This window comes from Pleurodeles waltl, chromosome 4_2, assembly GCF_031143425.1.
Source record: "Pleurodeles waltl isolate 20211129_DDA chromosome 4_2, aPleWal1.hap1.20221129, whole genome shotgun sequence".
Classification (NCBI taxonomy): Eukaryota; Metazoa; Chordata; class Amphibia; order Caudata; family Salamandridae; genus Pleurodeles; species Pleurodeles waltl.
In genome coordinates this window covers 288,826,963-289,403,678 of record NC_090443.1, presented here as the reverse complement: position 1 = coordinate 289,403,678, position 576,716 = coordinate 288,826,963, and the positions used below count along the sequence as shown (strand labels likewise).

The following is a 576,716-nucleotide window of genomic DNA, read 5'->3' as shown; positions in this document are numbered from 1 at the left end:
CTGGACCCCCATGGGCCGTTAGGCCATTCGCTAGTAAATGTGCTGTAAGAGGTTGTAACCGCTATTTGTACCTGTTGGGGATTCGCCATGATAGTAACACTATGAGTTCAGAGAAGGCAAACCAAAATGGGGTTTTCCTTTTAAAGTCCAAGCTTGAACAACCTCCAGCTGTAGTGGTATCACCTACACAGCTGTGGTGGAAATCCTCAGCACCACAGACGTCTCCGCATTGAGGTGTCATTATATATAATGAGACAGAGATGCTCCGGAGAACCGACAATTAGAGCCTGACCAAACGTTGGCGGCACCATGTCGCGTAGGCTCTCATTATTCTAATGAGACTACTGGATGTTGAGCAGCAAGATCATCCACGTGTGGGAGACTGAGTCTGACCTTCTGGGTGACACCTGTCGCTCTAAATCAGGGTTTTGCTCCGGCTAACTAGCAGTGCCTCATCTTTACCAAAGGATAGGGATGATTGGGCAGCCGAGTGCATGACATATTAGGCTTCTCAGGGAAGTCGTGGGCACTCAGGTCGCATCCAGTTCTCTCATTCACAATTCAGTCTCATATATAAATGACAAACAGAAGCAGTATATGTTTCAATGATTGGTTTAATAAAATGACTGCATCTTAGATAGCAAAGCGTGAGCTGCAATAACCAGGATGACACAACATGACAGTATTAAAATGGTGACAAGAAGAGTGAAGCATAAGAATAATGCTATCATATTGTCACTATGATCGATGGACTATTTCCTATCTAAGTCATAATCTGAGCACAGCGTGTTAAGCTCTAATTCTGCCTTTCAGGTTTCCCCGGGAAGACATCAACCCTCGTACTTGAGCAAAGGCCTGTGGTCTGCATTAGCATCTGTAGCGAAGCATTCAGCAATCAGCATACAGTCGTGGTTCCCTGGCTGGAATCTCCCTCTTAACGTGTAATGGGACTAGGAAGTGTTTTTATAATAACACAGCTGATGTTCAGAGAAAATGTCCCTACGTAAGGATGTGTATTTTCTACGAATGTTGAAGACTAAACTTCTACCACGTTCACCAGCAATGTACCAAACTGTAGCCTTGAATGAAGCACAGAGTGATCAAGAATGTCTTGTTTGAGAATACAGTGCTGGGCTAAGCAAAAACAGTTAGATAGATGAAAATAAAACAAGACCTTAAAACTGGTTATTGTAAAAATAACAATGCGAAGCCAAATAAAATATATCTAGGTTAAAGTGCACAGCAGCCTAGTGTGTTAAACTAACGTGCATGGAGCTATAACTAAAATAGCTACACAACATCTTCGTGCGATTCTTTCGCGGTCGGGGGAGGAGGTCCTCTGGGTTTAGGCTGCCGTCGTCGTCGTTTTGGACAGGAGGGGGGTCAACCAGGGTGGACACTAGGTCAGAATCACCTGGAGACCACCAGGACATGGGCAGTGGGCATCAGGCGCAGAGGGTGCAGGACTCGTGGATCCGGGCCGTTTTGGAGTGCTTTGTTGGTGTTTCTTTTTGTCCACAGGAGATCTTGGTCCTCTGGGGTGGAGGCAGTCCTCTTTAGGCTTTTAAGAGGTTGTTGGACCTGCAGAATGTGTCGCCTTCTTGTAGCAGAGCTTCAGAAGCCAGAGACAGGCCTGTAGGGCTGGGGCCAAGTCAGTTGGTGTCTTCAGTCTACTCTGGTGGGGGTCAGCTTAGCAGTCCTTTCTTCTTGAGGTCGCCAGGAATCTGAGGAGGTAGGTTCAGGAGAGCCCTTAAATCCTGGATTAGAGCTTTACAGGGGGCAGTTGCCAGTGGCTACTGTCCCTGAGGGTGACTACACCCTTCCGGTGTCTACTCCATTTGAGGAGGGGGACAAACATAACCATATTGGTCCCTGTCCTCCAAACCAAGATGGAGGATTTTGCAAGGAAGTGGGGTCACTTCAGCTGTGGACGCCTTACAGGTGGTCCCAGCTGAAGTGGTCGTCCTCCTTGTTTTCCCTAATTTTCCAGCCTGACTTACTGCCAAAAGTGGGGCTTTGTCCGTGGGCTGGCACCTGCAATAGCTGAGTGCCCTGAGGCACTGTAACAAGATGCCTGAGCCTTTGAGGCTCATCACCAGGTGTTACAGTTCCTGCAGGGGGTAGGTGTAAAGCACTTGCACCCAGTGCACGCATTGTTTCCTGCCACAGAGAGCACAAAGGCTCTCACCCTAAATGGTCAGAAACTCGTCTGGTAGTGGCAGGCTGGCACAGACTGGTCAGTCCTCCACTAGAAGTCTGTCTAAAATACAGGGTGTATTTCAATAAATCCGACACTGGCATCAGTGTGGGTTTATTGTGCTGTGAAGTTTGATACCAAACTTCCCAGACTTCAGTGAAGCCATAATGGAGCTGTGGAGTTTGTAATGAGAAACTCCCGGCCCATATACTCAGTATGGCTATACTGCACTTATAATGTCTAAGAATGGATTTAAACACTGTAGGGGCATATTGCTTATGGATCTATGCCATCACCTGTGGTGATCCTGCCAGGTGAAAGTAAAGACAGCTATGTCATCCAAGTAAGCTGCAATAAAACCTTCCAGTCTTGCAAGGACTTGGTTTACCAACCTCTGGAAGGTGGCGGGTGTATTCTTCAGTCCAAAGGGCATAACAGTGAACTGATAATGCCCACTAGGAGTAGTAAATGTCAACCTCTCTTTGGCTCCTAGGGTCAGATCAATCTGCCAGTCCCCTGATGTTAAATCAAACGTACTCAGATGCTTGGCTGCCCCTAATCTGTCAATGAGCTCATCAGCTCCTGGGATTGTGTGTGCATCAGTTTTGGTTACTGAGTTGAGGCCCCTATAGTCCACACAACACCTCATTTCTTTCTTGTAGGAAGCTGTCCTGATGTGGGGTGGGTACCTTTGTCTTCTTTGGTGCTATACTGACTTTAAACATATTTAGAGACACAACCCAGAAGGGGAAAACTTCCACAGAAAACAATCCTCACCCACCAGGGTTACTCCTTGGTGGCATGCTTCATCATTGGGTTTCTTCCTGTTCTGCTGCAGAACGAGGCGTACTGCGACCAACGGATTATGTGGGAGCACTGTTGGTATCAGCGATGTGGATGCTAGAAAAGGATAGGAGTGGTGGGGTATTGGTAAGTTAAAAATACCCCCCTCTGGATGATATTACTAGTTTAATATGTCTCACAGGGGTGGTATGATTAAAAAGGGGTGCCAGGAGGGTGAGGATATTATGTACCTGTCCTCCTTAGTGGTCTACATGTTTCAGAGTTTACCCCTAAACTCCTCTTCAGGGCCAAAGTCATCTCCCTACTATCACTCTTCGTGCGCCTACCACTAGTGGAAGTACTCTTATTATTTACTGTGGTAAGGTGATATATACCAATTAAATTAAATTAAATACTACCCATCAGTGTCAATGCTCTGCTGGGCAAATTTTCAATGTTTATGCTAATTGCATCATAGGTCCTCGGGGGGGGGTGCTTATAGTCTCAAGTTCCTCAAAGCACACTCCCACCAAAAGCCTACTCCTCATCTCACCGTGGCCCAAATAACCTGGAGGACCTATGATGCAATTAGCATAAACACTGGAAATTTGCCCAGCAGAGCATTTACACTGATGGGTAGTATTTAATTAGGATAGGATCCAGACCATTTGTCCTGGAAGGCCCAACAGACTCCAACACCCAAACTTTCTGCCCTGGTTGGAACTCCACCATAGCAGATTTGTGGTCATACCAAAGCTTTTGAAGCTCTTGGCTGGCCTGAAGATGTTCGCTAGCTTTCTCCATGTACCCAGCCATCTTAGAACGTAGGCCAAACACATAGTCCACAATATCCTGTTTGGGCTCTTTGAGAGGACTCAGTGGTCCCTTAACAGGGTGCCCAAACAGAAGTTGAAATGGAGAGAAACTGAATCCCTTTTGTGGCACTTCCCTGTAGGCAAACAGCAGGCAAGGAAGTAGGACATCCCATCTCCTTCTGAGTTTTTCAGGGAGTTCTCCAATCATGCCTTTTAGGGCCTGGTTGAACCTTTCCACCTGCCCATTGGTTGGTGGATGGTATGGGGTAGTGAATTATTAAGTCACTCCACATTCCTGCCACAGGTGTTTTAAGTATGCAGACATGAAGTTTGCCCCCCTGTCTGATACTACCTCCTTAAGGAACCCAACACAGGTAATGATAACAAGGAGGGCCTTTGCAACTGCAGGTGCAGTGATTGTCCTAAGGGTAATAGCCTCGGGATACCTATTAGCATGATCCACTACCACTAGGATATACCTATGTTGTGATGCTGTTGGAATGTCAAGTGGGGCAAGAATGTCAACCCCTACCATAGGTAGTAGTATTAAGGGGACCTTTAAATGCCCATCTGCCTTGCCACTGGCTTGGCAGGAGGGACAGGACTGACAAACGTCCTAAAGTTTTTGAGACATACCTGGCCAGTAGAAGTGGTTAACCAACCTACGCCCAAGTTTTATTCTGGCCCAGATGCCCTGCTAGGGGAATGTCATGGGCTAAAGTGAGAAGGAAGTCCATGATCTTCTGTGGCACTACCACCGTCCTAGTTGCACCAGGCTTGAGGTCTCTGGCCTCAGTGTAAAGGAGCCCCTCCTCCCATTAGAGTCTGTGGGTACCATTGGCCTTTCCTAGCTCCTCCTGAGCAGCCTGATGTCTGAGGCATTCAAGAGTGGGACACTTTTTGTCCCTGGCACAGATCTTCCCTAGAGAGTTGGGCCCAAGAGGTCTTGGTGGTAAGGCCCAAGCTCTTCAGGCTCAGTTCCCTCTAAGGTGGGTGACTCTTCTCCCTGAGGAGAGGTGTCCTGTCCTGTGATCTGTTTGGAAGCTGGTCCCCCAGTTTTCCTGCCTTTTCTCTTGGGAGGCCGGTCCACTTTTTCAGGATCCTGCTCTCCTTTCCCCTCTGAAGTTTGCTCTGTGCCCTAGTCTTGATGCATGCCCACTCACGGATTCCTAGTATAGCTGCATGGGTCTTTAGCTCTATCTCAGCTCAGAGGGAATGCTTCAGGTCATTTCCAAGCAGACAATTGTAGGATGCTAGCCTGGTTTGTAGTGGGTATATAAGGTACTTACACCTTATACCAGGTCCAGTTATCCTTTATTAGTGAAATGTAGTCAGTGTCTAGAAGCCAGGGTCTCTAAGGGTAGTGTGAATGAACAGCGAAGGCCTAACTAGGAGACACGCAAAGCTCATGCAATACCACTGTAGCCACACAGTACTCACACACATGAAAGAAAATACACAGTGTTACAAAAATAAAGGTACTTTATTTTGGTGACACAAATGCCAAAAATACCATAGAGACTACTCCCTTAGGAGGTAAGTAATACACAAATTATATACACTAGTATTCAGAAATAGCTGTAAAAACATTTAGAAAACCGAACAGTGCAAATAATGAAAATCACAATAGTTAGAAATGGACCTGGGGGAAACACAAACCATATATAAAGAAAGTGGAATGCAAAAGTCGGTTTCCCACCTAGGCAAGTGTAGTGTGTAGAGGGGTACTGGGAGTATTATAAAACACCAAAGGTAAGTGATAGGACCCACCCCAGAGCCCAGGAAAGCAGGAGTAAATCACAATAACTTAACTAGGACATACAAGAACACAAGGAAGAAGATTATTCAAGCCCCAGAGGAGACTGCAAGACACCAACAATGGATTCCTGGACCTGAAGACCTGTGGAAAAAGGGGACCAAGTCCAAGAAGCACTAAAGAGTCCAGGGAGAACAGAAGCCCCTGCTAACCCGGATGAAGGTGCAAAAGAAGAACCACTGGTGAAGAACAACAGTCAGTACTGCATCCAATAAGAAAGATGAGGGTTCCTGGTTGGTGCAGAAGATATCCACGCTGGATGCATGATTGCAGTCTGGTTTGCGTCAATCGATTCCGCCAACAAGCCTTGACACATGCAAAGCTCGTGGTTAGTGGAAATGGCACTGCCCGGGACCAGGAGGGACCTGGGGGACTGTAGTGATATGTGTTTTTTTACCACTGACTTCGTGTTGCACCACTTTGCACCTGGCTTAGCTGTCCACCGTCACATTAGTGGTCACCAGTTACAGACTCCATTTTGCATTCAGCTTAGCCTTAGCTTCACTGCCACGTTAAAAGCTGCAAGTGATTTTCCACGTTGTACAATGTGCATTCTGTCTTGTTTTCGTACTTTTTCCCACCAATGGCTTTGGTTGATAAGAATGTTTTCAGACAGCAGGGAATGGCCTTGTTTTGGATTATCACCTTGGGATTGTGGCCACATCCCGACGTGTTATTTTCAAAGCTAGCCGAAAGTAATCAGCATTTTTTGAATAACTAAACTTCTGCAGGGATAGGGAAGTCTGGAATTTTTCTCTCTTGTTTGTTCAAAGTATAAGAGGCCGAGACCAGATGGACCAGGGACAGAGCAGATCTCAGGTGCATCCAGGACGCTGGAGTGTGTCATCCTTCCTGTGAGGATAATTGATCTCTCTCTCCTCGATCGATTCTGGCGATTTGGTGCGGATTAGGAGAGAGATGAAGGAGGGTTGCCTTTGCCTTATGGTGATGCATACTTTTTAATTCATTATTTGCTTTACATTATAATGTAGATACATATATTTGCTGTGTATATTGCAGTGGGAAATGATTTGTACATTATTGCTGTGGCCATTTTTAAATGTGTGCTTTCAACATGCTAATCTCCTTTTAGGAACCTTGCGTAGTGAAATAATAAATGTTTTCTTTGGACTAAGAAGCGGATTCCAGAGATTTCTGTCAGTGCATGAGTGTTTCAGCTCGGTCATTAATGAAAAGCAAAACATTTTGGCGTAGATCGGACAGTCTCAAAGCTAGGTTGGAGGTTGAAAGTGTACGGTTTAAAAGTGAAAATATTTTTTTATTCAGAGAGTAAAAGGAAGCACTGCAAACCATGTTTGAAAATGCATGTGAAATTAAAATGCCTTATGATGTTTTAGCAAATGTGTTTTCTTGTTTATCAGGACTTTCTAAATTTTGGGATGAGTGCTTGGATAATACAAAATTAATTACTGCACTTACATGTTTAAAAAAGGTGCTTTTTAAACAGAATGATGACCCTTTGTTCTTGACAGGAGGGTTTGGATATTTTTGTCTTCTTACAGAAAATGCATGAGAGATGTAAACAGTTAGATCATGAAAATAAGGAATTGAGGGAACACCTTAAGACAGAAAATAATGTTATTATAGGCCGTCACAGGGAAATCTGATTTTTCACATTCCAGTAATGAGAAGGTTAAAAAAGGTTGGGGCCAGTGTGAGCTACATGAGCAGAGCGCAGTTCATGCACAGACAATATTTAGACAAAAAATACAGAGTAGCCCACAGAAATCGGCAGGAGTTGAAATGCATTCCTTAAAAGATTACACCCAGCAAGAAGTTAAGGATGTTAACAAAATATTCACGGAGCTTTTGCAGAGTAAAATGTGGATAACTAATTCAGACAAGACACAGGGACTATCACAAAATATGCAGTTCCTAGGAATTCAGTGGAATCCGGGACATAGAGAGATGTTGTTACAGGTAAAACAAACAATTTTGGAGTTTGCTACTTCTCGCACTAAGCAAGAGACAGAGCTTCATGAGATTGTTTGATTTTTGGAGACAGCATGACATTCACCTAAGTGAAATCTTAACCCTTTGATACAAAGTGACAAGAAAAAAAACATGAGTTTGAATGGGGTGAAGAGCAGCAGTGTGGTTTTGATTTGGCAAATGAAATAATTCAACAGGCTTTAGACTTGTGGACTGTGCAGGAAGGAGACATTGTGTTGCATGTAAGTATCCTGGGACAATATGTAGATGGGAGCGGGTGGAAAAAGCAGAGGAGAAGAATAGTGTCCCTGGGGTTTTGGACTAAAAAAATATCTGATGGGACATTGGAAAACTGGAGTGAGCATTTAACTGAAGCCCTCCAGATTCTGAATAACAAACCATTACAAAATGTTGAAACTCTCCTGATACAACCACATGTGGCCACTAATACCATTGTGTACTGGGAAATAAAACCTAGAACATCAGCTTCTTATAGAGCCACACCAGAATCTGCAGGTCGTAACCTACATCATTACAAAATTTCCCAACTTGTTATAAGTCCAGTGTATGGAGGATTGGTGAGGAAGGGGACTGCCCCAGCCCTTCTGACAGTGCAAGGAAAAGGAGGTTTTGGTTCAACTGACAAAAACCCTGATGCTATGGTATGGCTGAAATCCCCAAATAGCCCTTCAGAACCTGCACAAATTATAGCCAAGGGCCCTAATAATGTTCTGCTGCTCATAAAACAAGGAAAGGAAAAAGGGGAGCACATTTCAGATGACAAATTTTATATGCAAGAAAAATCATACTAATTTCTTTTACAGATCATACTACGACTTGCCTCTGACCATGAGTGTGCTGTGTGGTCTCCATTCGGGCGTGTGACAGGATGAGACCTCCCTACAAGGAACTGAGTTGAGGGTTCCAGATGCTGAGATACCATGGTGCTACTAGCCCCTGTATCCCTCAAGGCTTCTGTTTTCACCCCAGTGATCACGGGGTGCTGCCTGTACTTTTGCATATTACTTGGCCAGGCAGCACAGGATAAATCTACCCCACCCTCAGTGTCTAATGTTGCCTCTGTTGTGACAATGACATGGTCAGGCCACACCTCTGGCCATCTGTATATTGGCAATTGCATTTACTGCAGGTTAACTAGAGGCATTCTCTTTCATAAATAAAATATACAGCCCATCATAATCTTGTACCTTGTTCCCAGCTAACCAACCACCCAGCATTTTTACTGAATAGTCCACAAACCCTGCCTAGGTCTGGCTCTGAGATTTATGAGCCTCCCTGAATTTTAATCTGTACTCTTAAATTGTAAATCCAAAGCCCTCAATCAGGGTACCCTTCATGAGGTTATATGATTTAGAATCTGTCTCATTCAGTGTCAGGAGCCTATCCCTGCACTTTCCTGAGAATAACTCCCACATAAGTGTGCCCCTTTGTCTCTTCTCAATTTCCCACCCAATGCAGAATCTTTCAAATGCAGAAAACCATTTCACTATATCATTCCCTTCAGTGAAAGGAGGGACAACTCCCTTTGAGAGTTTGATGTTGAAAGCTTTTTCTTTCATCACTTGAATGCTGCCACGAGAGATGGGTGTCAAGCCCAACTCGTTTCTTTGCATCTCTGTCTCCAAAAGTTGTCTTTCTAAAGCCAGTCTTTTGGTCAGCCTAGCAAGGTCTAGGTCTGTGTCTGTGAGTGCTCTAGAGCTTCTGAGAGAAGAGGACCTACCCCCATCCCCATCATCCACAGGATTGTCATCTACCTCAGATGTATCATCATCATTTTCAGCTGAGGGATGATCCCTTTCATACTGGGCCACCAGAAACCTAAGTTTCTCTGTTTTGGGGCTTCTTCCATTTTGAATTTTGTACAGTCTGTAGAGTTTCCTTAATTGGCCACAGCTATATGCCTCATAAGTTTCTAGGTTGATCCCTGGGGTTCTGGACTCTGCTTCTGACATTTTTATCTTACTAAAGTTGGGACCTTTTTACAATTTAGAATTCCCCTTTTTGGATAATCAACTAAAGCAAGGACTTTTAAAACTTTCTCTAGAGTTGTAGGGACATGACCAGGACCCTAACAATTATTTAAAAGAATTTTCAAAAAATGATTAGTCAATTAGAAAGTCAAAAATAATTATGTAAAGACAGTTATTTGGGTGTTCACACAATTGAAAAAGTGGTATCAGCAAATGCAAAGTCTTTATCCCACCGCTGATACACCACATGTAGGAGGCTGGCCATCTATGTAGTGTGAAAGCTAGGCATACTGTGCAGGGGATCCAGGCAACCACACATTGCTTTCCAGAGGTAAAAATCAGATCACCTTATGCTCCAATTTTTTAGGTAGCTGGTCGAGCAGTTAGGCTAATCCAGGAGATATGCTAAACATTTGCTGTACTCACAATATCAATCATGCACCACACACACTCAGGCTCATATTTATACTTTTTTAGCGCTGCATTTGTGTCATTTTTTTATGCAAAAGCGGCGCAAACTTGCAAAATACATTTGTATTTTGAAGCACCGTTTTTGCTTCAAAAAGCGGCGCAAATGCTGTGCTAAAAAAGTATAAATATGGCCATCAATGAATAACTTGAGACCACAATTTATAAAAATACTTTAGACTTGAATAGAATTTTTACGACCAAAATGGTTAAGATACATTAAGTATTTTTTGAGTTATGATTTTTCAAAGTTTTAATAAAGTTAGTCTTTCTGTGAGTAATTACGCAGCATAGGACTCAATGGAAGGCCACCTATAAAAATGCATATAAAATCACACAGGTGAGTTACCTGTCTTCTTTTGCAGGATGGTCGATGAGGTTGGTGGGCACACCATGCCAGCTGGAGAGTCTCAGGCGGCTCCCGGTTCAGGGGGAACAGTGCTGAAAAGTCTCTTGGCACAGGGCCACTTGGAGGTACCACCTGGAAAAGGAGCTTTTTAGCTGGTGTAAAGGTGGTGCCTTTGGGTCCCCTTGGGCTGTCAAGGTTTCAAGGGGTCAGGGACTTGTGGCACACAGCTGGTTCCGCGTTGCAGGGCTCAGGGTGGCCCGATGCAGGGTGAGTTGGAGGTATTGGAGGCTGTGCGCAATGGAACCCTTTGTAACTGGAGGGAAGTCTTCTTACGGGGCCTTGCAGGACGATGAGGGTGCTCTGGTGGGAGGTCTGGTATTTTCCTGAAGTCCCTTGACTAGGGCTTCCTCTTGGTCCAGTTGAAGCTCTGGGTGAGCTGTTTTTGCTGTGGTCCGACTGCACTGACTAGTAACTGGGGTATTGGCACAACTTGGCCACGGGCGGGCGCAGTGCCACCAAAGTTGGCACACTTTTAGGTCTCATCGGGGCTGTTGTTGAGTTCCATTGAGTTTGGCTGCGACTTCTGGTTGCGGAGTTATCATCTGGTCAGTGAAGTGACCCTCACCGGTTTGCTGGTTCTTTGCAGGTTTCTTTGGTGGTGCTTCCACTCAGATGGGAGATCTTGGTCTATTTGTGAAGCCTGGAAGTCCTCTGGATCTTTTGAGGTTGGTCCAGTGGTCAGCTCCCCTGCAGCGGCGATTGTCGGGGCTGTGATGCAGCAAGCAGGGGTCTTGGAGCCTCCTCTGGTGCAGCAGTTCCTCTGTTCTCATGCTGTTGGGTTCTTTGGTGCTGTCTTCTTTTCTTCCTGATGAATCTAGTTTCTTGGTCTAGGGGAGCCCACTAAATACAAAATTTAGTGGGCGTTTTAGGGGGAACCTGTTAGTGTCCAATGGGAAACTTACCCTTGAGTGGCTACACCCACTGCAATGACCACTTCCTGTGGGAAGGGTCACTACCCTAAAGCTCATTGGCTATTTTCCTGCCATCTAACATGGAGAAAAATTAAATGGAGGGTCTGTTTCGCCTGCAAGCCCCTAGGGGTGGTGCATGCTCAGTGAGACCCCCCTCCTCCTACCCTTTGTGTGATTTCCCGCCTTTGCTCCCACCAAACGTGGAGGTTGACAAAGGGGGAAACCATCTGATGCTAGCAGCAGGCCTGGAGGCTTGAGTCTCGAGGGCAGTAGCCCTTTGAAGCTCACCGCTAGGGGAGTGCACATTCTTAAGGGAGGGGTGTTAGCTCCTCCACCCAGGAAGGGTGAACACAAACCATAGAGACAGGGCTCTCCCCCCAAGGTTTGTGTATTGGCTGTCTGGAAGTGGCATGCTGGACGAAACCAGTCAGCAACCATGCCAGCTAGGTTAGCTTTTGCAGGGGGCACCTCTAAGGTGACCCATGTGTACATTTAGGGATAAATCCAATACTGGTACCAGTTTGGATTTATCATACTGAATTGTTTGATACCAAACAACCCAGGGTGCAGAGTGACCATCATGTGGCTGGGGAACTCATGATTGACCAGTGTCATATACATGTACTTAGAATGGCTGCTCTGTTCACTCACTATGTCCAAGGTTTGGCAAGGACACGGTGGGGGCATATTGCCCATGCAGCGATGCCCTCACATACAGTACAGTGCACCCTGCCTTAGGACTGGAAGGCCTGCTGGAGCGGTGACTTACTCATAACATATGCAGTGTAGGGTGGCCAGGCACACAGAGAGTGTGCCATGTCAATTTTGCCTTTTTAGGTTTGCCCCAGTACACTCAGCCTGCAGTGGCAGGGCTGGGTCCATCTGGGTGCAGGGCCCTAGGGGGTAGCACAATCAGTGCTGTTTCCCTCAGGGGCCTACCCTTAATACCCCATGCCCTGGGTAAATGGGTATACATTTACTTAGGGCTTACAGGGAAAGTTAAGAGTGTATCCAATTGTGCCAAGCATCACAACAGATTTAGGGAAAGAGCTCTGGTACAGGGAACCTAGTTAGCAGGGGCCCTGGGCACTACAACATCTAAGACACATCAACATCAGGCAAAAAGTGGGGGCTAACCATGCAAAAATAGGCCTCCTCTCACAGTACCTCTGTCAGAAAACACCTCCTTAGGAAACCCTACCCTGGTAAAAATACCTGTCAGGACCTTGGCTACTGCAGGAGCTGTAGTAGACCTAAGGAGAATTGCTTCAGGATATCTGGTGGTATGATCCACTATTACCAGTATGTACTGATTTCCTGAGGCGGTGAGTGGCTCATGTGGACACACAATGTCCATACCAACCCTTTCAAAGGGAACCCCCACCACAGGAAGTAGAATGGGACGGGCTTTTGGTGGTCACCTGCCTTACCACTAGCTTAGTAGGTGACACAGGAGTTACTAAACTCCTTCACCTTCTGGGACATATTGGGCAAATAGAAATGGCTGACAAGCCTATTCCATGTTTTTGTTTGTCCCAGGTGCCCAAAAAGGGGGATGTCATGGGCCAAAATTAGGATAAACTCCCTAAACTGCTGATGTACTACCAGTCTCCTGGTTGCGGCAGGTTTGGGGTCTCTGGCCTCAGCGTATAGGAGCCCACTGACATCTCCCTTTTCCTGTGCAGCCGCTAGGTGCCTCTGGAACATCAGGAGTGGGATAAAACATTTGTCCCTGGCACAGCTTTTCCCTTGAGGGTACCCCTGGGCCCAAGAGATGTACTTGATAAGGATCCATCTCCACTGACTCATTGTCCCTCAGACGGCAAGACTCCTTCCTGAGAAGAGTGGTCTTGTTTCTTTTGCTGCTCAAAAGCTGGTCCCTCAGTTTTCTTGCCCTTTCTCTTGGAAGGTTGGGCCATTATTCTAGGCTCCAACACTTCTTTTTCTCCCTGCACTCTGCTTTGTGCTCTTGGTTTTATACACACCATCTCAGGGATTCCAAGCATGGCTGCATGGGTTTTAAATTCTACCTCAGCCCAAGCTGAGGACTCAAGATCATTCCCTAGCAAGCACTCCACTGGGATTGCAGAAGACAACACTACCTGTTTCAGGCCAGTAACCCCTCCCCATTCTAAGGTCACCATAGCCATGGGTCGGACCTTAGTTACATTGTCAGCATTGGTAACAGGATAAGTTTGTCCAGCCAAACACTGCCCTGGAGAAACCAATTTTTCTGTCACCATGGTGACACTGGCACCTGTATCCCTCAGGGTCTACCTTTATCCCATTAATCAAGACGTGCTGTCTCTATTTTTGCATGTTAGGTGGGCAGACAGCAATGTGGTAACATTTACCCCATCCTCCATGACTAAAGTAGCTTCAGTATGAACCCTGATTTGCTCTGGGCACACTGTTGATCTCACCTGGAGACTGGCTATACCAGTAGTAACTGGAGCAGTGCAAGGGGGATTCTTTTTGGGACAGGCCAAGTCTCCAGATTGGTTTCCATGCTGTTTACTGTTGACACACCAGACCTTTTGGGGATCAAAGTTTCGACCCTTGCATCCATGTGAGGACTGTGAAGAGGCTCCTGCACAGGTTTTTGGGGCACTTGAAAATTCACTATTTTAATCCTTAGGTGTTTCACAACCCTTCCCCTGGGGAGGCTATGTAACCCCTTTCTTTTGGTCACTCACAGTGGAAGTGTTAATCACCCTTGTCTTGACCCAAGGGTCTGCCTTCTTTTTCAATTCTTGGGGAGAAATCTGACCTATATATACCAGATATTGATGCAACTTGTCATTGAAGCAGATACTTAAAAGATGTTCTTTCATAAACAAATTATAAAGCCCATCATAGTCATGCACTCCACTGCCAGTTATCCAACCATCTAGTGTTTTCACTGAGTAGTCTACAAAATGAACCCAGGACTGTCTCGGGGTTTTGTGAGCCACCTGAACCTAATTCTATACTTCTCAGTGGTGAATCCAAAGCCCTCAATCAGGGCAGCCTTCATGTGGTCATAGGATTCAGAATCTGCACCAGTGAGTGTGAGGAGCCTATCTCTACACTTACCAGTAAACAGTTCCCAAAGGAGAGCTTCCCAATGAGATTTGTTTAGTTTTCTGTTTGCACAAGCTCTCTCAAAAGCAGTGAACCACTTGGTGATGTCATCACCTTCTTCATATTTAGAGACAACCCCTTTGAGGATTTTTAGGCCATCAGAATGCTCTCTGATCCTATTTAGATTGCTGCCACCATTAATGGGTGCTAATCCCATTTCTGCTCTTTCCCTCTATATAGCTAGGAGTTGTTGCTCCAAAGCTAATCTTTTGGCCATCCTTGCTAAAAGGAGGTCCTCTTCATTGAGGCTCCCCTCAATGTTTCCAGAGGAACTGGACTCACCTGTGGAAGATCCAGATCCTGTGAGCACTATCCTTGGAGGTAGGGGCCTTTGGGCCCTTTTCTGCCTAGTTAGGTGAGGTGGGGGGAGTTCATCCTCCTCATCTCTAACATCTTCTTTATCTGAGGGGAGTCTTCCTCCTCAGCCGAGTGGTCCCTTGTATACTCTGCCAAGAGCTCCTGGAGCTTGACCTTGGTAGGGTTGGAACCTGTTTTAATATTTTTCAGTCTGCAGAGGGACCTTAACTCTGCCATCCCTAGATTGAGGTAAGGGGTGAGGTTGAGCTCCACAACCATATCCTCTAAGCTGCTCATTATGTTACTAAAGTTGGGGATTATTGTTAGGAACTAAAACCTACTTATATTACTTACCCGTCACTAGAGTAAATTTTAAATCTTAAAAATAAATGGAAAAGGGGAATTAATCAGGCCCTATCAGGATTGGAAAAATTTGTGAAATTCAAAAATCAGTTACTAAAGGCAATTTTGGAATGTATTCATGTGTCCAGATGGCTGAGTAGTCCAGCAAATGCAAAGTATTAGATCCCACAGCTGATCCACCAATGTAGGAAGCTGGTTCTATATACACTATATCAAAGTGAGATACAGTGTGCACAGAGTCCAGGGGTTCCCCAGAGGCTTAACCGAGGCTAAAGTAGATACTACTAATGCTCTCTTTTGTGGTAGTGTGGTCGAGCAGTTAGGCTTATCAGTGGGTAGCGCTAGCCATTCGTTGTACACACACAGACAATAAATGAAGCACACACTCAATGACTAAATCCAGGCTAATGGTTTACATACCAAAAATACATTTTGTTACTTTATTTCTAAAACCACAAGATTGCAGGTAAGTACATTTGCAAGTAAGTATCCAACATATCAATATCACTTTGTTTCAATTTGGCAAGTTAAATGGCTTTCAAGAAAATAGCAATTAGCTGTTTTAAAAGTTGACAATGCAATTTTCAGAAACAATTCTGGGGGAAGAAACGTTAACACAGTTTTGAGGTAAGTACAAGACTTACAATTCCAGTCTCTGGGGGTTAGGATGTCCGCAGGCTGGGTTTCAAGTTAACCCCAAACACCTACCACCAGCAACACAGGGCCAACTGGGTGCAGAGGTCAAAGCTGATGTGGATTTAACATGGGCTCCGATGCAGACCGGGGGCACTTGGAATCAGGCTTGCTTGCAGGTAAGTACCTGCATCTCCGGAGGGCAGACCTAGGGGGTTTAGATGAGCACTGGGTGGGCCACAGGTCAGCACCAAACACAACCTCAGTGGTGCAGGGGCAGCAGGGTGCAAACACAGCGTCAGGCTCCCAGTGCTTTCCAATAATGGGACTCAGGGGGTCACAAAGATGCTGCAGTCGAAGTCCAGGGGGTTGTTCCGGAAAACCAAAGGCTGGACAAGGAGGAAGGCAGCCTGCCGGACCAATGGTCGGATTCCCCCAAGGCCAGGGAGCAGCGGGTGCACAGGTACCTTTGGGCGTCGGGTATCTTTGTCAGGACCTCTTGCAGTTAGGGGGGGTCCTCCGAGTTTAGGCTGCGGGCATCGGCATGTTGGACAGGAGGGGTCAACCCAGGGTGGACACTTGGTCAGAATCCCCTGAGCACCAGCTATAGTCAGTTAGGCCACCTGGACATGGGCGTCCGGTGCAGGACTCGCGGATCCATGGCGGTTCTGGGGTACTTTGCTAGTATTTCTTTTGGACAGTTGCACTTTCCACAGAAGATCTTGGTCCTCTGGGGTGCAGGCAGTGCTCTTGAGGCTTTATAGAGGTAGCTGGTCCTGCAGGATGTGTCGCTGCCTTGTAGCAGGGCTTCAGAAGCTAGAGAAAGGCCTGTAGGGCGGGGGCCAAGTTAGTTGGTGTCTTCAGTCTTCTCTGCTGGGGGTCAGCTTAGCAGTTCTTCTTTCTTCTTGTCTTCTTCTTGAGGTCACCAGGAATCTGATGAGCTAGGTTCAGGGGAGCCCTTAAATCCTGGATTTAGGGGTGCTACTGGAGTCAGAGGGCAGTAACCAATGGCTACTGTCCCTGAGGGTGACTACACCCTTCCGGTGTCCCTGTCCTCCAAACGAAGATGGAGGACTTTGCAAGGAGTGGGTCAGTTCAGCTCTGGACATCTTAGGGGGACCCAGCTGAGGTGGTAACTCCTCCCTGTTTTCCTTAATTTTCTCACCAGACTTGCTGCCAAAAGTGGGGCTTTGTCCATGGGGCGGCCATCTCCACTAGCTGGAGTGCCCTGGGGCACTGTAACAAGAGGCCTGAGCCTTTGAGCCTCGAAGCCAGGTGTTACAGTTCCTGCAGGGGGGGCGATGTGAAGCACTTCCCCCCAGTGCAGGCTTTGTTTCTGGCCACAGAGAGCATAAAGGCTCTCACCCCATGTGGTCAGAAACTCATCTGGAAGTAGCAGACTGGCACAGACTGCTCAGTCCTGCACTAGATGTTTGACTAAAATACAGGAGGCATCTCTTAGATGCCCTCTGGGTGCATTTTTCAATAAATCCAACACTGGCATCAGTGTGGATTTATTGTGCTGAGACGTTTGATACCAAACTTCCCTGACTTTAGTGAAGCCATTATGGAGCTGTGGAGTTCGTACTGACAAACTCCCAGCCCATATACTCAGTATGGCCACACTGCACTTACAGTGTCTGAGAAAGGACTTAGACACTGTAGGGGCATATTGCTCATGCAACTATGCCCTCACCTGTGGTATAGTGCACCCTGCCTTATGGCTATAAGGCCCTCTAGAGGGGTGACTCACTTATGGCACAGGTAGTGGTTCGTGGGCATGGCACCCTGAGAGGAGTGCCATGTCGACTTTGCCTTTTTCTCCCCACCAGCGCACACAAGCTGCAATGGCAGTGTGTATGTGCTTGGTGAGGGGGCCCCCAGGGTGGCATAATAGATGCTGTATACCTTTGGACCTTCCTGGTTCACAGGGCTCTTGGTACTTTTACAGGGGGCTTAACTGTGTGCCAGGGATGTTTCAATTGTGGGAACAGTGGTGCAGATTCGCAGATTTTGGGAAAAACACTGGTGCTGGGGCCTGGTTAGCAGGATCCCATCACACTCTCAGTCAAGACAGCATCAATATCAGGCAAAAAGTAGGGGAAGGTAACCATGCCAAAAGAGGCACTCCCCTGCAATTGGTCTCTGCTCTGTCCCAAAACACACAATGGGAAGGGGGTGGTGCTCAGAGCTCCTCCAGGTGGCTACTTGGTTCTGCCATCTGGAACTAAGATGTGTAGAGGCCTCTGGAGGCATTTGACTGGGTAGGCCAGGTACCTGACATTAGAAACCCCTCCTGGTAGGTTGTCACTCCAGAGAGTGTCCAAAACCCTTTTTGGGCTACTTAGGGACTCCCTTGAGGGTGGGTTCCCCGATTCATCATGCAAGATTCCATCAGGACTCCTCTGCAAAGACCTCTTCTGCTCCTGCCCTCCGGAACCGCTGCTGGGGAACACAGGAACCATCTGCAACGCCTGAGAGCACTTCTCCTTGCAACATTGTTTCTGCGTCTTCTGTCAGCAATCTGCAACATTTCCACAGCTGTGCAACCTCTGGGGTCGGCAAGACTTCAGCTGTAACAACAACCAAGAAAGAATCTCCCTTGGAGTGAAGGAATCACTTCCCTGCATCCGCGGGCACCTAAGGCAACAACTTCCAGCTGGTGGCATCTTCAGTCCTCCGGATCTGCGAAGATTCTCCATCACAGGTGGTGGTTCTGAGGGATCCCCTGGGTCCTCTCTGCCTTCTTTCCAATGTGGGAGACAGTGAGCCATTGCCTCTTCCTTCAGGATAGAATCCCTCTGCAGCATGACTGCTGCAGCGAACCAGTCTTTTGACTCCTCCTCCAAGGGATCTTCAGGCTCCAAGTAGCCCCAGCCCCCAGCATTCTACCTCTGCAAGGAGAGTCTTCTCTGCTGCTCCAGTGACGTGGGACTCCCCTTGAGGTGTGCTGACTGGACCTCACTGCAACTTACACTGCCTACTGCCACTGGGTTGCTTGTGGGGGCTCCAACAACTTTTCCTGGCTCTCCTGCCTTCTGAGGGTCAGCCATACTCCCCTACAAGGGTTGAGTCACCAGGACCTTGCTGGTCCTCCACAGCTCTGCAAAACTTCCAACGGCTCCTCTTGCATTTGCTCTTGCTTGTTGGTGGCCATCCTGATCACTGACCCGTCTGCAATCAGGAAACTGTCGAGGGACAGCTCGTAGGTGACTTCACAGACTCCTCTGCAGCCCCTAGACCCTGTAGCTGGACTTCATCCATCACCGTCAACCAGGATCTTCAGGTACAGATGGGTGGGCACTGGCTCCTGCCCCACCTGGACACTCCTGCGTGGACTGGAGTCTGTCTTCTTCTTTTGCAGGTCTTCTTCACCCAGAATCCGCCCTTGGGTTCCACTCTTTCTGTCCTGCTTCTGCAAATTCCAACCTCGAAGTCCCTATGTTAGCCTATTGGAAAACCGGGTAACTTACCTCTCTGCACCCAGGTGCTGGGGAGCTTCTAGATACTAACCTTTTTGGGTTCCACTCTCTCCCAGTGATTGTCTAACTACACCATACACTATGGTGGGGGACACCTGTAGGAAGTTGGCTCTGTATGCACTATTTCAAAGTAAGGAATAGTATGCACAGAGTCCAAGGGTTCCCCTTAGAGGTAAGATAGTGGCAAAAAGAGATAATACTAATGCTCTATTTTGTGGTAGTGTGGTCGAGCAGTAGGCTTATCAAAGGAGTAGTGTTAAGCATTTGTTGTACATACACCCAGGCAATAAATGAGGAACACACACTCGGAGACAATTCCAGGCCAATAGGTTTTTGTATGGAAAAATATATTTTCTTAGTTTATTTTAAGAACCACAGGTTCAAATTCTACATGTAATACTTTGCATGAAAGGTATTGCAGGTAAGTACTTTAGGAACGTTGAATAATCACAATAGCATATATACTTTTCAAATAAAACACATATAGCTATTTTAAAACTAGACACAGTGCAATTTTCACAGTTCCTAGGGGAGGTAAGTTATTGTTAGTTCTTGCAGGTAAGTAAACCACCTACGGGGTTCAGATTTGGGTCCAAGGTAGCCCACCGTTGGGGGTTCAGAGCAACCCCAAAGTTACCACACCAGCAGCTCAGGGCCGGTCAGGTGCAGAGTTCAAAGTGGTGCCCAAAACGCATAGGCTTCAAAGGAGAAGGGGGTGCCCCGGTTCCAGTCTGCCAGCAGGTAAATACCCGCGTCTTCGGAGGGCAGACCAGGGGGGTTTTGTAGGGCACCGGGGGGGACACAAGTCCACACAGAAAGTACACCGGGTGCAGTGTGCGAACAAGCGTCGGGTTTGTATTAGGAATCAATGGGAGACCAAGGGGTCTCTTCAGCGGTGCAGGCAGGCAAGGGGGGGGCTCCTCGGGGTAACCACCACCTGGGCAAGGGAGAGGGCCTCCTGGGGGTCACTCCTGCACTGGAGTTCCGATCCTTCAGGTCCTGGGGGCTGCGGGTGCAGGGTCTTTTCCAGGCGTCGGGATCTGAGAGTCAGGCAGTCGCGGTCAGGGGGAGCCTCGGGATTCCCTCTGCAGGCGTCGCTGTGGGGGCTCAGGGTGGACCACTTTAGTTACTCACAGTCTTGGAGTCGCCGGGGAGTCCTCCCTGTAGCGTTGTTTCTCCACTAGTCGAGTCGGGGTCGCCGGGTGCAGGGTTGCAAGTCTCACGCTTCTGGCCGGAAACGCAGTCGTTTTAAAGTTGCTCCTTTGGAAACAAAGTTGCAGCCTTGGGTGAACAGGGCCGCTGTTCTCTGGAGTTTCTTGGTCCTTTTAGAGCAGGGCAGTCCTCTGAGGATTCAGAGGTCGCTGGTCCTGGGGAAAGCGTCGCTGGAGCAGTTTTCTTCCGAAGTGGGGAGACAGGCCGGTAGAGCTGGGGCCAAGGCAGTTGGTGTCTCCGTCTTCTCTGCAGGGTTTTTCAGCTTAGCAGTCCTCTTCTTCTTAGGTTGCAGGAATCTGAGTTCCTAGGTTGTGGGAAGCCCCTAAATACAGAATTTAGGGGTGTGTTTAGGTCAGGGAGGGCAGTAGCCAATGGCTACTAGCCCTGAGGGTGGCTACACCCTCTTTGTGCCTCCTCCCAAGGGGAGGGGGTCACATTCCTATCCCTATTGGGGGGATCCTCCATCTGCAAGATGGAGGATTCCTAAAAGTCAGAGTCACTTCAGCTCAGGTTGCCTTAGGGGCTGTCCTGACTGGTCAGTGACTCCTCCTTGTTTTTCTTATTATCTCCTCCGGCCTTGCCGCCAAAAGTGGGGCCGTGGCCGGAGGGAGCGGGCAACTCCACTAGCTGGAATGCCCTGTGGTGCTGGAACACAGGGGGTGAGCCTTTGAGGCTCACCGCCAGGTGTTACAGCTCCTGCCTGGGGGAGGTGATAGCATCTCCACCCAGTGCAGGCTTTGTTACTAGCCACAGAGTGACAAAGGCACTCTCCCCATGTGGCCAGCAACATGTCTCGAGTGTGGCAGGCTGCTAAAACCAGTCAGCCTACACAGGTAGTTGGTTAAGGTTTCAGGGGGCACCTCTAAGTTGCCCTCTGGGGTGTATTTCACAATAAAATATACACTGGCATCAGTGTGCATTTATTGTGCTGAGAAGTTTGATACCAAACTTCCCAGTTTTCAGTGTAGCCATTATGGTGCTGTGGAGTTCGTGTTTGACAGACTCCCAGACCATATACTCTTATGGCTACCCTGCACTTACAATGTCTAAGGTTTGGCTTAGACACTGTAGGGGCACAGTGCTCATGCACTGGTGCCCTCACCTATGGTATAGTGCACCCTGCCTTAGGGCTGTAAGGCCTGCTAGAGGGGTGACTTATCTATACTGCATAGGCAGTGTGAGGTTGGCATCGCACCCTGAGGGGAGTGCCATGTCGACTTACTCGTTTTGTCCTCACCAGCACACACAAGCTGGCAAGCAGTGTGTCTGTGCTGAGTGAGGGGTCCCCAGGGTGGCATAAGATATGCTGCAGCCCTTAGAGACCTTCCCTGGCATCAGGGCCCTTGGTTCCAGGGGTACCAGTTACAAGGGACTTACCTGGATGCCAGGGTGTGCCAATTGTGTAAACAAAAGTACAGGTTAGGGAAAGAACACTGGTGCTGGGGCCTGGTTAGCAGGCCTCAGCACACTTTCAATTCAAAACATAGCATCAGCAAAGGCAAAACGTCAGGGGGTAACCATGCCAAGGAGGCATTTCCTTACACAACCCCCCCCCCCCCCAAACGAAAGAGGATGAGATTAACCTTTCCCAAGAGAGTCTTCATTTTCTAAGTGGAAGAACCTGGAAAGGCCATCTGCATTGGCATGGGCAGTCCCAGGTCTGTGTTCCACTATAAAGTCCATTCCCTGTAGGGAGATGGACCACCTCAATAGTTTTGGATTTTCACCTTTCATTTGCATCAGCCATCTGAGAGGTCTGTGGTCAGTTTGAACTACAAAGTGAGTACCAAAGAGGTATGGTCTCAACTTCTTCAGGGACCAAACCACAGCAAAGGCCTCCCTCTCAATGGCACTCCAACGCTGCTCCCTGGGGAGTAACCTCCTGCTAATGAAAGCAACAGGCTGGTCAAGGCCATCATCATTTGTTTGGGACAAAACTGCCCCTATCCCATGTTCAGAGGCATTTGTCTGCACAATGAACTGCTTGGAGTAATCTGGAGCTTTTAGAACTGGTGCTGTGCACATTGCTTGTTTCAGGGTGTCAAAGGCCTGTTGGCATTCTTCAGTCCAGTTTACCTTCTTGGGCATTTTCTTGGAGGTGAGTTCTGTGAGGGCTGTCACAATGGATCCACATCCCTTCACAAACCTCCTGTAATACCCAGTCAAGCCAAGGAATGCCCTGACTTGAGTCTGGGTTTTTGGAGCTACCCAGTCCAGAATAGTCTGGATCTTAGGCTGGAGTGGCTGAACTTTGCCTCCACCTACAAGGTGTCCCAAGTAAACCACAGTTCCCTGCCCTATCTGCCATTTGGATGCCTTGATAGAGAGGCCTGCTGATTGCAGAGCCTTCAAAACCTTCTTCAGGTGGACCAGGTGATCCTGCCAGCTAGAGCTAAAGACAGCAATATCATCAAGATAAGCTGCACTAAAGGACTCCAAACCAGCAAGGACTTGATTCACCAACCTTTGGAAGGTGGCAGGGGCATTCTTTAAACCAAAGCGCATAACAGTAAACTGATAATGCCCATCAGGTGTGGAGAATGCTGTCTTTTCTTTTGCTCCAGGTGCCATTTTGATTTGCCAGTACCCTGCTGTTAAGTCAAAGGTACTTAAGAATTTGGCAGCACCTAATTTGTCAATCAGTTCATCCGCCCTTGGAATGGGATGGGCATCTGTCTTGGTGACAGAATTAAGTCCTCTGTAGTCCACACAAAACCTCATCTCTCTCTTTCCATCTTTGGTGTGAGGTTTGGGGACTAAGACCACTGGGCTAGCCCAGGGGCTGTCAGAGTGCTCAATTACTACCAATTCCAGCATCTTGTGGACTTCCACCTTAATGCTTTCCTTAACTTGGTCAGACTGTCTGAAAATTTTGTTCTTGACAGGCATGCTGTCTCCTGTGTCCATATCATGGGTACACAGGTGTGTCTGACCAGGGGTTAGGGAAAAGAGCTCAGCAAACTGCTGCAGGACCTTCCTGCAGTCAGATTGCTGTTGGCCAGAGAGGGTGTCTGAATAGATCACTCCATCTACTGAGCCATCCTTAGGGTTTGATGAGAGGAGATCAGGGAGAGGTTCACTCTCAGCTTCCTGGTCCTCATCTGTTACCATCAACAGATTCACATCAGCCTATCATGGAAGAGTTTTAGGCGGTTCACATGGATCACCCTCTTGGGGCTCCTGCTAGTGCCTAGGTCAACCAGGTAGGTGACCTGACTCTTCTTCTCTAGCACTGAATAAGGGCCACTCCATTTGTCCTGAAGTGCCCTGGGAGCCACAGGCTCCAAAACCCAGACTTTCTGCCCTGGTTGAAATTCAACCATTGCAGCCTTTTGGTCATACCAAAACGTCTGGAGCTGTTGGCTGGCCTCAAGGTTTTTACTTGCCTTTTCCATGTACTCTGCCATCCTTGAACGAAGGCCAAGTACATAGTCCACTATGTCTTGTTTAGGCTCATGAAGAGGTCTCGCCCAGCCTTCTTTCACAAGAGCTAGTGGTCCCCTTACAGGGTGGCAAACAGAAGTTCAAAGGGTGAGAACCCTACTCCCTTCTGAGGCACCTCTCTGTAAGCGAAAAGCAGACATGGCAAGAGGACATCCCATCTCCTTTTGAGTTTTACTGGGAGCCCCATGATCATGCCTTTTAATGTCTTGTTGAATCTCTCAACAAGGCCATTAGTTTGTGGATGATAGGGTGTAGTGAATTTATAAGTCACTCCACACTCATTCCACATGTGTTTCAGGTATGCTGACATGAAGTTGGTACCTCCGTCAGACACCACCTCCTTAGGGAAGCCCACTCTGGTAAAGATACCAATGAGGGCCTTGGCTACTGCAGGGGCAGTAGTCGACCTAAGGGGAATAGCTTCAGGGTATCTAGTAGCATGATCCACTACTACTAGTATGTACATATTCCCTGAAGCTGTGGGAGGTTCAAGTGGACCCACTATGTCCACACCCACTCTTTCAAAGGGGACCCCCACCACTGGAAGTGGAATGAGGGGGGCCTTTAGATTTCCACCTGTCTTACCACTGGCTTGACAGGTGGTACAGGAGACACAAAAATCCTTAACTTTCTGGGACATGTTGGGCCAGTAGAAGTGGTTGACTAGTCTCTCCCACGTCTTGGTTTGTCCCAAATGCCCAGCAAGGGGAATATCATGGGCTAAGGTCAGTATGAACTCTCTGAACTCCTGAGGCATTACCACTCTCCTAGTGGCACCAGGTTTGGGATCTCTTGCCTCAGTGTACAGGAGTCCATCTTCCCAATAGACCCTGTGTGTTCCAGTTTTCTTGCCATTGGACTCTTCAGCAGCTTGCTGCCTAAGGCCTTCAAGAGAGGGACAGGTTTCTTGCCCCTTACACAACTGCTCCCTTGAGGGTCCCCCTGGGCCTAAGAGCTCGACCTGATAAGGTTCCAACTCCATAGGCTCAGTTCCCTCAGAGGGCAGAACTTCTTCCTGAGAAGAGAGGTCCTCTTTTTGTTGTTGTGTTGCAGCTGGTTTCCCAGTTGTCTTTCCTTTTCTCTTGGTAGGCTGGGCCCTTTTTCCAGACTCCAGCTCTTCTTTTTCACCCTGAGCCTTGCACTGTGCCCTTGTCTTGACACACACCAGTTCAGGGATACCCAGCATGGCTGCATGGGTTTTCAGTTCTACCTCAGCCCATGCTGAGGACTCCAGGTCATTTCCAAGCAAACAGTCTACTGGGATATTTGAGGAGACCACCACCTGTTTCAGGCCATTGACCCCTCCCCACTCTAAAGTTACCATAGCCATGGGATGTACTTTAGTTTGATTGTCAGCATTGGTGACTGGATAAGTTTGTCCAGCCAGGTATTGACCAAGGGGAAACCAGTTTCTCTGTCACCATAGTGACACTGGCACCTGTATCCCTCAGGCCTTCTACACTTGTCCCATTAATTAAGAGCTGCTGCCTATATTTTTGCATGTTAGGAGGCCAGGCAGCCAGTGTGGCTAAATCCACCCCACCCTCAGAGACTAATGTAGCTTCAGTGTGCCACCTGATTTGCTCTGGGCACACTGTTGATCCCACTTGGAGACTAGCCATTCCAGTGTTAGCTGGAGTGGAGTTAGAAGTGGTACTTTTCTTGGGACAGGCCTTGTCTCCAGCTTGGTGTCCAGGCTGATTACAGCTACGACACCAGGCCTTTTTGGGATCAAAGTTTTTACCCTTGTACCCAAAATTGTTTTGTGAAGAGGCTCTGGGCCCACCCTCCTGTGCAGGTTTTTGGGGGCCTGTAGAAGACTCTTTACTATTTTTGTTTTTGGATGTCTCAACACCTTTCCCCAGGGGAGGCTTTGTGACCCCTTTCTTTTGGTCACACCCTGTGGAAGTCTTGGTCACCCTAGTCTTGACCCAATGGTCCGCCTTCTTTCCCAATTCTTGGGGAGAAATATGTCCTAGGTCTACCAGATGCTGATGCAGTTTATCATTGAAACAATTACTTAATAGGTGTTCTTTCACAAATAAAGTGTACAGCCCATCATAATTATTTAAACCACTGCCTTGAATCCAACCATCTAGTGTTTTCACTGAGTAGTCCACAAAATCAACCCAGGTCTGGCTTGAGGATTTTTTAGCCCCCCTGAATCTAATCCTATACTCCTCAGTGGGGAATCCAAAGCCCTCAATCAGGGTTCCCTTCACGAGGTCATAAGATTCTGCATCTTTTCCAGAGAGTGTGAGGAGTCTATCCCTACACTTTCCAGTGAACATTTCCCAAAGGAGAGCACCCCAGTGAGATCTGTTTACTTTTCTGGTTACACAAGCCCTCTCAAAAGCTGTGAACCATTTGGTGATGTCATCACCATCTTCATATTTAGTCACAATCCCTTTAGGGATTTTTAACATGTCAGGAGAATCTCTGACCCTAGTTATGTTGCTGCCACCATTGATGGGTCCTAGGCCCATCTCTTGTCTTTCCCTTTCGATGACTAGGATTTGTCTTTCCAAAGCCAATCTTTTGGCCATCCTGGCTATCTGGATGTCCTCTTCACTGGAGTTATCCTCAGTGATTTCAGAGGTGCTGGTCCCTCCTGTGCGGGAAGCAGCATCTCTGACTAGTATACTTGGAGACAGGGCTTGAGGGGCCCTGTTCTCCCTAAGTAGGACTGGAGGAGGGGAATTCTCCTCTAAGTCACTATCATCATCTTCTGTGATATCCCCAGAGGGGTTGGCTTTTTCAAACTCTGCCAAAAGCTCCTGGAGCAGTTGTTTGGAGGGTCTTGAGCCAATTGTGATTTTCTTAATTTTGCAGAGTGACCTTAGCTCCCTCATCTTAAGATGGAGGTAAGGTGTGAGGTCGAGTTCCTCCACATTCATCTCTGCACTAGACATTATGGCGGTCATTCTGACCGCGGCGGGCGGCGGTAGCCGCCCGCCATGCGGTCACCGCCATTTGGCCGCTCCGCGGTCAAAAGACCGCGGAGGCCATTCTGGCTTTCCCGCTGGCCCGGTGGGCGCTCGCCAAAGGAGCGCCCGCTGGCCCAGCGGGAAAGGCCCTGCAACACAGAAGCCGGCTCCGAATGGAGCCGGCGGTGTTGCAGGGGTGCGACGGGTGCAGTTGCACCCATCGCGATTTTCACTGTCTGCTATGCAGACAGTGAAAATCATGCTGGGGCCCTGTTAGGGGGCCCCTGCACTGCCCATGCCAGTGGCATGGGCAGTGCAGGGGCCCCCAGGGGCCCCACCACACCCGTTCCCGCCATCCTGTTCCTGGCGGTAAAAAACGCCAGAAACAGGGTGGCGGGAAGGGGGTCGGAATCTCCATGGCGGCGCTGCTTGCAGCGCCGCCATGGAGATTCAGCCCAGACAGGGGAAATCCGGCGGGAAACCGCTGGATCCCCTTTTCTGACCGCAGCTTTACCGCCGCGGTCAGAATGGGCAGGGAAGCACCGCCAGCCTGCTGTCGGTGCTTCCGTGGTCCTCCACCCTGGCGGTCGATGACCGCCAGGGTTGGAATGACCCCCTATGTTTCTAAAAGTTGGAATACTTTTTAAGAATCTAAAACTAGTTCTAGAATCTAATTCAAACTTTCACAAAACTTTTAAACTCTAAAAGAAATGCTAACAGGGACTAACACAAGGCCCTAGCAGGACTTTTAAGAATTTAGAAAAATAGTTCAAATTGCAAAAATCAATTTCTAATGAAACTTTGGGGAATTTGTCGTGTGATCAGGTATTGGCTGTGTAGTCCAGCAAATGCAAAGTCTTGTACCCCACCGCTGATCCACCAATGTAGGAAGTTGGCTCTGTATGCACTATTTCAAAGTAAGGAATAGTATGCACAGAATCCAAGGGTTCCCCTTAGAGGTAAGATAGTGGCAAAAAGAGATAATACTAATGCTCTATTTTGTGGTAGTGTGGTCGAGCAGTAGGCTTATCAAAGGAGTTGTGTTAAGCATTTGTTGTACATACACCCAGGCAATAAATGAGGAACACACACTCAGAGACAATTCCAGGCCAATAGATTTTTGTATAGAAAAATATATTTTCTTAGTTTAGTTTAAGAACCACAGGTTCAAATTCTACATGTAATACTTTGCATGAAAGGTATTGCAGGTAAGTACTTTAGGAACTTTGAATAATCACAATAGCATATATACTTTTCAAATAAAACACATATAGCTATTTTAAAACTAGACAGTGCAATTTTCACAGTTCCTAGGGGAGGTAAGTTATTGTTAGTTCTTGCAGGTAAGTAAACCACCTACGGGGTTCAGATTTGGTTCCAAGGTAGCCCACCGTTGGGGGTTCAGAGCAACCCAAAAGTTACCACACCAGCAGCTCAGGGCCGGTCAGGTGCAGAGTTCAAAGTGGTGCCCAAAACGCATAGGCTTCAATGGAGAAGGGGGTGCCCCGGTTCCAGTCTGCCAGCAGGTAAGTACCCGCGACTTCGGAGGGCAGACCAGGGGGGTTTTGTAGGGCACCGGGGGGGACACAAGTCCACACAGAAAGTACACCCTCAGCAGCGCGGGGGCGGCCGGGTGCAGTGTGCGAACAAGCGTCGGGTTTGTAATAGGAATCAATGGGAGACCAAGGGGTCTCTTCAGCGGTGCAGGCAGGCAAGGGGGGGGCTCCTCTGGGTAGCCACCACCTGGGCAAGGGAGAGGGCCTCCTGGGGGGTCACTCCTGCACTGGAGTTCCGATCCTTCAGGTCCTGGGGGCTGCGGGTGCAGGGTCTTTTCCAGGCGTCGGGATCTGAGAGTCAGGCAGTCGCGGTCAGAGGGAGCCTCGGGATTCCCTCTGCAGGTGTCGCTGTGGGGGCTCAGGGGGGACAACTTTGGTTACTCACAGTCTCGGAGTCGCCGGGGAGTCCCCCCTGTAGCGTTGTTTCTCCACCAGTCGAGTCGGGGTCGCCGGGTGCAGGGTTGCAAGTCTCACGCTTCTGGCGGGAAACGCAGTCGTTTTAAAGTTGCTCCTTTGGAAACAAAGTTGCAGTCTTGGGTGAACAGGGCCGCTGTTCTCGGGAGTTTCTTGGTCTTTTTAGAGCACGGCAGTCCTCTGAGTATTCAGAAGTCGCTGGTCCTGGGGAAAGCGTCGCTGGAGCAGTTTTCTTCCGAAGTGGGGAGACAGGCCGGTAGAGCTGGGGCCAAGGCAGTTGGTGTCTCTGTCTTCTCTGCAGGGTTTTTCAGCTTAGCAGTCCTCTTCTTCTTAGGTTGCAGGAATCTGAGTTCCTAGGTTCTGGGGAGCCCCTAAATACAGAATTTAGGGGTGTGTTTAGGTCAGGGAGGGCAGTAGCCAATGGCTACTAGCCCTGAGGGTGGCTTCACCCTCTTTGTGCCTCCTCCCAAGGGGAGGGGGTCACATTCCTATCCCTATTGGGGGGATCCTCCATCTGCAAGATGGAGGATTCCTAAAAGTCAGAGTCACTTCAGCTCAGGTTGCCTTAGGGGCTGTCCTGACTGGTCAGTGACTCCTCCTTGTTTTTCTCATTATCTCCTCCGGCCTTGCCGCCAAAAGTGGGGCCGTGGCCGGAGGGGGCGGGCAACTCCACTAGTTGGAATGGCCTGTGGTGCTGGAACAAAGGGGGTGAGCCTTTGAGGCTCACCGCCAGGTGTTACAGCTCCTGCCTGGGGGAGGTGATAGCATCTCCACCCAGTGCAGGCTTTGTTACTAGCCACAGAGTGACAAAGGCACTCTCCCCATTTGGCCAGCAACATGTCTCGAGTGTGGCAGGCTGCTAAAACCAGTCAGCCTACACAGGTAGTTGGTTAAGGTTTCAGGGGGCACCTCTAAGGTGCCCTCTGGGGTGTATTTCACAATAAAATGTACACTGGCATCAGTGTGCATTTATTGTGCTGAGAAGTTTGATACCAAACTTCCCAGTTTTCAGTGTAGCCATTATGGTGCTGTGGAGTTCGTGTTTGACAGACTCCCAGACCATATACTCTTATGGCTACCCTGCACTTACAATGTCTAAGGTTTGGCTTAGACACTGTAGGGGCACAGAGCTCATGCACTGGTGCCCTCACCTATGGTATAGTGCACCCTGCCTTAGGGCTGTAAGGCCTGCTGTAGGGGTGACTTATCTATACTGCATAGGCAGTGTGAGGTTAGCATGGCACCCTGAGGGGAGTGCCATGTCGACTTACTCGTTTTGTCCTCACCAGCACACACAAGCTGGCAAGCAGTGTGTCTGTGCTGAGTGAGGGGTCCCCAGGGTGGCATAAGATATGCTGCAGCCCTTAGAGACCTTCCCTGGCATCAGGGCCCTTGGTACCAGGGGTACCAGTTACAAGGGACTTACCTGGATGCCAGGGTGTGCCAATTGTGTAAACAAAAGTACAAGTTAGGGAAAGAACACTGGTGCTGGGGCCTGGTTAGCAGGCCTCAGCACACTTTCAATTCAAAACATAGCATCAGCAAAGGCAAAAGGTCAGGGAGTAACCATGCCAAGGAGGCATTTCCTTACAACACCCGTTCGCATTATATTTTTTAGTTTATAGTTTGGTCCCCCTATTGGGCACTTGCAAATTTATTCTATTTCTAATTACTTACCTGTGTATATGTGTTGTGCTCAAACCTGCAGAGGGAAGTATACCTGTGGTAGTCTAGTTTGCTGTGCCTATAGTGGAGTACCTTTCTTTTTGTGTGGTTCCTTTTATGTGTGATAAGTGACTGTGTGGCTACTGTGGTATTGCAAGTGCTTCACTTGCCTCCTAGATACGTCTTGGCTGCTCACCACAGCTACCACAGAGAGCCCAGGCTCTCTTGACACTGTAACACTCACTAATAGAGGTTTGCTTGGACCCAGTATAAGGGTTAACACCATAGGTTTCCACCACACACTGGGCCAGCTTCCAACATTGGTGGTGCAGCAGTGAGATAAGACACTTGCAATTGCTTTACCACTTTGTCACCAGTGACTTTCCACAGGAAAGGTCACTACTAGCCTCGAGGACAGATTACACTGTAGTAGTAGGGATTTCTAGACTTTTGGTTTAGGTAAATTGAGGGTCTAGCATAGCCCTTCCTTTAAACTTTTAGGAAGTCTAGAACCTTAAAGCTGATAGGTTCACCCGCACTACTCTAGATAACATGTCCTCAGTAGAGGACACAACCAGGGCCTCATAATCTAAGTATGAGGGCCTCACCTTTCAGGACCTGAGGGAGTTTTGTGCCTCTACGAAGTTGAAGACAGAGAGAAATCCCAACAAACCCTAATCCTGAGATTGCTAATCCAATCTGATGTCCAAAGCTCAGAGAGCCAGGTAGAGCAGGGAGTAGAGACTGACCCTCCAGTGTTAGGCAGGATACATTTAGATCCTAGTGGGGAGGGCCAGGAAGACTCTGGGGAACACCATAGCCCTATTGGGAGCACTCATGGTAGTGAAAAGGGGGGGGGACATACAAGTAGGCCCACTTTTTCTCCTAGGGGGTTGTTGCAAAGGGTCCCCAGGAGGAGGGATAAGTCCGCCTCATTTGTCCACACCCAAGTCTCAGCAGTATCTGATGAGACTGACCACTTTAGTTCAGGGGGAGAGGGGGGAAGTCCCTGAACAGGGAATTCAGTAGACTGATACTAGCAAAGGCCAAACTGAGGCTGCAGCAGCAACAGATAGGGAGGCTTTAGCAAGGGACAGGGAAAGACAGAATTTGGAATGGACACCCCATGGTGGCAGCAGCAACAGCTATAGAGAAACCAGGGTCAGGGATGACTCCTATGACTCCAGGAATCTTATCAAAGTAGTCCCACCTTACAAAGCTTAAGACGACATCCACAAGTGACTCACTGCTTTGGAGAGGGCCTCAGAAGGTCCCTCAAAGGCAGTGGCCATCCATTTTGTGGCTTACTTTTGCTGATAAGGGGAGGAACATACTCCTTTCAGGGAGGTAGATGCAGACAATTATCAGGTACTCAAGGATGTTCTAATTGATGGTTTTGGGTTGACCACAGAGGAATACAGGATCAAGTTTAGGGAGACACAAAAGGAGTCCTCCCAAGACTGGGTAGATTTTGTGTATAGCTCTGTCAAGGCTCTGGAATGCTGGTTGCATGGCAGTAATGTGCATGCCTATCGGGTCTTGTGTAATCTTATGAGGGAGCACATCCTTAGCAATTGCTATTCTGACAAACTATGCCAGTATCTGGTGGACTCAGAGCTCACCTCTCCCCAAGAATTGGAAAAGATGGCAGACAAATGGGTTTACACCAGAGTGGCTAAGAAAAAACACTGGGATGACCATAAGAAGAAAGATTCTTCCTGGAATCAGGAGAAAGGTGGGGATAAATCCAAAGATAAAAAGGAGTCTTCCTCAGGCCCACAAAACTCTTCTGGGGGTGGGACTAACTCTTCATCATCTCACCATAAGAAACCTTAGTGCTACATCTATAGACAAAAGGGCATAGGGCTAGTGACAGCACCTGTCCTAAAAAGAGCACCAAGCCTGCTACTACTGGTACCACTTCTACCCCTAGCAATAGCACTGGTAGTAGCAGTCAGTCCAAGTGTGTAGCTGGGTTCACCTTGGGAAATGCAGTGGGCTCTGGTTTAGTCAGGGAGACCACTGAGGCTGTTTTGGTCTCAGGGGGTGGCATTGACCTTGCCACCCTAGCTGCTTAATATGGGTAAGTACAGGCAGCATCCCCTGATCAATGGTGTTGAGGCTGAGGCCTACAGGGACACAGCTGGCAGTGTCACAATGGTGCTGAAAAATGTGTCCCTTGAACAACACCTACTTAGACATACCTACCAAGTTACTGACACTCACAACACTAAGGGGGTCATTCCAACCCTGGCGGTCATCGACCGCCAGGGTGGATGACCACGGAAGCACCGCCAACAGGCTGGCGGTGCTTCCCTGCCCATTGTGACCGCGGCGGTAAAGCCGCGGTCAGAAAAGGGGATCCGGCGGTTTCCCGCCGGATTTCCCCTGTCTGGGCTGAATCTCCATGGCGGCGCTGCTTGCAGCGCCGCCATGGAGATTCCGACCCCCTTCCTGCCACCCTGTTTCTGGCGGTTTTTACTGCCAGGAACAGGATGGCGGGAACGGTTGTCGTGGGGCCCCTGGGGGCCCCTGCACTGCCCATGCCACTGGCATGGGCAGTGCAGGGGCCCCCTAACAGGGCCCCAGCATGATTTTCACTGTCTGCTTAGCAGACAGTGAAAATCGCGACGGGTGCAACTGCACCCGTCGCACCCCTGCAACACCGCCGGCCCAGCGGGAAAGCCAGAGTGGCCTCTGCAGTCTTTTGACCGCAGAGCGGCCAATTGGCGGTTTCCGCTTGGCGGGCATTGGAATGACCCCCTAAGTGCCACCCCATGGCTGTTACTGACCTTAGGTTGGAGAGGAAGGGGGGAGGGGGCTACTGGCCCAAAGAAAGTTGTAGTATCCTCTGACCTGCCTGTGGAGTATTTACTGGGCAATGATTTGCAAAATTCTGCCTGGGCAGAAGTGGAGTTGGAAGCCCATGCAGCAATGCTGGGCATCCCTGGGCACATATCTGCACTGCCAAGAGCACAGGCCAAGAACCATGACGAGCAAGGGACCCTGGAGTCTGGAAAAATGGCCCAGGAGATTCCTGAAAAAGAGAGACAGGCAGGATAAGAAATTGCTGTCTAACCAGGGTTCAGGAGGATCCCACTCCTTATGGAGAGAAATCTGCCCCTGTGTGGAACCTACATCAGAGGAGCTGGAAGCTGATAAAGATGAGCTCTTAGGTGCAGGAGGACCCACCAGGGTGGAAGTACACCTAGAACAGAAGTCCTGTCCTTCTCTTGAGAGCCTGAGACCGCATGCTGCTGCTCAGGAGGCAGGGGATTTTAGTGGGACCCATAAGGTCTACTGGGTCAATGCCCTCCTTTACTCTGAGGCAAGAGACCCCCAAGCCTGGTGCCACCAGAAGATTAGTCATCCCTCAAAAGTGTAGGGAGTTGTATTGACCCCTAGCACTTGATATTCCCCTTGCAGGGTACTTGTGGGAAAGCAAAACTTGGGACAAACCTGTCCCACAGTTTCACTGGCCTCATGTGTCTGAGGACACAAAAGAGTTTTGTCGCTCCTGTGTCACCTGTCAAGCCAGTGGAAGACAGGTGGCACCCCAATGGCCGATGAAATGATAGATATTTTGGCTGCAGCTAAGGATCTCAGCACAATTGACTTGACTGCAGGATATTACTAGATCTAGTTGTCCAATGCTGCAAAACCCAAAACAGCATTCTCAACACTTAGTGGGCACTATCACTTCACAGTGATGCCCTTTGGTTTGAAGAATGCCCCTGCAACATTTCAAAGGTTGGTGAACAAAGTTCTCCAAGGCCTGGAAAGCTTCAATGCAGCATAACTAGATGATAAAGCGGTCTTTAGCTCCACCTGGGAGAATCACCTGGTCCACCTTGGAAGTGTACTAGGGGCCTTAGAAAAGGCCTCACTGTCAAGACATCCAAGTGCCAGATAAGGCAAAGTGGTTTATTTGGGCCACTTGGTAGGTGGAGGCCAAATTCAGCCACTACAGGGAAAAATCCAAGCCAAAATGGATTGGGTTGCCCCTATGTAACTCCTGAGATGTCCTCGTCTTGCAACATTGTTTCCCCGGCTCCTTCCAGCAACTGCAACATTTACACGGCTGTGCAACATCTTTGCTGATTAGGCCTCACTGCAATTAACTGTGCCTGCTGCCTTTGGGTTGCCTGTGGGGGCTGCGACTGCTTCTGCTGACTCTCCCGACTGCTGAGGATCAGCCCGGACTCCCCTTCAAGGGTCAAGTCCACTGGACCTTGCTGGTCCTCCTCACCCTTGCAACTCTTGTTTTGTCTCCTCCTGCTTTGCCAAGGCTTGCTGGTGATTCACCTAACCACTAACCATCTTTGACCTGGCGACCAATGTGGAACACCATTTGCACAGCTCCAAGGACTTCTCTGCAGCTCCTGGGCTCCACAGCTGACCTTCTCCTTCCCGTCGACCCGGATCTTCATCCACAGAAGGGTGGGTAGTGGTTCCTGTCCCCTTCTTTTGCAAGTCCTCCTCTTCCAGAATCCATCTTTGGGTTCCTCTGGTCTGGTCCTGGTTCTGGCACAATCCATTTTCTAAGTCCTCTTGTTAGTCCTTGGGAAGACAAGGTACTTACTTCTGCTCTCCTGGACACTGGGGGTCACTTAGGTACTCACCTCTCGGGGTTCCAGGTTCTCCCAGCTCCCTTCTAACTACTCCATATCCTTGGGTGGGGTACTTCACTTCGCATTACACTATTTTAGTATATGGTGTGGTCCTCCTCTAGGGCCCTAACTATTATTCTACAGTTCCTGCCAATGCTGGTTTCCTATGCTAATCCCCAATTATTATTGTGTATTTATATAGTGTATGCTTATCTTCAGTTGGGTGACTGCCTATAAGTAATCTAGTGTAGTGTTACTGTAATAAAGTACCTTTATTTTTGTAACATTGTGTGGTTCCTTTCATGTGTGATAAGTTACTGTGTGACTACTGTGGTATTGCATAAGCTTTGCATGTCTCCTAAATAAGTCTTGGCTGCTCATTCACAGCTACCTCTAGAGAACCCTGGCTTCCTAGACATTGTCTTCATTCACTAATAGGGGTTGCCTGGTATAAGGGTGCTAACACCATAGGTGTCCACCACACACCAGACCAGCTTCCTATAAGGAGGACAAGCCCGAAACAGCACTGTGTCTAGAACAGCATAGATGAAAGGGAGCGTCTGAGAGGGAATCAGGTGTGACTTTGGCCCGTTTATATTGAACCCCTGGGAGAAAGTAGCCTCTTTCTAGCATGGTTACCCCCATTTTTTACCTGTTTGTCACTGTGTTTTTACTGTCTCATTGGGATCCTGCTAGTCAGGACCTAGTGCTTATAGTTTGTGGCCTATATGTCAGTATGTTTTACTGTGTTGTCAGTATGCTTGACTGTCACTGGAGTCCTGCTAACCAGATCTCCAGTGCTTATGCTATCTCTGTTTCCAAATTTGTCACTATAGTCTAGTGACTCCATATTCCAATCCAGATTGGCACACTGGATGTTCCTTATAAGTCCCTAGTATATGGTACCTAGGTACCCAGGGCATTGGGGTTCCAGGAGATCCTTATGGGCTGCAGCATTTCTTTTGCCCCCCATAAGGAGTGTATACAAACACTCCTTCAGGACTGCCACTGCAGCCTGAGTGAAATAGTGCTAATACTATTTCACAGCCGTTTTCACTGCACCAGGTCACTTATAAGTCACCAATATGTCTAACCTTCGGTTACTGAGGGCTAGGTGCAAAGTTACTGTGTGTGAGGGCACCCTTGCACTAACAAAGGTGCTCCCACGTTGTCCAGGACCAATTTGTCAGACTTCGTGAGTGTGGGGACACCATTATAAGCGTGCACTACATATATGTCAGTACATAGCTTCACAATGGTAACTCTGAATATGGCCCTGTGAGGTATCTAAGATTGAGAAATTGTACCCCCAGTCCAATTCTGGTATTGGCGGCCAATTCCATGCACCTTTGGGGCTCCACCATGGACCCCCAGTACTGCCAAACCAGCTATCTGAGGTTTCCACTGCTGCCACCTCACAGACAGGTTTCGTCCCTCCTCAGGATTGAGCAGCTCAATCCCAAGAAGGCATAACAATGCACTTCCTTTGGGAGAGGGGTGTTACACCCTCTCCCATTGGACATTTTTGTTACAGACATGGGAAGGGCATCCTCCCAGAGCCTCTGGAAATGCTTTGAAGGGCACAAACGGTGCCCTCCTTGCATAATCAGTCTACACCGGTTCAGAGACCCCCAGTGCCTGCTCTAGTGCGAAACTGGACAAAGGAAAGGGGAGTGACCACTCCCCTGTCCATCACCACCCCAGGGGTGGTGCCCAGAGCTCCTCCAGAGTGTCCCTGGCATTAGTCATCTTGGATTCCAAGGTGTGGGGACCCTCTAGGAGCATCTGAGTGGCCAGTGCCAGCAAGTGACGTCAGAGACCCCTCCTGTTAGGTGCATACCTGGTTAGGTAGCCAAGCTCCCTCTCAGGGCTATTTAGTGTCTCTCCTCTGGATGTTTCCTCAGATTCAGTTTGCAAGACCACCAGTTTCTCCCCTGCATCCTCTGCTTCAGCTTCTAACTGTCGGATCAACCGCAGACTGCTCTAGGAACACTGTAACTGCAACAAAGTATCCAAGAAGGCTACTGTGACCCTGCAACTTCAGCTCCTGCCAGCAACTGCAACAGTTTCCAGGTTGTGCATGCTCTGAGGACTGTCTGTCTTCATTCTGCACCAGAAGGACTGAAGGAATCTCCTGTGGAGTGACGGAGTCATTTCCTTGCTTCAGCAGGCACCTCTCTGAAATGACAACCGGTACTCTGGGACTCCTCTCCTGGTGACGAGCATGATTCCTGGAATACAGGTGGTGGACCGAAGTGACCTTGACTGTCCAAAGGTCCAGCTCTCCAAAATTTGGTGGAGGTATAGGCTTGCCTCCCCATGCCAGACAGTACCCCTGTGCGCCGCGTGTTCTGCAGCTCCTTGGGCTTCTGTGCACTTCTTCCAGAAATCCTTTGTGCACAGCGTAGCTCAGGTCCCCAGCACTCTATTCTGCGACGCTCAGCTCCCTGAGTTGTTCTCCAGCGGCGTGGGATCCCTTTATGTAGTGCTGTGACAACTGCATTTTGCAACTCCTTTGTCCCCGTGTTCTGGAACTCCTGTGGGTGCTGCCTGGTCTTAGGAGGGCTCGCTAAAGTGCTGAGAGCCCCCTCTGTCTCCTCAGTCCAAGTTGAGAAACCCAGGTCCCTCCTGGGCCCAGTTAGCGCCTTTTCCCACCAACCATGACATTTGCGTGAGCCAAGGCTTGTTGGCAGAATCCAACCCCCATCCAAAGACTCAACATGGGACCTCTCTTGCACCAAGCAGGAACCAGCAGCTGTCTTTAGTGCATTTCTGACTTCTTCTTCCAACCGAAAGAATCCATTTTTGCACCTTCACCCAGGTTAGCAGGGGCTTCTGTTCTTCCTAGACTCTTCATCGACTTCTGGACTTGGGTCTCCTCTCTCCACAGGTCTTCAGGTCCAGGAATCCATTGTTGGTTTTTTGCAGTCTTGCTTGGTTTTTGCATAATCCTTTACACGACTTCTGGTGTGTTCTGAGGAAAGTTGCTGTACTTCCCTCCTGCTTTCCTGGGCTCTGGGGTGGGGTAATTTACTTACTTTTGGTGTTTTCCTATACTCCCAACACCCCTCTACACACTACACTTGCCTAGGGGGGAAACCGATATTCGCATTCCACTATTTTAGTATACGGTTTGTGTTGCCCCTAGGCCCATTGCAACCTATTGTGTTTTTCACTGTTTGCAATATTTTATGATGGTTTACTTACCTGATTTTGGTTACTAGTGTAAAGATTGTTTATAATACTTACCTCCAGAAGGAGTATTGCCTCCAAGATATTTTTGGTCTTGTGTCACTAAAATAAAGTACCTTTATTTTTAGGAACACTGAGTATTGTCCTTTATTGTGTATAAGTACTGTGAGACTATAGTGGTATTGTAGCAGCTTTGCATCTCTCCTAGTTCATCCTCTTCTGCCACAGCTACCTCTAGACAGCCTAAGCTGGTAGACACTGCCTATATTTCACTAAGGTGGATCACTGGACCTCATATAAGGTGTAAGTACCTCTGGTACCCACTACAAACCAGGCCAGCTTCTCACAACCGCATAGAATGCAGGAAGTCCTCCGTAGTTTGGAGGAGAGAGACGGCAGCCTGGGGCAAGCCGGTCTTCTTCAGTCAGTCATCAAGATAGGGGTGGACTAAAACCCCTGATCTGCACAGGTGAGCTGCGACCACTGGCATCACTATGGTAAACACCTTGGGGGTGCAGGTATGGCCAAAAGGGAGAACCACAAAATGAAAGTGTTCATGGTCCACCGTGAACTGCAAGTAACATCCATGGGCAGGCTGAAAGGGAATATGGAAATAAGTGTTCTGCAAGTCCAATGCTACCATTCAGACTTCTGGGTCCAGGGAAGATCGAACCTGAGTATTTTGAACTTCTTGAGGAAAAGATTGAAGGACCAAAGGTCTATGATAGGGGAGAGCCCCTGGTCCTTTTTGGGTACCAGAAAGTAGCGGGAATAGCAACCACAACCTACTTCTGGAATGGAAACCCTCTCTAAGGCTCCCTTGGCCAAGAGAGCCATAACTTCTGTCATATGGACTCTCGCATTATAACAAGACTGCTGGATTTGGGGGCGGCAGCAGCTCTGTGCTGTAGGTGACTGAGTCACTCCTACACGAGTCAGCAGCTCCCAGCCCAACTCTTCCGGCTCTTTAGCAGCACCTCTTCAAAACCCAACTGGTAAGGCTGATTTGTGGCAGCCTGGCATGGAACTCTGAAAAACCCTCAGGGAAAATCGGGGTGAAACAAGCCTTACCCTTTTCTCTCCACATACAAGTGTTACACACACATAGGCAAGAAAAGAGATGAAGGACAGTTTTCAGTACAGTTATTGAAAAGACTGTAATCTATGATAAAATACATGAGCTGCAATGATTAGTAAAATGATAAATGACAAAATCAGGATTGTGAAAATTTGAGATGTAAATATGAACCACCTGTAGGAGGCTGGCCTGGTTTGTATTAGGTACCTAAGATACTTGCACCTTATACCAGGTCCAGTTATCCCTTATTAGTGAAATGTAGTCAGTGTGTAGAAGCCAAGCTGTCTAGAGGTAGCTGTAGGCAGAGCAGCGAAGGCTGAACTAGGAGACATGCAAAGTTCTTGCAGTACACCACAGTAGTCAAACAGTACTTATACACATGAGACAATACTCAGTGTTACAAAAATAAAGGTACTTTATTTTAGTCACACAATGCCAAAAATACTTTGTAGACTATACTCCCTTAGGAGGTTAGTAAATTACACAATATATACACTGGTAACCAGAAACAGGTAAGTACACAGTAGGAAAACAGTGCAAATAGTGAAAATCACAATAGTTTGAAATGGGCCTAAGGGGGACACAAACCATTTCCTAAAATAGTGGAACGCAAAAGTTGGTTTCCCACCTAGGCAAGTGTAATGTATAGATGGGTGCTGGGAGTGTAAGAAAACACCAAAGGTAAGTAAGGTACCCCAACCCCGAAACCAGGAAAGCAGGAGTAAAATAGTAAGTTTCCTAAAACCCAATAGAAGTCGTGATAGAAGCTAATGCAAGAACCATAGGAACCAGAAGAGACTGCAAGACACCAACAATGGATTCCTGGACCTGAAGATCTGTGGAAGAAGGGGACCAAGTCCAAGAAGCACTGAAGAGTCCAGGGAGAACAGGAGCCCCTGCTAACCTGGATGAAGGTTCAAAAAGAAGAACCGCCAGAGAGAAGACAAAGTCAGTATTGCACCAGAGAAGACAGATGCAGGTTCCTAGTTGGTGCAGAAGATGTCCTATGCCAGATGGATGAATGCAGTCTGGTTTGCGTTGCTGGATTCCGCCACCAAGGCTTAGCACATGCAAAGCTTGTGATTAGCGGAAAATGGTGCTGCCCGGAACCAGGAGGGACCTGGTGGCCTCTATCCAGGAGGGGTAGACAGAGGGGGCTCTCAGCAACTTAGAGAGCCCTGAGAAGACCAGGCAGCGCCCCACAGGTTCCCACAACACGGGGACAAAGAAGGTGCAAATGGAGGCCGACGCAGCACAAGACAAAGGATTCCTACGCCGCTGGAAAACCACTCAGGAGGCAGTGCATCGCACGATGGGGTGCTGGGGGCCTAAGCTGTGCTGTGCATGAAGAACTTCTTGGAAGATCGCACACAAGCCTTGGCAACTGCAAGTCATGTGGTGCATGGGGTACTGTCTGCATGGGGAGGCAAGCCCTTACCTCTACCAAAGTTGGACAGCTGGACAGTGGTACTGCCGGAGTCACTTTAGTCCACCACCTGTGTTGCTGGATCCACACCTGTTGCCTGGAGAAGGGGTCCAAGCCACGGTCGTCGCTGCAGAGAGGTGCCTGCTGAAGCAGGGAAGTGACTCCGTCACTCCCAGGAGATTCCTTTGATTCTTCTGGTGCAGACTGAAGACAGTCTTTAGAGGATGCATGACCTGGACAATGTTGCAGTTGCTGGCAGGAGCTGAAGATACAATGTTGCAGAAGTCGTCTTTGCTTCTTTGTTGCAGTTTTGTAGAGTTCCTGGAGCAGACAGCGATTGATCCGTTGGTTGAAGATGAAGTAAATGATGCAGAGGATTCCTGCTGGAGTTTTGTGACCTGAATCTGAAGAAACACCCAGAGGAGAGACCCTATACAGCGCTGAGAGGGGAATTGGTCACCTAACAAGGTAAGCACCTATCAGGAGGGGTCTCTGACGTCACCCACTGGCAACTCAGATGCTCCCAGAGTGCCCCACCAACTTGGAATCCAAGATGGCAAAACCCAGGGACACTCTGGAGGAGCTGTGGGCACCACCCACCCCTGGGGTGGTGATGGACAGGGGAGTGGTCACTCCCCTTTCCTTTGTCCAGTTTTGCGCCAGAGCAGGGACTGGGGGTCCATGGACTGGTGTAGACTGGATTATGCAAGGAGGGCACCATCTGTGCCCTTCAAAGCATTTCCAGAGGCTCTTGGAGGATACCCCTCCCATGCCTGTAACAGCTATTTCCAAAGGAAGAGGGTGTAACACCCCTCTCCTAAAGGAAATGCATTGTTCTGCCTTCCTGGGATTGAGCCGCTCAAGCCCAGGAGGGCAGACGCCTGTCTGTGAAGTGGCAGCAGCTGGGGCTGCAGTGAAAATCTCAGAAGACTGGTATGGCAGTACTGGGTGTCCATGGTGGAGCCCCCAAGGTGCATGGGATTGTGCAACCAATACTGGAATCAGTATTGGGATACAATTCCCAGTTGTTAGACACCTTACATGGCCATATTTGGAGGTACCATTGTGAAGCTGCACATAGGTATTGACCTATGTGCAGTGCACACTTAAAATGGCGTCCCCACACTCACAAAGTCTGGGCAAATGGGCCTGGATGATGTGAGGGCACCTCTGCCAGTGCAGGGGTGCCCTCACACACAGGTACTTTGCACCCATCCCTCAGGGTCTGAGGATTTGATATATAGGTGACTTATAAGTGACCTGGTGTAGTGAAAATGGCTGTGAAATAGTGCATGCACTATTTCACACAGGCTGGAATAGTGGTCCTGAAGAAGCCACTGCAAAAGAAATGCTGCAACGCATAAGGATTCCCTGAAACCCCAATGCCCTGGGTACCTAGGTACCATATACTAGGGACTTATAATAGGGGGGGCAGTATGCCAATTTGAAGAGAAATACTGGGTTACCAGTATGTAAGTACAAAGTTGGAATCAGGGAGCATATGCACTGGAGTTCTGGTTAGCAGGACTCCAGTGACACTTAAGCATACTGACAAAAACAGTGAAACAGGCTGACAAGTAGGCGACAAACCATGAGCACTGGGGTCCTGGCTAGCAGGATCACAGTGACAGTTAAAACACACTGACAAACAAGCCACAAACAGGGGTAACCATGCTAGAAAGAGGCTACTTTCTCACACAACCCCAACATATTGTCATGAGTACAATTCCTACCTAAATGCCCAATCTCTAGCCCCTTAGCGGGAGCATGTAAGCCAAACCTGTCTATACTGTGTCAATGGCAAGCACATCCCACCCCTGTTTCCTTGGTGCAAGGTCAGGCCGGCAAGTCTCCAGATCAGGATCTGTCAAGACACAAGTCTGAGGTCAATCAAAAACCGGCATGCAGCATGGATGGTAATTCTGGCTGAAACCCCCTCTAATGCCCTTTGTCCTACAAGAGGTTTTTATAGGGGAATGTTTATTTACATATACAGAAGCCTGACACGGGTATATACCTAAGCGCCGGACTATTTACGCAGTCTTGGGGCAGGCAATTCAAAATATTATTCTGTGTGCCTCATATTCCGTTCTTTTAAATCTGAGGAAAAGAACATGATGCAAAGTATGTCATTATAGCACTCATAATGATGCTTTCGCAGAATAGCATCTGATAATGAAAAAATGAATACAGGGATACAGAGCATAATAACTGGGTAAAAGGGGACAGGCCACATGCCTAAGCTAAGCTATCACTGTGCCCAAGCAACTAACTAAAATGGACCAACACCCTCCCCTATTGCCAGAACAAGGGTGCGAAGTCCAAATCCTACTATTAAAAATGCGCTGCTTTAAAATCAAATTCTAAAAGCACAGCTAAAACCATGCATGAGTGCTATTACTGTGCCCAAGCAACTAACTATAATGGACCAACACCCTCCCCTGTTGCCGAACAAGGGTGCGAAGTCCAAAACCCAACTATTAAAAATTATCTGCTTTAAAATCATAAAATTCTAAAAGCACAACTAAAACCATGCATAAGACCCAAATAACTAAATCGACAAGCCAAGCAGGCCAACAGACAGGCCAAATTAAAAGGCAATTTGGTGTTGCATTTAATGTTTTGTAAAAACTCAATGGTCCAATTTTAACAATAGTCATGTTCTTGCAAAAAAAAATCTCCATTGTAACCAACGGAGATTCAGATCAGGAATGAATCCACTTCAACAGGGGGCGAGTTGATCAAGGTATTGGCAGAAGGATCCACAGAACAGAAGTGTCCAGAAGCCTTCAGCACAGATTAAAAAGCATAGGTAGCACTGTCCATTGTGCCAGTTGTCGTTGAAGCCAGCAATTCCACAAACGGAGGCTCGTAGGATGCCTCGCAAATCAACCACAGTCTCATGTCCGTTAATGAACCCGCATCAAGAACATTAACAGATCCTTGCCCACAAGAAGTACAGGCTGTATGGTAAGGAACACCATAGATGCACTGCCGAAGAGGCACAAGATGCAATGGAAGACTGGCTGGACACACGTCAAGACCGGTCTGAATGTCAAAGGCCACTCTAGCTTCAGCTCCCCAAGCAAGGAAGCTCCGAAATACTGCATTATGCATTCACAACACAGCTGGGCTGGTGGTAGCTCCGTCATTACGCTTTGCTGCGAAAGAGCAACTGCTGTGTATCAAAAATAGCAGCAGTGGAAATCTGCCAATTAATGCCAAAGCTATAGGGAATTCACCAAAGACACTTGAAAAGAGTGAGTGTATGGATGCAGGTATCACTCCAAACATGGTCTGGAAGGTGCCAACAAATCCAGAATTGACAGCCTTAAAAAGGTTTGCAATCCCCACAGTATTTGATGCATTGAATATTCTGCTCACCAATTCTGCTCAGCAAAATGTTTTAGGAAGTTGGTATTTAATAGGGATTGTATCTCAGCTTGCTATCTGGAGGCCGTACATCTCTCTGACCGTTGTCAGGGCCACATGTTTTTAAAACAATAGCGCCTTTAAGCCTGCTTAACTTGTCGAACAAGTTACATACCTTGGGTAACGATTTATCTGACGGAGACATATTCTAGTTGCAGATTCCATATCTTTCGAATTTTGCCCAGAATTCAGATTGGATCCAGAGATTTTGCTTCAAGCAGTACCCTTGCGCACCTTCAGGTGGTGTTAGTCAACTCTGCATCTGCCGTAGGCGTCGTGGTCCCTGTGATGACATTGCTGTCATACTTAAGCGCCACCCCAATATGTTGACGTCGAATTTCTTTTCACGACTTTCCTCGCCAGTAGCGTGGAGACATGAAGAACACTGAGATTGGTGCACCAGAGGTAGGGCCCTGAAAGGGAAATACCCTGTCCCAAGAAATCAGTTTGCAAGTGGGGAGCATGGGTGGGTCGGTAAGGAATCTGCAACTAGAAAATGTCTCTACCAGATAAATTGATACCAAAGGTAAGTATCTTGTACATCTGATAGACTTCTAGTTGCAGATTCCTTACCTTAGAATAGATACCCAATCAATACCTTCCTTGGTTGTGGGCTGCGAACCAAGATCATACTAAAAAGTCCTGCAGGACCGAACGACCAAAGTGTCCAGACCTGACTGTCCAGGCTGTAATGTTTTGTGAACGTGTGCAGAGATGCCCACGTTGCTGCGTGGCAGATATCCAGGACAGGAACTCGGCGTGCTAATTCTGTGGTAACAGCAGTCTCTATGGTTGAGTGAGCACGCAAGCCCTCAGAGGGTTGCTTCTTTTCCAGAGCGTAGCACATTTTGATGCAGAGCAATGCCCATCGTGAGATGGTATGCTTCTGCACCAACCTTCCCTCTCTTCGCACCCACGTTTCCAACAAAGAGTTGATTATCCACCCAGAAATCTTTAGTACAATTGAAGTAGAACATCAATGCTCTTTTTGGATCCAGACGGTAGAGTCTCTCCTCTTCATGAGAGAGATGTGGGGGTGCATAAAAAGTAGGCAAAGTGATGGATTGGCCTACGTGAAAAGGGATAACAACTGTAGAAAGGAAGGAGGCCCTTGTATGAAGCACCACTTTGTCAGGGTGGACTGATAGAAATGGTGGACTGAAAGAAAGTGCTTAAAGCTCACTCACTCTGCAAGCAGCAGTGACGGAAATAAGGAAAACAGTTTTGATGGATAAGGGACAATTGTGCAGCGGCTCAAAAGGTGAACACATAAGGTAAGTGAGGACCAGTTTAAAGTCCCATTGGGGTATCATTAAGGGGGTTGGAGGAAACAAATGGGTAAGTCCCTCAAGGACCCCTCCTACAATGGGTGGTTTGAATAAGGAAGGCTGGTCTGGCAATCTAAGAAAGGCTGAGATGGGCAATAAGTAACTTCTAAGGGTGACCAAAGAAGAGCCCTGCTGGGCCTAAGAAAGAATGAACAAGAGAACCGCAGAGAGAGGTGTAGAAAGGGGATCAACAGATTTGTTGGTACACTATGTCACAAATTGATGCCAACGACAGGCATATACTATTTTGGTTGAGGGATGCCTGGCTGCCAAGATAACATCACAGACTTCAGGGGGAAGGTTGAAAGCTGTCAACTGTTGCCGCTCAATCTCCGTGCATGAAGGCAAAGATTGGACAGGTTCAGGTGGAGAACCATCCCCTGCTGCTGCGACATAAGATCCTCCCAAAGCGGCAGTCTGATTAGAGGATCCGTAGCCATGCTTGATAGCTCTGGATACCAGACTCTTTGTGCCAAGTCCGGAGCCACAAGGATTTCTTGGGCCTGGTCGTTCCTGATCTTCAGAACTCTGGACAGAAGTGGTATTGGTGGGAAGGCATAAAAGAGGCCTGAGTTGCACTTGAGATGAAAAGCGGCACTGAGCGAGTGCCACCTTGGAAACTCCAACACGCAAAACAGCTGACATTGCACGTTCTCTAAAGAGGCAAACAGATCTAACCAAGGCTCTCCCCACTGATAAAAGAGGCCTTGTGCCACCTCCGGATGGAGATGCCATTCTTGGTCGACTATGCATCGACGGCGGAGTTCGTCTGCTCGGGCATTCAGAAAGCGCACCAGATGTTGAACCACCAGACTGGTGCCCTGATGTTCCAGGCACATCCAGAGGCATAAAGCCTCTTGACCTAGGAGTCCATGTCCCCATTCCACCCTAATTGTTGCAGTGCCACATGGCGGTAGTGTTATCTGTGAACACCTGCACCACTTTTCCTTTCAGAGAGGGAAGGAATGTTTTCAACGCAAGCCTGTTCACCCGGAACTCCAAAAGACTAGTATGGAGTCCGGATTCCTCCAGAGATCAGAGGTCTCTGATCTCTGCTTCTCCCATGTGGCTTCCCCATCCCAGGAGCGAAATCTGTCACTACTGTGATATCTGGTTAGGGAAGGGAGAGCGACCTACCACTGACCCAAGCACAATTCAAAAGCCACCACTGCAGGTCTTTCGCAGTTCCCTCTGAGTTCTGGACCATGTCGGAGAGATTCCCCTCACGCTGTTCCCATTGAAATTGAAGGTCCTACTGCAGAGCCTTCATATGCCATCTGGCATGTGTTACCAGCAGGATGCAGGAGGCCATGAGGCCCAGCAGACTCAGAGTCTTTCTCACCGAAATCCAGGATAGAGGTGGAAACATTGGAATCATAGTGTGAATACCTTGGACTCACTTTCCAGGAGGACAGGCCCGAAACTGCACTGTGTTCAGAACAGCTCCAATGAAAGGGAGCATCTGAGAAGGAGTCAGGTGTGACTTCGGCACTTTTATAGTGAACCCCAGCGAATGCAGAAGGTTCACCATAGTCCAAAGGTGGGAGAGGACTTTCCAGGTCATGTTCGTCTTCAACTAGCAATCGTCGAGGTAGGGGAAGACTGAAAACCCTAACCTGCGCAGGTGGGCTGCAACCACGCCATCACTTTAGTAAACACCCAAGGGGCGCTGGTAAGGCCAAAGGGGAGCAACTAAGTTGAAAGTACCCGTGACCTACCATGAATCGCAAGTAGCGCCTGTGGGAAGGCAAGACAGGTATATAGAAGGAAGCGTCCTGCAAGTCCAACGCTACCATCCAGTCTCCTGGGTCCAAGGCAGACAGGACCTGAGCCAGGGTGAGCATTTTGAACTTCTCCTTTTTGAGGAAGAGATTGAGGGCCTGAAGATCTAGGATAGGACATAGGCCCTTGTACTTTTTGGGCACCAGAAAGTAGCGGGAATAATAACCACAACCTACTTCTGGCACAGGGACCCTCTCTATGGCTCCTTTGCCCAAGAGAGCCGAGACTTCCTCACAGAGAAGTGAGAGATGATCCTCCGGTAAGCGGCCGTAGGATTGTGGCATGGCCAGAGGGGCAGTCTTGAAGGGGAGGGAGTAGACCCTTTGGACGATCTACAAAATCCACCTGTCCGCCATGATGGATTCCCAGTGGGGCAGGCGATGGCAAATCCTGCCTCCAACTGGTCTGAGATGGGGGGACAGACTAGGAAGGCTTGGAGGCTGCAGCAGGGGCGGGAGTGGACTGAGCATACCGCTGGTTCCCTGTCCCACGAGCCTGTGGGATTCTGCATCCACAGCCACTCAGTAGCTAAGTAACATGTGCTGATCTATGGCTGGCAGGGTAAGAACGTAAGAGGAAGCCCCTTACATGGCCATGAAAGGGGCAAAAAAGCACACTTAAGTGGGCGAGTGGCAGTCACTAGGCCAAGGGACTGAGCCGTAGCCTGGGACTCCTTGAACTTCTCGAGGGCTGAGGTCGCTTTGTCTCCAAAGAGGTGGATGCCATCGAAGGGCATGTCCATGAAAAACTGTTGGATTTCCCCCGAAAAAGCAGACGTCCTCAACCAGGCGTGGTGCCTCAAGGCTACCGTCGATGCATCCGATCTTCCCAGTTAGTCGGTCGTGTCCAGCCCACAACGTATTGTGAAAGTAGCCACATCCCTCCCATCAGCAACAGCTTGGGAAATGATAGCCCAGACCTCCTCCGGGACCTGCAGCAATACCTGTGCAACTATATCCCATAATGAATGGGTATAACAACCTGAGAAGCATGCGGTGTTCACGAACCGCAATGCCAAACTGGAGGAAGAAAAGATCTTCTTCCCAAATTGATCCAGTCTCTCTGATTCCCTATCTGGAGGAGGGGATGGGAATGCGTCAGATGATGAAGCCTCGATAACAAGGCTCTCAGGCGTGGGGTGTTGGGACAGGAATTTAGGATCATTCGGGGAAAGCCGATGACGGCGGGTGATCGTCCTTTTCACAGGAGCCCCTGTGCTGATTCTGGACCAAGTACCCAGAAGGACGTCTGTGAGGGCTTCATTAAATGGAAGGAGAGGCTCCAAAGTGGAAGCCCCAGGCTGAAGCACCTCTGTCAGGAGGTCAGCCCTGACTTCTACAGAGGGAAGCTCGAGGCCAAGGACCTCCGCCACCCTACTGACAATCATTGAGTAAGAGGCTCTCTCCGCCACAGTAGAAGGAGAAAGCATGCCAGGGTATGGAGAAGTATCCAGACCACGAGTCTCGCCCAATTCCTGTGCCCAATCCATGTCGGGGTTGTCAAGCTGGTATTCTAAGGGGTCAAGCGTCTCCTCCAATCCTTCCTCATATTCATACCTGTAGGAAAATATCACTGTTGGCATGGTTACCCCCCCACACACTTTTTGCCTAGTGTTGATGCCAAGTTTGATTGAAAGTGTGTTGGGACCCTGCTAACCAGGACCCAGCACCAGTGTTCTTTCCCTAAAACTGTACCTTTGTTCCCACAATTGGCACAGCCCTGGCACACATTATGGTGGTCATTACAACTCTGGCGGACGGTGTTAAAGGTGCGGTAAGACCGCAAACAGGCCGGCGGACAAAAAAAGGGAATTATGACCCTGGCGGAAACCGCCAACAAAGACAGCCACTTTAACACACCGCCCGCCAAGGCGGTACAGACAAGCAGCGCAGCGGTTACCGCCAACAGACAGGCGGGAGAGAATGTACCGCCCACACTATTACAACCCGCCAATCCGCCACCTTTTCCGGGGCGGATTCACCGTGGATAAAAACACGGCGGAAACTGTTTCTGCAATGGGAAAAAGCTCACCTTAGCACATCCCACGAGGAAGGAGGACACCATGGAGCCGGAATTACAAATCCTACCTGCCCTTGGTTTTCTGCTCCTTTACGACCAGCAGCTACGTAGGCGCAGAAGATACCAGTGAGTACTGCACCTACGACACGGGGAGGCAAAAGTTAGGGGGACACCCACCAAACACCCCCACCCCCACCCTCGCATTATACAACATACACACCAATGCAGTCACAAAAATCACAGTAACAACCCACAATCCCCCCGGAAGAATGCAAAGACAATGCGAAATTCGGGCAAACATTGTAATGTGCCAATATACATGTCATACAAAAATATACAGATATATATCTCAAAATCACTCTTATTTACACATACAATCCGAGAAGTAGTGCAGATATGTACACAACAATGTCCGTGCACCAACAGTCCAAAAATGCATGGGCGAGGCCCACAATAGATACCTGACCAAAATCGGAGAGAACACTGCCGGGGCATCAGATAGAAACACTACAGGCACCTCAGGGGGAAGGGAAGGGGGGGCACCTCAGCCAGATGAATGCGAAGCCAGATCCACGACGGGGCTCCATGCCCATTGATGTATCCTGGGGAGTGCAAAGCCACAGTCTCTCAAGTCACTACAGTGGGTGGGTTGCCCACTGTGCCATCCTGGGGAGTGCCAAGCCATAGTCTCTCAAGTCTCTACAGTGGGTGGTTTGCCCACTGTTCAATCCTGGGGAGTGCAAAGCCACAGTCTCTCAAGTCTCTACAGTGGGTGGATTGCCCACTGCGCCATCCTGGGGAGTGCAAAGCCACAGTCTCTCAAGTCTCTACAGTGGGTGGATTGCCCACTGCCCATCCTGGGGAGTGCAAAGCCACAGTCTCTCAAGTAGATGCAGGTCTCCACTGGTTCTGGAGGGGGACTGGTGCCCAGACTGGATGAGTCTCCCCGTGAAAGTACCTGTCCTGTCACTGTCCCAGCTGCACACGGGATAAGGATGCCTGATGTGGCGGTCCATTCATTCCTACATGGTGCATGCCCTGTTCAGCGGTGCTTTGCCATGGCGGTCTTTGCCCTGTTCAGCGGTGCTTTGACATGGCGGTTCTGGACTTTTCAGCGGTGCTTTGCCATGGCGGTCTTTGCCCTGTTCAGCTGTGCTTTGCCATGGCGGTCTTTGCCCTGTTCAGTGGTGCTTTGCCATGGTGGTATTTGCCCTGTTCAGCGGTGCTTTGACATGGCGGTTTTGGACTGTTCAGCGGTGCTTTGCCATGGCGGTCTTTGCCCTGTTCAGCGGTGCTTTGCCATGGCGGTCTTTGCCCTGTTCAGCGGTGCTTTGCCATGGCGGTCTTTGACCTGTTCAGCAGTGCTTTGACATGGCGGTTCTGGACTGTTCAGCGGTGCTTTGCCATGGCGGTCTTTGCCCTGTTCAGCGGTGCTTTGACATGGCGGTTCTGGACTGTTCAGCGGTGCTTTGCCATGGCGGTCTTTGCCCTGTTCAGTGGTGCTTTGGCATGGCGGTCTATGGACTGTTCAACAGTGCTTTGCCCTGGCGGTCTTTGCCCTGTTCAGCGGTGCTTTGACATGGCGGTTCTGGACTCTTCAGCGGTGCTTTGCCATGGCGGTCTTTGCCCTGTTCAGCGGTGCTTTGACATGGCGGTCTATGGACTGTTCAGCGGTGCTTTGCCATGGCGGTCTTTGCCCTGTTCAGCGGTGCTTTGACATGGCGTTTCTGGACTGTTCAGCGGTGTTTTGCCATGGCAGTCTTTGCCCTGTTCAGCGGTGCTTTGCCATGGCGGTCTTTGCCCTGTTCAGCGGTGCTTTGACATGGCGGTTCTGGACTGTTCAGCGGTGCTTTGCCATGGCGGTCTTTGCCCTGTTCAGCGGTGCTTTGCCATGGCGGTCTTTGCCCTGTTCAGCGGTGCTTTGACATGGCAGTTCTGGACTGTTGAGCGGTTCTTTGCCATGGCGGTCTTTGCCCTGTTCAGCGGTGCTTTGACATGGCAGTCTATGGACTGTTCAGCACTGCTTTGCCATGGAGGTTCTGAAACGGACATTGGTGTGTGGCATGACGATCTCTACACTGGGCATTGGTGTGTGGCATGACTATCTCTACACTGGGCATTGGTGTGTGGCATGACGATCTCTACAATGGGCATTGGTATGTGGCATGACGTTCCATCATTGCCCAGCGGGGCTGTGGCATCCTGGCCCCTCATGGGCTGTGATTCAGGCGGTGGTTTCTGGACCAGTGACGATACTTGTGCCCTCCTGGGCTGTGACTCCGGCGGTGGTCTCTGGACCAGTGACAATACTTGTGCCCTCCTGGGCTGTGACTCTGGCAGTGGTCTCTGGACCAGTGACGATACTTGTGCCCTCCTGGGCTGTGACTCTGGCGGTGGTCTCTGGACCAGTGACGATACTTGGGCCCTCCTGGGCTGTGACTCCGGTGGTGGTCTCCTGACCAGTAACAATACTTGGGCCCTCCTGGGCTGTGACTCCGGCGGTGGTCTCCTGACCAGTGACGATACTTGGGCCCTCCTGGGCTGTGACTCTGGCGGTGGTCTCTGGACCAGTGACGATACTTGTGCCCTCCTGGGCTGTGACTCCAGCGGTGGTCTCTGGACCAGAAACGATACTTGGGCCCTCCTGGGCTGTGACTCTGGCGGTGGTTTCTGGACCAGTGACGAGGGTGCTGGCGGTTGTGTCTGGACCGCCGGAAATGATGGCGCACTTCTCCGCCGTGACACACACAACAGGCTGGGCAGACTTCCTCTGGACCTTCCCCCCCTTTTTTGGAGTTACAGCTGACTCACCAATCGCCTTCGATCCCATGTCACTTGTTGTCCCACCAGGAGTCTTAAGACGGTCCCGTCGTCCACTCTCCAATTTCAGAGCCTTTACAGGGGGTGGGATGCCAGTGCCTTGGCTCCGGGTCCTACTGCCTGCCCTGGTGGTCGGTGCACTCCAAAAACCTGGAACACGCACCACTGGTACTAGAGGCTTTTTGGCTGAGGCGCTACGACGGGACAGATGAATTGGAGGGGGAGGGTGGGGACAAAAAGGTCAATTTGACATAGGGACCGTTTCTAATGGACACTGGAATGGGTAGCTGGAGGGGGTCTGGGAGTGGAGGAAGAGGTGGTGGTTGTAGGAGGTGTCACTTTAGGTGTTTTGGGTGCAGGTGCAGGTACTGGAGGCGTGAGGTGGATGGATGTTGGGTGATTGATTGCCGGCGTTTGTGTTCTTTGGGAGGGGGCGTCACAGACACATTGGGAGAGGACACAGGGGACGTGTATATGGCAGTGGAGGTGGTGAGTGCAGGTGAGCGGCGTGTGGTGCTGGGTGTCCTGGTGCGAGTCCTAGTGCCTGTAGATGTGATGTGGTGCATGCAGGTGTGTGTGTAGACGAGACTGAGAGGGAGAAGGGAGAAGAGGAGGAGGGGGACACAGTGGAGACAGTGGATGTTGCTGTGTCTGTATGTGGGTGAGGCTTGCGTGAGTGCCTGTGGTGTGTGTGGTGCCTATGTTTACTTGAGCTACTTGTGTGTGCTGACTTGTGTGCATGCTGGTCTGTAGGTGTGCTTGGGATGGGCTGGGGTACAGGAGATTGGGTCTGGGTGGAGGAAGTTGGAGGGGGGAGGCTAGAGACAGGGACAATGGCTGCCATCAGTGCTGAGGCCAGAGATTGCAGGGTTTGCTGAAGGACAGCCTGACCAGAATGAATGCCCTCCAGGAATGCATTACCATGTTGCAACTCCCTTTCTACACCCTGGATGGCATTCACAATGGTAGACTGCCCAACAGTGAGTGACCTGAGGAGGTCAATGGCCTCCTCACTGAGGGCAGCAGAGGTGACTGGGGCAGGGCCTGAGGTGCCTGGGACGAAGGTGATGCCCACCCTCCTGGGTGAACGGGCACGGGGCAAACGCTGAGGGGCTGCTGGGAGGGCGGTGCTGGTAGGGGAGGTGGCGGCTGTACCTGTAGAAGTGGGGCGCACAGATGGTGCTGCCACCACAGGGGAGCTCCCATCGGCGGACGAGTCCGTGTCGCTGGTTGGTGATCCGGTGGCCGACGTGAAGCTCCCCTCGCCCTCCGTCCCACTGGTGCATTCAGAGTCTGTGGTGTGGCCCTCCATGGCCAAGTGAGATGCAGCTCCCTCGTGCTCCGGTGCCACTGTACCTCCGCCTGATGATGCTGATGTACAAAAGGACAGGGAGAGCAGGAAAAGGGGGGGGAGACAGAACAAAGAGAGTTTTAGTACATGGCATGCCGCTACCGTTGGCGGACAAGACAGACGCAGCAGCCCCCTGCATTACGCCGTGCTCCTGACCTCTGCACATGCAATTTCTGGGATATGGCCTACATGGCAATGGTGGAAATCTGCGCACATGGATGCCACAGGGGCAACTATACCTCAACTTGGCACTCTGCTGATGTGGGGTACAGTGCCACATGGCCTACATTACGGAGGGGCCTTGCCTACCTAACTCGCCATGGCCTAGGGACACCCACAGCCCACCTCCCCCACCCAGACACCTCCACTGCACGCAAAGTCCGCAGAATGAGGTTGTACTCACCCCCTTGTGTCTGCTGTGATGTCCTCAAGCGCCCATCCAACTCCGGGTAGGCCACCGCCAGGATCCGGAACATCAGGGGGTCATGGTGAAACGGGCACCCCTCCCATGTTGGGAGGCCATCCCCAGCTGAGCCTCCGCCGTCTTCTTGCTGCAGCGGCGAATGTCCTCCAATCTCTTACGGCAGTGGGTGCCCCGTCTCTGGTGGCCCCCCAGGGTCCAGACCTCCTTGGCGATGGCACGCCAAATGTCCCTCTTCTGGTGGGCGCTGACCTACATGACATGCACAAGGGAAGAGGAACAGTCATTACCAACTGCACTGTCAATGTGAGTGGCCCCCTCCCTCTTCCACCCAGCCCTCTCCACCCAGGCCTAGTCCATACAACGTGCTCCCTGTGTACTAACCTGTTGGTCTGAAGGACCGTAGAGTAGCATGTACTGGGGGAGGACCCCATCCACAAGTTTCTCCAACTCCTGTGCAGTGAAGGCAGGGGCCCTTTCCCCAGACGCAGCAGCCATCGTCGCTTCCAGACCGAGGTCACAGCAGTACTAGCAGTGTAGGTCCTCTCCTGTCGAAGGTCAGGTATCTAGTGATTGAACAGATAGAAAATGGCAGTGACGTCCGCGGCGGTGACGTCCGCGGCGGGCGCATCATCACCGCCGGCGCACCTGTTCATTGGCTCCTGGGACCCATAGGGTCCAATGTTAACCAATGCAGCATTGCGCCACGGTCTACGACCGCCTACCGCAACGGTGTGCAACGCCAGCGCAGTTACCCCACAATCCCATTGTCCCAGTTTAGAGGTCAGGCAGCCGCCATTTCAGGGGCCCACATGGCTTCATTTACTACTGCGTCACACATAGCTAGGCCTATACTCAACACACATACAGGAAGGGTTTTGTGTCTGGTGTAGTCTTACACTGGAGGAATAGTGACTGGTTCTTCGCTGTTGTCCTTCTTAGGCACCGTCAGCTGGGACATATGAGAAGATGGCGGAATCCTTCGGTGTACCGACCGCTGGTGGACCTGTTGACAATGGAAGAAAGACATGTCATCGTCACCTACAGGTTTGACCGTGCCACAATCCAGGAACTATGTACCCAGTTGGAGCCAGACCTGATGTCACCAATCCGCCATCCGACTGGAATCCCCCCTGACGTGCAGGTGCTGTCAGTGCAAGTGGCTCTTTTCAGACAACAGTGGCCATGGCATCAGGGATGTCCCAGCCTATGTTTTCCAACGTCTTGTCCAGAGTGTTGTCTGCCCTGCTGAAACACGTAAGGAGATACATCATATTCCCTCAGGTGGAGGATTTGCCTACAGTGAAAGGTGACTTCTATGCCCTTGGACATATCCCCAACGTCATAGGTGCCATTGATGGGACCCATGTAGCTCTGGTCCCCCCCGCAGGAGTGAACAGGTGTACAGGAACAGGAAGAGTTATCATTCGAGGAATGTCCAGATGGTCTGTTTGGCAGACCAGTACATCTCGCAGGTAAATGCAATGTTCCCTGGATCTGTGCATGACGCCTACATCCCGTGGAATAGCAGCATCCCTGATATGATGGGTCAACTCCAGAGGCACCGTGTATGGCTATTGGGGGACTCTGGTTACCCCAACCTTTCCTGGCTATTGACCCCAGTGAGGAATCCCAGGACCAGGGCAGAGGAACGGTACAAGGATGCCAATGGGCGGACTAGGAGGGTAATCGAACGCACCTTCGGCCTTCTTAAGGCCAGGTTCAGGTGCCTCCATATGACAGGTGGATCCCTATTCTACTCACCGAAGAAGGTGTGTGACATCATCGTCGCCTGCTCCATAATTTGGCATTGCGACGCCAGGTGCCTTTTCTGCAGAAGGACGATCCAGATGACGGTGTTGTTGCAGCTGTGGAGCCTGTGGACAGTGATGAGGATGAAGCTGAGAAAGAAGAAAACGACAACAGGGAGTCAGTCATACAGCAATATTTCCAGTGACACACAGGTGAGAACATTTTCTGGTTTAACATTACATTAACTTTCACACGTCTACCTCTATCCTGTACCTACGTTTCACTCACTATTTGTTAATTGAGTTGTACCCTTCCATTTCAGTTTCACAAGTGTGGTAACCTACGTGTCAACTGCTTGCATCCTTGAAGGGCTTGTGATGTGTGGCATTGGTATGTTAGCCTTACAATGGGTAACCCATTAGGACACTGTAATTGATAATACAAAGTTCCAAATCATAGACTGACTCCAGATTGTTTTGTGTTTCGAGGGTGTTTATTTAAGTGCTCAAAAAATGAAGGGGGGTTGTAAAATGGGGATGGGTGATGGTGGAGGAATGTCCATGGCAGAGTCCAGTCTATTAGTCTCACAGGTGCACTGCCCATCTGGAAGTGAAGCTGGGGCAGTTCCAATCTGGACAGGGTGACAAAGTGGGACAGTGGGGGACAATCAGGGTGGTCTCATTTCCTGGCGGGGGTCTTGCCATCTTGCTCTGTCCTGTTCCTGGATCTCAGGGCCCGCTTGCGTGGTGGTTGTCCGTCTGCAGGGGGTGGGGTGCTGGTGTGCTGGTCCTGTGGCGGGGCGTCCTGTCCACTAGCGCCGGCGGAGGTGGTGGGCAGTTCGTCATCCTGGCTAGTGTCAGGGGCCCCTTGGAGTGCCACGGTGTCCCTCAAGGTCTTTTGAATGTCCGTCAGCACCCCTACGATGGTGCCCAGGGCGGAGCCGATGGTCCTGAGCTCCTCCCTGAACCCCAAATACTGCTCCTCCTGCAGACGCAGGTTGTCCTGCAACTTGTCCAGGACCGTCACCATCGTCTCCTGGGAGTGGTAGTATGCTCCCATGATGGAGGAGAGGGCCTCGTGGAGAGTTGGTTCCCTTGGCCTGTCCTCCCTCTGTCACACAGCAGCCCTCCCAGTTCCCCGGTGTTTGTGTGCCTCCGTCCCCTGGACCGTGTGCCCACTACCACTGCCCCCAGGTCCCTGTTGTTGTTGGGGTGGTGGGTTACCCTGGGTGCCCTGTAGTGGTGGACACACCGCTGATTGACCTGTCCTGGGTAAGGAGGTTTGGGCCCGCTGGGTGGGTGCTGTGCTGGTGTTACCAGAGGGTGGAAGCTCGGTGTTGGGCTGTGGCTGGGCAAGGGGAACCGACTGTCCTGAGGCCCACGTTGGTCCGGGCTCGTCATCAAGATCCAGTGGGGCAGAGCTGCTGTCGTCACTGTGGGCCTCTTCTGGGGGTGGAGTGGTGTTGTCTGGACCGTCTGGTGTGGTGACGTTCCTTCGGGTTCCTGCAGGGGTATAAGAACATGATTATTGCATGTGTGTGTTTCATGGTGTGCAATGGTTGGGTGTGCGTGAACCCCAGTGCAGGCATTCCTGTGTGGGGGCTTGTATGGTGATGTTTGGGGGGGGTTCTGGGTATGTGCAGTGGGCATGCTTTAGTGAGGGGTGTCCATGCTTAGTTGTGTCATGCAGGGCTTGGTGTTGGGATTGGTGGTTGGTGTCATGGGTAGATTAGTGAGGATTTGGAGTGATAGGGGAGGGTGTGAGGGTGGGGGTGTGTGATAGCATGCAGGTAGGGTGGGGGATGTGATAGTTAAGATTTGACTTACCAGTGTCCCATCCTCCACCGACTCCTCCGAGGCCCTCTGGATGCAAGATGGTCAAGACTTGCTCCTCCCATGTTGTTAGTTGTGGGAGAGGAGGTGGGGGTCCGCCGCCAGTCCGCTGCACAGCGATGTTGTGCCTGGAGACCGTAGAACGCACCTTCCCCCGTAGGTCGTTCCACCGCTTCCTGATGTCCTCCCTATTTCTTGGGTGCTGTCCCACGGCGTTCACCCTGTCCACTATTCTGTGCCATAGCTTCATCTTCCTGGCTATTGATGTGTGCTGTACCTGTGAGCCAAATAGCTGTGGCTCCACCCGTAGGATTTCCTCCACCATGACCCTGAGGTTCTCCTGGGAGAAACGGGGGTGTCTTTGGCGTGACATGGGGTGGTGTGTGTGATGTGTGGGGTGGTGTATGTGTTGATGAGTGTGGTGAGTGTAGTGGTATGTGGTGTTTTGTGTGTGGATGTTGTGTTGGTGATGGTGTTGTGTGCCTCTGTGTGATGGGGTTGTCAATAGCTGTGCTCTCTCTCTCGCCTTCTCTCAGAATTTCTTTGTAGGGGTTTGTGGGTGATGTGGGTGTGTATTTTATATTGTGTTTGGTGTGTGGGAGTGGTGTGTGTATGTGTCTCAGGTGTGTGTATTTGTAATTGTCCAATGTGGCGGTGTTTTGGAGCTGTGTGTGTATTTTGAGCGCGGCGGTGTGTACCGCCAATGGAATACCGCGGTTGAAAGACCGCCGCGTGGATTCGTGGGTCGTAATAACATGGGCGTGTTTCTGTTGGCGTGGAGGTGGAGGATTTGTTTCCGCATGTTTATCGCTGACCTTTGGTGTGGCGGTGTTGTGTGGGTGTCTGAATTTCGGCAGATTCCGTAATGTGTGTCATAATAGCTGTGGCGGTCTACCGCGGCCGCGGCGGTGTATTGGCGGTCTTCTGCACGGCGGTAAGCGCCTTATACCGCCAATGTTGTAATGACCCCCATAGACCCTTGTAAAAGATACCCCTGATACCAAGGGCCCTGTGGCCAGGGAAGGTCTCTAAGGGCTGCAGCATGTATTATGCCACTCTAGGGACCCCTCACTCAGCACATGCACACTGCCTGGCAGCCTGTGTGTGCTGGTGGGGAGAAATTACAAAGTTGACATGGCACACCCCTCACTGTGCCCTGTCCCTAAACCAATGGCTGTGGCATAGGTAAGTCACCCCTCTATCAGGCCTTAAAGCCCTAAGGCAGGGTGCACGATACCACAGGTGAGGGCATAGCTGCATGAGCAATATGCCCCTACAGTTTCTAAGTCCATTCTTAGACATTGTAAGCGCAGGGTAGCCATACTGAGTATATGATCTGGGAGTTTATCATTAGGAACTCCACACCACTATAATGGCTACACTGAATACTGGGAAGTATGGTATTAAAGTGCTCCGCACAATAAACCCACACTGATGCGAGTGTGGGAGTTATTGAAAAATGCACACAGAGGGCATCTTAGAGATGCCCACTGTATGTTAACCCAACTGCTAGTGGAAGGCTGACCGGTCTATGACAGCCTGCCACTTCTAGACGAGTTTCTGACCACATGGGGTGAGTGCTTTTGTACACTCTGTGGTCGGAAACAAAGCCTGTCCTAGGTGGAGGTGCTTAACATCCCCCCCTGCAAGAACTGTAACACCTGCTTTGAGCCTCAAAAGCTCAGGCCTAGTGATAGTGCCCCAGGGCACTCCAGCCAGTGGAGATGGCCGCCCCCAGACAAGCCCCCACTTTTGGCAGCAAGTCCAGAGGGATAATGAGATAAACAAGGAAGAGTCACCCCCCTCAGCCAGGACCACCCCTATGGTGTCCAGAGCTGAAGTGACCACCCCTCCTTGAGAAATCCTCCATCTTGCTTTGGAGGAATAGGACCAATAGGGATAGGGGTGTGCCCCCTCCCCAGAGGAAGTGGACACAAGGAGGGTGTAGCCACCCTCAGGGACAGTAGCCATTGGCTACTGCCCCCTAACCCTAACAGACCCCTAAATTTTGCATTTAGGGGTGACCCTGAACCCAGCTCCTCAGATTCCTGACAACCTCAAGAAAGAAGGAGGACTGCTGAGCTGAAAACCCCACAGAGAAGAGGAGACAACAACTGACTCAGCCCCAGCCCTAATAGCCCGTGTCCTGCTTCAAAAAGTTGCAAAAGAAGAAGCAATGCATTCTGCAGGACCAGCGACCCCTGAAAAGCCTCCAGGGGACTGCCTGCATCACCGAGGACCAAGAAACACCCGTGGACAGCGGACCTGCCCAACAAGAAGAAAAATAAACCATTTTTAAAGGGACTCCCACATCACTCCAGAAGCGTGAGTCCAAACTACTCTGCACCTGACACCCCTGGCCCGTGTCCAGAGGAACCAACCAGCCAGAGAGAACCCCAGGCGATTCCGACCAAGTGTCCACCCTGGGCTGATCTCTCCACCCCTCCACGACGACACCTGCAGAGGGAATCCCGACGATCCCCCAGACCGCGACTGCCCGGGATGAAGATATCCTGAAGCCTGGAGAAGCACTGCACCCGCAGCCCCCAGACTCAAGAGAAACAGACTACCGGTGCCAACAGTGAACAGCAGGCGTCCCTCCTTCCTGACCAGTCGTTGGCTTGCCTGAGAAGCCCCCCTGTGCCCGGCCTGCAGCACCTATGTGACCCCCAGGTCCGCCCATTGTGTTCCGTTGGGAATCCGACACCTTGTTTGCCCCCTGCATCCGGCCGCCCCAGTGCTGCTGAGGGTGGGTGTTTGGTGCCTACTTGGGACCACTCCAGTGCTCCTCTAAACCCCCCTGGTCTTCCCTCCGACAACACGGGTACTTACATGCAAGCAGCCCAGAAGCAGAGTACCCCGTCTCCATAGGGGTCACGTTATTGTGGCTCCTGTTTGACCTCTACACCTAACCGGCCCTATGTTGCTGGTTCTGGGTGTTTGGGGTTATCTTGAACCCCCAATGGTGGGCTACCTATGCCCACGGAGACTGAACCCTTAACTTTGGTACTTACCTCAAAAACTGTACTATTATTACCTCCCCCAGGAACTGCTGAAAATTGCACTGTATCCACTTTCAAAATAACCTTTTGCCATTTTAAAGAAGACTGTGTACATTGTTGATTCTATTCAAACTTCTAAGTATTAGTATGCAAAGTACCTTTCATTTAATGTATTTACCTGCCAAATGAATCCTGCAATTCTAGAAATAAATTAACAAAATATATTTTTCTATATACAAACCTATTGGTCTGGAGTGTACAACGAATGATTAATACTACCCTCTGATAAGCCGAACTGCTTGACCACACTACTACAAATAGTGCATTAGTATTATTTATTATTGCCTCTGTCAAGCCTCTTGGGGAACCCCTGGTCTCTGTGCACACTATTTCTCATTTTGATATAGTATATACAGAGCCAGCTTCCTACAATACTCATAATAAAAAGGGTCCAAACCCATCCTGGGGTGAGTAGGCCCCACCAAAGTCAGATGCAGCATTGATCAACGCTGTTCCGGCTTCAGGTCATCAGGGATCAGGATTGGGTCAACGTTGATGATGGGTTCAACCGACATCGGGAACGTTGATGTCTTAGCCGGCGCCGGGGAATGTCACAATAATATGACAGACGTCGGCACAGATATGAGAACGGATCTGGAGGAGCTGTTGGAGGTCAGGCCGGAACCACTGGAACGGAACATAAAGGGCCCCCCTCCTGAGCCCCCAGGCCAGAAAGGCACCGCCGGGGGTTTGGATTGCTCAAAGATGAGGCGCATAGTCTCATAACATTCTTTAACCTCGGAGGGGGTGGCTCAGCCTCCTGAAAACTCGGGGAGGCACAGAGCCAGAAGAAGGCTCCGCGGACAGAGGCCTAGAGCGTCAACTCTTTTCCCAAGTGGCATCAGCCGAGCGACAGGGTGAACTCGAAGAACGTTTAGCCTTCGTCGACTCCTATTGTGACCCTAATGTCCAGATGATATTGAATGGGACGAGGAGGAGTGGTGATGGCTCCGTGAGTGGTCTTGAGACCTTTCTCTTGAGCAACATCGGGAGCGACGAGGAGTTGAGCACTGGGCTGCCATAACTTTTAGGGACCACTCCTTCAATGGCTTCGGGTCCATGGCCCAGCACTCACAGCACAACTTCAGGTCATGGTGGAGCTCGAGACACTACAAACACACCAAGCGCGGGTCTGTCACCTACATCATGCGGTGACAGGCGGCACAATACTTGAAACCGGTCACGCAAGACCAGGGTTGCTCTTCTCTGGACCTGTGCGTGGCGCGGAAAGAAAAGAACTGACGTCAGTGAGCTGGGGTGGCGTTTATGGACGGCCTCAACGTCATTACAACGCCTACGACGGACACGGAGTCGCCCGACATAACCTGACGGCGCTCAAGGGTACTGCTTGGAGAAGAATCTCCAGATCCAGCCTGGGGAAATTCTAAGGTAAGAAATCTGCAACTGGAAGTCTCTATCAGATAAAGTTTACATAAGAAGCATCAAGGTGGGGCCACAAGTCTACAGCTTTAATCTCTTGTGTAGGGGGAAGGGGGAGGGGGGAAATGGCCACAACAAGTTTCCATTTGAGTAACTTAAATCACATAAGCAGTTCCCGGCTTCATTCCACAGCAGCTTTGATCATTCAGAACCACATGCCTTCCATTAGAAAGTATCTGAAATACTGGACGAATCAGAGATGGTAGTACCCTTCAGATAGCATTCCAAAGTTGCGACCTCCATATTACAAAGGCCATGCAAGGACACCTGCTAACAAATCAAAGAATGACAGTAGTCTCTAATTCGGTTCCACTAAGAAAGACCTCTGTTTCGCTGTTCATATATTTGTAATTGAAAGGCAACTCCCACACCTTGTGTATGTGACTATCTCCTAGCCACTCAAACCTGCCTACTGCAAAATGCTTTAAGCATTTCGTGAAACAAAATGTGGAAATGGGCAAATTCATCACTCCATGTAATAACTAGACTGATTTCTGCTACAGTGAAAGGCATCTTTTCAAATTTCTCAACGTTAAGCATGATGTAACAAGCTTCTGTTTTAGCCATTATCTGTTGGTGTCTGCACATATTGAAATTGAAAGCGGCAAACAATTGAGTAACATTAATACGCTTCCTGGGCATGCGGCCACTATTGAGAATCAGCAGTGTCCAACTTAACTGCATTATGGAACGCAGCTGGCTTTGCCCATGTTGTAGAAAGGACATGTCTTTCTGAATTATATCAATTACAAATGTCACAATATTATTTAAGGTGTACATTCTGTTGGACAGAGTGTTCATGACATTAGTGACAAAAGCTATAAAGCCTTTTTGACATTTTCTTTATCCATCTGCCTTAATCGCGCAGCAGCAGCTTCCATCTGGGAAAGTTTCCAAGTCTTGTTGTATATGGTATACAGGAAATGATTTGAGCGTGGCTTCCTGGATCCTAAAAGGAAATCTTGTAGATTGACTTCCTCAGACAAGTAACTAAGGTGTTCTTGGAAAGCTGTTAAAGTAGTTGGCACAGTTTACCCACACTGTATGCAGTGATGATACCTGAATGTTGAGCAGAGACAAAGCAACGGTCTGGCCAGCTTGCTCAGAAACCCCCTGAGGAATTAACAAAACATGCCTGGCACTCATTTGTGTCCATTGGCCACAATTCCTACCAGCCAAGACTCCAAAGAGAAGAATTAAAGGTACCATTCTGAACCCAAGCAATGAGTTGCTTTTCGGTGACATTTTGAAATGTTTGCCAATAGTGGAATTTGGCAGGTGAGGGGATACTGGGCACATTCAAATCTTTTACTGACTCCAAACAGGATGTTTGTTGGACAGTGTCATTTAAAAATATAATTTGTAAAGGAATAACACATGCTCTAAACAAAGCTTCCCTAACCTGCATTTGCAATCTTTTTCACCATACACTTTTGAATTCAACAGTGTGTTTCCAATACTCAGCCTTTCACAGCAAGATGGGAAACAATGGAATTTTAATAAATTAATTATGTCGGTTAGCAATAATTTCCTCTTTCTGGGAGGCAGAAGTTTGAAATAATATGACGCAGCATTGCTGGTTTCATGCCCAGTAATATATGCAAACTTATCTGTATATGTTTTGGGGCTCTCCACTGGTGGCGTTGAACAGGGTCTTCGTGTAGGTGTTTTGAGGGTGAAATATACCATCCCTCATTACTCCTCTTACGACAGCGCAAGCAGCTGAAAATGGATGTTTAGTACCTACAGCTGGTTGTGCAGAACCATCAGTGTAAATGACAGTTCGGTATTGGTCTAATGGTAATGTATTAATAGGTGCAGGGTGGTACTCTTCATATTGGAGGAATTCCTAGGTCTGAAGTTTTAGGTCAAAGATGTAATCAACATCAGTGGTAGACTGGGAGTTTGCACACTGAATCCAACTCAGATGTAATGCTTTTGCATTTGGAACACTGGCTTTGGTGACCGTCTCAATGGCTGGCACCGGGGTGACGACAATAATGCATTTCCCTTGGGCAAGTGGCCTCTCAATGAAGGCCATCTGAACAGCAGTAAGTATTTTTTTCTGTTGGTCCAAAACGTTGTTCTGCATTGGAATACAAATGTGATTTATATGCTGTGGGAAACGGGTCACCTTCATTGAAAGTGACAGGTGAAGCTGATGGCACCAGCAGTTATTCTGATGACCATGTTTGTTTTGTTGCCGCTTGTGTTTTGCTTGTAGCATGTCCTGCTCCATTTCTCTGAGAATGCGTGTGTTCTATGTCCAGTGTTTGCTTGAAAAATCTGGACAAATTAAATGGGAGTGTGTAGGAAAATGGCTCCCTGTTGCAGTTACCCCCCACTTTTTGCCTGATACTGATGCTGACTTAACTGAGAAGTGTGCTGGGACCCTGCTAATCAGGCCCCAGCACCAGTGTTCTTTCACCTAAAATGTACTATTGTTTCCACAACTGGCACACCCCTGGCACACAGATAAGTCCCTTGTAGTAGGTACCAGTGGTACCAAGGGCCCTGTGACCAGGGAAGGTCCCTAAGGGTTGCAGCATATGTTGTGCCACCCTAAGGGACCCCTCACCTAACACATGCACACTGCCATTGTAGATTGTGTGTGTTGGTGGGGAGAAAAAGGCAAAGTCGACATGGCATCCCCCTCAGGATGCCATGCCTACAAAATACTGCCTGTGGCATAGGTAAGTCACCCCTCTAGCAGGCCTTGCAGCCCTAAGGCAGAGTGCACTATGCAACAGGGGAGGGCATAGCTGCATGAGCAACATACCCCTACAGTGTCTAAGTCTATTCTTAGACATTGTAAGTACAGTGTGGCCATATTAAGAATATGGTCTGGGAGTTTGTCAAAAAAACTACACAGCTCCATAATGGCTACACTGAATACTGGGACGTTTGGTATCAACCTTCTCAGAATAATAAACCCACACTGATGCTAGTGTTGGATTTATTACAAAATGCACACAGAGCACATCTTAGAGATGCCCCCTGTATTTTACCCAATCCTTCAGTGCAGGACTGACTGGGCTGTGCCAGCCTGCTGCTGAGAGATGAGTTTCTGACCCCCTGGGGTGAGAGCCTTTGTGCTCTCTGAGGCCAGAAACAAAGCCTGCACTGGGTGGAGATGCTTAACACCTCCCCCCTGCAGAAACTGTAACACCTATCAGTGAGTCTCAAAGGCTCAAGCTTCGTGTTACAATGCCCCAGGGCACTCCAGCTAGTGGAGATGCCCGCTCCCTGGACACAGCCCCCACTTCTGGTGGCAAGTCCAGGGGAGATAATGAGAAAAACAAGGAGGAGTCACCCACCAGTCAGAACAACCCCTAAGGTGCCCTGCGCTGAGGTGATCCCTGCCTTTAGAAATCCTCCATCTTGGTTTTGGAGGATTTCCCCAATAGGATTAGGGATGTGCCACCCTCCCCACAGGGAGGAGGCACAAAGAGGGTGTAGACACCCTCAAGGACAGTAGCCATTGGCTACTGCCCTCCCAGACCTAAACACACCCCTAAATCCAGTATTTAGGGCCCCCCCACATCCCAGGAAATTAGATTCCTGCAACCTGAAGAAAGAAGAAGGATTGCTGACCTAAAAGCCTGCAGAGAAGGAGGAAGACGACAACTGACTTGGCCCCAGCCCTACCGGCCTGTCTCCAACTTTGAAAACCTGCTCCAGCGACGCATCCGACAGGGACCAGCGACCTCTGAAGCCTCAGAGGACTGCCCTGGACTACAGGACCAAGAAATTCCCATGAACAGCGGCCCTGTTCAAAACCAGCTACTTCTTTGCAACAAAAAAGCAACTTCCAAGGACTTCACGTTTCCCGCCAGAAGCGTGAGACTCTACTCTCTGCACCCGACGCCCCCGGCTCGACCTGCAGAAAAACAACACCTCAGGGAGGACTCCCCGGTGACTGCAAGCCCGTGAGTAGCCAGAGTTGACCCACCTGAGCCCCCACAGCGACGCCTGCAGAGAGAATCCAGAGGCTCCCGCTGACCGCGACTGCCTGTAACAAGGGACCCGACGCCTGGAACCAACACTGCACCCGCAGCCCCCAGGACCTGAAGGAACTGAACCGAACAGTGCTCTACAAAACCCCCCTGGTCTGCCCCCGAGGACACAGTTTCTTGCCTGCTGGCAGACTGGAACCGGAGCACCCCCGTTCTCCTTAGGCGCCTATGTGTTTTGGGCACCTCTTTGACCTCTGCACCTGACCGGCCCTGAGCTGCTGGTGTGGTAACTTTGGGGTTGCCTTGAACCCCCAATGGTGGGCTGCCTATGCCCCAGGACTGAGACTTGTAAGTGTTTTACTTACCTCCTAATCTAACCTTTACTTACCTCCCCCAGGAACTGTTGATTTTTGCACAGTGTCCACTTTGAAAATAGCTTATTGCAATTTTTACAAAGACTGTACATGATATTGTTTTCATTCAAAGTTCCTAAAGTATCGAAGTGAAGTATCTTAAATTTAAAGTATTAACTCTAAATCTTGAACCTGTGGTTCTTAAAGTAAACTAAGAAAATATATTTTTCAATATAAAAACCTATTGGCCTGGAGTAAGTCTTTGAGTGTGTGTTCTTCATTTATTGCCTATGTGTGTGTACAACAAATACTTAACACTACCCTCTGATAAGCCTACTGCTCGACCACACTACCACAAAATAGAGCATTAGAATTATCTACTTTTGCCACTATCTTACCTCTAAGGGGAACCCTTGGACTCTGTGCACACTATTTCTTACTTTGAAATAGTATATACAGAGCCAACTTCCTACAAAGTGATTTTATGCGTTGTGCATTGTAGGAAAGTACCTTTTTTCTTGGCATGGTTACCCCCATTTTCTGCCTGTTGTCAGTGTTTTGACTATGTTCACTGGGATCCTGCTAACCAGGACCCCAGTGATTATGCTCTCTTCCTTCTAACTTGGTTTTTACACCCCACATTTGGCACACTGGTGCTCCATGTAAGTCCCTATTATATGGTACATAGATGCCCAGGGCATTGGGGTACCAGGAGATCTCCATGGGCTGCAGCATGTATTATGCCACCCATGGGGAGCCCATACAAACCTTTCTGCAGGCCTGCCATTGCAGCCTGCATGAAAAGGTGCATGCACCCTTTTCACTACAGGTGGCTGCACCAGGTCACTAGAAGTCACCCCTATGGCAGGCCCTTCTAGCCCAGAGTGCAAGTATCTGTCTGTTAGGGCACCCCTGCACTAGCAGAGGTGGCCTCATGAACTCTAGCTCCATTTTCCTGGACTTCTTGAGTGCAGAGATGCCATTTTATGCGTGTACTGGACGTAAGTCACTACTCTATGTCCAGCTACATAATGGTAACTTTAAGCCTAGGCATGTTTGGTATCAAACATGTCCAAATCATACCCCAAATACTGTTGCCAGTATGGGAAGTAAGTTTCCATGCACTCTAGGAGCTCCTTAGAGGACCCCAAGCATTGCTACCACCAGTCTTCCAGGGTTTTCAGAGAGCCCTCCTGCTGCTTGATCTGATAAAGCTCAGGAAGGCAGAAAAAGGATTTTCTTTGGGAGAGGGAGGTATCACCCTCTCCCTTTGGAAATAGGGGTGACTGGCTCGGGAGGGGTAGACTCCCCCAAGCCACTGTTATGCTTTGAAAGGCACATTTGGTGCCCTCCGTGCATAAACCAGTCTGCACCGGTTCAGGAACTCCCAGTACCTGCTCTGGCATGAAACTGGACAATGGAAAGGGGAGTGATCACCCCCTTATCCATCACCACCTCAGGGGTGGAGCTCAGAGTGCCTCCAGAGGGTCCCTGGGTTCTGCCATCTTGAAACCAAGGTTGGCATGGACCTCTGGGAGTATCTGAGTGGCCAGGCCAGGCAGGTGATGTAAGAGCCCCCTCCTGATATCTGCTTACCTGGCTAGGTGATGAATCCCCCTTTCACAGCTATTAATTGTCTGGGTCCTCAGATTCGGCTTCCAAAATTCCAGCAGGACTCCTATGCAACCTCCACTTCAACTTCTAGCCACTGGAACCGTGACTGGACCCTCCAGGAACCGACAATCTGCATCGAAGAAGATTCTTCGTGCAACATTGTTTCCATGGTTCCTTCCAGGTTCTGCAACATTTCCCTGGCTGTGCATCCTCTGAGGGTGGCAAGTCTTCAGCGTGCACAAGAAGGCATCTCCCTTGGAGTAAAGGAGTCCCTCCCCTGCATCCTCCAGCACCTACTAGATCTCCTCTCATCCTGAGCTGTGTGGATCCTGCATCACCAGTGGTGGTCCGGAGTAGTCCTCTGCGTCCTCTCTGCCCTCTCTGCCGGCTGTCCAACTTTGGTGGAGGTAAGTCTTTGCCTTCCCACGCAGGACAGTACACCTGTGTACCGCATCTCTTGCAGCTGCCAAGGCTTGTTTGCATCTCCTCCAAGGGACCTTCGGGCAATGTGCAGCTACGGCCCCCAGTACTCCTTCCTGCAATGCACAGCACTCTGTATGGTTCTCCTGCTGCGTAGTACCTTTTAGTGGTGCTGCATGGGCTCCTTCTGTGACTTGTGTCCCTGTTCTGTGGGACTCCTGTGGGTGCTGCTTCTGCTCATGTGGATGCTCTGTGTTGCTGAGGGTCCCCTCTGACTCCCACTTCTGGGTTGAGTCCTTCTGGACCTTGCTGGTCCCTGGAAACTACACTTTTCCACTAACTGCTTGTTGGTAGAATTTCTGCACCAATACCTGTCTGCAATCTCCATTCCAGCATAGGACATCTTCTGTATCCCTCAGGAACTCTTCTCCGGCTCCAGGGCTGCAATGTGGACCTGATCTTCATCACTGTTGACCAACTCCTGCAAGTACAGCTGGGTGGACAGAAGCTCCTACTCCTCTTGGACTCCACTGTGACTCTTGGGCTTGGTTCTCTCTCTCCACAGGTCGTCCTCCAGGAATCCACCATTGGTTTCTTGCAGTCTTGTCTGGGTGTCTTCTTTTCTTCTTTTTCTTCCTTTTGGGTGGTTTGGGGAAGTTCCAGTGATTTACTCTTGCCTTCCTGGTCGCTGGAAGGTACTGTGTTACTTTTCTCTGTGGTTTTCTAGTACTCCCAGCTCCCCTCTACAAATTCCATTTACCTAGGTAGGGGTCCTGTGTTCGCATTCCATTTTGTTAGTATATGGTTTGGGCTCCTCCTAGGGACAATATTGTCTAACTGCATTTGCGTTGTTTTCTAAGCTTTTCTATACTTATGGCTGCTTACTAGTGTACTTAATTAGTGTATTACTTACCTCCTATTGGAGGGTTGCCTCTAGTATTTTGTGGTATTGTGTGATCAAAAATAAAGTACTTTTATTTATTTATTTTTTTACAACTGAGTGTCAAGTATGTATGTTTTGCCAAAGTTGAAGAAACCCAGCAGTGACTACTGATTAGTTTCTTAATGGTATTTGGTGGATGAAGATGAAGATGAGTGCATTTTTCTAGAAAGTGCAGAGCCAAACTCTTGCCTTCATCTGATAATTTGTATCCCAAAAATAGGATACTTAAGAAAGCAATTTTAGTTTTCTTAAAATTTAATTTATAGCCCTGGGCAGTAAATTCTACCACAATTCGATCCACCCAGGCCAGATGTATGGTGAGGTCATCATCTGTGAGATAATTATTTACATAAGACGCCACAGGATCAACCTCATGTAGTACTGATGTTACTCGGGCTGAAAACAACCCAGGGCTGTGCTTATACGCTTGAGGTAATCGATAAAAGTGCTTCTGCTGGCCTAATGAGCAAAAGTCCCTAAGATTTCAGGCGCTAGATTTTAGCAGATAATACCATTGGATAGATCCAAAGTTGTTTTGTATTTCTTGAGCACTATGTTATTAATTAGAGCTGTGTGCGTTTTGTATTGCATAGGTGCGTGTATGACCGTTTAAGTGTCTGCAGTCTAAGACTATTCTATATGAATGATCTGGTTTGGCAACGGGGAATAACGGGTTATTCTTTGCAGAGACAGGGCTCAATTTGTGAAATAATCTCTCACTGGAGCTTTAGCTTTGTTTGTGTTTAATAGGATAGGCTGTGATGAAGATGTAATTGCTATTACATGGTAGGGGGGTTCTTTATCCTACCCCATGTGGTTGCGGTACAGCACAATCGGTGGCACAGACTTCCTTTACCACGTCTGGAACCAGGAGTGAGAAAGAAGACAAAATTACATCTTCCCCATGTGGGAGCTTGCGGACAAATTCAGGTACCCAATGTTTTCCTGCCAATATATTACTTTAATGGTCTATTTGTATATTTAATTTATAAACCCTTTTGAGTGTCTCTGCTGTCTCGATGAAGAGAAAGTTGTTAGTTTGTCACATCCAGATGATCTAGAAGATTCTGGTGACAAATCATGACCTATGCTGCACGGTCTAGCAGAGTCACTGCCCACGTCCTGTTCTGTTCTCAGCATGGCTGGTATTTTTGATTGAAATTGCAGTCACCTTTTTCTTTCTAAATTGTGGCTTTTGTTGAGGGTATTTATCCTCTTTTTTAACGTAAGCTTATAATGAACGTTGTAAGTCCTTCTTCGGCTTTGTGTAGTCACTTTGTATTTAGACCGACCCACTCTCACTCTGTTTATCCGTTGTGTCCTGAAAGGAATGAGAGGGAAGTGTATCAGTATATTGGTACCTATCAGGAGTTTTTAAAGTTTCTCTATTTTTGGAGATTATGGCCCTCGTTACAACCCTGGCGGTCGGTGTTAAAGCGGCGGTATTACCGCAAACAGGCCGGCGGAAAAATAAATGCGATTACAACCATGGCGGAAACCGCCAACATAGACAGCCACTTTAACACTCCGACCGCCATAGCGGTACAAACAAACAGCGTGGCGGACACCGCCAACAGACAGGCGGAAGACAATGTACCGCCCACAGTATCACAACAGGCCTATCCCCCACCTTTTCCGGGGCGGAACCAATGCGAACAAAAACACGTCGGAAACAGTACACAGAAGGGAAAACACTCACCTCTCCACACCCCACGAGGAACCAGGACGCCATGGAGCCCGAATTGCAGATACTGTTGATGATGGTCTTCCTCCTCTTCTATCAGGAGCACCAACGACGCCGGCGACGACCACGGTGAGTACTGCACCTACAACACAGGGGAGGGGGGAGGGAAAAGAGAGTGACACACACATGCAACATGCAACACGCAATACCCACACCCCCCACCCACAACACCATACACACAAATACATGCAGCAACAGTACACATACAACCCCCCTCCCTCTGGAAGAACGCAAGGACAAAAGGAATTGATTTGAACGAATGTAATCATGTGAAATATCATTATCAAAGTTCAATATCCAGTAAACGCAATTATGTACACCAACTACACAAGTCCGGATAGTGCACCAATCATTGTCCGTGGACCACTGGGCCCAAAATGTATGGGCGAAGCCCACACATGACACCTGCCTGGAAATGGAGAGAACACTGCAGAGACATCAGATCGAAATGAAACAGGCACCTCAGGGGGAGGGGGGCACCTCAGCTAGATGAATGCACGATGCCACTGCTGCACGAGGGGGCTTCATGCCCATTGCTGTATCCTGGGGAGAGCAAAGCCACAGTCGCTCAAGTCTTTCCAGTGGGTGGTTTGCCCACTGCATTATCCTGGAGAGTGCAAAGCCACAGTATCTCAAGTGTCTCCAGTGGGTGGGTTGCCCACTGCTTCATCCTGGGGAGTGCAAAGCCACAGTCTCTCAAGTCTCTCCAGTGGGTGGGTTGCTATAGGAAGTTGGCAGCTATTTTAAAACTAGACACAGTGCAAATTTCAACAGTTCCTGGGGGAGGTAAGTTTTGGTTAGTTTTTCAGGTAAGTAAAACACCTACAGGGTTCAAAGTTGGGTCCAAGGTAGCCCACCGTTGGGGGTTCAAGGCAACCCCAAAGTTACCACACCAGCAGCACAGGGCCGGTCAGGTGCAGAGGTCAAAGTGGTGCCCAAAGCGCATAGGCTTCAATGGAGAAGGGGGTGCCCGGTTCCAGTCTGCCAGCAGGTAAGTACCAGCGACTTCAGAGGGCAAACCAGGGGGGTTTTGTAGGGCACCGGGGGGGGACACAAGTCAGCACAGAAAGTACACCCTCAGCGGCACGGGGGCGGCTGGGTGCAGAGTGCAAACAGGCGTCGGGTTCGCAATAGGTTTCAATGGGAAACCCAGGGGTCTCTTCAGCAAAGCAGGCAGGCAATGGGGGGGCTCCTCAGGGTAGCCACAACCTGGGCAAGGGAGAGGGCCACCTGGGGGTCGCTTATGCAACTGGAGGTCGGATCCTTCAGGTCCTGGGGGCTGCGGGTGCAATGTCTTTACCAGACGTCGGGTTCTTTGAAGCAGGCAGTGGCGGTCAGGGGGTGTCTCTGGATTCCCTCTGCAGGCATTGCTGGAGGGGCTCAGGGGGGTCAACTCTGGCTACTCACAGGGTCGCAGTCGCCGCGGAGTCCTCCCTGTAGTGTTGGTTCTCTGCAGGTCAAGCCGGGGGCGTCGGGTGCAGAGTGGAAAGTCTCACGCTTCGGGCGGGAAACGTGTGGTCTTTAAAAGTTGCAAAGTTGAGGTCTTTGTGGAACAGGGCCGCTGTCCTCTGGAGTTCTTGGTCCTTTTAGATGCAGGGTGTCCTCTGAGGCTTCAGAGGTTGCTGGACCCTGGGGGACGCGTCGCTGTTGCAGTTTTTCTCGAAGTGGGGAGATAGGCCGGTAGGGCTGGGGCCAAAGCAGTTGGTGTCTCCGTCTTCTCTGCAGGGCTTCAGGTCAGCGGTCCTTCTTCGTCTTCGGGTTGCAGGAATCTGTTTTCCTAGGTTCTTGGGGCCCCTAAATACTCAATTTAGGGGTGTGTTTAGGTCTGGGGGGTTAGTAGCCAATGGCTACTAGCCCTGATGGTGGCTACACCCTCCTTGTGCCTCCTCCCTGAGGGGAGGGGGCACATCCCTAATCCTATTGGGGGAATCCTCCATCTGCAAGATGGAGGATTTCTGAAAGTCAGAGTCACCTCAGCTCAGGACACCTTAGGGGTTGTCCTGACTGGCCAGTGACTCCTCCTTGTTTTTCTCATTATCTCCTCTGGCCTTGCCACCAAAAGTGGGGCCGTGGACGGAGGGGATGGGCATCTCCACTAGCTGGAATGACCTGTGGTGCTGTAACAAAGGGGGTGAGCCTTTGAGGCTCACCGCCAGGTGTTACAGTTCCTGCAGGGGGAGGTGAGAAGCACCTCCACCCAGTACAGGCTTTGTTCCTGGCCACAGAGTGACAAAGGCACTCTCCCCATGTGACCAGCAACATGTCTGGTCTGTGGCAGGCTGGCAAAACTAGTCAGCCCACACTGGAAGTCGGGTATGTTTTCAGGGGGCATCTCTAAGATGCCCTCTGGGTGTATTTCACAATAAAATGTACACTGGCATCAGTGTGCATTGATTGTGCTGAGAAGTTTGATACCAAACTTCCCAGTTTTCAGTGTAGCCATTATGGTGCTGTGGAGTTCGTGTTTGACAGACTCCCAGACCATATACTCTTATGGCTACCCTGCACTTACAATGTCTAAGGTTTTGCTTAGACACTGTAGGGGCATAGTGCTCATGCACTGATGCTCTCACCTATGGTATAGTGCATCCTGCCTTAGGGCTGTAAGGCCTGCTAGAGGGGTGACTTATCTATACCATGGGCAGTGTGAGGTTGGCATGGCACCCTGAGGGGAGTGCCATGTCGACTTAGTCTTTTTCTCCCCACCAGCACACACAAGCTGGCAAGCAGTGTGTCTGTGCTGAGTGAGGGGTCCCCAGGGTGGCATAAGACATGCTGCAGCCCTTAGAGACCTTCCCTGGCATCAGGGCCCTTGGTACCAGGGGTACCAGTTACAAGGGACTTACCTGGATGCCAGGGTGTGCCAACTGTGGAGACAAAGGTACAGTTTTAGGGAAAGAACACTGGTGCTGGGGCCTGGTTAGAAGGCCTTAGCACACTTTCAAATCATAACTTGGCATCAGCAAAGGGAAAAAGTCAGGGGTAACCATGCCAAGGAGGCATTTCCTTCCCCACCTCCCCCCCCCCCAAACGAAAGAGGATGAGACTAACCTTTCCCTAGAGAGTCTTCATTTTCTAAGTGGAAGAACCTGGAAAGGCCATCTGCATTGGCATGGGCAGTCCCAGGTCTGTGTTTCACTATAAAGTCCATTCCCTGTAGGGAGATGGACCACCTCAACATTTTTGGATTTTCACCTTTCATTTGCATTAGCCATCTGAGAGGTCTGTGGTCAGTTTGAACTACAAAGTGAATACCAAAGAGGTTCTTCAGGGACCAAACCACAGCAAAGGCCTCCCTCTCAATGGCACTCCAACGCTGCTCCCTGGGGAATAACCTCCTGCTAATGAAAGCAACAGGCTGGTCAAGGCCATCATCATTTGTTTGGGACAAAACTGCCCCATCCCAAGTTCAGAGGCATCAGTCTGCACAATGAACTGCTTGGAGTAATCTGGAGCTTTTAGAACTGGTGCTGTGTGCATAGCTTATTTCAGGGTGTTAAAGGCCTGTTGGCATTCTAAAGTCCAGTTTACCTTCTTGGGCATTTTCTTGGAGGTAAGTTCTGTGAGGGGTGTCACTATTGATCCATATCCCTTCACAAAACTCCTCTAATACCCAGTCAAGCCAAGGAATGCCCTGACTTGAGTCTGGGTTTTTGGAGCTACCCAGTCCAGAATAATCTGGATCTTGGGCTGGAGTGGCTGAACTTGGCCTCCACCTACAAGGTGTTCCAAGTAAACCACAGTTTTCTGCCCTATCTGTCATTTGGATGCCTTGATAGAGAGGCCTGCTGCTTGCAGGGCTTTCAAAACCTTCTTCAGGTGGACCAGGTGATCTTACCAGCTGGAGCTAAAGACAGCAATATCGTCAAGATAAGGTGCACTAAAGGACTCCATGCCAGCAAGGACTTGATTCACCAACCTTTGGAAGGTGGCAGGGGCATTCTTTAAACCAAAGGGCATAACAGTAAACTGGTAATGCCCATCAGGTGTGGAGAATGCTGTCTTTTCTTTTGCTCCTGGTGCCATTTTGATTTGCCAGTACCCTGCTGTCAAGTCAATGGTACTTAAATATCTGGCTGCACCTAGTTTGACAATTAACTCATCTGCCCTTGGAATGGGATGGGCATCTGTCTTGGTGACAGAATTTAGTCCTCTGTAGTCCACACAAAACCTCATCTCTCTCTTTCCATCCTTGGTGTGAGGTTTGGGGACTAAGACCACTGGGCTAGCCCAAGGGCTGTCAGAGTGCTCAATGACTCCCAATTCCAGCATCTTGTGGACTTCCACTTTGATGCTTTCCTTAACTTGGTCAGACTGTCTGAAAATTTTGTTTTTGACAGGCATGCTGTCTCCTGTGTCCACATCATGGGTACACAGGTGTGTCTGACCAGGGGTTAGGGAAAAGAGCTCTGCAAACTGTTGTAAGACTTTCTTACAGTCAGATTGCTGTTGGTCAGAGAGGGTGTCTGAATAGATCAATCCATCCACTGAACCATATTTAGGGTCTGTGGAGAGGAGATCAGGGAGAGGTTCACTCTCAGCTTCCTGGTCCTCATCTGTTACTATCAACAGATTCACATCTGCCCTGTCATGAAAGTGTTTGAGGCGGTTCACATGGATCACCCTTTTTGGGGTCCTGCTAGTGCCTAGGTCTACCAGGTAGGTGACCTGACTCTTTCTTTCTAGCACTGGGTAAGGGCCACTCCATCTGTCCTGAAGTGCCCTGGGAGCCACAGGCTCCAGAACCCAGACTTTCTGCCCTGGCTGAAACTCAACCATAGCAGCCTTTTGGTCATACCACATCTTCTGGAGTTGTTGGCTGGCCTCAAGGTTTTTGCTTGCCTTTACCATGTACTCTGCCATCCTAGAACGTAGGCCTAGTACATAGTCCACTATATCTTGTTTAGGCTCATGAAGAGGTCTCGCCCAGCCTTCTTTTACAAGAGCTAGTGGTCCCCTAACAGGATGGCCAAACAGAAGTTCAAAGGGGGAAAACCCTACTCCCTTCTGAGGCACCTCTCTGTAGGTGAAAAGCAGACATGGCAAGATGACATCCCATCTCCTTTTGAGCTTTTCAGGGAGCCCCATGATCATGCCTTTCAATGTCTTGTTAAATCTTTTTTCAAGACCATTGGTTTGTGGATGGTATGGTGTGGTGAATTTGTAAGTCACCCCACACTCATTTCACATATGCTTCAGGTATGCTGACATGAAGTTAGTACCCCTGTCAGACACCACCTCCTTAGGAAATCCCACTCTGGTAAAAATACCAATGAGTGCTTTAGCTACTGCAGGGGCAGTAGTGGACCTAAGGGGAATTGCTTCAGGGTATCTAGTAGCATGATCCACTACAACTAGTATGTATTGGTTCCCTGAGGCTGTGGGAGGTTCAAGTGGACCCACTATGTCCACACCCACTCTTTCAAAGGGGACCCCCACCACTGGAAGTGGAATGAAAGGGGCCTTTGGGTGTCCACCTGTCTTACCACTGGCTTGACAGGTGGCACAGGAGACACAAAACTCCTTTATTTTCTGGGACATGTTAGGCCAATAGAAATGGTTTACTAACCTTTCCCAAGTCTTGGTTAGTCCCAAATGCCCAGCAAGTGGAATATCATGAGCTAAGGTCAGAATGAACTTCCTAAACTCCTGAGGTACTACCACTCTCCTAGTGACACCAGGTTTGGGATCTCAGTGTAGAGGAGTCCATCTTCCCATCTTCCCAGTGGACTCTATGTGTTCCAGTGATTTTTCCTTTGGTCTCTTCAGCAGCTTGCTGCCTAAGGCCTTCAAGAGAGGGACAGGTTTCTTGCCCCTTACGCAACGGTTCCCTTGTGGGTCCCCCTGGGCCTAGGAGCTCAACCTGATAAGGTTCCATCTCCATGGGGTCAGTTCCCTCAGAGGGCAGAACTTCTTCCTAGGAAGAGAGGTTCTCTTTCTCTTGTTGTGTTGAAGCTGGTTCCACAGTCTTCTTTCCTTTTCTCTTGGAGGGTTGGGACATTTTTCCAGGCTCCAACACCACTTTTTCACCCTGAGCCTTGCACTGTGCCCTTGTCTTGACACACACCAGTTCAGGGATACCCAGCATGGCTGCATGGGTTTTGAGTTCTACCTCAGCCCATGTGGGGGACTCCAGGTCATTTCCAAGCAAACAGGCTACAGGGATATTTGAGGAGACCACCACCTGTTTCAGGCCATTGACCCCTCCCCATTCTAAAGTTACCATAGCCATGGGATGTACTTTAGTCTGATTTTCAGCGTTGGTGACTGCATAAGTTTGTCCAGTCAGGTATTGACCAGGGGAAACCAGTTTCTCTGTCACCATGGTGACCCTGGCACCTGTATCCCTCAGGCCTTCTACATTAATCCCATTAATTAAGAGTTGCTGGCTGTAGTTTTGCATATTAGGGGGCCAGGCAGCCAGTGTGTCTAAGTCCACCCCGCCCTCAGAGACTAATGTAGCTTCAGTGTGAACCCTGATTTGCTCTGGGCACACTGTTGATCCCACATGGAGACTGGCTATTCCAGTGCTAACTTGAGTAGAGTTTGAAGTGGAACCTTTCTTGGGACAGGCCTTGTCTACAGTTTGGTGTCCCTGCTGATTACAGCTACAACACCAGGCCTTTTTGGGATCATAGTTTTTACCCTTGTACCCAAAATTGGGTTGTGAAGAGGCTTTGGACCCTCCCTCCTGAGCAGGTTTTTGGGGCCATGTAGAAGACTCTTTACTTTTACCCTTGGATGTCTCAACACCCTGGGGAGTCTTTGTGACCCCTTTCTTTTGGTCACCCCCTGTGGAAGTATTGGTCACCCTAGTCTTGACCCAATGGTCCGCCTTCTTTTCCAATTCTTGGGGAGAAATTGGTCCTAGGTCTACCAGATGCTGATGCAGTTTATCATTGAACCAATTACTTAACAGGTGTTCTTTCACAAATAAATTGTACAGCCCATCATAATCATTTACACCACTGCCATGAATCCAACCAACCAGTGTTTTGACTGAGAAGTCAACAAAATCAACCCAGGTCTGGCTCGAGGATTGTTGAGCCCCCCTGAACCTAATCCTGTACTCCTCAGTTGAGAATCCAAAGCCCTCAATCAGGGTAGCCTTCATGAGGTCATAGGATTCTGCATCTTTTCCAGAGAGTGTGAGGAGTCTATCCCTACACTTTCCAGTGAACATTTCCCAAAGGAGAGCACCCCAGTGAGACTTTTTTACTTTTCTGGTTGCACAAGCCCTCTCAAAAGCAGTGAACCATTTGGTGATGTCATCACCATCTTCATATTTAGTTACAATCCCTTTTAGGATTTTTAGCATGTCAGGAGAATCTCTGACCCTATTTATGTTGCTGCCACCATTGATGGGACCTAAGCCCATCTCTTGTCTTTCCCTTTCTATGGCTAGGATCTGTCTTTCCAAAGCCAATCTTTTGACCAACCTGGCTAGCAGGCGGTCATCTTCATTGAGGCTGTCCTCAATGCTTCTAGAGTTGCTGGACTCTCCTGTGAGAGAAGCAGCATCTCTGACCTGATTTTGGTCAAGAGCTCGCACCCCCACGTCCGCAGCACCACCCTGCTGTGTCCGTGTCCCTGAACCTCGCCCACGCTGCTGCTAGCGTGTTCGAGGCCCTCCTCCACCGCAGGCATCCCCTGCGCCTCATCCCTGGTGTCTAGTGGACTTCTGGTAAGCGTCGCTAGACTCGTGTGCATTGTGCCGTTTTCATCGCATTTGTGACTGTATTCTGTGCCTTGCTTTTTTGTGCTTTTTTTGCCTCCATTTGTGCCTTTTTAGACTGTTGTAATCCGCTTTTCGCCCCTTGTGCACTCCCCCCTGCCGCTGCCTCCCTGCGGCCCGCCCCCCTCGCGCCCCCATTCGCCGCTCCCTCCCGCCTCCCAGCTGCTCCTCCCTCCCCCCTCCCTTCTTAATGGCTGGCGCAGAGGCAAGCCCGTCTGCGCCTGGACCGCGCCCAGCGCCACCCCCCCTGGTCCGCACACCCCCCGCACCACCAGACGTCGCTACTCGGCCAACCAGCTCAGCGCCCTCAACCCCGGCCGCTCCACAACATGTTTCCAGTCATCTCCAAAGAACACCAAGGGACGATTCTCCTGCCTCGTCTGCAACTTCACCTGCGACAGAACAAGGAAACCTGCCACAACCGCAACAAACCACCTCCACTGCATACTCCTCAACACACGCTCCGCACGCAAGCACGCCATCTAGCTCTGGGACCTGCTCGACACCACCGCCCCAGACGTAGCCTTCCTGACCGAAACCTGGTGGAACGACTCCTCAGCACCTGACATCGCCATAGCCATCCCGGATGGCTACAAGATCACCAGAAGAGATCACCCCAACGGAATCGGAGGAGGAATAGCCATCGCCCACAAATCCACCCTCAAAATCCACACCCACACGGACGACACTCTCAAGACCGCCGAACACCCACACTTCCGGATCCACACTGACCCCAACACCACCCTCAGGGGAACGCTCATCTACCGACCCACAGGACCACGAGCACCCTTCAGCGACTCCATTGCTGACCTCACGAGCACCCACGCGCTCACCTCTACGGACTACATCCTCCTTGGAGACCTCCATTTCCACTTGGAGAACAACAACAACACCACATCTCTGATCGACAACCTCGGCCTCAGACAACTGGTCAACACACCCACCCACATCGTCGGCCACATGCTTGATCCGATCTTCTCCGCAAGCAACCACGTCACCTTTAACCACACCACCGAACTTCACTGGACCGACCACCACTGCATCCACTTCACATTCAAGAAGCACATCGAACACCACCGCACCCAACTACCACCACACCGCCGCTGGAGCAAAGTCACAGAAGACCAGCTGACCATCACCCTCACCCAGAACCCGCCCACAGACTCCACCGATCCAGACACCGCCGCACTCAAACTACGACAGTGGATCAACGACTGCGCCAACACCCTGGCACCACTCAAGAGATCCACCGACAACCAAGGAAAGAAAAAAGCCACCTGGTTCACTGACGAACTCCTCACCTCCAAACGCGTCTGCCAGAAACTAAAGAAGAAATGGCTCCTCGAACACACACCGACAGCCTTGCAGCCCACAAAGAGGCCACCCGCAAGCACCACCAGTTAATCAGACTCGCCAAACGATCCCACTTCACAGAACGCCTGAACAACAACGCATATGACAGCAAATAACTTTTCTGCATTGTGAAAGAGCTCTCCAACCCCAGCCCAAACGTCAACGACATCCCACCATCCCAAGAACTCTGCAACGCCCTGTCCACTTTCTTCTATCAGAAGATCGCCGACATCCACGACAGCCTCAACACCACGCCTCCGTCAGACCCCACCCCGACAACTCCACCTGCACCAACCGCCTGACCGCCTGGACCCACGTAGACAACACTGAAACTTGCAAGATCATGAACTCCATCCACTCAGGATCCCCTTCAGATCCATGCCCCCACCACGTTTACAACAAAGCCGACTCCACCCTCGCCCCCCAACTTCGAAATGTCATCAACCTATCCTTCGACACCGCAACTTTCCCGGAAAGCTGGAAGCACGCCGAAATCCACGCCCTCCTCAAGAAACCCAAGGCAGCCCCCAACGACCTCAAAAACTTCCATCCGATCTCCCTCCTCCCCTTCCCGGCGAAGGTCACTGAGAAGATCGTCAACGCTCAGCTTACCCACAACCTCGAGGACAACTCCATCCTGGACCCCTCCCAGTCCGGTTTCAGACGTAACCACAGCACCAAGACTGCTCTCCTCGCCGCCACAGATGACATCAGACAGCAAATGGACAACGGCGAAACATCAGCCCTCATCCTCCTGGACCTATCCGCAGCCTTCGACACGGTTTGCCACCACACCCTATTAACACGCCTCCACCAAGCCAGAATACAAGAAAAAGCCCTCAACTGGATCTCCTCATTCCTCTCCGGCAGAACCCAGAGAGTCCGACTCCCACCCTTCCGCTCCGAAGCCACCAATATCATCTGCGGCGTACCCCAAGGCTCCTCACTAAGCCCGACGCTATTCAACATCTACATGGCCCCCCTCGCACAACTGGCCTGTCAGCACAACCTCAACATTCTCTATTACGCCGACGACACCCAGCTCATCCTCTCCCTCACCAAAGACCCACACACCGCCAAGGCCAACCTCCACGAGGGAATGAAGTCCATCACCAAGTGGATGAGAAATAGCCACCTGAAGTTGAACTCCGACAAGACGGAGATCCTCATCCTCGGACGCACCCCCTCAGCCTGGGACGACTCCTGGTGGCCCACTGCGCTGGGACCCCCGCCAATGCCAGCCAACCACGCACGCAACCTGGGTTTCGTCCTCGACTCCGGCCTCACCATGTCCAAGCAGTTCAACGCAGTTTCTTCCTCCTGCTACAACACCCTCTGCATGCTCCGTAGAATCTACAAATGGATCCTGACGGAAAACAGAAGAACGTGACCCAGGCCCTCGTCAGCAGTAGACTAGCCTACGGCAACGCACTCTACACAGGCACCCCAGCAAAAGACATCCGACGCCTCCACCCGACTGGTCCTCGACGTCCCCCGCCGCTACCACATCTCCCACCACCTGAAAGACCTCCACTGGCTCCCCGTGGACAAGAGGATCACCTTCAAGCTCCTCACCCACGCCCACAAAGCACTCCACAACGCCGGACCAGCCTACCTGAACAACAGACTCAACTTCTACGTCCCCTCCCTCCGCCAACCTCGCCCTCGCCGTCGTTCCCCGCATCCAGCGCAAAACCTCTGGTGGCAGATCTTTCTCCTACCTGGCCACCAAGACCTTGAACATCCTCCTGACCTCCCTGCGGCAGACCCAGGTCCTTCTCACCTTCAGGAGACTTCTTAAGACCTGGCACTTTGACCAGTAGCAGCATCCCCCCCCCCCCCCTTTCAGCACCTTGAAACCCTAACGGGTACGTAGTGCGCTCTACAAATGTTGTGACTGATTGATTGATTGACTATCACTTCTGGAGTCAGGGTTGGAGGAACCCTGTTCTCCCTATCTAGGGTTGGAGGTGGGAGTTCCTCCAACTCACTAGTGTCCCCTTCTGTGAAGGCATCATCAGAGGGGTTGTTTTTAGCAAACTCTGCCAAGAACTCCTGGAGCTGTACTTTGGTAGGGTTTGAACCAGTCTTTATCTTTTTGATTTTACAGAGAGACCTTAACTCTCACATCCTAGGATGCAGGTAAGGGGTGAGGTTGAGTTCCATCACATTCTCTTCTGTAGTAGACATTTTGTTTCTAAAATTTGGAATACTTTTTAAGAATTTAAAACTATCTCTAGAACTTAATTCAAACTTTTACAAAACTTTTAAACTCTAAAAGAAATGCTAACAGGGACTAACACAAGGCCCTAGCAGGAAATGTAGAAAAGTAGCTCAAATTTCAAAAATCAGTTTCTAATGACAATTTTTGGAATTTAGTTGTGTGATCAGGTATTGGCTGAGTAGTCCAGCAAATGCAAAGTCTTGTACCCCACCGCTGAACCACCAATGTAGGAAGCTGGCTCTGTATGTACTATTTCAAAGCAAGAAATAGTGTGCACAGAGTCCAAAGGTTCCACTTAGAGGTAAGATAGTGGCAAAAAGAGATAATTCTAATACCATATTTTGTGGTAGTGTGGTCAAGCAGTAGGCTTATCAGAGGGTAGTGTTAAGCATTTGTTGTACACACACAGGCAATAAATGAGGAACACACACTCAAAGACAATTCCAGGCCAGGTTTTTATATAGAAAAATATTTTTTCTTAGTTTATTTTAAGAACCACAGGTACAAGATTTACAATCAATACTTTAAATGAAAGGTATTTCACTCAGGTATCACAGGAACTTTGAATCAACAAAATAGCATGTACAGCTTTGGCAAAAATGGCAATAAGCTATTTTAAAACTAGACACTTCAAATTTCAACAGTTCCTGGGGAGGTAAGTTTTGGATAGTTTTGCAGGTAAGTAAAACACCTACAGGGTTCAAAGTTGGGTCCAAGGTAGCCCACCGTTGGGGGTTCAAGGCAACCCCAAAGTTACCACACCAGCAGCACAGGGCCGGTCAGGTGCAGAGGTCAAAGTGGTGCCCAAAGCGCATAGGCTTCAATAGAGAAGGGGGTGCCCCGGTTCCAGTCTGCAGCAGGTAAGTACCAGCGACTTCGGAGGGCAGGCCAGTGGGGTTTTGTAGGGCACCGGGGGGGACACAAGTCAGCACAGAAAGCACACCCTCAGCGGCACCGGGGCGTCCGGGTACAGAGTGCAAACAGGCGTCGGGTTCGTAATAGGTTTCAATGGGAGACCCAGGGGTCTCTTCAGCAAAGCAGGCAGGCAAGGGGGGAATTCCTCTGGGTAGCCACCACCTGGCCAAGGGAGAGGGCCACCTGGGGGTCGCTTCTGCACTGGAGGTCGGATCCTTCAGGTCCTGGGGGCTGCGGGTGCAGTGTCTTTACAAGACGTCGGGTTCTTTGAAGCAGGCAGTCGCGGTCAGGTGGAGTCTCTGGATTCCCTCTGCAGGCGTCACTGGGGGGTTCAGGGGGGTCAACTCTGGCTACTCACAGGGTCACAGTCGCTGGGGAGTCCTCCCTGTAGTGTTGGTTCTCCGCAGGTCGAGCCGGGGGCGTCGGGTGCAGAGTGGAAAGTCTCACGCTTCCGGTGGGAAACGTGTGGTCTTTAAAAGTTGCTTCTTTGTTGCAAAGTTGCAGTCTTTGTGGAACAGGGCCGCTGTCCTCGGGAGTTCTTGGTCCTTTTAGATGCAGGGTAGTCCTCTGAGGCTTCAGAGGTCGCTGAAACCTGGGGGACGTGTCGTTGTTGCAGTTTTTCTCGAAGTGGGGAGACAGGCCGGTAAGGCTGGGGCCAAAGCAGTTGGTCTCTCCGTCTTCTCTGCAGGGCTTCAGGTCAGCAGTCCTTCGTCTTCAGGTTGCAGGAATCTGTTTTCCTAGGTTCTGGGGGCCCCTAAATACTCAATTTAGGGGTGTGTTTAGGTCTGGGGGGTTAGTAGCCAATGGCTACTAGCCCTGAGGGTGGCTACACCCTCTTTGTACCTCCTCCCTGAGGGGAGGGGGCACATCCCTAATCCTATTGGGGGAATCCTCAATCTTCAAGATGGAGGATTTCTAAAAGTCAGAGTCACCTCAGCTCAGGACACCTTAAGGGTTGTCCTGACTGGCCAGTGACTCCTCCTTGTTTTTCTCATTATCTCCTCCGGCCTTGCCGCCAAAAGTGGGGCGGTGGCCGGAGGGGTGGGCATCTCCACTAGCTGGAATGCCCTGTGCTGCTGTAACAAAGGGGGTGAACCTTTGAGGCTCACCGCCAGGTGTTACAGTCCCTTAAGGGGGAGGTGAGAAGCACCTCCACCCAGTACAGACTTTGTTCCTGGCCACAGAGTGACAAAGGCACTCTCCCCATGTGGCCAGCAACATGTCTGGTGTGTGGCAGGCTGGCAAAACTAGTCAGCCCACACTGGAAGTCGGTATGTTTTTGGGGGGCATCTCTAAGATGCCCTCTGGGGTGTATTTCACAATAAAATGTACACTGGCATCAGTGTCCATTTATTGTGCTGAGAAGTTTGATACCAAACTTCACAGTTTTCAGTGTAGCCATTATGGTGCTGTGGAGTTCGTGTATGACAGACTCCCAGACCATATACTCTTATGGCTACCCTGCACTTACAATGTCTAAGGTTTTGCTTAGACACTGTAGGGGCATAGTGCTCATGCACCTATGGTATAGTGCACCCTGCCTTAGGGCTGTAAGGCCTGCTAGAGGAGTGACTTATTTATACCATGGGCAATGTGAGGTTGGCATGGCACCCTGAGGGGAGTGCCATGTCGACTTAGTCCTTTTCTCCCCACCAGCACACACAAGCTGGCAAGCAGTGTGTCTGTGCTGAGAGAGGGGTCCCCAGGGTTTCATACGACAAGCTGCAGCCCTTAGAGATCTTCCCTGGCATCAGGGCCCTTGGTACCAGGGGTACCAGTTACAAGGGACTTACCTGGATGCCAGGGTGTGCCAATTGTGGAGACAAGGGTACAGTTTTAGGGAAAGAACACTGGTGCTGGGGCCTGGTTAGCAGGCCTCAGCACACTTTCAAATCATAACTTGGCATCAGCAAAGGTAAAAAGTCAGGGGGTAACCATGCCAAGGAGGCATTTCCTTACAGTTGCCCACTGCATTATCCTGGGGAGTGCAAAGCCACAGTCTCTCAAGTCTCTCCAGTGGGTGGGTTGCCCACTGCTTTATCCTGGGGAGTGCAAAGCCACAGTCTCTCAAGTCTCTCCAGTGGGTGGGTTGCCCACTGCTATATCCTGGGGAGTGCAAAGCCACAGTCTCTCAAGTCTCTCCAGTGGGTGGGTTGCCCACTGCATTATCCTGGGGAGTGCATAGCCACAGTCTGTCAAGTGGATAACAGTCTCCACTGGTTTTGGAGGGGGCCTGGTGCCCAGAGTGCTTCACCCTGCCAAGGACTGAGGTAGTGGATGCCTTTCTCCACTGGTTCTGGAGGGGGCTTGGTGCCCAGAGTGCTTCATCCTGCCAAGGACTGAGGTAGTGGATGCCTTTCTCCACTGGTTCTGGAGGGGGCTTGGTGCCCAGAGTGCTCCACTTGCAGTGTGGCTGGTACAATTCCCTCACCTGGGTGTGTGTGCCACGAGATTGCTGAGGTACAGGTCGCATGATACACCATGGAGGCTGCGACATACCCCACACTGCTGCGGCTTCGCATTCCACCTGCAGGTGACAACTGTAATGTCAGTAATGCTTCATAGAACCTGCCTAGGGTTCTCGAACTCACCACCAGCCTCGGACGACTCACCACTGAGGATGGTAGGCATATCTGCGGTGGTGCCACTGTCCAAGGATGTCACGGGGCTGCTGGCGGTGCTTGCGGTGGTGTCAGTCGTGGTGGTACTGGCTGCGGTGGTGTCAGTCGTGGTGGTACTGGCTGCAGGGTCTGTGGCGGCGGTGCTGGCTGCGGGGTCTGTGGCGGCGGCGGGGTCTGTGGTGGCGGTGCTGGCGGCGGGGTCTGTGGCAGCGGTACTGGCTGCGGGGTCTAGCTGGCAGCAGAGTCCGTGCCGGCAGGGCATGTGTCAGCACCTGCTGAGGGAGAAAGCTGGATGTCTCCTGCAGCCTCGGACGGCTGCCCACCGGGGAAGAGGCTGGAGACTGTCGCAGCGGCTATAGACGTGCCGGAGGCGGTGCAGGTGGCAGTGCAGCTGGTGGTACAGGTGGCGGTGTTCGCCGCGGTACATGTTGGCATGGACGTGGACAGAAGGTGCGACACTGGTCCCTCAGTCAGTGCCACCATGCCCTCTCCTGACCTGCCCTTCAGTTTTTGGCCCTTCCCCACCTTTGATAGTGGCGCAGTTGTCTTGCCACTATCCCCTTTCGTTTTCGCTGACCCCTTGGTGGCAGGTGTTTTTGGCTTCTCCATCTGGGATGTGGGCAACTTTTTAACCTTGGCAGGGGGAGGAATGTCCTTGCCCCCGCTCTGTGGCACACTGGCAGCCCTGATGGTTGGTGCACTCCATGACCCCGCAGTTGCTGGCACCACTGTGCCTGGGTATGTTGTGGCTGAGGTGCTGTGCTGGGACCTGGAAAGCCTGGCCCCAGGGGAAGGACGGGGAGGGAGGTATAGGGAAGAGGTCAATGTTAGCCAGGAAAGGTTTTTAAGACACACTGGGACGGTGGATGGAGGGGGTTTGGGAGTGGAGGAAGAGGTAGTGGTTGTAGGAGGTGTACGTCTGTTAAATTTGGGTGAAGGTGCTTGGGCTGGAGGCTGTTGTGAGGTGGATGGCTGTTAGGTGGGTGTGTGCCTGCGTTTGTGTACTTTGGGAGGAGGGCTCACAGACACACTGGGAGAGGACACTGGGGATGTGTGAATGGTAGTGAGGGTGGTGAGTGCACGTGAGCGGTGTGTGGTGATGGGCGTGCTGGTGATGGAGGTAGTGGCTGAGGATGTAGTGCATGCAGTTGTGAGTGGAGACGAGACTGGGAGGGAGGAGGGAGACGTGGAGGAGGGGGACACAGTGGAGGAAAAGGATGTTGGTATGTGTGCATGGGTATGATGCTTGTGTGAGTGCTTGTGGGTTGTGTGGTGCTTATGTTTGCCTGAGCCACTCTTGTGTGTTGATGAGTGTGCATGCTGGTCTGATGGGGTGCTTGGGATAGGCTGAGGTACAGGGGATTGGGTCTGGGTGGAGGAGGTTGGAGGGGGGAGGCTGGACACAGGGACAATGGCTGCCATCAGTGCTGAGGCCAGAGCCTGAAATGCTCTCTGTTGGACTGCCTGGCCAGAATGAATGCCCTCCAGGTATGCATTTGTTTGTTGCAAATGCCTCTCAACACCCTGCATGGCATTCAGAATGGTAGACTGCCCAACAGTGAGGGATCTCAGGAGGTCAATAGCCTCCTCACTGTGGGCAGCAGGGCTGACTGGGGCAGGGCCTGAGGTGCCTGGGGCGAAGGAGATGCCCACCCTCCTGGGTGAGCGGGCACAGGACAGATGCTGAGGGGCTGCTGGGAGGGCGGTGCTGGTAGGGGGGGGTGCCGGCTGTACCTGTTGAGGCGGTGGGCACAGAGGGGCCCGCCACCGCAAGGGAGCTCCCATCAGAGGAGGAGTCGCTGTCACTGGTCCCTGCTCCTGTCCCCGCCGTGGAAATCCCCTCGCCCTCCGCCCCACTGGTGGCTTCAGACTCCGTTGCTTCACCCTCCAGGGCCAAGTGGGATGCAGCTGCCTCCTGCTCCGGTACCAATACTCTTCCACCTGATGATGCTATTGCACACAAGAACAGGGAGATCACAAAAAGAGGGGGGGGGGAGACAGAAGAAAGACATGTTCAGTGCATGAAACACCACTACGGTTGGTGGACACAACAGACAGTGAGCAGCCCTCTGCACTACGCCATGCACTTATAGTTCCTAGATTAATCACATTCCCATGGGGTACGAGGCCTAAGCCCAATTGCTGCACACCTGGAAGTCACAGGAGCCTGACTAGGTGTAGATTGCTCTAACCACTAGTGGGGTTGGGGTGCCACATAGCCTGCCTCCCAAGGGACCTTGCCTACCAAGATTGCCCCGGCCTAGGGGAACCCACTGCCCACCTCCCCCGCCCAGACACCTCGTAATGCGCGCAAAGTCAGCTGAATGAGAGTGTACTCACCCCCTTGTGGCTGCTGTGATGCCCTCCCAACTCCGGATACGCCATCGCCAGGATCCGGAACATCAGGGAAGTCATGGTGCGACGGGCACCCCTCCCACATTGGGAGGCCATCCCCAGCTGGGCCTCCGCCGTCTTCTTGCTCCAGCGGCGCAGGTCCTCCCATCTTTTACGGCAGTGGGTGCTCCGCCTGTGGTGGACCCCCAGGGTCCGGACGTCCTTGGCAATGGCACGCCAAATACCCTTCCCTGTGGTGGGCGCTGACCTAGAGGTATGGTACAGGGGGAAAGGACATTACTTACCCGTCCTGACCATCATACTCATTGCCCCCCATTCCCACCCTTGCCCCGACGCACATACACTCCCCATCCACACATGCAGGGCTCAGCCCCCCCATGCATCTTCCATCCACACCACTCAAAGCAGGCATTGCCCATGCAGCATGCTCACAGTGTACTCACCTGTTTGTCTGGAGGACCGTACAGTTGCGTGTACTGGGGGAGGACCCCATCCACTAGTCTCTCCAACTCCTCAGAAGAGAAGGCAGGGGCCCTTTCCCCAGACACATGAGCCATTGTCGCTTCCAGACACAGGTCACAGCAGCACTTGCAGTGTAGGTCCTCTCCTATTGAAGGTCAGGTATCAAGTGAGTGAACAGACAGAAAATGGTGGTCACGTCTGCGGCGCTGCGTACCGTCACCGCCAGCGTACATCGTCATTCGCTCCTCTTACCCATAGGGCCCAATGTTAACCAATGCAGAATAGCGCTGCGGTCTCCGACTGCATTGCAGATTAATAAATTTGTGCAAATTACATTTTTAGATACCTCAGTGTTGGCTTACTCTCTGCTCGCTGTTCTCCTCCATAGGGCACGTCTGCTGGGGCAGGTGATGAGATGGCGGCATCTTCCGGTGTACAGACCCTTGGTGGACCTGTCCACAATGGAAGAGAGACACATAATAATCACATACAGACTTGATCGTGCAACAATCCAGGAACTGTGTGCCCAGTTGGAGCCAGACCTGATGTCAGCTATCTGCCATCCCACAGGGATACCCCCTCTAGTGCAGGTCATGTCAGTGCTCCATTTCCTGGCAAGTGGTTCCTTGCATGCCATTGTATCAGGGATGTCCCAGCCAATGTTCTCTAACATGTTGTCCAGAGTGTTGTCTGCCCTGCTGAAACACATGCGCAGCTACATCGTGTTCCCTCAGGTGGAGGATTTGTCTACAGTGAAAGGTGACTTCTATGCCCTGGGACATATCCCCAATATCATTGGTGCCATTGATGGGACACATGTGGCATTAGTACCCCCCGCAGTAGTGAACAGGTGTACAGAAACCGGAAGAGTTACCATTCAATGAATGTGCAGATGGTGTGTTTGGCAGACCAGTACAACTTCCATGTGAATGCCAAGTTTCCTGGCTTAGTGCATGACGCCTACATTTGGAGGAATAGCAGCATCCCTTATGTGATGGGGCAACTCCAGAGGCACCGGGTGTGGCTAATAGGCGAGGCCAAGGACCCAATACAGTGTGAATAGGTGTCTGGGTATGGGGTTGTCCCTAAGTGTTAGTGTGTGTCTAACAGTTGTCCTTCGATATTTTCAGGTGACTCTGGTTACCCCAACCTGTCATGGCTACTGACCCCAGTGAGGAATCCCAGGACAAGGGCAGAGGAACACTACAATGAGGCACATGGGCAAACTAGGAGGGTGATCGAATGAACCTTCGGCCTCCTGAAGGCCACATTCCGGTGCCTCCATATGACAGGTGGTTCCCTCTACTACACACCGGTTAAGGTGTGCCAGATAATCGTGGCCTGCTGTATGCCGCACAACCTGGCTTTGCGACGGCAGGTGCCTTTTCTGCAGGAGGATGGGCCAGCTGGTGGTCTTGTGGCAGCTGTGGAGCCTGTGGACAGTGAAGAAGAGGAGGCAGCAGAAGAGGATATTGACGACCGAAACAACATAATCATGCAATACTTCCAGTGAGACACAGGTAAGAAGATGTCACTGCCTCCCACATCTCATACAATTTCTGGAGCAGGCATAAGGCTGTCATTTTCACTCAGTGTATGGACCCTGACTTGTCACTTTGCCTTTCCATTGCACAGATGTGGCTCCCAGTTTGTGCCTCTGCTATATTTCCTCCAGGCCTACACCTGTGTTACATCGGTATGTGCACAAGTAAATTGGCATTGCTATATTCCATGGTTATTGCAATTACACGTTTGTGAAAGCACAGACTGACTCCAGATTGTTTTGTGATAGAAGTGTGTTTATTTCTGTGCAAATAAGTGGAGGGGGTTGTAAAATGGGCTGGGGGGATGGTGGAGGAATGTCCATGGCAGAGTCCAGTCTATTTGTTTCACAGGTGCATTGTCCAAAGGGGCATAGGAAGTGGAGCAATGGCAGTTGAAGGGTGGACAGGGTGACAAAGTGGGAAAAAAGGGTGACATTCAGGGGCGTCTTATTTCCTGGTGGGGGTCTTGGCAATATTCACTGTCTTGTTCCTGGATCTCAGGGACTGTTTGCGGGGTGGTTCTCCATTTGCAGGGGGTGGGGTGCTAGTGTTGTGTTCCTGTGGTGGTGCCTCCTGTCCACTAGTGCCGGCAGAGGTGGAGGGCTGTTCATCATCCAGGCTAGTGCCAGGAGCCCCTTGTTGTTCCACTGTGTCCCTCCTGGTGTTGACAAGGTCTTGCAGCACCCCTGCAATGGTGACCAGGATGTTGTTAATGGACTTCAAGTCCTCCCTGATCCCAAGGTAGTGTTCCTCCTGCAGCGGCTGGGTCTCCTGAAACTTGGCCAGTACCGTTGCCATCGTCTCCTGGGAATGATGGTAAGCTCCCATGATATTGGAGAGTGCCTCATGGAGAGTGGGTTCCCTGGACCCGTCCTCCCCCTGTCGCACAGCAGTCCTCCCAGCTTCCCTGTTTTCTATGCCTCTGTCCCCTGAACCGTGTGCCCACTGCCACTGCCCCCAGGTCCCTGATTTTCTTGGGTTTGTGGGGTTGCCTGGGTTCCCTGTAGTGGTGGACACACTGCTGATTGACGGTCCTGGGGACAGAGGGATGGGCCAGCTGGGTTGGTGCTGTGCAGGTTCAGTGGTGGTTTGTGACTGTGTCAGGGGAACCAACTGTCCTGAGGTCCCTGATGCGCCAGGCTGGTCATCTTGATCCAGTTGTGCAGAGTTGCTGTCATCACTTTGGGCCTCTTCTGTGGGGGGGGGACTGCCTATGTCTGGCACCTCCTGTCCGGTGACGTTGGGTAGGGGTCCTGTAGGGGTGCAAAACGCCATGATTATTGCATCTGTGTGTGCCATCGTGTGCAATGGGTGAGTGACCCTGTACTCCAGTGCTTGCTTTCCTGGCTTGTTCCTTGTGTGTTAGTTGGTTTGGGGTCTGTGTGGGTATCTGTAGTGGACATGCTTTGGTAATGGGTGTCCATGCTTTGGTGTTGCATGCAGGGCTTGGTATTGGGATGGCTGGATTGTGATCGTGGGGAATATGTGAGGTGTTGGAGTGATGGGGTTGAGGGTGGGGGTATGTGATGGCATGCAGGTGGGGGATATGGTAATAGAGATATGTCTTACCAGAGTCCGGTCCTCCTGCTACTCCTGCAAGGCCCCCAGGATGCAGTATTGCCAAGACTTGCTCCTCCCATGTTGTTAGTTGTGTGGGAAGAGGTGGGGGTCCACCGCCAGTCCTCTGTACAGCAATCTGGAGACCACGGAACGCACCTTGCCCCGTAGGGCGTTCCACCTCTTCCTGATGTCATCCCTAGTTCTTGGATGCTGTCCCACTGCGTTGACCCTGTCGACAATTCTGCACCATAGCTCCATCTTCCTTGCAATGGAGGTGTGCTGCACCTGTGATCCGAATAGCTGTGGCTCTACCCAGACGATTTCCTCCACCATGACCCTGAGCTCCTCCTCAGAGAACCTTGGGTGTTGTTGAGGTGCCATGATGTGGTGTGGGTGACGTGTGAGGTGGTGTGTGTTGTGATGTGTGAGGGGATGTGTTGTTGTGTGTTGTTTGAGGTGCGTGGATGTTGTATAAGTGACGGTGTTGTGTGTCTGTGGATGCTGGTGTTGTTTTAGGTAGTGTCTCCCTCTGGCCTGCTTTCAAATTTCTGGTAGTAAGGGTTTGTGGGTAATGTGTGTGTGTGTGTTTTATAGTGATGTGAGTGTGTGGGAGTGGTGTGTGTATGTGTATCAGGTGTGTTTATTTCAAATTGTGGTTGTGTTTTGTATTTATGTGTGTATTTTGAGTGCAGCGGTGTCTACCGCCAATGGATTACCGTGGATGAAAGACCGCTGCGTTGATTCGTGAGTCGTGATACTGTGGGCGTATTCCTGTTGGCGTGACGGTGGAGGTTTTGTTATCGCCAGTTTATCACTGACCTTTGGTGTGGCAGACTTGTGTGGGTGTCTGTAGTATGGCGGATTCCAAGCTGTGGGTCGTAATAGCTGTAGCGGAATTCTGCGGCCGCAGCAGTATGTTGGCGGTGTTCTGCACGGCAGTAAGTGGCATTTACTGCCAGGGTTGTATTGAGGGCCTATATCTTCTTTCAGAGGTTCCCGGTTGTGGAGATTCTCCTCTCTGACTAGAACCCTTTTGTGCTTGTTTAGTACCCTCCTTAGGGTTGGTACTTTGTAGGTGTGGCTTACTTGGTCTGGCCCCCAGACTATCCTGTCCTATACTAGTATAGGTGTCAGAAATAATCTTTGACAGCTCGCCCTCTTGTTCCTGCTGGTGAACCTCTTGGAGCTGTTGGGGAATGGCCAATCCGGCTGCGTCCCTTTTATTGTTACTTAAAATAATCAAGGACACTGTCAAAATTGTGCATCAGTTTCACCCCCAAATCCAGGGCTGCGGCAGCCCTCTGTTCATGTTCAATTTGTTTTAACACTTCCAGTAAATTGGCTAGTGTTGAGGTACCATACCCGGTAGGGTAGATTGCAGCAAAGACAGAACCCCAAGTGTTACACTCCTCTGTTGACGGGACCATGGCAAACGGAAGGCACATGTTGAGAATTCTATGTTTGTCTTGGGGTCCCGCGTGGGGAAACAGTGCTTCTAGCTGATTGTTTTGTGTAATCCAGAACAGAATCTTTTCCTGCTCTGTGGGTACTTTTCCCATTATTGGAGTGTATGGTTCTTGGATTTATTCCCAAAACAGCCAGTTGATTAGCAGCTGGAGCAGCCCTTGCTGGGGCGGTGTTCAAAGTCTGTATCACAAATTGTATTACTCGTCTATATATTGTTACTAGCTCATTGTAAAGTGTGCGTATGTCAGCTACTTGCATTGCATGCACATTGGGATGTGGCGTGTATGTGCTAAGTGTTGGCCATGGCGGTACATCATTACTTACAAGACCTAATCTCACGGGTTGTATTGCATGTGGAAGGGTGCCACTGAATAGGTTTTGAAGTTTGTGATAAGAGAAAAGTATCTCTAAGTATTGGTATGCTCTGTACTTTTGTGATACGTATGCTATTCTATATGCATGAAATATATGTGTATTTGCATCTGCTTCAAGAAAGCTGATCTAGGATTAGAATATTCATGTCCTGTATGCGTTGTGGGCTTCCACAATGAATGTGACATCCCTGCCCTCTTCTGTTAAGCCATTGGCTAAAAGAAACTACATGAGCAGATATCTGCAGTTATCCCTGATGTTTATAGCATGTTGTGGGTACACTAGCACATCCAAGAGCTTGATTACAGTAAGCTGTTGCTTGAAACATTCAGACTTATTTGGGTATATTCATTAAATCCTTCCATATCAAGTTTGCAATAACCAATGCTTGTTAAGTAATTTATTAAATTTACGACAAGGACCTCCTCATTTACATTACTACTTTCAACCGATTAATTACTGAGACTAGATGGCCTGAAGAAAAACGTACCTCACTTTTTTACAGCGGCCTGAGGGATGATTTAAAAGATGGTATAGGAAGCTGGCCTGGTGTGAAGGGAGGCCTCTTTATGCATGGTTAGCCCTCCACTTTTTTCCTGATGTAGATGTGTCCTAGAAGTTGTAGTGCCCAGGGCCCCTGCTATCCAGGTTCCCTGGGCCAGAGCTCTTTCCCTCTTGTGATGCTTGGCACAATTGGATACACACTTAAGTATCACTAAGTCTCTAGTAAATGGGTACCCCAGTACCCAGGGCATGGGATATTAGGGGTGGGCCCATGAGGGCAGCAGCACTGATTGTGGCACCCTCTAAGGCCCTGCACCATGATGCACCCAGCACTGCCAATGCAGGCTGAGTACTCTGGGGCAAACCTAAAAAGACCAATTCAACTTGGCACACTCCCTGTGTGCCCTGTCTACCCTACACTGCATATGTTATGGGTGCCTCTAGCAGGCTTACCAGGCCTAAGGCCGGGTGCACCATACTATATCTGAGGGCATAGGTGCATGAGCAATATCCCCCTCTGCCAAACCTAGGACATAGTGAGTGAACAGAGCAGCCATTTTAAGTACATGTACTGAACACTGGTCAAACACAATTTCCCCAGCTACATGATGGCCACTCTGCACCCTGGGTTGTTTGATATCAAACAACTCAGGATGATAAATCCAAACTGGTACCAGTATTGGATTTATCCCTAAATGTAGCCAGGGGTCACCTAAGAAGTGCCCCCTGCAAACGCTAACCTAATTGGCATGGTTGCAGACTGGTTCCATCCAGCTGCCACCTCCAGACAGCCAATATACAAACCTTGGGGGAAAGCCCTGACTCTCCGGTTTGTAAGAAAATGCACTTCATGGGTGGAGGAGCTAACACCCCCTCCCTCAGGAATGTGCATTCTCCTGGCAGTGAGCTTCGAAGGGCTACTGCCCTTGAAACTCATGCCCCCTGGCCTGCTGCTAGCTGCAGATGGTTTCCCCCTTTGTCAACCCCCACTTTTGGCGGGAGCAAAGGCAGAAAATCACACAAAGGGTAGGAGGAAGGGTCTCACTGAGCATGCACCATCCCTAGAGGCTTGCAGGAGAAGTGGACCCTCGATTTCATTTTCCTCCATGTTGGATGGCAGGAAAATAGCCAATGAGGTTTGGGGTAGTGACCCCTCCCACAGGAGATAGTCACTATAGTGGGTGTAGCCACCCAAGGGAAAGTGCCCCATAGGACACTACCAGGTTCCCCTAAAATGCTCACTAAATTCAGTATTTATTGGGCTACCCTAGACCATGTAAGCAGATTCATCAGGAAGAAAAGAAGACAGCACCAAAGAACCCACCAGCACGAGAACAGAGGACCTGCTGCACCAGAAGAGGCTCCAAGACCCCTGCTTGCTGCACCAGAGTCCCGACAAGCACAGCTGCGGCGGAGCTGACCACTGGACCAACCTCAAAAGATGCAAAGGACCTCCAGGCTTCGCCAATAGCCCGCGAGTTCCCTCCTGCAGTGGAGGCACCACTTAAGAAACCAAAGAAACCTTCAAAGAACTAGCACACCAGTGAGGGTCACTTCACCGACCATACAATATCTCCACAACTGGAAGTTGCAGCCGGGCCTGACGAATCACCAACCACAGCCCGGACGCGACCTACAAGTGTGCCAACACTGGTGATACTGTGCCCTCCTGAGGCTGAGTTGTGCCAATATCCCAAGTATTGGTCAGTGCACATCACACAACAACAAAAACAGCTCTTCTAGAGCTGCAACTGGACCAAGAGGAAGCCCTAGTCAAGGGGCTTCAGGAATACCCCGGACCTCCCACCAGAGCACCCTTGTCATCCTGCAAGGCTCCTGGAAGAAGATTTACCTCCAGCTCCAAAGGATTCCATTGCGCACAGCCTCCAAGACCTCCAACTCGCCCTGCATCTGGCCTCCCTGAGCCCTGCATCACAGAACCAGCTGTGTGCCATGGGTCTCTACCCCCTTGCGACCTCAACAGTCCAAGGGGACCCTAAGGCACCACTTTCAAACCTGCAAACCAGCTCCTTTTCCAGGTGGCCCCTCCAAGTGGCCCTGTGCCTGTGACAAGAGACTTTCCTGCTCCGCTCCCGCCGGACCCAGGAGCCGTGCGAGTCTCTCGAGTTGGCAGAAGGTGACCACCAACTGCATCGCCCATCCTGCAAAAGAAGAGATTGGTAACTCAACTGTACGATTTTTAATACATTTTTAAAAGTGACTGCCTGTTGAATCCTATGGTGCATAGTTACAGAAAGACTAACTTTATTAAAACTTCGAAAAATCTTAACTCAAAAATACTTAATGTATCAAGCATTATGGTCTAAAAAATTCTATAAAAGTCTGAAGTATTTTTTATAAATTCTGGTCCCAAGTTATTCATTGAGTGTGCGTAATGCATTATTGATATTGTGAGTACAACAAATGCTTACCATTATCTCCTGGATAAGCCTAAATGATCGACCATCTAAAAAACTGGAGCATTAGGTGATCTAATTCTTACCTCTGGAAACCAACATGTGGTTACCTAGACCCCCTGCACAGTGTGCCTAGTTTTGCACACTACACAGAGGGCCAGCCTCCTGTACCTGGTGTGTGGTGGGTACCTAAGGTACTTACACCTTAGAGCAGGTCCAGGTATCCCCTATTAGTGTAGTGTAGGCAGTGTTTAGAAGCCAGCCTCTCTAGAAGTAGCTGTGGATGAGCAGCAAAGGCTTTTCTAGGACACATGCAAAGCAAATGCAATACCACTGTAGTCACACAGCACTATCACACATGAAAGAAAACACTCAGTGTTACAAAAGTAAAGGTACTTTATTTTAGTGACACAATTACCAAAAAGTACTAGAGAGGCAACCCTCCAATAGGAGGTAAGTAACACACTAGATATGTATACTAGTAATCAGCAATAGGCATAAAAATTGGTGCAAATGCAAATAGACAATAGTGACCCTGGGGTGAGCCCGAACCACATACTAAAAAGAAAATCGAATGAGAATGCAGGATTCACACCTATGTAAGTGGAATGTGTAGAGGGGAGCTGGCGGTACTAGGAAACCCAAAAGGTAAGTACCACAGTGCTCCCCAGCGACCAGGAAGAAAGGAGTAAGTTACTGGATTTTCCCCAAACCACCCAAAATGAAGGAAAAGGAGAAAATGCAACGCCCAGAGAAGACTGCAAGAAACCAGCGGTGGATTCCTGAATAGGAAGACCTGTGGAAGAAGGGAACCAAGTCCAGATGTCAAAGAAGAGTCTAGGGGAGCAGGAGCTACTACCCACCTAGCTGTGGTTGCAGGAGTTGGCCGAAGGTAGGGCAAAGACGGTCAGGAATGCAGCCTTGGGGCAGGTGAAGACTTCCTGCAGGATGTAGTCAACGTCCCACGCCAGATGGATGATTGCAGTGGGTCAGTGGCATGGAAAAGTCACCAACAAGCCCTGGCAAAGGCAGAAGTCGCGATGAAACAGAAAGAGGAGCTGCCAAGGACCAGCAAGTTCCAGGAAGACTCAACCCATGGGGGGGTTGGTTTGTCCTAGGGGGACCCTCAGCAAGGCAGAGAGTCCAAAGAAGAAGAGGCAGCCACCACGGGAGACCCACTGGACGACCAACCAGGAGTCGCAGAGGAGCCCATGCAGCACAACTGGAGAAGCGTCCCATTCCATAGGAGAAGCACGCAGAGGGCTGCACGTCACAGGAAGGATTGGCTGGGACTACACAGAGTCTGAAGATCCCTTGAGGGAGATGCAAGCAAGCCTTGGTAGCTGCAAGAGACGTGGTGCACAAGGGTACTGTCCCCTGTGTGCGAAGGCCAAGGCTAAGTTGGACAGCTGGCAGAGAGGACCAAGAGGACTACTCCGGACCACCACCCGTGATGCAGGATCCACGCAGCTCAGGATGAGAGGAGATCCACTCAGCGGTCGTCATTGCAGTTGGTGCCTGCGGATGCAGGGGAGTGACTCCTTCACTCCAAGGGAAATTCCTTCTTCCTTCTTGTGCAGACTGAAGACTTGCCGCCCTCAGAGGATTTACAGCCGGGGAAATGCTTCAGAAGCTGGAAGAAGCCGTAGAAACAATTTTACAAGCAGAGACTTCGTCGTGGATGCAGATTGACGGTTCCTGGATGGTCCAGTCACAGTTCCAGTGGCTAGAAGTCAAACTAGGGGTTGCAGAGGAGCTCTGCTGGAATCTTGCAAGCCAAATCTGAGGACCCCCGCAAGAGAGAGACCCTAAATAGCTCTGAAAAGGGGAGAGGTGGCTCTGATGTCACCTGCCTGACCTGGCCACTCCGATGCTCCCAGAGGTCTCTGTCAACCTTGGATTCAAGATGGCAGAGCCCAGGAACCCTCTGGAGGTGCTCTGGGCACCACCCCTGGGGTAGTGATGAACAGGGGAGTGTCAATCCTCTTTCCATTGTCCAGTTTTGGGCCAGAGCAGGGACTGGAGGTCCCTGAACCAGTGTAGATTGGTTTATGCATAGAGGTCACCAAATGTGCCCTTCAAAGCATACCAGTGGCTTGGGGAGGCTACCCCTCCCAAGCCATGTAACACCTATTTCCAAAGGTGGGGGGTGTTACATCCCCCCTCTCTCCCAAAGGAAATCCTTTGTTGAGCCTTCCTGGGCTTGAGCTGTTCAAGCAGAAGGAGGACAGAAACCTGTCTGAGGGGTGGTAGAAGCTTGGGCTGCCCGGAAAACCCCAGAAGGCTGGTAGGAGCAATACTAGGGTCCTCTAAGGAGCCCCAAGAGTGTCTGGAATCATACTTCCAATACTGGCAACAGTATTGGGGTATGATTCTTCCATGTTTGATACCAAACAAGCCCAGGTTCTGAGTTACCAATATGTAGCTGGACATAGATGGTGACCTATGTCCAGTTCACGCATAAAATGGCATCCCGCACTCATGAAGTCCAGGAAAATGTAACTGGAGTTTATGGGAGCACCTCTGCTAGTGTAGGGGTGCTCTCACACACAGGTACTTGCACCCTGCCCCCTAGGCTAGGAGGGCTACCAAAGGGGTGACGTGCAGTGACCTGTAGTGAAAAGGTGCATGCACTTTTTCAAGCAGGCTGCAATGGCAGGTCTGCAGTTACATTTTACATGGACTTCCCCATGGGTGGCATAATGCATGCTGCATCCCATGGGGATCCCCTGGTGCGCCTCAGTGCCCTGGGTACCATATACTAGAGACTTACATGTGGGAACCAGTATTCCAAATGTGGGGTGTATGTGGTTCAAGCAATCAGGTTTAAAGGGAGAAAGCATAATAACTGGGGTCCTGGTTAGCAGGATCCCAGTGAACACAGTCAACCAAACTGACAACAGGTGGAAAATGGGGGTAACCATGCCAAGAAAGAGGGTACTTACCAACACAACCCCCACCCAAATGAAGGACAATAAAGCTAACCTTGTCCAGTTGAGTCTTCATTGTCTAAGTGGAAATATCTGCGGAGTCCATCTGCATTAGAGTGGTTACTCCCAGGTCTATGTTCCACTGTATAGTCGATTCCCTGTAGGGATATGGGCCACCATAATAGTTTGGGGTTTTCACCTTTCATCTGTTTGAGCCAAAAAAAAGGGGCTTGTGATCTGTCTGAACAAGGAACAAGAAAGTGAGTACCAAACAAGCATGGCCTTTGCTTTTTCAAGGCCCAGACCACAGCAAAGGCCTCCCTTTCTATGGCTGACCAACACATTCCCTTGCCCTATCTATAACTTAGAGGCCTTGATAGTGAGGCCTACTTTCTGCAGAGCCTCAAACATTCCACAGGTGGACCAGGTGATCCTCCCAGGTGGAGCTAAAGACCGCTATATCATCCAGATAAGCTGCACTATAGGATTCCAATCCTTGGAGGGCTGTGTTCACCAGCCTCTGATATGTGGCAGGTGCATTTTTCAGACCAAAGGGCATCACTGTAAAGTGATAATGCCCTCCAATGGTTGGAATGCTGTCTTAGGTTTCTCATCATTTGATAACCTGATCTGCCAATATCCTGCAGTCAGATTAAATGTGTTCAGACACTTGGCAGATGCCAGTGCACCTATTAGCTCATCTGCCCTGGGGATAGGATGAGTATCTGTCTTTGTGACAGTGTTAAGCCCTTTATAGTCAACACAAAACTTAATTTCCTTTTCCTATTCTGGGAGTGTGGTTTGGGGACCAGGACCAATGGGCTAGCCCAGGGACTGAGTGCTCAATTACCCCTAGGTCCAGCATCTTTTGCACTTCTGCTTTGATGCAGTCTCTAACATGGTCAGGTTGCCTATAAATTTAACTTTTTATGGGCAAACTGCCCCCTGTATAAATGGTGTGCTCACACCATGTGGTCTGTCCAGGTGTTAGACAGAACAGGTCGGAGAATTTTCCTAGGAGATTCCTGTAGTCTTCTTTCTGTGACTCAAAGGCAGTCAGCAAGGACTACTCAACTTAGTCATCAGCTGCAGCATTGGAGAAAAGGTCAGGAAAAGGATCAGCCTCTTCTTCGTGTCCCTCATCAGTGGCCATGAGCAGGGTCATATCAGCCTTGTCATAGTAGGGCTTCAGGTGGTTCACATGAAGCACCCTGAGGAGGCTTCTGGGAGTGCCTCAATCTACCAAGTAGGTGACCTCTCCCTTCTTTTCCACTACTGTGTGGGGAACACTCTACTTGTCCTGGAGTGCCCTGGGTGGGAGTCACAGGCTCCAGGATCCACACCTTCTGCCCTGGCTGGTAAACAGTCAGTAAAGCATTCTGGTCATGCCACTGCTTCTGCAGTTCCTGGCTGGCCTGAAGGTTTTTAGTGGTCTTTTTATGTACTCAGCCATCCTTGACCTGGGGCCAAATACATAGTACACTATGTCCCGTTTAGGGGGCTTGCGAGATTGCTCTGAGCCTTCCCTCACAAGAGTAAGAGGACCCCTAGCAGGGGGCCCAAATAGAAATTCAAATGGGCTGTAGCCCACTCCCCTTCTGAGGGACCTCCCTGTAAGCAAAGAGGAGGCATGGCAGTAGGACATCCCATCTCCTCATGAGTTTTTCAGAGTCCCATGATCATGCCTTTGAGAATTTTGTTAAATCTCTCTACCAAACCATTAGCTGGGGGATGGTTAGGGGTTAGAAGTCACCCCACACTCCTTACACATTGCTTTTAGGTATGCAGACATGACTCTGGCACCTCTGTCTGACACCACCTCTTTAGGAAAGCACACTCAAGAAAATTCCCAGGAGGGCTTTTGCCACAGCAGGCGCTGTAGTGGTCCTTAGAGGAATAGATTCTGGGTACCTAGTGGCATGGTCCACCACTACCAGAATAAATCTATTCCCAGAGACTGTGGTTGGATCTTGGGGGCCAACAATGCCCATCCAAACCCTCTCAAAGGGGACCCCAATCACTGGAATTGGAATTAAGGGGGGCTTTGGAGTGGGTGCCACCTGCTTTGCACTGGCATGACAGGTGAATCAGGAGCAACAAAACTCCTTGGTGTCTTCTGATGTGGGGCCAGTGAAAGTGAGAGACAAGTGTGTCCCAAGTCTTACTTTACCCCAAGTGACCTTCCAGGAGAATATGTGCCAGGGGCAACACAATTCCCTGTGTTGCTGAGGTACTCCCAATCTCTTGGTGGCACCAGGCTTTGGTTCCCTTGGCTCTGACTACAAGAGGTGATCTTCCCAGTACACCTTGTGGGTGCCACTAACATCCCCTGCCTCTTGAAGGACAGCTTGCTGCCACAAGCCCTCCAGTGTGGGACAAGTCTTTTGTGCCATACTGAACTCCTCCCTGGCAGGCCCCCTGCACCTACGAGCGCTGCTGTATCAGCTTTTAGCTTCTCAGGTGAAGATTCTGCCAAGGGAGTGGATTCTTCCTCCTCAGAGGGGGAATCCTCACTGGAGGTTGGGTTAGGGGCACCTTTTTGCCCTTGCTACCCTTAGGTTTTGGAAGCTCTTGTGCCATTGTTACTGGCTCCAATTTTCCTTGATCTTTTTTGCCTCTTGGCCTGTGCTCTAGTCAGGGCAAAGATATGCCCTGGGATACCCAGCATTGATGCATGGGTCTCAAACTCCACTTCATCCCAAGCTGAAGTCTCCAAGTCGTTCCCTAGTAGACACTCTACAGGTAGGTCTGTGGAAACAACAACTTTCTTTGGACCAGTAACCCCCCACCCCCACCTGAAATCAACAACTTCCATGGGGTGGCATACAGTGTCCCTTGGTACTGGTGACCAGGTAGGTGTTACTCAGGGAACACCAGTTTTTCAGTCACTGTAGTGACACTGGCACATGTGTATACCTGTAGACTGCTGCCTGAACACCATTTATCAAGGGCTGCTGCCTGTACCTATCCATGTTAAGGGGAAAGGCAGCAAGGGTGGCAAGATCAATGCTCCCATCACAGACTAATACAGCCTCAGTTGTGTCTAACTAAACCAGCCCCACTATGTTTTCTAAAGAGAGCTCAGCTACACCCTTGGCCTAACTACTGTTAGTAGTCCCACCACCACCACTGCTATTGCTAGGGGCACTAGATGTAGAAATGGGGTTTGTAGTGGGAGTTGGCTTGGTGTCTTTCTTAGGGCAGGAGGTGTCTCCTGGAATATGGCCTTTGTTTTTGCAAACACAGCACCAAGGCATTTTAAAACTGGAGGAAGATGTTGTAGACTAACCCCAGGCCTGATGAAGAGCATTTTCTTTTGACTGTGTCCCCACCCTTGTCATGAGACTTAACTGCTTCATTTTCTTGTTGTCACCCCCTTTATGAGCTTTCCTGCTCACCCTAGTTCTGACCCATTTGTCTGCCTTCTTTCCCAGTTTTTGGGGAGAGGTCAGATCAGTGTCAACCAAGTTTTGGTGCAACAAATCAGACACACAGTTGTTCAAATTATGCTCTTTCAAGATAAGATTTTATAAGCCCTGATAGTCACTGCCATGTAACCAGCCTTCCAAAGCTTGAACAGAACAGTCCACAAACTCTACCTAATCTTGGGAGGACTCTTTCCTGGTCTACTGACCTTGACCCTGTACTGTTCAGTGGTGAGACCAAATCCATCCGGGAGTGTTGATTATGAACCTGTGTAATTGGCAGCATTCTCTTCCCTGTCAGTGAGAAGTCTATCTCTCCCCTTGTCAGAGAAGGAGAGCCACAGGATAGCAGCCCACTGTCTCTTGGGGATCCTTTGTACCTTTCAGGCCCTCTCCAGAGCAGTGAACCACTTGTAAATGTCATCCCCCAACTTGTTGGGGGGGGTACAACCTTGTTTAGATTCATGGAATCAAGAGTCCTCCCTGACTCTAGTTTCCTTAAAACTAAAGTTGCTGCTACCATGGGGTGCTTAACACAACCCCTGCCTCTCTCTCTCCATTATCACAAAATAAAATGATGGACGGAGTGTTGAAACTTTTCAAACACTCACTCCCAATCAATGATCTGGGTTTAATCCATCGTTATTTTGCTTGCCACGTCACCCCAGTTCGGACCCAACTATATACAAATCAGTCTTGACCCTGCTCCCAGTGGGAGCAGTCGAGCCCAAACTGCCAGGCTAGGTCCTCCCTGGACAGGATTCAAGCATCTTGGGACCGGTTTCAGGGTATCACCCTTCATCAGCCAGGTTAGCTTGAATCCATCGGGTAGTGACCTATGTTCAGTACACACATAAAATGGCGTCCCCGCACTCAGGAAGTACAGGTAAATGGAACTGGAGCAGGTGGGGGCACCTCTACTAATCCAGGGATGACCTCACACACAGGTACTTGGCCCTGCCCTCAGCTAGGAGGGCCTACCATAGGGGTGACTTACAGTGACTTGGTGCATGCACTTTTTCATGCAGGCTGCAATGGCAGGCCTGCAGTTACATTTTACATGCCCCCCCCCCTGGGTGGCATAATACATGCTGTAGCCCATGTGGATTACCTGTTACCCTACTGTCAACATCAGGGCAGTGCGCGCTCTACGGGTGACTGGAATGCAAAAACCCAGCCCTTATGAAAAAAGGTAATTCATGCATTATGTTGATATGCTGTTGTTTAACCTTTTGCATTGCAGAGTTTAATCCTGAAGACTTATATTCAAGGTGCTTGTAAATCCTGTTCATTTGCAATGTATTGCTGTAGGCTTTCAGAGTGTGTCAGGGTGTGGTCCCTTTCCAGGGCCTTCTAGAAGCTTTCTCTGCAGCATGACTGGGTGTGGTTTGTGGGCTGGGCCAGACTCTATCTAAGGGAGCCAGCCCAGCTCCACTTGCTCACTATTCAGAGGTCCCGGTGCAGAGCAGCAGCAATTTCCTGAGCTCCTGTTCCGGAGGCCTACCTTGATCTTCCAGGCCTTTGCCCTTCATTGTATTGGTGATCCTTGATCAGGGCGGTAAGACGGAGGTCGGGCTGGGCCCCCCGATCCCGTTTTCGAAAGTGTTTGAGTTTTTGGGCCTAGTTTTCATGTTGGAAGATTTTTCCTTGTGCATGTGAATGTGCTTGTGGTTTTCTGGCATTTACATGTTGATATTTGAATCGGCAAGACGCGCAATTCATTCTTGGCATTTGACTTTTGAGATTCGGGCCGGCAACAGTGTGCATGACCATTTCTAGGCATTTGCATATTGACTTTCGAATCGGCAAGACGCGCAATTCATTCCTTGCATTTAACTCTTGATACACATTGTGCGCTACCATTTCTTGGCATTTGCATGGCGGCATTTGAATCAGCAAGACGCGCAATTCATTCCTTACATTTAAACCTTGATAATGATTGTGCGAGACCATTTCTTGGCATTCGCATGGTGGCATTCAAATCAGCAAGACGCGTGATTCATTGCTTGCATTTAAACCTTGATAATCATTGTGCTTGACCATTTCTTGGCATTCGCATGGTGGCATTTGAATCGGCAAGACGCGCAATTCATTCCTTGCATTTCAACCTTGATAATCATTGTGCACAACCATTTCTTGGCATTTGCATGGTGATATTCGAATTGGCAAGACGCGAGATTCATTCCCTCATTTAAACCTAGGTGTTCAGATCGCTTACGGTGTGCGCGATCATTTCATGGCAATTAAAACTTTGATGTGTAGTGTTTCCTGAAGTGCACACAATTATCCAGGGCCTTTGAACTTTCTGCAAAGATGCTAAATTCAAGATGTTACATTCTTTGTGCATATTAAGTCCTTAGTACAATTCCAATTGTTTTCCAGGGAATGTTTCAGATTACTTTTTGTTCTCGTGGTAAAGATGCAATGTTTGTTCTGAAACATTATTCTAGAAGGTTCTAATATTCCTAGACAGTATGCAACAATGCATGAAAAGTTCATATGAAACATTATATTAACCATTCTTGATTCCTTTTCAGGTACCTAGATTTCTTGAGGCCTAGTTAGAGTCTAGTGCTAGGCCATTCATTTTCTTTCAGTCTGAGAGTTACTTCATGTTCCGAGTACCATTGAACTCTAGATTCAACAGTGTTACTTCATGTTCCGAGTATCATTGAACTCTAGATTCAACAGAGTGTTATTTCATGTTCTGAGTATCATTGAAGCCATGATTCAACAGAGAGTTTTTATGAACCTCAATGTGATTATATCTTGATATTGTGTTGTTTAATCCTTTGCTTCCTAAAGTTCTCCTTCCCAGATGTTCCCTTTCCTAATCCCCTTTTCCCCACTTGGACTCTCTTAGGGTTGGTGATATTTCTGTCAGAGTTTTGGACCTGTCTTGTGGTGGACATGTTGGAAACGTGCGCAGACCCCGAGGATCTGGTCTCCCTGACACCTACTGCCCTGGGTACCTGATATTAGGGACTTACATGGGAGCACCAGTATGCCAAATGTGGGGTGTATGTGGTTCCAGCAACCAGGTTTAAAGAGAGAGAGCATAATCAATGAGGTCCTGGTTAGCAGGATCCCAGTGAACACAGTCCGGCACACTGACAACAGGCAGAAAATGGGGGTAACCAGTTCAAGAAAGATGGTACTTTCCTCACCCGTCCGTAGGGCCCTTACTATGTTCACTAAGTACTGCCAATGCTTGATTCTATGCTAATTTCTGATTGCTATTGTGTATATAACTAGTTTGTTTTTACCTTCAGTTGGGGAGGGAGCTGCATATAAGTAATCTAGTGTTGCGTTACTATAATAAAATACCTTTATCTTTGTAACACTATGTGGTTCCTTCATGTGCGACGGGTTGCTGTGTGACTATAGTGGTATTACATAAGCTTTGCATGTCTTCTAGATAAGTCTTGGCTGCTCATCCACAGCTACCTCTGAAGAGCCCTGGCTTCCTAGACACTGCCACACTTCACATAACCGACAAAGAGTTGATCCTCCACCCAGAAACCTTAAGTACGCTTGAGGTAGAATGACAATGCTCTTTTTGGTTCCAGGCGGTTGAGTCTCTCCTCCTGAGAGGGATGCATAAAAAGTAGGTAAGGTGATTGATTGGCCTACGTGACAAGGTGTCACCACTTTAGGAGGGAAGGAAGGAAGCCCTGGTACAAAGCACCACCTTGATAGGATATACTGCTGCAACAGAAAATCCTCCCGAAGGGGCAGTCTGATCGGAGGATGCATGGCCATGCTCAATAGCTGGGGATACCAGACTCTTCATGCCCAGTCCGGAGCCATCTGGTTTACTTGGGACCGTTCGTGCCTGATCTTCAGAACTCTGAGCAGAAGTGGTATTGGTGGGAGGGCATACATTGGTGATGAAAAGCGTTGCAGAGCAAGTACTGCTTTGGAAACTCCAGCGTGCAAAACAGCTGACATTGTACTGTAGTGTGGTCAGTTTTACGTATCCTTTGCGCATTAGCTTCAGGCTTTAGGCGTTTGTGCATTTTGCCCTGGATATATTTTATTCCTTTGCTCACAGTTTAGAGCCTCTGTGCACTTTGCTCTAGATGCTTTTATTCGGTTTCGTACTGTTATTTTTCAAATAGCCAGTTCTACGGTCTTGTTTTATTTTTTATATCACACTGTTTAGCCTACTTCAGCACTGGAGTTCTCCTTAACACATTCCTGTTCACTCTGTGCTTCAGTCAAGGATACAGTCTGGTACATTGCCGATAGACGTGGTAGGAGTTTAGTCTTTGGCATTCCTGCGTAGGGACATTTTGTGATCACGCTGACATGTTAGTTATAAAAACACTTCCTTGTCCCAATACACACAAGAAGGAGAGTCCGACCAGGGAACCACAACTACAGTAGACGCTCACTGCCTCGTTACAGATGCTGAACAGGTCACAGGCCTTAGCTCAGGTATGAGGGCTGATGTCTCCCCAAGGATTCAGAAAGGCAAGTTAGAAGCTTAACATGCTGTGCTCGAAATAGAACTAGCTGAGAGAGAGTAGAAATTGTTAAACACCATGATAGCATTGTTCTTATGTTTCACTCTCCTCGTGACTATTTCAATCCTACTGTGTTGTATGGTTCTGGTTATTGCGGCTCACGCCTTAATATCTAAAATGCAGTCGTTTTATTAAAACAATATATATAAAACTTATACTGCCTTTGTCATTTGTATATGGGATCATAATGTAAATGAGAGAGTTGGTTTGGATCTGAGTGACCACGACTTCCCTGAGAAGTTCCAAAGATGTCATGCGCTCGGCTGCCCAATCATCTCTTCCCTTTTGGAGAAATGAGGCACTGCTAGTTAGCTGGAGCAAAACCGGGTTTAGGGTGACAGAGGTCCTTCCAAGTGGGTCCGACTCAGTCCCCCACACCGTGAACGACCCTGCTGCCTAGAAATCCAGTAGTCTCATTTAGGATAATGAGAGCCCACGCGACATGGCGCCGCCAACGATTGGTCTTGCTCTAATTTTCATGTCTGGCTGACTCTCGGTCTCATATATATATTGACTCCTCGGTTCCGTAAGCGGAGATGTCCGTGGGGCTGGGGATTTCCGCCGCCACGGGATAGGAGCATCCTGTTACTTAGTGGTCGGTTGTTCAAGCTTGAACTTTGAAAGGAAAACCCCAATATTGGTGTGCCTTCTCTGTCCTAGTGCTATTTGTATAAATGGCGAATCCCCAGGTAGTGAATATAGCGCTTAATATGCGCCAACCGCTCACGGGACATCTGATAGCACATGGTCTGACGATCCAGGGGGGTCCGGTCACTTTTGTGGTGGACGCCCATGCAGCCTATAGAACAGAACTTTTTTATTCTTGGGTCGTATTTCCGGCAGCTGATGGGGGGAACAAATACTTTTCACGATTACACTGTTGCGAATGTCACTGGACAATACAGGGCTTATGCATACTTAGAGATACCTTTATCTTATCAAGAACACCATAATTGGCTTGATGGCGCCCTCCCACACAGGTTAGGTTAGGTCCACTGAGTAATTATGGTCCGACCTGGCCTTTATTGGCTACATACACACCATTTCCTGCGGTTGCTAATTTGGCAGTGGCTGATGTTCGTCGTTTATATGTAGACCTAGCTACCACATACAGAAGACTGGTTCAGTTTGTAATGCAGACTTTAAATACTAATGCAGCGCGTGCTGCTCCGGCACACCCACAGGCAGTGGTTCCGGGTATCAATCCGGCCACTGTACACTCAGTTATGGGTAGGGCTCCGGCTAAACGTGAGGAAACTCCATTTTGGCTGGCACAAAAAATTAATACGCTGGAAGCAGTATTTCCCCATACGGGACCTCAGGATAAACATAGAATATTGACGATGTGTTTGCCGTATGGCATGGTGCCCACTGTGGACCATTGTAATACCTGGGGCACGGTGTTTGCCGCGCTCTACACAACAGCACACGGTACTCCGACATTGGCTAATCTACCGGAAGTGCTTAAACTGATGGGGCTGCCCCGGCCTTAGATTTGGGGATGCAGCTCATGGGCAATTTTGCTGCAGTTTCGTCTATTATTCTGAGTAATCTCAAAGGAGAGGCAGTGGCGCTGGCAGTGCGTATGCGTCTTCGAGTCGTTCCGCAACCTAATCAGGAGCGGGAACTGCCGAGAAAAATAGCAGAAACATATTCAAGTATCGGTCGTGATAGCCTAGGGGCTACACCACAAAAACCCCAATTACAGGGTAAAAATAATAAAGATAATGCTAAACAACAGCAGCCTGAGGGTACTAAGAAGCGCTGGGAAAAAAAACAACAGACACCTAAAAAAGACGAGGGGCAGTCTCCGCAACCGGAGACCCCGCAGAATAGGTATAATCTCAGGAATAGGGATAATTTGAAAACACCTGATAGATATCAATATACTGATACACGCCAATCTCGTTCCTTTCAGGACTCCTCGGACAAGAGAAGTGAGAGAGGTGGGCGGTCAGAGCGGAGAACTGAGTACGTGAAACCAAGACAGGAATCACAACGCTCAACAGAGGTTTCTATTAAACAGGAAGAGAAACCGCTCCAACAAAAGCAACAATTTAAAAAGAAGAAAGTGGCAGCAGTCTCAATTAGACATGCCGCTCAAGAAGAGAGTTCTCTTGAAGAACAAGACATGGGCGTTAGCTCTGTTAGACAGCGCGACAGTTGGAGTACCAGGGAGTAATTGAACCCTGTGTCTCGCCGATGAATAATCCCTTATTTTCAGTTTCTAAACCAGATCATTCATATAGGATAGTGGTGGATTATAGACATTTAAATGGACATACACGCACATATGCAATACAGAATTCACACAGCGCAGCGCTCATGAATAATATAGTGCGTAAGAAATACAAAACAACATTAGACATCTCGAATGGATTCTTCTGCCAAAATATAGCGCCCGAAAGTCGGGACTATACCAGTTTCAGTGCGTTTGGCTCACAAAAAAAGTTTTGTCGTCTGCCTCAGGGGTATAAGAATAGCCCAGGACTATTTTCGGCTCGTGTGACTGAAATTCTGCACGAGTTGGACCCTGAAGCTTTATCATATGTAGATGATATATATCTGATGGATGATGAATTACTGCAACATCTAAGACGGGTAGCACGCATTGTTGTGGGGTTTGCTGAAATTGGCTGCAAGTTTAATTTTAAAAAGTCGAAGATTGCCTTCCTCAGCGTCATTTTCTTGGGATATGAGTTGTCGAATGAGGGCAAGAGCCTAGCGCCATACTTTTTCGAGAAATGTGCTTGGTTGAAACCTCCTAATACGGTTCGGAAGCTCCAGTCATTGTTGGGGTTTCTGAATTTTGGCAGAACTTACATTCCTGATTATGCTACACGTATTAAACCCTTATACGAGTTTATTCGCCCGAATTTTTCGAGTACATTTTGGACGATTGAGCATACACATATTCTTTGAGATTTGCAAACTGATCTCTTAGCAGTAAAACATTTACACACACGGGATAATAAAACGCATCTGATCATCAGGGTTATACCTGGTGCCGTTGGATTTACATATGTCACCTTTAATGAGGATGATACAGTCCCGATAGCATACAAATCTCACTTGTATTCGGCTGCAGAACAACGTTTTGCACAAACAGAGAAAATTCTCACTGCTGTACAGATGGCTGTTATTAAAGAAAGACCTCTTGTCCAGGGCCAACGCATCATTGTCGTTTCCCCGATTCCAGCCTTAGAGGCTGTTACAAAAGCTAATGTTCCTAATTCGAAAGCTTTACACCCGCGATGGATACAATGGGCAACGTCTTTGACGGCCACTGATGTAGATTACGTATTCGACCCTAAACTGCAGACTCAAGAATTTCTTCAATATGAAATGGAATACCCAGTTCCGGCTGGCACGTTGCCTATTGACCAATATCAGGTGGTCATGTATACAGATTGCTCTGCGCAGCCAGCGGTTGGGACTAAACCACAGTATTCTGCTGCATGTGCGGTGGTGAGCGGCACTATGGAGGGGAAAGTGTTCTGCCCCCGACATACTTATACACAGACCTTGGGAGATTGTACGGCACAGTTGGCTGAGCTGAAAGCACTATTGTTAGCCTTGGAGCACACGGATCTGGCGATATTTACCTTGCTGGTCTGTGACTCCTACTATTGTGTTCAGTCTTTCAATTAATATTTGCACTACTGGAGGTTGAATGGGTTCAGAGATTCCAAAGGCAACACCATTAAACACAAATTGCTGTGGGGGAAGGTTGCGAACCTGAAAGAAACGCTTCCTAAGGTCCATGTTGTACATACACTTGGACACCAGCGCGTTGGAATACACGTTGCTGGAAATACTTTGGCTGATGAAGCCGCAAAATCGGCAGTGGCAGTTGCCACTGTGGCCGCAGTGACTCGTTCGAGTTCCAAACCAGACACAGAGATTTTGGCTGCCATAAAAGTTACGGCTGATGGCACGCCATTTCCTAAAGGATTCCCTTCTAAATATAGTTACTGCATGGGTAGTATGCTAAACGCTGTAGTTAAAATTCCAGGCGTTGGTGTACGTGAAATGCCCAATAAAACCGAGAGACCTAGATTAATATCTGCAGCGCATGAAGGGGCAGCATCTGCACATGCTGGTGTGGCTGCCACGATTTCACTCTTACAGGACTGTTACTGGTGGCCTGGTCTCTATAAAGAGACGAAGCAGTATGTCCTTTGTTGTGACATCTGTCAACAAATTAAAGTTTCCACGGCTAGACGCCCGAAGCAGACACCCTTTCTGATATCAAATAAGCCTTTACAGTGTGTGTACTTGGACCATTGTGGTCCGCTGTCACCAGATAGTGCATACAAATATAAATTGGTTGCTGTAGATTCGTGCTCCAGATTTGTGTGGGTCTGGCCACAGCGCTCGGCTGACGGTCGGACTGTTATTAAAGATTTGCGCATCTTTGTCGATACATTTGCAGTTGCGGCTTTTCATTTGGACCAGGGCCCTGCTTTTGCCTCTAAGGCATTCAGGGACACCATGGCTTCGTTGGGGGTCCAACTCCTATTCTCGTCTCCATTTCATCCCGAGGGAAATTCTGTCATGGAGCGGTTAAATCGTGATTTAAAGCAATCCTTAATGGCCAGAGTTATAGGTACGGGTCGTAGTTGGCTAGCCCACCTGTATGGAGTACAGAGAGCACTTAATAACTTGCCTAGAAGGTCCCTGGGGGGGTCGTACTTCATATGAGTGCCTGTTTGGAACACAAATGTATGTTCCTGATCTAGATGGTCCTGGTGTGGAGACGGCAGATATGCCCTTTGACATAAATGATCATGTCACTGTTTTGCAGGATTTACAACAATTCTGTGAAGATAACTCTTCTGCTGCCTCCACAGGAATTAAGGATGAGCCAGTAATGCCTACTGGTTGGATACCCAGGATTGGGGATCTTGTGCGTGAAAAGGTTGCAGTAAAGTAAGAATTTGTTCCTTCTTATCGGGTGCCTGTCCCTGTGTTAGGGATTACCGGCACGAGAACTGTAATTTTACCGCCGCTGCACGGGGTCAAATGAAATCGCTTTGTTTCCATTGATAATGTCAAGTTACAACATGTGGGCGATTCTGCATAGCAGATCAAGAGGGACACCCAGTAGTTCCGGAATCCCTCTCACTACTGGGGAAGAAGTCCCGCTGCAGGTGATTTGCACCGATGCTGTTTCCTCTCCGAGCTTGGGGAGGGTGGAAGCTGATCTTACGATTGTTCCACAGACAACGATTAATTTGGAATCTTTTGATCAAGTTGCTGTACGTTCTAATGATATTTCTGAACATGTGGTTTATAGCGTGCCAAAGCGAGAGCCACCATCTGCTTCTTTGTTCACAGTTGCACCTTTTGCACGAACTGCCTCTGGCTGCTTCAACGACACTGATGATACCGTGTCAGACTCCACGTCCTCTCTATCTTCAGCCCGGGGTCCACGTAAGCTGCTGTGTTGGCTTAAACACACATATTTTTTTTTCCTTGGAACTATTTGTGGCTTTTTATGACTGTACTGACTCTTTTCTTGTGGTTGGGATTTGTGGTTATTTTTTTTTTGGGTAATACATGGTCATTTTCTTCCTGAACGATCTGACATTGAGCACGTGGAGACGGTGTTGAAACCACATTTTTCGTCTCATATGGTTCAAAGAGACTTGTCCTATGTGAACATTTCTGCGATACCGATTCCAGATGGGATTGTGTGGGATAAAGTTATGTTTGATATATATGGTCCCACTGAATTGATTCAAATACCGTATGTTCTCAAGTTCTCAATGAATGATATTGTTATACCAGGCATTGTTTCTGATGATTGGGATGTGAAGACAGTAGATTCTATGCTAACAGAATTACAATATTATACTGTCTATGACGATGAAGATGCTTACCTATTTAGAGATAATCATGGTGACATGTTTTGCTACAATTATTATGGATACCACTTTATTCATAAAGCGAGTAGCCCTAAATCGATATTTGAATATGTGCAATGGGAACATTGCCCGAATCCTCCACAGGGGAGTTCTAAAACGTATTATGATAAATTTGCATATTTTTCTGGGCATGATCAACAGAATGCTAAGTCTTACTATTTTAAAGTTACTCCGTATGCTACTAAGCAAATGTTATTGACCGATCAAATGCGAGGCAGGGACACTTTATTTAGGGCATGTATTATTCCCGTCCAAATGATTTTCCTCAATGACACTGTGCAACAGACTAGCTGTTTGGGCTTAGCAACGATTGGGAATTTGAATTTGCCTGGTATACCTGTCCCTTCCAAATTGAACAATTGGCAGCGATATGTTAATGCTACTTTTAGTGAGTTTACACACTGGGTCCAGAATGGTACGCTTAACACTTCATTGATACATCTGGGCGGGTGGTTATTATGGCCCATAGACACTAATGGGTGTCATCAGCGTTTTGTCACCTCTTCAGGGGGGTTCAGGACTAGTAGGGCAGACCCTCGCTACATATCACCAGAACATGCTGATATCATTACTACATACAGCGTGGGGAAGCTTTGTCAGCAATGGTTGAAGTCATCCACGCTGGATGCAGTTAAGTCACATCTCACGTTACTGTCTAATGATACTGACTTACAAGATTATTTGTCAGGACCCCGAATGCCGCGGAAGAAGCGTTTTCTATATGAAGTATATAATGAGATTTGGAAGCTTTCACAACAAGAGGCAGCGGCCCGGTTGAGACAAATTGATCAGGAAAATTTGATAAAGGCTTTGTCTGTTGTGGATAATGGGATACATACCCTTTCGGACCGTGTTTATACAATTGACAACATCGTTTCCTCTGCTATAGACATTATTAAATCGGATATGTCTTCTTTATATCATGGGCAGAGTCAGACACGGTCCATCATGCAGCTGGGTTGGACTCTACAGACCTTGAAGGCAGGTCGCGTTCCATGGCAGCACATTCGTGCCAGGGAGATATTTATTTCCTTTAATTTGACTCGTCAACAACAGCTGATGGCTAAAAAGGAAGCGACATATGTTATGTTAAACATTGAGAGATTGGAGAAACTACCTTTTACGGTTGCTGAGATTCCGTCAGCTGAGTGGTTGATTCATGGGGTGATTAATCTGCCTATCTCCACTCTGCAATTTACTTAATGTTTAAAGCACATTCCGGTGGGTAGGTATGAACGGTTGGGAGACAGTTACATACACGAGGTGTGGGAGCTTCCCTTTCTATACAGATGTATTAATGGTTTGAGGGAGGTTTTTCTTAGCGGTAGCGAATGCGAAACTTCTGTCGGCCATTCCATGGTTTGTAAACAGCTGTCCTTGCACGGGGCATGCTAACTTAGCTTGTTATCTGAAGGGAGTTCCAGTCCCAGTAATTAAAAACACTTTCCAGGTGCTTTCTGACGGCAGTTACGTTATTCTTAACAGTGAGCCCTGTTGTGGCATGCGTGCCGGAATAGTTTATGTAGTCGTTGTCACCAAGGCCGTTACGTGCTGCGGGAATGTGTTGTTTCCCCCCACTCAAATTAGGGAGGTAGCGGACATCTGGCCTCATATTGCTACTTCCAAGGTAAATTTCGACAAGTTGAGTCGACTAAAGGCTCTATTGTTTCAAAAGCATGTGGCCCTTACATCTGCTAGCGAGACCTACGCACTTTAGGTGGCAAGGTCATCGGCGGAAATACAGTCCCTTTTGAATACTAACTTTCCGAGTCACTTTGGTGAACTCGTGGGACGTATATTTAATGCGTCCAGCACTGCTGGAATTACACATTTTTTCAAAGCCGTTGGTGTTGGTTTTACTCACACCTTCTCTTCTATATTCGGTTTAATACCTTCGGCTATTCACTCTATTTTCGGAAGCATTTTTGGGGGTTTCCCAATTACTTTGGCTTTATTGGCTGGGGTTTTGCTGTTGCTGCTGTTCTTCCGCAATGGCTGTCCCGCCGCAACGAGATCACATATTGGCGCTCCCGTCAGCGCAGCTGTGTCGTGAACGCATGATGCAGCATTTTGGAGCAACACTCCTGGGACAATTGGAGTGTGACTGGTCTCTGACATTCCGGTCAGTTTTGGATTGTGTGCAACCCGTGTTTCGGTGCCTTTGGTGCTCGTTTGAACATGCACTGTCTCTCTGTCTCTCACTGCAGCGCCCCTCAGTGGTCGATACTGATCTGTTGATGTTCCCGATTAGGGCTCATTCCCAGACTTGTGCACTACGGTTGCGTTTGCTTCGTGAGGCAGTTTATGAGATTCCCTTCCTGGAGGAAGATGGTGTTGTCTCATTCATAGGCTCTGCACGGGGTGCTGCCCTGGATGGTTTTGAAGCTTTGGAACACACCTGCTCCATGATACTTTTTGGCGTGGATCTTCCGATATTGACATATATCGAAGTGGAGGAACTCCTGCTTTCTATTGCTTCTGTCTGACAGTTGAATTTTTTTTTTATGACATACAAATTGGCATTATGTTGAATTTGGTTTTATCGTCACATGCTTCCCAAATTTATGACTTTGTTGTCCTCTGATCTTGTCGAAATATATGTATTATTTTCATCTGGGCATACTTTTATATTATTGGAACCACTTGCTACTGACAAGGGGAGGGTGTAGTGTGGTCAGTTTTACGTATCCTTTGCGCATTAGCTTCAGGCTTTAGGCCTTTGTGCATTTGGCCCTGGATGTATTTTATTCCTTTGCTCGCAGTTTAGAGCCTCGGTGCACTTTGGCTTCGTACTGTTATTTTTCAAATAGCCAGTTCTACAGTTTTGTTTTATTTTTTATATCACACTGTTTAGCCTACTTCAGCACTGGAGTTCTCCATAACACATTCCTGTTCACTCTGTGCTTCAGTCAAGGATACAGTCTGGTACATTGCCGATAGACGTGGTAGGAGTTTAGTCTTTGGCATTCCTGCGTAGGGACATTTTGTGATCACGCTGACATGTTAGTTATAAAAACACTTCCTTGTCCCAATACACGCAAGAGGGAGAGTCCGACCAGGGAATCACAACTAGACGCTGACTGCCTTGTTGCAGATGCTGAACAGATCACAGGCCTTTGCTCAGGTATGAGGGCTGATGTCTCCCCAGGGATTCAGAAAGGCAAGTTAGAAGCTTAACATGCTGTGCTAGAAATAGATCTAGCTGAGAGAGAGTAGAAATTATTAAACACCATGATAGCATTGTTCTTATGTTTCACTCTCCTCGTGACTATTTCAATCCTACTGTGTTGTATGGTTCTGGTTATTGCGGCTCACGCCTTAATATCTAAAATGCAGTCGTTTTATTAAAACAATATATATAAAACTTATACTGCCTTTGTCATTTGTATATGGGATCATAATGTAAATGAGAGAGTTGGTTTGGATCTGAGTGACCACGACTTCCCTGAGAAGTTCCAAAGATGTCATGCGCTCGCCTGCCCAACCATCTCTTCCCTTTTGGAGAAATGAGGCACTGCTAGCTAGCTGGAGCAAAACCGGGTTTAGGGTGACAGAGGTCCTTCCAAGTGGGTCCGACTCAGTCCCCCACACCGTGAACGACCCTGCTGCCTAGAAATCCAGTAGTCTCATTTAGGATAATGAGAGCCCACGTGACAGTACTTTCTATGCAGAGGCAGCCAGATCTAACCAAGGCTAGCCCCACTGCTGAATGAGATGTTGCAGCACCGCCGGATGGAGATGCCATTTGTGATTGATTATGCATTGATGGCTGAGTTCGTCTGCTCTGACTTTCAGAGAGCCTGCCAGATGAGCCACCAGTGAAATGCCCTGGCGATCCAGCCATGTCCAGATAAGAAGAGTCTCTTGACAAAGGGTCCACGACCCCACTCCACCCTGCTTGTTGCAGTACCATATTGCAGTGGTGTTGTCAATGAACACCTGCACCACTTTCCCTTGAGGGAGAGAAGGAATTCTTTCAATGCAAGTCAGTTTGCCCAGAGCTTCAAAAGGTTGATGTGGAGCCCAGACTCTGCCGGAGACCAGATGCCTCTGATCTCAGCCTCTCCCATGTGGCATCCCCATCCCAGGAGTGATGCATCTCTCACTACTGTGAGATCTGCCTGGGGAAGGGAGAGGGATCTACTGTTGACCCAATGTTGATTCGACAACCACCACTGCAGGTCTTTTGCAGTTCCTTCCGAGATCTGGATAATGTCAGAGATTCCCCTGATGGTGCGCCCACTGGAACTTCAGGTCCTACTGCAGAGCCCGCATATGACATCTGGCATGTTGGACCAGCAGGAAGCAGGAGGCCATGAGGCCCAGCAGCCTCAGACTCATTCTCACCAAAATCCAGGATAGAGGCTGAAACATCGGCATCATAGCCTGAATATCCTGGACTCGCTTTTCGGGAGGATAAGCCCGAAACTGCATGTGTCTAGAACAGCTCAGATGAAAGGGAGCATCTGAGAGGGAGTGAGGTGTGACTTTAGCACATTAATAGTGAACCCCAGCAAATGCAGGAGGTTCACCGTAGTCTGGAGATGGGAAATTACTTTCTGGGGCGTGTCTGCCTTCAACAGCCAGTCATCAGAGGAGGGGAAGATTGAAACCCCTAACCTGTGCAGGTGAACTGCAACCACTACCATCACTTTTGTAAACACCCGAGGGGTGCTGGTATGGCCAAAGGGGAGCACGGTGAACTGAAAGTGCTGGTGACCTACCACAAATCACAAGTAACGTCTGTGGGCTGGCAGGACGGGAATGTGAAAACAGACATCCTGCAAGTCCAATGCCTAATCCAGTCTTAAGGGAGCAAGGCAGAAAGGACCTGCGCTAGGGTTAGCATTTTGAACTTCTTCTTGAGGAAAAGATTGTGGGACCAGAGATCTAGGATAGGGTGAAGGCCCTTGTCCTTTTTGGGCACCAGAAAGTAGCGGAAACAACAACCATAACCTACTTCTGGCACAGGGACCCTCTCTATGGCTCCCTTGGTCAAGAGAGCCTTGACCCCCTCGCAGAGAAGTGCCAAATGATCCTCCGATAGATGATCGTATGATGGTGGCATGGCAGAGGAGAAATCTCAAAGGGGAGGGAATAGCCCCTTCAGACAATTTGTAACACCCACCTGCCTGTGGTAATGGATTCCTAGTGGAGCAGGTGATGGCAGATCCTATTGCCAACTGGTCCCCGAAGTTCTGATGGACTAGGAAGGCTTGAACAGAGGAGGGGTTGTGGATGGACCACTGACTCCCTGTTCCACGAGCGCGTGGGATCCCGCTTCTGCAGCTGTGTAGAAGCTGTACAGCATATGCAGGTCAGTGGCCAGGTGGAAAAGAATGTGGTTGGGTGACCTTTCTATAGCCACAAAAGGAGCGAACAGCGGTCTGCAGGGGGCGAGGAGGAGCTACGAGCCCAAGGGACCAAGCCATAGCTCAGGAATCCTTAAAGCTCTCGAGCACTCAGCCCGCTTTTTCACCAAGGAGACAGGTGCCAAAGGGCATGTCCGTCAAGGATTGCTGGCAATCCCCTGAAAAGCCAGCCAGCCAGCCTTAACCAGGAATGGTGCCTAAAGGCCATTGTCGATGCAAACGATCTGTCCAGTGAGTCGGTCATATCCAGTCCACAACGAATCATGACCTTTGCTGCGTCTTTCCCATCCATAACAGCTTAGGAGAGAACGGTTTGGGCCTCCTTCGGACCTTGAGGCAGCACATGCGTGACTGTATCCCAGAGAGTATGGAGTATCAGCCCAAAAGGCATGTGGTGTTCATGCACTGCAGCGCTAAACTGGTGGAAGAAAACATTTTCTTTCCCAAGTTATCCAGTCTTTTTGATTCTCTGTCCGGGGGAGCGGTAAGGAATGTGCCAGAGGAGGATGAAGCCTGGATGACAAGGCTCTCAGATGTAGGGTCAGAAATTTGGGTCATTCAGTGCAGGCCAATGGCGACGACCAACCGTTTCATTCACAGGCACCCGTGCTGGGTTTGGAACAGGTACCCAGAAGGACATCCGTAAGGGCTTAATTGAAGGGAAGGAGGGGTTCTGAATTGGAGGCCCCAGACTGAAGCACCTCAGTCATGAAGTTAGTCCTGACCTCCACAAAAGGAAGTTCAAGGTCCAAAACCTCAGTAGCCACTCTCATGACCATAGAGTGTGACATTTCCTCCTCCTCTGTAGCCACGGTAGGGGGAGAAAGCATGCCAACATCAGGGCAGCTGTTTAACCTGCTGGCCTCATCCAAATCCGGAACCCAGTCCATGTCAGGGTCAAGCTGTTATTCTAAAGGGTCCAGCGACCCCTCTGCACTATCCCCATATCCAAACCCGTAGCAATAGGGGCCAGAATCACCCTTGTGCCCAGGAGGACCCATGGAAAACTGAATCGGCGTCGAGCGATGCTGTTCCGGGTCCGGTCTTCGGGAATCAGTATAGGATTGACATTGATTGTAGGCTCAACCGACATCGGGAGCGTTGACGTCTGTCCCGATGCCGGAAAAGGTGGCATTGCCACGACTGGCACGGACCTGGGAATGGATCTGGAGGTGTCTTCTGGAGTAGGGGCCAAAGCCAACGACTTAGAACCCAAGAGGCCCTCACTGACTCCCCTGAGCCCAAAGGTGCCGAGGGTTGGTCGGTCTGCCCAAAGATGAGGTGCATGGCCTCATAAAATTCTTTTAGCTGGGCAGGAGTGGCAACGCATCCGGTAAAGTGGGGGAGGCTTGGAGCCGACCTAGATGGAGGCTCCAAAGACGGAGGCCTAGAGCATCGACGCTCTTCCTGTGTCACGTCGTTTGAGCAACAGGGCAAAGTCAAAGAACGTATGGGTTTCTTCGACGACTTCTTGTGATCGGACTGTCCAGATGACTTGGACGAGAAGTGGTGAGGACTCCGCGCCCGGTCTCTTGACCTTCCTTTCGAACAAGACCAGGAGTGACGCGGAGTCGAGTGTCAAGCCACCATGTGCTTCAGGAAACACTCCTTCAAAGCTTTCGTGTTCATGGTCCGTCACTCAGAGCACATCTTCAGGTCGTAGTCACGCTACAGACACCAGAAGCAGACGAGGTGCGGATCTGTCACCGACATCATTCGGTGACAGGAGTCGCAGGGCTTGAATCCAGTCTTTCGGGACATCCCTCAACGCATCCAAAACTCATAAAAAAGAATCGACAAAAGTGTTGCAGTTAGTCAGTACCTCTTCCCTGGCTCTGTGCGTAGGCTGGCGCAGAAAAAAAAAGAACTGACATCACCATACTGGGGTGCCGCCTATGTACGACTGAGACGTCATCACGGCCACCATAATGCCAACAATGCCCACAGAGTAGACTGACTCCACCTGACAGTGAGCAGGGGTAATGCTCAAAGAAAATTATCCAGATCAAGTTTGACACCTGGGGGATATTCTTAGGTAAGGAATTTTTGTAGGAAGCTGGTCTGATGTGTGGTGGGCACCCAAGGTACTTACACCGTATACCAGGTCCAGGTATCCCCTATTAGTATAGCTTAGGCAGCGTCTGGAAGTCAGGCTCAATAGAGGTAGCTGTGGATGAACAGCCAAGGCTTATCTAGGAGGCATGCAAAGCTCATGCAATACCACTGTAGTCACATAGCACTTACACACATTAAAGAAAAGACTCAATGTTACAAAAATAAAGGGTCTTTATTACAGTTACAGTACCAAAACACTAAATAGGCAACTCTCCAATAGGAGGTAAGTAAACACAGCAAATATGTACACTAATAGTCAGTAATAGGCATACAAAGAGATAGAACACAGTTCAAATGCAAATAGACAATAGTGACCCTAGGGGGAGCCCAAACCATATACTAAAAAAATTGAATGCGAACACAGGACCCCGACCTGGGTAAGTGGAATGTGTAGAGGGGAGCTGGGGCTACTAGGAAACCCCAAATATAAGTAACAGTGTTCGCTAGCGACCAGGAAGAAAGGAGTAAGTAACTGGATTTTCCCCAAACCACCCAAAAGGAAGGAAAAGAAGAAAAAGCAACACCCCGACAAGACTACAAGAAACTAGCAGTTTATTCCTGAAGAGGAAGACCTGTGGAAGAGGGGAACCAAGTCCAGAAGTCACAGAAGAGTCCAGGGAGAGCAGGAGCTACTACCCACCCAGCTGCAGATGTAGGAATTGGTTGGCAGTTGGACGAAGGCGATTAGGAATGCAGCCCTGGAGCAGGTGAAGCGTTCCTGGAGGATGCAGTCGACGTCCATCGCCAAATGGATGATTGAATTCTGTCTGTGGTGTGGAAAAGCCCCCAACAAACTTTGGCAAAGGCAGAAATCGCAGTGAAGCAAAAGTGGAGCTGCCAGGGACCAGCAAGGTCCAGGCGGACTCAGCTCATGGGGGAGTCCTAGGGGGGACCTTCAGCAAGGCAGAGAGTCCAAAGAAGAAGAGGCAGCCCCCACAGGAGACCCACTGGATGAGGAACCAGGAGTCGCAGAGGAGCCCAAGCAGCACAACTGGAGAAGGGTCCAATGCCGCAGGAGAAGCACGCAGCAGGCAGTGAGTTGCAGGAAGTAGTGCTGGGGTGACACGAAGCCTGAAGTTCCCCTGGAGGATATGCAAACAAGCCTTGGTAGCTGCAAGAGATGTGGTGCACAGGGGTACTGTCATGCATGGGAAGGAAAAGGCTTACCTCCACAAAAGTTGCACAGCTGGCAGAGAGGACCAAGAGTACTACTATGGACCACCACCTGTGATGCAGGATCCACGCTGCTCAGGATGAGAGGAGATCCACGCAGTCGTCGTTGTGACAGTTGGTGGCTGCGGATGCAGGGTAGTGACTCCTTCACTCCAAGGGAGATTCCTTATTCCTCCTCATGCAGACTTGCCACCCTTAGAGGATGCACAGCAAGGGGAAATGTTGCAGAAGCTGGAAGGAGCAGTGGAAATAATGTTGCAAGCAGAGTCTTTGTCGTGGATGCAGATTGTCGGTTCCTGGCGCGTTCAGTCGTGGTTCCAATGGATAGAAGTAGAGGTTACAAAGGAGCCCTGCTTGAATCTTGCAAGCCAAATCTGAGGACCCATCCAAGAGACAGACCCTAAATAGCCCTGAAAGGGGGACTGGTCACCTAGCAAGGTGACCACATATAAGGAGGGGGTTCTGACGTCAGCTGCCAGACCTCGCCACTCAGATGCTCCCAGAGGTCCCTGCCAACCTTGGATTCAAGATGGCAGAAGCCAGGGACCCTGTGGAGGAGCTCTGGGCCCCACCCCTGAGGTGGTGATGGACTTGGGAGTGGTCACTTCCCTTTCCATTGTCCATTTTCGTGCCAGAGCAGGGACTGGAGGTCCTTGAACAGGCGTAGACTGGTTAATGCACGAAGGGCACCAAACGTGCCATTCAAAGCATACCAGGGACCCCTTCCAAGCCATGTAACAACTATTTCCAAGGGGAGAGGGTGTTACCCTGCTCTCCAAATTAAATCCTTTATTCTGCCTTACGTGACCTATGTCCAGTACATGAATAAAATGGTGTCCCTGCACTCACGAAGTCCAGGAAAATGGAATTGGAGTCCGTGGGGGCTCCTCTTCTAGTGCAGGGGTTCCCTCACACACAGGTACTGCAGTGAGGTTTTGCCTGGGCTCTCATAGGTAGCATAGTACATGATGCAACCCATGGGAGACCCCTGATGCCCCAAAGCCCTGGGTACCATATACGACGGACTTACATGGGGATACCAGTGTGCCAATTGTGGAATGTACAACCATAAATACAGAATTTGAAGGAGAGAGTGCATAACCACTGGGATCCTGGTCAGCAGGATCCCAGTGGACACTGTCAAACACACTGACATCAGGCAGAAAATGGGGGTAGCCATGCCAATAAAGAGGGTACTTTCCTACACAACCCCCCCTCCAAATGATGGACAAGAAGGCTAACCTTGCCCAGAAGAGTCCTCATTGTCTAAGTGGAAATATCTGGAGGGTCCAACTGCATTGAAGTGGTTACTCCCATGTCTATGTTCCACAGTATAGTCCATTCCCTATAGTGATATGGACCACCTTAGCAGTTTGGGATTTTCTCCTTTGATCTGTTTTAACCATAGATGGGGCTTGTGGTCTGTCTGAACAATGATGTGAGTGCCAAACAGGTATGGCCTCAGCTTCTTCAAGGCCCAGACCACAAAGGCCTCCCTTTCTACGGCTGACCAACATTTTTCTATGGGGGTCAACCTTCTGCTTATAAAAGCTACAGGTTGGTCCTGGCCCGCTGTGTTAAGTTGTGAGAGAACTGCTGCAATTCCTACCTCTGAAACACCTGTTTGTACTATGAACTGATTGGAGTAGTTAGGGTTTTTAAAAACAGGTGCAGAGCACATGGCCTGTTTAAGATCATCAAAAGCTTTTTGACAGCTAGCTGTCCATATAAACTTCTTGGGCATTCTCTTTGAGGTGAGGTCATTAAGAGGGGCTACAATGGTTCCTAATGAAACTCCTGTAATACCCAGTGATGCCTAAAAAGGCTCTCATCTGAGTTTGAATAGTGAGGTGAGTCCAATTCAAAATGGTTTGTATTTTCCCCTGCAGTGGTTAAATCTGGCCTCCACCTACAAGGTGGCCCAGATATACAACTTTCCCCTGCCCTATCTGACAATTAGAGGCATTGATAGTGTTAACGCGTCCATTTATGACTAATTTACTCACTTTGGGACTCGTTTTAGGCCAATGAATCTTTGGACCCTGATTGAAGACACCTTAGGACGAGATAGCTAATCAAAATGTCAATCAATATGTCAATAACGTCATCAATATTTACCAGAATAAGACAATTCACTTTAGTCAAAGACATTAATGAGATTCAGAAACCACCACGAACTTTCAGTCATGAATAACCACACCAGTTTAGTATGAATTTTGTGATATTTATTCCCTATTGATTACAATTCTACTAGCAAGTTTATTAATCTCAAGACCAAGAAACACATTAGCATAGTCACAATATGGCAACTCTGATAAGATTTCATCAAAGCAAGAATCACGAATATTAGAACATAACATGGCGTCAACATAGGTTATCCTTAGCAGAGTAACATTAGCGCATTATTCAACAAAGCATAGATTCAGTCATTTGTCTATTTGCGTCAGTTTAGTGAACCCTCTTAACTAACCTCGAATTGGCATTGGCATGTTGGGCTTCGTGCAAAACAATTTAGCAACACCAATTTGAAAAACATCTAACTATGGTCTCTGTCAAAAGAGAAGCAGTTGGTACCTAGAAAGGAAAAGCAAACAGACAATCACAATTTCATTGTCATATAGTTACCCTCCATATTAGGTCAGCATTCAGGTTCAGTCTTCGTCCTCAGGACATCCGTTGATTCGCCATCAGCCAGGAATTCAGCAAGTCGGGTAAAGGGGCACTTCCCTCATAAGGAGGTAAAGTGTAAAGGGCAATATAAGGCAAGAATGATTTTAAGAACCAAACAGCAAAGTCTCTATGCAGAGTAACAAAGTGTCTGGGTCATAGCAAATCGCATCAGCATCTCCCCCTCTCTTAGTCTCCTATTCTCTAGCCTAATTTACTTCCTGGTGTCAAGGGTTTTTATCCCATTTTCGTTGTACATTCCCCTACAATTTGGTTGGACAAGGGGTTGCACCCCACTATCTTTAACCAATTGTCTTCAAATTAGCTCATCAAATTTGTCAACCCATAACAGTTCTCACGTATTTTATTGGTCCTAATGATTGACGTCTTTAGCGGGTGGAATGTCCGGTATGATTTCATCCTCTCGTGGTCCTTTGCGCATCTTCAGTCAGTGGCTCCATTGTCTGTACCAGTTCAGGCGACCTGGTACCTATGAGTGATCTACAGTGTTGCATTCAGCTAAAATGTTTTTACAAGCAAGTCGAATTTCATGAGAACGGATCTACTACAGTTACATTCAGCTTCTAGCTTTTGGAAAAAACAAGAGTTCATGTCCTTCAACAAGTCAGCACACTGCACGTTAGAAAAACACATTTAATATGAGAGTCAGGCAGCTAGGCCTCGACTCATGCTAACTAAGGCCTAATGATTTATTAGCAAAACTCTAGCATATAATTTTCAATTCTTAGTTTAAAACCACATTTTAATAAAACGTTTCATAATTATTAGTCAGTTTTATTAGCCCCCGTATACATTGGCGGCCACTCCCCATGGGCACATTTTCAAGCATGCGTTTAGCAAAAAGTACATTAATACATTTTCTATGCAGCATTATTATACAGTAGTTCATAATCATTTCATGTTAATATTGATTATATAAGCTACGCTCTCTCAATAGTGAGGCCTGGTTTCTGCAGGGCTTCCAAAACATTCTATAGGTGGACCAGGTGATCCTCCCAGGTGAAACTAAACACATATATATCAACTAGATAGGCTGCTGCACTGTAGGCTTCCAATCCTCGGAGGACTGTATTCACCAGCCTCTGAAATGTGGCAGGTGCATTTTAAAATGTTGTCTTTGGGTTAGCATCATCTGATAACTTGATCTGTCAATATCCTGCAGTCAAATCAAATGTGCTAAGATACTTGGCAGATGCCAGTGTATATACTACATCATCTGCCCTAGAGATAGAATGAGCATCTGTCTTTGTGACAGTGTTGAGCAGTCTAGTCAACACAAAACCTAATTTCTTTTTTTCCCATTGTGAGTGAGGTTTTTGGATTAACACCACTGGGCTAGCCCACGGGCTGTCAGAGTGCTTAATGACTCCTAAATCCAGCATCCTTAGTACTTCTGCTTTGATGTAGTCTCTAACATGGTCAAGTTGCCTGCAGATTTTGTTTTTTATGGGCAAACTGTCCCCGGTATCAATTGTGTGCTCGCACCATTTTGTCTGACCAAGTGTTAGAGAGAACAGTTCTGAGAACTGCCCTAGAAGATTCCTGCTGTCTTCTTTATGAGACTCAGAAAGACAGTCTGCAAGGATTACCCCATCAACTGAGCCATCAACTGCAGTGTTGAAGAAGAGGTCAGGGAGAGGGTCACTCTTCTTCCTGACCCTCATCAGTGGCAGTTAGCAGGGCCATGTCAGCCCTGTCATAGTAGGGCTTCAAGCAGTTCACATGAAGCACCCTGAGGGGACTTCTGGGAGTACGAAGGTCCACCAAATAGGTGACCTTATCCTTTTTCTTCACTATTGTGTGGGGACCACTCCACTTGTCTTGGAGTGCCCTGGGAGTCACAGGCTCCAGGACCCACACCTTCTGCCCAGGCTGGTAAACAGTCACAACAACCTTCTGGCAATGCCACTGCTTCTGCAGTTCCTGGCTGGCCTGAAGGTTTTAGTGGTCTTTTTCATGTACTCAGCCATCCTGGATCTGAGGCCAAGTACATAGTACACTATGGCCCTCATTCTGATTCTGGCGGGCGGTGGAGGCCGCCCGCCAGAATTCCGCCCTCCAAAATACCGCGCCGCGGTCAAAAGACCGCGGCGGGTATTTCAAGTTTTCCCCTGGGCTGGCGGGCGGCCGCCAAAAGGCCGCCCGCCAGCCCAGGGGAAAACGACCTTCCCACGAGGATGCCGGCTCGTAATCGAGCCGGCGGAGTGGGAAGGTGCGACGGGTGCATTTGCACCCGTCGCGTATTTCACTGTCTGCCAAGCAGACAGTGAAATACTTGTAGGGGCCCTCTTACGGGGGCCCCTGCAGTGCCCATGCCATTGGCATGGGCACTGCAGGGGCCCCGCGACTCCCCCTCCCGCCATCGGGTTCCCGGCGGGTGAACCGCCAGGAACTGGATGGCGGGAGGGGGAGTCGGAATCCCCAAGCCGGCGCAGCAAGCTGCGCCGGCTTGGAGAATTCCTGGGGGCAGCGGGAAACCGGCGGGAGACCGCCGGTTTCCCTTTACTGACCGCGGCTAAGCCGCCGCGGTCAGAATGCCCCGCGGGGCACCGCCGGCCTGTCGGCGGTGCCACCGCGTCCCGCGGCCCTGGCGGTTCTATACCGCCAGGGTCGTAATGAGGGCCTATGTCCGGTTTAGGGGACTTGAGAGGTTGCTCCCAGCGTTACCTTACAAGAGCAAGAGGACCCCTGAGAGGGTGCCTAAACAGAAGTTCAAAGGGGCTGTATCCCACACTCCCTTCTGAGGGACCTCCCTGAAGGCAAAAAAGGAAGCATGGCAGTAGGACATCCCATCTCCTCCTGAGTGTTTGTTTTCAGAGTCCCATGATCATGCCTTTGAGAGTCTTGTTAAATCTCTCTACCAAAACATTGGTTTGGGGGTGGTAAGGCATGGTGAACTTGTAAAACAACATTTCTTCCACATTGCCTTTAGGTATTGAGACATGAAGTTGGTACCTCTGTCTGATACAGCCTCTTTAGGAAGCCCACTCTTGAGAAAATTCCCAGGAGGGCTTTTGCCACTGCATGAACTGCAGTGGTCCTTAGAGGAATAGCTTCTGGGTACCTGGTGGCATGGTCCACCACCACCAGAATCAATCTGTTCCCAGAGGCTGTGGGCAGGTCTAGTGGGCCACCAATATCCACCCCAACCCGCTCAAAGAGAACCCCAACCACTGGCAGGGGAATTAAGGGGGCCTTTAGAGTGCCACCTGTCTTGCCACTGGCTTGACAGGTGACATAGGAGCGAAAAAACTCCTTAGTATCTTTGGACATGTGGGGCCAGTGAAAGTGAGGGATAAGTCTGTCCCAAGTTTTACTTTGCCTCAAGTGGCCTGCCAGGGGAAACACAAATTCTCTGTAATGCAGAGGTACTACCAGTCTCCTGGTGGCACCAGGCTTGGGTTCCTTTGGCTCTGAATACAAGAGGTTGTCTTCCCAGTACACTCATGGGTGCCACTGACATCCCCTGCTTCTTAAAGGACAGCTTGCTGCCTCAAGCCCTCCAGTGTGGGACAATTTTTCTGTGCCATTCTGAATTCCTCCCTGGCAGGCCCCCCTGCCCGTAAGCTGTATCAGTTTTCGGCTCCTCAGGTGTAGGTTCTGCTAAGGGAGTGGATTCCTCCTCCTCAAAGGGGGTATCTTTAATGGAGGGTCAGGGCAACTTTGTGAGCTTTCACCCCTGGATTTTGGAAGTTCTTGGGCCATCGTTCCAGGATCCAAGTTTCCTTATTCTTTTTACCTCTTGGCCTGTGCTCTGGTCAGGGCAAAGATATGCCTTGGGATGTCCAGCATTGCTGTGTGGGCCTATAACTCCACTTCAGCCTAAGCTGAAGTCTCTAGGTCATTCCCTGGTAGACACTCTACAGTTAGGTCTTTAGACGCAACAACTTTCTTTGGAACAGTACCCACTCCTCCCCCCTCACAAGCTGAAATCAACCACTGCCATGGGGTGGCAAACAGTGTTATGAGCATCAGTCACTTGGTACTGGTGACTAAGTAGGTGTTGCTTAGGGAATACCAGTTTTTCAGTCACCTGCGTCCCTGCAGGCCTCTGCCTGTACACCATTTTTCAAAGGCTGCTGCCTGCACTTCTCCATATTAAGGGGACATGCAGCAAGGGTAGAAAGATCAATACCCCATCAGAGACTAAAACAGCTTCTGTTGCCTCTTTAACTAAACCAGCCCCCCTACACTTCCTGAAGTGAGCCCAGTTACACCATTGGATTGGTTATTGCTACAAGACCCACCACTACTGCTGTTACTAGGGGCATTAGAACTGGAGGTTGTAGTGGTGGGTGGCTTGGTGCCTTTCTTAGGGCAGGAGCTGTTTCCTGGCTTATGGCCTTTGTTTTTATTCATATAGCACCAAGGCTTTCTAACATGGGAGCAAGAGGTTTTAGACCCACCCCCAGAAGAGTTTTGTGGGCCTGATGAAGACTTTTATTTTTGTCCTCACCCTTGTCTTGAAACGTACCTGCTTCCTTTTTCTTGTCACCCCCTTGATGAGCTTTTCTGCTCACCCTTGTTCTGACCCATTTGTCTGCCTTCTTTCTCAACTCTTGGGGAGAGGTCAGAACCAAGTTTACCAGGTATTGGTGCAACATATCAGACACACAGGTGTTCATAATATGCTATTTTAAGATTAGATTATACAAGCCCTCATGGTCACTGACTTTGCTGAAATGTAACCAGCATTCTAAAGCTTTAACAGAACAGTCCACAAAGTCTACCCAATCTTTGGAGGACTCTTATCTGGTCTTCCTGAATTTGATCCTATATTGTTCAGTGGCGAGACCAAATCCATCTAACAGTACAGCTTTTAAAACAGCATAGTTGTCAGCATCTTCCTTCCTGACAGTGAGAAGTCTATCTATCCCCTTGTCAGAGAAGGAGAGTCGCAGGATAGCATTCCACTGTCTCTGGTGGACCCTTGTTGTAGGGGGCTGGCTCTGCATACACTATATCAAAATGAGATATAGTGTGCACAGAGTCCAGGGGTTCCACAAGAGGCTTGACAGAGGCAATAATAGATAATACTAATGATCTATTTGTGGCAGTGTGGTCGAGCAGTTAGACTTATCAGAGGTTAGTGTCAAGCATTTGTTGTACACACAAACAATAAGTGAAAACACACACTCAATGACTCCAGACCAATAGGTTTTTCTATAGAAAAATATTCTTTTGTTAATTTATTTCTAGAACCACAAGATTCATTTAGCAGGTAAATACATTCAATGAAAGCTACTTTGCATAGTAATTCTTGGAAGTTCGAATAGAATCAATAATGTACACAGTTTTCTTTAAAATGGCAAAAAGCTATTTTGAAAATGGACACTGCAATTTTCAACAGTTCCTGGGGTAGATAAGTAAAGTACAGTTTTTGAGGTGAGTAACAAACTTACTGGTTCAGTCTCCGGGGCATACGTAGCCCACTGTTGGGGATTCAAGGCAACCCCAAGTACCCAGCACCAGCAACACAGGGCCGGTCAGGTGGAGAGGTCAAACAGGAGCCAAAATAACATGGGCGCCTATCGAGACAGGGGGTACTCCGGTTCCAGTCTGCTTGGAGGTAAGTACCTGCGTTGTCAGAAGGCAGACCAGGGGGGCTTGGAGGAGTACTGGAGGGGCCCCAAGCAGGCACAAAAAACACTCCCTCCGCGGCACTTGGGCGGCTGGGTGCAATGTGCCAACAGGGCATCGGGTTCTCTTTAGAGGGACCCGGGGGTCACTTAGGTGCTGCAAGCAGGGCACAGGGGGACCTCTTCGGGAAGCCACCGAATGGGCAAGGGTGAGGGCCGCCTGCTGGTCATTGCTACACCTGTGGTCGGTTACTCACGGGCCTGGGGGCTGCAGGTGCAGTGCTTCGCCAGGAGTCGGATATCTTCGTCCCGGGCAGTCGCAGTCAGGGGGTCCTCGGGATTCCCTCTTGCAGGCATCGTCGTGGAGGTGCAGAGAGGTCAGCCCAGGGTGGACACGTCGTCAGAGTTGCCTGGGGGTCCTCTCAGGATAGTTGGCTTCTCTGGTCACAGGCCGGGGACGTCGGGTGCAGAGTAGTTGTACTCACGCTTCTGGAGTGGGGTGAGAGTCCCTTTAAAATTGGTTTCTTGGTTTTCTTCTTGGTCAGATCCACTGTCCACGGGAGTTTCTTGGTCCTCAGTGATGCAGGCAGTCCCCTGGAGGCTTTTCAGGGGTCGCTGGTACTGCAGGATGTGTTGCTTCTTTTCTTGCAGCTTTTCGAAGTAGGAGAAGGGCCAGTAGGGCTGTGGCCGAGTCAGTTGGTGTCTCCTCTTCTGGGTTTCAGCAGTCCTTCTTTCCTGAGGTCGTCAGGAAATCTGATGATCTGGGTTTGTCGCGTAGGCTCTCATTATCCTAATGAGACTACTGGATTTTGAGCAGCAAGATCGTCCACAATGTGGGAGACTGAGTCTGACCTACGGTGGATGACGCTTGTCACTCCAAATCCGGGTTTTGCTCCAGCTAACTAGCAGTGCCTCATCTCTCCCAAATGGTAGAGACAATTGGGCAGCCGGGTGCATGACATAGCAGTACTTCTCAGGGAAGTCGAGGTCACTCAGGTCACAACCAGTTCTCTCATACACAGTTCGGTCTCATATATAAATGACAATAAAGGCAGTATACGTTTTAAAGATTGATTTAATAAAACAACTGCATTTTGGATAGCAAAGCGTGAGCTGCAATAACCAGGACTACACAACACAGTAATATTAAAATAGTGACGAGGAGAGTGAAACACAAGAATAAGGCTATCATAGTGCTGCTAGATTATCCTCTCTCTAAGTTCTATTTCGAGCACGGCATGTTAAGCTCTAAGCCTGCCTTTCAGGTTCTCCCGGGAGGAAATCAACCCTCATACCTGAGCAAAGGCCTGTAATCTGCGTCAGCATCTGCAACAAGGCATTCAGCATACAGTTGTGGTTCCCTGGCTGGAATCTCCCTCTTGACGTGTACTAGGACTAGAAAGTATTGTTTTAACTAACACAGCAAATGTTCTAAGAAAATGTCCCTACGTAAGGATGTGTATTTTCTACGAATGTTGGAGACTAAACCTCTACCACGTTTACCGGCAATGTACCAGACTGTAGCCTTGACTGAAGCACAGGGCGATCAAGAATGTATTGTTTGAGAACACAGTGCTGAACGAAGCTAAACAGTGTGATAGAAGAAATAAAAACAAAACCGTAAAAACTGGTTATTGTAAAATAACAGTACGAAGCTGAATAAAATATATCTAGGGCAAAGTGCACAGCGGCCTAGTATGTTAAACTAACGTGCATGGAGCTATACTTAAAATGGCTACACAACAGGTTCAGGGTCACGCCTAAATACTAACTTTAGGGGTGTGTTAGGGTCAGGGGCAGTAGCCAATGGCTACTGTCTCTGAGGGTAGCTACACCCTTATTGTGCCCTCTCCCTCTGGGGAGGGGAGGCACAACCCTATTGGTCCTACTCCTCCAAAGCAAGATGGAGGATTTTTTAAGGAGGGGGTCACTTCAGCTCTGGTCACCTCAGGGGTGGACCTGGTAGGAGGGGTGACTCCTTGTTTTTTTCGTTATTCCTCTGGACTTGCTGCCAAAAGTGGGGTCTCGCCCGGGGTGGGGGCGGTGGCATCTCCACTGGCTGGAGTGCCCTGGGGGCACTGTAATACCTTCCTAAGCCTTTGAGGCTCACCGCCAGGTGATACAGTTCCTGCAGGGGGGAGGTGTGAAGCACCTCCACCCAGTTCAGGCTTTGTTTCTGGCCCCAGAGAGCACCAAGGCTCTCAACCCAGGGGGTCAGAAACTCATCTGTCAGTGGCAGGTGCCTCTCACCTCCCCCTGCAGGAACTGTAACACCTGGCGGTGAGCCTCAAAGGCTCATGCCTTTTGTTACAGCATCCCAGGGCATCCCAGCTAGTGGAGATGCCTGCCCCTCTGCCCACTGCCCCCACATTTGGCGGCAAGGCAGGAGAGGATAATGAGAAAAATAAGGAGGAGCCACCCACCAGTCAGGGGAACCCCTAAGGTGTCCTGAGCTGACGTGACTCCTGCCTTCAGAAATCCTCCATCTTGAGTTTGGAGTATTCTCCCTAATAGGATTAGGGATGTTCCTCCCTCCCCTCAGAGAGGAGGCACAAAGAGGGTGTAGCCACCCTCCAGGACAGTAGCCATTGGCTACTGCCCCGCCAGACCTAAACACGCCCCTAAATTTAGTATTTAAGGGTGACCCTGAACCCAGGAAATGAGATTCCTGCAACCAACACAAAGAAGAAGGACTGCTGACCTGAAAGCCCTGCAGAGACGACAGAGACTACAACTGATTTGGCCCCAGCCCCACCGGCCTGTCTCCAGACTCAAAGCACCTGCACAGTGACACATCCGACCGGGACCAGCGACCTCTGAGGACTCAGAGGACTGCCCTGAAACAGAAGGACCAAGAAACTTCTGAGAAAAGCAGCACTGTTCACCAACAGCAACATTTTTGCAACAAAAAAACAACTTCCAAAGAACTCTCTCTTCCCGCCGGAAGCATGAGACTTCTCACTCTACACCCGACGCTCCCGGCTCGAGGTCCAGAGAACTAACACCGCAGAGAGAACTCCCAGGCGACTGCAACTTCATGAGTAATCTGAGCCAACACCCCTGCACCCCCCTAGCAAAGCCTGCAGAGAGGATCCAGAGGCCCCCCTGACCACAACTGTCTGTTAACAAGGAGCCCAACGCCTGGACCAAGCACTGCACCCGCAGCCCCCAGGACCGAGAGGAACCAACCTCCAGTGCAGGAGTGGCCTGCAGATGAACCTCTTCCTAGCCCAGTCGGTGGCTGGCCCGAGAAGTCCCCCTGTGTCCTGCCTGCATTGCCTAAGTGACCCCCGGGTCCCTCCATTGCTTGCGATAGCAAACCCGACGCCAACTTTGCACACTGCACCCATCCGCCCCTGTGCTGCTGAGGGTGTGTTTTGTGTGCCTGTTTGTGTCCCCCCTCGTGCTCTACAAAACCACCCTGGTCTGCTCCCTGACGACCAGATTTGCAATTTCTAGAAGTTGAATATAACCACAAATTACATTGAGCCCGACTTGATGCTCTAAGTAAAAAATTAATGTAACAAGTTGTTTAATAACTTGAAGTACCAACTTTAGTACTCCAGTTCATGAGAACACAGCAGAGTAGTCCGTGTGTAATCCTGTACTGGCCAGTGGGGCTAATAGGCTCACAGTAAAAATGTGTGTCACATGTTCCGACAGTAAAAACTCATGCTCTACTTTTTAATGTGCTGGATCTTGCCTTAAGATTCTATAGGCCAGTTGTAGGGGGTGACTTGCATATATATTAAAATGGGCTTTGCCAAAGTTTTAAAGAGCAACATCGAGTTAGCAGCTTTACAACTCCTCTACCAGTCTCCAGTGGCAGGCTGGGAGACATGTTTTTACCTTGTGCCTCAGGGTGGCACAACAAGTGCTGCAGTCCCTCAGAGGGATAGTGTAACTTACTGGCCCTGGTTATCCCTAGGACCAAATACTAGGGACTTGTAGTACAAGTTACTTAGGTAACAAAATATCTGGTAGAGACATATTCTAGTTGCAGATTCCTTACCTTAGAATTTCCCTCAGGCGTCAGACTGGATCCGGAAGTTTTTCTTCGAGCAATACCCTTGCGCGTCAGTAGGTCGACTCCACAGGCGCTGTTGGCGTCATAGTCGCCATGATGAGGTCAGGAGTAGTACATAGACGCCGCAGCTCAGTGACGTCAGTTTCTTTTAACGACTTTCCACACCAAAGCGCAGAGCCACTAAGAAAACTGATATTGGTGCGCCAGAGCTAAGGACCTGAAGGGGGAATCCCTGTCCGAGGAAATCAGTTCGCAAGCGGGGAGAATGGGTGGGTCGGTAAGGAATCTGCAACTAGAATGTCTCTACCAGATATTTCGTTACCGAAGGTAATTAACTTCTACATCTGATAGACTTCTAATTGCAGATTCCTTACCTTAGAATAGATACCCAAGCAATGCCATCCTCGGTGGTGGGCTGCGAACCAAGACATTAGTCTATTGACTCTAGTGACAATATGATAGCGTTATTTCTATGCTGTACTCTCCTTGTCACAATTGTAATCCTGTCAAGCTTTATCGTCCTGGTTATTGCAGTAGACGGTTTATTATCTAAGATGCAGTTGCTTCATTAAAACCTTATTGAAACTTATACTGCCTCTGCTTGACCTTGTATATGTAAGACTAATGTAACAGAAATTGATGAGATCTGAGTGACCACGATTTCCCCGAGGAGTGAATTGTGTCATGCACTCAGCTGCCCAATCATCCCTGCTCTTGGGTAGAGTTGAGGCACTGCTAGTTAGCCGGAGCGAAAAAACAGATTAGGGTCAGGACTCAGTCTCCCACACTGCAGGCGATTCTGCAGCTCAAATCCAGTAGTCTCATTAGAATGAGAGCCTACGCGACACTCCTCATGGGAAGGATGTAGGGGTGTGTAAAAAGTAGGCAAGGTGATGGACTGGCCTTATAAAAAGGCGTAACCACCTTTGGAAGGAAGCCTTAGTGCGCAACACCACTTTATCAGAGTGCACAGCCAAGTATGGAGGTTTGGAAGAAAGGGCCTGAAGATCACTGTGATGGCAACAAGAAAGACAGTTTTGAAGGTGAAGTGCCGTAAGGGACAATTGTGCATCGTCTCAAAGGGAGTACACATTAAGAAAGGACAAGACTGAGGTCCCACTGAGGCATATTAAATGGAGTGGGAGGAAAAAATGGGTGAGACCTTTTAGGAATCTACTCACAATAGGAGATTTAAAGAGTGAGGGCTGAACACGTAACGTAAGAAAGGCCAAAACGGAAGATAAATACCCTTTAAGGGTGCCCACAGCACAGCCCTGCTGGGCCAAAGAAAGAATGAACAAAAGAACCTCAGATAAAGAGGGGATCAACAGATGTGTTGGTGCACCATGCCACAAATGTATGACAAGGACAGGCATATATCATTTTGATGGAGTCACACCTGGCTGCCAAGATAACATCACAGACTTCGGGTGGAAGATCAAAAGTCATCAACTGGTGCTGCTCAATCTCCACACATGAAGGTGGAGATTGGACAGGTTTGGGTGGAGAAGAGGCAGTCTGAGTGGTATCGAGAGCTATTGAGTATGGCCATTGATCCTCGATACTCTCCGTGCCCAGTCTGGAGCCAGCAAGATGACTTTGTCCCAGTCAATCCTGATCTTCTTGAGAACTCTGGGCAGAAGTGGTATAGAGGTGAAGGAGGCCGCAGTTCCACTCGAGACGAAAAGCATCTCTGAGTGAGTGCAATCTTGGATACTCCAAAGCGCAAAACAGAGGACATTGTGCTTTCTCCGCAGAGGCGAACAGATCCAACCAAGGCTCTCGGCACTGCTGAAAGATACCTTGTGTCACCTCCGGATGGAGACACCATTTGCGATTGGCTGTGCATCAACGGCTGAGTTAGTCCGCTCTGGCGTTGAGAACCTGCAAGACGTTGAACCACCAGGGTAATGTCCTGCTGTTCCAGCCGTGTCCAGAGACGACGTGCCTCCTGACAAAGGGTCCAGGACCCTACTCTGTCCTGTTTGTTGCAGTACCACATGGCAGTAGTATTGTCAGTGAACACCTGCACTACCTTCCCTTTGAGAGAAGGGAAGAAATGCTTTCAACACAAGCCTGATCGCCTGGAGCTCCAGAAGATTGATATGGAGCCCAGACTCCGCCGGAGACCAGAGGCCTCTGATCTCCGCCTCTCCCATGTGGCCGCCCCAACCCAGAAGCAACGCATCTGTCAATATAGATAGATCTGACTGGGAAAGGGAGAGCGATCTGCTGTGGACCCAATGCAGATTCAAAAGCCACCACTGCAGGTCTTTCGCAGTCCCCTCCGATATCTGGACCATGTCCAAGAGATTCCCCTGATGCTGTGCCCACTGGAACTTCAAGTCCCACTGCAGAGCCTGCATATGCCATCTGGCATGTGTCACTAGCAGGAAGCATGAGGCCAAGAGGCCCAGCTGCCTCAGTCTCACCGAAACCCAAGACAGAGGCTGAAAGATCGGAATCATAGCCTGAATATCTTGGACTCGCTTTTCGGGAGGTTAAGCCTGAAACTGCACTCTGTCCAGAACAGCTCAGATGAAAGGGAGTGTCTGAGTGGGAGTCAGGTGTGACTTCGGCACTTTAATAGTGAACCCCAGTGTGTGCAGGAGGCTCACCGTAGTCTGAAGGTGGGAGACTACTTTCTGGGGCAAGTCCACCTTCAACAGCCAGTCGTTGAGGAAGGGGAAGGCTGCGATCCCTAACCTGCGCAGATGAGCTGCAACCACTGTCATCACTTTTGTGGACACCCAAGGGGCGCAGGTAAGGCTGAAGGGGAGCACAGTAAACTAATATTGTTTGTGACCTACCACGAATTGTAGGCAACGTCTGTGGGCAGAGAGGATGGGGATGTGGAAATAAGCGTCCTGCAAGTCCAATGCTACCATCCAGTCTTCTGGGTCTAAGGCAGACAGAACTTGAGCCAGGGTGAGCATTCTGAATTCCTCCTTCTTGATGAGGTAGTTGAGGTCCCGAAGGTCTAGGACAGGATGAAAGCCCTTGTCCTTTTTCGGCACCAGAAAGAAGCAGGAATAACAACCACAACCTACTTCTGGCACATGGACCTTCTCTATAGCTCCCTTGGCCAAGAGAGCCACGACTTCCTGGTGGAGAAGTGCCAAATGATCCTCCGGGAGTTGGCTGAGTGATGGAGGCATGGCTGGTGGGGCAGATTCGAAAGGGACGGAGTAGCCCTTTCAAACGATCTGCAAAACCCACCTGTTCGTAGTGATGGATTCCCCGTGGGGCAGGTGATGGTGAATCCTGCTACCAACTGGATGGGAGTGAGGGTATGGACTAGGAGGATTTGGAGGCTGCAGCAGAGGAAGAGGTTGACTGGGCAGACCTCTGGTTCCCTGTCCCAAGTCCATGTGGGATTCCACATCCCTGGCCACGCAGTGGCTGAACAGCATGGGTGGCGCAGTGGCTGGGGACGCAACAGGGAGCCCCTTCTGTGGCCACGAAAGGGGTGAAAAGCGGACTGCTGGGGGCAAGGGGAGGCAGAATGATCAAGGGACCAAGCCGCAGCCCGGGAATCCTTGAATCTCTCCAAGGCCGAGTCCGCTTTGTCTCCAAAGAGACGGGAGCCATCAAAGGGCATGTCCATGAGAGACTGTTGGACATCCTCAGAAAAAACAGAAGTATGCAACCAGGTGTGGTATCTCAAGGCCATTGTCGTAGCAACCAATCTGCCCAGAGAGTCGGTGATATCCAGCCCACATCGGATCGTGAACTTCGCCACATCTCTCCCATCGTTGATGGCTTGGAAGACGATAGCACAAGCCTCATCTGGTATCTACGGCAGGACTTGCGCAACCATATCCCACAGAGAGTGGGTATAGCGGCCCAAAAGGCATGCAGTATTCACAGACCGCAGCGAGACACTGGAGGAAGAAAACAACATCTTCCCAAATTGTTCCAGCATTTTTGATTCCCTATCACGGCGTGCGGAAGGGAATGCACATGTGGAGGAGGAAGCCTGGATGACAAGACTTTCAGGTGTGGGGTGTTGGGACAGGAATTTAGGGTCATTCGGAGTGGGCCAATGGCGGCGTGCAATAGTCCTATTAACAGGAGCCCGCGTTGGGTTTGGACCAAGTACCCAAAAGGACATTGGTGAGCACTTCATTAAAAGGTAAAAGGGGCTCAGATGTGTAAGCCCCTGGCTGAAGCACCTCTGTCAGGAGGTTGGAGCTGACCTCTACAGTAGGTAGCTCAAGGCCAAGAAACTCAGCCGCCCTACTGACCACCATACCATAAGTTGCTCCCTCCGCCGTAGCCACGGTAGGCAGCGACAGCATGCCAGTGTCTGGAGAAGTGTCCAGTCCACTGGCTTCGCCCAATTCCTGTGCCCAGTCCAAAGATGGGTCATCCTGGTATTCTTAAGGGTCCAAGGACCCCTCCAATCCTTCCCTGAATTGGTACCTCGCGTTGCATCAGCCAAGCAACGGGGCGAAGTCTAAGTGCGATGACTCCTTTGATGACTTCTTACCTGCACCTGAAGATTTTGGGGAAGACGAGTGGTGATGGCTCAGCGAATAGTCTCAAGACCTTCCTCTCAAGCGAGACTGGGACCTACGCAGTCAAGCGTCGGGCCGCCATGAGCTTGAGGGAACACTCCCCTCAATGCCTTCGGGTGCATGGCCTAGCACTCGAAGCATGCCTTCGGGTTGTGGCTGCGCTCAAGACACCACAGACAAACCCAATGCGGCTCACTTACCGACATCATGCGGTGACAGTACTCGCATGGCTTGAACCCAGTCTTCGGGGACATCCTCAACGCACCAAACCTCACTTGAACTCTACAAAACGGTCGAAATCTGTCAAAAAGAGACCAGGGTAGCTGTCCCCGGATCAGCGCGGTGGCGCAGAAAGAAAAGAACTGACGTCACTGCGCTGAGGTGGCATCTATGTACTACGACACCGACCTCCGCTGAGTCGACCAAAACGCAAGGGTATTGCTCGAAGAAAAATCTCCTGATCCAGTCAGATACCAGGGGGAAATTCTAAGGTAAGGAATCTGTCATATTATGACTGTGATAGAGACTTCTAGTTGCAATTAGGTTAGGCCAAAAACAACCCCTCCTCCCCCGCCAAAAAAACTGTAGGAAAATGGCTCCTTCTTGCAGTTACCCCCACCCCCACACTTTTTGCATGATATTGATGCTGACTTGATAGAGCGTGCTGGGATCCTGCTAACCAGTCCCAGCACCAGTGTTCTTTCACTAAAAATGTACCATTGTTTCCACAACTGGCACACAGATAAGTCCCTTGTAAAAGGTACCAGTGGTACCAAGGGTACCTGTGACCAGGGAAGGTCCCTAAGGGCTGCAGCATGTGTTGTGCCAACCTAAGGGACCCCTCACCTAACACATGCACACTGCCATTGCAGATTGTGTGTTGGTGGGGAGAAAAAGGCAAAGTCGACATGGCATCCCCCTCAGGATGCCAGGCACACAAAATACTGCCTGTGGCATAGGTAAGTCACCTCTCTAGCAGGCCTTAAAGCCCTAAGGCAGGGTGCACTATACCACAGGTGAGGGCATAGCTGCACAAGCAATATGCCCCTTCATTGTCTAAGTCCATTCTTAAACATTGTAAGTACAGTGTGGCCATAATAAGTATATGGTCTGGGAGTTTGTCAAAACAAACTTCACAGTTCCATAATGGCTACATCGAACACTGGGAAGTTTGGTATCAAACGTATCAAAATAATAAACACACACTGATGCCAGTGTTTGATTTATTAAAAAATGCACACAAAGGGCATCCTAGAAATGCCCCCTGTATTTTACCCAGTCCTTCAGTGCAGTACTGACTGGTCTGTGCCGGCCTTTGTGCTCTCTGGGGCCAGAAACTGAGCCTGCGCTGGGTGGAGGTGCTTCACACCTCCCCCTGCAGGAACTGTAACACCTAGCGGTGAGCCTCAAAGGCTCAGGCCTGGTGTTACAATGCCCCCAGGGCACTCCAGCCAGTGGAGATGCCCTCCCCCTAAACGAGCCTGTACTTTTGGTGGCAAGTCCAGAAGGATAGTGAGAAAAACAAGGAGTCACCCCCTCAGCCAGGTCCACCCCTAAGGTGACCAGAGCTGAAGTGACCCCCCCCTTGGAAAATCCTCCATCTTGTTTGGGAGGACTTAACCCAATCGGGATAGGGATGTGCTCCCCTTCTCAAAGGGAGTGGGCACAAGGAGGCTGTAGCCACCGTCAAGGACATTAGCCATTGGCTACTGCCCTGTGACCCTAACACCCCTACATTCAGTATTTAGGAGCAACCCTGAACCCAGGACTTCAGATTCCTGATGACCTACAAAGAAGGACTGCCTAGCTGAAAAACCCTGCAGAGAAGGAAGACGACAACTGCTTTGGCCCCAGCTCTACCGGCCTCTCTCTAACTTCAGAGAACCTGCACCAGCCACATCCTGCGGGCCCAGCGTCCTCTGCCGACTGCCTGCAACTACAAAGGATCAAGAACTCCTGTGGACAGCTGACATGTCCAACCAAAGAAAGAAGAAACCATCTTTAAAGGGACACTCGCCTCACTCCAGAAGTGTGTCTCCCCCACCACTCTGCACCAGACACCCCTGGCCTGTGTCCAGAAAAAAAACAACGACCCAGAGGACGCCCCAGGCGACTGTGTCCACCCTGGGCTGACTGCTCTGCATCCCCATGACAACGCCTGCAGAGAGAATCCAGAGGACCTCCCTGACCATGACAAAGATATCCTACGCTTGGAGAAGCACTGCATCCACAGCCACCAGGCTGGTGCGAAACCGACCACTAGTGCGCAGTGACCAGCAGGTAGCCCTCACCTTGCCCAGTTGATGGCTTGCCCCTGAGGATAGGCAGCCCACTGTTGGGGGTTCAAGTCAACCCCAAACACTCAGCAACAGCAACAGCAACAAAGGGCCGGTCAGGTGCAGAGGTCAAAACAGAACCCCAAATAACATAGGCACCAATGGAGAACAGGGGTGCTCCGGCTCCAGTCTGCTAGCAGGTAAGTACATGGCATCCTCGGGAAGCAGACCAGGGGGGTTTTGCAGAGCACTGGGGGAGACGGCCCAAACAGGCACACAAAATACACCCTCAGCGGCAGAGGCGCGGCCGGGTGCAGTGTGTGAACCAGGCATCGGATCTTGTATTGAAATCAGTGGAGAGACCCGGGGGTCACTGTGGCGATGCAGGCAGGGCACAAGGGAACTTCTCGGGCCAGCCCGGACTGGGTTAGGATGAGGGCCGCCTGCTGGTCACTCATGGACCGTTGGTTGGTTCCTCTCGGTCCTGGGGACTGCAGGTGAAGTACTTTGTCCGGGCGTCTGGTTCCTTTGTTACCGGACAGTCGCGGTCAGGGGGAGCCTCTGGATCCTCTCTGCAGGCATCGCTGTGGGGGTGCAGGGAGTTCGACTCAGTGTGTCCATGTCCTTGGAGTCACCTGGGGGTCCTCTAAGGTGTTTGTTTTTTTCTGGACATAACCTGGGGTGTCAGGTGCAGTGTGAAGACTCACGATTCCGGAGTGCGGCTGGAGTCTTCTTTGAAAATGGTTTCTTGGTTGTAGTTTTGGACACAGCCATGGTCCTCATGAGTTTCTTGGTCCTTTAGGTGCAGGTCAGTCCTCTGAGTCCTCAGAGGTCGCTGGTCCCACTGGATGCGTCGCTGTGCAGGTTCTTTGAGCCCGGAGACAGGCCGGTAGGGCTGGGGACTAGTCAGTTGGTGTCTCAGTCGTCCCTACTGTGCTTTCAGGTCAGCATTCCTTTTTTCAGGTTGCAGGAATCTGATTTCCTGGGTTCAGAGTTGCCCCTAAATACTCAATTTAGGGGTGTTTAGGTCTGGGGGCAGTAGCCAATGGCTACTGTCCTTGAGGGTGGCTACACCCTCTTTGTGCCTCTTCCCTGAGGGGAGAGGGGCACATCCCGAATCCTAGTGGGTGACTCCTCCAAAACCAGATGGAGGATTTCCTAAGGCAGGGGTCACCTCAGCACAGGACACCTTAGGGGCTGTCCTGACCGGTGGGTGACTTCTCCTTGTTTTTCTCATCTCACCTGGACTTGCCGCCAAAAGTGGGGGCTGTGTCTGGAGGGTCGGGCATCTCCACTAGCTGGGATGCCCTGGGGTGCTGTAACAAAAGGCATGATCCTTTGAGGCTCACCGCCAGGTGTTACAGTTCCTGCAGGGGTAGGTGAGAAGCACCTTCACCCAGTACAGGCTTTGTTCCTGGCCACAGTGTGACAAAGGCACTCACCCCATGTGGCCAGAAACCCGCCTGGATGTGGCAGGAACTGGTGAGCCTAACACTAGTGTAAGGAAATGCCTCCTTGGCATGGTTAGCCCCTGACTTTTTGCCTTTGCTGATGCCAAGTTATGATTTGAAAGTGTGCTGAGGCCTGCTAACCAGGCCCCAGCACCAGTGTTCTTTCCCTAACTTGTACTTTTGTTTCCACAATTGGCACACCCTGGAATCCAGGTAAGTCCCTTGTAACTGGTACCTCTGGTACCAAGGGCCCTGATGCAAGGGAAGGTCTCTAAGGGCTGCAGCATGTCTTATGCCACCCTGGGGACCCCTCACTCAGCACAGACACACTGCTTGCCAGCTTGTGTGTTCTGGTGGGGATAAAAAGACTAAGTCGACATGGCACTCCCCTCAGGGTGCCATGCCAACCTCACACTGCCCATGGTATAGATAAGTCACCCCTATAGCAGGCCTTACAGCCCTAAGGCAGGATGCACTATACCATAGGTGAGGGCATAAGTGCATGAGCACTATGCCCCTACAGTGTCTAAGCAGAACCTTAGACATTGTAAGTGCAGGGTAGCCATAAGAGTATATGGTCATGCACGAGCTCCACAGCACCATAATGGCTACACTGAAAACTGTGAAGTTTGGTATCAAACTTCTCAGCACAATAAATGCACACTGATGCCAGTGTACATTTTATTGTAACATACACCCCAGAGGGCACCTTAGAGGTGCCCCATAAAACCTTAACCGACTACCAGTGTGGGCTGACTAGTTTTAGCAGCCTGCCACACATCAGACATGTTGTTGGCCACATGGGGAGAGTGCCTTTGTCACTGTGGCTAGTAACAAAGCCTGTACTGGGTGGAGGTGCTTTTCACCTCCCCCTGCAGGAACTGTAACACCTGGCGGTGAGCCTCAAAGGCTCACCCCCTTTGTTACAGCGCCCCAGGGCACTCCAGCTAGTGGAGTTGCCCGCCCCCTCCGGCCACGGCCCCACTTTTGGCGGCAAGGCCGGAGGAGATAATGAGAAAAACAAGGAGGAGTCACTGGCCAGTCAGGACAGCCCCTAAGGTGTCCTGAGCTGAGGTGACTGACTCTTAGAAATTCTCCATCATGCAGATGGAGGATTACCCCAATAGGGATAGGAATGTGCCCCCCTCCCCTCAGGGAGGAGGCACAAAAAGGGTGTAGCCACCCTCAGGGCTAGTAGCCATTGGCTACTAACCCCCCAGACCTAAACACACCCCTAAAATTAGTATTTAGGGGCTCCCAGAACACAGCAAGATAGATTCCTGCAACCTAAGACGAAGGAGGACTGCTGAGCTGAAAAACCTGCAGAGAAGACGGAGACACCAACTGCTTTGGCCCCAGCTCTACCGGCCTGTCTCCCCACTTCTAAAGACATTGCTCCAGCGACGCGTTCCACAGGGTCCAGCGACCTCTGAAGCCTCAGAGGACTAACCTGCATCTAGAAGGACCAAGAACTCCTGAGGACAGCAGCTCTGTTCCACAAAGAAGCAACTTTGAAACAACACACATTTCCCGCCGGAAGCGTGAGACTTTGCACTCTGCACCCGATGCCCCCGGCTCGACTTGTGGAGAACAAACACCACAAAGAGGACTTCCCCGGCGACTACGAGACCGTGAGTAGCCAGAGTTGACCCCCCCTGAGGCCCCACAGCGACGCCTGCAGAGGGAATCCAGAGGCTCCCCCTGAACGCGACTGCCTGCTTCAAAGACCCGACACCTGGTAAAGACTCTGCATCCGCAGCCCCCAGGACCTGAAGGATCTGACCTCCAGTGCAGGAGCGACCCCCAGGTGGCCCTCTCCCTTGCCCAGGTGGTGGCTACCCCGAGGAGCCCACCCCTTGCCTGCATCGCTGAAGAGACCCCTTGGTCTCCCATTGAAACCTATTGCGAACCAGACGCTTGTTTGCACACTGCACCCGGCCACCCCCATGCCGCTGAGGGTGTACTTTTTGTGCTGACTTGTGTCCCCCCCCCCCCGGTGCCTTACAAAACCCCCCCTGGTCTGCCCTCCGAAGACGTGGGCACTAACCTGCTGGCAGACTGGAACCGGGGCACCCTCTTCTCCATTGAAGCCTATGCGTTTTGGGCACCACTTTGACCTCTGCACCTGACCGGCCCTGAGCTGCTGGTGTGGTAACTTTGGGGTTACCCTGAACCCCCAACGGTGGGCTACCTTGGACCCAACTTTGAACCCCGTAGGTGGTTTACTTACCTGCAAAAACTAACAAACACTTACCTCCCACAGGAACTGTTGAAAATTGCACTGTCTAGTTTTAAAATAGCTATATGTCATTTGTGTGAAAACTGTATATACTATTTTGCTAATTCAAAGTTCCTAAAGTTCCTAAGTGAAGTACCTTTCATTTAAAGTATTGATTGTAAATCTTGAGCCTGTGGATCTTAAAATAAACTAAGAAAATATATTTTTCTATACAAAAACCTATTTGCCTGGAATTGTCTGAGTGTTTGTTCCTCATTTATTGCCTGTGTGTGTACAACAAATGCTTAACACTACCCTCTGATAAGCCTACTGCTCGACCACACTACCACAAAATAGAGCATTAGAATTATCTCTTTTTGCCACTATCTTACCTCTAAGGGGAACCCTTGGACTCTGTGCATGCTATTTCTTACTTTGAAATAGTACATACAGAGCCAACTTCCTACAATTAGCATTTGGACTAGTATACAGGGGGGCATCTCTAAGATGCCCTGTGTGTGCATTTTCCAATAAATCCTACACTGGCATCAGTGTGGATTTATTGAGCTGAGATGTTTGATACCACACTTCCCAGATTTCAGTGTAGCCATTATGGAACTGTGGAGTTGTTGTTTGACAAACTCCCAGACCATATACTCTTTATGGCTACCCTGCACTTACAACGTCTAAGATTTGGTTTAGACACTGTAGGGGCATAGTACTCATGCAACTATGCCCTCATCTGTGGTATAGTGCACCCTGCCTTAGGGCTGTAAGGCCTGCTAGAGGGGTGACTTACCTATGGCACAGGCAGTGGGTTGTGGGCATGGCACTTTGAGGGGAGTGCCATGTCGACTTAGTAATTGTCTCCCCACCAGCGCACACAAGCTGTGAGGCAGTGTGCATGTGCTGAGTGAGGGGTCCCCAGGGTGGCATAATACATGCTGCAGCCCTTAGAGACCTTGCCTGGACACAAGGCCCTTGGTACCAGGGGTACCACTTACAAGGGACTTATCTGTGTGCCAGGGCTGTGCCAAATGTGGAGACAAAGGCACAGTTTACGGAAAGAACACTGGTGCTGGGGCCTGGTTAGCAGGTTCCCAGCACACTTTCAATCATAACTAGCATCAACAAAAGGCAAAACGTTAGGGGGTAACCATGCCATGCCCGACAGATTAAGTACCACTATATATATGTTTAAAGTGTCCTACTGCCCTATCTCCTGAGGCAGTTTTGAAGGGATGAATCACTGCGCCTCCTTTGTTCTAGAAATAATATTGACATCTGCTAGAATCTTAAACAAGATACATAACTTTGCTAATGCTCTTTCTGGTGGGGACACTAACCTCAGAATCATACCCTTTAGAATATTCCCCAGACTGGATTGAGACGTTTTCACAGCAGTGCTTCCACACACTGCTCGCTGGCAGCATGCAGGTCCGTATTGGTCTCCTTTAGCCCGAGAAGTGAGAGCAAAGTTGCATATAAGCAAAGTCTGTTTCTTGCTAGACTGTTCCACACCCTCCAAGACTGAAGCACTAAACAACTGGAGGTACCAGTGTGCAGAAATCAAGTCTGAGCATCTCAAGACAGTAAGGAGACCACTTCCAAAGAAAGGGGAAGAGGAAGGGTAGTGAGGCATCTGAGGTAAGAGTAACCACCAGAAAGAGTATCACCGAAGGTAAAAAAAACGGGTTCTTCCGATGGATATGTCAACACCAGGACAGTGTGTGCTCTACGGGCAGCATAATGCAAAATGACAAACCTTATGCAATGTAATAATTCATGCATTATGTGTTGATATTGTATATTAACCTTTGTAATGTATTGTTCAAGATCAATACCTGCAATGCCAAACAGCATTAATGACATTTCATTTTCAAGGCTTTGCTGCAGGAATACAGGGTGTGGTCCCTATTCTGAGCCTTTCTAGACGCCTTTCCTGCAGCCTGGCTGGGAGTGGCATGTGGGCGGGGCTTGGGCCTATTTAAGGGACCCAGCCCAGCTCCATGTGCTCACTATTCAGATGTCCCGGTGCAGAGCAGCAGCATTTCCCTGAATGCCTGTTCCGGAGGCCTACTTAGGCATTTACCTGGCCCTGTTCTCATTTTGCTGATCTATAAGGAGGGCGGTAAGGCGGAGGTCAGGGTAGGCCCCCGACTCAGTTTCTAGAAGCATTTGAGTTTTGGCCTTGTGATTTACAGTGTGCCCGATTCATTCTTGACAATCAACCCTTGTATTTCGGATCGGCAGAATGCGCGCTCTTTGAGGCATTTGAATCTTGATGGTTGAATCGGCAACAATGTGCGCGATTCATTCTTGGCAATTAACCCTTGTAGTTCGGATCAGCAGAGTGCGCAATCATTTTGAGGCATTGAATCTTGATGGTTGAATAGGCAACAATGTGCGCAATTCATTCTTGGCAATTAACCCTTGCAGCTCGGATCGGCAGAGGGCGCGATCATTTCAGGTATTTGAGTCTTGATGCGCAGTCTGGCAATAAGGTGCGCAATAATTTCTGGGCAATTGAATCTTGAAACTCAGACCAAACAGTGTGATCTTTCTAAACCAAACAAGTTTAGTCAGTTTACCTCTTCTATAGTATCATTCATGAATCTTATAGCAGTTGATTCTTTGGGAACGAATGTACTCCTTGATTCTTGTTAGGACGTAATTGCTATCCTAAGGACTAACTTGAGAGTTCAATGTTCAGAGTATATGATTATAAGATGTTATTTTGAAAACGCTCATATGAAAGTCTGCGTAATCCTCCTTTTATTTCCAGGTATCGAGAGTTAAAAAGGTCATGTTATTGAAAAGTACTTGACCTCTCAGAGTATAGATAATTAAAACAAGGTTCATGAATATTAATGTGAATAACCTTGCTATTGTGTTCTTAATTCTTGCTTCCACAGGTCTCCTTCCCCGCTGTTCCAAACCTAAAACCCCATCCCCCACTTGGCCATTCTTTAACTCTGTGCTATGATAGCTAGTAGAGTTTGGAGCTGCCAAGAGGTGGACGTATTGGGAACAGGCGGAAATCCTGAGGATCCAGTCTCGTTGACAGGATACTTTTAACTGCAGATTCCTCACCTTTAAGATAAATACCAAAGCAGTTTTTCCTGAAGATGGAGGGATTGGACTCCGACACGAAGCCCTGCAATTTCGAACAGATGACGTTCCCATCCCTGGCCCAGACAGGCCTGTCAAAGCAGAAGTCCTGCATAAATTTATGCAATGATGTCCACTTTGTAGTTTGGTTGCAGTGGTGACTGTTTTAGATATCTACTAATGGGATTGTGGCAGCCTAGGCCCTGACTAGGTCAACCCCTAGGCGATCAGGGGGTTGTTTCTAGAGAGTACATATCACTTCCTAACAGATGACTATTCAACGAAAAAAGGTCCTCTTTTGCACTGTATTCCTTTCTTTGTCCCAGAGAAACTCACAAATAGCTGATCTATATGAAACTCCTTCGTGCAGTCGATTTAAAAGCTCAGAGTTCCAGTTCAACTAAGTCTATTGAGTCTCTCCTCCCAATTCAACGGGTGAGGTGGCACAAAAACAACAAAAAACAGTAATTGACTGGTAAACGTGGAAATTATTCTCAACCTGTGGTAGGAAAACTGCCCTGGTATTCTAGTACCAATTTGTCATTAAAGATGGTATAGGGTAGTTGCAATGGAAGTGCCAGCAATTCACTCATGTAACATGCTGACAATCGCAAGGAGGAAAATAGTTTGGTGGGAGGCTTGAAACACTTGCCCATTGCAAGCCAGATTTTGTTTTGTTCATTCTTTTGACACTAGACAACAAGTTTGTTCCAGGTGGTGTGTGTAGTGCCTTCATAGGAGACCTCTAGTCCTCTGGCTTTTTGGATGTCCAAATACAAGGCACCATCAGCATAAGTGGGTGACTTCTGCACCGGTTCTTAAAGCAGTGCAGTTGACACTGGTATGGAAATTCCATCTTGACACCCTTGCATTTTCACTCCACACTAAGTGGTGAGATGTGGTACGGTCCAAGAAGCTTGACTTTGTGCCTAGAGTTCATCTCCCAGTTGAAGTCTAATAAGTTGGACTTTTCAGAGGAGAGCAGCCTCAAAACTGGGCCTTCACAGGAGGAAATATGCTGCCTGTCTTAGAATTGTGACCAGATTACAAACAGGTGGGAATATAATTGGCTAGCACAATGTTGAAATTTGGATGTGCATCGGGTGGTGCAGAAAGAGCACCAGACCTCAGCAGGCAGTGGTGGCACATATATGGCTCAACTGTAATTTCTGGGATAGTATGGACCCACATTACACTTAACGGTGTGCAGGAGCACCAATACCAATGTTTCAGATCCATTCTGCCACTATAGGATAATCTAAAGAGGAGGAATCTGCAGTTAGAAGTATGCATTAGAAACCTGATGTACTCGGGATCTTGTTGTGATGTCCTGTACTTTAATTTTTGGGCGATTTTGATGTGCTTTGAAAATTGCCTGTCCTGGAAACAAACTCTCCATTCTTTCCAAAAGCTTAGTCAGTACCCAAGAGAAAGCAGGAATCATCTTGGTCATCAGTTGCAACCCAGAGTTATTTGTCGCTCTTACATGGGGTTATAGGTCACCATGTCTTCTTGAGACTGGAAAATTATTTTACATCTCAGGTTATGGAGAGTCTGCTTTTAGATTTTCCCCAAATCTTTTCCTTATCCTCCATCGTCAGAAAGTGACAGCTGTTTCTCACACCAGAAGAACAACTTACTTACCTCCTGTAATGCCTTAATATATCTAGACTATCTAGCCGCAGATTCCTTACCTTAGAACTATCACCAGGCGTCAGACTAGATCTGTTTTTTTTTTTCATGAGCAGTACTGCTGCGCGTCTGTAGGAAAACAGCATATTTTTTACATAGCTATAGCTCCCCCACCCCCCCTCCCTTTTGGCCTGGTGTCTGTGTTTAGACTGTAGCGAACTGGGATCCTGCTAATGAGGACCTTAATGTCAGTGCTCTCTCCTCTAAATGTGGGTGCTGGTAAACTTGTATACCCCACAATTGGCATACTAGTGCACCCATGTAAGTCCCTAGTATATGGTACTTAGGTACCCAGGGCATTGGTACACAAGGGGTCTCCCATGGACTGCAGCATGCAGTTCTGCCACCCATGGGAGCCCATGCTAAATGTGTCTGCAGGCCTGTCATTTCAGCCTGTGTGAAATGGTGCATGCACCTTTCACTTTAGATACAAGTCTTGCCTTAAATCATGGTCACTGTACTTGGACAGTAAGTCACCCATCTGGTAGGCTCTTTAGCTCAAGGTCAGGGTGTATGTGTCCAAGTGTGAGGGTACCCCTGCATGAGGCCACACCTACAGACCCCAGACTACTCCATGGGCTTTGTAAGTGTGGGGAAGCCATCTTAAAGTATTTAGTGGACACTGGTCAATATGAGCGGTCCACCTACAGAATGGCTTCACTCAAACTAGACATGTTTTGTATCAAACAGGTTGGAATCCTACAACTACACGGATTCCTGTGCTAGTGGCATGATCCCATGTACCCTGGGGGTTCCTTAGAGGATCCCCCAGTTCCACCTGTGCAGACCTACGGGGTCTGGCTGCCAGCCCATGCTGCTGCCGACCCCAGACACTGTTCTGCTGAGGTGGCAAAGTCAAGCAGGGGAAGGCAGAACAAAGGATCTCCTGCAAGGAAGAGGTGTGACCACCTCTCCCTTTGAAATAGCTGTCTTTGGGGTTGGGTGACCTCTGAGCGTAAGACTGCTTTGAAGGGCACATTTGGTGCCCTCCTTGCATAGTCCTGTTTGCACCAGTTCCCACTAAAGCAAGAAACTACACAAAGGACAGGGGAGTGAACATTCCCATGTCCAGCTCTTCCACTAGGGAGTTGCACAGAGCTCCGACAGGTGGCCGATTGATTCTACCATCTTGGAAACAAGGTGGGCAGAGACCACTGGGAGCTTCTGACTGGTTGGGCCAGGTAGATGTCCCTGATCCCCTCTGATAGGTGGGTCTCTACAGAGCGTGACCAACCCCCTTTTAGGGTTACTTAAGGACTTCCCCGAGGACGAGTCCTCAGATTGATCAAGCAAGACTCAACATCCGTAGCTGTGCATCTTCCAGGGTCACAAGGACTCTGCTTACATCCAAAAAGCAAGAAGGAAACTCCCCTGGAGTGAAGGAGTCACTCCTCTGCATCTGCAGACACCTCAAAACAACGACAGGCTGGTGGATCAGGCTGTCCCATGGACAACAAAAAGGTTCTGCTCTCAGGTGGTGGTTCTGTGGTCCTCTCCGGGTCCAACTTGTCTTCGGACCAACTTGGGAAACTGTGGACCCTTGCTGCAGCCACTGGGACGGAACCCCTGTGCACTGTGACTATTAGTCTTGCTATAGCTTGCCGGCTGTTCCAAGAGATCGAGCTTCAAAAAGCCCAGCCTCCAGCACTCTGCAACTCCAAGATCAGTATGAACTCTACAGCACCTGCAACATGGGACTCCTGTTTTGTTGTACCGCTGAGGCCTCCCTGCGCCTGCTGCTGAGACCTCCCTGCGCCTGCTGCCAGAGGGTCACTTGTGGGGGCTCCTCTGGGCATCCTGGTGTAGGTACTCTGGGCTTCTGGGCATCCATGGGTGGGGCACTCCAACTTGTGCCAACTGGTTTCCTTGGGGTCCACTGGGAAAGGTCCAGAATCCATAAAAATCCAACCACAATGATCCTAGTCTATGGGACACCCGGCTTAACTCTGCACCCAGGCACTCGTGGGATTTCTAGTACTTACCTCTTGTGATTTCCTACTCCCCAAGCCCATTAGATCATAACACATACCTTGGCTGTTTACCTCATTTTCATACCACTTTCCTAGTAAACTAGGACCCTGGAAGAGGAAAGTCATGTCTCTAGAGCAGGGCGGATGGTTGGGTTGGTAAGGAACCTTCAAACTAGATAGTCTCTACCAGACAAAGCGTTACACTGAAGGTGAGTAACTTGTTACACTTCTAGCTGCAGATTTCTGACCTTAGAATAGATACCCAAGCAATACCTCCCCAGACGTGGGTCTGCAAAACAACTTCAAACCAATAAGTCCTACAGGACTGAAAAGGCAAAATGCCCATCGCTAATGACCTGAATGGTCCCAGCAGTAGTAATTGGTAAGGTTGTGCAGAGATGCCCATGATGCTGCCTGGCACATGTCCAGGACCAGAGCTCCATATCCTAATGCAGTGGTCGCAGCTTTGACTCTGGTGGAATGAGCACAAAAGCCTTCTGGAAGTTTCTTCTTGGGCAATGTATAGCAGATTTTAATGTATAACGGTGGTTCACTTCTGCACAGCCTTTCCCTTCTTTGCTCTAAAATACCCCATGAAGACTTGGTCGTCCACCCGGAGCACTCTTGTGCACTCAAGGTAGAAAGACAACACTCTTTTTGGGTCCAAAGGGTGGTGTCACTCCTCTTTAAAGGGAAGTGGCATAGAGCAAAAATTAGGCCGGGTGATGGTCAGGCCTACATAAAAGGGAGTTGCAGAACCAGCTTGCCTGGGTAGATGTTCAAGTATGGAGGCTTGGAAGACAAAGCCTGCAACTCACCGACCCTCTGGTCAGATGGTATGCAAACTGAGAGGACAGTGGGCAAAGGCTCGAAGAGGGCACACATTAGGAACATCAGGACTAGATTAAGGTACCACTGAAGCATGATAAGGGAGAAGGAGGAAACCTATGTTGCAAACCTTTCAGTGACATATGTACAATAGGGGATTTAAAGAGGGATGACTGGTCAGGCAACTGCTGAAAAGCAGATTATAGCAGAAAGGTAGTTCTTTAGGACACCCAGAGCAGAGCCCTGCTGAGCACGGGAAAGAACAGCAAAACCTGAGAAAGAGGCACAGAAAGGGTGTCTCCACATCATCGCTCAAATTTGCACCTACAGCAGGCAAATACTGTTTTGGTGGAGGGACACCTGGCTGCCTGAACAGCATCACAGACTTCATGCGGAAGGTCAAAAACTGTCAACTGTTGCTGCTCAATCTCCAAGCATGAAGGTGGATCGTTGACCAGTTCAGGTGGTGACCCACCCTACCCCTACCTGTGCTGCTGCAACAGAAGATCCTCTAATGGGGCAGCATGATCAGAGGACCGATGGCCATGCTCAACAGCTCGTGATACCAACCTCAGAGCCCAGTCCACAAGGATGATCTGCCCCAGTCGTTCGTATTCTCCTTGAGAACTCTGGGCAGGAGTGGTATGTGCATAAAGGAGGCCTGAGCTCCACTCACGAAGTCTTCAAGCAAGAGCTGCCTTGAATACACCAGCATACAGAACTGCTGACATTGTGAATTGTCAGCGCTGGCGAACAGATCAAACCGAGACTTCCCCACTAGTGGAAGACCATGCACCACCTCTGGATGGAGAAGCAATTCGTGATCAGCTAAGCATCGTCTGCCCTAGCATTCAGAGAGCCTGCCAGGTGTTGAACCACAAGGGATATGCTCCGACATTTCAGCCATGTTGAGAGACAGGACCTCTTGACAAATGGTTCATGACCCCACCCTTCCCGGTTTGTTGCAGTACCACATGGCGGTGATGTGGTCTATGAACACCTGCACTAGCCTTCCATTGATGGAGGAGAAAGACAATGCCAGCTGGGTGTCCCTGAGCTCCAGAAAGTGGATATGAAGTCTGAATTCCAACAGAGACCAGAGGCCTCTCCCATAAGGCCACACCATCCCAGGAGTGATGCAGCTGTCACTGTCAGATAAGGGTGGGGAAGGGAGAGGGTCTGCCGCTGATCCATTTGTGGTTTGTAGCCAACAATGCAGGTCTTCTACAGTTTCCTCTGAGATCTGGACCATGTCAGATATTCCCCCGATGCGGTGTCTACTGGAACTTCAGATCGCACTGCCGAGCCTGCACATGCCAGCAGGTATTTTTCACAAGCAGGAGGCCACAAGGCCCAGGAGCCTCAGTCAGTCAGTCTCAACGAAATCCACAATAGAGGCTGAAAAGCCTGAATATCCTGGTCTTGCTGCTCAAGAGGATAAGTTCGAAACTGCACCATTACCAGAACAGCTCTGTTAAAATGGAGCAGAGGGAGAAAAGTGCGACTTCGGCATGCTGATGGTGAACCCCAGCAAGTTCAGGAGGTCTGCTGTAGTCTGGAGGTGGGAGACTGCAACCTGGGGTGAGCCCACCTTCAACATCCAGTCGTCGAGATACGGAAAGACTGGTGCCCCTGATCTCCGCATATGAGCTGCAACCACCTATAAACCTGGTTGAACACCCAGGGGGCACTGGTAAGGCCAAAATGGAGTACGTTGAATAGAAAGTGCTTGTGGCTCACCATGAACTGCAGGTACTGCCAGTGTGCAAGCAGGACGGGAATATGGAAATATGCACCCTGCATGTCTAACGCTACCATTCAGTTTCCCGGGTCTAGGGCAAACAGGACTTGAGCAAGCATGAGCATTTTCAGCTGCTTCTTGAGGAATAATTAAGACACAGGAAGAGGATAGGACGAAGGACTCGGTCCTCCTTTGGCACCAGAAAGTAGCAGGAATAGCAACCACAAACTACTTCTGGCATCAGCACCAACTATGGCTCCCCTGTCCAAGAGAGCTGCCATTCCTTGCAGATCAAGGAGAGAGTCCTCTGTCAGCCTACTGCAAGCAGGTGGAATGGGTGAAGAGGTAAAGGTGAGGGAGTATCCCCTCCGGACAATTTGTAGAACATCTGATGTGATCTCACCTGACCCACTGCTGGTCTGAGTATTCTGCCTTCAACGGGGTGCTCATGATGGTAAGAACTGTTAGGAAGGCACACTAATGGGATGGAGTCTGCAGCTGCTGGGGTGGGGTGGTGGATTGGTCCAGCCTGATGTTTGTCTGCCCATCCCAAGGAGAGTGGGTACCACACCCTCTGCCAAGCAGAGTCTGGAAAGCTGGTGCACCGCCGTGGTTGGAGGGTATAGATTTTGCGGGAGCCCTCTCTGTGCCACAAAAGGTGCTGCAGGCAAATCGGAGATAACAAGGTGCCACAGAAAGGCCCAAGGACCTGGCTGCCGCCCTGCTGTCCTTAACGCACTCCAATCCGGACTCCACCCTTTCTACAGAGATAGGAGGAATCAAAGGTTATGTCCAAAGTGATACTTGGACATCCCCAGTTGTTCTCAGCTGGGTGTGTTGCTGTTAAAACAGATCATGAAACTGCTCTGCCCAGTGAACAGGTGGTATCCAGTCCACATTTGATTGTGGACTTAGCTGCATTTCTTCCATCAGGAACAGCCTGTGAGTGTATGGCCAGGACCTCCTCTGGGACGATGGGTAGCACCTGTGTAAATTAATCACAGTGCATGGGAGTAATGGCCCAGAAGGCATGTGGTGTTCAAGGACCGCAGTGCCAGGCTGGTGGAAGAAAATATCTTCTCACCCAAGGTGCCTAACCTCTTGGATTCCCTATGCAGTAGAGCAGCAGGGAATTCACCAGGTTTTATGTGGGAGGTGTAATCCTGGAACACCAGGATATCTGGGGTAGGGTGTTGTGTAAGGAATTTGGGGTGGTGGGCAGTTAGACAGGAGTACCTGTGCTGGTCTTGGATCCAGTCCCAAGCAGGGCATCTGAAGGGGCTTCTTAAAAGGGGAGAGGCGGTTCTGAGGGAGTCACTCCCAGTTAAAGCACCTCAAGCAAGACATTTGTCTTGATTGCCACAGAGGGCAGGCCAAGGCCTAGGACTTCAGCCACCTCTCACTACCATTACAAATGACGCTTCGCCCATAGCCAGAGTAAGGGGAGACAACATGTCAGTAACTGGAGAGGTGTCCAGTCTACTGGTGTGTGCCAAATCCTCACAAGTCAACTGGCTGGTATTCTTCAGAGTCCAGTGACCCCCCCCCCCCCCCCCCCCCACCTTCACGCATCCTCGCTCATAATAAGTCTCAGGATTCAACTTGGAAGGCATGACTTCAGTCAGCGCCAAAGTCAGGTGATATCCCTCCGGCTCCATATCAGAGTTGGGGATTAGAATGGGGATGTCGCTGGGAGAGTCTGCATCAGGAAAGGAGCCGGGGAAGTTTGAGGTGGCACAAATGGCATCAGACTGGGTCAATCTGTGAATCCAAAGGGCCAGTCTGGTGCTGGAGCAGTCAGTCTGGATCCAGTTGGGGCCCCTACTGAACCCATGGGGCCCAAAGACTCGCTGACGGGAGGATACTCCAATATGCATAGCTGCAGAACTCTCAAAGTTGAGTAGGGGTCACTGGCTTCCGGAAACTGGGAGGTGTGGAGATGGTACATGCGAGGACTCAACCATGGAGCCAGGCCTCAAATGTCTACGTTCCCTTGTCTCATTAGCGGAAGTGAAGTCGAACATCTCTAACTTCTTGAAGTTTTTTTGCAGTGGAACTTACCAGAGTGGCCAGCTGACTTAAAGTGCGACAAGATCTCTGGCTCCACAACCTATCCTGGGACTTTCCTCTCGACTCTGATCAAGACAGTCATGGTGTCCCATGTCTAGTGGCTAGGAGCTTGCAGGACCGCTCCCTCAAAGCCTTCGGATTCACTGTGAGACAGTCAACATAGGCCTTCACAATGTGGTTGTGTTCCAGGAACCAGAGACAAGGTGAGGGTCCTTCACAGACATCAAGTGGTGACCTGTTCTGCAAGACTTAAAGCCAGTCTTGCTTAATTACATCCCTACCACACCAGGAGAAAAAAAAAAATTAAAAAAAAAGAAATGCCTAAGGGTAGCTTACACCAGATCTGCACTGACTGGTGCGGAAAGAAAAGAACTGATATCAGAGTGCTGGGGTGGCATCTATATACTCAGATGCCACATGGATGGATGCTCACAAAAAAATTCTGAATCCAATTCGACACCTGGGGATAATTTTAAGGGAAGGAATCTGAGGCTAGAAGTCTATCAGATCCTGACTGTGTGGTCACTACCTTATATGTCTTCACTTTCATATGAATTCTGTTCATTATGTAGTTTTTTGTTTTTTTACCCATTTAGAAGGTATTTTCGCCCCTTTTTTCATTTGTTTTTACTTCTTTTCCTACCAGTTATTGGAGTAGTTGGAATACTTTCACAGACTTTGTGTAGTTTTCAATGCGATTGTGACAGGCATTCTGCTTTGCAACTTTCAAAGACTTTGTATGTTTTGGTGTTGACATAAGGAGCCAGGTTTGTGTTTCAAAGATATACGCACTGGTCATTTGGCCCCTTCTGAGACAATCTATTTTATTTTCTAGGACCCGTTTTCTGTTTTGTATCCTTATAGCTGAAGGAACAAACCCGGAAATAAAAAAGCAAGTATTTTCTTATTCTCATGCTTTTATCATTTGCGCTTTGTGATTTCTATTAACAATGAGATTTTGGCTGTAAATTCTTGTCCAGGTCCACCACTGCCAATGTTGGTCTTTTTGGACTCAAAAAAGCCCTTTTGGGCCGTTTGCGGAATAAGTTATGAAAATAACTAATCCACAATGAAAGCTGTCATTTTCTTTGTGCCTCCTCTGCTTCGATTTCCTGCTTGTTAGGTTGCTTAGTGTGCCACATCCTACGTTTTGATATGGCATTAGAAGCCAGGTTTTCCTCTGTTTAAGGTTTGTGGTTTTAGTTTTGAACATAATCTTCAGTAATCTGGTGGTATCAAGACAAGCATAATTTGCTATCAGTGTTCATATGAATTTGCCAACTTAAGGTGACACATGACAAATTGCGAAGGTGTTCTCTCCATTACTAAAAACCCCAAAGTGCAATAGAGAAAGCCCAACAATACTTGCATGTATATTGTAAATATCCGACCTGCACCTACAACGGTTCAATCTTGAGTGGGGAAAAAAATTCTGGCCTTCAGGTGTTTTAGTGACTCCAGTCTACAGTGTCTTCGCCACCAACATGGTTGGCTTGAGGAGCCATTCACTAGTTCACCACGCTTCCAAACCCACTAGCAAAAGAATATTTTGAAGATAATTATGTACTGAGCACTTAAGATAACGCATGAGGACACTAAGGGTGACTGGCTCCACCTATGATTGATGCCCAAAAGAATACAGGGAGTGCAGAATTATTAGGCAAATGAGTATTTGGACCACATCATCCTCTTTATGCATGTTGTCTTACTCCAAGCTGTATAGGCTCGAAAGCCTACTACCAATTAAGCATATTAGGTGATGTGCATCTCTGTAATGAGAAGGGGTGTGGTCTAATGACATCAACACCCTATATCAGGTGTGCATAATTATTAGGCAACTTCCTTTCCTTTGGCAAAATGGGTCAAAAGAAGGACTTGACAGGCTCAGAAAAGTCAAAAATAGTGAGATATCTTGCAGAGGGATGCAGCACTCTTAAAATTGCAAAGCTTCTGAAGCGTGATCATCGAACAATCAAGCGTTTCATTCAAAATAGTCAACAGGGTCGCAAGAAGCGTGTGGAAAAACCAAGGCACAAAATAACTGCCCATGAACTGAGAAAAGTCAAGCGTGCAGCTGCCACGATGCCACTTGCCACCAGTTTGGCCATATTTCAGAGCTGCAACATCACTGGAGTGCCCAAAAGCACAAGGTGTGCAATACTCAGAGACATGGCCAAGGTAAGAAAGGCTGAAAGATGACCACCACTGAACAAGACACACAAGCTGAAACGTCAAGACTGGGCCAAGAAATCTCAAGACTGATTTTTCTAAGGTTTTATGGACTGATGAAATGAGAGTGAGTCTTGATGGGCCAGATGGATGGGCCCGTGGCTGGAATGGTAAAGGGCAGAGAGCTCCAGTCCGACTCAGACGCCAGCAAGGTGGAGGTGGAGTACTGGTTTGGGCTGGTATCATCAAAGATGAGCTTGTGGGGCCTTTTCGGGTTGAGGATGGAGTCAAGCTCAACTCCCAGTCCTACTGCCAGTTCCTGGAAGACACCTTCTTCAAGCAGTGGTACAGGAAGAAGTCTGCATCCTTCAAGAAAAACATGATTTTCATGCAGGACAATGCCCCATCACACGCGTCCAAGTACTCCACAGCGTGGCTGGCAAGAAAGGGTATAAAAGAAGGAAATCTAATGACATGGCCTCCTTGTTCACCTGATCTGAACCCCATTGAGAACCTGTGGTCCATCATCAAATGTGAGATTTACAAGGAGGGAAAACAGTACACCTCTCTGAACAGTGTCTGGGAGGCTGTGGTTGCTGCTGCACGCAATGTTGATGGTGAACAGATCAAAACACTGACAGAATCCATGGATGGCAGGCTTTTGAGTGTCCTTGCAAAGAAAGGTGGCTATATTGGTCACTGATTTGTTTTTGTTTTGTTTTTGAATGTGAGAAATGTATATTTGTGAATGTTGAGATGTTATATTGGTTTCACTGGTAATAATAAATAATTGAAATGGGTATATATTTGTTTTTTGTTAAGTTGCCTAATAATTATGCACAGTAAGAGTCACCTGCACACACAGATATCCCCCTAACATAGCTAAAAATAAAAACAAACTAAAAACTACTTCCAAAAATATTCAGCTTTGATATTAATGAGTTGTTTGGGTTCATTTAGAACATGGTTGTTGTTCAATAATAAAATTAATCCTCAAAAATACAACTTGCCTAATAATTCTGCACTCCCTGTATTCTTAAAATTCTAGACGCAACCAACTGACAGAAGACATAGTATGGGATTCTAAAATCTGTTATTGCTACAAATACAAAGCTTGTTTTATCTTGTGCCCCTTGTTATGCACATTTGGTTAGCCAAACAATGTCAAACTGTTATGACCTTGGAATGATTTAGGGTAACTGAATAAACATACACTGGCCCACTGCGCGGTGTGGCAGCACAGCAGAAGGGTTGGAACAGAATTTGTGACACTGACAAATTTGCCAGACATTCAAGCAGACAGAACTGGGCTCAGTTTTGCATTAGACTACTGTTAAAATAGATGAGATTCTAGAACAGGCTTCTCCAACAAGTAGCTCACAAGCTACCTGGCGCTCTCCAGCTACCTCCAAGTAGTTCTCCAGTGTTCAGCCCAGCCAGAAGTCAAAAGCTGAGGTTTGGAGGGGGGAAAATAAAATAAATAAAAAATTTATATTTGCAAAACATAGGTAAAGCTTACTAATAGCATTACCTTGGTGCCAGTGGCATTCAAGCTATTACCTATGTAAAGGCGTTCTTAACTGACAAAGCCTTTTCTTCATTACTGCTGGCTACCCTGCCTGTTAGACTGAGGTGATCAAGGCAAGTAATCTTGAATGGTTGGCTACTAATGTAATCCTGCTTGATGTCACTAATACTATTAGTTGCTCGGGAAGATTTTTATTGATTAGAAGTAGGTTTTATTTAAAAAAAAAAAAAAAAAGCTGGGGACCCCTCTGCTAGAAGCAATAGAGGAAGGTTCATATCGCTTCGAGACATTCACAGCAAGCTCGCCTTTACTTAAACTAGTATTCCGGAGTAACTAACTTAACCCAATCTAAGATACTCTACTTGATACCATAACTTCCACCTATCGATCATCGATTTTCCAACTCCAATCCCTTAGTGTTTCGAAACAGAGTAGACATCCTATGTAGTAGGAGGGTGTCCTGCAATTTAGCCTAAAGAGCTATAGCTCATACTAGGCAGCTACTTCGTGGATGGCAGTCACGTCTCAACCTAGCTCAGTTTACCATCCACACTATTCCAGCCTCCAGTTAGAAACAGATACAAAATGAACACACCAACATTGTGAAACCTTTATTTGCAATGTTGCATTTCTGACAGCCTAGTAGTGGTAATATTTCTGCAGTTTAAGGCACTTCATAGAGGGTAGTACACCAGGCTAAATTTCAGTGGAGCTCAAGACTGGCCTGGGAAGAGGGGGGGAAATGGACAGCGGAGCATTACAGATTTTTCACTATTGTGCTTAAGTCCATGTATGGCATACAGAAAAACATTACAGTTCCAACATACAAATATATATTTACTAGCCAGTGTGCGATGCAGAGAAGCTGCCCTCCGGCAGTTATCCCAGAGAAAGGCAGTGACGTAGAAGCAGTTTTCGCAGTTTACATTATTCGAACAGCCTTATCTAGCTCTGTGAAATATGGCTATGCGTGTACAAGGTGCAGCAAGTGTTCTCTCCAGTTATAGATTTCTTCGCGGGTGTAGATATTCCCAAGACAGAATACATGAAACAGTTGAAATAAATGACATTGATAATGTAAAAAAAAAAAAAAAAAAATCTGGCTAAATTCAACGTGATATATATATTTATAGTTTTTTTATTAAATAGATTTTGGTCCTGATACAAATCTGAAGATTGCTAGATCTGTTTGGTCTTCTCTCCCCCAGTTGCCAACGGTTAACAGATCCACAAGAAAAAAATATCAGAATACTGTGGCTCAAGGATATTGTGTCCTACTCGGCCCTCTCAAATCCAGAAAGGCAGATGGACAGTAACACGTGGCAAAGACCCATCACCCCCTGATCGTAAGTTGTCCGGGCAGGAGCAGTGTCAAATAAGCAACACAAGCTCGCACTTCAAGAAAAGATTACATCTCCATTTAAGGCAGTAATAGAAACAGATTCATGATTGCCAAAAGCTAGTCTTGAGGTATAGCTTTCCTACTCTATCTCACTAGGAAAAAACAGCACCCCATCAAAACAGCACGATTCAGTATCAGCCGGCAGTTCTAGGAAAGTGCATACGTATCTGGCGACATGGACGGGTGGAGGATTATCTCCCATTCAGAGGACGAGGGGCAAGGAAAAGCTGTGCCAAGGAATTTAACCTACTTTGGATAGAGGAACGAAAGCACAAAGTGGCAGCATACAAGCAAACAGGCAAGTATCTCCCATTCGCATTATTTCAGACTCGGACAATGGCACAGGGTAAGGAGAAGGCCTCATGTTTGCTTGAAATCCAGTAGTGGAGTCTGCTATTTGGCAAGAGAGAAATGGCTTTCAATCTGCTTTTGCATCTCCAGCATCTGCTCTGTCCAAGTCGTCGTCTGAGCCTTCCTCCACACCTTTCCGGCCAGCACGTCGCGGGATGAAAGGCACATCACCGCCGCGCCTAGAGTGAAGGGGATAGAAACAAAATGTAAGAAAAGGTGCACCTTGAAGATACAAGAGCAGGCGGCTTAGAAATATAATCTTTACATACAGTGCCAGTATTTTCAGATCCAAAGTAATAACTGCTGCCAAAAGCACCTGTGGGGCGGGGTTGGGTTGAAGCAAGTTTGTGCTAGCGCTTAGGTGTTTTATCTTCTGTGCCACCTATGCTTCTCTATATATTAGTGTCTACACATAGTATTTGCATAAGCTATTTACTATGTCCATGTAACTACCATATATGTGTATTTAATGAATACGTTCTGCAAAAAGGCAAGTGTTGCCCCTTTTTTCTTCTTGCAGTGGGATCTTAGTCTCTTCTCTAGCGCTACCATTGCTTTTTTGGACCTTACTGGATTGTTGGTACTTTCCACTGTACAATGGTCCCCTTCAACATGGGTGAGCCTTGGTTTGCTTAAGCAAAGCAAACCAAGAACTGTTTCCCCTTTCTGATCTGTTTTGTTTCCTGCATGTACTACATGACTGTCTTGAGTACAATTAACATGTGCAAAGCTCTTTCAGGGTGTTTTCAGCTGTTGGAAGAAACCTGCTGTAAGGAAATGCCTCCTTAGCATGGTTATCCTCTGACTTTTTGCCTTTTCTAAGTTATGATTGAAAGTGTGCTGGGACCCTGCTAACCGGGCCCCAGCACCAGTGTTCTTTCCCTAAACTGTACCTTTGTCTCCACAAATGTCACAACCCTGGCACTCCGGTAGGTCCCTTGTAACTGGTACACCTGGTACCAAGGGCCCTGGTGCCAGGGATGGTCTCTAAGGGCTGCAGGTCTTATGCCACTCTAGGGACCCCTCACTCAGCACATGCACACTGCTTCACAGCTTGTGTGTGGTGGTGGGGAGAAAATGACTAAGTCGACATGGCACACCCCTCAGAGTGCCATGCCAACCTCACACTGCCTGTGGCATAGGTAAGTCACCCCTCTAGCAGGCCTTACAGCCCTAAGGCAGGGTGCACTATACCATAGGAGAGGGCATATGTGCATGAGCACTATGCCCCTACAGTGTCTAAGCAAAACCTTATACTCTTATGGCTACCCTGCACTTACAATGTCTATGGTCTGGGAGTTTGTCAAACACGAACTCCACAGTTCCATAATGGCTACACTGAAATCTGGGAAGTTTGGTATCAAACTTCTCAGCACAATAAATGCACACTGATGCCAGTGTGCAATTTATTGCAACATACACCCAGAGGGCATCTTAGAGATGCCCCCTGAATACCAATCGACTTCTAGTGTAGGCTGACCAGTTTCTGTCAGCCTGCCACACACCAGACATGTTGCTGGCAATATGGGGAGAGTGCTTTTGTCACTCTGTGGCCAGGAACACAGCCTGTACTGGGTGGAGGTGCTTCTCACCTCCCCCTGCAGGAACTGTAGCACCTGGCGGTGAGAGCCTCAAAGGCTCACCCCTTTTGTTACAGCACCCCAGGGCATCCCAGGTAGTGGAGGTGCCTGCCCCTCCGGCCATTGCCCCCACTTTTGGCAGCAAGACTGGAGGAGATAATGAGAAAAACAAGGAGGCGTCACCCACCAGTCAGGACAGCCCCTAAGGTGTCCTGAGCTGAGGTGACCCCTGCCTTTAGAAATCCTCCATCTCAGTTTTGGAGGATTCCCCCAATAGAATTAGGGATGTGCCCCCTTCTCCACAGGGAGAAGGCACAAAGTGTAGCCACCCTCAAGGATAGTAGCCATTGGCTACTGCCCTCCCAGACCTAAACACCCCCCTAAATTTAGTATTTAGGGGCACCCCAGGAAATCAGATTCCTGCAACCTGAAGAAACAAGGACTGCTGACCTACAAGCCTGCAGAGAAGACGGACGAAAACAACTGCTTTGGCCCCAGCCCTACCGGCCTGTCTCCAACTTCAAAAGCCTGCAACCAGCGACGTATCCGACAGGGACCAGAGATCCCTGAAGCCTCAGAGGACTGCCCTGGACTAAAGGACCAAGAAAATCCAGTGAGCAGCGGCTCTGCTCAAAACCAGCTACTTCTTTGCAACAAAGAAGTAACTTTTAAAGAACTCACTCTTCCCACCAGAAGCATGAGACTTCACACGCACACACTGCACCCGACGCCCCCGGCTCAAGATCCAGAGAACAAACACCACAGGGAGGACTCCCTGGCAAATGCAAGCCCGCGAGTAGCCAGAGACGACCCCCCTGAGCACCCACAGTGACGCCTGCAAAGAGAATCCAGAGGCTCCCACTAACAGAGTGCCTGCAACAAGGGACCTGACGTCTGGAACCAGCACTGCACCCGCAGCCCCCAGGACCTGAAGGAACTGACCCTCAGCGCAGAATTGACCCCCAGGCAACCGTCTGCCTAGCCCAGGTGGTGGCTACCCCGAGAAGCCCACCCCCGTGCCTGCCTGCACTGTTAGTGTGACCCCTGGGTCCCTCCATTGATTCCTATCTGAAACCAGACACCTGCTTTGCACACTGCACCTGGCCGCCCCTGTACCGCTGAGGGTGTATTGTGTGCCTACTTGTGTGCCCCCACCCAGAGTGCTCTACAAAACCCCCCTGGTCTGCCCCCAGAGAATACGGGTACTTACCTGCTGGCAGACTTGAACCAGAGCACTCCTGTCCTCCATAGGCACCTATGTGTTTTGGGCACCTCTTTGACTGCTGCACCTGACCGGCCCTGAGCTGCTGGTGTGGTAACTTTGGGGTTGCCTTGAACCCCCAATGGTGGGATGCCTATGCCCCCAGGAATGAGACTTAAGTGTTTTACTTACCTCACAAACTAACCTCTCCCAGGAACTGTTGATTTGTGCACTGAGTTCACTTTGAAAATAGCTTATTGCCATTTTAACAAAGACTGTATACGATATTGCTTTTATTCAAAGTTCCGAAGATACCTATGCAAAGTCCTTGCATTTTATGTGTTTACTTCAAATCTTGAACCTGTGGTTCTTAAAATAAACTAAGAAAATATATTTTTCAATATAAAAACCTATTTGCCTGGAGTAAGTCGTTGAGTCTGTGTTCCTCATTTATTGCCTGTGTGTATAACAAATGCTTAACACTACCCTCTGATAAGCCTACTGCTCGACCACACTACCACAAAATACAGCATTAGGATTATCTAATTTTGCCACTATCTTACCTCTAAGGGGTACCTTGGACTCTGTGCACACCATTTCTTACTTTGAAATAGTATATACAGAGCCAACTTCCTACAGTATGTGTCCATGTTGCGTTTCCAGTCGCGAGCATAATTTGGGTAATTTCTTGGTCTCCTTCAGGGGAACCCACAAACTCTGGGTACCTCTTGAATCCCTAGGATGTTGGGGGAAAAATAACGCAAATTTGGCATGGGTAGCTTATGTGGACAAAAAGTTATGAGGGCCTAGGTGCAAACTGCCCCAAATAGCCAAAAAAAGGCCTGGCAGAGAAGGGGTTGAGTAAACATAGCAAGCCCCTGGAACCTTTAGCTTCTTTTGTTTGTATGTCGTATACTGGGTGTGCAGCGCTGGGCTTCCCATCCTCAGACTTACACTGATAGATACGGAGGCCACGACCTATGATCAACCTCCTTTTAGCTACTTTAACTGCTGGCACTTCAGTGCTGTGTGTGTATATCTATATCCATCTCCTCACCTTAACTTGCTTTTGAGTGTGCTAACTTCACGATTCATAGCGTCTGCAGTTTCTGTAGCGTCCTCCAACTCTCGCTGCAATTTCCTCCGCATAGCATTTGCTCGTTGAGCCTCCTCTTCAGCTTCCTCCACCTGACGCTTGAGCTGCTTCATACGGGTGTTGCTCTTATCAGCCTGTAGAATGAAAAATAATTACAAGTTCATGACACTTCATCTGCAGGTTTCCACTTTAAAAACATGGCAGGAAGGATTCCATCCAACTGTTTAAACGGATTGCTTTTGGTACTGTAAAAGGTAATATGGTCTTATGTATCCAAGTTTGTGCAGTCAGCTCTACCTTTGGATATGGGTTTACTTCTGGGACAGTCACTGCTAAATTGTCAGTTACCCTGCTTGCTGTCCTTCACCAACATTGGAATGCCCCGTGAAAGATAGGTTTTTGTGGCCTGCTCAAGGCCTCCTTTGCATGCTTGCAGCTCAAGTGGAGCACAGTAAGAACTCCTTCCCTTCCACAGGGGAAGACTTGTTGGCTTGCTGAGGGGCAAACAGTATGTAGGTAGTATCTGACCAGGAACTGCAAGGCTCGGAAGTGCCCTGGGCATTCCAAAACATCTGAACCATTAAATGCAAAAAGGCGTCGTGTTTAGGAACTACAGGACAGATTACATTCAGAGCCCAGTGATTTGCTCCCTGCTTATAGTTTCATAACAGTTGTCTACATAAATCTTCACTCACTTCGTCCTCCACTTGTGGGAGTGCCTGAAACAGCCAGTTTAAAGAGCAGCTCATCTCCTTGCATCCTCTTACTGTAAGAGCATTGTGGACTGCACCCACCTGGTCTTTGTACTGCTCTGCATTGCGACGCTCGTCCTCCACTTGCAGAAGTATCTCTTTCAGTTTCTTCTCTGCACGGCGTACCTGCTTGCTGGCATTTTGGCGCTCTCTACATGCAGGACGGAAAGGAAATCAATCAGCAAGCTGTTGATATGACACTACAAAAACAATCATACTGTGCAGCATTCCAATCCTATGAGAATGGACATGTTAATGTATCCCTACTGACACTACCTCCTAAGAGACATGGTTAGACAGCCATTACATGGATTGTATACAAAAATTATATCGCTCAGCGTCTTAAGTACAACCACAGCAAGTACATCCCACAATCCAAACAAAGTGAAATTCAAATTTTGAGTATTTCACTTTTCTAGGGCTCTGCTGAGAAACTGATCATTGCGCTTCCCCATCTATATTTTCAACCCAAGGTTCTAGTATACGTTGGCCTGAGTCCCATCACTCTTCATGGGCTGTGGTGATCACTTCACTTTCTAGTCCACCCCCACACTCCCCCCTTAATAAAAAAAATTAAAAAAACAACTTTGAGAGACACTAGGGGGGGGTTCAGCGGGTTTCCCCAAGACTGGCATGGTGCACCATGGCATGAGGTAAAAATGGACACTTACTTGGTCTCAGTGTCTAGCTGTTCTTCGAGTTGTGCTATCTTTGCTTCAAGAGCAGTTATGGAAGCCTTGAACTTGGACTTCACTGCACCTTCCATCTCCTGGAGCTTGGCTTTCAGCTCTTTGTTCTGGCGCTCCATCTGCTGCCGTGCATTCTCATTTTTCTGGGCATTACTGCGCTCACCATTCAAATCCACATTGAGCTGGTCAATCTGAGGGGGGGGGGGAAAGTTTCTTGTAATCCTAGTTCAATTATGAATTTCCACTGACTCAATTCACTAACACCAACTCAACTCCGCTAGTGTGCGTGATCAAGGACTTAACATACAGACTGTTTAAAACACCAATTTGTATTCAGAAACAAAAGAAACTGCCGACTTACCTTTAATAAAAAGTTTCGAAGCATGAAGCTCTTAAGAGTTTCACATACTGTCAATACATCTGCCATCTACTGATCGGGTCTGGAAAAGTTGGATTTACATACCTTTTCCCACTTTCTTTGGGTGACAAAACAGGGTGAGCCTGAATAGGTCATCAACCTTCAGCCCACAATATTCTCTCAAGTAAGTACCACTTTAGATTCTTTTCTTTTTCAACCACTGGGAGAAGATGCGCCAAGAGAGCCCCCCAATGAAGTCACCAAAAGTTTGGACCTCTAACAAACCCTAACAAGGTTGAGAATAAATCAGATCAACAACCTATGCTGGAAAGGTTTTCAAGGATATTCTCCTGGCAGGGCTGATAACCTCACTTAGTCGTAGAATGAAAGTTGATAAAGATGGGCAGTAGGGTCTCAGACTATGCCGTGTTGTATTTTTCTACCCAAACTATCAGCCGGGGTTCAACCCCAACAATGAACATCCAGGGTGTATGTTCTTCCTTCCAAAGGACTGCAAGTATAAAGGCTGCCAAGTCTGTTCACTGTTCAAACCAAAGACTAATCGATAAGGACAAGTTTGTTTGTGCACTGAGCAGTCACGGATATGGCAGGGCTCTTAAAAGACAAGAAATGGTAAGTCAATGGAGGAAATGGGTTTCTGTGAGGACGACAGAGGGGGAAGAAGCTTGGGTGTAACTCAAGGCATTCTCAGACCTCAAGTAAGTTCTGTGAGGACATGGAGGATCTTGTGTCCCACCAGCCAGAGGAGTACTAGTAAAGAGCACTGACTTGGCAGATAAAGCCAACACACAACATACGGTACTGTGAATATCTGTACAGTTAAGCATTTCCGGTTACCAACCAAAGGACTGGGATGAATTAAGCATGTGAATCTATGAAAGATTCAGTTCTGGAGAAAGTAGACATACCTTTCACACCTTTTCAGGTTTTAAGCGGATGAAACACTAGAGTACACAAAGAAAACCACTGCTATAGCCTAGTCCATAGGAGTTCTGCAAATTGTTTTAAATCTTCCCTTGAGAAGAGCCTGGAAGGCCACTGTACACCCTCAAACAGAAAGCCTGTTCATACCAACCTCACAGCAACAACATTCTCAGCAATTTAATGAATTTTGTTTATGACAGGGGATAGTCTAGAGGTAGCAGCTCTAGCGAAACAGCCTAAAAGTCATCCCAGTGACTGAAGGTTTCTCTGACCACACAACACATCTGGGAGGTTTTTTTTTTTTGGGGGGGGGGGGGGGGGGGCGGGGGCGGGGGAGAGGATAAAGGGCTTCCAAAGTTCCTGGGAGTCCATTAAAGACAAATGGGTTTTATATCTATGACAAGATGGATATGGTATTGTATTTCTCAAAATAGCATCGACAAAATCACCAAAACAGTAGTTTTGATGGAACAACTAGATGAACAAGTTATTTACTTTAGTAACACTTACTGATGGATACTGTAACAAAATTGTTACTTGCCACTAGGAGCAGTTTTGCAGCCTGAACGGTTTTCTGGATTCACATGCTGTGTTTTTCTGCCATCTCGTGGTTGGGTCCGAAATGGTCAGCTTTTTCTTTTTTTGTGGGCACAGATCACCATTTGGTAGTATGTTCGTCCTCTGTGGGAAGTTGGACCATGCACAGGAAGATCCAGAGCACTGTATCTTCGGGATTTAATTCTGGTTTGGAAGTTGCTTGTTGATTTCAGCTCATTTTTTTCTTCTCCTACCTGACTGCATTGATTCTCATTTCTGGGGAGGTGGGCAGGTTGCATGTGAATCCAGAAAACTCATCAGGCTGCAAAACTCCTCCTACTGGTAAATTACCATTTTGTTTCAGCATAAATCCTCTTTTGGATTCACATGCTGTGCATTGCATGATGTAGCAGTATCCATGGTAGCATCCCATTTCGGTTGATTAGGATGAAAGGAGGATGAGTTTGCAAACCGGTGATGCAGTACTTTCTTTTCCACTTGTGCTTCTTTGTAGATTTGTATGTCCATACAGTAATGTTTTGCAAAAGTGAGGGGAGGTCCATGTTGCTGATGTGCCGATTGCGTCTATGGGCACGTTTGTTAGGAATGCTAGAGTTGAACCATTATTTTTTAGTTGCATGAGCTTTAGGATATGATGGAAGTTGTGGGAAAGTATCCTCTTTTTGGCATGTTACCCCCACTTTTTGCCTGATATCAGTATTGTAGGAAGTTGGCTCTGTATGCACTATTTCAAAGTAAGGAATAGTATGCACAGAGTCCAAGGGTTCCCCTTAGAGGTAAGATAGTGGCAAAAAGAGATAATACTAATGCTCTATTTTGTGGTAGTGTGGTCGAGCAGTAGGCTTATCAAAGGAGTAGTGTTAAGCATTTGTTGTACATACACACAGGCAATAAATGAGGAACACACACTCCGACAATTCCAGGCCAATGGGTTTTTGTATAGAAAAATCTCTTTTCTTAGTTTATTTTAAGAAGCACAGGTTCAAATTATACATGTAATACTTTGCATGAAAGGTATTGCAGGTAAGTACTTTAGGAACTTTGAATAATCACAATAGCATATATACTTTAAGTAAAACACATATAGCTATTTTAAAACTAGACACTTAGTGCAATTTTCACAGTTCCTAGGGGAGGTAAGTAATTGTTAGTTCTTGCAGGTAAGTAAACCACCTACGGGGTTCAGATTTGGGTCCAAGGTAGCCCACCGTTGGGGGTTCAGAGCAACCCCAAAGTTACCACACCAGCAGCTCAGGGCCGGTCAGGTGCAGAGTTCAAAGTGGTGCCCAAAACACATAGGCTTCAATGGAGAAGGGGGTGCCCCGGTTCCAGTCTGCCAGCAGGTAAGTACCTGCGTCTTCGGAGGGCAGACCAGGGGGGTTTTGTAGGGCACCGGGGGGGGGGGGGGACAAGCTCACACAGAAAGTACACCCTCAGCAGCACGGGGGAGGACGGGTGCAGTGTGCGAACAAGCGTCGGGTTTGTAATAGGAATCAATGGGAGACCAAGGGGTCTCTTCAGCGATGCAGGCAGGCAAGGGGGGGGGGGGGGGGGGGAAGCTCCTTGGGGTAGCCACCACCTGGGCAAGGGAGAGGGCCTCCTGGGGGTCACTCCTGCACTGGAGTTCCGATACTTCAGGTCCTGGGGGATGCGGGTGCAGGGTCTTTTCTAGGCGTCGGGATTTGAGAGTCAGGCAGTCGCGGTCAGGGGGAGCCTCGGGATTCCCTCTGCAGGCGTCGCTGTGGGGGCTCAGGGGGGACAACTTTGGTTACTCACAGTCTTGGAGTCGCCGGGGAGTCCTCCCTGAAGCGTTGTTTCTCCACCAGTCGAGTCGGGGTCGCCGGGTGCAGGGTTGCAAGTCTCACGCTTCTGGCAGGAAACGCAGTCGTTTTAAAGTTGCTCCTTTGGAAACAAAGTTGCAGTCTTGAGTGAACAGGGCCGCTGTTCTCGGGAGTTTCTTGGTCCTTTTAGAGCAGGGCAGTCCTGAGGATTCACAGGTCGCTGGTCCTGGGGAAAGCATCGCTGGAGCAGTTTTCTTCCGAAAGGAGGGGGGGGGGGGGGGTGGGGGGGAGACAGGCCGGTAGAGCTGGGGCCAAGGCAGTTGGTGTCTCCGTCTTCGCTGCAGGATTTTTCAGCTCAGCAGTCTTCTTAGGTTGCAGGAATCTGAGTTCCTAGGTTCAGGGGAGCCCCTAAATACAGAATTTAGGGGTGTGTTTAGGTCAGGGAGGGCAGTAGCCAATGGCTACTAGCCCTGAGGGTGGCTACACCCTCTTTGTGCCTCCTCCCAAGGGGAGGGGGTCACATTCCTATCCCTAATGGGGGGATCCTCCATCTGCAAGATGGAGGATTTCTAAAAGTCAGAGTCACTTCAGCTCAGGTTGCCTTAGGGGCTGTCCTGACTGGCCAGTGACTCCTTGTTTTTCTCATTATCTCCTCCGGCCTTGCCGCCAAAAGTGGGGCCGTGGCCGGAGGGGGTGGGCAACTCCACTAGCTGGAATGCCCTGTGGTGCTGGAACAAAGGGGGTGAGCCTTTGAGGCTCACCGCCAGGTGTTACAGCTCCTGCCTGGGGAAGGTGATAGCATCTCCACCCAGTGCAGGCTTTGTTACTAGCCACAGAGTGATAAAGGCACTCTCCCCATGTGGCCAGCAACAGGTCTCAAGTGTGGCAGGCTGCTAAAACCAGTCAGCCTATACAGGGAGTTGGTTAAGGTTTCAGGGGGGCACCTCTAGGGTGCCCACTGGGGTGTATTTTACAATAAAATGTACACTGGCATCAGTGTGCATTTATTGTGCTGAGAAGTTTGATACCAAACTTCCCAGTTTTCAGTGTAGCCATTATGGTGCTTTGGAGTTCGTGTTTGACAGACTCCCAGACCATATACTCTTATGGCTACCCTGCACTTACAATGTCTAAGGTTTGGCTTAGACACTGTAGGGGCACAGTGCTCATGCACTGGTGCCCTCACCCATGGTATAGTGCACCCTGCCTTAGGGCTGTAAGGCCTGCTAGAGGGGTGACTTATCTATACTGCATAGGCAGTGTGAGGTTGGCATGGCACCCTGAGGGGAGTGCCATGTCGACTTACTCGTTTTGTCTTCACCAGCACACACAAGCTGGCAATCAGTGTGTCTGTGCAGAGTGAGGGGTCCCCAGGGTGGCATAAGATATGCTGCAGCCCTTCGAGACCTTCCCTGGCATCAGGGCCCTTGGTACCAGGGGTACCAGTTACAAGGGACTTACCTGGATGCCAGGGTGTGCCAATTGTGAAAAAAAAGTACAGGTTAGGGAAAGAACACTGGTGCTGGGGGCTGGTTAGCAGGCCTCAGCACACTTTCAATTTAAAACATAGCATCAGCAAAGGCAAAAAGTCAGGGGGTAACCATGACAAGGAGGCATTTCCTTACAAGTATGTTTTGACTGTTCACTAGGATCCTGCTAACCAGGACCCCAGTGGCTGTGCTCTCCCTCTAAATTTGGTTGCTGGGACTTCACACTCCACATTTAGCATACTGGTGTCCCCATCTAAGCCCCTATTATGCCACCGATGGGAGCCTATTTAAAATGCATTTGCAGGCCTGCCATTGCAGCCTGCATGAAAAGGTGCATGCACCCTTTCACTTAACGTCACTGTACGTCACCCCTATGTTAGACCCTCCTAGCCCAGAGGGCAGGGACCGGTGTGTGAGGACACCCCTGCATGAGCAGAGGTGCCTCCATGAACTCCAGCTCAATTTTCCTGGACATTTGAGTGTGGTGACTCCATTTTATATGGGTACTGGACAAAGTTCTCTACCTATGTCCAGATACATACAGGGAGTGCAGAATTATTAGGCAAATGAGTATTTTGACCACATCATCCTCTTTATGCATGTTGTCTTACTCCAAGCTGTATAGGCTCGAAAGCCTACTACCAATTAAGCATATTAGGTGATGTGCATCTCTGTAATGAGAAGGGGTGTGGTCTAATGACATCAACACCCTATATCAGGTGTGCATAATTATTAGGCAACTTCCTTTCCTTTGGCAAAATGGGTCAAAAGAAGGACTTGACAGGCTCAGAAAAATCAAAAATAGTGAGATATCTTGCAGAGGGACGCAGCACTCTTAAAATTGCAAAGCTTCTGAAGCGTGATCATCGAGCAATCAAGCGTTTCATTCAAAATAGTCAACAGGGTCGCAAGAAGCGTGTGGAAAAACCAAGGCGCAAAATAACTGCCCATGAACTGAGAAAAGTCAAGCGTGCAGCTGCCACGATGCCACTTGCCACCAGTTTGGCCATATTTCAGAGCTGCAACATCACTGGAGTGCCCAAAAGCACAAGGTGTGCAATACTCAGAGACATGGCCAAGGTAAGAAAGGCTGAAAGACGACCACCACTGAACAAGACACACAAGCTGAAACGTCAAGACTGGGCCAAGAAATATCTCAAGACTGATTTTTCTAAGGTTTTATGGACTGATGAAATGAGTGAGTCTTGATGGGCCAGATGGATGGGCCAGTGGCTGGATTGGTAAAGGGCAGAGAGCTCCAGTCCGACTCAGACGCCAGCAAGGTGGAGGTGGAGTACTGGTTTGGGCTGGTATCATCAAAGATGAGCTTGTGGGGCCTTTTCGGGTTGAGGATGGAATCAAGCTCAACTCCCAGTCCTACTGCCAGTTCCTGGAAGACACCTTCTTCAAGCAGTGTTACAGGAAGAAGTCTGCATCCTTCAAGAAAAACATGATCATCATGCAGGACAATGCTCCATCACACGCGTCCAAGTACTCCACAGCGTGGCTGGCAAGAAAGGGTATAAAAGAAGGAAATCTAATGACATGGCCTCCTTGTTCACCTGATCTGAACCCCATTGAGAACCTGTGGTCCATCATCAAATGTGAGATTTACAAGGAGGGAAAACAGTACACCTCTCTGAACAGTGTCTGGGAGGCTGTGGTTGCTGCTGCACGCAATGTTGATGGTGAACAGATCAAAACACTGACAGAATCCATGGATGGCAGGCTTTTGAGTGTCCTTGCAAAGAAAGGTGGCTATATTGGTCACTGATTTGTTTTTGTTTTGTTTTTGAATGTCAGAAATGTATATTTGTGAATGTTGAGATGTTATATTGGTTTCACTGGTAATCATAAATAATTGAAATGGGTATATATTTGTTTTTTGTTAAGTTGCCTAATAATTATGCACAGTAATAGTCACCTGCACACACAGATATCCCCCTAACATAGCTAAAACTAAAAACAAACTAAAAACTACTTCCAAAAATATTCAGCTTTGATATTAATGAGTTTTTTGGGTTCATTGAGAACATGGTTGTTCAATAATAAAATTAATCCTCAAAAATACAACTTGCCTAATAATTCTGCACTCCCTGTAATGGTAACTCCGAACCTGGACATGTTTGGTATAAAACTTGACAGAATCATAACCCACTACTGGTGCCAGTATTGGAAGTATGATTCCATGCACTCTGGGGTCTCCTTAGAAGACCCCCAGCTTTGCTCCTACCAGCTTTCTGAGCAGCCTGCGCTGCTGCCACCCCTCAGACAGATTTCTGCCCTCCTGCTGCTTGGCCAGCTCAAGTCCAGGAAGGCAGAACAAAGGATTTCCTTAGGGAGAGGGAGGCAACACCCTCTCCCTTTAGAAATAGGTGTTACATAGCTTGGGAGGGGTAACCTCCCCAAGCCACTGGTATGCTTTGAAGGGCACATTTGTTGGCCTCCTTGCATAAACCAGTCTGCAGTGGTTCAGGGACCTTCAGTCCCTGCTCTGGCATGAAACTGGACAATGAAAAGGCAAGTAACCACTGCCCCCTTGATTCTGCCATCTTGAATCCAAGTTGGGCAGAGGCCTCTGGGAGCAACTGAGTGGCCTGGTCAGGCAGGTGACACCACAGCCCCCTCTTGATAGGCGGTTACATTGTTAAGTGGCCAATTCCCCTTCCAGGGATGTTTAGGATCTCCCTCTTGGGTGGGTCCTTAGATTCAATGTGCCAGACTCCAGCAGGACTTCGCTGCAAAGTTTACTTCAACTTCTGGCCACTAGAACTGCAACCAGACTCAACAGGAACCTACAATCTACAGCGACGACTGTTCTGCAACATTGTTTCTCCAGCTCCTTCCAGCAACTGCAACATTTCCCTGGCTTTGCTTCCTCAGAGGGCAGCAAGAGTTCAGTCTGCACCAAGAAGGAATCTCCCTTGGAGTGAAGGAGTCATTCCCCTGCATCTGAAGGTACCACCTGCAACGACCACTGGTTGCATGGATCTTCTCTCTTCCTGAGCTGTGTGGATCCTGCATCACGGATGGTGGGCTGCAGTGGTCTCCTTGGTCCTATCTGACAGGTGTAAGACTACGGAGACGGTAAGTCCTTGCCTCTCCCTGTAGGACAGTACCCCATGCACCGAATCTCTTGCAGCTACGAAGGCTTGTTGGCATCTCCTCCAAGGGATCTTCAGGCTCTGTGTAGCCCCAGCCCCCAGCACTCTTTGCGACGCACAGCCCGCTGCATGCTCCTCATGCAGCTCCTTGCTGCGCGGGCCTCACTGCGACTTCTATGCTATCTGCCTCAGTGTATCACCATTGGGGCTGCCTCTCCTGGTTGCAGAGGGTCACTCAGGACTCCCTTCTGTAGGTTGAGTCCCCCCTGGACCTTGCAGGTCCCAGTCAGCTCCACTTTTCTTCATTTGCAACATTTGCTTTGCCAAAGCTTGTTGGTGGTTTTTCCACACAGACTGACTGCAATTCTTCATCCGGCGCTGACCGTCTTCGTCTCACCGTCTACCAGATCCTGCATCCACAGACGGGTGGGTAGTGGCTCCTGCGACCACCGGACACTCCACCATGCATTGGACTTGGTCCCCTTCTTTTCAAGGTCTTCCTCTTCCAGGATCCACCTTTGGTTTCTTGCAGTCTTGTCTAGGTCTTGCAATATCCTTCTCTTAAGTCCTTCTGGTGGGTTTAGGGAGAACCAGTTACCTTTTTTCTCCTTGGGGTGGGGGGATTGTGGGGGTGCAGTCTCATACTTACCTTGTGGGTTTCGTAGTTTCTCCAGCTCTCCTCTACCGATTCCACTTCCTTGGGTGGGGGGCCAGACTTTTGCATTCCACTTTCAGTATATGGTTTGGTTCACCCCCACCAGGCCTTCAGTATTGTCTATTGCTTTCACTGTTTTCTATGGCATTCTATGCTAATCCCTGACTGTTACTGTACACAAGAATTTAGTTACCTACACTTGGAGTATTGGCTATATAGTAGTTTAGTATTTGTGTCACTAAAATAAAGTACCTTTAGTTTTGTAACACTGGTTCTTTCATGTGTGCAACTACAGTGGCATTGCATAAGCTTTGCATATCTCCTAGATAAGCCTTGGCTGCTCATCCAAATCTACCTCTAGAGAGCCTGTGTAGGAAAATGGCCCTTGTTGCAGTTAGCACCCCCCTCACTTTTGCCTGATATTGATGCTGACCTGACAGTGTGCTGAGACTCTGCTAACCAGGCCCCAGCATCAGTGTTTTCACTAAATGTACCATTGTTTCCACAACTGGCACATTCCTGGCACACAGATTAGTCCCTTGTAAAAAAGGTACCAGTGGTACCAAGGGCCCTTTGACCAAGGAAGGTCCCAAAGGGCTGCAGCCTGTGCTGTGCCACCCTAAGGGACCCCTCAACTAACACATGCACACTGCCACTGCAGATAGTATGTGTGTTGGTGGGGAGAAAAAGGCAGTAGACATGGCATTCCCCCCTCAGGGTGCCATGCTCACAAAACACTGCCAGAGGCATAAGTCAGTCATCCCTCTAGCAGGCCTTAAAGCCCCAAGGCAGGGTGCACAATACCACAGGTAAGGGCATAGCTGCATGAGCAATATGCAGATAGTGTCCAAGTCCATTCTTAGACATTAGTAGTACAGTGTGGCCATATTAAGTATATGGTCTGGGAGTTTGTCAAACCGAACGCCTCAGATCCATAATGGCTACACTAAATACAGGAAGTTTGGTATCAAAATTCTCAGAATAATAAACCCACACTGATGCCAGTGTTGGATTTATTAGAAAATGCACACAAAGGGCATCTTGGAGATGCCCCCCTGTATTTCACCCGATCCTTCAGTGCAGGACTGACTGAACTGTGCCAGCCTGCCACTTAGACAAGTTTGACCCTCTGGGGTGAGAGTCTTTGTGCTCCGAGGCCAGAAACCAAGCCTGCACAGGGTGGAGGTGCTTCACACCTCCCCCCTGCAGGAACTAACACCTAGCGGTGAGCCTCAAATGCTCAGGTTGTGTTACAATGCCCCAGGGCACTCCAGCTAGTGGAGATGTCCAGCCCCCGGACAAAGCCCCACTTTTGGCAGCAAGATCAGAGGGATAATTAGGCAAAACTAGGAGTCACCACCTCAGCCATGACCACCCCTAAGGTACCCAGAGCTGAAGTGACCCCCTCCTTGCAGAATCCCCCATCTTGGTTTGGAGGATCAGGGCCAATAGGGATAGGAATGTGCCCCCTCCCCAAAGGGAGTGGACACAAGGAGGGTGTAGCCACCCTCTGTGACCGTAGCCATTGGCTACTGCCCTCTGACCCCCTAAAAAAATACACCCCTAAATTTGTATGTAAGGGCTCCCTGAACCAAACTAGTCAGATTCCTGACGACTTCAAGAAAGGAGGATTGCTGAGCTGAAAACCCAGCAGAGAAGGGGAAGAGACTCAGCCGCAGCCCTACCAGCCAGTCTCCTTCAAAAAGCTGCAAAAGAAGCAACGCTTTCCGCAGGACCAGCGACTCCAGTAAAGCACCCAGGGGACTGCCTGCATCACAGAGGACCAAGAAACTCCTGTGGGCAGCGGACCTGTCCAACAAGAAAGAAAAGCAACCATCTTTAAAGGGACTCCTACCTCACTCCGGAAGTGAGTCCAAAACTACTCTGCACCCGATGCCCCTGGCCAAGGCTTGTTAATGGTTCTCCTGCACCAGTGACCATCAGCAACAAAACAACCGAAGTGGGACACCATTGGCACAGCTCTAAGGACTCCTGTTAAGCTCCTGGGCTCCACAGCAGTCTTCTCCCCTTGCTGACCTGGCTCTGCATCCACTGAAAGGTGGGTAGTGGCTCCTGCCCCACCTGGACACTCCTGAGTGGACTGTACTGTCCCCTTCTTTATCAGGTCCTCTTCTCCCACAATCCATAGTTGGGGTCCACCAGACTGGTCCTGCTCTCACAACCTTCCTCTTTTTAAATCCTCCTGTTAGTCTATGGGAAGAGCAGGTACTTCCCTCTGCTCTCCTGGTCGCTGGGGGTCAATTAGGTACTTACCTCTTGGGGCCACAAGTTCTCCCAGCTCCCCTTCAACTGCTCCATATCCTTGGGTGGGGGACTTCACTTCACATTCCACTATTTTAGTACATGGTAAATATTTTGATTTGTCCTAAGTACTATTTTGTGTTTGTGTACTTGGAAGAAGGGTTCTTCTAAAGTGAATGCTTGAATTTCACTTATTCTTAAGGAAGTCATTGCTACTAGGAAAGCAACCTTCCATGAGAGAAACTGGAGGGCGCAAGAATGCATAGGCTCAAAAGGTGGACCCATAAGTCTTGTGAGCACAATGTTAAGATTCCATGCAGAAGCTGGTGGAACTGTAGATAGATTAACTTAAGACTTTCAATAAAAGCTTTTATGATAGGAAATCTAAACAGCGAGGTATGTGGTCTGTTTTGGAGGTAGGCTGATATTGCTGCTAAATGAATTTTAATAGATGAATATGCCAGATTTGCTTTCTGTAAGTGAAGCAAACCTCATACAATATCCTGTACTGATGCCTTAAGTAGATCAATGTTTTTAGGTTGGCAGTAATATACAAAATGTTTCCATTTATTTGTGTAACACTGCCTGGTTGTAGGCTTACGTGCTGGTTTTAGAATGTCCCCACATTCTGGTGGAAGCTGTAGATAAACAAATTCTATGACCTCAGGAGCCAAATTGTCAGGTTGGGATGCCTGATGTGACCCTTGTTCCGAGTCAATAGATCTGGCCTGTTTGGGAGCTTATGATGCGGTACTACTGACAGATCCAATAATGTGTACCAATGTTGATGTGCCCACGTGAGAGCTAGGAGTATCATAGTCATGAAAGTGTGACAGATCTTGTTGATTAGAAACAATTAACGGGAAAGTGGGAAAAGCGAAAACAAATATCCCTGACCAACTGATCCATAGAGCAATGCGTCCTGCTTAAGAGGTCTGCTAACTCGCTGTGTATCCCTGGGATGCACTCTGCTAGCAGGTAAATGTGATTGTGAATTGTGCTAAGAGTAACAATTCGGATGAGTGCATCTCCCCCTGTTTTATCAGCTAATAAATTGTCATGTTGTCTGTCCTTATTAAAACTGTAGTGTGTACAATCTGTGGTTGAAATGCTTTTATGGCTAAGAACACTGCCAGCAATTCCAAGTGGTTTATGTGGCCCATTCTCCCTGTATTGTAAGATTGTTGAGATGGGCTCCCCAACCAGTCATTGATACATCAGTGGTAATTATTGTCTGTGGCACAGGATCCTGAATTGGCCGCCCTTTTGATAAGTTGGTATGATTCCAGCATTGCTGAGATTTGTAAGTCTGGCAGTCTAACACCACTAGATCCGGTTATTGACCCTGTGCCTGAGGCCATTGTTGAGAGACTGTTGTAGTATTCTCATGTTTAGACGTGCATTGGGCGCTATTGCTATGCATTATGTCATCATTCCTAATAGCTTCATGACAAATCTTACTGTGTAGGTTCGATTGACTTGTAATTGGGAAATGAGATTGTGAAACACTCGTTGTGGATTTGGGGAGGCTAATGCTGACTAAGTGTTCTTGCTCCTAGATATGGTTGCATTTGTGCTGGCTGAAGGTGAGAATTCTGGTAATTGATTGTGAACCCTAACCTGTGTAGGGTATCTATTGTGTACTGTGTATGCTATTGACAGTTTTGACTGGTGCTGGCTTTTATTAGCCAGTCGTCCAGATATGGGAAGACATGCATGTTGTCTTCTGAGGTATGCTGCAACTACTGCTAGAAATTTTGTGAACACCCTTGGTGCTGCTGTTACTCCAAAGAATAGTACTTTGAATTGGTAGTGCTTGCCTGCTTTTACAAATCTTAAGTACTTGCAGTGTGCTGATGTATAGGAATGTGGAAGTAAGCGTCCTTTAAATCTAATGCTGTCATGTAATCTTGTTTTTGTAACAAGGGAATGAAATCCTGTAGAGTGACCATGTGGAAATGTTCTGACAGACCAATTCTCAATCTCAGATCTCTAAATCAATCTATCCTGAGTCATCTATTTTGGTATGAGGAATTAGAGAATATACCCCTGTACCTTGTTGACTGACGGGAACCATTTCTATTGCATCTGAGTAGAAGAAATACTTACTCGTTTCAACAGAGCAATGTGTTTGAGAGAAAGCAGTCATGATCAGGGTGGAATGGAGATGAGTTCTAGGCAATTATCATTGCAGATAATTGACAGTGCCCATTGATCTGTTGCCAGTGAAGATGGAAATATTGCAGTCTTCCTCCCACAGGAGATGTATGCTGTTTGGGAATGCAGGGGAAGTCACTGCTTTGATGAGGTAGAAGCACCTCTTGCGGCAGGGGATTTACCTCTGGATCTAAAATTGTGTGCTCTATAATGGCCCCTGAAAGATCCCCTGGGATAATATTGTTGTCCCTGTTTTTTGCTAGGACGTAGAGGCCTCAAACTTGTGGTTTAAAACCTCTAAATTAAGGTTTGCGAAAGGAGCCCTGTAAAGGTGTTGTATAAAGGGCTCCCAGGGCTTTTGGTGTTTTGTCCTTTAATTTTTCAATGGTTGTGTCCAATTCTGGTCCAAATAGTTGCTGCTTATTAAAAGGTATGTTAAGGACCGCTTGTTTTACTTCAGACAGTCTGAGGACCACAATCAAGCATCTCTTCTAACTGTAATGCTAGTGTTTATGCCTCTAGCTGCTGTGTCAGCTGCGTCTAATGCAGACCTGATCTGGTTATTGGCAATGGCTTGTCCCTCTTCCACTACCTGCTGTGCCCTTTTCTGGTGTTCCTTTGGGAGGTATTGCAGGAACTCCTTGTAGGAGGTTGGCTCTGTATGCACTATTTCAAAGTGAGGAATAGTATGCACAGAGTCCAAGGGTTCCCCTTAGAGGTAAGAGTGGCAAAAAGAGATAATACTAATGCTCTATTTTGTGGTAGTGTGGTCGAGCAGTAGGCTTATCAAAGGAGTAGTGTTAAGCATTTGTTGTACATACACAAGCAATAAATGAGGAACACACACCCAGACAATTCCAGGGCAATAAGTTTTTGTATAGAAAATGAAAATGTCACTTACCCAGTGTACATCTGTTCGTGGCATCAGTCGCAGTAGATTCGCATGTTCTGCAATAGCTCGCCATCTGGTGTTGGGCCGGCGTGTTACAAGTTGTTTTTCTTCGAAGAAGTCTTTCGAGTCACGGGACCGAGTGACTCCTCCTTTTGTCTCCATTGCGCATGGGCGTCGACTCCATCTTCGATTGTTTTTCCCCGCAGAGGGTGAGGTAGGAGTTGAATTGTAGTAATAGTGCCAAATGCAATGGAGTGACTAAGTATGCACCTATTTAAGGTTGAGATGATACATATATAAATAATTGAAGGTAACTTCCAAACTGCTACAGGCTCCCGGGGAGGCGGGTGGGCACATGCGAATCTACTGCGAATCTACTGATGCCACGAACAGATGTACACTGGGTAAGTGACATTTTCAGTTCGATGGCATCTGTCGCTGTAGATACGCATGTTCTGCAATAGACTAGTAAGCAGTTATTTCCCCAAAAGCGGTGGATCAGCCTGTAGGAGTGGAAGTAGTCTGAAATAATGTCCTTAATACAGCTTGACCTACTGTAGCTTGTTGTGCGGATAACACGTCTACACAGTAGTGCTTGGTGAATGTGTGAGGCGTAGACCATGTGGCTGCCTTACATATTTCTTGCATTGGGATGTTTCCTAGAAAGGCCATGGTAGCACCTTTCTTTCTGGTTGAGTGTGCCCTTGGTGTAATGGGCAGCTGTCGTTTAGCTTTAAGGTAGCAGATTTGGATGCATTTAACTATCCATCTGGCTATACCTTGTTTTGAAATTGGGTTTCCTGCATGAGGTTTTTGAAATGCAATAAAGAGTTGTTTAGTCTTTCTGATGTTCTTTGTTCTGTCAATGTAATACATTAATGCTCTTTTGACATCTAATGTATGTAGTGCCCTTTCAGCTACGGTATGTGGCTGTGGAAAGAACACTGGAAGTTCCACTGTTTGATTTAGATGGAACGGTGAAATAACCTTTGGCAAAAATTTAGGATTGGTCCTTAGGACGACTATTTTTGTGTAGTTGTATAAAAGGTTCCTGTATAGTAAACGCCTGAATCTCACTTACTCTTCTCAGGGAAGTAATGGCGATGAGAAATGCCACCTTCCAGGTTAGGAACTGTATGTCGCAGGAGTGCATGGGTTCAAAAGGTGGACCCATAAGTCTAGTTAGGACAACATTTAGGTTCCATGAAGGAACAGGTAGTGTTCTTGGTGGTATAATTCTCCTAAGGCCCTCCATGAATGCTTTAATGACTGGTATTTTATATAGGTAAGTTGAATAGGTAGTCTGCAGGTATGCAGATATTGCTGCAAGGTGAATCTTAATGGAAGAGAAAGCTAGGTTAGATTTTTGTAAGTGAAGCAAGTAACCCACTACATGTTCTGGAGTTGTGTGTAATGGTTGTATTTGATTAATATGGCAGTAGCAAACAAACCTCTTCCATTTACTTGCATAGCAGTGCCTGGTGGATGGCCTTCTTGCTTGTTTTATGACTTCCATACATTCTTGGGTAAGTTGTAAGTGTCCGAATTCTCGGATTTCAGGAGCCAGATTGCTAGATTCAGCGATGCTGGATCTGGGTGTCTGATCTTTTGGTTGTGCTGTGTCAACAGATCTGGCCTGTTGGGCAATTTGATGCAGGGTACCACTGATAGGTCTAGCAGCGTTGTGTACCAGGGTTGCCTTGCCCAAGTTGGTGCTATCAATATGAGTTTGAGTTTGCTTTGACTGAGTTTGTTTACCAGGTAAGGAAGGAGAGGGAGAGGAGGAAAAGCGTAAGCAAATATCCCTGACAGTTCATCCATAGGGCATTGCCTTGGGATTGTTTGTGTGGGTATCTGGATGCGAAGTTTTGGCATTTTGCGTTCTCCCTTGTCGCAAACAAGTCTATCTGAGGTGTTCCCCAGAGTTTGAAATAAGTGTTCAGTATTTGGGGGTGAATTTCCCATTCGTGGACCTGTTGTTGATCTCGAGAGAGATTGTCTGCGAGTTGATTTTGTATCCCTGGTATAAACTGTGCAATTAGGCGAATTTGGTTGTGAATTGCCCAATGCCAAATTTTTTGTGCTAGCAGGCTTAACTGCGTGGAGTGCGTCCCTCCCTGCTTGTTTAGATAATACATTGTTGTCATGTTGTCTGTTTTGACGAGAATGTATTTGTGAACTATTATTGGTTGGAAAGCTTTTAGTGCTTGAAAAACTGCTAGAAGTTCTAGGTGATTGATATGCAGTTTTGTTTGATGTACGTTCCATTGTCCTTGTATGCTGTGTTGATTGAGGTGTGCTCCCCACCCGGTCATGGAAGGATCTGTTGTTATTACGTATTGTGGCACTGGGTCTTGGAAAGGCCGCCCCTTGTTTAAATTTATGTTGTTCCACCACAGAAGCGAGAGGTAAGTTTGGCGGTCTATTAACACCAGATCTAGAAGGTGACCCTGTGCTTGAGACCACTGTGATGCTAGGCATTGTTGTAAGGGCCTCATGTGCAGTCTTGCGTTTGGGACAATGGCTATGCATGATGACATCATGCCTAGGAGTTGTAATACCATCTTTGCCTGTATCTTTTGTGTTGGATACATGCGTTGTATGATGGTGTTGAAATTTTGAATTCTTTGTGGACTTGGAGTGGCTACTCCTTTTGATGTGTCTATTATGGCTCCCAGGTATTGTTGTACCTTGCGTGGCAGAATTTTGGATTTTGTGAAATTGACGGTGAACCCTAGTTTGAAGAGGGTTTGTATGATATGATTTGTGTGATTTGAGCACTCTATTAACGAATGGGCCTTGATTAGCCAGTCGTCTAGATATGGGAACACATGTATTTGCTGCCTTCTTATGTGTGCTGCGACCACTGCTAGACATTTGGTAAAGACTCTTGGTGCGGTTGTTAATCCGAAAGGCAGTACCTTGAATTGGTAATGTATTCCTTTGAATACAAACCTTAGGTATTTCCTGTGCGATGGGTGTATTGGTATATGGAAATAAGCATCCTTGAGGTCTAAAGTTGCCATGTAGTCGTGCAGTTTTAGCAATGGCAATACTTCTTGTAGTGTGACCATGTGGAAGTGGTCTGATTTGATGAAAGTGTTCACTACTCTGAGGTCTAGGATTGGTCTCAGCGTTTTGTCCTTCTTTGGTATCAGAAAGTACAGTGAGTAAACTCCTGTGTTTATTTGTGTGTTTGGCACTAATTCGATTGCATTCTTTTGCAATAGTGCCTGCACTTCTATCTCCAGGAGATTGGAATGGTGTGTTGTTAAATTTTGTGCTTTTGGTGGTATGTTTGGAGGGAATTGTAGAAATTCTATGCAATAACCATGTTGGATAATTGCTAGAACCCAAGTGTCTGTAGTGATTTCCTCCCATGCTTTGTAATAATGACCTATTCTTCCCCCCACTGGTGTTGTGTGGAGGGGGTGAGTGACATGTGAGTCATTGTTTAGTAGTAGGGGTTTTGGGGCTTTGAAATCTCCCTCTATTTCTAGGGAATTGCCCTCCTCTATATTGTCCCCGAAAACCTCCTCTATACTGTCCCTGGTAAGTGGACGGTGTTGCTTGTGAGGTGCTGGCTTGTGTGCTTTGACCCCGAAACCCCCCTCGAAAGGGCGTTTTACGGAATGTGCTGTAATTCCCTCTGCTCTGCGGGGAGTAGAGTGCGCCCATGGCTTTGGAAGTGTCCGTATCTTTTTTGAGTTTCTCAATCGCTGTGTCCACTTCTGGACCGAACAGTTCTTTTTCATTAAAAGGCATATTGAGAACTGCTTGTTGAATCTCTGGTTTAAATCCAGACGTTCGGAGCCATGCATGCCTTCTGATAGTTACAGATGTATTAATTGTCCGTGCAGCTGTATCTGCAGCGTCCATGGAGGAACGTATCTGGTTGTTGGAGATGGTCTGTCCCTCCTCAACCACTTGTTTTGCCCTATTTTGGAAGTCTTTGGGCAGATGTTCAATGAGATGTTGCATCTCGTCCCAGTGGGCTCTGTCATAGCGCGCAAGTAGTGCCTGGGAGTTCGCGATGCGCCACTGGTTTGCAGCTTGTGCTGCGACTCTTACCAGCTGCTTCGAACTTGCGGCTTTCTTTATCTGGGGGTGGTGCATCTCCAGATGTGTGAGAGTTGGCCCTTTTCCTAGCTGCTCCTACAACAACAGAGTCTGGTGGCAGCTGTGTTGTGATGAAAACCGGGTCCGTAGGAGGCGGCTTATACTTTTTTTCCACCCTTGGTGTGATTGCCCTACTTTTGACCGGGTCCTTAAATATGTCTTTTGCGTGCCGGAGCATACCAGGGAGCATAGGCAGGCTTTGGTAGGAGCTGTGGGTGGAGGAGAGTGTGTTGAACAAGAAATCATCCTCGACCTGTTCTGAGTGGAGGCTTACGTTGTGAAATTGTGCTGCTCTAGCCACCACCTGAGAGTACGCGGTGCTGTCTTCTGGTGGAGATGGTTTTGTAGGGTATGCCTCTGGGCTGTTATCTGACACTGGGGCGTCGTATAGGTCCCATGCGTCCTGATCTTGGTCACCCTGGCTCATGGTGGTGTGAGCTGGGGAGTGTGATGGCGTTTGTGCTGGTGAAACGTTAATCACGGGCGGAGGAGAGGGTGGTGGTGTAACTCTTTACCACTTTTGGTTGTGGTGCTTGTTCCGTCTGGAACTCCAACCTTCTTTCTCCTAATGGGGGGGAAGGGTGCTTATTTTTCCTGTTCCCTGCTGAATGAAGATACGCTTTTGCGTATGGTCCACATCAGTTGCTTGTAGCTCTTCCTCAAACCTATGCTTTTGCATTTGGGAGGTTAGCGAGTGCTCTTCTGTATAAGAGCCTGAAGCTGGGTCGCTTGCAGTTTGTTTCGGCATCGAAACTTTGTCTGCGTGTTTTTTCGGCTCCGAGGTGACTTTTTTCCTTTTCGGGGCCGAAACCTCTCGGCGTCGATCTGTTTCGGTGCCGCTGTCTCGGCGTCGAGACGTGTCCACACCGGCATCTCGGTGTCGAGGCTTGTCTCCAGCACTTTCTCGGTCCCGAGAAGGCTGCGTGCCGGTGTCTCGACCGGAGTCGGACGATCTCGGCACTGTTTGGGCCTTTTTCGGTGCCGACGGTCGGTCACCGAATTTATGGGTCGAGCCATGGCCTGGTGGCAGTGGCGTCCCCTGGGCCTTGTAAATGCTTCTTTGTGTGGTTTTCGACGTCTTACTCACGGTTTGTGTATCGTCGAATCCTTCGGAGTCTGAGTCTTGGATCGAGAAGGTACCTTCCTCTTCTTGTTCCTCGAACTCCCGTTGGGCTGTCGGTGCGGACGCCATTTGAAGTCTTCTGGCTCGACGGTCTCGGAGTGTTTTTCGGGACCGGAACGCACGACAGGCCTCGCAGGTGTCTTCGCTGTGCTCAGGTGACAGGCACAGGTTGCAGACCAAGTGTTGGTCTGTGTAGGGGTATTTATTGTGGCATTTGGGGCAGAAACGGAACGGGGTCCGTTCCATCGGCGTTCTTCAGCACGCGGTCGGGCCGACCAGGCCCCCGACGGAGGATCGAAAAACTACCCCGAAGGGCACCGGAGCTCTTCGATCTTGGATGCGGTGTGGAATCTAAGTACGCCGATCCCGAACGCAACAATACCGACGAAAATCTTCCGAAATTAACTATTTTTTCCGTTCCGAAACTCGGAGCGACAGGAACACGTCCGAACCCGATGGCGGAAAAAAAACAATCGAAGATGGAGTCGACGCCCATGCGCAATGGAGACAAAAGGAGGAGTCACTCGGTCCCGTGACTCGAAAGACTTCTTCGAAGAAAAACAACTTGTAACACTCCGGCCCAACACCAGATGGCGAGCTATTGCAGAACATGCGTATCTACAGCGACAGATGCCATCGAACATATATTTTCTTAGTTTATTTTAAGAACCACAGGTTCAAGATTTACAAGTAATACTTTAAATGAAAGGCACTTCACTTAAAAACTTTGAATTAGCAAAATAGCATATGCCGTTTTCACACAAATGACAGCTATTTTAAAACTAGACACTCAGTGCAATTTTCAACAGTTCCTTGGGGAGGTAGGTGTTTGTTAGTTTTTTCAGGTAAGTAAACCACCTACGGGGTTCAGAATTTGGTCCAAGGTAGCCCACCGTTGGGGGTTCAGGGCAACCCCAAAGTTACCACACAAGCAGCTCAGGGCCGGTCAGGTGCAGAGGTCAAAGTGGTGCCCAAAACGCATAGGCTTCAATGGAGAAGGGCGTGCCTTGGTTGCAGTCTGCCAGCAGGTAAGGACCCGCGTCTTTGGAGGGCAGACCAGGGGGGTTTAGTAGGGCACCAGGGGGGACACAAGTCAGCACAGAAGGTACACCCTCAGCAGCACAGGGGCGGCCGGGTGCAGTGTGCAAACACACGTCGGGTTTTCAATAGGAATCAATGGGAGACCAATGGGTCTCTTCAGCGATGCAGGCAGGCAAGGGGGGGGCTCCTCGGGGTAGCCACCACCTAGGCAAGGGAGAGGGCCTCCTGGGGGTCACTCCTGCACTGGAGTGCCCATCTTTCAGGTCCTGGGGGCTGCGGGTGCAGAGTCTTTTCCAGGCGTCGGGATCTGGGAGTCAGGCAGTCGCAGTCAGAGGGAGCCTCGGGATTCCCTCTGCAGGCGTCGCTGTGGGAGGTCGGGGGGGGGGGGGGGGGCAACTCTGGCTACTCACAGTCTCGTAATCGCCGGGGAGTCCTCCCTGAAGTGTTTGTTCTCCACAAGTCGAGCCGGGGGCATCGGGTGCAGAGCAGCAAGTCTCACGCTTCCAGCGGGAAACGCAGTTGTTTTAAAGTTGCTCCTTTGGAAACAAAGTTGCAGTCTTTGGTGAACAGGGACGCTGTTCTCTGGAGTTTCTTGGTCCTTCTAGAGCAGGGCAGTCCTCTGAGGATTCAGAGGTCGCTGGTCCCTGGGGAAAGCGTCGCTGGAGCAGTGTCTTTTAGAAGGGGGGTGTAGGAAGTTGGCTCTGTATGCACTATTTCAAAGTAAGGAATAGTATGCACAGAGTCCAAGGGTTCCCCTTAGAGGTAAGATAGTGGCAAAAAGAGATAATACTAATGCTCTATTTTGTGGTAGTGTGGTCGAGCAGTAGGCTTATCCAAGGAGTAGTGTTAAGCATTTGTTGTACATACACATAGACAATAAATGAGGTACACACACTCAGAGACAAATCCAGCCAATAGGTTTTTATATAGAAAAATATCTTTTCTTAGTTTATTTTAAGAACCACAGGTTCAAATTCTACATGTAATATCTCATTCGAAAGGTATTGCAGGTAAGTACTTTAGGAACTTCAAATCATAAAAATTGCATGTATACTTTACAAGTTATTGACAAATAGCTGTTTTTAAAAGTGGACACTTAGTGCAATTTTCACAGTTCCTGGGGGAGGTAAGTTTTTGTTAGTTTTACCAGGTAAGTAAGACACTTACAGGGTTCAGTTCTTGGTCCAAGGTAGCCCACCGTTGGGGGTTCAGAGCAACCCCAAAGTCACCACACCAGCAGCTCAGGGCCGGTCAGGTGCAGAGTTCAAAGTGGTGCCCAAAACGCATAGGCTATAATGGAGAGAAGGGGGTGCCCCGGTTCCGGTCTGCTTGCAGGTAAGTACCCGCGTCTTCGGAGGGCAGACCAGGGGGGTTTTGTAGGGCACCGAGGGGGACACAAGCCCACACAGAAATTTCACCCTCAGCAGCGCGGGGGCGGCCGGGTGCAGTGTAGAAACAAGCGTCGGGTTCGCAATGTTAGTCTATGAGAGATCTCGGGATCTCTTCAGCGCTGCAGGCAGGCAAGGGGGGGATTCCTCGGGAAAACCTCCACTTGGGCAAGGGAGAGGGACTCCTGGGGGTCACTTCTCCAGTGAAAGTCCGGTCCTTCAGGTCCTGGGGGCTGCGGGTGCAGGGTCTCTCCCAGGCGTCGGGACTTTAGGTTCAAAGAGTCGCGGTCAGGGGAAGCCTCGGGATTCCCTCTGCAGGCGGCGCTGTGGGGGCTCAGGGGGGACAGGTTTTGGTACTCACAGTATCAGAGTAGTCCTGGGGTCCCTCCTGAGGTGTTGGATCGCCACCAGCCGAGTCGGGGTCGCCGGGTGCAGTGTTGCAAGTCTCACGCTTCTTGCGGGGAGCTTGCAGGGTTCTTTAAAGCTGCTGGAAACAAAGTTGCAGCTTTTCTTGGAGCAGGTCCGCTGTCCTCGGGAGTTTCTTGTCTTTTCGAAGCAGGGGCAGTCCTCAGAGGATGTCGAGGTCGCTGGTCCCTGTGGAAGGCGTCGCTGGAGCAGGATCTTTGGAAGGCAGGAGACAGGCCGGTGAGTTTCTGGAGCCAAGGCAGTTGTCGTCTTCTGGTCTTCCGCTGCAGGGGTTTTCAGCTAGGCAGTCCTTCTTCTTGTAGTTGCAGGAATCTAATTTTCTAGGGTTCAGGGTAGCCCTTAAATACTAAATTTAAGGGCGTGTTTAGGTCTGGGGGGTTAGTAGCCAATGGCTACTAGCCCTGAGGGTGGGTACACCCTCTTTGTGCCTCCTCCCAAGGGGAGGGGGTCACAATCCTAACCCTATTGGGGGAATCCTCCATCTACAAGATGGAGGATTTCTAAAAGTTAGAGTCACCTCAGCTCAGGACACCTTAGGGGCTGTCCTGACTGGCCAGTGACTCCTCCTTGTTTTTCTCATTATTTTCTCCGGCCTTGCCGCCAAAAGTGGGGCCTGGCCGGAGGGGGCGGGCAACTCCACTAGCTGGAGTGTCCTGCTGGGTTGGCACAAAGGAGGTGAGCCTTTGAGGCTCACCGCCAGGTGTGACAATTCCTGCCTGGGAGAGGTGTTAGCATCTCCACCCAGTGCAGGCTTTGTTACTGGCCTCAGAGTGACAAAGGCACTCTCCCCATGGGGCCAGCAACATGTCTCGGTTTGTGGCAGGCTGCTAAAACTAGTCAGCCTACACAGATAGTCGGTTAAGTTTCAGGGGGCACCTCTAAGGTGCCCTCTGTGGTGTATTTTACAATAAAATGTACACTGGCATCAGTGTGCATTTATTGTGCTGAGAAGCTTGATACCAAACTTCCCAGTTTTCAGTGTAGCCATTATGGTGCTGTGGAGTTCGTGTTTGACAAACTCCCAGACCATATACTCTTATGGCTACCCTGCACTTACAATGTCTAAGGTTTTGTTTAGACACTGTAGGGGTACCATGCTCATGCACTGGTACCCTCACCTATGGTATAGTGCACCCTGCCTTAGGGCTGTAAGGCCTGCTAGAGGGGTGTCTTACCTATACTGCATAGGCAGTGAGAGGCTGGCATGGCACCCTGAGGGGAGTGCCATGTCGACTTACTCGTTTTGTCCTCACTAGCACACACAAGCTGGCAAGCAGTGTGTCTGTGCTGAGTGAGAGGTCTCCAGGGTGGCATAAGACATGCTGCAGCCCTTAGAGACCTTCCTTGGCATCAGGGCCCTTGGTACTAGAAGTACCAGTTACAAGGGACTTATCTGGATGCCAGGGTCTGCCAATTGTGGATACAAAAGTACAGGTTAGGGAAAGAACACTGGTGCTGGGGCCTGGTTAGCAGGCCTCAGCACACTTTCAATTGTAAACATAGCATCAGCAAAGGCAAAAAGTCAGGGGGCAACCATGCCAAGGAGGCATTTCCTTACACAACCCCCCACCCAAACGAAAGAGGATGAGACTAACCTTTCCCAAGAGAGTCTTCATTTTCTAAGTGGAAGAACCTGGAAAGGCCATCTGCATTGGCATGGGCAGTCCCAGGTCTGTGTTCCACTATAAAGTCCATTCCCTGTAGGGAGATGGACCACCTCAACAGTTTAGGATTTTCACCTTTCATTTGCATCAGCCATTTGAGAGGTCTGTGGTCAGTTTGAACTAGGAAGTGAGTCCCAAAGAGGTATGGTCTCAGCTTCTTCAGGGACCAAACCACAGCAAAGGCCTCCCTCTCAATGGCACTCCAACGCTGCTCCCTGGGGAGTAACCTCCTGCTAATAAAAGCAACAGGCTGGTCAAGGCCATCATCATTTGTTTGGGACAAAACTGCCCCTATCCCATGTTCAGAGGCATCAGTCTGCACAATGAACTGCTTAGAATAATCTGGAGCTTTTAGAACTGGTGCTGAGCACATTGCCTGTTTCAGGGTGTCAAAGGCCTGTTGGCATTCCACAGTCCAGTTCACTTTCTTGGGCATTTTCTTGGAGGTGAGTTCAGTGAGGGCTGTCACAATGGATCCATATCCCTTCACAAACCTCCTGTAATACCCAGTCAAGCCAAGGAATGCCCTGACTTGAGTCTGGGTTTTTGGAGCTACCCAGTCCAGAATAGTCTGGATCTTGGGTTGGAGTGGCTGAACTTGGCCTCCACCTACAAGGTGGCCCAAGTAAACCACAGTTCCCTGCCCTATCTGGCATTTGGATGCCTTGATAGAGAGGCCTGCAGATTGCAGAGCCTTCAAAACCTTCTTCAGGTGGACCAGGTGATCCTGCCAGGTGGAGCTAAAGACAGCAATATCATCAAGATAAGCTGCACTAAAGGATTCCAGCCCAGCAAGGACTTGATTCACCAACCTTTGGAAGGTGGCAGGGGCATTCTTTAAACCAAAGGGCATAACAGTAAACTGATAATGCCCATCAGGTGTGGAGAATGCTGTCTTTTCTTTTGCTCCAGGTGCCATTTTTATTTGCCAGTACCCTGCTGTCAAGTCAAAGGTACTTAGAAATTTGGCAGCACCTAATTTATCAATGAGCTCATCAGCTCTTGGAATTGGATGGGCATCTGTCTTGGTGACAGAATTGAGCCCTCTGTAGTCCACACAAAACCTCATCTCTTTCTTTCCATCTTTGGTGTGAGGTTTGGGGACTAAGACCACTGGGCTAGCCCAGGGGCTGTCAGAGCGCTCAATTACTCCCAATTCCAGCATCTTGTGGACTTCCACCTTGATGCTTTCCTTAACATGGTCAGATTGTCTAAAGATTTTGTTCTTGACAGGCATGCTGTCTCCTGTGTCCACATCATGGGTACACAGGTGTGTCTGACCAGGGGTTAAGGAGAAGAGTTCAGGAAACTGTTGTAGGACTCTCCTACAATCAGCTTGCTGTTGGCCAGAGAGGGTGTCTGAGTAGATCACTCCATCTACTGTGCCATCTTTTGGGTCTGATGACAGAAGATCAGGGAGAGGTTCACTCTCTGCCTCCTGATCCTCATCTGTTACCATCAACAGATTCACATCAGCCCTGTCATGGAAGAGCTTAAGGCGGTTCACATGGATCACCCTCTTGGGGCTCCTGCTTGTGCCCAGGTCCACCAGGTAGGTGACCTGACTCTTCCTTTCTAGTACTGGGTAAGGGCCACTCCATTTGTCCTGGAGTGCCCTGGGAGCCACAGGCTCCAGAACCCAGACTTTCTGCCCTGGTTGGAACTCAACCAGTGCAGCCTTTTGGTCATACCAAAACTTCTGGAGCTGTTGGCTGGCCTCAAGGTTTTTGGTTGCCTTTTCCATGTACTCTGCCATTCTAGAGCGAAGGCCAAGTACATAGTCCACTATGTCCTGTTTAGGCTCATGGAGAGGTCTCTCCCAGCCTTCTTTAACAAGGGCAAGTGGTCCCCTTACAGGATGACCAAACAGAAGTTCAAAGGGTGAGAATCCTACTCCCTTCTGTGGCACCTCTCTGTAAGCGAAAAGCAGACATGGCAAGAGGACATCCCATCTCCTTTTGAGCTTTTCTGGGAGCCCCATGATCATGCCTTTTAATGTCTTGTTGAATCTCTCAACCAAGCCATTAGTTTGTGGATGGTATGGTGTAGTGAATTTATAAGTCACTCCACACTCATTCCACATGTGCTTTAGGTATGCTGACATGAAGTTGGTACCTCTGTCAGACACCACCTCCTTAGGGAAACCCACTCTGGTAAAGATACCAATGAGGGCCTTGGCTACTGCAGGGGCAGTAGTCGACCTAAGGGGAATAGCTTCAGGATACCTGGTAGCATGATCCACTACTACCAGGATATACATATTTCCTGAGGCTGTGGGAGGTTCTAGTGGACCAACTATGTCCACACCCACTCTTTCAAAGGGAACCCCCACCACTGGAAGTGGAATGAGGGGGGCCTTTGGATGCCCACCTGTCTTACCACTGGCTTGACAGGTGGGGCAGGAGAGGCAAAACTCCTTAACCATGTTGGACATATTGGGCCAGTAGAAGTGGTTGACTAACCTCTCCCACGTCTTGGTTTGTCCCAAATGTCCAGCAAGGGGAATGTCATGGGCCAATGTTAGGATGAACTTCCTGAACAGCTGAGGCACTACCACTCTCCTAGTGGCACCAGGTTTGGGGTCTCTGGCCTCAGTGTACAGGAGTCCATCTTCCCAATAGACCCTATGCGTTCCATTTTTCTTGCCTTTGGACTCTTCAGCAGCTTGCTGCCTAAGGCCTTCAAGAGAGGGACAGGTTTCTTGTCCCTTACACAGCTCCTCCCTTGAGGGTCCCCCTGGGCCTAAGAGCTCAACCTGATAAGGTTCAAGCTCCAAAGGCTCAGTTCCCTCAGAGGGCAGAACTTCTTCCTGAGAAGAGAGGTTCCCTTTCTTCTGCTGTGTTGCAGTTGGTTTCCCAACTGACTTTCCTTTCCTCTTGGTAGGCTGGGCCATTCTTCCAGACTCCAGCTCTACTTGTTCACCCTGTGCCTTGCACTGTGCTCTTGTTTTCACACACACCAGTTCAGGGATACCCAGCATTGCTGCATGGGTTTTTAGTTCTACCTCAGCCCATGCTGAGGACTCCAGGTCATTTCCAAGCAGACAGTCCACTGGGATATTTGAGGAGACCACCACCTGTTTCAGGCCATTGACCCCTCCCCATTCTAAAGTAACCATTGCCATGGGATGTACTTTTCTCTGATTGTCAGCGTTGGTGACTGTGTAAGTTTTTCCAGTCAGGTATTGGCCAGGGGAAACCAGTTTCTCTGTCACCATGGTGACACTGGCACCTGTATCCCTCAGGCCCTCTATTCTAGTCCCATTAATTAAGAGTTGCTGTCTGTATTTTTGCATGTTAGGCGGCCAGACAGCTAGTGTGGCTAAATCCACCCCACCCTCAGAAACTAGAGTAGCTTCAGTGTGGACCCTGATTTGCTCTGGGCACACTGTTGATCCCACTTGGAGACTAGCCATACCAGTGTTACCTGGATGGGAGTTTGGAGTGGAACCTTTCTTGGGACAGGCCTTGTCTCCAGTTTGGTGTCCATGCTGTTTACAGCATGGACACCAGGCCTTTTTGGGATCAAAGTTTTTACCCTTGTACCCATTGTTTTGTGAAGAGGCTCTGGGCCCACCCTCCTGTGCAGGTTTTTGGGGGCCTGTAGAAGACTCTTTACTATTTTTAGTTTTGGTTGTCTCATCACCCTTCCCCTGGGGAGTCTTTGTGACCCCTTTCTTTTGGTCACCCCCTGTTGAAGTCTTGGACACCCTTGTCTTGACCCAATGGTCCGCCTTCTTTCCCAATTCTTGGGGAGAAATTGGTCCTAGGTCTACCAGATGCTGATGCAGTTTATCATTGAAACAATTACTCAATAGGTGTTCTTTCACAAATAAATTGTACAGCCCATCATAATTACTTACACCACTGCCTTGAATCCAACCATCTAGTGTTTTCACTGAGTAGTCAACAAAGTCAACCCAGGTCTGGCTCGAGGATTTTTGAGCCCCCCTGAACCTAATCCTGTACTCCTCAGTGGAGAATCCAAAGCCCTCAATCAGGGTACCCTTCATGAGGTCATAAGATTCTGCATCTTTTCCAGAGAGTGTGAGGAGTCTATCCCTACACTTTCCAGTGAACATTTCCCAAAGGAGAGCACCCCAGTGAGATCTGTTCACTTTTCTGGTTACACAAGCCCTCTCAAAAGCTGTGAACCATTTGGTGATGTCATCACCATCTTCAAATTTTGTCACAATCCCTTTGGGGATTTTTAACATGTCAGGAGAATCTCTGACCCTATTTATATTGCTGCCACCATTGATGGGTCCTAGGCCCATCTCTTGTCTTTCCCTTTCTATGGCTAGGAGCTGTCTCTCTAAAGCCAATCTTTTGGCCATCCTGGCTAACAGGAGGTCATCTTCACTGAGAGCATCCTCAGTGATTTCAGAAATGTGGGACCCTCCTGTGAGGGACTCACTATTTCTGACTAACACAGTTGGAGACAGGACTTGAGGGGTCCTGTTCTCCCTATTTAGGACTGGAGGAGGGACATTGGCCTCCAAGTCACTAATTTCTTCCTCTGTGAGGTCATCATCAGAGGGGTTGGCTTTTTCAAACTCTGCCAACAGCTCCTGGAGCTGAATTTTGGTAGGTCTGGAGCCAATGGTTATTTTCTTTATATTACAGAGAGACCTTAGCTCCCTCATCTTAAGATGGAGGTAAGGGGTGGTGTCGAGTTCCACCACCTGCATCTCTGTATCAGACATTATTCTGCTAAGAGTTGGAATACTTTTTAAAGAATCTAAAACTGTTTCTAGAATCTAATTTCAAACTTTTAACAAACTTTTAAACTCTAAAAGACAATGCTAAACAGGGACTTAACACACAAGGCCCTAGCAGGACTTTTAAGAATTGTGAAAAATTTCAAATTGAAAAAAGGAATTTCTAATGACAATTTTTGAATTTGTTGTGTGATCAGGTATTGGCTGAGTAGTCCAGCAAATGCAAAGTCTTGTACCCCACCGCTGATCCACCAATGTAGGAAGTTGGCTCTGTATGCACTATTTCAAAGTAAGGAATAGTATGCACAGAGTCCAAGGGTTCCCCTTAGAGGTAAGATAGTGGCAAAAAGAGATAATACTAATGCTCTATTTTGTGGTAGTGTGGTCGAGCAGTAGGCTTATCCAAGGAGTAGTGTTAAGCATTTGTTGTACATACACATAGACAATAAATGAGGTACACACACTCAGACAAATCCAGCCAATAGGTTTTTATATAGAAAAATATCTTTTCTTAGTTTATTTTAAGAACCACAGGTTCAAATTCTACATGTAATATCTCATTCGAAAGGTATTGCAGGTAAGTACTTTAGGAACTTCAAATCATAAAAATTGCATGTATACTTTACAAGTTATTGACAAATAGCTGTTTTTAAAAGTGGACACTTAGTGCAATTTTCACAGTTCCTGGGGGAGGTAAGTTTATGTTAGTTTTACCAGGTAACTAAGACACTTACAGGGTTCAGTTCTTGGTCCAAGGTAGCCCACCGTTGGGGGTTCAGAGCAACCCCAAAGTCACCACACCAGCAGCTCAGGGCCGGTCAGGTGCAGAGTTCAAAGTGGTGCCCAAAACGCATAGGCTATAATGGAGAGAAGGGGGTGCCCCGGTTCCGGTCTGCTTGCAGGTAAGTACCCGCGTCTTCGGAGGGCAGACCAGGGGGGTTTTGTAGGGCACCGAGGGGGACACAAGCCCACACAGAAATTTCACCCTCAGCAGCGCGGGGGCAGCCGGGTGCAGTGTAGAAACAAGCGTCGGGTTCGCAATGTTAGTCTATGAGAGATCTCGGGATCTCTTCAGCGCTGCAGGCAGGCAAGGGGGGATTCCTCGGGGAAACCTCCACTTGGGCAAGGGAGAGGGACTCCTGGGGGTCACTTCTCCAGTGAAAGTCCGGTCCTTCAGGTCCTGGGGGCTGCGGGTGCAGGGTCTCTCCCAGGCGTCGGGACTTTAGGTTCAAAGAGTCGCGGTCAGGGGAAGCCTCGGGATTCCCTCTGCAGGCGGCGCTGTGGGGGCTCAGGGGGGCAGGTTTTGGTACTCACAGTATCAGAGTAGTCCTGGGGTCCCTCCTGAGGTGTTGGATCGCCACCAGCCGAGTCGGGGTCGCCGGGTGCAGTGTTGCAAGTCTCACGCTTCTTGCGGGGAGCTTGCAGGGTTCTTTAAAGCTGCTGGAAACAAAGTTGCAGCTTTTCTTGGAGCAGGTCCGCTGTCCTCGGGAGTTTCTTGTCTTTTCGAAGCAGGGGCAGTCCTCAGAGGATGTCGAGGTCGCTGGTCCCTGTGGAAGGCGTCGCTGGAGCAGGATCTTTGGAAGGCAGGAGACAGGCCGGTGAGTTTCTGGAGCCAAGGCAGTTGTCGTCTTCTGGTCTTCCGCTGCAGGGGTTTTCAGCTAGGCAGTCCTTCTTCTTGTAGTTGCAGGAATCTAATTTTCTAGGGTTCAGGGTAGCCCTTAAATACTAAATTTAAGGGCGTGTTTAGGTCTGGGGGGTTAGTAGCCAATGGCTACTAGCCCTGAGGGTGGGTACACCCTCTTTGTGCCTCCTCCCAAGGGGAGGGGGTCACAATCCTAACCCTATTGGGGGAATCCTCCATCTACAAGATGGAGGATTTCTAAAAGTTAGAGTCACCTCAGCTCAGGACACCTTAGGGGCTGTCCTGACTGGCCAGTGACTCCTCCTTGTTTTTCTCATTATTTTCTCCGGCCTTGCCGCCAAAAGTGGGGCCTGGCCGGAGGGGGCGGGCAACTCCACTAGCTGGAGTGTCCTGCTGGGTTGGCACAAAGGAGGTGAGCCTTTGAGGCTCACCGCCAGGTGTGACAATTCCTGCCTGGGAGAGGTGTTAGCATCTCCACCCAGTGCAGGCTTTGTTACTGGCCTCAGAGTGACAAAGGCACTCTCCCCATGGGGCCAGCAACATGTCTCGGTTTGTGGCAGGCTGCTAAAACTAGTCAGCCTACACAGATAGTCGGTTAAGTTTCAGGGGGCACCTCTAAGGTGCCCTCTGTGGTGTATTTTACAATAAAATGTACACTGGCATCAGTGTGCATTTATTGTGCTGAGAAGCTTGATACCAAACTTCCCAGTTTTCAGTGTAGCCATTATGGTGCTGTGGAGTTCGTGTTTGACAAACTCCCAGACCATATACTCTTATGGCTACCCTGCACTTACAATGTCTAAGGTTTTGTTTAGACACTGTAGGGGTACCATGCTCATGCACTGGTACCCTCACCTATGGTATAGTGCACCCTGCCTTAGGGCTGTAAGGCCTGCTAGAGGGGTGTCTTACCTATACTGCATAGGCAGTGAGAGGCTGGCATGGCACCCTGAGGGGAGTGCCATGTCGACTTACTCGTTTTGTCCTCACTAGCACACACAAGCTGGCAAGCAGTGTGTCTGTGCTGAGTGAGAGGTCTCCAGGGTGGCATAAGACATGCTGCAGCCCTTAGAGACCTTCCTTGGCATCAGGGCCCTTGGTACTAGAAGTACCAGTTACAAGGGACTTATCTGGATGCCAGGGTCTGCCAATTGTGGATACAAAAGTACAGGTTAGGGAAAGAACACTGGTGCTGGGGCCTGGTTAGCAGGCCTCAGCACATTTTCAATTGTAAACATAGCATCAGCAAAGGCAAAAAGTCAGGGGGCAACCATGCCAAGGAGGCATTTCCTTACAGGGGGAGACAGGCCGGTAGAGCTGGGGCCAAAGCAGTTGGTGTCTCCGTCTTCTCTGCAGGGTTTTTCAGCTTAGCAGTCTTCTTAGGTTGCAGGAATTTGAGTTCCTAGGTTCAGGGGAGCCCCTAAATACAGAATTTAGGGGTGTGTTTAGGTCAGGGAGGGCAGTAGCCAATGGCTACTAGCCCTGAGGGTGGCTACACCCTCTTTGTGCCTCCTCCCAAGGGGAGGGGGTCACATGCCTATCCCTATTGGGGGGATCCTCCATCTGCAAGATGGAGGATTCCTAAAAGTCAGAGTCACTTCAGCTCAGGTTGCCTTAGGGGTTGTCCTGACTGGTCAGTGACTCCTCCTTGTTTTTCTCATTATCTCCTCCGGCCTTACCGCCAAAAGTGGGGCTGTGGCTGGAGGGGGCGGGCAACTCCACTAGCTGGAATGCCCTGTGGTGCTGTAACAAAGGGGGTGAGCCTTTGAGGCTCACCGCCAGGTGTTACAGCTCCTGCAAGGGGGAGGGGATAAGCATCTCCACCCAGTGCAGGCTTTGTTACTAGCCACAGAGTGACAAAGGCACTCTTCCCCATGTGGCGAGCAACATGTCTCGAGTGTGGCAGGCTGCTAAAACCAGTCAGCCTACACAGGTAGTTGGTTAAGGTTTCAGGGGGCACCTCTAAGGTGCCCTCTGGGGTGTATGTTACAATAAAATGTACAATGGCATCAGTGTGCATTTATTGTGCTGAGAAGTTTGATACCAAACTTCCCAGTTTTCAGTGTAGCCATTATGGTGCTGTGGAGTTCGTGTATGACAGACTCCCAGACCATATACTCTTATGGCTACCCTGCACTTACAATGTCTAAGGTTTGGCTTAGACACTGTAGGGGCACAGTGCTCATGCACTGGTGCCCTCACCCATGGTATAGTGCACCCTGCCTTAGGGCTGTAAGGCCTGCTAGAGGGGTGACTTATCTATACTGCATAGGCAGTGTGAGGTTGGCATGGCACCCTGAGGGGAGTGCCATGTCGACTTACTCGTTTTGTCCTCACCAGCACACACAAGCTGGCAAGCAGTGTGTCTGTGCTGAGTGAGGGGTCCCCAGGGTGGCATAAGATATGCTGCAGCCCTTCGAGACCTTCCCTGGCATCTGGGCCCTTGGTACCAGTTACAAGGGACTTACCTGGGCGCCAGGGTGTGCCAATTGTGAAAACAAAACTACAGGTTAAGGAAAGAACACTGGTGCTGGGGACTGGTTAGCAGGCCTCAGCACACTTTCAAATCAAAACATAGCATCAGCAAAGGCAAAAAGTCAGGGAGTAACCATGCCAAGGAGGCATTTCCTTACACAACCTCCCCCCCCCAAACGAAAGAGGATGAGACTAACCTTTCCCAAGAGAGTCTTCATTTTCTAAGTGGAAGAACCTGGAAAGGCCATCTGCATTGGCATGGGCAGTCCCAGGTCTGTGTTCCACTATAAAGTCCATTCCCTGTAGGGAGATGGACCACCTCAACAGTTTTGGATTTTCACCTTTCATTTGCATCAGCCATCTGAGAGGTCTGTGGTCAGTTTGAACTACAAAGTGGGTACCAAAGAGGTATGGTCTCAGCTACTTCAGGGACCAAACCACAGCAAAGGCCTCCCTCTCGATGGCACTCCAACGCTGCTCCCTGGGGAGTAACCTCCTGCTAATGAAAGCAGCAGGCTGGTCAAGGCCATCATCATTTGTTTGGGACAAAACTGCCCCTATCCCATGTTCAGAGGCATCAGTCTGCACAATGAACTGCTTGGAGTAATCTGGAGCTTTTAGAACTGGTGCTGTGCACATTGCTTGTTTCAGGGTGTCAAAGGCCTGTTGGCATTCTACAGTCCAGTTTACCTTCTTGGGCATTTTCTTGGAGGCGAGTTCTGTGCGGGCTGTCACTATGGATCCATATCCCTTCACAAACCTCCTGTAATACCTTGTCAAGCCAAGGAATGCCCTGACTTGAGTCTGGGTTTTTGGAGCTGCCCAGTCCAGAATAGTTAGGATCTTAGGTTGGAGTGGCTGAACTTGGCCTCCACCTACAAGGTGTCCCAAGTAAACCACAGTTCCCTGCCCTATCTGGCATTTGGATGCCTTGATAGAGAGGCCTGCTGACTGCAGAGCCTTCAAAAACTTCAGGTGGACCAGGTGATCCTGCCAGTTGGAGCTAAAGACAGCAATATCATCAAGATAAGCTGCACTAAAGGACTCCAAGCCAGCAAGGACTTGATTCACCAACCTTTGGAAGGTGGCAGGGGCATTCTTTAAACCAAGGGGCATAACAGTAAACTGATAATGCCCATCAGGTGTGGAGAATGCTGTCTTTTCTTTTGCTCCAGGTGCCATTTTGATTTGCCAGTACCCTGCTGTTAAGTCAAAGGTACCTAAGAATTTGGCAGCACCTAATTTGTCAATCAGTTCATCCGCCCTTGGAATTGGATGAGCATCTGTCTTGGTGACAGAATTAAGTCCTCTGTAGTCCACACAAAACCTCATCTCTCTCTTTCCGTCTTTGGTGTGAGGTTTGGGCACTATGACAGCCCCTGAGCTATCCCAGTGGTCTGAGTGCTCAATGACTCCCAATTCCAGCATCTTGTGGACTTCCACCTTGATGCTTTCCTTAACTTGGTCACACGGTCTGAATATTTTATTCTTGACAGGCTTGCTGTCTCCGGTGTCCACATCATGGGTACACAGGTGTATGACCAGGGGTTAGAGAAAAGAGCTCAGCAAACTGATGCAGGACCTTCCTACAGTCAGATTGCGGTTGGCTAGAGGGTGTCTGAATAGATCACTCCATCTACTGAGCCATCTTTAGGGTTTGATGATAGGAGATCAGGGAGAGGTTCACTCTCAGCTTCCTGGTCCTCATCTGTTACCATCAACAGATTCACATCAGCCCTATCACGGAAGAGCTTAAGGCGGTTCACATGGATCACCCTCTTGGGGCTCCTGCTAGTGCCTAGGTCCACCAGGTAGGTGACCTGACTTCTTTTCTAGCACTGGGTAAGGGCCACTACATTTGTCCTGAAGTGCCCTGGGAGCCACAGGCTCCAGAACCCAGACTTTCTGCCCTGGTTGAAATTCAACCATTGCAGCCTTTTGGTCCTACCAAAACTTCTGGAGCTGTTGGCTGGCCTCAAGGTTTTTACTTGCCTTCTCCATGTACTCTGCCATCCTTGAACGTAGGCCAAGTACATAGTCCACTATGTCTTGTTTAGGCTCATGAAGAGGTCTCTCCCAGCCTTCTTTCACAAGAGCTAGTGGTCCACTTACAGGGTGGCCAAACAGAAGTTCAAAGGGTGAGAACCCTACTCCCTTCTGAGGCACCTCTCTGTAAGCGAAAAGCAGACATGGCAAGAGGACATCTCATCTCCTTTTGAGTTTTTCAGGGAGCCCCATGATCATGCCTTTTAATGTCTTGTTGAATCTCTCAACAAGGCCATTAGTTTGTGGATGATAGGGTGTAGTGAATTTATAAGTCACTCCACACTCATTCCACGTGTTTCAGGTATGCTGACATGAAGTTGGTACCTCTGTCAGACACCACCTCCTTAGGGAAACCCACTCTGGTAAAGATACCAATGAGGGCCTTGGCTACTGCAGGGGCAGTAGTCGACCTAAGGGGAATAGCTTCAGGGTATCTAGCAACATGATCCACTACTACTAGTATGTACATGTTCCCTGAGGCTGTGGGAGGTTCAAGTGGACCCACTATGTCCACACCCACTCTTTCAAAGGGGACCCCCACCACTGGAAGTGGAATGAGGGTGGCCTTTGGATGTCCACCTGTCTTACCACTGGCTTGACAGGTGGTACAGGAGACACAAAACTCCTTGACTTTCTGGGACATGTTGGGCCAGTAGAAGTGGTTGAATAGTCTCTCCCACGTCTTGGTTTGTCCCAAATGCCCAGCAAGAGGAATATCATGGGCTAAGGTCAGTATGAACTCTCTGAACTCCTGAGGCACTACCACTCTCCTAGTGGCACCAGGTTTGGGATCTCTTGCCTCAGTGTACAGGAGTCCATCTTCCCCATAGACCCTGTGTGTTCCAGTTTTCTTGCCACTGGACTCTTCAGCAGCTTGCTGCCTAAGGCCTTCAAGAGAGGGACAGGTTTCTTGCCCCTTACACAACTACTCCCTTGAGGGTCCCCCTGGGCCTAAGAGCTCGACCTGGTAAGGTTCTAACTCCATAGGCTCAGTTCCCTCAGAGGGCAGAACTTCTTCCTGAGAAGAGAGGTTCTCTTTTTGATGTTGTGTTGCAGCTGGTTTCCCAGTTGTCTTTCCTTTCCTCTTGGTAGGCTGGGCCCTTTTTCCAGACTCCAGCTCTACTTTTTCACCCTGAGCCTTGCACTGTGCCCTTGTCTTGACACACACCAGTTCAGGGATACCCAGCATGGCTGCATGGGTTTTCAGTTCTACCTCAGCCCATGCGGAGGACTCCAGGTCATTTCCAAGCAAACAGTCTACTGGGATATTTGAGGAGACCACCACCTGTTTCAGGCCATTGACCCCTCCCCACTCTAAAGTTACCATAGCCATGGGATGTACTTTAGTCTGATTGTCAGCGTTGGTGACTGGATAAGTTTGTCCAGCCAGGTATTGACCAAGGGGAAACCAGTTTCTCTGTCACCATGGTGACACTGGCACCTGTATCCCTCAGGCCTTCTACACTTGTCCCATTAATTAAGAGCTGCTGCCTGTATTTTTGCATGTTAGGAGGCCAGGCAGCCAGTGTGGCTAAATCCACCCCACCCTCAGAGACTAATGTAGCTTCAGTGTGACACCTGATTTGCTCTGGGCACACTGTTGATCCCACTTGGAGACTAGCCATTCCAGTGTTAGCTGGAGTGGAGTTGGAAGTGGTACTTTTCTTGGGACAGGCCTGGTCTCCAGTTTGGTGTCCAGGCTGATTACAGCTACGACACCAGGCCTTTTTGGGATCAAAGTTTTTACCCTTGTACCCAAAATTGTTTGGTGAAGAGGCTCTGGGCGCACCCTCCTGTGCAGGTTTTTGGGGGCCTGAAGAAGACTCTACTATTTTTGTTTTTGGATGTCTCAACACTCTTCCCCTGGGGAGGCTTTGTGACCCCTTTCTTTTGGTCTCCCCCTGTGGAAGTCTTGGTCCCCCTAGTCTTGAACCAATGGTCCGCCTTCTTTCCCAATTCTTGGGGAGGAATTGGTCCTAGGTCTACCAGATGCTGATGCAGTTTATCATTTGAACAATTACTTAATAGGTGTTCTTTCACAAATAAATTGTGCAGCCCATCAATCATTAACACCACTGCCTTGAATCCAACCATCCAGTGTTTTCACTGAGTAGTCCACAAAATCAACCCAGGTCTGGCTCGAGGTTTTTTGAGCCCCCCCTGAATCTAATTCTATACTCCTCAGTGGAGAATCCAAAGCCCTCAATCAGGGTTCCCTTCATGAGGTCATAGGATTCTGCATCTTTTCCAGAGAGTGTGAGGAGTCGATCCCTAAACTTTCCAGTGAACATTTCCCACAGGAGAGCACCCCAGTGAGATCTGCTTACTTTTCTGGTTACACAAGCCCTCTCAAAAGCTGTGAACCATTTGGTGATGTCATCACCATCTTCATATTTAGTTACAATCCCTTTAGGGATTTTCAACATGTCAGGAGAATCTCTGACCCTATTTATGTTGCTGCCACCATTGATGGGACCTAGGCCCATCTCTTGTCTTTCCCTTTCTATGGCTAGGATCTGTTTTTCCAAAGCCAATCTTTTGGCCATCCTGGCTAGCAGGATGTCCTCTTCACTGAGGCTAGCCTCAGTGATTTCAGAGGTGCTGGTCCCTCCTGTGAGGGAAGTAGCATCTGACTAGTATATTTGGAGACAGGGCTTGAGGGGCCCTGTTCTCCCTATGTAGGACTGGAGGGGTGGGGGAGGGGTGGGGGAGGGTGGGGGGGGGGGCGGAGAGTCTCCTCCAAGTCACTATCATCATCCTCAGAGGGGTTGGCTTTTTCAAACTCTGCCAAAAGCTCCTGGAGCTGTTTGGAGGGTCTTGAGCCAATTGTGATTTTATTTAGTTTGCAGAGTGACCTTAGCTCCCTCATCTTAAGATGGAGGTAAGGTGTGAGGTTGAGTTCCATCACATTCACATCTGCACTAGACATTAGGTTTCTAAAAGTTGGAATACTTTAAGAATCTAAAACAAGTTCTAGAATCTAATTCAAACTTTCACAAAACTTTTAAACTTTAAAAGAAATGCTAACAGGGACTAACAAGGCCCTAGCAGGACTTTTAAGAATTTAGAAAAAGAGTTCAAATTGCAAAAATCAATTTCTAATGACAATTTTTGGAATTTGTTGTGTGATCAGGTATTGGCTGAGTAGTCCAGCAAATGCAAAGTCTTGTACCCCACCACAGATCCACAAATGTAGGAAGTTGGCTCTGTATGCACTATTTCAAAGTAAGGAATAGTATGCACAGAGTCCAAGGGTTCCCCTTAGAGGTAAGATAGTGGCAAAAAGAGATAATACTAATGCTCTATTTTGTGGTAGTGTGGTCGAGCAGTAGGCTTATCAAAGGAGTAGTGTTAAGCATTTGTTGTACATACACAGGCAATAAATGGGGAACACACACTCAGACAATTCCAGGCCAATAGGTTTTTGTATAGAAAAATATATTTTCTTAGTTTATTTTAAGAACCACAGGTTAAAATTCTACATGTAATACTTTGCATGAAAGGTATTGCAGGTAAGTACTTTAGGAACTTTGAATAATCGCAATAGCATATATACTTTTCAAATAAAACACATATAGCTATTTTAAAACTAGACAGTGCAATTTTCACAGTTCCAAGGGGAGGTAAGTTATTGTTAGTTCTTGCAGGTAAGTAAACCACCTACAGGGTTCAAGTTTGGGTCCAAGGTAGCCCACCGTTGGGGGTTCAGAGCAACCCCAATGTTACCACACCAGCAGCTCAGGGCCGGTCAGGTGCAGAGTTTAAAGTGGTGCCCAAAACGCATGGGCTTCAATGGAGAAGGGGGGTACCCCGGTTCCAGTCTGCCAGCAGGTAAGTACCCGCGTCTTCGGAGGGCAGACCAGGGGGGTTTTGTAGGGCACCGGGGGGGGGGACAAGTTAGCACAGAAAGTACACCCTCAGCAGCACGGGGCGGGCGGGTGCAGTGTGCAAACACTTCAGGTTTTCAATTGGAATCAATGGGAGACCAAGGGGTCTCTTCAGCGATGGAGGCAGGCAAGGGGGGGGCTCCTCGCAGTAGCCACCACCTGGGCAAGCGAGAGGGCCTCCTGGGGGTCACTCCTGCACTGGAGTTCCGATCTTTCAGTTCCTGGGGGCTTCGGGTGCAGAGTCGTTTCCAGGCGTCGGGATCTGGGAGGCAGGCAGTCGGTCAGGGGGAGCCTTGGGATTCCCTCTGCAGGCGTTGCTGTGGGGGCAACTCTGGCTACTCAGGGACTCGTAGTCGCCGGGGAGTCCTCCCTGAAGTGTTTGTTCTCCACAAGTCGAGCCGGGGGCGTCGGGTGCAGAGTTGCAAATCTCACACTTCTGGCGGGAAATGCAGTTGTCTTGAAGTTGTTTTTTGGAAACAAAGTTGCAGTCTTTCGTGAACAGGGCCGCTGTTCTCTGGAGTTTCTTGGTCCTTCTAGAGCAGGGCAGTCCTCTGAGGATTCAGAGGTCGCTGGTCCTGGGGAAAGCGTTGCTGGAGCAGTTTCTTCAGAGGCGGGGGGGGGGGGGGGGGGGGGGGGGGGGGGGGGGGGGGGGACAGGCCGGTAGAGCTGGGGCCAAAGCAGTTGGTGTCTCCGTCTTCTCTGCAGGGTTTTTCAGCTCAGCAGTCTTCTTAGGTTGCAGGAATCTGAGTTCCTAGGTTCAGGGGAGCCCCTAAATACAGAATTTAGGGGGGTGTTTAGGTCAGGGATGGCAGTAGCCAATGGCTACTAGCCCTGAGGGTGGCTACACCCTCTTTGTGCCTCCTCACAAGGGGAGGGGGTCACATTCCTATCCCTATTGGGGGGATCCTCCATCTGCAAGATGGAGGATTCCTAAAAGTAAGTCACTTCAGCTCAGGTTGCATTAGGGGCTGTCCTGACTGGTCAGTGACTCCTTGTTTTTCTCATTATCTCCTCCGGCCCTGCCGGAGGGGGCGGGCAACTCCACTAGCTGGAATGCCCTGTGGTGCTGTAACAAAGGGGGTGAGCCTTTGAGGCTCACCGCCAGGTGTTACAGCTCCTGCCTGGGGGAGGTGATAGCATCTCCACCCAGTGCAGGCTTTGTTACTAGCCACAGAGTGACAAAGGCACTCTCCCCATGTGGCCACCAACAGGTCTCGAGTGTGGCAGGCTGCTAAAACCAGTCAGCCTACACGGGTAGTTGGTTAAGGTTTCAGGGGGCACCTCCAAGGTGCCCTCTGGGGTGTATGTTACAATAAAATGTACACTGGCATCAGTGTGCATTTATTGTGCTGAGAAGTTTGATACCAAACTTCCCAGTTTTCAGTGTAGCCATTAGGGTGCTGTGGAGTTCGTGCATGACAGACTCCCAGACCATATACTCTTATGGCTACCCTGCACTTACAATGTCTAAGGTTTTGCTTAGACACTGTAGGGGCACAGTGCTCATGCACTGGTGCCCTCACCTATGGTATAGTGCACCCTGCCTTAGGGCTGTAAGGCCTGCTAGAGGGGTGACCTATCTATACTGCATAGGCAGTGTGAGGTTGGCATGGCACCCTGAGGGGAGTGCCATGTCGACTTACTTGTTTTGTCCTCCCCAGCACACACAAGCTGGCAAGCAGTGTGTCTGTGCTGAGTGAGGGGTCCCCAGGGTGGCATAAGATATGCTGCAGCCCTTAGAGACCTTCCCTGGCAACAGGGCCCTTGGTACCAGAGGTACCAGTTACAAGGGACTTACCTGGATGCCAGGGTATGCCAATTGTGTAAACAAAAGTACACGTTAGGGAAAGAACACTGGTGCTGGGGCCTGGTTAGCAGGCCTCAGCACACTTTCAAATCAAAGCATAGCATCAGCAAAGGCAAAAAGTCAGGGGGTAACAATGCCAAGGAGGCATTTCCTTACAGTCGGGCTGACCAGGCCTCGAAGAGTGGAAGCCTCGAAGGGCCACCGAAGCAGTCTTGATGTCTGTGCCGATTCACTAACACTAACCCGGAACCAAGCTCTAACAATACCGTTGAATTTGATATTTTGCTAACTTTCCCGATTCGAAATACGGAGCGAAGAGGAACACGTCCGAACCAGATGGCGGAAAAAAAAATAATCTAAGATGGAGTCGACGCCCATGCGCAATGGAGCAGAAAGGGAGGAGTCACTCTGTCCCGTGACTCGAAAAGACTTCTTTTAACACTCCGAGCCCAACACTAGATGGCAGGATAATGCACAGCGGAAAAAGTCACTTACCCAGTGTACATCTGTTCGTGGCATGAGACGCTGCAGATTCACATGCTGGGTGTTTCGGCACCGAAACCTTCTCCGCAGTCTTTTTCGTCTCCGAAGAAACCTTTTTAGATTTCGGGGTGCCGATCTCTCGGTGCAGAGTTTGGTCGGAGCCGGTATCTCGGTGCAGAGTATATTCTGAGCCAGTATCTCGACCGGAGTCTGATGTCTTTGGCTGCTGTGTGCCCTTTTTCGGTGCCGATGCTAGGTCACTGTGCTTTCGGTTAAAGCCATGGACTGTTGGCGGTGGCGTCCCCTGGACCTTCATGATTTGAGTGAGTTTTGGCCGGGGCTGGTTTACTCACGGTTTGTTGCCTCGCCGGCTGCTCACACTCGGGCTTCTCCGAGTCCGAATCTGGAATGGAGAATGTCTCTTCTTCGCGCCGGGGTGTCCGGCTGGTGTCGACGCCATTTGAAGCCTTAGAGCTCTCCGGTCGCGCAGCGTCTTCTTGGACCGAAATGCCTGACAGGCCTCGCACGTATCCTCTTTGTGTTCGGGGGACAAACACAGATTACAGACCAAATGTTGGTCTGTATAAGGGTACAGAGTGTGGCATTTGGGGCAGAAGCGAAATGGGGTCTGTAAGGAAATGCCTCCTTGGCATGGTTACCCCCTGAATTTTTGCCTTTGCTGATGCTATGTTTTGAATTGAAAGTGTGCTGAGGCCTGCTAACCAGGCCCCAGCACCAGTGTTCTTTGCCTAACCTGTACTTTTGTATCCACAATTGGCACACCCTGGCATCCAGGTAAGTCCCTTGTAACTGCTACCTCTGGTACCAAGGGCCCTGATGCCAGGGAAGGTCTCTAAGGGCTGCAGCATGTCTTATGCCACCCTGGAGACCCCTCACTCAGCACAGACACACTGCTTACCAGCTTGTGTGTGCTAGTGAGAACAAAATGAGTAAGTCGACATGGCACTCCCCTCAGGGTGCCATGCCAGCCTCTTACTGCCTATGCAGTATAGGTAAGACACCCCTCTAGCAGGCCTTACAGCCCTAAGGCAGGGTGCACTATACCATAGGTGAGGGCACCAGTGCATGAGCACTGTGCCCCTACAGTGTCTAAGCCAAACCTTAGACATTGTAAGTGCAGGGTAGCCATAAGAGTATATGGTCTGGGAGTCTGTCAAACACGAACTCCACAGGACCATAATGGCTACACTGAAAACTGGGAAGTTTGGTATCAAACTTCTCAACACAATAAATGCACACTGATGCCAGTGTACATTTTATTGTGAAACACACCCCAGAGGGCACCTTAGAGGTGCCCCCTGAAACTGTATCCAACTATCTGTGTAGGCTGACTGGTTCCAGCAGCCTGCCACACTAGAGACATGTTGCTGGCCCCATGGGGAGAGTGCCTTTGTCACTCTGAGGCCAGTAACAAAGCCTGCACTGGGTGGAGATGCTAACACCTCCCCCAGGCAGGAGCTGTAACACCTGGCGGTGAGCCTCAAAGGCTCACCCCTTTGTTCCAGCACCGCAGGACACTCCAGCTAGTGGAGTTGCCCGCCCCCTCCGGCCACGGCCCCCACTTTTGGCGGCAAGGCCGGAGAAAATAATGAGAACAACAAGGAGGAGTCACTGGCCAGTCAGGACAGCCCCTAAGGTGTCCTGAGCTGAAGTGACTAACTTTTAGAAATCCTCCATCTTGCAGATGGAGGATTCCCCCAATAGGATTAGGGATGTGCCCCCCTCCCCTTGGGAGGAGGCACAAAGAGGGTGTACCCACCCTCAGGGCTAGTAGCCATTGGCTACTAACCCCCCCCAGACCTAAACACGCCCTTAAATTTAGTATTTAAAGGCTCCCCTGAACCTAAGAATTGAGATTCCTGCAACCTAAGAAGAAGAGGACTGCTGAACTGAAAAACCTGCAGAGAAGACGGAGACACCAACTGCTTTGGCCCCAGCTCTACCGGCCTGTCTCCCCACTTCTAAAGACACTGCTCCAGCGACGCGTTCCCAGGGTCCAGCAACCTCTGAAGCCTCAAAGGACTACTCTGCATCTAGAAGGACCAAGAACTCCCGAGGACAGCGGCTCTGTTCCCCAAAGACTGCAACTTTGCAACAAAGCAGCAACTTTGAAACAACACACGTTTCCCGCCGGAAGCGTGAGACTTTGCACTCTGCACCCGACGCCCCCGGCTTGACTTGTGGAGAACAAACACCACATGGAGGACTCCCCGGCGACTACAAGACCGTGAGTAGCCAGAGTTGACCCCCCTAAGCCCCCACAGCGACGCCTGCAGAGGGAATCCCGAGGCTCCCCCTGACCGCGACTGCCTGCTTCAAAGACCCGACGCCTGGTAAAGACTCTGCACCCGCAGCCCCCAGGATCTGAAGGATCCGACCTCCAGTGCAGGAGCGACCCCCAGGTGGCCCTCTCCCTTGCCCAGGTGGTGGCAACCCCGAGGAGCCCCCCCCCCCCCCCCCTGCATCGCTGAAGAGACCCCTTGGTCTCCCATTGATTCCTATTGCGAACCAGACGCTTGCTTGCACACTGCACCCAGCCGCCCCTGTGCTGCTGAGGGTGTACTGTTTGTGGTGACTTGTGTCCCCCCCGGTGCCCTACAAAACCCCCCCTGGTCTGCGCTCCGAAGACGCGGGTACTTACCTGCTGGCAGACTGGAACCGGGGCACCCCCTTCTCCATTGAAGCCTATGCATTTTGGGCACAACTTTGACCTCCGCACCTGACCGGCCCTGAGCTGCTGGTGTGGTAACTTTGGGGTTGCTCTGAACCCCCAACGGTGGGCCACCTTGGACCCAAAACTGAAACCTGTAAGTGACTTACTTACCTGTGAAAACTAACAATATTTTACCTCCCCAGGAACTGTGAAAATTGCACTAAGTGTCCACTTTTAAAACAGCTTATTGTGTTTTAAGTAAAAAGTATACATGCTAATGTAATGATTCAAAGTTCCTAAAGTACTTACCTGCAATACCTTTCAAATGAGATGTTACATGTAGAATTTGAACCTGTGGTTCTTAAAATAAACTAAGAAATGAAAATGTCACTTACCCAGTGTACATCTGTTCGTGGCATCAGTCGCTGAGATTCACATGGGCTGCATAGCTCGCCATCTGGTGTTGGGTCGGAGTGTTACAAGTTGTTTTTCTTCGAAGAAGTGTTTGAGTCACTGGACCGAGTGGCTCCTCCTTCTGTGCTCATTGCGCATGGGCGTCGACTCCATCTTCGATTGTTTTCCCCGCAGAGGGTGAGGTAGGAGTTGTACTATAGTAATAGTGCCTGCGCAATGAAATGTGTAAGTATGTACCTATTAAAGGTTTAAATAATATATATACAAATGTACAAAATTGAAGGTAACTTCTGAACTGCTACAGGCTTCCGGGGAGGTGGGTGGGCCCATGTGAATCTCAGCGACTGATGCCACGAACAGATGTACACTGGGTAAGTGACATTTTCAGTTCGATGGCATCTGTCGCTGTAGATACACATGGTCTGCATAGACTAGTAAGCAGTTATTTCCCTATAAGCGGTGGTTTAGCCTGTAGGAGTAGAAGTTGTCTGAAATAGAGTTCTTAATACAGCTTGACCTACTGCAGCTTGTTGTGCGGATAGCACATCTATACAGTAGTGTTTGGTGAATGTGTGAGGCGTAGACCATGTGGCTGCCTTACATATTTCATGCATTGGGATGTTTCCTAAAAAGGCCATTGAAGCACCTTTTTTCCTTGTTGAATGTGCCCTGGGAGTAATGGGCAGTTGTCTTTTTGCTTTAAGGTAGCAGATTTGGATGCATTTAACAATCCATCTGGCTATACCTTGTTTTGATATTGGGTTACCTGCATGAGGTTTTTGGAATGCAATAAATAGCTGTTTAGTCTTTCTGATGTTCTTTGTTCTGTCAATGTAGTACATTAATGCTCTTTTGACATCTAGTGTATGTAGTGCTCTTTCAGCCACAGAATCTGGCTGTGGGAAAAAAACTGGTAGTTCTACCGTTTGATTTAGATGGAACGGTGAAATAACTTTTGGTAAAAATCTTGGATTAGGTCGTAGGACGACCTTATTTTTATGTATTTGTATAAAAGGTTCCTGTGTTGTGAACGCTTTAATTTCAGTTACTCTTCTCAGAGATGTAATGGCGATGAGAAAGGCAACTTTCCAGGTTAGGAATTGTATTCCGCAAGAGTGCATGGGTTCGAAAGGTGGGCCCATGAGTCTTGTTAGGACCACGTTTAGGTTCCATGAAGGAACAGGTGGTGTTCTTGGTGGTATAATTCTTTTAAGACCTTCTATGAATGCTTTGATGACTGGTATCCTATACAAGGAAGTTGAATAGGTAGTCTGCAAGTATGCAGATATTGCTGCAAGGTGTATTTTAATAGAAGAGAAGGCTAGCTTTGCTTTTTGTAAATGGAGCAAGTAATTTACTATATGTTTTGGAGTTGCGTCTAGTGGTTGTATCTGATTATGATGGCAGTAACAAACAAATCTTTTCCACTTACTTGCGTAGCAGTGTCTAGTGGATGGCCTTCTGGCCTGCTTTATGACCTCCATACACTCTTGGCTAAGTTGTAAGTGTCCGAATTCTAGGATTTCAGGAGCCAGATTGCTAGATTCAGCGATGCTGGATCTGGGTGTCTGATCTGTTGGTTGTGTTGCGTTAACAGATCTGGTTTGTTCGGCAGTTTGATGTGGGGTACTACAGAAAGATCTAGCAGTGTTGTGTACCAGGGTTGTCTTGCCCACGTTGGTGCTATTAAAATGAGTTTGAGTTTGTTTTGACTCAATTTGTTTACTAGAGAAGGGAGGAGAGGGAGAGGAGGAAAAGCGTAAGCAAATATTCCTGACCAGTTCATCCATAGGGCATTGCCTTGGGATTGCCTGTGTGGGTATCTGGACGCGAAGTTTTGGCATTTTGCGTTCTCTTTTGTGGCAAATAAGTCTATTTGAGGTGTTCCCCAGAGTGTGAAGTAGGTGTTCAGAATTTGTGGGTGGATTTCCCATTCGTGGACTTGTTGGTGATCGAGAGAGATTGTCTGCCAGTTGATTCTGGATCCCTGGAATAAACTGTGCTATGAGGCGAATTTGATGGTGGATTGCCCACTTCCATATGTTTTGAGCTAATAAGCTTAACTGCGTTGAATGTGTTCCTCCTTGTTTGTTTAGATAATACATCGTTGTCATGTTGTCTGTTTTGACAAGGATGTATTTGTGGGTTATGATTGGTTGGAAAGCTTTTAGTGCTTGAAAAACTGCTAATAATTCTAGATGATTTATATGCAGTTTTGTTTGATGTATGTTCCATTGTCCTCTTATGTTGTGTTGATTGAGATGTGCTCCCCACCCTGTCATGGAAGCATCTGTTGTTATTACGTACTGTGGCACTGGGTCTTGGAAAGGCCGCCCTATGTTTAAATTTATACTGTTCCACCATAGAAGCGAGAGGTAAGTTTGGCGGTCTAGCAACACCAGATCTAGAAGGTGACCCTGTGCTTGAGACCACTGTGAGGCTAGGCACTGTTGTAAGGGCCTCATGTGCAGTCTTGCGTTTGGGACAATGGCTATGCATGAGGACATCATGCCTAGGAGCTGTAGTATTGTTCTTGCTTGTATTGTTTGATTTGGAGACATGTGTTGAATGACTCTGTTGAAATTGTGAATTCTTTGTGGAGTTGGCGTTGCTACTCCTTTTGTCGTGTATTATGGCTCCTAGATATTGCTGTACTTTGCTTGGCTGAACGTTGGATTTTGCAAAGTTGACGGTGAACCCTAGTTTGTAGAGGGTTTGTATGACTTGATTTGTGTGGTTTGAGCATTGTGTGAGCGAACTGGTTTTGATTAGCCAGTCGTCTAGATACGGGAATACATGTATTTGCTGCCTTCTGATGTGTGCAGCGACTACTGCTAGGCATTTTGTGAATACCCTTGGAGCGGTTGTTAAACCGAAAGGCAATACTTTGAATTGGTAATGTATTCCTTTGAATACAAACCTTAGATATTTTCTGTGTGATTGATGTATTGGTATATGGAAATATGCGTCTGAGGTCTAGGGTTGTCATGTAGTTGTGTTTTTTGAGCAATGGTAACACTTCTTGTAGTGTGACCATGTGAAAGTGGTCTGATTTGATGAATGTGTTTACTACTCTGAGGTCTAGAATTGGTCTCAGTGTTTTGTCCTTTTTTGGTATCAAGAAGTACAGTGAATAAACTCCTGTGTTTATTTGTGTGCTTGGTACTAATTCTATTGCATTTTTTTGCAGTAGTGCTTGAACTTCTATCTCTAGAAGCTGTGAATGGTGTTTTGATAAATTTTGTGATTTTGGTGGTATGTCTGGAGGGAATTGCAGGAATTCTATGCAATAACCATGTTGGATAATTGCTAGAACCCATGTGTCTGTAGTTATTTCCTCCCATGCTTCGTAATATTGACCTATCCTTCCCCCCCACTGGTGTTGTGTGTGTGTGTGTGTGGGGGGGGGGGGGGGGGGGGGGGGGGGGGGGAAAGGGGGGGGTGAGTGACGTGTGAGTCACTGCTTGTTGGTAGTGGTTTTGGGGCTTTGAAATCTTCCTCTATTCCTAGGGAATTGCCCTCCTCTATACTGGCCCTGAAAACCTCCCCTGTACTGTCCCTGGTAGGTGGACGGTGCGGACTGTGAGGTACTGGCTTGTGTGGCCTGACCCCGAAACCCTCCTCTAAAAGGTGTTTTGCGGAAGGTGGTATAAGATCCTCTGCTCTGCGGGGAGTAGAGTGCGCCCATGGCCTTGGCAGTGTCAGTGTCCTTTTTGAGCTTTTCTATGGCTGTGTCGACCTCCGGACCGAACAGAAGTTTTTCGTTTACTGGCATGTTAAGTACTGCCTGCTGAATTTCTGGCTTGAATCCAGACGTTCTGAGCCATGCGTGCCTACGGATGGTAACCGACGTATTAATGGTCCTTGCGGCTGTGTCTGCTGCATCCATAGAGGAGCGTATTTGATTGTTGGAAATGTTTTGACCCTCTTCAACAACCTGTTTTGCTCTTTGTAGATCTTTTGGGAGATGTTCAATGAGATGCTGCATCTCATCCCAGTGGGCTCTGTCGTATCGCGCTAGCAGCGCTTGTGAGTTTGCGATGCGCCACTGGTTTGCTGCCTGGACAGCGACCCTCTTCCCGGCTGCATCGAACTTTCTGCTTTCTTTATCTGGGGGAGGTGCATCCCCAGAAGTGTGTGAATTTGCCCGTTTTCTGGCAGCCCCTACCACCACTGAATCTGGTGGCAGCTGAGAGGTGATGAATACAGGGTCTGTAGGAGGCGCCTTATACTTTTTGTCCACTCTAGGCGTTACTGCCCTACTTTTAACTGGCTCCTTGAAGATCTCCTTTGCATGGCGTAGCATGCCTGGGAGCATAGGCAGGCTTTGGTAGGAGCTGTGGGTGGAGGAGAGGGTGTTAAATAAAAAGTCATCCTCTACTTGTTCAGAGTGTAGTTCCACATTATGGAACTGAGCTGCTCTAGCCACCAGTTGTGAATAGGCTGTGCTGTCCTCAGGTGGTGATGGCCTAGTTGGGTATGTGTCTGGGCTGTTATCAGACACTGGTGCATCGTACAAGTCCCACGCGTCATGATCTTGGTCGTCGTGGCTCATGGCGGTGTGAGCTGGTGAATGTGACGGGGTGTAAGTTGGCGAAGCCGGAGTTACAGGTGGAGGCGAGGGAGGAGGTGTTACCGTATTTGCTGTTTGTTGCTGAGGAGCCTCTCGTGCTACAAACTGAAGTGTTCTCTTTCTTTTGACAGGTGGAAGGGTACTGATCTTCCCTGTCCCCTGCTGAATAAAGATACGCTTTTGCGTGTGATCCACTTCAGTGGATTGCAGTTCCTGTTCGAATCTGTGTCTTTTCATTTGTGAAGACATAGAAAGTTCTTCAGTATAGGAGCCTGAAACTGGGTCTGTTGGTGCTTTTTTCGGCTCCGAAAACCCTGTTTGTTTTTTCGGCTCCGAGGTAACCTTCCTCTTCTTTTGTGCCGAAAAATCTTGGCCTCTATGGTCTTCGGCGCCACTGTCTCGGCGTCGATCCGTGTCGACACCGAATTCTCGGTGTCGATGCTTCTGTTTAGCACTCTCTCGGTCCCGAGGAGGCTGCGTGCCGGTGTCTCGACCGGAGTCGGACGATCTCGACACTGAATGGGCCTTTTTCGGTGCCGATTGTTGGTCACCGTGAAGTTGGGTGGAGCCATGGCCAGTTGGCAGTGGCGTCCCCTGGGCCTTTTTGCCTTTTTTAATTTCTGATCTCGACGTCTTACTCAGTTTTTGTATTGTCGAGGTCGTCGGAGTCTGAATCCTGGATGGAAAAGGATTCCTCCTGTTCCTCTTCTGTCTCGAACTGTCGATGCTCCTTTGGCGTGGACGCCATCTGCAGTCTTCTCGCTCGACGGTCGCGCAGAGTTTTTAGGGACCGGAACGCCCGACAGGCCTCACAGGATTCTTCGCTGTGCTCGGGTGACAGGCACAGGTTACAGACCGAGTGTTGGTCCGTATAGGGATATTTGTTGTGGCATTCAGGGCAGAATCGAAACTGGGTCCGTTCCATCGGCGTTGTTCTCCACGCGTTCGGGCCGACTAGGCCCCGACGGTGTGCCGAAATCTACCCCGAAGGGCACCGAAGCGCTTCGATGTTCAATGCGTTGTCGTCTGTGTTTATCTCGAACCGGATCGCAACGATACCGTCGAAAATCTTCCGTTTTCAGCTATCTCTCCGTTCCGAAACTCTGAGCGACAGTAACACGTCCGAACACGATGGCGGAAAGAAAACAATCGAAGATGGAGTCGACGCCCATGCGCAATGAGCACAGAAGGAGGAGCCACTCGGTCCAGTGACTCGAAAACACTTCTTCGAAGAAAAACAACTTGTAACACTCCGACCCAACACCAGATGGCGAGCTATGCAGACCATGTGTATCTACAGCGACAGATGCCATCGAACATATATTTTTCTATAACAAAACCTACTGGCTGGATTTGTCTCTGAGTGTGTGTTCCTCATTTATTGCCTGTGTGTATGTACAACAAATGCTTAACACTACTCCTTTGATAAGCCTACTGCTACCACACTACCACAAAATAGAGCATTAGTATTATCTCTTTTTGCCACTATCTTACCTCTAAGGGGAACCCTTGGACTCTGTGCATGCTATTCCTTACTTTGTAATAGCACATACAGAGCCAACTTCCTACAGGGTCCGTTCCATGAGCCTTGAAGATGCATGCGGTAGGGCCGACCAGGCCCCGTTTCGAGGAGTGGAAGCCCTGTAGGGCTGCCGGAGCTCTTCTTTTCTTCAGTGTCGATGTGCTATGTCTAACCTGATACCGATCGCAAACAATACCGTCGAATTTTCCGTTTCACTAACTTACACGGAGCGAAGAGGAACACGTCCGAACCAGATGGCGGGTGTAGGAAGTTGGCTCTGTATGTGCTATTTCAAAGTAAGGAATAGCATGCACAGAGTCCAAGGGTTCCCCTTAGAGGTAAAATAGTGGTAAAAATAGATAATACTAATGCTCTATTTTGTGGTAGTGTGGTCGAGCAGTAGGCTTATCCAAGGAGTAGTGTTAAGCATTTGTTGTACATACACATAGACAATAAATGAGGTACACACACTCAGAGACAAATCCAGCCAATAGGTTTTGTTATAGAAAAATATCTTTTCTTAGTTTATTTTAAGAACCACAGGTTCAAAATTAACATGTAATATCTTGTTTGAAAGGTATTGCAGGTAAGTACATTAGGAACTTTGAATCATTTCAATTGCATGTATACTTTTCAAGTTATTCACAAATAGCTACTTTAAAAGTGGACACTTAGTGCAATTTTCACAGTTCCTGGGGGAGGTAAGTTTTTGTTAGTTTTACCAGGTAAGTAAGACACTTACAGGGTTCAGTTCTTGGTCCAAGGTAGCCCACCGTTGGGGGTTCAGAGCAACCCCAAAGTCACCACACCAGCAGCTCAGGGCCGGTCAGGTGCAGAGTTCAAAGTGGTGCCCAAAACGCATAGGCTAGAATGGAGAGAAGGGGGTGCCCCGGTTCCGGTCTGCTTGCAGGTAAGTACCCGCGTCTTCGGAGGGCAGACCAGGGGGGTTTTGTAGGGCACCGGGGGGGACACAAGCCCACACAGAAATTTCACCCTCAGCAGCGCGGGGGCGGCCGGGTGCAGTGTAGAAACAAGCGTCGGGTTCGTAATGTTAGTCTATGAGAGATCAACGGATCTCTTCAGCGCTGCAGGCAGGCAAGGGGGGGGCTTCCTCGGGGAAACCTCCACTTGGGCAAGGGAGAAGGACTCCTGGGGGTCACTTCTCCAGTGAAAGTCCGGTCCTTCAGGTCCTGGGGGCTGCGGGTGCAGGGTCTTTTCCAGGCTTCGGGACTTAGGTTTCAGAGAGTCGCGGTCAGGGGAAGCCTCGGGATTCCCTCTGCAGGCGGCGCTGTGGGGGCTCAGGGGGGACAGGTTTTGGTACTCACAGTCGGAGAGTAGTCCGGGGGTCCTCCCTGAGGTGTTGGTTCTCCACCAGCCGAGTCGGGGTCGCCGGGTGCAGTGTTGCAAGTCTCACGCTTCTTGCGGGGAGTTGCAGGGGTCTTTAAAGCTGCTCCTTGAAACAAAGTTGCAGTCTTTTTGGAGCAGGTCCGCTGTCCTCGGGAGTTTCTGGTCGTCGTCGAAGCAGGGCAGTCCTCAGAGGATTCAGAGGTCGCTGGTCCCTTTGGAAGGCGTCGCTGGAGCAGAGTTCTTTGGAAGGCAGGAGACAGGCCGGTGAGTTTCTGGAGCCAAGGCAGTTGTTGTCTTCTGGTCTTCCTCTGCAGGGGTTTTCAGCTAGGCAGTCCTTCTTGTATTTTGCAGGAATCTGATTTTCTAGGGTTCAGGGTAGCCCTTAAATACTAAATTTAAGGGCGTGTTTAGGTCTGGGGGGTTAGTAGCCAATGGCTACTAGCCCTGAGGGTGGGTACACCCTCTTTGTGCCTCCTCCCAAGGGGAGGGGGTCACAATCCTAACCCTATTGGGGGAATCCTCCATCTACAAGATGGAGGATTTCTAAAAGTTAGTCACCTCAGCTCAGGACACCTTAGGGGCTGTCCTGACTGGCCAGTGACTCCTCCTTGTTATTCTCATTATTTTCTCCGGCCTTGCCGCCAAAAGTGGGGGCCGGGCTGGAGGGGGCGGGCAACTCCACTAGCTGGAGTGTCCTGCGGTGCTGTGACAAAGGGGTGAGCCTTTGAGGCTCACCGCCAGGTGTTACAGCTCCTGCCTGGGGGAGGTGTTAGCATCTCCACCCAGTGCAGGCTTTGTTACTGGCCTCAGAGTGACAAAGGCACTCTCCCCATGGGGCCAGCAACATGTCTCTAGTGTGGCAGGCTGCTGGAACTAGTCAGCCTACACAGATAGTCGGTTAAGTTTCAGGGGGCACCTCTAAGGTGCCCTCTGGGGTGTATTTTGCAATAAAATGTACACTGGCATCAGTGTGCATTTATTGTGCTGAGAAGTTTGATACCAAACTTCCCAGTTTTCAGTGTAGCCATTATGGTGCTGTGGAGTTCGTGTTTGACAAACTCCCAGACCATATACTCTTATGGCTACCCTGCACTTAAAATGTCTAAGGTTTTGTTTAGACACTGTAGGGGTACCATGCTCATGCACTGGTACCCTCACCTATGGTATAGTGCACCCTGCCTTAGGGCTGTAAGGCCTGCTAGAGGGGTGTCTTACCTATACTGCATAGGCAGTGAGAGGCTGGCATGGCACCCTGAGGGGAGTGCCATGTCGACTTACTCGTTTTGTTCTCACTAGCACACACAAGCTGGCAAGCAGGGTGTCTGTGCTGAGTGAGAGGTCTCCAGGGTGGCATAAGACATGCTGCAGCCCTTAGAGACCTTCCTTGGCATCAGGGCCCTTGGTACTAGAAGTACCAGTTACAAGGGACTTATCTGGATGCCAGGGTCTGCCAATTGTGGATACAAAAGTACAGGTTAGGGAAAGAACACTGGTGCTGGGGCCTGGTTAGCAGGCCTCAGCACACTTTCAATTGTAAACATAGCATCAGCAAAGGCAAAAAGTCAGGGGGCAACCATGCCAAGGAGGCATTTCCTTACAGCGGGAAAAAAAAACAATCTAAGATGGAGTAGACGCCCATGCGCAATGGAGCCGAAAGGGGAGGAGTCCCTCGGTCTAGTGACTCAAAAAGACTTCTAAGAAAAACAACTTGTAACACTCCGAGCCCAACACTAGATGGCGGAATATGCACAGCATGTGAATCTGCAGCACTACATGCCACGAACAGATGTACACTGGGCAAGTGACATTATATTTGTGTGTGTATAATATATATATATATATATATATATATATATATATATGGCATTAGTCGCTGCAGATTCACATGCTGTGCACATCCCGCCATCTGGTGTTGGGCTCGGAGTGTTACAAGTTGTTTTTCTTCAAAGAAGTCTTTTCGAGTCACGAGACCGAGGGACTCCTCCCATTTCGACTCCATTGCACATGGGCGTCGACTCCATCTTAGATTGTTTTCCCCGCAGAGGGTGAGGTAGGAGTTGTGTATGCTAGTAATAGTGCCCATGCAATGGAGTGAATGCGTATGTACATAATAAAGTTTCAAGTAATCTATTTACAAATGTACAAATGTTTAAGATCTACTTCTAAACGGCTACAGGCTCCCGGGGAGGCGGGTGGGCGCATGTGAATCTGCAGCGACTAATGCCACGAACAGATGTACACTGGGTAAGTGACATTTTCCGTTCGATGGCATGTGTAGCTGCAGATACACATGCTGTGCATAGACTAGTAAGCAGTTACCCCCCCCAAAAGCGGTGGTTCAGCCTGTAGGAGTTGAAGTAGTTTGGAATAATATTCTTAGTACAGCTTGACCTACTGTTGCTTGTTGTGCAGTTAGCGCATCTACACAGTAGTGCTTGGTAAATGTATGAGGCGTAGACCATGTTGCTGCCTTACATATTTCGTTCATTGGAATATTTCCTAGAAAGGCCATGGTAGCACCTTTCTTTCTGGTTGAGTGTGCCTTTGGTGTAATAGGCAGTTCTCTTTTAGCTTTAAGATAGCAGGTTTGAATACACCTAACTATCCATCTAGCAATGCCTTGTTTTGAAATTGGATTTCCTGTATGAGGTTTTTGAAAGGCGATAAATTGTTGTTTTGTCTTTCAAATTAGTTTTGTTCTGTCAATGTACTACATTAGTGCTCTTTTGATGTCTAATGTATGTAGTGCTCTTTCAGCTACAGAATCTGGCTGTGGGAAGAACACTGGTAATTCTACCGTTTGATTCAAGTGGAACAGTGAGATTACATTTGGTAAAAATTTGGGATTTGTTCGTAGAACAACTTTATTTTTGTGTATTTGAATAAATGGTTCTTGAATGGTAAACGCTTGAATTTCACTCACTCTTCTTAGAGATGTGATGGCAATTAAAAATGCAACTTTCCACGTTAAGTATTGCATTTCACAAGAGTGCATGGGCTCAAAAGGTGGGCCCATGAGTCGTGTTAAGACAATGTTGAGGTTCCATGAAGGAACTGGTGGCGTTCTTGGTGGTATAATTCTCTTTAGACCTTCCATAAACGCTTTTATGACTGGTATCCTAAATAATGAAGTTGAGTGCGTAATTTGCAGGTAAGCTGAAATTGCAGCAAGATGTATTTTTATGGAAGAGAAAGCTAGTTTTGCTTTTTGCAAATGTAGTAAGTATCCTACTATATCTTTTGTAGATGCGTGTAAGGGTTGAATTTGATTATTACGGCAGTAATAGACAAATCTTTTCCATTTATTTGCATAGCAGTGTCTAGTGGTAGGCTTTCTAGCCTGTTTTAGGACCTCCATACATTCTTGTGTGAGGTCTAAGTGTCCGAATTCTAGGATTTCAGGAGCCAAATTGCTAGATTCAGCGATGCTGGATTTGGATGCCTGATCTGTTGTTTTTTGTTGTGTTAACAGATCTGGTCTGTTTGGTAGTTTGACATGAGGTACTAATGACAGGTCTAGTAGTGTTGTGTACCAAGGTTGCCTTGCCCATGTTGGTGCTATTAGTATGAGTTTGAGTTTGTTTTGACTCAACTTGTTTACTAGATATGGAAGGAGTGGGAGAGGGGGAAAAGCGTAAGCAAATATCCCTGACCAGTTGATCCATAGCGCATTGCCCTGAGACTGATGTTGTGGGTACCTGGATGCGAAGTTTTGGCATTTTGAGTTTTCTTTCGTTGCAAACAGATCTATTTGTGGTGTTCCCCAAATTTGGAAGGAAGTGTTCAGTATTTGTGGGTGAATTTCCCATTCGTGGGTTTGTTGGTGATCGAGAGAGATTGTCTGCCAACTGGTTCTGAATCCCTGGAATAAATTGTGCTATTAGGCGAATGTGGTTGTGAATCGCCCAATGCCATATTTTTTGTGTTAGGAGGCACAACTGTGTCGAGTGTGTCCCTCCTTGTTTGTTTAGATAATACATTGTTGTCATGTTGTCTGTTTTGACAAGAATGTACTTTTGGGATATTATGGGTTGAAATGCTTTCAGCGCTAGAAATACTGCTAACAGTTCTAAGTGATTTATGTGAAACTGCCTCTGATGTATGTCCCATTGTCCTTGGATGCTGTGTTGATTGAGGTGTGCTCCCCACCCTGTCATGGAAGCATCCGTCGTTATGACGTATTGTGGCACTGGGTCTTGGAAAGGCCACCCTCGGTTTAAATTTGTACTGTTCCACAATAGAAGCGAGATGTATGTTTGGCGGTCTATCAACACCAGATCTAGAAGTTGACCCTGTGCTTGTGACCATTGTGATGCTAGGCAATGTTGTAAGGGCCGCATGTGCAATCTTGCGTTTGGGACAATGGCTATGCATGAAGACATCATGCCTAGGAGTTTCATTACCATTTTGACTTGTATCTTTTGTGTTGGATACATGGCCTGTATTACCTTGTGAAATGTTTGAACCCTTTGTGGACTTGGAGCGGCAATCCCTTTTGCTGTGTTGATTGTCGCTCCTAAGTATTGCTGTGTTTGACACAGCAAAAGGTGTGACTTCGCGTAGTTGGAGAAACCTAGCCTGTGAAGGGTCTGTATGACATATTTTGTGTGCTGTGAACACTGTCTTAGCGTGTTGGTTTTGATTAAACAGTAGTCTAATTACGGGAACACATGTATTTGCTGCCTTCTGATATGTGCAGCTACTACTGCCAGGCATTTTGTAAAAACTCTTGGCGCAGTTGTTATTCCGAATGGCAACACTTTGAATTGGTAATGTATTCCTTGGAATACGAACCTTAGGTATTTCCTGTGTGAAGGATGTATTGGTATATGGAAATACGCATCTTTTAGGTCTAATGTTGTCATGTAGTCTTGCTGTTTGAGCAGTGGGATTACGTCTTGTAACATGACCATGTGAAAGTGGTCTGATTTGATGTAGGTATTTAGTGTTCTGAGATCTAGTATTGGTCTCAGAGTTTTGTCCTTTTTGGGTAGTAGAAAGTACAGTGAGTAAACTCCTGTGTTTTTTTGTAGATTTGGTACTAATTCTATTGCGTCCTTTTGTAGCAATGCTTGAACTTCTAGTCCTAGAAGATCTATATGTTGTTTTGACATAGTGTGTTTTCGGTGGGACGTTTGGAGGGAATTGGAGAAATTCTATGCAATAACCATGCTGGATAATTGCTAAGACCCAAGTGTCTGTTATTTCCTCCCAAAGTTTGTAAAATTGGCTTAGTCTTCCCCCCACAGGTGTTATGTGATGGGGTTGTGTGACTTGTGAGTCACTGTTTATTTTGAGGAGTTTTGGGGCCTTGGAATTTTCCTCGATTTCTTGGGAATTGGCCCCCTCTATATTGCCCCCGAAAACCTCCCCTCTGATATTGACCCTGGTAAGTAGGCCTTGTTTGTGAGGTTGTGGTTTCTGTGGGTTGACCTCGAAATCCTCCCCTAAAAGGTGTTTTTCGAAATGTGCCTCTGCTCTGCAGGGAGTAGAGTGTGCCCATGGCTTTGGCTGCATCGGTGTCTTTTTTGAGTTTCTCAATGGCAGTGTCTACCTCCGGCCCAAACAATTGCTGTTTATTAAATGGCATATTGAGCACAGCTTGTTGGATTTCCGACTTGAACCCTGAAGTGCGCAGCCATGCGTGCCTTCGTATCGTGATTGCAGTGTTTATTGTCCTTGCAACTGTATCTGCTGCATCCATGGAAGACTATCTGATTATTTGAGATACTTTGTCCCTCTTCCACCACCTGTTGCGCTCTTTTTTGGAACTCCTTGGGTAAGTGTTCGATGAAATGTTGCATTTCATCCCAATGAGCTCTGTCGTATCTTGCCAAAAGTGCTTGTGAATTGGCAATACGCCATTGATTTGCTGCTTGTGCTGCAACCCTTTTTCCCGCAGCATCATATTTGCGGGTCTCTTTGTCTGGAGGTGGTGCGTCTCCTGAGGTATGAGAGTTGGCTCTCTTACGAGCTGCCCCGACAACTACCGAGTCTGGTGCTAGTTGTGTTGTAATATAGATTGGATCTGTTGGTGGTGGCTTGTACTTTTTCTCCACCCTTGGAGTTATGGCTCTGCCTTTAACTGGATCCTGAAATATTTGTTTTGAATGTCTTAGCATTCCTGGGAGCATGGGAAGGCTTTGGTACTGGCTATGGGTGGAGGATAGGGTGTTACATTCAGAACCAATTGAGGATGACTTTCTGTTTTAAGGTGACGTTGTGAAATTCGGCTGCCCTTGCGACCACCTGTGTGTAGGATGTACTGTCCTCAGGTGGTGACGGTTTTGTAGGATAGGAGTCTGGGCTGTTGTCAGACACTGGAGCATCGTAAAGGTCCCATGCATCGGGATCATCCTGACTCATTGTAGTATGAGCTGGTGAGTGCATCAGTGGTGGAGTTGTTGCTGGTGATGCATGTATTGATGGTGGTGGAGACGGTGGTGGTGGAGACGGTGGTGGTGTTGTTTTCCTTGCCACTTTTGCCTGTGGTTGCTTGTCCTTTTGTTGAAAGGCAAGTTTCCTTTTTATTTTGATTGGGGGAAGAGTGGTTATCTTCCCTGTGTCCTCATGAATATGAAGCCTTCTTTGCGTGTAGTCAGGCTCTACAGCTTGAAGCTCCTCTCCAAATCTATATAATTGGGAGGTTAATCCTTGTTCCTCTGTATAGGAACTAGTTTTCGGCTCCGAGGCTGGATGTTTCGGAACCGAAACCTTTTCGGAAGTCTTTTTAGGCTCCGAAGAAACCTTCTTTGTTTTCGGCGTGGTGTCTCGGTGCCGAAATTCTTCAGTGCCGCTGTCTCTGTGCTGAAGTTTCTCGGAGCCGCTGTCTCGGCTCCGAGGTTGCTGTGTGGCGGTATCTCGACCGGAGTCGGATGACTTCGACACCAGCATGCCCTTTTTCGGTGCCTTGGATCGGTCACCTAGTTTTCGGGTTAAGCCATGGCCTGTTGGCGGTGGCGTCCCCTGGGCTTTTGTGGACTTCTCGTGAGTCTTGATTTTCGACGTCTTACTCACGGTTTGGGGTGTTTCTTCGGCGTAGAGTTCTTCAGAATCCGTCTCGTGGACGGAGAAAGCTTCTTCGTCCTCCTCGAAACGTTCTTGACCTGTTGGCGTGGACGCCATTTGTAGTATCCTGGCTCTTCGGTCTCTCAGAGTCTTCCTCGACCGAAACGCTCGACAGGCTTCACAAGTATCCTCCTTGTGCTCGGGGGACAAGCACAAGTTATAGACCAGATGCTGATCCGTATACGGATACTTGTTATGGCATTTTGGGCAGAAGCGGAATGGGGTCCGTTCCATCAGCCTTGAAGTCGCACGTGGCCGGGCCGACCAGGCCCGACGGGGGATCGAAAAAAACCCGAAGGGCCACCGGAGCTCTTCAAAATTCGGTGTCTATTTGTTCTAACTAACCCGATACCGAACGCAAACAATACCGACGATTTTTTCCGAGATTCTAACTAACTTTCCGACCTGAAACACGGAGCGAAAAGGAACACGTCCGAACCCGATGGCGGAAAAAAAAACAATCTAAGATGGAGTCGACGCCCATGCGCAATGGAGTCGAAATGGGAGGAGTCCCTCGGTCTCGTGACTCGAAAAGACTTCTTCGAAGAACAACAACTTGTAACACTCCGAGCCCAACACCAGATGGCGGGATGTGCACAGCATGTGTATCTGCAGCTACACATGCCATCGTGTATGTGTGTGTATATATATACACATCACATACACACATACATATATACATACACATATACATACACATACATACATATATACATACACATACATACATATATACACACACATACATATAGTCACTTACCCAGTGTACATCTGTTCGTGGTAATAGTCGCTGCAGATTCACATGCTGTGCACATCCCGCCATCTGGTGTTGGGCTCGGCTCCATTGCTCTTGGCGCAGTGGTTATCCCAAATGGCAACACCTTGAATTGGTAATGTACCCCTTGGAATACAAACCTTAGGTACTTTCTGTGTGAAGGATGTATCGGTATATGGAAGTATGCATCCTTTAGGTCTAGTGTTGTCATATAGTCTTGCAGTTTGAGCAATGGTATTACGTCCTGTAATGTCACCATGTGAAAGTGATCTGATTTGATGTAGGTATTTAAAGTTCTGAGATCTAATATAGGTCTTAGAGTTTTGTCTTTTTTGGGTATGAGAAAGTACAGAGAGTAAACTCCTGTTCCTTTCTGATGAATCAGTACTAATTCTATTGCTTGTTTTTGTAACAACGCTTGGACCTCTACTTGTAGAAGATCTATGTGTTGCTTTGACATAGTGTGTTTTCGGTGGGACGTTTGGAGGGAAATTGAGAAATTCTATGCAATAACCATGTTGGATAATTGCTAAGACCCAAGTATCTGTCGTTATCTCTTCCCATTGTTTGTAGAACTTGGTTAGTCTCCCCCCCCCCCCCCCCCCCCAACAGGTGTTGTGTTGGGGATTTGTGACGTGTAAGTCACTGCTTGCTCTGTGGAGTTTTGGGACTTTGGTACTTCCCTCTAGTTTTTTGGAACTGTCCCCCTCTATATTGTCCCCGAAAACTTCCCCGCTGATACTGGCTCTGATAAGTGGTCTTGTTTGTGAGGTTGTGGGTTCTGTGCTTTGTCCTCGAAACCCCCCCGAAACTGTCTTACGAAATGTGCCTCTGCTCTGTGGGGAGTAGAGTGAGCCCATGGCTTTGGCCGTATCTGTGTCTAAGTTTTTCGGTGGCAGTGTCCACCTCAGGCCCAAACAACTGTTGTCCGTTGAATGGCATATTCAGCACGGCTTGTTGTATTTCCGGCTTGAATCCAGATGTATGCAGCCATGCATGTCTCCTTATTGTCACTGCTGTGTTTACAATTCTAGCAGCTGTGTCTGCAGCGTCTATTGCTGACCGTATCTGATTGTTTGAGATACTCTGTCCTTCTTCCACTACTTGCTGTGCTCTCTTTTGGAACTCCTTGGGCAAATGTTCTATAAAGTGTTGCATTTCGTCCCAATGAGCCCTATCGTATCTGGCCAACAAAGCCTGCGAGTTTGCAATACGCCACTGGTTTGCTGCCTGTGCCGCCACACTTTTTCCGGCTGCGTCAAATTTACTTTCTTTATCTGGAGGTGGTGCATCTCCTGAAGTGTGTGAGTTCGCCCTCTTGCGAGCTGCCCCTACTACCACTGAGTCCGGTGTTAGCTGTTGTGTGATGTACACGGGGTCTGTTGGTGGCGGTTTATATTTTTTCTCCACTCTTGTAGTAATGTCCCTTCCTTTTACAGGCTCCTCAAACACTTGTTTGGAGTGCTTTAGCATTCCAGGTAGCATGGGGAGACTGATACTGGCTGTGTGTGGACGACAGCGTATTAAATAGAAAGTCGTCTTCAATTGGCTCTGAATGCAGGTTGACATTATGAAACGCCGCTGCCCTTGACACCACCTGTGCGTAGGCTGTACTATCTTCTGGTGGTGACGGTCTAGCTGGATAACAGTCAGGACTATTATCTGACACTGGCACATCATAAAGATCCCATGCGTCTGGATCGTCTTGACTCATCCCTGAGTGAGTTGGGGATTGCATCATTGTGGTGTGGCTACCTGCGATGGTTGCGGAGAGCGTGGTGGAGACGGTGGCGGGCTTACTTGTTTAGCCACCTTGGCCTGTGGCTGCTTGTCCTTCTCCTGGAAGGCAAGTTTGCGTTTCATTCTAATAGGAGGGAGAGTGCTGATCTTCCCTGTTTCTTTTTGGATGAGGAGCCTTCTTTGGGTGTAGTCTGGCTCCATTGTCTCCAGTTCCTGTCCAAATCTATGTGTTTTCATTTGTGAGGACAGTCCTTGTTCCTCTGTGTAGGAACTTGTTTTCGGTTCCGAGGCCGGATGTTTCGGTATCGAAACCTTTTCGGCTACTTTTTTCGGTTCCGACGAAACCTTTTTTATTTTCAGCATCGTGGTCTCTCGGTGCCGACCCATTTCGGTGCCGCTGTCTGTGCCGAACTTGCTCGGAGCCGCTGTCTCGGGCCCGAGATTGCTGTGTGGCGGTATCTCGACCGGAGTCGGATGACTTAGACACCAGCGTGCCCTTTTTTTCGGTGCCGATGATCGGTCACCTATTTTTCGGGTTAAGCCATGGCCTGTTGGCGGTGGCGTCCCCTGGGCTTTTGTGGTCTTCTCGTGAGTTTTATGTTTCAACGTCTTACTCACGGTTTTCGGCGTTTCTTCTGGATCGAGCTCGTCCGAGTCCGACTCCTGGATGGAGAAGGTTTCTTCTTCCTCGAAACGCCCTTGGTCCTGTCGGCACCGACGCCATCTGCAGTCTTCTAGCTCTTCGGTCTCAATGTTTTTCTGGACCGAAACGCTCGACAGGCTTCGGTCTCGTGACTCAAAGACTTCTTCGAAGAAAAACAACTTGTAACACTCCGAGCCCAACACCAGATGGCGGGATATGCACAGCATGTGAATCTGCAGCGACTAATGCCACGAACAGATGTACACTGGGTAAGTGACATTATGTATGTATGTATTCATTCGATGGCATGTGTAGCTGCAGATACACATGCTGTGCACATCCCGCCATCTAGTGTTGGGCTCGGAGTGTTACAAGTTGTTTTTCTTCGAAGAAGTCTTTCGAGTCACGGGACCGAGTGACTCCTCCTTCTGTCTCCATTGCGCATGGGCGTCGACTCCATCTTCGATTGTTTTTCCCCGCAGAGGGTGAGGTAGGAGTTGAATTGTAGTAATAGTGCCAAATGCAATGGAGTGACTAAGTATGCACCAATTTAAGGCTAAAATAATATATATACAAATATACAAAGTTGAAGCTAACTTCCGAATTGCTACAGGCTCCCGGGGAGGTGGGTGGGCACATGTGAATCTCCAGCGACTGATGCCACGAACAGATGTACACTGGGTAAGTGACATTTTCAGTTCGATGGCATCTGTCGCTGTAGATACACATGTTCTGCATAGACTAGTAAGCAGTTATCTCCCCAAAAGCGGTGGTTCAGCCTGTAGGAATGGAAGTGGTTTGAAATAACGTTCTTAACACGGCTTGACCTACTGTGGCTTGCTGTGCGGATAGCACGTCTACACAGTAGTGCTTGGTGAACGTGTGTGGCGTAGACCATGTGGCTGCCTTACATATTTCTTGCATTGGGATGTTTCCTAGAAAGGCCATGGTAGCACCTTTTTTTCTGGTTGAGTGTGCCCTTGGTGTAATGGGCAGTTGTCGTTTTGCTTTAAGGTAGCAGATTTGGATGCATTTAACTATCCATCTGGCTATACCTTGTTTTGATATTGGGTTTCCTGCATGAGGTTTTTGGAATGCAATAAATAGTTGTTTGTTCTTTCTGATGTTTTTCGTTCTGTCAATGTAGTACATTAATGCTCTTTTGACATCTAATGTATGTAGTGCCCTCTCAGCTACGGAATCTGGCTGTGGGAAGAACACTGGTAGTTCCACTGTTTGATTTAGGTGGAACGGTGAAATAACCTTTGGTAAAAATTTAGGATTAGTCCTTAGGACGACTTTATTTTTGTGTAGTTGTATAAAAAGGTTCTTGTATTGTAAACGCCTGAATTTCGCTTACTCTTCTTAGAGATGTAATGGCGATGAGAAATGCAACCTTCCAGGTGAGGAACTGTATTTCGCAAGAGTGCATGGGTTCAAAAGGTGGACCCATGAGTCTTGTTAAGACAACATTTAAGTTCCATGAAGGAACAGGTGGTGTTCTTGGTGGTATAATTCTTTTAAGCCCTTCCATGAATGCTTTAATGACTGGTATCCTATATAGGGAAGTTGAATAGGTAGTCTGCAGGTATGCAGATATTGCCGCAAGGTGTATTTTAATGGAAGAGAAGGCTAGGCTAGATTTCTGTAAGTGAAGCAAGTAACCCACTACATCCTTTGGAGTTGCGTGTATAGGTTGGATCTGATTATGATGGCAGTAGCAGACAAACCTCTTCCATTTACTTGCATAGCAGTGCCTAGTGGACGGCCTTCTGGCTTGCTTTATGACTTCCATACATTCTTGGGTAAGTTGTAAGTGTCCGAATTCTAGGATTTCAGGAGCCAGATTGCTAGATTCAGCGATGCTGGATCTGGATGTCTGATCTGTTGGTTGTGTTGTGTTAACAGATCCGGCCTGTTGGGCAATTTGATGTGGGGTACTACTGATAGGTCTAGCAGTGTTGTGTACCAGGGTTGCCTTGCCCAAGTTGGTGCTATTAAAATGAGTTTGAGTTTGTTTTGACTCAATTTGTTTACCAGATAAGGAAGGAGAGGGAGAGGAGGAAAAGCGTAGGCAAATATCCCTGACCAGTTCATCCATAGGGCATTGCCTTGGGACTGCCTGTGTGGGTATCTGGATGCGAAGTTTTGGCATTTTGCGTTCTCTCTTGTTGCAAACAAGTCTATTTGAGGTGTTCCCCAGAGTCTGAAGTAAGTGTTTAGAACTTGGGGGTGAATTTCCCATTCGTGGACTTGTTGGTGATCGAGAGAGATTGTCTGCAAGTTGATTCTGGATCCCTGGAATAAACTGCGCTATTAGGCGAATGTGGTTGTGAATTGCCCATCGCCATATTTTCTGTGCTAGAAGACTCAACTGCGTTGAGTGTGTCCCCCCCTGTTTGTTTAGATAATACATAGTTGTCATGTTGTCTGTTTTGACAAGAATGTATTTGTGAGTTATAATTGGTTGGAAAGCCCGCAATGCGTGAAAAACTGCTAGCATTTCTAGGTGATTTATATGCAGTTTTGTTTGATGTACGTTCCATTGTCCTTGTATGCTGTGTTGATCGAGGTGTGCTCCCCACCCTGTCATGGAAGCATCTGTTATTACGAATTGTGGCACTGTCTTGGAATGGCCGCCCTTTGCTTAAATTTATACTGTTCCACCATAGAAGCGAGAGGTAAGTTTGGCGGTCTATCAACACCAGATCTAGAAGGTGACCCTGTGCTTGTGACCATTGTGATGCTAGGCACTGTTGTAAGGGCCTCATGTGTAGTCTTGCGTTCGGGACAATGGCTATGCATGAAGACATCATGCCTAGGAGTTGTAATATCATCTTTGCTTGTATTGTTTGTGTTGGATAAATGCGTTGTATGATCTTGTTGAAATTTTTAATTCTTTGTGGACTTGGAGTGGCTACTCCCTTTGTTGTGTCTATTATGGCTCCCAGGTATTGTATTTTGCACGGCAAAATGTTGGATTTTGCAAAGTTGACAGTGAAACCTAGTTTGTAGAGGGTTTGTATGATTTGATTTGTGTGTTGTAAGCACTTTGTTAGTGAATTGGTTTTGATTAGCCAATCGTCTAGATACGGGAATACATGTATTTGCTGCCTTCTGATGTGTGCAGCCACTACTGCTAGACATTTTGTAAAGACTCTTGGTGCGGTTGTTAAACCAAAAGGCAATACTTTGAATTGGTAATGTATTCCTTTGAATACTGTAAAGAAATGGCTTCCTGTTGCAGTTACCCCCCACGTTTTGCCTGATACTGATGCTGACTTGACTGAGAAGAGTGCTGGGACCCTGCTAACCAGGCCCCAGCACCAGTGTTCCTTCACCTAAAATGTACCATTGTATCCACAATTGGCACACCCTGGCATTCAGATAAGTCCCTTGTAACTGGTACTTCTAGTACCAAGGGCCCTGATGCCAAGGAAGGTCTCTAAGGGCTGCAGCATGTCTTATGCCACCCTGGAGACCCCTCACTCAGCACAGACACACTGCTTACAAGCCTGTGTGTGCTAGTGAGAACAAAATGAGTAAGTCGACATGGCACTCCCCTCAGGGTGCCATGCCAGCCTCTCACTGCCTATGCAGTATAGGTAAGACACCCCTCTAGCAGGCCTTACAGCCCTAAGGCAGGGTGCACTATACCATAGGTGAGGGTACCAGTGCATGAGCATGGTACCCCTACAGTGTCTAAACAAAACCTTAGACATTGTAAGTGCAGGGTAGCCATAAGAGTATATGGTCGGGGAGTTTGTCAAACACGAACTCCACAGCACCATAATGGCTACACTGAAAACTGGGAAGTTTGGTATCAAACTTCTCAGCACAATAAATGCACACTGATGCCAGTGTACATTTTATTGCAAAACACACCCCAGAGGGCACCTTAGAGGTGCCCCCTGAAACTTAACCGACTGTCTGTGTAGGCTGACTAGTTCCAGCAGCCTGCCACACCAGAGACATGTTGCTGGCCCCATGGGGAGAGTGCCTTTGTCACTCTGAGGCCAGTGACAAAGCCTGCACTGGGTGGAGATGCTAACACCTCCCCCAGGCAGGAGCTGTGACACCTGGCGGTGAGCCTCAAAGGCTCACCCCTTTGTCACAGCCCAGCAGGGCACTCCAGCTTAGTGGAGTTGCCCGCCCCCTCCGGCCACGGCCCCCACTTTTGGCGGCAAGGCTGGAGGGAACAAAGAAAGCAACAAGGAGGAGTCACTGGCCAGTCAGGACAGCCCCTAAGGTGTCCTGAGCTGAGGTGACTAACTTTTAGAAATCCTCCATCTTGCAGATGGAGGATTCCCCCAATAGGGTTAGGATTGTGACCCCCTCCCCTTGGGAGGAGGCACAAAGAGGGTGTACCCACCCTCAGGGCTAGTAGCCATTGGCTACTAACCCCCCAGACCTAAACACGCCCTTAAATTTAGTATTTAAGGGCTACCCTGAACCCTAGAAAATTAGATTCCTGCAACTACAAGAAGGACTGCCCAGCTGAAAACCCCTGCAGCGGAAGACCAGAAGACGACAACTGCCTTGGCTCCAGAAACTCACCGGCCTGTCTCCTGCCTTCCAAAGATCCTGCTCCAGCGACGCCTTCCAAAGGGACCAGCGACCTCGACATCCTCTGAGGACTGCCCCTGCTTCGAAAAGACAAGAAACTCCCGAGGACAGCGGACCTGCTCCAAGAAAAGCTGCAACTTTGTTTCCAGCAGCTTTAAAGAACCCTGCAAGCTCCCCGCAAGAAGCGTGAGACTTGCAACACTGCACCCGGCGACCCCGACTCGGCTGGTGGAGATCCGACACCTCAGGAGGGACCCCAGGACTACTCTGATACTGTGAGTACCAAAACCTGTCCCCCCTGAGCCCCCACAGCGCCGCCTGCAGAGGGAATCCCGAGGCTTCCCCTGACCGCGACTCTTTGAACCTAAAGTCCCGACGCCTGGGAGAGACCCTGCACCCGCAGCCCCCAGGACCTGAAGGACCGGACTTTCACTGGAGAAGTGACCCCCAGGAGTCCCTCTCCCTTGTCCAAGTGGAGGTTTCCCCGAGGAATCCCCCCCTTGCCTGCCTGCAGCGCTGAAGAGATCCCGAGATCTCTCATAGACTAACATTGCGAACCCGACGCTTGTTTCTACACTGCACCCGGCCGCCCCCGCGCCGCTGAGGGTGAAATTTCTGTGTGGGCTTGTGTCCCCCCCGGTGCCCTACAAAACCCCCCTGGTCTGCCCTCCGAAGACGCGGGTACTTACCTGCAAGCAGACCGGAACCGGGGCACCCCCTTCTCTCCATTCTAGCCTATGCGTTTTGGGCACCACTTTGAACTCTGCACCTGACCGGCCCTGAGCTGCTGGTGTGGTGACTTTGGGGTTGCTCTGAACCCCCAACGGTGGGCTACCTTGGACCAAGAACTAAGCCCTGTAAGTGTCTTACTTACCTGGTTAACCTAACAAATACTTACCTCCCCTAGGAACTGTGAAAATTGCACTAAGTGTCCACTTTTAAAACAGCTATTTGTGAATAACTTGAAAAGTATACATGCAATTTTGATGATTTGAAGTTCCTAAAGTACTTACCTGCAATACCTTTCGAATGAGATATTACATGTAGAATTTGAACCTGTGGTTCTTAAAATAAACTAAGAAAAGATATTTTTCTATACAAAAACCTATTGGCTGGATTTGTCTCTGAGTGTGTGTACCTCATTTATTGTCTATGTGTATGTACAACAAATGCTTAACACTACTCCTTGGATAAGCCTACTGCTCGACCACACTACCACAAAATAGAGCATTAGTATTATCTCTTTTTGCCACTATCTTACCTCTAAGGGGAACCCTTGGACTCTGTGCATGCTATTCCTTACTTTGAAATAGCACATACAGAGCCAACTTCCTACAAATACGAACCGTAGGTATTTTCTGTGAGATGGATGTATTGGTATATGGAAATACGCGTCTTTGAGGTCTAAGGTTGTCATGTAGTCCTGTAGTTTTAGCAATGGTAACACCTCTTGTAGCATGACCATGTGAAAGTGGTCTGATTTGATGTAGGTGTTTAGTATTCTGAGGTCTAGGATTGGTCTCAGTGTTTTGTCCTTTTTTGGTATTAAGAAGTACAGTGAATAGACTCCTGTGTTTGTTTGTGTGTTTGGTACTAATTCGATTGCATTCTTTTGCAATAGTGCTTGAACTTCTATTTCCAGAAGGTCGGAATGTTGTTGACAATTTCTGTGCTTTTGGTGGTATGTTTGGAGGGAATTGTAGGAATTCTATGCAATAACCATGTTGGATAATGAAAATGTCACTTACCCAGTGTACATCTGTTCGTGGCATTAGTCGCTGCAGATTCACATGGTGAGCACAGTCCGCTGCCTGGTGTTGGGCTCGCAGTATTACAAGTTGTTTTTCTTCGAAGAAGTCTTTTTTGGTCACGGGACCGAAGGACTCCTCCCTCTTCGGCTCCATTGCGCATGGGCGTCGACTCCATCTTAGATTGTTTTCCCCGCAGAGGGTGAGGCTGGAGTTGTTTGCTATAAATAGTGCCCATGCAATGGAGTGAATACGTATGTACATAAAAAGTTTATAATAATTATTTACAAATGTACAAATGTTTAAGATTTACTTCTAAACGGCTACAGGCTTCCCGGGGAGGCGGGAGGGCACATGTGAATCTGCAGCGACTAATGCCACGAACAGATGTACACTGGGTAAGTGACATTTTCAGTTCGATGGCATATGTTGCTGCAGATACACATGTTGAGCATAGACTATAAAGCAGTTACCTCCCCTAAAAGCGCTGGTTTAGCCTGTAGGAGTTGAAGTAGTTTGGAATAATGTTCTTAGTACAGCTTGGCTCACTGTAGCTTGTTGTGCATTTAGTACATCTACACAGTAGTGTTTAGTAAATGTATGAGGCGTAGACCAGGTTGCAGCCTTACATATTTCGCTCATAGGAATGTTTCCTAGAAAGGCCATTGTAGCACCTTTCTTTCTGGTTGAGTGTGCCTTTGGTGTAATAGGCAATTCTCTCTTGGCTTTAAGATAGCATGTTTGAATACATCTGACTATCCATCTAGCAATGCCTAGTTTAGAGATTGGATTTCCTATGTGTGGTTTTTGAAAAGCTATGAACAGTTGTTTTGTTTTCCTGATTAACTTTGTTCTGTCAATGTAGTACATTAGTGCTCTTTTGATGTCTAATGTATGTAGTGCCCTTTCAGCCACGGAATCTGGCTGTGGGAAGAACACTGGTAATTCTGTTTGATTTAAATGGAATGGTGAGATTACTTTTGGTAGAAATTTTGGATTTGTTCTTAGAACTATTTTATTTTTGTGTATTTGAATAAATGGTTCTTGTATGGTAAATGCCTGTATTTCACTTACTCTTCTGAGGGATGTGATTGCAATGAGAAATGCGACTTTCCACGTTAAATATTGCATTTCACAGGAATGCATGGGTTCAAAAGGTGGACCCATGAGTCTTGTTAAGACGATGTTAAGGTTCCATGAAGGAACTGGTGGTGTTCTTGGTGGTATAATTCTTTTTAGCCCTTCCATGAATGCTTTAATAACTGGTATTCTAAATAGAGACGATGAATGAGTAGTTTGTAGGTAAGCAGATATTGCTGCGAGGTGTATTTTTATAGATGAAAAAGCGAGGGTTGCTTTTTGCAAATGTAGTAAGTATCCCACTATGTCCTTTGTAGAGGCATGCAATGGTTGGATTTGATTGGTATGGCAGTAGCAAACAAATCTTTTCCACTTAGATGCATAGCAGTGTCTAGTGGAAGCTTTTCTAGCTTGTTTGATGACCTCCTTACATTCTTGTGTGAGGTCTAAGTGTCCGAATTCTAGGATTTCAGGAGCCAAATTGCTAGATTCAATGATGCTGGGTTTGGATGCCTGATCTGTTGTTTGTGTTGTGTTAACAGATCTGGCCTGTTGGGTAGTTTGACATGCGGTACTAGTGAAAGGTCTAGTAGAGTTGTATACCAAGGTTGTCTTGCCCATGTGGGTGCTATCAGTATGAGTTTGAGTTGGTTTTGACTCAATTTGTTTACTAGATAGAGAAGGAGAGGGAGAGGGGGAAAAGCGTATGCAAATATCCCTGACCAACTCATCCATAGAGCATTGCCTTGTGATTCGCGGTGTGGGTACCTGGATGCGAAGTTTTGGCATTTTGCGTTTTCTTTTGTTGCGAACAAATCTATCTGGGGTGTTCCCCAAATTTGAAAGTAATTGTTCAGAACTTGGGGGTGAATTTCCCATTCGTGGACTTGTTGGTGATCTCGCGAAAGGTTGTCTGCTAGTTGGTTTTGGATCCCTGGAATAAATTGTGCTATTAGGCGAATGTAGTTGTGAATTGCCCACTGCCATATTTTTTGTGTTAGGAGACACAATTGTGTTGAGTGTGTTCCTCCTTGTTTGTTTAAATAATACATTGTTGTCATGTTGTCTGTTTTGACAAGAATGTATGTGTGTGTTATTATGGGTTGAGAGGCTTTTAACGCTAGAAATACTGCTAACAGTTCTAGGTAATTTATATGAAATTTTGTTTGGTGTACGTCCCATTGTCCTTGAATGCTGTGGTGATTGAGGTGTGCTCCCCACCCTGTCATGGAAGCATCTGTTATAACGTATTGAGGCACTGGGTCCTGAAATGTCCGCCCTTTGTTTAAATTGTTGCTGTTCCACCATAGAAGCGAGAGGTATGTTTGGCGGTCTACCAACACCAGATCTAGAAGTTGACCCTGTGCTTGTGACCATTGTGATGCTAGGCACTGTTGTAAGGGTCGCATGTGTAGTCTTGCGTTTGGGACAATGGCTATGCATGATGACATCATGCCTAGAAGTTTTAGCACAAATTTTGCTTGTATCTTTTGGTTTGGAAACATAGCACTTATTACCTTGTGGAATGCTTGAACTCTTTGTGGACTTGGAGTGGCAATTCCTTTTGATGTGTTGATGGTTGCCCCTAGATATTGTTGTGTCTGACACGGTTTGAGGTGTGACTTTGTATAGTTGATGGAGAAACCCAGTTTGTGAAGGGTTTGTAGGACATATGTGGTGTTGTTTGTGCACTCTTACTGTGTTGGTCTTGATTAGCCAATCGTCTAGGTAAGGAAACACATGTATTTGTTGTCTCCTGATATGTGCTGCTACTACTGCTAGACATTTTGTGAATACTCTTGGTGCAGTTGTTATTCCGAATGGCAACACCTTGAATTGGTAATGTATTCCTTTGAATACGAGCCTTAGGTACTTTCTGTGAGGAGGATGTATCAGTATATGAAAGTACGCATCTTTTAGGTCTAATGTGGTCATGTAATCTTGCTGTTTGAGCAGTGGAATGATGTCTTGTAGTGTGACCATGTGAAAGTGGTCCGATATGATGTAGGTATTTAGTGTCCTGAGATCTAATATTGGTCTTAATGTTTTGTCTTTTTTTGGAATTAGAAAGTACAGGGAGTAAACTCCTGTGTTTTTTTGTTGTACTGGTACTAATTCTATTGCATCCTTTTGCAGTAGTGCTTGAACTTCTAGTCCTAAAAGTTCTAAATGTTGTAGTGACATTTTGCGTGTTTTTGGAGGGATGTTTGGTGGGAATTTGTGGAATTCTATGCAATAGCCATGTTGGATTATTGCTAGTACCCAATTGTCTGTTGTAATCTGCTGCCAAGATTGGTAGAATTGGCTTAGTCTTCCCCCCCACTGGTGTTGAGTGAAGGGGTTGTGTGACTTGAAAGTCACTGTTTAGGTGGAGGTGTTTTTGGAGTTTGGAATTTTCCCCTACTCCTTGGGAATTGACCCCCTCTATATCCCCTGAAACCTCCCCTTTGGAATGAACCCTGATAGGGTGTGGTTCTTGTTTGTTGGCTGGTGGTGTCTGTGGGTTGGCCACGAAACCCCCCTCTAAATGGAGTTTATCTAAAAGAGCCTCTGCTCTGCGGGGAGTAGAGTGCGCCCATGGCTTTGGCCGTGTCTGTGTCCTTTTTAAGTTTTTCAATGGCTGTGTCCACTTCAAGGCCAAAAAGTTGTTTTTCGTTGAAGGGCATATTAAGGACAGCCTGCTGGATTTCAGGTTTGAACCCTGAAGTGCGGAGCCATGCGTGTCTCCTTATGGTGACAGCAGTGTTGACTGTTCTTGCTGCAGTATCGGCTGCGTCCATTGAAGAGCGGATTTGATTGTTCGAGATCGTTTGTCCCTCTTCAACTATTTGCTGCGCCCTTTTTTGGTATTCCTGGGGAAGATGGTCTATGAGAAGTTGCATCTCATCCCAGTGTGCGCGGTCATATCGGGCTAGCAGCGCTTGAGAATTTGCGATGCGCCATTGGTTGGCTGCCTGTGATGCGACTCTTTTTCCTGCCGCATCAAATTTTCGGCTTTCTTTGTCCGGAGGTGGGGCGTCGCCAGATGTATGGGAATTTGCTCTTTTGCGAGCTGCCCCTACTACTACAGAGTCAGGTGGTAACTGCGAAGTAATAAACACTGGGTCTGTGGGTGGTGGTTTATATTTCTTATCCACCCTTGGGGTGATGGCTCTTGATTTTACGGGCTCTTCAAAAATTTGTTTTGCGTGCCGTAACATCCCTGGTAGCATTGGGAGACATTGATATTGGCTATGTGTAGCCGAGAGGGTGTTAAATAAAAAATCATCCTCTATAGGATCGGAATGCAGTTGGACATTGTGGAATTCTGCTGCCCTAGCCACCAGTTGCGAGTATGAGGTACTGTCCTCTGGCGGTGACGGCTTTGTGGGGTATGAATCGGGATCATTGTCCGGCACTGGGGTGTCGTATAAGTCCCAAGTGTCTTGATCCTGATTATCTTGACTTATAGTAGTTTGCGCTGGTGAGTGCATTTGTGGCGGAGTTTGTGCCGGCGATGCCTGTTGTGGTGGAGAGGGCGGAGGCGTGACTTTAACCACTTTGGCTTGTGGTTGTGCGTCATCCTTGAGAAATCCGATCCTTCTTTTTCTCATTATTGGGGGAAGGGTTGATATCTTCCCTGTGTCTTGTTGGATGTACAGTCTCTTTTGTGTGTAGTCTGATTCTACACTTTGGAGCTCTTGTCCTAATCTGTGCATCTGGCCACTTATTCCTTGTTCCTCTGTGTAGGAAGGAGGTGTGGAACTTTTCGGCGCCGAGAGAGAATCTTTTTTCGGCTTCGGTACCGACTGAATTTTTGTGGCTTTCGGCAGTGTGTCTCGGTGCCGATGTTTTTCAGTGCCGGCATCTTGTTTTTGCTTCTCGGAGCCGCTATCTCGGCTCCGAGGTTGCTCCATGGCGGTCCCTCGACCGGAGTCGGGTGTTTTCGCTATGGGCGTGCCCTTTTTCGGCGCCTTCGACGGGTCGCCGGTTTTATGGGTCGAGCCATGGCCTGTTGACAGTGGCGTCCCCTGGGCTTTTGTTTTTTCGATGGTCTTTATTTTCGACGTCTTACTCACTGTTTGTTGTTGTTGTTCGACGTCGGAGTCTCCGGATTCTGAGTCCGGAACCGAGAAGGTTTCCTCTTCGTCGTCGAAACGTTGTTTTGTCGGCGTGGACGCCATTTGTAGACGCCTGGCTCTTCGGTCCCGGAGTGTTTTTCTGGACCGGAAGGCTCGACAGGCCTCACAGGTATCCTCCTTGTGCTCGGGGGACAAGCACAAGTTACAGACCAAGTGCTGATCTGTATAAGGATACTTACTGTGACATTTTGGGCAGAAACGGAACGGGGTCAGTTCCATCGGCTTCGGCGTCACACCCGGTCGGGCCGACCAGGCCCCGATGGGGGAAATCGAAGCTACCCCAAAGTCTTCCGATGATCGGTGTCGATGTACCTAACTATCCAGATACCGAACGGAACAATACCGACGCTTTCTTCCGAGATTCTGACTAACTTTCCGAACCGAAACACGGAGCGAAAAGGAACACGTCCGAACCCGACAGCGGAAAAAAACAATCTAAGATGGAGTCGACGCCCATGCGCAATGGAGCCGAAGAGGGAGGAGTCCTTCGGTCCCGTGACCAAAAAAGACTTCTTCGAAGAAAAACAACTTGTAATACTCCGAGCCCAACACCAGGCAGCGGACTGTGCTCAACATGTGTATCTGCAGCAACATATGCCATCGAACATATATACATATATATACATACACACACACACACACAAATATAATGTCACTTGCCCAGTGTACATCTGTTCGTGGCATGTAGTGCTGCAGATTCACATGCTGTGCATATTCCGCCATCTAGTGTTGGGCTCGGAGTGTAACAAGTTGTTTTTCTTCAAAGAAGCTTTTTCAAGTCACAAGATAGAGTGACTTCTCTCGTTGAGTGCGCATATAAAGTGCCTTTATTTCTGCAACAGTGTGTGGTTCCTTTCAGGTGGGATAAGTTGCTGTGTGACTGCTGTGGTACTGCAGGTGCTTTATACTGTTCCTAGACTAGTCTTGGATGCTCACGACAGCTACCACTTGAGAGCCCTGACGTCCTAGACTGTCTTCATTCACTAAAAGGGTTTGCTGGGACCTGGTATAAGGTGCAAACACCATAGGCATCCATCACACACCAGGCCAGATTCCTACACTAGGAGTTATAATCACACTTAGCATAACTTCACTTTAACCATTTTTTCAGTGAAAATATGCATTAAACTCCCATTTTGCTTTAGAGGGTGGAAGTATGTTATTCCTTTTTATGGTTGTTTATTTACTGGCATTATTTGTATCTGGCCAATTTCATTTTAAATTCACTTTCTCAGTTCAATGATAAAACTGCATACAAACTATTTTGAAAACTCAGAAGTGAAAAAAGCTATGTAGGTCCTGCACAGAAAGACTGACAGCAGGCATCTGCCTCACGGCTATGTGGAAACAAAATCCATGTTTTTTCAATTCATTATTGCCTAGACATGGAGCCTGAACAGCTTACAAGGAGGGCTGGCTCTCCGAACTTATTTGGTATGAACAGTTTATTTCCACATTTATTTAATAGCTTATAGCAATGGGGTTGAGGGTGAGCATGCTGTTCCAAACAAGGTTGATTTATATCTTGTAATGGAGATTCTTTGAAATGTGAGCACTCCATCTTTGATAAAGAAACCTCCTAATAAGTGAGGAAACCAGAAAGGACAGTGATAGAAGATGACAGCCTTATGAGTGCTAAACCAGTGAATACTGCTATTTTTTTTTTTTTTAAAGCAGTCACAACATAGCTTAAAGGGACAGTCTAGTTTATAATCCAAGCTGCAGTACCTCTCTGCCATGCTCAATTTACCCACTTAAAAAACAGGATGTCTGTTTTAAGTTGACCCTGCTATAGCATTCACTTAAAGCCCAGCCGTGCGCTACAAGTTAACACAGACAGGTCAAAGTGTCCAGAGCAGAGGATGCTCCCATACAAGCTCATATGCCCAGTGCAGAGGGGGCTCCCAGACAAGCTTACAGGCAGGGATAGTGGGTTCTATCAGACAACTCCATATGCCCATAAAGGGGCATCCCACAGAGCCATGTGGCTGGATAAGTTCCTCCCTTAAAGAAATTTCACATACCTGAAGGGTGGCCTTTCTCAGTCGATCGTTCACCAACTCAGTGTTACCTTGCTCCTCTTCCAACTCCTCCTCTAGCTGAGCAATCCTGGCATCAAGACGCCTCTTCTCTTCTAATGCAAGCGCTCTGAAAAGATATTCATAGTTGGGAGAAGAACCAATGTAAATTTATAATCATGTTATGGGGATGGGCCTGTGACTACAACGGCCCTTTATGCTGAGCGCCAACTAAAAGGAGTTTATTAAAATTTTAAATCCCTTAGCCTAGTCTGCTCTATAGACAGCATGTTAACGCTTCACCTCTTTGTGGGTGTATCTGACAGAGCCAGGTCCTTTGAGAATATTCTCAGATGACACTGTAAGGAGACCCCCCTATGAAGGAAAACTAAACCACACAATGCACAAGATTACATCACAAGAATGTATCAACAGCTTTCCCCATCCCAAAAGAAAGTGTACTTTTGAAATCAAATGTCATTTGCTCCTGATGTCAACACATGCTATCACTCAGTTGAAAATGTATATCCTGACATTTGTTATGGGAATCTCTTGAGTAAACAACCATTCCACACCCCAAGTGCACCTGTAGGATGAAGCAACAAACTTACCCCTTGCCACTACTGCTGTTGATCTCATCTGCCAGCTCATCACGCTCCTGTTGAGCCTGACGCTTAGCACGTTCTGCTGCTGCCAGTTCCTACAATTACAGAAAAATGTAAATCAGTCCACTGAGCATTAAACTAGTCCAGAGACTCAGGTGCCTAGCATCACGGAAATGTACTAAAGCCAAATGTTTACCCCCCCTTACTTCTAGAACCACAAGCAAAGATGGAGAGAAGTCTGCAGTCAGTAAATCAGTCTAGCCATGGACTAAACATTTAATTATCAACTATGTTCTTAGGTGTATGGAAATGGCTACATGTTGCAGTTACCACCCACTTTTTGCCTGATACGGATTTTGACTTGACTGAGAAGTGTGCAGGGACCCTGCTAACCAGGCCCCAGCACCAGTGTTCTTTCACCTAAAATGTACCATTGTTTCCACAATTGGCACACCCCTGGCACACAAATAAGTCCCTTGTAAAAGGTACCAGTGGTACCAAGGGCCCTGTGACCAGGGAAGGTCCCTAAGGGCTGCAGCATATGTTTTGCCACCCTAAAGGACCCCCCTCACCTAACACAAGCACACTGCCATTGCAGATTGTGTGTGTTGGTGGGCAGAAAAAGGCAAAGTCGACAAGGCATCACCCTCAGGATGCCATGAACACAAAATACTGCCTGTGGCATAGGTAATTCACCTCTCTAGCAGGCCTTAAAGCCCTAAGAAGGCAGGGTGCACTATACCACAGGTGAGGGCATAGCTGCATGAGCAATATGCCCCCATAGTGCCTAAGTCTATTCTTAGACAATGTAAGTACAGTGTGGCCATATTAAGTATATGGTCTGGGAGTTTGTCCAAAAAATAAAAAACTCCACAGCTCCATAATGGCTACACTGAATACTGGGAAGTCTGGTATCAAACTTCTCAGAATAAACCCACACTGATGCCAGTGCTGGATTTATTAACAAATGCACACAGGGCATCTTGGAGATACCCCCTGTATTTTACCCAATTGTTCAGTGCAGGACTCACTGGTCTGTGCCAGCCTGCTGCTGAGACATGAGTTTCTGACCCCATGTGGTGAGGGCCTTTGTGCCCTCTGAGACCAGAAAAAGCCTGCTCTGGGTGGAGGTGCTTCACACCTCCCCCCTGCAGGAACTGTAACACCTAGCAGTGAGCCTCAAAGGCTCAGGCTTTGTGTTACAATGCCCCAGGGCACTCCAGCTAGTTGAGATGCCCGCCCCCTGGACACAGCCCCCACTTTTGGCAGCAAGTCCAGGGGAGATAATGAGAAAAACAAGGAGTCACCCACCAGTCAGGACAGCCCCTAAGGTGTCCTGACCTGCCTTTAGAAATCCTCCATCTTTATTTTGTAGGATTCCCCCAATAGGAATAGGGATGTGCACCCCTCCCCTCAGGGAGGAGGCACAAAGAAGGTGTAGCCACCCTCAAGGACAGTAGCCATTGGCTAAATTCAGTATTTAGGGGCGCTCCAGAACCTAGGAAACTAGATTCCTGCAACCTGAAGACAAAGGACTGCTGACCTGAAGCCCTGCAGAGAATACTGAGACACCAACTGCTTTTAGCCCAGGTGGTGGCTACCCCCCCCCCCCCCCCCCCCCCCCCCATGGGCCTGCCTGCATCGTTGAAGAGACCCCCGGGGCTCCCAATTGAATCCTATTGAAAACCCAACACCTGTTTGAACTCTGCACCCAGCCGCCCCAGTGCCGCTGAGGGTGTACTTTCTGTGCCTACTTGTCTCTCCCCCCCCCCCCCCCCCCCCCCGGCCTACAAAATCCCCCTGGTCTGCCCTCCGAAGTCGCAGGTACTTAGCTGGCAGACTGGAACCGGGGCACCCCTATTTCCATTGAAGCCTATGTGTTTTGGGCACCACTTTGACCTCTGCACCTGACTGGCCCGAGCTGCTGGTGTGGTAACTTTGGGGTTGCCTTGAGCCCCCAACGGTGGGCTACCTTTGACCCAACTTTGAACCCTGTAAGTGTTGTACTTACCTGTGAACTTAACATTTACTTAGCTCCCCCAGGAACTGCTGATTTTTGCAGTGTCCACTTTCAAAATAGCTTATTGCCATTTTTGCCAAAACTGTACATGCTATTGTGATAATTCAAAGTTCCTAAGATACCTGAGTGAAATACCTTTCATTTAAAGTATTGTTTGTAAAACTTGAACCTGTGGTTCTTAAAATAAACTAAGAAAATATATTTTTCTATATAAAAACCTATTGCCTGGAGTAAGTCTTTGAGTGTGTGTTCCTCATTTATTGCCTGTGTGTACAACAAATGCTTAACACTACCCTCTGATAAGCCTACTGCTGGACCACACTACTACAAAATAGAGCATTAGCATTATCTCGTTATGCCACTATCTTACCTCCAAGGGGAAACCTTGGACTCTGTGCATGCTAATTCTTACTTTGAAATAGTACACAGAGCCAACTTCCTACATTAGGCCTCACAATGACATTCACCAGTTGGAGCATCTTCCTAAATTTGCTATATGGAGTGGCCGGTGTGTGTTGCATGCACTGCCTACATTATTTGAGGATGAAAACATTTAACTAATGAAAAGGTAGTTACTTACTCTTAAAAGTCATGGCTGCCACTTTGAGAAGGTTGAGCACTATGTATCATCAGGAAGGGTTTCTAAATGAATCCTTTCAAATAAGAGTTGAAACCAACAAATGCCCATTGTAAGGAAATGCCTCCTAGGCATGGTTACTGTAAAGAAATGGCTCCCTGTTGCAGTTACCCCCCACTTTTTGCCTGATACTGATGCTGACTTGACTGAGAAGTGTGCTGGGACCCTGCTAACCAGGCCCCAGCACCAGTGTTCTTTCACCTAAAATGTACCATTGATCCCACAATTGGCACACCCTGGCATCCAGATAAGTCCCTTGTAACTGGTACCTCTGGTACCAAGGGCCCTGATGCCAGGGAAGGTCTCTAAGGGCTGCAGCATGCATTATGCCACCCTAGAGACCCCTCACTCAGCCCAGCCACACTGCTTACAAGCCTGTGTGTGCTAGTGAGAACAAAATGAGTAAGTCGACATGGCACTCCCCTCAGGGTGCCATGCCAGCCTCTCACTGCCTATGCAGTATAGATAAGACACCCCTCTAGCAGGCCTTACAGCCCTAAGGCAGGGTGCACTATACCATAGGTGAGGGTACCAGTGCGTGAGCATGGTACCCCTACAGTGTCTAAACAAAACCTTAGACATTGTAAGTGCAGGGTAGCCATAAGAGTATATGGTCTGGGAGTTTGTCAAACACGAACTCCACAGCACCATAATGGCTACACTGAAAACTGGGAAGTTTGGTATCAAACTTCTCAGCACAATAAATGCACACTGATGCCAGTGTACATTTTATTGTAAAATACACCACAGAGGGCACCTTAGAGGTGCCCCCTGAAACTTAACCGACTATCTGTGTAGGCTGACTAGTTTTAGCAGCCTGCCACAAACCGAGACATGTTGCTGGCCCCATGGGGAGAGTGCCTTTGTCACTCTGAGGCCAGTAACAAAGCCTGCACTGGGTGGAGATGCTAACACCTCTCCCAGGCAGGAATTGTCACACCTGGCGGTGAGCCTCAAAGGCTCACCTCCTTTGTGCCAACCCAGCAGGACACTCCAGCTAGTGGAGTTGCCCGCCCCCTCCGGCCAGGCCCCACTTTTGGCGGCAAGGCCGGAGAAAATAATGAGAATAACAAGGAGGAGTCACTGGCCAGTCAGGACAGCCCCTAAGGTGTCCTGAGCTGAGGTGACTCTCTTTTAGAAATCCTCCATCTTGCAGATGGAGGATTCCCCCAATAGGGTTAGGATTGTGACCCCCTCCCCTTGGGAGGAGGCACAAAGAGGGTGTACCCACCCTCAGGGCTAGTAGCCATTGGCTACTAACCCCCAGACCTAAACACGCCCTTAAATTTAGTATTTAAGGGCTACCCTGAACCCTAGAAAATTAGATTCCTGCAACAAGAAGAAGGACTGCCCAGCTGAAAACCCCTGCAGCGGAAGACCAGAAGACGACAACTGCCTTGGCTCCAGAAACTCACCGGCCTGTCTCCTGCCTTCCAAAGATCCTGCTCCAGCGACGCCTTCCGAAGGGACCAGCGACCTCGACATCCTCTGAGGACTGCCCCTGCTTCGAAAAGACAAGAAACTCCCGAGGACAGCGGACCTGCTCCAAGAAAAGCTGCAACTTTGTTTCCAGCAACTTTAAAGATCCCTGCAAGCTCCCCGCAAGAAGCGTGAGACTTGCAACACTGCACCCGGCGACCCCGACTCGGCTGGTGGCGATCCAACACCTCAGGAGGGACCCCAGGACTACTCTGATACTGTGAGTACCAAAACCTGTCCCCCCTGAGCCCCCACAGCGCCGCCTGCAGAGGGAATCCCGAGGCTTCCCCTGACCGCGACTCTTTGAACCTAAAGTCCCGACGCCTGGGAGAGACCCTGCACCCGCAGCCCCCAGGACCTGAAGGACCGGACTTTCACTGGAGAAGCGACCCCCAGGAGTCCCTCTCCCTTGCCCAAGTGGAGGTTTCCCCGAGGAACCCCCCCCTTGCCTGCCTGCAGCGCTGAAGAGATCCCGAGATCTCTCATAGACTAACACTGTGAACCCGACGCTTGTTTCTACACTGCACCCGGCCGCCCCCGCGCCGCTGAGGGTGAAATTTCTGTGTGGACTCGTGTCCCCTCCGGTGCCCTACAAAACCCCCCTGGTCTGCCCTCCGAAGACGCGGGTACTTACCTGCAAGCAGACCGGAACCGGGGCACCCCCTTCTCTCCATTCTAGCCTATGTGTTTTGGGCACCACTTTGAACTCTGCACCTGACCGGCCCTGAGCTGCTGGTGTGGTGACTTTGGGGTTGCCCTGAACCCCCAACGGTGGGCTACCTTGGACCAAGAACTGAACCCTGTAAGTGTCTTACTTACCTGGTAAAACTAATCAAAACTTACCTCCCCTAGGAACTGTGAAAATTGCACTAAGTGTCCACTTTTAAAACAGCTATTTGTCAATAACTTGAAAAGTATACATGCAATTTTGATGATTTGAAGTTCCTAAAGTACTTACCTGCAATACCTTTCGAATGAGATATTACATGTAGAATTTGAACCTGTGGTTCTTAAAATAAACTAAGAAAAGATATTTTTCTATATAAAAACCTATTGGCTGGATTTGTTTCTGAGTGTGTGTACCTCATTTATTGGCTATGTGTATGTACAACAAATGCTTAACACTACTCCTTGGATAAGCCTACTGCTCGACCACACTACCACAAAATAGAGCATTAGTATTATCTATTTTTACCACTATTTTACCTCTAAGGGGAACCCTTGGACTCTGTGCATGCTATTCCTTACTTTGAAATAGCACATACAGAGCCAACTTCCTACATTGGTGGCAGCGGTGGGATACAAGACTTTGCATTTGCTGGACTACTCAGCCAATACCTGATCACACGACAAATTCCAAAATTGTCATTAGAAATTGATTTTTGCAATTTGAAAAGTTTTCTAAATTCTTAAAAGACCTGCTAGGGCCTTGTGTTAGATCCTGTTTAGCATTTCTTTTAGAGTTTAAAAGTTTGTAAAAGTTTGAATTAGATTCTAGAACCAGTTGTAGATTCTTAAAAAGTATTCCAACTTTTAGAAGCAAAATGTCTAGCACAGATGTGACTGTGGTGGAACTCGACACCACACCTTACCTCCATCTTAAGATGAGGGAGCTAAGGTCACTCTGTAAAATAAAGAAAATAACAATGGGCCCCAAACCTACCAAAATACAGCTCCAGGAGCTTTTGGCAGAGTTTGAAAAGGCCAACCCCTCTGAGGGTAGCAACTCAGAGGAAGAGGATAGTGACTTGGAGGAAAATTCCCCCCTACCAGTCCTATCTAGGGAGAACAGGGTCCCTCAAACCCTGACTCCAAAAATAATAGTCAGAGATGCTGGTTCCCTCACAGGAGAGACCAACACCTCTGAAATCACTGAGGATAACTCCAGTGAAGATGACCCCCTGTTAGCCAGGATGGTCAAAAGATTGGCTTTGGAAAAGCAGCTCCTAGCCATAGAAAGGGAAAGAAAAGAGATGGGCCTAGGTCCCATCGATGGTGGCAGCAACTTAAATAGGGTCAGAGATTCTCCTGACATCCTAAAAATCCCCAAAGGGATTGTAACCAAATATGAAGATGGTGATGACATCACCAAATGGTTCACAGCTTTTGAGAGGGCTTGTGTAACCAGAAAAGTAAACAGATCTCACTGGGGTGCTCTCCTTTGGGAAATGTTCACTGGAAAGTGTAGGGATAGACTCCTCACACTCTCTGGAAAAGATGCAGAATCTTATGACCTCATGAAGGGTACCCTGATTGAGGGCTTTGGATTCTCCACTGAGGAGTATAGAATTAGATTCAGGGGGGCTCAAAAATCCTCGAGCCAGACCTGGGTTGACTTTGTAGACTACTCAGTGAAAACACTAGATGGTTGGTTAACTGGGAATGAAGTGTGTGACTATGTTGGGCTTTATAATTTGTTTATGAAAGAACACATTTTAAGTAACTGCTTCAATGAAAAGTTGCATCAGTATCTGGTAGACCTAGGTCCAATTTCTCCCCAAGAATTGGGAAAGAAGGCAGACCACTGGGTCAAGACTAGGGTAACCAAAACTTCCACTGGGGGTGACCAAAAGAAAGGGGTTACAAAAACTCCCCAGGAGAAAGTGGGTGACACTAGAAACAAAGAAAAAGAGTCCTCTGTAGTCCCCCAAAAACCAGAACAGGTGGGTGGGCCCCAAGACACAACCCAAAACAAAGGTGGGTACCAGGGTAAGAACTGGGATGCCACTAAGGCATGGTGCCACAACTGTAAACAGTCTGGGCACCACACCAAGGACACTTCTTGTCCCAAAAACAAACCCCAGAACAAAATTCCAGGGGTAACCAGTGTAGCCATTGGAGATGACTCCTCAGATGAGGAGGTCTTCATAGCTTTCAACTGGAAAATGGGCCCAACAGGTGAGTTGGAGATTCCAGAGGGAAGTAGACACTTCCACCACCTACAGGTGAATGGAATCCCAGCCACTGCCCTGAGAGACACTTGTGCCAGTCACACTATTGTGCATGACAGGCTGGTGCTCTCAAACCAGTACATCCCAGGTGAGATGGCCAGAGTAAGAGTTAGCCCAGACAGGGTCACTAATAGGCCTGTGGCTCTTGTGCCCATAGAAGTGGGTGGAACTTTTAGCTGGAGAAGGGTGGTAGTCAGTACAGACCTCCCCCTTGATTGTCTCCTTGGAAATGACTACCCAGAGGTTAGTCAGAGCCTAAGAGAAAAACTGGTCCAGGGCCAGTCCTCTCCCAAGGATTCTGGAGTGCCTGCCTCTGCAGTAAATGCAAGTAGGCCCCAGAAGAAAAAGAAAAGGAAACAGAGTAGGAAAGGTGGACAACCTTTAGCCAAGGTTCCAGCAAGCCAAGGAGATTCTGCTCCAGTAGGGGGGAACTCCAAAAATGGCTCTGATAAAGTCCAACCTGACCCACAAGAAGTCCTGGCTAGTCAGGCAACTGTTAAGCCTGAGTGGGTGGCCCCTCAGCTAACAGAAGAAAGAGTGGAAGAAGGGTGTTTACTACAAGATGTGGTAACCCCCCACTCTAATACAGCAGACAGGCACCCTGAACCCAAAGAAGCCTGTAACTTAGCCCCTTCCCTTGTAGGTGAAGAGCTAAAGGTGTGGTTCTGGGCACTGACAGCTGTCAGTGGCCTCTGCTGGGTGTTAGCCTTTATGGCTGCACTATCCTTGGCATGGTGGTCTGACCCCATGCCAAATAACAAGTTAGGCCCCCTGACCCTGTTGGTCATGGTGGGGTTACTCCAGCTCTGGGTAACCTCTTTGGGTAAGCTAGGGGTGACCCTGGCTAAGATAAGATTAGCAGAGGTGGATACCTCTGACCTCAAAATAAAGAGAATGGGTAAAGACATACAAAGCACAGACAAGAGGCAGTTCAGACTAGGTCCTATCACTGTGGAAGTGGGTCAGTTCCCCAGAGGGAATGACCTGAACAGGAGGATGTAAGGCAGAGTAGGCCCTGCAACAAACCAGCCATTTCCTCTACTCTTCCTCGCCTGACAGACTAGGAAGACTCTTCCAGCGTTGGCTGAGTCTCCTGGCCTGTGGGCTGGGGGGGGCTTGTGTAAAGAAATGGCTCCCTGTTGCAGTTACCCCCCACTTTTTGCCTGATACTGATGCTGACTTGACTGAGAAGTGTGCTGGGACCCTGCTAACCAGGCCCCAGCACCAGTGTTCTTTCACCTAAAATGTACCATTGATCCCACAATTGGCACACCCTGGCATCCAGATAAGTCCCTTGTAACTGGTACCTCTGGTACCAAGGGCCCTGATGCCAGGGAAGGTCTCTAAGGGCTGCAGCATGCATTATGCCACCCTAGAGACCCCTCACTCAGCACAGCCACACTGCTTACAAGCCTGTGTGTGCTAGTGAGAACAAAATGAGTAAGTCGACATGGCACTCCCCTCAGGGTGCCATGCCAGCCTCTCACTGCCTATGCAGTATAGATAAGACACCCCTCTAGCAGGCCTTACAGCCCTAAGGCAGGGTGCACTATACCATAGGTGAGGGTACCAGTGCGTGAGCATGGTACCCCTACAGTGTCTAAACAAAACCTTAGACATTGTAAGTGCAGGGTAGCCATAAGAGTATATGGTCTGGGAGTTTGTCAAACACGAACTCCACAGCACCATAATGGCTACACTGAAAACTGGGAAGTTTGGTATCAAACTTCTCAGCACAATAAATGCACACTGATGCCAGTGTACATTTTATTGTAAAATACACCACAGAGGGCACCTTAGAGGTGCCCCCTGAAACTTAACCGACTATCTGTGTAGGCTGACTAGTTTTAGCAGCCTGCCACAAACCGAGACATGTTGCTGGCCCCATGGGGAGAGTGCCTTTGTCACTCTGAGGCCAGTAACAAAGCCTGCACTGGGTGGAGATGCTAACACCTCTCCCAGGCAGGAATTGTCACACCTGGCGGTGAGCCTCAAAGGCTCACCTCCTTTGTGCCAACCCAGCAGGACACTCCAGCTAGTGGAGTTGCCCGCCCCCTCCGGCCAGGCCCCACTTTTGGCGGCAAGGCCGGAGAAAATAATGAGAATAACAAGGAGGAGTCACTGGCCAGTCAGGACAGCCCCTAAGGTGTCCTGAGCTGAGGTGACTCTAACTTTTAGAAATCCTCCATCTTGCAGATGGAGGATTCCCCCAATAGGGTTAGGATTGTGACCCCCTCCCCTTGGGAGGAGGCACAAAGAGGGTGTACCCACCCTCAGGGCTAGTAGCCATTGGCTACTAACCCCCAGACCTAAACACGCCCTTAAATTTAGTATTTAAGGGCTACCCTGAACCCTAGAAAATTAGATTCCTGCAACAAGAAGAAGGACTGCCCAGCTGAAAACCCCTGCAGCGGAAGACCAGAAGACGACAACTGCCTTGGCTCCAGAAACTCACCGGCCTGTCTCCTGCCTTCCAAAGATCCTGCTCCAGCGACGCCTTCCGAAGGGACCAGCGACCTCGACATCCTCTGAGGACTGCCCCTGCTTCGAAAAGACAAGAAACTCCCGAGGACAGCGGACCTGCTCCAAGAAAAGCTGCAACTTTGTTTCCAGCAGCTTTAAAGATCCCTGCAAGCTCCCCGCAAGAAGCGTGAGACTTGCAACACTGCACCCGGCGACCCCGACTCGGCTGGTGGCGATCCAACACCTCAGGAGGGACCCCAGGACTACTCTGATACTGTGAGTACCAAAACCTGTCCCCCCTGAGCCCCCACAGCGCCGCCTGCAGAGGGAATCCCGAGGCTTCCCCTGACCGCGACTCTTTGAACCTAAAGTCCCGACGCCTGGGAGAGACCCTGCACCCGCAGCCCCCAGGACCTGAAGGACCGGACTTTCACTGGAGAAGCGACCCCCAGGAGTCCCTCTCCCTTGCCCAAGTGGAGGTTTCCCCGAGGAACCCCCCCCTTGCCTGCCTGCAGCGCTGAAGAGATCCCGAGATCTCTCATAGACTAACACTGTGAACCCGACGCTTGTTTCTACACTGCACCCGGCCGCCCCCGCGCCGCTGAGGGTGAAATTTCTGTGTGGACTCGTGTCCCCTCCGGTGCCCTACAAAACCCCCCTGGTCTGCCCTCCGAAGACGCGGGTACTTACCTGCAAGCAGACCGGAACCGGGGCACCCCCTTCTCTCCATTCTAGCCTATGTGTTTTGGGCACCACTTTGAACTCTGCACCTGACCGGCCCTGAGCTGCTGGTGTGGTGACTTTGGGGTTGCCCTGAACCCCCAACGGTGGGCTACCTTGGACCAAGAACTGAACCCTGTAAGTGTCTTACTTACCTGGTAAAACTAATCAAAACTTACCTCCCCTAGGAACTGTGAAAATTGCACTAAGTGTCCACTTTTAAAACAGCTATTTGTCAATAACTTGAAAAGTATACATGCAATTTTGATGATTTGAAGTTCCTAAAGTACTTACCTGCAATACCTTTCGAATGAGATATTACATGTAGAATTTGAACCTGTGGTTCTTAAAATAAACTAAGAAAAGATATTTTTCTATATAAAAACCTATTGGCTGGATTTGTTTCTGAGTGTGTGTACCTCATTTATTGGCTATGTGTATGTACAACAAATGCTTAACACTACTCCTTGGATAAGCCTACTGCTCGACCACACTACCACAAAATAGAGCATTAGTATTATCTATTTTTACCACTATTTTACCTCTAAGGGGAACCCTTGGACTCTGTGCATGCTATTCCTTACTTTGAAATAGCACATACAGAGCCAACTTCCTACAGTTACCCCCTGACTTTTTGCCTTTGCTGATGCTAGGTTTTGAATTGAAAGTGTGCTGAGGCCTGCTGTAGGAAGTTGGCTCTGTATGTGCTATTTCAAAGTAAGGAATAGCATGCACAGAGTCCAAGGGTTCCCCTTAGAGGTAAAATAGTGGTAAAAAGAGATAATACTAATGCTCTATTTTGTGGTAGTGTGGTCGAGCAGTAGGCTTATCCAAGGAGTAGTGTTAAGCATTTGTTGTACATACACATAGACAATAAATGAGGTACACACACTCAGAGACAAATCCAGCCAATAGGTTTTTATATAGAAAAATATCTTTTCTTAGTTTATTTTAAGAACCACAGGTTCAAATTCTACATGAAATATCTCATTCGAAAGGTATTGCAGGTAAGTACTTTAGGAACTTCAAATCATCAAAATTGCATGTATACTTTTCAAGTTATTCACAAATAGCTGTTTTAAAAGTGGACACTTAGTGCAATTTTCACAGTTCCTAGGGGAGGTAAGTATTTGTTAGGTTAACCAGGTAAGTAAGACACTTACAGGGCTTAGTTCTTGGTCCAAGGTAGCCCACCGTTGGGGGTTCAGAGCAACCCCAAAGTCACCACACCAGCAGCTCAGGGCCGGTCAGGTGCAGAGTTCAAAGTGGTGCCCAAAACACATAGGCTAGAATGGAGAGAAGGGGGTGCCCCGGTTCCGGTCTGCTTGCAGGTAAGTACCCGCGTCTTCGGAGGGCAGACCAGGGGGGGTTTTGTAGGGCACCGGGGGGGACACAAGTCCACACAGAAATTTCACCCTCAGCAGCGCGGGGGCGGCCGGGTGCAGTGTAGAAACAAGCGTCGGGTTTTCAATGTTAGTCTATGAGAGATCTCGGGATCTCTTCAGCGCTGCAGGCAGGCAAGGGGGGGATTCCTCGGGGAAACCTCCACTTGGGCAAGGGAGAGGGACTCCTGGGGGTCACTTCTCCAGTGAAAGTCCGGTCCTTCAGGTCCTGGGGGCTGCGGGTGCAGGGTCTCTCCCAGGCGTCGGGACTTTAGGTTCAAAGAGTCGCGGTCAGGGGAAGCCTCGGGATTCCCTCTGCAGGCGGCGCTGTGGGGGCTCAGGGGGGACAGGTTTTGGTACTCACAGTATCAGAGTAGTCCTGGGGTCCCTCCTGAGGTGTTGGATCGCCACCAGCCGAGTCGGGGTCGCCGGGTGCAGTGTTGCAAGTCTCACGCTTCTTGCGGGGAGCTTGCAGGGTTCTTTAAAGCTGCTGGAAACAAAGTTGCAGCTTTTCTTGGAGCAGGTCCGCTGTCCTCGGGAGTTTCTTGTCTTTTCGAAGCAGGGGCAGTCCTCAGAGGATGTCGAGGTCGCTGGTCCCTTTTGGAAGGCGTCGCTGGAGCAGGATCTTTGGAAGGCAGGAGACAGGCCGGTGAGTTTCTGGAGCCAAGGCAGTTGTCGTCTTCTGGTCTTCCGCTGCAGGGGTTTTCAGCTGGGCAGTCCTTCTTGTAGTTGCAGGAATCTAATCTTCTAGGGTTCAGGGTAGCCCTTAAATACTAAATTTAAGGGCGTGTTTAGGTCTGGGGGGTTAGTAGCCAATGGCTACTAGCCCTGAGGGTGGGTACACCCTCTTTGTGCCTCCTCCCAAGGGGAGGGGGACACAATCCTAACCCTATTGGGGGAATCCTCCATCTGCAAGATGGAGGATTTCTAAAAGTCAGAGTCACCTCAGCTCAGGACACCTTAGGGGCTGTCCTGACTGGCCAGTGACTCCTTGTTTTTCTCATTATTTTCTCCGGCCTTGCCGCCAAAAGTGGGGCCTGGCCGGAGGGGGCGGGCAACTCCACTAGCTGGAGTGTCCTGCTGGGTTGGCACAAAGGAGGTGAGCCTTTGAGGCTCACCGCCAGGTGTGACAATTCCTGCCTGGGAGAGGTGTTAGCATCTCCACCCAGTGCAGGCTTTGTTACTGGCCTCAGAGTGACAAAGGCACTCTCCCCATGGGGCCAGCAACATGTCTCGGTTTGTGGCAGGCTGCTAAAACTAGTCAGCCTACACAGATAGTCGGTTAAGTTTCAGGGGGCACCTCTAAGGTGCCCTCTGTGGTGTATTTTACAATAAAATGTACACTGGCATCAGTGTGCATTTATTGTGCTGAGAAGTTTGATACCAAACTTCCCAGTTTTCAGTGTAGCCATTATGGTGCTGTGGAGTTCGTGTTTGACAAACTCCCAGACCATATACTCTTATGGCTACCCTGCACTTACAATGTCTAAGGTTTTGGTTAGACACTGTAGGGGTACCATGCTCATGCACTGGTACCCTCACCTATGGTATAGTGCACCCTGCCTTAGGGCTGTAAGGCCTGCTAGAGGGGTGTCTTACCTATACTGCATAGGCAGTGAGAGGCTGGCATGGCACCCTGAGGGGAGTGCCATGTCGACTTACTCGTTTTGTTCTCACTAGCACACACAAGCTGGCAAGCAGTGTGTCTGTGCTGAGTGAGAGGTCTCCAGGGTGGCATAAGACATGCTGCAGCCCTTAGAGACCTTCCTTGGCATCAGGGCCCTTGGTACTAGAAGTACCAGTTACAAGGGACTTATCTGGATGCCAGGGTCTGCAAATTGTGGATACAAAAGCACAGGTTAGGGAAAGAACACTGGTGCTGGGGCCTGGTTAGCAGGCCTCAGCACACTTTCAATTGTAAACATAGCATCAGCAAAGGCAAAAAGTCAGGGGGCAACCATGCCAAGGAGGCATTTCCTTACACCTGCTAACAAGGCCCCAGCACCAGTGTTCTTTCCCTAACCTGTACTTTTGTTTTCACAATTGGCACACCCTGGCATCCAGGTAAGTCCCTTGTAACTGGTACCCCTGGTACCAAGGGCCCTGATGCCAGGGAAGGTCTCTAAGGGCTGCAGCATGTCTTATGCCACCCTGGGGACCCCTCACTCAGCACAGACACTGCTTGCCAGCTTGTGTGTGCTGGTGAGGACAAAACGAGTAAGTCGACATGGCACTCCCCTCAGGGTGCCATGCCAACCTCACACTGCCTATGCAGTATAGATAAGTCACCGCACTAGCAGGCCTTACAGCCCTAAGGCAGGGTGCACTATACCATGGGTGAGGGCACCAGTGCATGAGCACTGTGCCCCTACAGTGTCTAAGCCAAACCTTAGACATTGTAAGTGCATGGAAGCCATAAGAGTATATGGTCTGGGAGTCTGTCAAACACGAACTCCACAGCACCATAATGGCTACACTGAAAACTAGGAAGTTTGGTATCAAACTTCTCAGCACAATAAATGCACACTGATGCCAGTGTACATTTTATTGTAAAATACACCCCAGAGGGCACCTTAGAGGTGCCCCCTGAAACCTTAACCAACTACCTGTGTAGGCTGACTGGTAGGAGCATCCTGCCACACTCGAGACATGTTGCTGGCCACATGGGGAGAGTGCCTTTGTCACTCTGTGGCTAGTAACAAAGCCTGCACTGGGTGGAGATGCTATCACCTCCCCCAGGCAGGAGCTGTAACACCTGGCGGTGAGCCTCAAAGGCTCACCCCCTTTGTTCCAGCACCACAGGGCATTCCAGCTAGTGGAGTTGCCCGCCCCCTCCGGCCACGGCCCCACTTTTGGCAGCAAGGCCGGAGGAGATAATGAGAAAAACAAGGAGTCACTGGCCAGTCAGGACAGCCCCCAAGGCAACCTGAGCTGAAGTGACTGACTTTTAGGAATCCTCCATCTTGCAGATGGAGGATTCCCCCAATAGGGATAGGAATGTGACCCCCTCCCCTTGGGAGGAGGCACAAAGAGGGTGTAGCCACCCTCAGGGCTAGTAGCCATTGGCTACTGCCCTCCCTGACCTAAACACCCCCCTAAATTCTGTATTTAGGGGCTCCCCCTGAACCTAGGAACGCAGATTCCTGCAACCTAAGAAGAGGACTGCTGAGCTGAAAAACCCTGCAGAGAAGACGGAGACACCAACTGCCTTGGCCCCAGCTCTACCGGCCTGTCTCCCCCCTTCGGAAGAAAACTGCTCCAGTGACGCTTTCCCCAGGACCAGCGACCTCTGAATCCTCAGAGGACTGCCCTGCTCTAAAAGGACCAAGAAACTCCTGAGAACAGCGGCCCTGTTCAACAAAGACTGCAACTTTGTTTCCAAAGGAGCAACTTTAAAACGACTGCGTTTCCCGCCAGAAGCGTGAGACTTGCAACCCTGCACCCAGCAACCCTGACTCGACTGGTGGCGAAACAACGTTTCAGGGAGGACTCCCCGGCGACTCCGAGACAGTGAGTAACCAAAGTTGTCCCCCCGAGTCCCCACAGAGACGCCTGAAGAGGGAATCCCGAGGCTCCCCCTGACCGCGACTGCCTGACTCTCAGATCCCGACGCCTGGAAAAGACCCTGCACCCGCAGCCCCCAGGACCTGAAGGATCGGAACTCCAGTGCAGGAGTGACCCCCAGGAGGCCCTCTCCCTTGCCCAGGTGGTGGCTACCCCGAGGAGCCCCCCCCCCCCCCTTTGCCTGTCTGCACCGCTGAAGAGACCCCTTGGTCTCCCATTGATTCCTATTACAAACCCGACGCTTGTTCGCACACTGCACCCGCGCTGCTGAGGGTGTACTTTGTGTAAACTCGTGTGTCCCCCAGTGCCCTACAAAACCCCCCTGGTCTGCCCTCCGAAGAAGCGGGTACTTACCTGCTGCCAGACTGGAACCGGGGCACCCCCTTCTCCATTGAAGCCTAGGCGTTTTGGGCACCACTTTGGACTCTGCACCTGACCGGCCCTGAGCTGCTGGTGTGGTAACTTTGGGGTTGCTCTGAACCCCCAACGGTGGGCTACCTTGGACCCAAATCTGAACCCCGTAGGTGGTTTACTTACCTGCAAGAACTAACAATAACTTACCTCCCCTAGGAAATGTGAAAATTGCACTGTCTAGTTTTAAAATAGCTATATGTGTCTTATTTGAAAAGTATATATGCTATTGTGATTATTCAAAGTTCCTAAAGTACTTACCTGCAATACCTTGCATGCAAAGTATTACATGTAGAATTTGAACCTGTGGTTCTTAAAATAAACTAAGAAAATATATTTTTCTATACAAAAACCTATTGGCCTGGAATTGTCTGAGTGTGTGTTCCTCATTTATTGCCTGTGTGTATGTACAACAAATGCTTAACACTACTCCTTTGATAAGCCTACTGCTCAACCACACTACCACAAAATAGAGCATTAGTATTCTCTTTTTGCCACTATCTTACCTCTACGGGGAACCCTTGGACTCTGTGCATACTATTCCTTACTTTGAAAGAGTGCATACAGAGCCAACTTCCTACACCCATTCTCCAGTATTGCATCTTTCATAGATTCACATGCTTGAATCATTCCCAGCTGTTGAAGTGTGAGTCTCATTGTACCATTAAATAGTAGTGTAGGAAGTTGGCTCTGTATGCACTATTTCAAAGTAAGGAATAGTATTGCACAGAGTCCAAGGGTTCCCCTTAGAAGTAAGATAGTGGCAAAAAGAGATAATACTAATGCTCTAGGGGGGGGGGGGATTGGGGGGGGGAGAGAACAGGCCGGTAGAGCTGGGGCCAAAGCAGTTGGTGTCTCCGTCTTCTCTGTAGGGTTTTTCAGCTCAGCAGTCCTCTTCTTAGGTTGCAGGAATCTGAGTTCCTAGGTTCAGGGGAGCCCCTAAATACAGAATTTAGGGGTGTGTTTAGGTCAGGGAGGGCAGTAGCCAATGGCTACTGTCCTTGAGGGTGGCTACACCCTCTTTGTGCCTCCTCCCTGAGGGGAGGGAGTCACATCCCTATTGGGGGAATCCTCCATCGGCAAGATGGAGGATTTCTAAAAGTCAGAGTCACCTCAGCTCAGGTTGCCTTAGGGGCTGTCCTGACTGGCCAGTGACGACTCCTTGTTTTTCTCATTATCTCCTCCGGCCTTGCTGCCAAAAGTGGGGCCGTGGCCGGAGGGGGGCGGGCAACTCCACTAGCTGGAGTGCTCTGTGGTGCTGTAAAAAAAAAAAAAAAAAAAAAAAAAAAAAAAAGAAGGGGGTGAGCCTTTGAGGCTCACCGCCAGGTGTTACAGTTCCTGCAGGGGGAGGTGTGAAGCACCTCCACCCAGTACAGGCTTTGTTACTAGCCACAGAGGGACGAAGGCACTCTCCCCATGTGGCCAGCAACATGTCTTGAGTGTGGCAGGCTGCTAAAACCAGTCAGCCTACACGGATAGTCGGTTAAGGTTTCAGGGGGCACCTCTAAGGTGCCCTCTGGGGTGTATGTTACAATAAAATGTACACTGGCATCAGTGTGCATTTATTGTGCTGAGAAGTTTGATACCAAACTTCCCAGTTTTCAGTGTAGCCATTATGGTGCTGTGGAGTTCGTGCATGACAGACCCCCAGACCATATACTCTTATGGCTACCCTGCACTTACAATGGCTAAGGTTTTGCTTAGACACTGTAGGGGCACAGTGCTCATGCACTGGTGCCCTCACCTATGGTATAGTGCACCCTGCCTTAGGGCTGTAATGCCTGCTAGAGGGGTGACTTATCTATACTGCACAGGCAGTGTGAGGTTGGCATGGCACCCTGAGGGGAGTGCCATGTCGACTTACTCATTTTGTTCTCATCAGCACACAAGCTGGCAAGCAGTGTGTCTGTGCTGAGTGAGGGGTCGCCAGGGTGGCATAATATGCTGCATCCCGTAGAGACCTTCCCTGGCATCAGGGCCCTTGGTACCAGGGGTACCAGTTACAAGGGACCTACCTGGGTGCCAGGGTGTGCCAATTGTGGAAACAAAAGTACAGGTTAGGGAAAGAACACTAATGCTGGGGCCTTGTTAGCAGGCCTCAGCACACTTTCAAATCAAAACTTTGCATCAGCAAAGGCAAAAAGTCAGGGGGTAACCATGCCAAGGAGGCATTTCCTTACAAGCAGTGTAATGTTAAAAAACAGCCTGTGAATGCCATAAAGCTTTCACTCTAGTAACGTCTATCATTTAAGACACTTAACTTCAACCAATCATGTTGAAAATTCCTCGAGAACACTCCCAGCAGAGGCTTCAGTCTCAGATTTTCTACTGCATGTAGAAATGAGGGAATTCTCTCCCCCCCCCCCCCACCCCCACCCCCTTTTAGCTCTGCTCAGCTCTTATTCTCCATCTTCAGCGATCTCTATTTTCACCTGCTACTACAGCTATCATCTGCTTCAAACATGACAAGGTCAGAACAGACTAAAAAAAAGTCTGTTTAGACCATGTGAAACCTGTCTGAAGAAGAGGCTGCGTTCAGAAGAACAGCTTAAGGACTGCATATACTGCCTTCACCCATCCCACAAGGTGAATGATTGCAAGTTGTGTTGACCCTTTTCTTCAAAAACCCTAAAAGACTGAGGAGAAGTTATTGCTGTGGCTCCAAAAGCTTAAATCAAGGGAGGACAGTGAGGATTCTGCCTCATCTTCCTGGAGAGTTCAGAAAAAGGAGCGGTCAGAAGGTCCAATCACCTCAGGAAGCTCACAAGAAATCCCTAAAAAGACTCACCATTGGTCTCAAGGAGCACAGACCAGCTGAAAGATACTCAAACATAAGAGACATCATATTCCCTGAAAGAAAAAAAATCAGGGAAATCAAAATCTGAGCTCTACACCTTCTCTGCAGATTTCCCCCAAGTTCAAGAAGCAGTTGGTGCTGCTGACTGAAAAACTGTCCTAGGTGGTTTTTGCAGTCCTCTTTTTGGGACTCCGAGAGGCAGTCAGCAGGCACTGCCCCATCAACTGAGCCATCAACTGCACTGTGGGAGAAGAGGTTAGGGAGAGGGTAATTCTTCCTGTCCCTCACCAGTTCCCATGAGTCATATCAGACCTGTCAGTTTAGGGTTTGAGGCAGTCCACAGGCAGCACCCTGTGGGGGCTTCTAGGAGTATCAAGGTCTACCAAGTAGGTAACCTCACCCTTTTTCTCCATAATCGTGTGGGGACCGCTCTACTTCTCCTGGAGTGCCCTGGGAGACATAGGCTCCAGGACCCACACTTAGTCCTGGCTGATAAAATTAGGGCAGCCTTCTGGTCATGCCATTGTTTCTGTAACTCCTAGCTGGACTGCAGGGTTTTAATTGCCCTCTTCATGTACTCAACCATTCTTGATTTGAGGCCAAACACATAATCCACTATGTCCCGTTTGGGAGGCTTAAGGGGTTGCTCCCAGCCTTCTCTAATAAGGGGACCCCTAACAGGGTGCCCAAACAGAAGTTCAAATGGGCTATAGCCTTCACCCTTCTGAGGGAGTTCCCTATAGGAAAACAGGAGGAACAGCAGTAGGACACCCCAACTACTGAGTTTCCAGAGTCCCATGATCATACCCTTAAGTTTTTGTTCAATCCATCTCCTAAGCCATTTGAGGATGGCAAATAGTGTTGAGCTTGTAACTCGCACCATATTCCTTCCACACTGCTCTTAGGTAAGTAGACATGAAGTTTGCACCTCTGTCTGATGCCACCTCTTTAGGAAAGCCCCTTTTGAAAAGATACCAAGAAGGAGCTGTAGTGTCCCTAAGAGGAATGACCTCTGAGTACCTGGTGGCATGGTCCACGATGACCAGTATAAACCTGTTCCCAGAGGATGTTGGGTCCAGGGGCCAACAATGTCCACCCCAACCCTCTCAAAGGGAATCCTAACCACAGGAAGTGGAATTAAGGGGGCCTTTGGGGTGCCACCTGTCTTGCCACTGGCCTGACAGGAGCAACAAAACTGCTCCGTGTCTTCTGACATTGGGGGTGGGGGGGGGGGGGGGGGGGGGGAGGCAATGAAAGTGAGGGACAAGCCTGTCCCAGGTTTTGCTTTGGCCCCCAAGTGACCTGCCAGGAGAATGTCATGTGGAAAGGTGAACAGGCATTCCATAAATGTCAGATCACCAATAACCTGGAGGTACCAGGTTTGGGATCCCTTGGCTCGGCGTAAAGGAGACTGTTTTGCCAGTACAGCTTTTGGGTGCCATTGACATTCCCTGTGTTGTGCTGCAGCTTGCTGCCTTAAACTCTCCAGTGTAGGACAAACTTGCAGTTCCTGACCTCTTCCCTGGTGTGCCCCCCTGCACTCAAGAATACAGCTGCATCAGCTTGCAGCTTAGCTCTTCTGTTGTAGGTTCCACCCAAGGAGTGGATTTCTCTCTCAGGAGTGGAATCCTCACTGAAGGATTGAGGAGGGGGTAACTTCTTACCATTTCTGCTCTTGGGTTTAGGAAGCACTTGGGCCATTGCTTCAGGATCCAAGGTTCCCTGCTCTTTTTGCTTTTTAGCCTGTGCTCGTTAAGAGTAAATATATGCCCTGGGATGCCCAGCATAACTACATGGGCCTCCAGCTTCACCTCAGCCAAACCAGAGGTCTTTAAGTCATTCCCGAGTAAGCTGTCTACAGGTAGGTCTGAGGAAACCACAATTTTCTTTTTTTAAGCACCAGTAACCCCCCTTCAGCTTAAATCAATAACTGCTGTAGGAAGTTGGGGCTGTATATACTATCTTAAAGTGAGAGATAGTGTGCACAGAGTCCAAGGGTTCCCCTTAGAGGTTGACAATGGCAAAATTAGATTATACTAATGCTCTATTTTGTGGTAGTGTGGTTGAGCAGTAGGCTTATCAGAGGGTAGTGTTAAGCATTTGTTGTACACACAGGCAATAAATAGGAACACACACTCAAAGACTTAACTCCAGGACAATAGGTTTTTAATATAGAAAAATATTCTTATCTATTTCAGAACCACAAGATTCAGAACTCAAGTAAATACATAAATTGTGAGGTACTTGGCATAGGTAAGTATGGAACTTTGAAGTAAAACAGTAATGTACACAGTTGTCAAAAATGGCAATAAGCTATTTTAAAAGCGGACAGTGCAAAAATCAACAGTTCCTGGGGGAGGTAAGTATTGGTTAGTTTCTCAGGTAAGTAAAGCACTTGCAAGTCGAGTCTCCTGGGCATAGGCAGCCCACCGTTGTAGGGGGTGGGGAAATCAAGTCAACCCCAAACACCCAGCACAGGGCTGGTCAGATGCAGAGGTCAAAGTAGGGCCCAAATACAATAGGCTCCTCAGGGAGCAGACCAGGGGGGTGGGGGGGTTTGCAGAGCACAGGGTGTGGGGGAATCCCAAACAGGCACACAAAAAACACGCTCAGCAGCAGCACAGGTGTGGCCGGGTGCAGTGTTTGAACAAGGCGCTGGGTTGTAGATAGGAATCAATGGAGAGACCTAGGGGTCACTCTGGCAATGCAGGGAGGGCACGGGGGGTGTCTTGGGCCAGCCACCGACTGGGCTAGGATGAGGGCCCCCTGCTGGTCACTCCTGCACCAGTGGTTTGGTCCTCTCGGTCCTGGGGGCCTACGGGTGCAGTGCTTCTCCCAGGTGTCTGGTTCCTTTGTTACCGGGCAGCCGCGGTCAGGGGGAGCCTCTGGATCCTCTCTGCAGGTGTCATTGTAGGGGTGCAGGGAGGTCGACTCGGTGTCCACGTCTTTGGAGTCACCTGGGGGTCCTCTCTGGCCTTGGTTTCTCTGGACCACGGCCAGGGGCGTCAGGTGCAGACTGAAGACTCACCCTTCCAGATGGAGGCTGGAGTCTTCTTTAAAGACTGTTTATTGGTTGTAGTTTTAGACAGCGCCGCTGTCCTCTGGAGTTTCTTGGTCCTTTAGGTGCAGGTCAGACCCCTGAGTCCTTAGAGGTCACTGGTCCCGCTGGATGCGTCGCTGTGCAGGTTCGAGTCTGGAGATAGGCCGGTGGGGCTGGGGCCAAGTCAGCTACCGTCTGTTATCCGAGGGGCTTTCAGGTCAGCAGTCGTCCTTTCTTCAGGTTGCAGGAATCCGATTTCCTGGGTTCAGGGTCGCCCCTAAATACTAAATCTAGGGGTGTGTTCAGGTCTGGGGAGCAGTAGCCAATGGCTACTGTCCCGGAGAGTTGCTACAGCCTCTGTGCCTCCCCCCTGTGGGGAGGGAGGCACATCCCTAATCCTATTGGGGGAATCCACCAAAACAAGATGGAGGATTTCTTAAGGCAGGGGTCACCTCAACACCTTAGGGGCTGCCTTGACTGGTGGGTGACTCCTTGTTTCTCATTATCTCCTTTGGACTTGCCACCAAAAGTGGGGACTGTGTCCAGAGGGGCAGGCATCTTCACTAGCTTGAGTGCCCTGGGGTGCTGTAACACCAGGCATGAGCCTTTGAGGCCCACTGTCAGGGGTTCCAGTTCCTGCAGGGGGAGGTGAGAAGCACCTCCACCCAAGTACAGGCTTTGATCCTGGCCACAGAGTGACAAAGACACTCACCCCAAGTGGCCAGAAACCAGTCGATGTGGCAGGCTGGCAGAAACTGGTCAGCCTAACCAGCATTTGGACTGGTATGCAAGGGGCATCTCTAAGATGACCTGTGTGTGCATTTCTGAATAAATCCCACATTGGCAGTGTGGATTTATTGTGCTGAGAAGTTTGATACCGAACTTCCCAGAATTCAATGTAGCCGTTATGGGACTGAGTGATGTGTGTGCGGTGCAAACGAGGACGTAACCGTTATGTCCCATGCGCCCGAGGGGTTAAGATCAAGCGTTTTCTGCAACTGAATCTGGATGTGGAAAGCACTGGCAATTCCACGGACTGACATGAAAAGGTTGTAAGGAAATGCCTCCTTGGCATGGTTGCCCCCTGACTTTTTGCCTTTGCTGATGCTATGTTTACAATTGAAAGTGTGCTGAGGCCTGCTAACCAGGCCCCAGCACCAGTGTTCTTTCCCTAACCTGTACTTTTGTATCCACAATTGGCAGACCCTGGCATCCAGATAAGTCCCTTGTAACTGGTACTTCTAGTACCAAGGGCCCTGATGCCAAGGAAGGTCTCTAAGGGCTGCAGCATGTCTTATGCCACCCTGGAGACCTCTCACTCAGCACAGACACACTGCTTGCCAGCTTGTGTGTGCTAGTGAGGACAAAACGAGTAAGTCGACATGGCACTCCCCTCAGGGTGCCATGCCAGCCTCTCACTGCCTATGCAGTATAGGTAAGACACCCCTCTAGCAGGCCTTACAGCCCTAAGGCAGGGTGCACTATACCATAGGTGAGGGTACCAGTGCATGAGCATGGTACCCCTACAGTGTCTAAACAAAACCTTAGACATTGTAAGTGCAGGGTAGCCATAAGAGTATATGGTCTGGGAGTCTGTCAAACACGAACTCCACAGCACCATAATGGCTACACTGAAAACTGGGAAGTTTGGTATCAAACTTCTCAGCACAATAAATGCACACTGATGCCAGTGTACATTTTATTGCAAAATACACCCCAGAGGGCACCTTAGAGGTGCCCCCTGAAACTTAACCGACTGTCTGTGTAGGCTGACTAGTTCCAGCAGCCTGCCACACCAGAGACATGTTGCTGGCCCCATGGGGAGAGTGCCTTTGTCACTCTGAGGCCAGTAACAAAGCCTGCACTGGGTGGAGATGCTAACACCTCCCCCAGGCAGGAGCTGTGACACCTGGCGGTGAGCCTCAAAGGCTCACCCCTTTGTCACAGCCCAGCAGGGCACTCCAGCTTAGTGGAGTTGCCCGCCCCCTCCGGCCACGGCCCCCACTTTTGGCGGCAAGGCTGGAGGGAACAAAGAAAGCAACAAGGAGGAGTCACTGGCCAGTCAGGACAGCCCCTAAGGTGTCCTGAGCTGAAGTGACTCTAACTTTTAGAAATCCTCCATCTTGCAGATGGAGGATTCCCCCAATAGGGTTAGGATTGTGACCCCCTCCCCTTGGGAGGAGGCACAAAGAGGGTGTACCCACCCTCAGGGCTAGTAGCCATTGGCTACTAACCCCCCAGACCTAAACACGCCCTTAAATTTAGTATTTAAGGGCTACCCTGAACCCTAGAAAATTAGATTCCTGCAACTACAAGAAGAAGGACTGCCTAGCTGAAAACCCCTGCAGAGGAAGACCAGAAGACGACAACTGCCTTGGCTCCAGAAACTCACCGGCCTGTCTCCTGCCTTCCAAAGATCCTGCTCCAGCGACGCCTTCCAAAGGGACCAGCGACCTCGACATCCTCTGAGGACTGCCCCTGCTTCGAAAAGACAAGAAACTCCCGAGGACAGCGGACCTGCTCCAAGAAAAGCTGCAACTTTGTTTCCAGCAGCTTTAAAGAACCCTGCAAGCTCCCCGCAAGAAGCGGGAGACTTGCAACACTGCACCTGGCGACCCCGACTCGGCTGGTGGCGATCCAACACCTCAGGAGGGACCCCAGGACTACTCTAAGACTGAGTACAAAAACCTGTCCCCCCTGAGCCCCCACAGCGCCGCCTGCAGAGGGAATCCCGAGGCTTCCCCTGACCGCGACTCTTTGAATCCTAAGTCCCGACACCTGGGAGAGACCCTGCACCCGCAGCCCCCAGGACCTGAAGGACCGGACTTTCACTGGAGGAGTGACCCCCAGGAGTCCCTCTCCCTTGACCAAGTGGAGGTTTCCCCGAGGAACCCCCCCCTTGCCTGCCTGCAGCGCTGAAGAGATCCCTAGATCTCCCATTGACTTCCATTACAAACCCGATGCTTGTTTCTACACTGCACCCGGCCGCCCCCGCGCTGCTGAGGGTGAAATTTCTGTGTGGGCTTGTGTCCCCCCCGGTGCCCTACAAAACCCCCCTGGTCTGCCCTCCGAAGACGCGGGTACTTACCTGCAAGCAGACCGGAACCGGGGCACCCCCTTCTCTCCATTCTAGCCTATGTGTTTTGGGCACCACTTTGAACTCTGCACCTGACCGGCCCTGAGCTGCTGGTGTGGTGACTTTGGGGTTGCTCTGAACCCCCAACGGTGGGCTACCTTGGACCAAGAACTAAGCCCTGTAAGTGTCCTACTTACCTGGTTAACCTAACAAATACTTACCTCCCCTAGGAACTGTGAAAATTGCACTAAGTGTCCACTTTTAAAACAACTATTTGTGAATAACTTGAAAAGTATACATGCAATTTTGATGATTTGAAGTTCCTAAAGTACTTACCTGCAATACCTTTCGAATGAGATATTACATGTAGAATTTGAACCTGTGGTTCTTAAAATAAACTAAGAAAAGATATTTTTCTATATAAAAACCTATTGGCTGGATTTGTCTGAGTGTGTGTACCTCATTTATTGTCTATGTGTATGTACAACAAATGCTTAACACTACTCCTTGGATAAGCCTACTGCTCGACCACACTACCACAAAATAGAGCATTAGTATTATCTATTTCTACCACTATTTTACCTCTAAGGGGGACCCTTGGACTCTGTATGTGCTATTTCAAAGTAAGGAATAGAATGCACAGAGCCAACTTCCTACATTGGTGGATCAGCGGTGGGGTACAAGACTTTGCATTTGCTGGACTACTCAGCCAATACCTGATCACACGACAAATTCAAAAATTGTCATTAGAAATTCATTTTTGCAATTTTTCTAAATTCTTAAAAGTCCTGCTAGGGCCTTGTGTGTTAAGTCCCTGTTTAGCATTGTCTTTTTAGAGTTTAAAAGTTTGTTAAAAGTTTGAATTAGATTCTAGAAACAGTTTTAGATTCTTAAAAAAGTATTCCAACTCTTAGCAGAATAATGTCTGATACAGAGATGCAGGTGGTGGAACTCGACACCACACCTTACCTCCATCTTAAGATGAGGGAGCTAAGGTCTCTCTGTAATATCAAAAAAATAACCATTGGCTCCAGACCTACCAAAATTCAGCTCCAGGAGCTGTTGGCAGAGTTTGAAAAAGCCAACCCCTCTGATGATGACCTCACAGAGGAAGAAATTAGTGACTTGGAGGCCAATGTCCCTCCTCCAGTCCTAAATAGGGAGAACATGACCCCTCAAGTCCTGTCTCCAACTGTGTTAGTCAGAAATAGTGAGTCCCTCACAGGAGGGTCCCACATTTCTGAAATCACTGAGGATGCTCTCAGTGAAGATGACCTCCTGTTAGCCAGGATGGCCAAAAGATTGGCTTTAGAGAGACAGCTCCTAGCCATAGAAAGGGAAAGACAAGAGATGGGCCTAGGACCCATCAATGGTGGCAGCAATATAAATAGGGTCAGAGATTCTCCTGACATGTTAAAAATCCCCAAAGGGATAGTGACAAAATTTGAAGATGGTGATGACATCACCAAGTGGTTCACAGCTTTTGAGAGGGCTTGTGTAACTAGAAAAGTGAACAGATCTCACTGGGGTGCTCTCCTTTGGGAAATGTTCACTGGAAAGTGTAGGGATAGACTCCTCACACTCTCTGGAAAAGATGCAGAATCTTATGACCTCATGAAGGGTACCCTGATTGAGGGCTTTGGATTCTCCACTGAGGAGTACAGGATTAGGTTCAGGGGGGCTCAAAAATCCTCGAGCCAGACCTGGGTTGACTTTGTTGACTACTCAGTGAAAACACTAGATGGTTGGGTTCAAGGCAGTGGTGTAAGTAATTATGATGGGCTGTACAATTTATTTGTGAAAGAACACCTGTTAAGTAATTGTTTCAATGATAAACTGCATCAGCATCTGGTAGACCTAGGACCAATTTCTCCCCAAGAATTGGGAAAGAAGGCGGACCATTGGGTCAAGACAAGGGTGTCCAAGACTTCAACAGGGGGTGACCAAAAGAAAGGGGTCACAAAGACTCCCCAGGGGAAGAGTGATGAGACAACCAAAACTAAAAATAGTAAAGAGTCTTCTACAGGCCCCCAAAAACCTGCACAGGAGGGTGGGCCCAGAGCCTCTTCACAAAACAATGGGTACAAGGGTAAAAACTGATCCCAAAAAGGCCTGGTGTCATAGCTGTAAACAGCATGGACACCAAACTGGAGACAAGGCCTGTCCCAAGAAAGGTTCCACTCCAAACTCCCATCCAGGTAACACTGGTATGGCTAGTCTCCAAGTGGGATCAACAGTGTGCCCAGAGCAAATCAGGGTCCACACTGAAGCTACTCTAGTTTCTGAGGGTGGGGTGGATTTAACCACACTAGCTGTCTGGCCGCCTAACATGCAAAAATACAGACAGCAACTCTTAATTAATGGGACTAGAATAGAGGGCCTGAGGGATACAGGTGCCAGTGTCACCATGGTGACAGAGAAACTGGTTTCCCCTGGCCAATACCTGACTGGAAAAACTTACACAGTCACCAACGCTGACAATCAGAGAAAAGTACATCCCATGGCAATGGTTACTTTAGAATGGGGAGGGGTCAATGGCCTGAAACAGGTGGTGGTCTCCTCAAATATCCCAGTGGACTGTCTGCTTGGAAATGACCTGGAGTCCTCAGCATGGGCTGAGGTAGAACTAAAAACCCATGCAGCAATGCTGGGTATCCCTGAACTGGTGTGTGTGAAAACAAGAGCACAATGCAAGGCACAGGGTGAACAAGTAGAGCTGGAGTCTGGAAGAATGGCCCAGCCTACCAAGAGAACAGGAAAGTCAGTTGGGAAACCAACTACAACACAGCAAAAGAAAGGGAACCTCTCTTCTCAGGAAGAAGTTCTGCCCTCTGAGGGAACTGAGCCTTTGGAGCTTGAACCTTATCAGGTTGAGCTCTTAGGCCCAGGGGGACCCTCAAGGGAGGAGCTGTGTAAGGGACAAGAAACCTGTCCCTCTCTTGAAGGCCTTAGGCAGCAAGCTGCTGAAGAGTCCAAAGGCAAGAAAAATGGAACGCATAGGGTCTATTGGGAAGATGGACTCCTGTACACTGAGGCCAGAGACCCCAAACCTGGTGCCACTAGGAGAGTGGTAGTGCCTCAGCTGTTCAGGAAGTTCATCCTAACATTGGCCCATGACATTCCCCTTGCTGGACATTTGGGACAAACCAAGACGTGGGAGAGGTTAGTCAACCACTTCTACTGGCCCAATATGTCCAACATGGTTAAGGAGTTTTGCCTCTCCTGCCCCACCTGTCAAGCCAGTGGTAAGACAGGTGGGCATCCAAAGGCCCCCCTCATTCCACTTCCAGTGGTGGGGGTCCCCTTTGAAAGAGTGGGTGTGGACATAGTTGGTCCACTGGAACCTCCCACAGCCTCAGGAAATATGTATATCCTGGTAGTAGTGGATCATGCTACCAGGTATCCTGAAGCTATTCCCCTTAGGTCGACTACTGCCCCTGCAGTAGCCAAGGCCCTCATTGGTATCTTTACCAGAGTGGGTTTCCCTAAGGAGGTGGTGTCTGACAGAGGTACCAACTTCATGTCAGCATACCTAAAGCACATGTGGAATGAGTGTGGAGTGACTTATAAATTCACTACACCATACCATCCACAAACTAATGGCTTGGTTGAGAGATTCAACAAGACATTAAAAGGCATGATCATGGGGCTCCCAGAAAAGCTCAAAAGGAGATGGGATGTCCTCTTGCCATGTCTGCTTTTCGCTTACAGAGAGGTGCCACAGAAGGGAGTAGGATTCTCACCCTTTGAACTTCTGTTTGGTCATTGTAAAGAAATGGCTCCCTGTTGCAGTTACCCCCCACTTTTTGCCTGATACTGATGCTGACTTGACTGAGAAGTGTGCTGGGACCCTGCTAACCAGGCCCCAGCACCAGTGTTCCTTCACCTAAAATGTACCATTGTATCCACAATTGGCACACCCTGGCATCCAGATAAGTCCCTTGTAACTGGTACTTCTAGTACCAAGGGCCCTGATGCCAAGGAAGGTCTCTAAGGGCTGCAGCATGTCTTATGCCACCCTGGAGACCTCTCACTCAGCACAGACACCCTGCTTGCCAGCTTGTGTGTGCTAGTGAGGACAAAACGAGTAAGTCGACATGGCACTCCCCTCAGGGTGCCATGCCAGCCTCTCACTGCCTATGCAGTATAGGTAAGACACCCCTCTAGCAGGCCTTACAGCCCTAAGGCAGGGTGCACTATACCATGGGTGAGGGTACCAGTGCATGAGCATGGTACCCCTACAGTGTCTAAACAAAACCTTAGACATTGTAAGTGCAGGGTAGCCATAAGAGTATATGGTCTGGGAGTCTGTCAAACACGAACTCCACAGCACCATAATGGCTACACTGAAAACTGGGAAGTTTGGTATCAAACTTCTCAGCACAATAAATGCACACTGATGCCAGTGTACATGTTATTGAAAAATACACCACAGAGGGCACCTTAGAGGTGCCCCCTGAAACTTAACCGACTATCTGTGTAGGCTGACTAGTTTTAGCAGCCTGCCACAAACCGAGACATGTTGCTGGCCCCATGGGGAGAGTGCCTTTGTCACTCTGAGGCCAGTAACAAAGCCTGCACTGGGTGGAGATGCTAACACCTCTCCCAGGCAGGAATTGTCACACCTGGCGGTGAGCCTCAAAGGCTCACCTCCTTTGTGCCAACCCAGCAGGACACTCCAGCTAGTGGAGTTGCCCGCCCCCTCCGGCCAGGCCCCACTTTTGGCGGCAAGGCCGGAGAAAATAATGAGAAAAACAAGGAGGAGTCACTGGCCAGTCAGGACAGCCCCTATGGTGTCCTGAGCTGAAGTGACTCTAACTTTTAGAAATCCTCCATCTTGCAGATGGAGGATTCCCCCAATAGGGTTAGGATTGTGACCCCCTCCCCTTGGGAGGAGGCACAAAGAGGGTGTACCCACCCTCAGGGCTAGTAGCCATTGGCTACTAACCCCCCCAGACCTAAACACGCCCTTAAATTTAGTATTTAAGGGCTACCCTGAACCCTAGAAAATTAGATTCCTGCAACAACAAGAAGAAGGACTGCCTAGCTGAAAACCCCTGCAGAGGAAGACCAGAAGACAACTACTGCCTTGGCTCCAGAAACTCACCGGCCTGTCTCCTGCCTTCCAAAGATCCTGCTCCAGCGACGCCTTCCAAAGGGACCAGCGACCTCGACATCCTCTGAGGACTGCCCCTGCTTCGAAAAGACAAGAAACTCCCGAGGACAGCGGACCTGCTCCAAGAAAAGCTGCAACTTTGTTTCCAGCAGCTTTAAAGAACCCTGCAAGCTCCCCGCAAGAAGCGTGAGACTTGCAACACTGCACCCGGCGACCCCGACTCGGCTGGTGGCGATCCAACACCTCAGGAGGGACCCCAGGACTACTCTGATACTTTGAGTACCAAAACCTGTCCCCCCTGAGCCCCCACAGCGCCGCCTGCAGAGGGAATCCCGAGGCTTCCCCTGACCGCGACTCTTTGAACCTAAAGTCCCGACGCCTGGGAGAGACCCTGCACCCGCAGCCCCCAGGACCTGAAGGACCGGACTTTCACTGGAGAAGTGACCCCCAGGAGTCCCTCTCCCTTGCCCAAGTGGAGGTTTCCCCGAGGAATCCCCCCCCTTGCCTGCCTGCAGCGCTGAAGAGATCCCGAGATCTCTCATAGACTAACATTGCGAACCCGACGCTTGTTTCTACACTGCACCCGGCCGCCCCCGCGCCACTGAGGGTGAAATTTCTGTGTGGACTTGTGTCCCCCCCGGTGCCCTACAAAACCCCCCTGGTCTGCCCTCCGAAGACGCGGGTACTTACCTGCAAGCAGACCGGAACCGGGGCACCCCCTTCTCTCCATTCTAGCCTATGTGTTTTGGGCACCACTTTGAACTCTGCACCTGACCGGCCCTGAGCTGCTGGTGTGGTGACTTTGGGGTTGCTCTGAACCCCCAACGGTGGGCTACCTTGGACCAAGAACTGAACCCTGTAAGTGTCTTACTTACCTGGTAAAACTAACCAAAACTTACCTCCTCTAGGAACTGTGAAAATTGCACTAAGTGTCCACTTTTAAAACAGCTATTTGTCAACAACTTGAAAAGTATACATGCAATTTTGATGATTTGAAGTTCCTAAAGTACTTACCTGCAATACCTTTCGAATGAGATATTACATGTAGAATTTGAACCTGTGGTTCTTAAAATAAACTAAGAAAAGATATTTTTCTATATAAAAACCTATTGGCTGGATTTGTCTCTGAGTGTGTGTACCTCATTTATTGTCTATGTGTACGTACAACAAGTGCGTAACACTACTCCTTGGATAAGCCTACTGCTCGACCACACTACCACAAAATAGAGCATTAGTATTATCTATTTTTACCACTATTTTACCTCTAAGGGGAACCCTTGGACTCTGTGCATGCTATTCCTTACTTTGAAATAGCACATACAGAGCCAACTTCCTACATTGGTGGCAGCGGTGGGATACAAGACTTTGCATTTGCTGGACTACTCAGCCAATACCTGATCACACGACAAATTCCAAAATTGTCATTAGAAATTGATTTTTGCAATTTGAAAAGTTTTCTAAATTCTTAAAAGACCTGCTAGGGCCTTGTGTTAGATCCTGTTTAGCATTTCTTTTAGAGTTTAAAAGTTTGTAAAAGTTTGAATTAGATTCTAGAACCAGTTGTAGATTCTTAAAAAGTATTCCAACTTTTAGAAGCAAAATGTCTAGCACAGATGTGACTGTGGTGGAACTCGACACCACACCTTACCTCCATCTTAAGATGAGGGAGCTAAGGTCACTCTGTAAAATAAAGAAAATAACAATGGGCCCCAAACCTACCAAAATACAGCTCCAGGAGCTTTTGGCAGAGTTTGAAAAGGCCAACCCCTCTGAGGGTGGCAACTCAGAGGAAGAGGATAGTGACTTGGAGGAAAATTCCCCCCTACCAGTCCTATCTAGGGAGAACAGGGTCCCTCAAACCCTGACTCCTAAAATAATAGTCAGAGATGCTGGTTCCCTCACAGGAGAGACCAACACCTCTGAAATCACTGAGGATAGCCCCAGTGAAGAGGACATCCAGTTAGCCAGGATGGCCAAAAGATTGGCTTTGGAAAGACAGATCCTAGCCATAGAGAGGGAAAGACAAGAGATGGGCCTAGGACCCATCAATGGTGGCAGCAACATAAATAGGGTCAGAGATTCTCCTGACATGTTGAAAATCCCTAAAGGGATTGTAACTAAATATGAAGATGGTGATGACATCACCAAATGGTTCACAGCTTTTGAGAGGGCTTGTGTAACCAGAAAAGTGAACAGATCTCACTGGGGTGCTCTCCTTTGGGAAATGTTCACAGGAAAGTGTAGGGATAGACTCCTCACACTCTCTGGACAAGATGCAGAATCTTATGACCTCATGAAGGGTACCCTGATTGAGGGCTTTGGATTCTCCACTGAGGAGTATAGGATTAGATTCAGGGGGGCTCAAAAATCCTCGAGCCAGACCTGGGTTGACTTTGTAGACTACTCAGTGAAAACACTAGATGGTTGGATTCAAGGCAGTGGTGTAAGTAATTATGATGGGCTGTACAATTTATTTGTGAAAGAACACCTGTTAAGTAATTGTTTCAATGATAAACTGCATCAGCATCTGGTAGACCTAGGACCAATTTCTCCCCAAGAATTGGGAAAGAAGGCGGACCATTGGGTCAAGACAAGGGTGTCCAAGACTTCAACAGGGGGTGACCAAAAGAAAGGGGTCACAAAGACTCCCCAGGGGAAGGGTGATGAGACAACCAAAACTAAAAATAGTAAAGAGTCTTCTACAGGCCCCCAAAAACCTGCACAGGAGGGTGGGCCCAGAGCCTCTTCACAAAACAATGGGTACAAGGGTAAAAACTTTGATCCCAAAAAGGCCTGGTGTCATAGCTGTAAACAGCATGGACACCAAACTGGAGACAAGGCCTGTCCCAAGAAAGGTTCCACTCCAAACTCCCATCCAGGTAACACTGGTATGGCTAGTCTCCAAGTGGGATCAACAGTGTGCCCAGAGCAAATCAGGGTCCACACTGAAGCTACTCTAGTTTCTGAGGGTGGGGTGGATTTAGCCACACTAGCTGTCTGGCCGCCTAACATGCAAAAATACAGACAGCAACTCTTAATTAATGGGACTAGAATAGAGGGCCTGAGGGATACAGGTGCCAGTGTCACCATGGTGACAGAGAAACTGGTTTCCCCTGGCCAATACCTGACTGGAAAAACTTACACAGTCACCAACGCTGACAATCAGAGAAAAGTACATCCCATGGCAATGGTTACTTTAGAATGGGGAGGGGTCAATGGCCTGAAACAGGTGGTGGTCTCCTCAAATATCCCAGTGGACTGTCTGCTTGGAAATGACCTGGAGTCCTCAGCATGGGCTGAGGTAGAACTAAAAACCCATGCAGCAATGCTGGGTACCCCTGAACTGGTGTGTGTGAAAACCAGAGCACAATGCAAGGCACAGGGTGAACAAGTAGAGCTGGAGTCTGGAAGAATGGCCCAGCCTACCAAGAGGAAAGGAAAGTCAGTTGGGAAACCAACTGCAACACAGCAAAAGAAAGGGAACCTCTCTTCTCAGGAAGAAGTTCTGCCCTCTGAGGGAACTGAGCCTTTGGAGCTTGAACCTTATCAGGTTGAGCTCTTAGGCCCAGGGGGACCCTCAAGGGAGGAGCTGTGTAAGGGACAAGAAACCTGTCCCTCTCTTGAAGGCCTTAGGCAGCAAGCTGCTGAAGAGTCCAAAGGCAAGAAAAATGGAACCCATAGGGTCTATTGGGAAGATGGACTCCTGTACACTGAGGCCAGAGACCCCAAACCTGGTGCCACTAGGAGAGTGGTAGTGCCTCAGCTGTTCAGAGAGTTCATCCTAACATTGGCCCATGACATTCCCCTTGCTGGACATTTGGGACAAACCAAGACGTGGGAGAGGTTAGTCAACCACTTCTACTGGCCCAATATGTCCAACATGGTTAAGGAGTTTTGCCTCTCCTGCCCCACCTGTCAAGCCAGTGGTAAGACAGGTGGGCATCCAAAGGCCCCCCTCATTCCACTTCCAGTGGTGGGGGTGCCCTTTGAAAGAGTGGGTGTGGACATAGTTGGTCCACTAGAACCTCCCACAGCCTCAGGAAATATGTATATCCTGGTAGTAGTGGATCATGCTACCAGGTATCCTGAAGCTATTCCCCTTAGGTCGACTACTGCCCCTGCAGTAGCCAAGGCCCTCATTGGTATCTTTACCAGAGTGGGTTTCCCTAAGGAGGTGGTGTCTGACAGAGGTACCAACTTCATGTCAGCATACCTAAAGCACATGTGGAATGAGTGTGGAGTGACTTATAAATTCACTACACCATACCATCCACAAACTAATGGCTTGGTTGAGAGATTCAACAAGACATTAAAAGGCATGATCATGGGGCTTCCAGAAAAACTCAAAAGGAGATGGGATGTCCTCTTGCCATGCCTGCTTTTCGCTTACAGAGAGGTGCCACAGAAGGGAGTAGGATTCTCACCCTTTGAACTTCTGTTTGGTCATCCTGTAAGGGGACCACTTGCCCTTGTTAAAGAAGGCTGGGAGAGACCTCTCCATGAGCCTAAACAGGACATAGTGGACTATGTACTTGGCCTTCGCTCTAGAATGGCAGAGTACATGGAAAAGGCAACCAAAAACCTTGAGGCCAGCCAACAGCTCCAGAAGTTTTGGTATGACCAAAAGGCTGCACTGGTTGAGTTCCAACCAGGGCAGAAAGTCTGGGTTCTGGAGCCTGTGGCTCCCAGGGCACTCCAGGACAAATGGAGTGGCCCTTACCCAGTACTAGAGAGGAAGAGTCAGGTCACCTACTTGGTGGACCTGGGCACAAGCAGGAGCCCCAAGAGGGTGATCCATGTGAACCGCCTTAAGCTCTTCCATGACAGGGCTGATGTGAATCTGTTGATGGTAACAGATGAGGATCAGGAAGCAGAGAGTGAACCTCTCCCTGATCTTCTGTCATCAGACCCAAAAGATGGCACAGTAGATGGAGTGATCTACTCAGACACCCTCTCTGGCCAACAGCAAGCTGATTGTAGGAGAGTCCTACAACAGTTTCCTGAACTCTTCTCCTTAACCCCTGGTCAGACACACCTGTGTACCCATGATGTGGACACAGGAGACAGCATGCCTGTCAAAAACAAAATCTTTAGACAGTCTGACCATGTTAAGGAAAGCATCAAGGTGGAAGTCCACAAGATGCTGGAATTGGGAGTAATTGAGCGCTCTGACAGCCCCTGGGCTAGCCCAGTGGTCTTAGTCCCCAAGCCTCACACCAAAGATGGAAAGAAAGAGATGAGGTTTTGTGTGGACTACAGAGGGCTCAATTCTGTCACCAAGACAGATGCCCATCCAATTCCAAGAGCTGATGAGCTCATTGATAAATTAGGTGCTGCCAAATTTCTAAGTACCTTTGACTTGACAGCAGGGTACTGGCAAATAAAAATGGCACCTGGAGCAAAAGAAAAGACAGCATTCTCCACACCTGATGGGCATTATCAGTTTACTGTTATGCCCTTTGGTTTAAAGAATGCCCCTGCCACCTTCCAAAGGTTGGTGAATCAAGTCCTTGCTGGCTTGGAGTCCTTTAGCACAGCTTATCTTGATGATATTGCTGTCTTTAGCTCCACCTGGCAGGATCACCTGGTCCACCTGAGGAAGGTTTTGAAGGCTCTGCAATCTGCAGGCCTCTCTATCAAGGCATCCAAATGCCAGATAGGGCAGGGAACTGTGGTTTACTTGGGCCACCTTGTAGGTGGAGGCCAAGTTCAGCCACTCCAACCCAAGATCCAGACTATTCTGGACTGGGTAGCTCCAAAAACCCAGACTCAAGTCAGGGCATTCCTTGGCTTGACTGGGTATTACAGGAGGTTTGTGAAGGGATATGGATCCATTGTGACAGCCCTCACTGAACTCACCTCCAAGAAAATGCCCAAGAAAGTGAACTGGACTGTGGAATGCCAACAGGCCTTTGACACCCTGAAACAGGCAATGTGCTCAGCACCAGTTCTCAAAGCTCCAGATTATTCTAAGCAGTTCATTGTGCAGACTGATGCCTCTGAACATGGGATAGGGGCAGTTTTGTCCCAAACAAATGATGATGGCCTTGACCAGCCTGTTGCTTTCATTAGCAGGAGGTTACTCCCCAGGGAGCAGCGTTGGAGTGCCATTGAGAGGGAGGCCTTTGCTGTGGTTTGGTCCCTGAAGAAGCTGAGACCATACCTCTTTGGGACTCACTTCCTAGTTCAAACTGACCACAGACCTCTCAAATGGCTGATGCAAATGAAAGGTGAAAATCCTAAACTGTTGAGGTGGTCCATCTCCCTACAGGGAATGGACTTTATAGTGGAACACAGACCTGGGACTGCCCATGCCAATGCAGATGGCCTTTCCAGGTTCTTCCACTTAGAAAATGAAGACTCTCTTGGGAAAGGTTAGTCTCATCCTCTTTCGTTTGGGGGGGGGTTGTGTAAGGAAATGCCTCCTTGGCATGGTTGCCCCCTGACTTTTTGCCTTTGCTGATGCTATGTTTACAATTGAAAGTGTGCTGAGGCCTGCTAACCAGGCCCCAGCACCAGTGTTCTTTCCCTAACCTGTACTTTTGTATCCACAATTGGCAGACCCTGGCATCCAGATAAGTCCCTTGTAACTGGTACTTCTAGTACCAAGGGCCCTGATGCCAAGGAAGGTCTCTAAGGGCTGCAGCATGTCTTATGCCACCCTGGAGACCTCTCACTCAGCACAGACACCCTGCTTGCCAGCTTGTGTGTGCTAGTGAGGACAAAACGAGTAAGTCGACATGGCACTCCCCTCAGGGTGCCATGCCAGCCTCTCACTGCCTATGCAGTATAGGTAAGACACCCCTCTAGCAGGCCTTACAGCCCTAAGGCAGGGTGCACTATACCATGGGTGAGGGTACCAGTGCATGAGCATGGTACCCCTACAGTGTCTAAACAAAACCTTAGACATTGTAAGTGCAGGGTAGCCATAAGAGTATATGGTCTGGGAGTCTGTCAAACACGAACTCCACAGCACCATAATGGCTACACTGAAAACTGGGAAGTTTGGTATCAAACTTCTCAGCACAATAAATGCACACTGATGCCAGTGTACATGTTATTGAAAAATACACCACAGAGGGCACCTTAGAGGTGCCCCCTGAAACTTAACCGACTATCTGTGTAGGCTGACTAGTTTTAGCAGCCTGCCACAAACCGAGACATGTTGCTGGCCCCATGGGGAGAGTGCCTTTGTCACTCTGAGGCCAGTAACAAAGCCTGCACTGGGTGGAGATGCTAACACCTCTCCCAGGCAGGAATTGTCACACCTGGCGGTGAGCCTCAAAGGCTCACCTCCTTTGTGCCAACCCAGCAGGACACTCCAGCTAGTGGAGTTGCCCGCCCCCTCCGGCCAGGCCCCACTTTTGGCGGCAAGGCCGGAGAAAATAATGAGAAAAACAAGGAGGAGTCACTGGCCAGTCAGGACAGCCCCTAAGGTGTCCTGAGCTGAAGTGACTCTAACTTTTAGAAATCCTCCATCTTGCAGATGGAGGATTCCCCCAATAGGGTTAGGATTGTGACCCCCTCCCCTTGGGAGGAGGCACAAAGAGGGTGTACCCACCCTCAGGGCTAGTAGCCATTGGCTACTAACCCCCCAGACCTAAACACGCCCTTAAATTTAGTATTTAAGGGCTACCCTGAACCCTAGAAAATTAGATTCCTGCAACAACAAGAAGAAGGACTGCCTAGCTGAAAACCCCTGCAGAGGAAGACCAGAAGACAACTACTGCCTTGGCTCCAGAAACTCACCGGACTGTCTCCTGCCTTCCAAAGATCCTGCTCCAGCGACGCCTTCCAAAGGGACCAGCGACCTCGACATCCTCTGAGGACTGCCCCTGCTTCGAAAAGACAAGAAACTCCAGAGGACAGCGGACCTGCTCCAAGAAAAGCTGCAACTTTGTTTCCAGCAGCTTTAAAGAACCCTGCAAGCTCCCCGCAAGAAGCGTGAGACTTGCAACACTGCACCCGGCGACCCCGACTCGGCTGGTGGCGATCCAACACCTCAGGAGGGACCCCAGGACTACTCTGATACTGTGAGTACCAAAACCTGTCCCCCCTGAGCCCCCACAGCGCCGCCTGCAGAGGGAATCCCGAGGCTTCCCCTGACCGCGACTCTTTGAACCTAAAGTCCCGACGCCTGGGAGAGACCCTGCACCCGCAGCCCCCAGGACCTGAAGGACCGGACTTTCACTGGAGAAGTGACCCCCAGGAGTCCCTCTCCCTTGCCCAAGTGGAGGTTTCCCCGAGGAATCCCCCCCTTGCCTGCCTGCAGCGCTGAAGAGATCCCGAGATCTCTCATAGACTAACATTGCGAACCCGACGCTTGTTTCTACACTGCACCCGGCCGCCCCCGCGCCGCTGAGGGTGAAATTTCTGTGTGGACTTGTGTCCCCCCCGGTGCCCTACAAAACCCCCCTGGTCTGCCCTCCGAAGACGCGGGTACTTACCTGCAAGCAGACCGGAACCGGGGCACCCCCTTCTCTCCATTCTAGCCTATGTGTTTTGGGCACCACTTTGAACTCTGCACCTGACCGGCCCTGAGCTGCTGGTGTGGTGACTTTGGGGTTGCTCTGAACCCCCAACGGTGGGCTACCTTGGACCAAGAACTGAACCCTGTAAGTGTCTTACTTACCTGGTAAAACTAACCAAAACTTACCTCCCCTAGGAACTGTGAAAATTGCACTAAGTGTCCACTTTTAAAACAGCTATTTGTCAACAACTTGAAAAGTATACATGCAATTTTGATGATTTGAAGTTCCTAAAGTACTTACCTGCAATACCTTTCGAATGAGATATTACATGTAGAATTTGAACCTGTGGTTCTTAAAATAAACTAAGAAAAGATATTTTTCTATATAAAAACCTATTGGCTGGATTTGTCTCTGAGTGTGTGTACCTCATTTATTGTCTATGTGTATGTACAACAAGTGCGTAACACTACTCCTTGGATAAGCCTACTGCTCGACCACACTACCACAAAATAGAGCATTAGTATTATCTATTTTTACCACTATTTTACCTCTAAGGGGAACCCTTGGACTCTGTGCATGCTATTCCTTACTTTGAAATAGCACATACAGAGCCAACTTCCTACATCTTCCATGACAGGGCTGATGTGAATCTGTTGATGGTAACAGATGAGGATCAGGAGGCAGAGAGTGAACCTCTCCCTGATCTTCTGTCATCAGACCCAAAAGATGGCACAGTAGATGGAGTGATCTACTCAGACACCCTCTCTGGCCAACAGCAAGCTGATTGTAGGAGAGTCCTACAACAGTTTCCTGAACTCTTCTCCTTAACCCCTGGTCAGACACACCTGTGTACCCATGATGTGGACACAGGAGACAGCATGCCTGTCAAGAACAAAATCTTTAGACAATCTGACCATGTTAAGGAAAGCATCAAGGTGGAAGTCCACAAGATGCTGGAATTGGGAGTAATTGAGCGCTCTGACAGCCCCTGGGCTAGCCCAGTGGTCTTAGTCCCCAAACCTCACACCAAAGATGGAAAGAAAGAGATGAGGTTTTGTGTGGACTACAGAGGGCTCAATTCTGTCACCAAGACAGATGCTCATCCAATTCCAAGAGCTGATGAGCTCATAGACAAATTAGGTGCTGCCAAATTCTTAAGTACCTTTGACTTGACAGCAGGGTACTGGCAAATAAAAATGGCACCTGGAGCAAAAGAGAAAACAGCATTCTCCACACCTGATGGGCATTATCAGTTTACTGTTATGCCCTTTGGTTTAAAGAATGCCCCTGCCACCTTCCAAAGGTTGGTGAATCAAGTCCTTGCTGGCTTGGAGTCCTTTAGCACAGCTTATCTAGATGATATTGCTGTCTTTAGCTCCACCTGGCAGGATCACCTGATCCACCTGAAGAAGGTTTTGAAGGCTCTGCAATCAGCAGGCCTCTCTATCAAGGCATCCAAATGCCAGATAGGGCAGGGAACTGTGGTTTACTTGGGCCATCTTGTAGGTGGAGGCCAAGTTCAGCCACTCCAACCCAAGATCCAGACTATTCTGGACTGGGTAGCTCCAAAAACCCAGACTCAAGTCAGGGCATTCCTTGGCTTGACTGGGTATTACAGGAGGTTTGTGAAGGGATATGGATCCATTGTGACAGCCCTCACTGAACTCACCTCCAAGAAAATGCCCAAGAAAGTGAACTGGACTGTGGAATGCCAACAGGCCTTTGACACCCTGAAACAAGCAATGTGCTCAGCACCAGTTCTAAAAGCTCCAGATTATTCTAAGCAGTTCATTGTGCAGACTGATGCCTCTGAACATGGGATAGGGGCAGTTTTGTCCCAAACAAATGATGATGGCCTTGACCAGCCTGTTGCTTTCATTAGCAGGAGGTTACTCCCCAGGGAGCAGCGTTGGAGTGCCATTGAGAGGGAGGCCTTTGCTGTGGTTTGGTCCCTGAAGAAGCTGAGACCATACCTCTTTGGGACTCACTTCCTAGTTCAAACTGACCACAGACCTCTCAAATGGCTGATGCAAATGAAAGGTGAAAATCCTAAACTGTTGAGGTGGTCCATCTCCCTACAGGGAATGGACTTTATAGTGGAACACAGACCTGGGACTGCCCATGCCAATGCAGATGGCCTTTCCAGGTTCTTCCACTTAGAAAATGAAGACTCTCTTGGGAAAGGTTAGTCTCATCCTCTTTCGTTTGGGGGGGGGGGGGTTGTGTAAGGAAATGCCTCCTTGGCATGGTTGCCCCCTGACTTTTTGCCTTTGCTGATGCTATGTTTACAATTGAAAGTGTGCTGAGGCCTGCTAACCAGGCCCCAGCACCAGTGTTCTTTCCCTAACCTGTACTTTTGTATCCACAATTGGCAGACCCTGGCATCCAGATAAGTCCCTTGTAACTGGTACTTCTAGTACCAAGGGCCCTGATGCCAAGGAAGGTCTCTAAGGGCTGCAGCATGTCTTATGCCACCCTGGAGACCTCTCACTCAGCACAGACACACTGCTTGCCAGCTTGTGTGTGCTAGTGAGGACAAAACGAGTAAGTCGACATGGCACTCCCCTCAGGGTGCCATGCCAGCCTCTCACTGCCTATGCAGTATAGGTAAGACACCCCTCTAGCAGGCCTTACAGCCCTAAGGCAGGGTGCACTATACCATAGGTGAGGGTACCAGTGCATGAGCATGGTACCCCTACAGTGTCTAAACAAAACCTTAGACATTGTAAGTGCAGGGTAGCCATAAGAGTATATGGTCTGGGAGTCTGTCAAACACGAACTCCACAGCACCATAATGGCTACACTGAAAACTGGGAAGTTTGGTATCAAACTTCTCAGCACAATAAATGCACACTGATGCCAGTGTACATTTTATTGCAAAATACACCCCAGAGGGCACCTTAGAGGTGCCCCCTGAAACTTAACCGACTGTCTGTGTAGGCTGACTAGTTGCAGCAGCCTGCCACACCAGAGACATGTTGCTGGCCCCATGAGGAGAGTGCCTTTGTCACTCTGAGGCCAGTAACAAAGCCTGCACTGGGTGGAGATGCTAACACCTCCCCCAGGCAGGAGCTGTGACACCTGGCGGTGAGCCTCAAAGGCTCACCCCTTTGTCACAGCCCAGCAGGGCACTCCAGCTTAGTGGAGTTGCCCGCCCCCTCCGGCCACGGCCCCCACTTTTGGCGGCAAGGCTGGAGGGAACAAAGAAAGCAACAAGGAGGAGTCACTGGCCAGTCAGGACAGCCCCTAAGGTGTCCTGAGCTGAGGTGACTAACTTTTAGAAATCCTCCATCTTGCAGATGGAGGATTCCCCCAATAGGATTAGGGATGTGACCCCCTCCCCTTGGGAGGAGGCACAAAGAGGGTGTACCCACCCTCAGGGCTAGTAGCCATTGGCTACTAACCCCCCAGACCTAAACACGCCCTTAAATTTAGTATTTAAGGGCTACCCTGAACCCTAGAAAATTAGATTCCTGCAACTACAAGAAGGACTGCCTAGCTGAAAACCCCTGCAGAGGAAGACCAGAAGACGACAACTGCCTTGGCTCCAGAAACTCACCGGCCTGTCTCCTGCCTTCCAAAGATACTGCTCCAGCGACGCCTTCCAAAGGGACCAGCGACCTCGACATCCTCTGAGGACTGCCCCTGCTTCGAAAAGACAAGAAACTCCCGAGGACAGCGGACCTGCTCCAAGAAAAGCTGCAACTTTGTTTCCAGCAGCTTTAAAGAACCCTGCAAGCTCCCCGCAAGAAGCGTGAGACTTGCAACACTGCACCCGGCGACCCCGACTCGGCTGGTGGCGATCCAACACCTCAGGAGGGACCCCAGGACTACTCTAAGACTGAGTACAAAAACCTGTCCCCCCTGAGCCCCCACAGCGCCGCCTGCAGAGGGAATCCCGAGGCTTCCCCTGACCGCGACTCTTTGAATCCTAAGTCCCGACACCTGGGAGAGACCCTGCACCCGCAGCCCCCAGGACCTGAAGGACCGGACTTTCACTGGAGGAGTGACCCCCAGGAGTCCCTCTCCCTTGACCAAGTGGAGGTTTCCCCGAGGAACCCCCCCCTTGCCTGCCTGCAGCGCTGAAGAGATCCCTAGATCTCCCATTGACTTCCATTACAAACCCGACGCTTGTTTCTACACTGCACCCGGCCGCCCCCGCGCTGCTGAGGGTGAAATTTCTGTGTGGGCTTGTGTCCCCCCCGGTGCCCTACAAAACCCCCCTGGTCTGCCCTCCGAAGACGCGGGTACTTACCTGCAAGCAGACCGGAACCGGGGCACCCCCTTCTCTCCATTCTAGCCTATGTGTTTTGGGCACCACTTTGAACTCTGCACCTGACCGGCCCTGAGCTGCTGGTGTGGTGACTTTGGGGTTGCTCTGAACCCCCAACGGTGGGCTACCTTGGACCAAGAACTAAGCCCTGTAAGTGTCCTACTTACCTGGTTAACCTAACAAATACTTACCTCCCCTAGGAACTGTGAAAATTGCACTAAGTGTCCACTTTTAAAACAGCTATTTGTGAATAACTTGAAAAGTATACATGCAATTTTGATGATTTGAAGTTCCTAAAGTACTTACCTGCAATACCTTTCGAATGAGATATTACATGTAGAATTTGAACCTGTGGTTCTTAAAATAAACTAAGAAAAGATATTTTTCTATATAAAAACCTATTGGCTGGATTTGTCTCTGAGTGTGTGTACCTCATTTATTGTCTATGTGTATGTACAACAAATGCTTAACACTACTCCTTGGATAAGCCTACTGCTCGACCACACTACCACAAAATAGAGCATTAGTATTATCTATTTTTACCACTATTTTACCTCTAAGGGGGACCCTTGGACTCTGTATGTGCTATTTCAAAGTAAGGAATAGCATGCACAGAGCCAACTTCCTACAAAGGTGATGCTACCTTTGGTAGGAATTGTAGATTTGTACTAAGAACTACTTTGTCTTTATGAATCTGAAAGAAAGGTTCTTGTAAAGTGATCGCTTGAATTTCGCCAACTTTTCTTAAAGAAGCAATTGCTACTAAAAGCAACTTCCCATGGCAGAAACTGTAGAGTACAATAATGCATGGGGTCAAATGGTGGCCCCCCCACAAGTTTTGTGAGTACAAATTTAAGATTCCACACAGGGGCTGGAAGAAATCTAAGTGGAATAACCCTTTTAAGACCTTCCATAAAGGCTTTTATAACCGGAATCCTAAACAGGGACATATGTTATCTGTTTTTAAGGTAAGCAGCTACAGCTGCTAAATGAATGAATCCTAATAGATTAATATGCCAGGTTTATTTTTTGTAAGTGTAACAAGTAGCAAACAATATCTTGTACTGGAGCTTTAAGTGGATCAATTTTTTAAAGGCTGACAATAGTAGACAAAATGTTTCCATTTTGCTGCATAACATTGTCTAGTTGTCGGTTTGCGTGCTTCTTTTAGAATATCCATATATTATGATGGAAATTCTAAGTAGCCAAACTATGCCTGGCTTGTAGTGGGTACCAGAGGTACTTACACCTTGTGCCAGGTCCAGTTATTCCTTAATAGTGTAGAAGAGGTGTTTCTAGCAGCTTAGGCTGAAAGAAGGTAGCTATAGCAAAGCAGCTTAGGCTGAACTAGGAGACATGTAAAGCTCCTACTATACAACTGGTGCCATATGCACAATATCATAAGAAAACAATACACAGAAGTGCGAAAAAATAAAGGTACTTTATTTTTATGACAATATGCCAAAAGTATTTCAGTGAGTACCTTCAGTATGAGGATAAGATATATACAAGATATATGTACACAAACCAAAATTATGCAGGTAATAGCAAGAAAAGTAATGCAAGCAGTGTAAAGTTACAATAGATTGCAATAGGAGCACATAGGTATAGGGGCAACACAAACCATATACTCCAAAAGTGGAATGCGAACCACGAATTGACCCCAAACCTATGTGAGCTTGTAGAGGGTCGCTGGGACTGTAAGAAAAACAGTGAGGGTTAGAAAAATAGCCCACCCAAAGACCCTGAAAGGTAGGTGTAAAGTGCACCTACTACCCCCAGAGAGCACAGAAGTCGTGATAGGGGGATTCTGCAGGAAGAACAAACACCAGCAATGCAACAACAGTGGATTTCCAGACCTGAGTACCTGTAAGACAAAGGGACCAAGTCCAATAGTCGCGACATGGTCCAGAATGGGCAGGAGCCCAGGAAATGCCAGCTGAGGGTGCAAGGAAGCTGCCACCGGTTGGAAGAAGCTTGGAGTTCTGAAAGAAAGAAGAGGACTAGGAACTTCCCCTTTGGAGGATGGATGTCCCATGTCACGAAGAATCTTGCAGAGGTGTTCCCACGCAGAAAGACCGCAAACAAGCCTTGCTAGCTGCAAGGGTCGCGGTTAGGGTTTTTGGGTGCTGCTGTGGCCCAGGATGTCGCCACTTGGAGGAGGAGAAAGAGGGGGCACCAAGCAACGTAGGGAGCCCTCACAGAAGCAGGCAGCACCCGCAGAAGTACCTGAACAGGCACTTTGAAGAAAAGTGAACCAAGTCCACCGAAGTCACCAAAGGGAGCCCCACGACACCGGAGGACAACTCAGAAGGTTGTGCACTGCAGGAAGGAGTGTCAGGGACCCAGGCTTGGCTGTGCACGAAGGAAATCCTGGAAGAGTGCACAGGAGCCGGAGCAACTGCAAATCACACGGTACCCAGCAATGCAGTCTAGCGTGGGGAGGCAAGGACTTACCTCCACCAAACATGGACTGAAGAGTCACTGGACTGTGGGAGTCACTTGGACAGAGTTGCTGAGTTCCAGGGACCACGCTCGTCGTGCTGAGAGGGGACCCAGAGGACCAGTGATGCAGTCTTTTGGTGCCTGCGGTTGCAGGGGGAAGATTCCGTCGACCCATGGGAGATTTCTTCAGAGCTCCTGGTGCAGAGAGGAGGCAGGCTACCCCCAGAGCATGCACCAGCTGGAAACAGTTGAAAAAGCCGGCAGGATGAAGTGATACAAGGTTGCTAGTAGTCGTCTTGCTACTTTGTTGCGGTTTTGCAGGCGTCCTGAGCAGTCAGCGGTGGATCCTTTGGCAGAAGGTGAAGAGGGAGATGCAGAGGAACTCTGGGGAGCTCTTGCATTCAGTATCTGAAGAATTCCCCAAAGCAGAAACCCTAAATAGCCAGAAAAGGAGGTTTGGCTACCTAAGAAGGAGGATTGGCTACCAAGAGAGGTAAGAGCCTGTCAGAAGGAGTCTGACGTCACCTGCTGGCACTGGCCACTCAGAGCAGTCCAGTGTGCCACAGACGCCTCCGTTTCCAAGATGGCAGAGGTCTGGGACACACTGGAGGGGCTCTGGGCACCTCCCCTGGGAGGTGCAGGTCAGGGGAGTGGTCACTCCCCTTTGTCCTGTTTCGTGCCAGGGCTGGGGATCCCTAAACCGGTGTAGACTGGCTTATGCAGAGATGGGCACCATCTGTGCCCATCAAAGCATTTCCAGAGACTGGGGGAGGCTACTCCTCATCAGACTTCACACCTATTTCCAAAGGGAGAGGGTGTAACCCTCTCTCAGAGGAAATCCTTTGTTCTGCCTTCCTGGGCCAGGGCTGCCTGGACCCCAGGAGGGCAGAAACCTTTGAGGGGTTGGCAGCAGCAGCAACTGAAGTGGAGACCCTGGAAAGGCAGTATGGCAGTACCTGGGTTCTGTGCTAGAGACCCGGGGGATCATGGAATTGTCCCCCCAATGGCAGAATGGCATTGGGGTGACAATTCCATGATCTTAGACGTGTTACATGGCCATGTTCGGAGTTACCATTGTGATGCTGTACATAGGTAGTGACCTATGTACAGTGCACGCATGTAATGGTGTCCCCGCACTCACAAAGTCCAGGGAATTTGCCCTGAACGATGTGGGGGCACCTTGGCTAGTGCCTGGGTGCCCACACACTAAGTAACTTTGCATTCAACCTTCACCAGGTGAAGGTTAGACATATAGGTGACTTATAAGTTATTTAAGTGCAGTGGTAAATGGCTGTGAAATAACGTGGACGTTCTTTCACTCAGGCTGCAGTGGCAGGCCTGTGTAAGAATTGTCAGAGCTCCCTATGGGTGGCAAAAGAAATGCTGCAGCCCATAGGGATCTCCTGGAACCCCAATACCCTGGGTACCTCAGTACCATATACTAGGGAATTATATGGGTGTACCAGTATGCCAATGTGAATTGGTAAATTTATTCACTAGCCTGTTAGTGACAAATTTGGAAAGCAGAGAGCATAACCACTGAGGTTCTGGTTAGCAGAGCCTCAGTGAGACAGTTAGGCATCACACAGGGAACACATACAGGGCACAAACTTATGAGCACTGGGGCCCAGGTGAAAGCTATGAGCATCTTAGTGAGGTTTGTTTCATCTTTTTATCAGAGAAGGAATTTGTGGGAGAGGTGGAAAAGCGTAAGCAAATATCCCTGACCAGTTGTTCCATAGAGCATTGCCCTTGGATTGATGGTGTGGGTACCTGGATGCAAAGCTTAGGCATTTGAGTTTTCTTTTGAGGCAAATAGATTTGTCTGGTGTCCTCCACATTTGGAAGTACTGTTGAATCACCTGTGGGTGGAATTCTCATTTGTGGACTTGTTGCTGCGTCCTGCTTTAGAAGTCTGCTCATTAATTGTGCATCCCTGGAAGATACTCTGCCAGTAATTTAATATGACTGACAATTGCCCAGTTCCACATTGTGTGTGCTAAAAAGGACAATTGAGATGTGTTTGTCTGCCACACACCCCCTCCCTCAACTGTATTTGGGGATAATACATTGTGGCCCTATTGTCGGTTCGTATTAACACTACTTTGTGTGTGATTTGTGTCTGAAAAGCTTTGAGTGCTAGGAATAATTTGTAGTAATTCCAAGTAGTTTATGTGATAAGTCTGTTGAATTGAGTCCCATCCCCCCTGTATAGTGAGGTTGAGATGAGCTCCCCAACCTATTTGTGATGCTTCTGTTGTGATCTGAAGCAGAGTCCTGAAAGGGCAGCCCTTTTGATAGGTTGGTGTAATTCCAACACTGCAGAGTGGTAAATCAACCTTAGGTGTAATGATTCTTGCTTTTACAGGCTCTTTAAAATGTCATCAGCATGTCTAAGCATGCCTGGAAGCATAGGAAGCCACTGGTACTCTGAGTAGATGTTAAAGTATTAAAACAAAAAAATCATCCTCAATAGGCTCTGTATGCAACTGTAAGTTATGAAAAGCAGCTGCCCTGGCTAGAACTTTATTATAAACAGTGGTATCTTCAGGGGGAGATTGCTTCGCTGGGTATAAATCTGGGTCATTAGGGAGAATGGGACCTGTGTCACATATATCCCATGGGGCTGCCTCTTCGAGGAGGAAAAGTCTGATTTTCAGATCGGTACCGAAACAGATGTGGCAGTCTGTTTAGTATATGGAAAACGCACTTTGGTCTCTTGTTTCGGTGTCGAACGGGAGGGGTGGTCATCCAAAGGTATATTTCAAGTCTGACTATGGCCTGAAGGCTGTGGAGGGCCGAAGACTGATGCAGGAGTCTGTTTGGTGTGACTGGGCTGGTGTACTCACGTACTGTGCTGGTGGGATGGATTGGCTGTTGACATCTGAAACTTCTACACGCTGTCCTATTTCCTCTTACGCATGTTTTTTTTCCAAAGATGTCGGATGTCTGTTCTGATGACTTGGATTCCATCTCCATTCGATGCGCTCTTCAGTCCTGAAGAGTCTTTTTGGATCAAAATGATCTACAAGCATCAGACTCTTGTGTTCCGGAGATAGGCACAGATTTACACACCAAATGCTGATCAGTGTAGGGAAACTTTGCATGACAGAGGACAGAACCGAAACCGAGTACGTTCCATCAGCCTAACATTGTTTGACTACAATGTGTTGAAGTAGGCCCAAAACGGGCAAGGTTACACCTAAGGGCATTAAATGGACCCAGACCACAATAATCGTAATGACTGTAAGAGTGGAAAAAAGTGATCAAAACTATACCAACGTTTATAGAAAGTTAGAAGTTCAGAAGATACTGAACCGAGATGTCCTGGAGCGAGAAGAAACACATCTGAACCGGACGGAGCAAAGAAAACAATCTAACAACGGACTTGATGCCCATGCACAGTATTACCAAGAGGTGGAGTCACTCGATCCCGTGACTCGAAAACCTTCTTTGAAGGAAAACAACTTTTAACACTCCGAGCCCAACACTAGATGGGGGACTTATGAAATCACGTGTATTTACAGCTACACATGCCATTGAATCTTATTTTCTTACTTTGCTATGGAAACAATACTCTGAGGACCCTGAAATTAAAAAACAGATCATGAAGTTCTGAACCTGAAGAGATGTTTGCAACGATATTTTGAAATCTGTATCAATTTCCAACTCCGTAAAACACTTGTCCTATCAGGTCAAAAAAACTTGGAAATTTGGATATCAATTTTTCTGTATGACAGGAATCACTGTAATTGAACATCCTCCAGACAGCAAAAAAGTTCCAGAAATCCAAACTCGATATTTTGAAAAGTAATCAATACAGCCCCTTCAAAAGGGGTCATTCAGATGCAGACTGACACTTGCAGCAGAGCATCCATATACCTTACTTCTGGGTATGCGGAGAAGCATCCCATTCATTCCCTCATACAGATGTCTTACCCTTACAATTATTGGCCCTGTCCTACACAACAGAATCTAGCCAGATACAAGGTTGACTATGGATACTAAGTTACTCACATGCTCAGTGCTCTTTAGCATGCTTCTATACCACACACCTTCAGCCAAGGTACGTGTATCCTTTCAACTCCTGGCACCTCAAATGCCCTTACCTCCTGCATGTGGATCATCTCTGCTTCCATGCTCTTCAATTTCTTCTCATTCTCTTTTGCCTGACTCAAGATGTCTTCCCTGGACACACGAGTATCCTCGAGCTCACGCTGATAATCTTTCATCTGGGCCTGGATGGGAAGAGAGGCAGAGTAAGAACGCAGTCCATCCACAAGTTATAGGCTGTTAAACGCACACACCAAGCACTTTTCCCAGCACTCTCCGCCCAAACAGTTACCACGAAGGACAGTGTGCAGTCCCATGCTGATGCACACAGATCCACCAATTATGCCCTTCTCTTGCACTTTGCTAGTTCCTTGAAGTCTAGTACTGAAACTCTTCAATCACAGATCCGTAGGAACAAACAGCAGCAAGAGGATTTGTCAGCAAAGAGAAATCTGAACAAAAACACCTTCACAGAGAAGGCCACTAAAGAAATATTTAGAAGGAAAACTAGATAAGGCAGCTGCAATGAAAAAGCAGATGTATTAATTTTAGGGATGGTTTAAAAAAAGGGCAAAGTAAAAGAGCTTAAATAAAAAAAAGTGTAAATATAAGGTAAACCTTATATTCCCTTACTTTCTCCTTCCATCTAGTGTTGGGTTTGGAAAGGAAAGTTACTTACCCTATAATGAACGCCAAAGTAGGTATCAAACACGCCACCTCAGCGGCACTGGGGCGGCCAGGTGCAGAGTGCAATCAAGGCGTCTGGTTCCCAATGGAACTCAATGGGCCGGCCCAGGGGACACTTAGTGGCTTGCCAGAGTAGCTCCCCTGTGCCTTGGCTGCAGCACCTGACTAGGAAGGGAGGAGGGCCACCCGCTGGTCACTTTTGCGCAGGTGGTCAGTTTCTCTCAAGTCTGGGGGCTGTGGGTGCAGTGCTTCTCCAGGAATTGGATATCTTTGCCCTGGGTAGTTGCGGTCAGGTGGATCCTCTGGATTCCCTCTGCAGGTGTCATCGTGGAGGGGTGGAGATGTCAGCCCAGGGTGGACACTATCGGAATAGTCTGGGGGTCCTCTCTGGCTGGTTGGTTCCTCTGGACACAGGCCAGGGGTGTCTGATCCAGAGTAGTTTTGACTCACGCTTTAGGAGTGAGGAGGGACTCCCTTTAAAGATGGTTTCTTTGTCTTCTTGTTGGACAGGTCCGCTGTCCACAAGTGTTTTTAGTCCTCGGTGATGCAAGCAGTCCCCTGGAGGCTTTTCCAGCTCTGGACACCTTGTGGTCCTGCCTGAGGTGGTGACTCTGTTTTTCCTAATTATCCCTCTGAACTTGCTGCCAAAAGTGGGACTTTGTCCAGGGGCTGGGCATCTCCACTAACAGGAGTGCCCTGGGGCATTGTAACAAATCCTGAACATTTGAAGCTCACCGCTAGGTGTTCGTTCCTGCAGGGAGAGGGTGCAAAGCACCTCCACCCAGTGCAAGCTTTGTTTCTGGCCTCAGACAGCACAAAGGTTCTCACCCCCTGGGGTCATAAACTTGTCTCTGTGACAGGCTGGCACAGACCAGTCTGTCCTGCACTGAAGGATTGGGTAAAATACAGGGGGGCATCTCCAAGATGCCCTTTGTGTGCATTTTTTAATAAATCCAACACTGGCATCAGTGTGGGTTTATTATTCTTAGAAGTTTGATACCAGTAACTTCTCACCACAATAAACCCACACTGGTGCAAGTATGGGATTTATTGAAAAAATGCACACAGAGGGCATCTTAGAGATGTCCCTTGTATGTTAGCCCAACTGCTTGTTTAAGACTAACCAGTCTGTGCAGCCTGTCACTTTCAGATGAGTTTGACCACATGGGGAGAGTGTCTTTGTGCACTTTGTGGCCAGGAACAAAGCCTGTCCTGCGTGGGGGCTGGTATTAGTGTGCCCCAGGGCACTCCAGCTAGTAGAGTTGCCTGCCCCCCTGGACTTTTTGGCAGCAAGTCAGCGGAAAAATAAGGGAAAACTGAGAAATGACACGACACACACTGACCCCCCCAAGCTAGGACCACCCCTAAGGTTTCCAGAGCTGAGGTGACCCCCCCCCCCCCCCTCCACTACAGAATACTCCATCTTGATTTGGAGGACAGGGACCAATAGGGTTAGGTCTGTGCCTCCCTCCCCAAAGGGAGGGATCACAAGAAGGATGTAGCCACCATCAGGAGCAGTAGCCATTGGCTACTGCCCACTGACCCCGAAAACACCGCTAAATTTAGTATTTAAGGGCTTCCCTGAACCCTAGTTATCACATTCCCTAACATCCATAAATCCAGTATTTAGGGAAGCCCCTAGCAACAGAAAGGCAGATCCTGCTGACCTGAAAGAAGACAGTCACAAAAGGAATAACAGAAGACAAGCAGCTGACTTCGGCCCCAACCCTGCCGGTCTGCCGGCTGTCTGACAGTTGGGCCAAAGACTACTCGTCTTGTAACTGCCTCCAAAAGCCTGGGATTACTGCATCCATTCAACCAAGACCTAGGAACTCTCGTAAAGTAGCAGAGCTACTCCCCTGCATCTTGCAGACACCCCGGATAAGCTGTGAGGACTCTGGACAGCCAAAACCCAATACCAGAAAGCACCACTGCACCCGTGCCCCCTAACCAGAGTTGAAGTGCACCAACAGTGCCAGCTAGGTCCCCAGACCTGAAGGTCACCTTGGGTTTGCCAACTGTAGACTTCCCAACGCTGCCTGCAGCTTCTTTATGCAGGCCCTTTCTACTGTGTGCACCTCTGGTTACCAAAATCAGATGCCTCAGGACACATCTGCATTGAGCTGCTCTGGCCAGAGGAGAAGAGGACCAAAAGTGTGCCTATGTCCCTGAGCATCATGAGGCCTGAAGCCCCCCTTACTGATTCAGCCAGACTGTCCACAAGTCCCAGCATCTCTCTAACTGGTAGGAAGCTGGCCTGGTGTGTGGTGGGTACCAACGGTACTTAAACCTTATACCAGGTCCAGGTATCCCCTATGTGTAGCCTCTGGTTTAAATCCCACGATACTGAGCTTTGCAGGTGGTCTAATTAGGATACTTCTGTTAACCAATCTTGCTGTGGTGTCTGCTGCATCAAGGACACAAAGTATAGTTGAATTAGAGATGGTCTTGGACACTTACTAGTTCCTCTCCCCTTTAGCAGTATTTATGTGGCAAGTGCTGAAGACATTTCTGCATTTGGTCCCAATGGGCCCTATTATATCCTGCCAATAGCCCTATAGAATTGGCTACTCATCCATGCTTAGTTGATAAAGTAGCAGTTGGTGTTATCATCCTGATGCAACAAATATTACACACCTGGTGGTCAGAGCCGAAGTGATTGTGTTACAGCAAAGGTGATTGTGTTACAGCAGGGGAAGTGTTGAAACAGGGCCTATTTCATCACTGGCTGTGCATTCGAGAAGGAGAAAATATAAAGTAGAGGCTTTGGAGTTCAGGACCCCTTAAGCCTGGTGTGTGGCCCAGCAGCCGGGAGTGTCTATTGCAGTGTCGTGGAGGTCTCCCTAGCACTGTCATTTACTGATCTAATTAGGATTGAAAGAAATGGGAATGGTGAAGGGGGCTTCAATCCTAGAGCTCTGGTCGTCACACCTGAACAAGATGGCACAAAAAAAATAGAGTGCCTGTCTATTCGCAATGCAGTCATAAGGAAGAGTTAACATATACCCAGGGATGTGGAATTCCTATCGCCCCACGCCCGGGACATCTTGTTTGGGGTCAAGGGCAACAAGCTTTTATGTTTACTTTGTCCTTAGGACAAGTGGGCCCAACCCCCTGCAGCACAAACCCTTTGGCTGCCTGTTTACAGAGAGTGGAATTCTCTGCAGTTGAGGTAATGTGTTTCCAAAAGATAATGCTGTCCCAACTTGTATTTATGGTTCATTATTTGAAAGCCTTCATTATTAGGGTGAGTGCTGTAAATAAATGTTTTAAGGTCACACTTCACTACTGACGTTGGTTCCAGTACAAAAAAAAAAAAAAAACGTGTACACACATGTTTGAAAAGTTTAGGCTAAGATGCTAAGTATAATGCTCCCAGAATGCTCTCTGATTATATGCAAATGAAGTGTCATTTAGTAAAATGTGTTGATGCATGCTAGTATTTCCCAAAAATATTTCTAATGGAAAATCAGTGTAACCATTTTCAACACGATTATGGGAAGCATGAAAAAAAACAAACACTGACAAAGCCAACTGATCTGACATATTTTTATAAGTCTTTTAGTTTCATCAATGCGTGTCTTGTTTTGACATGGCTTTTGTAACACTTTATTGTTGTGGGAGCTACCAGGCCCTCAACATTGTAACAAACATTGGCAAACCCCCCCCAAAAAAGTTTTTGAACTCTTAAAGCACACGTTGCCACCAGCGGCATAACAAAGGCCCCGCAGCCGCCCTCCAGAGGGCCCCTTCAGCACAGCACCTGCCCTGAGTGAGTCTGGAGAGGGGGCTCCTCCATGTTCTTTCCAAAGGGGCACCCTCCAATTTCGTTACGTCACTGATTGCCGCTGTAGTTCCTGACACTGAACAAAACTACTTTGTGTGGCAATATGCTCCTTGTGGAAGAGCAGAATGCGATCACTCACAGTAAAGCCAGCCGAAAGAGAGAGAAATAGAAGTTTAATAAAAACAAAATGTCTTTGTTAACACCAGACCTAATTAGGGACCAAGACCCACATGTAGGTAGCTTTTTGCATGTCGCAAACAGCGACTTTCGCTGTTTGCGATGTGCAAAAAGCACATTGCAATGCACAACCCAGTTTTGCGATTCAGTAACCTGGTTACCGAACCACAAAACGGGTTTGCGACTCGCAATTAGTAAGGGGTGTTCCCTTCCTAATTGCAACTCGCAGTGCAATGTAGGATTGTTTTGTGACTGCGAACGCGGGCGCAAACCAATCGCAGTTTGCACCCATTTCAAATGGGTGCTAACACTTTCGCAAAAGGGAAGGGATCCCCATGGGACCCATTCCCCATTGTGAATGTCACTGTAAACATTTTTTCAGAGCAGGCAGTGGTCCTGCGGACCACTGCCTGCTCTGAAAAAATGAAACGAAAATGTTTCATTTTTCGTTTTTGTTATGCATCTCGTTTTCCTTTAAGGAAAACAGGCTGCATTACAAAAAAAACAAAAAAAAACTGCTTTATTGAAAAGCAGTCACAGACATGGTGGTCTGCTGTCTCCAGCAGGCCACCATTCACGAGGGGGTCGCAAATTGCGACCCACCTCATGATTATTCATGAGGTGGGCATTTGCGAAGCCCTTGTGAATGAATCACAGATGGTGTCAAGGACACCATCCTACATTCCGATTTGCGACTCGCAATTTGCAGGTCACAAATCTGAACCTACCTTCATGTGGCCCCAAATTCTTAAAGAAAGTCACAGAAGTGCACCCATGGTATATGTCGTACCCCTATAAAATATTTGTGAACTGTATTTTAGCATGGGTAAATACGATGTGTAGATTTGCTCATGTGAAAATCTATTGAGCATTTGCAAGTTCATTTTCCCTCCAGCCACTTTCTTCCCAACCCTGGAAGAAGTTATAATTCTGCCATTGTCAGGAGTAAATGTCCAACCTTTCTTATTATGGGAAAATATTAGAGAGAAGCTGGTAAAAATCTTTAAAACATGCAGGTTAGTAGGTTTGCAGACTCAAAGGCATTCCAGCCCTGGAACTATTGCTTACTGCTTCCTCCAGCCCCAGTATGCAGATCTGCAGAAAGGTGGCAAAATAAGGAAATTGCTACAGTAGGGATTGAAACTCCAAGTATTCAAGCCCTACTATGGTAGTAGCCCTGGCATAATCAGAGAGGCTATTAATTGCTGCCATAATTTGTCGCCACACTACATGGCACCAAAGGGACAAGTAGATCTTTTTACAGGACAAGTAGATTTGAGAATCAACCTATCCCCTGGACAAGTAGATATTTTAATAAATTCCACACCCCTGTATACCTCGTGATTTAAAAGACTTCTTTGAAGAAAAACAAGTTGCAAATGTCCAAGCGCAATACTAAATGACAGGAGTGTGCCACTCATGTGCATCGAATGCCGTAAATGTAAGCTACTCAGTTTCCAGTTTCACACAATTACCAACGATAAAAACTGACAGGCTTTGGTAGCTGACTTTTCAGTGAAAACCTGCAAACGTCGGAGCCCAACAGCAGATGGGAGGAGGATGCAGACCATGTACTTCTACAGTAACATGCTATTTACAATGTACTTTTCTTCAAAGTTTTTTCGGTTTTGAGCACACATCAAATCACTCATGACCATGTTACCAGTGAACATAATGCACCAGGATAGAGGTCACCTTCGATTTATTTTTCTCACCCAGATTGTTGTGAGAAACCCTACCTGGAGTTTACGTAGCTGCTTGATGGCCTCCTCTCGACTCTTGTTAGCCAAGTCAATCTGTCCTTCAAGGTCTTTGAGATCCAACTCCAACTTCTTGCGTGCAGCAACTGCAATAGACCGCTGCTTCCGCTCATCCTCCAGCTCAGTTTCCATTTCTTTTACCTGAAACAAAGAAACTAGCGTCAGTGGAGGGCAATGTGATATGGAAGAGGGGTGCAGGTGAGTCACTTGCACCCTAATATTTGCATCTGGAGATCCATCAAAAGTCCATGGAGAGGATGAAACAGACCTTGTCTGGGGTGTAGTATAGAATCACAAATCCATCCACTATATGCTATTGTTTTCTATCCACTCTTGCCGCTCAGCTGTCGGCCCCTGCTACACTTTAGTAGCTTTTGCACCTCAACAGTTCAAAGAAACCTATCTTCCTCCACCTGCTTCCCAATAATCTCACAACAGCACCAGTTCCTCTCTCCCTCCTCACTTCTCCACTGTAAGGTCTCTTCACACTTTATCAACAGTTACTGCAATATTTATTACCAGGTTTTAGTGCTCCAGCATAGTATGCTATATTTTCCCTTCTCGCTCCAGTTTGATATAATGGGTTTTCTTACCTGCCGCACAAGCTGTTTCTTCTTGTCCTCACTCTGCTCATCTCGACCCTGGAGGTCACGCTCAAACTGTGCCTTCAAAGCCTGGAGGTTCACCTCGAGCCGAAGCTTGGCATCCTCTGTGGCTTGCAACTCATCTTCCAGCTCCTCCAGCTGGGTCTTCATCTCCTCCACCTGCTGCTCCAGGGCGCGCTTGGACTTCTCCATCTCATGGACCTGCCGCAGGAGAAGGGGAGAAAAGGAAGACATAAGGCATGGCTTAAGTTGGGTGAGGTTCATAAGTACAATTGCATAAGCAAGAACAAAAAAATAAATAAATACATAAATCAAGACTAATTGTGCAAGTATGAAGGCAGGACGAGACAGTGGGGTAAAATTATGATTAACTGTACACACGTGAGCAAAGAGACTAAAAGGCAATTTGAGGTCTGTTTGAAGCTGGTGTGTGCTGAGCACCTTTGGCGTTAACACCTTATACCAGATCCAGGTATCCCCTTTTAGTGAGGTGTAGTCAGTGTCTAGGAAGCCAGGCTCTCTAGAGGTAGCTGTGGATGAGCAGGCAAGACTTCTCTATGAGACATACAGCACTTACACACATGAACCACACAGTGTTACGAAAATAAAGGTACTGTATTATGGTAACACAAATACCAAAATACTCTATAGGCAACACTGCAACTGGAGGCAAAGAAACACTATTATACGTACATTAGAAGGAAGGAATTAGCAATAGGAAAAACAGTGAAAGCAATAGTAAGTACTCAAGGCCGGGGGAGGGGGGGGGGGGGGGGGGGGGGGGGGGGACACAAACCATGTACTAAAATTGGAATGCGAAAGGCTGGCCCCATCCAAGGAAGTGAGTGGGGGCCAGAGTGGAAGTGAAATGTGAAGAGGGGCGCTAGAGGAACTAGTAACCACAAATAGGTAAGTACTATAGTGCCCCACTAGCGACCAAGAGAAAAGAGCTAAGTATCTGGTTTACCCCTAACCCACCAAAAGGAATTCAGGAGATACAGTGGCCACCCTGGGGTGGTGATGGACAGGAGTGGGAATTCCCCTTTCCTCTGCCCAGTTTCACACCAGAGCAGGGACCCAGGGTCCCTGAATTGGTGTAAATTGGTTTATGCAAGGAGAACACCAAATGCACCCTTCAAAGGATACCAGTGGGTTGAGGCTATCCCTCCCAAGCCATGTACCTTTCATTTGCAAAGGGAGAGAGTGTTGCCTCCATCTCCCAATAGAAATCCTTTGTTCCACCTTCCTTGGCTTGAGCTGGTCAAGCAGCAGGAGGGCAGAAACCAGTCTGCATGGTTCTCGGGCAGCCCGCTATGCTGCCCTCCTGCAGACTGGAAGGAGCAAAGCTGAGGGTCCTCTAAGGAAACCCCGGAGTGAATGGAATCATACAACCAATACTGGCAACAGTATTGGGGTATGATTCAGACATGTTTGATACCAACCATGCTAATAGGGGTGAATTAGTGACCTGAAGTGAAAGGGTGCATACACCTTTTCACGCAGGCTGCAATGGCAGGCCTGAAGACTCATTTTACATGGGCTCCCATGGGTGGCATAATACATGCTGCAGCCCATGGGGAACCCCTGGTGCCCCAATACCCTGGGTACCATACACCAGAGACTTATATGGGGGCAACAATATGCCACATGTGGGGTGTGCGAAGTCCCAGCAACCAGATTTAGAGGGAGAGCGAGCGCACCTTCACTGGTGTCCTGGTTAGCAGGATCCCAGTGAACAGTCAAAACATACTGTCATCAGGCAAAAAGTGGGGATAACCATGCCAAAAGAGGGTACTTTCCTACAAGGTCATCCACTACAAAGGTAAGAGTAAAGCCTCATAGAAGGACTTAATTGCTCTATGAACGGTTTTTCTAGTCCACAGAATTACTACCTGAAAATGTAAAGGTCTCCAGAAGGCTAACTTCACCCATGCCAAACAGGAGCAAGCTGTTGCTCCCCCACAACACTTCAAACATTGGAGCCCAAGACTGAAAGCCCCTTTTCCACCCTAATGAGCAGAGAGTGAATGCTTGTATGCTAAAGCACTTAGGAGAGGATAACCATGTACTAAGAAAGTGGAATGTGAAGGTTGAGTCCCCACCCAAGGAAGTGGAATTGGTAGAGGGGTACTGGGAAACCCCAAAGGTAAGTATTGAAGTTACAACACCCCCCCCCCCCCCCACAGCAACTAGGAGGAAAGAGGTAAGTTACTGGTTCTACCAGAAACCAACCCACAGGACTTCAGAGAATGATAGTGCAAGACCCAGACAAGAATGCATGAAACCAGAGGTGGATCCTGGAAAGGAAGATGTGGAAAAGAAAGGGGTGGGGGCAGTTCCAGTTTGAGTGTCCGGTGATGGCAGGAGCCACTACCCACCCGTCTGTGGATGCAGGAGAGATGAAGATGGTCAGCAATGCAGCACTGGAGCAGATGAGTTCCTGGGTGATTCAGTCGAAGTCCCACACCGGATGAAGGACTGCAGTTATTCTGTGGTGTGGAAAAACCACTAACAAGCCTTGGCAAAGGCAAATGTCGCAGTTGGAGTAAAAGTAGAGTAGCTGGGGCCCAGCAAGGTCCAAGAGGCACTCAGCCATTTTGGGGGGGGGGGGGGGAGAAGAGAAAGAAGAGGCAGCCCCCATAAAAGGCCTACAAGTAAGGCACCTAGGAGTCACACAGGGCCATGCAGCACACCTGAGGAGAAGACCCATGTCCCAGGAGAAGCAGGCAGAGGGATGTGTGTCGCAGGGACGTGCTGGCTGCTGGGGCTACACAGAGCCTGAAGACCACTTGGAGGAGATGCCAACAAGCGTTTGTAGCTACAAAAGCGCACTGGAGTACTGTCCTGCATGAGAAGGCAAGGGCTTACCTTCACCAAAGTTGGACAGCTGGCAGAGAGGACTAAGGGGACCACTGCAGACCCCCACCCATGATGCAGGATCCACACAGCACAGGATGAGAGGAGATCCATGCAGCCAGTTGTCAGTTTAGTTAGTGCCTGCAGATGCAGGGAAGTGACTCCTTCACTCCAAGGGAGATTCCTTCTTGCGCAGAATGAAGACTTGCCGCCCTCAGTGGATGCATAGCTGGGGAAATGTTGCAGGGCGAAGTCATCGCTGCAGATGGTAGGTTCCTGTGGAGTCCTGTTGCAGTTCCAGTGGCCAGAAGTCAAAGTAAATGGTGCAGAGGAGTCCTGCTGGAGTCTTGCCCATCAAATGAGGGCCCCACCCAAGATGGAGACCCGAAATAGCTCCTTGAAGGGGGATTTGTCACCTAGCCAGGTGACCACCTTTCAGACAGGGGCTCCTAAGTCACTTACCTGACCACTCAGATGCTACCAGAGGCCTCTGTCCACCTTGGATTGAAGGTGGCAGAATCAAGTGGCCACACCTAGAGGTGCTGCTCTAGGCACCACCCCGGGGTGGTAATGGACAGGGGAGTGGTCACTCCTTTCCATAGTCGGGACTGTAGGTCCCAGAACCTGTGCGGACTGGTTTATGCAAGGAGGGCACCATGTGTGCCCTTTAAAGCATAGCAGTGCCTTGGGGAGGCTACACCTCTCAAGCCATATAACACCTATTTCCAGAGGGAGAGGGTGTTGCCTCCCTCTCCCAAAGGAAATCCTTTTTTCTGCCTTCCTGGGCTTGAGCTGTTCAAGCTGCAATAGGGCAGAAACCAATATGAGGGGGGCAGCAGCTTGGGCTGCCCGAAAACTCCAGAAAGACAGTAGGAGCAATGCTGGAGGTCCACTAAGGAGCCCCAGAGTGCATGGAATTCTACTTCTGATACTGGCAACAGTACTGGCGCATGACTCAGACATGTTTGGTAACAAATATGCCCAGGTTCAGAACTACCATTATGTACCATTAGGTAGTGAGCTATGCCCAGTAACGCGTAAAATGGTGTCCTTGCCCTCATGAAGTAATTGAAAGTACTTATAAGGGGGGTCACCAGTATGCTAAATGAGGGTTGTTTATGGTCCAAGCAACCAAGTTAAAAGGGAGAGAGCACAGTCACTGGGGTCATGGTTAGTAGGATCCCAGTGAACAGTCAAAAACATACTGACAACAGGCAAAAAGTGGGGGTAACCATGCCACAACAAGGGTTCTTTCCTTCATATTCTCCCAGTCATTGACAGCAAGATGTTTCCACAAATCTGTGGAGCCAGTGACTTTCTAGGCAAGCCTATTAGTGTTCAATTCACACCTTTTCTTTCCTTGTCTAAAGGGACAATGAGCAGCCCTCAATAATTTAAACTCTTCCACAGAAGACTACACAGGAGAAAATGGTTGTGTTAATTCACAAGCCTGATTTCTACCAGATGTCTAATATGTTCAATAATATTGTCAGCATTTAACAGTATGTGCCTGTGACAATACAAAGTGATTGCACAGTCCTGTAGCTCCTGGAGGATCTATTGTTATGCAACTTCCCAGTTCCCATTCATATTTCATGGAGTAGGAATCTGGCCCTTTAAGTGATAACTGGGTAAGGGATCCAGGGTTCCCCAGTGAGTGGGCAAGCCTTGCTACACAATCCCAAAGTGCTCTTTTTAGGGGTAGTGTGGTCGAGCAAACTTAGGCTGAACAAAGGAGTGCAAGACATCCCCAAATAAACACGATAGTCAATAAATGAGACATGACTCAAAAGGAGATCCAATTTATAACAAGCATTTGCAATGAGTATCACGTTTTCTTGCGTTAGAGCTATTAGGGTTATAAATTCATAACTGTTCTAGCCACATAAAATGAAAAGTAGAACAATTGACAAAAAGCAAGCCGATTCAAAGTGCCACAGCCGCTGCACAAAGGAGAGCGAGAAAGAAGTTCGCTCACAGTCAAACGTATCAAGAAACCGGCAGTTATCCCTGTAACAGGATCGATGGCCAATCAGGAAACAAAACTGCCCAAAGGAAGGGACAAACTTAAAGCATTTATGTAGGAAAATGGCCTTTGTTGCAGGTACCCCTTCACTTTTTGCCTGATATTGATGCTGACTTGACTCGAGTGTGCTGGGAACCTGCTCACCATGCCCCAGCACCAGTGTTCTTTCACTAAAAATGTACCATTGTTCCCATAATTGGCACACCTTTGACACAGAGTTATAGCCTCTGGATACCTGGTAGCATGGTCCACCACCACCAGTATAAATCTGTTCCCAGAGGCAGTGGGAAGGCCTTTGGGGTGCCACCTGTCTTGCCACTGGCTTGGCAGGTGACACAGGAGTGACAAAACTCCTTAGTATCTTCAGACCAGTGAAAGTGTGGGACAAGCCTGTCCCAAGTCTTGCTTTGCCCCAAGTGACCTGCCAGGAGTATGTCATGTGACATTTTCAACAGAAACTCTATACTGCTGAGGTACTATTAACCTTCTGGTGGCACCATGCTTGGGTTCCCTTGCTTCTGAGTATAGGAGACAGTCCTCCCAGTACACCTTGGGGGTGCCACTGACATCCCCTACTTCTTGAAGGACAGCTTGCTGTCTTAACCCTTCAGTGTGGGACGGGTATAATGTGCCGTACTGAATTCTCTGGCAGGCCCTATGCACCTTCAAGATCAGCAGTGTCAGCTTTTAACTCTTCAGATGCAGGTTCTGCCAAGGGAGTGGATTCCTCCTTCTCAAAGGGAGAATCCTCACTGGAGGGAGGGGCAGGGGGCAACTTTTTGCCTTTCATACCCTTAGCAGCTTCTTGGGCCATTGTTCCAGGCTCCATGATTCCTTTTTCTTGTTACATTTTGGCCCGAGCCCTGGCCAAAGCAAAAATATGCCCTGTGATGCCCAGCATTGCTGCATGGGCCTCCAACTCCACTTCAGCGCAACCTGAAGTCTCCAAGTCATTTTCCAAGAGACATTCTACAGGTACGTCTGGACACTACAACTTTCTTTGGGCCAGCAACCTCCACCCATCATCTCTGGTCTTCCTGAACTTAAGTGAGTACTGTTCAGTGGTAAGACCAAATCCATCTAACAGACCAGAATTTAGAACTGTTTAGTTATCAGCATCCTCCTCTGACAGTAAGAAGCCTATCTCTACCCTTGTCAGAGAAGGGAGCCAAAAGGTAACCGCCCACTGTCTCTGGGGGACCCTCTGAACTTGCAGGCCCTTTTGAGAGGAGAGAACAACTTCTGGATGTCATCCCGCACCTTGTATGGGGGGGGGGGGGGGGGGGGGGGGGGAACAACCTTGCTAAGATTTCTGGAATCAAGAGTCCACCCTAAGCCAGGTTCCCTGAAACCAAAGTTGCTGCCACCATTGGGTTCTAACCCCAAACCCTGCCTCTCTCCAATGCCATGGCTCCCTCTTGAGGTCTAGCTGTTGCAGCTTGGTCTCCTCCAGCCTCACTTTCCTAAGTTACCTGTCTAAGGAGTCATCTTCTGGAGTTGAGCAGTTTGTCCCCTCTGATAGAGATGACATGAGTGGCAGGATGAGTATCTGTCCCTAGGTTTAGTAAACCCTCTGAACTAGTCCCCTGGGAACAAAGGAGGGCCTACTTAGATGGCCAACTTTGGCACTACCTGCAGTGCTCCCAGCTACACTAGGGGGTCCAGGGAACCCCGTGAACCTCGGAGGGACCCTTATGACCCTCCTCAGTGTCTAGATCCTCTCCTAACACTGGGGGGGGGGGGCTGTCAGCTTCTATTTCCTGTTCCCTCTCCTCCTGGCTACCAGCTTGATCCTGTTCATCTTGGAGAAGTCCCAAGAGTATACCCTCACTAGGGTTCCTCCCTGTCTTCAGTATCCTACTCTTACACACTTCCCTCAATTCCTGGACGGTAAGGTCCTCATAGTGAGAACCCATGTTCTTAGAGGTGCTAAGTACTCAAGACATGTTAGAGTGGAGCCTAACCTCCCTAACTTCCATTTTTTTATATTTTTTTTTTTAAGTTTGGAGCAAGGGGTATGGCCTAGACCCACGCTCTTACCCAAACCCTAAAGACTATGTCCTGATACTAGGTTTAAGTGGATGTCCCTAGCTAGTAAGTTGTCTTTCCCGTGGAAAATACAAGTGACAGAGTGGTAAGGCAATTGCAAGTGCTTATCCCACCGCTGCACCACCAATGTAAGAAGCTGGCCTAGAGTGTGATAGTACCAAAGGTACCATACACCTTATGCCAGGTATCCCCTCTTAATGAAGTGTAGGCAGTGTCTACAAGTCAGGCTCTTTAGGGGTAGCGGTGGATGAGCAGCCAAGGCTTCTCCAACAGACAAAGCTCATGCAATACCACTGTAGTCACACAGAACTTACACGCATGGAAGAAAACACTCAGTTGTACAACAATATATTTTTTGGCACAAAATACTAAACAAAAAAGAAAAAATGTGAACAAGATGCCCCCACCTAGATAAATAAAATGCGTAGAGGGGAGATGGGGAATTAGAAAACCACAAAGGTTAGTAACAGTACTCTCTTTCTCTCCCCCCCCCCCCCAACAACCAGGAATGCAGGAGTAAAACAGTGGATTTCTGCAAATCATCCAAAGGAGGTAAAGAAAAGGAAGACACCCAGAGAAGACTGCAAGAAAACCAGCTGTGGATTCCTGCCTGAAGAAAGAAGCTCTGTAGAGAGGGGGACCAAGTCCAAGAGTCACAGTGGAGACAAGGAGTAGGAGCTACTACCCACCCAGGAGGCTGGGATTTTGCAGGAAGGAGTGCTGGGGACTCGAGCTGCATGTTGCATGAAGTTCCCTTGGAGATGCAAACAAGCCTTGGCAGCTGCAAGTGACACGGTGCACATGGGTACTGTCCTACATGGGAAGGCAAGAGTCTACCTCCTCCAAAGTTGACAACTGGCAGAGAGGACCAAAAGGACTACTCTGACCACCACCCATGATGCAGGATCAACGCAGCTCAGCAGGAGAGAAGATCCACGCAGCCTGCTGTCGCTTGTTGTAGGTTCCTGTAGGAAGTGACTCCTTCACTCAGTGAGATTTCTTCTTCTTGTGCAGGATGAAGATTTGCAGTCTTCTGATGATGCACGGTGAGGAAACTGTAGCAAAGCTGCCAGGAACTCTGGTTACAATGTTGCAGGAGAGTGTTCATTGTAGATCTGCAGCTTGTGGGTTACTGTAGGGTCCAGTTGCGGTTTCGGAGGCTAGAAGTCGAAGTAAAGGTTGTAGAGGAGTCCTGCTGAAATCATGAAAGCCGAATCAGAGGACCCCACCCAAGAGAGACCCTAAATAGCCCTGAAAGGGGGGGAGGGGGGGGAGGGGGGCGACTGGTCACCTAACCAGGTAAGAATCTATCAGGCGGGGGCTCTGAAGTAACCTGCCTGGCCATTCAGATGCTCCCAGAGTTCCTTGCTAACCTTGGAATCAAGATGGCAGAACTATTTCAAAGTAAGGAATAGTATGCACAGAGTCCAAGGGTTCCCCTTAGAGGTAAGATAGTGGCAAAAATAGATAATACTAATGCTCTATTTTGTGGTAGTGTGGTCGAGCAGTAGGCTTATCAAAGGAGTAGTGTTAAGCATTTGTTGTACACACACAAGCAATAAATGAGGAACACTCACTCGGAGACAATTCCAGGCCAATAGGTTTTTGTATAGAAAAATATATTTTCTTAGTTTATTTTAAGAACCACAGGATCAAATTTTACATGTAGTACTTCAAATGAAAGGTATTGCAGGTAAGTACTTTAGGAACTTTGAATAATCAAAATAGCATATACAGTCTTTACATAAATCACATAGCTATTTTAAAACTAGACAGTGCAATTTTCAACAGTTCCTGGGGAGGTAAGTATTTGTTAGTTTTTGTAGGTAAGTAAACCACCTACGGTTCAAGTTTGGGTCCAAGGTAGCCCACCGTTGGGGGTTCAGAGCAACCCCAAAGTTACCACACCAGCAGCTCAGGGCCGGTCAGGTGCAGAGTTCAAAGTGGTGCCCAAAACGCATAGGCTTCAATGGAGAAGGGGGTGCCCCGGTTCCAGTCTGCCAGCAGGTAAGTACCCGCGTCTTCGGAGGGCAGACCAGGGGGGTTTTGTAGGGCACCAGGGGGGACACAAGTTAGCACAGAAAGTACACCCTCAGCAGCACGGGGCGTCCGGGTGCAGTGTGCAAACACACGTCGGGTTTCCGATGGAAATCAATGGGAGACCAAGTGGTCTCTTCAGTGATGCAGGCAGGCGGGGGGGGGGGGGGGGGGGTCTCCTCGAGGTAGCCACCACCTGGGCAAGGGAGGGGGCCTCCTGGGGGTCACTCCTGCACTGGAGTTCGGATCCTTCAGGTCCTGGGGGCTGCGAGTGCAGAGTCTTTTCCAGGCGTCTGGATCTGAGGAACAGGCAGTCGCGGTCAGGGGGAGCCTTGGGATTCCCTCTGCAGGCGTCGCTGTGGGGGCTCGGGGGGGGGGGGGGGGGGGGACTCTGGCTACTCACGGTGTCGCAGTCACCGGTGAGTCCTCCCTGAAGTGTTTGTTCTCTGCAAATCGAGCTGGGGGCGTCGGGTGCAGAGTAGCAAGTCTCACGCTTCCGGCGGGAAAACGCAAGTTGTTTTAAAGTTGCTCCTTTGAAACAAAGTTGCAGTCTTGGGTGAACAGAGCTGCTGTCCTCGGGAGTTTCTTGGTCCTTCTAGAGCAGGGCAGTCCTCTGAGGATTCAGAGGTCGCTGGTCCCTGGGGAAAGCATCGCTTGAGCAGTGTCTTTAGAAGGGGGGGGGGGGGGGGGTCACATTCCCTCTTTGTGCCTCTTCCCAAGGGGAGGGGGTCACATTCCTATCCCTATTGGGGGGATTCCTCCATCTGCAAGATGGAGGATTCCTAAAAGTCAGAGTCACTTCAGCTCAGGTTGCCTTAGGGGCTGTCCTGACTGGTCAGTGACTACTCCTTGTTTTTCTCATTATCTCCTCCGGCCTTGCGTGGGGCTGTGGCCGGAGGGGGGCGGGCAACTCCACTAGCTGGAATGCCCTGTGGTGCTGGAACAAAGGGGGTGAGCCTTTGAGGCTCACCGCCAGGTGTTACAGCTCCTGCCTGGGGGAGGTGATAGCATCTCCACCCAGTGCAGGCTTTGTTTACTAGCCACAGAGTGGACAAAGGCACTCTCCCCATGTGCCAGCAACATGTCTCGAGTGTGGCAGGCTGCTAAAACCAGTCAGCCTACATGGCTAGTTGGTTAAGGTTTCAGGGGGCACCTCTAAGGTGCCCTCGGGGGTGTATGTTACAATAAAATGTACACTGGTATCAGTGTGCATTTATTGTGCTGATAAGTTTGATACCAAACTTCCCAGTTTTCAGTGTAGCCATTATGGTGCTGTGGAGTTAGTGTATGACAGACTCCCAGACCATACACTCTTATGGCTACCCTGCACTTACAATGTCTAAGGTTTGGCTTAGACACTGTAGGGGCACAGTGCTCATGCACTGGTGCCCTCACCTATGGTATAGTGCACCCTGCCTTAGGGCTGTAAGGCCTGCTAGAGGGGTGACTTATCTATACTGCATAGGCAGTGTGAGGTTGGCATGGCACCCTGAGGGGAGTGCCATGTCAACTTACTCGTTTTGTCCTCACCAGCACACACAAGCGGGCAAGCAGTGTGTCTGTGCTGAGTGAGGGGTCCCTAGGGTGGCATAAGACATGCTGCAGCCCTTAGAGACCTTCCCTGGCATCAGGGCCCTTGGTCCCAGTTACAAGGGACTTACCTGGATGCCAGGGTGTGCTAATTGTGTAAACAAAAGTACAGGTTAGGGAAAGAACACTGGTGCTGGGGCCTGGTTAGCAGGCCTCAGCACACTTTCAAATCAAAACATAGCATCAGCAAAGGCAAAAAGTCAGGGGGTAACCATGCCAAGGAGGCATTTCCTTACAAACAGTCAGAAATCTTGATGAACCAAAAAAATGGGAGTAACCATGCTAAGAAAGAGGGCACTTTCCTACAGTCAGGCAGGGCTTCGCCAGAGCCAACTGTGGTGGTTTTCCCTAGTGGAGCAGAATCACCTTGGCTTACTAGAACGTTGGCTAATGGTTGCCCACCTTTCCTGCACTGTCTTTCTTCTTCCAGGGCTTACTTGCAGCATCAGCAATTCCAGAATCCTTGGGTGAGGAGAGGCATTGGACCAGTGCCTCACTTTAGCTCCGACCAAACTCCAGGTGGCCATTTCCAAGGAGACAGTCAAGGGGGAGGTATGCACTGAATACCACCTTTCTCCAACTAAGGGATCCAGCTATTTTTAGGGGTACTAAAGCCACAAGACTAACAGTAACCTTTTCTGGGCTAGCCCTTACTCTTCTAGTCTCACCTGGAATATATTTGTTGGAGAGGACTGCCCTGTCATGCACAATAGTGTGAGTGCCACGGATATATCTCAGGGCAGGTGCAGGGATTTCATTCACTAATAAGTGGTGGAAGTGTCTACTCCCCTGTGGAATCTCCATCTCACCTTGAGTGCCCCCTTTGCAGTTAAAATCTATGAGGACCGCCTCATCTGAGGAGTCACCCTCCATTGCTACGTTGGCAAGCCCTGGGTGCACACTAGTGTGTTTGTTTTTAGGACAGGAAGTTTCCTTGGTTCAGTGCTCTGTTTGTTTATAGTGAAAGTATCTCAGTTTTTACCCTGGGACCCCACATTTGTTTTTGTGAGGTGTCTTGGGGTCGACCATCCTGGACTGATTTTTGGGGACCTACAGAGGACTCCTTACTTTTGTCTAACTCCTGAGTCGTCCACCTGTGTCTAGTTTTGGACACTATGGTTTTTACCCCAGTGATCAGCCTTCTTCCAAACTCTGGGGGTGAAACTGATCTCAGTCCACCAGGTGCTGATGCAACTTTTCAGAAGTGCAGTTAGTTAATAGATGTTCCTTCATAAGCAAATTATAAAGCTCGTCATAATCATGAAACTTGCTTCCCTTCAACCAACCAACTAGTATTTTTACTGAAAATTCTACTAAGTCTATCCAGGACTGACTCTGGATTTTCTGACTCTTCCTGAACCTTATTCTATATTCCTCAGTGTTGAGTACAAAGCCCTCAATCAGGGTATCCTTAATGATGTCTCAGGACTCAGCAACTGCCTCTCCAAATGTCAGGAGTTTATCCCTGCACCTGCCCGAGAACAGTTCTCAAAAGAGAAAGCCCCAATACTTTTGGCTGACCTTCCGGGCACTATAAGCTCTCTCAAATGCTATGAACATTTGAGGAGATCACCCTCCAAGTATTTTGGTACAATCCCTTTGGGGATTGTAGGGTCAAAAGTTACCTCTTTCTCCTTATTTTTATTATTGCTGCCAGGAGAGGCTCTAAACCCATCCGTATGCTCTTTTACTATAGCTGGGAGTTTAGCTTCTATTTCTAGCCTCCAAGCTGTTTTTATTGGAGTTAAGCATCTCCCATGTCTTCATCCCCTGGGGTACGATCAGGCGATCCAGTGGTATTGCTAGCCAAGGGAGTGCCAAGAGAATTTTCAACCTCCTCCTTCCCCAATTTAGGGGAGGGGGCTTCTTTTTCTGCCATGGCCCTCACATTTTCTATTATCAACTGTTGCAGGGGAGCTTTTGTGGGTTTAGAACTCATGCAAAGTTTCCATGCTTTAGAGAACTCCATAGGTTGGGGTACCTTAAGGTGTTAATAGGGTGCCAGGTTGAGCACTAGAGGCTGGTAGGGTTTCAGGAGGCACCTCTAATGTGCTCTCTGGGTACATGTATTGGTAAATCCAACAGTGTGGGTTTACCAATACAAGATGTTGGATACCAAACAACCCTATCTTCAGTGAAGCCATCATGTAGCTGGGGAACTCGTATTAGCCACTCTGCAACTCTTGCTTTTGCCAAGGCTTGTTGGTGGTTTTTCAACACCACTGACGGACTGCAACTCTTCTTCCGATGTGGGACATCAACTGCATCACTTGTAGAACTTACTCTGCTCCTGTGCTGCACAGCCGACTCCTGGTCTTTACCATTGACCTGGTCATGCATCTCCAGAAGGGTGGGTAGTTTCTCCTGGCCCAACTGTACACTACAAATGGAACTGGACTAGGTCCTTCATATGCAGGCCCTACTCTGTCAGGATCCATCTTCTGTTTCTTCCAGTTTTGCACAGTCCTTTCACAAAGTTTACGTGTGTGCGTGTGGTACTTACCTTTTGGGGTTTTTAATTCCCCCAACTTCCCTCAACAGACTCCCATTCCCTGGGTGGGGATCGGTCTTTCGCATTCCATTTACTTATATGGTTTGGTCACCCACCCCTCCACCCCCCAGCTTCCTAGACACTGCCTATACCTCACAAATAGGGCATACCTCGACCTGGTGTAAGGTTATAAAACCATAGGTGCTCACCACACATCAGGCCAGCTTTCTACACCAGCCACAAATAAATATTAGTACTCAAATCTTTGCAAACCACCATCTATACACAGGAGACAGACTCAGAGGCCTCAAATCTCTTCAAGAGGGTAGCTGGTGGCAAAGATTTATTGGCTGAGGAAACCGCTTAGAAAGAGCAACATCAAGCAGTGTTCTGATACAACAGTCTTCGAAAAAGACCAGAGCAGGCTTCTTAACATTCAACAGACTTGCATCGTTAAGCAAAAGGCTAACAGGAAGCCTGTGGAGGAGAGGCCCCAAAAAGTGCAACACAGGGTTATAGATCCCATCCGCACAAGCAAGCACAAACACGTGTCAGGCAGCAGAGCCACATTTGTTTTCTGGATTGAAAGGAAGTGTAGTTCCTTCAGCACAGATGCATTGTGACCTAATAGGGAAGCACAGTATGGCCTACAGAGAACAGCCAGTACACCTCATACCTCCTGCCAGACAAAAATATCTTTTCAAAATGACAGATCGGAAAAAGTAAATAGGCATCCAAAGTAGAGCACACAGCCCTCAATTTTAGCCTCTGCACAAAAACAGGTACATTTACAATCAAGAAATATTCCTTAAGGTACATTTAACTCTGTGTAGAATGTCAAATTTATCAATCTAAAACAAATGGGAGGAGAATCTGTGGCTTATCGCAATATGGTGGTATACTCAAGGGGGTAGGGGTGCATGGTAAGAAGAGCAATGACATCCCTCCTCCAACATCCAAAACTTCGACTGGAGAAAAACGCCAACTGTTGGGGAGTACATTTGGCTTTGAACTGCGCTGGGTCCTTAGGTGATTTGTTCTATCATGCCCTTCTAGTAGAGTGGACATGAAACAATTGAATTCTTGAGCGACCACAATGAGAAAGTACCAGTGTGTGTGGTACCAAAGTTACAAAATATGTATGAGTGCTAGAGTTTCCACCTCGACTGAGAGCAGTATTTAAAAAAAGAAAGTCACAAAAAAAAATAAAAGTGAAAAAAGGCTCCGGCCTTACTGGTCACCTGGGAGAAAAAAAAAAACACAAACAGAATCTCACACCAAAGAAGGGAAAATATTTACTAATGTAAGATACTAAAGGTAAAGGCTGGCAGGCAAAAACAAGAGCACTCCAGCTACTGCACACCCAAGGAAAAACAGCTATGGACTCGAGATACTTGCCATGTGGTACTATGGACACCCGCCAGTAAGTAATTTCACCGCATGGAGATACTAGCAAATGTTGCACTTTAAAATTAACACCCATGTGTAAGAGTTTAAGGATCCAACATGTAGTGAATCAACACATCAAAAATTCATATATGCTCACATTTTTTTAAACTGGAAAGTGGGAGATTTTGTTGGAAAAACAAAATGTGCCAATGTACAGGGAAGACTGCTAAAGGGGAAAAAAATGTATAAAATATGATTTGTCTTTAAAAAAAAATGGAGCCGACTGAATCAGGTCTGTTGGTGCATTAGAAAAAAACTCTGCAGCACACATCCTTTATCCCCCTCTCATGTACACAAAATCTACCCCTACGAGATTAAAAAAAAAAAAAAAAAAAAAAAAAAAAAGAGTACTCGCCAAGCTGACTGGATATTCTTATTCTCCACAAGGACGGTACTTACACTCTTGCCCACATCATCTTTGGAGCTGACCAGATCCTCCATCTCTGCACGCAGCTGCTTGTTCAGTCTCTCCAGCTCCGATTTCTGCTCCATGGCTTCCTCAAGTGCTCGAGCCAAAGCCAGGGCCTTGGTTTCCTTTTCGCGGGCTTCGGCCTCAGCACGGTCACGCTCCTCAGCATACTTGGATGAGATGGTCTTCTCTTCACCAAGCATCTAAGACAGGAAGACAAGTCAGGTCTTTACCACTGTACACATTAGGAATTCAGAGGTTCTCTTCTGGTGCAGCTTCTTGTACAAGTGACTCAGTGCTATGAGTCAATCCTGCAGATTGCACCCAGACAGACTTCCTTCTCTACACCCCCTCATACCCAGCTTTCAATTACTCCAAAATACACAACCAATCAGAAGACTACCTCTATGCCCTTGCAGCACTTGTTTCTATTCAGTCTTGTAGTTTGCACTGTCTGCCAAGCTATTGCACAGTGTCCACCCTCCTCTCAAAGCTCCCCTCAGCACCAGTTCAGTCACACATTTTACACTACCTCAACCAACCCACAACACACCTCAGACAGTGACCAGCACCTACAAATGTTTCCACACCCCAACATGTGCACACACCTGGTCAAACTTCTTCTGCTTTTTTTCAAGGTTGGACACAATCTGGCGCTGGTGATCCAGGTCCACAGCTAGATCATCTAGCTCCTGCTGCAGGCGTGTCTTGGTCTTCTCCAGCTTGTCGTAAGCAGCTGCCTTCTCCTCGAAGCGCTGGTTGATGCTCTCCAAGTCCTTTTGCAGCTTCTTCTTTGACTCTTCTACTGTGTCCAGAGATCCTAGGCCCTCGTCCATCCTCCGTTTCATGTCAGCCATCTGCAGGAACAGGCAGATTATCGAAGGAGGAAGAGTTAGAAGGGGACAATTTGAGACGAAACATTTATGGTGAAGTAAGCCTTCAAAGAATGTCCTAAAAAGGAAGTGATCAAAGCAACAATAATAAAAATTGCAAGAAGTTATAAAAGGGAAAATGATAGTGTGAGGGATAATTTAACAAGCAGCACTAGATGGAGGAGTTTAGTTAAGATGATAGAAAGAAGAATGTTCAGTCAAGCCATGCGTGAAAAAGGTGTTCAACAGCACAGAAAGCTTGCATGTGGGCACACCAGTTAATATATCCAACAAAAGATTTCAAAGAGACCAGAAAGGATTCACTGTATAGTAAAAGCAAGGTTTGATGCCTAGTGAGCCAAATTCACCCTCTTTAAAGTCTCATCTTCCAGTGAGCTGCATGCTAGAGTTTGCACCTGGAAAGCCCTAAACTAGTGAAGTACAGAACTTCCACCCTAAAGGAAGGTGCTTCTTTGTGGCATATATGAATTCTGCATGACCCTACAACAAGGCTGAAGCTTAGCACTACAATGTATATCATGGTTCCAGCCTGCTCAGCATAGACACATGGTGCAACAGCAGCACGTTAACATGCATCTTATATGCACTGCACCTGAGACTGCAAAGTTGTAATCTGCTTGGTACAGTTCCGCTTGGCCTCCTCCTCTTCCTCAAGCTGCTCACGCAAGTTGTGCATCTCTTCATCCATCTGCTTCACCTTAGTGCTGAGCCCCAGCTTCTGCCGTGTCTCCTCCTGAAGAAGCTCCTGCTCATGGACAAGAAAGGAAGGATCAGGAGACTAAACAATGCATCTTGCAACAAACTCACCCCTACACAGCCTGCCTTGCATGGAGTCTAGGATAGACCATGGCAAGAAATTGTTGGCAAGGCTTATTAGCATTGTAAGTGAACCTGTGAACACATCTCTAGTTTATGAACAGGCCTAGCCTGTCCAGCTCACCTGTGTGTCCTGTAGCTGTGACTCCAGTGTGGAGAAGTCTTTGGCCATCTTGATGGACTTGCTGTCGGACTGAGTCAGGAGACCAGTGAGATTGTCGAGCTCCACCTGCAGAACAAACACGATCACAATAAGCTCAGAACGATCTTAATTAAGAGACTATGTTCTAAACTACAACCCTCATCACAGCACACTAGGTCAGCACTCACCACCATTCTAGCAGAAACTACAGTCCTGTGCCCAACTAATTCCATACCACACATTGCAAAGCGAGCACTCCAGTTCTGTTTAAAAATACTAATTTTCTAAGATGACAACGGCCACTCACCTGCATCCGGTTGGCCTTCTCTGCCAACTCTGCACGGATCCTCTCGCCATCTGAGAATTTGACCTGCAGTTCCTGCAGCTGGGTCTCAACTTTCTTCCTCTTGTGCTCAGAGTCTCCCCTGCCTTGCAGCAGAGCCTTCACCTCAGTTGTCAACTCATTGCGTTCTGCCTCCAGGGCCTGCTTGGCCTTTTCAAGGTTTCCTTTCAGCTTCACGTCAGAAAACAAAAGAAGGCATCCATTAGATACAGATGACCAGACTCAAACTGAAAGCAGAGAGATAGGGAGCAGGGTATAGGTGGCAAGTAAAGGACCCACAATTAGAAACTTCCAACGTGGGGTACACAGAACACAAAAATGCTGACAGATGGATGGGTCTGGGAATTATTTTGTTAAGAATAAGCTTAAGTAAGTAAGGGTTGTAGAAAGACCATGGATCAATTTTAATTGACCTAACCCATCTCTTAAATGAGTGCACCACCAAATTAATGACCACCCACCATAATTCTGTGAACCCTGCATCATGACAGTCTCCTCTGCACCATGCTCACCCTGGCAGAGGTTCGCTCACCCGCTTAGTTTGCTCCAGCTGCTCAGATAGCTCTTCAACTGCCTGCGAGTGCTTCTGACGGATCTCTTGGATTTGTGCCTCATGTGTCTTGGCCTCATCATCAAGGGTCTTCTTCAGCTGAGTCACTTCTTGCTCACGCTTGGTCCTGGTAAATAAGGTGCCCTGGTTAATGAAGTCATAGGGAGAAAGGAGGCCCCACATTTCTTCACAAGTATCACCAAGCCTGTTAGTGTAACAACCACCCCCACTTTGTGAGAGTGCCCAGCACATTCCCCTACCTGAGTTCCTGCTGAGCGGCTGTGGTGTCCAGGGTGTCTTCCAGCTCGGTCTTGAGGGCCTCCAGCTCTTCCCCCAAGTCACGCTTCTGCTTCTCTGCTTTATTGCGGGCAGCACGCTCTGAATCCAGGTCTTCTTGGAGCTCACTGATCTGGGTCTCCAGCTCACGAATCTTCTTGATAGCCATGTTCTTCTGCCCAGCCTCCTCCTCCATTCTGTCAACAAAGATCAAAAGCTCAGAATTTCCTGCGTATTGGACTAAAATGCAGAAAAACCCATTGAATCTTGCTCCCCTCACAGGGAACAGAGCAACTGAGGATTGATAGCATCTCAATTATTGATGTCTTCCCCAGAAGACAATTTATACCAAAAGTGAACCGCAAAATGGGATCTTGCACCCCTCCTAAGAGGGGACACTGCCAGTGAGGAGTAACTGCGTTATCAGATGCAGCTCCTCTCCTGAGTGAAGAGTACCATGCCTTAAAGTAAATGATTGCACCTGCAACACGAGCTAACAGAGACCCAGGTGGTCTGTCCATTTTTACCCATGCATGTTGAAGAAATACTTGACGACACAAGCTGCCAAAGGATGAAGCAGCTACTAAAAATCCTGAGCATCGCCAACATTTAGAATTACATTATCTTTAAACAAGTAATCTGAAAAAGCACTAAACTGAAAGTGACCCACAAACCATTATATGGGTTAATGCTTAGACTCCTTTAGAGATACGACCTATATTTATTATAGTGGTACACTTTAAGGGGTAGTTTGGCAATATCAATTTTAAATGAGTTTCCAAGCGCAAGGCAACCAAACTCCACTGGGTGACGGGTTTTCTGAAAAGCTCAGCAGTTTTGTACTAAAAAACACCCAAAGCCAATAACTAGAAGGATGGTGAGACTGCATCTGAAATCACAGTGAAGCAGATGATTGTGTACGATATTAGACTTCTAGAGTGCACCAAAATAGCTGAGTCCTTTCTCGACCTCCATTTCCCAACCCTAAAGGGGAGTGGGCACAACTATCATTTGAATCAGAACAAGTAAGCACACCTGACAGCGCGGGTATACAATACTCCGTTATTCCAAATATTTGCAATGATGACTAAGTTACGTTGGAGAAGACCTTACCTGGCAAGGGCCGCCTGTAGTTCCTCTTCTTTCTTAGCAAGCTGCATCTTGAGCTCAGCAATCTGCGCTTGCAACTCCGCAATCTGATCGTGGAGGTCAGTGGAATCACCTTCCATCTTCCGCCGAGTCTTCTCTAGCTCCTGGCGCTGTTTCTCCTCTCTTCGGAGTCGTTCTATGTGAATAGACAAAGCATGGGTTTATCAAAATACAATGCCTACTGAGGGAGGGAGGGAGCAGAACCAGAGCTGGAAGAGGAGAAGCTGGGGTGAAAACTGGTCTGTAATAAATAATGCAAGCCAAAATTAGTGACACCACCAGCCCCCACTGTAACCACAGGGCCTCTGTATAGCATACTTTGAGCATATAGATGGACTCTGGAAGGAACACAGATGAATTTGTAGGATATGAGATGAAAGAACACAAGGTGAAAATGCTGGTATAATTCAACAGCTAGCAAATCTGCCCAAGGGAGGCAGAAGGAAAATGTAAGCAGGTACAAAGTAAGGTGGTGGAAAGGAGTGGCATCAGTTGGAGGGGGTAATTTTCAACCCCAAGAAAGCCATGTCTACACAGGGCCCCTTTTTTTTTTTTTTTCTTTTTTTTTTTAAACTGGTAGGCTACATGCTTGGGAAACAAGAGACTTGCTTCAGTACTGACCTGTTCCTTAACCATCCACAAGGTGGCAATGAACTCAGATACAAGAAACTAAAGGGGACCAAAAGCAAGAGTATGACAGTCAAACTGAAAACAAGAATTTCGGTGTCTTCTTTGTAATTTGTCCAATAAAGTGGTGCACATATTCTGGGTGAAAGGGTAAATGTGTCCAAATCGGTCTGGAAAAAAAAGTTTGCCATCCTCATGGAATATAAAAAACACTGAATGCTGCACAGGATATGTAACTGAAAATACTTTTCATTCAAAGCATCTGTAAAGGAGTAGCCTGCATAATGTGTGGATAACGCAAACATCAAATGAGGTCTCAAGACAGTCTGGCCAACCATTGCTTGCTATCTGGTTAGGAAATACACAGTAATGCTAAGTGAATGCTGGTGGGGCTGACTAAGTAGCTGATTTGCATGTGTCAGCTATGGGAATGTTTCCCAGGAATGCCTTGGTCATATCATCCTTGCATATAGGGGGCACCTGGGGTACAGAGGAGGGCATTATGGCAGCAAATTTGGATTCACTTGACTATGTGTAAAGAAATGGCTCCCTGTTGCAGTTACCCCCCATTTTTATCCCGATACTGATGCTGACTTGACTGATAAGTGTGCTGGGACCCTGCTAACCAGGCCCCAGCACCAGCACCAGTGTTCTTTCACCTAAAATGTACCATTGTCTCCACAATTGGCACAACCCTGGCACCCAGGTAAGTCCCTTGTAACTGTAAAAGGGCCCTGATGCCAGGGAAGGTCTCGAAGGGCTGCAGCATGTCTTATGCCACCCTAGGGACCCCTCACTCAGCACAGACACCCTGCTTGCCAGCTTGTGTGTGCTGGTGGGGAGAAAATGACTAAGTCGACATGGCACTCCCCTCAGGGTGCCATGCCAACCTCACACTGCCTGTGGCATAGGTAAGTCACCACTCTAGCAGGCCTTACAGCCCTAAGGCAGGGTGCACTATACCCCAGGTGAGGGCATAGGTGCATGAGCACTATGCCCCTACAGTGTCTAATCAAAACCTTAGACATCGTAAGTGCAGGGTAGCCATAAGAGTATATGGTCTGGGAGTCTGTCATGCACAAACTCCACAGCACCATAATGGCTACACTGAATACTGGGAAGTTTGGTATCAAACTTCTCAGAATAATAAACCCACACTGATACCAGTGTTGGATTTATTAATAAATGCACACAGAGGGCATCTTAGAGATTCCCCTGTATTTTACCCAATTGTTCCGTGCAGGACTGACTGGTCTGTGCCAGCCTGCTGCTGAGAGACTAGTTTCTGACCCCATGTGGTGAGGGCCTTTGTGCTCTCTGGGGACAGAAACAAAAGCCTGCTCTGGGTGGAGGTGCTTCACACCTCCCCCCCTGCAGGAACTGTAACACCTAGCAGTGAGCCTCGTGTTACAATGCCCCAGGGCACTCCAGCTAGTGGAGATTCCCGCCCCCTGGAGACAGCCCCCACTTTTGGCAGCAAGTCCAGGGGAGATAATGAGAAAAACAAGGAGTCACCACCCCCCAGTCAGGCCAGCCCCTAAGGTGTCCTGAGCTGAGGTGACTGACTTTTAGAAATCCTCCATCTTGTAGAAGGAGGATTCCCCCAATAGGAATAGGGATGTGCCCCCCTCCCCTCAGGGAGGAAGCACAAAGAGGGTGTACCCACCCTCAAGGTGAGTAGCCATTGGCTACTGCCCTCCCAGACCTAAACACCCCTAAATTCAGTATTTAGGGGCACCCCAGAACCTAGGAAACTAGATTCCTGCAACCTAAGAAGAGGACTGCTGAACTGAAAAACCTGCAGAGAAGACGGAGACACCAACTGCTTTGGCCCCAGCTCTACCGGCCTGTCTCCCCAATTCTAAAGACACTGCTCCAGCGACACGTTCCCAGGGTCCAGCAACCTCTGAAGCCTCAGAGGACTATCCTGCATCTAGAGGACAGTGGTTCTGTTCACCAAAGACTGCAACTTTGCAACAAAGAAGCAACTTTGAAACACACGTTTCCCGCCGGAAGCGTGAGACTTTGCACTCTGCACCCGACGCCCCCGGCTTGACTTGGAGAACACACACCACAGGGATGACTCCCCGGCGACTAGAGCATTAGAATGATCTCTTTTTGCCACTATCTTACCTCGAAGGAGAACCCTTGGACTCTGTGCATACTATTCCTTACTTTGAAATAGTGCATACAGAGCCAACTTCCTACACTATCCATCTGGCAATGTCCACTTTAGGTATGAGTCGGCCCTTGCGAGGCTGAGCAAAGGCTACATATAGTTGATTTGCTTTGAAATGGCTTGGTACTTTTAATGTAGTACATACGAAATAACTTTTATCAGAGTCCTCTCCGCCTTAGAAGTCAGAGTCTGGCTGTGGGAAAAAGACAAGGAGCTCTACAGTCTGGTTCAGTTTAAAAGCTAAGACCACCTAAGGAAGGGAAGTAGGGTTAATTCTGAGCAGCTGTAGGAAAGTGTTATCTTTCTAGCACAGTTACCCCCACATAGTGTCTGATATCAGTGTGTATAGACTGCAGTTCACTGTGATCCTGCTAACTAGTACTACAGAGAATATGCGGTCTCCTCTAAATGTGGTTGCTGGTAAACTTTACACCCACAACTGGCATACTGGTGCCCCCATGTAAGTGCCTAATATATGGTATTTAAGTACCCAGAGCATAGGTACACCAAGGGTCCCCCTCCACCCCCCATGGGCTGCAGCATGTATCGTGCCACCAATTGGAGCCCATGCAAACTGTCTGAAGGCCTGCAACTGCAGCCTACGTGAAATGGTGCATGCACCCTTTCACCACAGAACCAGGTCACTGCACTTAGACACTAAGTAATCCCCTCTGGTAGGCCATGCAGCCCAAGGGCAGGGTGCATGTCCAAGCGTGAGGGCATCCCTGCATGAGCACGGTGCCCCTACAGACCCCTGGCCAGTTCCTGGACTAAGTGTTGGGAAGCCATCTTAAGGTATGTAGGACGGTGGTCAACACGAGTGGTCCAAATACATAATGGCTTCTTTGCACAGAGACATGTTTGGTATCAAACCTATTGGAATCATGCAACTACCCCAATTCCAGTGTTAGTTGCATGTCACCATGTACTCTGGGAGTTCCTTAGAGGATTCCCCAGTTCTGCCTGTGCAGCCTTAAGGGGCCTAACTGTCAGACCACGCTGCTGCTGACCCCCAGACACTGTTCTGCTCTCCTGCTGGTGATCCTGGCTCAAGCCAGAGAGGGAGAACAAATTAATTCCGGAAAGGGAGAGGTGTCACCACCTTCCCCTGTCTATTAGGTGTTTAAAGGCTAGGGTGGTATGGCCTCTGAGTGCCACCAGACTGCTTTGAAGGGCACATTTGGTGCCCTCCTTGCATAATTTGGTTCGCACCAGTTCTGCTCTGGCGCACAACTACACAAAGGACAGGGAAGTGACCACCCCCCCTGTCTAGCTTCTTCCCCTAGGGAGGCACAGAGCCCTGCCAGGTGGCCATTTGATGATGTCATCTTAGAAACCAGATGGGCAGAGACCCCCTGGGAGCATCTGGCTGGTTAGGCAGGGTAGATGACCATGACCCACTCCGATTAGTGGGTCACTTCAGAGTGACCAACCCCCTTTCAGAGTTACATAATGGCTGCCCCGTGGGTGGGTCCTCAAATTTGTTGAGTATCTCAACAAGGAACTCTGCAAGACATCTGCTCCTGGCCTCTGGAACTACTGCTAGTCTGCTTTGGAACCGAAATGTGTGCTTCTGGTGGTAAGGATCCCACTACAACATGGTTCCTCTGGATCCTGCAAGAATTCTACAACATCCAAGGATGTGCATCCTCCAGTGTCACAAGGTCTCTGTTTGCACCAGGAAGCAAGAAGGAGTCCCTCTTGGAGTAAAAGGAGTCACTCCCCTGCATCCGCAGGCACCTCAAGACAGCATGGACAGGCTGGTGGGGTCTGCCGTCCCAGAGTAAGTACCTGTGGCTCGGAGGGAAGACCGAGGGAGGGAATTAGGGGAGCACTGGAGGGGGCCCAAGTAGGCACCAAATCCCACACCCTCAGCGGCACTGGGCAGCCGGGTGCAGGTTGCAAACAGGCAGTCAGGTTTCTAATAAAGCTATGAGGGGACCCCGGGGGTCACTCAGGCGCTGCAGGCGAGGTCCAGGGGGGTGTCTCAGGCACACCCAGTCAGACGGGGAAGAGGGCCACCTGTTGATAGTTGCTGCACCGGTGGTCAGTTTTGAGTCTGGAGGCTGCGGATGCAGTGCTTCTCCAGGTGACAGATATTTGTCCAGGGCAGCCACGGACAGGGGTGTCCTTCGGATTCCCTCTGCATGTGTTGTGGAGGGGTGGAGAGGTCAACCCAGGGTGGGCTCTTGGTCGCTGTTGCCTGGGGGTCCTCTGGTTGGTTGGACCACCTGGAACCAAGCTGTGAGCATTGGGGCAAAGTGGTTCGGTCTCATGCTTCTGGAGTGAGGGGGGGGGGGGGGGGGGGGGGGGAAGTCCTTTAGAAGCAGTTTCTTTTGGACAGGGCCGCTGTCTACTGGAGTTTCTTGAGCCTGATGCAGGCAGTCCTCTGGAGGTTTTTCAGGGATTGCTGGTTCTGCAGGTTCTTTGAAGCAGGGGACAGGCCGAAAGGGCTGCGGTCGAGTCAATGTTGGTCTTTGTGGGGTTTTCAGCTCAGCGGTCCTTTCTTGAGGTCGTCAGGAATCGGACTAGCTTGGTTCAGGGAGCCCTTAAATGCAAGATTTAGGGACATTCTAAGGGGTCAGAGGGCAGTAGCCAATGGCTACTGTCCCTGAGGGTGGCTACACCCTTTCTGTGCCCACTCCCTTTGGGGATGGGGCACAGTGCTAACGCTATTGGTCCCTGTCCTCCAAACCAAGATGGAGGATTCTGCAAGGAGGTGGTCACTTCAGCATTGGACACCTTCGGGGTGGTCCTAGCTGAGGTGGGGACTCCTTGTTTTTCCTAATTATCCATCTGGACTTGCCCAGCCCCTGCACAAAGCCCCACTTTTGGCAACATCTCAACTAGCTGGAGTACTCTGGGGCATTGTAACACAAATCCTGAGGCTCAGTGCTAGGTGTTACAGTTCCTGCTTGGGGGGGGGGAGAATGTGTGAAACACCTCCACCCAGTGCAGGCTTTATTGGCCCCAGATATCACAAAGGCTCTCTAAGGAAATGCCTCCTTGGCATGGTTACCCCCTGATGTTTTGCCTTTGCTGCTGCTATGTTTTGAATTGAAAGTGTGCTGAGGCCTACTATCCAGGCCCCAGCACCAGTGTTCTTTCCCTAACCTGTACTTTTGTTCACACAATTGGCACACCCTTGCATCCAGGTAAGTCCCTTGTAACTGGTACGCCTGGTACCAAGGGCCCTGAGGCCAGGAAAGGTATCTAAGGGCTGCAGCATATCTTATGCCACCCTGGGGACCCCTCACTCAGCACAGACACACTGCTTGCCAGCTTGTGTGTGCTGGTGAGGACAAAACGAGTAAGTCGACATGGCACTCCCCTCAGGGTGCCATGCCAACCTCACACTGCCTATGCAGTATAGATAAGTCACCCCTCTAGCAGGCCTTACAGCCCTAAGGCAGGGTGCACTATACCATGGGTGAGGGCACCAGTGCATGAGCACTGTGCCCCTACAGTGTCTAAGCCAAACCTTAGATATTGTAAGTGCAGGGTAGCCATAAGAGTATATGGTCTGGGAGTCTGTCAAACACGAACTCCACAGCACCATAATGGCTACACTGAAAACTGGGAAGTTTGGTATCAAACTTCTCAGCACAATAAATGCACACTGATGCCAGTGTACATTTTATTGTTAAATACACCCCAGAGGGCACCTTAGAGGTGCCCCCTGAAACCTTAACCAACTACCTGTGTAGGCTGACTGGTTCTAGCAGCATGCCACACTCAAGACATGTTGCTGGCCACATGGGGAGAATGCCTTTGTCACTATGTGGCTAGTAACAAAGCCGGCACTGGGTGGAGATGCTATCACCTCCCCCAGGCAGGAGCTGTAACACCTGGCGGTGAGCCTCAAAGGCTCACCCCCTTTGTTCCAGCACCACAGGGCATTCCAGCTAGTGGAGTTGCCCGCCCCCTCCGGCCACGGCCCCACTTTTGGCGGCAAGGCCAGAGGAGATAATGAGAAAAACAAGGAGGAGTCACTGACCAGTCAGGACAGCCCCTAAGGCAACCTGAGCTGAAGTGACTGACTTTTAGGAATCCTCCATCTTGCAGATGGAGGATCCCCCCCAATAGGGATAGGAATGTGACCCCCCTCCCCTTGGGAGGAGGCACAAAGAGGGTGTAGCCACCCTCAGGGCTAGTAGCCATTGGCTACTGCCCTCCCTGACCTAAACACACCCCTAAATTCTGTATTTAGGGGCTCCCCTGAACCTAGGAACTCAGATTCCTGCAACCTAAAGAAGAGGTCTGCTGAGCTGAAAAACCCTGCAGAGAAGACGGAGACACCAACTGCTTTGACCCCAGCCCTACCGGCCTGTCTCCCCCCTTCGGAAGAAAACTGCTCCAGTGACGCTTTCCCCAGGACCAGCGACCTCTGAATCCTCAGAGGACTGCCCTGCTCTAAAAGGACCAAGAAACTCCCGAGAACAGCGGCCCTGTTCAACAAAGACTGCAACTTTGTTTCCAGAGGAGCAACTTTAAAAGACCCCTGCAACTCCCGCCAGAAGCGTGAGACTTGCAACACTGCACCCGGCGACCCAGACTCGACTGGTGAAGAAACAACGCTACAGGGAGGACCCCCCGGCGACTCCAAGACTGAGTAACCAAAGTTGTCCCCCCCTGAGCCCCCACAGCGACGCCTGCAGAGGGAATCCAGAGGCTCCCCCTGAACGCGACTGTCTGAATCCAAAATCCCGACGCCTGGAAAAGACCCTGCACCCACAGCCCCCAGGACCTGAAGGATCGGAACTCCAGTGCAGGAGTGACCCCCAGGAGGCCCTCTCCCTTGCCCAGGTGATGGCTACCCCGAGGAGCCCCTCCCTGCACCGCTGAAGAGACCCCCTTGGTCTCCCATTGAAACCTATTGAAAACCCGAAGTGTGTTTGCACACTGCACCCGGCCGCCCCCGTGCTGCTGAGGGTGTACTTTCTGTGCTGACTTGTGTCCCCCCCGGTGCCCTACAAAACCCCCCTGGTCTGCCCTCCGAAGACGTGGGTACTTACCTGCTGGCAGACTGGAACCAGGGCACCCCCTTCTCCATTGAAGCCTGTGTGTTTTGGGCACCACTTTGAACTCTGCACCTGACCGGCCCTGAGCTGCTGGTGTGGTAACTTTGGGGTTGCTCTGAACCCCCAACGGTGGGCTACCTTGGACCCAAACTTGAACCCCGTAGATGGTTTACTTACCTGCAAGAACTAACAATAACTTACCTCCCCCAGGAACTGTGAAAATTGCACTAAGTGTCTAGTTTTAAAATAGCTATATGTGTTTTATTTGAAAAGGATATATGCTATTGTGATTATTCAAAGTTCCTAAAGTACTTACCTGCAATACCTTTCATGCAAAGTATTACATGTAGAATTTGAACCTGTGGTTCTTAAAATAAACTGAGAAAATATATTTTTCTTTACAAAAAACCTATTGGCCTGGAATTGTCCCTGAGTGTGTGTTCCTCATTTATTGCCTGTGTGTATGTACAACAAATGCTTAACACTACTCCTTTGATAAGCCTACTGCTCGACCACACTACCACAAAATAGAGCATTAGTATTATCTCTTTTTGCCACTATCTTACCTCTAAGGGGAACCCTTGGACTCTGTGCATACTATTCCTTACTTTGAAATAGTGCATACAGAGCCAACTTCCTACACTCACCTCAGGGGGTCAGAAACTAGTCTCTCAGTGGCAGGCTGGCACAGACCAGTCAGTCCTGCACTGAAGGATGGGGTAAATCTCGCCAAAAGGGAGATACACACATGCTAGTCTAGTAATAGTGCTGTAATTAAGTCTCCTTTATTTTTGCAACACTTGTGTGGTTGTTTCTTGTGAATGAGTTACTGTCCGACTACTGTAGTATTGCAACTGCTTTACATTCCTCCTGGAAAAGCTTTAGCTGCTTGCCTCAGCTACCCCTAGAGAGCTTTTGCTATCTGGACACCTATTCACTACCACTAATGGTTGCCTGGACTCTTTATAGGGTGCCACACCATAGGTGTACTCTGTAAACTGATCCAGCCTCCTACACCAGATTGCTAGGTTCAGGTAATTATGAGGTCTGGGTGTTGTACTGACACTTCAAGCAATGTGGAATACCATGGCCGCCTCGCTGAAGACGTTGCCACATGAATAATGGCTTCTATATTTGCATTTGGTACTCTATGAATTGAATCAGAGGCAGGGCAGGAAAACTAGACACATTTTCCTGACCTGCTGATCTATAATGCATTGCCCATGAACTTTAGACGGGGCAACCTGGAGCAGAATTTTATCCTCTGTGCAGTAGCAAACAGACTGCAGGCGTGTCTCGTCACTGAAAGCATTTATTAAGTACTAGGAGATTTATTTTCCATTCATGGACTTGATACAACCTGCATAACAGATTTGCAAAACATGCCCATTTCTGGCAGATGCTTTGCTAGTGCCAGAATGTTATTCTGAATGGCCCAAAGGCCAAATCTGATGGGCTGTCAGACACAGACCACCCCATGCACAAAACATATGTGGTGCTGCTTCTTTGGGTCAATGGAAGTTGCAACTTAAGGGGAGTCACCAGTTTGCACATTTAGTTGTATTCATGTAAAGGGAGTGAACTCTGGTCACTGCTTCTCTTTTGCTGGCAAACTCTGAGCAGTCCATCATGGGGAGCCCGTGCGATGCACTATGACTTACCCTCTAGCTCAGTTATCATGGTCTCGTGCTTGTTCTTCAGCTTGGCTAGGCTCTTAGATTTCTCTTCCTCCTCAGCCAAGTTGGTAGTGAATTCAGCAATCCGGTCTTCCATCAGTTTCTTCTCCTGCAGTGATGAGAGCAACATGGGCAAGATGAAATATTAAGGGCACGCAGGCACAACTCATCCACACTATTAAGGACACAGCTCACCTTGCCAAGCTTCAAGTTCTGATCTTCCAGCACAATCAACTCTTCCTCTGCCTTCTTCAGCTTCGACTCAGAGGTGACTTTTTCCAGCTGTAGCTTCTGCCTGGCAGCCTCCTCCTCCTCAAGCTGCTCTTCGAGCTCCTGCCAGACAAACATGCTTTGTCAACATTATGGTGAAGACAAGTATAAGCAGAGGTGTTTAGGTAAGAAAGTTACTTACCTTTAACACTTTCTTGAAACACACCTAACAGAATTTCAGTACATAGTTTGCTGCTCGATGGGCGACACAGAAGCAATACTCCATATAGTCCTACACGAGAGCACGTTATACTGATCCAGAAAGGCGTAGCATATATCCCAGGGCACCCATTAAAGGACACCCAAGACCCCTACTTAATTATGTGGGGGGCAGACTGGAGTAGACTGCTATCATATTAGTAAATTGCTATGGGCCCAATTCTGAGGATCCCACCTTCTTCGATTGCCTCGGGGGGCTAAATAGCAGACAGGCCTGCAGGAAACTTGCTTTCTTTGCAGATGCCCTCCACTTCTTGCCCCTTATATGCTGATTTTTGACTGACCGTGCACTGAGGCCTGCTAATCAGGCCTCAGTGCGCTTTCCTCAAAACAAAGTAGGTCCGATTTTTTCCCAATTGGCACATGACTTTAGCACCCCAGTTAAGTCCCTAGAAAATGGTAACCCCGGTGCCTAGGGCATGGGCACTAAAAAGGGTCCCTAAAGGCTGCAGGATATCCTGTACTACCCAAATTGCACAGTCTGCAATCAGACTACGTGTCATGATGCAAACCCCGAGTGGAAATAGGACATGGCACTCGTGTGCCATGCTAAAGTAACTGCCTGGACTATATTTAAGTCACCACTAGAGCAGGCTTTAAGAGCCCTAGGACAGGTACATTATAATACATGTGAGGACATAGCTGCATGAGGCGATATGCCCCTGTGATATCTAGTTCTATTCCTAGATGTAGGAAGTTGGCTCTGTATGTGCTATTTCAAAGTAAGGAATAGCATGCACAGAGTCCAAGGGTTCCCCTTAGAGGTAAAATAGTGGTAAAAATAGATAATACTAATGCTCTATTTTGTGGTAGTGTGGTCGAGCAGTAGGCTTATCCAAGGAGTAGTGTTAAGCATTTGTTGTACATACACATAGCCAATAAATGAGGTACACACACTCAGAAACAAATCCAGCCAATAGGTTTTTATATAGAAAAATATCTTTTCTTAGTTTATTTTAAGAACCACAGGTTCAAATTCTACATGTAATATCTCATTCGAAAGGTATTGCAGGTAAGTACTTTAGGAACTTCAAATCATCAAAATTGCATGTATACTTTTCAAGTTATTGACAAATAGCTGTTTTAAAAGTGGACACTTAGTGCAATTTTCACAGTTCCTAGGGGAGGTAAGTTTTGATTAGTTTTACCAGGTAAGTAAGACACTTACAGGGTTCAGTTCTTGGTCCCAGGTAGCCCACCGTTGGGGGTTCAGGGCAACCCCAAAGTCACCACACCAGCAGCTCAGGGCCGGTCAGGTGCAGAGTTCAAAGTGGTGCCCAAAACACATAGGCTAGAATGGAGAGAAGGGGGTGCCCCGGTTCCGGTCTGCTTGCAGGTAAGTACCCGCGTCTTCGGAGGGCAGACCAGGGGGGTTTTGTAGGGCACCGGGGGGGACACAAGTCCACACAGAAATTTCACCCTCAGCAGCGCGGGGGCGGCCGGGTGCAGTGTAGAAACAAGCGTCGGGTTTTCAATGTTAGTCTATGAGAGATCTCGGGATCTCTTCAGCGCTGCAGGCAGGCAAGGGGGGGATTCCTCGGGGAAACCTCCACTTGGGCGAGGGAGAGGGACTCCTGGGGGTCACTCCTCCAGTGAAAGTCCGGTCCTTCAGGTCCTGGGGGCTGCGGGTGCAGGGTCTCTCCCAGGCGTCGGGACTTTAGGTTCAAAGAGTCGCGGTCAGGGGAAGCCTCGGGATTCCCTCTGCAGGCGGCGCTGTGGGGGCTCAGGGGGGACAGGTTTTGGTACTCACAGTATCAGAGTAGTCCTGGGGTCCCTCCTGAGGTGTTGGATCGCCACCAGCCGAGTCGGGGTCGCCGGGTGCAGTGTTGCAAGTCTCACGCTTCTTGCGGGGAGCTTGCAGGGATCTTTAAAGTTGCTGGAAACAAAGTTGCAGCTTTTCTTGGAGCAGGTCCGCTGTCCTCGGGAGTTTCTTGTCTTTTCGAAGCAGGGGCAGTCCTCAGAGGATGTCGAGGTCGCTGGTCCCTTCGGAAGGCGTCGCTGGAGCAGGATCTTTGGAAGGCAGGAGACAGGCCGGTGAGTTTCTGGAGCCAAGGCAGTTGTCGTCTTCTGGTCTTCCGCTGCAGGGGTTTTCAGCTGGGCAGTCCTTCTTCTTGTTGCAGGAATCTAATTTTCTAGGGTTCAGGGTAGCCCTTAAATACTAAATTTAAGGGCGTGTTTAGGTCTGGGGGTTAGTAGCCAATGGCTACTAGCCCTGAGGGTGGGTACACCCTCTTTGTGCCTCCTCCCAAGGGGAGGGGGTCACAATCCTAACCCTATTGGGGGAATCCTCCATCTGCAAGATGGAGGATTTCTAAAAGTTAGAGTCACCTCAGCTCAGGACACCTTAGGGGCTGTCCTGACTGGCCAGTGACTCCTCCTTGTTATTCTCATTATTTTCTCCGGCCTTGCCGCCAAAAGTGGGGCCTGGCCGGAGGGGGCGGGCAACTCCACTAGCTGGAGTGTCCTGCTGGGTTGGCACAAAGGAGGTGAGCCTTTGAGGCTCACCGCCAGGTGTGACAATTCCTGCCTGGGAGAGGTGTTAGCATCTCCACCCAGTGCAGGCTTTGTTACTGGCCTCAGAGTGACAAAGGCACTCTCCCCATGGGGCCAGCAACATGTCTCGGTTTGTGGCAGGCTGCTAAAACTAGTCAGCCTACACAGATAGTCGGTTAAGTTTCAGGGGGCACCTCTAAGGTGCCCTCTGTGGTGTATTTTACAATAAAATGTACACTGGCATCAGTGTGCATTTATTGTGCTGAGAAGTTTGATACCAAACTTCCCAGTTTTCAGTGTAGCCATTATGGTGCTGTGGAGTTCGTGTTTGACAAACTCCCAGACCATATACTCTTATGGCTACCCTGCACTTACAATGTCTAAGGTTTTGTTTAGACACTGTAGGGGTACCATGCTCACGCACTGGTACCCTCACCTATGGTATAGTGCACCCTGCCTTAGGGCTGTAAGGCCTGCTAGAGGGGTGTCTTATCTATACTGCATAGGCAGTGAGAGGCTGGCATGGCACCCTGAGGGGAGTGCCATGTCGACTTACTCATTTTGTTCTCACTAGCACACACAGGCTTGTAAGCAGTGTGGCTGTGCTGAGTGAGGGGTCTCTAGGGTGGCATAATGCATGCTGCAGCCCTTAGAGACCTTCCCTGGCATCAGGGCCCTTGGTACCAGAGGTACCAGTTACAAGGGACTTATCTGGATGCCAGGGTGTGCCAATTGTGGGATCAATGGTACATTTTAGGTGAAAGAACACTGGTGCTGGGGCCTGGTTAGCAGGGTCCCAGCACACTTCTCAGTCAAGTCAGCATCAGTATCAGGCAAAAAGTGGGGGGTAACTGCAACAGGGAGCCATTTCTTTACACAAGCCCCCCCCAGCCCACAGGCCAGGAGACTCAGCCAACGCTGGAAGAGTCTTCCTAGTCTGTCAGGCGAGGAAGAGTAGAGGAAATGGCTGGTTTGTTGCAGGGCCTACTCTGCCTTACATCCTCCTGTTCAGGTCATTCCCTCTGGGGAACTGACCCACTTCCACAGTGATAGGACCTAGTCTGAACTGCCTCTTGTCTGTGCTTTGTATGTCTTTACCCATTCTCTTTATTTTGAGGTCAGAGGTATCCACCTCTGCTAATCTTATCTTAGCCAGGGTCACCCCTAGCTTACCCAAAGAGGTTACCCAGAGCTGGAGTAACCCCACCATGACCAACAGGGTCAGGGGGCCTAACTTGTTATTTGGCATGGGGTCAGACCACCATGCCAAGGATAGTGCAGCCATAAAGGCTAACACCCAGCAGAGGCCACTGACAGCTGTCAGTGCCCAGAACCACACCTTTAGCTCTTCACCTACAAGGGAAGGGGCTAAGTTACAGGCTTCTTTGGGTTCAGGGTGCCTGTCTGCTGTATTAGAGTGGGGGGTTACCACATCTTGTAGTAAACACCCTTCTTCCACTCTTTCTTCTGTTAGCTGAGGGGCCACCCACTCAGGCTTAACAGTTGCCTGACTAGCCAGGACTTCTTGTGGGTCAGGTTGGACTTTATCAGAGCCATTTTTGGAGTTCCCCCCTACTGGAGCAGAATCTCCTTGGCTTGCTGGAACCTTGGCTAAAGGTTGTCCACCTTTCCTACTCTGTTTCCTTTTCTTTTTCTTCTGGGGCCTACTTGCATTTACTGCAGAGGCAGGCACTCCAGAATCCTTGGGAGAGGACTGGCCCTGGACCAGTTTTTCTCTTAGGCTCTGACTAACCTCTGGGTAGTCATTTCCAAGGAGACAATCAAGGGGGAGGTCTGTACTGACTACCACCCTTCTCCAGCTAAAAGTTCCACCCACTTCTATGGGCACAAGAGCCACAGGCCTATTAGTGACCCTGTCTGGGCTAACTCTTACTCTGGCCATCTCACCTGGGATGTACTGGTTTGAGAGCACCAGCCTGTCATGCACAATAGTGTGACTGGCACAAGTGTCTCTCAGGGCAGTGGCTGGGATTCCATTCACCTGTAGGTGGTGGAAGTGTCTACTTCCCTCTGGAATCTCCAACTCACCTGTTGGGCCCATTTTCCAGTTGAAAGCTATGAAGACCTCCTCATCTGAGGAGTCATCTCCAATGGCTACACTGGTTACCCCTGGAATTTTGTTCTGGGGTTTGTTTTTGGGACAAGAAGTGTCCTTGGTGTGGTGCCCAGACTGTTTACAGTTGTGGCACCATGCCTTAGTGGCATCCCAGTTCTTACCCTGGTACCCACCTTTGTTTTGGGTTGTGTCTTGGGGCCCACCCACCTGTTCTGGTTTTTGGGGGACTACAGAGGACTCTTTTTCTTTGTTTCTAGTGTCACCCACTTTCTCCTGGGGAGTTTTTGTAACCCCTTTCTTTTGGTCACCCCCAGTGGAAGTTTTGGTTACCCTAGTCTTGACCCAGTGGTCTGCCTTCTTTCCCAATTCTTGGGGAGAAATTGGACCTAGGTCTACCAGATACTGATGCAACTTTTCATTGAAGCAGTTACTTAAAATGTGTTCTTTCATAAACAAATTATAAAGCCCAACATAGTCACACACTTCATTCCCAGTTAACCAACCATCTAGTGTTTTCACTGAGTAGTCTACAAAGTCAACCCAGGTCTGGCTCGAGGATTTTTGAGCCCCCCTGAATCTAATTCTATACTCCTCAGTGGAGAATCCAAAGCCCTCAATCAGGGTACCCTTCATGAGGTCATAAGATTCTGCATCTTTTCCAGAGAGTGTGAGGAGTCTATCCCTACACTTTCCAGTGAACATTTCCCAAAGGAGAGCACCCCAGTGAGATCTGTTTACTTTTCTGGTTACACAAGCCCTCTCAAAAGCTGTGAACCATTTGGTGATGTCATCACCATCTTCATATTTGGTTACAATCCCTTTGGGGATTTTTAGGATGTCAGGAGAATCTCTGACCCTATTTAAGTTGCTGCCACCATCGATGGGACCTAGGCCCATCTCTTTTCTTTCCCTTTCTATGGCTAGGAGCTGCTTTTCCAAAGCCAATCTTTTGACCATCCTGGCTAACAGGGGGTCATCTTCACTGGAGTTATCCTCAGTGATTTCAGAGGTGTTGGTCTCTCCTGTGAGGGAACCAGCATCTCTGACTATTATTTTTGGAGTCAGGGTTTGAGGGACCCTGTTCTCCCTAGATAGGACTGGTAGGGGGGAATTTTCCTCCAAGTCACTATCCTCTTCCTCTGAGTTGCTACCCTCAGAGGGGTTGGCCTTTTCAAACTCTGCCAAAAGCTCCTGGAGCTGTATTTTGGTAGGTTTGGGGCCCATTGTTATTTTCTTTATTTTACAGAGTGACCTTAGCTCCCTCATCTTAAGATGGAGGTAAGGTGTGGTGTCGAGTTCCACCACAGTCACATCTGTGCTAGACATTTTGCTTCTAAAAGTTGGAATACTTTTTAAGAATCTACAACTGGTTCTAGAATCTAATTCAAACTTTTACAAACTTTTAAACTCTAAAAGAAATGCTAAACAGGATCTAACACAAGGCCCTAGCAGGTCTTTTAAGAATTTAGAAAACTTTTCAAATTGCAAAAATCAATTTCTAATGACAATTTTGGAATTTGTCGTGTGATCAGGTATTGGCTGAGTAGTCCAGCAAATGCAAAGTCTTGTACCCCACCGCTGATCCACCAATGTAGGAAGTTGGCTCTGTATGTGCTATTTCAAAGTAAGGAATAGCATGCACAGAGTCCAAGGGTTCCCCTTAGAGGTAAAATAGTGGTAAAAATAGATAATACTAATGCTCTATTTTGTGGTAGTGTGGTCGAGCAGTAGGCTTATCCAAGGAGTAGTGTTAAGCATTTGTTGTACATACACATAGCCAATAAATGAGGTACACACACTCAGAAACAAATCCAGCCAATAGGTTTTTATATAGAAAAATATCTTTTCTTAGTTTATTTTAAGAACCACAGGTTCAAATTCTACATGTAATATCTCATTCGAAAGGTATTGCAGGTAAGTACTTTAGGAACTTCAAATCATCAAAATTGCATGTATACTTTTCAAGTTATTGACAAATAGCTGTTTTAAAAGTGGACACTTAGTGCAATTTTCACAGTTCCTAGGGGAGGTAAGTTTTGATTAGTTTTACCAGGTAAGTAAGACACTTACAGGGTTCAGTTCTTGGTCCCAGGTAGCCCACCGTTGGGGGTTCAGGGCAACCCCAAAGTCACCACACCAGCAGCTCAGGGCCGGTCAGGTGCAGAGTTCAAAGTGGTGCCCAAAACACATAGGCTAGAATGGAGAGAAGGGGGTGCCCCGGTTCCGGTCTGCTTGCAGGTAAGTACCCGCGTCTTCGGAGGGCAGACCAGGGGGGTTTTGTAGGGCACCGGGGGGGACACAAGTCCACACAGAAATTTCACCCTCAGCAGCGCGGGGGCGGCCGGGTGCAGTGTAGAAACAAGCGTCGGGTTTTCAATGTTAGTCTATGAGAGATCTCGGGATCTCTTCAGCGCTGCAGGCAGGCAAGGGGGGGATTCCTCGGGGAAACCTCCACTTGGGCGAGGGAGAGGGACTCCTGGGGGTCACTCCTCCAGTGAAAGTCCGGTCCTTCAGGTCCTGGGGGCTGCGGGTGCAGGGTCTCTCCCAGGCGTCGGGACTTTAGGTTCAAAGAGTCGCGGTCAGGGGAAGCCTCGGGATTCCCTCTGCAGGCGGCGCTGTGGGGGCTCAGGGGGGACAGGTTTTGGTACTCACAGTATCAGAGTAGTCCTGGGGTCCCTCCTGAGGTGTTGGATCGCCACCAGCCGAGTCGGGGTCGCCGGGTGCAGTGTTGCAAGTCTCACGCTTCTTGCGGGGAGCTTGCAGGGATCTTTAAAGTTGCTGGAAACAAAGTTGCAGCTTTTCTTGGAGCAGGTCCGCTGTCCTCGGGAGTTTCTTGTCTTTTCGAAGCAGGGGCAGTCCTCAGAGGATGTCGAGGTCGCTGGTCCCTTCGGAAGGCGTCGCTGGAGCAGGATCTTTGGAAGGCAGGAGACAGGCCGGTGAGTTTCTGGAGCCAAGGCAGTTGTCGTCTTCTGGTCTTCCGCTGCAGGGGTTTTCAGCTGGGCAGTCCTTCTTCTTGTTGCAGGAATCTAATTTTCTAGGGTTCAGGGTAGCCCTTAAATACTAAATTTAAGGGCGTGTTTAGGTCTGGGGGTTAGTAGCCAATGGCTACTAGCCCTGAGGGTGGGTACACCCTCTTTGTGCCTCCTCCCAAGGGGAGGGGGTCACAATCCTAACCCTATTGGGGGAATCCTCCATCTGCAAGATGGAGGATTTCTAAAAGTTAGAGTCACCTCAGCTCAGGACACCTTAGGGGCTGTCCTGACTGGCCAGTGACTCCTCCTTGTTATTCTCATTATTTTCTCCGGCCTTGCCGCCAAAAGTGGGGCCTGGCCGGAGGGGGCGGGCAACTCCACTAGCTGGAGTGTCCTGCTGGGTTGGCACAAAGGAGGTGAGCCTTTGAGGCTCACCGCCAGGTGTGACAATTCCTGCCTGGGAGAGGTGTTAGCATCTCCACCCAGTGCAGGCTTTGTTACTGGCCTCAGAGTGACAAAGGCACTCTCCCCATGGGGCCAGCAACATGTCTCGGTTTGTGGCAGGCTGCTAAAACTAGTCAGCCTACACAGATAGTCGGTTAAGTTTCAGGGGGCACCTCTAAGGTGCCCTCTGTGGTGTATTTTACAATAAAATGTACACTGGCATCAGTGTGCATTTATTGTGCTGAGAAGTTTGATACCAAACTTCCCAGTTTTCAGTGTAGCCATTATGGTGCTGTGGAGTTCGTGTTTGACAAACTCCCAGACCATATACTCTTATGGCTACCCTGCACTTACAATGTCTAAGGTTTTGTTTAGACACTGTAGGGGTACCATGCTCACGCACTGGTACCCTCACCTATGGTATAGTGCACCCTGCCTTAGGGCTGTAAGGCCTGCTAGAGGGGTGTCTTATCTATACTGCATAGGCAGTGAGAGGCTGGCATGGCACCCTGAGGGGAGTGCCATGTCGACTTACTCATTTTGTTCTCACTAGCACACACAGGCTTGTAAGCAGTGTGGCTGTGCTGAGTGAGGGGTCTCTAGGGTGGCATAATGCATGCTGCAGCCCTTAGAGACCTTCCCTGGCATCAGGGCCCTTGGTACCAGAGGTACCAGTTACAAGGGACTTATCTGGATGCCAGGGTGTGCCAATTGTGGGATCAATGGTACATTTTAGGTGAAAGAACACTGGTGCTGGGGCCTGGTTAGCAGGGTCCCAGCACACTTCTCAGTCAAGTCAGCATCAGTATCAGGCAAAAAGTGGGGGGTAACTGCAACAGGGAGCCATTTCTTTACACTAGACATTGCAAGTGACCGGGCAGCCATCTTAAAGCATGTACTGGGCACTGGCCAGCACGAGTGGCCCACCATCCTGACAGCTGCACAGAAAATAGTGGTGTTTAGTATCAAGCTATTAGTCTTAAAAATCCATACTGATGATAGTATTGGATGTATTATGACATGCAGCCAGAGGGCACTTTAAAAAGGTGCCCCATGAAACTTACTAGTCCACTGGTGTGTTTGCTGACTGGTATTGACCAGCCTGCCACCACAGACCAGTTTGACCCCGAAGAGAGCGAAAACTGAAAACCTGTACCTGAAGATCGAGACAAAACCTTACTAGGAAGCTTGCACTTGACATCATTGGGCCCACTTCGCCAAGAGCTGGACACACTCCCCAAAACCCTTGAAGGACTGCCCAGCACCTGAACAACCAGGAAAGACCTCCCTTGGAGCAGCAGAGCCGATTCCCTGCATCTGAAGGCACAATTAAAGCCTGGTGCTCTGATCTGTTGGCTATCTGGCCCTCCAAGACAACAATGAGCCAGGAGTAGATTGCTTGGAGCCTATGAGGTCAGCCCTTTCACTTCAGGGAAGTCACAAGACGCTACTCTCACACCCGGAGGTTCTCTGCACACATACCTGGGGTACTGGACACCTTGCAGCAACCAAGGATTGTTGGTCGCCATATCCAGACTCCAACAGCACAAGAGCAGATGGGGGAGGTTAGGATCCACATGGCCATTTAGGAGAATGGCCCCACTGCCCTGTTTCCCCTCTTCACTAGGTCACCAAGATTCAGATTAAGTCTCTGACCACAGCAACCGAACTCAAAGTACCACTGCACCCAAGCCCCAGAGATTGTGTCCAAAGGAGGTGAGGGTGCCCACTGAGTCCTGAGACTCTGGAGCTGAGCCCACCCTTGGTTTTGGCCAGATTGGACTTAGTCATTGCCTGCAGCCTCCTTCTGCAGGCACCCTCCAAACCAGAGTATCTCCTGCACGGTGACCAGACTCCTAAAAGCACCATTTCACCCAAGCCAGACAGCTAAGTGGACCAACAGTGTCCCTACGTGCCTGAGCATCTCAAGGACAAGACTTGAGGCTCTGCGAAAGGGAGGCCTCACTATCAAGGCAAGCAAATGCCAGATAAGGCAGGACCATGTTTATATGCGGGCCACATTGTAGGTAGGACAAGATCAATCACTACAAGCCAAGATCCAGACAATTCTGGTCTGGATAGCTACAACTCCCCAGACTCAAGTCAGGGCACTCCTTGGCTTGACTGAGCACAACATAAGTAGTGTGAAAGGATATGGCAGAAGAGGAAAAGAAGCTGACTTTGAATCAGCCGCTCCAGCCTGCTGACCTAGACACTGCCAAAAAAGACTTGTCCTGCAGCTGAACCTCCAAGAAACCCAAGAGGAATGCCTACCTTCCATAAAGACACAAGACTCCCGCGAGCAGCGGTTCTGCTTTGTCACAAAATCTCAAGAAATAGTTCTGCAGCCTCCAGTACCGCAAAGATTCGACACCCTAAGTGACCTCTGCACCTACATCCCCAGGCACCCCAAGTCCAAAACCTACCTGCTTGTTGTTCCCAACTGGCTTCCTAGCAAGAGCCAGTAGCCTGTCTTCATAAGGACTAAACTCCCCCAGGACACTAGACACCTTAATGCACCCTTGCACCCAGCTGCGCCAGTGCGGCACAGAGTAACATGCTGGTGTGGTTCTGATCAGTGCCTGGTACTTAACTCAGAGATTGGCCTCGTAGGTGGTTAACCCTGTGTTTGCTGAACATTGTTTCCCTCCATAGGAAAACATTGAGAAAACTCTGAAAATTGCACTAAGTTTGGATTTTTTAAACTAAAAAGTATTTATGCTTGAAAAAGTGCTTACCTGATTAAATTTTTGGGTTTGAAAATATATAATAAGTAATTTTTCTAATTTGGTCATGGGCTTATTCTTTGAATGCGTCTCATTTATTGCCACTGAGTACAACAAATGCTTAGCACTTCCCTTTGATAAGCCTAACTGCTCACCCACACTACCACAAAATAGAGCATTAGTCCTTTCTACTTTTGCCTCCCACACTACCACAAAATCGAGCATTAGTCCTTTCTACTTTTGCCTCCACAAACCAATTGGGGACCCACTGGACTCTCTGCACAGTGTACTTCTTTAGTGCACCATATAGAGTCAGCTTCCTACACCATTCTAGAAGGCATTCATTTTTTCTGGAATTGGAGGATACTTCACCTCAGTGAATCCTAGCTAATTAAGTGCCTATAGTTGCATGATCTCTCCAATTGGTGAGAGTTAATTTAAGCAATAACAGACAGATTCTGCCATAAAGGAATAGTACCATGTCTAGTGCACTGCTACTACTGTAAGCCTATATACACGCATATATTTTTTGCAGCTTTATTCAGCGCTGACAGGACTAAGGCTTTCAGAGTGCCTCACAAAGAAGTTTTAATCGGCATACAGCAGGTTATACGAGATCAGTTTCAGGACTGCATTAGAGCACTTCACATAGTTTAACATGAATCATTTGTTTCAGTAGTTACATTGATACAAGAAAAGCAGTAGAGTATAGCTTATGAACATATTTACTAAAAGATTAAATTGACCACATTTTCAATGGGAGCACCAAATTCCACTTGTGATTAATTAACCAATTTATCAAAGGTAGAGAAAATAGGTATAAACCTGTAGAATACAGGAACCATTACATACATTCAGTCCACTTTCCTACACATTGCATAATCACCAAATCCACAAAATTAATCTTGCTCCTAGGTTACTAAGAGACATTAAATAGGATTGTACAGTAGAGCAGAGTCTCAAATAATTTCATGTTCAGGTCATCTCTTCAAAGTAGAAAGTGAAATATTGATAGGATAAAAGGATTAAATGTAATCTGCAGAGAATGGTGGCATCAATTAGGGTGGGTAAGAATGAATTTTTACTATCAACATTCAATCAGTTTGTTTCAATCTAGCTGAAGATAAGATTCAACAGGCCCAAATGACTGTCTCCAGAAGATCTACAATGGAGAATCAAGGGCCCTAATGAAACATGGAGTCAACCTAACGAGGAATCCTAATCGGTCTGTTGACCGATATGACCTGTGAACCCAAGGCAGTCATTATCCATTCTGGTGCAGGGCTGCAGCGCAGGAGTGCACTGACCCCACACTCCACATTAGAGACAGTGAGGGGGGTAGGTGGGTGACATGATCACCAATGGCTGACTGGATGCAGGGCAGCCAACACTGCTCACATTGCACCCCTCCCCCACCCTGAAAACGGATGCAGGTGTGAGACCTTCAGTGGGAGATGCTCCAAATCTATGAAGCAACAGGTTACAGGGAAAGTTGATGTCAGTGACTGGGGCAGGGCTCATGGTAACCGTGACAGCCAGTCACTAAATCAGACAGCCTTCAGCAATACTGGACGGACCTGCTCCGGACATCTAAAATACCAGGGAAGGAGACCATGCAGAGGAGAGAAAGAAATGCAGCAGTAGAACTTGAAAATATGGTGTTTCCTGTTTATAGAGTGTGTGACGCTAGGATTGTACTTAACATTCTCAGAGAAGCCTTTATGGCAAAGGGAAGACATGTTAATTGTTATGACACCCTTTGTTACAAACATGGGTATTTACCATGTGCTGGAAGCACTGGGATTTGGAAATATGCATCTAGACGTTTATCATTGCAAGATAATCTCTTTTCCAAGAAGGGAATCGTTTCCTGAAGCCATCTTCTGCAAGCTCTGTAGTTTGATAAAACTGCAGCTAGATAGTGTTTAGTCATACTTGGGAATTAAAAGTTGTATCTAGTACACTCTAGTGTCGTGTTCCTGTAATAGTACCTTTTCTACTGCATCTTTCAAGAATATTTTTTGTAGGATGTTTGTTTTGTTCCATCATTTTTTTGTATAACTGTACAATATCTCAACTTGACTAGTTTTAGTACACTTGTCAGTTATAGAAGGCCACTTTGGAAAGAAGTTGATTTCTCTGCCTCTGACTGAATGCTGTGGAGACAAGCTTAAATAGTAATTTGCTGCTTGGAGCTTAGCCTGTACCTCAAAAGAATAATTTAACTTACCCTGTAAGCATCTGCTTTTCAGAGTATCGTTGTAGATTCACATGCTCTGCACACTCCCACCATCTAGTGTTGGGCTCACATGTTCGCAAACTGTTTTTCTTCAAAGAATGTTTCGAGTACTGAGGTATGGAATGACTTGTCCATTCTTTGGTAATAAACATGGGCATCAGCTTCATGGTTAGGATTTTTTTTCGTACATGAGGAGAGGTTAAGTATGACGCTACTAGTAAATTAAAGAATGGTGAGCATGCGTATTTGAGTGAAAAGGTGTGTAATTCTTTTCATTCCCCTCCAAAAAGTGGTCCTAACTAAGTATTAAGTATTTCATTTGAGCAACTGTAGGGTTCTTAACCTAAGTACTCTAAAGATTGCCACTGAAGAGCACTACACAGAGCCAAGAGTACTGGCACTTCTATTTTTAAGACAACTGCTTTCTATATGTGCAGTTGACTGGCATACTCCGGTTTCTTGGGATGAATCATCACTTTAGAGATTGGGTTTTCCGCGTGATTTCAATAGCTTGTCCCCCCTTATTTAAAGTATTAGATTTGGGGTCATCGTTGATTTGGTTCAGAAGCTTGTGCAGACAAAACAAAGTTCACGAGGGCTAGACATACGGACTAGTTTCAGCAGGTTGGTGTGATATGTTGATGATTTGGCAGCAAGGATATGCTTTCCATCTTATCAGGAATGTACACATGATTAAACAACATTCGTTAGATTGGCCTAATCCTTCCAAACATGGCTGGGTAGGGCTCAAACAGTTTGGCATTCATGACACAGGAAATATGGTAATCAGTTAGCTGCAGCCCCAACGTAAATTTTTGTTTGACTTGAAGCAGATGTTAAGAAACGGAGTACATCGTGCTCCAGGCCAATGCCATATTTCTGAAAGTGCTGCAAAGATCAGTGAAATGTAGGCATTAATTAGCCAACAGGTTAAGTACAGATAGATGTTTCTGTAGACATGTCCCCAATACTACTGCCATACATCTACAGAATATACAGGCAGCCGAACTGAGGCAGACTATGAACTCCAGAACCTGCATTTCTTTACCATGGATATGTTAAAATAGTCATCATAGTTGGCCATGGAACAAGCCACATTTAGTGAAGAAAACATTTGTGGTAAAGCAAACATAAAAACTCTTCTAGATATACGCATTTGCAGCCTTTAGGTCCAGAATTGGTCAGAATTATTTTATCCTTTCACTAGTACCTGTAATAAATCATTTTCTGGGAAAGAAGCATAGGCTTCATTTCCTGTTTTCATAGAAGTCTCCTAGCAGAAGTTTTATTTTGAATTTAGGTGCTTTTTTCCCTTTGGTTGATTTTTTTTAAAAAGACGCATAACCACTTTACATAATTTTCATCACCTAATTATCTTTTGTAATACTTCACCATTCTTTAGAGATTGTGATAACTCGCCCAAAGGAATGCTGCATTGTGGAAAAGTGAGGAAGTAATTGTTTCCTGGTGACAGGTGTAGTGCCAGTAGATGTTTCCGTTCGGACTTGCTGCTTTGGAGGCTAATGATGCTGCAAGTGGGGGTGGAAGGTAGATTGACCCTTCTGATGTTAGGGGCATCCCTTACCCCCCGTTTTACGTGGATACAAACATGACATTCTTTAAGGCCTACCTTAATTGTTTCAGCCTCAGTAATCTGAAAGAATGAAACCCAAGAGGGGAAGGGCACTGCATAATTAGTACATGCAGCAGCCATGCCACTTGCAGCTTTCCCAGGATTATGTTCAGCTGGCCCAGAGAAAATGTATACCTCCTACACTAGGGGAGACCTTTCATGTATGCAGATCGAGCACATGCCTCTGCTGCAGAGAACTTGTCTGGGCCAGTACCTAACATGATTGCAGTAAGGAAGGTCCTACTTCGCTATGCATAATGGGACTATGGCAACAGACTAAGTCTAACTCGTTGCTCACAAGTAACCCCCTCCCTGCAGTTCTGCTCATAAGAACACCACTGTACACTTTATAGCTTCCAACAACGCACCATTATATTTTGCTGCATCTTTTTCTTCTCAGTCTGCAGCTGCTGGCATCGCTCCTCTTCCTCTTCTACTCTGGACTCCAAATCATGCAGGATCTCCTCCAACTCCTGCTTCTTGGCAGACAGACGTGCACGCATCTCTTCTGCTTCAGCACACAACTCCGTCTCAGCCTGGAGCTGCTCTTGAAGCGCATTCTTCTCAGCAGACAGCTGCAGCAAACATGAAGCAAGAGGGTCATTACCGCAGGCTTTGACGTGTCACCACTACTTGCCACTTAATATCAACATTGATGCCCTATGAGCTACACTCACCTCCAGACAAATAGTGGTACCGTAGGAGCTATACTTCACTATGATCTTCTTGGGGCTATGTAACTTCAGCAGCAATGAGTGCTTGCTGCAGCAAGTGTCACGGTAAACGCTCCCTTTTTTTTGTCATGTTTTTTTTTTTTTTTTTTTACTACAGCAGCACTTACAAGCACACCACTAGGTGTCACTCAGAGCGAATCGCACATACCTCTGTGTGGACTGTTAGTTTATGCAGAACTCTGGTAGTGCCCATCAGTTGCCTCTGCAGAGTACCAGGAGGCTGTGTTGCTCACACTCACCTGCATATGCTCGCTCTCTAGGTCCTTGATTCTCTGCTCTGTGGCCTGCTGTCGCTCCATGGCTTTCTGCAGCTCCTCCTCTTTCGCTATCATCTCCTCCTCCTGCCTGCTCACCTGCAGCAAAGGCTTCACCTAAAGGGGTGCAACACATTCAAGGACAGTCATGAAGGGAGCGGGCACTGAGAACATCACCACAGACATCTGAAAACTCATAGTCCTATTAAAGGGTAAAGTGTAACAAAGGGGGCCTAGGTAGAGTGAGGGGTGATGCACATGGCATGCTGATGGGGCAGAATGAAAGCTCAATCCTGTCATCACTGGGGAGACCGCGTTAGATACACAAGGAGCTAAATGTACTGGTGACCATAAGATACAATGGACATTTGTGGGTCAAGGGGCTTGAGTGAGGGGATTGTAGGGGTATCCGTCAGCAGCATTGTCTGGGCACCACTGGTAAGATGGTTACAAACTTGTGTGGGTTAATGCAATGGTTAGGATTTTGCCAGACTTCAGCCCAACCATAGTCCGCTACTCTAAATACAATTCCAGCTTGCAGTTTAGGAAGAGGACTCCGTAAACCTTCAGTCCAAGATAGATGCCACCTGGTTCATCGTAGAACCTATCAGTACTATACAAGGAAGCCAAAGCAGCCTGACCCCCTCCCCCCCCCTCAAAGGAGGACGTGGGCATTGAGGTACAATTATGCATACCTTGGTGAATAGCCGCCACCATTGCCAGTTGCGAAGCTTTAGGTACGCAGCACAGTTCCTCTGGATAACCTTCATAGCTGTCAGCTGCTGCTGTCTTTTGGAAAAGGCCCTTTAAAAAAAAAAGAAAGAAAAAAAAATAGCAATTACTTTACAGTAGGGATTTTCTTCTGTGGTGCAGCTGATATTGCCTCCGGAGTGCCTTGCTATTCATAACCCATAATATGGCTTGCATCGAGTGTTATTGGTGACCACACTTTTCCTTTAACAGGCTTACCCTGATCTTCCACTAGTCTGTATTTCATCTTTTCCTAACTCTGCTGCCCACCCTCTTGCTCATCCAATTACTGCCACTCGCTTCCCCCCTCCCCCCACCCACAGTTACCCTGATCCAAAAACACAAAACTGACGGGTTTTAAGTATCTGAATAAGTACTCAAGTGCACAATCTATACACCATTACCTAAACTTTTGAGATAGGGGGGGAAACACTAAAGTAAATTGGTATTCCCGAGTATCAATTAATGATTTACATGTAACAATTGTGATCTCGAAGCTGTGAGATTCACATGCAATGCGTTATTCTGCTATCTAGCTATTGGAATCAAGACATTTTTACTAAAAAATAATTTTCAATTTTGGGCATATAAGACAAATCAGGAGCCAGCAGTACCTCACACGATGTTAAGAAAATCTATAATACCCGAATATTGTAGTTGTATTTATATAGCGCTTACTACCCTGGACGAGGCTCTGAAGCATGCTACTCCGAAGCGCAAGAGGAATTAGTGATGGATTAGTATAGGGAAATTTGAGAACAGTATTAATATTAGTATGAGTTAATCGGAGTAGAGGATATGTGAGTTTGTTAGATTGACAAGAGTAATGGAGGAATAGAGGAGGAAAGAATCCAGAAGTGTTAAATGGGAACTTATATTAATAGGATGATGCTTGGGATGAGTAAAGGATAGATGGAGGAGGTAAGTCTGTAGAAAGGGGTTAGTGAGATCATAGTAATAGAAGGGGTTTTCGATGAGGCAAAGGTAAGTTAAATGAGGGAGAACGTTCTAGGGTTGTTTGGGAGATCTTAGTAGTAAACAGGTTTAGGGTGCGGTAGAGGAGGGAAGAGTTTAAGCAGCATTATTTTGAGTCAGTGGGAATGGAGGATAGATAGAGACATAGGGTGATGAGGAAACAGTAAAGCTTCGAGTACATTTTCTTTTATTTACTGTATTTCATTTTATTTTTTTCTCTTGTACAGTAGGACTAGAGTAATAAGTAGATATGTAAATACATAGTAAGGAATATAATAGGTATAATACGAGATGTAAGGTTGTATTGTATAAACAGACTTTCACGACTTGCAATATTTGATGTTACTTTATAGGTGTACTTTTCTAAAATTCATCTTTCCATAATGTTTCAATAGCGAAATGTTTGCTGTTAAAATAGTTAACATTTGCTCATTGTGACATCAAAAAAAGAAAGGAGGGATTCATAATTATCTAATATACCAACTTATCTAGGAGCTATCCAATGACCTATGAACACGTTAAGCATTATATATCTATAGATATATCTATATCTGGAAAATGTCACTTAACCAGTGTACATCTCTTCGTGGCATGAGACGCTGCAGATTCACATGCTGTGCATTATCCTGCCATCTAGTGTTGGGCTCGGAGTGTTACAAGTTGCTTTTCTTCAAAGAAGTCCTTTCGAGTCACGAGATCGAGGGACTCCTCCCATTTCGGATCCATCGCGCATGGGCGTCAACTCCATCTTAGATTGTTTTCCCCGCAGAGGGTGAGGTAGGAGTTGTGAATATACTAAATGTGCCCATGCAATAGAGTAGGTATGTATATAATGTGTATTAAAATAATATTTATTTACAAATTTACAATTTTCATCCAACTTATAACGGCTACAGGCTCCCGGGGAGGTGGGAGGGCGCATGTGAATCTGCAGCGTCTCATGCCAAGAACAGATGTACACTGGGTAAGTGACATTTTCCGTTCGATGGCATGTGTAGCTGCAGATACACATGCTGTGCATAGACTAATAAGCAGTAATCTCCCCAAAAAGCGGTGGTTTAGCCTGTAGGAGTTGAAGTTTGAAATGTTCTTATTACAGCCTGTCCTACTGTGGCTTGTTGTGTTAACACATCTACACAATAATGCTTCGTGAATGTATGAGGCGTACACCAGGTGGCTGCCTTACAAATTTCTGTCATAGGTATATTTCCCAGAAAAGCCATTGTGGCGCCTTTTTTCCTAGTGGAATGCGCTCTTGGTGTAATAGGTAGATCTCTTTTTGCTTTAATATAGCAAGTTTGAATACATTTAACTATCCATCTGGCAATGCCTTTGTTTGGACATAGGATTACCTGCATGAGGTTGTTGAAAGGCTATGAACAATTGTTTTGTTTAACAAAATTGTTTTGTTCTGTCAATATAATACATTAGTGCTCTCTATGTCTAATGTATGTAAGGCTCTTTCGGCTACTGAGTCTGGTTGTGGAAAGAAGACTGGGAGTTCCACTGTTTGGTTTAGGTGGAATGGTGATATAACCTTTGGTAGGAATTTGGGATTTGTATGGAGAACCACTTTATATTTATGTATTTGTATAAAGGGTTCTTGTATAGTAAATGCTTGTATCTCACTTACTCTTCTAAGTGATATGATAGCTATTAGAAAGGCTACTTTCCAAGTTAAGTATTGCATTTCACAAGAGTGCATGGGTTCAAATGGTGGTCCCATGAGTTGTGTTAATACAATATTAAGGTTCCACGAAGGTACTGGTGGTGTTCTCGGGGGTATGATTCTCTTTAATCCCTCCATAAATGCTTTTATGACTGGGATTATAAAAAGCGATGTTGAATGTGTAATTTGCAGATAGGCAGATCTTGCTGTGAGATTTATTTTAATTGAAGAGAATGCTAGTTTTGACTTTTGTAAGTGTAATAAGTAGCTTACAATGTCCTTTGTGGAAGCATGTAGTGGTTGAATTTCATTATTGTGGCAGCAATAAACAAATCTTTTCCATTTGTTTGCATAACAATGTCTTGTAGTAGGTTTTCTAGCTTGTTTAATGACCTCCATATATTCTTGTGTATGGTCTAAGTGTCCAAATTCTAAGACTTCAGGAGCCAGATTGAGCGATGCTGGATTTGGGTGTCTGATCTGTTTGTGTTAACAGATCTGGCCTGTTTGGCAATTTGATGTGAGGTACTACCGATAGGTCCAGCAATGTTGTGCACCACGGTTGTCGAGCCCAAGTTGGTGCTATAAGAATTAGTTTGAGTTTGTTTTGACTTTGTTTACCAGATAAGGAATGAGTGGGAGAGGGGGAAAAGTGTAAGCAAATATCCCTGACCAACTGATCCATAACGCATTGCCCTTGGACTGAGGATGTGAGTACCTGGACGCAAAGTTTTGGCATTTTATGTTTTCTTTTGCTGCAAATAGGTCTATTCTTGGCTTTCCCCAGCGTAGAAAGTAATCTTGTAGGATCTGGGGATGAATTTCCCATTTGTGTGTTTGTTGGTGATCTCGACTGAGATTGTCGGCCAACTGGTTCTGTATGCCTGGGATGTATTGTGCTATTAGGCGAATGTGATTGTGAATTTCCCAATGCCAAATTTTCTGTGCTAAGAGACAGTTGTGACGAGTGTCCCCCTCCTGGTTTATTGAGGTAATACATTGTTGTCAAAACAGACAACATGACAAGAATGTGTTTGTGGGTTATTATCGGTTGAAATGCTTTTAATGCTAGAAACACTGCCAACAGTTGTAACTGATTTATGTGTAGTTGTTTTTGTTGATTGCCCCATTGTCCCTATATGCTGTGCTGGTGGAGGTGTGCTCCCCACCCCATCATGGAAGCATCTGTTGTGATCACGTCTTGAGGCACTGGGTCTTGGAATGGCCGCCCTTGGTTTAAATTTATAGTGTAGGAAGTTGGCTCTGTATGCATAATTTCAAAGTAAGGAATAGTATGCACAGAGTCCAAGGGTTCCCCTTAGAGGTAAGATAGTGTCAAAAAGAGATAATACTAATGCTCTATTTTGTGGTAGTGTGGTAGTGTGGTCAAGCAGTAGGCTTATCAAAGGAGTAGTGTTAAGCATTTGTTGTACACAGGCAATAAATGAGGCACACAGAGACAATTCCAGGCCAATAGGTTTTTGTATAGAAAAATATATTTTTAGTTTATTTTAAGAACCACAGGTTCAAATTTTACATGTAATACTTCAAATGAAAGGTATTGCAGGTAAGTACTTTAGGAACTTTGAATAATCACAATAGCATATATACTTTTCAAATAAATCACATATAGCTATTTTAAAACTAGACACTTAGTGCAATTTTCAACAGTTCCTGGGGGAGGTAAGTATTTGTTAGTTTTTGTAGGTAAGTAAACCACCTACGGGGTTCAAGTTTGGGTCCAAGGTAGCCCACCGTTGGGTGTTCAGAGCAACCCCAAAGTTACCACACCAGCAGCTCAGGGCCGGTCAGGTGCAGAGTTCAAAGTGGTGCCCAAAACGCATAGGCTTCAACGACGAAGGGGGTGCCCCGGTTCCAGTCTGCAAGCAGGTAAATACCTGCGTCTTCGGAGGGCAGACCAGGGGGGTTTTGTAGGGCACCGGGGGGGACACAAGTTAGCACAGAAAGTACACCCTCAGCAGCACGGGGGTGGCCGGGTGCAGAGTGCAAACACGTCGGGTTTCCAATGTAAATCAATGGGAGACCAAGGGGTCTCTTCAGCGATGCAGGCAGGCAAGGGGGGGCTCCTCGGGGTAGCCACCACCTGGGCAAGGGAGAGGGCCTCCTGGGGGGTCACTCCTGCACTGGAGTTCCAATCTTTCAGGTCCTGGGAGCTGCGGGTGCAGTATCTTTTCCAGGCGTCAGGATCTGGGAGTCAGGCAGTCGCGGTCAGGGGGAGGCTCGGGATTCCCTCTGCAGGCGTCGCTGTGGGGGCAACTGGCTACTCACGGTCTCTTAGTCGCTGGGGAGTCCTCCCTGAAGTGTTTGTTCTCCACAAGTCGAGCAGGGGGCGTCGGGTGCAGAGTTGCAAGTCTCACGCTTCCGGCGGGAAACGCAGTTGTCTTGAAGTTGCTTCTTTGGAAACAAAGTTGCAGTCTTGGGTGAACAGAGCCGCTGTCCTCAGGAGTTTCTTGGTCCCTCTAGAGCAGGGCAGTCCTGAGGATTCAGAGGTCGCTGGTCCTGGGGAAAGCGTCGCTGGAGAAGTGTCTTTTCGAAGTGGGGAGACAGGCCGGTAGAGCTGGGGCCAAAGCAGTTTGTGTCTCCGTCTTCTCTGCAGGGTTTTTCAGCTCAGCAGTCTTCTTCTTAGGTTGCAGGAATCTGAGTTCCTAGGTTCAGGGGAGCCCCTAAATACAGAATTTAGGGGTGTGTTTAGGTCAGGGAGGGCAGTAGCCAATGGCTACTAGCCCTGAGGGTGGCTACACCCTCTTTGTGCCTCCTCCCAAGGGGAGGGGGTCACATTCCTATCGATTCCTAAAAGTCAGAGTCACTTCAGCTCAGATTGCCTTAGGGGCTGTCCTGACTGGTCAGTGACTCCTCCTTGTTTTTCTCATTATCTCCTCCGGCCTTGCTGCCAAAAGTGGGGCTGTGGCCAGAGGGGGCGGGCAACTCGACTAGCTGGAATGCCCCGTGGTGCTGTAACAAAGGGGGTGAGCCTTTGAGGCTCACCGCCAGGTGTTACAGCTCCTGCAAGGGGGAGGTGATAAGCATCTCCACCCAGTGCAGGCTTTGTTACTAGCCATAAAGTGACAAAGGCACTCTCCCCATGTGGCCAGCAACATGCCTCGAGTGTGGCAGGCTGCTAAAACCAGTCAGCCTACATGGGTAGTTGGTTAAGGTTTCAGGGGGCACCTCTAAGGTGCCCTCTGGGGTGTATGTTACAATAAAATGTACACTGGCATCGGTGTGCATTTATTGTGCTGAGAAGTTTGATACCAAACTTCCCAGTTTTCAGTGTAGCCATTATGGTGCTGTGGAGTTCTGGGAGTCTGTCATACACGACCATATACTCTTATGGCTACCCTGCACTTGTAAGGTTTTGCTTAGACACTGTAGGGGCACAGTGCTCATGCACTGGTGCCCTCACCTATGGTATAGTGCACCCTGCCTTAGGGCTGTAAGGCCTGCTAGAGGGGTGACTTATCTATACTGCATAGGCAGTGTGAGGTTGGCATGGCACCCTGAGGGGAGTGCCATGTCAACTTACTCGTTTTGTCCTCACCAGCACGCACAAGCTGGCAGGCAGTGTGTCTGTGCTGAGTGAGGGGTCCCCAGGGTGGCATAAGACATGCTGCAGCCCTTAGGAGACCTTCCCTGGCATCAGGCCGTTGGTACCAGGGGTACCAGTTACAAGGGACTTACCAGGATGCCAGGGTGTGCCAATTGTGAAAACAAAAGTACAGGTTAGGGAAAGAACACTGGTGCTGGGGCCTGGTTAGCAGGCCTCAGCACACTTTCAAATCAAAACATATCAGCAAAGGCAAAAAGTCAGGGGGTAACCATGCCAAGGAGGCATTTCCTTACATATAGGGTTCCACCATTGAAGCGAGAAGTGTGTCTGGCTGTCTACGAACACTAGATCTTGGAGTTGACCCTGTGCTTGTGTCCATTGTTTTGCTAGGCACTGTTGTAAAGGCCGCATGTGTAATCTTGCGTTTGGGACAATGGATATGCATGAAGACATGCCTAGAAGTTTCATCACAAACCTTACTGGGTAGTGTTGGTTTGGTTGTATGCTTGATGTTATATTTTGGAACGCATGTACCCTTTGTGGACTTGGAGTGGCAATCGCTTTTTGTGTGTTGAGTGTTGCTCCCAAGTACTGTTGTATCTGGGATGGTTGTAGATGTGATTTTTGGTAATTTATAGTAAACCCTAGTTTGTGTAGAGTTTCTGTAGGAAGTTGGCTCTGTATGTGCTATTTCAAAGTAAGGAATAGTATGCACAGAGTCCAAGGGTTCCCCTTAGAGGTAAAATAGTGGTAAAAGAGATAATACTAATGCTCTATTTTGTGGTAGTGTGGTCGAGCAGTAGGCTTATCCAAGGAGTAGTGTTAAGCATTTGTTGTACATACACAGACAATAAATGAGGTACACACACTCAGAGACAAATCCAGCCAATAGGTTTTGTTATAGAAAAATATCTTTTCTTAGTTTATTTTAAGAACCACAGGTTCAAATTTAACATGTAATATCTTGTTTGAAAGGTATTGCAGGTAAGTACATTAGGAACTTTGAATCATTTCAATTGCATGTATACTTTTCAAGTTATTCACAAATAGCTACTTTAAAAGTGGACACTTAGTGCAATTTTCACAGTTCCTGGGGGAGGTAAGTTTTTGTTAGTTTTACCAGGTAAGTAAGACACTTACAGGGTTCAGTTCTTGGTCCAAGGTAACCCACCGTTGGGGGTTCAGAGCAACCCCAAAGTTACCACACCAGCAGCTCAGGGCCGGTCAGGTGCAGAGTTCAAAGTGGTGCCCAAAACGCATAGGCTAGAATGGAGAGAAGGGGGTGCCCCGGTTCCGGTCTGCTTGCAGGTAAGTACCCGCGTCTTCGGAGGGCAGACCAGGGGGGTTTTGTAGGGCACCGGGGGGGACACAAGCCCACACAGAAATTTCACCCTCAGCAGCGCGGGGGGCGGCCGGGTGCAGTGTAGAAACAAGCGTCGGGTTTGCAATGTTAGTCTATGAGAGATCAACGGATCTCTTCAGCGCTGCAGGCAGGCAAGGGGGGGCTTCCTCGGGGAAACCTCCACTTGGGCAAGGGAGAGGGACTCCTGGGGGTGACTTCTGCAGTGAAAGTCCGGTCCTTCAGGTCCTGGGGGCTGCGGGTGCAGGGTCTTTTCCAGGCGTCGGGACTTCGGTTTCAGAGAGTCGCGGTCAGGGGAAGCCTCGGGATTCCCTCTGCAGGCGGCGCTGTGGGGGCTCAGGGGGGACAGGTTTTGGTACTCACAGTCGTAGAGTAGTCCGGGGGTCCTCCCTGAGGTGTTGGTTCTCCAGCAGCCGGGTCAGGGTCGCCGGGTGCAGTGTTGCAAGTCTCACGCTTCTTGCGGGGAGATTGCAGGGTTCTTTAAAGCTGCTTCTCGAAACAAAGTTGCAGTCTTTTTGGAGCAGGTCCGCTGTCCTCGGGAGTTTCTTGTCGTCGTCGAAGCAGGGCAGTCCTCAGAGGATTCAGAGGTCGCTGGTCCCTTTGGAAGGCGTCGCTGGAGCAGAGTTCTTTGGAAGGCAGGAGACAGGCCGGTGAGTTTCTGGAGCCAAGGCAGTTGTTGTCTTCTGGTCTTCCTCTGCAGGGGTTTTCAGCTGGGCAGTCCTTCTTGTTGTTGCAGGAATCTAATTTTCTAGGGTTCAGGGTAGCCCTTAAATACTAGATTTAAGGGCGTGTTTAGGTCTGGGGGGTTAGTAGCCAATGGCTACTAGCCCTGAGGGTGGGTACACCCTCTTTGTGCCTCCTCCCAAGGGGAGGGGGTCACAATCCTAACCCTATTGGGGGAATCCTCCATCTGCAAGATGGAGGATTTCTAAAAGTTAGAGTCACCTCAGCTCAGGACACCTTAGGGGCTGTCCTGACTGGCCAGTGACTCCTCCTTGTTGCTTTCTTTGTTCCCTCCAGCCTTGCCGCCAAAAGTGGGGGCCGTGGCCGGAGGGGGCGGGCAACTCCACTAAGCTGGAGTGCCCTGCTGGGCTGTGACAAAGGGGTGAGCCTTTGAGGCTCACCGCCAGGTGTTACAGCTCCTGCTTGGGGGAGGTGTTAGCATCTCCACCCAGTGCAGGCTTTGTTACTGGCCTCAGAGTGACAAAGGCACTCTCCCCATGGGGCCAGCAACATGTCTCTAGTGTGGCAGGCTGCTGGAACCAGTCAGCCTACACAGATAATCGGTTAAGTTTCAGGGGGCACCTCTAAGGTGCCCTCTGTGGTGTAGTTTACAATAAAATGTACACTGGCATCAGTGTGCATTTATTGTGCTGAGAAGTTTGATACCAAACTTCCCAGTTTTCAGTGTAGCCATTATGGTGCTGTGGAGTTCGTGTAAAACAGACTCCCAGACCATATACTCTTATGGCTACCCTGCACTTACAATGTCTAAGGTTTTGCTTAGACACTGTAGGGGTACAGTGCTCATGCACTGGTACCCTCACCTATGGTATAGTGCACCCTGCCTTGGGGCTGTAAGGCCTGCTAGAGGGGTGTCTTACCTATACTGCATAGGCAGTGAGAGGCTGGCATGGCACCCTGAGGGGAGTGCCATGTCGACTTACTCGTTTTGTCCTCACTAACACACACAAGCTGGCAAGCAGTGTGTCTGTGCTGAGTGAGAGGTCTCCAGGGTGGCATAAGACATGCTGCAGCCCTTAGAGACCTTCCTTGGCATCAGGTCCCTTGGTACTAGAAGTACCAGTTACAAGGGACTTATCTGGATGCCAGGGTCTGCCAATTGTGGATACAAAAGTACAGGTTAGGGAAAGAACACTGGTGCTGGGGCCTGGTTAGCAGGCCTCAGCACACTTTCAATTGTAAACATAGCATCAGCAAAGGCAAAAAGTCAGGGGGCAACCATGCCAAGGAGGCATTTCCTTACAGTTTCTATAACATATTGCGTGTGAAGACTGTTGAGTCCTGGTTTTTATTAGCCAGTCGTCTAAGTACCGGAATACGTGCATGTGCTTTTTCCTTATGTGAGCTGCTACTACTGCAAGGAATTTTGTGAATACCCTTGGGGCTGTTATCCCGAATGGTAAGGCTTTGAATTGATAGTGCATGCCGTGTATTACAAACCTTAAGTATTTTCTGTGGGAAGGATGTACGGGTATGTGAAAGTAGACATCCTTGAGATCTAATGCTGACATGTAGTCCTCTTTTTTGAGTAAGGGAACCACGTCTTGAAGTGTTACCATGTGGAAGTGATCCGATTTGATGAAGAGATTCAGCGTTCTGAGGTCTAATATGGTCTTAACGTTTTGTCTTTCTTTGGTATTAGGAAATAGAAAGTAGACGCCTGTTCCTTTTTGATGGTTGGGTACTAACTCTATTGCTTGTTTTTGTAACAATGCTTGGACTTCTATTTGTAACAGGTATAAATGTTGTTTGGACATTGTGTGCTCTTGGGGTCACATCTGGTGGGAAATTTATGAATTCTATGCAATAACCATGTTGGATAATGGCTAGGACCCATGCATCCGTAGTTGTGTGTCCAGTTTTTGTAGAATGCAGTAAGTCTCTCTCTCTCCCTCCCCCCCCCCTCCCCCCTCCCCCCCCCCCCCCACCCCCCTCCCCCCCCCCCAGTGTTAAGTGTGGGGTTTGTGACATTGAAGTCACTGTTTGGTTTGACTTGACTTGTTTTAGGGGTTTGGAATTTTCCCCTTGCTCTTGGAATTGTCCACCCTTATATGAGCCTCAAAACCCTCCTCTCTGGTATTGTCCCTGATAGGTGGGCCTGGTTTGAGAGGTGGGAGGTTCTGGTGTTTGCATACGAAACCCCCCTCTAAACTGTGGCTTTCTAAATGTGGCTCTGCTTTGTGGGGAGTAGAGCACGCCCAAGGCTTTAGCCGTGTCTGTGTCCTTTTTTAATTTTTGAATTGCTGTGTCCACCTTTGGCCCAAGCAATTGTTCCTGGTTGAAAGGCATGTTTAACACAGCCTGTTGGATTTCTGGCTTGAATCATGAGCTCCGTTACCATGCATGCCTGCAAATGGTTACCGCAGTGTTGACTGTTCGTGCTGCTGTGTCTGCAGAGTCTAATGCGGACCTTATTTGGTTGTTGGATATTGCTTGTCCTTCCTCAACAACCTGTTGGGCACGTTTCTGGTGTTCTTTGGGCAAGTGCTGTATAATGTGTTGCATCTCGTCCCAGTGTGCCCTGTCGTAGCAAGCCAGTAAGGCTTGCGAGTTTGCGATTCGCCATTGATTGGCTGCCTGTGCTGCCATCTGTTTGCCTGCCGCATCAAACTTTCTACTCTCCTTGTCAGGTGGTGGAGCGTCTCCTGATGGAGTTTGCCCTCTTTCTTGCTGCCCCTACAACTACTGAGTCTGGCGTAAGCTGCTGTGTTATAAACACAGGGTCCGTTGGGGGAGGTTTGTATTTTTTCTCCACCCTAGGTGTGATCGCCCTTCCTTTCACTGGCTCCTGGAAGACCTGTTTTGCGTGCTTAAGCATGTCTGGGAGCATTGGCAGACTGGTAGGCAGTGTGGGTGGACGCCAAGGTGTTGAATAGGAAATCATCCTCTATTGGCTCTGAATGCATTGCGACATTATGGAATGTAGCTGCCTGTAAGGAAATGCCTCCTTGGCATGGTTATCCCCTGACTTTTTGCCTTTGCTGATGCTATGTTTTGAATTGAAAGTGTGCTGAGGCCTGCTAACCAGGCCCCAGCACCAGTGTTCTTTCCCTAACCTGTACTTTTGATTCCACAATTGGCACACCCTGGCACCCAGATAAGTCCCTTGTAACTGGTACCTCTGGTACCAAGGGCCCTGATGCCAGGGAAGGTCTCTAAGGGCTGCAGCATGTATTATGCCACCCTAGAGACCCCTCACCCAGCACAGACACACTGCTTACCAGCTTGTGTGTGCTAGTGAGAACAAAATGAGTAAGTCGACATGGCACTCCCCTCAGGGTGCCATGCCAGCCTCTCACTGCCTATGCAGTATAGGTAAGACACCCCTCTAGCAGGCCTTACAGCCCTAAGGCAGGGTGCACTATACCATAGGTGAGGGCACCAGTGCATGAGCACTGTGCCCCTACAGTGTCTAAGCAAAACCTTAGCCATTGTAAGTGCAGGGTAGCCATAAGAGTATATGGTCTGGGAGTCTGTTTTACACGAACTCCACAGCACCATAATGGCTACACTGAAAACTGAGAAGTTTGGTATCAAACTTCTCAGCACAATAAATGCACACTGATGCCAGTGTACATTTTATTGTAAAATGCACCACAGAGGGCACCTTAGAGGTGCCCCCTGAAACTTAACCGACTATCTGTGTAGGCTGACTGGTTCCAGCAGCCTGCCACACTAGAGACATGTTGCTGGCCCCATGGGGAGAGTGCCTTTGTCACTCTGAGGCCAGTAACAAAGCCTGCACTGGGTGGAGATGCTAACACCTCCCCCAGGCAGGAGCTGTAACACCTGGCGGTGAGTCTCAAAGGCTCACCCCTTTGTCACAGCACCGTAGGACACTCCAGCTAGTGGAGTTGCCCGCCCCCTCCGGCCCCGGCCCCCACTTTTGGCGGCAAGGCCGGAGAAAATAATGAGAATAACAAGGAGGAGTCACTGGCCAGTCAGGACAGCCCCTAAGGTGTCCTGAGCTGAGGTGACTAACTTTTAGAAATCCTCCATCTTGCAGATGGAGGATTCCCCCAATAGGATTAGGGATGTGACCCCCTCCCCGTGGGAGGGGGCACAAAGAGGGTGTACCCACCCTCAGGGCTAGTAGCCATTGGCTACTAACCCCCCAGACCTAAACACGCCCTTAAATTTAGTATTTAAGGGCTCTCCCTGAACCTAGAAACTAGATTCCTGCAACAACAAGAAGGACTGCCTAGCTGAAAACCCCTGCAGAGGAAGACCAGAAGACAACAACTGCCTTGGCTCCAGAAACTCACCGGCCTGTCTCCTGCCTTCCAAAGAACTCTGCTCCAGCGACGCCTTCCAAAGGGACCAGCGACCTCTGAATCCTCTGAGGACTGCCCTGCTTCGACGACGACAAGAAACTCCCGAGGACAGCGGACCTGCTCCAAAAAGACTGCAACTTTATCCAAAAGAGCAGCTTTAAAGAACCCTGCAATCTCCCCGCAAGAAGCGTGAGACTTGCAACACTGCACCCGGCGACCCCGACTCGGCTGGTGGAGAACCAACACCTCAGGGAGGACCCCCGGACTACTCTACGACTGTACCAAAACCTGTCCCCCCTGAGCCCCCACAGCGCCGCCTGCAGAGGGAATCCCGAGGCTTCCCCTGACCGCGACTCTCTGAAACCTAAGTCCCGACGCCTGGAAAAGACCCTGCACCCGCAGTCCCCAGGACCTGAAGGACCGGACTTTCACTGCAGAAGTGACCCCCAGGAGTCCCTCTCCCTTGCCCAAGTGGAGGTTTCCCCGAGGAAGCCCCCCCTTGCCTGCCTGCAGCGCTGAAGAGATCCCTTGATCTCTCATTGACTTCCATTGCGAACCCGACGCTTGTTCTAACACTGCACCCGGCTGCCCCCGCGCCGCTGAGGGTGAAATTTCTGTGTGGGCTTGTGTCCCCCCCGGTGCCCTACAAAACCCCCCTGGTCTGCCCCCCGAAGACGCGGGTACTTACCTGCTGGCAGACTGGAACCGGGGCACCCCCTTCTCTCCATTGAAGCCTATGCGTTTTGGGCACCACTTTGAACTCTGCACCTGACCGGCCCTGAGCTGCTGGTGTGGTAACTTTGGGGTTGCTCTGAACCCCCAACGGTGGGCAACCTTGGACCAAGAACTGAACCCTGTAAGTGTCTTACTTACCTGGTAAAACTAACAAAAACTTACCTCCCCCAGGAACTGTGAAAATTGCACTAAGTGTCCACTTTTAAAGTAGCTATTTGTGAATAACTTGAAAAGTATACATGCAATTGAAATGATTCAAAGTTCCTAATGTACTTACCTGCAATACCTTTCAAACAAGATTACATGTTAAATTTGAACCTGTGGTTCTTAAAATAAACTAAGAAAATATATTTTTCTATACAAAACCTATTGGCTGGATTTGTCTGAGTGTGTGTACCTCATTTATTGTCTATGTGTATGTACAACAAATGCTTAACACTACTCCTTGGATAAGCCTACTGCTCGACCACACTACCACAAAATAGAGCATTAGTATTCTCTTTTTACCACTATTTTACCTCTAAGGGGAACCCTTGGACTCTGTGCATGCTATTCCTTACTTTGAAATAGCACATACAGAGCCAACTTCCTACACTGCCCTTGATAGTACCTGCAGTACTGTCCTCTGGAGGTGAAGGCCTTGGGTAGCAATCTGGGCTGTTGTCTGATACCGGAGCATCATATAAGTCCCATGCATCCGGATCATCCTGTGTCATCCCTGTATGGGTCACTGACTGCATTGGGGGTGTCGTTACCAGGGACAGCTGTGGTGAATGAAGTGGAGAAGGTTGTGGCGAAAACCTTGGTGGTGGTGTTTTATCTCTTGCCACCTTTGCCTGCATTTCTGACTCATGAAATGCCAGCTTTCTTTTGGTTTTAATTGGAGGAAGAGTTTGTATTTTCCCAGTCTTTCTGGATATGCAACCTCCTTTGGGTATGGTCTGGTTCCCCATACCTATTTCCTGCTCAAACCTGTGTTTTTGCATTTGGCTGGAAAGTCCTTGCTCTTCCTTGTAAGAGCTTCTTTTCAGCTCCGAAGCTGCTTTTTTCGGTACCGAAGCTTCAGTGAAAGTCTGTAGGAAGTTGGCTCTGTATGTGCTATTTCAAAGTAAGGAATAGCATGCACAGAGTCCAAGGGTTCCCCTTAGAGGTAAAATAGTGGTAAAAATAGATAATACTAATGCTCTATTTTGTGGTAGTGTGGTCGAGCAGTAGGCTTATCCAAGGAGTAGTGTTAAGCATTTGTTGTACATACACATAGACAATAAATGAGGTACACACACTCAGAGGCAAATCCAGCCAATAGGTTTTTGTATAGAAAAATATATTTTCTTAGTTTATTTTAAGAACCACAGGTTCAAATTCTACATGTAATATCTCATTCGAAAGGTATTGCAGGTAAGTACTTTAGGAACTTCAAATCATCAAAATTGCATGTATACTTTTCCAGTTATTCACAAATAGCTGTTTTAAAAGTGGACACTTAGTGCAATTTTCACAGTTCCTAGGGGAGGTAAGTATTTGTTAGGTTAACCAGGTAAGTAAGACACTTACAGGGCTTAGTTCTTGGTCCAAGGTAGCCCACCGTTGGGGGTTCAGAGCAACCCCAAAGTCACCACACCAGCAGCTCAGGGCCGGTCAGGTGCAGAGTTCAAAGTGGTGCCCAAAACACATAGGCTAGAATGGAGAGAAGGGGGTGCCCCGGTTCCGGTCTGCTTGCAGGTAAGTACCCGCGTCTTCGGAGGGCAGACCAGGGGGGTTTTGTAGGGCACCGGGGGGGACACAAGTCCACACAGAAATTTCACCCTCAGCAGCGCGGGGGCGGCCGGGTGCAGTGTAGGAACAGGCGTCGGGTTCGCAATGTTAGTCTATGAGAGATCTCGGGATCTCTTCAGCGCTGTAGGCAGGCAAGGGGGGGATTCCTCTGGGAAACCTCCACTTGGTTAAGGGAGAGGGACTCCTGGGGGTCACTTCTCCAGTGAAAGTCCGGTCCTTCAGGTCCTGGGGGCTGCGGGTGCAGGGTCTCTCCCAGGCGTCGGGACTTTAGGTTCAAAGAGTCGCGGTCAGGGGAAGCCTCGGGATTCCCTCTGCAGGCGGCGCTGTGGGGGCTCAGGGGGGACAGGTTTTGGTACTCACAGTATCAGAGTAGTCCTGGGGTCCCTCCTGAGGTGTTGGATCGCCACCAGCCGAGTCGGGGTCGCCGGGTGCAGTGTTGCAAGTCTCACGCTTCTTGCGGGGAGCTTGCAGGGTTCTTTAAAGCTGCTGGAAACAAAGTTGCAGCTTTTCTTGGAGCAGGTCCGCTGTCCTCGGGAGTTTCTTGTCTTTTCGAAGCAGGGGCAGTCCTCAGAGGATGTCGAGGTCGCTGGTCCCTTTGGAAGGCGTCGCTGGAGCAGGATCTTTGGAAGGCAGGAGACAGGCCGGTGAGTTTCTGGAGCCAAGGCAGTTGTCGTCTTCTGGTCTTCCGCTGCAGGGGTTTTCAGCTGGGCAGTCCTTCTTCTTGTAGTTGCAGGAATCTAATTTTCTAGGGTTCAGGGTAGCCCTTAAATACTAAATTTAAGGGCGTGTTTAGGTCTGGGGGGTTAGTAGCCAATGGCTACTAGCCCTGAGGGTGGGTACACCCTCTTTGTGCCTCCTCCCAAGGGGAGGGGGTCACAAGCCTAACCCTATTGGGGGAATCCTCCATCTGCAAGATGGAGGATTTCTAAAAGTCAGAGTCACCTCAGCTCAGGACACCTTAGGGGCTGTCCTGACTGGCCAGTGACTCCTCCTTGTTTTTCTCATTATCTTCTCCGGCCTTGCCGCCAAAAGTGGGGCCTGGCCGGAGGGGGCGGGCAACTCCACTAGCTGGAGTGTCCTGCTGGGTTGGCACAAAGGAGGTGAGCCTTTGAGGCTCACCGCCAGGTGTGACAATTCCTGCCTGGGAGAGGTGTTAGCATCTCCACCCAGTGCAGGCTTTGTTACTGGCCTCAGAGTGACAAAGGCACTCTCCCCATGGGGCCAGCAACATGTCTCGGTTCGTGGCAGGCTGCTAAAACTAGTCAGCCTACACAGATAGTCGGTTAAGTTTCAGGGGGCACCTCTAAGGTGCCCTCTGTGGTGTATTTTACAATAAAATGTACACTGGCATCAGTGTGCATTTATTGTGCTGAGAAGTTTGATACCAAACTTCCCAGTTTTCAGTGTAGCCATTATGGTGCTGTGGAGTTCGTGTTTGACAGACTCCCAGACCATATACTCTTATGGCTACCCTGCACTTACAATGTCTAAGGTTTTGTTTAGACACTGTAGGGGTACCATGCTCATGCACTGGTACCCTCACCTATGGTATAGTGCACCCTGCCTTAGGGCTGTAAGGCCTGCTAGAGGGGTGTCTTACCTATACTGCATAGGCAGTGAGAGGCTGGCATGGCACCCTGAGGGGAGTGCCATGTCGACTTACTCGTTTTGTCCTCACTAGCACACACAAGCTGGTAGCAGTGTGTCTGTGCTGAGTGAGAGGTCTCCAGGGTGGCATAAGACATGCTGCAGCCCTTAGAGACCTTCCTTGGCATCAGGGCCCTTGGTACTAGAAGTACCAGTTACAAGGGACTTATCTGGATGCCAGGGTCTGCCAATTGTGGATACAAAAGTACAGGTTAGGGAAAGAACACTGGTGCTGGGGCCTGGTTAGCAGGCCTCAGCACACTTTCAATTGTAAACATAGCATCAGCAAAGGCAAAAAGTCAGGGGGCAACCATGCCAAGGAGGCATTTCCTTACAAAGTCTTTTTTGGTTCTGACGTAACTTCTCACCTTGGGTGAGTCGAACTCTCGGTGCAGAGATCGTTCGGAGCCTGAATCTCGACCGAGTCTGATGTCTTCGGCAGTTCTTTGGCCTTTTTCGGTGCCGATGTTTGGTCACCGTCTTCGATGGGTTAGGCCATGGCCTGCTGGCGGTGGCATCCCCTTGGCCTTTACGATCTTTGTGTGAGTCTTGGATGGGGCAGTTTTACTCACTGTTTTCTGCATCATCGCGGGTCGTTCACTTTCGGAATCATCTGAGTCCGTTCCCAGGATGGAAATTCTTTCCTCCTCTTCAACGTCGAGTTGTTCCCTCGGTGTCGAAGCCATCTGTAATCTTCTGGCTCTTCAATTGCGTAGGGTCTTTTTCGATCGAAATGCCCGACAGGCCTCACAAGTATCCTCCCTGTGTTCTGGTGATACACAGATTACAGACCAAGTGTTGGTCTGTATAAGGATACTTCGAGTGCCACTTCGGACAGAAGTGGAAGGGGGTCCGGTCCATTAGTTTTGCCGATGGACGCGGTCGGGCCGACCAGGCCCGGCTGAAGAGTGGAAGCCCCGAAGGGCTGCCGGAGCGCTTCTACTGTCGGTGTCGATACACTAATACTAAAGTGGTACCGAGCGCAAACAATACTGTTGAATTTGATATTTAGCTAACTTTCCTGATTTGAAATACGGAGCGAAGAGGAACACGTCCGAACCCGATGGCGGAAATAAAACAAAGATGGAGTCGACGCCCATGCGCAATGGAACCGAAAGGGAGGAGGAGTTCCTCTGTCTCGTGACTCAAAAATACTTTTTCGAAGAAAAACAACTTGTAACACTCCGAGCCCAACACTAGATGGCAGGATAATGCACAGCATGTGTATCTGCAGCTACACACACAAATTAAACCGCAAGTAAACCACATTTGTTAAGCAAGCTTAAAGAGTGTATATTTTATTATGATATAGTAACTACACATTTCTTAAAGAACTATACATAAAGAATATACACTATAAGATTATATATATTTATCAACACAGGCATATGCAGTCCATTGCTGTTTGGATATGGTGGTCATAAAGGAAAAAGCCAACTCGAGTAGTCTTCTGAAGTCAAGATAGTTATCAGTCGATCTTATATTTGGGGGTAATAAATTCCAAAGATTTGCTGCTTGAACAGAGAAGGATTTACCACCCATTGTCTTTCTTGTGGTGTTTAAGGCAGGGTGCCAATCATTAGGTTTTTGTTCAATGTATTTGGTTAATTTGTTTCTGATAAAAAGCAGTCCTGCTCCATGTATTGTAATAGTATTTATATAGCGCTTGCTACCCCTGACGAGGCGAATCGCTTTTTCGCAAGTAGCACGCTACTTCAAAACCCAAAATTAGTTAGTGGTAGATTAGTGTGGGGAAATATGACTACAGTTTTAGTATTATTATGAGTTAATCTGAGCCGCGGATATGTGAGTTTGTTAGCTGGATTGACTGGAGAGGGGTGGAGAAGGAAAGAATCCTGAAGTGTTAATTGGGAGTTTATGGTAATAGGATTTAGGCTTGGGATGAGTAAAGGGGGGATGGAAGAGTCTGTGGAAAGGTTTAGGGAGATCATAGTAGCAGGGTGAGATAATGAGGGAGAATTTAGTAGGGTTGTTTGGGAGATCATGGTAGTAAAGTGAGGTTTGGGTGAGATATGTGGATGAGGAGTTAAGAGCTTAGGCAGGGTTATTTAGGAGATGAAAGTAGTAGAATGGATTTGGGATGAGTCAGAGTGGGAATGGAGGCTAAATTGATAGAGACATGACATATGGTGATGGGTAGACCAAGTGTGAATTAACATGAGAGCAGGGATTCATAAGTATCTAGTATTAATTTATAACTGGGCTTCTTTTGCCACACCAATTGGTCACCCTGCTGCATATTTTGGTCCCTTCTGCCACATAATTCCAGTGGCCCTGCATATACCTAATGGGCTAAAAAGCTACTGGAATAATTTTTCAAACAGGGCCCTTAAAACACGAACTACTGCCAGGGGCAAAACAAAGGTTCCAGCCATAAGAGCTTACAAATGCACTGAATGGTGAGAGGAGTAATTTTTTGGGGGTCCCCACTAAACTAGGGTGGGGACCCAGAGGTGAACAGACAGAAAGAGTATGCCATGCTGAACGTTTTGGTGGTTGTCCCATTGTCCTAGGACCACCACAGGCTGAGTTATGGGCAAACATGTATTGAAAAAAAAAATGCTTGCAAAGCAATATGGGGCGCGTTTCCAGACTGCAGTGAATTGAAAATGTCACTTACCCAGTGTACATCTGTTCGTGGCATCAGTCGCAGTAGATTCGCATGTTTTGCAATAGCTCGCCATCTGGTGTTGGGCCGGAGTGTTACAAGTTGTTTTTTTCGAAGAAGTCTTTCGAGTCACGGGACCGAGTGACTCCTCCTTTTGTCTCCATTGCGCATGGGCGTCGACTCCATCTTCGATTGTTTTTCCCCGCAGAGGGTGAGGTAGGAGTTGAATTGTAGTAATAGTGCCCATGCAATGGAGTGACTAAGTATGCACCTATTTAAGGTTGAGATGATACATATATAAATAGTTGAACGTAACTTCCAAACTGCTACAGGCTCCCGGGGAGGCGGGTGGGCACAAGCGAATCTACTGCGACTGATGCCACGAACAGATGTACACTGGGTAAGTGACATTTTCAGTTCGATGGCATCTGTCGCTGTAGATACGCATGTTTTGCATAGACTAGTAAGCAGTTATCGCCCCAAAAGCGGTGGATCAGCCTGTAGGAGTGGAAGTAGTCTGAAATAATGTCCTTAATACAGCTTGACCTACTGTGGCTTGTTGTGCGGATAACACGTCTACACAGTAGTGCTTGGTGAATGTGTGAGGCGTAGACCATGTGGCTGCCTTACATATTTCTTGCATTGGGATGTTTCCTAGAAAGGCCATGGTAGCACCTTTCTTTCTGGTTGAGTGTGCCCTTGGTGTAATGGGCAGCTGTCGTTTAGCTTTAAGGTAGCAGATTTGGATGCATTTAACTATCCATCCATGAAGAGGGTTTGTAGGATATGATTTGTGTGATTTGAGCACTCTATTAACGAATGGGCCTTGATTAGCCAGTCGTCTTGATATGGGAACACATGTATTTGCTGCCTTCTTATGTGTGCAGCGACTACCGCTAGACATTTGGTAAAGACTCTTGGTGCGGTTGTTAATCCGAAAGGCAGTACCTTGAATTGGTAATGTATTCCCTTGAATACAAACCTTAGGTATTTCCTGTGCGATGGGTGTATTGGTATATGGAAATAAGCATCCTTGAGGTCTAAAGTTGCCATGTAGTCGTGTAGTTTTAGCAATGGCAATACTTCTTGTAGTGTGACCATGTGAAAGTGGTCTGATTTGATGAGTGTTCACTACTCTGAGGTCTAGGATTGGTCTCAGCGTTTTGTCCTTTGGTATCAGAAAGTACAGTGAGTAAACTCCTGTGTTTATTTGTGTGTTTGGCACTAATTCGATTGCATTCTTTTGCAATAGTGCCTGCACTTCTATCTCCAGGAGATTGGAATGGTGTGTTGTCAGATTTTGTGCTTTTGGTGGTATGTTTGGAGGGAATTGTAGAAATTCTATGCAATAACCATGTTGGATAATTGCGGGAACCCAAGTGTCTGTAGTGATTTCCTCCCATGCTTTGTAATAATGACTTATTCTTCCCCCCACTGGTGTTGTGTGGAGGGGGTGAGTGACATGTGAGTCACTGTTTAGTAGTAGGGGTTTTGGGGCTCTGAAATCTTCCTCTATTCCTAGGGAATTGCCCTCCTCTATATTGTCCCCGAAAACCTCCTCTATACTGTCCCTGGTAACTGGACGGTGTTGCTTGTGAGGTTCTGGCTTGTGTGCTCTGACCCCGAAACCCCCCTCGAAAGGGTGTTATACGGAATGTGCTGTAATTGCCTCTGCTCTGCGGGGAGTAGAGTGCGCCCATGGCTTTGGCAGTGTCCGTATCTTTTTTGAGTTTCTCAATCGCTGTGTCCACTTCTGGACCGAACAGTTCTTTTTCGTTAAAAGGCATATTGAGAACTGCTTGTTGAATCTCTGGTTTAAATCCAGACGTTCGGAGCCATGCATGCCTTCTGATAGTTACAGATGTATTAATTGTCCGTGCAGCTGTATCTGCAGCGTCCATGGAGGAGCGGATCTGGTTGTTGGAAATGGTCTGTCCCTCCTCAACCACTTGTTTTGCCCTATTTTGTAAGTCCTTGGGCAGATGTTCAATAAGATGTTGCATCTCGTCCCAGTGGGCTCTGTCATAGCGCGCAAGTAATGCCTGGGAGTTCGCGATGCGCCACTGGTTTGCAGCTTGTGCTGCGACTCTCTTACCAGCTGCATCGAACTTGCGGCTTTCTTTATCTGGGGGTGGTGCATCTCCAGATGTGTGGGAGTTGGCCCTTTTCCTAGCTGCTCCTACAACGACAGTCTGGTGGCAGCTGTGTAGTGATGAAAACCGGGTCTATAGGAGGCGCCTTATACTTTTTTTCCACCCTTGGTGTGATAGCCCTACTTTTGACCGGCTCCTTAAAGATTTCTTTTGCGTGCCGGAGCATACCAGGGAGCATAGGCAGGCTTTGGTATGAGCTGTGGGTGGAGGAGAGTGTGTTGAATAAAAAATCATCCTCGACCTGTTCTGAGTGGAGGCTTACGTTGCGAAATTGTGCTGCTCTAGCCACCACTTGAGAATACGCGGTGCTGTCCTCTGGTGGAGATGGCTTCGTAGGGTATGCCTCCGGACTGTTATCCGACACTGGGGCGTCGTATAGGTCCCATGCGTCTTGATCTTGGTCACCCTGGCTTATGGTGGTGTGAGCTGGGGAGTGTGATGGAGTTTGTGCTGGTGAGACGTTAATCACGGGCGGAGGAGAGGGTGGTGGGGTAACTCTTTTCACCACTTTTGGTTGTGGTGTCCAGTTTGGAACTCCAACCTTCTCTTTCTTCTAATGGGGGGAAGGGTGCTTATTTTTCCTGTCCCCTGCTGTATGAAAATACGCTTTTGCGTATGGTCCACATCAGTTGATTGTAGCTCTTCCTCAAACCTATGCTTTTGCATTTGGGAGGTTAGCGAGTGCTCTTCTGTATAAGAGCCTGAAGCTGGGTCGCTTGCAGTTTGTTTCGGTATCGAAACCCTGTCTGCGTGTTTTCGGCTCCGAGGTGACTTTTTTGTCTTTTTCGGGGCCGAAACCTCTCGGTGTCGATCTTCGGTGCCGCTGTCTCGGCGTCGAGCCGTGTCCACACCGGCATCTCGGTGTCGAGGCTTGTCTCCAGCACTTTCTCGGTCCCGAGAAGGCTGCGTGCCGGTGTCTCGACCGGAGTCGGACGATCTCGGCACTGTTTGGGCCTTTTTCGGTGCCGACGGTCGGTCACCGAATTTATGGGTGGAGCCATGGCCTGATGGCAGTGGCGTCTCCTGGGCCTTGTAAATCTTCCTCTGTGTGGTTTGACGTCTTACTCACGGTTTGTGTATCGTCGAATCCTTCGGAGTCTGAGTCTTGGATCGAGAAGGTACCTTCCTCTTCTTGTTCCTCGAACTCTCGGTGGGCTGTCGGCGCGGACGCCATCTGAAGTCTTCTGGCTCGACGGTCTCGGAGTGTTTTTCGGGACCGGAACGCACGACAGGCCTCGCAGGTGTCTTCACTGTGCTCGGGTGACAGGCACAGGTTACAGACCAAGTGTTGGTCTGTATAGGGGTATTTATTGTGGCATTTGGGGCAGAAACGGAACGGGGTCCGTTCCATCGGCGTTTTTCAGCACGCGGTCGGGCCGACCATGCCCCGATGGGGGATCGAAAAACTACCCCGAAGGGCACCGGAGCTCTTCGATCTTCGATGCGGTGTTGAATCTAACTACGCCGATCCCGAACGCAACAATACTGACGAAAATCTTCCGAAATTAGCTATCTTTCCGTTCCGAAACTCGGAGCGACAGGAACACGTCCGAACCCGATGGCGGAAAAAAAACAATCAAAGATGGAGTCGACGCCCATGCGCAATGGAGACAAAAGGAGGAGTCACTCGGTCCCGTGACTCGAAAGACTTCTTCGAAGAAAAACAACTTGTAACACTCCGGCCCAACACCAGATGGCGAGCTATTGCAAAACATGCGTATCTACAGCGACAGATGCCATCGAACATTGTATTATCAGTTCTCCCACTGTCAGGAGAGCCACTTTGAAGATGTTTTTTACGGAAAGCATTTATCAGTTACAAGTGTTTTTGTAAAAGCAATGGAGAGTAAAAGGGCGAGCCAAAAGAAATGACTGATAGGTAACTGTGTGAACAATGTGATCAGCGCTTCAATATCGCTGATGGAGTTTGCGCTGCTGTTCTGCGTTGTTAGCAACATGGAGCACAAAGGGGAAGAGACAAAAGAAAAAATAGTTTGCCCACGCTGAAGTATATTGGCAATAATCTATGTCACAGGGTCAGTCTTCAAGGCTTTAGCACAACCAACCTAGGTGGGACAAACTTAAGGCATTTTCTAATGACATCAAGGGATTTTTGAAAGGCAAGCCCACAAACGAGTGAAAGTGATGGGCGTGGTTAAAAGCCCAGAGAATTACAGATCGAAAAGCGCTTGCAAGCACAACCTAAAAAATGCTTGAAACAGCAGTTTCCAGCCCTCCAACGGACATTTAATTTTATACACATGCACAGCATGTTAAAGTGAACGCAGCTTCTGAGATGAGCTTCTCTCAAACATTATTGCTAATTTTATGTAAAAGATGTCTGAATATAAAATTACATTCAAATTAATCTCCCGGACCAAAATCAACTTACACCACAGAAACTGTTCTGTATGGGATTAATGTGCTTAGAAGCCATCATCATTTGGCCCTACTTCAGAGGCCAGGGCAAATTTTGCAGCGTCATCAAAATGTCTCCATAACCTTCAGAGTGTCTTAACATGTAACTATATTGCATAGAAATATACATTTAGAGCTGATACATAGAGATAGCTTTGTGGGCGCTACAAAGCAGCTTGAAGGTGGCTCTTCTGGCAACAGGTAACCAATGTACTGCTCTCAATCCAGAGGCAATGTGGGCTTGTGGCTTCACATCTAATAGTAGAGTAGCAGCTCAGTTCTGAATGTTTTAGTTCATAGTAGATAGAGATGATCCATGGTAAAGGCTATTGGCATAATCCAGTTTAGATAGTACAAGAGAAATAGTAGCCTGCACCTTGAGTGGAAATATGAGGAGGAGGTAGAATGCGGCAGTCTTCAAGGTGATGAAGCTTGATCGTGCTAGTCTGCACATTTGGGCATTCATTGTTAACTTTGAGTCCACGTTAATTCCAAGGTTTTTAATTTCCTAAGATACTTGAGGAGGTGGTCCCAGATGGTCAGGCCAGATGCAGTGGGTCATCATTTTTCTAGTCTCCACATGTGAGTATTTGTTTTGGAACCATTCAGTTTGAGATGGCTCAAAGTAATCCACTGATCAAAGGCCCCGAGACAACTGAAGATTTGTGAGTTTAATATGTTTTGGACATTCTAATTTAAGGAGTATGTGTGTCATCTGCATAGTTGTAGCATGTAAGTTGAAAATCATTGATCAATTCTGGTAAATACATCAAGTCGATGTTAAAAAGCATAGGTGAGATGGTTGATCCTTGTGGGACCCCTGCTTCTGTGAGGTAGGGTTTTGGACGAGAAGGGGGAGAATAGATATTAGTTCTGTCTTGAAGGTAGAATGTAATCCAGTCAAGAGCAGTCTTCTATGCCAGCTTCATGGAGTCTTTGAATTAGGGTGTCATGGTCAACAGTATCAAAGACAGCTGAGAGATCCAAGAGTAGTGTAGTAAATCCACTGCAGTCAACTGTTTAAGATCATCCCAGATTGCTGAGTGTGCAGATTCAGTGCCTCTTCCTAGGTGGAACCGGTTTTGTAGTCTGAAAGTATGGAGATGTCTTCAAATGACTTGTGACATCTGGGCAAATGCAGCTCTTACTAACAGTTTGCCCAGGAAAAGTCCATTTGTAATTGGTCTTTAGTTGTTGGGTTCATGTGGGTTCAGGTTTATTTTCTTTAACTGGCGTGGTTATGCCTTTTTCAGGTCTTCAGGAAAAGTGCTCGTAGTTAAAGTGGTAGATGATTCTTCTCACAGGTGTGGCAGCAGAAGTAGATAAAAGAATGATCTTGAAGATGTGCAGTGGACAATGGTCAGAAGGGCAGGCAATAGGAACCCTAGCCCTAGTACCAATCACAATAGAAACCCTAAAAAAACAGTCCAATAGGAACCCTAGCACCAATCGCAATAGAAGCCCTAAAACCACAGTCAAATAAGGACCCTGGACCCAGTACCAATCAGAACACAAACCCTGATCTTTAAGCCAATAGAAACATAGTCCCAGCAACCAATCACACCAACACATGCAACAACCAATAGGAACTTATACAAGGGCCAAGTTAACTTAAGCCCAAGCCTTTGTGGAAGGGAGGCGAGAGGGGCTCATATTCAGATTCTCCCTGGATACAGACAGGCATAATTCACACTTCAAAGCTAACAGAGTCTACTTTCCAGGTAAGGGAAACATTGAAAAATTACTGAAACACTGCTTGTCGTACAATCAGATATGTGGCTTTTTCAAGGCAAAAAAAAGTGGTGCAGACACTTTCTAAACACAGTTTAAATCAGACAAGATTAGGCAGTCTCCTAAACACACACTGGTTGGCCACTGAGACCTATGTAGCCTTTTTTCGAAAATAGGGGGAAGTGGCTTTGTGCCGTTTTGTCACACACTAGGAAATTTCAAACAGTCACTGGTTTAAAAAAAAAAACACAAAAAAACAGCAGTTTAAAAACACCAAGCTGACTGAAACACAGGAAGCCTACTGTAAATGGGCACGGGTAGTAGTACAGACTTTAACAAAACAAGAATTACCAGAAAGTTTGGGGCTCTTAACAGTCTCCTAGGATTTATTGATCACTGGGCTGTATTAGGGCGCAGGGAAAGCTGGGCTCACAAAATGGGAGGTGGCTTTCTTGGGGTTCCCTCCACAAACTTAAAAGCCCAGTGCAGGTGAGAGGAGGATTCAGGTTACCTGGCAGCTAGAGAGCCAATCACCAAGCCCCTGTGGAAGGGAGGTACTCCTCTATTCAGAATCTCCGTGGATGCAGACAGGCAGAATCCACACTTCCAAACTAACTGTCTACTTTCCATGTAAGGGGCAGACTGAAAATTTACTGACATACTGCTTGTCGTGCACTCAGATATGTGACTGCAAACTTTCTCTGTAGGTTTGTGCTTGAGCCAAGCAAAAACTACAGACCCTGCTCTAGTATGTACTTCACCCCGTTCACAAGCAGGATGGAGTGTCACCTGTGAATCGAGATGGTCCAGGCCACAAATTAAGTTACCTCGTTGTGGACCCATGTTTATGGTGCATACTCCATCTCCCAGCAGATCTCCTACCTACATAATCTACTTCAGCCCTCAATATTTTCCGATCTCTTTCCCACTGACAGGTGCATCTAAAATGTTTCTTCCAGACAAAACATTTAACATGTCTATTAGTATGCAGACAAGAGAACAGATCCTGAGAATATAAACGCTGTGCATCATTCTTCGAGGTAACATGGATTCTAGAAGACCAATTGAGTGTAACATTGCAGCAATATTCTGTTGAGGCGATACCTGCAGAGTCTAGAGATGCAAAAATCAACTGGTTTGTAACAGAAGACCCTTACAAAGGGTTTCTAGGAAGTCCATCATAAGTCCTTTTGGAGGCAGACTGCATTCATTTTCATACACTCCAAGGTTCTGTCATACCAAGGGACATGCACTTGCCTATTTCAAGTCCAAGAAAGCTGTACTGCATTTTGTCTGGCGTGTGTCTGGTCTTTCGTGCACTCTTTATGGAGGCATAGTTATTTCTGGAGCTGAAACATTCAGTAGCCTCAGACAAGGCTATCAGTCTTGTTTTGGACCTTAAGAACAGTTCAGGAGATAGGCAAATTGCCTATCTTTTGTGCAAGACAGTGACTTTAAAGGTTACTGAAGATCAGGACTTCAGTGACTCATAACAAGATCCCAGACAGCATGAAAGCCTTTATCTAGCTCTGTATTATGGTGTTGCAGTGATCATGGAGACGATGTTTGAGGTGTCCCAACACGTATAAGGAAATACCTCTTTGTATAATCACCAAGGTTTTTCAACTGATGCTGCTGTTTTTGTTTTTTTTACTCAGTGCACAAAGGCCTGCTAACCAGACCTCTGTCCCAGTGCCCGGACCCTAAATTGCATGTCAAGTTGGCTGTTGTCAATTAGAAATGTCTAACTTACCTGTAAGTCCCTACCAAATAGTACCCTAGTACCCATGGCAAGTAAGTTGGGTTACACCATGGCTTGCAGCACTAATTCGACAACCCTGTAGGCCCCCCCCCTAAGTAGAACAAGGCTTCCAGTCCACCTTAGACAGCATTGGAATAGCCCTGCAGGAAGTGGGAGCCAACACACCCAGTTGTGCCAACGAGTATGTATGCGTATTCTAAAGATAAAGATGTCACTATGTGATAGGCACCTGTGTGTCAGTATCTGACCATTTGTGGAATGTAGCCCAGAAGTCAGGATTGCTGTCAGAACTGGCATTTAACCTTGGTAAAACATGGATCAGTAGCACCACCATAAACACAAAACAGTATAAATCTCCAGCAATCTTCTGGCCGTAGGTGGCAAACCAGAGTGCCTTTAGTGGTAATATGTGAGTAAGCTGATATGTGAGGTGAACATCCCATTCGGCAAGTGCTGAGGTGGTTACTCTACCAAAGACTAACTTGTTGCAAAATATAACACATAAAAGACCATTAAACCCAAGGCCAGAGATTAACCACATTGAGACGAACCACAATAATTGAGCTCAGACATGCATAAGTGCAGGCTTACTTCCTTGCAAGGTATCCTCTGCACCAGGCTTGGAAGGCGATGATCACATCTGTGATTTTCAGGTCACGCTCCTCCTCCAAGTGAGCCAGGACCCCTGCCCGGAAAAACACTTTGCTCTGTCCAATTCGGTAAAGGTTAGAGTCCAGCTCCAGAGCCTTGATCTACAGAGAGAAGATAGTAAGCACTACAACCATGCAATGGCACATTAACTTAACTACTGAACCGTTCTTTACAACTAAAGGAGAAACTGTTCAGCAAGTCGGTCCTATTCTGGTAACATCTAAACAATACCACTGCCTCCTTGCTGGAGCAAGCATGTGGACTTCACTCCTGGAAGTATCTTCGAGAACAGGGCAACCCAGATTTTATTTAAAGATTTATATTTGTCACTCACCCTACAGGGAACTCTTAATGCTAAGAGAAGTCTATTTTGATAGACCAGATTATGAATATTTCAGAATGATCGGTTTAACAACAAGCAGCTTTTGTCATAGTCTTAGTAGCAAGGCATTTGTTTGCAGCAATAAAAGGAAAATATTCAAGAGCATAGTTTCTTCAAGTGGAATGCTCTTCATGCCCCATTTCTCCAGCTTCAACTGATGGGTTTGCTGCAGGAGCAGATGTAAGCACCTTAGGTTTTTATAAGGGATATTTTGTAAACTTTTGACTTGGACTACTGCTCCATGCATATAAAAGGTTTACCTATGCAGCCTTTGAAAAAAATGTGATTGTCAACTGTAAGCCAAAGCAGCTGACAAAGACCAAAACAGAATTTGTTTAGTTGAGTCTTAGCCCAATTCTGTGTTTATTGTAGTTTAATATTCCCTTCTGGGACAAATCAAACTAGAATGAATTGTATAGGTTCTACCTGAACTGCATTAAGACATTCATCACCACTATTCCCTGGGTGAAGAAATACAAGAACCTTCATACCACTGTCTAGTGAATGAAGCATGCTTTAGTTCTGAACAGTTTGTTCAGACAAATCCTCACCAGAATCTACTAAAATGCAGTTTCTCAGCACCAGTTCTGACTGAGGGGAATGCCTCTCAACACCGAAGGCCAAAGTGTGTTAGCACAAGAACTTGGTTGGCAAGATGATAACATGACTTCCATTTCAGAGATAAAGTACTACAAGAATCAATTTCTGTATGCATCCAAAGCCATAAAAAGTCTACTGATGAAGCCCATATATCCCTTGTGTATATTCAGAATTTCCTTGTCACCTGCATACTTGTAAAAACACTGGTTGGTAATGGTGTAATACCTCTGCTGAGAGGATACTGAATAAACTGAAGAGTAACTGCAACAGTGATGAAACCTGGGAAGCTCCCCAGTATACTGCCTTGTGTACATAGAAAAAGAGAAACTTTGAAAAGCCTGCGCGGTTTCCAAAAGATTCCACCCTTTCAGGGCTCTGAATTTCAAGGCTGTCGCCACTCAAACGTAATTCTAAACTAAAGATGTGGTTTGGGACAGAGGTGGGGGGGGGGGGGGGGGGGGGTGGTTGGTACGTAGTCAAAGTGTGTATTCTTCAGAAAGATATTACATTACTTCACAGGTGTCAGTTAACAGGGAGAAAGCAAAGCTATGGCAGATACAAACCACTTACCATGAGAACACAGGCTTGCTTTCCATCCATGAAACCTTTGGGAATTGAACTTGGAGTAAGGATTTCATACCTGGAAAAGAGAAACAAGAGAATGTTAGAGGACCATAGTCAACAGCCAGCAGACAGACGTGACCAAAGGGGAACAATGGAGAAAACTAAGCAGGCCAACAGCTGCTGAAACCAGTGAAAACATGGAAGGATGGGTAGGGGACAAAACCGCAGGCATTACGCGAAATGTCCAACAAGCAGCAGCACTACTGTAGGATGGAAACATGATTGATGGAACAAGGCAATGAAAATCTGAGCACTGTATACAGAGAAGATTCAAGAACTTGAAGTGACACCATATAACTGAGCACAAACAACTTTGAGCAACATCATGCAATAGAAGGATATGAGATGCCACGGAAAAGTGACATGATCTGTGGTAAGCACACTAAAAAAGCCAAAAGGAGAACTATGTAATTGAAGAGTGAAGGCCAGCCAGAAGTGAAGAGAACAGAAATTCTTTACCTCTGCCTGAACTCTTGGAACACCACCCGGTTGGGGAAGCCCTGTCTGCAAATGCGGATGCCCTCCAGCACTCCATTACAGCGTAACTGGTCCAGCACCAAGTGAGCATCCAGTTTACCAGCCTAAAAAGAGGGAGCAACATGAGCAGATAGCAGAACTAATGCATCCAAATTGTAACCCCCACCATACATAAAGCATGAGACAGAAGGAAAATGCAACTGAAATGTGGCAAAAAACAGAGTCAAATTCTTGCAGAAAGGGGTTTTCCAAACTGTTTTCACTCTCAAGCCTTTCCTTCTCCAAACCTTGAGCTCTACATATTGAGGCACTTACCTTCTTCTCATGGTTAGGGATGATGCAGCGCACGAAGTTGGGGTTTGTGTTCCTCAAAGTGGCCATCAGCTTGGAGAGCTGCTCCTTGTACAACTGACCCACAGTCCGGAACATTCCCTTTCTGGTTTTGAAGACTCCAGGAGAAGTAGAGTCTGCCATGCCAGCAACTTGATCCAAGCCCACAATGCGATCAACTGAAAAGGGAAGCAGCAGAGTAAGGCAACGTTGGCTTAAGGTGCCAGATCTAAGCAGGCACAAGACTGCTTGAGCTCTGTGTGGTGAGCATTCAGATCATGAAGAGACCATTAAGCTGTGCCCACCCCCACCCCTGTTGTGGCAGTGTTCAGGACTAAATCAAAACATTGTAAACTATTAAACAAGCAAATGTGGTTTAAATAATAGTAAGTGGTATACAAGGGAGCAGGCAACAGTTCCTCTGACTTGCATTCTTAAAACAGTGACAGCATACTTACCAGTCCTACAACTACCATGGCTGAAGCAACACAAACTAATAGGCCTGGTTATTTAGGTGCACCAACACCCTTGTCAAAGCAAACTAGTCTGCAGCTTGAAGCTCTTCTTGAGGGTAAGCAAAGAATGCCAAGATGCTTCAAGTCACATCAACACAAATAAGAGTCCATTCATAAGGGTATGTACAAAATCCATCCAGCTGTCTTCAATGCACAAATACATGACACAGCTGTATTGCTGCACTCTCATGCCTTCAATACAAAAAAAAAAAAAAAATCAATCAGCCACACTTGCACTTTGTTTCCTACAGGATGTGCACTCCTTATACCCTACGGTTGAGTTCTAGGTTTTTAACAGACACCGCATTACTCAGACTAAAAGCAGTTTGAGGAGACCAGGCAAGTCTACACATGGATGGCGTGCAGTCAGTAACTTTTACAGCAATATATACACCATTCAAAAACACGGTTGAGAATAACTTTAAAAAGTGCCCTTCAGTACCCATCCTTAATCGTGAAAACCAACATCACAATTATCAAGATCTTATGACATGAGCCAGTTGGAGTTCAGATATACGATATTTAGATGCGCCATTTTCAAAATATTTTCTACAGAAATTGTTCACTTACCGAACGACAGCCTGCCATCCAACCAGATCACCCACCCCCACCCCGCCTGCCCGCTAATCCTAAAAGCCAGTGTGGAAACAAACAATTATCAGTTTTCACTGCACATGTGAATATTGAAGCATTCTGTATAAAGTGTCATAAACATAACCAGTCAGTGATAATCACACCATGCTGCGGTACCTGCACTTGAGAGCCAGGGGCCTCCGCAGATGAAGACACAGGAGGCCCAGAGGGGGCAGATCTGAGAAGGTGAATCAAAGGAACGAATGAGCAGGCAAAAATCAGAATTGAAGGAAGGGTCTCAGAAGAGCTCAATATTTAACATAGGCCGACGAAGGGACCAAAGATGGCTTATGAAGCCCAGCATCTTCACCAGATCTACATTAAGAGCCTCAGGATAAAACCTTTCAGTCATATGGGTCAGCCAGACTGGCCATACAAATAGCAAAACCCAACCAGGATTCACCACCAAGATTGCTGGGTTACTTGAACAATGGTAGAGCTTAAAGTGAGAAATTTGGGGGCGGGAGAAGCCATTAGAGCAACATGGAGAACACTAAACGTACCATCCTTCCAAAGATCTGACACAAATTTATCAGCAGACTGGTGGAGCAGGGTGGCGACGTTATCATTCAAAGGATCCATGTTCTTCAGCAGCCATTCATCAGCTTTGTAATCAACCTGTAAAAACAAGGCAGGTCACACCATAGAAACCTAGAAGTCAGCTGTGTCTAAGGTAACTCACCAAGAGACAAACCCATCCACAGATCAGAGAGATGCCTGTGGTCTCGCACTAAACCAAGAAGATCACCAAGAGGCAGGGACAGTCACAGCAACGACAGACCAACCAGTTTGCCAGGATGTGTGTGTGGTTACCCAAATAGCAGTGTGAAGAGGTGGTCCATAGTAAAACGTTTTGCACCATCTCTAGTTGATTCTAGGAAAAATATCAGGTATCTCACCTAGAGGAGACCCACCAGAGCCTGCCTGCCAAGTATGCAAAGCCACAAAGCAAGGACCAAGTCAGACAGATAACCAAGCAGTTCACTGGGTCCTTAATCAAAGACGGGAGGAGATCATACTAAATAACATACGTCTAAGCTGGTTAGCAACAGAGGCAGAAATTGGAGATTTTTGGCGTCACAGATAAACCTGCTGCACATCGGGTCAAACAAGGTCAGACAAAGGGGCAGAGAGAGCTTGTCAGACATACCAGGTCACACCCATATGATACGCTGTAGGCCAATGTACTTAAAGCAGACACATGTGGTCACCTACAGTATCTGAGGGCTGCTATATACAGTCTGTACTTCAGTAACCATCTTCAAATGGGCTGCCTGCAGAGTACTCCGCTCATTAATGTAAAGGGGCTTTCCAAGATTGGGAGCCATGCAGATTACACAACTGGCGTAGCACTCAGGAGCCAATATGGAGATCCAACCCTAAGAGCAACATTTGCAGTCATAGCCTTGTAAAGTTTATTCTGTTTCCCTAACTGAACAGCCCTTTAATTCAAGAGAATAAAAGGGTGATGCAGCCTTGGCAATCAATTGGTTTGAATCGCAACTAGGTGATTTAACCCACTACCATATTCTGAAGCCTAAATTGTTTTTTATAGGGGTAAAATATAACAAATTACATATCATGTAATGCACACAGACTACGTTTGTTTAGGTAAATAACTTGCTAGGGTTCATTCGCCTTTGTCTATAATTAAGTGAATTAAAAAGATATTAAGGGAACAGATTAGCCCACATTTTATCAAAGCAAACGTAGATGGCCATTTTAAGACTTACCACTTTTCAATGAAAGGGCTCATTTGTTTCATTTTCCAGTTCACCATTATTTTTTCATCACCCACAGCACAGAGGTGCTCACATTTTACATAGGTTACCCAGTCAACATGTAATATGGGCCAACTACTCTTGTAACTTTTGTAGATGGGATTGTGTTCCTATTCTGTGCTTCAAATAGGAAACAGTATTCACTGCCTCTTAAGTAAATACGATGATTTAGATCTGCTATTCAAAATTTAAAAAGGTTTTTGTGCCCATTAACGTTTACATCCTGGCAAGGTCAGTGTAGGGCTTACGTCATGAGGTTTTGACCTCATTTTTGTAAGGATAACCTCTGATCTCCCTTGTGATTATTATTCCTCTTAGAAAAACAGCATTCACTGATTAAATTAAAAAAAATGTAAATTAGCTAGAGTTAATAAAAAGTACACAAAAAGTAGAAAATTACACTAAAATGTGTCAAAACAAAAAATGCATGGCTTGGGGGAAGATTAAGGCCACACGGAGGTTAGGTTTAACTTCTATCCAGTGGTTTGGGTTAAAGTACATTATTTTGTAAGGGAGGACTGAAGATGTGCAGAACATGTGGCAAGGTTCTGTGCTAGGATTTGGGTAATGGTGAAGGTTGGAGTAAGAATTGCATGCAAGTCAAATGTAGGACTCTAGTTACAGTAATAAGGTGAATGAAAGATGCACGAGGGTGGCATAGACCATATCCTTCCCAGCTCTCCACTGCTCCCGTTCTTAAAATGCAAAGAAAAAATGACGGGGGGGAGGGGTAACTAAGTTTGGTAGATGGGCGAGGGTTAATGTAAGTATACACACAATTAAAAGCCTAATGTCAATTCAACTTTACCGTTGCATTTTTGTGTTTGCCCTGTAGATTACATACAAAAATTCAGATAATTTTACAGACTGTTAAAACAAGATTGAGTCCAACCACAAGATCACTCCTTCCTCTCCACTCCGTCGACCCCCAGTTATCACCAGAAACTCTGAATTAGTATTCCTGCATCAACATATACAATCCCGACACTTTGCGTCTCACCTTGCCAGCATAATGGAAGACACAAAAGTCTGCCTTCTCCTTAAGCTGCTTGGGCTTTTGAAACTTCGGATGGCTGCCCTGCTCCTGCACCACCTTCTCCACAAAGCTCTTGTCCGTGGCTTTTGGAAACCAGCACTCTTCATCCAACAGAGCCAAGATGCCAGGAGGGCCGGCCTTTAGGGGAAGAAGTAAGACAGGTCAGAAAGTACAAAGGATACAATAGACAGCCACCCAGGACCTGCATGGAATTGCTTCAAGTTCAGCCTAAAGGAGCAGGAATGATGTCAAAAACTATGGGGCTGGGGGTTTGGGGTGGGAGAAATAGGAGTCTTAGGTGTGCATGACACTTCGAGAAGCCCAAGCCAAGGAACTATGAATCAATTCTTCCCTCTCATTTTTGGCTACTAGCCATCTGAGATTAATGGAACAAGCTTTTGCAATACAACAGGTCTCACACTTGCTTTAGAGCTATTGGCATTATAAATGCATAACTGGACGTTTCCTGCCACATAAATTGGTCAACCAAGAAGCATATTTTGGTCCTCTGCCACAATTAGTGGCCCTCAATATAACTAAAGCACTTCCATTTACCTTTTTCCTCTATCCACAAACAAACAACAAAATCTTGCCATTATATTTATATTATTTTGTCCCCCCCTCCTCCTCCAGCTAGTGAGGGGACCCAGAGATGACCTAAACAGAAAGAGCACATCGTGTGGTGAGTTATGGGTAAAAATGTTTTGTAAAGGGAATACCGAGCAAAGCATTACAGGGCGAGTTTCTGAGTACAACGAATATTGTAGTATCTTGATGTAATGCTCAGAACAGCCCCTAAAGGGCACAACTACATAAATAACCTTTGTACCAAAAAAAAAAAAAAAAAAAAAAAGTAACCATAGTCAGCCCCTAGAGAGCATAACAATTCAGTGTAACCATACATGTAGCCCCTAGAGGCCGCAGTGCCTTACACATTATCAGGCCTAGCAGGCCTTCTGCAATACTGTAACAAACAAGGCCCTTAAAACACAAACTACTCCCAGCTGTAAAACAAAATGTTCCAGCCGGTGCCGTGTTGAGGATTTCTGTTTTAAACGCTCAAGTTTGTATATTTTTCAACTACTGAACTTGTAAGTAAGTGGTACTCCTGAAAAGCACTCCTCAGATTGAGTTTGTGCTATATGAAACTTCACTCATGTAAATGACACCCCCCACCCCCCAAAGTGTTAAAGCAGCCTTAAGGTGGGACAAAAAGCATTTACCTACGAAATCAACGTAATTTTAACCAGCAGGTCAAGGAACTAATGAAAGTGATGGCGTGAGAGAGGCGTGGTGCAAGCCCACAGATTGCATGTAGAGAGACAGGTCATGCATGCGGCTTAGGCTCGACCTAAAAATGGCTTGCAGTCTGCTCTCCCGGGGCTGGACAACAAATTATCAGGATGGGAGGAGACACACAAGTACTTCACAGGGTATCAAACGGAATTGGAAGCCCAGATTATGACAAGTTAAACCAGGCAGTGGGGTACTCTGCCTGGGTTGGCACATGAGAACAAGGTAGGTAATTAGTGAACACATTGTGCAGTTTCTGTGCAAAAGGTCCATTCCCTCCAGTAGTGGAGCAGTCCTCAGCCAGTCACTGTATAAAGAATATTTAAAAACCAAGACTTTCATGGTCTCTTTTAAAAAATAAAGGAAAAAAAAAAAAAACGAACACTGAGCTAATAAGAAAACTGAGGTCAAGGCGCCGACAGTAAGACCTTCAAACTGGACTTTCATTTATAACTTATAGCTTGCTCACAGTGGCAGAGGACATGACCACACAAAAAAAAAAAGCAGAGAAACGCCGAAGAGCAAAACCACTCAAGCTTTAAGAGGACACATATGAAGTCACTGGATGGCTGGACCACTGATCTGGAGGGCCCACCAAGGAAAAGTAATGAAATAAATATTCCAATTAGAAAAAAGGCTGTGCTGAAAGAAGGCTTTAAGATGAACATGCACAGGTCAGAATTGATTGCAAAGTTTCTTGGCGACACGAAACAAATGACACTCACAGGTTTCTCGATTAGCTCAATGCAGGGCTGCAGGTCCAGGCCGAAGTCAATGAAGTTCCACTCAATACCCTCACGCTGATATTCCTCCTGCTCCAGGATGAACATTGTGTGGTTGAAGAGCTGCTGCAGCTTCTCATTTGTATAGTTAATGCAGAGCTGTTCAAATGAGTTTAGCTGCCAGGGAGAGAAAGCAGATTAGGCAAGACTACCCACGTGTTCTGCAGACTTGAATAAACAGCACAAAAGCAGGGCTGTATAAATACAGACACGGCTTACCTCAAAGATCTCAAAACCTGCAATGTCAAGGATCCCAATGAACGAAGCTCCCTGCCTTTTGGTCTTGTCAAGTGCCTTGTTGATACGCATTACCAGCCAGCGGAAGAGGCGTTCATAGGTGGCTTTAGCAAGTGCTTCAATTGCAAAATCAGCCTGAAGGAAAGAAAAAACAGTCAGCCTTCTAGTCCAAGCGAGCTGTCCCTTGGAAACTATCTTTACAAGAAATTAACCTATCAGGCTGTGCAGTGCTCTCATCTCTACAGCCTACCCAATCTCCTCCATAGAACCGGGACTGCACAAACAGCCAACACGTGTCCCCATGTCCCTTACCTGCTCCTTAGTTTGGGCTTTCTGCACATAGTCTCTCCCAACCTTGATACGTGGCATGAGGATACCACGAGTAAAATCGTTTACATTGACTCCGAGAAGATGGCACACCTTTTGGGCAGCTGCAGTCCAGGGGGGAAAAAAAAAAAAAGACAGGAAATAAGGAAATTAACTTTTGCATCAATGGGGAAAAAAAAGTGTGCATTAAGTTTGGTTCCAGACTTGGGCTGGAATCTTGGACTAAACCAAGGGAGCAGATCATAAGTGGATACTAAAACTAATATTGATATTGGGGGGAGGGGGGTATGTTGGCAGAATTTACCAGAGCTCTGAAAGACATGACACACACCCCCTCCCCACCACCAATAATCAACCTCTCTCCTGAGAAGCCCACAGTGGTGCCATTCCTTAAATGTAACAAGAATCCACCTTGGTAGCTTTGAGTTACATGCTTTAATATATACTACCCCATAGATCCCCTCAGCAGCAACCCTGGAAAATGAAGATAGAATCACACAATACCGGTATTGTCGGGCATGGAGGCCTGGTCTGTGTTTCGTTCCTTCTTGAAGACAATATTTCCAAGCTGCAGAACTCCAGACACCACCTTCAACATGCCTGGAAGAGGAAAGAAAAAGCAAATGGTCAGTTATAAAACTAGATAACCAGAGATCTAGGGAGCCATGAACACAGCAATGTTATAACACAAGCACCAAAGAGAACAACCCCTTAGCAATATAGCAAGAAAAGAAAAAAAATATATATATACCTAGGTCAAGGGAGAAAGGTGGTTCAATAGGATGGGGAATTCAGGGTGCCCCTCTGCATGCACGGACCACCAACAGGACTTAAAGTTCAAGCAAGATTTTTTTGTTGTTGTTTTAAATAAATGCAAACCAATGGACAGAAGCATTCCCAGGTGCTCGGCACAAATGTTATTTACATGGAAAGGTTACAAACTGCAAAACATGCAATTTCTATCATGACGTTGAACGATGGACAGAAGTTATTCCCCCGCAATATAGATAAACAGGCATACTGTCCCCAAGAAGACTTGAACTGCTGTCTTACCGAGCTGCTCATCCTCCGGAATACTCATGATGCGCATGGCCTCCATGGTCTCCTGGAAGAGCTCCTTGTCCTGCTGGCCTGGAATGGTCACATGCCCATTGGAAAGGAAACGGTACTTGTTGTAATCTTCCAAAAGCAAGTCGGCTACAAAGGAAGAGTGGAGTAAGACCTGTTACGTTGGGTTAAGAAGGCAAGTCACTGCACTTCCTGCTCCTTGTGCATCCTGACTTTGTAAGTCCCTTAAGGACTATCAGTTACCTTAATCATGTAGGATAATGTGGCAATTAACCTGAATCACTTCCTAACCAGCTACAATGCAACAGCAGACTAGAGAAGAGACACTCCAATAGCACCTCTCGAACAATGTCACCCAAAAGCAGGAAATTAACATTCCATTGTGCACATCACACTTACTCTTTAGATGCTCTCCGGCACCAGACAACATATAGTAGAAAACATGAAAGGTGCGCTCTTCCTTGGCCTGGCGAATGGCACGAGACTTTTCCAGCAGATCTTCACAACAAGTTAAGAATAACACATACCATGGAGTAAAAATCATGACAGGGCTGACTGCCTTTCGTCTATTCCTCCTCTTCCAATGGCTACTAAACCGTGGGTAAGGAAATCGAGAAACTTTACTTTCAATCTCCCTCTTTCCACTACTCTATGGAAGTGAAATTTATCCAACAGGACAGAAAAGGTCATGTCCCCTAATGAGAACCCCAATCACTTCCAGCACCATCTACCAATAATTTTGGAGGCGGGGGCCTGGGTAACAGGGTTTATAGATTAATTCCTAGGATCCCCAACTCCCCTACTACTCCGTCATGGCTGTCCAAGGGCTTTTGCATTACATTTCATATGGGACTGTAGTAACTTTCTCTGTGTAACGATCTTAACTTTCAGTGCCAAATACAAACTTTCTAGGCCTTCCAGGGACAGTCAAACTACCCACTCAACCAAAATCCAGGAAAGCTTGCATGCACATTGTAGGAAGTTGGCTCTGTATGTGCTATTTCAAAGTAAGGAATAGCATGCACAGAGTCCAAGGGTTCCCCTTAGAGGTAAAATAGTGGTAAAAAATAGATAATACTAATGCTCTATTTTGTGGTAGTGTGGTCGAGCAGTAGGCTTATCCAAGGAGTAGTGTTAAGCATTTGTTGTACATACACATAGACAATAAATGAGGTACACACACTCAGACAAATCCAGCCAATAGGTTTTTATATAGAAAAATATCTTTTCTTAGTTTATTTTAAGAACCACAGGTTCAAATTCTACATGTAATATCTCATTCGAAAGGTATTGCAGGTAAGTACTTTAGGAACTTCAAATCATAAAAATTGCATGTATACTTTTCAAGTTATTGACAAATAGCTGTTTTAAAAGTGGACACTTAGTGCAATTTTCACAGTTCCTAGGGGAGGTAAGTATTTGTTAGGTTAACCAGGTAAGTAAGACACTTACAGGGCTTAGTTCTTGGTCCAAGGTAGCCCACCGTTGGGGGTTCAGAGCAACCCCAAAGTCACCACACCAGCAGCTCAGGGCCGGTCAGGTGCAGAGTTCAAAGTGGTGCCCAAAACGCATAGGCTAGAATGGAGAGAAGGGGGTGCCCCGGTTCCGGTCTGCTTGCAGGTAAGTACCCGCGTCTTCGGAGGGCAGACCAGGGGGGTTTTGTAGGGCACCGGGGGGGACACAAGTCCACACAGAAATTTCACCCTCAGCAGCGCGGGGGCGGCCGGGTGCAGTGTAGGAACAGGCGTCGGGTTCGCAATGTTAGTCTATGAGAGATCTCGGGATCTCTTCAGCGCTGCAGGCAGGCAAGGGGGGATTCCTCGGGGAAACCTCCACTTGGGCAAGGGAGAGGGACTCCTGGGGGTCACTTCTCCAGTGAAAGTCCGGTCCTTCAGGTCCTGGGGGCTGCGGGTGCAGGGTCTCTCCCAGGCGTCGGGACTTTAGGTTCAAAGAGTCGCGGTCAGGGGAAGCCTCGGGATTCCCTCTGCAGGCGGCGCTGTGGGGGCTCAGGGGGGACAGGTTTTGGTACTCACAGTATCAGAGTAGTCCTGGGGTCCCTCCTGAGGTGTCGGATCTCCACCAGCCGAGTCGGGGTCGCCGGGTGCAGTGTTGCAAGTCTCACGCTTCTTGCGGGGAGCTTGCAGGGTTCTTTAAAGCTGCTGGAAACAAAGTTGCAGCTTTTCTTGGAGCAGGTCCGCTGTCCTCAGGAGTTTCTTGTCTTTTCGAAGCAGGGGCAGTCCTCAGAGGATGTCGAGGTCGCTGGTCCCTTTGGAAGGCGTCGCTGGAGCAGGATCTTTGGAAGGCAGGAGACAGGCCGGTGAGTTTCTGGAGCCAAGGCAGTTGTCGTCTTCTGGTCTTCCTCTGCAGGGGTTTTCAGCTAGGCAGTCCTTCTTCTTGTAGTTGCAGGAATCTAATTTTCTAGGGTTCAGGGTAGCCCTTAAATACTAAATTTTAAGGGCGTGTTTAGGTCTGGGGGGTCAGTAGCCAATGGCTACTAGCCCTGAGGGTGGGTACACCCTCTTTGTGCCTCCTCCCAAGGGGAGGGGGTCACAATCCTAACCCTATTGGGGGAATCCTCCATCTGCAAGATGGAGGATTTCTAAAAGTCAGAGTCACCTCAGCTCAGGACACCTTAGGGGCTGTCCTGACTGGCCAGTGACGACTCCTTGTTGCTTTCTTTGTTCCCTCCAGCCTTGCCGCCAAAAGTGGGGGCCGTGGCCGGAGGGGGCGGGCAACTCCACTAAGCTGGAGTGCCCTGCTGGGCTGTGACAAAGGGGTGAGCCTTTGAGGCTCACCGCCAGGTGTCACAGCTCCTGCCTGGGGGAGGTGTTAGCATCTCCACCCAGTGCAGGCTTTGTTACTGGCCTCAGAGTGACAAAGGCACTCTCCCCATGGGGCCAGCAACACGTCTCTGGTGTGGCAGGCTGCTGGAACTAGTCAGCCTACACAGACAGTCGGTTAAGTTTCAGGGGGCACCTCTAAGGTGCCCTCTGTGGTGTATTTTACAATAAAATGTACACTGGCATCAGTGTGCATTTATTGTGCTGAGAAGTTTGATACCAAACTTCCCAGTTTTCAGTGTAGCCATTATGGTGCTGTGGAGTTCGTGTAAAACAGACTCCCAGACCATATACTCTTATGGCTACCCTGCACTTACAATGTCTAAGGTTTTGCTTAGACACTGTAGGGGCACAGTGCTCATGCACTGGTACCCTCACCTATGGTATAGTGCACCCTGCCTTAGGGCTGTAAGGCCTGCTAGAGGGGTGTCTTACCTATACTGCATAGGCAGTGAGAGGCTGGCATGGCACCCTGAGGGGAGTGCCATGTCGACTTACTCGTTTTGTTCTCACCAGCACACACAGGCTTGTAAGCAGTGTGTCTGTGCTGAGTGAGGGGTCTCTAGGGTGGCATAATACATGCTACAGCCCTTAGAGACCTTCCCTGGCATCAGGGCCCTTGGTACCAGAGGTACCAGTTACAAGGGACTTATCTGGATGCCAGGGTGTGCCAATTGTGGAAACAATGGTACATTTTAGGTGAAAGAACACTGGTGCTGGGGCCTGGTTAGCAGGGTCCCAGCACACTTCTCAGTCAAGTCAGCATCAGAATCAGGCAAAAAGTGGGGGGTAACTGCAACAGGGAGCCATTTCTTTACACACATTCAGCAGTCATTACAGACTAGAAGCAGGGCTGAGCCAATACATTAGCCAACATCCAGGATTCGCAAGTCTTAATAATGTATTCTTTGAAAGGACTGGGGAATCCATTAGAGAAGGCAGGTCAGAGGAGGATAACCATGCAGCCACTCTAAGTACCCTCAGAATGAACCCTATGCACAGTCTAAAGAGGAGAGCAGCTAGGAGAATACAAGAAAGGAAAGCAATTACCAAGAAAATCAGATACCATGTTGACAAGGCTAGCGAGAAATATTTCTACGCAAACTTTTTTTTAAAAGGCCTAACCTCAACAAAACTAAATATTTTTCAATATAAATATTGCCTTGTCAAAAACAAAAGTTACTTACCAGTAGGAGTAGTTTTGCAGCTGAAGAATTGTCTGGATTCACGTGCATCATTTCGCCATCTAGTAGATGGGTCCGGAATTGTTAGTCTTATCTAGTCTATGTTCCTTTGTGTGGGCTGCATCTAGCACTCACCCATTTTGTGCTATGTCCCTCTTTCAGTGACAAACCCAGGAAACCCTTAGATGTAGTCACCATCTTTTCTTTATCATTTTGTGTGTCCCTTTCGCTTCTGTGTACTTCTTGAATTTCTTTGTCAAGACATCTTTTGATGTGGTGGTTAAAGCTACAAAACTACCAGGAAGTACCAATTTTCTTTCCCACTGTATATCATTTTCTGAATTCACATGCTGTCCATTGACTATACAGCGGTATTGTCTCCATTGAGGAGGATGGGTTCTTTTGAGAATATATTTGCAAATGTTTTAGCACTTTGTCCCACTTGTACCTCCTTGTTGGCTTGGATGTCTCAGATGTGTACCGAGAAGAAGTGTATTAAGTCATGTGGCTGTTGTGCAGGTATCATCGAGTGCCACACTTCCTAGGAAGGAGTGTTGCTCCCTTTTTCCTTATACAGTACACACATGTGGCCTTTGTGTACTCCTCATGGCTTGTGGAAATAATGGATTGTCTGCAGTAGTCTCTTTAGGGACAGAAGCCCTTACTTTCAGGGGTGAAGGATATGGAGAAAGGTTCCTACTTCCTGGGTGTCAATTATAGGTAGTACATGACTGCCAGTCTCCGAGTGCGTATAGAGCTTTTTCTGCCTGGTCTTTGGATACTAGAAGAAAGCTGGTAAGTGAACGGTCGGATTTAAATGAAATCATGGTTCCACCTTCACTATGAACCTTGGGTTTGTTCTCATTACTACTTTGTCTGTGTATTGGTAGATATGGTTCGTGTGGTAAGCATGTGGCTCACTAACCCTTCTTATTGATGTGATAACTATTTGTAGGGTTATTAGAGTTAGAAACCTACACTGCACATTCTATGTTGGTTCAAACGGTGATCTCATTAGTTAACCCCACAGTGAGGTTCCAAGTGGGCAGTGGTATGCTTCCTGGTATTTTTTGTTGTTGCTCCCTGTAGAAAGTGATTTACCACTGGTGTGGTGATGAAACTTCTCCCCATCACTACTCTTGTGTATGCTATAATAGACACAAGTCAGATATTCAAGTGAGCTGTAAGACAGGTATTTATTAGAGGAGTCCAGTATCACAGTGGCATATTGTGACCAGTTGTTTTGGCCCACCCTTTATAATTGCCCTAGTATTAGAACCTTTCCCACTTGTAGCTTTAACGTTATGTTGTCTGCCACCTTGCTTCCTTGAGTATTTCCACTGATGTTGTTGCTAAGTTAAGGTGACCAAAGACTATGCCCTCAGGGCCAGGCAGCCGCACGGAGGGTGTGAGGTTCCAGGTGGCATACTTTACGTTCGTGTATGGTCATTAGATCCTGATGTGTTTTGTTGGGAGTCTTATGAACTGCACCCTCGATACCTCCATTAGGTATGAGAAGCATGTCTGTCTGGTCTTTTGTGGTTTATTAGGATTATTGTAACATGTTCCTGCTTGCACTTGGTAGTAACCAGTTAGATTGGAGGAAAAGGTCCCTTGCCATTTTAATCGACTGGGCATTCTGTAGAGTTTTTCAGTGATAGAAGCTGGATCCGAAGTGGAGTGCTGCAAATAGTTGTACGTTAAGTGGCTCACACTTTTGGAAAACATTTAGTAGCACTGCCTGTTAACTTCCACTTGTGTGCTGCATGATTTCCTGCTACGCCCGTCTGCTACAGTGTTTAGTTCTCCTGGTAGGTGTATCGTGACAATTGATATTCTGTGATTCATCACCAATTTCCTTATTTCTTCTGCTAGTATCAATAAAGTGTGTGACTGCCCCCCGCTGGATTGTTGAGGCAGAACATTGTTTATGTTGTCCGTTTGGGTTAGCACTGTTCCAGGTGTTTCTGGAAGGCGATCTTCAGTTCCAACAAATTTGTGTTGTACCACTTTCATGCAGCTCCTTAGACCCCTGATGATTAGGCTGAGCATGTGAGCTTCCTATCCTGTCTGGGATGCATCCGTAGCAATGGTCATTGAGGGAGTTAGTGGGTTAAAATCTTTCCCCTCTGTCTCAGAGTTCCACAGGAAATGCAATGGTGGAACCTAAATAACATCAACTACAAGATCATCCCAACTCCCAGTTGCCTGTGACCATGGTCATTGCAGCCACTCGTGGTTGTCTCATGTTGTCTTTCATGTGGTATTAGGAAATACCAGAGGCCACTATGCCCATTACAGTCTTCCCAGTTTAGCTTTGCTCCTTCTGGTAAAGGCAGCCTTGGTCTACCACTGCTTTGACCCTCTTGTCCACAGGGAATGCTTTTGTAGTCACCAGTCAGTGGAAGGGCCACCTGTAGGTTTGTCATCTTACATTTTTGTGTTTTGTCAGACCTGTTGTGTGTCCCTAGATCCAGTACTAGCCTTTGTGTACTGCCCGGCTTTCGCACAAGAAAGTAAGCAGAGTAAACACCTTGATATCTTCCTTTAGGAAGTACAAGTTCTACAGCCCCTTTGCTTAACATGCATTCTAACCCCGTTGCATAAGACATTGTTCTTTCTTTTTGATTTTCTTTTTTGGAATTGTGAACGCAATCTATCATTTCCTCTTGAAACCCTCAGATTCTTACTCACACTAGTGACTGATGTAGGAGAGTCCATGAAAAGTTACTTTGTTATGCAAGTTGCCCTGTCGTGCTGCTTCATTCCAGACTCATCCATGAAACGACTGCCATGAGGCTTATCCATATAGATGTGCTGTTGTGGCAGTGTTTTGTTGATTAAAGGCTGTGCGCATGGCATTTTGCTGCACACTACCCTTGTGGGTTCTCTTCCTGTGCCAAGCCCCCTTGGCATGGTTTTGTTTGCAAACACTATGGCAACCTAGTCTTTTTTCATGTGCTGTAGCACTTCACTAAATGTCTCCCCAGACTGTCTCATGAAGGGTCTAGTAATGAAAATGTCACTTACCCAGTGTACATCTGTTCGTGGCATTAGTCGCTGCAGATTCACATGTGTGGCACAGTCCGCTGCCTGGTGTTGGGCTCGGAGTATTACAAGTTGTTTTTCTTCGAAGAAGTCTTTTTGGTCACGGGACCGAAGGACTCCTCCCTCTTCGGCTCCATTGCGCATGGGCGTCGACTCCATCTTAGATTGTTTTCCCCGCAGAGGGTGAGGATGGAGTTGTTTGGTATAAATAGTGCCCATGCAATGGAGTGAATATGTATGTACGTTAAGAGTTTCTAATAATTATTTACAAATGTTCAGATGTTTAAGATTTATGATCTACTTCTAAACGGCTACAGGCTTCCCGGGGAGGTGGGAGGGTACATGTGAATCTGCAGCGACTAATGCCACGAACAGATGTACACTGGGTAAGTGACATTTTCAGTTCGATGGCATATGTTGCTGCAGATACACATGTGTGGCATAGATTATAAAGCAGTTACCTCCCCTAAAAGCGGTGGTTTAGCCTGTAGGAGTTGAAGTAGTTTGGAATAATGTTCTTAGTACAGCTTGGCCCACTGTAGCTTGTTGTGCATTTAGTACGTCTACACAGTAGTGTTTAGTAAACGTGTGAGGGGTAGACCAGGTTGCAGCCTTACATATTTCGCTCATAGGAATGTTTCCTAGAAAGGCCATTGTAGCACCTTTCTTTCTGGTTGAGTGTGCCTTTGGTGTAATAGGCAATTCTCTTTTGGCTTTAAGATAGCATGTTTGAATGCATCTGACTATCCATCTAGCAATGCCTTGTTTAGAGATTGGATTTCCTATGTGTGGTTTTTGAAAAGCTATGAACAGTCGTTTTGTTTTTCTGATTAGCTTTGTTCTGTCAATGTAATACATTAGTGCTCTTTTGATGTCTAATGTATGTAGTGCCCTTTCAGCCACAGAATTTGGTTGTGGGAAGAACACTGGCAATTCTATTGTTTGATTTAAATGGAATGGTGAGATTACTTTTGGCAGAAATTTTGGATTTGTTCTTAGAACTATTTTATTTTTGTGTATTTGAATAAATGGTTCTTGTATGGTAAATGCCTGTATTTCACTTACTCTTCTGAGGGATGTGATTGCAATGAGAAATGCGACCTTCCAGGTTAGATATTGCATTTCACAGGAATGCATGGGTTCGAAAGGTGGACCCATGAGTCTTGTTAAGACGATGTTAAGATTCCATGAAGGAACTGGTGGTGTTCTTGGTGGTATAATTCTTTTTAGCCCTTCCATGAATGCTTTAATAACTGGTATTCTAAATAGAGACGATGAATGAGTAGTTTGTAGGTAAGCAGATATTGCTGCGAGGTGTATTTTTATAGATGAAAAAGCGAGATTTGCTTTTTGCAAATGTAGTAAGTATCCTACTATGTCTTTAGTAGAGGCATGTAATGGTTGTATTTGATTGGAATGGCAGTAGTAAACAAATCTTTTCCACTTAGATGCATAGCAGTGTCTAGTGGAAGGTTTTCTAGCTTGTTTTATGACCTCCATGCATTCTTGTGTGAGGTCTAAGTGTCCGAATTCTAGGACTTCAGGAGCCAAATTGCCAGATTCAATGATGCTGGGTTTGGATGCCTGATCCGTTGTTTGTGTTGTGTTAACAGATCTGGCCTGTTGGGTAGTTTGACATGCGGTACTAGTGAAAGGTCTAGTAGAGTTGTATACCAAGGTTGTCTTGCCCATGTGGGTGCTATCAGTATGAGTTTGAGTTGGTTTTGACTCAACTTGTTTACTAGATATGGAAGGAGAGGGAGAGGGGGAAAAGCGTACGCAAATATCCCTGACCAACTCATCCATAGAGCATTGCCTTGTGATTCGCGGTGTGGGTACCTGGATGCGAAGTTTTGGCATTTTGAGTTTTCTTTTGTTGCGAACAAATCTATCTGGGGTGTTCCCCAAATTTGAAAGTACTTGTTCAGAACTTGGGGGTGAATTTCCCATTCGTGGACTTGTTGGTGGTCTCGCGAAAGGTTGTCTGCTAGTTGGTTTTGTATTCCTGGAATAAATTGTGCTATTAGGCGAATGTTGTGAATCGCCCACTGCCAAATTCTTTGTGTTAGGAGGCACAATTGTGTCGAGTGTGTTCCTCCTTGTTTGTTTAAATAATACATTGTTGTCATGTTGTCTGTTTTGACAAGAATGTATTTGTGTGTTATTATGGGTTGGAAGGCTTTTAACGCTAGAAATACTGCTAACAGTTCTAGGTAATTGATATGAAATTTTGTTTCGTGTATATCCCATTGTCCTTGAATGCTGTGGTGATTGAGGTGTGCTCCCCACCCTGTCATGGAAGCGTCTGTTGTTCTAACGTATTGAGGCACTGGGTCCTGAAATGTCCGCCCTTTGTTTAAATTTTTGCTGTTCCACCATAGAAGCGAGAGGTATGTTTGGCGGTTTACCAACACCAGATTTTGAAGTTGACCCTGTGCCTGTGACCATTGTGATGCTAGACACTGTTGTAAGGGTCGCATGTGTAGTCTTGCGTTTGGGACAATGGCTATGCATGATGACATCATGCCTAGAAGTTTTAGCACATGTTTTGCTTGTATCTTTTGGTTTGGAAACATAGCACTTATTACCTTGTGGAATGCCTGCACTCTGTGGACTTGGAGTGGCAATTCCTTTTGATGTGTTGATGGTTGCTCCTAGATATTGTTGTGTTTGACACGGTTCTAGGTGTGATTTTGTATAGTTGATGGAAAACCCCAGTTTGAGAAAGGGTTTGTATGACAAATGTGGTGTCGTTTGCGCATTTTTTTACTGTGTTGGTCTTGATTAGCCAATCGTCTAGGTAAGGGAACACATGTATCTGTTGTCTTCTGATGTGTGCTGCTACTACTGCTAGACATTTTGTGAACACTCTTGGTGCAGTTGTTATTCCGAATGGCAACACCTTGAATTGGTAATGTATTCCTTTGAATACGAACCGTAGGTACTTTCTGTGAGAAGGGTGTATTGGTATATGAAAGTACGCATCCTTTAGGTCTAATGTGGTCATGTAATCTTGCTGTTTGAGCAGTGGAATGATGTCTTGTAGTGTGACCATGTGAAAATGGTCCGATATGATGTAGGTATTTAGTGTCCTGAGATCTAATATTGGTCTTAATGTTTCGTCTTTTTTTGGAATTAGAAAGTACAGGGAGTAAACTCCTGTGTTTTTTTGTTGTACTGGTACTAACTCTATTGCATCCTTTTGCAGTAGTGCTTGAACTTCTAGTCCAAAAAGTTCTAAATGTTGTGGTGACATTTTGCGTGTTTTGGGGGGGATGTTTGGTGGGAAGTTGTGGAATTCTATGCAATAGCCATGTTGGATTATTGCTAATACCCAATTGTCTGTTGTAATCTGTTGCCAAGATTGGTAGAATTGGCTTAGTCTTCCCCCCACTGGTGTTGAGTGAAGGGGTTGCGTGACTTGAAAGTCACTGTTTAGGTGGAGGTGTTTTTGGAGTCTGGAATCTTCCCCTACTCCTTGGGAATTGACTCCCCCGATATCCCCTGAAACCTCCCCTTTGGAAGGAACCCTGATATGGTGTGGTTCTTGTTTGTTGGCTGGTGGTGTCTGTGGGTTGGCCACGAAACCCCCCTCTAAATGGTGTTTTTCTGAAAGAGCCTCTGCTCTGCGGGGAGTAGAGTGCGCCTATGGCCTTGGCCGTGTCTGTGTCCTTTTTAAGTTTTTCAATGGCTGTGTCCACTTCAGAGCCAAAAAGTTGTTTCTCGTTGAAGGGCATATTAAGGACAGCCTGCTGGATTTCAGGTTTGAAGCCTGAAGTGCGTAGCCAAGCGTGTCTCCTTATGGTGACAGCAGTGTTGACTGTTCTCGCTGCAGTATCGGCTGCGTCTAGTGAAGAGCGGATTTGATTGTTTGAGATCGTTTGTCCATCTTCCACTATTTGCTGCGCCCTTTTTTGGTATTCCTGGGGAAGATGGTCTACGAGAAGTTGCATCTCGTCCCAGTGTGCTCGGTCATATCTGGCCAGCAGCGCTTGTGAATTTGCGATGCGCCACTGGTTGGCTGCCTGTGATGCTACTCTTTTCCCTGCCGCATCAAATTTTCGGCTTTCTTTGTCCGGAGGTGGGGCGTCGCCAGATGTATGTGAATTTGCTCTTGCGAGCTGCCCCTACTACCACGGAGTCAGGTGGTAACTGCGAAGTAATAAACGCTGGGTCTGTGGGTGGTGGTTTGTATTTCTTATCCACCCTTGGGGTGATGGCTCTTGATTTTACGGGCTCTTCAAAAATTTGTTTTGCGTGCCGTAACATCCCTGGTAGCATTGGGAGACATTGATATTGGCTGTGTGTAGCCGAGAGGGTGTTAAATAAAAAATCATCCTCTATAGGATCGGAATGCAGTTGGACATTGTGGAATTCTGCTGCCCTAGCCACCAGTTGCGAGTATGAGGTACTGTCCTCTGGCGGTGACGGCTTTGTGGGGTATGACTCGGGATCATTGTCCGGCACTGGGGTGTCATACAGGTCCCAAGCGTCTTGATCCTGATCGTCATGACTTATGGTAGTTTGCGCTGGTGAGTGCATTTGTGGCGGTGTTTGTGCCGGCGATGCCTGTGGTGGAGAGGGCGGAGGCGTGACTTTTTTAACCACTTTGGCTTGTGGTTGTGCGTCATCCTTTGGAAGTTCGATCCTTCTTTTCCTCATGATTGGGGGAAGGGTTGATATTTTCCCTGTGTCGTGCTGGATGTACAGTCTCTTTTGTGTGTAGTCCGATTCTACACTTTGGAGCTCTTGTCCAAATCTGTGCATTTGGCCACTTATTCCTTGTTCCTCTGAGTAGGATGAAGGTGTGGTATTTTTCGGCGCCGAGAGAGAATCTTTTTTCGGTTTCGGCACCGACAGAATTTTTGTTCCTTTCGGCATGGATTCTCGGTGCCGATGTTTTTCGGTGCCGGTATCTTGTTTTTGTCTCTCGGAGCCGCTTTCTCGGCTCCGAGGTTGCTCCATGGCGGTCCCTCGACCGGAGTCGGGTGTCTTCGCTATGGGCGTGCCCTTTTTCGGCGCGTCGCCTGTTTTATGGGTCGAGCCATGGCCTGTTGGCAGTGGCGTCCCCTGGGCTTTCGGTTTGTCGATGGATTTACTTTGACGTCTTACTCACGGTTTGTTGCTGTTGTTCGACGTCGGAGTCTCCGGATTCTGATTCCGGAACCGAGAATGTTTCCTCTTCCTCGTCGAAACGTTGTTTTGTCGACGTGGACGCCATTTGTTGACGCCTGGCTCTTCGGTCCCGGAGTGTTTTTCTGGACCGGAAGGCTCGACAGGCTTCACAGGTATCCTTGTGCTCGGGGGACAAGCACAAGTTACAGACCAAGTGCTGATCTGTATAAGGATACTTACTGTGACATTTTGGGCAGAAACGAAACGGGGTCCGTTCCATCGGCTTCGATGTCGCACGCGGTCGGGCCGACCAGGCCCCGATGGGGGATCGAAACTACCCCAAAGTCTTCCGATGATCGGTGTCGATGTACCTAACTATCCCGATACCGAACAATACCGACGCTTTCTTCCGAGATTCTGACTAACTTTCCGAACCGAAACACGGAGCGAAAAGGAATACGTCCGAACCCGACAGCGGAAAAAAACAATCTAAGATGGAGTCGACGCCCATGCGCAATGGAGCCGAAGAGGGAGGAGTCCTTCGGTCCCGTGACCAAAAAGACTTCTTCGAAGAAAAACAACTTGTAATACTCCGAGCCCAACACCAGGCAGCGGACTGTGCCACACATGTGTATCTGCAGCAACATATGCCATCGAACACTGGGTTATGGTTGTAGCACCCATCTCCCACAAACACAATTATTTGCCTGGTGTCTGTGTTTAGACTGTAGTTCACTTGGATCCTACTAACTAGGACCCCCGTGCTCTTCCCTACAGTTGGTTGCTGGTAAACCTTTTTACACCCATAATTGGCATACTGGTGCCCCCTGGAAGTCCCTAGTATATGGTACTTAGGTACCCCGGGCATTGGCACACCAGGGGTACCCCATGGGCTGCAGCATGTATTGTGCCACCCATGGGAGCCCATGCAAACTGTCTGCAGGCCTGCCACTGCAGCCTGTGTGAAACAGTGCATGCACCCTTTCACCCCCAAACCTGGACCCTTCACTTAGAAATTATAAGTCACCCCTCTGGTAGGCCTTTAAGCCCAAGGGCAGGGTGCATATCCAAGTGTGAGGGTACCCCAGTGTAAGGAAATGCCTCCTTGGCATGGTTGCCCCCTGACTTTTTGCCTTTGCTGATGTTATGTTTACAATTGAAAGTGTGCTGAGGCCTGCTAACCAGGCCCCAGCACCAGTGTTCTTTCCCTAACCTGTACTTTTGTATCCACAATTGGCAGACCCTGGCATCCAGATAAGTCCCTTGTAACTGGTACTTCTAGTACCAAGGGCCCTGATGCCAAGGGCCCTGATGCCAAGGAAGGTCTCCAAGGGCTGCAGCATGTCTTATGCCACCCTGGAGACCTCTCACTCAGCACAGACACACTGCTTGCCAGCTTGTGTGTGCTAGTGAGAACAAAACGAGTAAGTTGACATGGCACTCCCCTCAGGGTGCCATGCCAGCCTCTCACTGCCTATCCAAGTATAGGTCAGTCACCCCTCTAGCAGGCCTTACAGCCCTAAGGCAGGGTGCACTATACCATAGGTGAGGGTACCAGTGCATGAGCATGGTACCCCTACAGTGCCTAAACAAAACCTTAGACATTGTAAGTGCAGGGTAGCCATAAGAGTATATGGTCTGGGAGTCTGTCAAACACGAACTCCACAGCACCATAATGGCTACACTGAAAACTGGGAAGTTTGGTATCAAACTTCTCAGCACAATAAATGCACACTGATGCCAGTGTACATTTTATTGCAAAATACACCCCAGAGGGCACCTTAGAGGTGCCCCCTGAAACTTAACCGACTGTCTGTGTAGGCTGACTAGTTCCAGCAGCCTGCCACACTAGAGACATGTTGCTGGCCCCATGGGGAGAGTGCCTTTGTCACTCTGAGGCCAGTAACAAAGCCTGCACTGGGTGGAGATGCTAACACCTCCCCCAGGCAGGAGCTGTAACACCTGGCGGTGAGCCTCAAAGGCTCACCCCTTTGTCACAGCCCAGCAGGGCACTCCAGCTTAGTGGAGTTGCCCGCCCCCTCCGGCCACGGCCCCCACTTTTGGCGGCAAGGCTGGAGGGAACAAAGAAAGCAACAAGGAGGAGTCACTGGCCAGTCAGGACAGCCCCTAAGGTGTCCTGAGCTGAGGTGACTAACTTTTAGAAATCCTCCATCTTGCAGATGGAGGATTCCCCCAATAGGGTTAGGATTGTGACCCCCCTCCCCTTGGGAGGAGGCACAAAGAGGGTGTACCCACCCTCAGGGCTAGTAGCCATTGGCTACTAACCCCCCAGACCTAAACACGCCCTTAAATTTAGTATTTAAGGGCTATCCTGAACCCTAGAGAATTAGATTCCTGCAACAACAAGGACTGCCTAGCTGAAAACCCCTGCAGAGGAAGACCAGAAGACAACAACTGCCTTGGCTCCAGAAACTAACCGGCCTGTCTCCTGCCTTCCAAAGAACTCTGCTCCAGCGACGCCTTCCAAAGGGACCAGCGACCTCTGAAGACTGCCCTGCTTCGACGACGACAAGAAACTCCCGAGGACAGCGGACCTGCTCCAAAAAGACTGCAACTTTATCCAAAGGAGCAGCTTTAAAGAACCCTGCAATCTCCCCGCAAGAAGCGTGAGACTTGCAACAGTGCACCCGGCGACCCCGGCTCGGCTGGTGGAGAACCAACACCTCAGGGAGGACCCCCGGACTACTCTACGACTGTGAGTACCAAAACCTGTCCCCCCTGAGCCCCCACAGCGCCGCCTGCAGAGGGAATCCCGAGGCTTCCCCTGACCGCGACTCTCTGAAACCTAAGTCCCGACGCCTGGAAAAGACCCTGCACCCGCAGCCCCCAGGACCTGAAGGACCGGACTTTCACTGCAGAAGTGACCCCCCAGGAGTCCCTCTCCCTTGCCCAAGTGGAGGTTTCCCCGAGGAAGCCCCCCCTTGCCTGCCTGCAGCGCTGAAGAGATCCCTTGATCTCTCATTGACTTCCATTGCGAACCCGACGCTTGTTCTAACACTGCACCCGGCTGCCCCCGCGCCGCTGAGGGTGAAATTTCTGTGTGGGCTTGTGTCCCCCCCGGTGCCCTACAAAACCCCCCTGGTCTGCCCTCCGAAGACGCGGGTACTTACCTGCTGGCAGACTGGAACCGGGGCACCCCCTTCTCTCCATTGAAGCCTATGCGTTTTGGGCACCACTTTGAACTCTGCACCTGACCGGCCCTGAGCTGCTGGTGTGGTAACTTTGGGGTTGCTCTGAACCCCAACGGTGGGCTACCTTGGACCAAGAACTGAACCCTGTAAGTGTCTTACTTACCTGGTAAAACTAACAAAAACTTACCTCCCCCAGGAACTGTGAAAATTGCACTAAGTGTCCACTTTTAAAATAGCTATTGGTGAATAACTTGAAAAGTATACATGCAATTGAAATGATTCAAAGTTCCTAATGTACTTACCTGCAATACCTTTCAAACAAGATATTACATGTTAAAATTGAACCTGTGGTTCTTAAAATAAACTAAGAAAATATATTCTTCTATAACAAAACCTATTGGCTGGATTTGTCTCCGAGTGTGTGTACCTCATTTATTGTCTATGTGTATGTACAACAAATGCTTAACACTACTCCTTGGATAAGCCTACTGCTCGACCACACTACCACAAAATAGAGCATTAGTATTATCTCTTTTTACCACTATTTTACCTCTAAGGGGAACCCTTGGACTCTGTGCATGCTATTTCTTACTTTGAAATAGCACATACAGAGCCAACTTCCTACACCCTGCATAAGCATAGTGCCTCTACACACCACAGGCCAATTTCTTGACTCTAAGGGTGTGGCAGCCATCTTAAGATATGTAGTGGACACTGGTCAACAAGAGTGGCTAAACTACATAATGGCTTCTCCGAACCTAGGTATTTTTGGTATCAAAACGTGTTGGAATCACGCAACTACACAGATTTCAGTGTTTGTTTCGTGATACAATGTACTCTGGGGGTTCCTGAGGAGATACCTTGTTCTGCCTAGGCAGCCTTATGGGGTCTAGCTGCCAGCCCATGCTCCTGCGACTTGGAATGAAAATGTCACTTACCCAGTGTACATCTGTTCGTGGCATCAGTCGCTGAGATTCACATGGTCTGCATATCTCGCCATCTGGTGTTGGGTCGGAGTGTTACAAGTTGTTTTTCTTCGAAGAAGTGTTTTCAAGTCACTGGACCGAGTGACTCCTCCTTCTGTGCTCATTGCGCATGGGCGTCGACTCCATCTTCGATTGTTTTCCCCGCAGAGGGTGAGGTAGGAGTTGTACTATAATAATAGTGCCCGCGCAATGAAATGTGTAAGTATGTACCTATTAAAGGTTTAAATAATATATATACAAATGTACAAAATTGAAGGTAACTTCTGAACTGCTACAGGCTTCCGGGGAGGTGGGTGGGCCCATGTGAATCTCAGCGACTGATGCCACGAACAGATGAACACTGGGTAAGTGACATTTTCAGTTCGATGGCATCTGTGGCTGTAGATACACATGGTCTGCATAGACTAGTAAGCAGTTATTTCCCCATAATCGGTGGTTTAGCCTGTAGGAGTAGAAGTTGTCTGAAATAGAGTTCTTAATACAGCTTGACCTACTGCAGCTTGTTGTGCGGATAGCACATCTATACAGTAGTGTTTGGTGAATGTGTGAGGCGTAGACCATGTGGCTGCCTTACATATTTCATGCATTGGGATGTTTCCTAAAAAGGCCATTGAAGCACCTTTTTTCCTTGTTGAATGTGCCCTGGGAGTAATGGGCAGTGGTCTTTTTGCTTTAAGGTAGCAGATTTGGATGCATTTAACAATCCATCTGGCTATACCTTGTTTTGATATTGGGTTACCTGCATGAGGTTTTTGGAATGCAATAAATAGCTGTTTAGTCTTTCTGATGTTCTTTGTTCTGTCAATGTAGTGCATTAATGCTCTTTTGACATCTAATGTATGTAGTGCTCTTTCAGCCACAGAATCTGGCTGTGGGAAAAAAACTGGTAGTTCTACCGTTTGATTTAGATGGAATGGAGAAATAACTTTTGGTAAAAATTTTGGATTAGGTCGTAGGACGACCTTATTTTTATGTATTTGTATAAAAGGTTCCTGTGTTGTGAACGCTTGAATTTCACTTACTCTTCTCAGAGATGTAATGGCGATGAGAAAGGCAACTTTCCAGGTTAGGAATTGTATTCCGCAAGAGTGCATGGGTTCGAAAGGTGGGCCCATGAGTCTTGTTAGGACCACGTTTAGGTTCCATGAAGGAACAGGTGGTGTTCTTGGTGGTATAATTCTTTTAAGACCTTCTATGAATGCTTTGATGACTGGTATCCTATACAAGGAAGTTGAATAGGTAGTCTGCAGGTATGCAGATATTGCTGCAAGGTGTATTTTAATAGAAGAGAAGGCTAGCTTTGCTTTTTGTAAATGGAGCAAGTAATTTACTATATGTTTTGGAGTTGCGTCTAGTGGTTGTATCTGATTATGATGGCAGTAACAAACAAATCTTTTCCACTTACTTGCGTAGCAGTGTCTAGTGGATGGCCTTCTGGCCTGCTTTATGACTTCCATACACTCTTGGCTAAGTTGTAAGTGTCCGAATTCTAGGATTTCAGGAGCCAGATTGCTAGATTCAGCGATGCTGGATCTGGGTGTCTGATCTGTTGGTTGTGTTGCGTTAACAGATCTGGTTTGTTGGGCAGTTTGATGTGGGGTACTACAGATAGATCTAGCAGTGTTGTGTACCAGGGTTGTCTTGCCCACGTTGGTGCTATTAAAATGAGTTTGAGTTTGTTTTGACTCAATTTGTTTACTAGATAAGGGAGGAGAGGGAGAGGAGGAAAAGCGTAAGCAAATATTCCTGACCAGTTCATCCATAGGGCATTGCCTTGGGATTGCTTGTGTGGGTATCTGGACGCGAAGTTTTGGCATTTTGCGTTCTCTTTTGTTGCAAATAAGTCTATTTGAGGTGTTCCCCAGAGTGTGAAGTAGGTGTTCAGAATTTGTGGGTGGATTTCCCATTCGTGGACTTGCTGGTGATCGAGAGAGATTGTCTGCCAGTTGATTCTGGATCCCTGGAATAAACTGTGCTATTAGGCGAATTTGATGGTGGATTGCCCACTTCCATATGTTTTGAGCTAATAAGCTTAACTGCGTTGAATGTGTTCCTCCTTGTTTGTTTAGATAATACATCGTTGTCATGTTGTCTGTTTTGACAAGGATGTATTTGTGGGTTATGATTGGTTGGAAAGCTTTTAGTGCTTGAAAAACTGCTAATAATTCTAGATGATTTATATGCAGTTTTGTTTGATGTATGTTCCATTGTCCTCTTATGTTGTGTTGATTGAGATGTGCTCCCCACCCTGTCATGGAAGCATCTGTTATTACGTACTGTGGCACTGGGTCCTGGAAAGGCCGCCCTTTGTTTAAATTTATACTGTTCCACCATAGAAGCAAGAGGTAAGTTTGGCGGTGTAGGAAGTTGGCTCTGTATGTGCTATTTCAAAGTAAATAATAGCATGCACAGAGTCCAAGGGTTCCCCTTAGAGGTAAAATAGTGGTAAAAATAGATAGTACTAATGCTCTATTTTGTGGTAGTGTGGTCGAGCAGTAGGCTTATCCAAGGAGTAGTGTTAAGCATTTGTTGTACATACACATAGACAATAAATGAGGTACACACACTCAGACAAATCCAGCCAATAGGTTTTGTTATAGAAAAATATCTTTTCTTAGTTTATTTTAAGAACCACAGGTTCAAATTTAACATGTAATATCTTGTTTGAAAGGTATTGCAGGTAAGTACATTAGGAACTTTGAATCATTTCAATTGCATGTATACTTTTCAAGTTATTCACAAATAGCTATTTCAAAAGTGGACACTTAGTGCAATTTTCACAGTTCCTGGGGGAGGTAAGTTTTTGTTAGTTTTACCAGGTAAGTAAGACACTTACAGGGTTCAGTTCTTGGTCCAAGGTAGCCCACTGTTGGGGGTTCAGAGCAACCCCAAAGTCACCACACCAGCAGCTCAGGGCCGGTCAGGTGCAGAGTTCAAAGTGGTGCCCAAAACGCATAGGCTATAATGGAGAGAAGGGGGTGCCCCGGTTCCGGTCTGCTTGCAGGTAAGTACCCGCGTCTTCGGAGGGCAGACCAGGGGGGTTTTGTAGGGCACCGGGGGGGGGGACACAAGCCCACACAGAAATTTCACCCTCAGCGGCGCGGGGGCAGCCGGGTGCAGTGTTAGAACAAGCGTCGGGTTCGCAATGTTAGTCAATGAGAGATCAAGGGATCTCTTCAGCGCTGCAGGCAGGCAAGGGGGGCTTCCTCGGGGAAACCTCCACTTGGGCAAGGGAGAGGGACTCCTGGGGGTCACTTCTGCAGTGAAAGTCCGGTCCTTCAGGTCCTGGGGGCTGCGGGTGCAGGGTCTTTTCCAGGCGTCGGGACTTAGGTTTCAGAGAGTCGCGGTCAGGGGAAGCCTCGGGATTCCCTCTGCAGGCAGCGCTGTGGGGACTCAGGGGGGACAGGTTTTGGTACTCACAGTTGTAGAGTAGTCCGGGGGTCCTCCCTGAGGTGTTGGTTCTCCACCAGCCGAGTCGGGGTCGCCGGGTGCAGTGTTGCAAGTCTCACGCTTCTTGCGGGGAGATTGCAGGGTCTTTAAAGCTGCTCCTTTGGATAAAGTTGCAGTCTTTTTGGAGCAGGTCCGCTGTCCTCGGGAGCTTCTAGTCGTCGTCGAAGCAGGGCAGTCCTCAGAGGATTCAGAGGTCGCTGGTCCCTTTGGAAGGCGTCGCTGGAGCAGAGTTCTTTGGAAGGCAGGAGACGGGCCGGTGAGTTTCTGGAGCCAAGGCAGTTGTTGTCTTCTGGTCTTCCTCTGCAGGGGTTTTCAGCTAGGCAGTCCTTGTTGCAGGAATCTAATTTTCTAGGGTTCAGGGTAGCCCTTAAATACTAAATTTAAGGGCGTGTTTAGGTCTGGGGGGTTAGTAGCCAATGGCTACTAGCCCTGAGGGTGGGTACACCCTCTTTGTGCCTCCTCCCAAGGGGAGGGGGTCACAATCCTAACCCTATTGGGGGAATCCTCCATCTGCAAGATGGAGGATTTCTAAAAGTTAGAGTCACCTCAGCTCAGGACACCTTAGGGGCTGTCCTGACTGGCCAGTGACTCCTCCTTGTTGCTTTCTTTGTTCCCTCCAGCCTTGCCGCCAAAAGTGGGGGCCGTGGCCGGAGGGGGCGGGTAACTCCACTAAGCTGGAGTGCCCTGCTGGGCTGTGACAAAGGGGTGAGCCTTTGAGGCTCACCGCCAGGTGTTACAGCTCCTGCCTGGGGGAGGTGTTAGCATCTCCACCCAGTGCAGGCTTTGTTACTGGCCTCAGAGTGACAAAGGCACTCTCCCCATGGGGCCAGCAACATGTCTCTAGTGTGGCAGGCTGCTGGAACTAGTCAGCCTACACAGACAGTCGGTTAAGTTTCAGGGGGCACCTCTAAGGTGCCCTCTGGGGTGTATTTTGCAATAAAATGTACACTGGCATCAGTGTGCATTTATTGTGCTGAGAAGTTTGATACCAAACTTCCCAGTTTTCAGTGTAGCCATTATGTTGCTGTGGAGTTCGTGTTTGACAAACTCCCAGACCATATACTCTTATGGCTACCCTGCACTTACAATGTCTAAGGTTTTGTTTAGACACTGTAGGGGTACCATGCTCATGCACTGGTACCCTCACCTATGGTATAGTGCACCCTGCCTTAGGGCTGTAAGGCCTGCTAGAGGGGTGACTGACCTATACTTGCATAGGCAGTGAGAGGCTGGCATGGCACCCTGAGGGGAGTGCCATGTCGACTTACTCGTTTTGTTCTCACTAGCACACACAAGCTGGCAAGCAGTGTGTCTGTGCTGAGTGAGGGGTCTCCAGGGTGGCATAATACATGCTGCAGCCCTTAGAGACCTTCCTTGGCATCAGGGCCCTTGGTACTAGAAGTACCAGTTACAAGGGACTTATCTGGATGCCAGGGTCTGCCAATTGTGGATACAAAAGTACAGGTTAGGGAAAGAACACTGGTGCTGGGGCCTGGTTAGCAGGCCTCCGCACACTTTCAATTGTAAACATAGCATCAGCAAAGGCAAAAAGTCAGGGGGCAACCATGCCAAGGAGGCATTTCCTTACAGGCGGTCTATTAACACCAGATCTAGAAGGTGACCCTGTGCTTGAGACCACTGTGAGGCTAGGCACTGTTGTAAGGGCCTCATGTGCAGTCTTGCGTTTGGGACAATGGCTATGCATGAGGACATCATGCCTAGGAGCTGTAGTATTGTTCTTGCTTGTATTGTTTGATTTGGAGACATGTGTTGAATGACTGTTGAAATTGTGAATTCTTTGTGGAGTTGGCGTTGCTACTCCTTTTGTCGTGTCTATTATGGCTGCTAGATATTGCTGTACTTTGCTTGGCTGAATGTTGGATTTTGCAAAGTTGACGGTGAACCCTAGTTTGTAGAGGGTTTGTATGACTTGATTTGTGTGGTTTGAGCATTGTGTGAGCGAACTGGTTTTGATTAGCCAGTCGTCTAGATACGGGAATACATGTATTTGCTGCCTTCTGATGTGTGCAGCGACTACTGCTAGGCATTTTGTGAATACCCTTGGAGCGGTTGTTAAACCGAAAGGCAATACTTTGAATTGGTAATGTATTCCTTTGAATACAAACCTTAGATATTTTCTGTGTGATTGATGTATTGGTATATGGAAATATGCGTCTTTGAGGTCTAGGGTTGTCATGTAGTTGTGTTTTTTGAGCAATGGTAACACTTCTTGTAGCGTGACCATGTGAAAGTGGTCTGATTTGATGAATGTGTTTACTACTCTGAGGTCTAGAATTGGTCTCAGTGTTTTGTCCTTTTTTGGTATCAAGAAGTACAGTGAATAAACTCCTGTGTTTATGTGTGTGCTCGGTACTAATTCTATTGCATTTTTTTGCAGTAGTGCTTGAACTTCTATCTCTAGAAGCTGTGAATGGTGTTTTGATAAATTTTGAGATTTTGGTGGTATGTCTGGAGGGAATTGCAGGAATTCTATGCAATAACCATGTTGGATAATTGCTAGGACCCATGTGTCTGTAGTTATTTCTTCCCATGCTTCGTAATATTGACCTATCCTTCCCCCCCACTGGTGTTGTGTGGGGGGGGTGAGTGACGTGTGAGTCACTGCTTGTTGGTAGTGGTTTTGGGGCTTTGAAATCGTCCTCTATTCCTAGGGAATTGCCCTCCTCTATACTGGCCCCGAAAGCCTCCCCTATACTGTCCCTGGTAGGTGGACGGTGCGGACTGTGAGGTACTGGCTTATGTGGCCTGACCCCGAAACCCTCCTCTAAATGGTGTTTTGCGGAAGGTGGTATAAGATCCTCTGCTCTGCGGGGAGTAGAGTGCGCCCATGGCCTTGGCAGTGTCAGTGTCCTTTTTGAGCTTTTCTATGGCTGTGTCGACCTCCGGACCGAACAGAAGTTTTTCGTTTACTGGCATGTTAAGTACTGCCTGCTGAATTTCTGGCTTGAATCCAGACGTTCTGAGCCATGCGTGCCTACGGATGGTAACCGACGTATTAATGGTCCTTGCGGCTGTGTCTGCTGCATCCATAGAGGAGCGTATTTGATTGTTGGAAATGTTTTGACCCTCCTCAACAACCTGTTTTGCTCTTTTTTGTAGATCTTTTGGGAGATGTTCAATGAGATGCTGCATCTCATCCCAGTGGGCTCTGTCGTATCGCGCTAGCAGCGCTTGTGAGTTTGCGATGCGCCACTGGTTTGCTGCCTGGACAGCGACCCTCTTCCCGGCTGCATCTAACTTTCTGCTTTCTTTATCTGGGGGAGGTGCATCCCCAGAAGTGTGTGAATTTGCCCGTTTTCTGGCAGCCCCTACCACCACAGAATCTGGTGGCAGCTGAGAGGTGATGAATACAGGGTCCGTAGGAGGCGCCTTATACTTTGTCCACTCTAGGCGTTACTGCCCTACTTTTAACTGGCTCCTTGAAGATCTCCTTTGCATGGCGTAGCATGCCTGGGAGCATAGGCAGGCTTTGGTAGGAGCTGTGGGTGGAGGAGAGGGTGTTAAATAAAAAGTCATCCTCTACTTGTTCAGAGTGTAGTTCCACATTATGGAACTGAGCTGCTCTAGCCACCACTTGTGAATAGGCTGTGCTGTCCTCAGGTGGTGATGGCCTAGTTGGGTATGTGTCTGGGCTGTTATCAGACACTGGTGCATCGTACAAGTCCCACGCGTCTTGATCTTGGTCGTCGTGGCTCATGGCGGTGTGAGCTGGCGAATGTGACGGGGTGTAAGTTGGCGAAGCCGGAGTTACAGGCGAGGGAGGAGGTGTTACCGTCTTTGCTGTTTGTTGCTGAGGAGCCTCTCGTGCTACAAACTGAAGTGTTCTTTCTTTTGACAGGTGGAAGGGTACTGATCTTCCCTGTCCCCTGCTGAATAAAGATACGCTTTTGCGTGTGATCCACTTCAGTGGATTGCAGTTCTTGTTCGAATCTGTGTCTTTTCATTTGTGAAGACATAGAATGTTCTTCAGTATAGGAGCCTGAAACTGGGTCTGTTGGTGCTTTTTTCGGCTCCGAAAACCCTGTTGTTTGTTTTTTCGGCTCCGAGGTAACCTTCCTCTTCTTTTGTGCCGAAAAATCTTGGCCTCTATGGTCTTCGGCGCCACTGTCTCGGCGTCGATCCGTGTCGACACCGAACTCTCGGTGTCGATGCTTCTCTTTAGCACTCTCGGTCCCGAGGAGGCTGCGTGCCGGTGTCTCGACCGGAGTCGGACGATCGACACTGAATGGGCCTTTTTCGGTGCCGATTGTTGGTCACCGTGAATTTGGGTTGAGCCATGGCCGGTTGGCAGTGGCGTCCCCGGGGCCTTTTTGCCTTTTTTAATTTCTGATCGACGTCTTACTCACAGTTTTGGTATTGTCGAGTTCGTCGGAGTCTGAATCCTGGATGGAAAAGGATTCCTCCTGTTCCTCTTCTGTCTCGAACTGTCGATGCTCCTTTGGCGTGGACGCCATCTGCAGTCTTCTCGCTCGACGGTCGCGCAGAGTTTTTCGGGACCGGAATGCCCGACAGGCCTCACAGGATTCTTCGCTGTGCTCGGGTGACAGGCACAGGTTACAGACCGAGTGTTGGTCCGTATAGGGATATTTGTTGTGGCATTCAGGGCAGAATCGAAACAGGGTCCGTTCCATCAGCGTTGTTCTCCACGCGGTCGGGCCGACTAGGCCCCGACGGTGTGCCGAAATCTACCCCGAAGGGCACCGAAGCGCTTCGATGTTCAATGCGTCGTCGTATGTGTTTCTCGAACCGGATCGCAACGATACCGTCGAAAATCTTCCGTTTTCAGCTATCTTTCCGTTCCGAAACTCGGAGCGACAGGAACACGTCCGAACCCGATGGCGGAAAGAAAACAATCGAAGATGGAGTCGACGCCCATGCGCAATGAGCACAGAAGGAGGAGTCACTCGGTCCAGTGACTCGAAAACACTTCTTCGAAGAAAAACAACTTGTAACACTCCGACCCAACACCAGATGGCGAGCTATGCAGACCATGTGTATCTACAGCGACAGATGCCATCGAACCTTCTGTTTTGTTTTACTGGTAAGGCCTCCTTGTGACTGTCCTTTGCCTGTGGGTCACTCGAGGGCTCCATCGACTTCTCCTGGACCTTGTTGGTCCCCAAAACTCTGCAAATACTTCTTCAGCTCCCGATTACATTTGCCAGTGCTTTTGGGTGACATGGCTGGTCACGGATCCTCTTGCAATCCAGCAACTGTCGAGGGACAGCTCGTAGACAACTCCTGGGATCTTCTGCAGTTCCTGCACCCCACAGCAGGACTTCTTCCACCGACTTGCAGAAACTTCAGCTCAGGAGGGTGGGCACTGCCACCTGGACACCTCCAAGTGTGCTGGACTGTGCCCCCTTCCTTTGCAGGTCCTGCCCATCCGGAGTCAGTCCCTGGGTTCCACCGGCCTGGTCCGCACGACTGGCAGCAGCTGGGCAAAGGTATTATCCACTGACTTCAGAGCGAGTCCCCTCTGCATCCGGGTCCCCAGGCGTAGGTACTCTGTCTTCTGGGTATCCTGGGGTGGGTTCCACTCCAACCTTCCTCGTCTGCTTGTTTCCTCAGGGTCCGCTGGGAAGGGTCCTGAATACCATGAACTCCAACCACCACTCTGTTAGTCTATGGGGCAAGTGGGTGGGCAACTACCTGGTTGCTGAGGACACTTACAGTACTTACCTCAGGTGTTTCTATCTGCCCCGGTCCCTAGCTAACTACCACTTACCTTGGTCGAATACATATACACACACATATATATAGATAGATACACCAATGTTAGTCTAGTGGTAATGCTGTAAAAGTCTCCTTTATTTCTGCAACACTTGTGTAGTTTGTGAGTTACTGTCTGACTACTGTAATATTGCAAGTGCTTTACATTCCTCCTGGATAAGCTTCAGCTGCTCGCCTCAGTTACCCCTAGAGAGCTTTTGCTATCTGGACACTTATTCACTATCAAGGATTGCCTGGATTCAGTATAGGGTGCCACGCCGTAGATGTACCCCATAAAACTAAGCAGGCCTCCTACAAAGGGGATGTTTATTGCAGAGTATTCTCTGGACTACAAAAGCCCTAAGCGAGGCATTCCTGTGTACAGAAGCAGCCATACACAGCTACCTACTGGCTGTGTCTGATTAATCAAATGCAGACCTGAGACAGGTGTTTGCGATTGTTTTGCCCTCCTGGAGCAGTTTGTTTTTTAACTCTTCTGGTAAGGGCTGCAAAAGTTAACTCATTTCATCCCACTCCTGGTGAAATTGTTTGAGCATTTGAGCTGGCTTGACGCACTGTGCCACAACTAACCTCTTTCTCCCTTCCATATTCAAGCTCTTGCTTTCCTGGGGGGTAGTTTTAGGAAAGTACCCTCTTTTTGGTAGCCCATAAATGGCCTAACGGTGTCCCCATATAAGTCCCTAGTATATGGTACCTAGGTAACCAGGGCATTGGGGCAACAGGGGTTCCCCCCCATGGAGTGCTGCATGTATTGTGACACCCATGGGGCTCATGCAAAATGTGTGTGGAGGCCTGCCACTGCAGCCTGCGTGAAAGGGTGTGTGCACCCTTCCACTACAGGTCATTGCACCAGGTCACTACAAGTCATCCCTATGGCAGGCCCTCCTAGCCCAGAGGGCAGGATAGAAGTACCTCTGTGTGAGGGTACCCCTGCACCAGCAGATGTGCCCCCATGAACTCCACTTCCATGGACTTCATGAGTGCGGGGAAACCATTTTACCTGTGTACTGCACATAGGTCACTAAGTCCAGCTACTTAATGGTAACTCCGAACCTGGGCATATTTGGTATCAAACTTGTTTGAATCATACCCCAATATTGTTGCCCAGTATTGCTTGTATGATTCCTTAGAAGACCCATAGCCATGCTCCTACCACTTTGCAGGGTTTTCCCATGCAGCCTGCACTGCTGCCATCCTACAGACAAGTTTCTACCCTCCTGCTGCTTGAACAGCTCAAGCCCAGGAAGGAACAAACAAAGGATTACCTTTTGGAGAGGGAGGCAACACCCTCACCATTTGGAAAAAAATATGTTACATGGCTTGGGAAAGGTAGCCTCCCCCAAGACACTGGTATGCTTTGAAGGGCACATTTGGTGCCCTCCTAGCATAAACCAGTCTGCACCGGTTCAGGGACCTTCAGTCTCTGTTCTGGTGCTAAACTGGACAATGAAAAGGGGAGTGACCATTCCCCTGTCCATCACCATCCCAGGGGTGGTGCCCAGCGCTCTTCGAGGTGGCCACTTTCTGCCATCTTGAATCCAAGGTGGACAGAGGCCTCTGGGAGCATCTGGGTGGCCAGGTCAGGCAGGTGACGTCACCGACCCCCTACTAGTAAGTGTTCACCTTGCTAGGTGACCAATCCCCCTTCCAGGGATATTTAGGGTCTCCCTCTTGGGTGGGTTCCTTAGATTCAAAGTGCAAGATTCCAGCAGGACTCCTCTGCAACCTTTACTTCAACTTCTGACCACTGGAACTGCAACTGGACTTCAAAGGAACCTACAATCTGCAGCGCCAGCAATGACTTCGCTCTGCAACATGGTTTCTTCGGCTCCTTCTAGCAACCTCAGTATTTCCCCGGCTGTGCATCCTCTGAGGGCATCAAGTCTGCAGTCTGCACCAGGAAGCAAGAAGGAATCTCCCTTGGAGTGAAGGAGTCACTCCCCCGCATCTGCAGGCACCAACTGCAACGACAACCAGCTGCATGGTCCTCTCTCCTGCAACTCCGTGGATCCTGCAACACAGGTGGTGGTCCTGAGTGGTTCCCTACTTCCCCTCTACCAGCTTTCCAACTTTGGAGGTGGTGAGCCTTTGCCTCTCGTTGCAGGACATTACCCCTGTGCACTGCAACTCTTGCAGCTACCAAGCCTTGTTGAGGGATCTTCAGGCTCCAATTAGCCCCAGCCTCCAGCACTAATTATACAACGAGTGGTCTTGTGCCTGCTGCTCCAGCGACGTGGGACTCCTTTCCAGGTATGCTGAGTGGGCCTCACTGCGACTTCTGTGCCTGTGAATTGCCTGTGGGGGCTGCATCCACAACTTCTTGCTCTCCCGACTGCTGGGGAATGCCTGGGACTCCCCTCCCTGGGTTGAGTTCTCTTGGACTTTCCTGGTCCCCAACAGCTCTGCAACTACTGTTCTGGGACTCTGGTCTTTGCCAAGGCTTTACTACTGACTGCAACTCTTCTTCTGATGTGGGACATTGACTGCATCACTCAAACTCTTCCTCTACTCCTGTGCTGCATAGCCGACTCCTAGTATTAACCATCAACCTCGTACTGCATGTCCAGAAGGGTGGACAGTGGCTCCTGCCCCAACCGGACACTTCAACTGGAACTGGACTTAGTCCCCTTCATTTGCAGGTCCTCTTCTGTCTGGAGACATCTTCTGTTTCTTGCAGTCTTGCACAGTCCTTTCACAAAGTTTTTCTGAGGGTTTGGGAAAAAAACAAGGGGGGGCACTCTGATACTTACTTTTTGGGGTTCCTAGTTCCTCAAGTTCCCCTCTACAGATTCCAGGTACCTCGGTTGGGGTTCATCATTTGCATTCCTTTTTTAGTATATGGTTTGGGCTCCCCGTAGGGTCACTATTGTTATTGCACTGTTTTCTATTACTTTCCATGCTCGTTCCTGACAACTAACGTGTATATAATAGTGTAGGAAGTTGTCTCTGTATGCACTATTTCAAAGTAAGGAATAGTATGCACAGAGTCCAAGGGTTCCCCTTAGAGGTAAGATAGTGGCAAAAAGAGATAATACTAATGCTCTATTTTGTGGTAGTGTGGTCGAGCAGTAGGCTTATCAAAAGAGTAGTGTTAAGCATTTGTTGTACATACACAGGCAATAAATGAGGAACACACACTCAAAGACAATTCCAGGCCAATAGGTTTTGGTATAGAAAAATATATTTTCTTAGTTTATTTTAAGAACCACAGGTTCAAATTCTACATGTAATACTTTGCATGAAAGGTATTGTAGGTAAGTACTTTAGGAACTTTGAATAATCATAATAGCATATATACTTTTCAAATAAAACACATATAGCTATTTTAAAACTAGACACTTAGTGCAATTTTCAACAGTTCCTGGGGGAGGTAAGCATTTGTTAGTTTTTGTAGGTAAGTAAACCACCTACGGGTTCAAGTTTGGGTCCAAGGTAGCCCACCGTTGGGGGTTCAGAGCAACCCCAAAGTTACCACACCAGCAGCTCAGGGCCGGTCAGGTGCAGGGTTCAAAGTGGTGCCCAAAACACATAGGCTTCAATGGAGAAGGGGGTGCCCCGGTTCCAGTCTGCCAGCAGGTAAGTACCCGCGTCTTCGGAGGGCAGACCAGGGGGTTTTGTAGGGCACCAGGGGGGACACAAGTTAGCACAGAAAGTACACCCTCAGCAGCACGGGGGCGGCCGGGTGCAGTGTGCAAACACATGTCGGGTTTGTAATAGGGATCAATGGGAGACCAAGGGGTCTCTTCAGCGATGCAGACAGGCAAGGGCGGGGGCTCCTCGGGGTAGCCACCAGCTGGGCAAGGGCGAGGGCCTCCTGGGGGTCACTCCTGCACCTGAGTTCCGATCCTTCAGGTCCTGGGGGCTGCGGATGCAGGGTCTTTTCCAGGCGTCTGGATCTGAGAGTCAGGCAGTCGCTGTCAGGGGGAGCCTCGGGATTCCCTCTGCAGGCGTTGCTGTGGGGGCTCAGGGGGGACAACTTTGGTTACCCACAGTCTCGGAGTCGCCGGGGAGTCCTCCCTGAAGCGTTGTTTCTCCACCAGTCGAGTCAGGGTCGCCGGGTGCAGGGTAGCAAGTCTCACGCTTCTGGTGGGAAACGCCCTTTGGAAACAAAGTTGCAGTCTTGGGTGAACAGGGCCGCTGTTCTCTGGAGTTTCTTGGTCCTTTTAGAGCAGGGCAGTCCTCTGAGGATTCAGAGGTCGCTGGTCCTGGGGAAAGCGTCGCTGGAGCAGTTTTCTTCCGAAGGGGGGGAGACAGGCCGGTAGAGCTGGGGCCAAGGGAGTTGGTGTCTCAGTCTTCTCTGCAGGGTTTTTCAGCTCAGCAGTCTTCTTCTTAGGTTGCAGGAATCTGAGTTCCTAGGTTCTGGGGAGCCCTTAAATACTAAATTGGAGGGCGTGTTTAGGTCTGGGGGGGTTAGTAGCCAATGGTTACTAGCCCTGAGGGTGGGTACACCCTCTTTGTGCCTCCTCCCAAGGGGAGGGGGTCACATTCCTATCCCTATTGGGGGAATCCTCCATCTGCAAGATGGATGATTTCTAAAAGTTAGAGTCACCTCAGCTCAGGACACCTTAGGACACCTTAGGGGCTGTCCTGACTGGCCAGTGACGACTCCTTGTTATTCTCATTATTTCCTCCGGCCTCGCCGCCAAAAGTGGGGCTGTGGCCGGAGGGGGCGGGCAGCTCCTCTAGCTGGAGTGCCCTGTGGTGCTGGAACAAAGTGGGTGAGCCTTTGAGGCTCACCGCCAGGTGTTACAGCTCCTGCCTGGGGGAGGTGATAGCATCTCCACCCAGTGCAGGCTTTGTTACTAGCCACAGTGACAAAGGCACTCTCCCCATGTGGCCAGCAACATGTCTCGAGTGTGGCAGGCTGCTAAAACCAGTCAGCCTACACGGGTAGTTGGGTAAGGTTTCAGGGGGCACCTCTAAGGTGCCCTCTGGGGTGTATGTTACAATAAAATGTACACTGGCATCAGTGTGCATTTATTGTGCTGAGAAGTTTGATACCAAACTTCCCAGTTTTCAGTGTAGCCATTATGGTGCTGTGGAGTTCGTGTTTGACAGACTCCCAGACCATATACTCTGATGGCTACCCTGCACTTACAATGTCTAAGGTTTTGCTTAGACACTGTAGGGGCACAGTGCTCATGCACTGGTGCCCTCACCCATGGTATAGTGCACCCTGCCTTAGGGCTGTAAGGCCTGCTAGAGGGGTGACTAATCTATACTGCATAGGCAGTGTGAGGTTGGCATGGCACCCTGAGGGGAGTGCCATGTCGACTTACTCGTTTTGTCCTCACCAGCACACACAAGCTGGCAAGCAGTGTGTCTGTGCTGAGTGAGGGGTCTCCAGGGTGGCATAAGACCTGCTGCAGCCCTTAGAGACCTTTCCTGGCACCAGGGCCCTTGGTACCAGTTACAAGGGACTTACCTGGATGCCAGGGTGTGCCAATCGTGTAAACAAAGGTACAGGTTAGGGAAAGAACACTGGTGCTGGGGCCTGGTTAGCAGGCCTCAGCACACTTTCAAATCAAAACATAGCATCAGCAAAGGCAAAAAGTCAGGGGGTAACCATGCCAAGGAGGCATTTCCTTACAGGGTGACCCTGTAGAAAGGGTAAATTTCCAACAGAAACACATTACAATGAACTAAGTACCCAAAACTTTAGTTTTACACCAAACACAAGTGCAGGTACATATGTATAATGATTGACAGAGGCGGTTTTATTCATAATTCAAGTGTTTACTAAACCTTTCAACAGCACTGCAAAAACAGCAGCAAGGTGCAGAACTGAAGGAGTTGTAACTTAGATCCTGACTTCAACAGCTTCCGGGCCAAAGCAATCTTAACTTAAGCATGGGATTTCTGTGCAGCCAGCATTCAGATTTTTGGGAGCCCCAAATTAGAAAGTTCCAGCACCTGCATCGCACCCTTTATTTCAGTTAAGTCATCTCTTGACTCAAACATGATCAACCTGCTCTCAAGCAAGTTTCCACGGGGACTTGAGGCAATATGGTCCATTTTCTCCAATCTAAGACGTGCAATGTTTGTCCTGGAAGGGTTTCTCAAGTACAGGATGGTCCAAAGTCCCATAGGAGCAATGTTACTTGGGCAAAAACTAAAGCGGGGAAGTAAAATGCCCATTGGTCTTAATTTTAGTGCAGCAACCACTTCAAGTAATGTTCACTACAGCTAGTAGCTAGATGAACGGTGTGGAAATTCTCAGACTGACTCGATTTTCCAGATCCACTGCAAGAGAGGGAGACACTCATCCAAGAAGTTCCACAAAAGTTTATAGTACTGTACAGACCGCTTTTCTAACACCAACAAAGAAACAAACTTTTCTAGGGACCGATTAACCGTAGATTGGAATGATAGTCTCAAAGTCCACAAACCTACTGTAGTTGTACAGTTGCAGAGAGCTTTGATTACCAGAAGAGCGGTATCACAACTAGTCTTTCCCAGATACCAAGAAGGCATGTACACACACTGCCTAACAGATCCATTTCTTATTGGTACAAGGTGGTCACAACCAAGGGCAGAGTGGTAATTTCTCTCATTAGGCATTTATCCATAGGGCTAGAGCCACTGTAGGCCAGTTTTCAAGGTTGAGGGCTATGAACTGTCCCAAGAGCCCCAGGAAATCAAGACAGAAAGGAAGTGGAGCCGATTTTAGCATTCTTTGCATGGTTGCTTTTGGTTCCCAATATGGTCATATTTTTTTTTTATTTTTACTTCAGACTTGAAATTCAGGTGCCCCCCCCCCCCCATTACCAAATCAAAGAACAGAAATTAAAACAAATAATTAATAATAAAGGATACAGGTCTCAATGTTTGCTCCAACTATGTAGCCGTTCACATCAAAGTTGATGCGGATGAATTTACCCTGTGGAGGGTAAGAGGAAAAAAAAGTGGCGTTATGATAGCTTAAGACATAAGACTTAATTTAAGGTGGAGGAGACTTCTAATGCAGCAGAAGCAAATAAGCACTAGGGTGTTGCAGATCATAATGAACAGCCTACAAAGACTATGGATGCAATGCGAGGACAGCATTAAGGCAACAAAAACCCCACCGAGTATTACACTGTCAGTTTTACTAAGGTGGCGCCTGGTAACAGGACCAAGTTAGAGGACTTGTTGATAGCCAGAACACTCACAAATCTGGAGGAGTTGTCGTTCTTCACGGTCTTTGCATTTCCAAAAGCCTCAAGGATGGGGTTGGCCTGCAGCAGCTGCCGTTCCAGTTCTCCCTGCAGAAAAAGAAAATGGACTCAGACTACACCGATGGCAGAATAAAACTGACATGCTGGACAGAGAAGGACGACAGGAAAAATCATTAACCAGAATACAATAAAGCTAAGAAAAACTAGCAGGTAATGGGAAACAGCAAAAGCATCTGCAGTCAGACTTGCAGGGCTATGATGGAAAAGTAGCATACGAGAACACAAGACTACAAAACTATCTAAAAATGTTGAACTAACATAAAACTTTTATACTGCACCCAACAACTGGCTGAGCTGTGGGTTTCTCTGTGGCACTTCATCTGTGCCGATTCAAACACTGGCGGACACCAGGGGACCTAAAAAGCGACCGGACATCAAACCCTATGGTTGAACTCGTGACTATCTGGTGTATCACAGTGCGAATCAGCATAGCTTGAGACCAATTAATCAAGGCTACAGCACCGAATGAAGTTGCATTAGTATTGCTGAAACATCAGGGTGCCATCAGTCTATATCCCGTACCTCGATCAGAATTGTAAAGTTAGCAGGAGGTGGTCTAAATCGAGAATATCATGGCGCACGCCAAGCAGGCTTCAACACTTCTTACTGCTCCCCACAGCAGAAGGCCTAAATCATCGGTCAGATTCGGAAAACTGGAAGACGCCTGATCCCAGTATAAAGCACGTCACTCCCCGGTGGCTAGAATCCAAATGTACAGTAGCTAGCACCAGAAGAGCTTTCAACACAACCTAATGTGCCCAACACCCGAAGGAGATGTAAACAAACACTTACACAGAGGAGCCTTAAAACCCAAAGAGAGCACTTAAGGCTAGGCTGACGCTCAAACCAACATACAACATTAAGCAGCCAGTGGTGCTATACACAATGTACAACACCAACACACCTCACACCAGACTTAGACCAACCCAAGAATACAGCACATCACAGGGGACGGTTCATTATTTGCCCTCCTCACACTGACTAAACATTCAGGGCTCTTTGCTTACGTCACCCAAGGCTACACTGCACACAGAGCACAACATGCACAGAGAGCAAAGGCGGTTTATGTGCTTTAACCAAATATAACAAAAAAGTCGGTCATGAGAACATAAACTTTCGCAGCGCCCTGTCGAACCTCAAAGCCACAAAGGGAGGTTCACAATGTGGAAATTAAGTTAGTCTAAAATAGGACAAAGCTACTGCTCTGGCCAAGTTCTAGAGTCACAATCCAGGACCCATTTGATAGCAACCCACCCCCCACCGACGCAGAAAGTGTTAGACAGGCTCTTCTGCGATGAGAAACCAAACCGAACCCTCATGGGGCTGTCCACCAACGCACTCCCCACATCTGCTTTCAATCGCAAGTTCAGGAGTTGGAACAGAACATGAAGGTCAGGCAGGCCCTGCTTCTCCCTGAATGGGGTAGTGGATGCGAAATGAAGTACCAGACTTCACTGAGCTCAGGAGTGTAATTGGACAGCTCCGTGAAAGTAATAAGCATACATAAACTGCAGCTCAAACTCGAAATCGGTTCTGAAGGGATAAAAGGCGACGTAATCTGGTTATGGCTAGAGTCTACAACTCCTTGGCATCCCCTACACACCAACTACCTCCCAATGAACAGTACTCTCACCTAGCTCATCTAAATGGCCCGTGTGCAGCTCCCACAGACAGCCTGAGCTGCAGATAGTAAACACTGGTTTCTATTCAGCAATTTGAGAATTTAAGATGTCTACTTCCCTTGACCTGCTAGAAGGCACATTGCTACAAATCCCATGATTACCAAACGCAGTTTTGAAAGAGTAAAGACGGAACTTGCCAGACCCCAGAGAAGAATCACAGCCAGGGTAGTCGACTTACTGAGTCCTTTTAATACAATGTTAAATATTTGTCGTGATTGGTAATGCAAGAGTACTTTTACTCTGAACCGCAGGATTGTGGCCCATATTTTGCAGATCCCTGATGCACTGCAAACCTGCCAAAGAATGCTAACCTTGTGGTTAAATATAAACCTAAGTAAATCTGAGTTAGGGTGCGACACCAACAGAGCTGCTTCAAGAAAAGACTGAGGCTGTTGGAGGGTCAGCCTTCAGATGTGTCACAGCTAGCCCACACTAGAACCAGGGTCCACCTTCTACAGCAGAACCCCTGCAAGCAAGCAGCTAGTCTCTTCTTGAGGCTCCATAGAGACCATTTTAATCTCACCTGGTCTTTCTTGCTCTTGTGCGAGGAGGCAACGTGGGCGAGGTACTGAATCACCTTCTTGGTGTTCTCCGTTTTACCTGCTCCAGATTCCCCGCTGCAAAAGAAAAGCACAGTATTTCAGACAACGGGACAGAAAACACCACCAACCAACATCAACTTGACTCTAGCCCTAGAAGCTGCTGGGTTCTTTTTTTTTTATTCTTAGATTGTTCAAGATTATAGTTGGGTGTGGCAGCACAACATGAGGCTAATAAAGCACAATATATGTACAAGCTCACGTGCAAAAACTACCCAATTTAGTCAAAAGGTAATGTGCCTGTAACCCTGCGGTATGGTGTGATGGTCTGTATAAAGATGCCAAGGACCAATGCTTCAAGTCAAGAAAGGCAGCCATTTTAGGAGTGTCATTTGCTCATTAAATGGACTACAAAAAACCCTACTGGCTGTAATGGAGCACTGAAGGTTTCATAACAAACCTGAGTGCGCAAGTCCCTCTATTGTGGCTCAGATGCAATTTTGCAGATTACACTGCACTATCACTGCTACAGGCAAGAAACTTTGTCCTCCAGCCTGGCATCTTGGATACACATGAAACAAGTTAGTGCTGCATGCTGACAGATTTGTATGGCATACACTGGTTCGTCAATTAAATGGTTCATCCTTGAATCAGTCTAAAACATGTCTAACAATATCCCCACATTATGGATCAGCCTATGATGTAGACATTCACACGACACTGGAATGTACCCTAGTGGGCCCCTTCAAAATAACACGGTCTGAAAGCTGGAGAATGAGCTAATTTTTCTTATAACTTGTTAGCCCTAACACGGTTTTCAATATTCCCAACTAATTTGGCACCTTACCTACCTCAAACAAGACTGCAACCCACCTCTCGGAGCACTGCACAACCCACAGTCCCTCTGCAGGCACCTTCAGGTGACATGGCTGTGACCAATGGCAAAGTAAATGTTGGGAGGTTGATGGGAATAAAAAAGCATGGAGTCCGAGTAAACCAGTATGTCTTGGAAAATATTTTATTTCTGTCCTGACTCGTTTTCCTAGTGGTTACCCGGCACAGTAAAACTAAGAGGAATCTGCATTGCACAGCCACAATCTTAAGGAAAAGCAGTTCGTAAGATCAACCATCAAACATTACTTGGGAACTCTCAAGAGCACAGTGCTAATAGCAAAATGTGTGAGAAATGCATATGATGCAACAACAATGTTATCAGAAAGGGACATGACAGCAAAATGTCACTGAAGCTGGCCCTGCAGTGGAAGACTGAACAAACAGAAGAGGTCACCCTATTGTTCCAGAATGGTGTTAGGTACAATGTGTGATGCACTTGGCAGTAGTGGTATTGAAGGTCTTTCAGCTGTTGCCTGTGGCACTGAGGCAAAGTAATTCAATGTTAAGATGCAAGTCATGGTTAGGCAGAATCTCAAGAGCTGAGGTGATAGAAGCGCACACCAAGATCACTGGGCAATTACTAAGACGAAAGATGGGTCTGGAGAGCCACTAGGCCCAGTGCTTTAAAAGAAAATGTATTAGTGTGGGTGCTATTTGGAGTACCTCTTTGCTCTTACGAAGTGCCAGTACTCATCAATTGTAATGTGTATAAACACAGTTAAGTGCAGGTACTCTCCCCTTCAAATTGAAGTAGTGCAGGGACTCCGTACCAGACAGCACCTGATCATTTAGAGCGCCGACTCTACCCCAATGAAATCACCCTATTGTATGGTGGTGAGGAATACAGGACCTGCTCACGTCTGCAGCAGAGAATGGTCAGGAAAGCAGATTTAGATCACACAAGACCAAAAAGGTACATCCTACACATACCAGGTTGCAAACTAACAGGGTCTTGTCAAATTCAGTCAGGTCTCTTGAAGGTGCTGTTGCAGAGCTGCTTCTGCTGAAAGGCAGCCACGAGGGCCAGCAGCCAGATGAACAAGCGTGGCAGCATCTTGTAATGAAAATGTGGTTTTCCCCAGGATAAACGGAATGTAGTGCTAAATCCTGACTCGCCAATACCCCGGTGCACACCTAGTGGTGGAGATAATCTTAATTTAAGGCAGTACCAGCTCCCACAGCCTAGTCATTTACACCAGAACTCCAAACAGTACCAACTGACCATCCTTTCCCTGTAGGGTAAAACTATCTGGCTTAAACCTCAGACAAGTCAAATCAGAAGCGCTGTGCTCCTGAGGCAGACATTACAAGTGATTTATCAATCCACAAGAATCAATTGTGGATCATCAGACAGATTCTTATACAGTATAAATTGTCAGAACAGAAAAGCCTTACAATTTCAATAATTCAGTGTTTGTTCACCTCTGCTCCCACTGCACACACACCAATGGTTTTAATGACCGCTTCATATGGAAGGTAGTAGAGATTGAGGGAATTGTGGGCTTCTGAGGTGTCTACACAAAAAGGGTAGGGTGCCAAGAAATCCTGCTCACGCAGATGAGCGAGACCTAATATTTTCAATAATCCAATGTGTCAGATCCTTTGAGTCCAAGTATCACTATAGCTTGGTACTATCTGTAGGTGTGAATTACCTCAGGTACATGGTTATCCAAAGTCAAAGCACTTCTAGCCACTGCATGGCCATCTACTGGTGATTTTCACGCCACTAATCAATGGCAGATGTGATTCCTTGCTCCAAGCCATCAACAAATTATTTTACTACCACATCCTGCCCTCGCTTGTGACCTGGGGAGGCGTATCTTCTACACAAGCCGTAGGGTAGAGTTGCATTCAAGTCATTGAGTGACTTTCGCTGTACTAGGACTTCAGTCAAGTACTTACACTGGAACAGTCTTTAAGGAACTAATTTTTTTGTACTTGAAGGTTCAGTACACGCATTTCAGCAAAAACCTCTCGGAAGTTGATTCAATCAAAAACGGTCTTTATTTTCAGTTAAACTTCCATTGACTTCTGCAATACACGAGTGTTTTTATCAGTGTAAAATATTTTGTAAGTAACTGGAAATCTAACCTACCATGCCTGAACTACTACCTAGCCTTTGACCACAGACCTCTTAAAACTAATCTAGCCCCAACATTGTTCTTGACCCTTTGCCTAACCTGGACCATAAAACTAAACCAACCATAACGAGGGCTAATTAACACCTTAACCCAGGCCCTGACAGACTGGGTGTTTCCCAAACTCTAAATGAGCTCATTAATGCATCTAAGGCCATTAGCCTTTTCCCGTGTTCTCTATGAAGAGCATTTCAATTGCTGTTCAGTCACTTTCGGTGGCAATTCACTAATAACTAAGTCTACTCCTAATGGCCTATTCCATTACTTTCAAATTAAAAGTTCAGAGGGGAGAGGCAGACTAGCTGGCCTACCCCAGACCTAGTGTTAGATCAGACACTGGGATCGTGTGGGAGTGTATGGCCTGGGAATTTCCTAGGATAGGAGGCGCGCTGCTGTCAACACCAGGGACCTGGTAATCAACTGAAAGAGCCAGGAAAGTTTGTTTCAAGAGGCAAGGCCTCCTGGGCAGAGGGAAAAGGAAAAGGTCACATTTTTCAAATTCACCTTATATAATGACCAAGTACTGCTCGATTTAAAGGCAGATTCTGGTGATTGATGACCCCTCCGAATGGGAAGGAGTCTTGCAGTCCTGTATGGATCAAGAAGGGCATTCTTGGAGGGAGGAGGTCAGTCTGATCCCTAGCTATCCCCATGATTCATCATTTCTGTCAATGTGCGCTAAATCTAAAGAAATTTTTATTCATATGGAAACCTCATTAAACCGACGTGTGAAATCTTAGAGTGCATATGTGATTAGGCCTAATCAGCACTTCTCAGAAATGATCCAACAGTTGCAATCGTTTTAGAGATGTTGCAGTGGTACATCTCTGCAACATAATCTACTCCTTAAATAAATGTCCAACACATCAGCTTTTGAGCTAGAAGAACTATCCTCAACCCTCCTTTTGTTGGACTACATTTAATGGATTGACCAAGGCAAATATCTGAGGCGGCACTGCTACTGCCTCCACAAAAAAAAAAAAAAAATCATTAGGAGGCAAAAATGAAGCAAGAAACTAGGAGAAGCAGAGGTGTAAGGAGGTACTGTCAGGCAAAGGTATAAGGCAAGTCCCAAGTTAAGAGGTAGAGAAACCAAGGGAAACATAGGGTATCGGTGGTGGTAGAGAACAAATGCAATATGACGCGGTGCTTCAGGAAAGAGTTAGAAAAGGGGAGTAAGGCAGGCTCGGGCATGGTAGGGGAAGAACACAAAGTGAAACCGAGACAAGGAGGGCGTAGCAGCTAAGAAGAGAAGCCTGACAAGGAAAGAACACATGGCAGCTGCTGTGGCAGACAGGCCCTCCCACTGGAATCTCTCAACCTTGCCACTGCTGCGACTGCTCATTGGGAGGATTAACAATGAAATGAGTTACTCACGTGCAGAGGATGGACTGGTCTTCCCGGTCTGAAAGAGAAGAGAAAGCGGTGAAGCAGTAAGAACGACCAGCACTTTCCAAAACTCTTCTCGGTGACAAATAACCACCCCGCCCCACAGGCAATGCACACCCCACAAGCAGCCAGAATACAGAGGCAGCTCGTCACCTGTGACATTCGAAGGAGCAACTTCACATGAAGGCACTAGAAGTTCGGCCCTCCTCATCCAGTACCAATAGATTCGACATCGGTATGAACACAAAAAGTGTTATCATGCCTAGAAAGAGGTTCGCATCAGGCCGCCCATCTTTGGTACTAGGACATTCAAATGTAATGTATTGTTCTGCGCAGCATTGTTCGGACACACTGCAGCCACTTCAGAGCAATAGGCTCATGCACACCCTTTCTGCGCACTGCAGGAGGAGTGATTGGCGCGGGTGTGGGATATGGCCAGAAGGACAGAATACCAACCAAAATTATTCTAGGCATCTTTCAAACCGAATAACCCTTCAGTAACTCCCACCACCCAAAACGAGGAATTCTATACTTTAAAATGGTATAGCTGAGGCCCACATAGCTTTGGTCCTAAACTCGCACGATCCCTGACCGGGGACACACCTTCAGCAGCCGTTTCAGATCACTGACGTTTATATGACGGTTACAGCTACAACAGCATCAGGTGGAGAGGCTCAGGGCGGCACGCGAATAGGAAAAGTGACAAGACCCCAGCTGGTCCAATCATTCATGTACAGCACTGTCACCAGCACCTTCGTAACCCTTACCAGTCTAGAGATGCAGGCAATTCAAGTTTCTTGGTTAAATATAAACCCGAAATAGTGGGTCCAGAATAATACAGCTCAAAATTAACATTTAGTACTAAATGGCTAGTCCAAGAGAAGCCAGCCGGTGAAGTTGTGGGCGCCCTGAATAATCTAGCCTCCAAGACGCCTTAGAGCAGAGGTCTTCAAACTGGGGGGCGGGCCCCCCTAGGGGGGCTTCAAGTGATCTCGGGGGGACGCCAGGCACTGGCCAAAAGAAGCATTGTACAGATAACATACCTTTGTTTTAAGCAGAAGCTTGTTATTGCATTTTTTTTTTTTAAGGAAACAGTACTTAACTGCAATGTTTAAATAGGTCTAGGTATATTTAAACATTGCCATCTTTATAAAACAATTGTGAAAAATTCTGAGGGGGGGCCCAATGATTTTTTTTTCAATTATAAATAAAAATTAAGTTTAAGATATATGCATTTGGGATTGTAACTTGGCCCCAGAAGATTCTAGCACTTTAACCTCTTTAACTAGAAAGCAGTTAGAGCCAGTCATCCTAAAAGGTACAGCACCAGTTCGACTTAATGACCTTCTGCAGCAAGGCTGTGACTTTACTACCCTGAAAGCGAAGTGCGTAAAGAGAATCACTTCTCTACCCTGGACACCCCTTTAAGCACTTTAGTACTCGGTGCAGGTTTCAGTTTTCCCTACCCTCTCCCTCCACAGCTGTGAATCTGTTCAAGGAAGCAGCACACCTCAAAGCCCGAGGATGCTTTGAGACACTAGGCCTCAAAGCCCGAGGATGCTTTGAGACACTAGGCCTCAAAGCCAAGAGAGCGGACGAAAAGTCAAGCGGGAAAAATGCTCTAGTCGCGTTGCGGCATGTACAAGCAGGCGATCAGATGCCTCAAAGAGAATAATCATGACATCTTTTCAGATTTTCAACGTTTTAACTCGAAGGGTATGTTTCCAATGAAGCATCACAATGAGTGATGCAATTTAAAATGGCAGTCCAACTCTGTGGCCCTCCGTTCAAGTGTGGGCGTAATTCCTCAATTTACAAGAGCAAAGCAAGTAAAAGACAAACATACAGCATCGCATCTTAATGCCAGGGAGGCAGCAAAACCCATGCAGGTGCCTTCCTGGCACCGGTTCAAAAATCACTCTAGATCTCCACATACCACTCGAGAAGCACCACATGCCAGCGGAGTGCAGCCATGAACTCCACGACAAGTAGGTCACTTCAACACCCTCAAATCCCAGACACTGCCCCTAACCGAGCAACCTGCTGAAGAGTCTGTCTTGCTACTGAAGAGCAGGGCGCGTGCCCACAGCCTGGGGGAGCAGCTTAATGTAACAAAACTAAGGGACAGGTGTTTGCTATGGTCCAGAGATGGGTTGCGTCATCTTCCTTTGTCAGACATGTCATGGCTGCCTCCTGACTTCAAAGAGCCATCCTAGATCAATGAAACTGTGGAGGCAGCGCGCTTCATTAGGCTCCCGCTCGGAATGTAGGTGCCATCAAAGCAAGGGACAGTGTGAGCACCACTGCCACACTCAACGGAGTAAGTTAGAAGTAAAGGCATCAAGGGAGAAAATCTGCATAGGGCCCTAAACGTCACAGGACATATGACACCCATTCAACTGGTTAAGTTCTGTCAGGTAAAAGAAAGGCAAACAAGAGATGTATTTAAAACAGATGTACAAATCCACACCCAAACAGACTAGGAAGCCAGAAAATGTGTGCTGCCGTACACCTGCCACATGGCAAATTGTGCCCACTACCTCCAGCAGGAACATTTGGAGTAACAGGACAGAAACTGTCATGCACCCAACAGATGTTGGAGAGGATGTGGGGTGCTGGTGAAGGAACGCTAAAGGAACCGCCTAATCAGCTTTTCACCTAAGGCAAGACCAGCATGCCAACCTGATCTCACTGCAGTGCAAGTGTGCTGACCACTCTGCAGCAAACCTCTGCTAATCAGAGTGGGTGGAGAAAACTGACGAACAAGCATCAGAAAAGGTCTGCTTGCAGTGAAGCTGGGTCACAAGTGAATAGCGTTTAGTTCAAATACGAGACCTGCTACACCAGAACACAGGACCACAGCAGCCTCAAACCAGGCAATCACAAGAAACAGTCACGACTCAGCCAGTCTCACACCAATATCACCTGAAGCAAGCACCACCTAACTGGTACCATATAAGGAGCGCAGGCTGGCTGCAGATTCCTAACAGAAGGCTCAGGCAAGTGGAATGTTCTACCTGCGGGTGAAACAAGTCCTAAGCTGCAGAACTGGCTTCTGATCAACGCGAAGGAAGGGGAGGCGGGGGGCTGGAGGGCGATGTAGCACAGCGAGCCATGTAATCCGATGCATCAGCTGCTAAACAGAAGCTGTGGCCCAGAAGCCATACCTGCGGGAGCAGAGTGAGCCCTGCATTGGAACCCTTTAACGCAACTGCTGAATTAGGAGGGGCAGCTCATACACAGAATGGCTATGGATGACCTGCTAAGGGCCACCAGAAGAGGAAGAACGTCTAGTAATGAGGGACTGGGCTAAACAACCAAGCTGCATATATTTCAACCTATGCTAGTGACAAGATCAAAAGGAAAGGTAACAAAAGAACGAAGACTTCACACCAAAGCACATGAATGAGCAGTAATTTGGGCAGATTTTTACCACACCCTGAATTGAAAAAGTAGCCCTATAGACCACAAATCCAGAGATTTCCCCAATTTACTGGAATTTCACAAGACTGCCATCAAGTGCTTCAGAGGCTCATTCTAACAATATATGTGCTGAATGAAACAACCAGCAGGCACTACGTCGACCATAAAAATAATCTACAATGCTGCCAGAATAAAATTCAGCAACTCACGACGACGGATTTTGTCAAATGCTCTATAAAAAAAGATCCTTGAAAAGGTGCAAGCCTCGTAGAGAACATAGTACAATACCAATTGTTTTAATGTTAACACGTTACAAAACTAATAACCAACAACATGAATAAGAAATCCGGCTATGAGCAGGTTTTATAGAAGTCGAACCAAACGTTATGTCACTACTACTATCTTACAGCCAAACCACTCTGGAAAACATGGGATCAATCTAGGCGAGAAAGGCACCTAATAGGTTTGCAAGCCACGGCGCAGTTGCATTTTTCTCTGGAAGAAAAAAAAAAAAAAAAAAAAAAAAAGCCTGTAGAAGAATGGTTCTGCTCTTAGGTACAGGTTACAGTGGCCGTTCCTACAGCCTTTCATGGCCAGGCAAGGAATTCCACACATATGCATACATCAAAGTTCTTCCTGCGATATGTCGAATATGTACCATGCTGCAGCCCTTAATCATTGAGGCAATTATTTGAAAATAGTACTCAGTCATTAGGCTTTTATGCTCTACACCAACGGCTGTTAACCTGTAGCCTGAGGAGCCTTGGTGGTCTGCGAGGGCTCTTCAGGGAGTCCGCAGATTTTTTTTTTTTTACAAATTTAAATATTAAAAATTAAAATCAATGAAATATATACATATAAAGTTACATTGAACATTTGATTAATTTACAAGCACATTTGGAAAAGTTAACAAAATGTTTCAATATTTGTGCATCTGTTTGAAATATATACGTTATTTTGTTTTTTGCATAGTTTTGAGGTTCAAATCACAGAACATGCTTAGGATGTGGGTCGCCAGCTTCCAATTATGATTCAGTAGAGGTTCACATGAGTAAACCAAGTACAGTGTCTTGATGCGTTATGCTCCTAACATTTGTTACCACCGCTCTTCAGAATTACGAAAAAAAAAAAATGCTCTATTTTTGCTTTCCTAACTAGTGAATGCAAACAGTTCATTTACAGGTATTTACATTTTGTTGATACTAGAAAAAAAAAAATCCTACATTTTTTTCCTTTCATACTCTCCATGTACTACAGCACCCAGCACGATTGTTACATTATTCACTTTACTTTTATTTCTCGGACTGCAACGCGAGACGAGCTTATAAACACTAATTCCCATGTTCCATATAAATAGGGAGCAAGTTGTCAGACGACAGCCTGACACGTGACCTCTGTCTCTGAAGTTGAGCAAATGTGACAAAACAAATACATCATGTAAAGGGACTTATTTATTGCTTGTATTTTCACGACCCACCAAAATTTGGCTTGCAGTTTTAACCACAGCTTGGAAAACACTTCTCTATACCTCCCATCATAAAAAATGTTAATTGTGACAACACTGTTCCTTTTAATTGTGCGAAGTATTAAAACAGGTTCTTGCTGTTGGTGCTTCTCTAACGAATGACGATGGTTTTACCTCACCTCCAACAAGCTGCTTCACAGTTCGCCCTCTACTCAGTCTTTAAACTCCATGTGGCTGCAACTCAGATTTTGGATACGACTAAAGATAGATTCCACTGTACACTGAAGCGAGCTTAAAATAGACACCAGGGGATTAAGCTACACAGTAATTAAAATGACTAGGGAGATGACCAGGAAGATTATTCACCAATATCAAATTTTGGTAAGAATAAAGGCCAAAGGGTCTTACCAACATTTCTACACAACAGACAACTCCAAGTTACATTCTCTCCGTGTTTATTTGGAAAGAACATTCCTGCGCTATTTATAATTAGCTCAGACAATTTCCAGAGGATCTCAGAGCATCGTGGGATTGAAATACGGTTCAGCCCTAAAGTAAAGCAAACAAATCACACCATAAACGTGCCCATTCCCCTGCTTTCGTCTACTTTTTAGGCTAACAAACCTCAAAGGCAATTAAATCTTATTCTGCTTTTGGAAGGGCGTGCCAGGGACGATAAATCCCACTTTAAGTATAGAACCCTCAAAGAGCAGATCACCCATCACTTCAGGTGATATTGAAGACCAAGTTCCCTCTATGACAAGAGATTGGGCAACAGTACTGTATTACAAGTCTAGTGCTAGGTTGCTAAAATGAAGATTTTCGTACAAGACCAGACAATGTAACCCTTTTATCTTCTGCCTCAGATTACAAAACCGCAATAACTTGGTTCTGAAAAGATTACAGGAGTCCATGATGCCACAGACTGATTGCAGCTCGCTAGTTTGCAAGATCAAAAACAGATATCCTCCAATTAATGACGTCAACATTAATTTGCACTTTCTGTACTTCTAAGCATGTATGTCAAGATTGTGCAAGCCTGTCACACATGCTGGCTGTATCTAGCATACCTTTTATTCAACACCAATGACCTTTGGATGAACAGAATCTACCATCGATTAGCAGTTAGGTTTACCGCATGGGTGCTACCGAGGTGAACCCACATTAGACTGGTCACCACAGCTACACATCTGTCCGTATAAGTGTGCAGAATTCTCTTCCACAGCTAGCCTTCCGTCATCCAATATACGGTTACAGAAGCTCCTGTATCACAGATACTGATATCAGCTCAGGTGTGGTTACATTACTTGCTCCCAGAGCTTTATTTCTGGCAGCACAGGAATGGTTTAGGATCTCTACGAGAACTAGTCAGCTGTCCACCAAGATAACGTGGCTGTCTTCATCCCACGTAGGGCGACACCTTAGGCAGGTAGCAGCATTCTCCTGCCAGGCTGCACCCCCTTTCTTCCCCTGCTGTGTTGTACTGGAGAAAGCCCTCACTGGCTGGGAGAGGCTGCCCCCTGCCCATCCCCAACGACGCCAGTTAAGTCACTTTCAGGGCAGGACGGAGGACTCCCCATTAAGTAAGTTTCAGCACCCTGGGTCGCCCTCTTAGAGCTATGCTGTGCAGAGAAATCGGCTACAACTATCCCAAAAAGTCATTTCTGTAAATAAGAATGTAACGAATGTTGTAATGTTTCATTTTCTATTGTCCTGAGTTGCAGCTCGATTTACAAGGTGATCCAACCAATTCATGTGTAGAAAGCAACCAAAAAAAAAAAAAAATCGAAAGGGGGAGTAAGGCCAATACTACCGGAGTCCTTATGGCAGGGCTCCGGGGTAAAATCTACAGCGACCAGTTATTCCTACAGGCAGTTGTAGGCCTGAGCAACCGGGAGCTTGCCAGATAATCCACCACCTCCTGGCACAAGTCAATTTCTCCTGACTATAGGGTCCAGATGGGTGCAAAACCCAATGGGTCTGTGCCAGATGTTAATATTCCTTGTGTCTGCTGGTCAACCAGGTGGGCAGCCAGCTTAGGTCATATCGCTGGCTAACCTTGGATCACAGCTGTGATTCTGTCCACCCAGACATAGGGAGACCCAGCCTCTACTCCGAGATAAACTTAGGGCCAGTGTACATTTGGTACAGAACTCCTTCTGTCATAACAGCAAGAGCTTCAATAAAGCAACTACACATTAGCAATAACTAGTCAGGTAGGTGTTGTACAGTATCTGGGGCATTTTTGACGTGTATTACGTCGATCTTAACCGAACGTCTATGTTCACCACATTAGCTTGGAGGTGACCCACTCAATGCCGCTATGTACTATATCGCGTTAGATTTATCTCCTTGATAGTGTTGTACACTCCTGAGTTTTCAGAACACTATTTAGAGCCTGCATAAGAATTCAGCGGATTGGTCAGCAGATGGCCACTCGCTTTCCCAGCAGGGAAAAATGGGGACTAGGAGCATGCCCAAACCTAATAGATTTTACTGAAACTAATGGAGGGCCTTCCGCACCCACGGAGGGCAAACGCCAGAGCCGGAGGAGGCCAGGAGGTGCTCAGAGCAAGGCCCAGGGCCCCAGGAAGGAAGGGGTGGCGCACCCTTACAAGCTCGAGAATCAGAGGTCCACAAGAAGCTTAACCAGGCCATGTATTTGCTTTGAATTAGGACATCTTTGCCTAGATTGTATGACAGAATAAACATGACTACATGCCCCAGAATGCAAAGCAAAAAACCTGGACTGGATAGACTACTCGCACATGAGCCTGTGAAGTCCGTGCGCCCTGACACGCGAGAACAAGTGCCAGCCACAAGGAAGGATCATTTTAAGGAAGCCAGATAGAAAGGGAATGTGGCATCAGGAAAGCTAGGATAACTTGCAGCTAACGGAACCTCATTGGTTCACGCAGGCTGGTTCAATCGTCAGAGGAACGAGAAAGGGCAACACGAGGACTTGGTGCCATCAGAGTATAATCACCACGCGGAGAACTGGACACGCCATGGGGCTGGAACAGAGGTGAAAGAAACGTGGGTGCACCCACAGGGGGCTGGTGCACAACACAGCAAAATATGCCATGAATAAAAAGACACCGTCCGAAGAGGACTCTGTACACAGTCTGGAGCAGCTAGAGCAGCTCGGGACAGAGAAACCAAGCTGTGCGCTACATGTTCACCATGTGCTCCCCGTGCACGGAGGGCACACCCCTGCGAAAGCAGATAGCCCCGCCACTTCCTGCATCACTGGGCGGCGGCCGCGCAGATCAGTGCCACAAAGCTGCCGAGGAGCACAGTGCCGGCGGGATGCGCGCCATCCACTCCATAAAAGGGCACAAAGCTGCAGAAGGTGGACGCGCTGCAGGCCAGGCTGCGGGAAATGACTCATTGCAAGGTGCAAGGGTGACGTAGAGGGAAGCCAATTAAGGCAGAGCGCCAACCCAAACAGAGGCGAGCCAGGGAGAGACGAGCTGCAGCGGCCAGTTCACTGCAGGCCACGAGCTGCAGACCACGCTGCGGTGACTCAGCGCCGGCCCGTCTCTACGTCACCCCTGCGACGTCCTCTGAGCGGCCCTCCTGAACAAAGCCGGGCTAACTCCTCACCAGTGCTTAATTTGTGCTTGTCGTTTCCGATGCAGAGCACCGGCACGTATTTTTGAAGGCCGGCACGTATTTTTCTGCCTCAAGCATTTTACTGCGAGCAAGAGACATGGGAAAGACCGAGGAAGAGAAAAGAAAAAGCGTCATTTTGGTAGAAAGCAGAACGCTGCAAGAGTGAGCTGAAGGGGCAGGGAGTGGCTTTAAATGGAGTGAAGAGGCCCGGGATGGCTTTAGGATTACTGTCTCAGTATTATTACGTGTTCGCACATTTCATTGCAGCAGCGTGGAGGGCTTTGAGCACCTGCACGTTTTTATTTACGAAGCACAGCCCCTCACCTCGTGTCCACAGCGGGGCCAAGCCAACCCCCAGACACCAATACCCGCGACAGACCCCCAAGTACCCGTAACAGCACTTAGCCAACTCTCCTCCTATCAATACGACGTCGCCTAACCAACCGCAATTAGCCGGGGCAGCCCCATCTCAACCATAACCGGGTCCAGCCGAGTTCCGTCCCTCAAATACCCACCGCAGAACCCAGCCAACCCCCACTACTCACTACGGAGCCCTGCCAGCCGCCGGTGCGACCCGATTACCAACAACTATGCACAGCAATAACAGCCACGAGGGCCTCCAGTCAACCCCCAAACACACCCCTCGACGGGGTCCAGAATACCAAAACCATGATGTAGCGCAGCCGAACTCCTCATCCCACCACAGCTCAGCCAAACCCCTATAACCAACTCTCCCAACGCAGCCATGCCAATCCTTTCCCGACAAGCTCATCCCCTACCCCTTCAACACCGATGACAAAAACCACTCAGCTCTATAGCCAACAGAGCACAAGCGTTACGCCCTCGGCCCAGACCCCACCACATTATTTATCGGCCACTCAAAAGAACCCCATGTCCCCGCCCCGTCCATGTCCCTTCAGTACTTGCATCAATGTAGGTCATTCACCCAACTGACCTCATTTCAGAAGCATCTGAAAGGGTTCAAACATAGAAGTGCGCCTCGTTTCCGGTGAGGTAGTAACCTGAGCATTCCTAGCAACCACTGCACGTTAGCAGCCAGAATGAACTGCACAAGAAAGTATTTTCAGGGATTCAATTGTTGCACAGCATCGACATCCTTTCAATGCCGTCTTCGAGGCTCTGTACGCTTCTCTTGGGGGATCCACTTGCACACATCACCAACACCCCCCCAAATCGCAAAACTCCATAACCTGTAAAACATTATGGTACCGACATATAAATGATTCTAAACACCAAATCAGGAACTTGATGCAGCCACAGCGGCTCTACCGCAGTGTCCTTTACTCCAGACTCTGATGGGTTGTCCACCACACCCCAGCCTATACAAAGCGAGGTTTTCAGAATGTCATCGTTCATGCTGAATGTTAGCCTATCTAGGTTGACATCAAGAGGCCAACACTATTTCCATCTCACATTTGGTGAAGTAAGCTGTGAACATCCTAGCAGTGTGGAACTTAAGCCCGCACCTAATGGCACCACCTAATCGGGGACTCGGGATCCAGCTACAATAGTCATCGCCGTGCAAAGGCGGGAAGGCTACACTAGGCCCAACACTCTGGAACGGACTGCCTCCAGGAGCATACACTGAAACATGCCTCCTGTCAAAAAAAAGCTAAGATCTAAAGTTGTAACATTTTATCAAGTAACTTCACTCTTACCATACCACGATCCTTTCTCCTCCCCACCCACGTTCCTTTCGTTGTCCATTCAGAACCTCTCATCTCCAGCAGCTCTTTAATAGCCACCCTCCCCTGCAAGCAATGAGTTTAGTAAATGTAATACATACAACCGCAAATCCTAAGGGATCTGCGAAAGTTCACAACAAGGCACCTCCAGAGAAAGATGCTCATTTTTAATTATAGGATAGCTGGCACTCATCTGGGCAAATCTTTGAAAAAGTGCAGCAGGATCTACTGTGTTCAAACCAATAGCAAACCAGCACTGGCAAAGCCAGTAGGTCTCGTGTATGCAAGGCTACAGGGTTTGCCAATGTGTTTTAGCCAAGTTGTACACCAGCATGGCTTCTTTTCAGCATGGCTTAAAGCTAGTGGCATGGAATGGCATCGAGAGTCAGATTGAAGTGACGTAGAGTGGAGTATGCATTGTGTTTTGATACGCTGCCATTAGAGCCAACACATTTTCAATTGAAATGACTGTAGGAAGTTGGCTCTGTATGTACTATTTCAAAGTAAGAAATAGCATGCAGAGTCCAAGGGTTCCCCTTAGAGGTAAGATAGTGGCAAAAAGAGATAATGCTAATGCTCTATTTTGTGGTAGTGTGGTCGAGCAGTAGGCTTATCAGAGGGTAGTGTAAAGCATTTGTTGTACACACAGGCAATAAATGAGGAACACACACTCAAACAATTCCAGGCCAATAGGTTTTTATACAGAAAAATATATTTTTAGTTTATTTTAAGAACCACAGGATCATGATTTACAATCAATACTTCAAATGAAAGGTACTTCACTTAGGTATCATAGGAACTTTGAATCAGCAAAATAGCATGTACAGTTTTGGCAAAAATAGCAATAAGCTATTTTAAAACTAGACAGTGCAAATTTCAACAGTTCCTGGGGGAGGTAAGTATTTGTTAGTTTTGCAGGTAAGTAAACCACCTACAAGGTTCAAAGTTGGGTCCAAGGTAGCCCACCGTTGGGGTTTCAGGGCAACCCCAAAGTTACCACACCAGCAGCTCAGGGCCGGTCAGGTGCAGAGGTCAAAGTGGTGCCCAAAACGCATAAACTTCAATGGAGAAGGGGTGCCCTAGTTCCAGTCTGCCAGCAGGTAAGTACCCGCGTCTTCGGAGGGCAGACCAGGGGGTTTGTAGGGCACCAGGGGGGGACACAAGTCAGCACAAGAAGTACACCCTCAGCGGCACGGGGGCGGCCGGGTGCAGAGTGCAAACAGTCATCGGGTTTGCAATGGAGTTCAATGAGAGACCCAGGGGTCTCTTCAACGAAGCAGTCAGGCAAGTGGGGGGGGGGGGGGAAGGGCTCCTCAGGGTAGCCACCACTTGGGCAAGGGAGAGGGCCACCTGGGGGTCGCTTCTGCACTGGAGGCCGGATCCTTCAGGCCTTGGGTGCTGCAGGTGCAGTGTCTTTACCAGGCGTCGGTTTCTTAGAAGCAGGCAGTCACGGTCAGGGGGAGCCTCTGGATTCCCTCTGCAGGTGTCGCGGGGGGGGGGGGGGAATCAGGGGGGTCAACTCTGGCTACTCACAGGGTCGCAGTCGCCAGGGAGTCCTCCCTGTAGTGTTGTTTCTCCGCAGGTCGAGCCGGGGGCGTCGGGTGCAGAGTGGAAAGTCTCACGCTTCCGGTGGGAAACGTGCAGTCCTTTAAAGTTGGTTTCTTTGTTGCAAACTTGTTTCTTCATTGGAGCAGAGCCGCTGTCCTCAGGAGTTCTTGGTCCTTTTAGATGCAGGGTAGTCCTCTGAGGCTTCAGAGGTCGCTGGACCCTGGGGGACGCGTCGCTGTTGCAGTTTTTTTTGAAGAGGAGAGACAGGCCGGTAGGGCTGGGGCCAAAGCAGTTGGTGTCTCCGTCTTCTCTGCAGGGCTTCAGGTCAGCAGTCCTTCGTCTTCAGGTTGCAGGAATCTATCTTGCTTGGTTCTGGGGGCCCCTAAATACTCAATTTAGGGGTGTGTTTAGGTCTGGGCGTTAGTAGCCAATGGCTACTAGCCCCGAGGTTGGCTACACCCTCTTTGTGCCTCCTCCCTGAGGAGAGGGGGGCACATCCCTAATCCTATTGGGGGAATCCTCCAGTGGATCCTCCTTGTTTTTCTCATTATCTCCTCCGGCCTTGCCGCCAAAAGTGGGGCCGTGGCCAGAGGGGGCGGGCATCTCCACTAGCTGGAATGTCCTGGGGCACTGTAACAAAGGGGGTGAGCCTTTGAGGCTCACCGCCAGGTGTTAGTTCCTGCAGGGGGAGGTGAGAAGCACCTCCACCCAGTAGAGGCTTTGTTACTAGCCACAGAGTGACAAAGGCACTCTCCCCATGTGGCCAGCAACATGTCTGGTGTGTGGCAGGCTGCTAAAACTAGTCCGCCCACACTGGAAGTCGGGTATGTTTTCAGGGGGCATCTCCAAGATGTCCTCTGGGGTGTATTTCACAATAAAATGTACACTGGCATCAGGGTGCATTTATTGTGCTGAGAAGTTTGATACCAAACTTCCCAGTTTTCAGTGTAGCCATTATGGTGCTGTGGAGTTCGTGTATGACAGACTCCCAGACCATATACTCTTATGGCTACCCTGCACTTACAATGTCTAAGGTTTTGCTTGGACACTGTAGGGGCATAGTGCTCATGCACCTATGCCCTCACCTATGGTATAGTGCACCCTGCCATAGGGCTGTAAGGCCTGCTAGAGGGGTGATGTATCAATGCCATAGGCAGTGTGAGGTTGGCATGGCACTCTGAGGGGAGTGTCATGTTGACGTAGTCATTTTCTCCCCACCAGCACACACAAGCTGGCAAGCAGTGTGTCTGTGCTGAGTGAGGGGTCCCCAGGGTGGCATAAGACATGCTGCAGCCCTTAGAGACCTTCCCTGGCATCAGGGCCCTTGGTACCAGTTAAAAGAGACTTACCTGGATGCCAGGGTGTGCCAATTGTGGAAACAAAGGTACAGGTTAGTGAAAGAACACTGGTGCTGGGGCCTGGTTAGCAGGCCTCAGCACACTTTCAAATCATGATAGAGTAGAGAGTAGTGTGTTATATATATATATATATATATATCGCGAGATGTATCCATCTCAAACAAAAAAGTGTCCTCAGTGAGAGTGCACTCAACAGGTTAAAATAGAGAAATAACGAAATCAGTAACTCACAATGAATTCCTTTAAGCATTTTCATTATTCCAGGGGAGCAGGCAGAAGTTTCAGAAAAAATGTTTTAGCTCTGGGGTCCCCCTGCACCGGAGCTAAGGGGTTAGGGTGTCCCTACCTTGGCCCCCTTTTTTTTTTTTTAAGGACTCAGCAGAAGCAGTGTCCCAAGATGGCCGCCAACACTTCCTTGTTGAAGTGTTGGCAGCCAATGAGATCTCAGCCCAGGAGCAGGAGGTTTCACGAATCAGAGTCCCTATATGTACACAAATTTGGATTTTCTTTAATTACTCACAAACTACTGAACGAATTTACACCAAATAACAAAAAGTTCACTTTGTGGACCAAGAGCTACCTTTCTACCAAATTTGGTGTAATTTCATCCAGTGGTTCAGGTGCCAGCGCTGTTAAAAAAAAAAAAAAAAAAAAAAAAAAAAAAACCTAGGGAAATATGCACTTGGGGAAGTGTGTTGGGATCCCTTTTTTCCTCTGCCCCCACTTGACGGCTCACCCAGGAATTTTACAGACAGCAGCTCATGTGAGGAGGAAATTTCGTGAAGATTCGTCAACTTGTGCCAAAGATATCGGCAAGTACAAAAAAAAAAAATCTATAGGAATTAGGTCTTCACTATAACTACGTAGTGTCAACAGCCAAGTAGGAGAGCGATACTATCTATATCTATCTAGATCTATGGAAAATGTCACTTACCCAGTGTACATCTGTTCGTGGCATGTTCCGCTGCAGATTCACATGCTATGCACAGTCCTGCCATCTAGTGTTGGGCTCGGAGTGTTACAAGTTGTTTTTTCTTCGAAGAAGTGTGAGTCACGGATCGAGTGGTGACTCCTCTTCGGCTCCATTGCGCATGAGCATCGACTCCATGTTAGATTGTTTTCCCGCAGAGGGTAAGGTAGGAGTGAGAGTATAAAGAGGAGATGTCCATGCAAATGGAATAGAGATAAATACACATGTACAAATGAATGTTTTAACTTAAAACAGCTACAGGCTCCCGGGGAGGTGGAAGGGCGCATGTGAATCTGCAGCGGACCATGCCACGAACAGATGTACACTGGTTAAGTGACATTTTCCGTTCGATGGCATGTGCAGCTGCAGATACACATGCTATGCATATACTACAAAGCAGTTTTGCCTCCCATAAGCGGTGGTCAGCCTGTAGGAGTTGAAGTCGTTTGAAATAGTGTTCTTCGTACAGCCTGTCCTACTGTGGCCTGTTGTGTTGCTAACACATCTCCACAGTAATGCTTGGTAAATGTATGGGGTGTTGACCAAGTGGCTGCTTTACAGATTTCGGTCAATGGTATATTTCCTAAAAATGCCATTGTTGCTCCTTTTTTCCTGGTGGAATGTGCTTTTGGTGTTACTAATAGCTGCCTTTTAGCTTTTAGGTAACATGTTTGGATGCATTTTACTATCCATCTAGCTAGTCCTTGTTTTGAGATAGGATTACCAGTATGTGGAGTGCCACAAATAACGGTTTGGTTTTTCTTAAATTATTTAGTTGTATCAATGTAATACATTATAGCTCTTTTAATGTCCAATGTATGCAGCACTCTTTCTGCTACAGAGTCTGGCTGTTGGAAGAAGACTGGGAGTTCCACTGTTTGATATGAAACTGTGATGTCACCTTTGGTAGAAATTTTGGGTTTGTCTAAAGTACCACTTTGTGTACTTGTATGAAGGGTTCTTCAATAGTGAAAGCTTGGATTTCACTAACTCTCCTTAATGAAGTAATTGCAACTAGGAATGCAACTTTCCATGTTAGGTATTGAATCGGACATCAATGCATAGGTCCAATGGTGGACCCATGAGTCGCACGAGTACAATATTTAGATTCCATAAAGGCACTGGAGGGTGTTCTTGATGGTAGGATACGTTTTAGTCCTTCCATGAAGGCTTTGATAACAGGGACTCTAAATAGAGAGGTGTGTTGTATATTTTCCAAATACCCTGAAATAGCAGTGAGATGTATTTTGATGGACGAGAAGGCTAAATTTGCTTTTTGCAGATGAAGCAAGTAACCTACAATGTCTTGTATTGATGCTGAAAGAGGGGCAATCGGTTTAGATTGACAGTAAAACACAAACCTTTTCCATTTGTTCGCATAACACTGCCTGGTGGTTTTCTAGCTTGTTTAATTACTTCCATACACTCTGTTGGAAGATGTAGATATCCAAACTCTAAGACTTCAGGAACCAAATGGCTAGATTGAGTATTGTTGGATGTGGATGCCTGATCAGTTGTTTGTTTTGTGTTGAGAGCTGGCCTGTTGGGGAGTTTGATATGTGGTACTACTGACAGATCTAATAGTGTTGTGTACCAGGGTTGACGTGCCCACATTGGTGCTATAGGTATGAGTTTGAGTTTGTGTTTGTGTTGACGCAATTTGTTGACTAGAAATGGAATGAGCGGGAGAGGGGGAAAAGCGTAAGCAAATATCCCTGACCAGTTGATCCATAGAGCATTGCCCTTGGATAGAGGGTGTGGGAACCTGGATGCGAAGTTTCGGCATTTTGCGTTTTCGCTGGTGGCGAATAGGTCTATGTCTGGCATTCCCCAGTGATGAAAGCATGGCTGAAGCACTTGGAGATGAATTTCCCACTTGTGTGTTTGTTGATGAGCTCGGCTGAGAACATCTGCCAATTGGTTGTGTATCCCTGGAATGTATTGTGCTACAAGATGAATGTTGCGTATTGCCCAATGCCAAATCTTTTGTGCTAGAAGCTTACCAGAATTGTAGGTAATGTCTGTGGGCTGGCAAGACGGGGATGTGGAAGTACACGTCTTGCAAGCCCAACGCAACCATCTAGTCTGAGTCCAGGGCAGATAGGATCTCAGCCAATATCAACATTTTGAACAACTTGTTAAGGAAGAGGTTGAGGGATCGAAGATCTAATATAGGACAAAGACCCTTGTCCTTTTATGGCACCAGAAAGGTAGCAGTAATAACAACCACAGCCAACTTCTGGCAGAGGAACCCTCTCTATAGCTCCTTTGGCCAAAAGGGCTTGGACTTCCTTGCAAAGAAGTGCCATATCATCCTCCAATATGCGATTGTATCGGTGGTGGCATGGCTGGAGGAGAAGTCGAAGGGGTGGGAGTAGCCCCTTTGGATGATCTGGAGAACCCACTCGTCCGAGGTAGTAGATCGCCATTGGGGGAAGGTGATGGCAAATCCTGCCACCAACTGGTTCCTGGTGTACCCGCAGACTAGAAAGGTTTGGAGGCTGAGGAGGTGGCGGGGGCGGACTGGGCTACCCGTTGGCTCCCTGTTCCCTGGGGGCGTGGTATCTAGTGTCCACGCGCAGGGGCTGTACAGCATGTTGGGTGCCCCTTCTGTAGCCTCTAAAGGCAGACTGCTGGTGTCTAGGAGCAAGCGCGAGGCCAATGGACCGGGCGCTGAAGCACTGAGTCCGCCTGGTCTCCAAAGAGACGTGTGCCATCAAACGGCATATCCATCAGACATTGCTGGACATCCCCTGAGAAGACAGATGTTCTCAGCCGTGCGTGGCGTCTCAATGTCACCATCGATACAAATGAATGGCCCAGAGAGTGGGTCGCATCTAGTCCACAACGAATCACGAACTTGGCTGCGCCCCTCCCATCTGTCATGGCTTGGGAAAGGACAGTCCGGACCTCCTCTAGTCCTTCTCCAGAACTCTAGGCAGCATTTGCGAGACTATCCCAGAAAGCATGGGAACAGCAGCCCAAAAGGCATGCAGTGTTAACAGACCGCAGCGCTAGACTGCTGGAAGAAAACAACTTCTTCCCCAAGTTGTCCAGTCTTTGATTCCCTATCCCGGGGTGCGGCAGGGAATGCACCTGATGAAGATGAAGCCTGGATGACAAGGCTCTCAGGCGTGGGGTGTTGGGTGAGGAATCTTGGGTCTGTTGGCACAGGCCGATGGCGGCAGGCAATCGTCCTATTCACAAGAGCCCCTGTGCTGGGTCTGACCAAGACCCAAAAGGAAGTCTGTCAGTGGCTTATTAAAGGGAAGACTGGGTTCTGATGTGGAAGACCCCAGCTGAAGCACATCGGTTAGGATATTAGGCCTAACCTCCCCAGAAGGTAGCTCAAGGTCCAAGACCTCAGTCGCCCTTCTCACCACCATGGAGTGACGCCCTCCGGTAGGGGGAAGAGCATATCAGGGTCAGGGGAGGCGTCTAGACCACTGGCATCACCCAAATCCTGCACCCAGTCCATTTGGGTGTCAAGCTGGTATTCTAAAGGGTCCAGCTTCCCCTCCACTCTCCCCGTATCCATACCCGCAAGCCTAAGGGTCTGGATCAACCCTGGGCCCAGGAGAGCCCATAGAGAACGGAATCTGGTTGAGCTAAGTCGTTCCTGCTCCGGGTCGTCGGGTACGAGAATGGGATCGATGTCGATTGTGTGCCCAACCGACATCTGGAGCGTTAACGCCTGACCTGACGCCGGGGAAGGTTGCAGTGGCACGAAAGGCATCGGTACAGATCAGAGATTGGATCTGGAGGAGCCCTCCAGAGCCTTGGCCGAAGCAGACTACGTTGAACCTGAGGGGGGCCTCCCCCCACCAACTCACCTGTGCCCGAGGGTGCCGAAAGTGTGTCGGTCAGCCCAAAAATGAGGCACATTATTCCTAAAACTCTTTGAGCTAGGCTGTTAAGGCTCTGGCTCCTGGGAAGTCGGGGAATCACTGAGCGGACCCAGATGAAGACTTAGAGGACGGAGAGCTAGAGCATCAACACTCGCCCCGTGCCGCATCAAAGCGACAGGGTGAAGTCACAAGACGCTTGTTCTTAGACTATTTTCTTATGACCAGAATGTGCCAATGGCTTCGAAGACGAAGAGTGGTGGTGACTATGTGGCCTTTGAGACCTTTCTCTTGAACGAGACCGTGAGCGCCGCGGAGTAGAGTGTCAGGACGCCATTAGCTTTAGGGACCGCTCCCTCAAAGCTTTGGGGTTCATGGCCCAACACTTAGAGCATGACTTCGGGTCGTGGTCACGCTCCAGGCACCAAAGACACACAAGGTGCGGATCCGTCACCAACATCATTCAGTGACAGGAGTCGCAAGCCTTAAAACCAGTCTTGCAGGTCATACTTCGATGCATCCACAACCTTGTAAAAAATAGTTTGACAAAAATGTCATCGTAGTCAAAAAGTGACTGACGTAGCTTTTCTCCAGATCAGCACATAGGCTGGAGCGGAAAGAAAAACTGATGTCCGAGCGGCAGGGTGGTGCCTATATACGACTGCATCACAGCAACCATGACGCCAACAATGCCCGCAGAGTCGACAGACACCACGCAGAGGTACTGCTCGAAGAAAAATTTCCAGATCCAGACTGATGCCTAGGGAAATCAAAGGTAAGGAATCTGAAACTAGAAGTCTATCGGATTTTGGTTGTTTCTATGCATGAGCTATTGTTAGACAAGCAGAGAGTAAAAAAATGTTTAAGAAGCTTGTCCGTTTGTCATTAGATATTCTCTCAATGTCACCCAAAAATATCAAGAGATTCGTTTTGATTGTACTCTTTGGATGCTATATGCATTGAACAAGTCTTGCTGCCCAACACCTTAGATGATGCTATGGGTTACTGTTAATTGTCCTTATTAAGTGAAACAGTCACATAAGGTTAATTGGGAAGAAGGCTGTTAAATCCAAGGCCTCAAATACTTTTAGAATAATGAAGATACTGCATATTTATTATAGTTTCATGTCAAAGGAGACTGCGGATATCATATTGGTACAATCCTTTGAAGGAGACAATCAAGATTTCCCACTAATTATATGGAGTTAAATCTTAATAGTATAATAGCTTAATACAAATCCATTGTTGGATATGTAACTGAAGATACCCTACAACAACTCTTCCGTTCCACTATTGGAAAGTAAGGTGATTGTATCTCTCCCGTTAAGAAAACAATTGTGTACCATTGCAATCCCTTTGGAGTTTTGCGTAATATTTTTTTTAACATACTGGTTCCGTTCTTACTGTCCGCTCCAAACTTGATAATGGGAGTAAGGCACTTACTTCATGATATGGGACATATCACCAATTTTCTTTAAACGGTAAAGACCATAAAATGTGTTCCTCTTATTGACGCATTTAATTAACGGATTTTAAAATTTAACCTAAAATCTTAGCTAATAGTCACGTCCCTATGACGGTCAAGTGGGCCGATCCCATATAACACTTCAGTGATACTATCACTCCTACCAACTTAGCATGTTTAGTACCACTGGATATAATGCATTTTGTAACAAGGCAGACAGAATGTTTGTCAAGGTGTAACCCAGCCTCCAAATTCAAAATCAGGTCTCTGAGCTGGTAGTAATCAAACAACCACTCGAAAAACCAGATTGAGCAACTCCAGTCACGTAACTTCGGGCTACTAACAACCTACCAGCCCTTTAATATTGTGCTATGCAACAACTGTACATGTTCAGAAGTCAGCTTCCACAATGCCAGAGGGGACATGGGGCAGAAGAAAAGGGCTTACAGATCAGCATTTCAACGGCGCAAGAAACAAGGTTAACAGCAAACTTCCAGATAATGATACATGGAGTATACTGTGAGCAGCAGAATAGAGGGCAGGATGTGCACTCACCTTGCATCATGCTTCTGTAGGCAGTATCCGTGATGGCATAGATATGTGGCGGCATCTCATGGCGCTTTTTGCCCTTGTACATGTCAACAATCTCCTCTGAGTAGATGGGTAAGTTCTTATATGGGTTGATGACCACGCAAAACAGGCCGGAGTAAGTCTGGGCAAGGGAGAAAAAAAAAGACAATAGTCAGAAGCCTGAGCATGCATAAGAACGTGATATGGACTGACTGCAGCAAGCTAACAGGAGGCCCCTAACAGAGACAACAAGAAGTGGTGGAACACAGGACAGTGAGACACTGGAGGGAGAATTGTGCATTACGGATGGTGAATGGACAAACCTAAGTAGACACCAAAAAGTGGGGTGTACGGGGATTTTTTTGGGGGGGGGGGGGGGGAGGCTGAGATTGCTACTGAGGTCAGAGCTGTCAGACTAAGGCAAACAGATACCAGGTGTGGGCAGAATTAAATACTATTAAGGCACTAAGGCAAGGAGACAAAGGGGTGGGGAAGGTGGTGTGGGCAACATACCCAAGTACTACAAAAGTAAGTGTTTTAGCAGAGATCCTGCAAGTGGGAAGTAACAGCTGTGACAACACAAGAACAAGCACTTGCAATGCACTAGGGTCTCGCATTTGTCGGAGTTAGATGTTCACTTGTAAACTCCCAACAGGATTTTTCTTGCATTAAAAGAAAGAAAGAAAAAAAAAAAAAAGCGATCGTGCTGCTACAGTTCAGATGCAAAAGTGCAATTAAGTGTGTAACAAGGTCGACTTCTGCCCAGCAAGATCACGCTGCGAAAATAGAGAAAAAGTAGTCCACAAACCCAGCAAGCCTCGCATGTTTTCTGTACTTGGTCGCTGTGCTCGAGGAGGGCTAACCACCAGAAAAGGCATGATTTCTGCGTGCCTTCCACTAGTCAAAAGAAGCGGATTCTAACAGGCAAGCCAACTTGCCAATGAAAGACACCGACGTGACATCGACGGGGCTGCGAGCCCTTTTCTAATACCTAAAGCGTCTCACTAGCGATAGGCATGCGCGTGCGCCGCAGGGTCGACCCTAAAAAAGAGTGGAGGCAAGGCATGGAAGAAATATCAAAGCAATACAGGTTGAAAATCATACAGAAACGGTGGGCCATGGGCATCGGAGGGGGTGTAGTCTTTAGATTGACACTGGCCTTGGCATTTGAGGTAATGAGTCACAAGAACCACAGCAGCACTCGCTGTCTCGAGGTTTCAGTGAGATTGCGCACACTATAGACTTGGCAGAGGATTCAGCAGCAGTGAGCCCAAACCTGGATGCCAGTCTCTGCATCTTATCCAGTTAAAGATTACTACTACTGAAGAGCAAACCAAATACCAGTGGAGTAATTTAACTCAGCTTTGAAAAGTGTGCAACCTGCATGTCATGGATTCGATGCCATGGCCGAGGAAAAAACAATCACATATTTCAATGCTAGAGAAGGAGTGCTGCTCAGAATTTATATTGATACCATTCTAGTGTAGAAATTGCAGTATAAATAACTTCCATAACACTGCTTCCTCTGATCACATCTTTGACCAATGAGAAGTTGAAAAAGGGAGACTGCTCAGTGGAACAGTAGCTGGTGTATGAAGAAAACAGCGTTTTGCCTTGACCAAAGACCATTGGTTCACATCTGTGCCAATACATAGGAAGCACTAAAACAGATGTAAATACAAAGACAGAGCTCGAGTAAAAGCATAGGAGACTTACACACTGCACAAAAAGCTGCATGCTACCTTTTAAAGATAGCCCCAAGATTAGGCATAGATAGACAGCACGCAGCCCATACAAAGATGGCCAGTGCAAAACAGGGAGCAAAGCATTAGCTAATTGTACAAACTTCAGCTTTCATTAAAAAATAAAGCATTGATGTGCAGCAACTTAAAATTGTGTAAATAATATGCAAAGGCACACTGTCACCGAGCTTGGAAATGATTTACAGAGACCATGAAAGGTGTATCCATACTTGTAACCGAAATGTGATGCCACCGAACACAAACGTTTCGTAGACACATCAGTAAGCACTTCTTAACTGGAGGGAGGAATGATGTTGTGTTTGCTGTTGTGATGTGTATAGTACTAAACGGAGCAAAGTAGCCAGGAGGCAAAACAAAAAGTCCTTTAGAAAGCAAAGCCGTCAGCCTGATCCCTGACAAGGGACCAGTTCCAGCAGGACACACGAGCACGTTAAGCCGCTTACGCAGTCGAAGGCTTGAAGTAAGATTTTTACATTGACATCTAACACCCCTCCCCACCAGTGTGGCCCACAAGACAGACTGAACCTGGGGTTGGAGAAGAGACTCCATTACACATAGAGAGCAAATACTGTATCCAAGTATTCCTTTTATTCATTTTTACAGAAAAATACAATCAGCAAGCAATGTGTTTCAGGTCTCTGTTTAAAAGTGAAAAAAATAATAATAATTCGATCATTTAACTTGAGTGCCTTTCGATCCTGTTTTCCATGAATTCCAGGCCAACAGCTGAGCGGTTAGACAGCAATGGGACTTAAACACAGGATGAGATTTTCTTAAATACAGTATATTTCAACATGCAGTTGTAGTACAATGTTAACCCCTTTGCTGCCAGGCCTTTTCCCCTCCCGTGCCGAACCTTTTTTTGGCTATTTGGGGCAGTTCGCGCTTAGGCCCTCATAACTTTTTGCTCACATAAGCTACTGTAGGAAGTTGGCTCTATATACTATTTCGAAATAAGAAATAGTGTGCACAGAGTCCAAGGGTTCCCCTTAGAGGTAAGATAGTGGCAAAAAAAGATAATTCTAATGCTCTATTTTGTGGTAGTGTGGTCGAGCAGTAGGCTTATCAGAGGCTAGTGTTAAGCATTTGTTGTACATACACAGCCACCGCATGGGCTAGGCAGAGGGTCGCTCCTGCTCTGGAGTTCGGTTCCTTCAGGACCAGTGTTGGTTCCAGGCATCGGGTCCCTTGTTACAGGCAGTCGCGGTCAGGCAGAGCCTCTGGATTCTCTCTGCAGGCATCGCTGTGGGGGCTCAGGGGGGGGTCGTCTCTGGTTACTCACGGGCTCGCACTAACTGGGGAGTCCTCCCTGAGGTGTTGGTTTTCTACAAGTCGAGCCCGGGGTTGGGGGGGGGGTCAGGTGCAGAGTGGGAAGTCTCACGCTTCCAGCAGGAAACGTGAAGTCATTAAAGTAGCTTCTTTGTTGCAAAGGAGTTGCAGGTTTTTGAACAGAGCCGCTGTTCACATTAGTTTCTTGGTCCTTGGGTGCAGGGCAGTCCTCTGAGCCTTCAGAGGTAGCTGGTCCCTGTTGGATGCGTCGCTGTTGCAGTTTTCTTCGAAGTGGGGAGACAGGCCGGTAGGGCTGGGGCCAAAGCAGTCGTAGTCTCAGTCTTCACTGCAGGGCTTCAGGTCACCAGTCCTTGTTATGGTTGCAGGAATCTAGTTTCCTAGGTTCTGGGGTGCCCCTAAATACTGAATTTAGGGGTGTTTAGGTCTGGGAGGGCAGTACCCAATGGATACTGTCCTTAAGGGTGGCTACACCCTCTTTGTGCCTCCTCCCTGTGGGGAGGGGGGGCACAACCCTAATCCTATTGGGGGAATCCTCCAAACTCGAGATGGAGGATTTCTCAAGGCACAGAAGGGAATATCAGTTACCTGTGGGTATAATGTTTTATTATATGTGGCTGCTTAATTTGCTAAAGCATGACAAATATGCACTCATACGTTGATGCCGATCAGTTAAATGTGGAAATAACTGATTTTATGACCTCATTTGCGCTCAAAAAATCAAAATAAATCTGAATACCAATAAAATGGGCAAACCCAATATGAGTAAATATAGAAGACAGAAGTATTGCAAAAATAAATAACATAACTGGTAGATCTAAACATGATAAATACAGACATGTTTTCAAAAGCTACCAGACAATTACTGGAGAGATCCTGGTTCAGTCCCTTCAAGAGCCCGTCAGAAGGAACAAACTACAGCCCTTGCAAACAGGGCCTGAAAATAATACCCACAATAAAAAAAAACAGAAAGGGCAGGTAATGCTACTTTGAAGTAATGATTGCTCTGCCACGTGCAACCCATCGGTACCGCACGTGCTGTGCAGCAGTGGAATCTGGGAGGGGCCCCTTGCGGAGCCCTCGTTGCTGCAGACAGCGCTCCTCCTCCATGTCAAGGCAGGACTGAGGAGCCAGGAGTCCAGGCCTTAATCCTAAACTTGGTATCCAGGGGTGGGGGTCATCGCGGTGTGATCACGAGGCAGGATTGAGCCTTGCACAGTTTCGGAGTTTAAAGAAATGTCTGCATTACAGGGCCTTCGGTCTAACAGCACCTGACAAGAAAATAGATGTGGTCCTAAATGGCTGTCAAGAGATGCCAAAGGGCACCCTGTACACTTCCAGGGCCTCAGAGAAGCAACGATAAGTTCTTCCACAGTAGTGCAATGCTCTCTGTCAAGTTCAGCAGACACCAGAAGTCACCAGGAGTCATTTTGTAATGACCACTCCATCATACCACACCTTCAGTCCTTGCACGTGTTACCCCTTGCAATGATGCTTTTGCTAGTGGTCACATCTTGGGGATGTGATCAGAGCACAGATGCCATCCCTTTGGGTCCAGTTTTTCACACAACCCAAACTAGGGACAGTCCATCATTCATCTGCTGGCGTCACAGAAGTAAATCATGTTTCAACGTGTCCCAATTCTGCGTACCATTCTTTCAAATATCCACATTTCTGTTAGCGTACGACACAAGACAGCATGTTAAACCAGCAGGTGATTGTGGCAAGACAGTACTTCAACACTGAGAAACTATATTTTGAAGTGTCACCCTCTGTGCCCTCAGATGGGACTGGGTCCTCTTGAACCGAGAAAAAAACTTTCTTTCCAAACCGACCCACTGGAGATGGGAAGTTAGTGAGCTAGTCTTATGTATAAATAAATAAATATATATGGAAAAAAGCTCAAACCTTATTTTTCTCCTGAACACTACACTTGGAAATCAAAACTGTTGCTCTAATAAGGACACTGTAAAACTGCCTACTCCACGCACCATCAATCTACAGAGCGTGACTTAAAGGTGAGATAGGGAGGCTATAAAAATATTACTTGGTCAGTTTTTGTGAGAGGCTATGGCAAAAGAACCGAAGATAAGACTAGAGCACAGTTGGAAGGTCTAACATCAGAATTGTGGGAGACCTGGGGAAACTTAGAGTACCTTCTTTGACTTGAAGGAGAAGGTAACCTTGAGACGGTACAGTAGAAGAGTCTTGAGGTACTGTGCCTCCGCCTCTTGGCAAGAACAATGCAGTCATCGGCTCTATTGTTAGATTGTTTTCCTGCACAGTTGGCAAGGATGAAATGTGAAGCAAAGAGCTATATATCAAGAGATGTCTATGCATAAGAGGAAACAAGAAAGTAAGACACTGCAATGGCCACAGGCATCCAGGGAGGAGGGTGAGTGCGTGTGAATCTATAGCAATACATGCCTAAAGTAGAAGCTTATAGGGGAAGAGTAGGAAAATGCCTCTCATGGCATGGTTACCCCCTAACCTTTTGCCTTTTGTTGATGATAGTTATGATTGAAAGTGTGCTGGGATCCTGCTAACCAGGCCCCAGCACCAATGTACCTTGGTTCCCACAATTGGCACAGCCCTGGCACACAGATAAGTCCCATGTCTCGAAGGGCTGCAGTATGTATTATGCCACCCTGGGGACCCCTCACTCAGCACATGCACACTGCCTCACAGCCAGTGTGTGCTGGTGGGGAGAAAGACTAAGTCGATATGGCACTCACCTCAGGGTGCCATGCCCACAACGCACTGCCTGTGGCATAGGTAAGTCACCCCTCTAGCAGGCCTTACAGCCCTAAGGCAGGGTGCATTAAACCACAGGTAAGAAAAACTGTGTACATTGTTGATTCCATTTGAAGTCCTAATTATAACTATGTAAAGTACCTTTCATTTAGTGTACTTACCTGCTAATTGAATCTTGTGGTTCTAGAAATAAATTAAGAAAGAATATTTTTTTATATAAAAATCTTATTTGTCTGGAGTTCTGTCATCGAGTGTGTGTTTCTCTTATGGTCTGTGTGTACAACAAATTCTTAACCGTACCCTCTGATAAACCTAACTGCTTGACCACACTACCACAAATAGACTATTAGTATTATCTATTATTGCCTCTGTCCAGCCTCTGGGGAACCCCTGGACTGTGCACACTATATCTCATTTTGATATAGTATATACAGAGCCAGCTTCCTACAGTCTGGGATAGCAGAGATAGTTGTAGAGAGCGCGTTACCCCTCTGCCCCTCTCTCTTTCTGAAGGTAATGCATAGCTGTCATTGTTTGTCCGGACAAGAAGAACTTTGCCCATCAGGTGAGGTAGGAAAGCCTTCAGCGCTAGGTGAACTGCTAGAAGTTCCAGATAATTTATATGGTGGTCCTGGAACACAGCCTCTCATTCATCCTGTAGAGTTAGATCCAGTAAGTGAGTGACCCACCATTTAAGAGACATCTGTTGTAAATCCCCTGCAGAACTGGGTCGAGGAAAGGACACCCCTGCAACAAGTTGTCAGTGTTCACCACTGCATAGAGCAAGGAGTGTGGCAGCCGATCAACATTAGATTGTCCCAATGACCCTCTGCCTGATACTACTGTTAGGCTTCACATGCTTCTGTTGCAAGAATGTTTAGCGTGTGTTACAATGGCACTCCAGGAGGCCATCATGCCTAGGAGACGCATGACTGTTCTGAGTGAGCTGTTGATTTGGTTTGAATAAGGGCAGTTGTGCCTGAAAGAACTGAATCATGGCAGGGTTGGATATGTCATGCCTACCTCAGAGTTGAGAATAGCCCTTAGGTAGGATTGGATCTGCAGGATTTGGAGGTGGGATTTTGTGACGTTGATGGTAAACCTTTAGCGATTAAATAGGTTTGCGACATGGCAGGTGGCACTTTTAATAAGTCAATCGTCCAGATATGGAAACATGAAGATGTACTGTCTGAGCAGGTGTGCAGCCACCACCGCAAGGCACTTGATGAACACCTGTGGTGTAGTAGTGACAAAGGGAAGCACTTTGAACTGGTAATGCCTTCCGCTGAGAACAAACCTGAGATTCCAACAATGAGCAAATATTTGTTGGTATGGAGAAATAGGCATGCTTTAGGTCGAGTGTGTCCATAAAGTCACCATGCTGGAGAAGTGGGATGACATTCTGAAGTGTCATCATTTGGAAATGTGCTGACAGGACACATTTATTAAGGGCCACAGGACCAGAATGGGCCTGAGGGACCAGTCTGAGCATTAGGAAGTATAGCAGGAAACCTGTACCTCGCTGATAGCAGGGGTCGGGTTCTATAGCCCTTTTGAGAAGGACGGATTTGACCTCATCTTTGAGCAGCCTTTGATGTTTAGGGTTTGTCTGCGAGGTGGAACTCTGAGGTGTGGAAGTGAGCTCTAGACAATAACAGTGTTGGATAATGTCAAACACCCACTGATCTGAGGTGACTGTTTTCCATGTGAGAAAGAAGCCTTGTTAGAGCCCTTCCACAGGTGTGGTGCGGTCAGAGGCAAGTCAAGGTTTGGTGGCGGGTGTAGCTCTTTTTGGGGATCTACCCTTACCTTTGCGCCTCTGCAATTGCTGCCTCTATACGACCCTCTAAAATAACCCCTGGGAGAAGATTGCAGGCCCTTGGTATGCTGATCAGACATGGAGGTTTCAGGGGAGGTGGTCTTTGAGCTTTTGTTGTAAGGGGAGCAGCAAAAGGAGCTGCGAGGGGCAGGTGCTTACAGTGCCCCCATTAATTTGACCGTCTCCTCTTATGTTTTTCTAAAGCATGGTCCACTTCTGAATCAAAGAGGTGCTCACCATTAAAAGGGCATTTTAAGCGGGTTCTGCTGCACTCCAGCTTAAAGTCGGATACAGTCATGCGTGTCTGCGAAGCAGAAAGCTAGATTTTACCCATCAGGCAGTGGTGTCTGCATTGAGACAAGTGCTGATAGCCTTATCCCCCGAGTGGTTTTGCAGTAACAGGAACATCCAAGGCCTCCTCGAAAGACAGGTGACGTTTCAAGCGTGGAGCAGTAGAGCTCGAAGGGCAGTCAAGCATGTGGCCTGTGTGGGGGTGGATGACCATGTGTTTCTGCTTTGAGTTGAGCTACTCCTGCATCTTATGGAGTTATCTATTAGATTGCACCTGTGATGGACTTGATGGTCTACGCTGAAGTCTGACTCAAAGGGTGCCTTCTGTTATAGCGCAGAGGTTCCGGTCGGTACGGAGACAGATATGGTCAGTGTAAGGAAATGGCTCCCTGTTGCAGTTACCCCCCACTTTTTGCCTGATACTGACTTGACTGAGAAATGTGCTGGGACCCTGCTAACCAGGCCCCAGCACCAGTGTTTTCACCTAAAATGTACCTTTGTTTCCACAATTGGCACACAGATAAGTCCCTTGTAAAAGCTACCAGTGGTACCAAGGGCCCTGTGACCAGGGAAGGTCCCTAAGGGCTGCAGCATATGTTGTGCCACCCTAAGGGACCCCCTCACCTAACATGCACCCTGCCATTGCAGATTGTGTGTGTTGGTGGGTAGAAAAAAGCAAAGTCGACATGGCATCCCCCTCAGGATGCCATGTACAGAAAATGCTGCCTGTGGCATAGGTAAGTCACCCCTCTAGCAGGCCTTACAGCCTTATGGCAGGGTGCTTTATACCCAGGTGAGGGCATAGTTGCATGAGCACTATGCCCCTACAGTGTCAAAGCCAAACCTTAGACATTGTAAGTGCAGGGTAGCCATAAAGAGTATATGATCTGGGAGTTTGTCAAAACAACAACTCCACAGCTCCATAATGGCTACACTGAATACTGGGAAGTTTGGTATCAAACTTCTCAGAATAATAAACCCACACCGATGCCAGTGTTGGATTTATTAAAAAATGCACACAGAAGGCATCTTAGAGATGTCCCCTGTATTTTACCCAATCCTTCAGTGCAGGACTGACTGGTCTGTGCAAGCCTGCTGCTGAGACACGAGTTTGATCCCCTGGGGTGAGAGCCTTTGTGCTCCCCGAGGACAGAAACAAAAGTCTGCTCTGGGTGGAGGTGCTTAACACCTTCCCCCCTGCAGGAACTGTAACTTAGCAGTGAGCCTCAAAGGCTCAGGCTTTGTGTTACAATGTCCCAGGGCACTCCAGCTATTGGAGATGCCCGCCCCCTGGACACAGCCCCCACTTTTTGCAGCAAGTCCGGGGAGATAATGAGAAAAACAAGGAGTCACCCACCAGTCAGGACAGCACCTAAGGTGCCCTGAGCTGAGGTGACCCCTGCCTTTAGAAATCCTCCATCTTGATTTTAGAGGATTCCCCCAATAGGATTAGGGATGTGCCCCCCCTCCCCTCAGTGAGGCAGCACAAAGAGGGTGTAGCCACCCTCCAGGACAGTAGCCATTGGCTACTGCCCCCCAGACCTAAAGAACCCCTAAATTCAGTATTTAGGGGCACTCCAGAACCCAGGAAATCAGATTCCTGCAACCTTAACAAGAAGGACTGCTGACCTGAAGCCCTGCAGAGAAGACTGAGACGACAACTGCTTTGGCCCCAGCCAGACCGGTCAGTCTCCCAACTTTGAAGAAAACTGCAACAGCGACGCATCCAACAGGGACCAGCGACCTCTGAAGCCTCAGAGGACTGCCCTGCATCCAAGTACCAAGAAACTCCTGTGAACAACGGCCCTGTTCAACAACCTGCAACTTTCTTGCAGCAAAGAAACAACTTTAAAGACTTCATATTTCCCGCCGGAAGCGTGAGACTTTCCACTCTGCACCAGACACCCCCGGCTCGACTTGTGGAAAACCAACACTTCAGGGAGGACTCCCCGGCGACTGGGAGCCTGTGAGTAGCCAGAGACGACCCCCCCCCCCCCCGAACCTCACAGCGACGCCTGTAGAGGAAATCCAGAGGCTCCCCCTGACCGCGACTGCCTGTAACAAGGGACCCGACACCTGGAACCAACACTGCACCTGCAGCCCCCAGGACCTGAAGGAACCGAACTCCAGTGCAGGAGCGACCCCCAGGCGACCCTCTGCTTAGACCAGGTGGTGGCTACCCCGAGGAGCCCCCCCCCCCCCCCCTGTGCCTGCCTGCATCGTTGAAATGACCCCCGGGTCCCTCCATTACTTCCTATACAAAACCCGACGCCTGTTTGCACAATGCACCCGGCCGCCGCTGTGCCGCAGAGGGTGTCCTTTGTGCCATCTTGTGTCCCCCCCCGTTACCCTACAAAACCCCTCTGGTCTGCCCCTGCAGGCAGACTGGAACCGGGGCACCCCTGTCCTCCATAGAAGCTATGTGTTTTGGGCACCTCTTTGACCTCTGCACCTGACTTTAGGGTTGCCTTGAACCCCCAACGGTGGGCTGCCTAGGCCCCAACTTTGAGACTTGTAAGTGTTTTACTTACCACCCCCAGGAACTGTTGATTTTTGCACTGTATCCACTTTGAAAATAGCTTATTGCTTTTTTTTATTTTTATTTTATTTACAAAGACTGTATATGATATTGCTTTTATTCAAAGTTCCTAAAGTATTTAAGTGAAGTACCTTACATTTAAAGTATTACTTGTAAATCTTGAACCTGTGGTTCTTAAAATAAACTAAGAAAAGATATTTTTCAATATAAAAACCTATTGGCCTGGAGTAAGTCTGAGTGTGTGTTCCTCATTTATTGCCTGTGTGTACAACAAATGCTTAACACTACCCTCTGATAAGCCTACTGCTTGACCAAGCTACCACAAAATAGAGCATTAGAATTCTCTTTTTGCCACTATCTTACCTCTAAGGGGAACCCTTGGACTCCGTGCACACTATTTCTTACTTTTAAATAGTATATACAGAGCCAACTTCCTACAGTCAGTGTCAAGGTGGCCGGTGCCAAAGCGGTTGGTCTCAAAGGGTTCTTTGAGGCCTAGCTGGGCTGGGCACCCAAAGCAGTTTGTAGGTACAAACTATGGCACAAAGGACGTGGTGGTCCGAAAGGAAGTCCGATGTTCCAGAATAGCAGAGTGCCCTTTAGCTGAAGAGTGTAGTGCTGAGGGTGTGCCATAATCACGGACTGCTGAACTGGTTGAAGGTCCATGATCGCTAGGTCAGAGCCAGAATGCTCTGCAGGAGAGAAAGCCTATATCTCCAGCAGACAATGGGGGGTGTTGTTTCCCCTTGATGTTCCCGGGACCAAAGAGGTCTGGGGCATCATCTCCGCCCAAACAACATTGAGTCGACCAGCACAACAGTTGAGAAGTGTCTTTTTAGAGCAGATGGAGTGGTCAGTCGCAGGCAGCCATGTTGTGTTCCGGCAACAAGCACAGATTGCAGACTGGACTGAGGATATTTTGTGTAGCAGCTACAATATCAAAAAGGCATCAGTTCCATCATCGTTGAAGCATGGTAAAGATACGTGACGGAGAGACGTGAGTAGGCCCTGACAGGCAAGGCCCCAGAGGGGTCACGGTCGACCCAAACTCCACTCGTGTGAAGAAACCAGACATTGACATGAGACGGAAAGTTAGGAAGACAACAGAAGTAAAATACCAACAAGGGAAAGAACTGGGTGAACTGAAAAGCACACCAGTAAGAAGTCTAACCCGAACACATGTGCGAACCAGACGGCAGAAAGAAAACAATACAACAATGGAGGCGAAGACCAATGCGTATTATTGCAGTGATGGGGAGTCACATTACCCTGGGACTTGAAAGACTTCTTAGAAGAAAAGCAACTTGCTCACTGTAGGAAGTTGGCTCTGTATGCACTATTTCAAAGTAAGGAATAGTATGCACAGAGTCCAAGGGTTCCCCTTAGAGGTAAGATAGTGGCAAACAGAGATAATACTAATGCTCTATTTTGTGGTAGTGTGGTCGAGCAGTAGGCTTATCCAAGGAGCCGTGTTAAGCATTTGTTGTACATACACATAGACAATAAATGAGGTACACACACTCAGAGACAAATCCAGCCAATAGGTTTTTATATAGAAAAATCTCTTTTCTTAGTTTATTTTAAGAACCACAGGTTCAAATTCTACATGTAATATCTCATTCGAAAGGTATTGCAGGTAAGTACTTTAGGAACTTCAAATCATCAAAATTGCATGTATACTTTTCAAGTTATTCACAAATAGCTGTTTTAAAAGTGGACACTTAGTGCAATTTTCACAGTTCCTAGGGGAACTAAGTATTTGTTAGGTTAACCAGGTAAGTAAGACACTTACAGGGCTTAGTTCTTGGTCCAAGGTAGCCCACCGTTGGGGGTTCAGAGCAACCCCAAAGTCACCACACCAGCAGCTCAGGGCCGGTCAGGTGCAGAGTTCAAAGTGGTGCCCAAAACACATAGGCTAGAATGGAGAGAAGGGGGTGCCCCGGTTCCGGTCTGCTTGCAGGTAAGTACCCGCGTCTTCGGAGGGCAGACCAGGGGGGTTTTGTAGGGCACCGGGGGGGACACAAGTCCACACAGAAATTTCACCCTCAGCAGCGCGGGGGGCGGCCGGGTGCAGTGTAGAAACAAGCGTCGGGTTTTCAATGTTAGTCTATGAGAGATCTCGGGATCTCTTCAGCGCTGCAGGCAGGCAAGGGGGGGGATTCCTCGGGGAAACCTCCACTTGGGCAAGGGAGAGGGACTCCTGGGGGTCACTTCTCCAGTGAAAGTCCGGTCCTTCAGGTCCTGGGGGCTGCGGGTGCAGGGTCTCTCCCAGGCGTCGGGACTTTAGGTTCAAAGAGTCGCGGTCAGGGGAAGCCTCGGGATTCCCTCTGCAGGCGGCGCTGTGGGGGCTCAGGGGGGACAGGTTTTGGTACTCACAGTATCAGAGTAGTCCTGGGGTCCCTCCTGAGGTGTCGGTTCTCCACCAGCCGGGTCGGGGTCGCCGGGTGCAGTGTTGCAAGTCTCACGCTTCTTGCGGGGAGCTTGCAGGGTTCTTTAAAGCTGCTGGAAACAAAGTTGCAGCTTTTCTTGGAGCAGGTCCGCTGTCCTCGGGAGTTTCTGGTCTTTTCGAAGCAGGGGCAGTCCTCAGAGGATGTCGAGGTCGCTGGTCCCTTTGGAAGGCGTCGCTGGAGCAGGATCTTTGGAAGGCAGGAGACAGGCCGGTGAGTTTCTGGAGCCAAGGCAGTTGTCGTCTTCTGGTCTTCCGCTGCAGGGGTTTTCAGCTGGGCAGTCCTTCTTGTAGTTGCAGGAATCTAATTTTCTAGGGTTCAGGGTAGCCCTTAAATACTAAATTTAAGGGCGTGTTTAGGTCTGGGGGTTAGTAGCCAATGGCTACTAGCCCTGAGGGTGGGTACACCCTCTTTGTGCCTCCTCCCAAGGGGAGGGGGTCACAATCCTAACCCTATTGGGGGAATCCTCCATCTGCAAGATGGAGGATTTCTAAAAGTTAGTCACTTCAGCTCAGGACACCTTAGGGGCTGTCCTGACTGGCCAGTGACTCCTCCTTGTTTTTCTCATTATTTTCTCCGGCCTTGCCGCCAAAAGTGGGGCCTGGCCGGAGGGGGCGGGCAACTCCACTAGCTGGAGTGTCCTGCTGGGTTGGCACAAAGGAGGTGAGCCTTTGAGGCTCACCGCCAGGTGTGACAAGTCCTGCCTGGGGGAGGTGTTAGCATCTCCACCCAGTGCAGGCTTTGTTACTGGCCTCAGAGTGACAAAGGCACTCTCCCCATGGGGCCAGCAACATGTCTCGGTTTGTGGCAGGCTGCTAAAACTAGTCAGCCCACACAGATAGTCGGTTAAGTTTCAGGGGGCACCTCTAAGGTGCCCTCTGGGGTGTATTTTACAATAAAATGTACACTGGCATCAGTGTGCATTTATTGTGCTGAGAAGTTTGATACCAAACTTCCCAGTTTTCAGTGTAGCCATTATGGTGCTGTGGAGTTCGTGTTTGACAAACTCCCAGACCATATACTCTTATGGCTACCCTGCACTTACAATGTCTAAGGTTTTGTTTAGACACTGTAGGGGTACCATGCTCATGCACTGGTACCCTCACCTATGGTATAGTGCACCCTGCCTTAGGGCTGTAAGGCCTGCTAGAGGGGTGTCTTACCTATACTGCATAGGCAGTGAGAGGCTGGCATGGCACCCTGAGGGGAGTGCCATGTCGACTTACTCGTTTTGTCCTCACTAGCACACACAAGCTGGCAAGCAGGGTGTCTGTGCTGAGTGAGAGGTCTCCAGGGTGGCGTAAGACATGCTGCAGCCCTTAGAGACCTTCCTTGGCATCAGGGCCCTTGGTACTAGAAGTACCAGTTACAAGGGACTTATCTGGATGCCAGGGTCTGCCAATTGTGGATACAAAAGTACAGGTTAGGGAAAGAACACTGGTGCTGGGGCCTGGTTAGCAGGCCTCAGCACACTTTCAATTGTAAACATAGCATCAGCAAAGGCAAAAAGTCAGGGGGCAACCATGCCAAGGAGGCATTTCCTTACACTCACATCCACGTCCAACACTAGATGGCAGAAGTATGCACAACATGTGTATACACAGCCACACATGCCTCAAACATTTATTTACAAAAAGAAAATGGGGTCTGTTGGAAGAACTGGATGGCAAGAATTGGAGCCCTCCTGCAAACGGCATCAAAGAAGATGCTCAACCCCGTGCTACCCAAACATCGGAAGGAAACTACAGGACAGTGCTGATATGAAAAGGGGAGGGCGACAAATTCTGTGGTCAGTAAGTGGCACATTTCTAGCAGAAAAGGAACCATGTGCCCGTTTCGTGACCTGAGCTCTTGCGCCCCCCTCCCCCGATCACCAATCAGCACTAGATCACTTAAAACCACTGTCTGATATACTTGTATGCGTTCTGTGGACACATTTATCTAAGAGAAGCCCAGGAGAGGTGAAGGGAGCAGGTCTGTCTCTTGCACCCAAGTCACATTATAGGGGTCTTCACTGAGACCGCCATACCACTAACCCACACCAAACCCTGCTAAGAGGCCTGACTACAGTGGGTGGTCCATGTCCTCTTCTGATTTTTACTCAAGGAGCACTTCGTCCACTGCAGACAGCAGTGGCGCTCGTGTTGTCAAGTATTAGTTCACTTATTTAAGTGAATAACATTTCTTCTGGATACTGCACAATGTTGCAGTACTTATTAACAGGTACTTGCCCACCTTCCATGAGCAGCTTTGGCCTCAGTTCACACCTCAATAAGGGGAACTCGCTGAGTTTCGATTCACCCAGAGTATTACTGGGGTGGAGGCAGAAATCACATCAGCAAAAGTGAAATTGTGATTTCAGGAAAGACCACTTAACCATGGGGCTCCATCTGGTGGCCAACAGAGCTAGGATCCACACCCACCACCACACCAAGAACCTCAATAGTAAAAAAAAAAAAAAAAAAAACTCGACATGACCACCCAAGTTAACACAATCACCACCTCTTGCTTCCATACACTGAAGGTGCTGAGAAAGATTTTCAAATGGCTCCCAGTCTTCACCTGGTAAGCCATAACATGCCCTTGCCACAAGCACCCACTCCCACTATGGCGGAATCAACAAAAACTCACCCTAACATTGCAGACTATTCAGAATATCATTCAACTTCCCACATCGCACCAGAAGTAGCTCTACTGGCTCCCCATACGCAAACTAGCACAATTCAAACTCCTTACCCCACACATCACTTTCAAGGCACTGCGTAACACTAACCCATCATACCTCAATCACATCTGCTTTCACAAACCTTCAGGACAGCACAGCTCATTTAGACTTCTACTTGCACACATTACAAGCCTATGTAAAATGAGATCCAGTGGTCGTGTGGCTCCTAAAGCATGAAACGACCTGCTGCTACACAAGCGCTTTCTCCTCCCTTCTTGAATTCTGTATTTTCATGTAGTCCCACTTGGCTAGACACCTGCTCAGAGCCAGGACAGTCTTGTGCGAGTGTGCCCTACAAACTTGTGTAACAGTGCTCTGCTAAGGCTGGACGTGCTCTTCAGAAGCCCATGGGAGGGGCGAGGCCAGTGCCAGGTGTCGAGGGCTTTCATCACCAGAATGCTCCGCGCGGTGCTCAGGTGAGGTTTAGTCCAGCTGTGCCCCACTGCATGCACACAAGGTGTTCATATAGCAGCCTGTTCAGCGACCTTCGGTAATACTTTGCTTTGTCTTTGCACTGACTATACTCTCAGTGAATGAATCCCCGCACACCCGGAGTCCTCAGTGCTGATCCGCTAATTCACTCAACAGCAAAGTGAAGACGGTAACAGCATCCATTACAGCTCTTCTGCCGAGCACACAAGTCTATTTAACTACACCCACGCTGGCTCGAACGGGGGCCTCGTGTGATGGTAAACAGGACACCACAGGATCGCCTATGGGGGCAGTTTGTGCGCGGATATTACAACTGCCACGGATCACCTTTGACACTCGATGCACTGATGTGGAGAAAGAGGGGGGTCGGCCTTGGGGAAACTCAATGGTTCCCACAGGTCAGGGTTCAGAGGGGCGCATGTATCCGTCTGCAGTAAGGTACTTCCAATAGCAGCAACTCACCAGGTTCAAGTTATTCAGTTTAACGTGGCTTTAATCATTTATTAAAGTCAAAGGACTGTTTGACAACCAGCCACCTTCCTGGTTCTCCCATCTACCTCTCGCACCATCCACGTAACTACCCTGCCACCAACCTTTCCCACGTCCCCCCACCCCCCGAAATCCACCAGGGTGATGGAGGTATTAAGTCAGAAGAGTTGTGGGAGGTGCTGCGGTGTGCGTGGAGAGGACTGTCACTGTTCTGCCAGCGACTGCCTTACGAACATAAAAAGGGGACCACTGATGAACTATTTTCTTCACCAGGGGCAGCGAGAGCGCTAAATTAGTTTCAGCTCCGGGCGCACCCCAACAAAGGCAGACCATGAGATTAGGTAAAGTTGCGAAGGGGTGCAGCAGGCCAGTCCCTTCCGCCCGCATGGTGGTAAGGGGTGGCGAATTTGTAAAGCACTTGGCACGATGAGGTTACCGTGCTCGGCTCTCCATTAAAAACGCATGCCTCGCACTGACTAGCAGAAACTGCAGACCACGTTGAAAAATTGCATGCTTAAAGTGTCTGCGTGGATGTGGCACCATCGATGTGCCAGCGACGGGCAGAGCCGCACGAATCATACTCCCTGTAGCCAGTTACGAGTGCCAACCCGAGGCAGGAAGAAGCACTGTCTGAACACTGCCCCGGGCTGTGAAACCTGGTCTGGCCCTCACCTGCCCTAGCAGCGGTCTCAGGTTACAGTCCCGGGGGTGGGGATGCGCTCTTGTTCAAAGCTGAAAAGTAAAGGGGGGGGGGGGGGGGGGGGGTAATAGCGATAAGAGCCTCCTGCCAGCAGACTGCTCAGCGACATGATTCTGCGGCCAGGGAGGAGTGTACCAGGGTGGCGCCACACGAGGCTCTAGCTACGCACCTAAAGCCCTCGGCTCGGGTGATAAAAGGACACTTCTCAGTCGAGGTATACTTCTACCCAGTACCTCATCTGAGAAAGAATGAGTGCCGGTGCCAGAAGCTCTTACATGGTCTTGCTTTCTATCTTGACTGGCACCCACTGAATAACACAAAGTGGAGGCCGAGAGGGGCGTGGGAGTGGGTCAAACCTCCTTCAACCCGTCTTTCCCCCTCCTACGGTAGACTGAGGGAGAGGTTGGAGCAATGCCTACAAGGGACCCGCACTGCCTCATCGGTGAGAGAGGAGCAAATTGCCTGCAGACAGTGCCTGAGATAGAGGAAGAACATGGACCAATGCCCAGAGGCCCTGTAGGGTGCTGCTCGTCCTGCGGCGGGTGGGAGGCAGAAGCTGGATTCTATGAGAGGAGCAGCCCTCCGAGAACACTGACCCTCGTGGTTGAATGAGGGAGCGAGCCCGAGCAGCTTATAGGGAGCAGCGGCCCCCGGAAGTAATGGAGGTCCAGACTGGCATGCAGGCCAAGCAGCGGGGCAGAGAGGCTGCTCACCCTGTATGAGTTGTGACGCAGGTTGGTGTTCTCCCTTGCGGTGGTCATTTGCTGAAAACCCCCGGATGTTTACACCGAGACTTACTATTCTCCGGTTTAAGGCGAAACATATGGTACAGAGGGGGCTACCTGTGGGGGCAGGGAATACTGACTAAGCATCCCCTACGCTGCTGCATATATTGCCTCCAAGCTAGGGGTGGGTTGCTCCTCATCACCTCACCCCCCCCATCACTTAAAATGGATTAATCGAGACTGCGCACTTACATACCAGAGGACCCACCTGCGTTGACAGACGCGCTGGATGGTCAGTGGGGGACCGACGGAAAGTATGTGGACTTGTCACGACCTGTAGCGGAGAACAAGATGCAACTGGAGGCAACACATTGCCTCCAGGTAGTGTTGCTGCAATGGCAGGTGCTCCTGTAACTGCCTTAACATCCCTGCATGAACTTACCCCTGGCAGCAAGAGCAGTGAGGACTCAGGGATAAATAGGGGTCCCTGGCTGTGGGTGGCCCTCCAAAAGGTCACTATCGCCTATGACTAAACCAGGCAGCCTGTTTGCTCACGAAACTGTCGACAGTTGACAAGGTCTAGGGGGCCGGACAGGCCTCGAATAATGGAGGGGGCGACTAGGAGTAGGAAGCTGAGAACTGCAGAACGAGGTACAGACGACAGCAGCCGACTAGGGCTGTGGTATCCATCACCGACGTGCCCCTCCAACTACATCAGGGGCAATGACAGATCGGCCTGAGGCTCCCAGCAAACAAATGGACCGCTTCACTGCTTCAGACAGGATCAGAGGGCTATCTGCAGAAAAGAAGCCACATGGAGCCCACGAGGTCCATCAGGAGCTCAGATTCTGGCAGCCTTCGAGGATAGTGGTGCAGACAAAAGACGCCATAGCACTGGATGTGAACCTACTCAGCAGAAACGCGCAAAGTGGCACAGAGGTCCATAGAGGCAGAGGGCAAAGTAGCTGAAATACATGAAGAGATCTCCAGACGGAGTGCCACAGCTTAAAACACTCAAGAAAAATAGAGGCTCGAATAGAGGGCGCAGCGGAGCACTCTAAGGTGCAACCTCAGATTCGTGGGCTTTCCAGAAGGTGAAGAGGGCAATAAGCCGGAAGTCTTTCTAGTGGAGTGGATCACAACAGTGCTCCAGATGGCCAGCCTTTCTGGGTTCTTTGCAGTAGAATGCGCTCACAGATCTTTGGCCCCTCCGCCACGGCCAGGGGTGCCTCCCAGAACTATCATAGCTAAGATGTTCAATTATAGGGACCGCAACAAAATCCTACAAATGGTCAGGAGACAAGGAGATCTTAAGTATGAGAACCACACCATACGCATCTTCACAGATTACACCATAGCAGTCCAATTGAAAAGACAATCATTCAGAAACTGAATGAGATTGGATCAAGTACATGTTACTATACCCTGCCAAATTGAAAGTGATCCACGACGGCCGCTCTCATTTCTTTACTTCACCAGAGGAAATCTGGGTCTGATTAGAGATCAGAGGCAGTAACTGAATTCAAGCGCAGCCCCCGGATCACAGTTTGGCTGAGCCACGCCATGAATGGCTCAGGATCCGTGCCCAGCAAGAGAAGTAGGTGCAGGAAACTGTTGCCTTCTGGAGAGAGTTGTGGTGAGGCCAGATGGCACCCTGAACCTGAAAACGCAACAGCAGGAGGAGGAGAAGGCCAGAGCACTGGGGAAGTCGGTCACCTCTGCTGCATTGTCCAGCGTGAATTTGGATCAGCGAGATCCTATCAACAGGTGACATGGCAGAGACACGAGATGCTCGGCAGCGTGGTTCTCAAATCTCGAGTGAGGGTTGTGGCCGCAGCCTCTCAGAGGGAGGCACAAAGATTTTAGCCGCAAGGGCAGAGCCTCAATAATGTACTGTGTAATGACAGGGGCACTTGCTTCCCACCCCAGCATAAGGTAACTCATTGAAAATAGACCCCCTGGGGGTCACTGATGTATCACTGGGCCCGGGGGGAGGTGGGCTCGGTGGTAGCACTTTACATGGGGCCTGCAGGAAGAGAGAAAGGCCTACCCTTTCCCTCTTGTACCTTTTTCGTGTTCTCCTTAGTGCTTTGTTCTTCATTTCTGGTTCTAAGAAACCTCCCTTCCTGTATTTACTCCTTTTATCACCTCCCCACAGCTTGAGTGACTGCTCACAGGGTTATAGTGGTCACAGGGCAGACAGGAGCAGAGGGGAGACTGGGACACTTGTTCAGAGGTCCTTAGTTGGCTTGCCCTCACTTCTTAGCATTAACTCAAGTTCTAGGTCCAACACTATGAAACACACTTAAATGTTACTGAGGTTATGAATTTGGGTGGGTGGCACAGTTACTATGAATGGGAAGACACTAGTTAGGTTCAGAGGTGTTTAACCAGGATGGGTGCATGGCAGTTACTTAGGGGTTATCATTAAAGTTTGTGCAAATGGAGCAAGATTTTGAGGCAGGGAGAGGGGTGGGATGGGCAAAAGCGGTTGCGTATGAGTGCTGTCCCTACAGATATGGCTGATCCAGTGCACATTCTCACATGGAATGTGAGGGGAGGGGAGAATACTTTTGTTAAGATACAGGCCCTACACCTATCTCAGACGGTCAAGGGCACATGTAGTGTTCCTTCAGGAAACACCTCCTGGAGGCGGAGGCTCAGAAACTCCATACGAAATGGCCAGGGCAACTATACTCCTCCACTTATTACTCCTACACTCAACGAGTACCTATATGAGTGGCCAAGGGGACCCCATTCAAACAGCCGGGGCAAGTAGCTGATATGGCTGGGAGATATGTGCTATTGCATAGTGTGCTGGATGGACGGGAACCCTGCCTGCAAATGTACATGCCCTTAATATGGATGACGAAGTTCTTTGGGGCTCTAGAAACTGAGTAACTACCTTATGCAGGATTACCTACTATCTGGGCAGGGGCCTTTAATTGTCAGACAAATGGACCTCTACCAGCTCAAATGGGCACAAAACCTCACATGGTGGCACAGTTACGTTAAACCTTGTACAGACTACAGCTGGTTCATGTGTGGAGGAATCTCCAATCAAATGTCAAGGAATATTCCTGCTATTCCCCCACCCAGAGTTCACATAGCAGACTGGATCATTTCCTACTTACTAAAGAAGGCGTCCTTAATACTGTGAAAGTGAGCTAACAGATGCTATTTTTTTCCAATCCTGCACCCTTTGTGTTGGAGTGAGAGGTTGTAGGCCGCATATCCCTCTGTGAAGAATGTGCGTTTAAGCATTAGGTGAACCTGAATGCAATACTGATGAGAGAAGCCCTCCAAGGCTTCTTTACTACAAATTGGAACACCGCCCAAACACTCGGTGCAGAGTGGGGAGCACTAAACGTGGTCATTGGAGGCATCAGCCTGGGTAAGATATATGGCATTAGAGGGAAACTGGAGTGTGTGTTGGGGAGGAGGAGGGGCAACTTACAGAGCTGCAAGTACAAGTTACAGAATGGGAAAGGGGGGGGGGGGGTAATGAGTTGTAGGCATAAGCACACAGGAAGGCGGCCATCTGGGACAGACTGGACTGCCATGTCCGGAAGGACTATAGGCAGCACCTACATAGGGTGGGCAAAAGATCGGCTTAAATGAAAGCCTGACTGCTCACACGCAAACGTCCTCCACCACTTATTTTTTTCCCCTCCACGGGCCTGGTGGTGCGACCATTGTAGGTCAGATGACTAACCCAGCTAGAGAGACCACTTGGCTCAGGTATATACTGCACCGATACATGACGAAGCCCCAAGAATGATGGAGTTCCTGACCCCAGCTGACCTTTCCCTGGATGACAGGGGCTCAGGCAGAAGAAGGAAATGAGGAGGACTAACCCACCCCACTCACAATGGAGGAACAGGGTGAAGCTCTCCAAGATATGGCTAGGGGGAAATGCATGGGACCAGATGGTGAACTACAGTTACATATGAGGGAAGCCATTATAATGATGCTTCCTAAACCAAGTAAGGACCCTACGGATCCAGGACCTTATAGGTCGCTTTCCATGCTCAACGTGGATGTTAAACTGCTTGCAAAAGTTCTGGCGCTTGGGCTGCGCAGGGTTATTACACACTTAATTCAAACTGATCAATGTGGCTTCATGCTTGGGAGAGTTACATATATGAATGTGCGACACCTATCCCATGTGATGCATTAAACCCGGAAAAAAGCTCTTAGAGCAGGACTGATAGCCTTGACTCTAGAGGGAAGTTTGATACCCTGTCCTGGAAATACTCATGGGAGGTTCTCTGACGAATGGGGCTTGGAGATGGGTTCCTGACACAGGTGCAATTACTATACACGGCACCTACGAGTGCGCATTGGTGTGGACATTTCTGAAGCCTTTAAAATTGAGAGGGGCTTGCAGCAGGACAGCCCTTTGTTCCCACTCCTGTTTGCCATGGCTGTGCAACTGCTGACGGCGTGTCAAAGATTTTTTGGGGAGGGTTGGCGGGAGAGGGGGGAGTGCGCGTGGGAGACAAGACTTTGGCTCCCTCTGATCTCCTGCAGGTGGGACAGCCGTGGGAGATTGTTATTTAGGCCTACAGAAAACAGAGGACCACCGCCTCCAGTAGGAGGTTAACATGGGCAGAGTGCTGGATGGCCTTATAAACTCAAGACCCTTTTGGATCACATTGCCACTATCTGCTATGGGTAGGGTAGGATTGGTCAAATGGTCCTGTTGACCCGCTGCCTCTATACAATGGAAAACTCATTCTGCACACTACCGCCCTTGAAGTTTTGGCAAATTGATGTGCTACTGGTGAAACTGTTCTGGGTGGGTACGAGGAGTAGAGTCCACCTAGAGATACTGGAACAGGACCTCAATCGAGCTGGCCTTGGACTCTCGGATCTTCATCTGTATTACCTTGCAGGTCTACTACAATATGCCGCAAATGGTGTGATGACCTCAACTGGGAAAAGGACCTGCTTTCTGGTTCCACTGAGACACCAAAGCTCCCACATCGCCTTTAAACCCCCCTCTCCCCAAAACCTCAGAACCCTAAACCCTCACGACTAATATAATCTTTCACTAGGTAGCACAAGCATGGAAGACTGTTGTCAGGCGGGTCTGGACAGGCACGCCAATGCCACACTCCTCTCGATCTGGCGGCTACGCCCCTTGCTGCATATCCATAACTCTATGGATGATACTAAATGGTTAGAGGGTGGTTGCTGCACTGTAGGAGACCTATTCATAAATGGCACCTTCATGTCAGCTGAGGAGATAAAAATTCATTACGGAGTGGACATGCAATGGCAACTTATACAGTATACAACCATATCCCGCACAACATGTGAGATCTGGAGTACCTTCCCTGAGGAGCTAGAGCAATCTCGGGCCCTTCACTTAATCCTGGTTCAATATAGTCCTACAAAGCAATAGGCAGATAAACATTATGCTGAAAGGTGCCGCCTGGGATTATGTATTAGAGACCCCGATTACAGACGCGGAATGGAACAGAGCTCTCGCACAGGTGTGGGCGGTAGCCAGCAATGCCCGATTTAAATTAGTGCAGTTTTACTTTTACAGGGCATATCTGACCCCACAGCGACTGCACAAGCCCTAGCCAACACGCTCAGCGGGCTGTTCTTGGTGCGATCCCAGCAGATTTTGGCCATGTTGCAAGGGAATGCCCGCAGCCCCAGACATTCTGGGATAAGATACAATTAGAGGTGCGCAGAGTAACAAAGATACTAGTGGAACCTTCGATCTGGCATGGTCTATTGGGACTGTTGCCTCTCCTCGAAAAGGGGAAAAAAAAAAAAAAAAAAGATAGATTTGCCCAGTTGTGCTTAGTAGTAGCACAACGAAAAAGCCATCCACTGGTCTGACCCCACATCCCTGAAGTGGACTAATTGGAAGGTTGACTGAGTGGGCAGCAGCAGCAGTGGAATGTAGTCTACGAATGGTACCCAAAGGTCACACAGAAAGAGACCTCGAAGACTAGGGTAACATGCTAGACAAACTGAGTGGGCATGATGAAGTTTCATAAAAACAAGTCAGACATGGACACACCAGGAGGAAACAATATAGCTACTAATGCTCTGCCCGACTCTGGCCCAGACCTGCTGGGAGGGACGTTGTGTCAGGCCTGGACTCTCCTTCTACCTCCATAAAGTTAGGGTCACCTCAAATTAATAATTAGCTTAGGCACTTATACACCTCCACAAGAAACAGAAACGGGTACCCTCACGCTGAAATGAACCTGCCCTTATGTGCATGACTCTCCCTGGGTAGACCACCTGCCCTTCACTTCCCGCATAATCTCGATGTGAATGATTTGAAATACATGTGCTGCACAATTGTTAGTTATATTACCATGTCGAAAATTCAAATAAAAAAAAATAAAAAAAACACTATTTTTGAAACCCATGCGAAGGTTGAGACCTGGGGTCTGATTTTTTTTCCTACTCATAAGGCTATCTGTCATGAAGCATTAAAGATTCGGAGGTTACTAAGATGGCACCAAGCACAGAATCAAATACTTCGATATCAGGGAGTTTGAATCCTTAACATCAGATTTGATATCTTGTTCCTCCAGAGCCTCTTCAGAACCCACAATGTCACCAGACCCATCCTCCTTAGAGAGGCCACTATTTGCCATGGCAAACAGATGTATTTCTATTATTCCTGTTAATCTTTCAGACCGAGCATAAACTGCCCGATAGGGTTTCTCCCTATTTTGCAATGTGTGGGGTTTAAAGAAAAAGTATATAACGGGATTCTCCAAGGCCAAACTTTGTACAAATCTTAGTTTGGCCCATCATAGTCCACTTTTGGACTATCGGAAATTCACCAAACGGGATAAATGTTACTTTAACTGTACAAAGCACTCGAAGGCTTCAGAAGAAAGTCTATAATGCTTCAGATGAACTTCTGGGGTAGCCAAAGTAATTCTCCCAGTCCATTACCCATCACTCAGGTAAGGTGCCCAGGAAAAATGAGTATCCTCAGCCTGTGATTGTGGTGCCTTGTGCTGCTACCTTGCAGCAATTCTATAAATCGTAGAGGCTCAGCAGCAAGTATCGCTGATTTAATCCGCAGGCAAACGACAGAGCGCCCAATGGTGCACAAGCAGTCCAGTAAGGCAGCCCAGTCCGCATGCCACCAGGCAATGCAGAGTGCCCACATGCTTAAATCCCCCACCCCTAACTGTTACATATTCTGTATGCTAACATTTGGAGTAGTCTTAAAACTGATCACAGGTTGGGGGAGATCAACAGCCACAGTTTGCTCAAGACTCCTTGGTGACCCCGATACTGGAGGATTAAACATTACACAGGCGAGCAGGGAAGGAGCGAACGGACGCCAGACACGCTCACAAAAAAAAAAAATCATTTGTTTTTCTGGTACGTGTACAGGCAGGATTAAGTGACGTGAACAAGGCAAGATTCTCAGGTTAGTCTTCAGTGAGTTTCCATTCCCCATAATCCAGTCCCAGGAGATGGGAGGAAATTAGGGGAAAAACTAAAAATTACTGCCGTCAGCTGAGGCAGCTCATGCTGTACTCAGCCAAATAAAAGCTTGTGCTTCTGGGGTAGTAGAATCTAGGTACTCATAGTCCTGGACTCTCAGAATGTGCTGGTCTTAAGTTTAAGATGATCCTTCTACCTAGTAAGCTCATGGCCTCTTAAGCCTCGAAGAGAATTTCAAGTAGCGGACTGCAGTCTGACCTCACATTTGAGCTGTGGTCTCCACATACTGAGAAGAATACTTTACATTACATCACACCGCTCCTTTTTCTTTAAGGTCTACTACACAGAACACGATCAAACAGAAGCAAATTAACTGAGCTGAGACCTAACCAAGGCATGAACCGCATCGTGAGCTTCCCACAAACAGGGAGAGTCATCCAGTAACTGCAAGAAGAGCAGGCTGACATTAGAGAACAAAGGGACGCCTGCTGCCACAGGCTGGAAAAGGCCCATGGACTGGAAACCTTTACCCAGAGGCACCAATGAAAGTTTATTTCGTTCAGCAATTTACTGTTTAAGCTCAAATTAACCACAGACTTCTGCTTTATCTGAAGCAGATAACACCTCACAGCAGAGCAGTCTCAAGAAAGCAGAAGTACTCTATGTGGAGGAATGTACACAACGTCAAAGCTGTGATAAAGAAATTGCACTCGGAGCCTTGCGAGGGCACAAGCTTTCTCCACCAATACAATTCTTGATGCAGTTGTTTGAGGTCTATGTTGCAGATGGTTTACACGGTTGCATCAGCAACGTTCCTCACCACGCACAGTCTAATGCTCACACAACCATTAGCCATCTTAAAAGGATCACTTTAAGGAGAATTTCAAGGTCTGGTGCTTAAATTGTTGACTTCAGAACCCGTGAATCTTGAGTTGTATTTCCAGTATAGCACTTGCCTACAATCTTGTGATTGTGAGCTAATCACTATCTCATTGTACCTAAATAAAATGAAACCCAATGGTAAAAACAAGTGAAAAGTAACTACCCAATTCAAAAATGTGTAAATTACAGATTGAGTTACAGGTTTTTATTGTCATCCTGACACCACTCAATGGGCACCGCTTTGAAGTTGTCTACCTAGCTTTGCAGTACAGAAATACCAATAAACAACATAAACATTATTATTTAAATGTAGGTAATGAGAACACAAAAAACAACTTCTTCCTACATTAGAATAGATTAATGTGCTATGGAAGGGTGATTGTGTCGTGATGAGTTATTTTTTACCAATTCCACCAAGACAGATTTTCAGGATAATACCAGCTGTGTAAACGATTGAGATTTAAATCCACTAAGTACATTTCTCGTGAGGCCATCATAAAAACAATGTTGAGGATGTGGCGCTTCTGGACCAATGTTTGTAAGCCTTGGCCAGTAGTTGATAGCAAGGCGTATGGGAGTCAGTGCTTAACTTGTGCTTGTTGTTTCGGGTGCGGAGCACCGGCAATTTTTTTTAGGGCAGGCGCAAATTTTTCTGCCTCAAGAATTTACTGCGCGCAAGAGACACATGGGGAAAAACGGAGGAAGAGAAAAACGAAAAAGCCTCACAATGGGAAAAGCAGGAAAGCTGCAAGAGTGAGCTGAAGGGGCAGGGAGTGGCTTTAAATGGATTGAAAACGCCCGAGATGGCTTCAGAATTACGGTGCCTCAGTATTCTGTGTTCGCATATTTAATTACAGCACCGGGGTGTTTAAGAGGAGGGTTTTTGGCACCAGCACGTTTTTTATTTACAAATTATGCACTGATGTGAGTGCTTCAGTGGCATGGAGGAAGCATGATGCACTAAAATGGACGCACCTATTTGGGGGCGGGGGAGGGGTGGAGCAGAAAGGTGAATCAACTCTTGACCCGTGCTCCCTCTCCTGTCAACTACTCAGTTTGTGCTAGTGGCAAACTTTCAGTACACTTAAAGCATTAGGAAACAAAATTAAGACTGACTGTACACAAGGAAGGCTCCAACAAAACTCAGTTTGTGCTACTCTACAAGACCCACTCATGCAACAAAGGTTCATAGGACACAAACCTTGCTTGCACAGCTCTAAGTGAAAAGCACCCCGCTCACTCATGATTGTCGTTTGGGACACAATGCTCAGCACAGTTCCACAGGACATGCACAGCGCTTGCTCATCATGGACTCAAGCCCACTCAGAAAAAGCTATGTAAGGAACCTGTTCCGCCCAGCTCTGAGATGCACATTACTTAGAACCACTCTATGTATTTATTATACATTACTCAACCATTGCAACTCAGACAATTTCTGCAGTGTCGTAACCTCCCCGCCACACACACACACACACACACGTGATGCAGCAGTACTCACATAGATGAGGCCAGAGTAGTAGCGCTCCTTCAGGTTGTGCAGCACAGAAGCCTCGTTGAGGCAGGTCAGCTCCGCCATATCCTCCACCTTTGAGAACTTGGGAGGGTTCATCTTCTGAATGTCGTCCTTGTTCACCTTCACTTTCTTGCCATTTTCGGCCAGTTCCACAATGGCCTCGTCGCCAGATTCTTCCTTCAGATAAGCTGCCTCGAAACCCTGCTTTTCTGAAGGTACCCATATTTGCTTCTTGGCTGCCCAGTCTGCCTGTGCCAATGGGTTGTTGATGTAGTTTCGGTCTACGAACAGGTACTTCTCTGCATCCTGCTGTGTCATGGTGCCCTAGTGCAGCAACCTGCAAAGATGCAAAGAGAAGATTAAGGCTTATGTACAACAATGTGATCAAGAAATCAAGGCACCAAGAAACTGGCAACTGTCCAGAGCCACAAGTCAAGGTACACAGAACCGAAAGAAAACTACAACAGTTATCAAAATATACAAGGACACAGGAGTGACTAGAGCATCATGTGGAAGAAATGCCAGGGTAAGTCACCAGAGGTTAACAAGCAGCAACTATTAGAACTGGCATGGGGGAGCAGAACGAGCTCATTATAAACAGTGTATTTTATACTGCTTGGCCCTATGCCAGGTTTGTGGCAATGGAACCAATTTCAGATGGTCGTCTCAACAGCACACTTTGAACAGGACACACCAGCAGAACCTACGACCAGGAAGTCAACGGGACCGGCCACCATGTCAGAAAATGCAAGCAACACTGTGCTAGTGTCCAACACAGAAGTCAAATAACTTCTATTCTAAGTTCCCGACAGGCAGGGCAGGAGTGAACAAAGAAACAGAGGGCAACAGAACACCATCTAGTCACTCGCAGGCTTGTGATATACAGTATACTCTCAGCGGTTCTTCAACACAAGGAAATGCCGGCACTGAACACGGAACCGCTTTCTGCTCACACATGGACACGTACACACGGAAAAGGGCAGATTTAAGAATCGGGGCTGCACAAGCTAGTCACACAGAGGAACTTGTGACAAGCTACAATCATGCAGGGAACTTGAACCCCAAGTGAGAAGGCACGCTTTGCTCCTCAGACACGCATGACTGAGGCAGGGGAGAGACCTTACTGTGATGATACAGGAAAGGGCAGACGGCGAAATAGGAGTTAAAAAATAAAATAAAAAAAATAAAGGGCATTATATTGGAACTCACGAAGAGCAGAGGTGTTGGCAGGCAAGAGGCACTAAACTAGCATATGTCAACTCGATCTCATGACCCAGCGGGGACAAAGGACTTGGGAGTGGAGAGCAAGAGCACTAAGCTAACAAAATGTGCTGACTGCCTCTTATGGCCCAGACAGAGGCCGAGAGTAGGAGTGGGCCTAACTCGGTTCACTGTAAGTTAAGTAAACTAAATTACAGCAAAAACACGCAATATTATTTTTGGTAATTCTGAGTCAAGAGTAACGTGAAAAAATTATATTACTCCGATTCTGGCCTGGCTTAGGTAGTAGGCAGAAAATTAAAGAAAAAAACACATTCCTAATAGACCTAGAGGAAGAGAGAAAAATACAGGTTAGAAGCACGAAGAAGTGAGCAATTGGGGCAAGACTGGGAAGATGATAGTGAAAGGAGTATGCCTTAAAAAGCGGCTCCCGAAAAGTAAGCCAAGGGAACCCCGTGAGATTAGGGAAGAGGTGGAGGGAAGTCTGAATTAAGAAAACCGGGGTGGCTAGACCTTAAGGGAGACGAGCAGTAATTGAGAAAAGAAGCCGAGACAAGCGAAGGATAGACAGATAAGATTTTGAAATGTCCCCTGTATGCCATTCTGCGCAATAACAACCTTTCCTTTGACTGGCAGAGTAGGTCATTTGCCCCTCAGCTGGAACACCTTGGCCACCATTAGAGGACAACAGCAGCTGGTTCACTATGTTGACTTCACTGCCTATACGGTTCTCCCTATCAGGCTCCTCCAAAAGATTGAAATGATTATAAAGAAACACAAGAGGGGTCACTTCGGACATAGACGCGGCGTCAGCTCCCCCCAGGCAGGTTCGGCCGACACCAGTTGAAAGAGTTCCTGGACTGCTAGGGGTGACTGAGTTAGACTAGAGATTTTCCGAGAATATCATCACTTTGGAGCAAAGTGTTCCGACCCCATAGAGAGGAATGTAGCTGTAGACTGTGGAAGAGGCGACGGAGACAACAAATGAGAAATACTGGCTGTGGTAATAAGCCATGTGGTAATGAGCAGTAAGCAGATCTGTGCAGCTCACTTCCTAGCATGTACCTCCACGAAACGTAAAAGGCACCGAGTTTACATCTCGGATTAGCCACTACCCGCTGCCTGCTAGCTGGGGCCCGCATTAAAGCGCTGATCAGCCTTGTACATCACTTATCAAGCAATGCGTGCCCAACAACGGACGATGGTACCCACAAAGGATGGAAAGAATCCACGTCCAAGTATGCGCCTGAGAAATCACGTAGATAGGGCATCACACCCCACCGAGGGCAGCAGGAATTTAGCTGCAGTCAAACGCTAAGGACAGCATCTAGAAACAGCAAGGAAGGGCATAAGAATCTCAGGATGCAGAGTGCGAGAAGCAACTATCCGCGCACCAAAGAAGGCCTCCAGAAACAGAGCGGCCGGGGGGCACTGGAGTCATACCACAATGAGAAGGCGGACAAGGCGCAGATATGGCCATATCATAAAGATGGCCTTCACAAACTGCTACGCTGGGCATATTACGGTGGGCGCAAGGGGCAGCGGTTTTCATACTAACAGGAAAAACCTTCAGAATCTGCATGCTAGTATACCGAACAAAAAGGCTGGCGAGGGCACCCACAGCCATGCCTCTTGAAGGACCAGCACTGTGACATGGCAGGGTATGGCATGGCAAGAAGCGAAGGCTGGCAAGGACACCCACAGCCATGCCCCTTAAAGAATCAGCACTGACATGGCAGGTATAGGAAGCAAAGGCTGGCAAGGACACAGCCATGCCTCTTGAAGGACCAGCACTGTGACATGGCAGGGTATGGCATGGTAAGAAGCGAAGGCTGGCAAGGACACCCACAGCCATGCCCCTTAAAGAATCAGCACTGACATGGCAGGTATAGGAAGCAAAGGCTGGCAAGGACACAGCCATGCCTCTTGAAGGACCAGCACTGTGGCGGGGTATGGCATGGTAAGAAGCGAAGGCTGGCAAGGATAGCCATGCCTCTTGAAGGATCAGCACTGTGACAGGCAGCGTTCAGAAACGCTGCGAGCATCAGTAAAATGTCAGGCAAGGAAGCCAGCAATGAGCACCTACAGCCACTCTTCAAGGACTTTCCCCAAGCACTACGAAAATCAGGGACTGTCTGATACATACTCAAGGAGGTCTGCAAAGGATAAGCAGGACCACCCGCCACGAATGGCGAGTCACGGCAGCCACGTCGGACGCATACTCTGCATCTCCCCGCCACAACGGCGGAATTCAGAAATGGTCACAGGTATACCAAGCTGCAACAGCCATAAAGCCAACACAAGCGGTACCTCCAATGCAAACATTGGTATAAAACAATGCGCCCGGTCAGAGGGATTAATAAGCGCTGGCTGTTGCACCAGGGAAGGCCTCAGGAGTAGGGCGCGGGAGGTAGAGGCTGCTTCAGTATATAAACGGTGCCACAGTACAGCGTCCCTTGGCTGCTGGGTGGCGCGCCCCGAGCACATGCGTGGTGACGCCGCCCCGTGCCTCACACCTGTGAGCACAGCTCCGTGGAAGAGAAGCCGCGGGCCTTTAGTATCATCGTGGAGGCGGCGGCGGCGGCGGCAGCAGGCCCAGACACGAACATCTAAGGCCGCCGTTCACAGCCCTTGGACGGAGCACCTCGAGGTAGGAGCCCGAGACAGCCGACGTCCAACGGGGCGCTGCACAGATCGGCCGATGCATCCCTCGTGGCAGCCCAAGGGTCATGGAGATCCAACGGGATTGTACCAGCTGCGGCAGCTGCGCTGGGACACAGCTAGCTTCGAGGTTAATGGCAGACAGGTCATAGAACGGTGACCTAAACGCTCAACTCCACAAGAAGTACATGCATGGACAAAGGACAGGAAAGCAGCTCAGAGGCCATCCGTGTACAGACTGGAGGCGCCGGTGGAGCCTGCTTCACCGTGTAAGGACCACAAGAGGTGCATCATGGGATAAGGGCCTTCCGTTTGTGGCAGTCTTAAATGCTCAGCCAGCTCTATACAGGGGAGTGGTTATGGCGCAGCTGCTAGAGAGACCCTCGGGAGCTGGAGATCTAGGTTCGAGCCTCGGCGTGGGCGCAACGTCCTGCGATTCTGGGCAAATCACCCGTGCCCATGGGCAGCGCCTGGATATAACCTCAGGGGTGGTAATACAGGTCTATTTAAATGATCATTACAGGCAAGTAAAACCCATTTCTCCAAGAAAATCAGCAATGGGCCATAGTTGCAACTCGAATTTTGTTTTAATACGCATTAGGGACCAGTCAGGGGAGATAGATTTTTTGTTTGTGTTTTTAAGTCAAAAGATTCAATCCTTTCACCTAACAACCTTTGGTTGCAGTAGGTATGATCGGAGCTAAAGATGTGTGCCCAAATTGGCTTCTTGCACAGCTTCCAGGGTACCTAAATAAATGCCAGAATAATCCACGACCCATTTGGGGGCGGTGGGGAGCACTCCGGGGGCTACTCTAAACTGGACAATAAAGTCTGAACCTGGGCCTCAAACCACAATACCTATGGAAATGTTTGGCCTAGAACTGTTTCTGAAACCGAACAATCGCCTCCAGCTGATTAGGCGTCCCTTGCCAGGGATCAAAGTCAAGATTTCTCAAGACTTCAAAGGAGGACTAGAAAGCAACGTGCAAGCACCCTACGGGTACAGGGAGGACCAGAGATGAAGCACATTTACTATGCCTTATTGTGAAACTGCCTGAGCAGCTCCGGGATCCTGGTGATGGTTTCTCGGCTGCTGCATGAGGCGACTGGGGGGGGGGGCTCCTCGACAACCTCCATCCATCAACAATCATTCCAATCAGCTGGGGTTTGGTTCTTGGATGAGTTCTCTTCCTCCATGTAGAAGCAACAGCTCCTCTCATGCAGGCAGATACCTTCTTCTGATTCCCCAGGAGTCCAGCAGTATGGCAGTTAGGCAGATATCCTAGACTGGAGAGGTGTGGCAAGCCTATTTAGCGCCACATCTGGATCTTCTGGATCCCCACCCCTCCAGCCCCAGACACCAATCAACCCTGCACTGGTGCAGTCCTTGCTGAAAAATCGAATCTGTGAACTAAGTACTGACGGTGCCGGTACTCATACTCCTCTGGTAAATAAGCCTGGCCTCTTAGGGAGATTTTACCCTTCAAATTTGTGGATGCTCCTCCAATCCTGAAGATGCACACCAAGTTATCTAACCATGGCTTGTACAGCACAGGCTGTCCCCTCCAAGGACTAGTTTAGGCTGGTCTGGGTGGAAGGGTGACTGCTCTAGCAGGGATATCATTTCACAAGGGAAAGGTGATCACCAGCAGGAAAGTGAGTGGCTTGCAAGAAAGGTGCACCTCCATCTAAAGGATCAGGCAGGTACCTCCCCCAAATAAACAAAACTAGTTTTGTTGGAGGCAAGGCAGGTCATTGTGCAAGATCTAATGTGAGAAACAGACAATGGCAGCCCTCACACAGGACACCATCTTTTACAACGGGCGATCTCCCCATACTTGCACACTTCCATATATTTAGTGGTCACCCATGCATGTCCCAGACACGGAAATGAAAGATCCCAACTGTGGAATGACTGAACAGAACTTTACTTGGTGAAGAGAGACACCCCCCCCCCCCCCAAATGCCCCACTAAAGGAATAGGTAAAGATGATCCCTTCCCCACCCCAAACCCATACACCCCCCCCACCCCCCCAAAACACCAAACACCTCCACCCCCAAGCTACTGTCTTATGCTAGTCTCACTGCCAGTCTCGCAGTCTGGGTAGAGCAGCTAGCAATCATTAGCACAAACACAGGTGGACTCGAGTTCAACCATATCAGAGCCAGTTCTGCTGTTCCTGTAACACCACTGGGCCCACACAACTGCAGAGGTCATTGATGGTTAAGTCTAGAAGTTTAGAACGCATAAGGTTAGGATGGCACACCTTTGCCATGTAGTCAACTTTCACACCAACTGACTCAGACTTCGAAAAGAATGTGCAGGCAATGGACTGTAAGATGACTACATGAGGCAACATGAACAACCTCCAAGACCGGTATTTTATTGGGCATTTCAACAGCACAGTGTTTGCCAATTACTTGCCCACTTAAACACAGACTATGGCCAGTAGTTACTATTCATCGAGCATAGGTTTCCAACGACTGAACAAAGGTTCAGAGTTGGCTAAAGGATTCTTGCATGGCCCTAGAACAAGGGTATAGCTAACAGCAGGGACATCATGTATCTAGTGCAAGACAGCAGCTCAACAATAAACACAACCCAGGTTGTGCCATGTTATGGAAACAAACTTTGCTGCAACTAAAGTCTTACCAGTTCAATAACAAGTAGGAATCAGTCTTACAGGGATGTACTGGGAGGTGGTTGTGGAAGAAACGGACAGCGAAACTGTGGAAAGAAAGTGGTCTTATGGGAAGAGAGGGTGAGGTCTGTTTATGTCACAGTATCCAAAGACCAATCAATGTTAAGGGTCCAAAACGGCAAACAAATGCTGAAAGAATCGCCCAGAACAGCTTAATCCTTCCGTTACAACTGGCCTTGTGTCTGCACCTTTTTAAGCAGCCTCACCGAGACTCCAGGATGCACTGCTGTGTATCTGCAATATTCAGAAATGCTCAACTTCAACTTAATTCAACTCCTGCGATGACGTCCTCAGGAGGTGGAAGATGCCCTATGTGTAGACAACTAAAAGCGTTTCCTGAACTAAGAAAGGTTTGTCTTCCTTTAAAAAGGTACCTTTTTCATGTCATAACTTTTATATTGGGCTTGGATGGAACAATGGAGGTTGGTCATGTGGTAAAAGGTCACATTGTGTTTCTATAGCACATCCCTCAACACCGACTATTCAAATATGGAAATGCAGTGTTATTAGGTGGCAGGCTGGTTGCTACTCCAGCCTTGAGTTTGAAGGGGGGGGGGGGGGAGGGACACACATGACCCTACTCTATTCAAGGACATGTATACCAGAGGGCTTTTTGGGCAGCAGTGAAAACGCAAGTAGTGGGACCATCTCGAGAGAAGTAGCCTGTAGATTTAAAAACACTACACGTGATCCTATGTCAAAGGCAAATCCTGCACATACTCCACCAACCTACAGGTCCTAGGCACGGTTCTTTTTGAAGGGCTACCATGGAAACCTGGAAGCCAATATGCCATCCTTCAATAGAGGGCATTTCCAGGTGCTTCTCGCTCAGATGAGCAGTCCACTTCAAGCCACGTTTTAATCCCAACCCAAGCGGATTGTCTGATAGCATTTTTCAATACCCTGCAGACCATTCATTTATTCAAATCGTTTTAACTGCATAATGGCATCTAGAGAATCCTTCCGCATAGCCAAGCCCCATGAAAGTGAGAACACTAGTCAAAAGTATACTATCGAACATAGTGGAGAATAACCGGATCCCGTCACTGCACATGGATTGTGCGCAAGTAGGACCATCACTATCAGAACTCCTTGAAAGCCAAAGGAAAGAGCCATGACAAGACCAAGGAGACTTGGTTCCATCAGACCTGAAGGAGCAGAAGAGGCAAGAACAAGGCTAAACTTGACATGCTTAGAAGAATCCTTACTGTACAACGCACAGCAAGGCAATTACGCCTCAGAAGTTATGTTAGGGGGAAGCTTAAAACCCGGCCAGAAAAGAAAAAAAGTCAGAGTCGAAAGACCAAGTTATGTTGGGATGCGAGTGAAGAAAGGCAGGAGAGCAGAGCCCAAAGAGCGCAAAGGCAAAGCTGGTGCTGCGTGTGCCATGAGCAGGCACGACACTAACCGAGCTGGGGTAAAGCTGGAGCCCAAGAAGGGCTGGTGTTTGTTAACAAGTAGCAGAGTTTAACAGTAAACACGGATAAAGCCGGAGCTCCTCGTGTGCCTCCCGCAGGCAGAAGAGTATAATTCAGAGAGCTGGGGTGACGGTGGAGCCCAGGAGGGATTGTTGTACCGGGCAGACGTGCATTAACGAGACCAGGGGGCCAATGCGGGTGAGAGGAGCCCGTGGAATAAAATACAGGGGGCAGAAAAAAAGACCTTCAGCACACAAACGGGCGTACAAGTGTGCACGCACATGAAATACTCGAGGGGTGAGTGCGTCTTGGGCTCTCCCTCCACTGCACAGCAGACGTGCTCCCTCAAACAGCACCCTGAGGGGTTAAGTGCGCGCAGGCCGTACTTCGGCCTCACGACTTGGCAGCAGAGGAAGCCCTCAGTAACCCCGGCGTTTCCTGCTTTAACTTCACATCACAATAATGCCTTTTTAGGAGATACTAGAAGGAAAGGCGCTCTAGAGAGCACAAAAAGCGTGTGTTAAATAAGGATAAGCAGGAAGCCTGGGGCCGAGCGAAGCCAGCAGGGACAGCTCTCCCAGGGAACGAAGGACGCCCCTTGCTGAGTAAGGACCGGGCCTCTCATTCCAACCAGGGAGTGAGGGCTACCCACAAAGTGGGCGAGCATCGGCTCCCCTCTCGTAGGAATGGGACGGGGGATTCCTAGAAAGGAGAGCAGCCCCTCAACCTAAACAGAGGACATATGCGATCCTAGCGTTGGGCAGCCATACCCTCAGTCAACAGGGCCTCCCACACCCAGGGAGCGAGAGGGGCAGCCATGCCCAAAGGCTAGATTATGCGGAGACGACACTGCACGCATAACATGCTTCACCCCAGCGCCAAAGGGGGGGGGGGGGGAGGGGGGTGGAGTCGCAATTAAGAGTAAAAGGTACATGGTTTTACACACCAACTCCGTCTCGGAACACTTAAATGTGGATTTTTGGGATTAGCAAAGATCGGAAACTTGTCCCTTTTGGACACAGTCAAGTTCCAGTGAGATGGGACTCCAGAGTCCACATTCGCAGCAAATGTGTCTTCCAGATGAGAATCCCCTGATGGGACCTCCATTTTAGATGCTGGCATTTTTCGGTTACTGGAGAAGTGTCAAGTTACTTTGGCATGGACACCTACAAATAAGGTTTTGCCAGGCAAACGGCCTGGAAATGCCTCGACTACTGTCCGGTCGAGACCTTCACACTGCATGTTGTCTGCGAGTGTTCAATGGACTAGTCAAAGAGCAAGTAACTACAATGCAGGTGTCAAGTGTAAGAGTCCCGACATGGTTTAGGGCAACAACTCAACACCTCAGAGGATCTGTAGCCAGAGATGTGGGGCCAGACTGTGGGACTCACTGGCCTTGCAATGTGCCTGGTTCTTCTGCCTGCCCTTTGAAGTGAAGTAAAACGGCTCCAAAAAGCTGTTCTCGTGACTGGACTCTGCGTGACACAAGACACCCCTTTGAATGAAAAGGGTGCCTCCTATAGGATACTATCTCCCCCTACTGCTCATGTTACTCGCTGTGGAGGTTTCCCAATAGATAACTCCCGAATTTCGTAGTTGAGATTGCAGGTGTTCGCAATACATCCCATTGGGCCTCCTTGGGGCCTAGAGAATACCACTTCTGCTGCCACAGAGGCACAGACCCAAAGCTCCTGATCCCAAATTGCTGTCTTTTCCTGGAGAGAAGTTTTGATCTGGTAGGAAGTGTCTCCCAAACAGTTATTCTGGCATCTAAATGAAGCTTGACGATCCATCACAAAAAGTTCACTGCTTTCTTTTGGGGTAGCTGGACAAGTTCCTTGGGGGAACATTTCAGATAGTCTAGGGGAGATGGGTGTAGAAAAAGCCAGTCATGCTGGTATCAACGGGCTACATCAGACTATACCTCTAAATAACGTCCCGATCCCAAGCAGTTCCTCAGCCGCCAGCTTTTCATCATCTGTCTAATCTGGTCTGGTTTCTTTCTATTTCTATATTTTGATGAGTCTTGTTCCCTAAAGCCCCCACCCCGATTGGCACCAGATGTGACAAGTATATTCCCACATTCCTTCTTCAATCTACCTCACACAACTTCTCTGCCTCCCTCCAATGTTCTGTTCACTAACTAGGCAAGAGATAAGTAGCTCTGGGCACATTAATAAACTTGCGCCAATACTAGCATGGAAGCCAAGGTGTGCGCATTAGTTCAGTCAATCTATACATCGTCTGCTCTTTCTCTTCCACCTGTGCAGAACAAGAGGATAAGGCTTTGCCATACAACAGAAGGCACTGCACCACCCTCAAGGTTTCCTGCCCATCTCTCATTCCCTTTGTTATCTCCTTCCCGCAAAAGCAGCAGGAAATGTAATCACCCGTGCCACCTCCCTTCTTTGTAAAGCAGCAGGAAGCTGTCACTCCATGAGCCATCTCCCTTCCTTGTGAAGCAGAATCCATTGCTAGCAATTCCCAGGAAGCTTTGACCACATCTATAATCGGATATGCTTTGGACTTAGAAGTCTCCTCATTGACAGCTACAAAAGCCAATGTCTGTGGGAGCCGGTAAGCTTCACAAGATTTTTTTTTAGGAGTCTAAATACAGCAAGGAAGGACTTAATTGTGACTAGAAAGGCTGATCTTAGATTTATCCCAGAGGGAGCCTCATCTCTGAAAATATTCAAACACAGGTTCTGCAGAGATGCGCTGTCAATTTAACTTTTGACGCAACCACTGAAGGCCCTCTGCTTGAGCAACACATTAATCATGATCAGCACACCCTAGTAGTCCTACTGTGACCTATCCACCACTCTGCAAATGAACCTCAAATCAACATGTGGCTCCCAGACATAACAGACAGAATACACTTTCTGCCACACAGACAGCAGGCCAGCTTCCAAATTTGCTAATTTAAGTAAGACCCAAACTAGACAGTGTACATTTGAAATCTAAAATTGAAAAAATAGCTAACCCAATAAAAGCCCTCCAGAGTAAGCTTGAGAAGGTTGGTGGGAGGTAGCTCCAGAGTTAAACCTTGAACGTGGCCATTACCAGAGGTTGACAGCCTCCACAGACCGCCCTTCTTGCATTTGTCTTTTCGTAACCATATCCTGTTCTTGCTGTGGCGGACACCCACTTGCAAAACAGCAACCACAAAGTTGTGCTCTCCTCCCTTTAACTGCCAAATCCAGACCTAAGACGTCGCAGCACATTACTCTGCACAGAGGGGAAGCGTGCAGCCTCTTAGCATGGATTAAAAGGGACATACCACACCCTTAAGAGGGTGAGGTCCGAAGCTGCTAGTGCCCGTCTGGCTGCAGCCTTTTTGCAAACAAGCCCCAAATAATGCTCCAGTGCTGTCCACTATCCTAGTGGTGTGTCTTGCTATCAGACCTCCAGCAGGAGCCCAACCTACACACAGGAGCCCAGAACGGCCTCCAGAGTGGAAGAACAATTAAGGGGATTGGTGAGTAAAGTTTCTCCAGTGCAGGTAACCTAGCTGCTGCCCAAGGTACGGATGCCCTTTTCACACCGACCAGGCACTGCCTTGGTGAGAGACTTGATCTACAGTCTCTGAAGGGAGCACAGGCTGCCAAAGACGACCACATAGCTGCTGGCCCTAACCCGACCACTGGGTCAAGTGGGGTCGTATCGTTAAGCTCCTAGACGCAGATTACAGTACAATGCTTTCTCGTCACACTGGCCTTTCTAAACCAAAAGTCAGCCATTTAACCTACTTGAGTGCAGGTGGCATTCCCTGTGATCTAGACACCATCTGCTGTCACCCCTACACCCCACACTTCCACTAAGGCACAGGACACTTTGCTATTAACCAGCCTTCAATATACCACACAAAGAAGCTCGACACCCAGGGCACTGATCCGAGGTTCTCAGTGCGAAAACAGGATGCACCTTTCCCTGCATCCACAGAGCAAGGGCTGTGCGCAAAAAGCACACCTTTGGGACAAGACGCATGTAGTTTCCACCAGTGCATATTTGGCGATGATCATTTAAAGGCATAGGAGAGGCAGAGAAGCACACAAGGGAGACAACTAGGAAACAAGCACTCTGATGGTTTCAACAAAATGAAAAAAGTCGCTCCCAAAATGCGAGCTGTTAAAGGACATGTATCTGGGCGCGCTCCAAGGGACTGGTAAACAAAAGAAGAGGAAGCAAAGCCCATAGAAGCCAACAAATATGAAGCAAGCAGATGAGTGACAATACTGCAAGCCAATGGCAAGCACTGGGCGGGATCTAAGCCCACTGCAAGCTAACAAAATCTCTCAACAAACAGCACATGAGACGTTTTAGGCAATACCTAAAAACGGGTAACCTGCACACCTTGCCAAACCTTACAAGGGCCAGCTGAAAGGGCATTTAACTCAATTTACTTACAACGTAGGTAGTTACATTCAAGGACAATGTAAACAGAAACACCTCTGAAAGCACCACGATGGAAGGACAAAAACATTTCAGTCTGAAAGACCATTTCAAAACGTACCTGTCAACGTATAAAGCAAAAGAAAATGTGGGTTGGAAGAGAACAGCTACTTCCATTTCGTTCCAAAAGCACAATCCAACATGTTGTACTTTAAATACTCTCCCTCCCTTCAAGCAGCTAAAACCTTCAAATTGCTTCGTTAAATTAAGGTGCAGGAGCACAACACAGAATACAGGGACACCCCCACGCACATCTGTAAAACTTCAAAAAAGAACTCCCACCTGTGCCCCTTTGCTGAAGAACAAGATTTCAGCAGCTCGAAGTGTTCTGCACCTTCACATAGCAAACAATGCACTGTAGCAATCCAGCTTCCCCTACTTTGAACCACCAAGCGAAGCCACACAACACTTCAAAGTTAGCAGCAAGCATCCACTGAACGCTCAAAAGAAAAATCACCTTTTAAAGCATGCAAAAGTGGAAGAGCCTTCCACTCTCTCATTGCTTCCAAAGGAAAAGCAGGCGCAAGAATAATACACATTAGGAAAGGCTGGTATTTGAGGTCACAAACGCCAGCAATTTTTCTAGAAGCGTCACTGCACGTTTTCCAGGATGCTGCTAAAATGTGGGATGTAAAGGTGGAGAACTGAGTGGATCTTAATATTTGGAGGATGTTGTCTTTTCCCTGGGACCCATCTTATGGAGGAGGCAGGCTGGCCTCGAGTTCTGGAAGACCTTCGATGGAATGGTGCTCCGGTATCCCTATCCTGCCTCCCATCTTCAGACATGGCTACAAGACCCCCAATGCCTCTGGCTAACTCGCAAGCGTCTTTGGTTTGAAAGCTCGAGTGTCCCATCACTTCTGGTCATTCCCTGGTTAGTATAGATTCTAGACTTTGTGCTCATTTATCCAAGGCCTGGATGGAGAGCCATCATACATCTGAAGCCTGTGTCAAGCAGCACTAACGCTCGCAGGACTTTTGAGACTGCCTCAACTAATCGTTTATTCTCAGAGCATCCTTGCTCTGATCGAACCGGATGGCAGGAAAAATATCTAAAGATAGCACTTGCAGTGGGTGTACAGAGCTGCGGTCGATAGTTTACCGGAGTCCCATTACACAGGATAAAAGGCGGAGGGAAATAAAATATTTTACCGACGCAACCCACTGCTCATATAATTAACAGAGCTTGCTACTGCTACAGGAAGCAAGTTTCACTTTTTCTTTATATAGCGCTTGCTGCCACCGCCATGACTTTACCAGTAGCTATTGTCCCCCAAGACAAGGGTAACCATGTCATCCAACGTGGAAGAATGGAACACAAACATGTACCGGCCGAGAACTGAACCACCTGACCAGCAGCAACACACCTTCGGTTAAGCGCTTAACGCACGCCTCGAGTTTGTTGGGATCTACAGGTCACAAGTTTGCATATGATGCGCATCTTCATTCGCCCATTAAGATAATTGGACAAAAAACTCAAGAACACTAAATCGTTTCCAAACTGCCCAATTCAAAGCGCTTACAAGCAACTCTATATAAAACAATCTAATGCAGACTTCAAGAGGTAGGTGATCGATGAGGTATAGGACATAATACGGCCCGGGTATCCGAGATTTGTTTGGGGTTCTTAAACAGGATGCTACCAGGCCCGTAATTTGGAAGTTCAAAAATTGAAGGGATTAACAACTGACCTTTACAAAGTAGTGATTAGAGTATGGCAGTACCTCACCCCACGAAAGCTATATTCACAGGCAGACTTAGGTACAGGCATGACCAGGAACGGCAGAGTGAGGTTCACAGCATTTACGGAACTTTGACGCTTGCAGCGGGTTAGGTTGCAGTTTAACAGCGCTACGGCCTGGGCACCGACATAATTTACCAAATTATGGCCGACTGTGCCAAAACCAGCGCTTTAAGTGGGCGAGTGCTGTTCAGTACTGCGTGCCCGAACTTTAATTTGTAAGGGTCAGTACCTGCGCTTCTCAGCACTGCAGCAATACAGTCAATGGGAGAGTACTAGCACTTCTCAGCAACCAACAGGTATTCTAGTCAGCGAATACCTGCACTTCAGGTCAAAATTGTTGCATTTAGAAAGTAATTCGGGTAAGTCAAAAGGCTTCTGGAACGTAAGAAAATCGATTTGCCGCACAGTTTTGCGAGTACGTTGGCAGTTGTGAAGCAGAACTCACGGAGCGGCAGAGACGCTGGGGTGCTTCTCCGCAGCAGTTAAGCATGTCGGCCCTACGAAGACGACCGTGTGCCTCGCCCTCCAGCAGGGTGAGCTGGGCTTTTCATCTATCCAGCCCTCAGGACTCCAGCGTTGGTCAGCCTGCATGGCGCAAGGTCGGTCCGGCGCACCATGCCATGTGACCAGTATCCACGAGGCACCATGTCAGGTTCCACTATCCATCAGGCTACCCGATAGTGGACTTTTAGGGCATTAATTGTGCTCCGATATTAGCACATTGCTGTACTAGTTCTAGCACGGTTACAGTGCGCTGCTTTAAAGCGCGTTTAACTGCTCCCCCCATTCTGGCAACCTTGTCAAACAGTGTTGCCCCCGGTTTAGAGGGAAGATGAACACAACTCCACCCCCCCACCCCACCCACCCCCCCCTCCGGTATCTTCTTGCAGTTCCTCGGGCCCAGCCCGTTTTCAAACACGAGAGGAATGCTGTAATGCGTTTCCAAGCAGGCCTCGACTGGTCCAACAGGTTCGTCGTAAAATGGAAGAGTCAGAGGCACCGCCGGCAGGCAGTAGGTAAAAAGCCCCACAGATACAGCCTACACTTCTACCTGCGCACCCAACTAGCACCGCCGAAGGCGCAATTACACGGCTTCGGCGCAAGCCACACCAAGAAATGGTCTCACCGCCCACCCTTCCCAAAGATAAGGACCTGACGACTTCCAACTTGCCACCAATCCTCCTGTCATACTTCGAAGTGGTCTGTGCTTCTCCCGGCCCTCCAGAGATAAAGATTACCCTGCCCCCTCCCTTCATCATACCAAGATCTGCTCTTCACCACTCAAGAGCCAGAAATGGGCTCGAGGCAGGACCAATTGTACCACAAACGGCACAAACTCCACTGCCAGCTCAGCCACAAAACTGCTCAGCACTTGCCACACTCAAGAAACCACTCCCACACCCAAAAAGTGCCATGTACTCACAAACCCACTTCACAGCATACAGCTTAACAAGCACTGGCAAAGCCAAAGGTCTGCGCTATTGGCCTTGTTAATGTTTTGTAGCCATGCTGTACAGCAGCACAGATGAAAAAGCAGCACCCGTATGGGGCTTAAACAAAAAAGAAAAAAAAGTAGCACCCAGAAAAAATGAGCAATGAAAAGACAGGTACTACGTTTTTGCCCCAATGGCAGGACAACGAGGAATGAAGCCTTCAGAAGAGGACCAACAAGAAGCAGGCAAAAGAGGGTGCAATTAAGCCAACCAAAGGGTAAGCAATGGTGGGTTTAAGGCCTCACAACAGAAAGCACATGCGCCATCTTAGTCGAGATCTAAATACAAAAATTAAAATTGCCTTCCTACATCTGACCAAGACTTAATTGTTGCTATTGCCAACGAGATAGAATAAACCTGCTCAATGACAAAGCCTGAAGACTTCTCACCTTAACTTCTGCCAAGTGCCAAGTCAGTAACTCATCTTGGACACCAAGCTCTCTCCCTTTATAACACACTGCCAAAAATGACTACCTGGTACCAACTCCTCCCTCTTCTAAAGATAGTGAATGTGAAGCAGTTTATTCCTGAAATACGCTTCTTCACTGCTTTTCAAGCCTGCATACTCTTATCTGGATGGTAGGAACACCCTGATCAATGGGCTCTGATACCTCCCCCCACCCACCCCCCAATCCTGATGGGAATCTACTGGCTCCTCTTGCCAGCCTACACATCTTCCAAACCAGCTGCATCACTTACAAAGCAATGACAACCAGAACTCCTGCTGATTTTACAAACGGGATGGGGGTGCAAGAGATTGTGACGACAAGACAGTCTTTCCATCTGTGCACCCAGAAACTGGAGCATCCTCATATCCACCAGGACTGTGCCAGACTGGAAAGAATTGAGGACTATGGTCACAAACCCCACTTTGGCCTAGAGGATTGGATGCTTTGATGCTTTTCGTGTTAGTAAACCGAAACAATGTATCCAGAGACGTGCTTGACAAGTCTAGCACAACCATGGGGGCTCCCAATGCAGGGTAAAAGGGAAAGGAGGGAGGGTTCCTTTGGAATAAAGTCATAAGTCTAGTACACAGGCTACAGTTCAATGCTACAGTGGGATAAGAAGCGTAGGCCCGAATAGGCCAGACACTTGCAATTATGTGTTACTGATATGAACGTAGATTTTTTTTTCTCCTAAGCAAGACAAGCGTCTCCATGGTGGATAGGCTGGTCCTCCCTTAAAAAGGCATTTTAAGTCTCTGGGTGAGGCCAGTGATCTGTGGGATGATACCAATGTCCTTCACAAGCTCAGGCAACTTGAAGTCCACTGACTAACCAAACAGAAGGCAATGACATCAGGTCGGAGCCAAACTGTTATAAATGGAGGGACTATGACATGCCACTCCTCATGTGAAGTGTAAAGCAGCACATAAGATTGACTAAAGGGACGAGTATTCATTTAATTTGGTAAGCAGATGCACATGAGTCCAGCTACAATCAACTAAAGAACTTCATTCAAAATTTAAGTGGCAAGCCATCCAGGAGATGGCGATTTACAGGACTTCAAGCATGCAAACAGGAAGACCTGGTGTGAAAGGGAGTTCATGTGACCCTTAAGTCATACATCTCTACAAAAAAATCCTTTCAAGGAAAGTCATTGCTTTAGTTAAGGAGAACGTTTGTCATTTTTGTAGTCTTGTGTTTAACACATTTCTGAAATAATCCTACTGGTCAAGTCATATAGATAAAATTCGTAACAGCGCTAAAATAGGCCCACACCTCTCTCTGGAAAAAAAAAATATATATATAGTATCCGGCTTGATTAAAACCCCCAAGATACCCTTGGGTATTTGCACACGTTATAACAAGTCATGGAGCAGAAACTTTAGTTGCCAACTACCTCCAGGCTTAAAGGTCCCGCAGAGACAGTTACCTCCAATATCAAGGGATGTGAAAAGCAACTCTAAAAAGTTAAAAGTGCAAATGCTGTGGTACAGAGGATAAAGTGCAAACCTGTACACAGAATTATAAAAGGGCAGTTACATCCGTAAGCAGATAAACCTGCAAGAACCACCTCACATGCGAGACTTGGAACATACCAACCCATTTCAACCACAAGACTTGCTGCAAAATATGGTTCAACCCACAACCATCCTAACTCATTTGACCCAATCGAGCATTTAAATCTGTCCCTGACAGATCTATAATGTTGTATTAATCTATACCTTTTGACATACTAACAGCAGTCCCTTCCCCCCCCACCCCCTCCTTGTATTAATTCTAGGGATCCTGTGCACATGACCTGTAAAGCACCCCGATACTATCGAGTCTAATCAGCACTATATAAAACTCAAATAAGTAAATGAGGGAATGAAATATCAAACGTCTGTCAACCCAGAAGTTTTTGCTTAAGCTCTAGATCTCCCGCAGATCGTTTAGAATGGCAAGGCACATGGATATGTTATGTACAAAACCACAAACCATTTCCGTGACCCTGTTCCATAATCCTTTACATAGGGAAATAAATATATATATCTGGGCCAACAAATCTTTTAAGTCCTGAAATTGTGGTAATTGGAAGAAGAAAGAAAAATGTAACCCACTTATACTTCCTACTACGTATTTTATCAAGTTCTATTCTACCATGAAACTTTGGGGGGAATACCAGGACCAAGCATAAACTAAATGCTGCAGCTCTATGAGCCAATCCACACAGGGTTTCCTTAACCCCTTAGCTGCTGGGCCTTCCCCCCCCAGTGCTGAGCCCTTTTTTGGCTATTTGGGGTAGTTCGCGCTTAGGGCTTCATAACTTTTTGTCCACATAAGCTAACCACGCCAAATTTGCATCCTTTTTTTCCAACATCCTAGGGATTCTAATGGTACCCAGAGTTGGTGGTTTCCCCTGGAGGAGACCAAGAAAATAGCCAAAATACAGTGAAAATTTTGTTTTTTCCAAAAAAATGGGAAAAAAGGGCTGCCGAAGAAGGCTTGTGGTTTTTTCCCTGAAAATGCCATCAACCAAGGGTTTCTGGTGCTGAAATCACTATCTTCCCACCTTTCAGGAACGGGCAGACTTGAATCAGAAAACCGAATTTTTCAACACAAATTTGGCATTTTACTGGGACATACCCCATTTCTACTATATTTGGTGCTTTCAGCCTCCTTCCAGTTAGTGACAGGAATGGGTGTGAAACCAATGCTGGATCCCGGAATGCTAAACATTTCTGAAAACTAGACAAAATTCTGAATTCAGCAAGGGGTCATTTGTGTAGATCCTACAAGGTTTTCCTACAGAAAATAACAGCTGAAATAAAAAAAATATTGAAATTGAGCTGAAAACAACAGCCATTTTTCTTTATGTTTTACTCTAACTTTTTCCTGCGATGTCAGATTTCTGAAAGCAATATACCGTTTTGTCTGCTGGACTCTTCTGGTTGCGGGGATATAAAGGGCTTGTAGGTTCATCAAGAACCCTAGGTACCCAGAGCCAATAAATAAGCTGCACCCTGCAGTTGGTTTTCATTCTATACTGGGTATACAGCAATTCATTTGCTGAAATATGAAGAGTGAAAAAGAGGTATCAAGAAAACCTTTGCATTTCCAAAATGGGATCAAGATAAGGTTTTGAGGAGCAGTGGTTATTTGCACATCGCTGAATTCCGAGGTGCCCATACTAGCATGTGAATTGCAGGGCATTTCTCAAATAGACGTCTTTTTTACACACTCTCTTATATTTGGAAGGAAAAAATGTAGAGAAAGATAAGGGGCAATAACACTTGTTTAGCTATTCTGTGTTCCCCCAAGTCTCCCGATAAAAATGATACCTCACTTGTGTGGGTAGGCCTAGTGCCCGCGACAGGAAATGCCCCAAAACACAACATGGACACATCCTATTTTTTTTATAGAAAACACAGCTGTTTTTTCCAAAGTGCCTACCTGTAGATTTTGGCCTCTAGCTCAGCCGGCACATAGGGAAACCTACCAAACCTGTGCATTTCTGAAAACTAGAGACCTAGGGGAATCCAAGGAGGGGTGACTTGCGGGGCTCGGACCAGGTTCTGTTACCCAGAATCCTTTGCAAACCTCAAAAAGTGGCTAAAAAAACAAGTTTCTCACATTTCGGTGACAGAAAGTTCTGGAATCTGAGAGGAGCCACAAATTTCCTTCCACCCGGCGTTCCCCCAAGTCTCCCGATAAAAATGATACCTCACTTGTGTGGGTAGGCCTAGCGCCCGCGACAGGAAACGCCCCAAAGCGCAACGTGGACACATCAAAATTTTTGGAAGAAAACAGAGGTGTTTTTTGAGAAGTGCCTACCTGTAGATTTTGGCCTGTAGCTCAGCCGGCACCTAGGGAAACCTACCAAACCTGTGCATTTCTGAAAACTAGAGACCTAGGGCAATACAAGGAGGGGTGACTCGCGGGGCTCGGACCAGGTTCTGTTACCCACAATCCTTTGCAAACCTCAAAAAGTGGCTAAAAAAACAAGTTTTCCTCACATTTCGGTGACAGAAAGTTCTGGAATCTGAGAGGAGCCACAAATTTCCTTCCACCCGGCGTTCCCCTAAGTCTCCCGATAAAAATGATACCTCACTTGTGTGGGTAGGCCTAGCGCCCGCGACAGGAAATGCCCCAAAACAGAACGTGGACACATCACATTTTTTCATAGAAAACAGTGCCTACCTGTGGATTTTGGCCTCTAGCTCAGCCGGCACCTGGGGAAACCTAGCAAACCAGCACATTTTTGTAAACTAGAAACCCAGGGGAATCCAAGATGAGGTGACTTGTGGGGCTCGGACCAGGTTCTGTTACCCAGAATCCTTTGCAAACCTCAAAATGTGGCTAAAATACCACGTTTTCCACACATTTCGGTGACAGAAAGTTCTGGAATCTGAGGGGAGCCACAAATTTCCTTCCACCCAGCGTTCCCCCAAGTCTCCCGATAATGAAAATGTCACTTACCCAGTGTACATCTGTTCGTGGCATCAGTCGCAGTAGATTCGCATGTTCTGCAATAGCTCGCCATCTGGTGTTGGGCCGGAGTGTTACAAGTTGTTTTTCTTCGAAGAAGTCTTTCGAGTCACGGGACCGAGTGACTCCTCCTTTTGTCTCCATTGCGCATGGGCGTCGACTCCATCCTCGATTGTTTTTCCCCGCAGAGGGTGAGGTAGGAGTTGAATTGTAGTAATAGTGCCCCTGCAATGGAGTGACTAAGTATGCACTTATTTAAGGTTGAGATGATACATATATAAATAATTGAAGGTAACTTCCAAACTGCTACAGGCTCCCGGGGAGGCGGGTGGGCACATGCGAATCTACTGCGACTGATGCCACGAACAGATGTACACTGGGTAAGTGACATTTTCAGTTCGATGGCATCTGTCGCTGTAGATACGCATGTTCTGCAATAGACTAGTAAGCAGTTATTTCCCCAAAAGCGGTGGATCAGCCTGTAGGAGTGGAAGTAGTCTGAAATAATGTCCTTAATACAGCTTGACCTACTGTGGCTTGTTGTGCGGATAACACGTCTACACAGTAGTGCTTGGTGAATGTGTGAGGCGTAGACCATGTGGCTGCCTTACATATTTCTTGCATTGGGATGTTTCCTAGAAAGGCCATGGTAGCACCTTTCTTTCTGGTTGAGTGTGCCCTTGGTGTAATGGGCAGCTGTCGTTTAGCTTTAAGGTAGCAGATTTGGATGCATTTAACTATCCATCTGGCTATACCTTGTTTTGAAATTGGGTTTCCTGCATGAGGTTTTTGAAATGCAATAAAGAGTTGTTTAGTCTTTCTGATGTTCTTTGTTCTGTCAATGTAATACATTAATGCTCTTTTGACATCTAATGTATGTAGTGCCCTTTCAGCTACGGTATCTGGCTGTGGAAAGAACACCGGAAGTTCCACTGTTTGATTTAGATGGAACGGTGAAATAACCTTTGGCAAAAATTTAGGATTGGTCCTTAGGACGACTTTATTTTTGTGTAGTTGTATAAAAGGTTCCTGTATAGTAAACGCCTGAATTTCGCTTACTCTTCTCAGGGAAGTAATGGCGATGAGAAATGCCACCTTCCAGGTTAGGAACTGTATGTCGCAGGAGTGCATGGGTTCAAAAGGTGGACCCATAAGTCTAGTTAGGACAACATTTAGGTTCCATGAAGGAACAGGTAGTGTTCTTGGTGGTATAATTCTCCTAAGGCCCTCCATGAATGCTTTAATGACTGGTATTTTATATAGGGAAGTTGAATAGGTAGTTTGCAGGTATGCAGATATTGCTGCAAGGTGAATCTTAATGGAAGAGAAAGCTAGGTTAGATTTTTGTAAGTGAAGCAAGTAACCCACTACATGTTCTGGAGTTGTGTGTAATGGTTGTATTTGATTAATATGGCAGTAGCAAACAAACCTCTTCCATTTACTTGCATAGCAGTGCCTGGTGGATGGCCTTCTTGCTTGTTTTATGACTTCCATACATTCTTGGGTAAGTTGTAAGTGCCCGAATTCTAGGATTTCAGGAGCCAGATTGCTAGATTCAGCGATGCTGGATCTGGGTGTCTGATCTTTTGGTTGTGCTGTGTCAACAGATCTGGCCTGTTGGGCAATTTGATGCAGGGTACCACTGATAGGTCTAGCAGCGTTGTGTACCAGGGTTGCCTTGCCCAAGTTGGTGCTATCAATATGAGTTTGAGTTTGCTTTGACTGAGTTTGTTTACCAGGTAAGGAAGGAGAGGGAGAGGAGGAAAAGCGTAAGCAAATATCCCTGACCAGTTCATCCATAGGGCATTGCCTTGGGATTGTTTGTGTGGGTATCTGGATGCGAAGTTTTGGCATTTTGCGTTCTCTTTTGTCGCAAACAAGTCTATCTGAGGTGTTCCCCAGAGTTTGAAATAAGTGTTCAGTATTTGGGGGTGAATTTCCCATTCGTGGACCTGTTGGTGATCTCGAGAGAGATTGTCTGCGAGTTGATTTTGTATCCCTGGTATAAACTGTGCAATTAGGCGAATTTGGTTGTGAATTGCCCAATGCCAAATTTTTTGTGCTAACAGGCTTAACTGCGTGGAGTGCGTCCCTCCCTGCTTGTTTAGATAATACATTGTTGTCATGTTGTCTGTTTTGACGAGAATGTATTTGTGAACTATTATTGGTTGGAAAGCTTTTAGTGCTTGAAAAACTGCAAGAAGTTCTAGGTGATTGATATGCAGTTTTGTTTGATGTACGTTCCATTGTCCTTGTATGCTGTGTTGATCGAGGTGTGCTCCCCACCCTGTCATGGAAGCATCTGTTGTTATTACGTATTGTGGCACTGGGTCTTGGAAAGGCCGCCCCTTGTTTAAATTTATGTTGTTCCACCACAGAAGCGAGAGGTAAGTTTGGCGGTCTATTAACACCAGATCTAGAAGGTGACCCTGTGCTTGAGACCACTGTGATGCTAGGCATTGTTGTAAGGGCCTCATGTGCAGTCTTGCGTTTGGGACAATGGCTATGCATGATGACATCATGCCTAGGAGTTGTAATACCATCTTTGCTTGTATCTTTTGTGTTGGATACATGCGTTGTATGATGGTGTTGAAATTTTGAATTCTTTGTGGACTTGGAGTGGCTACTCCTTTTGATGTGTCTATTATGGCTCCCAGGTATTGTTGTACCTTGCGTGGCCGAATTTTGGATTTTGTGAAATTGACGGTGAACCCTAGTTTGCAGAGGGTTTGTATGATATGATTTGTGTGATTTGAGCACTCTATTAACGAATGGGCCTTGATTAGCCAGTCGTCTAGATATGGGAACACATGTATTTGCTGCCTTCTGATGTGTGCAGCGACTACCGCTAGACATTTGGTAAAGACTCTTGGTGCGGTTGTTAATCCGAAAGGCAGTACCTTGAATTGGTAATGTATTCCTTTGAATACAAACCTTAGGTATTTCCTGTGCGATGGGTGAATTGGTATATGGAAATAAGCATCCTTGAGGTCTAAAGTTGCCATGTAGTCGTGCAGCTTTAGCAATGGCAATACTTCTTGTAGTGTGACCATGTGGAAGTGGTCTGATTTGATGAAAGTGTTCACTACTCTGAGGTCTAGGATTGGTCTCAGTGTTTTGTCCTTCTTTGGTATCAGAAAGTACAGTGAGTAAACTCCTGTGTTTATTTGTGTGTTTGGCACTAATTCGATTGCATTCTTTTGCAATAGTGCCTGCACTTCTATCTCTAGGAGATTGGAATGGTGTGTTGTTAAATTTTGTGCTTTTGGTGGTATGTTTGGAGGGAACTGTAGAAATTCTATGCAGTAACCATGTTGGATAATTGCTAGAACCCAAGTGTCTGTAGTGATTTTCTCCCATGCTCTGTAATAATGACCTATTCGTCCCCCCACTGGTGTTGTGTGGAGGGGGTGAGTGACATGTGAGTCACTGTTTAGTAGTAGGGGTTTTGGGGCTTTGGAATCTTCCTCTATTTCTAGGGAATTGCCCTCCTCTATATTGTCCCCGAAAACCTCCTCTATACTGTCCCTGGTAAGTGGACGGTGTTGCTTGTGAGGTGCTGGTTTGTGTGCTTTGACCCCGAAACCCCCCTCGAAAGGGCGTTTTACGGAATGAGCTGTAATTCCCTCTGCTCTGCGGGGAGTAGAGTGCGCCCATGGCTTTGGCAGTGTCCGTATCTTTTTTGAGTTTCTCAATCGCTGTGTCCACTTCTGGACCGAACAGTTCTTTTTCATTAAAAGGCATATTGAGAACTGCTTGTTGAATCTCTGGTTTAAATCCAGACGTTCGGAGCCATGCATGCCTTCTGATAGTTACAGATGTATTAATTGTCCGTGCAGCTGTATCTGCAGCGTCCATGGAGGAGCGGATCTGGTTGTTGGAGATGGCCTGTCCCTCCTCAACCACTTGTTTTGCCCTATTTTGGAAGTCTTTGGGCAGATGTTCAATGAGATGTTGCATCTCGTCCCAGTGGGCTCTGTCATAGCGCGCAAGTAGTGCCTGGGAGTTCGCGATGCGCCACTGGTTTGCAGCTTGTGCTGCGACTCTTTTACCAGCTGCATCAAACTTGCGGCTTTCTTTATCTGGGGGTGGTGCATCTCCAGATGTGTGAGAGTTGGCCCTTTTCCTAGCTGCTCCTACAACAACAGAGTCTGGTGGCAGCTGTGTTGTGATGAAAGCCGGGTCTGTAGGAGGCGGCTTATACTTTTTTTCCACCCTTGGTGTGATTGCCCTACTTTTGACCGGGTCCTTAAATATGTCCTTTGCGTGCCGGAGCATACCAGGGAGCATAGGCAGGCTTTGGTAGGAGCTGTGGGTGGAGGAGAGTGTGTTGAACAAGAAATCATCCTCGACCTGTTCTGAGTGGAGGCTTACGTTGTGAAATTGTGCTGCTCTAGCCACCACCTGAGAGTACGCGGTGCTGTCTTCTGGTGGAGATGGTTTTGTAGGGTATGCCTCTGGGCTGTTATCTGACACTGGGGCGTCGTATAGGTCCCATGCGTCCTGGTCTTGGTCACCCTGGCTCATGGTGGTGTGAGCTGGGGAGTGTGATGGCGTTTGTGCTGGTGAAACGTTAATCACGGGCGGAGGAGAGGGTGGTGGTGTAACTCTTTTCACCACTTTTGGTTGTGGTGCTTGTTCCGTCTGGAACTCCAACCTTCTCTTTCTCCTAATGGGGGGAAGGGTGCTTATTTTTCCTGTCCCCTGCTGAATGAAGATACGCTTTTGCGTATGGTCCGCATCAGTTGCTTGTAGCTCTTCCTCAAACCTATGCTTCTGCATTTGGGAGGTTAGCGAGTGCTCTTCTGTATAAGAGCCTGAAGCTGGGTCGCTTGCAGTTTGTTTCGGCGTCGAAACTTTGTCTGCGTGTTTTTTCGGCTCCGAGGTGACTTTTTTCCTTTTCGGGGCCGAAACCTCTCGGCGTCGATCTGTTTCGGTGCCGCTGTCTCGGCGTCGAGCCGTGTCCACACCGGCATCTCGGTGTCGAGGCTTGTCTCCAGCACTTTCTCGGTCCCGAGAAGGCTGCGTGCCGGTGTCTCGACCGGAGTCGGACGATCTCGGCACTGTTTGGGCCTTTTTCGGTGCCGACGGTCGGTCACCGATTTTATGGGTTGAGCCATGGCCTGGTGGCAGTGGCGTCCCCTGGGCCTTGTAAATGTTTCTTTGTGTGGATTTCGACGTCTTACTCACGGTTTGTGTATCGTCGAATCCTTCGGAGTCTGAGTCTTGGATCGAGAAGGTACCTTCCTCTTCCTGTTCCTCGAACTCCCGTCGGGCTGTCGGTGCGGACGCCATTTGAAGTCTTCTGGCTCGACGGTCTCGGAGTGTTTTTCGGGACCGAAACGCACGACAGGCCTCGCAGGTGTCTTCGCTGTGCTCAGGTGACAGGCACAGGTTGCAGACCAAGTGTTGGTCTGTGTAGGGGTATTTATTGTGGCATTTGGGGCAGAAACGGAACGGGGTCCGTTCCATCGGCGTTCTTCAGCACGCGGTCGGGCCGACCAGGCCCCGACGGAGGATCGAAAATTTACCCCGAAGGGCACCGGAGCTCTTCGATCTTCGATGCGGTGTTGAATGTAAGTATGCCGATCCCGAACGCAACAATACCGACGAAAATCTTCCGAAATTAACTATTTTTTCTGTTCCGAAACTCGGAGCGACAGGAACACGTCCGAACCCGATGGCGGAAAAAAAACAATCGAGGATGGAGTCGACGCCCATGCGCAATGGAGACAAAAGGAGGAGTCACTCGGTCCCGTGACTCGAAAGACTTCTTCGAAGAAAAACAACTTGTAACACTCCGGCCCAACACCAGATGGCGAGCTATTGCAGAACATGCGTATCTACAGCGACAGATGCCATCGAACATATGATACCTCACTTGTGTGGTTAGGCCTGGTGCCTGCGACAGGAATAGATCACACAACGGTCAATGTTGGTCCTTACGTGAGGCAGCTGTTGACCCTGGGGTGATCCATTCCTGACACAGGCACTAGGTGTAGGCACTCAAGTGGGGTAGTGTTTTTATCAGGACAGGTGAGGAGTCACTGGGTGGTAGGAATGTTGTGGATCCCAGCATATTCCTGTAGTTTGTGTGACAGAAATGCGAGAAAAATAGAGTTTTTTCTCAACATTTCAGCTTTGCAGGGTATTCTGGGTAAGAAAACTTTGGGGAATCCACACAAGTCACACCTCTGTGGACTCCCCCGAATGTCTAGTTTCCAGAAATGTTTGGGTTTAGTGTGTTTCTCTATATGGCCGCCGAATCCAGGACCAAAAACACAGGTGCCTGCCTTACAAAACCAGTTTGTTTTGCCATAGACAATTTTGATGTCTCCACAATATGATTTGGGTGGTGGAATTTGGGGCTGAACTAAATTGGTGAGCTCCCAAGAGAGCACTCTCTCTCTGCTTGCCGCCGCATTCACCTGCTCTCTGGGTTGGCCTAACCCACTATTACCCAGTTGCACGAACAGCTTGCGAAGGGACAGCAGGACTGTCCTCATCACCTCCCTCATAATGTACTGGAAGAGGAGTTTTCGAATGGGACTCCTCTGACTGAAAAATCACTCCCAGAGTCTGCGCCATTGTCCTATCCCTCAGATGCTGTCTCAGTATCTGATGTCTCAGTCTCTGATCCTATGTCAGAGCGGTCCTCTATAACCCGAGTGCAGGCAGCAGTCATCCATCAAGATGCCATCTCTGCTATTGGCTAAACTGTTGCTCTAAAACACTAGCCTACGTAGACAGTCACAAAATCGATGGTGTGTGTGAGATACGTGCAACAGTAGAGGCCACCTTACCTGCGCTTCTTCCCTCAATCAGCACGTACTTTCAAGACACTCAAAAAACACCTTGTCACATACCATTCGTCACAGTCTTTAGCACCTCCTGCGCCCAGTCCAACAATCATTATTGGTTCTCCCACTCCCTCCTCCTCGGATTCCCTCATTACCACCCAGCAAAAGTGCCCTTCATCTCTCCATAGACTTTACTAATGTACTCAGCTATTTACATAAAATACAGATGTGCTCTTTGCAGTAGGCATATAAACCTTCTGCGCTTCTTTATGGCACTAAAACTGCCACTAGACAAGTCGGACCCTTTTCCCCCCAGGGAAACCACACACATATTGACAAAAGTGATGTATATATGACAGCCAACCACCTGAAACTCAACTCAAGCAAAACCGAAATAATCCTCTTTGGCCCTCACCAAAAAAACCTGGGACCCCCCATGGTGGCCCACCACGCTAGGCCCTGCACCCACCCCCGCCAACTACGCACGCAACCTCAGCATCATCCTAGACTCCTCCCTCTCTATGACCCAACAAATCAACGCTCTTACCTCCTCATGCTTCAACAAACTCCGTATACTGAAAAACATTAAAATGGATCCCCACAGAGACCAGAAAAACTGTCACTCACGCACTCATCAGCAGCAGGCTTGATTACAGAAACGCCCTCTACGCCGGCACCACTCTAAAACTCAAGTGCAAACTACACGCATCCAGAACTCAGCAGCACGACTCATCCTCGACCTCCACCGACACGAACACATCTCTCCACACCTCAAATCCCTCCACTGGCTCCCCATTGACAAAATGGATCACCTTCAAGATCCTCATCCTCACACACAAATCACTCCACAACACAGGCCCTGCCTACCTCAACGAGAGTCACCTTCCACACCCCCACACGAAACGTCCGTTCAGTTGACCTCTCTCTCGCCTCTGACCCCCGCATCAAACACACCACCACCGGGGGCAGATCCTTCTCCTACATTGCACCCAAAACATGGAACGCACTCACAACCCACATTCGCAAGACCCAAAACCTACTTTTCAGGAAGGGCCTCAAAACCTGGCTTTTTGAACAGTGAACCTCCTAGCCCCTTTCCCTCCCCCCCGTCCCCCCCCCAGCGCCTTGAGACCCTCACAGGTGAGTAGCGCGCTTTATAAATCTCTTTGATACAGATCTACCTATATATATATATATATAAATATATATCTACATAGATATATCTATAGATATATCCATGTACCTAGATATATCTATCTACATAGATATATATATATATATATATATATAGATATATAGATATATAGATATATATTTTTTTAGTTGTTGTATGGTTTCCTTGGGGGCCAAAATGGCCCCCAGGGAAACCCTACAACATCTAAAAAAAAAATTGCCCCCACAGGGGGTCACCCTGCCCACGGACGACCCCCTGTCATTACCTACCTTTTTATTTTTTTAGGAAAATTATCCAGGGGGGGGGGGGGGGGCGGCCCGTTTTCCGGGGGGGGGGGGCTGCCCCCCAAAAGTGAAATCCCTGGTGTCTAGTGGGGGCCAGGAAACCGTTTCAGAAGGCCTCATAAGAAAGGGGAGAGTCTCCCCTTTCTTACGAGGCCTTTTCAAAATGTTTCCTGACCCCCCCCCCGATCGCAGCTGTGCTGCGATCGGGGGAGCCAGGAAACCTGAAAGTGTTTCCTGGCCCCCGATCGCAGCACAGCTGCGACCGGGGGCCAGGAAACACTTTCAGGAAGGCCTCGTAAGAAAGGGGAGTGTCTCCCCTTTCTTACGAGGCCTTCCTGAAAGTGTTTCCTGGCCCCCGATCGCGCTGTGCTGCGATCGGGGGCCAGGAAACACTTTCAGGAAGGCCTCGTAAGAAAGGGGAGACACTCCCCTTTCTTACGAGGCCTTCCCGAACGTGAAAAAGGCCGTTTTCCCCATGAAAGCAGGAAGCGGCCGCAAGGCTGCTTCCTGCTTTCATGGGGAAAACACCTTTGCAACGTCAGCGCGCGTCACAAAGGGGCGGGTGGGGGGCGGGGGGAGACACGGTAGCTTCCGTGTCTCCCGGGGGGGGAAAAAAAATAAAAAATAAATCCTCGGGTGCGACGCACCCGAGGATTTATTAATGCCCTTCCTGGTGTCGGCCACTGGTCGTGACCCGCACCAGGGAGGGTGTGTGGGCGTCGGCCAGTGGCCGACGCCCGCATTTAAGAGGTTAATCTCAATACTATATATTCAAATTAACTGCTTCTAAAGAACTAGTAATATTTCGGTTTCTTTGATGTTAACCAGTGGGCAAAAATAATCTTTGTATTAGTGTCATTATAAGTATACTTTCAAGTTCTATTTAAATGTAGTTTAGACCGATTTCTTAAAAACTGCCGCGAATGTATGACTCGATTCACCCAGTTACAACCATATGAGCACTAGCTTGAGAGCTGTTTTTTTGGACAACAGACCTGACCAACTTGTTGCTCAGAGGTAGTCGAGGAACTTACTGTTAAATTACAAATACATCGCAAAAAATAACTGAGCTACTGCAAGAGGTTTTTCTTTAAATGATCCAGCATATAAAGGCACTCATTTCGTTTTTTAACATTGACAGGTGATCAGAGCATGACAAACACCACCACTCAAATATAGATACCAAAAGGTAGAGATCGCCTTTAACTATTAGGACAACATTTGTCACTGGTTTGAGCAACACTCGCAGGTAATTGACGAAACAAAGCAAATATTGAACTTTAAAAAAATGATTCTTTTTAACACCGAGTGTAGCTAATAGACCCCACACCTAGTCACTACTAATGAGGAATCATCTCCTTATCACAATTGGTAGGTTATTCAATGGAGATGAAAAAATAGCCCATTCCTGGGGAGGGTCCACATTCGAGAAGAGACCAACCGAGAGGAAGTCTGTAGTCTAGTCACTTCAGTAAAGGTCAGAAGACATTTTCGTTGCAGCTCTACAGACTGTAGACATAGTGGGTCTAGGTTATAAACTCTGCTGCTTCATCACTGGCAGAAGGAACAGTCAAATACCAAGCCCCACAGAGCCAGAAGTCTGTTTCAAGCATTAACCAGGACCCTTTACATCTCCTACACCATGGAAGAACGTCAGGGGTATTGAGCTCAACAAAGCACTGGGAGTTCTCCATAGGGTCTACGAGAGTTGGCAGAAAGGTCCTTATAGCATGGAGTCTGCATTCATACTAGTGTACTATTTAAGCACTGATGCAGCAATGTCCAGGCTCGTCTTCCATTTCTTCGTAAGAGGCTTCAAATGTACACCCACTCCATCTTTCTAGCTAGAACCTTACACCAAAACCAAACCCTACCGAGCACATATTGCACAGGCCTAAAGAGTAGCAAACATTAATGCAATCTCTTGGCAAAGGGATTTGATTTTCAGAGGGTTAATGAAAAGCATTGGTTCTCGGAAGGAATGCTACAGATGAGGCACGCATCAATGTTAGATTTGAGTGAACCCAGCTGCTGGCCTGGGGCAAGAGCAACCGCTCTCATCTGCTCCCAAAAAAAAAAAAAAAAAGTAAAGCCGAACATCATGTTTACCTTCTAGCGAGCATAGTTTCGCACGTGCCTGGCAGAGAAGCCCCCTTCCTAGCCAATGCACCAAGAGGAGCCACAGCCCATCACACTGCACCAACATCACTAACTACAGCAAACGGACATAGAAGAGCAGAGGACATGTGTGGGTGCAGTCAGGAATGGAATCCGAGGTGCCAAAAGCTTATGGTCAGCACCCTCTACAGACTATGGCCTCACATAAGCCAAGGCTTCAAATACAGCACCAGCCCACATTCAATGTTTTGTGAAGAGCAGAGATCTAGCAAATGCAGCACCGGTTACAGTAATGGACCCTAACCAGTCTGGGACCCAAATGCATACATGATGTCCTCGAAGACTATCCTGGCCTACTTTCCACATTTCAGGCATTGGAGAAGACCAGGGTGTGCTGTAAGGCACTTAATCAGGTGTAATGCTTTTAATCAGTTTAAGTGTTTCCTGTGCTTCGAAGCAAGCTTCAGCAGCCTCCCCAGGTCTCGACTGCATCCTTATGTGCAGCTGGACTCCGGGGCTCCTCGGGGGAAGGAGGCCACCATCCTCCTTCTAAGGTACCTGGGACTGAAGTGGGCCCCACAAAGTGTACACAATGCATCTCAGATCACTGTCTATGCGAGGTAGAAACAGAGCACGCCCATGAGGCTCAATAAAGTGCACACCGTGAAGGGGAGCTTGCCCCCACATTAGGCAAAGAATAGTGTGTGCTTGTGACACATGGAAGCTCAGACCCCTAGAAATCCTACAGTTCCATGTGTTTGTGTCATGGCATCTCAAATCACCATGAACGCGGGCACACTAAAGGGCAGCTCATGCCACACTATGCATACACAACACTGCATGCGGACTAATAGGCAGTGGGCATGCCATACGTGATAATACAAAGTGTGAATTCGGTGAACATGGGCACTCCAGGAACAACTCGTCAGTAACAACAAATGCTGCAAAGATGCTGCTTTGGTCCTTTTTCCAACCATTTGCTTTAAAAGTAATGAGGTCACCAATTTCCAGCTGGTCAGCATACCCCTTCCCCCAAAACAACCTCCAGGTGTCGAATAAATGTATCAAGCACAAACATTTAAGTGTTCATCAAAAACACAAGTCTGCTGAGGACAGAAAGTATATGTTCAAGGTTGAAAAGACACGACATCCTAGGCAGCCCAGTATAGGAAACCTGCTAAGTATTTCTACACCATAACAGGATAAATCCATCAAACCTCAATTCTGTCCTTTCAGCCTAGACGATGACTAAGGCACCTCTCCTTAACACACCTCTCACATTCTTTGCAGGATTTCTCCAACCTGACCAATGGTTGTGGATCATGTCCATCCCATATTCGAGAACATCCTCCCTAATGATTCAGTCATTCTAGACACAGCAACCCTCAAATATCCCTTGAAAAGTGGACAAGTCATGAATGAACTCTACTTGCGACATCAAACCCATTCTGAAAAAATAAAACAACAACCATGGTCCTTGTTTCGACTAACATGCAAAGGCCGGATCTGAAGAGAACTCATTCATTAAAATTAAAATCTGCATTTAGTAAAATTCAAAGAAAAACAAATCTCAGGGAGTGGGTGATCAATAGAAGAGGTTAGGGGGCGAGTAATTCAGTAACAGGGGAAAAGCAGCTCATAAGTACATAACATGGAACATACAGGGAGGGGGAGACGCACACAAGTGAGATTGTTAAGTGAAGGGGCTGATACTTGGCAGGGGGAGAAGCACACAAGGAGGGAGCTGGAACACATGCACTCTCGCGGTGTGCTTGATGAAAGAGAAAAAAGTATTTACCTAGGAGTGAGCAGTACAAGGATACAGGTCAGCCAATCGAAAATATGTTAATGATGCTTCTAGGGAAAGGACAAACAAGAGGAAAGAAATCCATTGAATAAGCAGCAAGGGAATAAGAGTGATATCACTCAAAAGTTATTTTGCAACCAAACTGCTAAAGCAGTGTAGTAGGCAAGAAATAAAAACCCACACTATCTGCCTTCCAACATTTGCTACGTGGGCCAAGACTTGAGCACCTCTTGATCATCCAGTGTTACTCTGTAGAGCTGAAGTTTAAGAGGACCCACAAATGAGCTGCTTTACTCAACCCTTGATGCAGGCTCTTACAGGGCACTCGGATGACCTGCTCCAATCAATCCTTGATGCAAGCTCTTACAGACCACCTACAGAACAGACACTCCGAGCAAGACCTGGGCTGCACAGGGGGGACCTATGGAAAGCTGTCCACAGCGTAATAATGTGCAGTGCTGATCAACTCCTCTGATCAATCCAGATGGGAGCTACTTTAGGGCACCTAAGGAGGAGCTGCTCTCCTGCATACAAGATTTGAGCTCTTAGTGTACTCAGTGCTAAGTTACCAAACTAGGTAAGCAGATTACAGCTTGATCTGAAATGAGGCAGGTCACTAGGCACCCACAGGAGGGTTACCATGCTCCAAGCACAGCAGTTTATGGCTCAAGGCCTTAATGTAAATAAAATTGGTTACCATGTTCAACGTCTGCCCGACTCTGGCTTTCTAGTCGGGTACCAGAAAGTTTATGCCAAACCATTACCTTGGTAGTAAACACAATTACCTTGAATTAACGCCTACAAGGAGCATGCTGCAAAGTGTACAAAGACGAAGCTGCGGGGCTGTGGACAGCTTCTGACTATAAGCATTAATGCCTTTACCTAACCTATGAATATCTCAGTTGCAGCTTGCAACAAATTATTAATTTGGTGCTTTAGAAGATGGAGGGTGCATCCTCTGAAACTCAACCCTGCAAAGATAGTCTTGACAAGGTCCTCTGGAAGGATAACTGGTTCCCCAACTCACTACACATGAACCAGGATTGTGGAGGATGCCATTTAGCAGAGATCTAAAAGTGAGTGCCATTCATAAGAAGCAAAAAGCACCCTCTTGATGCAAACAGCTAGTGATCATCCCGGTTCAAACTGCGGAACAGCCACTAACCTACATGAACAGAACACTGTACCATCAGACTTCAGAGGACACCCCCCTCGCCCCACAAGTAGAATTCACAGCACAGAATTTAGTCATGCAGGGCACCAGTTTCAAGATGCAACGTTCAACCATCCCAGTACCACAATAAAAAACAAGCATTTGCAATGCAAAAGGTCTCACATATTTCTAACAAGTTGTCATCTTTTGACAACAGCACCCACGTGGAAAAACAAAAGAAAACATAAGAAACTGAGAAAAGACTGAGTTAGCAAAATAAAATAAAGTTAGCTTTAAAAAATAAAAACTTTGCAATTTTGTGGCTGCTGTGCACGTTTTTGCCAGGCACAAGCTTTGTTTGCAGGGCACACGAGTTAAAAATAACAAATACCTCGATCACATTGGGAGCAGCAGACAGCACTAATTAAGTTGTATCAATTAGTGTTTGATCCCTGCTCCACACAGAGAAACGGAAGTGATGCCAGGCATGTCTTGACGAATTACAAGGCTGTACTGGAGAGTGTCACGCAAACCTACAAATGGTGTGCGACAGGCAGGGTCCAAGCCCTGTAATGAACACAGAGTCCTGCATGCACTCGCAGGTTCGTCCCTATAAAGGACTATCCTGTCAGTTAATAAGCACACGGATGCCTTCTCATTTAGTCTACAGAAGAATTTCGAAGGGCCTGAACTTACATTCCCATGACAAATTCTCTACTTCTGGAGTTCTTCCATTTCCTTAAAACGTATTTATATCCGTCTAAGTGCTGCAAGTAGAACCATGGAAAACTATCGTCAAAGAGAAAGCAGTCACTATAAAATTAAACAAAAGAGCATAATAAAAGTCTCCTAGTCTGCAAGCATAAGCCCCCTTGCTTCACAGATATTACTAGCAGGTAAAAGATTTTACTCCCACAACCACTATTTTTTTTATATTTGTCAAATTTAATTTTCCAACTCGGATGGGGAACGAAAAGAAAAAGTCTCACAATATTATGTATCTGAACTATGCTGCGTACATCTACAAAACAGCATAGGCACCTGCTTCAAAGGGGTTTTTCCTGCAATATTTAGCCGTTCTGCAAATCAACGGGACGCTGTACAAGTGGCTACAAGCAAATGGAAAATCCAGTAGGTCTCACTCACGAAACCTATTGACGGCTAAGGGTAAACAGTTTAAAAGCTGCAAAACTTTCGCAAAACCGTTCAGATCCACGCTGTCAACCTTCAGCAAGCCCCTATCTATTTATTATAGGAGCAAACAAAGAACTGGGAGAATTGGTGGAGCGGTGGCACTGGCAGCCTGCATCCCCACTGGACTGCCCATGGACAGAACCAACTCTGATCAACAATAGTTAAATATGATCACTCTGTACCCCTGGGGCTCATACCAGGGCTCACCACTTACAGGATTTGCACTGGTCACAGCCAGACCAACTCATTCACAAAGCCCAATCTTGCTTGACCTAGTCATGGAACTGGTTCACATCGGACTGCAATGCTCACTGGTTCGAAGAAACTGAAGAGTAGGACGAAAGCACAGTTAAGCCCCTAGATCAATAGGTTATTCAAACACATCCTTTACTCCTCAAATAGATTTTAATTCCCACAGAAACTGAAGCCGGCCTAGTTGTACCACAGGAGTAGCAATTGTTTACATAAATAAAACACTGATTGGTGCACACCAGTAGCATGCTGATGGCATACGCTTCCTCCTATGCCAAGGCTGAACACTGTCTGAAGAGAGGCAGCAGAAAGCCACTGCCAGGGTCTGGATATCAGCATGTGCAGCAGTGCACTAGGCCCAAGTTTGCCACCGCAGAGCCTACTTGATCACTAGTCTGCTCTAGACCCAGGCCTAACACTGCCACCCCCACTTTAAACACTTGCGTGGATATGATTTTCCCATTCTTCACAAGGGCGACACAGTAACAGGCTTGACCACATCTGTAATGTGGGCAGGAAACAGTGTCTTTATTAAAGAGGCAAAGTTAAGGAATCAATAGTGCAGGAAAAGCATCCCTTTCAAGCACAAGGACACAAACGTGAACGCTAGTCTCTTGAGAGCAATGGGCGGAGGCCAGCTGTAAGTGCAGCTCCAGCCATTAAAGAGCCGCCGCAGTCCTTGATGTGTCAAGAAAGAAAAGGTGGCATTGTTACAGACAGTGCTGTTCTGAAGACAAGAACCACAAGGGCCACACCTTCCTACAAAAGGTAGAGAAGGGGTTCCAGTGCTCAACCCTCATGAGGAAACAAAGGCCACACCCGGAGATACCGTAGGTCCTATCCTGCTGGAAAAGTTAACATATGTGAACCTTGAGCATCTTCTTTACTTGTTCAGAATGGTTTACAGAGCAGAAACAAGACGACTATGACCTTAGCCCTCAAAGGCGGGCATACAGAGCAGTACATAGTGGACTGTGGAGACACATCTCTCCCTTAAGATCACAGAACAAAACAGAGGGGATTTGCAGGTTCTTCCACCCTAGGGGGCTGGGAATACACTGTTCTTGTGAATCTCACAGCCCAGGAGACATCCAGATCTGTTGAACTAGAATATGTTATGAAGCACTGAGGTCCCGACATCGCCAAGAGCTAGCATAGGGAGGATAGATGACCAGGAAGAGACGGGTATGCAGTAGGGTAAGTGTGTGCCCACACCTGCCTTCACATTCTGTAACAGCATGCAACCGTGGTATGTGGATGCGTTTCACAAAACGAAACCAACTAAATAAATAGCAACTGAATGTTCAGACAACTACTGGCGCGATCCCCGGAGGGTAATCTGAGGCAGGCGTCTAACATCACTCAATATGCCAGTTTGTGAGTCTCACGCCAGCTCAGAGGCGGAGCGGGTCATAGCAATCTTGCAAGGTAAATTGCGCCAGCTGCCCCACCCCAGAATTGCTAAAAAAAAACTTGATAGCCAGCTTAGCTAGGGAGAATGGAATCGCAGACTAAGCAGCCAGCCGGGTACCCCCGCTTCCCTGCTAGAAGGCTTGCATGTCTGGCATCAATGCTCTGGAAAGATAGACCATCAATCCAGATACTGGCAATAATGACTGCCGTACAGCCCACCCTCCCACCTCCACTGTGAGTTTCAGTGAAATCCTAAAATAAATTATTAGGAGGGGAGCAGGTGGTGGGAAACTCCAGCCCAGTGATATAAAAGGGCACGATAAAGTGAAGGTAAAGAATGTCACTGACCATAGCTCAGCAAGATGTGCTTAGGGAACTTGCTGCGGAAAGGAGCTAGGAGGAGGTGTAAAATAGACCAGGGCAGACAGACTGCTTGTTTTTAATTTTATATCGTTATGAGAAAGTTGTCTATTTATGTAGACTATGGGCTGTTATTTTCCTAGCTAAATCGCCAACAGGCCTCAGAGGACAAGGCGCGTCTCAACACAAGACAATTCTCCTTCAACTCAGGTCACTCACGGAGCTAAAGAGCACACAGGCCACCGTTCATTAAGCTCACACTGCTCATAGACGACAGACCTGCATCTTTTCACCTCAAGATGGTGACTTGAAAGAGACCACAGGTTAGGTTTCCTTCACATCATGCCAACTACAAGCAATACAGTCGGACCTCAGGAGACACCTATGGCGGCCCTTGATAAGGCTGCCTTAAAACCTATAGGAATGTTTGTGCCCAGCTACCAGGTCTCACCATGGCTTTGAGCCACCACCCCTAAATTAAACTTAAACCATCAACGAGGACGAAGGTCCCTACCCGCTGGTAAAAACCTGTTACAACCATTCCACAGACCCGGACCATCGTAATATTGGAGCTCAGACAAGCCAATCCCTAGGAGCCACACTCAGAGCCTAGTCAGTCCCACCCAGCTTGTCCAGAGAGAACCCATCGAGCTTGCAGAAGAAAACTGAAATCGAGCTATCAGAAGTAATTGCAGCAAGCACACAGATGAGTATTTCGGCTGACTCGATTAAAGGTCATAGCTGCCAGGAAAATACACAATGGACACTGACCCTATGTCAAACAAGGCTGCCCCACGAGTGCTTGAAACACATTCAACACTGCCAACTAAGGCCTACAGGTCCCAGCATCTAGCCTCAGACTCCAGCCTAAGACACATACAATTGTAATTTCAGACCAATCCATCCGAGGGAAGGTTTATTTCATGAACAGTAAAATTAAAGTAGTTACTAAAGCACAGCGCTTATAAGAGACAAAATCCTACAACCACCACAGGGGTATACTGACCAATTCCTTTGACTATGGATTCTAACATAACACCAATAATATAGGAATATGGTAGCACCAGTGCATAAGAATTAATGGGCAGGCTGGCCCACACTGCCCAATTCTTTAAAGTGTGTGCATTTACACCAGCAGTTACTAGGCCTACGGGAAGGTATTTAATTGCATCCCAACTGTGCCAACTACTAATTAGAAAAGCCCATCCAATTGAACACATGACCACCTTTTGAATATACCAGCTTCGTGCCAGGGTATGTTAAATTTCTTATTGACACCAGTTGATTTTGAACACCACCACCTGTATTTGTCCAACACCAGGATTTGACTGCTTTCCAATGCCATGTCCAGCTTTAAGGCATTGATTCCCGGATACAGATGGGGAGCCAAAACCCACCTGTGCACATGTCTGTCAGCCCGCAGTGTTTATAAATCACATTAACAAGAAATCAGGGTAAATTTCTTGCCAACAGAAACGGGTAAAGAATGAGTCTCACTGGAAAAGAAGCCATTAGAGTGCCAAGCCTTCCTCAAAACAGCTACGTTCCTTTGATGTATGAACTGCAACAGTTCGATCGTGTCTTGAGTTACTCGGTGTACCTGCATAAGAGGCTGCAGAGCATGCTCCATGCCAGGCATGCAGTGACCTCATCCAGACACAACACTAGAGTTAATTGAGCCTTACTTTGCTGTCTGCAGAAAGCTACAAGATGACATCAAGCTGCTCAACAGGATACTATGAGGCTCGCCACATGCATCCTGGGATGGAGACGATTCACTCACACAAGCACCTACAATATCAGATCTGCACATGGGCGGACTGCCGTGATGGTGGGGCAGCAATGGGTGTTAGCACTTGACTAGAGCTATTCAACGAAGTCACGGTTTAGCAACAGACTATACTGTGATTTTGATAACGGCCATCTAGACTTTGATCAGAACTAAGTCAGGAACATAGTCAGTTATTTTGCTGTTAAGCAACAGCCAGACTGACACAACTGAGAGACTGGCTACTTGGGCCTTGGTCCCATTAGGGCCCGGGGTCAAGCTGATGTTTGGAGGGCAGTTCATTCCCTCCTTGATAATGAAACGCAGAAGCTGGGGAAACTCTTGATGCAGCCAGCACCTTTGGTCTAACTCGGTAGTGTAAACTTGAGCAAATGTCAAGCAGACTTAGGCACTGGCCCACGTCGAGGGTCGAAGAGATGCAGTTCAAACCTTGGTCCTTGTGTGCAGCTGGAAGTGGGAAATGTCGAAGCAGTTGTGGGGGGGGGGGGGGGGGGCGGACACACAAGGAAGGTCCTTTAGTAACTAAGGCGTGGCCACTACTTCCCTGCTGTTGCTCTTTGTTAATAGATAGTGTTGTTCATAACCTACGCAATAAAAGTTATTTTGGATTGCAAGTCGCCACTGGAAAGTCTGAAAAGATTTAAATTAAAAAAAAAAAAAAATACAACACTTTGCAAAATTCAAGATTACAAAAACGCTGCATAGGAAAAAGGTAAGCTATGCTACTTTCCAAACCATTTAGCCTGCACGAACTGTAAGCACAGTTACTTACAACGCTGCTACGCACCGCCACAGTACTTGCGGCAATCCAGAACAACTTTCCAGCCAGGAACTTGTGCCCAGCAGCAAGAGCCCCGAGATTAGCAGTAAAACGACATTACAGCTCAAACTCGACCACAGGATTATGAACCATATCAAGTGTCGGACCAGACAACCCCGGCTCCTGTGGTCAAACATTCCTCCTTTATTGAGCACATTCCAACGGACATTTCCAACGAGTCATCGCTTGCACAATGCTAACACTCGGGAGAACCATGTACCATCTACTCACTCCTTACACAGCGGAAAGTTCAATGAGCCAATACCTGGGAAGACGCAGCTGAGCCAACATCCCATTTCGCACCGGGGTAGTAACACGAGTTAAGGGCACACAAGACACTGAACAAACATTGCACAGGATGCCCCATTCCTGAGGGCCAGTGTCACCACCACAAATAGATCCTCTGCAACCTTGCTGCAAGGCCTACAAGAAGAAAATGCGCTTTGGCGATGTCAATAGTGGAAGCAAGTAATCCAGTGCAGAACCCAGGGCTGAAAAGGGCCTGGGCACAGTGCTTTAAATGGGCAGATACCGAGTAGCAGCACTTTTTTATTTTCTCCCCTTGAGTACCAGAACTTTTCCTCTGAGAAGGAGAGTACCGGTACTCACGGGGGTCCTGGCATTGACGCAAGTGGTGCTGCTCATTAATTCCTGTCTCGGCAGCAGTTTGTTTCAAATGCCTCTCAAAGGGTGGAAGCCGGGGCTGAGCTGCTGTAAGAGCACCGGCTCTTGTTTGTAGGACTCTGTGAGCTACCTGAGCTGCATTGGAAGTTACCAGGGAAGGGGAGGGGTGTGGCTGCAGGGCGCTATCTTTAGCTTAAAAGGTGAGGGTAAAAGGTGTTTGTGAAACCTAATGGGCAGGGGTGTGGGAAGCATTGTTCAGGGCAGTGCAGCATGTTTAGTAAGCCCGTTTAAAATGCCTGCACATTTTCACCCATCAGCGTTTTAAAGTGAAGGCGTTTGCGTGAAAGAAAATCCCTGCCCTCTCCACCATCTTTCCCGATTAACCTCAAAGAAAAACAACATTAGAGGCAAAAAAATTTTTTTTTAGCGTTCTCCAAGTGGCAACCTCTTGCTTTAGATGGAAAACCAGATCCAAACTAATTGTTACATGGAAGATTTTCCATGGAAGAGGTGACATTTTCATACATTTCGGAATTTTAGAGGCCAAACCTGTGCATTCTGGGATTTGTGGTTCTTTTCATTCTATGCAAAATATTAAAACAATCTCAGCAATAAAGCATGTATTGTAAAAATCTGGGACGGATTTAAAAGTTTACATAGGTGGCCACTTGGGACTACCAGCCCCATCTCACATTTTGTGGGAGTCCACACACATTATGCATAGAACAAAGATCAACAATTACCATTTTTTGGTATTTTTTATGGTGAGTACTGAATCCTTCAGGGCACTGCTTCAGGATCTACAACATTTTTGAGAGCGGCCACTGTCCGGCAGTGTATGTGTAAAAAGACATGTGAGCAGTGCTTAATTTGAGCCGGTGGTAGTTTCTTCTCCGGTGCGGGGCACCTGCACTTATTTTTGAGGGCCGCCACTTATTTTTCTGCCTCAAGAATTTACTGCAAGCGAAAGAGAGGAAGAGAAAAACGAAAATGCTTCACAATGGGAGAAACCAGAAAGCATGTGAGAGATGGAAATTAAAAGCCAAAAGTGTGCGAGTTTGCAAACAGTTATTCCTGTGAGAATGAAATGTGGCACTTGCGTTTGTGTGAAACTGAAGGTGATTCAGAGTATGAAATGGATATTTAAGCCAGGGACATGTTAAGGTTTTTGTGGCCCTTGGCCAAAGATATTTAGGGGCCCCTGTTTGGAACAGCTTTGAATTTATGATCCAGTTTCAGCTCTTTTGTGCCCTCTTTGGTCAGGACACTGTCAGTGCCCAGACACACGTGGCGAAATTCTAAATGTGTTTACATCTAGTATTCTGGGAAAGAGATGTGATTTTAAGTTTGTAACACAGCATCAGCTCACTATTACTATAAATAATCTCTGTGACACCCTCCTTTTTCTCATGTGTGAGGTACTGTTTTGAGATACAATAAACTTTTTTATGGAGGTTGCATTAAACATACACATTTGCCTGTAAAATGAAAACATCACCTACATTAAAAATATATAAGAGGAGAACACTATTTAAAACAATCTGTTTAAGAATTAGTCAATGTCATCAGGGCGAGACTCTCTCCAGAACAGAGCTGGCTCTATCAGGGCCCCCCTGGAAGGCTGGATCAACGGGTCTGCCATAATGCGCAGAATAAAACATGCAGATCACAGATTTGTTTATGCAGGTAGCTCAGTTGGTTATTGTTTTTGCTGCAGAGATCCTTGTGTTACCGGTCGTTAAAACCCTTGGGATATAGCTTAATGATTCATGAACCTACATCAAGGAAATACATGATAACAGCAAGGCATACATTGGGAATGTTGCTGTTTTTTCTTCAATACATTGTTATTCTAGGATTGCTAAAGAAGGATTACTTTGGTTAATAATCACCACTTCTTATATAAGTACTATGTAAATGGCCATTAGTGTAATAACTCATGGACAGATACATCGTTCATTCTTACAGTGCATGCAGATTTCTGGCATACAAAGCTTAGAATGTCCAAAAACCTAGCCCCATCCCTTGCCCAGCCATAAGCACCACCCTTATACCCACCCCAAACTCCACCCCAGTCCACCATTCTTTTTGGTGAGTACCTGCACTTATTTTTTCCATTTAAAGCACTGCCTGGGCAGGCAACGAGATAGGAATGCAGCACTTTAAAACCAAAACGACGCTTGAAGTGAACAAGTGGACTGGAAGTACTGCACACAGATTAATTCAGCCATCAGTAAAACCATGCAGGCGTGAAGGGAAGTCGGAGCTTGCTTGTTTTGTGAGGGAAAACAAGTAAATTCAGCAGGTTATATAACATGCAATTGCAGATCATCAAACGTGAAAAATTCCACCTTGGCATTGGGCCTGCTCCACCTACTTAGCATGGCTCTTCTCGTTTAAGCTCACCCTCCCTCTTATCACATGGACTTGAGTGAAAGCTCTTAGAAAGAGGCTTGCTTCCCAGCTAGGCGTGAATGAACAGGCCCGAGGCACAACTACAGTAAGACCCTAACACGCGAGTATCAAACTAGCACCACAGAGGTAGGAGTCTATCTATCCACCAGAGAGGGACAGACAAGGGGCGCACATTCCTACTGGAGTAGTACCGAGGAAGGGGGAGGAACCCAATGAGGAAAAAGAAATGCAGCCACTTGGACGATATCAAAAGCAGGCTGACAAGAGGACTTTGAAAATAACCTCAACCATCAAGGGGATATTTAAAAGGAAACAGTCAGGTTACTTTTAAAATAAAGTTTTATGTCTGGAACCCACAAGGTGCACACATGGACAGTTTCTGGGCAGAGTTGACTTTGAACGCCTTTAAAAAGATTTAACAAACGGGATAACAAACCTATGAACATACAACATGGTTTTGTCTTCTGCGAGGAGCAAGGGCTAATGGATAGTTAAAAAATAAAAAATAAAGTATCTCAAGGATCTAGTTTATTGTGTGGACATCCATCTTCAATCAGCAGTGGAGAAAGTATCACATCACACCACAAATTTGTTGATAAGCATCCACTGGGTGTGGTAGCCAGGTCTTCCCTATTAGCAATGCTTCACAGTACCAGCGTTCAAAGTCTGCTCCACTCATAAGATGTAATGGCCCTACAGATACGAAGAGTGCTCGCTGTAAACCCTTTGCCAAGTCCTGAACATTCACACACACCCACACACACACACACACACACACAGAGGGTATGGTGGCACTGAGGTTGGAGGGTTCTTGCGCAAGCTGGCCATGTATGTGAATGGCGTTCTCCTGTATATCTACCACCACGTCCAAGGGGTCAGTCTACCACGGGGTAGAGACAGTCTGATGTCTCCTTCACACTAACCTGGGGCAGAGTTCTGTGGCACAGCTACTTGCACCTGATCCCAGAGACCAGCCCCCCAAGCTGGAGGGATTCCACTACAGACTGACTTTTTGAAGAAGGTACCCTCAGAGCAGAGTGGACTTGCTGTAGACCACCCTGTCTAATGGCAACTGATATGAGCCCATCCACCCAAGGTGCTGTGGTGCAGCTACAGGCCCTACATACACCCTGCCCTGGAGGGCATCTACACAAAGCACATGGAGACCCCGTTTTAGACCCTTGATCCAGGGCCTCATCACCTCGGACCTGCTGAACCACCAACCTGCATGGTGCAGTGGCCTCATTAGAAACATTTTTTCCCATCTGGTGGGACTGTTCGCCTGCAGAGCGTGGTGGCACAGGCGTACCGACTTCACCCTGCCACGGGGGACCGTCCAACCGCAGGGTGCAGTTACCCTGCTATCGGCCAATGCCCTCTGGTAGGTCCACCATCCACCCGCATGGACAGTGGTCACGCTGCAGACCCAGGTCCTACGGGATTACTCAGTCGTAGGAAACCGGAGCACTGCTTTAGACCCTTTGACTAGTCGTACCCGGCTGATGCCACGATACAATTCCAGCCTGGGGCACAGTCCACCCTGCTGCGCACCGTATCCAGTGTGTTTCGAAAGGCCGCTGGTCTTCTGTTGCAAGCAGCGGTTTCCTCCTGTACGGCGCTGGGTGCGGCCGAGCACAGGGGCCTTGGCAGTGCTTAGCTTCACAAACAGGAAGAACGTGGTAGAGATAAGGCGGGGGAGGGGTGACAAGGCACAAAGGTGACTTCACTGCAGACTAGAGTTGCTCTCAACTTTAAAGAGCACACACAGCAACAGCAGAGTCGCATCTGCATTGGCGGACCAGACCACCACACAAGTTGAGCACTAGGAGACCCGTATATCCCCGCTTGTCTAAAGCAATCCCCTCACTAACATTTAGCACAAAAGCACAGGACTGATCTAGTGCCACCTGTAGATCAAATACCCATTGTCCCATCACAAGCAATATGAAATACTAACGGCCAGATGGGCTCAGACTAATCCCGCCCCCTTATCCCCAGTTTAATTGTTAAAATGTTTTATTCCCAGTTTTTACACGTGAACTGGCCTCAAGGGTATAAGCGCTTTACATGAGAACAGATATTAAACAAGGCCAGATTCAGCAATGAGAACCCATTGCTGAACACACATACAAATAGACGCAAATTGGAGTGTACAGTTTGAAAGTAAACCTCACACACTATAAGAGAACGGTTTAAACAGCAGAGCACACAAACAAATGTATACATGCATCTCCACGTGTTCAAAGTGAATATCAATGTCTTATACAGAAATGGAATGGGGAAAAAACACTAGGGATAGCGAAGTTACAAGCCTCTCCCACCCTCCACACTCCCCGCCCCCATCTTTCCTTCATCGGCTTCACTAGCTACCCAAGCGGATAGGACTGCTTTCACAACTTGTCAATTGCCTCACTCGCTGGATACCGATGGAGAAGCACTGCTCTCAAAACAGTCTTCATACAGACCTCAATGATCTCAAGAACGTACTCACTGGCTACCCTTTGAGTAGGACTGATGTTGCAGCCAACAACTCCATACACAAAACACTAATGTACCTAAACATCGAGCTCACCGGCAGTACGTACGTACCACTCCCTAGCAAGTTATTTGTCAAAAATACATCTAGCTGGAACTGTTAAACTCTTTGCCAGTACGTTTGTGGTATAGTCTAATGAGCAGTGAGCCTGTCTGGCAGTAGATCAACATTCCTCACCAGCAGTAACTATTAGGCAATGCCCTCATTGGCGATAGGCCTACCTAGCAGTACACCTATGTCTCACAAGCAGTACATTTAACGCTTACACTCCTTAGCAACAATAAGCCGACCTAGGAGTACATCACTATAACTACATCTATCTGGCAGAGCTCTCCCTAGTAGCACATCTACAGCCCTTGCCAACATCCTCTACAATCAGGGTACCTGGCTGCTTTAACAGGTCCGAGGCCAGCTCTCCCTTGTGCCAGCCTTCATCCTGTAAGCTTGTCTACTCTGCCATTTTCTTTTTTGTTCCAGTTAATTCTCTTGAGTCTCCTCTTTCTTGTTCTCCTGACAATTTGATTCCCCTCTATCATTTGTTTTTTCTGATTTTTGCCTCCCACCAGACTCCTTGCTGTGGTCTCTTACCCAGCCATGGCCACAGCCTCCCAGCACTCCGTCCTCCTTCCAGGACCTACTTGGTGGAGGCCACAGCACGCCAGATGCAAGCCCGCATGGACCACGCGTAACACCAGGACCCCCTGGTCAAAGGTACTCACGATTCTACAGCACCACCCTCCTCCATGTCCTAACACCAGACGTCCCAGCGAACACTGCTCCGCACTCAGTGCTAGGGCTGTTCTACTGCCCCAGATGCACCTTCTCCTGCACCAGGTCTACTCCCAGAGCACCATGCCGACCAGCATCTCAGCACAAGAAAGGGGCAACTCAAGGTACTCCTTGTGCAGAACCAACTACTCAATGCCTCCTAGCCTGGCTTTAACAGCAGTCACAGCACGGAGACCGCCCTGATAGTCACCGACTTCATCCAAATGCTCCGGCTGAGGAGATACAGCAGCTCTAATCCTCCTCCACCTCAGCAGCCTTCAACACCACATCATACCGCCGGCTGATCAAAAGACTCCACCACATTGGCATTCAAAGGGAAGCACTCAGATGGATCGCCTCCTCCATCACAAGAGGTACTAAAAGGACTTCTCACCCTACATCTCCCAAACAAAGGAAATAGTCTGTGGTGTCTTGCAGGGCTCATCTCAGCCCCATTTTCGTCAACATCTATACCACACCACTCATCATACCCCACCGATTCAACATATCCCACGCAGATGACAGCCAACTCATCCTCTCACTCACTGATGACTAGCACGACCAGAGCCAACTTTCAGACGCATGATAGATTTGCCAACTGGATGGAGAACAACTGCCAGAAGGTGAACACAGACAAGACAAACACTGCTCTTCGACAACAGCCAGTACCTATGGAGCATCTCTGGCAAGGGTAGAGTGAGCACTCTGGATTGAAACCCATTTCAGGATAGAATACTGATTACTTGAATATTTAATACAAGGCAACACAAGAGCCTGTTTTAAGGAGGTCTCCTGCAAGTTCTGACTGCCCACATCCAGTGGTCGAATGTTCAATATATCAAAGTGTGGCCTGTGCACAGTCAAGGATATAGGAGATGTGCAGGGGAAGGCAGAACCCATGGATGCCGAAGCGGAATTGCCCTTAAGAACCACACAAACACTTTGTAATATGATCCCTTCACAATCAGGGAACAAAAGACCTATGAAGAAAATGGTCATAAGAGATTGTAGGCACAGCACTATTCCCAAGTGATGCAACATTTTATGCAGGATAAGGTGGTACAGCACCCAGATGGAGCAGCACTCTGCCAAGAGGAAGATGGCCCAGCACCACGTTTGGCAGGTATCGCTTACAGCTTATCGCATGCCCATCTGCAGAGATCTGTTCTAAAAAATTGAAAAATAAAATAAAAAAAAGAAATAAAATCAGTTCACATGACCTCCACCAGTTAAGCATCAGTAAGGAAAATCGGTGACCCCTTAAAAGGTAATTATTTAACAACTGGCCAGATCAGATGCCGATTTCTGCACAGGATTAGGCCGTTGCTGAAGTGGAGGCATTTTGCGCCCAAGGGAAGGAAACACAGCACTGCGAGCAAATAGTGTCATGGCACTGCCAACAGAGATCCCATGTGTCAGGCCCAGGTGCTGCAGCACTATACCGAGGTGGCAGTACCTTTTGTGTAAAAGACTGCTTGTTTTCTAGAAACAAAGCTTCACAGTCTGTTTTTTGTGAAGTATTTTGAGTGCAGTCTACGCCCACCTTTTGCGTGCACACAGGGGCGCTAAGATCACACCCGGGTTTCTATTGCAGTCACAAACTCGCTCAAACAAAAGGGGAAGTTTTAACGATGCACCTCTGCCCCCACCCCAAACGGTCGCTCAAGAGCGACAGCGTTCTCAATTCAATGTAAACCTTCACCAGCTCTAGCTCATGCTGCTTAGGGAGCTCACCCCGTCACTTCCATACGAGAGCTCGGATAGAGAGGCTCACAGTGTGCGCAGTGAATTTAATGCAGAAGGAAGTTGAAGGAGAGTTACGTAATTTAAAAAGTTGGACAGGCCTGGAAACAATTAATGCTGTGGAGGCAAGACCAGAAAATGCTATAGAGGCGGGTTCTACCTCCTCCAACCCCTTCTATGAAGGGGCTACGGGGGAGGGGGGGGGTTCCTTCTTTGCATTTTGAAATGGTCTTTGGACGATAACCTGCAATTAGAACATGAATGTGATACAGTAACGTCCTAAAACGTCGATACCGAGTTTCAAATAAACCTACTGCATTGCCAAGAGGCTCCTCTTATTGTCGTGCAATTATGGGATTTAACCTTTGCACTTTAACTGCTACACTTCTCCAAAATAACAGGTTTCACCGAGTCACATTCATGTTCACCTGCAATATATTATTATATATATATATATATATATATATATATATATATACACACACACACAAATGCATATACACAGCAAGAGGTATGTGCTTTGTCATGATTTTAAGTAAATATATATATATATATACACACACACACACACACACAATCACTAGAGTCAGTAGCAGTGCTACCTCAAGAACGGAGTATCGTCGGTTAAAGTACGTAAAATACCAGTGACAAACGTGTGTAAAAAAAAAAATATATATATATATATATATAGTTGTGTTACACACAGACAAGACCTCTCCCCACACTAAAAAAAATACTAATGCTGTGCGCATCTGCATATATACTAGATATTCAGATACAGCAATGCCACAACCATGAGGCTGCGGCAGAGCTCACCCTGGATACATGCAGATGTGTATGGATTGGCATAGTATAAAGATCTAGATACATACAGAGCAGCTCTGGCCTCAGGTACATTAAGACTTGTTCGAGGCGATATACCTATGGAGCCAGCAGAAGTGTTGGCCTCTATTACATGAAAACTTGTCGAGCTGCCTATTGAATATACGATTATAAAAATCGTTAGTATATACCTCAGCATACGTGCCACACCCAGGCGGCAGCAGAATAACTGACTTAAGAAATGCGGTGCAATGTGATTATATATTAGACGTTAGAGAGATGTAGGCATACACAGCTGCACCACGCCCAAGCAGCAACAACAGTACTGGGCGCAGGAACGCGACGACCTGTCTGGGGCACGGCTCCTGGAGGAGAGGCAACTCACGGGTAACTTAACATAAAACTCGAGTCTGTAGTACCTTAGTGAAGTGGGCGGAAAGTTGTGGAGATGGCAAGGCACGCCGTAGCGCCCTGCTCTATGTCATTACCGTAAACATTAGGCGTATACATTATCGATAGTGGCATATCCATTGATATAGTTTACAAATCTTTGGGTCGAAGAGCCAAAAACCATCCGGTACGACACAGATACAATACCACAGCAGTCAGCTATATGGCATAGACAGTGACGCTATCAAACATCTAGCAGTAACACATAACGCGGGGGTGGAGAGGTGGATGATCTATGCAGTAAGTGATAAATGCAATACACAAACGTTATCACCGTGCGGACACTCTTAAATTAAATATAATGAAGCAGAGAACATACGTACAATTTTTAAATGGTAGGGGGCTAAAAAGAAGGCACTGTTTACAAAACTAGGAAATTGCTTTTTATGCCCACACTTCAGGGTAAAACTCGAAGTACGTCCCTTCCATTCGTACAGCCCGTCCCTCCAATCTATGATTGCACAGGATGCTCCAAGTCACTTAATCTAAATTATTTTGATATCACTCGATATCTGTTACACTTCACATAAAGCCATCTTCCCCCAAAGGACTATGTACATTACCTCCAACTTATGTTGAAGCATGCTCCTCTCTAATCTGATGGCGGCCCATCTTATAGCTTTAAGCCATCCCCAAAACCAGTGTTTACCCAATGAAGCTGGTCGCAACATTTCGAGGCAGATGCTGAAGGCCCCACCGTCAGGATGTCTGTGACCCACACACCCGCAACCTTATGGCAGCGCCCTACAACCCTAAAATCATGCCCGATACCTACGTCTCCAGGCTTATGCACGCGTTGTCTAGGTCTCGCCCACACCCCGTCCCCACCTTGAAGGTCAAGTGTTATCGACCATGCCCCCACCCCCGAAGACTCATATGAGTTACTTATCGCCCTTACATAACCCCACGGACGTTCATCTATCATCCCACACCCGCGGTTTATGCATGTTAACCCTAAGAACGGCTAACGTCTATTAACCCCGTTCGGCCCCAACTCCAGCCCAAAATTACGGCGCGAGCCTAAATCTAAACATCGTCCGCAAAGCTGATGCCGGTTATACTATCCCGAACCCCGAGAAAGTGTTCTGGGTCTCCAGCCAGAGTCGAAGGGTAATTAAACCTGCCTCGAAAGGTGGGGCTCCGGCCCGCGCTCCGTTACCTGTTATTCAGAAGTTTGGCAAGTGATGCCTTCTCTCTTCCGGGTTCTGGGCCGGCTAGCTGAGCAAACGATGAGCTGCCACAAACCAAGCTGGAGTGGGTAGGACACTGACAGGCCGCAGGCGGCGATGTCAGCTCTCAAACACCACAGCCACTAAACTCAGAGCCGCACCTGGAGCACACCCGGACAAACTGAGTCGGTTTGAGGAGACCGGCACTAGGGAGCGGCCGCCGAGCCCCGCCCTGTCTTCCCGCCCAAAACCTGAGGCGGGGCAGCCACACTTCCTAGGCTATAGTTGGCCACATCTGAGAAATCAAGGCCGCCCACGAACTAGCGTCACCACGCCCACAGGCAAACACGGCAACTGTCTGCACTGACAGTCCCCAAGCAAAGATGGCCGCTGTTGAGCTATACGTCATAATACGTGTACGTAAAATGTCTGACAGAAGGGCCGTGGACTTCAGGATGGGCGCTTCCCAGCCTGGCAGCCTTGGAACATGATGGGCGGGGCAACGACTCTCGGCCGCCACTTCAAAGCGCGTAACGACCAATCACTGTCCGCTCCAGACAGGGAGGGCGTGGACGAAGTTATAAGTGACAGCGAGAAGCGATTGCAGGAAATAAAGGAAATAGAGTGCTTAAAGCGTTGATGACTAAGGTTTGAACTTCCCCATCCCCCAATCGTACCTGGAGAGGACGAGACGGCTGTTGTAAGGGGTATGTGGCTGCCAATGCCAATTTCCATAGCAAACGAACCGGCAACAGCAGACACACACAGACAGGTGCAAGGACTGCAGGATACTGACTCACCCAACAGTTTTCCGAGCACACTGAATGTTTTATAGAATGAAAATGACATAAACATCATTCAATAGGTGTACGGTATATCTGATAAAAGGAATACTTAATTTAACCGCATACTACGTCACCACCTTCCTTATACAACAAAATACATTGTAAACAATAAACATGGTGCTAAAACAAAATAAAGAATTAAATCAAGTCAGAGTTCTGTAATCACACAGGTCATTCTCTTGTTTTCTCTAATTTGTTTTCCAGACGAGTGATATCAGAAATCGGAACTTCTTGTGCTCTTACTGAATTCTATATCAGGACCGGAGGCGAGGATTATGCAGATCTTTCTTCACTTTTTATTAATTAGCAAGTTCAAAGTTAAACATAAAACAAACAAAAAAACTACAAGTTCCATGAAGCCGCCGCCATGGTAACTAGTATCCAATGAGGATCCTCCAATCACGTCGGTATAAATATCCCCAAATACGTCACACTTCCTCTCTGCTACCAACCGCCAGATAAGTGCCTTTTCTGCCTCCGGGTAGTTTTTCTCATAACAGTGTTTGACTTTTGATACTTTTCTGTTGTAGCAACGAGTGTTGCTACGGGAGTCTCTCACAACGAGCGTTCCGCTCGAGCGCGTTTTATTGATTTTTCTGTTCTTTTCTCAAGTCGGGCCCGACCGAGGGCGCGCAGCGTATTTCAAGCGCATTTGAGCGCAAGTGTTTTCTTCAGCACTCGGCGCTCGGCTTCAATATTAATTTTGGTCTGGTGTGGGGCTCGGGGGCGCATTTCGGCTGGCGGACAGTATTTAATTTTGGCAGTGCTTTCGCAGCCATGCCGGGGCTGTAACTTCGAGCCTCAACTGGACCAGTTTTTTCATTAACGTTTTCAGGTTTTTGCTAACAAAGGTAATACTCTTTGTTTCCCTACCCCATGACACCTATTTTGGTAAGCTTTACCCCTGAGGGGAAGAATTTTTCTTGGTTTGTCTTTGACTACTGCTTGACAGAGGGGGTAGGGAGTACCCTTTATAATATTTTTTATTGGGTGTATTCTCTGTCGCAATATTTCTCTAGTCTGAACCTCAGTATGCACTCCTCTCAGAAACATGAGCCTTTTACCAACATGTCCCCAGGTGAGGGTCCCTCTCACAGTACCCTTCCCCCTGGGGTGGATGCTTTGTTCTCACAAGCGATTTCACACGCATTGGCCCCTCTCAGAGACACCGTCGCTAAACTCACGGAACAGGTATCCAAGGGTACGGGCATGTTTGGTATGACGGGAGCGGAGGGTACTACTTCTACCCTTACGGCTCCCAAGAAAATGCGCAAGCGCGACGCGGGGCACCTGGAAGATAGCGAATTCTTATCAAACTCCAAGAGTGCGCGCGCGCATAAGCGTTTACCCTCCCGGGAGGGTCGGTTGCCCGGAGTAATAGGTAATTTGAGTCACCACCTATGGAACCCTGACTTTGGGTCACCCAAAGGCATCGTGGGAGGTTCAGACGAGGATTCCTCATCTTTGGATGATGACTCGGGTCGTCCTTGGCGTCCTGGTGCTTCCCTACCAGATCCTTCTCACCAGGGGGATTCTGACTCTGATATGTTTGAACCGGAGGGTATTTACCATCCGCGTTCCTCGGAGTGGCGTCCAGACCACAGGGTGGCCGAATATGTCGCCAGTAAAATTAGACAACCTCTGGACAAAGAGGTGCGCGCCCGTTTACGGGCGGAATGCCCACGTCCGTCTCTTTCAGATAAGGTCGCCTTTACCCCGGATATAGATCCAAAAATGTGTACCTTTTTTGCCAAGTACACCAAGGATCCCAAGAAGGGAATTGACCGATCCTGGAGGGCGTGTCAGGATAAGCTTCTCGATGTGTTGGGACCTCTCACTCAGATAATTCAATTGGCGGAACGCGCCAAGCAATCAAACACTCCACTTCAGACGGACATTGTCGCAGTCTGTCTCTTGGGCAATGCGAACTGTGCCATTTCGGCTGAAAGGCGCAGGTCTTTATTAATAAAGATTGACCCCAAATTGGGGGAGCTTTCTAACTCGGAGGCAGGGGCTGTCGCCCAAGGCAATTTATTTGGTGACCCTTTTGTCAAAGAGTTGGGTAAATTCGTGGCCACTTTTTCGGCTCTCGATAAAGCCCAAACATCCATCAAAAAGATCTTCCCCAAGAAGGTTTTTGGTGGGGCCGGACGAGGCAGGGGTCGCTCTTCCGGCCGTCCTTACCAGCAAGGCCCCGGTGCCTTCCGAAACAACGGTTGGCGTGACGGCAGACAGGGAACTTTCTTCCCCAACAGAGGAAGGGGGAAAGGCAGAGCCTCTAGGATCGCACGAGGAGCAGCTAATGCCCCAGGAGGTCCCTCTGGTAAGTCTTATCCCTTTTTCCCCTCGAAATTTCGGAGGGAGATTGCGGTTTTTGAAGAACAGTTGGAGGCGCATTACATCCGATGCTTGGATCCTTCAGACAGTTTCAGGGTTCCAGATAGAATTCTGGGGTTCCCCGATTCAGGGATCTCTGCCACCACCAATAGTGTTTTCAACAGCAGACGCCAAACTCATAGATTTAGAAGTTCAAGATCTTCTTCACAAAGGCGTCATATCCTTCACATCCCTTCACCCCACAGGTTTCGTAAGCAACATCTTCTTAGTAGAGAAGAAGGACAAGGGTTTTCGGCCTGTTATCAATCTTCGTGCATTCAACGATTGGGTTGTTTACAGGCATTTCAAAATGGAGGGTATTCATATGCTCCGCGACCTCCTCCTACAGGGGGACTGGATGGTACGTCTAGATCTCATGGACGCTTACCTCACCGTCCCCATATTTCCCCCTCATCGCAGATTCCTGCAATTCATTTGGAACAATCAGGTCTTCGAATTCACCACTCTCCCTTTCGGTCTTTCTTCAGCACCATGGTGCTTTACCAAACTCCTCAAGCCAGTGGTGGAAGCTCTGAGGTTGCAAGGCATTCGTCTCATCATTTATCTGGACGACATCCTTTTAATCGACCAATCCAGGTCTCAACTTTTATTCAGTCTGAACACAACTATTGCTCTTTTCCAGGATCTGGGGTTCGAAATCAATCAACAGAAATCAGAACTTACTCCGACCCAGTCACTAATCTTCCTCGGGTTTCTCATAGATTCTCGGTCGGCTTCCCTCAGTCTTCCGATGTCAAAGATATCCAAGATAAAGAAGGAACTCAAGAAAGTCCTGCGACGCGACATGATTTTGCTACGTCAATTAGCCAGAGTGGTCGGCCTGCTTTCCTCCTCAATTCAGGCTATTTTTCCAGGTCCCCTACATTACAGAGCCCTGCAGCGCCTGAAGGCCTTTCACCTTCGCCGAGGGGTGACGTATTCCGAACTCATCTCCCTTTCTCAGGAGGCAAGGACGGAATTACATTGGTGGCTGGACCACATGGAAGCATGGAATGGCAGAGCCATTTTCGGAACCGCCCCAGACCTGGTGATAGAATCGGATGCCAGTCGCCAGGGATGGGGGGCTCGTTGCGGGGACATCTCGTTTGGGGATCCCTGGACACCGCGGGAGCTCAACATGCATATCAATTGTCTGGAGCTCCTGGCGGGATCGTTTGCGATCAGGTCTCTGACGAGAGACAGGGTTTCATGTGTAGTACTTCTACGGATGGACAATGTATCGGCGGTACAATACATAAATCGTTTAGGGGGGACGCGATCGAGGGCCTTAGCGGAACTAGCAAACGATTTTTGGCATTTTTGCCTTCAACACCAAATCTCGGTCACAGCGGAATATCTTCCGGGAGCCCAGAATGTGCGGGCGGACTGGAATTCCCGTTTTTCTCACGGATTCCAGCGATTGGCAACTACATCATTCAATATTTCAGGCGATCATGGCTCGTTGGGGTCCTTGCTCAGTGGACCTTTTTGCGTCCAGGTGGAATGCTCACCTTCCCCTATACTTCAGCTGGCGCCCAGATCCGGGAGCGGCGGCAGTAGATGCCTTTCTCCAGCACTGGGGGGCCCTTCAGGGTTATGCTTTCCCACCGTTCCTTCTTATCCCGCGAGTCGCAGCACAGGTTCGCCGTCAAGAGGCGACAGTGATTCTAATAACCCCCTGGTGGAGGTCTCAGGCGTGGTTCCCGACTCTACTGGAACTCTCTTGCGAGTGTCCTCTTCGTCTCCCGGTCTTTCCCTCGGTCCTCCGGGACCCGTTGGGGTTTTCTCACCCCCTGGTCCTTCAGGGTCATCTTTCGCTCATGGCTTGGAAGGTTTCAGGCATCGTTGGCAAGACAGCCGACTTTCGCAAGAGGCTATACAATTCATCGCACAGGCATGGGCCCCTGGTACATGCAAGCGATATAGATCCGCATGGGGCAGGTGGTCTTGTTGGTGTGTGGGCAAACACCTTGATCCCATGGGGGCCAGCATTACAGACATCATCAACTTCCTTGCAGAATTAGCGGAGTCCGGTCTCGCTTACTGTACGATCAATTCTTTTCGTTCGGCCATTTCCGCGGGTCACCCCCCTCTGAACAATCACCCTATCGGCGAGCATCCCTGGATATGTAAACTCCTCAAAGGAATTAGACTCTCCAGACCTCCACAACCCAGATACGCAGAGCTCTGGGATGTTAACATAGTTCTTAATCTTTTAACCTCTTGGCAGGATAATCAGTATTTGTCAAGAAAGGAGTTGTAGGCCAAACTAGCCATGCTTTTGTGCCTCATTTCATGTAAACGGGTGTCAGATATCAGAGCACTGGATGTATCATCTCGAGTCTTTACTCCAGAAGGAGTCACGTTTACTATTTCAAGGAGAACAAAGAATAATACCAGGTCAGTATCCTATCCAGCTTTTCCTGATTCCCCAAAGTTATGTGTCGTTAGATGTCTCAAGGTCTATGAAGAGGTGACCGTGAATAATAGACCTCCAGGTGAAAATCAATTGTTGATTTCCATAAAAAAAACATTTAAGGCGGTTTCTTCTCCTTCCATTGCCAGGTGGGTAAGATGGATTCTATCAGAAGCAGGTATTAATATTCAGGTGTTTGGCGCCCATTCTACTCGGGGTGCCATGGCTTCAAAAGCCATACAGGTGGGGGGTAGATTAGAGGACATCATGCATGCGGCTGATTGGTCTTCTGAATCGACGTTTAAAAAGTTTTATTTTAAACCAATTCATGAAGCAGCCTCACTGGTGGTGGGTAAGCTTTGAACCTGCATAATCCTCGCCTCCGGTCCTGATATAGAATGCGAAATTTCCTAGCTATCGTGAAGGAAAGTTTCAATTCTATTAAGGACACGGAGGCGAGGATTATCCCACCCACATTCTACTCACGAGTCTGTTCCCACCCGATCACTAGTCTTCGTATTGAGGTGGTATATATATTGCATTCTTTTCTTATTCATTATCTTTGCTCATATGTCTAATTTACATTAAGTGGCATTCAGGGCTATTATGCTTGTATTTTGATTAAAATTTTCAGACTTATACGTTTCCATTCTGTAATGTCATTGGAATTTGACTTTATCTTACCAGTGTAGTCACTAATTACACCATCTTTTGTAGGTTCCGAAACTGCAACCAATTGACTCTACCAGGCTTCTTTCCGCAGTGAAGTCGAGGAAGTGTGACGTATTTGGGGATATTTATACCAACGTGATTGGAGGATCCTCATTGGATACTAGTTACCATGGCGGCGGCTTCATGGAACTTGTAGTTTTTTTGTTTGTTTTATGTTTAACTTTGAACTTGCTAATTAATAAAAAGTGAAGAAAGATCTGCATAATCCTCGCCTCCGTGTCCTTAATAGAATTGAAACTTTCCTTCACGATAGCTAGGAAATTTCGCATTACTCTCCCGATGCCTGAAAGGAATAATTGGCTTTGACTCAATAATGTCAGTAGGACATCAGTAGACAACATTGAATGATTTTCATCGTTACTGTGGCATGTCCGTTGGTATATTTCAACCTGGGCATCAGAGATCGGAACTACACTATCTCTGTTCCCCCACCCCTTACCTTCTAAGATGATCAAAGCGCTGCTGGTTTTGATTACTTTGACAGGTGATGTATATTTCGACTCTCCTTTCAACACCTTAGTAGGCTTCTTGATTATGGCCCAGTCATTTACTTTTTTCTCAACATTACCTGCATTCTTCTTACAATCATACAATACCTTTAATTTATTTTGTTTCAGTAGCACTAGGTCTCTCAGAGGTTGATCATCCTGACTTCCCCAGTATTTCTGAGTAATATTCCCAGCAGCAGTCTGTAACCACCCTTGTATAAATGTGTCTCTGGCTTATCTTCCATGTAAACTTTTGAAAGGTGATACCTCAGTAGTGGAATGAGGAGTGGTTAGATACACCAAAATCTTCCCCTCCTAATATGTAGCTGCAGCTAGATGAAATGAAATGGCAGTTTGTATACCTTCCTTGAGTATGCAGTTCACCATCTCTACAAGACCATTAGAGGATGGACTATATAATGCAACTTGTAAATGTTTAATATCCAAACTAGTCATAATAGTGTTCATTTCTTCTGACATAAAATGTATACCATTATCTGTCACAAGGTACTGTGAACACCTTGGATCAAAAACACCAGCCTTGATGGATGGCTTGGTATTGGCAGAATCTATGAAGGAGTAATAAATCCACGTAAAGAAGTAAATAACCAATACACTTAAACATTTCAGTTCAGCAAGCAATAAGTTGAAAGGACTTGTGAAATCCATTGCAACTTTAATCCAAGGGCCTGCGGGAAGTGGCACTGGAAAAAGCAGTTTGTTAGTAGTTTTCCAATGCTTATCGGAAACTGCATTGTGGATATTTTTCAACCAGCATTATTAACTCGTTCTTTTATGTTCTCAATTGCCTGGTTCACTTGTGTGGACCAATCAAATTTTGCTCCTTTTTTTAGCAATAACCACAATAGCTGTACCAAGAGAGCATATCTAAGGACAAAGTGAGAATAGTACTTGCAGAAGCCCAGGAAAGACCTCAATTAATCTTTGTCCTCGAGTGGAGGTGCTTTTCTAATTGCTTCTCTGTTACAAGCTTTGGGTTTGATATCAGTCCCTGTGATTGTGTGCCCTAGATATTCTACCTGCTGTACCACCAAATTGCATTTTTTAGCTTCACGTCATACTTTGTTCTTCCAATATTTTGAATACTCTTTCAAGAATGGCAATATGTTCCTCTTCAGTGTTTGTGAAAACTAAGATGTCACCTTGGAAAGCCTGTATGTGTGTCTGATTACCAAAAAGCGTATCCATCATTTTCTGGAAAACACTTGCTGCCAGTGCAAGTTCAAATGGCAGTCGCAGATATTTGTATGCGCCGTAAGATGGGACAAAAGTTGTCAATGATTGGGAGTCTGGGCTGATGGCAATTGGGTGGGCTCAATGTAGGTCTATAAAGAGAATTATTTAGCATTCCCAGTGTTGGCAATCATTTCTTGGATGTGTTGCAGGAGATGACAGTCTACAAGTATTTGTTGGTTAAGTGTCCTCAGGGCAAAGTATAACCTCAACTGGCCTAAACGCTTCTTAGTAAGAACAACCGAAGATACCCACTCTGAGAAGTCTGTGGTTGCAATCACACCTTCAGTGGTACATTTCTCCAGAAGTTACTTTAATTCTTTCCTCACAGACAAGGATACAGGTCTCACTTTGTTTATGATAAGTGAAGCATTTTTTTAAATTTCATGGCATGCTCACAACCTTTCATTGTAGCAATAGTGTTGCTGAAAACACTGGGAAATTTATTTAACATTTATTGTGTCACATCATCCGGAGTGCCTATAGACAAAATTGGTACTTCGCCTAATACAACTGATAGGTCATGTCCGAGCCATAGATAAATACCAAATTTTGCCAAATCCATCCGTCCATCTATTATATCCTGTTTCTTTACGACCACATACAATTTAGTGCAAATTTCTCTACTCAGACACTTATCTAAGGACATGAAATACCCTAATAAATTCACATCCTGCTCACCAAATGCCTTGGGATTTATATCCAGTGGGATTAGAATTGTATTACTGGGACACAATTTGAAAAACGTACAATCTTCTAATATTGTAACTGGTGCAAAAGAGTCCACCATTACAATGAGTATCTTACCATCAATAGTTGCTTGACACAACGATCCCTTAATTTTCTTATGAGTTTGGGAACTAGACATGTCTACTGTTAAAAGAACATTGGAAAACCTTTTGGCACACACTTGAACGTCTTCTGAATTGCCACACACATTAACATTACTAATTTTCACTTTGTATGAAGTAGCAGCGAAACTGAACCATACTGCTTGAAAGTTTCCAACTTTTCAGCATTGATTACACTTCCTCCCTACAGAACAACATGTAGAATGATTTCCCATGTGGTTTCTAGCTCCATGTAGGAAATTGACCATTTTTGGCATTGTTACCCCCACATTTTACCTGTTTATCAGTGTGCTTAGACTGTTTTCAGTGGGATACCCATATGGTAGGCCTTCCTAGCCCAGAGGGTAGGGTGCAGGTTCCTGTGTGTGGGGGCACCCCATGCATGAGCAGAGGTGCCCCTACAAACTCAATTTCCAATGCATTGGGCTTCGTAAGTGCAGGGAAGCCATTTTCCCCATTTATTGGCCACAGGCCAGACCTGTGTCCAGCTACATAATGGTAACTCCAAACATAGGCATGTTTGGTATCAAACATGTCAGAATCATACCCCAATACTAATTCCAGTATTGGTGGCATGATTCAGGGCACTCTGGGGGCTTCTTAGAGGGACCCCCCAGTACTGCTCCTACCAGTCTTCCAGGGTTTGTGGGCAGCCCACACTGCTGTAGCCCTTCAGACAGGTTTCTGCCCTCCTGCTGCTTGACCAGCTCAAGTAGGGGAAGGCAGAACAAATGATTTTCTGTGGGAGAGGGGATGCAACAGCTTCTACCTTGGAAATTGGTGCAGGGCAGGGGAAGGGTAGCCTCCCCACGCCACTGGCTAGCATTGAAGGCCACATTTGATGCCCTCCTTGCATAATCCGGTTTGCACCAGTCCAGGGACTGCCAGTCACTGCTATGGCACAAAAGCACACAAAGAAAGGGCGAGTTCTATCTTATTTTGCAAAGTCTGCTCCTTTTCCTTTAATGTGTTAATTTTTTCTTTGTGTACTCTAGGTTCGTCCTTCATTACTTCCACCGACTCTTCTAATGCTTGCGTTCTTAATACCAGGAGGTCCAGCTTTTTTTTTTAAGGCTCCACAGGCCTCCCTTATTTCTCCTTGATTATTTTCAGAAATCGCAAACCCCCTTTTAATGTCTTTAGACAAGGCCAGAAATGCCTTCTCAGTAGAAGAGACTTGATTGTTTGCAAGTAAGGCAGAACTTGGGGTGGGGGCCAAAGACAGGAAGGTAGACATGACTGGTTCCTCGCTTTCTGTTAACACAGGTACTGAGGGGTCCGCAGTATCAGATAATACATCCTTGTTACTCATGCTCTCCCTGCTCTCCTTATGAAGGTCAGCAGATTCCTGGGATACCGTCAATGGCTGCTGCCGCGATTTATATGAGCAGCTTTCTACTTGGTGTCCGTACTCACCCTCCATACCCAGTGCTTCTGGAACACTAACACTCATTTCTTCTTGCTCACAAGCAGACTTATTTGGGGACCTCACCTTAAGGTAGGTTTTCAGGGACGGAGTAAGCTTTGAACCAGGATTAGTAGTGAACGTTTTTTTCTTTACTTTAGTATTTTTAACAATTTTAAGAGTACCCTTTTCGCTCCCTTTTCCAATTTCAAATTTAGGACTAGGCAAAACTTGCCTGTCTTGTGGCTTGTTACACCTCATAGAATCCACTTTAAACTGGGCGAGCCCCTGTTGTCTCTCTCCCCTCCAGCCAACTCCTACCTCCCCACAATGGTCTACTCCTTCCCTGGGCAGGGGGCAGGCTGCAACCCCCCCCCCCTCCATAATATCTCTGTGGTTCTTTTGCAGGGTTTCTGGTTTCCCCACTGCCAACCGGCAGCCTGTCAGCGCTTGTGCTGACTCTGCCGCTCTTGCCCCGGAAGGAAACCCAGGCTGAGACACGTTTGGCGCGCCTGAGCTCCGATCTCGCCCTCGACCAGCTTAATGATTTTGAGGGGCCGTCACAACCTTGAAAAATAGCCCCCAGGACTTGCGGAGCTACTCCCATCTGGAAGATGCAGAGCTTCCTAAAATCAACGCCAGCGCGAGTACCCGCTGGGAGACCCGCATAGGTGCTTCAGCGCGCTGCGGTCCGTGCAACCACCATGTTCTCCTCCCAAATCCCGGCAGTTAGAAAACAACCCTAGGAGGAATAATTTGAGAATTTTGAATGTTCCATCTTAAAATGTTTTTGAGCTCTCTTTTAAAAGCTTTGCTCTTGCTGGAGGAAAGCCCGGAAGAAATAGCGAATGATATTCAGAGGATTCATAGGGATCCTTTTAAGAAAAAACCTGATAGTGTCGAACCTCAGAGGATTCTGATATATTTTCAAACATTCTTATTGAAAGAAACAATCCTGACCTTGGCGCTTAGGCAGAAAACTTTAAATGGAGATCATTTTATATTTGAGGTCAGGTCAGATCTGTCTAGTGTAACTATAAATAAGCAGTGGGAGCTTGGGAGGTGGATGGATGAGTTCAAGAAATTGGGTGCATCTGTACAGTTGAGATTCCCAGCAGCCCTTAAAATTATTTATAATAATGAAATGTATAATATATGACAGGTTAAAGCAGTGGATGAGCTATTGGAGGCTATTAAGGACAGCGATATTGAGAAATAGTCAAGGGTACCGCACCTGCTGAGGAAAACCCAAAGGTGCTTCAGAAGTGGGCCAACATCGGTCCTTATGAAGGGATGGTTCTCCAAGGGAGGGAAGGGGTGTGTGTGGTGGGGTTGGGAGGGCATGGGGAGCACTGGGTGGGGAGCAGATGGGAGAAAATATGGGGAAAAAAGTCCTGTGTACCTCAGAAATCACTAAATTAACCCCAACAGATGGATAGTAAGGGGATGGCCCAGGAGACCAGTGGTAAGCAAGGTATTCAAATTCTGTCTTGGAATGTGAACGGTTTGAGGGTGAGGGGTAGAAGGGACAGGATTTTACAGTATTTGAGGGACTCTCCAGCTCAGATTGTAATATTGCAAGAAACTCATTCAACTGGAGATGAATGTAAAGAACTGTCACTGTGTATGTACTGAACACAATTTTAATACTAAGGGAGTGGCAATATTGTTTAAACACCAGATTGATGCGTAATATTAAAGGTTAATACAGGTTGGTGGGCAATAGTTAAAGCACAGTTATTCGAAAGATTTATTACATTGGTTGGATATTATGGCCCCAATTGTGATGATATAGAATCACTTAGAAAGTTGTTTTGCCAGCTTCTGGACTTCCCTGATCCAGTTTTAATGTCAGGAGATTTTAATGTAGTTTTAGATAGTAAACTCAATAGATCGACAAAAAACAGATCGGCAGTTAGCTCTAAATCTCAGCAATTTTTTAGAAGGATGATGAGGGAGAGGGCTTTGTATGATTAGTGGAGGGAGAGAGCTGGTCGGAAGCAGGTCTTTTCATATAATAAAAAATACAGCCATTCTTCACATATTGATTATTTTTGGTGGACCAGGTTGGTGTGATGTGGTAGAAGATATAGCGTATTTTCCTCTCCATCTATCAGACCATGGGGCTGTAGTATTAAAAATGGATTTACCAAAGGAGAGAGAGAAAAACTGGTGGACCTTAGATCGTACTTTATTGTTAAACGAAGAAGTTGTAACTAAGCTGCTTGTAGAGACTGAGGAGTTTTTTAAGGAGAATCTAGGCTTATCTTCACTCAGTGTGGTCTGGGATGCTTACAAAGCAGTGATACAAGGGGTAAGTATAAACATTACTAGTTACAAAAATAAGCAGTATAGGGCTGAAATAGGGAATTTGGAAACAGAGATGAGGGGTTGTAGAGAGCGGTTATTGAAGAGTACGGATAAGGAGAAGGTGGTATGGCAACAAAAGCTTGAGACTATAAAACAGCAATTTGAAGGCCTTTTACAATTAAGAGTTGCAAAGCAATGGGAGGTAAGCAAGTTGGCCCATTTTGAATATGGGGAAAGTCTAGGGACGCTATTAGCGTGGAAAGCTAAAAAGGATCAAGTGAGATTACATTAAGGAAGTTGAGTCAGATCAAGGGGAAAGGACCACAGAGGGTGAAAAAATAAATAGTGCCTTTCTGATTTTTTTTTCCCAACTCTATACTGAAGAGATAAGGTTTGGGAAAACAGAGTTTCAAACTTGGTTAGGGAAGGATACACTTCCCACTTTATCGCCAGAGCAGCAGCTCTGGTTGAATAGACCAATTACGTTAAGTGAAATAACAGCTGCTTTAAGGGATAGCAAAGGAGGGAAAGCCCCAGGCCCAGATGGTCTCCCGGTGGAATTGTATAAAGCATTAGAGGAGGTATTAATACCATTTTTGTTAAAACTATTCACTGAGGTTTTTGGGAATGACTCTCATTCCAGCTTCCTGGAATAAGGCAATTATTCCATTGATTTTAAAACCAGGCAAAAACCCAGCTGGGTGGGAGTCATATAGACCCATATCTTTGTTGAATTTTGATTATAAGCTATTTGCAAAGATATTAGCAGATAGATTAAATGCGGTAGCAAAAGGCTTGATTAATGTAGATCAGAAGGGTTTTATCAAGGGTAGGTATTTACATAAGCTTGCACACACTTTAATTGGGGCAATTGATCTGGCAACCACTTATAAAATCCCTTTAGGAATTATAACTTTGGATGCTACAAAAGCCTTTGATAGGGTCAACTGGGATTATTTAACTCTGATTTTGAGATATTTTAATTTAGGTGATAGTTTTTGTAGGGTCATAAGACAGATTTATTATGTTCCTTCAGCTAGAATTCTGATTAACGGGAAACCAACAAAGCCCTTTAGGATATCTAGGGGTACAAGGCAGGGTTGTCCTCTATCTCCACTGCTGTTTGATCTGTACATTGAACCTTGTGCCAGGAAAATAAGGTAGGATCCTGAAATAGTTCCTTTTAAGTGGGAGCATTGGGAGAGGAAAATAGCACTCTTTGCAGACGATTAATGGTGTATACCACAAGTTTGTCAACCGCACTTCCAGCATTGCTGAGGTTAGTTGAGGATTTTGGTTCTGTCTCTGGGTATCAGGTGAACTCATGGAATCAAGAAGGGGAGGTATGGCAGGGGAAGGCGGAAATGAGGTACTTAGGTTTAGTTATATCCCAGGACATTGAGAAACTTGTGGTGAATAATCAGGAAAAGCTTTTAGAGGATTGTACTAACTTAATGAAGGGATGGATTCATCTCCCGCTGACGATACTGGGGAGAGTTAACTTGGTTAAGATGATAATCGTGCCCAAAATAAACTTTATTCAGAACGCTATTCCGCTGCAAATGAATGGCAAGCACCTCAATAAGCTTCAACAAGCTATTCATTCATTTGGGCATGCAAGGGCCCCAGAACTGCGTGGAAAAAGCTGCAAAGGAGGAGAGAGAAGGGTGGCCTATTGTTGCCGAATCTACAACTATATGCATGGGCCTTCCAACTGAGGAACTCAAGGATGTTACTTGCCTCACCGGATGCTACAGTGATGGGTGTTATGTTTAGGGCTATGACACGAACCATCCCTGGAGCTGCAAACCATTTTCTTTTCAAGTTCGGCGACCCAAAAGTTTTCAAGAAAATAAAACTAAAAATATTGAGCGATGCAGCAATATGCCGGCACCAGGTTAAAACGATCACTAAGATAGCTTATTACAACCAGCGGGTTTCGATATTGGACTCCCCTGGTACACCAGAATGCTTGAAAGATGTATTGGTCAAAGCAATAAGAGAAGCCTGTTTGGAATTTTGGGGCAAACTTTTAAGGGGAGCGGTGTTACTCCCCTGGGAAGAATTAAGGTATAAAATTAAGGGCGCTCTGACCAGGTTTAAATACATTCAAGTGGAATCCTGGGCACAGTCCATTCGATTAAGTCGGTGGGGGGAAAATACCTTAGCAGAAAAACATTTTAATGGCTCCTCTAATAGCAAGAAGGTCTCAACAATTGATGGCGTTTTCCAATTGCCTGAGCAACTGTGGGAAGGCACTATGACAAAGAAACTGATGCAGATAGGATGGCAAGAATCAATGAGAATATGTTTTGAGGTAGTAAAATCTGCTGTGCTGAGGAAAAATCAGTTGTAACTGATACATAGAGCCTATATCACCCTGGCAAAGCTCACTAAAATAAAGAAAGGGGAATTGGTGAATTGTGCTACATGTGGGGTCCCAAATGCCACTGATATCCACATGTTTATGGAGTGTCCAGCAATCAACTCATTTTAGACTGAGGTGGTGGGAACATTGTCAGAGATGTTCGGGAGGGAAATAGCGGTAAATCTCCCCCTTATTATTTTCGGTAAACCACAAGATTTGAAGGGTTGGACTAAAGAGAAGAGGAACATGCTGTTTTATTCTATTCTTTTGGCAAGAAGGGAGATTTGTTTGAAATGGGTTACGGTGTTCCCGTCCACGTACAGGAGTTGGCTTGAAGCTCTTTTGTAAATTCAGCAAAATTAGACACAAAGGTGGGTGGCCTGAGTAGAGATGGAAAAAGAAGAAGATATGGGCTCCCCTTCTGGAGTGGCCCCCCTCTCCCTTATCTCTCCTTAAACTAGAATGTTATGACATAGATACCATGATGAGCCTCTCAAGGAAGGCAATTGTTGGGGTTAAAGTCTAATGATTAAAACCTTTTTCATCCATGCCAGCCACGAGGGGCCTCCCAGGAAAGCTGAGTGGGTGGGATTGGTCTCCTTGGGCTTATTGTCCACCTTCATGCCTTTTGTTATGGAACCTGAGAAAGTTGCGGTCTGAAGGTGTGATTGAAATTCTGAGGTGTATGAGTACAAAAAAGAAAAAAAAAGAAAGGGGGAGTGGCCACTCCCCTGTCCATCACCACCTCAGGGGTGGTGCCCAGAGCTCCTCCAGGTGGGCACGTGATTCTACCATCTTGGAAGCAAGATGTATACAGGCCCCTGGAAGCATCTGGTTGGTCAGGACAGGTGACTGAGGTCCGTGACCCCCACTGATAGGTGGTCACCCTGCAGAGTGACCAGGCCCACTGTTAAGGCTATTTAGGGACCTTGCGCGGGTGGGTCATCAGATTTGGCATGCAAGACTCCACCAGGACTCCTCTGCATCAACCTCTTCTGCTCCTGGTCACCGGAACAGCTGCTGGACTTCACAGGAACTAAACAAGCCTGCAACTCCCAAGACGATCTCGTCTTGCAACATTGTTTCCCCTGCTCCTTCCAGCAGTTGCAAAATTTGCACTACTGTGCATCCTCTGGGGTCAGCAAGACATCAACTGCACCAAAGAAGCAAGAAGGAATCTCCCTTGGAGTGAAGAAAACACTCCCCTGCATCCGCAGGCACCTAAGACAACAACGTCCAGCTGCTAGCATCTGTTCTCCACAAGAACTGCATGGATCTTCCAACACAGGTGTGGTTCTGAGTGGTCCTCTTGGTCCTCTCTGCCTTTTGACTGACTTGAGAGACAGTGAGCCTTTGCATCTCCTTGCAGGACAGATCCCTTGTGCATCTCAGCTCTTGCAGCAACCAAGGCTTGTTGACTCCTACTCTGAGGGATCTTCAGGCTCCAAGTAGCCCCGGCCTCCAGCACTTCATCCTTGCTAGGACAGTCGTCTCTCCTCTGCTGCTCCAGTGATGTGGGACTAATCTCCTGGTGTGCTGACTGGGCCTCACTGCAAGTTACTGTACCCACTGCCAGTAGGTTGCCTGTGGGGGTTATGACTGATTTTTCTGATTCTCCTGACTGCTGAGGGTCAGCCCAGATTCCCCTCCAAGGGTCGAGTTCCCTGGACCTTGCTGGTCCTCTTCTATTCTGCAAATCCTCTGATTTGCATTTACCAGAGCTTGTTGGTGGCCTTCCTGACCACTGACCTGACTGCGACTGACCACTGTCGTAGGACATCTCCTGCATGACTCCAAGGACCTCTCTGCAGCTCCTGAGCTCCAGAGGTGATCTTGATCCTCCCTTGTCGACCCAGATCTTCATCCACAGAAGGGTGGGTAGTGGCTCCTGCCTCACCTGGACATCATGGTAGACTGGACTCTGTCCCCTTCTTTTGCATGCCCTTTTCTTCTGGAATCCATCATTGGGTTCCACTGGACTGGTCCTGTTCTTGCAAAGTTTGTTTTCCAAGTCCCATGGTTAGTCTTTGGGAAGACTAGGTAACTTACCTCTGCTCTCTTGGTCGCTGGGTGTCATCTAGGCACTCACCTTTGGGGAATCCCAAGTTCTCCCAGCTCCCACTTAAGTACTCCACATCCTTGAGTAGTGGACTTCACTTCGCATTCACTATTTTAGTATATGGTTTGGCCCCCCTACAGGGCCCTAGCTATTTTCTGCTATTTCTTGTTGTTTTTCTATGCTAATTCCTATTACTCACCGTGTATATCTAGTGTGTACTTACCTCCATTTGGGGGACTGCCTATAAGTAACCTAATTCAGTGTTACTGTAATAAAGTACCTTTTATTTGGCAACACCGTAGTTCCTTTCATGTGAGATAAGTTATTGTGCGACTACTGTGGTATTGCAAGTGTCCACCACACACCAGGCCAGCTTCCTGTACTCCACATATTTAACAAGTATTATACTCTTTCCTGAATTTGCTGCCTTTCCTGACAGCGCAAATTGAGGAATCTTCCGAAATGTAATTAACTGATAATAGACCCCCTCGGTTACCATTTTGATTGATTTCTTGATTTGACATGATTTGTGTTGTTATAATAGATCTCTCTATACTTTTTGCGATATCAATGGTTTCTATCAGAGTAGGATTTCTGCATGTTAATAGTCTCTTCTGTACCTTTTTGAAATGACAATTAAACACAAATTGGTCTCTCATATAAATGTCAGCATTACTTTCAAAATCACACTTTGATGCTAAAACCCTTACGGTAGCAATATATTCCTCAACTGTTTCTTTACTTGATTGTTCACATTTGGAAAATATTGTGCCTCTCAAGGAGAACCCTTGTTTCCTCAGAATACTGCTTACACATTCTTTCCTTCGCCTTCAAGTACGGGTTCCAGTGTGCATTTTCCTTTGTTGGTGCAGGGAATACAGGTAGGTTATCGAACACTCCTTGATCTGCAATCCCTAAATGATTAAATAATGAAGCAATTTTTCTAGCAGTCCTGTAATTGACAGCATCAATATCAGTAATGTAGTTTTCAAATTTACGCAACCACTCTTTCCATTTAATGTCAGGCTTGCTGGCCCTTTGCAAAAAGAGCGTCGTTTGAACTGCTCCTAGAATTGTAGCCATGACCAGACGAAATTCCAGATGAGTATTCTCACCAGTACAACGGAACTTCTGTCTGAGATTGAAGAGCGAGATTAAATCTCCACAAATCGGCATAGAATATAAATAGCAACTCCCGAAAGTGTTGGTTTAAGTGGAGGAATAAACAATGTGCACGTGAAAAGGCCCTGAAGAAAATCTCAGACAGTCCACAATGCAGAATGCACAATCGAATATGTCCGATAACTTCTTACATCATGCATTGGGATGGCACAAGGAATCCTGGGAAAAAGAAGATGTTCAGGAATGAATATCACATTGAAGAGTCTCGGCAAGTGCAGGGCGAGACATACCATGCAGTTTGTTTACTTTCAAGCGAACGCTCCCTCAGTTTCAATCACTTTACGGGTAAGTTGGTTATACTCGTACCGGTCACAGCATTGATACACCCAGGAGGAGCAGTTGCAAGGTGAGGATATTTTTTGCCCAATGTACAAAAAAACTGCTTATATTCGGAGCACATTCAACATCAGGCTGTTAGGTCCTCCAGAGGTCCTCTGCAACATAAATATTTTCCTCCTTGGCTCTCTTCCCCAAACGCTGTCAGTGGATTTGTGAACAGGATTTTGAAGGTGGTGGATGCCGTACAATATACTCCACTCCTGGTACCAAAATATGTTGAAAGGGGTATGTGGCTACCAATGAATCCAGGAAGACAATTTATGCAGAAAGAAGTTTCCTTGAATTTCCTTAGCAGACAAACCAACAACAGGGGAGACACCCAGACAGGTCCAAGGACTGCAGGATACGGGATCACCCAACAGTTCTCAGAACCCACTGAATGTTCCATAGAATGTAAATTACATAAGCATCACTCAACAGGTGTACAATATCATATAGCTGATAGAACATGGTAAAAGGACTATTTAACTACATACTGAATGGCCCATTAGAGAGCAGAGATCAAGTCATTGATGAGAACTTCACCCAATGGAATTTAAAGAACTTGCATACTCAATTTTTATTGCTGTCAGGTTCCTCCAGACAGGTGTGGGAAGCTGGCTTTTATATGGTGTACCAAAATGAGGTATACTGTGCAAAGAGTCTAGGCATTCCCTTACTAGTGGACAGGGACTTGTTCTAGCAATCCCATTGTGCTTTCCTAGGTGGTAGTGTGGTTGAGTAGCATGAGGCTTATCAGAGAGGAGTGTTAGACATTTGCTGCATGCACATAGTCAATAAATGATACGCACAACTCAATAAAGAGATCCACTCCAATTTATAAAAAAGAACACTTATCTTTATACAATTTTAGGCACCAAGATCATCACAATCAGGTAAGTACGTTTCGAGTTATGAATTTTCACAGGTTTGAAAAATCAACACAGTGCAGTTTTTGAAGCAGTAATATTATCCTATGGAGGAAAAGCCTGTACTGCATATAGGTACTTTACAGCAACTTACAGGACCAGTCTTCCGGAGTTAATGCAAAAATAGAGTGAGGTCCAAGGCAGCACCAACAAGTCACTTTGGCAGGCACTGGTGCGTCTGAGTGCAGAGGTGCTTTTCAGCATTGAGGGCCCTAATGTTATCCTCTGGAAAAAGGAACCTATACTGCATTTGGGCACTTAGCAATGACTTACAGGACTGTTATTCTGGAGATAAGATAAGTATAGTGCAAGGCCGAAGGCAGCACCAACAGGTCACTTCAGGAGGCACTGGGGCATCCAGGTGCATAGGTGCTTTTCAGGGTTGAGTGCCCTAATGTTATCCTATGGGGAACGGTCCTGTTAGAAAAATGCAGGGGGAACCAGTCCTGCTGAACCAACAAAGAGCTGTCTAATGGTAGTAATGGCAAAGACTGCACCTCCTACTAGTGTCCAATCTGATATAATAATAAAATTTGCTGAAAGTGGTGCAAGTGGTCACGTGCTCTACTACCCTAAGGCACACAAATAAATGTATACAAATGGTACAGAAAAACAGATAAGACCACAGCACTTAAAACATTTATGGTTAAAGACACAGATACACAGTCCAATGTGAGAGGTCCATTGATTAATAGTACAGTACTCTTCTTGGTGTTTCCGAAAGATTTTTAATAGTTGAAAATATAGGTTAAGTATAGTGATAGCCTTTAGAATTTATACATATTTCAAGCACAGCCAACACATGTTTTGTCACACAGTGACTTTTTCAAGTCTGTAAAAAACATTGTATACATAAGTTTATATCTTAGTGTCAGTACATAAAAAGTAAGAATGACAAGAAGAAACAGTATTAGAACATATAAGATTCTTATTAGAAATAAGAGAGCTCAGACATGACAGAGGTGACTAAATGTGTAGTAGAGGAATGATAGCACATAAGAAATGTGAATTGTGCGTTTGAAGAGGAGTTTAAGAAAGTAAGAGTGCCGTGTCTCAAAAGTGTCTGTGTTGTATAGCTAGAGGCACCCAAAATTATAAAACCAGAAAAGGTGTAAGTTGTATGTGAAAGGCGGAGGAACCCAAGTATGTGAAAAATATCACGCGTGGAAAAAAGAGAGGCATCTAATAATAGGACCTTACCTAAACTGGAGACGAGATAGCAAAATGTCCAACAAAAAAAAAAAAAAATATGAGAGAGCTGTAAGGAGGATAATGAGAAAATCAAAGGTAAGACGAAAAAGTGTTGATAGGTCACACCTGCGATAAGGTACAAAAAATAAGATAGTTACTAAAATAAGTACCTGTATCAAAGTTGAGCCAGCGAGGGAGTATGTCAGTCAGGTAACACAAAGCGAGAGTAACCGTGGGTCTATGAATAGACCGATTAGAAGAACGAGAGTTTCTCAAAAAGCGAGGGACCGGGGGACCATGGTAAGTCCTATAAGAAAGTGTGTTGGGAAAATTCAGTACCCAAAGAAATATATAGAAATGGAAAAATGTAGGCATCCACAGTTAAGTCGTGGCACATGAACTAAGTATGTCCCAATCTCATACCTGATTTAAGTAGTTCCAGATTACGTAAGAGGAAGTAAATAAGGCTGAGCAAATATGCATAATTGGGTCAGAAAAGAGCTAGTGAGCGCAATGTAGTGACAGGACTGTTATGGGAGGAAATAAAGAAAAGATACCGTAGGTGTAAGCAAAATTAACATAAAAACGAACCCAATGTGCATCAGGAAGTCAAGTAAATGAAGTTGAAGAGTAATAATATAATATAATAATTATGCAGAAATTGGGTAAATATCATGCAATGGATAGTTATCATAAGTGCTAGGATAAAGGAGTAGCCAATACTTTGAATATGTGCTAGAGAGTCCTTACAGAGATCATACACCACTGGGGCCGTTAGGTGACACTAAGCGGAGAAGGAGATATGAATATAAATCATTAGTATCTCGAGTATTATTGTTTCATGGCAAGAGGTGTGCATATAGTGCCAATCCACAGTGAATTACATCCGGTCCGATAAACAAAAACCGGTAAGCAGTAATTAGGGTATTGCAACTTGTTGGGGAGTCCCACGAAAAGAATCAGTAAAGCGGCGAAGCCGTAGTGTGCCAAAGAAACAAGGAAGAAGAACTACAAAACATGTTGTAGATATGCTCGTACGCCGTAAGAAGTGGGCTTTAAGAGCCAATATACAAAGTAACTGAATGTGTGCATTGACAATTGGTAAATAGTTAATACAATCATGTCCAGATGCGATTTAGCAGTTGAACAGTAATAGAGGCGAGCAGTTTCTTACCTGATGGAACCGTGCAGAGCGCACTCGTTCAGAGTGCAAGAAGTTCGATGCAGTTCTGGTAACATCCGTACTTCGTGATACTTAAATAGTACCTGGGGCCACAAAGGTAAAAGAAGGACTACCTCCGTAAGGTAGTTGGGCAAATATATTATATTGAAGCTCAAGCGAATTCAGATATGTGGGCCGGGCCGGCGCCCATGTGTAAATGGAACGGAGTTCCTTGCTCCATGTACGTTAAATGTGAAGCGGAGAAGTAATTATGTAATTAGAAGAAAAATAATAAATTTGAAACTGAAGGCTATGTCATACGACGAATTTGTAGAGCTGAGTCTAATAAATGAAGTATATAGCCAAGGAAATGTAACAGGTGGCAACATTCGGAAATTAACACTCTTCGCAGTTAGAAACATGAAGAATTCTCCTTACGAGAACAAGTAAAAAGTAAAGAGTAGACGCAACATGTCATGATAATTGTTAAAGATGAATTAAATAGGTCGCCAAAGAGTGGGGACCAGTAGTAACTGAAGTGGATAAAGCAAACGGACTACTCCGAATAATGTAATAAATAAGTTAAAGTGTGCGGGGGATGGTGTGAGTGGCTAGCAGCTAATGATTAGAAAAATGCACAGCAAATGTGGAGTAAGATCATGCAAACCAAGTAAGTATATATATAAAGAGTTAGTAGGACATACAACAAGTAGTGATAGTTGTGTCTCATAAGTGCAACAATTAAGGGTGTTTTGCAGTTTAAACATGAAAATTGCATTGAGCATAACTACAATTCCTTATTTCCATTGCATAATCAGTAGTGATCAGGAAACATGCAGTTGGCAAAGAGTACAACATCTACAGTGTCATTTACAGCATTATAGATAAAGTTGTAGTTGCAAGTCAATCAGAAAGATCATGTTTACATTCCACAATGGTTAAAACACATGAGTAATGTAACAAAGATAATATGGAACACTTCTATGTTAGGAACACATGTAATTCCTTATCAGCATTTAAGCCTTTTTCTATAGCCCGTAGTTTCAGTATCCATTTTACTTCACACTTACGCAATTGCTTGGGGATGTAGGGACACCTTTGTTCCTCTTCCCCTTGGGTGGCCAGATGCAGAGGTGTCCAGAGGCATCAGGTCTTTGTCACTGGGTCATTTGCAGTAGAGGGGCGTCTGCACAAAGAGGCTGCGGGCAGCGTCTGGAACTCTACAGTCGACAAATGCAGGGTGTGCTTGTGTCTGGAGGGTTGGGGAACCATACTATCACTGTTGGCCCACTTCAACTTGGGCTAGGGAGCACGGGTGCAGTGGTGCTTTCTGGTGTTTGGTTTTGGCGGTCTGGAGCCCTAGCAGTTCTTCTGGGGTACCTGCAAGATTCAGGGGACCAGCTCCACTACTCCAGGGGAGTTCCTGGGTCTTGAATGAAGGCTGGCAGTCCTGCCAGGCTTTTGGAGACACAGGCAATTGCAGGACAAGACATATTTGGTGCAATTGTCGAGGACAGCAGGCAAGTCATCTGCTGGTCTTCCGTTCTTGCTTTTGCAACTCTTCAGGATTTGCCTTCTTCCTTCAGGTCGGCAGGATCCAATTTCCTTGTGCCATGGGCTCTCCTAAATACAGAATCTAGGGGCATTTAGGGGAGTGTCGGGTGGTAGCCAATGGGCTATTTACCCTTGGGGTCACTACACCCCTATATGACCACTTCCTGAGGGAAGTGGGCATAACCCTATCCTAAAGTTCCTAATTCTGCCAACACCAAGATGGCATATTTCTAAATGTGTCCACATCAGGCAGCTCACCTTAGGAGTGCGACTGACCTGAGAGGTGAACACACCTCTCTGAATACTAATTGTCCCGCCTGTCCAGGTGCCACATGGGTCCTGGGGCAGGGGTGGAGGGGTCAGCATCTCCCTTTTGAGGGAAGCCAGATATGCATACCAAGGAATGCAGATTTGCAGGTCATCCTATTGGGAGGGGTGTGCTAATACCCCTGCCAGAACAGAAGCTCTCACCCTTGGGGTTAGAAATCTGTCTGTTGGTGGCAGGCTAGTTAAAACTAGCCATCCAGCACACAGGTGGAAGGTAGGTTTTCAAGTTACCCCTTGGGTGCATATATTAATAAATCTATCACTGGCATCAGTGAGGGTTTATTAATATGAGATGTTCGACACCAAGCATCCCTATTGCCAGTGAAGCCATCATATAGCTAGGGTACCCGTACTAACCAGTGTTCAGCACATGTACTTAAAATGGCTTCTCTGTTCACTCACTATGTCTGAGAATCGACAGAGACATAGCAGGGGCATACCTCCTCTTGCAGATATGTCCAGACATGTAATATAATAAACCCTGCCTTAGGACTGTAAGGCCTGATGTAGGGGTGACTTACAGATATTGCATGCAGTGTTAGGGGACATGGCACACAGGCTGTGAGCCATGCTATGTTTTCACTTTTAGCTGAATCACCACACGCAGCCTGCAATGGCAGTCTGCCTGTGCTAGGTGAAAGGTCCATGAGGGTGGCAAAATACATGCTGCAGACCTTGAGGACCCTCTTTGGTATCAATGCCCTTGGTTTCAGGGGTAGCATTTACTAGGGACTTACAGGGGTGCCAAAGGTATGGCCGATTGGTGAACAATTGCACAGTTTTAGGGAAAGAGACCTCCCACTAGGGACCTTGTTAGCTAGAACTCTGTGCACTTTCAGTAAAAACTTCATCAATTACCAGGCACAAAGTGCAGCAGGTGCCTTTTTTTCAAAACAAAGAGAGCAATAAAGCAGGTCTTCTTCTGTGTCTAACATTGTAACAAAGCAAGTCATGGTTGTGGAGTGATCTTCATTTGGCATAAACTGAAAATTACAATAGATAAAGAGAGCGAGGCAGCATTCATTGTCTAAGACCTGTCAACAGCATACACCCAGAAATCTTAATGACCAAGCTAAATGATCTGGGGATGGAAATATCCAGTGCTTTAAAGTGGAAGGTACCAGCAAGTTCTCAGGACTGCACTTCTTTACTTTGGAAGGGAAAGTTCCAGGAATTCTCAGGACTGCATCAATGCTTTTAACGGCACTTCACAGCAGCAAACAAGCCACTTGTTCACCTTCAAATTATCTACCTTGGAGAAAGCCCTTCCTTAGGATCAGTCATCTCACTGCTTTTGTTCAATGTCTACATCAAATACCTTTCAGAACTCTTCAATTTTTTTGACCTCATAAGCAACAGGGTTGCTGACAATGCCCATATAATACTCAAACTGGATAAACCAAATGACCTTGAACTCTCAAAATTAGACTAGTATCCCTGAGCCACAGATCAATGGATGATAGAGAGTCATCTAAAACTCAACACATCAAAAACAGAAATAATCAAATGACAGGAAAGGAAAATTTGCAATCCTTTAAGAAATTGGCCTTAAGAATTATGAACGCCACCAACCACCTCACACTAGGTATAGAACTGAGTAAGTATGTAGCACCCTCCATTATCCTACGAGTCAACCAATTGACTTAATCTACACCCCACACCACGAGGACACTCCAACACATCTTTCCTCAACTTCGATTCCCACAGAAGGTCCAGGCAACAAGTTGACTCATCTTATCACATTTAAATTATACCATGGAGAATGAACATCTACAATGACAAAACTGAAAGGAACTCAAAACGCTACAGCAAGACAATATATGTACCCTGAGGTTTACAACCACCTCTCACCAGCGGTCAAGGTTCTGCACCGCCTGCCTGTTGCCAGAAGATTTGCCTTTAGACTAACAGGCATAACACACAAGTCAATTAACAGAAAAGGAACAATGTTTTTACAGATCAAACTCGAGAAATACTCAAAGACCATACACCCCAGTTTGACCCCTCAGCTAATTATTCCACCAACAGAAAAAACTGTCAAGTAGTACATAAAAACTGCTAACCTACGGAATTCATACTCAACAAATATAATGGTTACTGTAAATCACCATCCCTTTAGAAGGATGATGGAACAATGGCTATTCCCCACTGTAATGTGGGAGTATAAAATAGACTAAGAATCTCACTATGTATAGGAAGTGGAAACACATTTTAAAACTGAGAAACTAGAAGAATCACATACTCCTGACCATGACATAATATTAGAGTGTGCCAGAACAATATATGTAATACAGCATCAAAAAAGGTGCAATACCAGGTTACATCTGAAAGTGAGGATGAAGTCAGCCAACAGACATGTTTGTTTAGAGATTGCCCTTTAAACAATTCTAATATACGTAATTGGTTTTTACATATTTACATTAAAACAAGTAGTATACAATTACCATAATAATGGTAGTAGTCTCCAATTGCACAAGTCCCATAAATATAGGAAAATGAAATCCAAATCAGTTAAAAATCTTTAATACTTCCTTCGTGGTTCATAAATATTTCCCTAATACACAGGTCACATAACATATTTCATTTCCAATAAAAGTTCAACCTCTTGTCTCGGATCAAAATTTCATATTTTATAAAAAATGGCCTTAAAATGCTTTATGTGCGGCTAATAACCATAAACAAACTACTAAAATATGAGAGGCATTACATTTTACATTCAACCCATATGTACAGTTTCTATTGCTGTCTAAGAGTACCCTCTTAGCAGAGGAACATGTGAGAACTGGACTCACCGCATCTATAAACTTTAAAAGTGCATACCTTAAAGCTTCATTTGGCTAGGCATCCGTATATCGGAACTTCTCACTCATCTTTTTCAAGATTTTCTAAAAATCTAAGTGGATATTTTTCCATTCAAGTAAACCCGATCATTTTCTCTGGTACACGTTTTAACTAATACCCGGATCTCAGCATTAGATATCCTCACATGTAAATTGCAGTTCTCAGCATCAGAAGTCCTTTTGCACATCTGTCAATGTTTTCTAATAGCTTGGGCCCAACTTAATTTGCTATACGTTATCTCTTGTTGACACAGTGTAGCAATTTTTGTGTAGGGCTGTGTTCAATGAGTCTCCAGAATCTAGTCACCTCTCCATAAGCTAAGTAATGCCAGGTAGTTAGATCTGTTTCTATCCTTATGGCTTGTATTACCTCACAGGGTGATAAAGACCGAAGCTTCATCAAGCATCTGCCCTCTTCAAGATTCCACTCAACTTTACCACTTAAATTCTACCCCATAATGACATTGAGGGTGGATCATAGCAAACTAGGCTGATAAAAATGGTCTTAGAGATGGCCTGCCATATTTCTTACTAAATTTCTTGAGCCACATGCAGAAAGAAAATCGCTTGCCTGTACAGGAACAGGATTTTCCATTGCAATTTTTTCCAAACCACATCCTGAAATATACATATTGACTGCCTCTACCTCTGTAATACATAGGTATCATTTATATTTCAGGTTTCCTTTTCCAAATAGCAGCACCTTAATTCCATCCATATTTCTAATTATGTTTTCTCATTACAATATTTAAAGAACACATATAATTTCCCCTGGAGACATATTTCTGTCATGTCTAAATGACCAGATTGTCTCCAAATAAGAGACATGTAATAGAGAACCATTCTTTTTAGGGTAGAAACAATTAGTTGCTGCTAAAAGTTAAGGTAAATCCACAAAAAAATGATTGAGAATAAAAGTAGGGCAATCAAGCATCCCTACCTTAGTCCGTTCTTAATAAAATTTTTACACAACAAGGTGTGTTCTGAATCTACTTAAACTTCTGTAATATTAAACAGAGACTGTTACTTATGCCATAATTTACCAAGCATCCCCATAGCCGTTCTTGGTCCATTGAATCGAATGCAGAGTAAAAGTCCACAAAGCAGCAGAATAAGTCACCTCTTTGCTCAATCGACTCTTGTGCTAGTGCCCATAAGCTAAAACAGTTGTCAATGGTGGAATACCCCTCTTTGAATAGTAATTATATTTTTGATTTCTAGTGACACAGTGGGATTCTGTATGCCATGGGGCCTGCATCTGTGCTGCAATCTGCCCTTGTCACCTCCCAGAGACTCGCGAATGGTGGGTCAGTAACGCTAAGACTCCCCCCCCCCCTCGGTCATAAGGGCCTCCATATGGGAACTTCATGGTGTGGCTGGTGTTCTGGGTGCTTTGCTAAATTCAGCCTCTCGGCAATGGAAGAGTGAGCTGGCCTAACCTGGGTGGTGGACAATCTCTTACGCAGGCATTCCCCCTTGGGATGGGCCCTGACAGGTGCCAGTCGCCCACCCAGCATCCACTGGACTGATACTCTGAATGTAGCAATAACCCTCATTCTGGGCAGAGGGTACTGGCTGTGAGTTTTGACACATCCTGTGTGGAGGAGGCATGCTGACCGGGAAAGGGTTCTGACCCTATAATTGTCATGGGGATCAGGTACAATGGTGAGGAATAAGGCACCCCCAAACCCAATAAGATGGACAATTATGCAGTGGCCAGACCGACCCATGAGGTTGCTGAGGGGCTCTTTTGTACCTAAAATAGATGCAGTATTGTGGAGGTAACACTTTTGAGAGCTGACCTTACAAAAGTGTCTCGCAAAGTTGCCACAGCTGAATCGCGCATCAACTCCCTGCAGTCCACTACCAAGCGACTCAAAGAGCAAGTCCAGTACCTCACTAGTCAAAACGTCCTGATGACTGCCAAACTGGAAGATCAGGAAGGCAGCTCACGCAGGAATAATATCAGGGTTGTAAGGGTTGCCTAAGGGGCAGAGGGCCTCAGTCTTTATTTTTGGAGGACCTTATCATCAACATCACTAAACCCAAGTGCCTATCGAACTTCTTCACTATTGAGCAGGCACACAGGACACCGGTGCCCCCACCCCTTCCGGGTGCCCCTCCGCGAACAATCATTGCTAAGATAATCAACTATCATGACAGGGGTGCGATCCAGCAAGCGGCCCACTCTTGTGGTGACTTCCACTATGAGAATGCCACAGAATGCTCCTTTCCAGACTTTACTCTGCAGGTCCAGTGCTGCGGCTTCAATGAAGTGATAAAAGTACTGCGAACCAAGGACGTTAAATACATGATATTATACCTGGGGAGGCTGCAGGTGGTGGCAGAGGGCAAACCCTGGCATTTTACTTCACTATCTGAGGCCTGGAATGGGCTGGAGGGCTGGCGCTCAGTTGGCCGGCAGAATGAGCGAGGAACCAAAAAGAAACAAACAAATAATGACCATGCCAACACCTCTATACGGGAAGATATAATAGGGAGGCAACACCTCTAAGGACACCTGACTAGAGCGATGAAGCAACATTGGGTGAGGACACGTGAGACTTGCCGAAATGATGTGACAGGGCAGTGGGGGTACTGTCAGCTGTATTGCTGACAATACCAGGCGCACTGTGGTTGTTTCTTGGGTTGCTGTCTGGGAGGTGTGAGAGATGTTGCTTACTTCTAGGGGAGAAGGATGGCCCTGGTTGAGATTAAGCGGCAGCAGTGTAAGCATTGGCATGCTATTTGGGGACACAGGGCTATGTACAATATTTAGGGTATATTTGTCCGGCCAGTTTGGAGGGAGAGGGACACTCAGTGTATTTGCATCATGGCTAATGTAGCATCTACCATGGGGGGAGGCCCCTTTGTTTCCAGATATAATGTGGAGAAGCACTCTCATCTGACATTGAAAATTCTGACATGGAACGTCAATGGCCTGCCATAGGAAAATCAAGTGAACTGTAGTGCTGCAATACCTCTGTTGGCATGCCATGGTACTGTTGCAATAGACACACCTTACAGGAAACCACTACAAAGCACTGGATTGCTTCGGGTATACCCCTAGTGGAGTTTACCTCTAACCATAGGGGGCTGGGGTCCTTGTCAAAAACTCAGTCCCATTTATCTCAGGCTGTACATGGCACAACACATTGGGGCGCTTTGTGGCACACTCAGGTATGTGGGAAGGGTTTAACCTCCACATTTGTTCTATCTATGCACCACCACACCTACAGGTGGAATCCCTCCCTCCACTTAGTGCTTTATTGTTGCAGTTACCAACTGGTATTTTGATCCTCGAGGGGTATGAATGCAATGATGGATCTAGAGTGGGACAGGGAGCCTATCTTGTCTGGAGGTGGTGTACTCACCCCCTCCATTCTTTCGTGGATGTCATGGGCTTGCTTGATCTATGGAGGGAACACAATCCAACTACACTTTAATTCACACACATTTTTGCAGCACATGAGTCACTCTCGATTAGTTTATATCTTCACCCACCACACCTATGACGGACAGTTCAGAAATGCTACCCTTAAAGCGTGTGGCATGGGGGGCATGGCTACAGGCCCAAGATGGCGAATGCCTGATTCATCGGCTCTGGGCCCGGACCTTTCAATATGCAGTGCATTGGGCAGAATCACTGCAGTTCTGTGTCCTCGACCTTGCCAGTGTAATGGCGGGGAGTGCTGGGATCCAGAGAAACACACTGAAGTGCTCTCCGGTCAGGACCGATGACCAAGGCATACGACTCTTGAGCCACGCTGTGATGGACTGCGGGCCACTGTGCCTCGGGCAAGGCGGGGCCAACGAGGAGGCGGACCCTGAAGGCACTGTGCCTGGTCTGCACGATGCCTGGAGGCCCTGGTGCTGCTACGCCACGTGTGGGCTGGGGGGCATAGAACCTCGGCAGAGCCTTTAAACAAGTAGCTATACGTGGAAACTGCGTATTGTAGTTGGGGAAATACTACACGTAAAGATACTGGCCGCCACCCCATGGCTGTGAGGCCCTCCCCCGAAATGGAATCGGCTGTACGTTGCGAGTTTTAGCCTGCTGCACGGACTGGTCACTGGTAGGGGCCTCTTGCCATCAGCTCCCTCCCACTGGCTTAGTAGAGACCTTGTTGCAGTGTTCAGTCACCGCTCCTTTGAAACCTACACTGCGTTTACTGAGCTCCACAGCAACTTGCTTCTAATATCAGCTACCTACATATAGACACTATGCTGTCTGCCACTGGGCTTATGAAGTTACCCAGTTAGACTGTGTGAACACTGCTTTAAATTTATATCCCTCAAATGACCAGCTTCTACAGAGAAGACAACAAAGAACGTACAAAAAACAAACTGCCAGGTTGGGATAAACTATTCACCACTTTCACTCCTCCCCGGGATGGCTCCTCTGCAACACGGCCCTCGGAGGTATTGCCACCTACGGACCAGACAACACCTATAGATAAACTGGATCTCATTCTCCAGGAAATCGGAGAATCAAGAGCTGTAATGGAAACAGAACTCAGCACCCTAGCTGCAGACATAAATATTATCAGAGAGGAACACCGCAAATTACCAGACTGGGTGTACACAACAGAAAAGACACTGGCGACCCTTGAACCGAGCTTGGACAAGCAAGTATCTATAACGGCACAGCTATGCAAGCAAGTGGAGCTTTTACAAGACAGAGTGGAAGATGCTGCAGGACGTGCACGTCGCAATAATGTCCGTATCATTGGCATGCCGGAGGGAATGGAGGGAGCTCAAGCAACGCACTTTATCGAGGAGTGGCTCCGCACAGTGGTGTCCTCAAAAGGACTCTCAACCTTTTTTACTGTGGAAAGGGCACATAGGGTGCCCACAAAGAAATCAACACTGGGTGAGTCGCCACGACCCATAGTGGCCAAGATCTTGAACTATGGAGACCAGGACCAAGTGCTGAGAACGGCAAGAGAACGGTCACCAATCCTTGCAGACAACACGTGGATTTCCCTATTCCCAGACTATACAGTGACAGTGCAATGGAGGTGCTCCACGTTCAGAGGTTGAAGAGAAAACTACGTGCTGCTGGTCTCACCTATGCTCTGATTTTTCCGGCAAAACTCAAAATACTCTATGACCAACGATCTCACTTCTTTGACACACCGGAAGCTGTACGTCCATGGATGGACCATACGCTAACAGACTCTCAGAAAATTGACACTCAAGTGAACCCTCCTCTGAATTCTTGCGGCAGAGGAGTCTCTGAAACTGTGCTACGAACTGCGCTGTCACTGCACCAGGCCAGGGTGAGTCAGCGTGAGGCCCTGCTAACGGCAGCGGCCCTAAAGACACAACCACCCTGCCTTAGTGGTAGTTCAACTGAGGGCAGCGCAATGGATTCAGACACTGACGGCAGCATGGCGCTGTTCCCATCAATAACGCCGCAAACAGCGAATTACCTGGAATATCCAACATATAACTGCAAGTACTTAGGTGTAACTGTTTTCCGTCCTTTATTAGGTACATTCCATGGTGGATACCCTCCAGCCATTAGTACTGGGGACCAGATGGCAATACTAGATGTGATACAGGATTATTACTTCAATGTATTTCAGTTGTGACATATATAATAGATGGGCCCGAACACCTGATTAGTACCCTGTACGGACCGCATGATAGGCACCCACAGACAAATTCCCAATGTTTACACCCCCACAGTCGAAATCCCAAGCTGGACAGAGTATTGGGAAAGTTATAAGAGCGCTACAAGTCTGACATACTCGTATTAGCTGATAGAGGACAATGTTCTAGGCATTGGACATGCCACACATATCATACCCCTTAGGCAGATAATCTTCACTTCTACTGCTTCTAATATAATTACCTGGAATGTCCCTGGCCTGGGTTCAATACAAAAACGCCATTGTGTGTTGGCGCCGTTACATAGACGGAAAACGTACATTACTTACCTTCAAGAAACGCATCTTACACTACATGAAGCACAAAAGCTCTGAACCAAATGGAGCGGTCAATTATTCCATACATCATACTCTGAATATGCAAGGGGAACAGCGATATGGGGGCGAGCCGGTGTCCCGTACACCAAGAATTCAAAATAGATACGCAAGGCCGATAAGTACTCTTAATGGACTGCCTGGATGGCATGCCAATAGTGTTAGGATGTGTCTGTGCCCCCAATTCAGATCAAGATGTGTTCTTCACCCATCTATCCACAGTACTTGCAGATTGGGCACATCTCCCATGGATCATAGGAGGTGATTGCAATATGGTGTTAGATACAGACGTAGACCGCTCTCACCCTCCATTACCAACTGCAAACAGATCAAGCAGGCAAAAGTACTATGCTGCTGGGTGGAGGGATGGAGTCTCAATGCGGCATGCGGCAAAACTACTTTTACTCCCATCCACATGTATTACATTCCAAACTTGACCGATTTCTATGCACCTCTACTTTTCAATCCCAAATATCACACGCCACATATTAGGCAAGACAATATCCAATCATAAACCTTTGGAAATATTGCTAATATGGGGACATGTCCAACCCCGATCCCTACATGGCGATTACAGCCTGTGCTGCTGGAAAATGCAGTGTACCGTGATACACTCACAACAGCCATTGCCACATACTTTGCAGAAAATGCTAATATGGCTTCCTCTGCACTGATAGAATGGGAGGCCTTCAAAGCGGTAATACGGGGAGTCTCAATTAAAACGCTAGTGGGAGTCAGGGGGGAAATTCTGCGCACCCTAACACAAGTCGAGAACAAACTGGGCCCATTAGAACATAGAGCTGTGCACCACCCAGAAGAGGCCTCTCAACTCCAAAATACACTTAACACATATGCTGAACTATTAGCACAGCTATGGGTCATTGGCCATAGAGAATATCTAACTAAAATACATTCATATGTAGCTCATTCTGGTACCCTCCTAGCTCGACTAATTAAACCTATACAATCCCCACTCCGATTCTCAGCATAAACACGCCAACACACGGCCCAGTACACACCCAGTTAGAAATTAATCAAGCATTCCAACAATATTACACACAACTGTATACACCCGCTGTGAATGATCCGATGGCAGTAGCCTCCTATATTGCCCGACTCAAATTGCTATAAGTTGTACCCTGGGATCACAAATCATTAGAAGCTCCTATAACGATGAGCGAGCTACATAATGTTATAAAAGATTTAGCCCGTAACATAACACCCGGCACAGACGGCTTACCAGCAGAAGTTTGTGTCACATAATGCTCACTACTGGTCCCCCGGATTCGCTAGAAAATGGAGCACTTCCCCACTCTAATCAGGAAGCATTAGTGGCCTCTCTCCTGAAACCGGGTAGAGACCCTGCAGAGATGTCCTCATATAGACCCCTTTCACTTCTGAATACCTAATACAAGATCCTTAGTAAAGTATTGGCCAGCCGTTTGCTTCCCCTGCTTCCACGTTTGTTACACTCTGACCATTGCGGCTTTGTGCCTCGGAGAAACACTTCCTTAAATATTTGCAGATTATTTCAGGTCATGGACGCCTCTCATACCCTCCAACCTTATGCTGGCTGCCTTTCCCTAGATATTAAACAAGACTTTGACTCCCTAAGCTGGAATTTCATGTTGGCAGCCCTTACTGCATATGGTATACCCCCCGTTTATATCAGTTGGGTTAGACTAACTTATTTGCACCCCACGGCCAGAGCTAAAACCGGGGCATGCATCTCAGCTCTGTATCCGATATCACGGGGCAACAGACGAGGCTGCCCCTTATCCCCCCTACTATTTGCTTTGACGGTGGAGCCGCCAGCCCACTACTTTCGTCTACATGCAGAAACATGGGGTATAGGTGTGGACAGATCGCGCCATATGATATCTTTATATGCAGATGAAATGATCCTCTACTTCAGGGATATGTGTTCCCCCCTTGAGAAGGCAGCCCAGCTTATGACCACATTTGGGGATCTGTCAGAGCTATGGATAAATGCCAACAAGTCCTATGCTTTTTCCTTTAACGGCCTGCTGGACACACAACAGATTACATTTGGACCATTTCAGATACAATTAGCTCCACAACCGTTCCAGTACCTAGGTGTGCAAATATATCGCAACCCAGAGGATCTTTTAGATGGCAACCTGGGCCGAACTAGCGACGATAAGGTCACAAGTAAACTTCTGGAAGATTCTTCTGCCTCAGTCAACAGCTGGCTGACTGGCACTGGCTAAAATGGTCTCCCTACCTCGATTACGTTATTATTTTGTAAATTTACCAATCTGGATACCCTCACACATCTTCACTATTCTTAATACATTAATGGTAGACCTGACCTCATATGGAGCGTGGGCCAGCGAAGGATCACCCTAGCTAAATTGCAATTGCAGTCTGATGGGGGTGGGATGGGAGCTCCAGATATGAAAGCCTATTGTATAGCCAGTCAATTACAATTGCTAGCATACTGGTTAGCAGGCCATAACTTGGAAGAAATAGAATATACCCCCCACGTGCTACAAAACGGCAAGCTACACACTTTACTATGTCCAGGTTCTGCACTTCTCACAAAGGGTCCCATGTTACTGAAAGTTGCACTCTCCTACTGGAAGCTTGTTATGAAATACACATGTTCATCCCTCCCATACTCTTCACATTTACTGTTATGTGGTCTTCCCATTTCTATAGGCATTCTTACAAACGACATGCTGCATTCCTCTAGCCAACAGGCGGAGCTGACCATAGGTTCCCTGTTCGCAGAGGGAGTGTTGATGACCCACCATGAATTTACACAAATGCATGGGCTGCCGAGTACTCTGTTCTTAACGCATGCTAGTATTACTAGCTATGTACGTCCCTACTGGGCCCCAGATGGACACATGCCTGAAACGCACAAACTATTGCAGGCACTACTCACCGTCTGGCATGAACAGCGCTTTATTAAACGGCTGTACAGAGGACTTAAGACACATGTAGGGATTTCACTAGACTCCTTAAGGAACAGATGGGAGCTTGATATGCAGTGGACACTAAGATTAAGAATGGGCCTTTCTCCTAAAATATTCAAAACAAATCTCTTGAAACTCACGCTTTAAATTTATTCCGTTTTAAATTCTTCGTAGGGCCTACCTCACACCACATAGATTGAATCTGATATTCCCATCAGCTTCAGCCTCCAGCCCACAGTGCTATTTGCCAAATGCAGACCTAGTACATATGATATGGTCATGTCCACTACTAAGATCTTATTGGGATGCTGTTAGGGCAACACTGATGTCCTTAACAGAGGGGAATAACTGGCAAATGCTGGTGCAGTGTATACTAGGCTTATACCCTAGCTTAGACCCAAATCATCATCTGTGACTTCCCAGTTTACAGACATGGCACTCCTGCTGGCCAAGAGGGTACTTATGCACCATTGGAAATCCTCTAAGCTCCCATCGATACAACAGTGGAGGGAGGAGGTAAAACAAAGGGGAGTAGTGGAGAGTGCTGCATTCTGCCGGGAAGCATCTAGGGCAGGGTTCTTCAAAGTCGGTCCTGGAGATCCGGGTCCATGTCAGATTTTTAGCATATTCACATTTAGAAACAAGATGTTTCAGAAATCTAAATTTTTCATTCTCCATGACCGACTTTGCAGAACCCTGGTCTAGGGGACTCCGCAAACGACCAATAGATTTACAATGGGACAGTATATTAGAAAACTTGCCCCACAGGACAGCAATGATGATAACGTCTAACGGGACACCATAAGTCTAATGCACAAATTTGTCGCTTATCCTACCAACTTCCAATATACCCCATGCTTTCTGCACTTGTATTTGCTATAGTTATACCCAGACCAGGACTCCAGTTGGCATCCTTTGCCTACCCATTGTTCACTAGACCATATATTAATAAATTATTCACTGTGGCAATGTCGATTTATGTATATTAATAATACTGTACATGGTCAGCCCCCATGAATTTATAATAGTCATGATTGTATGTCAGCAAAGGGAGGGAGGGTGTTTAAGTTAGTGGGTTAAAAGTAAAAATTCCATAGCAAAATTATACTGCTCTTCCTTCTGTGCTATTGTACCATTACTTTTTGTATATAATACTGTTGAAAATGTGAAAAAATAGGTCTCCTGTACCAGATGTGCTTTGATACAGATTAAACATGCTATTTTACTTGTAAAATGTAAAATGCAATAAAGTTGTGTTAAGAAAAAGAAAAAAGCGTGTGGCATCTCGGATCACTCCTCAGTGAAGGTGCTTCTGTCTAGCCACACTGGGCCATCAGTGACACCCCCCAACAGTGGACCCATGGTTTCTCAAAGACAAAACCTTCAGGGATAAAGTTAGAGAAAGGGCGTGCCAATATTTCCTCAAAAATAAAAGGACAGTGGACTCCACCTGTGTCTTTTGGGAGGCCTTCAAAGCAGTGACCTGCATACACGTACAGGTCCTGATTTGGGGCAAAAAGAAGGAACAGAAGTTAAACATTAAAGCATTAGAACATGAGATCATGAGATCATTGCCATTGATGCTTCTATACAGCAGGAGAACTACTAACTCTAGACTCTATCATAGGCTCCAACTCAAGCAACATGAGCTGAGTGAAGCTGCAGAGAACGGTGCCCGGGCTCACACGCTGGTGATGCAGCACTGCCTATACGGAGTAGGGGATAAAGCGGGCAAACTTATAGCCTGGCTAGACAAAAGAGACAGGGGATGGAACTGGGCTCTAAGGCTGACATAGCAGAGGCATTCGTGGTTTACTACGAAGGACTGTACACATCCAAGACCACTAGTTCAGGCGACAATTGTGGTGATTTCCTAATAGACCTCTCTCTCCCAAACGCTTATGGACAAAAACAGGGGGACATTGGACCAGGACCTGATGATAGCAGAACTCCAGGGAGCCATTTGCGATTTGCAATCGGCAAAGGCAGCTGGGCCCAATGCCCTGCCAGTAGAACTATATAAATGTATTGCTGACAAAATAGTGGGGTTAATGCTGGACATGTTCGGGTGGCTCAAGAGGAGGACAGTCTCAACGGGGCTCAATGAACAGCCATCATACTGGCCATCCCTAAAAAGGCAAATGGCCAATGTACTGTAGGTCATACAGGCCCTTTTTATGACTAAATCTAGAGGTGAAGGTATTAGCAAAAGCTCTCACAATCGGACTGCGGAAGGTAATCATCAGAGTTATACACCCAGATCAATTGGGTTTTATGCCCCACAGGGGAACAAGACTAAACATCTGGCATCTTCAGAGTGCTCCATCTCACTGCGAACCCCCAGGCTGAACTTTCTGTGCTGCTCTCATTGGAAGCAAAAATGGCATTCAACAGTATAGAATGGAACTATTTATTTGCAGCACTCACCAAATTGGGATTCAGACCCAAATTTTGCAGATGGGTCAACCTACTGTACCAGGCATCACTGGCTAGGATGCAGGTCAACAATGCCTTTTCCCGGTCATTCGCTCCTCATAGGGCACGAGGCAAGGTTGTCTGTTGTCCCCGATGGTTTTTGCACTTGCTCTTGAGCCACTGGCAGCTTGGTCTGTCATGACCTACTGATACGCGGTTTTGGTGGGAGTGGGACTGGAAGAAATAAACATCTCTCTACACAGACTTGTGCGCAGCCTCACACACAGTGATAGGACACTAAATATTTTTATCATTTTCAAAGGCTACTCTGGATACCAGAATAATTGGGATAAGTATCTAGTCTTCCTTCCGGCAGGGTTGCCCAGCGCTTGCTGTTGAGATGTGTGATTCCAGTGGTACAGGGGATTTCACTAATTGGGTATGCATGTTATGCAGGATGCTGCAGAATTACTGGAAAAAATCTTCTCCCCCATCTGGACCACCTGGAGTGATGTAGCCCACTAGCTGATGCTCCCACTGTCCCTGGTGGGTAGGGCCATTCTCTTTAAGATGATGGCCCTCTCCCATCTGCTTTGTGTTTTGCAGAATAAGCCCTACAAAATTCCCTCTAATTTGTTCTGTAAAATGGATTATTAACTCCACCAGCTTTTGTGGGATGGGCCAGCTCGCGCAGAGCACTCAGTAAATTCCAGAGAGGGGTATACAAAGAAGGACTGACAGTCCCCTACATCCTCAAATACTACTGGGCAGCCCAGTTGATAGTGGTGAATGATTGTGTTTCTGCAGACCCGCATAGAACCAGCTAATCGGGTCGACCAGGAGGCTATTGGGTTTTGGGGTTATCATCCTGCGTTGTACAGAAAAGCACAAGAGAATGCCTTGCCGACCCATATGCAGGCAGTGGCATGGACTCAGAGGGAAGCCACAAGATTTTTAGGACGGGAAGGCCAATTGACAGACATGACTCCATTATGGGACAGTGACCTTCTGAAAGAAGTTGGAGTCTTCAAGGTGTTTTTAAAAATGGGTACTGATCGGTATTAAACGCTGTAATGCTGTAATCTGTATTTAATCACCGGCACCATCTTGACCACAGACTCCATTTTGTGCTTAACTTAGCTTTACACACCATCACATTGGTGCCGCAGGTATTTTTCCGCACACAGCTTGTGCAACATCTTTTTGCTCTTTCTCACCAAGGATGGGCACATAACATGGGGGAGTATCAGTGATAAAATGTATCAGGCTGAGAATGTTTATGGTAAGGCAGGAAACAGCTCGGACTTGGAAAAACACAGTGAGAGTTGGCCAGTCCCTAGCGTGTTTCTTTCCAACACTGACCTGGTGCGGCCAGCGTTTAAACAGCAATTTACTGTATGGGAGGGAGAGTTTCTAGAATTCTCCTCTCCAGTTTGGTTAAAGGACATAAGAAGAGAAAGCTTGACGTCTGGAGCTAGAAGGAACTCATTTTGAGGAGGGAGCCCAAGCTCAGAATCCCATTGTGGGTAGTTCTCTCTTTCCGGTCATCCAGCTTCCACGACTTGAAGCTATCAGACACAGAGATGATGTTGAGGTCAAGCGCCATGGTGATGCATTTTCAATTCTTATTTTTAGCTTTGCGTTGTGAATGCGTAAATACGTAGTCTATATATATATATATATATATATATACATATATATATATATATATATCTATATATATTATATTATATATATCTATACATATAATACCCATTGTTCTGTAATAATTAATATTTCACTGCTGTGATTATTTCCAGAATTGCACTTGTGTTACTGCGTTTGAAATAAAAAGCCCACATTATTTTATCTGTGCATGAAACTTGAGAAGTGCCTTAATAACTTCATTACTTAGACTAAGAGTGCTGCATTCTTGGCATTCCTTTCCTTTCGTCCCCTCTCAGCCTGAAGTAGTGCAGAATAATTTGACGTAGTCTGCAGTACGAGGAGGGAACGGTTGAAAAGCGTAAGTTTAAAAGTGAAATATGTTTGGCAAGAAGTCAAAAGCAGCTTCACAAGCTGTGTCTCAAGTTTCAAGTGAGATTCCATGATGGATCAAAGAACCTTATAGTGTCCTGGCGAACGAATGGTCTTGTGGGTTGTGGCTTTCAGAGCCCTGGGATGAATCTCTTGATGAGAGTAAGCCAAGGAATGTGCTCATATTTACAAAAAGTACCTCTTGAACGGGGTGGTAATTTATCTGTGTTAGGTCGGAGGGGATGGATTTTGTTATTGGCTTACAGAAAAAAGCATAAAAAATGTAAGCAATTGGAACATGAAAACAAGCAATTAGAGAGGCAGCTTGTTGAAACAAAATACTGTAACCATGCTGTCTTGTCAGAATAAGTTATTGAAGGATAAGGCCAATACTTATCAATCTGTCGCAGAAAGGGTAGCAGTCAAAGTTGCTCAGAACAGATTTCAGAAACACAGAGGTAAGCAATTGTCATAGCAGGATTAGACTGGAATCCCGAAGAATGGGATATGAATACTTGGGACACCACAGATTGTTCAAATTCCAGTCATTTTGAAACAAGTGAGCCGAAATTGGTTTGTGCACAGCCAGTATTTAGACATAAAATACAGGGCACCCCACAGAACACAAGAGGAGTTGAAATGCATTCTCTAGAAGATTACACTCAGCAAGAAGTTAATGATATTATGGACAGATTTAAACAGAAATCTAGGGAAGCATTGCTTACATGGATGGTGAGGTTGTTTGACACGGGTGCTTCAGGAGTGACATTAGATGTGGGACATTCAAAGAAGCTTTGTACTCCTAGCACTGACCCCCTACTACAAGAACAATTCAGAAGGTATGTGAGTCAAGGAGCGACCAATTTGTTACAACTGGCAGTCATGGGATGTAATTAAAAATATCATACTGACTCAGATTGGCCGACAAATGATAAGCCTTGGTAAACGTTGAAGCTTCACTGATCATTGCAGTACGAAATAAAATAATTTGCCTTGCTCCCCCCAGCTTACAAACAAGTAATATTGACTCTCCTAATTATTCAGACAGGGCAGAGAATAAAAGGTGCTGAAGGCATTTGGTGAGCTAGGAGAGCTGAGAGACTGGAGTAAACCAGAGCGAGCCCCTAGATCCGAGGGTCACACAGATTACAATGGAGTATCTAGGAGAGACATGTTTATGGCATTACTGAAGAATGGTGTCAGCAAAGAGCTTGTGGGAGATGTACCGTAAAAGAGGGCTGTATCGAAAGGAAGACAGTAGAAAAGTAAACAAGCAGGATAATAAACATATGAATCAGGGCCAGCCACAGACGCAAGAAAATGGAAAAGGAAGGGAAAGAAATGTTTCTTCACGAGGGAAAGAGGAGGAAGGTTTGGACAGCAAGTGGTTAATTGAGAACAGGGAAGGCGGAGAATCTAGTCGCAGATATGAAAGCATATATCCAGACTTGACTTGGGCAAAAGTTGACAGGTCTAAATCAGATTAGGAAACAGGCCAAGCTCTGGTATAGGGATGATCAGTACAGGGAAAGGTGCGGAAGACATTGTGACGCAAAGGGTTAATTAGCTTGAGCAGTGTAGATGAGAGTGATGCCTGCTGAAACCAGAACAACGTGGAAAAGTTGTTATTTTCAAGCTTGTTTGTGTAGGAGACTCCGTCTCAACCTTGAGAACGAGAGTACAGGGAGAAGATGGAATGAAAACAATGGCTAGGGAATGGCAGAGCAGCCAAGAGACAAGTGCTGATAACATAGATAGAAAATGCTAGAAAGGGATAGAATCCAGGCTTCAAGTTATTTAAGCACTGAAGTGCGGGTGAGGGATTTGAAGCTCGCAGATGGGGTTGTGAAAGCTGCCATCGCCAGGCCCACAGCGCTGCCTCCCTGTTTGCTGCTCAGAGACCGTGGCGCTTGAGGGGGAGAGAGGTCCAAGTGGGCGGTAGATGGCTTCCCAGCATTTCGTGGACTAAGTTAAGTTCCACCCAGGGATGAAAGGCCTTTGTTTCTCTGCTCTATTATTATGATTGATTATTATGCTTGCACTGTGTTTATAATCTGAAGTATTTAGCTCGTTTATATTTTGCTTCCTGAACATCGTAGTGTGAGCTTGCTGCAGTACTTGAAACATGCCTTTTGGTACGCAGTTAATCAAAGCTTATCTGAAGTATTCAGCTCGTTTATATTTTGCTTCCTAAACATCGTGGTGTGACGCATTTTAGTATACAGTTAATCAAAGCTTATATCTGTCAATTAACTCTTTGCTCATATATACATAGATGCTCTTTGTAGTGTACTCATATATAAATAGACGCTCTTTATTGCTATTTTTATTCTACTACGTTGATGTGCCAAATGCATACATTTACCTTAAATTCTAGTAAAGCTAAATTGTGTTCATAATTGGCGTGTGGTCCTTCATTGAGCGTCCTTATTGGCTTATACCGAACAGGTGTCAACCAGTCACCTGGATAAGACAAGGGATGAACTTATACAGATAAGAGACTCCATGTTGATTTAGAAATACACTGGAAACACAAAAATGTTCGAAGAGCCGGAGCATTAGTTGACACCGGAGCGTAGGCCTCTTTAATTTCTGGAAATACCAAAAAGTTTAGCAGTCAATACTACACCTCACAGGGTTGGGTGGAAAACAAACTCCTGCCGTGCAGACTACTGTTCAAATGAAAATAGGAAGAACACCAAAAAGAGAATATACTGTTCTGATTGTGCCCCTTCTAGAATATATATTAGGAATTGACATTTTAAAGGGGATTACTTTGTATTTGGATGATGGTTGTCATCAGTTTGAATCAAAGAAATACATTTCAGTGGCAGCTCTGAGGATGGGCCATCTGAAGATATCCCGAGTGAAGGTGCCCCCAGCAACCAAGGTAATCCGCTTGAAGCAGTATTGCATTCCAGGAGGGCTTGAGGAAATAAGTAAAACTATACAAGAATTGATTGAGGCTGGTGTGATAGCTCCAACCATCACTGAATGGAACAATCCTTTGTGTCCTGTATGCAAAGGTGACAGGCACTAGCGAATGACGGTTGATTACCGCAAGTTGAATAAACATACACCTCCTTTGACAGCTGCGGTCCCTGACACCATCACTTTGATTGAAAGAATACAGAGAAATACAGGGACCTGGTATGCACCCATTGATATTGCTAATGCTTTCTTTTCTTTACCATTGGTCCCTGAGTGTCAGGAACAAATTGCGTTCTCACATTGTGGCAGACAATTTCAGATGTTATTTTTGCCTATGGGGTAAATACCTAGCCCCACCATCTATCACCGGTGGCAGATCACCTGGATGAAGTAGTTGTCATTCCAGGGGTGCAACTGACCCATTACATTGGTGATGTGATGATTCAAGAAGAGACACAAGACTAAGGGAGTCATTATGACCCCGGCAGTCTGTGTACATGTGGCGGTAGTACCGCTAACAGGCTGGCGGTACATACTGCCACATTATGACATTGGCGGGTTGGCAACCCACCAATATACCACACCGACCGCCATGTCGGTAGCAGGCGCTGGGCTGGAGATAACAATCTTCAGCTCGGCGTCCTCTATTGTACCACCAGCAGCATTTTGACCATGCCTACCGCCATGGTTTTTGTGGCATTCGTAATGCCATGAAAACAATGGCGGTAGGCCCTACCAATGATAGGGAATCCTTTCCCTGTCACTGGTAGGAGGCCCAACCACCCTCCCCTTACACTCACCAGGTGCCTCCCACCCTGCTTCCATCCATGCCCCCCCTTTCACTCCCCCCATACACACACACTCGCAGGCACACGCATTCACACACTCACTCACACAGGCATGCACGCATTCATACACGCTTGCATCCATTCATTCACGCAGTCATCCATACACACATTCATACTGACACGCAAACACGTATTCACATTTCCATTCATACACACTTTCTCGCACATGCATACACACACAAACAACACTACACACACATTCACATTCAGACACTCACTCACACATTCATACACAACACCCCCACCTACACACACAATAGCCCCCACCCCCTTCTCTGTCGGAAACCCAACTTACCTGCATCCAGGGGGTCTTCCGGCAGCGGACGGGACAGGGCGCTGCTACCTCCAGCAGAACACCGCCAGGCCACATTATTTGACATAATGCGGCTGGCGGCGGTCTACTGGCATGGTGCCACCTTAACACCGTCCGCCAGCATGGCCACAGCCAGATTTCCACCCTTCTTGTGTTGGAAATCCGGCTGTGGTCATATTATGGCAGACGGATGTTAGCCGCGGCGACGATCTTTTGGCGACCGTTGCCACGGCGGTAGGTGGCACTTTCAACCATGTTATAATGTGCCCCTAAGTGTAGACTCAGTTGGGGCGGGTGGTGGAACTCCGGCAGAGTAAAGGTTGGATGATTAATTCAGACAAGACACAGGGACCCTCTCAAAATGTGAAGTTTCTAGGAATTCAGTGGAACCAGGGGTATAGAGAGGTGTTACTGCAGGCAAAACAAAAGATTTTAGAGTTTGCCACTCCTAGCACTAAGCAAGGGACACAGCGATTCATTTGATGGTTTGTTTTTTGGAGATAGCATATCCCTCACTTCAGTCAGATTGGGGCCCCTTTGTTCAAAGTGAGAAGAAAGAAACATGATTTTGAATGGGGTGAGCAGCAACAGTGTGTGTTTGACTTGGCAGAGGAGGTGATTCAACAGGCCTTAGACTTATGGCCAGTACAGGAATGAGAGATTGAGTTGCATGTAACCATTCAGGGACAATATGCAATTTGGAGCATGTGGCAAAAACAGGGAAGAACAATGGTGCCTGTGGGTTTCTGGACTAAAAAGCTACCTGAAACTGGAGACCGATATACTCCCTTTGAGAAAGTTACTTGCATTCTACTGGGCTCTAGTGGATACTGAGTAAATGACCGTAGGTCATAATGTGATTTTGAGACCTGAGATTCCAATAATGCAGCGGGTGATGAGTTCTCCCAAAACTCACAGCATACAACATGCACAAGAAGCTAGTATCATATGTTGGAAATTGTACATACAAGAAAGGTTCCGAGTGGGACCAGCCGGGACAGCAGCTCTACATCAACAGGTGTCACAAGCCCTTGTGTAGGATAAGGAGAGGGTGCAGGAGGTCCCACAAATAAGAGTCACGAGTGAAGTAGGGTGAGCCATTTGCATCCTTGTCTCCTGAGGATAGGAAGCATGTATGGTTTACCGACGGTTCAGCCAAGTATGTAGGGGTCAAAAGCCATTGGAAAGCAGTGTCATACAACCTGATCACCAAGAAGCTGTTGACCACTAAAGGAGAAGGGAAGAGTAGTCAATATGCAGAATTGTATGCTGTGTACCAGGCATTGAAACAATACCTACCTGGGACTTTTCACATTTATACTGATTCCTGGTCCACCGCCAATGGGTTAGCCACCTGGCTTCCCACATGGCATGTACATAACTAGCAAATGCATTCAAAGGAGGTGTAGGGCAAAGAGTTGTGGCAGGAAATTTGGGAAATGCTGCAGCAAAGTACTGTTACTGTGTATCATGTAGATGCCCACTGTCCCACTGACTCACTCAAACGCTGGTTCAATTCCCATGCAGATGACAAAGCCAAAGTTTGGGAGGCAGAGGTGGTGACACCGAATTCTGATTTGATGGGGATGGCTAAATGGGTGCACCAAAAATGTGGACACCTGGGAGAAAAAGCCACTTTCAGGTGGGCAGAGAATAGCAGGATACACATTCCCCTAGACTTGATAAAAACTGTGATCATCTAATGTCCTATCTGTCAACACACACAACAGAGATCTGTCCCACAAACTGTCAGCGGTCAGTTGGGGAAGGGAGTTACCTGAGCAGATATGACAAATTGATAACATTTGGCCACTGCGAGTAGTCGCAGGTGTCAATACGCTTGCACAGTAGTGGACACCTATTCTGGTTAGCTGATTGCTACCCCTTGTAAACTTGCCACTCAGTACAATATAATCAAAACTCTGGACCTGTTAATGTTATATTATGGAGTCCCGCTCCAGGACTAGAGGGACAATGGGTCACATTTCAAAGGGAAATTGGTACAAGATTATTGTTTACAACACAATATTGAGTGAATTTTCCACATTCCTTATTATCCACAAGCTGCAGGACTGATTGAGAGAATGAAGGGCTTGCTGAAAGCCCAATTACAAAAAATATCAGATGGTACTTTGAAAAACTGGAGAGAGCATTTCAATGAAGCCCTCCAGATGTTGAACAGGCAAATGCAGAGACTCCCCTAATGAGAATGTTGACCCCAGCATTACAGATACAACCTCATGTAGCGGCCAACACCATCATGTATTGGGAAATAAAACCAGGAGCCTTAGCTCCTTACAGAGCCACACCAGAACCTTCAGGTCTTGAGCTACATGCTTTAAAAACATACACATTAAAACCAAGGGACATGGCACTCTGTGATACAGTTGTTGGAATACAGATCCCTCCGGAACATTTCAGATTGATTGCTCTCAAATCTGGGTTCGCACTCAAAAGGTATTCAGGTCTTGGTGTGAGTGAACGATGCAGACTACCAAGGAGAAATTAAAATTATTCTCCTGAATAGTAGAGACACTGATTTGATGATACAATCTGGAGGCAGAATTGCCCAAATGGTGATTATCCAAGGATATGGAGGAATAATGAAAAAGGGGACTACCGCAGCCCTTCTTACAGTGCGTGGGGATGGAGGTTTTGGTTCAGCTGACAAAAACCCTGGTGCAATGGTGTGTGCAGAATCCCCAAATGGTCCTCCTGAACCAGCAGAAATCATTGGCAAGGTGGAGGATAACATCCTCTTGGTTAGGAAGCCCAAGAAAGAAAAGTGGGAGCATGTACCAGCTGACAAATGTTATTTGCGAGAATTATCATACTTGTCTTTTTTACAGATCATACTAGGAGGTGTCTGTGTGCTGGCTGTGGTGCGTGGTACCCTTTTGGGCATGTAGGGTCAGGAGGGACCGTAAGCCACCAACTCCGAAATGGTTGATCGACCACTCCGATCGACACTTTTACTGCACTTGACTGAAAATGTCTGGATACATTTGGCACAAGTCGTACTCAACAGGTCGGGTCTCTGCATGGCCTCCATGGACGTCATATCTACCTGTCTGATTGCAATACCGATGCATGCAAAACTTTTGATGAATATCTTTAATGCCACTTAGCAGGATGGAGAGGACAGTAAGAGTGAGGTGTTATCCCAGTACATTCCCCACAAATATTGTAGGTTTTGCCAAGAAACAAATGACGAAAAGTAGGCAAGTCCACTCTCTACTATTATCACCCCCCTACCTGCATGCCGTCACATACCCTCCCCCTCATCCCCATCACTCCACTAAATCCCACACACCCCTCCATCACATCTCACTCATCCCAATGCCACACCCTGCATGCTGTACCAATGCATGAACAGCCCTGCATGGACACTCATCACTAAAGCATGCATAGCAGAGAGAACTAACAATCCCACCATACACTAACATACACAAGTGAAAGCTGGCAGGGCAAATCCAACCATAGAGGGGAAGCCACAGTAGTACAATATGTCAGACACATTAACCATAACACATAATTTACATTCACACAGGTACCCCAGCCAATGTCAGCGGAGAAGAGGTGCCAGCAGTATCCAGTCCCCCAGCAGAAGAGGCCCACAGTGATAACAGCAACTCTGGTCTTCAGGATGACCTACCTGGCCCATCAGGGACCACTTGATAGCCGGTTACCCAGGCCAAATCACACACCACCACAGAGCCTCCCCCATCTGGAAACACCACCACAGCACTCACCCAGCGTACCCACACCTCTGTCCCCAGGACACATCAATCAGCAGTGTGCCCACCTCTACAGGGACCCCAGGACTACACCTCGCACACAAGACAATCAGGGACCTGGGGTCAGTGGCAGTGGGCACACAGTTTAGGGGACAGAGGCACAGGCCAACAGGGAATCTGGGAGGACTGCAGTGCGCCAGGGGAGGAAAGGTTCAGGGAACCGACTCTCCAGGAGGCACTCGCCGAGATCCTGGGAGCCTATCAACATTGCCAGGACATGATGGGTCAAATCCTGGACAACATGCAGGAGAACAGGCAGCTGCAGGAGGGACAATACCAGGGGATCAGGGAGGACTTGAAGGCCATCAACAACACCATGATCTCCGTAGCAGGGGTGCTGGCAGACATGGTCAACATTATGAGGGAGGCAGTCTCACACCAGCGGGCCCCTGCCACTAGCCATACATCTGAACAGCCTTCCACCTCTGCTGCCGCTAGTGGCCAGGAGGCCCCTCCACAGGACTCACAGGCCACCAGCACCCCTCCCCTGCAGAAGGTGAATCACCCCACAAACGTTTCCTGCGATCCAGAGAGAAGCCAGAGTCACATGCCAAGACCCCCGCCAGGAAATGACTCTCCTTACTGTCACCCTTGTGTCCCACCCAGTCACCCTGTCCACCTTGAACTGCCAGTGCTCCCCTTCCTATGTCCCCTTGAACAATGTACCTGTGCTCCAAATAGACTGGAACAATACCCTGGACTTCCCTCCATCATCACCCCATCCCATTGCACCTGCCCCCTATATGTTAGCACTTCTATAAACACCCTTTGAAAAAAATCCATTTGGAGTATGTCATGTATATCAAATATGTTTTGATTGAAACAGGTACAAACATTGCAATTTAACTGTACATAGAATGAGCATAGATTAATGACCTGTAGCTGGCTGTAGTGATCACACCAGGAGTATATATCAAGCCGCCAACATCAGCAAAATGAATTGCCAGAGGGAACAACAAGTGGGCATAGAAAAGGGAAATATTAGCATGCCAATGCCACACAGATTACAACCAAAGGCATTGAAATGTTAAAGTTACACTTTCCTACCTGTGTTTCATTGGAAGTAAGGTTGAATAACTGATGTTCTGTTGTCCTCATCCTCATCCTTTGCCTCCTCATCCTCACTGTCCACAGGGTCCTCTGCTGCCACACAGGCATCTCCAGGCTCCTCCTCCTAAGAAAAGGGACATGACGTCTGAGGGCCAGGTTGTGCAACATGCCACTACTATCTGGCAGACCTTCTTAGGTGAGTAGCACATGGATCCACCTGTTAGATGGAGGCACCAGGACCTGGCCTTCAGGAGGCCAAAGTTCTTTCAATGATCCTTCTTGTTCGCCCATGTGCCTCATTGTAATGCTCTTCTGCCCTTGTCCTGGCATTCCTCACAGGAGTAAGCAGCCATGATAGGTTTGGGGTAACCAGAGTCACCTGCAATTACTGAGGGACCACTTTTAGCCACACACTATCCTATATGGCCCACACCATACCCATAAACCAACAAATACTGGGTGGGAACCAGGGCTCACCTATTAGCCACACCCTGTGCCTCTGTAGTTGCTCCATCACATTTGGGATGCTGCTATTCCTCAGGACAAAAGCATTGTGCACCGATGTAGGAGGCTGGACTGGCTTGTAGTGAGTACCAAGGGGTACTTGCACCTTGCACCAGGCCCAGTTATCCCTTATTAGTGTATAGGGTGTCTAGCAGCTTAGGCTGATAGATAATGGTAGCTTAGCAGAGCAGCTTAGGCTGAACTAGGAGACGTGTGAAGCTACTACAGTACCACTTAGTGTCATATGCACAATATCATAAGAAAACACAATACACAGTTATACTAAAAATAAGGTACTTTATTTTTATGACAATATGCCAAAGTATCTTAGAGTGTACCCTCAGTGAGAGGACAGGAAATATACACAAGATATATATACACAATAGCAAAAATATGCAGTATAGTCTTAGAAAACAGTGCAAACAATGTATAGTTACAATAGGATGCAATGGGGAAACATAGGGATAGGGGCAACACAAACCATATACTCCAAAAGTGGAATGCGAACCACGAATGGACCCCAAACCTAGGTGACCTTGTAGAGGGTCGCTGGGACTATTAGAAAATAGTGAGAGTTAGAAAAATAACCCTCCCCAAGACCCTGAAAAGTGAGTGCAAAGTGCACTAAAGTTCCCCTAAGGACAAAGAAGTCGTGTTAGAGGAATAATGCAGGAAAGACACGAACCAGCAATGCAACAACTGTGGATTTCCAATCTAGGGTACCTGTGGAACAAGGGGACCAAGTCCAAAAGTCACAAGCAAGTCGGAGATGGGCAGATGCCCAGGAAATGCCAGCTGCGGGTGCAAAGAAGCTTCTACTGGACAGAAGAAGCTGAGGTTTCTGCAGGAACAAAAAGGGCTAGAGACTTCCCCTTTGGTGGACGGATCCCTCTCGCCGTGGAGAGTCGTGCAGAAGTGTTTTCCCGACGAAAGGACGCCAACAAGCCTTGCTAGTCGCAAATCGTGCGTTTGGCGTTTTTGGACGCTGCCGGGGCCCAGGAGGGACCAGGAGGTCGCAAATTGGACCTGAAGAGAGAGGGGACGTCGAGCAAGACAAAGAGCCCTCACTGAAGCAGGTAGCACCCGGAGAAGTGCCAGAAACAGGCACTACAAGGATGCATGAAACGGTGCTCGCCGAAGTTGCACAAAGGAGTCCCACGTCGCCGGAGACCAACTTAGAAAGTCGTGCAATGCAGGTTAGAGTGCCGTGGACCCAGGCTTGGCTGTGCACGAAGGATTTCCGCCGGAAGTGCACAGGGGCCGGAGTAGCTGCAAAGTCGCGGTTCCCAGCAATGCAGCCCAGCGAGGTGAGGCAAGGACTTACCTCCACCAAACTTGGACTGAAGAGTCACTGGACTGTGGGGGTCACTTGGACAGAGTCGCTGGATTCGAGGGACCTCGCTCGTCGTGCTGAGAGGAGACCCAAGGGACCGGTAATGCAGCTTTTTGGTGCCTGCGGTTGCAGGGGGAAGATTCCGTCGACCCACAGGAGATTTATTCGGAGCTTCTGGTGCAGAGAGGAGGCAGACTACCCCCACAGCATGCACAAGCAGGAAAACAGTCGAGAAGGCGGCAGGATCAGCGTTACAGAGTTGCAGTAGTCGTCTTTGCTACTATGTTGAAGGTTTGCAGGCTTCCAGCGCGGTCAGCAGTCGATTCCTTATCAGAAGGTGAAGAGAGAGATGCAGAGGAACTCGGATGAGCTCTTGCATTCGTTATCTAAAGTTTCCCCAGAGGCAGAGACCCTAAATAGCCAGAAAAGAGGGTTTGGCTACCTAGGAGAGAGGATAGGCTAGCAACACCTGAAGGAGCCTATCACAAGGAGTCTCTGACGTCACCTGGTGGTACTGGCCACTCAGAGCAGTCCAGTGTGCCAGCAGCACCTCTGTTTCCAAGATGGCAGAGGTCTGGAGCACACTGGAGGAGCTCTGGACACCTCCCAGGGGAGGTGCAGGTCAGGGGGGTGGTCACTCCCCTTTCCTTTGTCCAGTTTCGCACCAGAGCAGGGGCTAAGGGGTCCCTGAACCGGTGTAGACTGGCTTATGCAGAATTGGGCACATCTGTGCCCAAGAAAGCATTTCCAGAGGCTGGGGGAGGCTACTCCTCCCCTGCCTTCACACCATTTTCCAAAGGGAGAGGGTGTCACACCCTCTCTCAGAGGAAGTTCTTTGTTCTGCCATCCTGGGCCAGGCCTGGCTGGACCCCAGGAGGGCAGATGCCTGTCTGAGGGGTTGGCAGCAGCAGCAGCTGCAGTGAAACCCCAGGAAGGGCAGTTTGGCAGGACCAGGGTCTGTGCTACAGACCACTGGGATCATGGGATTGTGCCAACTATGCCAGGATGGCATAGAGGGGGCAATTCCATGATCATAGACATGTTACATGGCCATATTCGGAGTTACCATTGTGAAGCTACATATAGGTAGTGACCTATATGTAGTGCACGCGTGTAATGGTGTCCCCGCACTCACAAAGTTCAGGGAATTGGCTCTGAACAATGTGGGGGCACCTTGGCTAGTGCCAGGGTGCCTTCACACTAAGTAACTTTGCACCTAACCTTTACCAGGTAAAGGTTAGACATATAGGTGACTTATAAGTTACTTAAGTGCAGTGTAAAATGGCTGTGAAATAACGTGGACGTTATTTCACTCAGGCTGCAGTGGCAGGCCTGTGTAAGAATTGTCAGAGCTCCCTATGGGTGGCAAAAGAAATGCTGCAGCCCATAGGGATCTCCTGGAACCCCAATACCCTGGGTACCTCAGTACCATATACTAGGGAATTATAAGGGTGTTCCAGTAAGCCAATGTAAATTGGTAAAAATGGTCACTAGCCTGTTAGTGACAATTTGGAAAGAAATGAGAGAGCATAACCACTGAGGTTCTGGTTAGCAGAGCCTCAGTGAGACAGTTAGTCACTACACAGGTAACACATTCAGGCACACTTATGAGCACTGGGGCCCTGGGTTACCAGGGTCCCAGTGACACATACAACTAAAACAACATATATACAGTGAAAAATGGGGGTAACATGCCAGGCAAGATGGTACTTTCCTACACAACCCCCCCCCCCAAACGAAGGACAATAAGACTAGCCATGACCTGATGAGTCTTCATTGTCTAAGTGGAAATATCTGGAGAGTCCATCTGCATTGGAGTGGCTACTCCCAGGTCTATGTTCCACTGTATAGTCCATTCCCTGTAGGGATATGGACCACCTCAACAATTTAGGATTTTCACCTTTCATTTGTTTTAGCCAAAGTAGAGGTTTGTGGTCTGTCTGAACAATGAAGTGAGTGCCAAACAGGTATGGCCTCAACTTCTTCAGAGCCCAGACCACAGCAAAGGCCTCCCTCTCAATGGCAGACCAACGCTTTTCTCTAGGGGTCAACCTCCTACTAATAAAAGCAACAGGTTGATCCTGGCCCTCAGAATTAAGTTGTGATAGGACTGCCCCTACTCCTAATTCAGATGCATCAGTTTGGACATAGAATTTTTTAGAGTAACAAGGGCTTTTCAGGACAGGTGCAGAGCACATGGCCTGCTTCAGCTCCTCAAAAGCTTTCTGACAGTTTGCTGTCCATAATACCTTTTTAGGCATTTTCTTGGATGTGAGGTCATTAAGAGGGGCTGCAATGGAGCCATAGTTCTTAATGAACCTCCTGTAATACCCAGTGAGGCCTAGGAAGGCTCTCACCTGAGTCTGAGTGGTAGGGGGAACCCAATCAATAATAGTTTGGATTTTCCCCTGAAGTGGTGCAATCTGTTCCCCACCAACAAGGTGTCCCAGATAAACCACCTTACCCTGCCCTATCTGGCACTTTGAAGCCTTGATAGTGAGGCCTGCCTTTTGCAGGGCCTCCAAAACTTTCCATAGGTGGACCAGGTGATCATCCCAGCTGGAGCTAAAGACAGCTATATCGTCCAAATATGCTGAACTGAAAGCTTCCAGCCCTTGCAGGACTGTGTTCACCAACCTCTGAAAAGTGGCAGGTGCATTTTTCAAACCAAAAGGCATTACAGTAAACTGGTAATGTCCTCCAATGGTAGAAAATGCAGTCTTAGGTTTAGCATCTTCTGATAATTTGATCTGCCAATACCCTGCAGTCAAATCAAAAGTGCTTAGATACTTGGCAGATGCCAGTGTATCTATAAGCTCATCTGCCCTGGGTATAGGGTGAGCATCAGTTTTGGTTACCAAGTTGAGACCTCTATAGTCTACACAAAACCGCATTTCTTTCTTTCCATCTTTAGAATTGGGTTTTGGTACCAGTACCACAGGAGAAGCCCATGGACTGTCAGAGTGCTCAACCACTCCTAGTTCCAACATTTTCTGAACTTCTTGCTTTATGCAGTCCCTGACATGGTCAGGCTGCCTATAGATCTTACTTTTGACAGGAAAACTGTCTCCAGTATCTATAGTGTGCTCACACCAAGAAGTGGTGCCTGGCACAGTAGAGAAGAGTTCTGAAAATTGTCCTAGGAGATTTATGCAATTATCTTTCTGCTCAGCAGTAAGACAATCGGCCAAAACTACACCTTCCACAAGAGCATCTTGTTCTGTGGAAGAGAAGAGATCAGGTAGAGGATCACTGTCTTCTTCCTGTCCCTCATCTGTTGCCATGAGCAGGGTGAGATCAGCCCTGTCATAGTAGGGTTTCAGGCGGTTGACATGGAGCACCCTATGGGGACTCCTGGCAGTGCCTAAGTCAACTAAATAGGTGACTTCTCCCTTCTTTTCAACAATTGTGTGGGGACCACTCCATTTATCTTGGAGTGCTCTTCGGGCCACAGGCTCCAAGACCCACACTTTCTGCCCTGGTTGGTACTGAACCAAAACAGCCTTCTGATCATGCCATTGCTTCTGGAGCTCTTGGCTGGCCTGAAGGTTTTTACTGGCCTTTTTCATGTACTCAGCCATCCTTGATCTGAGGCCAAGTACATAATCCACAATATCCTGCTTAGGAGCTTTTAAAGGTTGTTCCCAACCCTCCTTTACAAGTGTGAGTGGACCCCTAACAGGGTGTCCAAAAAGAAGTTCAAAGGGGCTGAAGCCCACTCCTTTCTGGGGTACCTCCCTGTAGGCAAAAAGGAGGCATGGTAGAAGGATATCCCATCTCCTGCGGAGTTTTTCAGGGAGACCCATAATCATACCTTTGAGAGTTTTATTAAATCTCTCCACCAGTCCATTTGTTTGTGGATGATAGGGTGTTGTGAACTTGTACGTTACACCACACTCCTTCCACATGGCCTTTAATTATGCAGACATGAAATTGCTTCCTCTGTCTGATACTACTTCCTTTGGGAAGCCCACCCTGAAAAATATTCCCAGGAGGGCCTTTGCCACTGCAGGAGCTGTAGTGGTCCTTAAAGGAATTGCTTCAGGATATCTTGTGGCATGGTCCACTACCACCAAGATAAACCTATTGCCTGAAGCAGTAGGAGGGTCAAGGGGGCCAACTATGTCAACCCCTACCCTTTCAAAGGGAACCCCAACCACAGGCAGTGGGATAAGGGGTGCCTTTGGGGTGCCACCTGTCTTGCCACTGGCTTGACAGGTTTCACAGGACTTACAAAATTCCTTTGTGTCCTCAGACATCCTAGGCCAATGAAACAGGGGAACACGCCTGTCCCAAGTTTTCATTTGTCCTAGGTGCCCAGCTAAGGGAATGTCATGTGCCAGTGTTAGGAGGAACTTTCTGTACTCCTGAGGAATCACTAATCTCCTGGCAGCTCCAGGTTTAGGATCCCTATGCTCAGTGTACAAGAGGTTGTCCTCCCAGTAAACTCTGTGAGAGTCACTGACATCCCCATTAGCCTGTTTGACAGCTTGCTGTCTGAGACCCTCTAATGTGGGACAGGTTTGCTGTGCCACACTCAGCTCCTCTCTGGCAGGCCCCCCTTCACCCAAAAGCTCAGCAGTGTCTGCTTCCAGCTCCTCTGGTGTAGGTTCTGCACAGGGAGGGAATTCTTCTTCCTCCGAAGTTGAATCCACTGTAGAGGGAGGGATAGTAGGAAGTGGTTTGCTTCTACTAGCCCTAGCTTTAGGGAGCACTTGGTCCATTGTTCCAGGATCCAAGCTTCCCTGTCCTTTTTGCTTTTTGGCCTGAGCCCTTGTCAAAGCAAAAATATGCCCTGGGATGCCCAGCATTGCTGCATGGGCCTCCAACTCCACATCTGACCAAGCTGATGTCTCCAAATCATTCCCTAATAGACAGTCTACAGGTAAATCTGAAGCTACCACAACTTTCTTTGGACCAGTTACCCCCCCCCAGTTGAGATTTACAACAGCCATGGGGTGGCTTTGTGTTATGTTGTGAGCATCGGTTACTTGGTACTGGTGTCCAAGTATGTGTTGTTCAGGGTGTACCAGTTTCTCAATCACCATTGTGACACTGGCACCTGTGTCCCTGTAGGCCTGGACCTCAACACCATTTATTAGGGTTAGTTGCTTGTACTTCTCCAAGTTATGGGGGCAAGCAACCAAAGTGGCTAAATCAATAGCCCCTTCAGAGACTAAAGTAGCCTCTGTGGTCTCCCTAATCAGACCAACCCCAACTAAATTACCAAAAGTGAGCCCAGCTACTCCCTTGGATTGGCTATTAGTAGGTTTGCTCCCACCACCACTGCTATTAGTAGGGACACTAGGTGTAGCAGTAGGGGTTGTAGTGGTAGGAGCTGTGGTGCCTTTCTTTGGACAACTGGGATCTGTTGTCCAATGGCCTTTTATTTTACATAAATAGCACCATGGTTTCTTTTCCTTGTTCTGATTAAAGGAGGATTTGGACCCACCACTCCCACCAGAGTGTTTTTGTGGGCCTGATGAAGACTCATTTTTAGATTTGTCCCCACCCTTGTCAGAAGACTTACCATCCTTCTTTTTGTTGCCATCTTTGTCACCCCCTGTATGAACTTTTCTGTTCACTCTTGTTCTGACCCATTTGTCTGCCTTCTTTCCCAATTCTTGGGGAGAGGTCAGATCAGAGTCCACCAAGTACTGGTGCAACAAATCAGACACACAATTATTAAGAATATGCTCTCTCAGGATCAAGTTATACAGGCTGTCATAATCAGTAACTTTACTGCCATGTAACCACCCCTCCAAGGCCTTCACTGAATGGTCAATGAAATCAACCCAGTCTTGTGAAGACTCCTTTTTGGTCTCTCTGAACTTTATCCTGTACTGTTCAGTGGTTAAGCCATAACCATCCAGGAGTGCATTCTTAAGAACTTGGAAATTATTAGCATCATTTTCTTTCACAGTAAGGAGCCTATCCCTACCTTTTCCACTAAATGATAGCCATAGGATAGCAGCCCACTGCCTTTGAGGGACATCCTGTACAACACAGGCCCTCTCAAGTGCAGCAAACCACTTGTTAATGTCATCCCCCTCCTTACAAGGGGGAACTATCTTGTGCAGATTCCTGGAATCATGCTCTTTTGCAGGATGACTATGGGGAATACTGCTGCTGCCAC

The 576,716-nt window shown here is 47.9% G+C and overlaps 1 protein-coding gene across 2 annotated transcripts; it reads right to left on the bottom strand.

Moving 5' to 3' along the window:
- Positions 1–160,501: 160,501 nt before the first annotated feature.
- On the bottom strand, positions 160,502–520,156 carry MYH9 (myosin heavy chain 9). 2 transcript variants are annotated; one of them, XM_069231188.1, is made up of 41 exons: positions 519,825–520,156; positions 469,522–469,873; positions 441,713–441,869; positions 421,751–421,778; positions 417,326–417,419; positions 415,055–415,147; positions 414,720–414,783; positions 382,774–382,872; positions 382,360–382,503; positions 381,811–381,906; positions 381,292–381,410; positions 380,962–381,114; positions 380,686–380,859; positions 378,632–378,805; positions 376,354–376,468; positions 374,688–374,881; positions 374,355–374,476; positions 373,842–373,911; positions 372,230–372,390; positions 344,143–344,251; positions 343,433–343,564; positions 342,828–343,034; positions 327,582–327,719; positions 327,372–327,495; positions 317,848–318,019; positions 316,719–316,931; positions 316,441–316,585; positions 315,873–316,079; positions 315,548–315,652; positions 315,200–315,352; positions 314,323–314,571; positions 313,705–313,917; positions 298,796–299,008; positions 298,182–298,343; positions 291,848–291,976; positions 242,900–242,988; positions 242,295–242,418; positions 166,959–167,167; positions 166,330–166,438; positions 165,497–165,669; positions 160,502–161,837 (listed from the first exon to the last, which is right to left on the bottom strand). In XM_069231188.1, the coding sequence occupies exons 2-41, from the start codon at positions 469,852–469,854 to the stop codon at positions 161,726–161,728; spliced, it is 5,877 nt and encodes a 1,958-aa protein (XP_069087289.1). In that variant the 5' UTR covers positions 469,855–469,873; positions 519,825–520,156; the 3' UTR covers positions 160,502–161,725. The 2 variants fall into 2 exon arrangements, with proteins under 2 accessions (XP_069087289.1, XP_069087290.1); XM_069231189.1 differs by having other exon boundaries at positions 519,790–520,068.
- Between the last annotated feature and the right edge of the window lie 56,560 nt (positions 520,157–576,716).

Excerpts from the sequence above, each read along its gene's own strand:
- MYH9 (XM_069231188.1), bottom strand. The coding sequence starts at position 469,854 with ATGACACAGCAGGATGCAGAGAAGTACCTGTTCGTAGACCGAAACTAC. Across the intron at positions 242,419-242,899 it reads AACAGCAGTAGTGGCAAGGG|AGCGCTTGCATTAGAAGAGA; the intron begins GTAAGTTTGTTG and ends ATATCTTTTCAG. Across the intron at positions 165,670-166,329 it reads CAGAGCAGTACAAAGACCAG|GCTGATAAGAGCAACACCCG; the intron begins GTGGGTGCAGTC and ends TTCATTCTACAG.